Consider the following 414,143-nt stretch of genomic DNA (forward strand, 5'->3'; position numbering starts at 1 on the left):
GTGTAGATATTATTAGTAGCATCTCCCTAGGCTTACAGTGTGTCATAACCCTAAAATAATTTCACTGCAAGTGAAAGTTATCAGCATTTATTCAAACTGAGATGAAATGCAGTTTATACTTATATTTAAAGTATATTAAGTTTACCACGAAGTTTGTAAAACCCAGAAGGAAACCTCGGAGAATGATGAGTGTGAAGGCTGAATTGGTTTACATTCGAAAACTAGTCCCTCAGTTTTCTTGTATGAAGTATGTTGTATTTGAAAATATATCTTCACGAAATTTGGCATGAACTATTTTCTATGACAACGTTACAATATCTGAAAATAATTTCAGGTCGAACGAAAAATTAAATCGAAATTATATATACTGAACGATCAAAATCAGCTTCTTGAATGATAAACTCTTTCATTTGGCAAGATACGAAAGGTTTATGGATCCACGGCAAGGCTAAAATATTTGAAGAAATTTTCTAGATCGGACAACTATATCATATCATCATCTTCTTCTTCTTTATTATTATAATTCGCTGTACAACATATTGCTAGAATATAAAAAGAGGTATATTTATTGTTTGTTGTTGCCAGACTACTATATTGACACACAGTAATCTACGTGCTCTTAAATGTGCTGTGGCAGCCGACCACTTTGCTCAATTGCTCCATGTTGTGAATAATAAGTATGAACACATATTTTCACTTTGCATTAATTACCAAAGGGTTCATTATGAGGCACCCCGCCGTTCGCCGTCATTTATCAACAATTTCGCTAGCGATTGACGGCAAAGCCGCCGCAGTTGCGGACAGGCGGCGTCGGCGTTTTCAGGATGTAGTCGCGTTAAGTTTTTGCTGAAGGCTCTTATTACAAAAAGAAGCATGCTTCTACGTATTTGTGTATGTTTGTTTGTAAGCAAGTTGAAGTGTGGCTTTACCAGTGTTCGTAGTCACGATCGGATCGCGCGAATTGATCATATGTTGCCGCGCAACTTATAGGCAGCGGAGTGAGTGTAAGCTTGCAACAAACTATAGATGAGTGGTGTGAGTAGCAATCGCATATCGATAGTGATGCCGCGCAGCATGGCATCAATAAATATTTTTGTGTTTTTGGAAATACATATTAACTTACGTAAAGATACGGATTACATACGGGGACGGGGTTATATTGCTTGGCTTCAATTTGATAGGATTTTTAGTCAAGATTCAACAACTATATGAAGAAAATTAAAAAAATGGTATCGCTTTATATATAATATAGTTTTATGACTATAATTTAGAGATACTTATAATCAATTTCTTTTAGCCTAACTCTTTCAGTGTTACCATCCTGGAAGAAAATATCACAAACATATTATTTTATTACAGCGTATATTAAGTTTGCGATAAAGATATAAGAGGCGAGCTCAGTTGATTTAGCCATGTCCCTCTGTATGTCGATATATAGTGTGTCTGAACTGAAGTCCTTCGGTTGTTGAGACAACGATCTTATATTTTGCCAACTTCCTTTTCTAACCAAGAATCTGTTCACTTATCGGAGCCGCTGATATCGGTCCAGGATATGATATGCGAGAGCTGTCTTTTATATTTCGGGATTTGACAACCCTAGTTTTGCAATCTGTCAACTCACAACTTTATCGTAAAGTTTGGCATTTTTGTACTCAGAACATGTTTCCATACTATTTGTGCTGTTTACAGTAACATAAAGTATTCATTTCGATAAAAAATGTTATTAAATCGCAAACATTTCCGCGCGATTATTTTTTTACAACTTTCGACGTGGATTAACTCTGTATCGACGACGTTAATGAAATATTTGGCTGTGAAGTTCCAACAAAAGCTAATCTTTATCGTTGGTATAGGGAATGTTATCGAGGTCGTACATCACTCCAAGACGAATTTGTGAAGATCGTCAAAAGTCAGTTGTTGTCTCGGAAACTATTGAGGTTGGGTGCAAACTGATATTGCAAAGATCGTCATAAGATTGAGGGATTAGTTTACCCGGCATACTTTCTAAATTCCATGCACTGGATTCACACAATTTGTCAATCGCTCAAAATTTGTTCGTGTCGTGTGGTCCAGAGAAATTTTAATAACTTACAATAGTGCTGCTTCGAAGTACGTCTATGACATTGTAACAGGGGATGAATCGAAAGTATGTAAATGGCAAAAGATTGCCTGTTTTTTTTGTCTGAAATCTCGTTTGGTATCGAAGCGGTCGGAGAGGTCGTTGGAAACTGACGAAGAGGTAGTGTGTGTCGATACTCTTTTCGCGGGTCTTTTTGAAGACTTGGCGCTTAGTGATTATCTGGTCAGTTGTTGATTTAAAAGGTCTAAAGCCTCCCTGATAAGGTCCAATCAGTTTTTTGACGGTAGGCAATAACAAATCACACAATACGCTTTATAGAATCCTCTATGCGATTTTTGGCACAGATTGGGGAGTCTCCATTTTTGTGGATTGAATAGACACTTAAATTCTAATCTTCGGGCATGCTTACGACCATATTCTACAAAGAAGCTGATGCATGCTCCTTATCACTTCTTCGCCGCTGTATTTGAATAGTTGGGCCGGCAATCCATCGGCCCGCGCCGCTTTGTTGTTCTTCAGACGGCTTCGAATGAGGAAGCGGGTTCACTATTTCCAGGTAATATGCTTTCACTGCCATTCAGCGTGTTGGAGAAGTGTTCCTTCCATAATTTTAGTATCAGCATCAGGCACCAGCTCACCTCTGGGGGTTCTAGTATGCTCCGATCATTTTCGAGCTTTCCTCCTGTCGACCAGCTTGTCGCATTCACGCATTTCGGCCCCTCTCTTGTTTTGTCTGCAAAGGAGTCTCGCTTCCCTCTTCAACTTCCGGTATCTCTCCCATCCCTCGCGTTTTGTGGACGATTGTAACGTTGCGAGGTGGGCAGTCTGTATACTCTCCGCTGCGACACGGCACTCCTCGTCGTACCAGCTGTTCTTTTGCCTTTTCCGAAAACCAATGGTTTCATTTGCAGCTGTACGTAAGAAGCTTGAAATGCCGTCCCACAGTTCCCTTATACTGAGTTGCTGATAAGTACTCTCAGATAACAAGAGTGCGAAGCTACAATCAAGTACTACAGGTTTGATGAATAGGAGATTTCGATTGTCAGATTTTGATATTAAGAGTATATATCTCATACTAGTTCAAAACCTATATTCTTAATTCAATTTGTATCTCGGAAAGAAATTTAATTGGCTTTCGTGGTATTCCGGTACTACACTGAATAAAATACTAACTCGTCAACTTAATTCTTTCTCAACAAACTTGCCAAAAGTATGGTATAAGTCTGATACTTTTCTGACTAAGTTGATACTCCACTGCAGGATGCATACCTAACCTTACTATATACTAAGTCAGAAGAGAGTTGAAAGCAACACTCTACAAGTGAGTTTGCTAAGAGAGCAGTTGTGTTGCATGATTTAGCGAATTACTGCAGGCTTAGACGCAAATTATTGTGTTTAAAAATTTCCTAAATGAACCGTTCGCGACGATCGCATCCATTTAACTTATTCATGTGTCGATACACACATGCATATACTATAGTATATCGATATTCGTCGTATCGTTGACGATGTAGTTAATTTTGCCACTTCGTTTTAGCACTCTTCGCTGCTTATTTGAGATGCTTGTATTTGGAATGTAAATCAGATTCCTTTGGAGGCCGAAAATATTTGGAAAGACTTGCTTAGTTAGCAGAATATGCAATTTCAAAGCATATTGCGTGACCTGGTTGCAAGCCGAGCTGAAGCTGAGTGGGTATAACGGTGCAAATCGTATCGACTTGCGTTCGGTCGTAGTCAAAATCGCTATTAATTTGAATTCATTATTTTCGTCTGCATACTTAATTAGAAATACGAAAGCTAAGTCACTTTCTGCACGCAATGCTAATCTAAGTGGCTTTTAAGTTTTTAAATAATATTTAGCCAATTTATTTCAAAATTCTTCATGTTCGGCTAAGCCTTGTTGAATGTGCTGCCAAATAATAATTTTTATGCTCACGCAACTTTTCGCTACAGAGTAAAATAGTGTTTATATATACATATATACATATAAATGATTGGGATGACGAGACGATTTGAATTCCGGGTACCTGTTTGTCCGTCCGTTCGATAATAAGAATCAAAATATCTTGACGAAGCTTGTTTCCTGTGTTCCTTGGCACCATACGAAACACGGTATGGTAGATGAGTGTAATTGGTACATTGCCACGCCTACCAAAATCCATTAAACGAAAACCTATAAAACGCCATAACTTTTATTTGAAACAGCGACAGTTGGGGAGCAGTATTCGCGGTTTGAAAATTTTGGAATGAGCATCGCCGCTAATAAGTTTATCGTACTCGTATATAATATACAAGTATATCACAAACCGCTAAGGATGTATTTACCAAATTCACTCAATACCAATCTTTTCGACGCCTTTTCTGGCTCTGTGAAAAATGTATGTGTCTCAATGTAAGACTTTCAAAAAACCGGTCGGCTTTATACCGTAGATATCGGCCCATAAGTAAGATATTTTATGAAGATTAAAATAATTTGCAGTAATTGGAACCGTATGTGGGCAATAACGCGCCGAATATTCTCTTCCAAATGGTCCGGTACTTATCTGCATAGATAAGGGAATTCGCATAACCCCACAACAAATAGTCCAGCGGTATTAAATTGCACGATCTTTGAGGCCGCACCAAAGGCTCACGACATGGGATAGTGCGCTCACCAAAAGAATAATAAAGAAATGTATCCTTAAATGAATTGATTGTTGGCTATATGGCATGTAGTATTGTTGGAAAGATGGGTCGAAAAGATCAACATCTTTCAATTCAAGCAAGAAAAAGTCATCAATCATGGCTCTTTAGCGTTCCCCAATAATTGTAATATTTTATTATGGCCGTTTCATTTTTGAAGAAATACGGGCAACTGATTTCCGTTGCTCACAGAGCACACCAAGCACTGACTTTTTGAAGATGTAACGAGGTCTCAACAATGGCTTGTGGATAATCATTACTACATATATGAAAATTTTGTTTATTAACGAAGGTTAAGTGAGCTTCATCGCAGAAAAAATATTCTTGAGTAAATTGGAATCAGTGGCCATCTCGTTCGACTTCAATTCTTGCTCGAGGATGAACTCATTTGGATTTTCTTTGATACTCAGTTTCGCAGCAGCAATAGCGTCTCTAGGATGCGTATTATCCAATCTAGTGTTTCGAAATCCATCCATGAATACTCCAATTATAATTGATTGATCTGGTAATTACCAACTCCGCTTGGCGATTATGTCGACTGAATATTGCACGCGGAACAACCAAGACCAAAACCAATTTCAAAAAAAATAGGGTCATTGAAAACCACATGTCTAATTGGTATTAGTCCCAGCTCTTATGCTTGCAAATATGTGAGTATAAAGTGTTCGGCCTACACCCGAACTTAGCGCTGACTTGACTCTTAATATAAGCGCTAAATAAACTTTAGGATTATAAAAGTAATAAACAATTAGTTACTGGACACAAACGCCCAAAGGATCATTAAGGGAAGAAAAGTGATGTCAGACATTACAACGTAGAGTTTAGGTAATTGATCTAAGAAAGAGCAATGATTTATTAACTACTAAAGTCAGTTCACTTCATTTACATATGCTACAGAAGATCTCAACTAATTCGATTGGCGATATTTTGTTTATCTATAGTCTCCTTCTTCTTCATTGGTGTAAACACCGCTTGCCGGTTATATCCGAGCTTATAACAGTGCGCCAGTCGTTCTTCCTTTTCGCTGTTTGGCGCCAATTGGAGATTCCAAATATAGTCAGGTCTTTCTCCACCTGATCTTTCCAACAAAGTGGATTCCTCTTTCTCTGCTTCCACCGGAATCGAAAATCTTCACAGATTGTCTTCCATCTGCACGCAGCCGCTGCCTTTTAATTCACTGAACTATGTCAATGTCCTCGTATATCTCATACAACTCATCGTTTCATCGAATGCGATATTCGCCGGAGCCAACGCGCAAAGGACCATAAATCTTCCGCAGAACCTTTCTCTCAATACTCGTAATATCGACTCATCAAATGATGTCATCGTTCATGCCACTGCACCATATTGCAGGACGGGAATAATGAGTGATAGTTTTGGCAAGAATGATGCTGTGTTGGATTTTGGAGCTGTGTTAATACTGGTTCCAATTTAGACGAAATTATCTACGAATTAAAAGTTATTACTGTCAACAGTGACAAGTCGCGAGTGCGACGACCGTTCGTTTGATGATTGGAGATATTTCGTCTTGGCCTCGTTCACTACCAGACCCATTTGCTTCGCTTCCGTATCCAGCTTGTAGAAAGCAGAACGAACGGCGCGGGTGTTGAGGCTGATGATATCAATATCATCGTCGTACGCCAGCAGCTGTACACTCTCTGGTACCTTCTCTGTTTAGTTCTGCAGCTTGAACTATTTTCTCCAGCAGTATTCGATAAATAATCTATAGAGCTCCAACCCTGTCCAGCCTAAAGACCAGACTTAGATCCTATCGAGTATTTATGGATGACAAACTCGACCGATCTTCTTGTCGTTCCAATAAATGAGAGATCGTGAAAGTGGTCCAGTGCCAACAAAAATGTATTCGTTTCATTAAATAAATATTATACATAGGTATTACCACAACCCTCATTCGTATATAACATATACGAGTATACATATGTTCTGTATAATGTTGTGTTATGAAAGAATAAAAAATATTAAATGATAAAGTTTTCAAAAACATCATCAAACCTTAATTCTACAAACTCAATCCAAGAAATATGCGTTCATTGTTCCGCTGAACAAATAAATTTTCCTACATAATCAAGTACATAAGTACTTATGTATATATGTATACAATGAAGTAAAAAGGCAACTATTTTATTTAGTAAAATTATTTATGATCAACATACTTACTTCCAGTGTGCCTATGGCTAACTGCAGAGGATCACTGCTGTGATCATTCGGCCGCTCCATTAACGATCACAATCGGAAGCATCGTTGCACGTGTTTACACCATGTTAGCCATGTAACCTGTATGCAGGCTAACCACCACCCGCCACCAGCGTGACACCAACACTGCCGATATTGAACACTTCCACTTTAAAGGGCCCCAGAACTTTTCGTGAAGCGGTGATTGTCATAAATTTATGTCACTACAAATGTACCGACATTGCCATAAGAGTCATGTCATGTCGTACGCGCATAATAAATAAACACCTTTGCCAACAATGCAACTGCACCATTACTTAAATGTAGCAGAATTCATACATATTTATGTGGAAATATATGTGATTGGGTTTAGGAAAGGTGTTTCAGTAAACATACGTTGTTAGGTAAGAATAGTGCAACTCTGTGTGTCTTGAAGTAAAGAAAGCAGCAAACGAGCAAACAAAGGAGTCTGCCAAATGCCAATGAATATATATTATCCAGATTAATGCATTTAATCAGTGGTTTCGAATCACTATAAGAGATTAAATAGGATGAAAAACTATATAGAAGATAATCTTCTTCTACTCTCATCAATAATCAAAGAGCAAAAGAGTTCCGATATATTCAAGCTGAAGTCATGGTGGTTTATGAACTGAGGTTATTAATTTAACAACATTTTAGGAGACTATAAATTTCGTCCATCTTGGAACCAGCATTAACACCAAACAGCATTAACACCAACAACATAGTCAGACTCAAAATCCAACACAGATAACTCTTGCCAACAGGTGTTACTTACTTTGGATTGAGTAAGCAATTGAGAAACAATGACCAAATTCTACAAGTCCCTCATCGTCTACGTCTTGTTATATGGTGCAGAGCCATGTACGATGACAACATCTGATGAGTAGGCGTTTCTACGGAAGATTAATGGACCTTTGCGCATTGACAACAGCGAATATCGCAGTCGATGGAACGATGAGCTGTATGAGATATACGTCGATATTGACATAAATAGTTCAGCGATTTAAGAGAAAGCGGCACTGCTGGCTTTCGTCCGAACGTATGAAAATACTCCAGCTCCGACAGTATTCGACGCAGTATCCGCCGGAGGGAGCAGAGGAAGACCTCCATTCCGTTGGAAAGATAAGGTGGAGAAGAACCAGGCTAAAATTGGAATCGCCAATTGACGCCAAACAACGAAGAGAAAGAACGACTGGTACGCTGTTGTAAGCTCCTCTATAACCGCGTAAGCAATGTCTGTTCCAATAAAGAAGAGGATATAAAGTTAACGCGTGAGTGCATTTTGTCTAATCCACGCTCTAAATTTATACTTAGCATGTGTACGCAGAACTCTCCCATAATTTTGGCTTTGACCATTACCAGATTTGATAGACCACTGTACCTAAAGCAATCCAAAACTAATACATTACATAATCTGGAGCCTGTCATAACTTTTTCGTCAAACTTTTCCTCCATTTTTTTCGAATTTTAAATTCAAATTTGCTCTCATCACTCCAAATAATTTTTATGATAATACTTGTTGACATATTCCAATGGTTCCTTCAACTTCGGTTTGCTGATGAAAGGATTTTTGATCTTGTAGTGGCTGGTATACCACCTTCTAAGATTATCTGTTGAATTGTTATTGATCTCAAGGCACTGCTGTATAAATCGGGATGAATCAGTGATTGCCCTCGGACGATCTGATCTTGGCGCGTTTCTCGTTGACCATTTGTCTTGAATTTATTTTACGTTTAAAACACAGTTTTTGAAATAAAACGTTGGTATTTGCGAAACCGTTTAGCACTGGCGGCAAGTACACAATAAGCTTTAAACTGATACGTTCATATCAAAAACTATATCTAGTTTTGAACTTAAAAAAGTCTAACTTCAATTATATGTAAACTCATGGCCTGAAAAATATAAGTTAGCTCCAAATGACTTGGCGATTATTCGAACTGTCATTGCGGGCATGAACCTAGGCCCTTCATAGTAACCACACGCGTTCATACATGCGTCTGGTAAAATGCGTGTGTGCGGCAATTAATCATGGCAGCAAATCATCGCGAGAAACTAGTTAGTTCCTTCCACAAATCTTCAGTCGTACGTGCCGAACATCGATGTACGTATGAAAGTATATGATTTTTTATATACTTATGTAAGTATGTATGTATATATATAAAGTGTATATTAGTTTATCGATTATTTTGTATATGAAAAAACGGCGTGTAAGTAAGTGGGTACAGAACAGCAGTTAAATTAGCCACCAGTTTGTCGAACGCCTCCTTCGCTGTCTGTCATCCGACGCCTGCGGCCGTTCAGAAGCCTGCTTTGCCTACTCAAGTGGTACTCACACACACAAATGCTTACATACATAGGTGCAAGTATGAATTAAAGTATGCCATTTACCAGTTGGAACACTAACTATTCAACGTTGATTTGCACGATCGACGAAGCACATTGGTGCATTTATGAAAAAATCTTGACAAAATGTAAATTTAGAAGAGGACTTATTCGCGGAGGATCGTGAGTTCAGAAGTCCATTAATATCTGCTGAGTAGCTGCCGAGCTTTGGATGCGGGATAGTAGGTTTTATAATGACGAAATTCGACTAAGCGCTTCGGAGTTCATTAAATAATTTTAACAATTATAACGGTGATCCAAGTAGAGGTACTTTTTTCACGCGGCAGTCGTGTCAAGCTGTAATGACACTTTTCAGTATAGTGTGGCATTTCAAGTCTTACGCCTGAACAAAGTTTTCAACTTTATTTCAAAGCCGCTCGACCTTCACAAGCGATATCGTTTCGCTCTATGGGCTCTCGAAAAGTTTCAAGAAGATCCGATTTTTTTTAGCCAAATTCTGTCCAGCCATGGGGCCCATTTCTGGCTCAATGGATATGCAACAAGCAAAATTGCAGCATTTTGGACAAAGAGCAACCTGAAGTGATTCAAGAGCTGCCATTTCATTTTGGAAAAATAACACTTTGGTGTGGTTTGTGGGCCGGTCTATATTTCTTCAAAAATGATGCCGGTGAAGCGTAACCATCAATGGAGACCGAATATTTGAACCATGAAATTTAAGCTCGTGATCAACTAGCCGGCGCATCAATCAATGGATTTGTTGAGAGAACACTTCTGTGAGCAGATAACTTCACGTTTTGGGGCGCTCGATTGGTCACCAAGATTATGAGATATCACACCGTTAGATACTCGGACGAGTCATCGAAAATTGGACTCAACGGATGGACCATCTAAGACGTAGCTGTGGCCAATATTTGAAAGAGATAATCTTCAAAAAATAAATGCCAAAGAATGTTCTTTCGAATGATAATAAACATTCCCCATTAAATTTGAAGTTCTGTGTTTTTTCTTTAAAAAAGTAGGAAACTTCGAATTGGGTCACTCTTTAATTGATAGTCTTGGAAAGCCTGAACATCCACGTCTAGGGAATATACCTACTAATTCAGTTAGTTGCTGTAACCGATGTGTCTGGAAGGAAAATGAAGCTTAGCTTTAATTTGGCTCACTAAAGTATACTATTTGTGCCATGGTGATGAAACCAACTTCGCTTTGCTTAAGCGACAGATTCGAGTTCGGCCGTTCGCATTCCGACGATTTGCTTCGCTATCAAACTCGCTTCGAATCAGTTGAATGGCTGTTATGCTGCTGCTCATTTCCTTACCAACTTCATTTGTTGCTTTTCGCGGAGTTTGAATGTTTCCACGCAGGATATCGTGCAGCTGCGGAGTTTGTCGTTGCTATCAGCGCGCTGCTGGTGGGCATATCACGCACTTCAATTGACACCGCGCAAAATAATGAGCTAGTGGAGCAACTTTAATTCAAGGAGAATGGGTGTTCTGGCATACATATGTACACATATGCAAGCCATATACATATATGTATGTAAATATATATTTGCCGAATGCAAATAAGTTTGCTATCTGAAGAAATAGGTTGGAGTATAATTATTAGATAGATCTGTAGCACATTCCTGTTAGATATTTAAGCCTATTACTCAGAGTTTTTAAAACATATGTGTATTGCTTTAAAGGGTGATCCATTTCGAGGTTTCTTGCTTTTTTATAGAAAAAACACTGACACTTCAATGTTAATGTTGAATGTTTATTATCACTCGACATTCTTCGGTATTCTTTTTTAAGATTATCTCTGTTGGTCGCGGCTTCGCCTCAGATGGTACAGCCGTTGAGTCCAGTTTTCGATGACTTGTTCGAGCATTTCGACTGTTAACTGGCGAATGACACACTCGTTGTTTTGCTCCAAGGACAATCGAAGCGGGATTGTCCTTATAGACTTTAGACTTTAGATTTACTCACAGAAAAATGTCTAACGGTGTGATGTCACACGATCTTGGTGACCAATCGACCGACCCAAAACGTGAAATTATATGCTCACCGAAGTGTTCTCTCAATAAATACATTGGCTTATGTGATGTGTGGGAAGTGGCGTCGTCTTGTTGAAACCAAATGTCGCCAAAATCAGGAGTTTCAATTTCAGGCATTAAATAGTCGGATAACATGGTGCGATAACAGTCGCCTTTGACGGCTACGTTCTCACCAGCATCATTTTTGAAAAAATACGAACCGATAATTCCACCGGCCCACAAACCACACCAAACCTTTTTTTCTGGATAAAATGGCAGCTCTTGAATCTCTTTATGTTGTTCTTCGTTCCAAATGCGGCAATTTTGCTTGTTTACATACCCATTGAGCCAGAAATGGGCCTGATCGCTGAACAAAATTTGGCTAAAAAAGTCGGATATTCTTGAAACGAAGCGATGTCGCTTGGGAAGATTGAGCGGCTTCCGAGATTCTGCGAACGGCGCCGAATCGACTCTCCACGGTCTTCGTGTACACTCTCAGCTACGGTTGCTATATTTTCTTCCCTGCGTGCTGCACGTGATCTATACAGTAGAGTATAATCCAATAATCAATACTGTGTCTAAAGATGATTTATAGTGTTGCGAATAGTACGCTCAGTAGGCCGATTATGTTGGCCATAAGTTCAGCGAAGCTCGCGAAATACATTATTTGTAAACGTTGTTCAGGCGTATGTCTTTCCATGATGAAATTCTAAACAATACAGAACAAAAATAACAGCCTGGCACGACTCACACGTGATCTGTCAAAAAAAGGCTATTAAAAAAATACCTATACTTGAATCATCTGTTACTAAAGGTCTCCTTTTTATCATGAATTCTCGTAAAAACATCTTCAAGAACACTAAACAGATGGGGTTGCGTAGAATGAACCTTGAGAATGTATATCGTGTCTGAGAAACTTAAATATCCTTAGTTTAATTTAGCAGAGCTGTTATAAAGGCATTGCGCTCGCTGATAGTCAGCATGTCGGAAATTGCAAAGTCAATGAGCTTGCTAGAAAAGGCACCCTTACACAAATTCTACCAGAATGGGAACACGCAGGGCTTCTCCTATCCTTCTTGCAATTGGACCTGAATCTATGGAGCTACATATACTTCGAGCGTGCACAGCAACCAGACTTTGTGGGGTTGCGAAAATTTTCTAGCCCAGAGTGAAAAGTAAAAAGTCAATTGAAGTGCTAACTCTAAGCAAAGCTCACATCGCAGCAATGTTAGATAACCTAATCGGACACTGTTCATTGGTACTCACGCGGTGAAGTTAAATATTTTGGAGGCCGAAACTTGTCAAACCTAACCTATTATAATTTATATCTTATTTGTTTGTAGTTCATAAGAATAATTCTGCTGAAATTATATGAAAAGACTCGTCTTTTCTTTAGAGGGTCAGTCATTTATCGGGTATACATATACACTACTTTAATCGGGTATGTAAATTTGATCCGTTATGTGTTTCGAACTGAATGTATTATACTTGTAGTATAAAAGAGGCAGGGAGTACTTTTCCAGAAAACTGTAACTCTACTTTGACAATCTTTGTGGCTCTGCAACATTCGCAACTGCCTTAACAGGCAACGGGTTTACACCAGTTCTGCTGCCAGAAGACTTTACTAATTACTTATCGCAAGTCGCTGTACAAAGTAGAATATCCGCGTATGGTATATAATATAAATACGTATGTAGAAGAAAAACTGCTGCTGGATTTGGCACTGCGAAAGCGCGCACTTTTGGAATGCTCTCAGCACGCAACCATGAAGCTTTTAATTGGCGCTGATTGCCACAAAAAAAGAAGAGAAAACACAGTGTGTTAAGTAAACGAAAGAAAATTAGTGCGAGCACAAACGCACAAATGAACAATGCGAGGCTTTGGTTGGTCTGGTCGAGCGACCAGTCTGCTGATTGCGCATGCGTTCATCAATTTTGCAGGCGTAACCATGTCGGAGTGTTAAAAAGTGCGGCGTGCATGTGTGTAAATATGCATGTGAGTGTATATGCTTGTATATTTACGGTCACAAATTGAAGCATAGAATTTATTGATTTCAGTTTTTTCCTTTTATATGGAGTATACTCGTATATTGTATATGGTTTATGGGTATGGACCGAAATGGATTTATGTATGCAAGGATGTGTGCACGTTTATTTAATTAACTATGACAACTTACGAATATCTTAAGCCTTTTCTTAATATATATGTATGATTTTCCATGAAATATATATGCTCATGGGTGGAAAAGTCGTTGGCCTGACCAAGAGATTGCGTCACAAGGAAAAGTACGTCTTGGAATACAAGTCTTTACTAGAAAGTTAAGAATGTTTCAGGAAATTTCATCCAATTTTTCTCAAGTTAATAGTCTCAAAGTAGAAGTGGCGTAACAACAACATCCTTCTCCCGATATTTACTTGCCATTCTTTCCTTCTGAGCTCTATTAGGACTATCGCACTTCATTCTCTAACCATAACTGTTGGGATCTAATCATGTGCGGTATGTTTTCAAGGGTCAGTCGCTCTACCAGAACTTTATCTACTTGCTCTATTTCGTCTTACGAGTATGTGGAAGCCAATGCGTGTGCGTCGTACCTGAATGGCCCGATTGTCGATTGGTGGACTCAGCAGTTATTTGTCTAGTAATAGTTAGGCAACTCTACAGGTACTTTCACACACATACATCAACACTCATAAACAGAAACGTGTGCTCATAAAGGAAGAAGAAAAAAACAAAGTCAATTGTTGGTAAATCAACATAGTGCCGTTTCACTCGGCTAATCCTGCATTCGGATGCACTTAGAGGCTCTCGAGCAGAGTAAATAAACTTCAATCAATGTTTGCGCTGTTTGGAAGACACCGACGAGCAGCCTAGATACACACATTCTATTTACGCTAGCACACACGCACACACACACGCATGTACATTGGTAAAGCGATTGTTGTGACTTCTTTGATTCGATTGTTTGTGGTACACACCGATTTATTTATGTACATATCTATGCTGTATTTGCCTTTTCATTTGCACTTTTATGCGCCGTCAGTTTGTTTAACAAATTTCCAGCGCCGATTGTGCTCTCAAGTGCATTTCGGTTAAACGGCTATAAAATCTATAAAATTCGTGTTAATTAGTTTTGTAAATTAGCAACATTCTTTTCTAAAAGAAAGGCCGCAAAGTTTTTGGTCAACATCGCAGATGGGAATTCGTTATTTGCCTCGAAAATTAACGAGTTTTATATCAATAAATTAAGAACATTTTAGGCTTGTGGGAATTCACCACAAAGAACTCTGAAGAATGTATGTATGTTGTGTATCCGCAAGATAAAACAATTACAAATACAACGACATCACTCGGATTTTGATGTTTTCAACAGACGTTAATACAGCTGAGAGTAACTCTGGTGCCGATACATAGTTTCTTCAGGCTTAGTACGATGGAATGGTTGGTCCACTGCGTGATTGCAAGATGCCAATGGCGATTCAGCTCGGTCCTTTTTCGATATGAGCGGCACCAAGTCTGAACAATGAAGTAGCTTGATGCTAATACTGGTAAGGGCAGACACTCTTTGGCTAGCTTTGAGTGCAGAGTTAGCGACCACGCGCTAGTATTGTCGCTCTACTACTTCCTCCGAGCTTAGACACTGCTGTGAAAAATGTCTCTGGGTCTCTTCTTCAGCGACACCTCCCCATTCACATATTCCTGGTCGGTATGTGAATATAGAAACAAAAATATAAAATGGTAATGGTCAAATAATTATTGAACGGAGTAGATATAATACTGATGAATTTCACCATGAAACTGCGAATAAATAACGGGTGATCCAAGTAGAGCTACTTTTTTTCAATAGCCTTTCTTTGACATATCAAGCTGTCAATTTATTTTTGTTCAGTATTGTTTGGAATTTTATCAGACTAACGCCTGAAAAACTTTAACAAATCGTTCAATTTTATTATGAAAATTAACGTTCTGTAATGAATATACTTGTATTTCGAGCACTTCGCTCAACTTATGTTCAACATAATCGGCCTACTAAGGGTACTTTTCGCAACACCATTCCCCACCTTGAGATCGAGCATTCATTATTGGATAATATTTGACCGAATAGATCATGACCAGCACGCAGTGAAGAAAATATAGCAGCTGTATCTGAGAGTATACACGAAGGGCGTGTAGAGTCGATTGGGTGGGGTTCGCAGCAACTCGAACTGAGGTATTGAACGACCTTTCGCATTTTACGTCGAGATCCTTAATTGAACAAAATAAAGCTTGTGAAAGCATTGAAACCGATGGACGTTTCCACATGACATTGTTTCGCTCTATGAGCTCTTTAAAAGTTCCAAGAAGATCCGACGTTTTCGAGCCAAATGTTGTTCAGCGATGTGGTGCATTTCTGGCTCAATTGGTATACATATAAACAAACAAAATTAAGCATTTGAGACGAAGTGCAACCTGAATAGATTCAAGAGCAGCCATTCATTTAGAAAAAACAACGGTTTGTGGTTTTTGGGTCGGTGGAATCATCGGTCCATATTTCTTCAAAAATAGTGCCGATGAGAACGTATCCGTCAATAGCGACCGTTTCGCGCCATGGTAATCAACTATTTGATGCCTGAAAATGAAACTCGTGATCTCGGCGACATTTGGTTTCAACAAGACGACCCACTTCACTACATCGCATCAATCAATGGATTTATTGAGAGAATACTTCGGTGAGCAAATAATTTAAAGTTTTGTGCCGGTCGATTGGCCAACAAGGTATTCCTTAGCCACATTTTCTCTCTACTAGTAGTTTTTACATGGATACCCGGCCCATGATCTGCACTAGCTTCTGGGTAGTTTTAAGTAGATTTTTAATTTGGAAATTTCTGAATTATTATGTTTGTCATGAGATCATAGTATTGATCTCATATTCTTAATTGCCATGGAAGATTTTTCAAAATCCTGTATTTATTTGTTTTTGTAGGTATACTATATATACATATATACATATTTACTTTAATAATATATCTTGTTTGTGTAAACACGAAGCTGGACTTAATAAAAATATACTTTTTTGCCACATCACGCATAGTTAATTATGTTTTTTAATTACTTTGGCCGCCCAATCAGAAGCAACAGTGGCACATCATTCTTGAAAGGTCTTCTCCAGTTCAATCAACAAACTTACCACCTCGCAGTTCGGAGAGCATTGTCAGCTGACTGTGCGTTGCTTATGAATATAAAAACAAAACGCAGAGAGTGAAAAACCAATTTCAGATGCGATCACCTCGAATACAGATAGTGATCAATAACTGTCAGCACAGCAGCAGGACCAGCTTCAGACCGAGATCAAGCCACCGCTCGTTCCGATCGAAAAAACCAACCTCACCAAACCAACTAGTGCACAGTAAACTTGTGAACCTTTGAGGTGAACTGCGTCGATACATGAAGGCGCTGGCTGCCGCTGCTCCCGCCTATACGGGACGTGGTGAATTATTGAGGTCACAATTTGACGGGGACCACCTGAAGACATTCGTAGCTAATTGCATGAACAATGCAGCGCCAAAGCGAAACAACAACAACGAAATCACATTGTGGCTCGATAACACGGCGTGTAGTAACAACAAAGAAAGTAAGAAAATATTTAATATTCGAATCGACAGCATCATCGACAACAACACAACACACCGCCGGTGTGAGGCAAATCAATGCCGAAGCGAAGGTGATGATTTCATGATGATCGCGCAGGAAAGCAGATGAACGAAACGCCGAATTGTTAATTATTAAAAATACGTACAAATTCTGTAAATAACCGTGAAATATGTTTCCACACAATACGGTAAACGGCGCAGAGTTCGATTGGGCGAGATTTTTGATTTCAAATGTAGGAAGCGGGAAGCGGTAGAATGCTTAAAAAAGGCAATGGAAATCAGCAAATCATTGTTTGATCATCATTACGTGCTTGGAATGAGAAAACAAAGTACTTGCCATACTTTGTCTATTATTGATTGTTGTGTTTCTAATCACACAGACCCTCACATGGTGTACATGACTGCCGATACATATGTATCTAATTAATAGGATTTATTTCATCATTGTACTGCATTACGGGCAATTTTGGCGTGATAATTGTTAAGAGGCTTATGGATTTGCTTTCCGCAAATCACAAAACCACACCGCGGAAGTCAAAAATACGATATGTACACCCTATCTGTCGATTGTGTAAGCACGCACATAGTTTATCGCATGGAGAATGGCAGTTTCAGTTTCTGGACGACTATGGTAGAGGCTTAAAGTGGCAGCTATGTATGGTAATGACGTCCATGGCTGGAGGAAGGCTTACGATAACATCCACCTGCCTTTCGAAAACCAAAACCCAAATGCAGGCGTACTATTAAGCATCTAACTTCGGGTCTAAGACTTATAATTTTTATATAGATAAATATATGAATACAGAGAATTTAAAGGAAAGAACTAAGAACTTTATTTGTCTTTTTATGTGGCACTTCAAATCTTCGCTAGTTGCCTCCATCCTTTGCGAGGCCAAGCCAGATGCATAGCGAGAGAGGCAGTTCATCATCGTCCATATTTCTGCGCTGTATAATAGGAAGGTAGAAACATGCGCCTAAAAACAGAATAAAGAAGACTTCAAAATTACTGTATGTTGTCAATTGAAAATGCTTGTTACGCTTTAAAGTCTGGAATCTGAATTCTCTGTTTGGGTTGAATAACTTTGGTAATTAATATGAGCAATGTTCATATTTCATTTCACTAATTTTTCGAAAATAATAAACAGGAGATGAAACAGAAAAATCGTTAAAAAACGGGAACATTTGGAGGATTTTTTCATAAGGATAACAGAGAACCTCCAAGCGATTTGAAGCTAATTGACATCGAACTTGAACTAATTTATTCCATCAGCAATACTACACAAAAGATCTTTGTTAAGACATAAGTAAAGAGAGCACATACAACACCGCTTGTTGAGTAAGTAAAGAGTGATCCATTTTGAGGTTCCCTACTTTTTTAAAGAAAAAACCCATAAACTTCAAATTTAATATGAAATGTTTATTATCATTCCAAAGAACATTCTTTGGCATTTCCTTTTTGAAGATTATCTCTTTCAAATGTTGGCCACGGTTACGTCTTAGATGGTTTATCCATTGAGTAAAATTTTCGATGACTCATACGAGCATTTCGAATGTTAACTGGCGAATGACAAGCGTGATGTTTTGCTCCAAGCCCCGGTTTTAAACGTGAAATAATCTACTCACCGAAGTGTTTTCTCAATAAAGAGCGAAACGATGTCGCTTTGGAAAGTCAAGCGGCTTCAGTTCTTGCACAAGCTGTATTTGGTACGCTTGTAATTTAATATTTCGCTAAAATGCGCCATGTCGTTCCATACGTCATTCCGAGACTCTGCGAACGACGCCAAATCAACTCTCCACGGTCTTCGTGTATGTACAATCTCAGCTACGGCTGCTATGTATATTTACTTAAGTGCGTAGTGGACGTGGTCTATTCGAACGAATATTAGCCAATAATGAATGCTGGATGAATGGAATAATGAAGTGTTGCGAATAGTACGCTAAGTATGTTAACCATAAGTTGGGCGAAACTCGAGAAAAACACATTCTTTAGAAAACGTGAATTTTCGTAATAAAGGTTAACGATTTGTAAATGTTGTTCAGGCGCAAGTCTTTCCATGATGTAATGTGAAACACTACTGAACAAATATAACATGACAACTTGACAGGACTTACACGTGATCTATCAAAAAAAGGCTACTGAAAAAAGTACCTCAACTTAGATGACCCAATACAACTATTATATCCCTGATTGTAACTTAAGAGGATCTTTAGTTCTTACGACGGAACAAACGAGTCTATCCAATCGTGAAGATAAAATGTTTATTGTTATGTGCAGTTGATATTATTTACGTACATATACAAATTAGTTAGATGAGGTTATTCGGTTCGGTTATTCTCAATATTGTCGTCTCTTCCAAAAAAATCAGATTACTGCAGGGTCTTCCAAGCTTAGATTATAGCAATTAAAGAAAGCTTTTTCGTACAACAGGAAATATATTTACATATGTGACCTGGCCTACGAAAAGGGAGCCAACGGGCGAAAACTAGTTTTCTTTTCTGGGAAAAGCTGTTAAAAATAATCGACAGTTTCTCGTTATCTCATTAATTGTTCTCCTTTTTTTTGACACCTAAGCCCCCTTTTCGTAGACCAGGTCACATATAAAGATAGTTAAAAGGCTTTGAAATCTCTAAAGTTTCTTAGGGTTAGAAAGTAAGAAAGTTAAGAGTAAAGAGTAAAGAGATAAAAATGTCAAAAAATATAACATAAAAAAGATACAAAAAAATTATTGCTTGATCTCTTAGAAATGATCACATGAATGAAAATTGGGACGGACATGTCGACTTTTAAAATTCAAAAGGAATGACATAAGAACTCTGGCAAGAATGCTAAGAGGTCACTGTTGAATTGACAGACGTGCCAACAGACCATACTCGTACAACGACTATTGTAGAAGCTGCAAGTGGTAAAAAAAGAGACTATGAACATCCTGTTTGTGAATACAAGGCTTTGTATAGGTATAGGAAAATAATGTTGTTTTTGTTCTATCGGATATCCATTCCCCGCGCTTAGGTGGTAAGGTTTAGTTTGGTTGTCATTGCAATATTCTAACTGTAGGCTTAGAAGACGTGCTATTTCATCGGACAATATGGAGAGGGGTTTTACATGCGTGGGGTTCGCTGGGCATGCAAAGCGATGGCTAGAGTCAAAAGGGACCGCAGTGCGCGCTGGACATATGTATATTTGATACATATGTTGGGGTAGATTTTTGATAAGTAAGATTTTAATCTGCTACAGTAACCAGAACGAAGTTGCGCAAGGCTCACTCCAGATTCTCGGGGCAACTCGAGCTCTTCGTCTGTAATGAGTGATGGTTTGACTGCTAATATGGCAATTATTGGGAGGGAGTCAGTGAAGGGGTTGGCTCCACTGTGTCAGTACATATCTATAGTTTGCTGGCGTACTGTTCAATGATGTAGACGTCATCAAGAAAAGAATTCTTGATGTGGCTAGAAGGCGGGCGGAAATTTTTGGACAGAAGTTCATTATGTTCCTTGACCAGACTTACTGTATAAAAGTTTAACTGGAGATATAAGATATACTATATATATCTTATATATCTGAAGCTTCTTCGTCGGCGTTTTACACAATTTCGATGACAGCTGGTTCTACGTTATTGGAATTGACGAGTATTTTCTCCGTCCAAGGGCTGTTATTTTGTCGATTTGACCCCGTTTGGATAGGTAAGCTTTTGGGTTTTATAGGAAAAGAATCGGTCAAGAGTTTCTTAACGATGTCTCAGAAGTTACACACATACAACTTTTTGATTTGATGAACTTCATCCGGAGAACAGGATGGTTTAGAAAGTATGTAATAGAGTGAGGTGATTTTAGTCCTGGTGGTCTCAAAATGGGCTTACTAAAGGCCTAGTTACGTCGTCTAGCATCCACCCTAGCCTGTAACCCATATGGGGCTTCGAATTCTTTACATTTCGGCACATAATTTTAAAAATTTCAAAGAGAAATAAATATCTTACATTACATCTTTTCACCGTTATAGGTTCGGAGAGTGATAATTATATATATAAGGCGCAACCAGAAGACCGTTAGTTGATATTTCTGGTATAAAACCGGAAAGATTTGAGCTCTACATCGCTGTCATAATACGTTTTTTCTTAATTTTTATTTTAGTATTCTCGAAAGTATATTTCGCATGTCACAAATTTCGTAATCCGACAATTAATTTTGTAATTTGTAACCTCACATGCAGTTTGATATAGTGTTGGACATATTTCTTGCACGTTTTTACATCGGTATTTCCGACTGCCGCGAGATAGCAATATGCAAAACTTGTGCATGACTTTTAAGCACATGATATTAATGTATGTACATACATATATACTCAGGGAAGTGCTTGTCACACTCAGAAGAAAACATAAAAACTCATTAATACTAAAAAATGTAAACTACTTTCAACGCGACCCACACGGCTCGACTGTGACTACCGACATTAGTAATGAACGCATGCCATTAGGTGCCGAGGTAGATCATCAAAACTGTTGGCTTTTTGCGCACACAAGCGCTTCCTGGTACAGATGTCCAGCGTCCATGAGCTAAACAAACAAAATATGTTGCGGTGAACGCAGTTTTCAGCTAGAGTGAGCTTGAGCTGAGTTGGACAAAGAGTGATGTGCTGATATTAATCTGAAGCTGCTTAGTGTCAAGTGCGCGCATCTCGAACATCAATCGCGCGCAACATCAGCCAGGCGAATCGACGAGCTGAACAACAGCACTAACAACAATTTCGCGTGCGCAAACGCAAATAGTTATACAACAACAATGCAAGAACCGGGAAAGATTTCATATGCAACAAATGGCCTGCTGGTCGGATTGGTCTAAATCCGAGAAGTAGAATAAATGCGTTGTTGCAAGCTAAAAGCCGCCAACGTCCACTTTACATTTGTGCAACAACGTCTAATGACGCACTAAGCCGACGCGCTCGCCTGGGCGTCAAAACACGTTTTCGAACAAAGCGTTGCAATGCGAGCGCCCGTCGCCGCCGTCGCCATCGCCGCCGCTGACAAATGCAACTGGCGGTGGACGTGTGCGCGTAGATACGGTGAACAGCGCTAGTAAATGATTCAGGTGGCTCGAGTCAATTATTTCTGTAACTGCAACTAGGCCCCTGCCGCTAATGCTACGGACCGACCCCAATCGATAGTTGTTACGGCAAGAGGAAATTACATTCGCCAGCGTATTCTAGTGCAATAATTTAATCCGCGCCCATTCGCCCAGTTGAATTTGCGGTCATTTAAATTGCAGCTGCTCGAATGTACCAATAAAACTACTACAACTCCTAGACACATATAGTGTATAGTTGGCGTAGCGACGTGACGACTTGGCGTCTTGGCGTATGCCGGTCGCACTGCTCTGCTTTTGCCACTCCAAATGGGCAAATTGCAATCGCCGTCGGTGTCCACTATTTTGCGCGCTCGCAGAACAGATTAGAATAATTCACCTTCTGGGCGGTTTCTGATTTGCCTTTCCAACGCGCTCACTTGCAACAACAATTACAATGACTGTTACACACAGACACTCGCAAGCGCGTTTACATAGCTGCATTCATTTAATATTGCAATGCATATTTATGTACTGGCAAAGCGGTAGTTATGCGCGCAGCTGCTCCGCGTTGTTGCTTTGTTGCATTTGCATTTGAAATGGCTGCGCATGCGCAAAGCTGTGCCGCATACGTGGCAACTCAGCGCAACACCGGCAATCACTATGGCAATGCAAGCAATGAAAACGCTCTCGTTTCGTTGCGCGGCACGCGGTTGCGCGGGCGCATGAGCGGCGGGCGCGGCGCATATTTAGCGCGTGGTCGATACACAATTGAACCTCGCCAAGTTTATTCATCGCTACCGGGGGTAATTTGGAACCCGTTGCTATTGAATCACCACGCCGCTTGACTGGTTGGCTGGCTGTTGTTGCCCTCAACTACCCACCGCCGCCTGCACATTCACTTCAGACTGCGCTCTAGCGCGAGATTTGTGTGGGTTTGGGTCGGCGCTGAGGCGAAAAATGAAAATGTACTCCGCATAATCGTGTTGCACTGTGGCCTGCGCTTGTGTATGTATGTGTTTTTGGTACGTGTGTATGCCATGTCGAGGAGTGTATGCAATGATTGTTTGCGAACACGAGTTGGCGCACGCGCAAGGGCTCCACCTAACCGCAGGGCAGCAATAACAACAACAGCACTGTTGTTGTTGTGGTTATATCTGTTTGTCTCCTCACGTAATGCTATTGTCTTAGCAGTCCAGCTGTTATTGTTGCTGTTCCATTTGCGTTGTAATTCAGTTGTCCATTCGAAAAGTGTGCGCTGGCGTATCGAAAGGCTCCATCGCCGCGTTAGACATTCACTTTGTTAGCGTAGCGTACGCCTCGCCGGGCCACACTTACTTGTCCACCTCTCCGATTGTTAACGAGCAGTCCTGTGCCCCGTGAAGCGTGTCAAAATTGGAGCATGGCAGCAATGGCTTGGACTCAACTGAAATATTGCTGTATTTGTCTAGTGAATTACAAATCTACAGCGGCATGCAGCCAACTATACATACTGTAGTGGAGCATAGTTGCTAAAACGCAACCAAAACTATCACCGATCGATTCAGCTGACGATGCAAACAGAACTGAAGCAAGGTTACACGTAGAAATATGAAGAATTCTGGAGTACACTGTTCTTTCAGGTTTATATGCACTGCTCCATTATGGGTTGGATTTTGTATCAAAAACTATGATTTTATCTCTGTCAGTCTTTTCCACAAAATCTTTCTAACGGAGCGAAGGTCTTCCTCTTCCTCTGATTCCCACGGTGTGTACTACGTCGAATACTCTCAGAGTGTGTCTTCATCCGTTCGGACGACTTGACCTAGACAGCGTAGCCGCTGTCTCTTAATTCGCTGAACTATGTCAATGACGTCGTATAACTCATACAGCTCATCGTTCCATATAATGCGGATCGCCAAAGCCGCTGCACCATATTGAAGGACGCGGAAGATGAGTGATTTATAGGGTTTGTTCTTTGTTCGTCGAGAGAGGACTTTACTTCTCAATTGCCTACTCAGTCCGAAGTAGCGACTGTTGGCAAAAGTTATTCTGCGTTCGATATCGAGTCTGGCAGTGTTGTTGGTGTTAATACTGGTTTTAAGACAGACGAAAATATCTACCATTTCGAAGTTATGACTCTCAACAGTACCGTGGGAGCCCAGTGGCGAGTACGACGACAGTTTGTTTGAAGACGGGAGATAATTCGTTTTGCCCTCGTTCACTACCAGACTCATCTGCTTTGCTTCCTTATCCAGTCTAGAGAAAGCAGAACTAATGGCGCGGGTTGTGAAGGCAATGATATCAATATTGTCGACGTACGCCAGCAGCTGTACACTTTTATAACAGATTGTACCTTCTCAATTCAGCTCTATAGCTAGAACTATCTTCTCCAGCAGTAGACTGAAGAAGTCGCACGAAAGGTAGTCGCCTTGTCTGAAACCTCGCTTGATATTGAAGAGCTCGGAGAGGTTCTTCTCCATCCTGGCGGAGTTTTTGGTATTCCTCAACGTTAGTTTATACAGCCGTATTAATTTTGCGGGGATACCAAGTTCAGTCATAGCGGCATAAAGCTAGCTCTCTTTCGTGATGTCAAAAGCAACTCTAAAATCGACCGATTTTTTCCAAGATTTTGCGAATGGTGAATATCTAGTCAGTTATTGATTTTCTAGGCCTCAAGCCACACTGATAAGGTCTAAATGGGAAGAAATAAGCGAAGTATTTTCTTTATGTTTATTCAAATGGTAGGATGGACGATAGGTCAATAGAGCTTTTCTACAATGGGTTATGGTTAAACCTTGCACAAAATTTGTTAAGAACTGGAAGTAACCGTAGTCTAGTTATTATGGTACTAGTCTCTTTGAGAACTTGAACTCTAACTCCACCTGGTTACATGGGAAATATGTGTATATTTGTATGTATATGCAAATGGAGGTAGCATTTTATGTAATACCAATATGCCAGATATGAGTAGTTGTGGCACAAGCGATATTTCTGCCTAAAAGCGTACAATGTACGTATGTAACTAAAGCGACCACTGAAGCGACACAAATATTGGCATGCAATCGGCACAAGCGTGGTACAAAAGGCACAGGCTTTACTCAGCTGCTTGACAACTTATGGAGAATAAATGAAGCATGCAGGACAATCGATTGTTGTTTAGCTTCGGCTCACTACGACTCCTTTTCTGGCTTCAACCTTCGATTTTGGTTTTTTCTTGTCCCCACTGCCGTCGCCGTATTCGACAAAAATGGTATGAAGCGTTGCCCACAAGACGAACAAAAGGCCTGAGCCGCGAGATTCTGCGTCGCAGATTGTGCGCCCACAATGCCACAGCGCAGCAAACCGTTGCCAAGGGTTGCATCCAGCGGGACCATCTCTATAGTAACTAAAGGGACTTTAGACGATTTCGGCGTAGGCCGAGCTTTTAGTTGCTGCTTATTGAACTCTACAAGAAATGTCGCACTTCCCCTCGTGATTCCCATCCTTGACACTGGTATTGTGTTTGGCAGGGCTGCATGACAGTATGCCTGCGGGAGGAGGTAATAAATGGAGCAAAATGATATAGAAGAAAAAAAAAAATAGTGAACGAACGTAAAAGGCAAAAGACGAGCGCACAAAATATGCGTTCGATGACAACGATGACAGAAACGACAGCGGCAACAGCAACAACAAAGAATGTAAAATGTAGTGTAAATACAATATCTGCGCCATGGCAGCGACGACAACAAAAAGCGCGTTCCAGCAACAGCATTTGCAACAACAAACAACACCAACTAAGTATGTTGACAACAACGTTGACGGCGACAATAATTATGCGAGTTGTCTGCCAGAAATGGCAGCTTCAACGGGGCGAGCAAGCGCGCCGCCATCAGGGACAGGAGCGGGCAAAGGGTCTGATGCCAGAAGACAAACAATACAAAGGCAACAACAAGTCATGCTTAAACGAAGCTGTAGTTTTGGCGACAAAAAATATTGGTTCAACGTCTGTATGGTCGCTTCGACGCACTATGCCCATAAATACACACTCTACTTAAGACATGTGTGTGGGAGGAGGCTACACAGGCGAACCAAAGAATTGGCAAAGTGGCAAAAGTGAGGTAGATCCGATACTGATTTTATTGAGAGCGCGCCAGGGCAGAGGAGGCTCAAGTGGGTTTGCTGTTAATAATGATGTAACCGAAACAATTCTGGCATTACGAAAAGGAATAAAGGAGAGAATTCGATGCCATAATGTGGCATAATTATAATAATGTGCCAAATAGTGTGGCGCATACTGCTTTGGCTAAAACTTTGGCCGGTTTACTTGCTGAAGAGAAAACTAGTTAAGAATACAGCAATTGAAAACTAGAATTTCCAAACTGAAATAAAAGTAGATAGAATAATTAGGAAAGAATTAAGGTCGGGCGTAACCGAAAATTCAATACACTCGTAATCCCAAGGATCAAAGCCGGGAAAGTACCTTCAGGTGTACTTTATAACATTATTGAATGAAAATGGGGCAGAAAAAGGTCTGGAATAAAGTTTTTACATTTTTCAAAGACCAGTGGACGTAAGACCAGAAACGTAAGATAAAATAAAGAAAATTAAGGGAAAAATATACGAAAAGGAAGACAGGAAAGGGAGGTGCCTAGTTAAATTTTCAACGGTTAAAAGTGGTTTATCTCGATTTCCGGCAAAACTACGAGTCCGATAGACAAAAAATGTGTGGCAATATTGTAGGTAATGAAAGGACCTATAACTTTTGAATATAGACCTTTTTCCCATAACCTCAAAATTAATGTAAAACTACAAATAATCAAATTTTTTATGTTTTTACGTCCCTAACACAGTGTATTTTTATATTGACAATATATTTTTTCCCCATTCTTTAATAGGCCCTAACCTTCAACCTTCGCTGGAGATCTAGTGATCTCTTTGCCTTCAGCAAGGTTAGCCTCTCATTAGTGATGGGGCTCTTGACGGGCCACTGCCCTATTTGCATACATGCTGTAAGACTTCGAATCTTACAGGACGCCGAATGCAGAAGCTGCTTGGAAGAAGATGTGGTAGAAACTAGCCAGCACTTCCTTCTTGACTGTCCTGCTTTTGGGAGATCAAGGCTTAGACACTTGGGGACACATACCTTCAGACATCCCACCGATCTCGCGGGCGTAGAAATTAAGCGCCTTTTCAAATTTGTATTGGCTACTAAGCGGTTTGCCGATCTTTAAGTCCGAACACGGGAGTTCTATTTTCAATGACTTCACAAAGGACTACATTAGTCCACGTGCGATCTCTGATCAGCCATCTAACCTAACCTAACCTTCAAAAGGCGCGTGTACAAATTTGACAGCTGACGAAATATTAGTTTATGAAATATAGCAATTTAGGCGAAAAAACTTGTGTTAGTTTAAAAAAAATGGATCAAAAGAAACTTCGTGTGTTAATAAAGTATTGCTTTTTTGGAGAAAAAATACTTTTGAAACCAAGGTTTGAATTGATAAACATTATTGGGACTTTGCACCGGAGAAATCAACCGTTGGAACGTAGTTTGCCAAATCGGATCGAGGCGAAATGAGCACCGAGGACAATGAAGGCAGTGGACGTCCAAAAGAGGTTGTTACGGAAAACATCATAAAAGTCCATAAAATAATTTTGGGCGACCGTGAAGCGAAGTTGTTCTAGATAGCAGACAATCTAAGGATATCAACAGAATGAACTGTATATTTGGGTATGAGAAAGCTCTGTGCAAAGTGGGTACCACGTGAGCGCACTTTTGATCAAAAACAATGACGAGTTGAGTTATTCGAAGCAATGTTTGGAGTTGTTCAAGCGTGATAAGCTCGAGTTTTTACATCGGTATGCGACAATGGATGAAAAATGACTACATCATTCCAATACGAAGTCCAATTGGTAGTCATTCGAGTGAACTGCACACGATGAACCTGCTTCAAAACGTGAAAAAACGCAACAGTCGGCTGGCAAGCTTATGGTCTGCATTTTGGGGTGCGCTTGGATTAATTTTTATTGAGTACCTTGAAAAAGAAAGAACCATCTATCGATCCCACTCTTATTATCTTACCGCGTAATGTTTTGTCAAAAGTCCAAAGTAAAGTATTGCCTGATTCAGTTTAACTAACTATACTTGTCATGTCTGACGGCACCTTTATTAAGATCACTTAAGGGCCAATTTATTTTGAAATATGTAGTGCATGGTATATATTTGAAGATATCGAAGCAAATATCTCTAATTTAGATTTTATGCAAATTTTGTGTTTGGCAATTAAACTGTATACAAGTAAATTAAAATGCAAAAACAAACAAAAAAAAGCAAAAGACAGAGCAAGGCAATTGATAACAAAGAATCGACGAACGAATTAAGAGAAAAATCGCAAAAAAAGTAAAAAAAGATCAAATGAAGCACAATCCAATGAAACGAAAATGATGAATATCACAGCCGAAACAATGGAGAATTTATGCGTAGAGCGTAAACGAATACTTGCCCATAAGTAATTTGAAGGATTCGTCTGCGCGAACCGTACAAACAACCTCACATATGTATGTACAGCGGACGATATAGTGCAAACTCTGCAAGCTTGAATCTGTTTATGCATAATATACTTGTATATGTGTGATCAGAGACGAAGTCGAGCAGAAGGTACAAGCAACTGACGAAAAGAGCAGCACAAACAACAATGATGGGACGTTAAGCGATGCAATCTTCTTCTGTTGGGCAAACATATGCAAATTTGCTTTTACTGATGCATATTAATGTACAGAGGGGCAAGTCGGGGATGTTACTAAAGAAAATTAATCAAAATATGCCGATCTGCTAGAAATCGTCGGATACATCATTTCTGAAAGATTGGGTGACTCAAATTGTCCAATTGCCAAATTTCGAGAAGATATCTTGTTAAATAAAAAAGTTATTATTCGTACTTGGACTTAATTTTGATCGCTGAGCTTGTATGGCAGCTATATGCTGTAGTGGTACGATCTGAACATTTTGTTTGTAGATTGTAACATTGCCTTCGAAAATATACTTTGCTAAATTTCGTGAATATATCTCGTCTAAGAAAAGTTTCCCAAACCTGAACTTTATTTTGATCGTTGAGTTTGCATGCCTTGCTCTGCATATTTATAGTAGTCCGATATGAAGTGTTCCGACAGCTTCTTGTTATGAAACGAACGTCTGCAAAATTTCAGAGCGATATCTCAATAACTGAGGGACTAGTTTGCGTATAAACAGCAGACAGAAGGATATGGCTAAATCGACTCTTTTCGATACTCTGATAATTTATAAAGGGTGATCCATTTTGAGGTTCTCTACTTTTTTTAGGAAAAGACACAGACTCTTCAAATTTGATGAGGAATGTTTATGATCATTCGAAAGAACATTTTTTGGCATTTATTTTTTTAAGAATATCTCTTTCAAATGTTGACCATGGCTACTTCTCAGATGGTCCATCCGTTGAGTCCAATTTTCTATGGCTCGTTCAAGCATTTCGTCTTGAACTCACGTGTTATACGCAAATGTTTTACCTGAATCGAAGCGGGATTGTCCGCATAGACTTTAGATTTTACATATAACCACAGGAAAAAGTCTAACGCTGTAACATAACACGATTTTGATGGTGGAAGTCTTCTCTTCGTCCCAAATGCGACAATTTTGCTTGTTTACTTACCAATTGAGCCAGAAATGGGTCTTATCGCTGAACAAAATTAGGCTCGAAAACGTCGTATATTCTTGAAACTTTTCAAGAGCCAATAGAGCGGAGCGATGTCGCTTGCAAAGGTCCAGCGGCTTCACTTTTCGCACAAGCTCTCAGTTCGAGTTTCTACGAACGGAGCCGAATCGACTCTCCACGGCTTCACGAAGGCTACGGCGCTATATTTTCTTCACTGCGTGCTGGATGTGTTATAAGTAAGTATATCGTATGGGGGTCTAGGACCTTCTTTCCATTAGTTTATGATTTTAAAACCAGTTTAGGTTAAGTAATACTAGCGCTGAAATATTCGTAATAGGGACGTCAGTGCTTTTTGCGAACTTTAAAAGCCACTTGGTATCCAACGTGGGCATTAGACCAACAGCAGCCGTGCAGTTCTTTCGAGACCATGTAAGTAAAAAGCACACGTGTTTTCTTCGAGGCTCTTGCACATGATCTTGGCGATACTGCATGGCTTAAGTCATTTCACCTCAACCTGATTCGTATGTCAGCTCTTTCGGAAATTGTATAACGTTTGTAGTGACTTCCGTATTCCAGCTATTTGGTTTCCCAGAATCGTTTTATGGAAGGGATATGTATGTATTTAGTACCTATATAAGACATAGATGAGAATGAAAAAAAAAACAAAAATGAAGAATAATTTAGTGAAAACTCTTTCAATGACATTAATTTAATGCAACGAGCCCACCGTGCATTGTCGCCCTTAGCAACTTATCTAAAAGATAAATTAAGGAATTGTTTAAGAAAGCGCATTATTAGTAAAAAATGCAAAGCAAATAACAAACCAGAAGACGAAAAAAATGAAATCATCTTGATATGCACAACTAAAGAATTGTAGAAAAAGTTATACGTAGAGGAAATGCTGAGGACACCGGGCGCCTATTGACTGACCGCCACGCAAACCACTAACGCCCAGTTCGAGAGGCAAGAGGAGCGCAAGACGCAGCATGAAAAATTGCAAATGGGAAATGAGAGCGGATTAAAGCTCAATAACAATAGGAGCGCACATAAATTAATATCAGCAAATGTAGTACACAAATACATACATACACACGAACACATTCTAAGTTCAGCTGGAAGAAAGCTAGCGGCGCATAACGATTTGCGCTGCAATGGCTATATCCAAGAAAATCTATACGTACGAGTATACGTATCGCATTTTAAACTAGTATCTGACCAGCACGCTTTTGTAAAAGTAGGAAGGTGAAGAGAGCGCGCCCCTGCCTACCTGCTGTCGGTGAGTGAGCATTTTAATGTGACAAACGCGGCTGCTCTCATTGGAAAATTGCAGTTGTTTCGTTGCAAATATGTATGTTTGCTGAGTGAGACACGATTGGGAGCGGTAAGCCACTCACGTACCCAATGTGAGAGAAAGCGCCAGTCACATTATAGTCGACTCATTCTACAGCATGGTGCCGGGTGCGCACTTCCAATTGGAACAACTTGCTCACGCTTGTGTTAGCTCTTCCAGGCGGCACGATCGCGCGCTAACTTGTTGTTGTGTACTTGTTGAGTCTGTTTATTTGTAGATTTCTGTTTTGTTTTCGTCATTCGTTCGTGCAGCAAAAATAATGAGGAACGATCGGCTCAAGATACAACAACTATAGCTGCGCGCTAGCGTGTGGCTGTGTGAGTGTGTTTGGAAATGTTGCACGTAACTATGCACTTCAAACATAGGGGATATCTGTTGGATACCGCAACCGTAGCGAACAGTCGCGTTCAAACCCTGCTACACCACGGTTAAGAGTGTACGCATGCGCGCGCTTCAAAACGCTCAACGCAGTGAGTTTTCGTTATTCAATTATACGCTAGTTCAATTAGAGTTTGTGAAGTGACGACTCATATAGAATGCTAATGAGAAAGTAGCATGTACAACACAGCTGACTACGGTTTGTGCAACGCTGCGTGATCTTTTGTATAGAACGCAAGAGAAGTGAAGCAAAAAATAGCATAAACTACAGTGTCGAGAAGCCTATTAAAAGTGCAGTAGTGGCGATTTTCCGTAGAATTGCACGCAAACCGAAAGACAAGCATTCAAAGTGTGCGTTTGTGTCATAATCAAAAAACAAATCGGTGCTAAACGCAATTCCATTAAAAAATTACAACAATAAAAAAGTGTCTGTTGTTCGTGTTCAATATTTGTGTTTATTTAGAAGAGCTTTGAGCAAGTAACGCATTCACTCATGAAGCTTTTGCAACGCTTTGCTGCGTTCAAAAAGTTATCGGCTTCACCGCAAAAAATCAGCAACATTGCAACCCATCAACGCTTCGGGCCAAAATAATGAGTGTAATCCTGTTGTCATTGCCACACCGTTACAAGCGCCTACTGCAAGCAATGACACTCGCCGTGGCAATAATTTACACCACACTGGTGCTGTATCAGAGCGCCTACGGATATCCTGACTTACAGGTGGGTAGTCAATACTACGTAAAAATTGCACAAAAACCATATGTGTGTGTGTTTGTGTGTTGCAGTGGCCCTTATGCGTGGGCATTTGCGGCAGATAGGGCGATATTTATGTTATGCATTCGGCTGAATAAGTAAAGGGACGCGTTACGTGGGCCGTATTTGGTTCAAAGGCAATAAAATAAGCGCAAAAGTCAGCTGATCCACTCGCCCGGCTTACTCAGGGCAAAGCTGCGAAAATAAAAAGCGGCTTTATTGGGTGGAAAGTGCGCGCTAATTAATTACTTATTTTTGGTAAAAAGTAAAATCTGCAAAATATTGATTGAATTGCTTATTTTTTATGGAACTGCAGCTATGTAAAATATGTAAATGTATGTGTGTACATATGAAAATGTATGTATTTATATGTAAATACGCGGCATTTGCATTTGAATCGCTTCATTTTGCCGTCGGCATTTTTAATATCATTTTTAATATCGGAAGAATTTTCAATACATATTGATTTAACTAAAAACGATTTTTTGTGAAAGATAAAATATAATATAATTTCATTAAAATTTTGTTAAAATATATGAATATTTTATCATGCAACTATAAAAATAATGTTTTTAATGTTGAATACCAGCAGTTTATTTGCTACTATTTCCTTGCAAAATTTTTTGATATATTTTTGCTCAAAGCGATTGCAAATTTTTTCAACTTTAAATAAAATACTACAAGTATTCATGTATTTCATTAGCCCATAAACAAAGAACTAAGAAAATTACGCATGCGCATCTCATTTGTATGTCGAGTCCCACAATTCCATTTTGTTCTACGGAGTCTTTATATGGTAGAGGGCTCTATAAAGACCACACTAGCAAAGAAGCTCGATAGCGTTCAATGGGTGGCGTTGATCGGCAAGTGTGGTGCACTAAAGTCCACGCCAACCATGGCACTTAACGCCATCTTGCACATATTGCCCGTAGTCTTCGTCGGAAGGTGTACGGAATGCGAAAGTTGCCATCAGACTCAGAGCGAGAAATCCTCACTAACTTTAACTTCATGCCGGATCACTTGAATCATGAAGTCGCCAAACCGAACTCTGGCGGCTCCTTCTGTACCCATACATCGGCGAGGGAGTTGTGGGTGTAAAGAAGACGTTAGAGGAGAGGGGCAGAGAGCTTCTTTAAGTCAAAGCTTGGGGGAAATGTTGCTGGAGGGGTTTTCTATCAAAAGATCTCTCTATCAACTACAGCTTCAGGCTTCCTGACTGTTTCAGTGTCCTCCAGGCCTAAGTTGCAGCCATTGAAGCATCAGTAGATATACAGCTCCGGATTACAGCCTCCTTCAGAGAACCGACCATTCACTCAAATAACAGAGCGGCAGTGCTAGCCTTGAACTTATTAACAGTGCATTCAGGGCTGGTCAAAGAGTGCTTAACCTCGCTATCAATAGCATCGAGTGCCTTTGTGATAGGTCTAATATGAGTGACAGGCCACAGCGGAATCGCAGGAAACTGTAAAGCTAATAGAGTAGCAAGAAAAGTACGCTAAAACCGCTATCTGTAGAATGGCAGCGGATCGGTGCTCCCGCATCCACTAGTGTTCTACTACTAGACAGCTGGGCTTCGCGGAAGCTTGGCCAGCGCTTTTGTCCCCAGATCGATAGTAAGAGATCCAGTGATCTCTTTGCTCTCAGTAAGGCTAGCCTTTCTCTAGTTTTGGCGCTTTTAACGAGGTATTGCCCTATTGACGTCCGCGCAGTAAGGGTGGGAATCCTACCAGACGCTATATGCAAGAAGATGAGATGGAAATAACTTAACACTGCCTTTATGACAGTCCCGAGTTCGGAAGGTCAAGACTTAAACTCTTGGGGGCGTATACATTCAAACATCCCACCGAGCTGGCGGGAATGAAAAATAAAAGCTTGTGCAAATTTGGTTACTAAGTGTTTTACTAATTTATAAGTTCGAGCAAAGGAGTTCTTCTTCTCTACTTTCTTTTTTCCTCACAAAGGACTACATATAGTAGTCCACGTACGATGTTTGTTACATCGCTATAGTCTACAGTGATCCGATTTTATCCTCGGTTGCAATAAATAAGGAACTCCTTGAAAAGAAGAGGACATGTGCAAAGTTTTATTTCGTTAACTGGAAAACTTAGGGAGCAGTTGGTGTATATATAGACTAACGTGTCTAAATCGAGTCAACTCGTCACGCTGATTATGTATATGTATTTTATAGGGTCTCAGAATGATTATAAATATTATAAAAACCCAAGTGATATTTATTTTATTCAACAGTAGCGGTCTTCGATTCGATTACATACAAAAGCAACAACAAATTTTCGAGACAAAGAGAGTTTGCTTATACATACATCTTATTAAAAAGCTATAGTCCCTATCTTCAGTACTACTGAGTTTTGTTTTGCATATTTTAGACCAGTTTTACTATTATAAGTAGCTCAAATGAAGGTGAAGGTTGCGTATCAGTGTTGTGAGTCTGAGTCAATGTTGTGTGCTAGTGTGGTGTGTATGTTGAAGTCGTAGGATGGTGCTCATTTATCCAAAATGAAAATACAAATTTCTTATATAGTTTTGTATTTTTAAACCCATAAGACTTAAAATAGTTTATAGTAATTTATAGAACACAAAAACAAAGGGTTGCTGCAACGTTTTTTTAGCAAGAAAGAAATAATGTCAAAATCTTGCATACCACTTTAACGAGGTATCCGCATACTCTCTGTTTTCAATACAATTCGTTAACTTTATTGCTGCACTCACATGTAAATTTTTTGATATGTTGATACGCTACTCTCTAATGCTTGGCGAATCGAACACCAATTCACTTTTTCGTAATAATGTCTCTCAGGTTAGCAATTTCAATAAAGTAAATAAGTCAGGTTGGGAACTTTAATAGACCGCTATCGTTCTCTCATATGTCATGCTACTTGGTGGTCTGATATATGAAATTTAAAACGCTGCAATTGGCAATGAACATTTCATTTATTTATTTTAATTATGAAACTGATCGTAAACAACAGTTAAGCAACTCCATTCGCTTTGTGGAAGTGAATCATGTGCAAACGCAGCTGCATTATTGCTTTCATTTGCAGAAACATCAACAAATACAACAAAATACTGTAATGAGAGAGCATAGAAGGTTCAGCGCAAAGTTTACTCATATTTCAGTAAATATTTTGTCATTTGATTTTACGAGCGCAATTTCAACTCGCAGTCGCCGTCACCGTCGCCGCCAGCAAAGTCCAAGCCACATTGTGCAATGCAATAAATAAATAAGTCGATTGGGGTGGTATATTTGTTTGTTTGTTTATTGCCTAAAAGTGTTGCATTGGCACAAATATGAAGCGCGTGTGCAAGAGTTTGTTCACTCGCATGGGTGTCATGTAAGCCAGTCAGCCAGCCCGCCTGCCTGCTTGTAGGTGAACGGCATTCTGAGCTGGCAATCCAGTAAATAATGAATTGCACACTGTTTGGGCTTTAAAGAGCCGGCCTTTGAACTGCTTGGTGTGTTGCAGCAACACTTAATTTTATGCGTATTTATGCAAGCTTAGGCGCACATATACACACACAGCCACAAGCGTAATCTAGATGTTGCTAGTGGAACGGATACAAGGCGTTCGTACGCGGTCTTAAAATCTATATACACACGCCAACAAAGTGCTGGTGAGCGCCAATGGCGTGGGCGTACATTTAATCCCTGAGCAGCCACTAGGCTGCTTGTTGTCACGACTGGCGCACTGACTGCGCCGAACGCTTGCAGATTGGCAGCCTCACAGTACGTCCAATTAATTGCCAGCTACGCAGCGCTATCCCCGCGACTATCAGCGGCAATTATTTCTTCGCTCTGGAAATCGTTAACAAACGATAGCAGCGTTGCCAGCGCGCGTGTGTTGGCACTGCGGCCACCGGCTCCGCCTGCGCCACTGCGTCACATCCGCCATATGCAACAAATTGCCAGAAAAGTTCGCTCGTTGTCGCATAAATTTGCATAAATTCAACACGACAGAGCACAACTGTATATTCATACGTACATATGTATGTATGCCGGCCATGGAAGGGCGGCTGCAGTGCATTGCCGGTTCACGTTCCGATCGATTGTTCGCGTTGTTGTTGGTCTGGTCAACGGCTGTGATTAAGAATTAAAATTGCAAATTTCTTCAGAATGTGACTTGGCCGTTGAGAAACAAGTGTTTTCGCGACACACAGTTGCCGTAGCCATTACGCCGCGCCGTGCCCTGGTGAGTTTGAGCGCTATTTGTGCGCGCATTACGTGCCACTTGGCCATAAACAATGGCGCAACAGCTAGTTGATGGCATCTTGTGTCGTTCACCTATTTAGTCGGTGGGTTGATCATTTCATGTTTCGCAGTACTTGTATGGCCTCTCTTTGCATCAACCCCGAACCCACCTTGCAATACACCATGTCGGGACGTGGGTTTGTGCTAAAAGAGTAGTGCGTCCGCTGCTGGGCGCTCACTTTTGTCACTACAATTGACGCTTTCACACCTCCAGCATCTGTTTGTTCGTACTTATAAATTCCTCGTATTGCAAAGGTAATTGTGAATTTCCCACCAATTTATACTGCGATTAGCTGATTTCGATTCTTAGTACAATTAAAAGTGGAAGTGCATCAATATTGCATTCATGATGTATACCGATGGCTGTGATAACTCAATAACCCGATATTTAATCCCTATCTTACATACTATGTCCCCTAGGGCTTATTCATGGAGACCAAATAGTGAGGAGATAATAAGGAAGGCATCATTTTACCTACAAGAGAAAGGTGGGGACTCTCACCAAAGGAGGTGTGCTAAGAAACCTCAGTCAAGCCTATGGATTCTATGGTATATTCGTCGTTCGTGCAGAGCTCGAAAAGCTATACTCGCTAAGAAGATTGAAGGTATCCAAAGAGTGGATCTGATCAGCATCTCCGGTGAACTGTGGACTATTTTTTATGCCATTTTGCCCATAGCACTAGTAGATAGGTTCAAGCGGGCTGGGTTTATGAAAAGGTCTGAACAAGGATATGCTGAAATTCTCTCCTCCTTCAAGTACATTCCTGAAAACCTGGATCACTGCGTCATAAAGGTTACTGGTGGCCTCTTTTCCTATGCTAACATACCGACGAGGCATATTTGGTGGGGAAGAAGCGCAATAAGCTTTTTCGTGGATGGGAAGTCAGGAGAGAGGTTTGCCATGGGAATTTTTTGTAAGCAGCTCTCAGTCAATCTTAGAACCATTGTTTGGTTTAGTCAAGGACTGTCTGTTCGCACTAGAAGCTTCAAGTTACTTTATAACCAGACTCGTTTGCGCGGCCGCTCATAACAGAGTCGCTACTAAGCCGATAATCTAGACAGAGGGGAGTCTTTAGCCCGCTCACGTTGGAATGGGAATGAGTTTGATTTCCATTGATATCTCGCGCTCTAGCACTGGACCAATAAAAGTCGCATGCGGTTGGCAGGCGCAGGTCGACGACACACTCCATTTAAGACTGCAAGATCCTTTTGGTCTAGAGTTGAATTCAGCAAATCTACTGAGCTACTTGCCCTTAGCACAGTTAAGTCTCACCTTCGGTCAACCCGGAGATATAACCGACATTGATATTAACCGTCTCAACGAATTTGTCACAGGCTACAACAAGTCGAATTCCTTTTTAGACTCGATCTTCTTATTTAACCTAACATTTGGATTAAGACAAAATAAATTCTTTATACAAAAAATTCACCTCCAGATGCGGTTTTACTATGCTTGGGCCCCTTTTTTTTAGGATGAACCACATGTTCCTACGGAACATTTGATTTAGAAATTAACGATTTACGTACTTGTATGATTTTTGCGATTGTGACGAATTATAGATGTATGGTCATGTATCGTGACACATAATGCTTCGAGCTAATGTTAATGAACTGCTATGAACAAGTCCTGCACAAAATCCTTAATTTCTCCTTTAATCCGATTTCTTGATTCGTCTTTACTGATTCTATCATAATACTGAAATTCTTTCACTTAAAAGTAACAATTGTTTGGCAGTTCCCTGTACATACCACCTAAGATCAAGGTACTTGCTTTGCATCGGAAACATTTTGAGGCCTGAACCATTTCCCAAGCACCGATATACAATAGTTAAAAATCGATTTTTCAATGTTTTAGTTTTCACTTTCACAGAAGAAGACCGACAGAGTCCTCCAACAGTGCTTTAACTATCCTGAGAAAGTGTAGAGAACTTTTAAATAGACCTAAATGGCGAAAATATCGGTTGCTAGGTAACTGTTCAACAAGTGTTAAATAGTCGTATGAGTATACGGTAATCACAAGTAAGTGGATGTGCTGAGCAAGCATCATGAGAGAAAGCTTTCGGTTCACTTTTAACGTGAACTAGGCGGAAACTCGCTGTAATTAGCTGACATTTGCGACATTTTTTCTACCATTTTCCATCTTATTGCTTCTGTTTCGTTGAACATGGGCAACTGGTGTCAGCTGTTGTGAAAGTTAAAGTAGTAAAAAATCTCAGCGAGCAAAATATCTAGCTTAGTTCGTGCACATATGTGGACGTTTTAGCCTTTATTGAATGTACATATGTATGTATGTATTGTATGTATATATATATATGTTATATATGTATGTAAGAGCAACCAGAAGTGAATGGTGTGATTTCGGTTGGCAAAAGAATTGATTTTTGTGGCAAATCCATCATTTTGCATGTGTGTGTGTGTGTATGTGTCGAATCGATTTTGTACGCTTGCGCGAACATTGAGCGATTTATGCTGTTACAGTTGAGTCGTTCGAATTGAGCATTCGACTGGCTTTGGCTGTCTCCCCAAACTGGTCTGATTAATTACATTTTAAATACACGCAATAAATTTGTTTTGTACCGACCACCTCGACATGCCACATATTTGTCTACATACATATATACATACGTACATGTATGCGCTGGCGTGTGTTTACCTCATATTAATGCGTTTGAAATGCGTGAAATGGTCAACAATTTATCAAATCGTATAAAAATAGATAAATGAGCATGAATTGTTTGAAAAATCATGTAGCTGGAGCGTTTACCTAAACGGTTTCACCACGTTCGCCTCCAAAATTTAAGATTTTCATTAGTTTCCCAGCGTCTTACGGCGACCGCTTGCACTCACGCTATGAACGCGCAGCAGTCGCTTGATAAACGGCGAGTAACTGCTTAGAACGAATGTGGCTAACGGTTATGAGTGCTGATCAAATAGTTAATTAAGCGTAATTATCAAACGCTTTCGCCTTTCAGACAACCAAACTGCTTCAGTGAGTTCATACCGCAGAGAGTTTTCGACGAGATTAGGTTAAAAGCGAATCGAACGCTCTCCCTCATGATGCCTGTTGAGCCAACCACTTACTTCTGCTCATGCTCAACTGCGACTACTCGAAAATGTTGAACAGAATCGTAGCAACCGATGTTCTCTTAATTTAAATCAATCTACGAGTTGTTTACTCTTTCTCAGGATCGTTAAAGATCTGTTAGAAGAGCGAAAGCAATAAGTGGAGATTTCTGCCGGAATTCTTCTGTGAAAGTGATCGTTAAAGATCTGTTAGAAGAACGATAGCAATAAGTGGGGATCTCTGACGGAAATTTTCTGGTAAAGTGAAAGGTAATACCATGAAAAATCGGTTTATAACTATATGTGTTGCACTCAATGGTAAATCCGTGCTTGAAGAACAGTTTAGGCCTGGAAACGTTTCTAAATCAAAACGTTATCTGCATTGACCTTTCGAAGTATGTACTAGAGACTGTCCAAAAAATTGCAAATCCTAAGAGAAATCGGCTCTATAAGAATGCTACAGAGTAAGGCTTCATATTGACACCCAGGAATCACGTATGAAGTTATAAACACATACATGCACATGCTGTACATCAGCCTGTTGCAGCACGTCGCTTTGTCGTCTTCTGTTACTCAGCTGATTCTTATCAACGATTACCATCGCTGATATGTGCTTAAGCGCTGACTTAACTTGCTCATGCTATGTCCATTGGAACAATTTAATTTTTGTGTTCCTCGCATGCATTACCTACTTACTTGTGTTTGTTTAACCTTTCTTTACGTTTTGGTTGTGGGTCGATTTTCCCTTTAATGTCTTTTGATTTCATATCGTCGCTTTATTTGTGTGTTTCGAGAATGCTCAATTAAGTTGGTAAACTGGGCTACCGCAGCGTCGTGGTGGTCCACATTTCGCCACAGTTTCCGCCTGCACCCTTAGACGCTGTTTACGCTGCCCTGCTTAAACAGTGAGCGCTACCAAATGCGCGGCGGGTCACTACTTGACGCTGCCACCGTCGCCCGCGCCGATATATTTGAGATTTACGTTGTCGCAGCGTGGAAAACATGGGATAATACGCGCATGGCTGGCTGCCCCCAAAAAACCCTTTACCAACCCGCTGTTGTCTGCCCGAGAAGTTGGGCTACTTGACTGTCTCATGGAGTATACTCCATGATTGCTTGAGCTCGCGTTGTGTTGTCAACAGGATGTCGCATTGTCTCTTCCATGTCTGTCCCATGTCTGCCCGTCCGTCCGTTTGATTATACATTCGCCTGAGGTCGGTCTGCGGCACTTGTTGTCATTTCGACTGCGCTGCTGCGATTCACTGACCACGATTACGTCTTCATTGTATCTTTTCCTTATTCACCACGTTACTTTTAATCAATTCCAACAGCGCTGCATTTGCATGTGAATATAGTATAAATATAATTGCGGATTTATATGCCGCACTGTGGGCCTTGCATTTCTGTGCGCTCATGTCGGCGGTGATGCCTGGTACTCACGGGCAGACTCCCGACTTTAGCTTGGTCATTAGATATATAGTATAGTATTTAAGGGACTAAAGGCTTCAAGTTTCCGAAGAAACTGTGCAGAAATTATATATTCAAAAAGTATGCAGGGGTGGGCCTAGCATCTTTTCGTTAATAATCTGTGTTATTATATTTTTTAATTTAATTATTTTTTCGATCTGTTACGTTCGCCTCTGTTTTCAGCGCTCTGCATGGCTTAATCTATGAGGTTTAATCCTATCCTTTTTGAGCTTCAAAGCAAGCAGTTGTCATGTACTGCGCTCTGACGGACTAACCGACTGCACGACAATGCTGTATTTGCAATCAATCAATCTGTCGTAAATTTACCTGTCGTCCAACTGCGAGCATAAGTACATATTCTGTTTGTTTGCCTTCACTTTGTACACACACACATGTAACTACTCGTGGGATTATGTACGTCAATTTTTTGGTTGCTTGTGTTGGTGAAGTGTGGAAAAATATGCAAATAAATGCGAAATCGTATATCAGTGACATGTGGCAAAACTGATATGTGTAAGTCATGCAAATTTAAACTGTATAATCGACACATATATACGCATATGTATATGCGTACACATACATCTGTGGGTGTAAATCCGTTTAATTTGGTCAATAATGAAAAGTGAAAAATGAGAGAGAAATTTTAATTTGATATGAGTTGTCGCTGCATCAATTTTTTTGCCTGATGATTTGAAACAGAATTGACCTCTCAGATAAATTTTATTTTAATTAAAAAGATTTTCGTTATCAAAATTTCGTATCATACGCGCTCGCTACATATGAAATACCCAGTTTCAATACCCTACATGTGGTGCTGAACGGCGTTACGGATACATTTATTTAACGCTATGAAACATATGTTTCTAACTATGAGAGTCTTATTTTCACGAATCGATTACTTCTTATATTACATGTGAGTCGAAGTACACAGAGCCAACTCCTCATTTTGAAAGAAAAGTTTCAAGACAGCATATGTATAGTAAATATACACTACTCAACAAATCAGAAAGAAAAATGTGCGACTGTTGTGCTAAGAGATCTGTCGGGTATTTGAGGTGCCCTGATTATGAATTTAAGTCTTGTCTTGCGGTATTTTTATTGAATTTTATTTATTTTTATTTTATTTTATTTATTTATTATTATTTTTTTTTTCTACTATGCCGGTCTCTTTCGACCAATTCAGCGATTTTATCGCAATTTTCGACGACAGGCCTTCCGGAGCGTGGCGCATCTTCGACCACCTGGAAACTATGCCGTATTTTCTCTTTATTTTGCTCCATGTTTGCGACGCTATAACTCACGAACGACCTAAAAGAAATGACAATCAATCAAACACGTGTTAGCGCGTGAAATGAGCTTTCAAAAAGGTATAGCATGACCCGATGCGACGAATAAAACTAGACCTACGCGTTTTCAGCGTCAACTAGCGAAAATACCGCAAGACTTTTTTGACAACCTTATATTTATCTTTACTAAAGGAACCAATAAGGCCTGGATGGTTCCAAATATTATTAAAGTTTGGTTCTGCGATATACTTCTACTCAATGTGAGCCAACAAATACTAGCAAAGAACCATGATCACTCAAAACTCGCGGTGAATCAACACAAAAGTAGTTCGCAGAAAATTTTTTGGTGAAAGATTCCCGGAATAAATATAATTCTTATAAATATATTAGTATAGTCTAGACGCTCATAATTTCGAAGTCGTACATAATTTCGTCTACCTTGAAGCCATCATTCACGTCAGCAACAACGTCAGCCTTGAAATCCAACGCAGAATAACTCTTGCCAACAGTTGCTACTTCGGACTGAGTAGGCAATTGAGAAGTAAAGTCCTCTATCGACGAACAAAGATCAAACTCTATAAGTCATTCATCATCCCCGTTCTGCTATATGGTGCGCAGACATGGAAAGTGACATGACATCATCGGCCTTAGGAATGTTCGAGAGACAGGTTTTGGAGAAGATTTATGGTCCTTTGCGGTTTGGCAACGGCGAATATCGCAGTCGATTAAATGATGAGCTGTACCAGATATACGATGACATTGACATAGTGCAACGAATTAAGAAAACTACGCAGGCTAGTTCATGTCGTCAGTATGGATAAAAACACTTCAGCTCTGAGAATATTCGATGCAGTACCCGCCGGTGGAAACAGAGGAAGAGGAAGACCTCCACTCCGTTGGAAAGACCACTTGCAAAAGGATCTGGCTACACTTGGAATCTCCATTTGGCGCCAAATAGCGAAAAGGAAAAACGACAGGCGCGCTGCTGTAAACTCGACTATAATCGCGTAAGCGGTGTCTACCCCAATAAAGAAGAAAGAGTCTTTAAGTTTTCAGATATCGATTTGAAATTTTGCACAAGTCCTCTTTCCATTACAAGGAGCTGCTCATTTGTTGGAACCGCCGATATTGGGCATCTATAGCATATACCTGCTTTACAAACTGAACGATCAAACTAAAGTCGCTGTATGGAAAGCTTTTTCATTTGACGAGATATATTTACGAAATTTTTTTAAAATTATTGCCTAAGGTAGTGGTTGAAACTCTGAAGAAATTGTTCCGATCGGACCCCTATACCATATAGCTGTCATACAAACTGAACGTTCGGAAACATGTGCTTGTATGGAAAACTTTTTCATTTGACGATATATCCTCAACAAATTTTGCACGAATTATTATCTTAGGTAGTTATGTAATCTCCAAAGAAATTAGCAAGATTGCATAACTATAGCATATAACTGTCATATAAACTGAACGATAAAATGGAACTCCTTGTATGGAAAACTATTTTATTTGAAAAGGTATCGTAATTAAATTTAGCATGGATTATTATACATAATAATCTTTGAATAATATCCAAACATTTTGTCAAGAACGGACTACTACAACTTATAGCTGCCATACAAATTGATCAAACTTAAAATAAAGGCATTTTTATACTCTTTTATGCTATAAAAATACACCTGCGTAGGGTATTATAGCCTCGGTGCAGCCGTAGTTAACGTCTCTTACTTGTTTAGTTTCAAATCTATCTAGTCTGATTAAGTACGCCAAAGCCCGTTGCATCAATAGTCGTAGGCAATAAGGTTTGCTGGGCTTATCTTCACATTGCCAAATAGTGAGTTGAATAGGAATTTTTAAACCATGCAACTTTTTATGCATCAAAGATGGGTTTTTGTTGTTTTAAACGAAGAAAATCTTCATGCACAAAAGTTACTTTTTATTGTTTTATTTGCCTTCAAACGACTCAGTATAACAACGGAAACAGATGAAGTAAAAAATCGATGTGCGCCAATTAACCGTTAAAGTGAAAACTCCAATCAATATACACATATATAAGTATAATATGTTTATGTGTATGTGTGTGTTGGCATACATATTAATAAACAAAATACCAGTTGAAATCAATTCAAAAACAAAACGAGCCGGTGCCTTTGCTAGGGCTCGGATTACATGAAAACAATAATAACTTTCTTCTACACTGTTTCATGTGGACATACCATACATATGTACATACTTACACATACTAGGTGGCATGCCAACGGAGCGAGCAATTAAATTGAAATGCAACATGGAAATTTCATGTTACCCAAACAGAGGCGGCCAAACGATTTGCATATCTAAAGAATTCTCTTAACAAGCGCGACAACATTTTCAAATGGTAGCCACCAACAATGATTAAAACACAACAACAACAGCAATTTTAAGATTACTGCCTATTTTTTTGTAATTTCCCCAACCTTGGTTTGGCATTTTTTCTATATACGCATGTGTGTGTGTGCGCTTTGCTGCAAATGGATTTGAAAGGGCTTTGATGACCCAGCGAAGAAAGAACTGAATGAAAAAGATGAGGAGCGAAGCTGTTGAAGACGCTGCAGAATCAAGGTGTGCTGGCGCACGGCATAGTTTAGATTACTTTTTATCGGCGTTGACGGTGAAATGTGGTGTCGCATAGAGAACACAATGCACAATACAACCAGCCAGCAACTAAATAAGTATTTTTAATACAAAGAGCATACATACATATGTATGTATATGTAAGCAGTCGTAGTTGTGTGGTTTAGTATGTGGCCTGCGCCTTTCTTGTCAGCGCTTGCCGTCCGTTAGCGGCCACTTGGCGCTGCAGAGGCAAGCGCTTCCAGCAACATTAGTGCGCCTTGCTTGTATGTGTGTAACACACACACACACACAAATCTATTGTTATTTTGTTATTTTATATAGTGTTCACCTATGATATTGACGTTTTGTCGAGTTGTACTTGGCTATACATGTGTGTGTTGTTGTTGCCTTTCCACTTGGCTGATAAGCAATCTTACTCCGGACTAGCCTTGGCCACTCAACGACTAGTAACACATCTCAGGTTACCCAACTAAATGCAACCGCATGGCATAAGTTGAGGCTAAAACTACTGCTATTGTCTTCCTTTTCTTCTTATTCTTGCTTGCTGTTGTTGTTGGCATTGTGGCAGCTGCTGTTGCACGTGTGCGACTTAATTGAGCAGTTTATAGTAGCTGCTGATTTTGCCCCTTTGCTGTTTCCTTTTAGAAACTCTCGATTCCAGCAGTCTTTTATTTGCTTTAGATTTCCTCGTCTTGTTCGCACCTCAGCATAGTCATTAGTGCTTCCATTCTCTTACAGGCAGTCAGCAGCATTATAATCGCATTTTATACAAAACATACAAGTGTATGAGTGTGTGTGTGTAAGGTTATTGTATCGAAGTGGCGCTTTGTTTGTTATAATCGAACTCATCATTATTGCGAAGTGAAACTTCTCTTGAAGATGTAGTCTAAGGGAGAAGGAAATTGCGCTAATATTGGCTAAGATCATATAGCAATGGGCTACTATCAAATCCAAGATCACATAAAGTAGTAACCAGTTTACTTTAATTTAGAGAAAAATTGTAAGCTTCAATACCATGCGAAAGAGAAAATCAAATGTTTGAAAGCAAATGGTTTCTCGAGAAGATCTGCTCACTTGCTGCCGCTACTGTTTTCATAAGGTTAAGTTAGGTTAATCTGGTAGGCCAATGAGCCACGAATAGACCAATTTTGGTGCTTTGCTATACCAGGTGGAGTTCAGTTACTAGGTCCTTGAGGAGTAATCATCCTTTAAGATGCCTGCACTTGACGCGAATTTTAATTGACTCTGTGGCCCCCTATCGATATCTCTTTTAGACGCTTACAGATTGTTTTCTTAAACAAGTATAGAAGTACTAAAGGATACCCTCGCATTTTTTAAAGACCAACATATTTTCAGGTGTAGTAAAATTGGGTTGATTGGTGAAAAAGGAAAGCGTAGGAACGTCGGACCGTATATAGGTCTTCATTAGGTCTATTGTGCTTCCGAGTGTTAACCAAATTAAGCCTCAGTATACTTGGTAAAAATCCTGATTTTCTCCATTCCAGCTGCAATGTCTCTTAAGTTGGATAAAATCCAGCAACTGAGTAGACTTAGAAAAAAAATTGTTTTCCATCTAATGTCTCTTAAGTTGGAGAATAGAATATACATATGTATATCGAATAATATATCCCGTCTCATCCAGCTAAAGGCAGGGCATTCGCAAAGATAATGTTCCAGCGTCTCATCATCCTCCGCAGATGCTCTGCATTCCGCCGAATTCGCAATACTACAGAGGAAGCCCGCTCCTGTTCCTATTTCACGCTTGGAACCTTTGGTGAATATATAGATTTCGCCGTTGGTCCATCCTTTTTTATCGTATCGGTGATGCGAAGTTACTACCTTTACTACCGTCACGAATCTCAAGGAGAACTGTGAAGATATGTTGTCTTCCTATGAGCAAAAAATAGTGAAATTTTGCTCATACCTGTAATTTTAAAATTCTCAATTTATACTTCAAAATCTATGTATGTCGTTCTCATAAAGTGTTACGCCCCTTGGCCACAATACACTTTTGCCAACGTTTATCCCAATCTTCGAAACAGTTATTAAAACCAATTTCCGGAATTACCTTCAATGCGCGAAGCTATTCATGTTTAATGTCTTCAATTGACTCAAATCGGTTTCCCCGGAGCGTTCGTTTGAGTTTGCTGAATAGCCAAAAGTCACACGGAGTTAAATCAGGCGAATACGGTGGTTGCGAGGTAATATTGGATGAAAATTTGGCTAAAACCTCACGAAGAATCAATGCAGCATGCGACGGTGCATTATCGTGGTGCAAAAACCCAGACTTGCCGGCCCATAATTCCGTCCTTTCGATGCATAATACTCAAATAGTATTCCTTGTTGACTTCGATAATCGAAAAAAACTGTCAACATATCCTTGATTTATGACCTGTTTTGACGTAGTTTTTTCAGCTTCGACTCCCCTTTACCTCATAATTCGGCCGATTGACCCTCCGTTTCCGGGTCTTAAGCATAGATCCAAGATTCATCGCCAGTAATAATATATTTCTTGACATCTTTCGAAAAAATGTAGTGATTTTGGAAGCAATCGTGCTTTTACTTTTCTTAGGACCAAATGATCTTTCAAAATGGTTTTCAATGATACTTCGATATTCTAAAGATGCACAGATGAAAGACCTAGGAAAAAATCTGACTGTTAAAAAGCTTTATATTTTTTGTCGGTTCTCATATAGCACCAATGTAAATAGGCATATTTCCTTTATTTTATTGACGTGTTGATCATCAGTTGATGTTGATGGCGTTCTCCAATAATTTGTACCAGTCAAAACCACTTGCTCGTGATTAACAATTATCACCGACGGTCTTTTCAAATATTTTGAACATTTCAGCACGATTGAAAGTTTTTAATTGCTATAGGATGGTGCACACAAAATTTTAGTTCATCGAACTCTTGTCGGCACAGATGTCACACACACAGCCAAAGCAACCTGTTATTCCATTTTTTGCCTGAGAAATTTTTTAATTCCCTGTAATAAAACAATTCGACGAATGGGTTTTGGGGCGAAATTTAAATTAAAAAGCTTTACTATTTTTTGTTCACAATAGTATATATGCGAACTAGTCCTTCAGTTCTTAAAATATCGTTCTGAAATTTTGCACACGTCCTTTTTTCTCAAGCAAGCTGCTCATTTATCGGAACGTCGATAATATAGCTAAAAGAAGTCATTCAAATAGTCCAATCAAACTCGAGTTCTTGTATGGAATGTTTCATTATTTGACAAGGTATCGTCTTAAAAAAACCTGCGGAGATGATTACCCTAGACAACGCTACCAAATCTAAAAAAAAATTCGGTCGGCTTACTATAGCATATCGCTGCCATACGAAATTATCAATAAAAGTCAAGTCTTTGCATGGAAAGCTGTATTCGTCAAGTACAGAAGATAACGTTTTTTCTTGTCTTATAAAAGGTTTTCAACACTCTTGATTATTTTTACGTTTGGTGTTTCGAAAGTTAGGACAAATCTATAATAGCTTCTCCGTCCGATTCTGAGTGTATTAATTATAATATTTTTTTTTTTTTAGAAAACTTTAATTATAGTATGAAAAGTTATAAATTAAAAACATTACCGCTTAAATATATATTTGTATTTATTAATATAGATATATGTTTATACATAAATACACATACAAATGTCAAATAAACAGTGACTACGATGGCGTAAGTACACAAATTGCTGCTGAGTCTGCAAAAGATCCGCTCGAAACTGGATTAGTTTCACGGTTCGAGTTCATTAAGTGTAGCCTGTCATAATTGTTGCTGTTGCAATTACTACATACTTACATGCATGACCATAATCACACACATACTTATGCACACACTATAAATATGTGTGCATGTGAGGCTTTGAAATAGGAGCACACCGACTTGTTTTGTGCATGAGCCCGGCGTGGTTTTTGCCAGCAAATGTAGTGTGTAATTTATTCTGTAAAAATCAAGTCAACGCGCACCTTTCTTTCACTCTACGCGGCTGCGGAGCTAAGCTCTAATCGGCTATGCGGCCATATATGTACGTACATGCCATGGGTGAGTATGCGAGTATATGAGTGTGTGTGTGCATATAAGTTGCTGCAGATACGAGTTAAGTGTGTACGAAAGCGGAGTGCAGATCTGGCGATGAGCTAGAAACATCACAGCAAGTGCACAAATCTGCCACAGCTCGCCACTTTTTACCTTGCAGAAGCAACAGCAGCAACGCCGCACACCAACAGCCACACAGCCACCTAAACCTGTACAAACCGAAGTAATAAGTAAGTGTATCGGCTAGCAGCTAAACAAGTGTCTGCCGTAGTGCAAGCAATAACAACAAAGGCATCTTCAGTCAGTCGTGTTGGCAGTCGATCGTGTTGCCGCTTCAGCACTTCAGCGCTTGACGCTTGCTGCTGCCGCGCCGACTCCTCTGGTGTCCGCCTCGCGCTCAGTTTTGCAAACTTTCCTTTCTAGACCACTGCGCGGCTGCACCGGTTCTTGCGCCATTTGCTGGTTTTTGTTGGTTTTGCGCCTGCCACATTACAAGTTGCTGCCTGATTGCTCCTTCGACTTGCTTGTAGTCTGCACCATTAACTGCAACCAAAAGTCTTCCTGACTCGATTTACTAGCATCAACTTTAACTCTAGTCGTCGCAACTTTATTTCACTGCTTCACTGCCTCACTGCCTTCATCGGTTTGAGGTTCGGCAGTGGCAGCGGCAGCGGCAGCTGGTGCACCTCATCATCGTCATCGTTGCATTGTTCGGCCCGTTGTTTCACATGTTGTTGTTGTCGTTGTTCTTGTTGGCCGGTTGTTGCCATTGCCATTGAAGTGGATAAATTATTGACATAATTTAAAGTTTGCCTTCTGATACGGAAGACACCGAACTACCAACGCTGCGCTGATTGCACCCCACCGCCCCTTCCGCATGCTACGAACCATGCAAGCCTGCACTTGTTCTTGCTGGTCAAAGCGCTTTCCGCTTTCCGTTGGTGTAAAGCAATCAGTTGCCACAACCATCGATTCACTCGGCTGCAACAGCAGGTGCGTAGGCAATGTTTAATTTGGTTGTAGTTGTTGGCTAAGCAGCCTTGTAATTTGCAGCATCTTGTTGTTCCCTTGTTATTGTTTTTGTAGTTGTTGCCTGGCCAGTTATCGGTAAAATGAACTGGTTCCAATAATTGAAACTATGATAAGGCAATAAATTTTGAGAGACCTTCTTCTACATATGTATGTGTGTCCGGTTGTGTGTCCGCGTATAGATTACCGGCGATCGTGATGCTTGGGTTGTGTTTTGTTGCCCTGTGTATTTCGCGCCAAACTGTTGAGTCTACAAATTGAATAATTTCCATTGGTGGTTTGCTGGTGGCATAAACATGAAAATGCTGAATTCTTCGCCGCAAGTTCCCGGTTGCGAGTAGCGAGTGCGATCGCTTTTCGCGCCACTAAATTATTGCCGATAATGGTTGGGTGTCTTCGTAAGCGCTAAACTCGTTCATTGTGTGAAGTCATTAGGATATTTGCAGCTTTCAACTTGTCATCGTAATGCGCGGTAATTCGCAGTAATGCGCTGGATAATTCGCTAAAGGGATACGCGAGTACTGTGTACTTAATATAGTCTTGTAGTTTATTATTTCCGTAACAATTAAGCGAACTGATATGTGTTTTAATAAATTCGCAGAATATTGGATAGATAGGTAGAGTGTATGATTAACGACGCACCTAAGCGTTTCGGTGGCCCTTTGTGAAACCACCGAAAACTAAGCTTCCCTCACTCTATTATGTTCTCTCTGAACCGACCTGTGTTGAAGAAGTTCGTCAATCCAATCGAAGAATATTAAATCAAATGTCATTTCTGTCATTTGTCTGGCGTATGCTTAGGAGGTTTAGGAAACAACATTTCGTGAGTTCTTCACTTTTCTTATCTTATTGATTATGTGTTAATTATTTTCTTGTAGCTAGAGATGACCTTTTTTGATGTGCATTACCTGCCTCGGAGAACGTTTCCTCCATTACTATTCCGAAAGTATTGCTTGGACAGTTTTTACATCTTGTAGACTGCAAATAGCAGGCTATCACTATCATAGTTTGTAGTCTGATATTTTGAAAACTCCATATCTCTGTAATTTTGTTATTATAAAGTCCGACTGTGAAGCTAAGTCGCTTGTTGTTGTATGTTGTAACAGTAATCTAGTCCCCGCTAGGATGGTAAGATGCAGATAAGTTGTCATCGAGGTCATCCAACGGTAGGCCCAGGAATTGTGCTGTTTCGACGGGATCGGACAATAGGGAGAGAGGTGTCAGATATGTAGGGTTAGCTAGGCATGCAAAGAGGTAGTTAGTGTCATGAGGGGACTCCTTACATGCTGAACATATGTTTGAATGTGGGGTCATAAGGAGGAGTTTAACCTGCTACAGTAGCCAGAACGAAGCTACGCAAGGTCCCCTCTCGATGCTCGCGGAACTCGAGCTGTTCGTCTGCAATGGGTGGTGGTTTGATTCCAAGTACGCCATTCACTGAGAGGTGGTTGGTGAAAGTGTTTAAGGCTCTACTGTGAATGGCGGTCAGTGTAGTTTGAAGTTAGTTTCGTCCGAAGTCTGGTCGACGTATGGTTTTATGTCGTCGACGTAGTTGAGGAAGGACCTGTTGAAGCTCCTAGGAGGGGATGCAACGATGATTTCTACGAAAGCACCCCGACAAAAACTGCTTGCAGAGGAGTTCATTATGTTTCTTAACTGGGCTTGGTTGTGCAAATATCGCTCGTAGTGTTCGCTGCTCACAATTTTTTCAAATCCGTTTCGAGTGTTGTTTTTTTTTAAGATAGAGTGATTCCACGTTTCCACTTGAACTATATCAGCGATAATGATGAGCTACGGCATTTTGTTTTTGGATTATACTATCACTGAGCTCACCAGGTTAGTTAAGGAATGCCTAAACTCGTTATCAATGACATCGAGTTATTTTTCGATACGACAATAATGAGTGGCAGGCCACAGTGGAATCGCAAGTAACTGTAAAGCTGACGAGCTGGCAGGGAAAAACTCCTTAGCTCCGCTTTACGAAGAATGGGTGCGGTGCTCCACTCTGCTTGTATTTTCTACTGCGCTGGGCTGCCATTAGTTCATTCGTTGTCGTAAGATTATTTTGGCCTAAAAACGATCGTAAGAGGCGCAGTGAGCTTTTTACCCTCAGAAATTCATGCATTTACCCAGTTGGCAGGGTTCTAGCTGGCCATTACGCTATCGGCGTCCATGCTTAAGGTAGAAAATCTTACCGGATATCAACTGCAGAGCTGTATGGAAGAATGGAAACATCTCAACACTTTTTTCTTCATCGTCACGGATTTCAGAGATTGTGGTTTAAACACTTCGAAACCCACACTTTCAGATATCCCACCAAGCTGGTAGGAATAGATATTAATTGCCCAAGCAAATCTGTATTGGCCAAAATATCTTTTGCCGACTTATAAGATCGGATAAAGGAGTTACATTTTTATGACTTTACAACTGCAATATGTAGTCCAAGTGCGATCTACTCACCGTTATTTGGACAATAAGCCCTGGATTGTGGACTGATTGATTGAAAAGGAAGATTTAGCTTCAGTTTGCCTTTCGCATCGTCAGTACTTTCGTCTTTACAGCAAAATGGCAGCCACGGGAGCAAAACGACTTCATAAATGACGACACAATTGCAATTTAGGCAGACCAAGAAGTTTAAACAATTCGCTCGCACAATAAAATAGCCCACAGAAAATCTACTTTTACTTCCATTTAAGCAAAGGGAAAATTAGTAACAATAAGCAAAACTTTAGTTGGTTTATTGCTGACACGTTGGGACACCTGTCAACTTGACTGGTTACTAAGCAAGCCCTTGCTGCCACGAAGACATTACAGCGCTTCCGCTGACAGTGAAATATTTGTACTCGAGAAAAGCGGGAATTGAAGAAGTTGTTCCGCGAAACTAATATTTAGAGCGCCGCACTCAACGACACTTGGCACAAGGCGAATGAGACATGGCGCAAAGAAGAACAAAACAAAGGAAAAGCTATTGCCATTTGCTCATTTGCTCTTGCGCTGTTGTCGCCGTCGGAATTGTTGCCGTTGCTACTAAGTGTTGTTTACAACATTTACAAACAGCAACGTTTGCTCGGCTGAAACGAGACTGTAAACCCAACAGCAACAACAAGCAAGCAAAACGGTTCGCTCTCGTACATGAAAATTGCTGTTTTACATTGTTGTTATGGATTCTTTTGAAAACCTGAACACATACATGCTTATATGCCGAAGACACATGCTTATGTATTATGGCTTGTGTACATACTCATTTGGTGACTTGCTTGTATAATTATTGCGGCGCTGCAGTTTCGAATCGTTGGCGTTCCTACCTCGCCTCCATTCGTACCTTTTACGGGCGGCAGCTGCATGCCACCGCTCCAGCATCCGTAAACAAATAAGGAAGCTTGAATTTGTACAACATTCTGCGCGCGCCCCACTGCGTTCCCCTGCTCTGCCCGCGCTCTGCTTGCCGCCGGCTAGTCGAGCTCATTTGCTCGCTCCTACTCCGCCGTTTGCCGTCATCATACAGACAGCGCGACTTGTTTGCCTGTCTCTGACCATTGTCTTTCGCTTGTACTTGTGTTTATTAGCGTTTCAACTGTTATGTTTGTTGTTGTTGTTGTGCTTATTGTTTAGCTGAAATTTGTTTTTAACTTGTTGCGCAGCGGCAACTTTGCCATCAACACCTATTTTTTTGGTTTTTGTTTTGTTTTTTTTCTGTTGTTTGCTCTGCTGCTATTAGCTCAGCCAAGTGGTGTTGCCACCAATGACCGCCGTTGCTTGTTTACCGTCAAATGGATTACACACCCAAACACACGCAACTGCTGACTGCAAATGGGTGCGCGTCCGTCCGCTGTCCATTACTTTTGAAAACGGCGCTTACAAGTTGCGCGCATCGCCTCCGGCCGCTGCCGCCAAAGCTCGACCTAAAAGCCGTTAATTAATGCTTCCTAAAAGTCAATTTTATTTGTGTTTCGTTTGGCTCTCCGCTGCCCATCGTCATGTTTCCGCATTGTTTACACTACTCACTTTTCCTTTGAATTGCTGCGCGGCCATTGCACGTACAGTTATCTGGTGCTCCCAGCTAAACACCAGTAGTGCGACCAGTACACGTCCACACCTACCTGTGCACGGCAAGTTCGTCTGCTGTGTGAAAGTGTTAATGTTGCGGTAATAGAAAACTTTCAAGTGTCAACAATATGCTACTTCTGTGGCAACTTACACTTGTAACTACTTACGTAAATAGGAAAGTGCTCTACGTACTTTTATACATACATATGTATGTGTGTGTGTGTACATGTGTGATTATGTTGTGGGGTTAAGAACTGGTAAAACTGTCGCAACTGACTGGAATATTTAATTCTTGTTCTAATGTGTCTGAACCCACTAATCCATACATCCATTCAGACATACAGACATATGGTATATATGGTATAACAATTGAGTATGCCTGTATGCCTGATTTCGTGCGCAAACTTATTTTCTACTCTCTTCTTTAAATGCTTTAGTAGATGTTGTAGCTGGAACTGAAGACGCAAAAGTCAAATGGTAAACCATTTTTAGTCAAAAATCGAGATGCTTTCACTTTCCTGTGATTCCGCTTCGAACCTTCTTCATTGCTTCATATTGTGTATTTGTTCGATTATTTTTTTTTTTTTAGAAATCATACTTTGTATATTTAAAAGTCTTAGGCAATTGACACGATCAAGCATGTCTAAAGAGATCCGTTTACGATAATCTTTTTGAAAAATCGCTCAGCTTTGTCGGAATGAGTCGAGTAAGAACACGTTTCATACCCAAAATATCCACCAAAATCATTTGAACGGACTCGCATGAGATGCCGAGCTCTCTTACCATCTCTCTAGCACGTGCCTGTCCTCTTTAAACCACCATATCCTTCACTTTATCAATAATATCATTTTCATTAGATGAAGATGTGGAAGGTCGTCCATGTCTTCAACAATCTCTCGATCATCTTTGAGGGCTTTCTACCACTCATAGGGTTTGATAAAACAGAATCAACGTGGGCCTTTTACAACATTCGCAACGATTCCGCTTACGAAATACGGTGTTTGCCGAAACGGTATGAGTAAAAACAGTCACGAAAATCCAATGCAGCATCACATAGTGCATTATTGTGATTTATCAAAATTTATTTATTTATACAATAGAGACATAATACGTTTGAACAAAACATTCTTTATGAGCTAAACTGCTATTTCAACACTACCGGCGCGTCTTCAACTGTCCGTCGATGATTTTCAAGTATCTTTATTATTTTCAACGCTGCTCCCGTTGGTTGAGGTTGATGGTTGACCAGAACAGTTTTGCTTTAACGCCTTCTTGGCCCACTCTAAACACGTTGTACCACTTGTAAACTTTTTTTTTGTACCAAGTTTAATCACTAAAGGCCTTCCGAAAAAATTCTCTTACCTTTCAGATCCACGATAGTTTTAAATGACAATTTCACCTTACTTTTTGATCACTGGTGATTAACTTTAAAACTTTTCAGAATCAATTTCGATAAAAGAGGATTTTTTAGACTATACATTTGAGAAGAAATAGAACGTCTATTGAATAGATCGGCTTTTGTTATTAAAGTAAAGGTTTTATTTTATATTTTATAAAATCAAAAAACTGCATTACTGAATAAAAGCCGAGAGGTATTAACTTTTCATCGCGGCTTTATCAAAATATTTCCAAATGATCGCCGCGATTACGAATAGGTACAAAAATATATAGCGGTGGTAAATTCCTACAATAGCCCATGACGTTGGGAGGATCATATATGCAAAACTTGAGCCCGCACATGTAATTACCGCCTGATCTTTTCTATGGCGAATGATTTTGCTGATGAAAAATTCGTCATAAGAGAAGCTTATGAAAATTATTGTTCCAGTTTTTGCCATTTGGGATTTGAAGAACTATGAGTGGCATTATGGTTTGAAGAACATCGAATATTATCGAACCAAACACTTTATCTTTGACCTAAATCTCGATAAATTTATCATTCCTGGTAAATATAAAAACAAACTTTGGTATCCTATATTAAGAAGGTATTGAAAGAGAGTCAGTTAGAGGAAATCAAAAACTACCCTGAATTCGGCATATTTAACATACATTGTACATTTCCTACAATGGTTTCAATTGTGGAAAGTTTGGTAAAGAAGACTTAAGTTGAGCAGAAACGTCGGATATCCTTACAATAAGAAACTGAGTTGATTTACATTTTTGAGTTAACGGAAATTTTGTACACGAATTTTCTTTTCAAGAAACTGCTCATTTGTCGGAACCGCCAATATCTGATTGCAAAAAATATAGCTGTTATATCAAGCAAAGTGAAGTTCTTGTATGCAAATTTGCTTTTATTTGTTGACTAACCATGCGATTCTGTAATGTGAGACAGCCTCAAGTCCCTAAATTTGAGATTTTAAGTTAGAGACAATTTTTGAGACTTGAGACGATTTTGCTATTCTGTAAGTGACAGTCACAAAATCTATTACATTTCATTATTCAGAGATGTTTTTACACTTGAATGAAAATAAATATGTCGATAAAAAATATTAAATTTTCTATAACATAGTCAAAAAACATAATTACCAATAAAAATATAAATATTTGTTTACTTTGTTTCATAATAATTACGAAATTTATGTAAAATTGATTTATTTTTAACCTTTTCATGCTTGAGCTGCTTACAAAAAAACGAAAATCGATTAATATCTATGATGATCTCTATTCAGTATATTCAAAATAGCAGACAAGAGTTCTTTTTAGTTCTGTGACCTGCTAACTATCAGGTCTCAAATTTGAGGCAATGTTTTGAGACTAACGCTAGAGACTGTTTAGTGAATAGTAACTAGTCACAAATTGAGACTTTACCTCAAAATGTCTCAAATAGAGACTAGACACTGGTTAAATATAAATGTTTAACTTCTTTAATTGTAAGGGGCATTTTAGCTTCGCTGCAGCCGGGTTTTTCATGGTATTTTGGTTACTTATGGGTTCGGCCTCGTATACCACACATGGGTGTGGCACTAGTGTGGAATGATTACCTCAGCTCATGAAAGTAATTCGCTAACAACCAACAAAACTATATTATAGTACATATAAGTAAGTATGTGTCATATGCAAATATATGTAGACATGTACCAGGTACATATAAGCTGAGATAAAAATCTGTGTAGTCGCGTCAGCGGCCAGAGATGACAACGTGCGGCTCATACTAAACGGCGGTGGCACGTTTAATGTGCCGCTTACACAAAAATGGAGTTAATATTTGGAACACACGTTGCGTTTTGCGTTTTATGTGTAACAACTTTTAGAGAAATGCTGGCACAAAAGAATTAAACAATTAAGCGAGCGTACGTGTTGGAGCCATAAGTAGACGAAGGCTTGACACAGCCCACAATAAAGGCGATTATTTGTGCGATAAGGGAAAGTTGTACAATTTCAGTGTGGCTGGCAAAAGTTATAAAACCATAATTTGTAAAACTGCAAATACACACACACAAACTTCTTACATATTTTTACATGAATCAGCGAACAAGTTTAAAGACATACATACATATATCATATCAGTGCTGTGCCCGTCTTTTCTCTTCATACCTACACAAAGCCATATAAGCAGTAACGCGCCTTTAAGAGTACCGAAACAAGCGCACTGCGCATGCGTGTGCGCGTTATTTACAAATTAAACAACAATTAAACAACAACACAATGCAATAACGCTGTTGAGTGAAGTGAGTGCTGAAGCGCTGCAAAGCAAATGAACCTGTTATCAGCAGAAATTAATCAAATGCTGCTGTTGTGTGCCACAAACACACACATACATACATACATATTTATGCATTTACTTGTTGTGCCTGTTGTTGTTGGATTTCACGTTGGATATCAGCAATTGCTTGGCGGTCGCTGTCATTGCCTTTGCTTATTCCGTGAATCGCGTTGCAACAACATCTGAGAAGCGATAAAAATGAAATGCGAGCGCGCTGTGCCTGCTTTGAAGAAGTGTAAACATGCCTTTAGCATATATGTACATACATATGTATGTACATATGTATGTATATAATTCCATGTATGCTTACACAAGTTGAGTACCTTTTGATGCATGTACCTTTGTGGCGTTTGTTTACTCTCTTCGTTATCACTTATTGTGATGTTTTATGTTGCAGACAGGGTTTGTCTTGAGTGGGTCAAGCGCTTACTTAGATAAAACATACATACCTGGTATCTCATTGCGAGGGCTAGTAAACTCATATATGACTCCCATACACATACATACATATGTACATATACATATGTATACTGTATATTGTAAAGTAATTGCTGCATATTCATTGCGCATGCGTGCGTTTTCGTAGAAGATGCAGATAAACTAAAGAGTATGCGTCCTTTATGTATGCCTCAAGTAAACAAATCATAAACAAAGCAATAGCCATAAAGCAATTAGTGAATTCAAAGTACATTATCTCCTATCAATAGATATGCCCACAAGTAAATACATACATACAAGCTCACATAAAATAAAGAACAGAGATATGGTAGGCATATTCGTGTACTTTCTTTTCATTCAGCCATTCAGCTCTCCTATATTTTCTAGAAGAAGCTCGCGTCGCTTCAGAACCACTTTAACAATAATCAGTTTTTTTTTGTTTCCGAAGGGGAAGCTTCCATAGATGCTGATATTTAGTATGTATGCTGTATGTACGATTCGTACTGCTCGCTAAAGTTGCACCTCATTCGAGAGCACGCCTAATAAGTATAATCTTACTATATTGGACTTGCGAAACAATGCGCCTACTTACTAAACCCTTAACTCCGTCATCTATAGCTTTATGGAAAAGCCCTTGAGACCGCCACTAAGCATTACATCGCTGAGCCAGCAGCTGAGTCTATTTTCTCACGTCATTGGCTCGATATTCGCGGATGTAGCTTCTCTCTTTCTTTATTTTTGGCCCTTATTAGCTCTTGCAGTATCAGAGCTGCCATCCTCTTCATGGTATATCATACTTGTCTCGTTTGCAGCTTATACGGCACTATATTATCAGGTATTATTCGGTCTGCCACTTCCATCTCCAGATCTTGCCACTCTGTCGTAAATATCAGGCAGTAGAAATATATATGCTCCGCATTTTGGATACTGCTACCATAGAAAGAGCAAGTAACTCCATTGTCATCACCGTACCTATGCAGGCACTCTCTGAAACATATGTATATATGTGTCCTGTTAGAAACTGCGTCGTTAAAAGTCTATATCGTCGTGCTTTCGTTCCACACATTCTTGTACTTTATTCATTAATCGGTACGTCCATCCTCCCTTTGCTGCTGTGTCCTAACGATTTTTCCATTCGCGTGTACTGAGTTGTCTTTCCTCTTTACGCTCTGCCACTATTAGCTTCCTGCCTATAATTTTGCTTTTGTCATACAGGGTTTGTCCGGAAAGTAATAGGTTTGAGTCGATTTAAAAAAAAATTATTGAACTAAATCGTTATAATTCTTTAAAAACATTCAAAATAGGCTCCTTCTGTGTCGATGCAGCGCTGCCAGCGCGATTTCCAAGCATCCCGGAAGACATTCTCCGGAATAGCCTTGAGAGCCAAGGTGCATGCTGCTTGTATCCCCTGTGTCTTAAAATGCTTGCTTTTCAGCGGCCTTTTCAGGCAAGGAAACAAAAAAAGTCCGGGAGAGGACACATCTGGCTTGTAGGGCGGATGCAGAAGCGTTGGCATACCGACCTTGGTTAGGTAGCTGTTCACGAGAAAGGCGGTGTAAGTCGGGGCGTTGTCGCGTTGCAACTCGATTATCCTTCGAGTCTCTTGAGGACTTCCATGTAAAACTTGGCGTTGACGGTTTGTCCAGAAAAAACAAATTCATGGTGGACAATGCCTTTGATGTCAAAAAATACAATAAGCATCGTTTTCATTTTGGATTTTTCTTCCCTTTTTGGGCGAGGAGACGGCGGCGTGGGCCACTCGGAAGATTGCCTCTTGCAACTAGCTAGCCGCTCGTTCGTTAGCTACGAATGCCCTCTACCGAATCCAATCGTTGCTCCAACGCTCCGAAGTACAGTCGCGGCGGAAGAAAATCTCTCCTATTACTTTTCGGACAAACCCTGTAGATCTTCTTAAGTTCTCGAGTCATTATGTCTGGCGGCATTATTCCAGATATATTACCAGCGACTTCATGAGACATCGTTCGGAATGCCACAATAGTTCTAATTGTGCTTAGCCGTAACACTGATTTGGCCATTCTTGCATATTAAGATCCGGACTTTGTAGCTGAATCTCGCGTCTATCATTAAACCAAGGTACTTTAGTGCTTATTGTGTTGTAATCATATGTCCGTCAATATTTATGGAGATATTCTCGTTTGAGCCAATGTTTGATTTTTGGTATAGTCTCACTACATACATAGATTCTGAATTTGGTGGACTTCTTTGACTACTGTAGTTACCGCTATATCATCGGCGTATCCGATAATCTGTACTTCTTTAGGCAGCGTTTTTCATATCGAGCGTTATGACCGCGCAGTAGTCTTTGTTGCCGTGCATCAACCCATCTCCTTCTATGGCATTCTTCTATCAATAGATATGCATACCGCAATACCTGTGAGCTTCTTAATTGCATCAACAGTCGAGCGTTTTTTGCGGAAGCAAAATAGTCTGGTTTGCGCAATCCGGTTTAGACGCGACCTGTATTTTCATACGTCCAAGCCAAGCAACCAACAATATCGGACCACAATAGCATATAGTTGTCATACAAACTGAACGAGCGTTCAAGAGTTTGTAAGAAAAGCTTTTTCATTTGACGAGATATCTTCAAGAAATTTGACACAGCTTATTGTCTAAGACAATGATTAAATCTCCGAAGAAATTGTTTAGATCGGATCACTAGAGCAGATAGTTGTCATACAAACTGAACCATCGGAATCAAGTTTTTGTATGGAAAATTTTTTTATTGGACGAAATATCTTCATGAAATTTGGCATGGCTTATTACACACGGCAACGATAATATACCCGAAAAAATTGTTCAAATCGGACGACTATACCTGTAGCTTATAGCTATCATATAAACTGAACGATCAAAATGAAGTTCATAACGACGATTTGATTTGATATGATTTTGATTTGATGTGATTTGAATATAACCAGTGCTCCTCTAACAGCATCTTAGACTGATTTCGCTAGATTATGTAGTTAGTAAATTTGGGAGCTTTAGACTATTATCTCCTATCGCCCTCATGCTTCTTTCACCTCGAAACCTTTCATATTTACATAAGGTGATTGCCATTACAGAGGAGTAAAGATACAATTTTTTTATTTTTAAAAATTGAGAACATGTTTAGAGAAAAATCAGCTAAATTTAAGAAATTTAACTCCAAGATAGTTTAGAGCATAGCGTATTGCATTATATTTCCCACAAAAAACAAATTCAACCTAACAATTGGAGCGATTTTTTACGATTTCAAATGGAAATGACTTGCGCCAGTTCAAATAGGATATAAAAGCGTGTAAATGTGTGTTTGTGCATAGAAGATTACATGGCCACAGAGCTGAGTGATTCCGTGAACGAACTGTCAGTGCGCATGTCTCACGGCGACAATGGTAATAAAACAAAAGCAACATCAATCTCGAGTTGCACAACACACATTTTCTTGACGAACAAGGCATGCACCACATACACACATCCAGGCATTCACAATTAAATATGTATGACGCATTTGTGTCAACGAACGACTATCTGCGCCTAAGATCTTCCGCTTGCAGCCTGGCAGAGCCATGCAATGCGCATGCGTGTGGGTTTTAGGAATCGTGTATGACTAGGTAAACGCACATGAAAGCAAATGCATGAGCGACTGAGTGCGTATCCATTTAGACCTATATAAATAAACGCGTAAGTATATATGTACATGTAGGTATGTCCGTGCGGATATGCACTTCTGTATGTTTTTGTTTGTTTAGCTAGTGCTGTTGAGTACGACGCGATATGCATCTTTGTTAAGTGGCGCGGAGGCGTTGAGTTGTGCTTCTGGCTTCTGGAGAGGGATTCTGCTTCTACGAAATAAATTAAAATCGTGAATAACCAGAAAGCCAGAAGTTCTGTTGCTCTAGCCGGCAGTGCTCACTTGAATTATCAGCTAAAGAGGCGGCCTACACGCAGCCCACATTTCCAGCCACACTCATGCATATACCCATAACTGTACACACATATGTATGTATGTTTATGGTATATACGTAATTTACAGCAGCCTCAGCACTTAATAGCATCATTTAATTCTTCAAATTTTGATTTTCTTGGTTTTTACAGCAGCTGCCGACGCAAAAGCACTACATAGTTGAGACACAAACCTCTCCTGCTGCTGCAGCTCAGACCCAGTCCTCCACCACCAGCAGATCAGTAGCGGCCGCGCAGCAAACCTCGGTTCACACCAAACCGCTACGTAATTTAAAGAGCCCACAACAACAAAAGCTCAAATTATTGGACGAACAAAAGCAACATGAGCAGAAACAGCAACGCAAACTGCTGAAGAATCTGCCAAAATCTGCGCTGTACTCAAAACAGCCCGCTCATCAAACGGTAAACGCGAGGTCGGCGGTAGCACCTGCACCACCGCCATTCGTCCCGTCGCAGGCAGCTCCGCATGCACAAACTTCGTACATCATTCGCAAGGACATAAAAAGTTTCAATTTCTCCGACATCGAAATCAACGAGGAAGACGCGACGGCGGCGGCGCGGCTGGACGACTTGGCGCGTCGCAGTCGCAACGGTGAACTACTGCACGATCTGTGGCAGCGCGCCGTTACGGCGACGCCACAGCCGCCGATCACTGAACTCGATGACATTTTCATTAGCGTCAAGACAACGAAAAATTATCACGACACTCGTTTGGCGCTGATCATCAAGACGTGGTTCCAATTGGCGCGCGATCAGGTGAGTGCGAATGCGATTGTGAGACCAACTTGCTTGGCGCACATAAATACGAAATACCCAATATACAGGTACAATGTTAGTTAGTTAGGCACGAAGGCAAATAGTAGCCTGTATTCAATGAGATCGGCATGATCGGTTGGCGAATGCATTGCTGGCGGAGGATGGCACCTAATTGCTGCCATTTAACTGTTGGGAAAATCACAACAAAGCTGCGGCTTGTGATGGCTAATTATGACCGAGCCTTTGCTTATTGTCGACACGAAGTTCGGGTCAATTTTGAGGCGTTAATGAGGTTAAAGTACTTAATGGGGCGAAATGCGCGTTGATCGTGGCTGGAAATGCAGATATTGATTTGTCAAAGCGTACGTATGTACTACGTGGCTTAAAAAGATAGCTATGCATATAAATGCAGTTCGATAGTATTTAAAAAAAAACTGAGATAACCGTCTAACTTGATACCCACATTGTTTTGTGGCGGGTTTGCTTAGGGGATCAGGAGCAATGTTTAACTCTTTCTCCTAACTTGCGAAGATAGATTTTTTTTTTATGTCAAGCTTCACTTTCGCTAACTACAAGCATTTTTCGACGAAAGTCATTTGTTTCCACTTAAAAACTGGGCTCACAGACAATTACAGAGTTTATAAGTTTTGGAAAACAGATAACCATTTAAACTATACTATAAAATATCATCTAGCTATCGCAAACAACAGTTTGTATTATCGAATACTATCAATCTTTTTTATAGACGGTTGAATTTTGAAAATCAGGAAATTATTCAAAAATGGTTGTGTCTATTACATATTTTCAATTTTTTGAGCTTGAATACTTTGAATATAAACAGGGATTCATTTCGAGATTCACTACTTTTTATGGAAATGTTTATTATCATTCAAAAGAATATTCTTCGGCATATATTTTGAGAAGAAGTAGCCGCGTCTACATTTCAGATGGTCCATCCGTTGAGTCCAATTTTCAATGACTCGTTCGAGCATTTCGACTGATAACTGGCGAATGATACGCGTGATGTTTTGCTCCAAGGCCTAAATCGAAGCGGGATTGTCCGCAAAAGCATTAGATTTTACACATCCCCACAGAAAAAAGTCTAACGGTGTGATACCGCACGATCTTGGTGGCACATCGACTGGCCCAAAACGTGAAATTATCTGCTCACCTAAGTGTTCTGTTAAAAGATCCATTGATTTATTCGATGTATCGGAAGTGGCGCAGTCTTATTGAAACTGCATCTTGTATCACTTAAGGTTGCTCTTCATCCCAAATTCAGCAATTTTGCTTGTTTGTATACTCATTGAGCCAGAATGGGTCTCAACGCTGGACAAAATTTGGCTCGAAAGCGTGGGATTTTCTTGCAAATTTTCCGGAGCTTATCGAGCGACGCGATGTGGCTTGGGAAGGTCGACCGATTTCAGTTCTTGCACAAGCTGTCTTCGAGTACACTCTCGGCTATGGTTGCCATATTTTCTTTATTGCGTGCTGAACGTGGTCTATTCGAGCGAATATTCTCATATAATGCATGCTGGGTCTCAGATGGGTGATGATGTTGCGAATAGTATACTCAATAGACCGATTATGTTGACCATAAGTTGACCAAAGCGCGCGAGACACATTCCTTACAGAACGTGTTGCCTTACAATCTGAATATTGGAATCAAGTCTTTATATACGAGTAAAAAACTTTTTTATTTGTCGAAAAATTTTAAGCGATGCTGCCAAATACTCCAAACTCTCCCCAAATTTTAAAGTCAGGGTTGTTATCTGCGTTTTCAAGTAAACCGATATCTAGAGCCTTCCGTAAATAGCAATTATGTTTCAGTATTCTACGCAAGCAAACATAACGAAAACTATAATTCAAATGTGTCCGATAAATGGGTGTAAAATAAGGGGGAAAAGCATTTTTTTGTGTGTGAGACAAATCATTTTTCAGTACAGGCTCTTAAATAATACAATTAAAAAGCTGGCTTCGATTTTCCAAACTCTGGAGAGTAGCGAGTTGAACAAATTATACCAGATCTTCAAACAAACGGGGACAACCCTGCGCTAGCATTAATATACATATGTATATGTAAGTCTTCTGACTTCTTTTCACATGTAATTTTTTTGACAAGAGAGCAAAATCGATCAGGGAAATGGCGAATCGAAGGCAGCTAATGTTTACTATAAAAGCTGATTAAAACACGGTGCATTTAATGTATATGTATATAAGAATGTTTACAACAATGTAAAATATACATACATACATCGTATATACCAACGTGTATATGAAGATATGTTAGAACAGATGCGCATAGTTGCATTGAACTTTATGAACTAGTAAATATTTGTTAGCAACGCCTTCCCTCAGTTTCCCACGCAAACAGCGATTTAAATTGGTTAAGGGTGCGTTCTGACGTTCCGTTCAGTGCGTCAAGCACTTCAGGGGAGCGAAATTCTCACAGACAATCGAAGGATATTCATACGAGGAAAAATCGGGGCATCTTCCAAAGAGAAGAACAAACACAAGTTGTCAACGAAAATGCGTACCGCACTGACATATCTTAAGCGCCCGCTTGTGACTCCGTGCACACACGCTCAAATACAGTTTAGCGTTAATGCAGATAAATGTCAAAAGGGGAGAATTGTCACACCACAAAAGCATATGGTGCCACATTTCTTCCACGCATGCAACTGTTGCGCCTCAATTACAGATTGAGTTGCATAGCCTATGCACACGCACACTAACATTTGTGCGTTATGTTTGTATGTATGTTACACTTGTGTTTAATGCGTTTTGCTATGTAAATATTTACTCGAACGGCCGCTAAGCAATCGCTCGGAAAATGAGGGGAAACGCATTATTGTCGGTGCAGCGATATGCAACAGATGCACCCGGCTATATTTGATTTATGCAGTGGGAAGCACAATACCGCTGCACTTAATTAAATTTCAATAAGAAAGCAGAGAAATAAAAAGACACCCTGCCGCACAATCTACACACTTTTCAATATCACTTCTTCTGTTGTTGTTGTTTATATGCTAATGTATTCAATTGTGCCACTTTTCGTGTCTTCCAAAGCCAATTAATGACTGTTGCTTCTCAAAGCAACGACCGTTGCGAAGACATTAATATGGATTTTGTATTGAAAGATTTGTGTATTTGCTTTCGAATTGAATTGTTTTTGTATATATGTAATTGTATGTGTGGCATTGAGGGTTTCAAAGCGACTATTTATAAGCTCATTAGCAAAACAAATTCGATCTAAATGGCGATAAAATTCATTATGCAAATAAGTGAAGCTGGATTCTCGGAAGCTTTATGGTTGTAAGACTCATTTTGCTTTCGAGACACCACCAATCGACTTACAGACGTTGATAAAAAATATATTTATGAGATACAAAGCGTTTATTTATTGATAAAAAATACAATTAGTTAAATTTTGAAACATTTTGCTAACGATTTCATTAAATATAAAGTGTGCTTTTTAGGCGTGTGGGTTGCAATAAGCAATACTTTTTTCGGTGTTGGTTCTTTTCGACAGCTATTACGTGACTGATAGTCAGGCTGGTTTGCCATTTTATAAAGAATAGGGTCCACGACAAGATGGCCATCTATCGCGATTTTCACCGGAAAAATTTGTTCAGCGATGAAGCTCATTTTAGTTTGAAGAATCAGTAATTCGAGCAACCATGGATCGACCTCGCAGCACATTTACTTTAGTATATAATGTGCATCCTCGGACACGCCCTAAAGAGAACAACAAAGATGCTATTGCTACTGTGGAGCAGAGCATCGAAGTAGCCCCGAATGAGTCCATCCGCCATCGCGTACGCCAATTGAAGTTCTGCCTATCTACTTTATGAAGAAAGATCCAAAATTCAAACTTGGATCATTGAGAGCGTCGCACGTTCAGTGAATGCGCCCAAAAAGGTTGGCCAGACATACAAGAAGTTTTGAAGCCGAACGACCATCGATGAGAGCATCGCACGTTGAATTGAATGCGCCCAAAACAAAAGGTAAGGTTGGCCAGAGAGCGATCTCGATTTTCATAATGAAGTTGGCGGGTGTTGATGGGGACGACATTTGGTTCCAACAGGATGGCGCTATATGCCAAGCAGCCAACGAAACAATACATTTCTTGAAGGGAACTATTGATGGGTGCATTATTTCACAGCGTGGGTTTGTGAGGTGGCCTCCAAGATCGGGCAATTTAACACCACTGGACTATTTTTTGTCGGGTTGTGTGAAGTCGCTTCGAGTCTATGCTTGGAAGATAACGCAGGAATTTCGATCAATTGCCGAAAATCATTTTTTAAACATAATAGCAAACCTCATTAAGGCAACTATTTGTCAAATATGGGTTTAATTCGTAATCGAGTTGATGAATCGCTTTCTCGAAAATATGAATCTTAATGCAGAGAGAATTTCAGTCTTGAATTAGCAGCTTTAAGTACAACTTATGTAATATTGACTGTAATTGGACGATTGAATCTAGCAATAACCTCGTTGAAGAACTTTGTAATCGAACAAATGTATAGGTTTTTGACAGAACTTTTTTCAGTGAACATCTGACATTCTCCTTCTTCGGTCTTTTGATTTGTCTCTAATGCCAACCTACTTATCAAAATATTCTTAGAGAGATTCCCTTTTTAGCCGTTCTTGGTTCGCTGTGATGCACACACTTGGTTGTTGTTGTTGTAGCAGCAGAATTCTGCCGAGTTGACAATCCTTGGTCGGATAAAAATATGTGTCCGTTTCGGTTATATAGACCCGACTGGCGTGGGAACGTGTTGTTGTTGTAGCGGCAGAGTTCTGTCGAGTTTACAGCTCTTAGCCGCATGCGATTTTCGTTTGCAGTTGTTTTGTTTGTATTTATTGAGACAGGTTCATGGCAGCATTACGGTATTAAATGAAAATGGTGTTGCCAGATTATCAAAATTAAATAAGCCTTTTATGTCTTTTGTATTCTAAGAATTTTTTTTTTTTTTTTAATTCTGTCACAATGATTTCCCAAATTTTTCCGGTTTGTGCACCGGATTCCCCAAATTTAATTTCAATGACTTAATATTTTTATGTAAAGTAATTTTCTCGAAATTTCAAAGATTGAGCAACGAGAAACCCCGCTTCAACGCTTGCCAAAGGATGTTTGCTCCCTACGCGTCGTCCTTTGCGGGTATGCTAGTGCATAGACAATAAACTTCACGTAGTGTAATGAAAGTGTCAATGAGCAGAGGGAATTTCACCGTTTCGAGGATAAATGCCCGAGCGGAAAATATATGCAGACTCACGCATTTGCTTGGTTTGTTGGATGTATTTATTTGTTTACTGCTTATTTGCGTTGTCGCATTGCATTCATGGTATTTATTTATCACTATTGTTGTTGGCGTTGTTGTTGTTGCGTGTTGTCGTGGCAAGAATTAAAATCGACGAGCAACGTGGCCGAGACAAGCATTTATGCTTTTATAGAAAAGTGCGGATAAACAGTGACAACAACTCATATTTTAGACGCACATAAACGCCTTGGCAAATGGCAAATAAACGTGATGAGCACGTTCGCCAAAGGCAGCCGCACACAAACACACACACTGACGCACAGCCTTACCGGCATTTGCTGCTAAATGGTTGCGACGGCATTGGTTGCTACGCTGCTGTTGGCCGCTTTATTGTTTTAGTTGTTGTTGCTATGTTGGCCGAGCAAGTGATGACAGTCGAGGCGCAACAACAATGAAAACAACCAACGGCAACGGGCGACTAGTCAAAATAAACATTACTTTGAGGTTTCTGCTTGCGCCGCTTTCCACCGCTGCACCGTTGCTCATAAGTAACCTCTGCTTTTGTAGTCATACCTCGGTGTATACAAATATACGCCGCAGTCATACAAACGCATTTGTCTTTTCTTTGATTTGTGCTCGCCTTGGGTTCCTGGCGGATTCGCCACGCTGCTTTTCCACGGCATTCTCTGGCGGTGCCAATGTTGCACGTCTATTTCGATGTGTGTGCGGCGTGTTGACAAAGTACCGCAGGTTACAAAGGAAAAGCGCTGCGCTGCGGTGTGGTGCGGCAGCGGCCAGTGTGGCAATGAAATAAAAATATTTTCCTGCTTTTGCGGTGCGTGTTTGCGCATTGAATATCAATAAAGCGTTGGCCACGAGAAAAATACGACTAATGGATTGGCTGAGTTGGATGGCGTTGGCCAATGCATAATTTTGATTTGAATTTCGTTTCAGGTGCGTACCGACATGCATACATATATATTATACACACATACATACATGCACACATACCTACACACAAACATACATGTACATATATATACACACATACACACATACATTCATAAGTGAATTGCTTGCAACAAGCAATATTAATTGTCTGTCTCTATATGGATCCATGATCGCGCAATCAAATACACGTCTATTTGTGCGTGTGTTTCACAAGCAATATTTGTAATCAAACGCGCTGTAACTTGACGCTAATTTGCACAGAGATGCACACATGCAAACAAACATACTCTTATGTGTGTAAATAAAGTTCGGTTTGGTCCAACGCAGCTGTGTTTACCGCGTTTCAGAATGTTGCATGAAACTCTATTTCGGCAGGTGCATCATAATTGCTTGCCGTGCTTGCCGTGTAGGCAATTATTTGATAGTCCAATTTCGTTGAGATACATACTACACTTTTCTAATCAGCACTGTGTTCCGTCATGCCATAAAAATCCTTCGGTATTCAGCAAACGCACAGCGTCTAAAAGTGAAACGAACAGCAATTTAAGTGCCAATCGTTAGTGAGACCATTGCGAGCAGCGAAGAAAATGGCCAGAGCCACCATGTAAGTGCAAGTAGGAGCAATTTTCGCCAACTAAGGAGCTCGTAAATCGTTCGGCCATTTAAAGTGGAACGATGAAGCGGCGACGGTCCATAAATTGTGCGATTTACTACTGCCATGGCGATAGCCACTATAGGTGCGCATGCGTCGAATGCCTGTGTGGACTATCAACTATGCATCTATGATATATGTTATGTTATATAGTATGTAGTATATATAGATACCAATGTATGATATGATATGTATGTATGTAATTATATGAAACCATTGCAAGTTTGGAGTGCATCAACGCTGCTTCTATATACATATCTATGCACATGCATAGCTGTATATGTATTACACATATGTACATAGTATGTATATACATACTCTTTATTACATACATATATACTTTTCTGTTACATTTTTATGCACAATAAAGTATTTCGTTCGACTTGATTGCACCGCTTCTCATCGATATCCACCAATTTGCACAACTCGATCTACTGTTGCATGCATTGCGTAGTTTTGCAATTGTTTGGTTGTTGTTCCTGCCGTTGCTGAGTCGCTGCCATCAAAGTTGCAGACAATTTCTTCTATAATTTTTCTATCTTCCATTATGGTGTCGAACATCTCCTTGGTCTTTGTCTGTCACCATAGCGTTCCCGCTGCCATCTTTGGTGACAACGACACGGCACCAGCAAGAAAAGTAGGAAAAAAAAAAAAAAACAAGATGAAAAGACGTTAACTTCGACTGCGCCGCAGCTATAATACCCTTCACGAGTTCAAGTTTTCTTAGTTTGATCAGTTTGTATGGCAGCTATATGCTATAGTGCTTCGATTTCAACAATTTCTCTGGAGCTTGTACTGTTGTTTTCGAAAATTGTCCATGCCAAAGTTCGTGAAGATAGCTCGCCAAATGAAGAAGTTTTCCATACAAGCACTTGATTCCGTTCGTTCAGTTTGTATGGCAGCTATAACCTATAGTAGTCCGAATTGAACTATTTCTTCGGAAATCATACCTTTGCTTAAAATAATAATCTGTGCCAAATCTTATGTAGCTATCTCGTCAAATAAAGAAATTTTCCATGGAAACACTCGATCATGATGCTTTAGTTTGTATGACAGCTACATACTTATATGCTAAAGTGGTCCTACATCGACAATTCCTAGCTTCCTATTGAGGGGAAATCGATATCTCAGACACTTAGGGACTAGTTCGAGTAAATACAGGCAGAAATACAGAGAATAGAGAGGCAGAAATAAATCGACTCAGCTCGTCAAACTGATCATTTATATATAACAGATAATCTAAGTAGATGTACTTTTTCCCGTTGACTTTTTATGTCATGCTAATTTATTTTTTTCGATATTGTTTGGCATTTTATCATGGAAAGCCTTACGCCTTCATTATTTGGTAATATTCGACCGAATAGACCACATCCAGCACACAGTGCTAAGAATATACACGAAGACGAAGAAAAAAGTTTATGCGGACAGTTCCGCTGTTCAGGGTATAAAAATATTGTTTTTCACATTAGGTATACGGAACTAACGATAGACAGTGTATTGCTGACAATTTTTATATAAATGTTGCAGGAGATTTTTTTCGGAAAACTGGGCTTCATTGAGCTGAGTGATTTAATATGTATAAAGTACGCTCTTTTCAAAATACGTTTTTAAACTTGGAATTTTTCCACCTGCAAATGGAGGCTTAGAAAAAAATCCCAGAGAGGTTCTCTCCTGAGATTCCAGGCGCGGGATAAGTTGCCTCCGATCTCCCTATCTCCGATATGCTTCTGATAAACAATAAATGGTCTTGAGTAGCCTATAAACTCCGAATGTGTAAAATAATAGCAACTTCGAGCAAATTCTAGGAAAATAGCTTAACTGTAAGTATACAGTGAAAAATTCTAGGTGTGCTCATTTGCTGTATATTTGAACAGCCGCAGCCAACTTCGCCTATATTTTTCAGATGAGCCGGAGCTTGTAAAACTGATAACAAGGACGTCTAAACTATACAGATGAGCTGAGGCTTAGCAAAGCGTCCTCAGTATCATTTATTTCGATAAATAAGATAAATATCCTCATCTCTGCGAAATTGGTTCTATTGTGCCCCCTTCAGTAAACAAATAATATATCTAAAATGCTTCATGAATTTCCAAAAGCTTCAGAATATTTTAACCCCTTTCAGCATGCAAAAAGTCACTAACAAATAGGCTCCTAACATTATCTTCCTTCTTCTATATCTAGAAATTTGAGACCCTCTTTGATAATTTTTATACAAATTTTCTGCCTTCATGTGCCACCGTACCCATGTCGAATATCACTAAATTGTTATTGGTCGTTAGTTGGTGGTGATGCCGTTGATTGCTGTGTTGAGCGAGTGAGCTTTGCTTGTCAGTCCTTGTCGCTTGTCCACCGCACTTCGTGGAGTTTTCAATTATCTAGGTTTCAATATATTTGCATTCAATGTGGTAAACGTTAAAATGGAACTATCGCCTCTCCTTAGGCGCTTTAGTTAACTGTGGCACTGCTGTATGACGAAAATATACAGTTAGCGGTGACTGAAGTAGTGTAAAAGTAATTTTGTAACTTTTATATTATTACCATATACATACATACATACATATGTATTTATGTATAAATTGCACTTGTTGCCTTGTTTATTAGTCGTTTGTTAGTTAAACAAAGTGCTCAAATAATCAAAGTTAAAATTTATGCCGTCAGTTAACTATGTGCCTATGTATATATGTTTATGTATATATGTACGATTATAAATTATTTGAAAAATAGTAAATAAATTTCACTGAATTTAGAGTCATTTAAATAATTATTAAGGACTTTTGCCGATGTTTTTTTTGCAGACGATATAATATTATTTTCTAAAGCAGCTTGAATAGTTTGTATAAACACTGGTTATGAGATGCAACCAACATACATATTATATTATATAAAGCAACTGGTGTATAGTTAGCGGTCTACTAGCCATTACTGACTTTTATTTAAAGATTTTCAATGGATTCACCCCGCAAAATAATGGACATTTGCCTGTACCTTTATTTTTAATAAAAGCTTTCACTGTTTGAGGCATACTTTGTAAACAATTCCTTATCATTATATATTTTTAAATCTGGATCAATTAGCCATACATCCTCTATGTTATACACCTTCTATTTAAGGAGCGCCCAACAATTTTCGATGGGGTTTAGGGCGGGTGAATTGCCCGCCCAGGGTATATATCGATATGCAAGTAGTGAAGGAATTCAGTCGTTCGTCGGGAGGTGTGCCAAGTATTGCTCACTATTTATCGTTCCTTCAGCAAAATAAATTGGTCCTTGGACCTTTCACCGATATGCAGCTCCAAATCATTTCACTGGGGGTGTTTTTTTGCAGTTCTCCGCATAACGTTCACATGGTCTGCGTCGCAGAAACTGAATGGCTTCTGTCACTGCTTCTAGCTGGCATTCGTCGATAAAGATAAAGAGCCTCACTATTTTCCGCCGAATGCCTTTAGACATTTTTCTATTTTGGGTAGCTTTTGCCGCTTACTTGTGCTAGCAACGGCGCCATTTTGAGCTTGCGCACAATTTTCGCTACCTGAGTAACAATAGCTGCACTCACTCACTGCAATTGTTTTTTTATTTCTATATAGGATGCACTATTTTTTTTTAAGTGCAGCAATAGTACTTCGGGTTTCCCATCACATCATACATTTCTTATAGCACAAAGGGTATAAAAATGTCGTCATCTTGATTCTGTTCTATCAGTTTGTTTGGCACCCATATGAAATAGTAGTCCGACCTGGCAAATTTCTTCGGAGATTTTACTATTGTTGTAGGCAATAATCTGAGCCATTTTTCGTCAAGATATCTCGCCAAATAATAAAGTTTTCCCAACAAGAACTCGATTTTAAAAGATCAGTTGGTATGACAGCTATATGATATAGTGATCCGATCTGCTCATATTTTTCTGAAATTATAGCACTTCTCTGGGCAAAAATCTATACCTAATTTCTTGAAGATTTCTTTTTTAAATAAAAGAGATTTCCATACAAGGACTGGATTTTGGTAGATCAGTTATTATATCTGCTTTATGCAATAGTGATCCGGTATTGGCGGTACAAATGAGCAGTTTTTTTCAGGAAAGGACCTATACAAACTTTCAGATCGATAGCTCAAAAACTGAGGGACTAGTTCGCATATATACAAATAGATGGGCATGACTAAACTGTTGTGACTAGTTAAAATCTTAACGTAGAACTTGGACAAAGGAAAACAAAACTGAAAATTTGATTTTTTTTAAATTAAAGTGAAAATTTCCCGACAATTTTTTTCAAATAATTGTAATCGAAAAAAACCCTTCGTCTAGGTCTTTAAAAATTGTATCTAAAAGACTTGTGTAAAATTCTATTAAGATCGGTTGGGTAGTTCTCGAGAAAACTTGCCAATCGACTTCTCACTTTTCGTATTTAAAGATGGCGCACTTAGCCTAGCTAGGTTCGAGGGCACAAGTTCTCAAGGCTGTATCTTTGAAACTATTACTGGGATCAACTTGAAAATTTAGAACAATATTCTAGAGATGTTTTATAGTTTAATAAGATCGAAAATCGTTATTTTAAACACGTAAATCCATGTTACCCCACCCTTAAGATTACGATTGTCCAGCAGTTATTATACTTGCGCTATTAGCCATACATAATTAGGTAATACATGTCACATTATTTAATGCAACATAGTAACACCTGATTTGCATTAAAATTTACTTTCATCATACTATAACTATAATTAGTTGTTCTATAGAGACAATAGTATACTTATAATAAAACCGAACTTCAAATTATGCGACCACTGAAGTAAACTTTTCAAAGCTTTCCATATCATAGCTTACTTTTAAACAATATTATAAATTAAATTATTTGCAGTCAGTCTTTTAGCTTTCGAACGCAGGCAACCGACAACCACACAATGCCACCATTTTCAAATACCCAAGGGCTACATCAAATCCTTTCCCTTATGGTGTGTGCTGCAGCGTCGCGTCCAAATCGCAGCAATTGAAGTGCTGCGAGCAGCCGCCGTCAAAGTGCCGCCTTTCTTTCTGCGATCTCGTTAAGACGAATTAAATGTGGCTATGGCTTTGAGGTGAATTTTAAGCAGCACGGGGACCCAGTTAGACTACGCCAGCCACACTGCGCTCGCCCCAAGTGACCAGCTGCTTAACAATGTCGAAAAAGAAAATTGAAAACGAAAAGAAAACTCGCAGGAAAACCAAGCTAAGCGACAACGCCAAGGCGGTTACGTTTGGAAAGAATTGATTCGAAAGTATTTAGAGTAGTGAAGTAGAAACGCTTACCAAGGAGCATACATACACTAAACCACGACAGCAATATGAATATCGGCAACGGCACAAATGCACACACATATTTATGTAAATATAACAGTATGTAGGAATATGCACGTATGCAAGGCAGCCAAGAGGAGTAGCAAACAATATGCCGTCTGTCAGCTTATGGATTTATTGCGCATGCGCGCCAAACTCGCGCAAATGTACCAACAAAAACCGTTTGCATCTGCAGAATGTGTGGTAAATGCCAAAAGTAATAACAACAAAAATACTTGACTGCAACGAATGGCTTTCTCTTACTTCTATACCGTTGGCACTCTTTTGCCACCATATGTACACAAACACATGCACATGCTTGCAACGCCATCGTAGATTTGGTGGTATGGGCGAGTGCGGCTACAGTAGTCCTTGCGGCAATTGTGCACATTCACCATTTCCGTCTTTAAGCCAATTTGATTTTGTTTTACCATAAATTTGCATTTCGTCATACGTTCAGGCGCTGGCAGGCCGTAAGCACACACACATGCACACACATATGCCACAGTCTCATATGGCCAATTGAATGTGAAGGTTCGCTTGTGCATATGTGTTGCTTTAAGAGGCCTCCAACATGGCTGGCAGTTGCAAATATTGTTGCCTTTATGTCCATATTTATGTTGTTGCTGTTACACACATACATACATACAAACGTATTGACTGCAGGCGACTCTTGGCTGCCGCTGGAGCGCACATAAATTACCATTTGACATGATCATTTGTTCAAAATCGGTCGGTTGGTTGGACGCTTCATGGGCCGGGCGTTCGGTTGGGGCCTCCTGCGTCGGTCACCGCCTGGCGTGGGTTGGTTTCACCGATGACAGCCGCCAATATTTGCCTTGCTATTGTTTTTCATGTATTTCCACAGCAATGTCTATTTGAATTCACTCACGTTGGCATACTTAGTCGTACTGCTACTTACACAGGCATAAATGTACTCGTATGCATTTAAATAGTGGGTTGCCTGCGAAGTTTGCTCGAATAAGCTAATTATTAATGTAAAGCAAGAAAATACGTTTGCTTTGGCTGCATTGGAGCTTTAATAACCTCCAGAGGCTCACTTTTTATGGCATAAAAGGGTATAAAAGATCTTTATCTTGATTTTTGATGGTCAGTTTGTATGGCAGCTATGTGTTATAGTAGGCCGATCTGAACGATATAATCGGAGAAAATAGCATTGCTTTGTATAATAATTCTAGTTAAATTTTGAAGACATATCTCAACAAATAAAAAAGTTTTCCATACAAACGCTTGAGTTGTATCGGTAGGTTTGTATGACAGCTATATGCTTCGGTAGGCGGATCTGAACAATTTCTTGAGAGACTACAGCACTGTTGTGGTTAATAATTCTTGTCAAATTTGGAGGTGATATCTCGTCAAATAAAACATTTTTGGATACAAGGAATTAAGTTGGATCGATGAGTTTGTATGGCAGCTATATGCTAAAGTTAGCCGATCTGAACAAAATGTTCGGAGATTATAGAAATGCTCTCAATAATCATATATGTAAGATTTCACGAAAGAACCTCCTCTAATAAAAAAGTTTTTCATACAAGAACTTGAATTGGATCGATCAGTTTGTATGGCAGATATATGATATAATAGTCCGATATCGATGATCCCGACATTTAAACAGCTTCTTGCTGAGAAAAAGACTTGTACAAAATTGTAGATTCATATCTCAAAAACTGAGGTAGTAGTTCGCATATACAGATATTTGGATTACCGAAAAATTTTTTGACTATAGCACTATTTGCGGAGTCTAAATTAATCTGAAGAGAAGAATAAATATTCTAATTTATATTCGAATTTATTTGGTAATACGAACTGTCAAATAAGTTTCTTCTTTCGATTTTCTTGTTATTTGGTAACCCTAAGCACATATTATATTCATATGTAAGCCCAAACGAGGGGGGAGGCAAATACATACATACGCAGTTACATGTAAACATGCTTTCGTATGCACAGCCTTTAAGTTACTCGCTCATTTCGTCATTATTTTTCGACTGGCTCCAACAACAACAAACCACTTTTGGCAATAACAATTCATCGACGAGTCTTTCTTCCGCTGCCAACTGCCAGACTAAGTTTAGCCAAATGAACGAGCCAGTTAGTCGTCCACCTACCTAGCTGTCGCAGCGGTCGTCAATTTATCGAAGAATTACATGAATTTGTTGACGTTTTGCTGTCATTTGTTGTGCATGTTTTTTTTTTGTTTGTTTGTTATTCTTCGCTCTGTTGCTCTGTTATGTTATTGTCATTTTGTTAGCTGTCTCGTTTTTGGCATTCATCGGTCCACTGAATTGATGAATAAATTTCCGATGTTTGTCACAGCGCACATTCATTTGTCTTGCCAACTATATTGGCATTTCGTTCGTTCTCTTCTTCGTTTCTTTGCTCTTTTTCTCTCTCTCTCCATCTTTCCCGCTAAAGCTAACACATTCTCATACACAGCTTAAAAAGGAAAATGAGGGAAAACTTTTCGTACAAAGACCGTTATCGGTGCGTCTGTATGTGCTTTACATATTTTGGTTCATTGACAAAAATTCATTTGTTGCAATTTTATGTCAAATGTCAGCATGGCGTACAGTAATCAATCAGCTTATATTATGCCGTTTCGGCTGTCACCACCTTGACAGGCAAGCAAGGCACAGAGGTTGTAAATGCGACGCTTTGCAGTTACACGCGCTCATGTGGGTTGCGTTGGCGGTGACTTGTGAAAGAGTGGGTCACCCTTGTCTCCATTTCGAATAAGTAAAAGTAATAGTTACATTGATGGGCATTTTAATAGTTCATTAAAGCATTTTTGGTCGCTGTCGTGTTTGATAAGCAATATTTTTAAAACACCAAACAATGAGGATGTAGTATTCGGGATACTAAAAAAATACTTAAAAACAAAAGTTGGTGGGTTACCATCCCTAATAAGTTCCTCTAAATTGGCGTCAGTGGTGTACCACGTACATAACCAAAGATGGCCCTTAACGGCCTTATACTTAAATACAACTCCCGTGCACCTCTGGTAATTTGCGGCACTGTGTCGGTGAGCTTATTCCTCGTGGCATGTTCTCCGCGCACATATGGACATCCGATGGGGAGTCGGGAAGTCTTCTGTCGCGAGCTCTCACCCCAACTATTGTTTCATATTGCCAGACCACTGCAATGTCTTTCAATCAGGAATAGCAGCAAATGTATGTACTTATCGTAAATGGGTCTTATTTTAGGAAAGTACGCATGTACTCCGATAGCAGAGCTGCATCAGGCTACCTTCATATTAGAATTGTCTGGGTGCTTGGCCCCAGTAGAATCATCGGAAACTGTAAAGCTGTTGAGCTTGCAAGAAAGAACCTTATTTAAATTCCATAAGGAACGAAACAAACAGGTGTTCATCTGCTTTCGAAAGCTCGCACGATGGATCTATTGGCGTCCCGTAAGTCCCAGAACCAGACTTTGAATTCCTTTGGAGTGGAACATAAAATGTCCTTGTAAGGTTCGCGATAATAGAAATCCTAAGTAGACAGCAAGCCATTGGCACTCACGCGGTAAGTCTGAAGATTTTGGAGGACGCAACTTGTCAAAGTTGCAGGGAGGAAGATGAGGTGGAGACATCTGGACAATTTCTTTTCTATCGTCCAGCTTTCGCCATCTTTGGCTGAAGCATACTTTCTACGAGCTTAGCGAATGAGTTAGTATTGACATTAGCCGACACAATAAGTTGTTCTTTGCGCTTTATCGATATGTCTTTTTAATATATACCTAGAAGTTCTGGGTATCGTAACAGACAGGCGGGTCCATGACACGTCTAATAATGTTGCAATTATATCATAACTTCTCAAGGCAGCAATTGTTTTTGATTAGTACAAATTATTCAAGGAGAGTCAAGACCGCGTTGACGACGAATCTCATCCAGGACGGCCATCAATATCTACATCTACTGATGATCAACACGTCAATAAAATAAGGGAATTGGTGCTTGAGAATCGATGATTAACAGTCAGATATCTCACTGGCATTATTGTAATATCGGAATAATCAGTGAAAACCATTTTGAAAGATCACTTGGGCCTAAGAAAAGTGAAAGCACGATTGGTTTTAAATCACTAAAATCTTTCAAAAACAGCGTCGCGTTAACGTCTGTGAAACAATGCTTTCCGACTAGCAGTGTGTCATGGAACGTATTATCATTGGCGATGAGTCTTGGGTCTATACTTACGACCCGTAAACAGACGATGAATCAGCCGAATACCGTGGCAAAGGTGAGCTGAAGCCGAAAAATACAAAAGTGTTCAAAAATCAAGGTTACAGTTGATAGTTCTCTGCAATTATCCAGGTGTGGTGCTCTATGTATTCCTACCGACCAACCAAACTGTTCACAAGGAATCCTATTTGAGTTTTAAGAGTCATTTGCGCAAAGCTATTTTTAAAAAGAGGCTAAATTTTCAATCAATATCGTGCCGCAACCACCGTATTTGTCTGATTTAGCTCCGTGTGATTTCTGTCTATTGGATAAACTCAAACGACCGCTCCACTTGGAGTCAATTGAAGACATTAAACGTGAATCGCTACGCGCACTGCAGGCTTTTCCGGAAATTGACTTTAACAACTATTTCGAGGATTGGAAAAAACGTTGGCATTTTGACTATTTTGAGGGCGACGACGTAGATTTTGAATAATAATGAAGAATTTTAAAATTATGAACAAAGTCTTACTATTTTTTGCTTATAGTAGTATTACTTAATGCCTTGCTAGATTGTCACGGTGTATTATTTGCTAACAACACTATGAAAATACCGTTTAGACCACATGCCCCCTACGCTCGTATAATTTAAAAGTTTTATTTTTTGCTATAGAATAGTTTATTTTGAACATTGTGGCCTTAAATTGTTTCAAATTCGATTTCCACTTTACTTTATATTTTAGCTATTTAATAAAGTAAAATACATAATAAATTCTCTACATACAGAGCGTCAGCATTTCTGACGTTCACTCACGGTGCCAGCTGCCACTGGATATGCATGTGAACGCACACGCCTATGAACACACCACATGGTGATGGTCAAATTTGCCTCACAAACACCAACTTTTAGTTACTTTCGTTGGGTGTTTCGACCATTAAAAATGCGAGTACATGCATGGAGTGGAGAAATGAAAGCAGCACCGAAGAAACGAAGGCGATGCGGCGTTGTTAATGGTGCGGTGGATGACATTTGGTGGGTCAGTTAACGTTGCCTCATAAATGAAATGACACACATCACTTTTTATGCGAAAATAAACTACCAATAATAATTTCATGGTCCAAATAAGCGCACTTTCACACACACACACGCATGCACGCAAGTACTCAAGTATGTGCGTGTGGAGACTAAATATGCATTTAAGTGCGTGTGTGTGTGTGATAAATTTGCACATGCAAATGAATATGAAGCATAATAAAGCGTATTTTATGTGCAATGGAGGGACATGAGAAACTCAACTGAGCTTTTCATTGTTTCATTTTTGCGTATATACATATGTATGTGTGTGTGTGTGTGTGTGCCGGAGTTTATATGAAAGTGTGTGCCTGAACTATATAAAAATAATTAACACAACATTGTGTGCAAAAACTAACGCAATCTGCAGCTCAAATACCCACATTGGTGAGTGTGCCGCAGTGATTGCACAATAAGCGCAACAACAACAACTGCCGTCGTACGAAACAAAGTAATGGTAGCGTTCATGGAAATTGTTATTATGTCTGCTGACTTTGTCCGGCTATGGGACATATTGAAGCGGTTACGGGAAATTAAATTAGCCCCGCACACACACACACACACGCGCACGCTAACCCATACGCATATGATTTACGCAGCCAAACGCACAAGCTGCTGGGAAGAGCGCAGTAAATGTCACACATTAAATGCACGTTTATGTCAGTAAATTGCCGCCATTTAAAGCGGCGCTCCGGCTGGCCGCTCAAAGGCTACTAGTCCGGCCCTACGGCCGCACAAAATGGGAATTGGCTCCACACACAAGCGCTCGGCGGCGACCACTGCCGTCCAGTTGCCCACTTATTACTGCTGCCTCTTCTGCGTTTTTGTGTTCTTCTTCCAGTGGGCCGTAATTAAATGCTCCAATGCCGGTTTTACTCTGCCCACCTTGACTAAGGCGCATTTTATGTGAATTATATGTAGTAGTTCCGCCCGAGTTGCAGAAGTTATTATAGACATTACACTTTTTATGTTTGAACCCTAAAATTTGCCATTGTCGTGCTGTTGATGATTATAGTTATGGTATAGTGTCGTTAGATTATGTTTTTATTGCGTGTTTTCTTTCTACTATTCATAACTATAAATGCGAACAGTTTTAGAGGCACATACCTCTATCCTAAAGTGATATTAAAACTCACGTATACTTTATTATTTCTGAATGGGAGACCATGTTTTGTTTTTGTTGAAACGGCAGAATTTTTTCAAGTGGACAGTACTTGGTTGGATAAAAATCCGAGTCCGTTCCGGTTAAGTAGACCCGACTGTCGTGGGAACGGGAATGATAGGCAATAGTTAAGTTCTATTAGGGAACTACCGATATGCGGTTCCGACAAATAAGAAAATTCTTGGAAAGAAAAAACTTGTATAAAATTTCAGATCGACTCCTAAACCTGAGTCATTAGTACGCATATATCCAGATAGACGGAAGGACATGTCAAAATTGACTCAGCTCATTTTTTTTATTTTCTATATAGTAGAAGGAAGCATAAGCCGGAGTGCGGAACTTTAATCTGCTAAACTTAACCTACTCCCAACTCATATCGTTCCCTCGGAATCAGCGGATTAAGTATTTCTTCATGGTATAGAGAAAGACTTTAAGTCTCATCTATCATACGAACTGACTGACGCCTAGTATAATGTATATGTCTTGTCACAACCATTCCATTTACCAGAGGACTGACACAGCTGATAGCTGTCAAATTTTCCACCGAAAAACTACCGCCAAGTGAAGTTTTTAACTTTTCCCTTACATTTGAAAAGGAGGGCATTGAAAAAATACGTGCTCAGAGTCTTCTACGCACTCTATACATGGAATCGGAACAGGTGGCTTCTAAAGCATTCCTGTTCTCTCAGTATTTGGGCTAGATGAAAGTCTAGGTTTGCATGTTGTCTGTCTACTCCGGGACTAGTCTGTGGGTCCACCTTCCGTTGGTTCAGGTTTGCCTCCGTTGCTGCCACATTGTCTCTCCTCTGTTTTTACCTCTACAGATGGTTTTGATAGCTGGTCTAATCGCGTGAATTTGTCTCCCTTGATGTCAAGAGGCGGCATACTAGCCACAATGACTCAGCTCATCAGACTAAGAATTTATGTATATACATATGTATATTATATTGTCACATAGAACCTTCAAGAATAGTTCCATAATCGGGAAGTAAACATAGAAAAAGATGGTTAGCATGGCCTGACATATATGGTATCCGACGGAAAGTGAAAAACTTAGTCTACCCTTTTCAGTTTTACTAATGTGAATGGTTCAAATGACGAATGAAAGTACAAATTTCTTCTTTTCTTGTTGTATTTGAAGTCAATTTTAGCAATATATAGAAAACTAAAATAAAGGGCTACAGCAGCGTTGTTACTGCTAAAAAATAACATCTCTACTAAGAAAGACTCATAACACTATTACGCATGCGTCAGAAGACTTCTTAGCTCAGAGCTGTACCACAAGTGTTGCCTGTTTTTTGAGCATCTAATATAGTTTGTTCGATTCGCTGGAGGGTAAGGCTTGGCGAATCAAAGACAGCTAAAATTCGCTAGTTCGGTTTTCCGGATTTACGAGGGTTTAGTTAATTTTCTCCACATTCTTTATAAATATTTTTCGAAATTCGGCATTGTAGGTGGTTTTCCAAAACGTATTTGTTCAAAATTTGAGATAATTGAAGCCTTGTGGAGGTTTTGGTTGAACTGGCGCAGACACCGTTTACGCAGTTGTAACCGAGCTTATAACAGCCAGACAGGTCTCTCATCCGAAGCTGTTTTCTTCTTTTCATTCGTAGTGTTTTTTACGTGGCGGGTCCCAATCCTGGTGAGGAGATGTTTAGCCTTCTCACTTTAGCTCGTCTTGAAACGGATGTTCTCTGGCTACCCAGAGGATACTTGGCCTATGACCGGAAGTCGTGAGTTGCCTTATGTAAAAGAATCGTTTCTGGCCACTACCAAGTGAATTCCAAACAGAGAACTTTCTTCACTTGCGTGAACTTCTACACAGGACATAAAGTTCTGTTATCCGAATACTGTTTCATATAGTAAATATTTTGACATATGGAAGTTTGAATGACTTCACCGAATGTTTATTTGATTTATTAGGCTTAAGATTTCCCGTCCATATGGAGTTTTGAGTGCTGCTAACTTTGAAGCCTAGCTGACTGAATATCCTTTTTTTAGAGCCGTTAAGTTCCGCCCTTTATGAATTCCTACAATTGAAGTATCTTGTCTTTAAATTTCGGACAGCAATCAGGATTGGTTCGAAATATATTTGCGAATTTTTATTTTCAATTAGGTGGCAAGCTGAGCCTATTTGGCAATAGCTTGCTACCGTGTTATTAAATTTTTGGTTTACGTATTTTTTTCTTGTTGAAGTCGAGCTGAAATGCCGCTGATGAAACACTAAAGGGCGAATACATTAAATGCTTTGTAAAAATTCACTTAGCTCCAACAAAAGCGTTTCGACCAGCTAACAAATGAAGACATCAAAGTAACATGATGATGACGAGGCCTTAAGAAGGTGTCGAAGTGTTGTTTTCCTCATTTTGCTTTGGCTTTTTGTTGGCTTTACAATCTCAAAATTGTTGTTGTTAGTTTTATAAAACCACAAAATAGCCGATACGAAGTAGACAGTAGCTAAATATACTCATTTGAAGAAACCTCCCGTCGATGTGAATGTATGTGTATGAATGTGTGTGTATAAATGTGCGTTAGCCTCAGATTTCATATGCGGTCTTAATTATATATTTGCGTCTACGCGTGTGTGTGTGTATGTATACAAGTATGAAGCAAGGGTCAGGGCGTCTTAGCCATGTCGGCTACCGCATATTAGCGCGGCAACAAATGCGCTTGTGGCTTTGGCGGCTTTCCAGCGATGAGTGTTTAAATAGCTCGAAGCGTTCGCTTCAACTGCTCTTCAAACTATTTGATCTGAAGTATGAAGTATGAGTGTACTTGGCGGTTTTCGAGAAATCTTCAAGAGTTCTCATTGATGTTGGCGGCTAAACGGCGCTTGCTGTTCAAGCTGTTATTGTTGTTGTTGCCACTTGCCATGTTGTCGATAATTATAATGTTTGTGGCGATGATTTCTTAATTGACGGCATTAGGTGGCGGCTGAAGCACATTAATTTTCGGCTGCTTTAGTAGAAAATCCCTTCGTTTTCTTTGACTTTAACTTTGCGCCTAAATTTTATCAAAAAAAATAAAATGTCTACATTTGACTTCAAGAAATGCGCAACTGGCTGTTGCTGCGTGTATGTGTGTGAAGAAACGCTTTGAAGAATTTATGAACTTCTGAATTGAATTTTATGAACATTTGTTTGTAATAACTTTTTGTTTTCACATCGGCTTTTATTGCTTGTCGTTAAACGAAGAACACTTCACAATTCAACTGTTGCGATTTCACACTTTGATAGTCGACGGACCTCCCATTCGCTTTTGTCTTGACACGACGACAGCAGCAAAGTCCGGTTGCCCGGTTGGTAATGTGGAAGGGTCCACTGTTTGATCGTACGCGCTTTTATGTGCTCCGTCCGAAGTACACACACACTCACACACGGTTGCGACACATCGGCTGTTGCTCGTACGCATCGTACGGAGTTTGGAGTTCCTGTTGGAGCTGGTGTCGTTATTATGAGCATAAAATATTTTTATGACGCAAGTTTTTTGCGCCCACATGACACTCGTACGCGCCTTCTTTAGCATTTGAGATGGGAAATAATCTCTTTTTGTTCTATGCTTCATTCAAATTTCGTTACACATATGTACGATATTATTTTGATTCTGTTTGGAGGCACTTATTTATAACTACGACTATAAAAAAATGCTAAGTAAAATTGGACAACGTTAGTTTCGCATAAACAGTCGGTAGTGTCGAGTACGTGACTATTAATCGTGGATTTTGGGTTTAAAGTTTGTAGTCTCCAGTTTCTGGCATGAAAGACTTCAAAACTCGGTAAACCAGCAAAAAATGGCTTGTTTTTTGGGATCCACGCCAGCCGAAGCAACCGTCCGTAAGTCTCACTAAACATGACGCAAACATCAAACAAACCACAAATCAAGTTTAGATAACAAAATGAATAAAGTTGATCGAGACTGTTAACACACTATACCTATCATAGGAAAGTGTTGGAAGACATTTCAATAATATTTGAGCGACTTTTTCTTAAGGAGAAAGCTCGAGGAAGTGAAATTACCGAAGTCGGAAAAGAAATACCGTTGTAATGTTGAAATCAAGTTAATATAAAAATGAAGACCCAACTCTTTAAAAGCTCTAACCGCAGATTCTTCTTCTTCTTTATTGGCGTAGACACCGCTTACACGGCTATAGCCGATTTTCCAACTGCATGCCATTCGTTTTTTCCTTTTTGCTGTTTGACGCCAATTGAGGTCCTTCTCCACCTGGTTTTTCCAACGGAGTTCCTCTGCTTCCCCCTGCGGGTACTGCGTCGGATACTTTCAGAGCTAGAGTGTTTTCGGACCTACCCAGCGTAACCGCTGACTCTTAAACCGCTGAACTATGTCAACGTCGTCTCATACAGCTCATCATTCCATCGAATGCGATATTCGCCGTTGCCAATGCACAAAGGACCATAAATCTTTCGTCGAACCTTTCTCTTGAAAACTCGTAACGTCTACTCATCAGATGTAGTCATCCTCCATGCACCATATAGCAGGACGGTGATGATGAGTGACTTGTAGAGTTTTGTCTTTGCTCGGCGAGAGATGTATTTACTTTTTAATTGCCTACTTAATCCAAGTACCACCTACTGGCAAGAATTATTCTGAATTTGATTTCGAGGACTCTAACATAGACGAAATTATCTACAACTTCGAAATTATGACTGTCAATGGTGACGTGGGAGCCAAGCCCTGAATGCGACGACTATTTGTTTGATGACAGGAGATATTTCGTCTTGTCCTTGTTTACTGCCAGATCCATTTACTTCGTTTCTTTGTTCAACCTGGAGATAGCAGAACTAACGACGCGGTTGTTGAGCCAATGATATCAATGTCATCGGCGTACGCCACCAGTTGTAAACTCTTGTAGAAGATTGTACCTTCTCTATTCAGCTCTACAGCTCGAATTGTTTTCTCCAGCAGTAGAGTGAAGAAATTGACCGACAGAGAGTCGCCTTGTCTGAAACCTCGTTTGGCATCGAACGGCTCGGAGTGGTTCTTCCCGATTACGATGGAACTTTTGGTATTGCCCAACGTCAGTTTACATATAATAAACATAGACCTGAGTAGGAAGGAGTCCTTAAAGGATTAAAAATCTTAGATATGCACTATGGTTTACAGTCTGAACGTCGTTCTTTTAAAGTTGTAACTCACCACTGGCGGATTAATTTTGTGTAATGAATTATCAAAAAGCTTAAAATGATAACGAGGCGAGAGACTTAAGTATTACCATATTACTCCTTATACGGTATCCAAACAGTAGCAAAACAGAAGCGCCCTTCAGTTAAGAACTCAAATCAATAACTATCACCCTTGACCATTGAAAACACTTTGATAAATGCAATGTGAAAATTATTGTTTACAAATCGATACGCCCCAAGCACAAGGGCTGCTATTGTACCGAAGCCAATGCCACATGTCATTAAAAGGCGGACGACTAATGTTACTCACATAAATTGACGTACATATGACGTAACTTATGTTTGTATTTGCACTCGTTGTGTTGTTTCTTTGTCGCATGAATAATTTATGGCGATTATTATGAGTAATCAAAAGTTATTTTCCCTCGCACTCTCGCGGTGGGTCAGCAATAGATAAATATTTGAGTTTGCAGAATGATAGATGGTCATGACCGTGTGTGTTACATATGGACATGTGGTGTGAGAGTGTGCAAGCTTATACAAATATGGTAGGTATATATAATTTCGCGATTTATTATTATTTATTGTTAAAGCATAAATTCACAGCGAATGTTTTTGTTTTCGAGCCTTAGCGGAACAAGATAAATATTATTCTTATTAGTCAATAATATTTAGATCATTTTGTAAGCTTTAGCATATGTGAGCATAATAAATCTTTCCTCAAATATGATTCTCTTATTTGTTTATGGATTACTATTCGTTATAAAGACTTTTTTGTGGTAGGAGCAGAAAATTTTCTTCAAATATGTTTGAGAAGTTGTGTTGGGTCGGCAATCCTGGGTAGAAAATGATTTGGGTTTTTGAGTCCGGTTCGATTCTAGTTACGTAGAGCTGGAGGCGCGGGCTGGTGTTGTAACTGTTGACTCGCTTATCAAACTAAAAAAAATAGCAGACGTTGATTCCGTTAAATTAGCTGTTCCACTTTTTTCTGAGTATTTTTTTTCCTTCGTTTATGAATAAAATGACTTGAAATTGTGTTCAATATATGACTTGAATCTTCCTCTTCTTTATTAGCGTAGAACACTTTTTCCTCAGTCGTGTATGTATATAGCACCAAATTTTTAAATATCAGGTTATTTAATTATATCTCTCTTACCTGACTCAAAAGTTTCACAGTTTTGTAAAAGAGTCAACAGTTTACTCTGCCGTTATCATCTTGCGCCCTAGTGTTTGATCTATAGACCGCCGGAGAGCTTGACAATTGCTGGTCAACAAACAAAATTAATACGTCCGCCTACAAGTATGTATCAACAAATTTATGGCAAAGCGCGTCATCGATATAACTGGTTCTGGGATCAGGTGAGGTTTTCTATCTTTTGTAGGCAACATTAAGTCATCTAGGCACTTTCTTCACAACTGTCGGAGTTTTGCCAGACCTTCGGCAACCCTGGCTTAGTGGCTGAAAATAATATTAGTCATACAAGTACATATATGTATGTATATTAACAAATTTATGGCAAAGCGCGTCATCGATATAACTGGTTTTTAGATCAGGATCTTTATCTGGAAGGTTTGGTAATCACAAATAATCAGCGTACAAGCTGTCTAAATGGGAACGTCCGTTAGCTCTCGCGGAAGGTCAGCGCTACGTCTTAACCGAATTAATGGCAAATATACTCCAGCAGCTATATAATATAGATAGATTCAGAACAATATCCCACGTTTCACGTTTATACAAATAGACAGATAGACCAAAGGACATGCGCACTTGGCTAAATATACTCAGTCTTTCCTTAAATCCGAAACCGTTCTTCCGACCAAAATCTAATTGTTAAAGCTTCTTTAAATTGCATTGCGAAAAAACTGACCATAAGAAAGCTGATTAATGTGTAATGCTTCTAAGTATGTACGCCAAACCGCACGCTCTGACCGCATACCTTCAAATATTTTGTTAATCTTTAATCAAGTTGGTAAAACGATATTTTAACGAACCGTTAAACGTCGAAAATCGCCCAGTGAAAGCATCATATTTCATAAAGCTGTTGAGCGACTAAAAGCCAAACAAGAATACAACAAAACAAGCTGAAACTGAAAATAGCAGCATGAAAGCAGGAATAAAGGAGTAACGGTACCAGAACCACAGGTATCGATGTAGCCACTTATACATATACATACATACATACATATATACGGGAATAATACAATAATAAGCAATATAACAATGAATAGCCATAACAATGGAAAGCAGCAGTGCAGTAGCAGCCAGCGCTGTCCATTCAAGACGGATGGTGCTGCGCAAAGAGAAAGGGGTTAGCTGCTGCTACTCCCTTAAAGCACTCTCCAACTCTTACATACATATACGTATGCCATAGAGCGGAGTTTACGGGGTTCACTAACGCTGGAAGCTGAATGTTTTTAGCGCCGGCCAAGTAAAGCTTTTGACTTACCGTTCACTTGCTAGTAAATACTTGAGAGTTTCGCCTTATACCACTGCTGGCCCGTTTAATACATACCTAGGTAAATGATTTTTGGCATCACGTAATTGCTTATATCAACATGCACATATACATACATACATTCATACATATACACATACATACAATCATGTACTTCAGCCACACATTCGGCTACTGCCACTTTTATAGTGGTATGTGCCACACATCCATTCACTTGTCTGCCTCTTTTTGTTTTCTACATTCTGCTACGCTCTTTGTGTTGTTGTTAGTGCTTTTATCTGCTGCTACTATGTGTTATGGTTGCTACTCCTTGGCAGCTGCCTCGCCAGCATCCATTCCATTTACTTCATTTCGCCATAGTTGCAATAAACTTCATCTATTTTGCCTCGTTTCTGTTATGACAACGATGCAAAACAAAACGAGCTTATAAATTATGATGTGGACAATGCAATTCGTTGGCTATTCCATCGGAGATTAAAGCAATATGTGGAAATCTTTGCAGCTATGAACAAGGAAATAGTAACAAAATCAAATGCAGCTGCTTGTTTGCAAGCGCTAAAGGTTCACATAAGGGTGTCCCTAAAATGCAAATTTACGGTTTTTCGGAGCCCGAAGACGCATAAGGCGTGTCGTTTGCATTTGGCTAAATTTTTTCTAACACAATTTGTTTAAGATATCGCATGGAAATATTAGTATCAATTGGATATGACTAAACCATATACATATGTATTACAGTGGTCAAAATCCAGATCTTTTTAAGTGAAATTTTCAAGTACCTCGTATCTTTGTATTTAGAAGTATCTACTCTAGGTTTATGTACAATTTTAACCAACTTTGAGTCCATAACTTCAGTTTGGGTAAATACGAGGTGCGTTCAAAAAAATAACGAGAATTTTGTGGAACAAAAAAATATATTTATTTGCCTACATTGATGTTGTAGCCTTCAAAAGGGTCCTTATGCACTTATGCCAGCGCTTTCTCTAATCTTCGAAACACTGCTCATACCAGAGTTTTGATATGGCTTATAACTCTCTTTGGGTTAGCCTTTAGTTCTTTCAGCGACACTAGATTTTTGGGATAATTTTGCTTTTTTTGGGATCGCCTTTAGTTCTTTCTATCTCTTTAATGTCATCTATGATTGAACAACGACAGCTCTTTAAGGTTCTCTTTATTTTTAGTGGTAGGAAAAAGTACACGGTGCCATGTCTAGCGACTATGTAGGCTGCGACATTGTTACAGCATTAATTTTGGCCTAGAATTCACGAACAGGCAACGAAGTGTGAACTTTTAATAAATGAAAACCAGCAAGATCATTAAAACACGTCTAACCTTAGAAAATGCTTCGAAAAAGTAAGCAATGAATACAGCTGAAAATATCATGGTCATGTAATAAAAAAAAATTTGACAATTGGACTCTCCAAACATGCCAAATGTTTGAACACACCTCGTATGGTATTGAAACAACAACTTAACTAACGGACTTTCTGAATAAAGTATATCTCGCGTGTTTTGGTGTAAAACTGGGAGATCAGGATGTGATGCCACTCATAAAGTTTGCAAACGATATTTTGAAGGCATTTGAGATCGGTTTAGGAACAAGAAGAAAGCTTTCCGATATGCGATTCCTATGGTTAGTAAAAGAAGAAGAAGAAAGAGAGATAAGTATTTCAGAACGGAAGTAGTCAACCCCCAAATTGCAATCAGCTATTCAACCCATTCCTCATGGAGCCGAAATACCAGTGTCCAAGTCTCCTGCTACCTTGGAAGAGATTCCAAGTTTTGACGATGATAATACTGTACCTGACCATTAAGACATGACAAGTTTTAAAAAATGATAACAGTCCGAAATTCCTTTTACTGGGTTAAAACTTAAAAGCTAAATGATTTTGTGAAAAGCATGAATCTTCCGAAAAACGCTGCTGCGTTTTACCGAGAGTAGCTTTCTCGTAAGTTAGACATCGTGAGAAAACGTTCACTTCCTAATTTGTTCATTTGTTGAAAATCTATTAAAGGTTTGATGGATACATTTCATATCTCATTTGAGCCAGCTTAGTAGTGGATTTCCAGAGATTCTTCAAAAAGAAGCCTTAACTACTACTACTCCGCAATGATGGTTTATACGCGCAAATTCATGTCGATCATTCCGTACAGCTCAAGCAAACCTATAAAAACATGAAATTAGTTCTTTGCAAATTAAAACACAAATATCTTGGTTTGCAATCGCATAAAGCTGGGATTAATGAGGGAATTAAACTCACTTAATTTAAACTCACTTCTGGAAGGTGAAAATTCCTTCAAATAGTTGATATCAAAGCTTCCAGGTCTCTCAGAGTCAAAGTTGAAGGAAGGTGTTTCGTTGAAGTAGTTTGACGGCATATGGAGGAACCATAGTTTATCGCAACCAAGACGGATTCTCAAATAGAAGGTTGGATTGCCTTTAAGGACGTCATAGAGATAGTTTTAGATAATAACAAAAATCTTAACTAAAATTAAAGCGTTAAAGGAATGTTGAAAGCATATCAAGTTTGAGGTTGCCTAATGAGAATATATTTTTAGCATTTTCTACATTCCCACTTTGACCACTTTCCATAAAATGTATGAGACATAAGTGAGGAGCAGTGTGAACGACTTCAGCAGAATATTAAGGAGACGCAAAAAAGATATCATGGAAAATGGAGCATTGCAATGATGAAAAACTACTATTGGACGCTTCAGAGAGACTTGTCAGATATTTTCTACAAACGAAAATATACCAAAGGTGTCTAAATGACAATGATATGGCAAAATGAAAGTCTCTTTGAATTCAGCACATTGAAAATGAGGAAAATTAAACAAGAAATTGGGCAGTTTTTAATTTTTTTGAAGACTTGTGTTATCTAGTGACTGCAAGGCATTATTTATTTATATCATATACTAGATGCTAGTGCTTAGTAAAAAATTAAGCTGCCTTGCAGATCCAGTGCTCCAACGCCAATCATATTTAAGCTTCATTAAATTACGTTCCGCATCCCTAAACTCTATCGTTTGAAATGCGAAATTTACTTTTTTTAGTCGCAGAGCGTTTAAAAACAGTTTAAGGCATTAGCAGCACATTTTCAAAGCTCATAAATATTTATCACATGCAAAAACATTTCATAAATGCTTACAAATTAAAAACATGAGAGGCGTTATTGCATCTCATTACCTAAGACTTTTGTGTATTCTCCACTTATCGGGTTTTAAGTGCAAGCATAAATTTCAAAAACGAATTTTAATTTGCCATTAAAATCAACTAATTCACATTATGGCAGCAACGTCATAAATTCACTTAAATTTCGGTTTGCGGTAAAATATCTCGAAGAATCGCACAAAGCGCGAGCGAAGTAAAATGATTAAAAAAGCGCGAAACTCCTCCAAATGGGTGGTGTGATTGGAATTCAAATATTTTACCTGAGCTGGCCGAACATGACGACGAAACTGTGCATCTTTATTTTTATTTTCTGCTAATTTGTGAGCTCTAAGTAGTCAATGAGAGTCAAGTAATCTTTAAATATTATTGATACTGCTTCAAACACTATTTGAGCGCACCTGAAGTGCTTCTAAGTAGAACGTATTTGCAGTTCACACAGACATTTTCATTGAACAATAAATAGTGAATATCAGTAAGTATGATTGAAACGAAGCCCAGTTTTAGTTAGGCGACATTTGAGACTAAAATTCAGTGGTGGAAAGCTGTCATGAAAGCTCAAGTTGCTTTCTTGAATTTTTCAATTTAAGCACAGCTTCTTTTAGCAAGTTCAGCTTTACAACGCTCACTCTCAATCTTTCCGAATTCTAAAGCTAAATTTCTCCTGAAAAGCTATCAAGAAAGCTTTTTTTTATGCTCCTCTCATGTATTTATCATTTTGTGATGCTGTTTCCTTCACCAGGTTCAGCTTTAGAGCGTTCTCCTCAATCTTTATGCATTTGATACTAGAATTCAGCCTTGGAAAGCTTTCATGAAAGCTTTTTCAAGTTGTTTTCTAGAATTTTTCATTATAAAGCATTTTATCTTTTAGAAAGCCTGGAAAGCTTTCATGAAACCTCTTTCAAGTTCCTTACTTGTATTTGTCATTTTGAGACACTGTTTCCTTCTCCTAATTCCACTTTAGAGCGCTCACTCTCAATCTGTATGCGTTTGATACTAAAAATCATCCGTGAGAAGCGATTATGAAAGCTTTCAAGTTCCTTTCTTGCATTTATCACTTTAAGGCGCTGTTTCTCCCAACACAGCCATTCGAGCGTTCACTTTATATGACTCATTGTCGGGGTATGAGCTTAAATAAATCGTGGTTTCATAACAAATTAATATTAATTATTTTTTGTCATTTTGACTGAGTTTGTGTGGTCCAAATTTAATGAAAATTGATGACGATGCTGCTATGTGTTTTTTTCTTTAATGTTTTTTTTTTTTATTTCAAATAAAATAAGGGAAAAATTTGTGCAACTGTATGCACTGGCTGTGTTCATGCCACAAACAATTAAAACGCCACAAATTAGTCAGGAAATGTGCTCATCTGCAGTAACAACCCACACTAAGCCCTAAGGATCTCAGCTGTGCAAAATTTTTATCGCAGCGGCGACAATTTCATTTCCAACTCAATTAACAAACGTCTCTTTAGAATGAATGACAGTTATATTGACGTATAAACACGCAACATTTATGCATGTGTTTGTGTGAGGGTACTTCTACATGTCAGCAACAGAAATTGCAATGTTGCCAGTATGAGAAAAAAAAGCATCGTGAGCAGTAGCAGTTTTGCACTTCTGATGAATTGCAAGCGACGATTTTTCTACATTTTGTGGCATGAATTGAATTTAATTGAAATGAATTGAGGAGTTTATCCATCGAAACGCACACAGAGATGCTCGCAGTAAATACAATGCAAGTATGAGCACTCAAAACTCGCATACACACACATACATTCTTGTTTGTATAATGTATATGCAATAAACAATCTAATAAAAAATGTTGCTGTGCTACGGCATAATCATAAAAACATACTGAAATACATGCATACATACATTTATATATACATACTTATGCATATCCATATGTTAGTCACGAACTTAATTGTCCACGCACAGCGCGTGGCTCATCACTTTAATTAATCGGTAGTCCAAGCAGACAACAGAGTTTTGAACTCAACCGCAAACATAACTGCCAACAAGCAACAGTATTTACCATGCAAATGCATATTAGCGAGGCGACTTTTTTGGTGGGGGGTTATGGGCCCCCAGTTATTAATCAATTCATTCGTATTGGTATGCAAGCTCGGCTCCAACTTTATGATCTTTATCACTCACTTTGCTTAGAGCATGAGCTGCGAGAAAGTGTGAAGCAGCACAAGCCAAAGCAGCACATGTTGTATCACATAACATCTATGAGGGTAAGCTCATATGAATTTAAGACGGGAAATCGGCCTATTATTCCTCTCTCATGACTTTTGCAACAGAGAAGTCGTTTTATGAATACAAAACTTGCTGGCCATCATATCCTACAATGTGAGGGTTTAGGTCACATTAGATACGATTCCTGTAGCCCTTTGTGAAAATAGAACTGCTTTATCTGATTCGATGTCTGATCGCACTTGGACTACCTCATTCAGCCGTTTGCGAAGCCATCAATGTAGAACAGCTGTATCTGATTTTATAACTCGGCAAAGCGTCTCACAAGCCCAATAAAATTTCCATTCTGTTCCCACCAGCTCCCAAGTGTGTAAGCCTTGATTTCGCAAACCCGGAACAATCAATAAGGAAGTGTTGAGATGTTTATGCACGCCTTCTTCCATAAAGATTCTGCCTCTGGCTGTGCCGGGAAAATTCCCAACCTTACAAAGTGGATGCCGTTAGTGCAAAGGCCTCTTAAAATCTCCACAACTAGGGAGAGAGTAAAGAGTTCACTTAAACTCTTACGATCGATCTTGAGTCAAAAAGGTCTTGCAGCAGCTTGAACTAATATACGTAATAGCCTTGTCATCCAGTAGTCGAAAATACAACTTACTGGATCTCGTATGATCGATCTTGAGCAGTAAGGATCGTGCGGCAGCACTTGAACTAATGATAGCCTAGCGCTGGCCAAACTTTTGCGAAGCCCTGTCATCTAGTACACGAAAACACAAATAGAGTGAAGCACCGATTCATCACCATTTTACTGAGAGAGCTCACTTGACCTCTTATAATTAAACTTGGGATAAAAGGATCTTGCAGCAGCGCATGAACAGGTAATAGCGCAGCCATCCAGTAGTAGAAAACACGTGGAAAGTGACGCACTGACCATTCTTCTGATAGCGGCGCTAGGGTACTTTTCCTTGCCAACTTATCAGCTTTAGAGTTAACTACGATTTCGCTGCGGCTTGGAACAGATACTAGTCTTATTGCAAAGTGACTCGTTGCCATTGATAACGAGTTTAGGCATTCCTTAACCAGCTTTGAACGCACCGTTTGTGAGCTCAAGGCTAGTTTCGCTGCTTTACTATCAGAGTGGATAGTCACTACTCTTAAGCAAAGTTCTTCAAAAGTATGTATTGTTGTTCGGATTGCCGGTTGATCACTAAATTTCATTGCAGATCTGGCTGCATTGTCCTGTTTTCTTTCAACTTGGTAGCCTTGTGACCCAATTCCTTAAAATCTTTCATAACCGAACACAATAGCACCCAAAGACAATGATAGACTCTAGTTCTGTTTGGTTAATTAAGAAAATTTACGGAAACTCAAAACTTATTTCTGACCACAGAAAATCGAAAAATAAACGAAAACTGCATTTACACCAACACAGTCTCGTATTTTTACAGCATTAGGCTTACCTGAGGCTGTTCAACTTTTCTTTAACTACACTTCCGAGTGCTCTCAGTTGCATAGTCGGCAATGAGGAGGCGATGATAATTAAGTTGTGTGCCGCCTGAACGCCTTAAAGTATGCTTTGTGCTCGTGCGTGTATGGCTGCGGCCAGCGCAACTTTGAAAGTCACAACAAACAGCCACTAATGATGCGGCGTAACACTTTCAGTAACACACAATAGTGTTTTTGTTGTAGTTTTTCTTCTTCTTTTGTAATATTTTTTTTTTTTTTTTTGTGGTGTCTTAGCTGGCATTCTTTAGCAGCTGCGCTTCCTGGAGGCTTAAAAACTTATAAGTTACTTAATGTTTTAAAATCCTCAATGAATGTAGCTTGTGTCGAGGAGTACGCTTGTGGAGGTGGGATGTGTAGTTGTGCCCACGCGCCATTGGTAATAAACGTTCCCCTGCGCTGCCGTTGCGGAGCGTCGCTTAATTTAAAAGTTACACACCGGAATTAAGTGTGACGTCGGCTGTAATCCCATTTGCAACTTGAGGCAAAGTTGAGGTGGAAACAGAAGCGCTCGAGCGCTGTATGTTAGGACTAATAAGAAGAACATATTCAGCGCTTGGAACTTACACTAGGTAGTAGTTACTAATGAAAATGTTTAAAAGATAAGAAAATCCAAGAATCAATTTTAGTATCTTACATGCAACAAACTTAGGAATTGTGGTAATATTAAAGTCAAAAAATGTTAATAAAACTGAAGCCAAAACAAAGAAGTCAAATATTGAACAGCACACCAATTTGGTTGCAAATATTTGCTAGAAAATACAACGCAGCACAACAGAGTGCAACAAAAGGAAAATGAAACAAAACCAAGCAAAAAGCAAAAAATCAAAAGCGCAAATTATTGTAAAAACAATGCGAAACAAGCAAACACGTTAAGTTCGTCTGCGCCGAAGCCATAATGCCCTTCACAGCTGCTTTTTTTATGGCATAAGGTGGTACAAAAAGATTTTTATCTCTATTTTGAGCGGTCAGTTTGTATGGCAGCTATATGCTATAGTTGTCCGATCCGAACAAAAAATGTGTGCCAAATTTCAAGAACATATCTCCATACAAAATTTTTTTATTCTAGGAATACATGTTCATCGTTTAGTTTGTATGGCAGCTATATGCTATAGTTGTCCGATTTGAACAATCGATTATACTGTTTGTAAAAGAAATAATCAGTAACAAATTTTGTGAAGATATCTCGTAAAATAAAAAAGTTTCCTATACAACGACAAGCATTTGATTATTCAGTTTGTATGGCAGCTATATATTGTAGTGGTCCGATATCGACTGTTCCGACAAATCAACTGTTTTTTGAATAGAAAAAGATCTGTGCAAAACTTTAGATCGATATCTCAAAAACTGAGGCCTTAGCTCCCTTTTTACCACTGTGGGTAAAAAATAGTAAGACTTTTTAATTTAATTCTCATAGCAGTCAGTGAATTTTTGTGCGCAGAATCAAATTTATGGTGCCGAAACGTTCAGAATGTTGGAAAAGACCTTCGGCGACAGTTGTTTGCCGCAAGCAAGTATTTTTGGTTGCTAGAAATTATTCCAAGAAGGCGAGAACGCGTTGACGACGAACCACGTCGAAGACGGCCATCAACATCAACTGATGATCTCAATATGTCAATAAAATAAAAGATTAGGATAAAAAGGCAGAATAATTGGTGCTTGAAAATCAACGATTAACAGTCAGTGATCTTACTGGCATCGTTGGATTATAGGAAGGATCAGTGAAAACCATTTGCAAATATCACTGGGGCCTAAGAAAAGTGAAAGCATGATCGGTTCCATAATCATTAAATTTTTTTGAAAAATAGCGTCGCGTTAACGTCTGTGAAACTATCCTTTCCGAGTATCGAAATGTCATGAAACGAATCATTACTGGCGACGAGTCTTGGATCTATGCTTACCACCCGGAAACAGACGATAAATCGGTCAAATATCGTGCCAAAGCTGAGTCAAACCGAAAAACCACGTCAAATCAGGGTAAGATCAAGGCCCTAGTTCGGGGGAAACAGTTTTGAGTTAGTTCAAGGATTGGAAAAATTGTTGGAACAGGTGTATTGGGGCCAAGGGGGACTACTTTAAGGGAGACGACATAGATTTTGAAGAATGAATTAACCATTTTTAAATTATGAACAAAGTCTATTTTTACTATTTTTTGCTCATACTTGTAATAGTACTGTATATAGACGGGCGAGACAGATGGACATGGCTAGATCGTTTCAGCTCGTCATGCTGATCATTTACGGTATACATATATATGTAGTACATTTCATACGTCCTCCGACGTTTCCTTCCGGATGTTACAAAAATCATGGCAAACTTAATACTGGTATAGGGTATTCTTGGGTACATAGTAAACAAAAGAAAAGCGCGAATTATTGCGAAAACAGTGCAAAATAAATACGAATGCGAATCAGAAATCTAGCTCGTGCGGGTGAGTAATTTGCGGGGGCGTCGTCCTGCAGCAGCTGCAACCGCAATAACTCAGCAGCACAGAAAGCGCACATAAAACAAAAAACGCGAAAGCCAAAATAGAAAACTGCTTGTGGCAGCAACGCCGGCGATGAATGGCAAATCGTGTGCAACACTGTGCGGCGAGCGGATTAGGAGCTGGCGCTGACCGAACAATGCACATTTTCGTACTGCCGCGAGGCGTACGTGCGCCAAAGTCAAGCCGCACCCCACAGTAGGCATGCGCGACAACAACAAAAACAGCAACAACAACACAAAAACGTAAAACATAAAAAGCAACAAAAGCATAAGAGCCGAAAAGTAACAGCACTCAACAGAAATGTGAGCGCTACATGTAGATATGTATGTATGTAGTTACTAAGTGGCTGCAGGCGGAAAAGCGCAAATTGCAAGCCAAGGCAAAAAATGAAAAATTGTGAATTTTGTGGCATAAAAACGAGTTCAATGATACGTTTCCGCGCTTGTTGCCTACCCAAGCTCCCCTCTCTATATTCGCGCTTTGGTCGCGTACTTTGCGGTTGCGGCTGCAGCAAACTAAATACTCGAGTATTTTCTAGTAGCTGCCGGGCTAGCCCGCAGCTGGTCAAGCGCTGACGCCGCAACGTGGCTTTGTGCGCTGGCGCTCGCCGCCACAAATGCAACAGTTACTCAAACGTGCCCACTTATTATACGAGTATAGACAATAAAAACAACAACGCGTCACGGCGCTGTTGAGGCGAGCGTCAAAGCGCAAATATAGTTTATTGCGGTATCTTTGCCGCCGCCGCCAACTATAGCATGCTCGCAATCCACTCAAAGTCAAATTGAAATACGGTGGCAACAATGCTTGCTGCGACCACATATATACTTACATGCATTCGAAAAGATAGCGCGCGTTGCGGTTGAACGCTTGCTTTGTAGCTTTTCGCCTGACGCGCGTCCATCCAGCTTTGCCTGCGACAAAAACACGCTTTCGGACAAGCGTTTGCTCGCCAAATGTAATTAACTTTCTGAATACCAGTGGGCGAGTAGTGTTTGTTTATTTATTTGATTAGCAAATAGATTGCTTAGCACCACCACGCTCATCAATGAACGCGACTACATTGTATGTGCATACTCTATGTAAGTATATCAGTACTGTTCCTCATATGTAGCTAGACAATAAATGATTGGCTTTAGTTATTGATCGTTTGAGCAATCAATTGAGAAATTAATTTGGTTTTGTAAGTTGTTGAAGCGCAAACGTACTCAGTTTGCCAGTTTGCCACTGCAGCTTCATAAAATAATATGGAAACTTATTAAAAACTCTAAGTATTGATATACATACATATTTGTATATATATTATATGAAACAAAAAAACATTAACTTCTATTGCTCCGAAGCCAGAAAACTCTTCACAATTAAAGAAGGTTCCACCCAAGAAATTCATTTCGAACTTCGTTTGTATGGCAGCTATATGTTATAGCAATCCGATCTGGAAATTTTTTTCAGGTATTGCAGCGTTTCTATTCACGATAATATGTGCCAAACTTGGTGAAGATATCTCATCAAATAAAAAAGTTTTTCATACGGGACTTGTTTTTGATCGTTCAGCTTATATGGCAGCTATATGCTATAAAAATCTGTTTTAAGAAATTTCTTCAATATGATAGCGTTACTACAGGTAATGATTTATGTAAAATTTCGTAAAGATATATTGTTAAATGAAAAAGTTTTTCATACAAAGGCTTAGTTTTGTTTGCGTTAGTGGTGATATGTGCAAATACTTGAGGAGAAAAGGACCAAACAAAATTTGATATGATATCTAAAAAACTGAGGGGCTACTTCGCGTATATAGAACCAGAGAGTCTCACGGATATGGCTTCACGTTGATTTCATTTATATATATAGAGGGTTTCCAATAGGATTTCTTAAAAAAAAATAATAAATAATTGTTATTTTATTTAATGTGAAGTACAGTCGTTACAATTAAGTTCTGAATACATCATTCATATGGCCGTTACGACTGCTTTTGCAGTAACGAATTCAGTGAATCCAATTCTAGAAAGCTTTTTCCACTAAATCAAGTCATATGTCATACTCGTTCCATATTAACCTCTAAAGCTTGAAGAGAGTCTGGTTTATTGCTAAAGACCAATGACTCCAAATAACTGTACAAGAAGTACTCTAATGGTATTAAATCACAACTTCTTGGATGCCATGCAATGTCACACACACTTTTTCTTGAAATAATCGAGTCTCCAAACCTTTTTCGCAATAATTTGGTTGTTGTACGTGCTGTGTGGCATGTAGTCCGTCTTGTTGGAACCAGATGTTGTCAAGATGAACTTCTTCCAATTGCTGTCATAAAAAGTTGATTATCATCAATTTAAAGGAGAAAGGACCGATGATTCCAAAGACCACACCAAACTGCCAATTTAGGTGAATGTAATGTTTATTCATGAATAATTTGTGCATTTTCGGCGCACCAGAGTCGACCGTTTTGTTTATTTACCGCACCAGTCAGATGAAAGTGAACCCCATCAAAAAACATGATTTTCTCAAAAAAATCGTTATTCTTTTCGCGTTGTTCCAAAGCAAAATCAGCAAATTCGTGACGTTTACGATGTTCCAACGGCTTCAGTTCTTGAGTGAGAATAATTTCATAGGAACGCAAACCCAAATCCTTCCTCAAAATCCACCAGATTGAGGTTTGGAACAGTCCTGGAATCGACAAATCACGGCAACACTTGTCTGAACGGCAGCAATATGTTCATTCCTTCGATCGGTTCCTTGATCCCTATTGAAAACATTATATTTACATATAACTTTAAAGCGTCTCCGAAGTTTCCTACTGGTTGTTACAAACTTCATGAAAAACTTAATATCTCCTTTTCAGCATACAAAAAGCAATAAAAATCGCATAACATTTCCTTCTATCTGCAATCAAGTCGCTCACTGGCCTTATCAGCTTAACTCAAAACCAGAAATCTCTAGGTGTTGCATTACTCGTACTTTGTTTTGCTCTTCATATTAATGTGTTGTTTTGCCAATTGTGTTTTCCTTTCCTTTTTCTTTTGTGGGGCGCCACATTATCTTTAATCGCTGGACTTCACACACTCTTTGCTCGTTTCATCGTTTCATTGTTGCAAACTTGTTGCTTGATGGCTGGCGAGCGCTTTTTTACGCTGCACAGCTGCATTTTCCAAGCTCCGTTTTGCTCGATATGTTACGAATCTACAACCGTTGCGCATAGAAATTTTGTTTGGAGCGACTGCTCCGGGTATATATGTATTTAGATGCGTGGAATTTTATATGTACTTACAGATATACTCAACTTTGGCAGTGCAGGCTTGTGCTTTGAGTCAGAGTGGAACTTTTTGTGCTGCAGCAGAGGTTCACTTAACTCAATATCACATTTTATTGCGATAGATTTTACCGCTGTATGTTAGTCGGCTTGTAGTGATTTAAAGTTTAGTAAAAAAAAGACGAAGCTATAATAACATAATCCACAAATAAAAAAGATTCTTTACAAGAACTGGATTTTGATCGGTTAGTTCGTTTGGCAACTATACGCTATAGGGGTTCGATCTGAACAATTTCTTCGAAGGTTGCACTATTTATTTTATACAACTCAAGCCAATTTTCGTGAATATATTTCGTCAAACGAAAAGGTTTTTCATTCAAGTACCGCATTCCGATCATTCAGATTGGAGAGAAGGAGACTATGAAAAATTTCGGATCGATATCTCAAAACCTGGTCCGATTGATGCGCTAAATATGCTCCTGCACCAACTGCCCATAGATATTTTTGTACGTAAAGTGATACCAGTTCCTGCTATTAGAATTAAGAAGATTTGTAGTTGGAATTGGAACAGTGATAGAAAAATTTAGAGACAGTATAAAACTAATCTAAATAAATCAGATTATAATCTCACAAGTTTGGACATCAAAAGGGACTTCCAAGAGAGTATACCCTCTATACTTGAATGGAGAAGAGATTTAGTAGAGGAGAAGATTATTACCTCAGTATATACCGACTGGTACAATATGGACTTCGGTGTAAGGACAGGGGTATACACCGAGCTGCTTGATATCTCCCTATCTTACTATCTAATACAGATAACAACTTCCAAGCGCAAGTACTGGGTATAGAAAAGGCTTGTAAAGTTCTATTGTATAAATACGTGAGGGTTCATAAGACAACCATTTACACAGACTGGCAGGCGGCACTAACAGCCTTTTAGTCGCCAAAGATCAACTCCAGCGTAGTAAACAAAGCAAGAAGGGCTTTAAGTCCACAAGCAGGTTAACTCCACTCATCCATAATTTGGGTTTCCGGTTATAGGAACATTTTCAACAACGAAAAAGCAGACGAGTTGGCTAAGTCAAGAGCCTCTCTAGACGAATCCGGCACGCTAACAATACCGTGCTCGCTAGGAACGAACAAGAGGAGCTCAATACGCTAGTTGAACAAACAGTGCAGAATAGATGGACATCTACAGCCATATGCAGGATAACGAAGGAAATAAGACCAAAATACAAGTATGACAAAACAGAAACAAAGGACTTATTACATAGGTCTGGGAAAAGAGGAAAGGAGATCATGCGTTAAAAAGGGGAATAGTCCACAATAGCACATGCCATAGCTGCAAACTCAAAGGAAGCAAATCACTTCCTCTCTGGGTGCCTAGCTTTATCACAAATCTTGAAAATATATCTACAAAAAGCATAACGGTGATAAGTAGTTTCATTGAGGGCAAGAACGGTTTGAACATCCCAATGGAGCGTGTTATCAAGACAAGGACTGACGATAGTGTATCAAAATGGCACTACCAGCGCTAGTTGAACTCGAAGGCAGTACTCTTCTATCTACATTTCTCTAAAACTGAGGGACTGGTCGCGTATATGCTGGCAAGAGGGACATGTCCAAATCGATTCAGCTCGTCACGCTGATTATTTACACACTTCGTGGCAAACTTAACTAGTTCAGGGTATAAATAGTTCAGGTTTATGTATTCGAGACATTTCTTTGTTTGATATTTCATTAGAACAAAGTCCAAATCGTAGGAGGACGACGTTCAACCGAAGAATTATTCATCAGTTTCATACTTCTGCTGAACTTCGATGACTTTATTTCCTAATTTATAGTAGTCCAGTTGTCGAAAATATTCTCTTAGGATTTTAAAATATTAAGAATTCAAGATAGATCTTATTTAAAGTTCTTTCGGAGCCCATTTAAAGTAATCCAGAATGAGAACGCTAATGATATCACAGCTAAATTCTGTTCGTCAGCTTGGCAGAAGTAACATGCAAAAGGATTCCCATTACTCAGTAATCCGGAATGAGGACGCGCTAATGATATCACAACTAAGTTCTGTTCGTCAAATTGGCAGAAGTAACATGCAAAAAGGATTCCCATTACTCAGTGTTTTTCTCGAAGTTGCAAGATTTTCCAGAATGGATTTTTTCGTCAAAACAAGTTCTCATACTATAACTGTCGACCTCCAGCCCTCCTCCTCCGTTTAGGTTCGCACAACAGTCGGGTCTACGTAGCCGGAATGGACCCGAAATTTTAACAACGACAACCTCAGCTCTGCTGGAACTTTTATTTTGACAGTTCTACAGGCTTCTACTGGAATACTTTTGTCAACTTCCCATAATATATGCTGTCTTATTAGAATTGGCTTTTGTTGGCTTTGTTTTTGTTGTTGTTGGAAGCAGTTGGACTGTGTTGAATTTCGTCACCCCCAAGCCTCTGTTTGCATTATAAAGCATCATAAAATTTTACAACTTCAATGCAAAACAAACCAATTAAATAAAATTCCACCACCACCACCATTCTAATTGACAACAACAACACCGCCAGTACTCCTACCAGATGCATAAATGTACATTTCAGGCAGGAAGGAAATGTTGCATGTTGTTGAGACGAACCAGCGATGCGTTGCACCCATGCGGGCACTCTTCGCGTTTCCCACAAACGAGTCGACGTGTGTGTGGGAAATTTCTTATCTGATTTGCTTGGTTTCTTATAAGAAAACATAAGAAAACTTCCAGCGACGAGCAAATGACTTTTCGTCACAAGTGGAAAAGGAATTTTCAGCACTACAAATGCACATCATGATATAAACAGACATACAGACATAGTCATATAACATGCAGCGATCTTCAGCGCAAGCAGACACCTACAAAGTAAATATTTTACATCGTTTGTACGAATGCATATATATATGTGTCTATGTGTGTTTGTTTTCTTCATTTATTCTTGATGTTTCGAAATCAACGAGCATGGAGATTTGTCACGCAGCGGGTTTCCCACAATTATGTGTGCCATCACTCCCGCCCGTCGCCTTTAATCTTGGAAAGTAACGACCCAACACTCCACTTAATACATTTTCATTTAATTATTTTAAGCGCATTTGCATTAATTATCATTTTGATTTATTCTTTTTTTTTGATACTTTCAGACTTGGTTCTTTACGGATACCGATGACGCTTACTATCAGGAGAAAACAAGTGAGTAGATACTATGTGACCTGCTTTATTGCTTTCAAAGGCACTATATCGTCTATGTGGTATAGGTAGAATTTGACAGACGCTGAGGTTGGCATGTTCTAAGTGGATTAAATTTTGTGCGATTAATGCATGTACTATATGCATATATTTATATGTGTTACTGCTTGAGTCTTTGTTCGAAAGAAAAATGTGGAAAACTCTGCTCTAGTCATCAAGTGTGGCTTGAGTGTGAAATGATTGCCATAATAATTTTCCATCAATACGCCATTGGATGAAGTTCAAGATATTTTTAAAAACTTTCTAAATATTTTTAAAAGTGTTAAATACTCCAGTACCCTTTAAAGTTCATCTATATGAAAATATACTGTACTAATAACGGGTTTTTTAATAAGAGTGCTACAAAAGTTTTTTTTTTTATTTTAAATAAGAAACGGTTTGGGATATCAATGAAATTCTTTATTTCTGTGAAAGAACGTTTGATGCCATTATGTAGGGAACTCGTTTTCTTTTGCGTGGCCACCACGGCATACACCATAGACTTGACTTAGTCTAACGGCGTCAAATCGCACGACCAAGGCGGCAAGTTGACTGGACCATTTCGTGAGATAACACGTTCACCAAACTTGTTTTTCAATAAAACGATTGTGACGTTCGCTGTGTGGCTTGTGTCGCCGTCCTGTTGGTACCACTTATTGTCCTATTCCATATCATCGAAGTCGGGCCAAAGATATTCGGTTATCATTGAGCGGTAGCGATTCCCATTTACAGAAACGTGGGGGTCAGTTCTTGCGTCAATTTGATTTTGTAAGGATGAAGGCGAAGATCTTTTTGTACAGAGATGCCCTACGCTTGAGAACGACGTGTAGGAGACTGATTTGGGTCTTCTTCAATTAACAAGCTAGCGGCAGCATTATTTTCGACATTAAGGGCTCTTCTTTGTCTCACTTGCACAGGAACATTTTGTACTGTGCATGTGGATTCAAATTTTTCCACTAGACGGTCAGTTGTTGATCTGACAGGACGATTATGACGACCATAAATTGGACGTAGCCCTCTTAAAGTTGAGGCTACTGACTCCGAATTTCGGTAGTAAATTTTAATAATTTCGACTAGTTGTTGGTTCGTATATTTTTCAATGGTGAAATGGCAAAGCTTACTGAAGAGAAATGTCAAAATAACGGGAAAAATATGGCGCCACTTTCTGTCTCTATCGGTAAACTTTTGCTGCGGCCCTTTTGAAAAATCCTATGTTACTGACCACTTCTTCTAGGACTATTCCTAGAGGTAGAAAGAAAGGAGGAACAGAATCCTCTCCATTATTCCAATATTTGAGATTATTGGTATTCATTATATTAAATTATATACTTTTGTATGCATTTCGACCAATTTTCGAAAAATTTTGCCACTCTGAATGAGGTATCTCCGAAACATGCCTTTTGAACGCTTCAAACGTCTTTTCAGTTCTCGAAAAATGTTGAACTCTTAATTATTTTTTTACGAACGGGAATAAAAAGAAGTAATTCCGTGCCAAGTCAGAACTATACAATAGATTACTCATTTAATTGATGTTTTAAATGCTTAAAAATGCACTTGTTTCAACCGATGTATGAGAGCTCGCATTATCGTGGCGAATAGTGATCTATCTTCAGAGGATGATTTTCCTGATTTCTTGAAAGACGACTGTCTATCACTCAAAATCTACTCTTCTACGTTGTTTCAGAGGTATGATTACGACATTCTAGTTAATGTCATGATGTCATAGACGTGTTTCAAAGCACCGCTATGGTATTTTGTTAACATTTCTCTCGACCAATCGAGCCTTTCTTAATCGATTTGAGCAAATTGTGTGGGATCTAACGCGAACAATTTTTTTTTTACACACCAATGTCCATAGTTGTCGCAATCTCTGGATAGGTCACATAACGATCTTGCAATATCAGTTTGCGCAAAGCGTCCATAGTTTCTAAAACAAGAACTGATTTTGGACGACCTTTCCGAAGTTCGTCTTGGAGTTCATCTATGCACTTTTGATGAATTAATTCAGGTCGAAAATTGTACAAAATAATCGCGCGAAACTGTTCGCGCCGTAAATCCATGCTTTGACCGAGATGAATATTTTAAGTAACTGTAAACTACACATATATATTTCGTATGTCAAAACATTCTGAGTAACTATAACTTCGAAAAAGTCAAATTTTACGATAAAATTCTGAGTTTCCAGATTGCCAAATCCCGAAACATTAAAGCCAACTTACGTAAATTTCCTAAAAAACAAATTACCATCAAAAAGTATTTAAATAATATCGAGACAAGGCTACAATATTCGGACAAATTTTGCAGAATAGTTTACTATAGCATATAGCTGCCATACAAACTGAACGATTAAAATAAAGTCCTTTTATTGAAACTTCTTCATTTGTAAAGCATACTCCAGCTTTGCTACAGCCGAAGTTAACGTTTTTACTTGTTTCGTTTTAATAATTTATAAAAATATAATATACTTAACTAAATACTACATACCAAAATATAGTCTATACCCGTAGGACCTGGAAGTGCCGCTGATTGAAATACAATATAAAGAAACGCAATAAATTTCAATCATAAATCAAAATAAGAGTAAAATGCCTTTAGAATTGTGTTAACATTCTTTTGTGCTCTCGCCAAGCCACTCAACCGAGTTCAGCCGCCAAAAAGCATTAAAAGCGAACTTTTTTCTTCATTAACGTATTTTTGCATTTTATTGTCTGTTCATTGTCGACCGGTCAGTAAAGTGCCCCTCATATACCCCGCTGGTCGACGCAGTCGCAGTTTGTTAATGAAATTCAGCAGTAAAAATAACAAAACACCGAATACTTTACAGATTACTTTTCGAAAACAATCTACCCGAAAGCCTTTCAACGCACTCGAAGCAATTTTTGAACTTCATTCTCTGGCATTTGCATCTACGGCTGCGTGAGTGTGTGTGTATGCATGTGTACGCGGATGATGGGTGAAAAGGGAAATTGCGTAAAATCCCAATTTAGTTTCACATCAATCTGCTCCGCCTACTTGACCGCCTAATTTTGGCCACTGTCTGTCGAGTATTCAACTCCTAAGTGCTACCACAAGACGCTGCCCCCATTCGCACAAATCCACACACGCACACATATACATTCAGCTATATGAATATTTATTATTGTTGTTGCCGTTGTATACACTGTTGTATTTATTGTTGGTTTGGTACGCGTAGGAGCGGCAGCGTTGCCTCCTTCCACACGCGCTTTTGTGTTAAAACATCCAAATTCTTATTATCAGCATTTCTGTCGGTCGTCTTTTAGCACACGCAACACCGGCAGAAAACTGATTAATTTTTTAATGCAAAATATGGTATTTTAACAGTTTTTTTTTGTACTAAGAAAATGAAAACAAACACTTCATGTCACTATGTTGCGAGAATATTGCGGACGCATGCGCCAATGCGGCTGTGTGTGGCGGAAGTAGCCTTGATAGGTATGTCGGAACTTATGCTTAACTTTCTTATGAGTAGATATTTTGAGGAGCTGTTAGAGATCCGTTATTACAACATAGAACATAGCCGGTTTAATTCTTGTGTCGACCAAACCAAAAACTTTTTTCTTTGTCAGCGGCTTCTACAGAAAGGACACTTCTGTAATTGTAATGTTTTTTAAATCTATCAGACATTGAGGTCAACTTGAAGATTATATGCTTCTCCATTTGTTAGATAACCCAAAAGAACATGAGCAACAGAAGCAAAGATAAGCATTTAACTTAGGTGTAGTTAGGTAGGTAAGAGTGCAGTCCCATCGGACTCAATTAGCATTTTAATCAGATTTCTTTCTGTTCTGATCTATTTGTTCATTGCTTATTTAGCTCCCTCTTGATTGTTCTTAGTGGGCACGGTATTGTCTCCGCCTCAGATGCGCCTAGAGAAGCTACAGACTTAATCAACTCGTCTGCGTTTTTGGGGCTAAAAATGTTCCTATGGCCAGATACCCAGATAATGGACAGGTGGAGTTTACTAGCGAGCTGAAAGCTTTCCTGCATTTGTTGAACACGCTGGAATTTATCTTTGGCGACTTCAATACTCACAATGCAGCGTGGCTATCTGACTATATGATTTTTGTTTCCTCCCGTAGTTATTCAGTAGAAATGCATAGGCCTTTTCTACGCCTAGAACTTCCGCTTGCAAGAGCTTGGTAGCTTAGTTTGGTATACAGATAAAGAGAGACATCAAGATATGCGGAGTTTACTCCTTTCCCAACTCTGCAGTCCATTTTGAACACGTCGTAAAAAATTGAGATAATTTTCTCCTCCCATACCAGAACTTTTCTACGTTCACGTCTAGAGGGTATTCTTATCTTGAGGTCATTATTGAAATCCAATCTTCTATATCCTCAGGCAGAGGATCCATTTAAATTTGGTTTGAGCTGTTTCAGGATATCGCAATGTCTATAACTTTTCATGTTTCGATTTCCTATATCCTTGATTCTTTTAGTAGAAAATGTTGCTACTTTCCGTATGAAAACGTTTATGTAGGTCCTAGTTCCTGCTGTGTGTTCTCCCTTTGAGGTTTTTAATTCGTTTCTTCATAATAATTTTCTAGCTCAGTTTGGTATCGATCTGGAACCTTAGATATTTTGCTATATGTGACAGAGAAATTGAGTTGCAACGAGTGCGGGAAGATTTTGTTTGTGAATATCATCCTTTTTGTCGTACTAGCGTTAACCCCTAGTTCGAAGTTTGCGCTTCATAGGTGTAACCTTCGTAAGACTCATTCCATAATATCACTGATTGTCTATCACTTTGACGCTTAATCAAGCCGCTTGCAATACATATATAGCATCAGGTAATCATCTCAAACCAAGCGAAGATTTCACTGACAAAACGGCAGAGGAACGAAATGGCAAATTATCAACTTTTTCTTCCTTATTTATTTATTTTGGTTTATATATACAAGTATATTAGTTGAAGTTACATTTCGTCAGCTGAAATGCAAAATAACGTAACATCATTTTCGGAATTTTACAGTGGCATGAATAAAAAACAAAATAAAATGGAACATGAGTGAAAAAAAAATTTATATTGGGTAAAACTGGTTTATATCTGAGGGCAGAACCTGAAAATGTTGGACATATGTAATATTATGAATGCAATATGAAGTAGTGAATCATAATCAATACGACACTCAACACCGGCGCCTTATCGACCGAAGATAAGTTTTCTATATCTTTCCGATGTGGATTTAAGTCCTCTTGAAAGTTCTTTTTATACTTTTAACTCTATAGGCCACTATTTAACCTATTAATATCGGATAAAATGCCTCAGATAGCGGCTTCTTTACACTTTGTTTTCGACAACGTTTCACTTTTAGGAATATATATATATGTATATGTATATCTGTTTAACTATTGTTAAGCTATATACATATATATACTCGTATATAGTTATATATCAGTTTTTATCTGCGAAGATTTGCTCTGCTAAACCAGCTTCAACGTGTGCATAGGCGTGCGTGCTTGCGAGTTCGCCGTCCGAACTGGTAGTCCGCCAGTAATTCATATCAACTAAAAACCAGACTAGCCGGCATTCAGACACCTACAACCATGTACACCGATTTATTCATTTATTTCACCTTTTTTATTTGTTTTGCATCCTTTCATTTCGGGCCATTCATGTGTCCGTCAAAATCCTCCATCATGCTGCGTAGATTCATTTGTCTGGTCGCGTCTTTAGTGTGTGCGACGGGACAATTTCAACAACCACGGCCGCTCTGAAAGAACCATCAATCAGTTTTTGACAGTTTTAAGTAGAATTTTATGAAAATTGAGTCGCGTCCAATGTGTAAATTGTGAGCGAAAATTGCATTTTGCAATTTGACGCGAAGCATTTTACGAAAATTCTATACACCCTTGCTGTGGCAGTAGTATGCAGTTGCACTAAGTGTAGGATCTAAGCACTACTTGACAGTTTCCGGCTATTATGCAAATTTTTGGGACCAGACTAAAATTATCGAAACGTTTAAATCGTAATCGCCAAATTTATTGACTTTTGAAGATTTTTCAGTTAGTTAGAACATATTTTTTATATTATTTATTTTAGCGGTGATACTAGCCTTGAACTCATTAAAATTGCGTTCAGGGTTGGTCGACGAGTGCCTAACATCGCTATCAATATCTACGAGTGTGTTTGTGATAAGTCTGGTACTGGGTACCAGGCCATAGCGGAATCGCATCAAAGCTGATGAGTCAGCAATGAAAGGTACCCTAGAACCGCTATCGGTAGAATGGGAGCGGGTCGGCCGTATCCTCTTGTGTTCTACTACTTGATAGCTGGGCTTCGCAGAAGCTTGGCCAGCGCTGGGCCACCATCAGTACATGCGCTGTCGCAAAACCCTTTCAGCCCAAGATCTATGGCAAGATATTTAGTGAAAGTTTTGCCCTCAGTAAGGTTAGTGTCTCCGTAGTTGTGGGACTTTTAACAGGCCATTGCTCTATTGGTGTCCATGCTGTAAGGTTGGGAACCTTACCAGACGCCAACTGCAGAAGCTGTATGGAAGAAGACGGGCTGGAAACAATTATACTTCTTTGAGCGATAAATCACTCTATCAACAGAAGAGAAAGGCAACCAAACTAGATGAACTTTTTAAGGCAAAGAAGTAGAGTTTAAACTAATATTTTGTAAATTCAAAGTGTTTTAACCAATGCTAATTGGAAAAAGTAAAAAACTATAATTTATTAGTGTTATATTTGTTAATAGTATTTAGTTAAATTGCATTTAACTGTTTAAGCTGCCTATTAATTTCACTTCGTTTTCCCATTGTGGTTGTTTTCACTCTTCATTAGTGTGTCTTTCTATATCGTATACTCATCGGGCACCTGTATCTGCGGATCAAATAACACATAAACGATTTGCTCTTCCAATATACATACCAACACACTTGAATATGTTACGAAAGCGTTGGCCTATTCGAATTTCATCAACTGGGCATAAACGTATTTTAAATGACCCCTCAACTCATTGCTATAACTGTGTGATAGCTGTGTCGTAAATCAACCGGTCTAGATGTGTGCTAGTGAACAACGAGTAGAAAGGCCATAAAAGTGATGATTACAACAAATTCAATTACAAATCCCACTCCAGTGGCCTGATAAGTACCGGTGGACAACATTAGCTCATCGACGCAGATTACTTTGATTTTGTTGAGCTGTTGAGTGGCAGAGACTGAAGTGCATATTGTCGTCTTCTTCTGCATCCGACTACTACTGCGAGAGGTTTTGGAGACACTCGCACATCCATCACTGGCTCAGCTCATACGCAAATGGCAGGTTTACAGTTTTACAACTGTCTGTAGATAAATTTGTAAGTTTATGCATGTGTCTCATGTACAGTGGAGGTCAGAAAAATATCATCGAAACATATGATATATACTTACTACTCAATTCAGAAGCCCGAAGTCCACTCTATCAAAGTGCCCCAATAGCTCATATACAGGGTTTGTCCGAAAAGTAATAGGACTGATTTTATTCCGAAGCGACTGTACTTCGGAGCGTGCGCGCACCGACTGAATTCGGTAGAAGGCGTTCCAAGCTAACGAACGAGCGGCTGGTCCGAGCACCTGGAGAGTCAGGATAAACATTTTTGCGTGATGTGTTTCTGTGAATGGTACAAGCCAAAAATGCAGCGTTCGTTAGAGCAGAAATACGCGATTAAATTCTGTGTGAACATGTTTAAAATTTACCCCCCAATTTGTGAACAACGTAATCACAGTTGACGAGTCGTTTATCTTAAGGTATTATCCCGAGACAAAGAGGCAATCTTCCGAGCGGCACACTCCGGCATCTCCTCACCCAAAAAAGGGAAGAATGAGCAAATCCACAGTGAAAACGATGTTCATTGTCTTATTTAAATCCAAAGACATCGTCCACCATGAATTTGTTCCTCCTGGACAAACCGTCAACGCCAAGTTTTAAGTGGAAGTCCTCAAGAGACTCAATCGAAAGGTTAATCGGGTCCGACAAAATATCGCAGCGGATTGAAAGTTGAATTTTGAGACGACAGAGGGGATCCAAGCAGCATGCACCTCAGCTCCCAAGGCTATTGCGGAGAATGCCTTCCGTGACGCCTTCAATGCTTGGAAATCAAGCTGGCAGCGCTGCATCGACGCAGAAAAACTTTGTAAATCATGAAACAGGGGCAACAATGTCCCAGTAGATGTGTTTATAGTAATATCAGTTAGTCCCTTGAGGGTAAGACTTGGAGGAATTTTGAAAATAAACCACTTTGACCACAATTACATCAAAAATTGGTTTTGAAAAATTTTATTTTTTTTTTTAAGAAAACTTAGTAACTGTTTTCAATATTATCTGAACACGACTGTAGATGCATTTGTTAACAGCCAACTCGGTTTAAGCACTTTGACTGCTTTAAATTTTATGTCGCTTTAAATGTAGTTCCTTGCATTGGTATGCGTTAAATTCGATTTAGGAGTTTTTAATTTACCTTTTTAATTGCTTTGATTTACGAGGCGCTCTTTTGACGTTTGTGCTCCATCTCCAATCGATTTCAGATGCAAGTAAATGCCGAATGAGTTGAGCTGCGTCGGCTTGAAGTCGCACTACAGTCGTGCCTAAGTAGATGTTTATCGACCTATGTATGTGTACATCTGTACATATAAGCATTAAGGAGTATAATCACACACCGACAGCTCGATCACAGAGTAGAAAGCAAAACAGTTACTTAAAGTGACCGCTGCCAATCGTCACTCAGCTGGCCACAACCAGCCAACTGCCACACACGCGTGTATTAATCAATTTCGTCGTCCATTTATCACCGCCGCTGCTTTTTTTCTCGAGATTGAACACACCTAAGTCTGTATATAAAGCAATCAAATAAACATATATAACTAGCCATGTGAGTGTGTGTGTGTGTGTGTGTGTGTGTGTACCTGTGCTTGATTACTTGATTCATGCGTCAACTTAGCGTGTTTTTGGTTGAGCGGCCAGCTCGGCTTGCCGCTGATTTCGGGCGCTTTTTGTAACAAATGTCATCACATCAATTTTCGATTTGGTTGATTGTCGCATCGTCTATTTTGTGGGCGAGCAGACCTGTTTGGTTTTATTGTTGGTCCCTTGTTAACGGCTCGTTTTTATTGTTTTTACTGTTGTCGCGTCACATGTGAAATAGAAAATAGAACAAATATTATAAAGAGGTCAGTTATCTGCTGATTAGCTTAATTTGTGCAGTAGCCTACTTTCTTAAAACAATGGTTGTGCTCACAAGCGTCATACAAGTAAAGAACAGTAATTTTTTCAATGTTTAATTCACACTTCTATTAATTTTGTCGTCTTGTTCGTCTATTGTTTTAGTGGTTTCAGTCTACTAAAATTTTATTTTTCGATTTCATTCCTTGCACTCTTTTACCTAGAGGTTTCTTCTCTGCTCACACAACTGCGAGATATTTGTGGGCGGAGCGAAGCCTAGAAGATGAGGTGCAGTGAGTTTCTTTACGAATGGATCGAAGTTAAGAGGGAGAAGGTGGATTCTTTTATCGCGAGCTCTCCATCAACTCCAGTTTCAGGTTATCAGACCTCACGTCTTTTAAGCGCTGATGTACTGTTCCGAAGTATAGCTCTCTTCAGAGATTTGGGTATTCACTTTGATAAACAAACGGCTATACTGACATTGAAATCCCTGACTATCGCTCAAAAGTAGTTAAGGAGTGTTGGACCTTATAAGTAACCTCTGAAAGCTTTTTCCATATAAGACTTGTATGGTCCCGGTTACAGCGGAATCGCCGGAAGTTGTAAATCCAATGACCTTGCTTGGAAGGGCACGCTTACCTCAGTTTCATCCGATTAGAAGTGAGTAGTGTCTGAGAAGTGTCTAATGGCGTCTATCGCTGGTTCTATTGACATATGGATCTCTAGTGAGCTTGGCAGGCGCTGGTCAAGAACCAGAACTTGTGTGACTGCCAGTTCCTTCTGGTCTAAAGTGAACTGTAAGAGTTCCTTTGAACTATTTGCATTTAGCATAGTTCATCTCGCTGCCGGAGTTCTGGCTGGACATTGTCTAATAGGTACTACTAAATATCTTTCCGGAAGCTCTTTGAAGGAGGAATCATCTTGTCATTTTCTCCTCCGATGCCCATTATCAGCAGACTGAGATTGAAATATCGCGGCGGACACACCACATATCTTTAGATAACCTAGAACCCTTCTCCGAGGCTAGATTTAATATAAACCGCCTTAATAAATTTTTGAAGCTCAAAACGCTTCGTCGACATACGAGGTGATATACTTTAAGGACTTTTTGGATAACATATGACACAAATATCTGTCCAAGTGCGATAAAACGTTGCTTTTGGATCAACCCTATGATCTAAACTAACATATTAATATTATGCGAGAAATATGACTTTAATCACAATTTTTTCAAAAAGGATATCCGCTTCTTCAGCAGGCATGACGTTCAATACTTAAGTGTTTTTTCATTTCGATGATCTGTAGTACTCTCATGATCAAGTAATAGATAGATCCAATTAAAATGGTGAATACAAATAGGAGGAACTATTTACCCTATTAATTCTTACGGGGAGAGTAAGTGGTGTTGTTCTATACTTAAGGTTACTCTCAGGATCGCGTAATACATTTAAGGGGTGAGAATAAATTTGTTGTTTTGGAGGCATACATTTCATTGAGTCACCTTAAAGACTATGACTAGTAAATTCGATATACATATAGTGCGGTTATATTTCCGTTAAAAATATATATAAATTTATGTTGTGATTCTCAGTCTTTATAATAGCACTTACTATTTGTACCCACTCAACTAAATGATCTCCTTCGCTTATTCCAAGTAAACTACCAATATCCCCACCGAAACATTTCAGCAAGTTGTTAGCATTGTTGTTGTTGTGACATTGTGGCATTTTGATTAATATACCATTATGAACGCACTAATGAGGAACCTTCAACGGTCTTCATCGCCCCTGTCAACTGGTTGCTTTGAAGATCCACACACACAACCTTCGAGTCATCGTAGAGTTTCGCATAATAAATTAAAAATCAGCAAGAAGATCTGGTTTCGGCAAGTCTTGTGTCATTACCGAAATATCGTTTATCGCATTCTTTGAGGTGACTCGCCACAGAACCGAATGCAATGCAAGCTACGACCCAACCAGCCCGTCAACCAGTCAGTGCCGGTGAGTCTGCCTGCTAGCCAGTCGGTTGGGTAGATCGCAGTCCCGGGAGTGAGTAGTGGAATGTGGAACAAAGAGCGGTGGCATAGTGTGTGGTGGTGGCGGTGCAGTGATCGGCGAGTGTTCGCGGCAGCCGCATCACATTCAAGCATCCGAACGGAATTTTGATTAGGACTACAACATGCCCACTGAATTTTTGTTAAACGCGCGTTGGATTTTGAAAAATGTGTGTATCCTCCTGCGACCGTTGAGCTGCCTAGCCGGCAGCCGCATTACTGCTTTACTTGCAACGCTGCCGCGTCAATTTCATTTCGTTTTTATTCGTTGATATTCACATGTATTTGTATGTGTGCGTCGATATGCGTAAATCTTCGTCATCTCAAATGGTTTCGCTTTTTAATAAGCGGTACGGCAAAGGACCAACCATATATGTATGTATGTGTCCATTTGTATATGGTGGATTGTGCCAAGAGGCGATTTTAAATATTCCAACAATTTTCGTCCAATTAAGGTGTATGTATGGCATATGAGGCACGCACTTGCGGTATGAGAGTGAACAGACATTTGCGATATTGTATGTATGGCGTTTTGTCCATATCGAGCGCTGCCAGGCTACGCAGATAAGCTCCATATGCGATATGCTCGTTTCTGCGGCACTGGGAAGATTCTGTGTTCAGTTCCCCTGTACCATTGCGCTGTCCATTTGTCTGCTTGGTCATATGTGTTTGCTGTGTGCGCATGCGCCATGGCATTAGCTACCGTTTTTGCCGCCGCTTATCCGGCATGCTTCTTTTTTCTTGCTTTTTTTGTTTGCTCATATTTATTTGCTAGAGAATTTATCACTAATTAAGCTGATTTTCGGTGATATGCTTTAATCATTATTCGTTTGGTATTTGTGTATTTTCAGAGGGACATCTAATTAACACAAACTGTTCGCAGGGACACTTTCAGGAAGCTTTGTGCTGCAAAATGTCTGCGGAATTGGATGTCTTCCTGGCCAGTGGCAAGAAGTAAGTTTAAACTTTACTTTTTTCTAACCTTTAAGTAATATTTATGACTAAGCAACAGAAATTTGGATAAGTAAATAAATGTTTGTAACTTGAAAATTTTGAAGGAAGGAAGATCTTTAATATTGCATCTCAGTCGTCTAAGAGCTAGGGACTGGCTTTATTATACTCTAACATATATTTATTTTCTTATATTAATAAAGTGCTGACTCAACCGACCTTAGCTTACCTTTCCATCTGGAGGTGAGACGTCTGGGCAAGTTACTCTTTTTGCTGGATTCCTTCTATCTGAAATTGTACTTGAAGACTTAGACGTCGCTACGGCCTTGGTATCATGCTCGACTTTGTTAACGAACTCGGGTTAAATAGACAATACGACTGAGAAAAGAACAGTCGTAAGAAAGAGAGAATTTTCATGAGGAACTAAACACAACGTGTTTATTCCCCATTGGAAAAGTATGGACCAATGGTTCTGTTGTCGACAATTCCGACGGCTCTAAAGGTGAAATAGGAACAAGAGCGGGCTTCTTCTGTAGTAATCCATGAAACTTCTTCTGTAGTAATACATAATATGCAGGTTTTGTTTGGTGTATCCCCTCTTGACCTGATTGTCATACAGAGTGCTGTTGCATTCAGGCTAATAAAGGGCTTGAGTGTGTCATTGCTGCGGAATGATTGGATTTCCGATGATGATGTGGAGAGGAAGGGATATCTAGGGAGTAGGAGGCTTCTAGATGATTGGGTCAGTTGTAGGTGGCAAGACCGTTGGGACAATAGTCCTAACGGTCGAGTAACTTACGAGTACATTCGAGCCGTTGGATAAGACATTAGGGATCTGCGTTGTCGGAATGCCAAAAAGTTAGGGAATGATGTGGATGATGTCTATCCCGTGGTCACCAGTATGGAAGTGCAACTGGTAGTAGTTTCGGCTACGAGGTCTGAGTCGAGACTTAATTCTGGTACCACGGGGAGCAGGGGCTCTTAGAGCTCGCTCCAACCTGCTCATGCGGACTGGCCCCTCGGGGAGTATCATAGTGGTTGCCGTTAAAACCCAAATGCGGGAAGAACTGACACTTTGGCAGTTGAATGTGGAATTGCATTGCAACCGGGAGTCGAACCCAAAACTACGGCAGACGTTTCAAATTAGCCTCCAACTCTACCAAAGTGGTTAGTGCGTTCATTCCAAACTGCCAATTGTTAGTGAAAATGACTGCATTTTCAGGGCGCTGATCAATGCTTTGATTTAATCCGCTGTACTTTTGAGCACTGTGGTGAAAGACTCTCGTCAACAGGTACCCACGTTAAACACGCCGGACTTTGTAGTAATCCATACGCAGAAGGTAGCTTTAAACGTGACTACAATTCAGTCTTTCAGGCCAAGATTGTGAGCAAAACAGCAGCTAGGTACACAATTCACCTAAGCTGTCTTAGTTCATTCAGTTCCTTCAAGGGTTTTTGGAAGCAATGTATTCTAGAGCAATTCCTTAGGTCTTGGAACACTAGCAACACAGGGCACACTTTGATTGTGCTTTGAGATAGCGGACAGACCAAGAAGCTTCTATTTCTAGGCAAAAGGGAGCTTAGTAATATTTTAGGGGTCATCTCAGGACACCTACCCTAAAGATCAAACATTCAGACCCCGAAAATGGAAAGTGGATTCGGCAGAATGCACGACGGATGATGATGAGACTCTACAGCATTATCTATGCGGACGCTCAGCCTTCATCCGGATAAAGCGGGATATTTCACGACTCCCAATGCTACAACTAGATAGCTATAGATAGGGCAGCTGGGATGGAAAAAATCAGGTTTTTTACCAACTCCTAACTAAATTGCTGTATAAAGCTTAATGTGGTTTTCAAAAGAAAGCACAAAATAGGCCTACTGATGACCTAACTGCGGTCGCCTGTGGTCTGATATTCCTGCGCTTCCCTTTTCAATCAAAGCAACCAACCAACTTGGGGATTATAATAATAAAGTAGAAAATGAAAATTAGCAGAGTTTTAGACCCGAAATCGTACAGAGAACGTTTAATTCAATATGAATTGATATTTCAGATAATTGTTACGCAAAAGGCTTGCAAACTCAACTTCCTAACCTCATTTAATATTAGCTTTTTATATTGTTACCTACCAGAGTTGCACCAACTAAAAATGATTAAATTCGCATCCTCAATAAAAATGCTCCCTTTATAGTCATTTGTATGCGAACTGGGCAGATTTTCGCCTTTAATCCATTGTTTGCTTTGTGCGCGCCTACAAACAAAAGCCGTTTAAATGTTGCAGCAACAGCCTCCTAGCAGCAATTTCGCAGCTGCAATTCGCGCTATTGTGTATTGCCATGCCCAACACCAGCGGCTGGTGGTGAGTCGCTCCCCTGCGACCGGTGCAGACTACAAGGGCAACCACCACAGCAACAACAAAAGCAGCCACAACAACAAGTTTGTGTGCAACATTGCGGCTAAACTGTTGACCGCATCTGCATATAAAATTACCAACGCCAACATACAAATAGCGCACGAAGCCTATGAATAGATAAAGTGGCTCGAGCATCGATTGCATTGCGGCAGCGGCTGAGCAGCCCGGGCAGCACCGGAGCAACGCCAGAACAGCTGCAGCGAGTGCAACAACCGACACTGGTGCGAATGCTGTTGCAAAGCAGAAGTGCCGGGTAGATGAGGTGCCGCCATTGTCATTGCCGTGCTTGTTGCTTACCACGCATGCATGTACATAGTTGAGTTGCCCACCAGCGATTGAAGCCAGGTTGCAATGACGGTGGGCGGGGATGCAGTGCGGTTCATTGGCCTTGCGCTGTTGTTAGTGGCTTTGTGGTGGTGATTTGCATTTGATCGATCGCATAATTACGGGCTTAATGCATATATACACGCACACACAGTGCTGCATACGCATGTTCGCACAGACGTGGCATGTTGCAAGTTCGCTTAGTAGTTGCTTGTGACATGTGTCACAAGTCAAAGTTCACAAGCTCGACAGTTGTTTAGTTGTTTATGGGAGGGGAAGGGTTGGCAGCGCAGGCGGTTTGTCACTCGGCAGTGATGCTTTAATTCATCGCAAACGCTCACCGACATTCATACGCATAGGTATCTGTGATGTTTTGCTGTAGTCAGCAATGTTGCAAGTTCGCAATCGACTTTTGAATTATGTACAGCGAGGCTCTCCCGCACACCACTTCTTTTACGCTTTTATGCCATCGCCTGCTTAAGACCAATTAACGCTTTCACCTCCACGTATTAATAAAAGCTGCGGTAATTCAAATTATATATCTTGTGTTGCACATAATAGCAAAGTGGTTCGCCTGTGTGTGTGTATGCCTGCGCCAATAGAAATTTTCATCTAGTCAAGTGCGAATAAGCGGGACTCTAATGAATGCTCTACCACTTCTAAGTGGCAACCCACTCTGCCATAGTCTAGGCACTGTCGTTGCGCTTGCCACTGTTGCATGCCGGCTTCATGTGTAGAACACTCTATTTAACTGATGGAATTGATGGCAAAATTATTGCAGTTGCCAACTTTAACGAGCCCAAAGTCAATTGCCTCGGTGATTATACGAAATGATTCGGTGGAATCTCAGCTGCACACCATTTCGCCTGCACCGTAACCTTAACAAGCCATCCATTAAATCATCATCGGCAGCATCGAGTGCCTGTTAAGTAATTATGCATGCGAGAGTCTTGGGTGAAGTCGAAAGACAGTTGCTCTCTACTCCAGTCATCTATTCAGCAATATATCTCCTAGGTATGCGTGTGTGCACCCTTAGTAAATGGGCTTTAAGCGCTATCAGATTAGGAGCTGACATGGCAATTTTATAACTTCTTTGCTTCACAGGTTAATCAGCTGAGTTGCAATTGCAGGAATTGCTGTAGTTACGTTCTAACTGTATTTACTAAATATATGTTCTAAATTTAATGACTTTAATCTAGTGTTAGATAATTGTTAAGATTTTATGACTTGCTTGTTTTAGTATGTTTCTTGTTCACACTAAAATAACGCAATATATTGACGTTGGATCATTTGGAGCTTTGAGAGTGGTGAATCGAATACGCTACTATTTAATATCAAATCAAATTAATCGTAAATTAAACAACGAGTATAGTTTTTAGTTGTTTTCTAGTATTTAAAAATCGAGGGCAATAAAGGAATGCACTGTGCTTATCGATTTTGCATAGAATTTAATGTCCAGAGTGCGAATCATATTGAAGCCGCATACAATATTACTGAATTCATTAATTTTATAATTAGAAATCGCGGACTGGAACGCACGAAGACTCTGTTTGCCACAATTCTATACGATTTTCAATTGTGCCTGCGAAGTAATCTCACACTTCTCTATTGTGAGCACTATTTGTTTTTCCATCTTCTTGGTGGCTTATGAGTAAAACTCCTGCTTCGTTTTCAGTCAGTTCCAAGCTCACAGAAAAAAACCATTTGAGTAGACTATTTACACACTCACTGCATTTGTTTCTTAAGACATTTTTAGACACTGCTACTACTATAAGAATGTCTGCATATAATATTATTTTCACGTCTGTTGATTGCTATCTTCTTAGCACCCCGTCATATAAGACGTTCCATGACAGCGGCCTAAAACTGACTCTTATGGTATTTCATTCGAGATAGAGAACTCTTGGTGCCTTCGTCAGTAAAATCTCTCTTCTGTTTTGAAAATAGCTCATTATAATATTTATGAGGTTTCATCCAGAACTTTGATTACTTTTCCTAGTATGTCACGGCTATACGACTTTTCCTAGTATGTCAATTGGGACTTTTGCTTCATAAAGCCATATTGTCTTTCCGCCAGCTCCCTATTTTGCTAACTCCAAGCGGTTTCTTATTATGCTTTCGTACATTCGATTTTTTAAAGAAATCAAATGCTGCACTTTCCGGGGTCGGGTCGGGGAGCACTTCTTCTTTTATTCAAGCGTTATAAGTTTTAGCGAACAGCCGAACTTTCGAGGTTATAGCTTCCTACAGAGCTTTGTTGGGTATGCCATCTATTCTAGGCACTTTGTTGTTTTCGATTTGCTTTGCTTCCGTGAATAACGAACGTGACTCTGCAGCTTTGTTTCATCGCTTGGCTGAAGAAATCCAATAGTGTTTTGAAAATAATATTTCGATGACCTTTTCCATAAGCTTTGCGTTGAATCTTGACATTCACATTTTAAAGCGTGTTCCATTTCGAGGTTCCCTAAACTTTTTGAGAAAAAACTTGGAAACTTCAAATTGAATGGGCAATTTTTATTATCATTCGTAAGAACATTCTTTGGCATTTATTTCATGAAGATTATCTCTTCCAAATGTTGGCCGCGGCTACGTCCATCCATTTGAGTCCAATTTTCGTTGACTCGTTGGAGCATTTCCAAGGCCTGAAACGAATAGGCTTTAGACTTTACATATCACCGCAGGAAAAAGTCTAACGGTGTGTTGTACATTTCCAATCGACCAAACTAAAACGTAAAATTATCTGCTGACCAAAGTGTTCTCTCCATAAATCCATTGATTGATGCGATGTGTGGAAAGTGGCGCCGTCTTGTTGAAATCAAATGTCACCGAGATGACGAGCTTCAATTTCAGGCATCAATTAGTTGGTTATCATTGCGCTACATGTTTTTTTTAAGGATAGAAACTGTTTTCATTTCTTTATGGAAATAATTCCACATGAAATCGATTAGTGCAATTTCGGCAACAACAAACAACTCAGACTGAATAAAGATCTCAGATAACTAAGGAAGAAAATCACTCCAAATTTAAACTTGAAGATTATTATATGTGTGTTTTCAAACTTGTATCTAACGAGGTAAGCGTTACAGAAATGAGCTCTTTATTAGACTACTTGAATATCGATGCTGCTCTATGATGTAAATAACCCACATAATTGTTTATTCTGCCATATGTAGACATAGAATTGATGTTGAGAAAAAAATATATAAAAATTGCAAGAGCAGAAATAAGCCAAATCTCTTATTAGTTCTTGAACTCAGATTTTTAGTAGGAAAAAAATAAATTTTTTTGTCTTCTAATAAAGATAAACTTAAGAAGTATCACTCCTAGTTCTTTCACTTTTGCACTTCTATCAGTTTTGTAAAACGTTGCCACTGATTGCGTAACACAAATAACACAATTGCTTTTTAGGAGAACCAATGCGAGCAAGTATACCATAGAGCGCACACATTTACGCTCACCCTGACGGAAAATGTTCTAGTTGCGAGCTGAATTAGTAGCTTTTACTCACAAAAGTATGTTTCTACTTTAAACAAAAGATGTGTGAGTTCATTTCAAAACACTCTAAGCGTTGACAATTGATGTTCGTTTCACCATACTCACTTGCGAGTTATGCTTAGAGAGAACTCGGCAAGTTGATTGGGAACCACAGAATTTTAGTTATAACTTTTCCTACAGTGTATTTGTTTTGCAGAATGTTAGCATAAATGTGGCTATGCAAATTGTTTGCAACTGCAGTCGAGTACCACAATACTGCTGTGGTGTCTAGTACATGTATTGCCCAATCTTATTGCAACGTTTCCAATAATTTCGAGCAATGCAGATTTGCAAAACTCTATATATAAACACGAGTACATGCCAACATATTAAAAAGAATGTACGCAAGCATTCGAGCATGTGAGCACTTTGTGGCAGCTGTTACTGCCCAGTTTAGCTGCAACAACGTTGCATTTGCATATAAAAGTGCACATAAGCACAAGTAAATGCTTAAGCATATAAGTTGGCATATTGCTTGTTGTTGCTTCACGTGTTGCCTGCAAGCAGTGCACGTGACCAACATTTTACAAAATGAGAAGTTTCTACGCCGCACCGCAGCGCACCCCTTGCCCGGTTAGTATGGCGCGCAAACAAAGCACGAAGGAGTTGACTGTCGTTGGAGTTCCGCTTTGCAAGAAAGAATTGTTTATTGTTGCTTTTGTGGCAGCTTGGCTGAGAGATTGATTTACTGATTTGCCGGTATTTATGTTCGAGTTATGACTTTCAGTTGGGCACAAGCAACCGAATCTATTGGTACGGTGTTACCAAAGTAAACACTGGTTTGCGAGTTAGCAGCTGAGCTATTAAGTTCAGACTTTCATAACGCAGATTGGATCCGATAAAATCAGCATATTTATTTATTACTTTTTTAATTTTGCCCGCAGTCGATTTCATTGATGTTGTTGCAACAACTTAAAACCACACCTATTTGTATGTATGTATGCCTGGCTTTATTTATTGCTTTGGTTGTGAGATCAGAACTGGTGCAGCCAGTCGAGAACCTTGGCCGCTTGTAGTGCAATAAATTAATTTTGCACATTGCGAAATAGTTCGCTTTAATAACGAAACAATTAAAAAATTGCTAAACGGCAGTGCAGCTGCTATAGATACTTAATACAAATATGTCCACTGAGTAAAAATATAGTTTGTTACTTGGAAATCAATGTGATGTAGCACCGCTAATAATTTGCATACAGAAAACGCAAAGTACTAAAGAAAGGAATGTTATTGTTGTCTTGCTTTCTCTTCTCTGTTTTAGTGGCAGAAAACATTCCTGAAGTAATTTCGAGGTATGGTGCCGAGTTGTCAGCCCTTGGACGGATAAAAAATCAAGATCCGTTCCGGTTACTTAGGCCCGACTGACTTGGGAACGGCCTCTTCTTCTACTCTTATACTCTCGCTCAGTTTTCCTCAAATAAGCGTTGAACATTTTTCCAAATCCAAAGCTTCTATATTTTCCTAAAACCCTTGCAATTATCGCTCTACTTTATGTAAGAGTTCTTAAGATACATATGTATGTGTTACAAACTTCAGAATCATCTCCAAGTGTTCAGTGTAATGGTTCTTCTGTCCATATCAGCATCTAGATGTTGATCACGTTTTCGGACGTTAACCGTTTAACATTCTTGACAATCTCGTCCACTATTTCCTTGTCCTCGATTCCTTTGTAGCCTGGCACCCTGTGAAGTGAAGTTGCTTGCATGTGGCAACACTTTCCACTACTGCCCTACTTCCCAAGACACTTCTGGCCGATTAGTGATACGAGGTTACTGCCTTGATTGCTGCTTGACTGTCTATGTCTGGAATTGCTGCAGGTGCGCGGCCTCAGCTTGAAATATACTGCAGTGGTCCCACACCAACTCCATCGTCCATTTTCAAGCCATCCATATAGATGTTTAGAGTGTTGCGTGTAGCTAAACTATCTTTACGCTAGCCATATTTTTTATGTTTCCTTTGAAACTTCTTTCCCAGATGAAAAGTGGGATAATGTAGTCGATGTTTGCCTCTTCGCCGTTACCCACCGAGCCATGCCCGAAGGTTTTATATGTAAATTCTCCTGCGATTTCAAAGTTTTCAGCAAGGAGGTCTATAGATTCAAGGTTTAGTACTACTAGTTCCAGAGCCGCCGTTGGAGTTGTTCTTAAAGCTCCTCTAAACTCTTTCCATTGGCTTCCGGTAGGTGGATTTCATTACGCCTCCCCTCCATAACACTGCATCGTAAAGCAGAATTTGTCTGACAATAGCTTTGTAGTGAATGAGAGAGGGAGACACGTATATAAAGCTTTGCTAGCTCTTGTCACTCTTACGTCCGCGTTGTGCTTCCACAGCAGTTTGCTATCCAAGACTACCCCAAGATACTTGGTTCGGTCTTTGAGAGAGAGAGAGTTGTGCTCCCATCGAATGAAACCTACATAGAGAAACTTTGTGCTTAAGACAGTCAGATCCGTTTTCCGGCTTCAACCCCAGACCCGCTTGCGATGCCAAATTTTGGACCCGTCTATAGACCCGTTATTAAAATGGCAATGTAGTCCGCATATGCCACCATCTTAGGAGCCTTGGCTTCCAAGTTCCTTAGCAGCTTATTCACCACTAGTGACGTTGTGGAACGTTCCAGAAATTAATGAATTAAAGCAAACAAAATTCTCTAAAAACTACATGCTTTAGATGCGGCGCCTGAAAAGTGGCCAACCGAACAAACAACTGCTATAAAATGGCCTAATAAAATAGATATATCAATTAGTTATACCACTGTGGGGTGGTAGCAGAAAATCACACTTTGGCTCTCAAATTTTATGAATCATTTCTCTCTGTGTAGTTGATTTCAATCGTAAGCTCTGCTATGCATGCAATATATGAAAGAACAGTTACTAACTGATTTATCTGCAAAGCCAAACATTGTTGCTTTTTGCATTGCAAACTGTGCCCGGCCACCAGCGCAACATGAATAAAATGCAAAATCAAATAACAAACCAAACAACAACATGCAACAACACCAACACCAACAGCTTGCACCATTTTAAATGAGCGATTGATTAGCGTTTGCTGAAGGACGCGATCGATGAATTTCATTGCACTTTGGGTGCGCAGTTTTTCATTTTGTTGCACTCTTTTCCCGATTAGTGTAGCGCCGACTGCGGACTGCGCTTTTGTACTGGGTGTTGGCCCATTAAACTGGCCAAAGCGTGACTACAACTTTCACTCTAACTATGGCCGACACTCGAGTTGCGACCGAGGTTGGCCAGCTGTCAGCGTTGAACTCGAGCGAGTGCGGTTGCTCACTATGACTGTGGGTTATGTTTTTTCTCGTTGGCGACTTCGTTCGTTTTTTGCGATTGCATGTTTTGCTGGCTGCTTGTCGCCGCTGCTGGTGTGGCATGTCTAATGCTGAACGACAACAGCGATAAATCCGCTTGTGCCGTAATTGGAGTTGAATCGACAGTTCGACTCTGGCGCGCCTGGCCAGCTCAACAGCAGCGTCAATGCCTGAGTGGCGGGAACAAGAGCGCGGCGTTGAAGGTGTGTAAAACTCGAAGCAAAAAAGCAGCTGAGACTAATTGGAAAAGGAATAGTAAAGTCACAAGAAAAAAAAAAAAAACTAGCAAACACAAACATACAAATGCCCAGGTGTCACTTGAATTGCTCCAGTGTCGACAGTGGACTCAGCGCTCTGACTCGGTTACAGTTCAGTTGGAAAACAAGCGGCAGCAAGCAGCAGGCCTTTTGCTGGCGGACAATTGCTTAAGAGCGGTTGTCGCCCAATCGCCACTTCTGTCGGCTGTCTGCTCACCTATGCGGCATTCTATGCCTTTGTCTGCCTCGTAGCTAAAACGGTGCTTGATAGGTGTGTGTGTGATTACTGTTGACTACTCGTACTCGCACAAGTATTTTTTTTTTCTTCTTTGTTGCAATTTGGTTATTGTTTTCGGTTAGCTTTGCTATGCGGTTGACATGTTTTTTGGGCTCAGTTCGTGCCTTTGGCACTTTGGCACCCCAAAATGTTCGACAAGAATTCCCGTTTCTCTTAAATTGATTGTGTTGTGATTTCAGTAGAAATTCCTGTGGCTTTGATTGAGCTTAGGCTACACATTAGTGCGCCAAGTGGGCCTACTTGGTAATACAATTACATGCGAGTATGTCGCAGGAAATACTCAACATCGGAGTACCGCAAATAGTTCAATACTGATGACTTTTTTCAACGTACATGGAATTATCTCTATATATTGTTGAGAGAGAGAGAGAGAGAGAATACTAGAAAAAAGTTTATATCTATCGGTCATCATTCTTGAAGAGCCTCGAAACTGTCGAAATTATTTTTAGTTCTGCCATAAGTTTTGTTACAAGTTTCGGCCGTTATAAAAATAGAACTATAATAAATTTTTTGATGAAGTTATTTTTATTTAATAGGGTATATATCAGATGTACAATGAACAAAATTTTCTTGGAAATAGTCACCTTTTGCTCTCACACAAGCCCTCAAACGATTCGGTCATTGTTCATTGGCAACGCACACAGTTTCTATTGGTATTAAAGGGTGCTGTCCGAACCAACAATTTTTTGTGGCTCTCGAAATTTCTGTGTATTCGACAGGTCATGCTCACTAACTCTGATGACAAACTGTAGTCCAGTGGCTTCATGGACAACCAATCATCTGCAGCTCTGAAATAAGGAATATTGCTTTTAAGCCACTGCTAAGTATGCTGGAGCATATAACTGCCTTCCCAACCCTATTTTTCATGAAGATAGACTCAATGATTTTTTTTTTGATAGACTCAATGATCTTCATGGAAAACATTCTGATGGTACACTTTTGACCCGGTCTTAACCTCCTTATTGAAACCAAATGTCGCCGAGATCATGAGCTTCAATTTTAGGCATTAATTCGTCGGTTATCATATAACGGTCGCCATTGATGGTTACGTTCTCATCAGCATCATTTTTGAAGAAATATGCTCCGATGATTCCGCCGGCGCACAAACCACACTAAACCATTGCTTTTTCTGGATGAAATGGAAGGTCTTGAACTTTTCAGGTTGCTCTTCGACACAAATGCGGTAATTTTATTTGTTTACAAACGCATTGAGCCAGAAACGGGCCTCGTCGCTGAACAAAATTTGCTCTAAAACGTCAGATCTTTTGGAGTACATAGAGCGAAGAGAGGTCGCTTGTGAAGGTCGAGCAACACAGAACGAAAATGACAGGACAGCTTGAGACGATTCACGCGTGATCTGTCAAAAAAAGAATATTGAAAAAAGTATCACCCGTTATATGAGTAGACACTGCTTACAAATTATAATTAAAAGCAACGGCACTTAAAGGAATTCGTTCGCGCTGTATGTATTGTAAACTTAGTAAGAGAATTTGTGGCAAGGCTTAGTAGAAATAGTTTTGGATTTCTCTAGAATTCAATAACATATTTATAATTTTTATCACACTGCCTTTTCAACCACTTGGACAATCGGTAACTTGGTTCGTCACAATCTTCGTATGTGTTATCTGACGTTAATAATTTCTCACCTATATTATCATTTATCTATATTTTTATTTAACTCGCTATTACCTTCTCTGATCGCTGGCTGCCATTAAATGAACATAGAAGATAACAGCATTTGTGATTTTATTTAAATAATTGTGAGTAAATATAGCGATCTTTTTTCACTCGTACGCTCTTAAACCTTCTATGTTATTAATTTCTGTTGGCTTGCAGCTGTGCCAGAAGCCAAATCTATAGCTTTCCGTCAGAAATATGAAAAAAATGCTTGGACTTTTGAATGCAATTTGACCAAAACAATAAACAAGCCAATATAAAGAGAACAAAATGCCGAACAAAAGCGCATTGCTCCACACTTAGTATATACATATATACGTTTTATAACAAGTTTCGTAACCATCACCTTTGAAAATAATAATTTCATGGCAAATTATTGCATTAGTTTACATTTGAGAACGGCACGGCAGCCAAGCGCAACGGTGGTGTCTACGAGGAAGCGCAGCGCAGTGGTCACTCGAGCGGTCATAAATGCATACCCACATATGTATATGTATGTATGTTCGTATATATATGAATAGAAGTTGCACTTAATGCATCGCGCTACATTTTGTACATATATTTCGCGGTAATTTACGGGTCTGTGCATTCTTCTGTATACCGGTATGAGTATTCTCAATCGGCATGGAATTGTATTTGCAGCCGTGACCGTTCTTGACTTTGCTCTGGCGATTTGCACTATGGCGACTTTTCCTCTGCTTAACATACAACCGCTGTGGATGCATGTGTTGCGAATGCGCTTGAAGTCACGGCTGAGGTCAATCGAAAAAAATGACGAAAGTATGTGCAGGAGAAATGCTCAAAGTGAAAATAATGCAGGAAATATGAAATTTACAATTATATGCACAAATATTTGCTGTACTATATGTATATATGAATCGACTGCAATACGTTTTAATTTCGCTCAACTATTTTTTGTATTTTGTTACGAATTAAAATATAAGGCCACCGCTAATCTAAGCACCGACTTAGGAGAATTCTCATTATATAACGTTTTCTGGGGTGTAGTGTTACCCTGCCAATATACCATCAGACAGTCGGAGGTGGCTCAAAAACCTATGAGACTATCCACTTGTAGGCATGTAATAATGATTCTACATAAAGAGGCTTTAGGCATATCGTTGATTTGCTGAATCTGAAACTTTCGAAAATTTGCTTAGGTGTTTTACTTCTATTTCCGCTATTTCACCTGGATATTTAAAATATGATATCCGAGATATTTTTCCCTTGATATTGAGTGTTGAGCTGATTCTACCCTATATTCTTCCAAACAGCTGATGCAGCTGACATCCGGTAAGATGTTCATTCGTTTCTCATGGAATCCAATCACATAGTGTCCAGTAAGAACTCAACCCTTGAAATGTGGACCTTGATGAGAGCGAAGATTTCACTAGGCCTCGTACGATTTACCCTAGGCCAGAAGGGACTATCGATTAAATAGCTGTTGGTAGTTCAACATAGCTTGCTGAAGCCCAACATTACAGTAGTGAACCACAAGAAGACAACGAATCTCCTACCTGTTTCCATTTCACAGTTATTGAGACTGAAGTACCTTTCCAGCTCATAAGCCCTACAGTTTCTCCACCGGCAAATCCTTCCCTACCGTACCTCTCTCTAAAATACGTTCAGGTCCAGCGCCTCAACCATCAGTAAGATAGCTTTATAGCGCCAAAGAACTACCTCTGGTGAGAGTTCTAAGCTTTAACCAATGGCTCCCCTGCAACTATACGATGTGTATTTAACGTGGACACTTGCTGACGACAGCCTCACCCCACGGCTCAAGAGCTCAACGGATCAAATCAATACGTTGTTTAGCGCCAATTGACAGTGTGGAATGGACAAACTATCCAAGTTGGTAGGGTTCATGGTCCACCTTAAACCGTTACCGTACTTTAGGCAACTCCACATTCAATTGATTAAGTGTCAGTTCTTCCCACATTGGATTTCAACGAGAGCTGCCTGTTTAAGACTAGTTTTAGATACTTATCTCTGTCAGCAGGCCGAAGAAGAAGCAGGCGTTCATTCCATTGTTGGTAGATGCACCTGCGGGATTTTGTATTTCCTTGTGAATAAAACAAGTTCGGTCATGTTAGGATTTATTGAGAGACCATTTTCAGCAGCTCAGTTGCTTACGAAGCTAAGGTATCTCTGAGTTAGCCAATACACAGTAATAAAAAATTTTGACTCAACAATGAGAGCTATGACTTCCGCGTAAGCTAACACCCGGAATCCAACTTCCTCAAGCTTTTCGAAAGGATAAACAGCAATCATGGAGGAAAGTGGCGAGAAAGCTCTATCTTGTGGGGAGCCCCTACCCACATTCCGTTGCGCCTGCGCACTACGCCACTTCACTATGATCGTTTTTTCGGAATATCAAGCAATCTATGAAACTAAAACAATTTAAGTTTAGACCTGCCGTGGAACAATATAAGTTAGGTTAGATGGCTGATCAAATATCACACGTGGTTCAATATAACCGCATGAGTTATTGAAATATCACTTTTTCATTAGAAATAACCGTTCTTAAGAAATAGCGGTCGCTTTATTTTGAGATCACAGTTCCATTTATGATTCCTCCATAATTGTAGGCATCGCTAATTATGATGATTAAAATAAGTAAAGTTGTGGCAATCATAAGCAGCTTAAGCCTTGATCTGCGTAAAGCCTCAAGTTTACTGACTCTCGCTTATAAAAGTGTATGTGTTTTTACATAAATTTGTTTTAAGCACTCAATTGCGATGAAGTTACGCCGTTGAACCCCATTTCCCCTAACAACAACCACTTAAGCACAGATTTTATGTTTTCATCAATTCAAGCAACACCACCAAGTTCGCATTTCCATCAACTTCATCAGCTCCAACGTTTTCATTTCGATCTTGATTGCGGCGGCAACGTTGCTGTCGCTGTCGCTGTCGCTGTCGCTGCCGCTGCCGCTGCAGCAACTGGTAGTCTATGCCCGGTGCTCCAATTCTTAGTGCCGATGCGTGAGAATCAAACAGCAATCAACAGACGCAAAAACACAAACTTCAACAAAAAAAAAAACAACAAGAGCTACGCCTCGCGGCCACGCTGATAGTGTCGCACAGCGAGAAAAAGAAACGCTTCATAAAATGTGAATGCCATCAACGCCACAGTCACAGGTACAGTCGTCCGCTGTCGCCGTCAGCAACACCATCAATGCGGTGCAGCAGCCATCTATTGTGGCTGGTGGCAAATGTGGTCGTCGGTGGTGTGGTTTAGTGCGCTTGGTTGCTTCATATGCTGCTGCTGCTGCTGGAATGCTGCTGCGGTCGGTTGGCCATGTGATGCAGAAAGAGGGGCAAAAAGTAAGCGTTGCGATAGGGAGAGGTGTGGTAAGAGAGGGAGCCTTAATGCTGGCTGCCGACGGAAGGCATAAAATTGTAATTAGTGCTGTGTGCAACTCGCTGGCCGTACTTTGCTATTGTAACGGTGCCAGCCAGCAATCAGCAGTTACGCGCATTTTGCGACAGGCAAATTAATATGTGCAACAAATAATTCTGCATTGGCCGGAATGCGCAGGACACTGTGTGGCATGCAATGCCGCGCAATGCAACGCTAGAACGGTAATCAAACGCCGCAATTAGTTGCCACAAGCGCAGGACAGAATGGCGCTACAAATCGCTCGCCTCCAGCGTTCGCTGCTAAGAGACTTGCTGACTTAAAGTCGTTGACAATTTGCTATTATTTCGTGGCGCTTCATCGGACACGCAACACAGCAATAAGAGTACGTTTAATTTGTACTTGCAACTTGAGGAATCGCATGCGTGTTTGCCAGTCTTTGAGTGGGTGTGTGTGTGTCTGTATGTGCGCGCAATTGCCAACAGTCGGTGCACCTAATATGAGCTTAAGGAATTAGCTCATGAACTGGCTTATGGTAGCCGGAATTAGAGTCGCCGCTGTACACATGCCACCAAACAGCAACAACAACTTTACCAAAGAGAAATCGAAGCGGAGCAAGAGCCGCAAAACAAGTGTGCGGGTAACTCACAAACGCACTCTTCTTGCCAGTCTTCCTTTCCTGGCATCGCACCAAAGCAAACTGTGGGCCTGGTAGCGGTTGCGCAGTTGATGACCGCCAGTAGCCGCTGCAACGTTAAGCATTGTTGTTATTGCAGTTGTGACGGCAAGTGTGCCCAGCCGTACGCCAAGTGCCAAACAAGTGCAAGCATCTTGGAAACCCACAAGCACAGGAGCCTGGCACCGCAAACTAGTACTCATGGCAGTCATATGTAGAGTGAGTTGTGCATCTTGTAGCTGGCTGTTGCACGCTCCACTACTAAGGTTGTGGCAGGTGTAATCTGGTTTTTGTTATTGCTATGTTTGTTTTTGTTACCTTCGGTGGCATCAAGTGGCATTCAACCTAAGTCGCGCTTAAAAGTCTGTGGGCACCCGTCCCAATGCACTCGCACTTTAAGGCCCTCGAGGACTTCACCTTCCTTAAGCCTCGGGCAAGCAGCCTTTGTTCAAGTAGCAGTAACATCAAGTGTGTGCCACAGCAAGTACGGCGAGAAAAAGAGGTTAATTAGCTGGTACGTAGCCGGTAATTACGTCGTGTTGCAATAAGAGCATAGCTGCAGCAACAGCAGTGGCAGCAATTGAACGCCTTTCCAGGCTCAGCTGGGAGTTACGACTATTGCTGTATTTTCCTTCACACTGCAGCTGTTAGCATTGACTGACTGGTGTCGTAACTCCCGTTGATGCTCGACCAACGCCAAGTGCTTGCTGCAAGTTACATATGTGCTATGCATACATGTTACCGGAGTCTTGTAACTGTAGGGCGAAATTCTCCAACATACTCGGTTGTGCAAATTGCATTCAATCTGAAGGACGAAGTACAAGGAAATAAGTGACATTAAAGCTTGGCCAAGGCATGTACTTAAAATATTAATTTCATCAATTACAGTCAACTTTCAGCAAAATGGCATAATAACTGGTAGCACTCGCTTGACGGATCTATAAAATTGATTTATGTAGAGTATCATAACCAAATAGCTGAAGAAATGTTGTTATACGCATACTCGCAACATGTTGCTACAATGTGTAATACTGTAGTTTTGTTCACCTAAATGTTTTTTGACATTGGAGCGGACGTCCTATTGCAATGACAAGCGGCGAGGGCCAATGGGTTGCCGGCCGAGCTATTCAAACACGGCTTCTTTGTAGAATATAGTCGGACGAAAGCATGCCCAACGATTGGAATTCAAGTGTTACCTGCCCAATCCACAAAAAGGAAGACCCCGCAATCTGCGCCAACTACTGAAAGATTAAATTTCACCGTCAACAAACTGATTGGACTTTAAAAGTGTGGCTTTAGGCTTGGAAAATCAACAACTGAACAACCATACGCCAAAACTTGGAAAAGATCCGGGAAAAGGGGATCGACACACACCACCTCTTCGTCAATTCAAAGCTGCTTTTGACAGCACAAAAAGGAGCTGCCTTTATGCTGCGATGTCTGAATTTTGTATCGACGCAAAACTAATACGGCTGGGTAAACTTACGTTGAGCAATACCAAAAACTCCGTCAGGATCGAGAAGGACTTCTCCTCTCCTTCCTTTCGATACCAAACGAGGTTTCAGACAAGGCGACTCCCTTTCGTACGACTTCTTCAAACTTTTGCTGGAGAAAATAATTCGAGCTGCAGTGCAAAATGGAGGAGGTATCATCTTTTACAAAAGTGTACCACTGCTGGCATTATAATCGCACCATGAGTACTGATTTCTCCAGACTGGAGAGGGTCTGGTAGTGAACGAGAGCAAGACAATATATCTCCTGTCATCGAACAACCTGGTGAACAAATACCAAATTCTACAAGTCAGTCATCATCCCCGCCTTGCTATATGGCGCAGAGATATGGACAATGACAAAATCTGATGAGTCGGCGCTACGAGTTGTCGAGAGAAAGGTTCTGTGGTCTTTATGGTCTTTTACGGATTGGCAACGGCGAATACCGCAGTTGATGAAACGATGAGCTGTAGGAAATATATGACACATTGAAATAGTTCAGCAAATTAGGAGAAGGAGCTATGCTGACTAGGTCATGTCATCCGAATGGATGGAAACACAGTACCCGCCGGAGGAAGCAGAGGAAGAGGAAGCTTTCCACTGCATTTGAAAAGTCCATGTGAAGGAAGACTAGAAGGAGATAAATATTTTCCGCATCATCTATGAGGGTAAAAATGGTCACTCAACATGCAACGGTTTCGTAGTTTAAAACTACGAAAAGTTAATAAAGCGAAGGGTCAGGAACTTTGCTTTACTTTTTACGCCTACTTTATTTATAACAATCTTATTTATTCAGTTTCCAGAATACAAATCAGACACCAGTGAATGTATCATATCTTGACTTTCCTTAGCCACAATTTATATTAATGATAGGAGGAAAGCAAGCTTTCGTTGGTTTAGAGTTGATGAGAAAAAGTAAAGAAGCAATTCAATTGACGTTAGCCTCGACAAATTATTTCAATATTCTTTGTTAGGGTGCTGAAAATGATGGTCAGACGAACTGTTCTCGGATGAAAACCTGATCTTATGACTTGCGGCTTTTGTGAACGAATGTCATTTGCGGTGTGCCAAACGAGGTCCACTGTGCAAAGACATGCATTCAAAAAAGATTGTACCTAGAAACCCAGAGAAGAAATGCTAACGAAATTTGGTTCGTGCGTATAGTTCAGTCTGGGTTAAGAGACTCTTATACGGATCTTCAGATCCCTATGCATGGCAGTGAAGGCCAAGCGCAACTGCTGTGCTAAAAAAATGCACACAAAAGACGTTTATCAGACGATCATACAAATAGAAATTATTTATACCTCTATTAAAGTGAATTTTAAATCTACTCACACATTCACATAAAGCTCATTACTACGTGTGTACGCGAATAGCCCAGGTAAATACATATATGCATGACTTCTAGTTTGGGTTATGGCACGTTTTCAAGCCTGAAAATAAACAACCGATGCAAATGTTATACAACAATTGACATCCGCGCCAGCACAATCGTCAAGACCCCATTGACAATGAATCAAATGTGCGCCAGACAATTAAAGCGTGGCCTGCGTGGCCACACACATATGTAGAATAATATAAATATGGGTAATAATTTCATTGTTAGCTACTTTCATAAGTATATAGTATATAAGTACATATGCGCACATTCATGCTTCTACAATTGCATACAAGTACATTTCGAAGTGAAATTATGTGTTTTTGTTCACGTTTGCCTAATTGATGACATATTCAACTACCCTGTGAATTATTTTCAGTCAGACAACCAGCTGCTGCGTTGTTACACTAGCAGCTTTTGTCTGCGTTGAGCTGCATTGAGCACGTACCGCTGACAAAGCTCGCCTGCGCTCATACACGCTCAGCGTGTACAATGGCTGGTCACCTTGCAGAGGAAGAAGCGTTCAGTGGAAGCTTATTATGAGGTCACAATAGAATTGGACAATTACATTTGTATTATCAAGTTCGCATATTTTTATCATTAGCTCGTTCCAAATTTTATGGCACTTGGTGATTATATCTACCCTGAAAAGGGTATATTAAGTTTATCACAATGTTTGTAACATCCACAAAAAAGCGTCGGAAAGCCCACAGAATATATATGGACAAATATACATGAAAATATACGTATATACATATATGCCATTTATATTAAAATGACCAGCATGAGGAGTTGGGTCGGTATAATCATCCGTCTGTGTATTCGCAAACTTGTCCCTCAGTTCTTAAGATATCGATTTGAAACTTTGTACACGTTCTTTTAATGTCAAAACCCTGCTCATTTATCGAAACCGTCCATATCGGGTAACTATATCATATATCTGCTGTAAAATTTAACGATCGGAATCATAAGCTTTTATAGAAAACCATTTTAATTGACGAGATATCTTCTCGATATTTGACGTGGATTATTTTCCAAGACAAAAGTATAATCTCTGAAGAAATTGTTTAAATCAGACCACTATAGTATTTAGCTGTCATATAAACTGACCGATTAAAATCAAGATAAATATCTTTACATACCTTTTTATACCATAAAAATACACTTGTGAAGGATGTTAGAGCTCCAATTAACGATTTTTTGTCAGTGATAATAACATTACTTTGAATTCGAATACAAAAGTCACATACGAGATATGTAAAGCGAAAATTCAAAGTGCGGATATGTACATATGCTTACAACTTAAGATATCAGAAGAACTTTTATAGATAACCTTTTTTTGATCATCCCTAAATTTGGTCTTCTCTCAGACTTTGATACTGGCTCCCTTAAGTCTGTTTTACCGTTTTTCTACCATCTCTACAGGTGCCACCACAGATTATTGTGTCGTGAAACCGCTTGAGGCCTGCGCTCTTAAATTGTTATTAAGTTTTCTATTTCGCCTAATGTTATAGCCTTTCCGCACAGGGTTCGTTGATCAAATAACTGGCCTTTTATCGATTAAAGCGCTAATTTAGATCAATTTACCATACAAAATAATATTCTTACTTTACTACATTAATTCTGAATTGAATTGAAATCAAACTGAATCTGGTTGGCTAAATTTGGCTGTGTATTACTCTGCTGGTTGTTGTCCACACTGTAAATTTGGTTGTGTGATATGATAAAATAGCAATCAGCTGATGATTTTTAATCATTCGAAAAAACACAAAATGCGGAACACAAGCAAGTATAACAAGCTCGTTAATCAACATAGAAAAACACTGAAAATTGGATTTTCGATAGACAGTTTTACAAATAATTAAAGCTTCACTGAAAATTTCGCGACTTTTTTTTTCAAAATGGTTGTAATCGGAAAAGAAACTCCTTCATCCAAGTCTTTAGAAATTGTATCTTAAAGAAAATTTCATGAAGATCAGTTGAGTGGTTCTCGAGAAATCTTGCCAATCGACTTCAAAAACACAGTTTCGAGAAAAACGCGTTTTTAGCTAGCCTCGAGTGCACAAGTCCTCAAGGCTCTATCTCCGAAACTATTACGCGGATCAACTTGAAAATATAGGACAGTATTCTTTGTAGAATTTAATAAGACAATAAAAAAAATTCATTTTTTTAAACCCGTAAACCCATGTACCCCTTTAATTGAGTAGCCGGCTGTGCGAAAACTATTACTACTCCTTGTAATAAGGCATCATTTTTGTGCTAAATTATGTGATGGTTGAACACCAAAACTGGTTGAGTAAGAAGAAGCACTGCGACAAACTACCAGATGTCCAAGTCCGTTCCCACGACAGTCGGGTCTACTTAATCGGAACGAACCCGGATTTTTATGCGTCCATGAACTGTCAACTTAGCTTTTTTATATTAGATAGAGAGTGTTTAAAGAGGTGCTCTTTTGTTAAGCCAGCTGTCAAATTAAACACATGTGTTTGATACTGAAAAATCTTACACCGTAACAACGTTTAAAAATCGTGGAAATTAAAGCAACGTATTCTCTACGTACTCGTACAACTCGAACTTGCATCCACATTTTTAGGCTTCCTAAGTTGTCTGTCATACTTACACGCGGTTTCACTAGATAAAATTGCGGTTTTCACCATTGAGCGCTGTGACATTAAATGCCGTTTATGAGTAACAGCGAGTGATTTAATATCGGTTCCCATCAAACGGTTCTCACAGCTATAACGTCGCTCATTCCCAAGTAACCGCTTCACTCCTGCTCAATTATGCCGCACACAGCCAACACCAGCTATGTGGGCATCTACGCACATATACATATATATATACATATGCGTGTATCTAACGGTATCTATAGCCATTTCACGGTATTTAGTGGCAGCTCTTCCGTTTTGTCTCACCGCCGGGTTGAATTGGTGCCACTTATGGACATAATCAAGGAACTTGCTGCGGCTTAGGTTGACGATTTCCAACAGAAAAGCAATAAGGTACACACGCATGTTGGCGCAAGAGCAAGCACGAAGCGGATGCATTGTAATTTACGCATAAACACAGACTTTTACATACACACACGCACACACTTTCCTTCCACACATTGAAGGTATTAAGAGCACAGATGGAGCTATGCCGGCGAAGATGCCCACAATAGCAGGAAAAATAACGCTCACCAACAAGCAAACATACAATGTTAATTGAAACAACAAATACAACAACTGTCGCGCATCAATAATAAATACATACATATGTACATACAAGCTAGTTGAATTAAATAAGTGGCTGTAAGGTCACCCATGGCAGCTCGTCGTTGTCGCATCAACAAACAATGTCACACACACGCACACACACACACAAATGCAGACAGTGACAGCCGCTTCCACCAAGCTGGTGGAGAAACAGTGCGAGCGCCCACAGCATCAATGCCACCGCATGATTACGAAATTAGTCTGCTACATTTCAGACAGCGCCGTTGACTGGAGCGGGTGACGCCGCTAATTTTGTCAACAATGATGTTTGAAGATTGTGCGGCTCGGCGGTGGCACACAAGTGGCAACAACAACAACGGCTACCGGCAAATTGACGAAGCGGGCGGGGAGCACCGCAGCTCAGCAAGTCAAACTGGCAATCAAATATCAGCACGCAAATGTGCAAACAAGTGCTTCTATCTGTGTATGTATGTATGTGTGTGTATGTGAGCATATTGTATTGTATATGCGTCTGTTAATGTGTTTATTATTGTTGTTGGCGCAACATCCGTTCTGTCTCAATTATAATGTGCTCCACATTTCGTGGTGACTACTTGGCTCTGCTTATATGTGCATTGGAGTGAGTGTGTGTGCGTGTGATTGGGGTTTGCCTAAACACTATTGTGTTGGCGCGCGAATTATAATCAATTTCAAACAATTGCCACTTGCCTCCAAATAAGTCGCATAAATGCATTATATACACATACTATGTAGATATGTATGTGCCGACTTATTTGCCGTCACTCTTCGCTGACAAAATTGCATGCCATTACACTTATGTACATATGTACATACAGACACATTTCAAGAGCAAATTCGCGAGTAATGTGGATTTGTTGGTATAAATATTTAATGACATGAATTTTAAGTCTCATTAGTTGCTTGTATGTTTGTTGTTGTGGATGCTTTACTTTACATACAATTCATTTTTATTTACAGTTGTGTGAAAATATTATATTTTGTGACATTTTAATAACGCAAATCGAGTCTATTGAAACTTCAGTATAAAAATTACGAATTTTGCCAGGAAATACGCGAGAAAATGCGTTCGGCTGTTGGTATCACTCTCTCCATCAGTAAGATGTTAACAGGTTGCTACACCGCTGTCTTCTTGTACTTTACTATTGCATAGTGGACTCTAGCGAAAATATATTTTCGAAAAACCTTGCAGTCTACTAATCGCCGAAACACTTCAAAAACTCGCTTTTTAGGGTAGCCTTAACTCTTTCAGCGATAGCGAGATAGATGATATTTGTAAAACGACGGCGCTTTAAGTTTCCATTTATTTTTGAATGTTAGAAAAAGTCACACTTAGTCATAGCTGGCGAAAATGAAGGCATTCGCATCGTTGCAGTATAGTTTTTTGGCAAAGAATTCACGAACAACAAACGAAGTACGAGCTTATAACAAACGAAAATCGCCAAGCTCATAAAAACGCGTTTAACCTTTGCGGCTGCTATATCATACGATACAATTAGAACGATTGGAATCTACAAACCCAAGAAATTTTAAAATTTCCGTTGCTTTTTAATGCACTTCGTACACTCGTAAGCTATACAAAACTGACACTTTGAAGCGAAAATCATGTTCGCATGTGTATCTCGAATAAAAAGGTATTAAAACTTCCCTAGTCGCTAACTTTTAAATTTCGAAAAACATTAAAACTTCGAAAAATACTTTTTGCACAAAAAACACTCCAAAATTTGGTAAATCAATCATGATTACAGATATATTGGTATTGATGATAATTTTTACTTCTGTTGAGTGCAAAATGTTATGAAACCAAGAAGAAAATGTCATATTCGGCTGTTCCAGAACCAGAACTAAATTTTAATCTTTCACTTTATATAATATGACAGCTCTGTGATATACTGGACCGATATCGAAGGTTCCGACAAATGAGCAGCTTGTTTGAGAAAAAGGATTTATTCAAACTTTCAGGTCGATAACTCAAAAACTGAGGGACTATTTTGCGTAGATATGAAGGTTGCCTTTAACTATATTTCAGGGGTTAGGGAATAAAAATAAATATCTATCATCGAAAATCGTTTTATTGGGTATCTTCAACACGACTTGAGCGCTTCAACCGCCTCTTTAGGTGTAGGTAAACGTTGCTGAACTCTTAGTTTATATTTTAAGTACAAGAATAAATAAAAGTCATTCCGTGTCAAGTTAGATCTGTACGGACACATCAAATCGATGTTTTGGGTGCTCAAAACTGCAGTTGTTACGGATGATGTGTCGGAGTACGAAACTTTAATCCGCTAAACCTAAGATACTCCCAACTTAAGAACCTCCCATGGAACCATCGATTTAGTATTACTTCGTGGGAGGGACATTTAAGTCTCCTCTATTGTTGCGGACTGACGGACGTCGTCAAATCATCGAACGTAAAAGTGCCTCCGAGTGTGGTTTTCAGTTTTTCCCTTAAATTTGAAAAGCGAGGGCAATAAAATAATACTTGTTCAAGCTTCTTCATCCATGTCCACTAAGTATTTGGGTCAGATGGAAATCCAGGATTGTCGTATGTCTATTGACGAGACTATGTACGGAATAAGTCTGTGAGACCAGCGCCCTTTGGATGAGGACTGCCACCGCTGCTGCCGCATTATGATGTTATTGTTCCTCTCCTCTATCTTTTCCGATACTTTTTTAGCTGATGTAATCGCTCGAGTTCATCTCCCTGCATCTGTCCTGGCTAATACTTCAGCAAAATCGGTTGATATAGTCCAGAAAGCACATATTACACGAATTGTAGAAAGCATATGCACTGCAATTATATGTTTAGCATAAGCTTTTATATCCACTACTTGTATCCATATTGGAGCTGTAAACAGTATTGAATATTTGCTGGTCCTACTAGCACCTACAGTTGTCTCAATCTCACGATAGGTCACATGATATTCTTCCGAAGACATAGATACACTGAACCTTAATAGAGTTGTGTAGCGTAAAATTCAATTAAGTTCATAGATGTTGCTGAGTTAATCTACGTCGATAGTTGTAAAAAATAATCGCCCGAAAATATTCGCGATTTAATTCAGTTTTCTTGGAGGGGATGAATATTTTATGTTACTGTAAACAACACCAATAGCGTCTGTATTAGTATATCGTATCAAATTCAAAATGTGAAGTTTTGTATATCACGAAAGCGATATTTGAAAGTCTGGTATGTCCTTATAACTTCGTTTAGTTATTAAATGGGCTCTTATTTATATTTCGAATTTTGACAGATATATGTACATATTTGCTATTAAAGCATAAAGATCACGTGATATATTAAAATTGTCAACTCTCTGTACTAAATCGTTGTTTCTATTAAGCAATGTATTAATTAAAAGTGATTTTTTTTAAAATTATTTATGGCCCAAAACAGGCGTTGAAATTTTACATATGAATATACATATGTATACAGTAACAACAAGAGCCGAGTGGCGATCTTTGCCAAATGTTCAAAAGCTTTCAGAGAACTGATCACAAGAGATCAAACAGTTGGGAACTATGCTTCCTTATTACACATCTAGAAACATTAGCCGTCGTTTATTAGAAACAAAATGCAACTATCGAAACTCTGCCCCAGCAGCTACCACTATAAAGTGTATTAAAAAAAAAAACAACATTTTTTTTTTTATTTTTTTTATTTTGTGTAAATTTCAATATATTAAGAATCTGTTTAGTCTTGAAAGCGTGAAACTTATTTTTAAATTGCCAACGTGTTTTTTGTTTCTTCAAATCTTGCAGTTTAATAAATTCTATTAGCTCTCAAGCTAGAAAAAAGCAGTAATAATAATGAAAAATCTCAAAGTGCCACAGCTAATGAATTGAACCATAAGTCAGTTTTGAATAACTCATGCCTTGAGCGGATTAAATGGACATTCCAATTTAAAAATTCGGCACCAAAAGGTGTGGCTGAGTAATTTATCAGCTGTTGTTGTTGTTTATGCGGTTCAATTTTCTCTCTGTTTGGTTTCTGAATCATTTAAATACGATTGCATTTAAGATTCATATTTTTCATTCAAATTTTCGTTGTTTATTTGCGGTAAAAACAAAGCCGCATTAAAACACATAAGACAACACATAACTACACACATGCATACATATGTACATATAAAACTAGATTTATCGAAATAAATCTCCTGCACTCACTCCAGCTTGCGACAGCCGCGAACGCTTCGATTTGTAGCATCCCAATTCGCCTTGGATTCGATCGCAACAACCGAAATACCAACAAAATAAATGTCTCACACAGTTGGAACCCAAATCCGAAGCATACACAAGTATGTTTGTTTGTATGTAGACTCCTGTACAATCACACAATCTCTAGGCATCCACTCACTCTACATACATATGTACATATGTAGATGCATGAGAGCATATCCAGCCATATGAATATGACTACCAAATAAATGTGTTTGCTTTCATTCTAAGCTCATCATTAGATAAAGCGCATTTAAGTGTAATTTGTTGTTGTTGATCTGCTACCCATTGTTGTTGCGCTTTTAAAAAACACTCATTTGCTTTCTTCGCCTTCTTCCAAATATTGACTGTTGCCTTGTTTGATTCTGGCTGTTTGATGTTTTGTGGTTTGCGTCCATTAGTGCGGTTATATACATTACGTATGTATATGTGCATGTGTGTGTATGTGCGCAGTCTGGCCAAGCTGGTGTTAATCCTCACTGTTGAGGCGCAACGCTGGTGATTACGATGATGATGATTGATTGTTATTTGAACATCGAAGACCACAAGCGCTTGCATGCATATACATAGAAACATACATATACATACATTTAAACATACAAACATACAAATATTCATACACACCGACATAAATATGTACAAGCGTCTGCGTATGAAGACCCAAGTAAGCGCGGGCGGGCGTCTTTAACAAATTTGGTGTCGGCCCCGGGTCTTCCTCGCGGGCGTTTGTGGCGCGATTTGTTTGCGCTCGTCGTCGTCACAAGCTTATGTCAATAGAGAGGCGTCAATAAAAAACACATTATTGTAAAAATAATGAAGTCTACATGAAGTGAATAATTCCACATCAAACCGCTGTGTATCTACAAATATAATAAGAAGCACATGCACACACGCACACGCATGTGAAGTAGACTTTGGTTTGGCGCAAGAATTTATGACTGCATTTCATTGAATTGAAACTGAATTCAGGTGTTTAGCAAAGAGATTAATCATGCGCTCAACTGGTTATAAATTGTGCTACATTTGTAGTAAATCTAATATTAAATCATTTGTTGAGAGTTGAGTGTGAGAGTGAAGGCTCCACATGCGTTCTGCGCGTAGGAACATTAAATTTCTTAATGAACTGAACATCTCATTGGTTTATAAAGAGATCACCAGCAGGCTTCTATTAAAACGCATGAAGAAATGATAGAACATAATTCTTCAATTATTAAACCTGAAGAAATGATAGAATATAACTGGGAAATATTTCTCAATAATTTGGCACTATTGTAGGCACATCGTTCGAACTGTATTGGAACCTTATATTAATTAAAAACTATTGCACCTTTGGTCTAACGAGTATCTGATTAACACTGTCTCAGTAAACACAAAAAGAAAACACCACAGGAAGATTGTCATTTAATTTTGAGACCCTAAAAGCAGTAAACGGAATCCTTTTACGTAATGTTAGCATATAATTGCCTTCACTGTTATCGAAATACGGAAAATGAAAGTAAATTTAAGAGTGTAATTAGATTACTTTGGTTAGGCAAATAACTCATGAAATAACTCCTTGCTAAAATGTCAAATTATTCTCAAATGTATATTTCGAAACACTTTCCTGAGTTCTGAGAGGATATTTTTAACTGTTTTCCTTACCTCTCGGGTTCACTTCGGACTACTTCAACAGGAAACACTAAAGTACATTTTACATATGTATACATAGCGTCCGTGAACATTGCCGGCAGTTGTATTGCTGCGTAGTGCGCTTTATAACTTCGGGAAGCTGGGCATATAAAGGAGTTCGAACAAGGATTCGTCTAAATTCTCCTCCTGCAGAGGCTTCAACTACACCGACTGCTCCATATACGAATAGAAAGGCGCTGTCAACTGTTTAACGGATGGGTGAAATGAAACGGCGTTGGGTTTTCTGTAAGGAGATCCCCATCAATCTTAGCTTTAGGCTACCGGTTCACTGTTACGTTTTTCAGGCAGAAGTGGGTGGTATTAAGGTTGTGATAGACATACGGCTACCAAGTGAAGCCTCTTTCTGCAAGGTGAGGATTCCCTCCTAACTGCAGGTTGGTTAGTGCTGAGCTCGCTAACTTTGCGCTCAAAGCTAGTCAAAGAGTGTCTGTTGTAATTAGAAATAACACTAAGTTCGTTTGGATGCCGGATGGAATCGCTGGTACTGCAAAGCCGACGAGCTAGCCAAAGTGGGCACCTTTGTCTCGCTCTATTAAAAATGAAACCGAGTTGGATTCACTGACATCTTGCATTCTAACACTGTATTAATAGACCACGAGTACGGTTAACAGGCGTTGGTCAACCATCCGCTCCCTTGCTCCTGCAAGATCCCTTTAATCTATAGTAGAACACAAGAGATCTGCTGAGCTACTTGCCAATTAGCAAAGTTCATCTTGCCGCAATCGTAGCGGTTCTTAATGGATGTTATGCAATAGACATTCATGCGGTAAGGCTAAATATCTTCACCAAGATAAGTTGCCAAGTTTTATAAACGAAGGTGAGGTGGAAACATCAAAGCGCTTCTCTTCCAATGTCCACCCTTTGCATGTCTGAAGTTGCAACATCTTGACAGTGTTATCTTCAGCCGAAACTGACATTGGCCCTCTCAACTAATTTATGATAGACTCAAAGCGCTTTGTTGGCTTGTAAGGTTCTTAAGATCAATTATGTATATAGGAAATTTAGGAGTTAAAACGGAACGGCATTATAAAGAGGCTTAGTGAGATCCCTGTTTGGATCAACCTCATAACTCAGCCTAACCTAATTAGAATTCTGCTTTCATTTTACATTTTGGTTTTTGCAGATGTTTAGTGTAACTTAAAGTACCGACCCAAATGATATATACAAGGTCTGTCGCAAAAGAAACAGGACTGTTAAAAAAACAACAAAAAATTAATATTTTTTATTCAAAGTAGTTTCCCTGTGCTTCGATACAGCGTTTAGCCCGGTCAATTAGCATTTCAAATGAGTGTCATTTTTCGGAATGCTCTTGAGAATATCGGTCGTCGCCTTTTGGATAGCTGAAATGTCCTGAAACCAGTGTCCTTTCATGGGCAAATGAAGTTTTCCAAATAGGTAAAAATCACAGGGTGCCAGATCAGGTGAGTAGAGTGAGTGATTAATGGTTAATATGGAGTTTTTTGTCAAAAAGTCAGTGACAAGCGTCGACCGATGACACGGCGCATTATCGTGCAACAGGCGCCAGGACCCTGCCTCACGGTATTGTGGTCGAGCACGACGAATGCGTGACAAAAGACGCTTCATAACACCAAGGTAAAACACAGCATTAATCGTTTGGCCAGGTGGGACGAACTCTCGGTGTACAATACCCTCGTAATCAAATCAGCATTGTCTTTATTTCTGACTTCTGAAGACGACCGTCTTCTGATCGTCACAGAGGTCCTCACGACCTTGGAATCGCTTAAACCACTCATACACATTACTAAGGGATAGGCACTGATCACCATACATTTTTTTCATCATATGAAATGTTTCAGTAAACGTTTTCCCAAGTTTAAAACAAAATTTAATATTTGCTCTTTGCATTTTACGACCGATGAGCTGCTGTCACTTTTTGATCGATAACATCGATTGCAGTTATCCAATTGTCTTAAAATTTTTAGGAAATGTCAACAAGAGATCAAACTTTTTATTTCATATACCCACCCATAGGTGGCGCCACCAGAAACAGTTATATTTAAAAAGTTCTGTTCCTTTTGCGACAGACCTTGTACAACAGGTGATCCAAGTAGAGGTACTTTTTTCAATAGCTTTCTTTTGACGGATCATTTGGATGTCTGAAATTGAAGCTCGTGACCTCGGCGATATTTGGTTTCAACAAGACGTCGCCAATTCCCACTCAACACATCAATCAATCGATCTATGGAGAGAACACTTCGATGAGTAGATAATTTCACGTTTTGGTCCGGCCTTGGAGCAATACAACACGCGTGTTATTCGCCAGTTACCAGTCAAAATGCTCGAACAAGTCATTACAAATTGAACTTAGCGGATGGACAACGACATTTGAAATAAATAACCTTAAAAAAAGCCAAAGAATGTGCTTTCGAATGATAATAAACATACCCCATTAAATTTGAAGTTTTTGTGATTTTTCTTTTGAAGTAGGAAACCACGAAATGGATAACCCTTTACATATGTAATTCGTACATACTGTTATACCGCTGAAAGCATTAGCCCTGATGACGGCAGGACACGTTCCACCAATATGTAGCACTTAGGAGACATAAATTCAAAAACCACTGTCATCTTTTTATGAAAAAAGTTTGAGCAACTATTGGATAGAACTTTTTTGAGTTTGGCTACAAATTAGATTCGGTTGCGTGAAATCCCCACACATCCAAGCCGACAGCACGACAGTCTAAGCCTTGGCAACCAATATTGAGCAGGCAGCGAGAAAAAGCTGGCAATCATGTGCTAAGTGTGTATATATGCACTCATGTGCGAAAATATCTAAATGCATATATGTATATATACATATACATATATAGGTATATATATAGCTAACGTATGTATGGGTATTTACACATTTCTGCTTCAATTTTATCCCGAAAGCATTGCAGCTTCGTGCGGCGAACATAATAAAAATTGATTGACAGCAGGCTATCATGAGAATGCACACACCATGAATGCAAACTCACGTGCTTAGTGTATATATAAGTTTGCACATACATACATATACATATGTATGTATAAGGGAGTATATACTTGACTACACACTTACGTTTTACGCGTCGCCTTGACGTACAGCCATAAAGTGTTTGTTTGTGTGTGAGTGTGTATGTGACCACGTTTAAAATAAGCTGATGGATGCCTGAGTTGCTGTTGTTATTGCATTTACTCCATTATATTTGTCGAACAGAGGATTGCCGTTAAAAGCTTTTGCAATTGTTTGCAACCATATTCTGCAAAAGGAATACAAAAGCGAAGGAGATGTGGGCAAAAAAAAACGAAAAATCGGAGTAACGATAAATTGGTTACACATCACACACAGTGTGGTTATGACAGGAGCAGGCAGCAGCAGCAGGCAACAACAACAGTAGCGCTTGTGGTAGCAGCAAAAGCGTTTTAAGATGACCACAGAGCGATAAGTGGTGCATTGGCAGCGTGCAATTTCGGCGGCGTTTCATTTCGCTTCGATTTGACAACCGCACAAAGCAACGAATCACAACAACACTGTGGCCACAAACTGTCAAATCTATATATGTATACATACATATATAGATAATATATGTAGGTAAGCATGTCTGCCGTTGCTAATACTTCAATTAGGCCACTGAACTGTTTGCATTGTCAGCTGACAGACGGACGCGGCTGTCCGCAGTTGGCGAGTGCTGTGTTTGAGACTTCGTCAGTCGGCGGCGACGGCGTTATCAACGCACAGCAATCGGACAATCGGATAATGATGTTGTATCTCGCACTCTCATCTTTTTTAAGTGGGTGAAGTTCAATGCAAGCGACCGTCAGAAGTGCAGAAAATCGAAGTGCCATGAAATGAGCTGCGCTCGACAATTCGACGTGTCAATCTAAACGGATACAAGTAGATATTCTTATCACATGTTTAATAAAAAGGAGGAAATTAAGCTTTTAGCAACAAGGCTCGTTAAATGAAAAGTTTGCTTAAAGAAATCTTGTCTCTAGATGTAGTCTGAATTTATATAGCATTTAACAATTCAAGCCGTCATTAAGTCGACTTATGGAACCCGTTTACAATAAATATGGTTTTTGACAGCCAACTTCTGTGAGAAGTGAAGGCGCATGCGTGAGGTGGCTACGTCTCAGATGGTCCATCCGTTGAGTCCAATTTTTGAAGACTCGTTCGACTGGTAACTGGCGAATGACCCGCCTAATGTTTTGCTTCAAGAGATTGTGCGCATAGAGATCTTAGACTTTACATATCCCCACAGGAAAAAGTCTAATGGACAAATATCACACGATGTTTGTGGTCAATGGACCACCAAAAAACGTGAAATTATCTGATCACCGAAGTGTTCAATAAATAAATCCATTGATTGTTGCGATGTATGTGAAGTGGCGCCGTCTTGTTGAAACCTAATGTCGCCGAGATTACGAGCTTCAAATTCAGGCATCAAATAGTCGGTTATCATGCGTCCCAAATGCGGCGATTTTGCTTGTTTACATACCTATTGAACCAGAAATGGACATCATCGCTGAACAAAATTTGGCTCGAAAGCATCGGATCTTTTTAGAACTTTTCAAAAGCCCATAGAGCATAGCGATGTCACTTGGAAAGTTCGAGTGACTTTAGTTCTTACACAAGTTGAGTTTTGTACGCTTTCAATTTAAGATCTCGACGTTAAATGCGCCAAGTCTTTACATATGTCAGTCCGAGTTGCAGCGAACGGCGCCGAATCGACTCTTCACGGTCTTCGTGCGAGCACAAGTAAGCATAAGAGAGATGCTGGAACACCTCTAAGCCATTGTCCAGCATTATCGGGAATATGTCCTAAATATCTAGCAGCTTCGCAGTTCAAGAACTAGATGAAGTATCAAGCTTTGATATCAAAACGCTCTTAGGGTCGTTGACGTCGTGCTGAATACTTCACCTGAATTTAAATAGAGCCATCGCTAGCTTTACTAAAGACCAATAGGTCTGTGTACGGCGTAACAGCCGGCCTAGCTTAAACTGCATCTGTTGAGGGTATTATAGCTTCGATGCAAACGAAGTTAACGTTTTTCCTTGTTTTCCATGATATTAGTGGGCAAAATCGCTAAATTGGTGATGCATTCAAACACTTACTAGCCGAGAACCGCACGAATGAAAGAAATTGTCCGCAAGCGGGCATCGAAGTGACGAAGTGGCTGGACGCTGGTGCTTAGAACTATACCATTGTATTGTCCACTTGTGGTGAAAACCGTGTCCCCTGGCCGCTAGCTAACTGTAGACTCAGCGCAATTGCTATGCTACAACCAACTGATGTGGCAGACCGCAATTAGTTCGACATATTGTTGCACAAAAGTAAAACAATAAAAAGTTAAAAAACAAAAACGTGAAACATTTGCAGCGTAATAAAAAAACGGCTGTTTTTCTGTGGCGTTGCTGTTAATGATGCCGCTCCAATTGCTGTCACTTGTTTCCTGTTTGCATTTTTCCGCTTGCACTCGAATAGCGCATGTGATTTTTGTTATTGCAACACAGTGTTGCGTTGGCTTTCGACTGATTAAACGCATTAAGCTGGGCGTTAAATGGTTTAATGTCTGTGAGTTTTTGCGTGTGAACACAACTGTACATACATATACCATATGTGTACATATATATCTACTGACGGATATGTACTCTTATTGCTGTATTACATGTAGGTGTGTATATGTGTGTGTAAATTAGCCACGGTTTTTTCAACTTTCATAATTTTAATAGTAATCGAACATAATTGCTTTTTCATAAAGGCTGTTTAAATTCGCAACAACAATGCATGACAACATTCACTAAAGTGGCCAATAATTAAGAATTTATAAAGAGCCAATCAATTGTGTGGAAAATGTTAACCAATAAAGGCGGCATATATATATATATATGTGTGTGTGTGTGTGTATTCGTAATTAAATAGTTTTGCTTGGTCAACCGCACGGTGTTGCTTTTCTTTGAAATATAATTAATGTTAATATTTCTTAATTGCCACAAATATTTATTTAATATAGCTGTAATTATTGTAGCACATTCACTTTTGCAACACTTTTATAACAGCAGTTCAGTTGCGCCATGCAGCGTGGGAAAATAAAGATCAGACTTATTAGAACAGAAACATAATTTATACTCTCCGTCTGTTCGCGGACCCACCACACTTCTTCTTCTTCTATATTGGCGTAGACAGCGCTTAAAAGGTTATACTAGAGTTTACAGTCGTTTTCCTTTCGATGTTTGGCACCAATTGGAGACTCCAAGTGTAACCAGTTCCTTCTTCACCTGGTTTTTCCAACGGAGTGGAGGTTTTACTCTTCCTCCGACGAATACAGTGTCGAATACTTTCCGAGATGGACTATTTTCATCCATTCGAAGGACATGATCTAGCCAACTTAGTCGCTGTCTCTTAATTCGCTTGAACTCGAGTCAGTCAGTTTATATGGCAGCTCTATAGCTAACGTTCTATCTAAGCAATTTCTTCGGAGATTCTATCTGCGCCTTGATAATAACCCATGACAACTTTAGTGAAGATATCTCGTCCAATAAAAAGGTTTCCTATAGAAGAACTCGATTCTGATACTTTAGTTTGTAAGACAGCTTTATGATATCCAGGATGTTTACAAAATTTCAGTGGGACATCTTAAGAACTGTCGGACGAATTCGCGTATATAAGTACAGGCAGACGAGCTGACGAAGCGGAAGCTTCAGACATCTCAGAACACTGCACTCCGGACTATAACCGGATGCTTCTAGATGTCTGCTATCGAATATGTTATGTTTCCAATTATAGAGCATTAAGAGCTCCACTCCAAGCAATTTCTGCAGGGGTGTTTTCGCAGAAATCATAAACACCATCACCGACTCCATCTCAGTGAATAGCGTACTTGGAGTCAAACAAGTTCCCATTGTAGACGTCGAGCTCGTGTTGCCGCTAGAATGAATAGTGACCCTTGCGCAGCTTTGTTCTTATTACTTACTTATTCAGAATCGACGCATACATACTATGTCCAGCATGCAACGAGTCGCCGCATGACTAACCACCTCTTTGTGAGCCCAGCTAACTCTACACAGCTCACACCCCTCGCCCCATGGTCCGAACCTGTGGAAACAGCACGTTTTCTGGCTCTACCATTTTATGATCTCGATGACAACTTATCTAAATCTTACCACCCTAACGGGGACGTTACAGCAACAGCAGACTGACATGCCTAAATCGTCGCGCCGATCATTTATGTTTTTTTTTACAGAGTCTCCGACGTTTCCTTCGAAACAACAACCTGTGATTATTTACTCTCTTTGGAACGGATATTTTTATCCTCGAATAAAATACATTTCTTTAAATAAATACATATATTTTCTGTAAAAAAAAAAAGTTTTCAAAAAATTCTTAAAATCATGTCTCGAAAAACACATACTGGGAAAATGTCTAATAACTGTTTAACTTGGATTTGGGAAATCTGTCCCAATGCCAATGAACAGTAGGAATGTATGTATGTATAATCGTTTATCCACTTCCTGTTACTCCGTAATATATAACAAACCATTCGTATTTGTATGAGAAACGGTTAACATCCAGAGTCATACGTCACCCGTTGGAGCTCTTAACTAAAATGAATATTTGTAGTACCACTAGAGGAGTGAGTACCAGGCATTAGCCGCAATCGCACAAGTATCAAATTCAAATGTGTGAACGAACTATGCGAACGAGTGCCATTAGTCAGCGAATGAATGCAATTATGAGTGCGTGTGAATGACATAATTGAGCGATCTCGCGGTTATAGTAGAGCACATTTCCGCATTTATTGCCATCCGATGTTGTTTTAGATGTGAAAAGCGTTTACCGTTTATTCATATATACAACTCACTTTTTTTTTTTTAATTTCTTACAGGTGGTTTTGCCATTTCGATGACGACAACTATGTGAATGTTCCACGTTTGGTCAAACTCTTGGACGAGTACAGCCCTTCAGTTGATTGGTACCTCGGCAAGCCGAGTATTTTTTCGCCGCTGGAGATACATCTGGACAGTGTAAGTTTATTTATTATTGCTAACATGGAATCCAAAAATTTAATGAAACATTTTTATTCACAACAGTACCCCACAGCATCGCATAAAAACAAGACAGCGAGCGAGAAGATTTCTTTTTGGTTCGCAACTGGCGGCGCTGGCTTCTGTCTGAGTCGTGCGCTCACTATGAAAATGTTACCAATAGCCGGCGGTGGTAAATTCATTAGTATCGGGCGGAAAATACGATTTCCTGACGACGTCACCATGGGCTTTATTATCGGTGAGTTGCTTTTCTTTCAATTAATTAAATGAATTTCTACTGAATAAGGGAACTTCCGTATAATTGAGACAGAGACGGCACGGTAGTTACGTAGATGAAATAGTAGTTTATTTATCAGAGGCCTTAAGAAAATCTTCTGATGCCTGATAGCGTTTTTATAGTTGTCATTAGTGAAATAGTATTCGATACTTTTGTCGAACGGTGCCTGCTAAGCGCACGCGTGGTCCATTAGTGCTCGAACGCAGGAGCCAATGGGGATCGAACTCAGTGCCTACCGTTATAGTCGATGCAACAATGCCTTCTCTGACAAGCTCATTGGCGACTCCGCTATGACCAGGCACTCAAACGAGTCCGATAATGAAGTAGGTCGAAGCTATTTCTAGTGATTACAGACACTTCTTGACTAGCTTTAAGCGCAAGGCAATCGAGTTTAGCGCTAGCATTGCAGTTCTGCTGTCGGAGTGAATGCTTATCTCCCTGAAAGAGGCTGCACTTCCATTACCACTACCAGCATTTCTGCCTAAAAATACTACAGCGGTCCCATATCCTACCGCTAAGATTGACAGATAGCACCTTATAGACGACTCCCTCCAACCAACACTCTTTTTTTTTTTATCCATCCTCCTCTTCTCCGAAGACTCCTTCCCAACCAAATGTCCCTCGTCGGTACTTGGGCTGAGTAGCCTCTGCGACGCAGTGATCAAAGTTTTCAGCAATTCCGTTGAAGGAGGATATAATTTTGGCGTAAGCTTGTTCGGACTGCTTAATATGCCCAGCTCCGCTGACCTTAGAGCACACTTCGCAGCATAATTTAGACTTGGGTCGGTCCTCAAAGCACCCTTTAATTATATTTTTTTACGTAATATGTAAACTCATGGATAAAGCTTTTTTGTTCGATGAATATCTTCTTTAAAGTACATTACAACCACTACATTCCGGGATTTTAGAAATGTCTCGTTCCAATATAATGGATAATCTCATTTCCATATAAGAGCTTAGTATATTACATGTAATTAAATTAATCTATTATTTTTACAGAACATCTATTAAAAGTGCCGCTGCGCATTGTCGAGAACTTCCATTCGCATCTGGAGCCCATGGAGCACATACGTCCGGACACTTTTCCGGATCAGGTTTCCTTCAGCTATGCGCACATGCGAAATCAGTGGAATGTCGTCAAGGTGGACGGTTTCGATTTGGCAAAGGATCCAAAGCGCTTCTACTCGCTTCACTGCAAATTGTTTCCTTACTTCAGCTTTTGCCCACCCAGATGATTCTGCTGAGACCTCGAGCGCACAGTAGACGCCAGCAAGAAACTTGCAGAAGTTTTGTAACTAAAACTCAAAACTGTGATGTAGATTAAGGTGTAAAAAAGATTCCCGTGTACATAAAAATATAAGTGTAGAGTTGGCCTTAAACACAACAAAAAACAAATTTAAAACGACAATAAATATTGCTAGCGAAATTTATGTCATCATCGCAAGCAATCTTAAACTAATACTGTAATGATTACAAAAATGTATGTAAAATATAACAAATCAACACTTGTATTATAGATTATAAGCAGTGGCAATAGTAAATTACTGAATTCTTCCAAAATATCTATTCTAATTAAGTGCTTCCTTTAATTCTTAAGAATTATGCTAGATGTTTTTTTTTTAGAATTTCTAGTCTCTGTAAGAGAATAAATGCAAACATATGTATATGCTTCAATGTTATTGTTGAAATTTGCGCAATATATTATATTCATTGTAAATATATAGTATCACATTTGTATATAGTAAGTATATACAAACAGAAAATTGGTAATTTTAGTCTTCCATTTGCATAAACTATTCCACAAAATCAGAAAAGCATTCACAAAGCAAAATACATTTAGTCCTTATATACCTATTTAGCTATAAGTATAAAGAGGTGTGTTAAATATGTAGTTATAATGATTGATAATATATCTTTTAGACGGAAATAAAAACTTTGTGTTTTACTTAATTGACCGTGAGGCAAGAATACACTTTAAAGAGAAATTGTGTAACTAAAATCATCGCCGAACATTAGTATACGCTTTAAGTTAGCATTAGAGGACATTGATACCTTCTCCTAAATAGGGAACGACTGAGCACTGATTTCTTGACTGTACTTAACCTCAGCCAATTTAATGGATGGCAGTGGCCGAGTAATCCATCTTAAACACGATCTTATTTTACATACACTTGATTGTTTGGACAAATCTCCGAAGAGAAAGGAATCAACTTATGTTGAATTAACTTCGTAAAGCTCTAGATTGATGAGATAACATTACAGCTCTTGCAAAAGATTTTCAACAATTAAAAGTGAAGAAAACATAGTCCCAAGATATCAGTTGTTTGAAACTTCATTAAAATCAAACGGCCCAAAGAATTTTTTCTTCTTAAGTCTAGAGGCAATTAATAAAAAAGAAGCACTACATATTTTTACCATCCTTTTTTTATCATTTGTTTATTAAACTTACAAGTACACAAAATTAATTAAAAAAAAAAAAAAATTTTCGTCTAGTTATGCGTCCTTGAAGAAAAGGGAGAAAAAAGAGGCCGTGTCCTCATCGCCATGATTTCTACCCTTGTCGTCATCTGAAAAATAAAACAATGACAGATTCTTAATGAGTACGAGCTATGAGCTATGTCATGAAGCAGCAAAACTAAAAAAAAAAATTTCATAACTAAATTTCGGCTGCTCAAAGATAAATTAATTCAAAAAAAAAAAGGTCGATTATTTAGCAAAACCGATAAAATTGGTTTCGATGACACCCAAAACCGATACAAATTCTGTTTCGAATATCAAACCAATATTATCTGAATTCATGACACCTACTACGTTTTTTGATCGGTTTCAATTCTGATTCCGACAACTATCAGATTCCACAACACCCCTGATTGTAAATTTTAAATTTTTATTTTTTGGTGCTTCTAGTGATAGAGATATATTTAAAGAATATTCATGCCAAATTTCAAATAAATAGACTGATTAGAACTTGAGATATTGTGGCTACCGCATCAAAAAAAAGGAGTTTTGAGGAAAACGCGTTTAAAGTTTTACGTTATACGATATTCGCTCAAACGGTCTAGTTGCCACGTCGCTAAAATGGCTATAACTTTGAAAATAATTTGAGTTTCGAAAAATCCTTTTAGGGAGATATTTTTGAATATCAAAGCTATCAAATTGTAGAAAAAAATTTTCGATTTTTTCAAATTTCTAGACTAGAATACCCATTTAAGAGAGAGAGCCATGACTTGATAATGAAATAGTGAACAGTTATTGTTCATAAACCTATAGTGGGAAGATTTACTGCTTTAATTTTTGCATTTGTTTTTGTTTTGGTAATTTTTAGATATTTCTGCTAAAAATTTTATTTATCGGCATTACTATCAGAAACAAGCAAAGCATCTCAGCGCTGATAGATTTGAAAAACTACGATATCCAAATCGGACTTGGTTTCCATAACCATCCTGAATGTGTTGCTGAAGATTGATATTCTCACGATACTAAACTTTAATATGTACTCAATGATGAGGTTGTACTTCACTCCATCATCCTGTTAGATATCCGAGACTTATCATCTTTTCCACAATTGAAAAAGCAAGATTCCACTATTGCCTGTGTTCCTGGCTGTTATAACATTAATTAGGTTATGTGTGTATGGTTAGATTGCAGATCTGTCAGCATGGCGGGCGATCATACTTAGAGTCTTCTGTAGTCTTTTAAGAAGCTAAACAACTATCGGCAAAATCGTCCCGAAATTATCAAAAAATGTTTAGGTATTTTATTTCTTTTTCCGCTATTTCACCTGGATGTCTAAAGATATGAGATAGCAGTTTTTGCCTTGGTTTGGCAAACGCAGCAAATTCGAGGAGGAAATGTTAAAATGATTCTATGTCAACTTCTTTCAAACAGTTGATGCCGCTGACATCCGATTAAATATTGATTCTTACTGCTTGAAGCCCTATCGAATGGTGTCCAGTTAGAACTCCTACAACCATGGAAAGATAGGTTACAGCATCCAAACCAATGAAATAACTCTACAGTAGAGATAATAGGCTCCACATTTCTTGAATAGTATTGGGCGCACAGCAGCGAACTCAAGTCTAATGTTGCTGCCCCATTATCGGAATAGATAGTCACCACTCAGAAAGAGGCTGCACTGATTTTCTTTTTCGTTTTCTTTACTGCCGTATACCCGCGGTTATAGCCAAGTTAATAAAAGCTCTTTCCAGCCGAGTGGAAGTCTTCTTCTTTCACCGTCGCTTACTGAATCGAAAACCTACAAAGCTTGAGTGTTTTCTTTCACCCGTACAATATATGTATAGCTGAGCTATGCCAATGTCGCCGTATAACTCATACAGCTCATCGTTTCATCGACTGCGGTTCTCGCCGCTGCCAATGCGCAAAGTACCATACATTTTCCGCAAAACTTTTCTCTGAAACAGTTTAAGGGCGACTCAACATATGATGTCATGGTCCATGTCTCTGCACACTATAGCAGCACGGGCGTGATGAGGGACTTGTAGAGCTTGGTCTTTGTTCGTTATGAGAGGACTTTACTTTTGAATTGAATCCTCAGTCTAAAGTGAAACCTGTTAGCAAGAGTGATTCTACATTAGATTTCAAGGCTGATCAAAAGTAGTGTCTTTTATCCGAGGTTGTGGTTTCTTTTTCATTGGAAGGACTTCCACATGGCGGGTTCCAAACCCAGCGCACAACCTCACTAGGCAAGTAGTATAGAGTTTTATGCACAGTGAGCCGCTTGTGAACAGACGCTGTAATTAGATTTCAGCGAACCCTTAAATTGAATATGTCGGAGGGGTTTTCTTTTAGCCGTGACCCCAGGCTTCACACAGATTGACTACTGCATCTTGTACAAGGGTTTCTCACATTTTCAGGGTGCGCGGAGAGAACGCAAGAATAGGAATTGGGTATAGTCCTATAAATATAACTAATTAGCCCAGAAACAAAATTATACCCTATTACACTCCCTCCGCCAGATCTATTGCTACCTTTATGACAGACACCTCCACTTGGAAGATGCTGCAATAGTAAAGAAATCTAAAACTGGACATTGATCCATGCGTTAAAAAAGCTTTCAGCTCCTCTCCTTCAGCAAGTTCGTTCATACCATGCTTTTCTCGAAGGTATGTGAGCAGAGCAGAGATATCCAGTGCTAGGTTCGGCGACCAGGTTAGGTTAAATTGGATTAAAAGGCCGATCCTGTTATAAGCGCCAAAAGAGTCCTCGCTTGCAGGGCTTAGAACGCCGGTCCATTGTTATACCTAAAACACCAACAAAGGTTGAACTTACCACAAATAATATTCTATAATGAAATTCGTGATAACTAGAGATCAAGCATTCCAAATGATATTTCCGCAACTGATATTAAAATAGCTTTGAACTCGAAGGTGATAAGGACGCACATCTCTATTTTGAGCACTCTCCTGGCAGACCATTTTGAGATATTAATACCAGTTTCTGCAGGGATAGATGATAGCATTTTCTCATTTCAGTTCATAGTTTACCACTTCTTGGCATTTGGAAACCGAACTATACCTGGTATTAATAGTTAGTACATATTTAAATATGTCCCACTTTTATGTAACTGCAATAATTCGACTTATTCTTGCCGTCGAGTGGTTATTGATTTCTGTACGCGTGACCTTAGAGGTCAGTGGCTCAATGCTAAGCCATATCTACTTTTCGATTTGGCCAACTCTATTAAGTTATTTAAACAAATTGCCAACTGTATTGTAGTCTGATACAACAACAATAACAACTTGCATTGCAATCACAATTGTGAGTTTAGTTACAGTTACATATGTATGTACATATCAATGGCAGTACAATGGTGGAGAATGTGGCGACTAACTGGAGTGGGAAAATAAAGAATAAAACTCAAAGCAACAACAACTATCGACAATGTGTGTACTGCTTACAACGATTTTTACTCAACTGAACACTTTGTTAGCGTGTAAAACCCTTTGGCTGCGATCCAACAGCGTAGCAGAGACCGAGTGCAGGCAGCGAGGCAATAGAAAGCTCATGCATACAGCCCACATGGGCGCTGCGAATTCGGAACGCTTGTGGAAAGACATATGTATGTATGTATGTATGAATGTGTTCACAAACGTACGGCATGTGCACGAAAATCGCTGCGCGTAACGGGCTGCTAAAAGTTTGTGCAACACACTGTTGTCGAAAGCAAACAACAGAAAGGCAACAACACGCCGCCAACAACAACGAAACAATCAGCAAAGTTTTGTAGCAAATAGAGCGGCAGCGCCAGCATTGTGCCACACTTGGCGTTGATAGGCTGACACGCGAATTCGACACAACCACTTGGGCACACCGCCACCTCCCCGCATTCATCAACTTCAGCGCGTCTTGTTGCAGCGGCGACACAGTGTTGTTCCACCGAATTTCGTGCAGAAATCAAAAAGTTGTTAAGTTGCCCCATTCAACAAATACAAATGTACTGGTGTGTGGCGCGAAAGTAGTTTTAGCAACGAAAATGCGGGTGAAACTGGATAGGGAAACCACCCGCAACTGTGTATTAAATAAATATCTGTGAGTATGCTTGATCTAGCAATGCAACAATGAAAATGAAAAAGAGGGCACATGTATACACATAGCAGCCCAGTAAGAAATACAATTGTATGGAATCTATCAACCATTTGCTTGAAGGCATTCGCTTAGCATTCAATTGTGTATTTTTAAGCGTCTAGTCGAAAAAATTTAAATCCACGGCACAGCGCAAAATGTTCCCGTACCAGTGAGACAAAGAAGTGCCCGTAGTGTCGAGTATGTTGCTGCCGCTAGCGCATCAATTGAGGAAGACCCACGTCTCTCCCACGTCGTTCTCAAGCGTTGGGCATCTCTTTGACGTCATTGGGACGAATTTTGCAAAAAGATTTTGACCTACGTACTTACGAGATCACATAGACGCAAGAACTGAAGCCGCTTGACAATCAGAATCGTCGTATGTTCGTAAATTGTACTGAGCAACAACTTGAAAATGATCCGGATTTTCATCAAAAAATCATGTTCAGCGATAAGGCTCATTTCTGGCTGAATGACTTCGTCAATAAGCAAAATATGCGTATTGGTCAGACAGCAATCCACACGTAGTTCATGAATCACCCCTGCATTCCGAAAAAATTACAATTTGGTGAGGTTTATGGGCCGGCGGCGTCATTGGACTGCCCTTCTTCCGTGATGATCAAGACCGGCACGTTACAGTGAATCGGAAGCGCTACCGCTCAATGATAACCGAATATTTTTGGCCCGAATTGGATGATATGGACGTGAACGATATGTGATTCCAGCAGGATGGTTCCACAGCGAATGTCACAATCGGTTTATTGAAAACCAATTTTGGTGAACGTGAAACGGCCCAGTCAATGGCCGCCTTGGTCGTGCGATTTGACGCCGTTAGACTATTTCCTGTGTAGGCTATGTCAACGTTCGCATAAGGACTTGGATATGGATGCATGCCCACTGCATCTTCCTTCAGAGAAATTACTATGCAATCTGATAGCAGGGCGGCGTATACTAGACTTGCGATCACCAACCGTGCTCTTAAAAATTGCTTTACCTCGTTTACCAATGCTATCAAGTCACTTTGTAATAAGTCTACTATAGGTGCCAAGGAAAGCACCCTAGCCCCGCTGTCAGTAGAATGGGAACGGGTCAGTACTACATAACTGACAGAATTTTTCGGCCCGAAATCTATCATAAGAGATCCAATGAACTGGTTTCGCTCAATACGGCAAGCCTCTCCTTAGTTGTTGGGGTTCTAACCAACCGTTGCCATATCGGCAGAAGCTGTGTGGAAGAAGATGAGGTGGAAACCTATTAATACTTCCCTCTTGATTGTTCTACGTTTACGAGACCAAGGAGCTCACGCTTTTAGGTATCTCATCGAGCTGGTATAGAAATTAAACGCCTAAGTAAATTTGTAATGGACACAAGACGCTTTGCCGACTCATAAGACTGGATACAGGGGTTATAATTTTATGGCTTCACAAACTACTGCATATAGTAATCCAAATTCGATACCTGAATCTAACATCGAACTTAACCTTACCTATACATACTACAAATAATGTTCAATTTACGTTTATCCACAGTGAAAACTTTTAAATAAGCTGACACGCGGATCATTTTTTGGACGCTCTTTGACAAACCTGTATTTAAAAGGGTGAGTTGGCATCCTCTAGGCACTTTTTCCTCTATTGCTCAGCTTTAGCAAGGCATACATATTGAAATATCTCGGTAGAAATAGCTTCGCCAAATCTGGCTGGCAGGTAGTTAGGTAGTGTTTAACAAACCAACGCACCTGGGCCTTTACTTTTATTTTATTAATCGCCTTAATATCTTTATGGTAGCACAAAACGCTTCGCCGATCTATGAGGTTCTAATGATTAATTTTTAAGATTTTATGAATAGGCATAGCTGCCCGAGTGAGATCTATCCCTATCTTTCACGCGAACGTCAACCATACAACTTAACCTAACTCCACCTTTAGTATAACAACATTGATATTATCTAGCGCATAAAAAAAAAAGTATAAAAGTTTTACTGATCATGGTTTCTGTCAAAAATTGAACACTTTATTACGAGTCTGGGATTTTTCCAAAAAACGTATGACAAGCTAAAAATGTACGTACTTTTCTAAAAGGTTTATGTAGATTATGTAGGCGTGTTTTATTTCATTTCAAATGGGACGGGCCACTATAATCACCGTCGCCGTAGAGGTTTTCTTGAAATTTCGAATTACGTTGGACATATTTAATAAAGTTTAAAATGGAAAAGTCCGATTAATTTATCCCGACCCGCAGAACATATCGTCATGCATTATTTTTTTTTTTTTTTTGTTGCACTAGACTGCCTAACCCTTTAAAGTGTGTACCTATTATTATTATTATTTATGGATTTGCTTTCTTACAGGGTCACGTATGCTCATACAGATTTGCTTATTGCACTTGATCGTATCGGAAATGCGCTACACAATTTTGACGTGCGGATGCAGTAACAGATGCTGCATTCAGTTTTGAATGTGTTAATGCCGACTGCATGGAGACAATCATAATAATGAACTTGTCAAAAAAATTACATAAATAAGCCACAAAGTATGACCTTATAGAAAAATAGAAGCAAATAATATTCGTTCAGGCAGTTTGTCTGTATTTTTTCTTGTTCCCGAAACTCAAAAATGTAGATATTTCTAAATGCACTTCATAATTCGATAAATTATTAAATATTCGAAAGAATCGTTTGCCAGTTTTAGGCGTAGATATATAGTATAACTGATAAAAGATAACGATCAGTGATTCGATTTTTAACTTTGAAAGTTAGAACCGGTTCACGGCAGTATTTGCTGCTGTTTAAGAGAAAAAGAAGAAAGAGTTGATGCGTGGTTTCTTGGCCATCGCCAAACAGGGATCAACTGGACATATCAGAGACCAAAAATCGAAGGGTGACTTTTCCGCCGAACCTCTTCGGAATAATCCGTGTCCTATCCGGCCGAAAAGGTGACGTTCACCGTTTTCTGCAATTCAAAAGTTTTGGAATATCATCGTTGGAATATCATAGGGATCAGTGAAAACCATTTGTAAGATAATTTGGGCCAAAGGAAAGTGAAATCACGAATGGTTTCAAAATTACTAAACTTTTTTGAAAAACAGCGTGGTGTTAACGTCTGTGAAACAATGCTTTCCGACTACCAAGATGTTATAAAACGTATTATTACTGGCGATGAGTCTGGGATCTCTCATCCGAGGCTGTTGTGTCCTTTTTATTTGCGATGGTTTTTTACGTTGCGCGAGCCAAACCCAGCACACAATCATGGGGAAGGATGATTCGCATTCTCACTTTATCTCGCCTTCAAACGGATGGTTTTCGGTTACCCAGAGGATGCTGGGTCTAAGACCGGCAGTCGTGAGCTGCTTGAGGTAAATGTGAAGGAATCGGTTCTGGCCACTCCCAAGTGAATGGCGCTCAGAGATCTTTCCTCACTTCCCTGATTTTCTACACATGGCTCCGTCCTCCTCTAAAGTCATCTCTCGTACTGATGTAAACTCGGCTATAACCGCGTAAGCGATATTTACGTCAATAGAGAAGAAGAAAAGTCTTGGATCTTTGCTTACGACCCGAAAATAGATGATCAATCTTGCGAATATCGTGGCAAAGGTGAGCCGAAGCAGTAAAAAGCACCTCAAACATGTCAAAACCCAAGGTTATTTTGACAGTTTTCTTCGATTATCGAGATGTGGTGCACGCCGAATTCCTTCCAACCGTCCAAACTATCAACAAGGAATAATATTTGAATGTTATGCGTCGTTTGGGCGAAGCTATTCGTAAAATGAAGCCGGAATTATGGACTGAGAACTATTGGTTTTTTCACCACGGTAATGCATCTTCGCTAATATGATATATTGCTTCTTTGCGAGTTTCCGCTAAATTTTCAACCAATACCGTGCCGCAATCACCGTATTAGCTTCGAGTGATTCTGTCTATTGAGCAAACTTAAACGAACGCTCCGGGGAAACCGTTTTAAGGCGTTTGAAGACATTAAACGTGAATCGCTAAGCGCATTGAAGGCTATTCCGGAAATTGAGTTTAGCAACAAGAGGATTTGGAAAAAACGTTGGAACCTTACGGCTAAACATTATTAAACAATTAACAGATATTTGTATGCCCTGAACAGAGTATATTAAGTTTCCCAAGATGAATGTAACACATAAAAGGAAACGTTGGCGGCCCTATCATATGTATATATATATACATATGTATATATATATGTAAGTTACACAATTACGTTCCAAACATATCACTGAAGATGCGAAGCGCTTTCTTCTTCCCAACGAATATTTTGTGAACGGGTGCGTAGTAATATTTTTCGGGCCAAATTTCACGCTCAGTTAAATAGCCTATATAAACTAGCGCATGCTTATGTACATATGTGCAACCGTAATTTTATATACAAGTATGTAAATGAATATACCATAAATGTATTTCATATTTGTGCTCGAAGTCCACTGAGCAAACATACCTCATGCAAATATCCAATTTCATTTCGGGCGAAACGAGAAATATATAAAAATTCTCGCTTTATTAAATTTAGTCCCTGCATTTTCTTCGATTTCGATATTTTTATGTTTTGTTGTGGGCAAAAAATATTTTATGAAATTCGATCCGCGCATCAAATGTGTCCTCATCTGCATCAAAACGAATTTATTTACTCCGCTTCTTTTGCACATGTGTATGTGTGTGTATACTCACACGTATTTTTTGGCAAATACAACTTTATTTGGGTTTCTCGTTTTCGATTCATTAACTTTCCAATGTTTGAGGTCGCGCCACGATCTGCGAATCGTCATGCTCATGTTATGGGCTGAGTTTAATCCGAAAAGGGCAAACCGGGACGGCACTAATCACATCTTCGATTGAACCATGAAAAATACAAAATCACATAAATCCGTACACATAAATATATGCGCACATTTTTTGGAATTAATATCATCACAAATAACTGGTCTGAATTTTGGAGCCATCACAATCGCTTCTTCAATTTATGTACACGAATATCTTTGGTATTTAGTACTAAGCTTAACACTTCGCTCCATTCAAAGTGCCAACGTAGGTATGTACCTACATACATACATATGTACATACTTACAAAGAAAATTCTGCGAATGTGTCCAAAAATCGGCGCAGTCAAAGGACAGGGCTTTTTAAGAATATGTCATGTTCTTATTAGTTCGATTTGAGTACTGCTGACATTTTTGGCAGTCGTTGTTGTTGTCACTGATATTGTCACTATGACTGCCATTCAGCTGGCGGACTTAGTGTTTGTCATCATTATTACATTCATCATTTGTGGTGCTGGCTATTTTGATATCAGTCTGGATGCCTTGATACAACCAATGGCACAAAGAACAATAACAATAAGAACAATAAAAGTGTCTTAGCGATGTTTATGAGCATATGCCTATAGCGTAAAGGAGTTTAGTGTCAAAAATAAATAATATTGGTATATGTGTTCTTCTCTAATAATTTTGGGAGACATATTTGGAGTAAGTAAGTACTTATATTATTCTACAATGAAGCCTTAAAGCCCGTTGAAACATTGAAAATTGTTAAAAGAAACATTTTATGTCAAAGCAATTAATTTGAAGTGTTCGATTTATTCCAAACTTCTTGATCTATCTATAAGCTTCCATAATAAAAAACATCGAGGCAAGAAAAAATGTTAATTTCGGTTGTACCGACGCTAGAATATTGAGGCTAGTTTCCATACACCAACTTGATTTTATTCTGTCGGTTTTTAATGCAGTTGAATGCTATAGTCGTTCGACCTGTAAAAATTTAGTCAGATAATATAGCATTGTTTTGGATATTAGTACATGCCAACTTTTGTGAAGAGATCTAGACAAATCAAAGAGTTTTCCATACAAGAACTCTGATTGTTCTGCTTGTATGGTAGCTAAATGCTATACTCAGCCGATCTAAATGATTTCTTGAGAAATTACACCATTGCCTTAGGCAATATTTCGTGCTAAATTTCCTGAGGATATCTCTTCAAATAAAAACGTTTACCATATGAGAACTTGATTTCTTCCTAGCATGGTCCTTTTTTCGACCTGCGAAGTTCAATTCCAATTATTTTGATAATAAATTTAATCATTACACTTCTTCAGGCAACAGAGAGTTTTTTAGTGCTCCGAGCTCTAAAATGGCTTCAAAATTTCAAAACGTGAAATTTGGAATTAGTTTTACGAATCAAGGTTCTATTGAATGTTAGCTATTGCGAGAGACATACATATATATACTTTTTAAGTATTCTGCTTTATTTAGATTAGATTAGATAGAGGACTCGGCGAACTGTTTTGCCTTATAGGAAACAAATAAGAAAGTTTTGGATGTTGTTATGTCCTTTTTTTAGAAAATACAAATAAAATATTTAAGTATTTTAATAATTCTTTATTGTTCATGTATTCTAGTACAGAGGTCGTACTCTTCAGTTAAGTACCTTGTGATTCACGATATTTTCTGTTCAATTATCAGGCGGAAGAATAAACAACGCAGATGACCTTCCGTCCCTTGAACATGTCACATTTAAATGACCATGCGAAAACATGGATATTCCAGATTCAAACCACAAACTTTAAAAGATTGACCTTGTGATATGGTAATGGTCATTACGAATAACAGAATCGGAAATTGGAGTATTTTAACCTCAAACGGCATATCGGTTGGGATCATGGGTATACTCCGAATCAAAACTTCTTCGCTTTTGAGTATTGTAACACAAATATCATCGTTCATCAATTTACTTACCACCAAACACGTACCGTTACATAGTTTTGTTTGGTTTATGTTTCGAAGCATTATTACTACGGAGCCAACCATTAGGTGATGTCCTCATTCTGAATTCGTAGGTTAGGTCTTTTACATATTTATTTATCTTAGAATTAAATTCGGGGAAGTTGAAAAAAAGTTGCAGCTGTTCGAAATGAGTGAAAATAAAGAAGAAATTCGCTATCTTCAGTTCGTGTAGCACAGCAATGGTTCGCTTGCTTTCGTTCAGGAAATTTCGATTTACACTGATGGAATAATGTCTCTAGGGGATAAATGGCAAAAAGTGGTCGATCTAAATGATACATGTTTGATACTTTATTTATTAGTATAAATGTAAAAAAAAAAAAAATAAGTTGAAGTATCCGTAAGTTCCGTTCGAGGCTGGGCTATTCTCAGCCAATATGATACTCGGAGCTACTAAGGGGCAACGAATAAACAAATAAAAATTCAGACCTTAGCTAATTATCTCCCAACTGCTTTGACTTAAGTTAGCCTATCTGGTTAAGGGGGGCTATACGCTAACGATCTTAACTAAACGTTATTTAATTGCCTACAGACTTGTTGTATAAGTAAATGACAGCGAAGTTCACTCTTAGACTGTTTAAATAGGACAGACGTCTGAAATACGGGGCAGCAACCACCTCCCTATAACTACAATCCGAAAAAGAGGGAATTTATATGCATCTGGCTACTTATAGATATCTTATCGAGAAACTTGTTGTTGAATAGCTGAGTGTCGGTGGAAATAACACCCGCAGACAAACGTGGCATGAATATAATATGGGCCGCACCTGTCGACTATTCAAATTCAAAAGCAATGGCATACGAACTCTAGTAGGAGAGCTAACAGGTCACTGTCTACTTGGAATACATGCCAGCAGAATGGGAACACAAACCAATGACTATTTTACATATACTTATTCTTTGAATAAGAAAAGAATCCCAACTATCGGTCGAGAGTTTATTTGTGCTATTTCGGAAGTTGCGCAGATAAAACCTTTACATTCGCTTTTATTGACTTTGTGAAAGTTTTATTGGTGGTCCTACATTCGACTTTCGCCATTGGGTTTCTAGAAGTATCTCCACACATTTATTGTCTATACGTCGCATGCGCTCAAGTAACTTCTGTTCTTTAGCCAATTGCAGATGAACACCATCACAAACGCAAGGCGTCTTAACCGTTTTTCTTGCGGCCTCCGTAGAAACCGGCGTCTGTTTATCGATTACAACAGCGGAAGCCCGCTGGCAACGACCTTCAATGCGCAATTTGTTTAATTTCACCCAAATATCGTTTAGACGTTCGGTTACATACTCTTTCAGCTGTAGCATTTGACATTTGTTTACCTTTGCATCGAGTATGTCTTGTATTTCATTCAAAGCTTTTAAAAAGGTGCCATGCACCCTATCCAATTCGACACGGCACCACTCGTACTCCGACTGTACCACAGTGACAAGTTGAAAACTGTCAAAAATTTTATCCAAGCGTTTCATTAATGCACACACCTCCACTTCAAGCACACATAATTTCTTTTCAATTGCATGATAAGCTTTCAAGATTGGATGACACATGCGCATCAATATGGACTTCAAAAACATCGATCTGGCCAGTGTTTCACAAGCGATTTTCACATCCGGATCGAGTGTACTACATAGGTCTTCGCATAGCTCATAGTAGTCATCATCGTCGAAGCGAAATGGTTCTAGTGTCTCAAACCTTTTCAAAAAGCGCCGAATACCAATTAAATGCTCACTTAATTTCGCTTCGGTTTCGTTGAGTTGCTTCTCCATTTCGTCTATATTTTCGAATTTCTCTAAAACTACATCAAAGTTCTCCTCTTGGAAAATAATTGGTGAAATGGAAGTCGTCTGCAAAATTTCTTCTATTTGCTTGGCTTCATAGCCGCTTATCGAAACTCTTTCGTCTTCACAATTCAACTTCTTTAAAAGCAGATCCAGTAAGCTGTGCAGTACCATGGTATTGACCCCGGTCAATTGCTCGCTACCAAGCGCAATATTCGCCAACTGCTGCAAAGAGAAGTGACCCGTAGGAATAGAATCCATTAGTCCGTTAATTAATAAAAGTGTGAAAAATAAAAGATATCAAGAAAAATGCTTGACAAATTAATAAAAATGTCTGTTATGAAATATTTTTCACCACTTACTAAAGTGAAATTCTTCACACGCTTCATTTCATAACATTCGACTTCAGATTATGAAGGTAACTCAAATTCCGCCGGAATAACGAAAACTATTATATGCGTTGGGTTTGTCCAGTAAGTAATAAGACTAATTTTGTTCTGCCGCGACTCTACTTCGGACCGTGCGCTCACCGACAGGATTCGGGAGAGGGCGTTCCTAACTAACGAACGAATGGCTGGTCAGTTGTGTCTGAGCACTTGGAGAGTCAAGAAAACCATTTTCGCAAGAGGTAAGCGATTAAATTCTGTGTGAAACTGGGTAAATCTGCGACAGAGACGTTTGATATGATCAAGCAGGCTTACCCAGATGATGCTTTAGCAAGAAATTGTGCGTTTCTGTGGCACCAGGCCTTTTTGGAGGACCGGGAAGAGATCGCTGATGAATAAGCAAATCCAAGATGAAAATGACGCTCATTGTCTTTTTTAACTTCAAAGGCATCGTCCACAATGAATTTGTTTCTCGTGGACAAACCGTCAACGCCAAGTTTTAAGTGGAAGTCCTCAAGAGACTCAAACGATGAGTTAATTGGGTCCGACAAGACATCGCAGCCGATTCGAAATTGCACCACGACAACGCTCCGACTCACACCGCCTTTCACAGCTACCTAACCAAGCCCAGCATCCCAACGCTTCCACATTTGCACTACAGCGCAGAGGGGGCCCCGGAACTTTTTTGTTTCATTGCCTGAAAAGACCGATGAAATGCAAGCATTTTGACCTCGGCTCTCAAGGTTATTCCAGAGGATACCCTCTGTGACCCTTCAATGCTTGGAAATCATGGTGGCAGCGCTGCATCGACGCAGAAGGAGCATATTTTGAAAGTTTTTAAAGAATTGTAAGGATTGGTTCAATAATTTTTTTAAATTGACTGAGTCCTATTACTTTCCCGACAAACCCTGTATCGTACACCGGATTATGTGAAATATTATATACATATGAATGCTAGAGAAAGTCGTCTGAATCAGTTTCTGTTCTTGCAACTGAAGGGTTCCTTACTTTTTTACAGAAAAAATACAGGAGCTTAAAATTTATTGAAGAATGTTTACTATTATTCGAAGGTATATTCTTTGGCATTTATTTTTTAAGATTATCTCTTTCAAACGTTAGCCGCGGCTACGTCTCAGATGGTCCATCCGTTGCATTTAATTTTCGATAACTCATTAGGGCATTTTGACTAGTAACTGGCGAATGAAACGTGTGATATTTTGCTCCAAGGCCCGATTCGAAGCGGAGTTGTCTGTGTAGACTTTCGACTTTACATATATCAACAGGAAAAAGTCTAATGGTGTAACATCACACGCTTTTGGTGGCCAATTGACCGACCCAAAATGTGGAATTATCTGCTCACCGCAATGTTCTTTCAATAAATCCATTGATTGTTGCGATGTGTGGGAAGTGGCGCCGAGAGCACGTAATTCAATTTTAGGCATCAAACATCGGTTATCATGACGAGATCGCCATTGCCAGTTACGTTCTCACCCGTATTACTATTGAAGAAATATGGACCGATGACTCCACCGGCCCACAACCACGACATATCGCTCCATACGGTAGTCCGAGTTCCTGCGAACGACACCGAATTGACTCTCCACGGACTTCGTGTATATTCACAGCTACACCTGCTATATTTCATTCACTGCGTGCTGGACGTGGTATATTCGGTTCAATATTATCCAATATTGAATGCTGGGTCCAATATGAGTGATGGTGCTGCGAATAGTATGCTCAGTAGGCGGATTATGTTAACCATATTTGAAAAAAGTACCTTTACTTGGATCATCCTTTATTAACGCTGTGCGCAAACTGTTACCACAAGATGTGATCTATCGTGAGATTGAGACAATTACAGACACTATGTGGACCTTCATATATTCTATATTGCATGAACCATTGATTCTAAAAAATACGAATCACCTCGTATCAATTGGTTGACAGAAAGGTTAAAAACAATCCGGTAACGGTGCTTCGAAACACGTATATGGCAACATAACAGTTGGAGTATTATAATTTATACGAACAGCTCGAAACTTCACAGCAGTCGACTGTATCGGTATTTCCAAGTCAGGGAATCCAACAAAAGTTATTGGTGCACGAAGTACTTACCTACGTAAATGGTTGCCGATTTTTTGGTAAAACATCCCATTTGCAACAATTTCACTCAAAACATTGATTTGATGAGCCATTCACCGAATGATAGAAAGTCAGCCATAAACACTGAAGATCAGATACTCGGTATCTGTAAGTATGTAAAGTTGTGAGCCGATTTCAACAATTTTTGCTCGTAACATGCTATATCAGAACGACACTAATTGTGTACTTTTGTTTCTGCTTACCAACCGTTTCCTACATTTCGTATGTGTTAAACATCTTATTGCCAATTCAAGAGCTGCCATTTCATCCGGGGACGAAACGGCTTAGTGAGGTTCATACAAGAGCAAACATCTTATTGCCAATTCAAGAGCTGCCATTTCATCCAGAAAAAGGTGTAAGCTGTGGGCTTGTGGGATTATCGGTCCATATTTCTTCAAAAATGATGCCGTTGAGAACATAACCGTCAATGGCGATCGCTATCTCGTCATGATAACCGACTATTTGATACCTGAAATTAAAGCCCGTAAACTCGGCGACATATGGTTTCAACAACACCTACATCCCTCAAATCGCATCAATCTATGGATTTATCACTTCGGTGAGCAGATAAATTAACGTTTTGAGTCGGTCGATTGGCCACCAAGATCATGTGATATCATACCGTTAGACTTTTTCCTGTGGGAATATATGTATATAGTCTAAAGTCTACACATTCAATGCCGCTTCGATTCTGACCGCGGAGCAAAACATCACGGGTGTCATTGAACAATTACCAATCGAAATGCTCGAACGAGTCATCGGAAATAGCACTCAACGAATGGACCATCTGAGACGTAGCCGCGGCCAACATTTGAAAGAGATAATCTTCAAAAAATATATGCCAAAGAATGTTCTCTCGAATGATGGTAACATTCCCCACATACTGTAAGTTTCTGTGAATCACCCCTTAGTTGCTTTGATATTCTGTCTTATTTCGTGTATATATAAAGTTCACTATAACTAGTTAAACTATTTCTCGATAACTTAAGACAAGACAGCCTACGGAAAATAACCACTCACATAACATCTCTGTTATTTAACAATACTTTAGAAGTGAATCTACTTGATTTGCCTCAGATTTCTTCGTTAAACTTGTTTAAACTTTTGAAAACATTGTGCTGTTTTCAAAACTTTTTTTTCAAAATTGAAGAATAAATAATCACATAAACACAAAAAAGGACCGTGATATATTATCATGGCACCAAAAGCGCAATTTACACTAGAGGAATTGACCAAGATTGCCTTAGGCGCGCCAGAACTGACCACTACGAGTATCCACGTACTTCATAGGCTCATTGATGTGATACTCAAGAAACTTGATTGCCAGAACGATACGGTTTCGATTAAGGGCGTGGAATCCGACTGCTTGGCTGAGCTGTTGAACAAATCCAAGTCAGCGCCAATCACCTTGGACGATACACAGGTATCAATTATTGGGCCGAAATTGTACGCTATCATAGAGCTGGAAAGGTCAATCGACGAAGTGAAATCGAAGCTTGATAATCATATACAAACTGCTAGAAAGTTTGGTCACTTGTCCCAAATGAAATACGACTTAAAAGATTGGGAGAATTTTAAACATAATGCAGATAGTACATGTATACCATGTGTTGAAGAGAACACCTTGGCCTGCTATATGATTGGTAATATAGACTTCCTCAAAAAGCTCCAACGGCGTATAGCCGAGCCCATGATCTTAAATCTATTTGAATTTGAGCAAGAAATCAAAGACCTCAGTGAAGATATGAATCAGTTGATTGCCAATGCCTCAGCCAATTTGGAAAAACTGGCTTTGATTGAAGGTTGTTTGCGCGCCGTTGAGGATCTGAAAGAGCAGATTGAACAACATAATTTGCGTTTTCTGGGCACCATGGAAGAGGTGCAGGATATATTGGATTTTAAATTGGATAAATTGCAAATTCCTGCACTTAAACGCTACGTGACCATCAACCTAAGCCGCATTGAAGCACACATAGGGGTCATACAAAATACGGTTGACTGTCCCAAGCCGCCAGGCATCATCAGTAGTGGTCTGCGTTGTCTGTCGTGTGGCGATCGACAGGTTTGTGCTGAGAAAGGCGTTCATGGCATGAGCCTGCTACCGGATGCACATGCCTTTATGACGGTGCGCTTGCCTAAAGTGTGCAAATGTACGAAAAAATCTTTGAAACTGGCATTAGGTCGAAAGCAGACCCTCTTAAATTCAAATATTATTCCTGAGCAGATCAGAAGAACACAAACAGCTTCAGAAATGCCTACCACAAGTCTTTACATGGATAATTGTAAAGCTATTTGCATTGAGAATTTCAGTTTGTTCGAAGGCACCGATGGGAACTTGTATCGCAAAGGTTAAGGACTCTCACAGTTGTGCATGTGTAAGCACAATACGAGTACAAGCGCACATATTGTTATATGCATATATACATATATATACCATATATATGTCGTCAAATACGAGTATATTTCTAATAAATTACAAATATTTTTCCTTAATACGCTTGCAGTGATCGCCATCAAAAGGGGTTCTCTCAAACGAATCTGTTTTGTTCTTTTCATTGGGGTTTTTTTTTAAGTGGCGGGTCCCAAACCCAGGTCAGAACCCTGGAAAGGGATGTTTCGGTTTTTTACCTAAGCACGCTTTCAAACGGAATTTTTTTGGCTACCAAGAGGATACTTGATCTAAGACCGGAAGTCGTGAGTTGCTTCAGTCATATGGAAAAGAATCGTTCACTTGCATGAACTTCTACTCATGGCTCCATGCTCTCGAATTACTAAGATCGTATTCTGCAGGATTTACGCCGCAAAGTAGTGAAGTTCTTGCTTACAAAGACATAGTAGTTGTTGCCACGAGTAAATGGTGGCTCAAATAAACTAAGACTTTGAAGTTATTCTTCTAAACCACATCGATAAATTCCAATAAAATTTGGATTATTTTCCTGCTACAGCCGACCAGAATTTCTAAACGCAATGTTCAGCCTAGTTAAAAAATATAAGAATTAGAGCCAGATATCAGCACTTCCACTAGCATTTTACCGCATGACAATAATTGGCATTTCTTTAACAAGACTAAGAATAAGGCCTAGTTATGATTAAAACTAATGCGGGTTTCTCCAATCAAGCGAATTATTTTTTCACGTAACAACCCCTTCAGCTCGGGAATGGTAGTTTTCTAGCTTCGAAACCGATCTCAAAAGTCCCTGTCATAGCAATGAAAACAGTCTGAAAGTCCTTCTTGCTTTTCTTTCACAAACAAATATAACCGTCATATCTACCATATGATAAAGGTGTCTTCTTTCTTTAAGATAATTAGTTTTCAAGAAGAAATAAAACGCATACAATTGCATAAAGAGTTTGACGTCATTTTAAACATCATGGTCTGCTATTATGTTTAAAAAATGATTTCGGACAAGTAATCACAACGGCTCGAACAAACAAATCCTAATTTCCGACCACTTGCAGCAAATGGGTCCGTATATCAGCAATAACGCGCCGAATGTTCTCTTCAAAGCCGTCAATCGTTTAAGACTTATCTGCGTAGACAAGCTACTTCACATAACCCAGTCCAGTGATGTTGAATCGCACGATCATGGAGGCCACCCCACAGACCCACGACGCGAGATAATGCGCTCACTAAGAGTATACTTCAATAACGTGGTATGGCATGTCGCGCCATCTTGTTGGAATCAAATACCGTCCACATCAACGCCAGGCATGAAGAAGTCTTTAATAATGGCTCTAAAGCCTAGTGAGCATAGTAAACTTTGACCTTTTGAAGATGTAACCGCGTCTAAACAGTGGAGTGTGAATTATGATCGCTCCAAGTGCCACAAAGTTGTTTATTCAACCCTAAGTGAGCTTCACAGGTAATCATAATTTTCTTCTGAAAATCGAAATCCGTAGCCATCTCATTTTGGACCCATTCAACGAACGTTCAGCACGCTTGATGGTAGTTCGGTTTTATTTTTTCACAGGTTGGAATTTTGGAAACCCGACTTTGATGGGCGATTATGTCGACCAAAATCTCGTCGACCAGTCAAAAAGACCAACCCATACTTTTAAATGAAGCCCCGTTATGTGTGGAAATAAAATCTAACTAGTCTTATTTAATGTCGGAGACTATTGATGGAGCCAACTTGGTTAAAATCAAGTTTATAGTAATATTTTGGAGAAACCTGAGAACTCTTTCTTTAAATGTGGAAAGAGCTGTCCTTACTAAGATAAATGCATTATATCAAAACAATTGCTCTGAAAGCTATTAAGTTTCCACTACGGACTATCACTCCACCTACTCATCCATAATGAGTCCAACCTAAGGTAGCTTGGAGCGTCTGTGAATTTGCATTAACATAAATACTTCTTATTAAATTTTATTATTAAGCTTTACAGGAAACCTCTCGGCGCATATCTTCAGGTCCAGCAGTGTGGTGACTATTATATACAAAACAATATAAATTTATTTTCTAAAAATTATATATGTGTTTGCGAAAAGCGGCTACATATGAAGGAGTTTATTCCATCGCAAAAATATAAAAATATAAATCGTGCTCACATTCCATATTTGTATGATTGATTTTCGGCAAATCTCAGGACTCTTACCATTTGTAGATATGTTTCAAACCTTGCGATAATAAACGCCATTAGTACCCTGGAATACCTCAAAGTGGTCGGACTGTACATAACATGACTTGCTCATTTCTCTTTTTATTTTGGCCTCCTCCGTTCTTTCGTTTATGACTTTGAGCCGTTGCAGTAATTCTTTTTCCTGTTCTTTTGCCAAACATGGACCGATCCGACTACAAGCTTCGGCAATTTTTCGCTTTCTAACGTCAACCACTTCGTCACTGCGCTGCGGTGCAATCAAAATCGGCCTGCTTGTGCATGTAAGTTCGCCTCTACATGATAAGCATGTTGTGGGCGTACCTGAGAATTCTTTGGGAATGTCGCAGCTTTTTTTCTTCTTAAGTATGGCGCAAACTTCATTGATTTTTTCCGTTTCGGTCTGTATGTACTTTTTAAGTGTAGGTAAAACCACCTTATACATCTTACCATCCATCATCCGCTGCAGTTCTTCCATGGCCTGCTGAAAGGATCGCTTCTCCAGAGAAATTAGCTGACTGAATTTGTCAACATCGTTCGCGACGTATTCTATATATGACAAACGCTTACACTTTTCTTCTAAACGACGTTGATAATCTAGTAAATGTACATGCAACTCCTCTATGCGTTTCCTCATGTTCAGTATCGGACCGATGACAGGCTCCTCAACGATGCGCTTAACTTTGGTAATGAAATCGTAATTTTCCAAAAGATTGCAGTACACGTCCGTCTCAGTTTCGGCATTAGTACAATACCATTCACACGGTCCGCAATACTTGGACCAATCATTTATGGAATACATATTGCTGTCTTTGTTATTACAAGCGCGTACTTCGTCCAAATGTTCGTTCAGCTGATCTTCGAGATGCTTTTGATGTGCCCGCAAATGTGCCAGCTTTTTCATTTTGTGCGAGAGCAATTCCACTTTGTCGGTATTGAATGGTAAGGCCGCTATTCTGCTCTTTCGCAAGATTGATTGCAGGCAAGCCGCCTCCTGGCCGTCTATTTCCACCTTTTCGTATTGACAGTCGAGCTTCTTGAGCAGTATGTCGAAGAGACAATGTAGTATCGAGATATTAATTTCACTTATTTTCGGTGCGCCCAGCGCCATTTGCAACATCTCCTTCAGGCTCACTTCAATATGCGTTGTGGTCATGGTTATTCTGGTATAAAGTGCAAAAATATATTCAATTAACGCGGAAGTATGTATGAAAATACATACATATGTATATACACAGACGTCTTTTTTACTGAAGCACAGTTGAATGATTTGCCATATTACTAGGCGAAAGAAAGAAAAACATTTTTTGACTTGAAAAATATCAGCTTCTGAGTAAAACTACCCCATCCAGAAGGTGTGACTTTTTTAATATTATATAAGAAAGCTTTTATCTGATAAATGCATAATTGTTTTGACCAAAATATGCATATACGCCTTCTGAATAGAATTTTAGACGGGTTGGGTTTAGTATCGCGCCGGTTAATTTTGGCTCACTGTACCTAAACGAGACAACCGAATTGAAAATTTTAAACACGAATGTATGCTTAAATTATCAAACTTTATTTTAAAACATATTTTATAAAAATCGGTTCACAAATTTTTGCACAAATTCACTTTAAAAAATGCTATTTTTTGCAAATTTCTCAATATATGCTAGTGTATTTTCTCCTGTTGTGCATTGTACCAAATCAATTATGGATACATTTTCACGCACATATATTACATATGAATTATAAAAACCACTAGTAATGTTTTTAATTACTTTTGATTGTTAATTTCTTTATAAATCTTTAAATAAAATACACCTTTTTCTGCATTGAGTTCAATAATGCGAAAAACCAAAATGACTGCCTAATTTCAACTGTCAAATTACCGAGAAAGCACGAACAAAAGGGAATAAATTAAACCCAGTTAGCAATAAATGTATGAAGTGAACGCGAAAAGTGTTCTATGCGAAAAGAATCTGATACACCCGGGTATGGACCGACCAGGGTTATTTTTGAAAAAGGCCGCCCACGCAAAAAGGAGTTCTATGCGAAAAAAATCTGATACACCCGGGTGTTGGACCGACCAGGGTTATTTTTTGAAGCATTAATAGATAATTTGTACCATTAATAGATGCAATTAAATATGTATATACATTGCACTGAAACATTTTGGTTTTCTTTATTTTGAATCATTGTCCATACAAAAATGTTGGCTGGGTTGCATTGGTTTCAGTTTGTATGGAAAAATGAGCAAAAACACTGATTTTTGGTCATTTTCAAAGGGCTCCCTACAGGTCTATAGGGGGTCGAGGGGGGTTTATTAAAAAGTTCGATCCTTCCTCTTTCCGATAAGGGGGCGTGAGGGGGGAAGCCCCCACCTGTTTTTCTCCATAAACGATACTAAACCGGCGCGATACTAAACATTTCCCTTTTAGACTTTTGGAAATCCTCAAAGGACTTCAGTTGCTAACATAGGTTCAGAGTTGTCGTACAGTGCGCACTGAAAACGTAGGTATGGAACAGAGTATCGAAAAAGGCCCGAGTGTGTCTATCCGCCATAGTATGCAACATTTGGAGCTGTACCCATCTATTTTATGGAAGATTTTACGAAAAGATCTTGGTTGAAAATGCAAGACCCATGCAAGAATTTAAGTCGAAAGTACATAAGGTGCGTCGCAAATTCGGGGAATGGGCTGAAAACGAGATACACACCGATTCCGATTTTCACAAGAAATTTTTTTATTACCCACTTTTGGTTGAATGGGTACGTTAATAAAATCGGGCTACTGAGGATACTATGCGCAACACCATCACCCATCTTGAGATGCAGCATTCATTTCTGGATAATGTTCGACCGAATAGATCACTTCCAGCACTCAGTGAATGAAATACGTAAAACAGCAGTAGCTGAGGGTGTACCCGAAGACTGTGGAGAGTCGTTTCGGCGCCGTTCGCAGTAACTCGCACTGACGTATGGAACGACTTTACTCATTTTATGTTATTTTAAATAGACGCGAACGACAGCACTTAGCTCTGTAGGCTGTTGAAAAGTTCCAAGAAGATCCGACATTTTCGAGCCAATTTTTAGCGACGAACCCCATTTCTGGCTCAATGGGTATGTAAACAAGCAAAATTACCGCGTTTGGCACGAACAGCAACCTGAAGAGATTGAAAAGTTGTTATTTCATCCAGAAAAAACTACGGTTTGATGTAGTTTGTGAGCCAGGTGAATCATCGGTCCATATTTCTTCAAAAATGATACCCTCACCGGTAACGTAGCCGTCAATGTCGAACGTTGCCGCGCTATTTGACGCCTGAAATTTAAGTTCGTCATCTCGGTGACATTTGGTTTTAACAAGACGACACCGCTTCCCACACATCGCTTCAATCTATGCATTCATTGAGAGAACTCTTCGGTGAGCAGATAATTTCACCTTTCGGGCCGGTCGATTGGTCACCAAGATCATGTCATATCACTACGTTAGACTTTTTTCTGTGGAGATATGTAAAGTCTAAAGTTTATGCGGACAGTCCCGCTTTGTTTCAGGCCTTTGAAAAAACTTCACGAGTTTAACACGCCAGTTATCAGTCGAAATGCTGGAAAGAGTCAGCGAAATTTGGACTCAACGGATGGACCATCTGAAACGTAGCCGCGATCAACATTTGAGAGAGATAATCTTCAAAGAATAAGTACCAAAGATTGCTCTTTCTAATGATAATAAGCATTATTCATTAAATTTGAAGCATCTCTGTTTTTTCTTTAAAAACTAAAGAACAATCAAATGTATCACCCTTTATATGGATAGCTCATCTAACCTATCCAATATTCTGTTTATCTTCCAATTTTTTTCAACTTACAATGATGATGGGTCCAAATACTAAAGGAGTTTCAAGTTTTATCAGAACTATCTGAAGAGTCCAAACCTTTGGCTTATGCAATAGCATTGCCCTCATAATTTCTGTGATTTTTCTAACTTCATTCATACATGCAATGTCATGAAGAAACTATATACCCTGTTGAGTTCCTAAATTCCCTCGACCTGTCTTCTTCTTCTTAATTGGCGTAGAAACCGCTTAAGCGATTATAGCCGAGTTAACAACAGCGCGCCAGTCGTTTCTTCTTCTCCTACTCATGGAATTTTCTGTGTCGAATATTTTCAGAGCTGGAGTGTTTTCGTCCATCCGGACAACATGACCTAGCCAGCGTAGCCGCTGTCTTTTAATTCGCTGAACTATGTCGATGTCGTTCGTACAGCTCATCGTTCCATCGAATGCGGTATTCGCCGTGGCTAACGCGCAAAGGACCATAAATCTTTCGCAGAACTTTTCTCTCGAAAACTCGCAACGTCGACTCATCCGTTGTTGACATCGTCCAAGACTCTGCACCATACAACGGGAATTAGAATGACTTATAGAGTTTGGTTTTTGTTTGTCGAGAGAGGACTTTGCTTTCAATTACCTATGTCCGAAGTAGCCCTGTTGGTAAGAGTTAGTTCTTTGTTGGTGGTGTTTACGCTGGTTCCTCGACCTGTCGCGAAGTGGTTTTGAAATCCAAAGTGGAGAAAGCAGAACTGCTGCCGATGATATCTTATGTCATCCGAGGCTGGTTGTAGCTCTTCACTGGGGGTGTTTTTTTTACGTGGCGGGTCCCAAACCCAGCGCACAACCCTTGTAGGGAATGTTTCGCCTTCTCACTTTAGCTCGCCTTCGAACGGATGTTCTTAGGTTACCCAGAGGTAGGTCAAAGACCGGAAGTAGTGAGCTGCTTGAGCCATGTGTAAAAGAATCGTTTCTGGCCACTCCCAAGTGAATGGCGATCAGAGAACTTTCCTCACTTGCGTGAACTTCTACACATGACTCCATCCTCCGAAATCCAAAGTGGGTGTAGCTGCCATACTTATGGGGAACTTGGACGCGCCCAGAAAGTTTCGCTGAAAATTGAAGGTAATTCCCTAACTTAGATCCTTTGAAACTGCGAAAACAGTTTGTTCGGTTGGTCCACATATCCAATTGCTTCAGAAAAGTTGGTTGATCGTCGAAAAGTAAGAGCAGACTCACAACCTCCCTAAAAGCGTATGCAATTCTAATACCCAAGAATACCTAACTCCAAAAAGCCAAATCAAACCATAAAATAGCTAACTTGGCAACACTGAACTCCAAGCAGTCGCCTGTCTGTTAGTTGTTTATTGAAAATACGAAAATATTTTCACCCGGGTGCGATATTTTGTGTTTTAACATAAATACCTCGTCAATAAGTTATCATATTACCATAAAAGATTTAAAAACCAAAATCCTGACGTACTACATTGCTGCAAAATGGCAACAACATATATTGAATTAACGCTGCGGGAGTTGTTGCAAATCGCTTTGGGTAGCCCGAAAATTTCCAGTGTTCACTTGTCTTTGTTACAAAGTTTCTTTGACATACTACTAAGGAAGTTAGATTCACGAACTGAGAGGATTGAAATCGACGGAAAGATGAGCACCTGCTTGCAAGGAATTCTAAGAGATAGCCGCATATCACCGTTTCGTTTTGAATGCGTCAAAGTCGAAACATTCTCCGAGAATTTTGCAAAAGTGGAACAGCTTAAAGAACATATTGGTATACTGGAAGACAAACTAATGGCCCACTTCAAGCAAATACGACATGACGAAGGTACACAGAGCACACATTACAGCTTGAGCAATTTCGAAAAGTTTGCCGAGGCTTGCGAGAGCTTTTGTTTCTATCCCAAAGCTGAGGACGAGATTTCGTGCAAATTAATAACAAATCCACATTTCATTGTACATCTCATTGATAGCGCCATAACCCCGCTGCTCAACGAAATGGATAGCAGACGTAAAAGACTTAGTGACCTGCATGCAAAGTTTGTCGATTTGAAAGATCGTCTGAATAAGGAGCTTGATGAATTGAATGAGAATTACAATCGCTGCATAATCACTGAGAAATTGCGTGAAGAATTTGAAAGTGATAAGATCACACTTGAGATGACAAAGACTGAAATACGTAACATGTTGTTAGCTAAATTGGATAAAACCGAGGTGGCATTTATCAAGCGAAAATTCCACGAACAGCTGAGAAAAATAGATAGAGAATGGAATAAAATAATAGCATTACTCAAACGAAAAAGTGAAGTGAAAAAAGTTATTGCCCCAAATCAATGCATCTCATGCCTGGGACCAATCCATTGTGCCGTGGAACCTGCTAAACCGGTACCACTAAAAAAATGCGCTGAGGAAAAAAACAGTGAAGGACGAAAGGAAAAGAAACGTTACAAAATCAAAACATGTCCAAAGTTAATTCTTGATGAACAACAAAAGCACAAGAAGACAGTCTAAATTTCTGTATGATATTACAGCTAAAATACTACATTAACTAAGATTTGAGTTCACAACTGAACAATAACACCCTTTTAAGTTGCTTGCTCTTTTGAACTCGAGATGTTATTGTTTTGTTGATAGATTTCGTCCATTTTCGGATGCTGTTCTTCTTCTTCTTTATTGACGTAAACACCGCTAACGTGGTTATAGCCGAGTTTACAACAGCGCGCCAGTCGTTCTTCCTTTTCTCTGTTTGCCGCTGATTAGAGTTTCCAAGTGTAGCCAAGTCGTTCCAACGGACACTATCAGAGCTGGAAAGTTTTTATCCATTCGGACGATATGACTTCGTCAGCATAGCCGCTATCTTTTAATTCGCTGAACTATGTCAATTCGCAAAGTACCATACATTTACCGCAGAACCTTTCTCTCGAAAACTCGACTCATCAGATGTTGTCATCGTCCATGCCTCTGCCCCATATAGCAGCACGGGAATAATAAGTTACTTATGGAGTTTGGTCTTTGTTCGTCGAGAGTGGTATTTATTTTTCAATTGCCTACTCAGTCCAAAGTATTGTATCGTAAAGTACGTATCGGTAACAGTTATTCTGGGTTGGATTTCGAGACTGACCTTGTTTTTGGTATTAATACTGGTTCTAAGATAGGCAAAATTATCTTTGAAGTTATGACTGTCAACAGTTACCCTGGTCAACAGTCCAGAGCAGTATGGAAACTCAACTAGTAGTAGTTTCGTCTACGAGGTCAGACCGGAGATTTAATTTTGGTATCACCGGGCCCTTGGAGTTTGCTTCAACCTACTCATGCGGGCTGGCTCCTCGAGAAGTATCGTGGTGGTTGTGGTTAAAACCCGAATGCGGGAAAAACTGATTCTTTGTCAGTTGGTTGAATGTGGAGTTGCATTGAAACTGGGCTCCGGATCTAGTTGTACATTCTTGTGGAAGATTGTATCTTCTTTATTCAGATCTGCAGCTCGAATTATTTTCTCCAGGAATAGATTACAGATGACGCACGATAGGGAGTCGCCGTGTATGAAACCTCGAACGGCTCGGAGAGATCCTTCCCGATCCTGACGGAGCTTTTGGTATTGCTTAACGTCAGCTTACACAGCCGTATTAGCTTTCCGGACTGCTTGGTCTGCAATGATTGTTGCAAGACTGTCCCGAAAAGAAGGCTATACGTTTGTGTGCTTTATGTTTATATAATTTCCGTTAACATTAGGATAACAATACAAGGAACCACACGTAAACAAATTTCTTAATCTGGCTACGGTAGTGCTGCTGGAAAGCGCCGTATTTTAAGTGACCACTATCTTTACATTACTTCTTCATAAATTTTTAGGCATTTTTTTATCGTGACGTTTTCTATCGGATGTGTAGCTTCCTTTAATTTTCTTTTCAACTACTGCCGCTCACAGCAAGCGATCGCAAACAGACCAGCATAATTCAATGCTGCTTCCGCAGCTTTCTTCGACGTTCGACATTTGCCGAAGAAAACGAAGAAAAACGAAATTAGGAGAAGGAGGCAGAACAATTCCGCACATCCTTTAAGACAAGTTGTAAAACGAAAAATTTAATGAAGAGAACTCTTTAAAAGAGGGTACTTACGCTTAGAAATTGATGCATTTTTGCTTCTAAAAAGTTCATCTATTGAAATTATGAGTGATTTACTGCTGACAGTACTGTACAGCATTGTCCGATTTGAACAATTCTGTAGTGATTGTAGCCTTAAACAATAACTCGTCTCTTGAGGAGAAAGGATATATGCATAGAGTAACATTTTGCTACAGTCAAATTCCTTTCGCATCAGAAAAGCTGTCATCACGACAACATTATGTGTCACGAGCAGGTCACTAAACACCTGTAGGGAACCGTCGCCCACCATGGAACCACTTTTGTATTATTTTCCATATTTGTTCAATTTCGGACTTGTTATTTTTACGTTCTTTCATTAGCTCTCACAGCTTGTTTCTTTCATATGCTACAAGGTCAATTGGGGCATTATCGCTTACGACTATTATTGCGTCACCTGACACCAAATAGTCGATAAGATGATATAGCTCGGAGGGCTGGGGTACGGTGAACTGTGGCCAATTCCTTACGCCGGTCTCCCGTTTCAAGCACACCCGCCCAAATAATAAAACACTGATTGTTGCCGCCATAGGAACTTTCTGTTTTCTTGGGTGGGCTCTCCTATGTTGGCCTCTCTGATGAGTTGGGAGAGTATTTTCCCTGTCTTTTCTGCGAGGTGCTGGATTTGTACCCACAAAGTTAATATAGGATCGAATTTTACGTCTAAGGAGTTTACTGCTTATGTAGCCTTCGTATATGCGTATTTGTTTGGACATTTTTAGAGAGGTTTGTGCTTATTTGTTGAGCGAATGTTTCTTTTAAATTTTAAGTGATTTGTCTGGCTTTATTCTTCATTTTTGTGATTCATAACGTCGTAATCTTTCAATTAAATAAGATTTGTCCGGCATTTTTTGTTTGGTCATAACTAATGTTCCACAGGTCCGGACCAGTAATTGATCCCTGCGCTGCTCCTCACGTAATCGCTATTTGCCTTAATCGTTCTCTAGTATGGTGCAGCAGATGTCTATTAATAAGATATCTTCGCATCACAGCATCGAAATAATCGGGGATTTTAAAACTTATTTCTAAACCATCGATAATATTCACCCGCCTGCCGCTGTTGAAAGCGTTTCGAACATCTGAGGTCTATTCGTTTTTATTCTACGCTGCATGCCTTCTTCACTTTTAAGGACTCTTCCAGGGATTCTAAAAGTGACCTGTCAGAGTTGAAACGGTGCTGTCTAGGCGAGAACCCGACAGCTTCATTGATAGCCGCTATCAGTCTAGGTTTAAGTCGCTTTTCATAAAGCTGTCTCGCTGTGTCGAGCATGTGTACTAATCAGTAAGGAAAAATGTGATTCCAGCTTGCCATCAGCATACTCCTTTTATGCATGCTGTTGTTTCTTTTAAAGTTCAGGGAATATTCCATCTTAAAGACTGACGTTTTATATATTTAAGTCAACTGCTGGCCGTCCTATCCGTCTATTTTAAGTATTTCTGCTATGATCCCGTCCTTGCCTCACGATTTGTTAGTTGTTCCGAAAGTCTTATAGCCCGTTCGTGTTCACTAAGTTTTGCGCTTACGATGTGATCCATTTTGGCAACGTTTAAGTCCGACAGCTTTGTGCGAACTCCGAGTTTCTGCATAACTATTTTATACCCTAGTTCACAGGTATTTTTGACACCCTTCCGTTTTTGTTTTTTGCTTATATCGATGGCATGCTTAAGCTCCGCTTAATAATTTATTATTTCATAGGCATCTCTTATTGCTTAGAATAAAGGGTGATCCATTTCGAGGTTTCCTACTTTTTTTATTGAAAAAACACTGAAAATTTTAGGCTAATGGGGAATGCTTACTATCATTCGAAAGAACATTCTTAAGCATTTATTTTTTGAAAAGCTTGATGCGGTTGCGCCTCAGATGGTCCATCCTCTGAGTGCCACGATCTAATCGACCGGCCCAAAACGTGTAATTATCTGCTCAACAAAGTATTCTACTCTCTCAACAAATCCATTCATTGATACGATGTGTGGGAAGCGCCATTTTGTTGAAAAATGTCTTCGAGATGATGCTATCATGACGGCCATCATCTTTTAAGAAATATGGACATACGATTCCACCGACTAACAAATCACACCAAACCGTTGTTTTTTCTGGATAAAATAGCAGCTTTTGAATCTCTTTAGGTCATTCTTTGTACCAAATGCGACAATTTTGCCTGTTTACATACCCATTGATCAAGAAATGGTTTAAAAACGTCGGATCTTCTTGGAAATTTTCAGGAGCCCATAAAGTGGAGCGATGTCGCTTGGAAAGGTCGAGCGGCTTCAGTTTTTGTTAAAGCTGTATTTTCTACGGTTTCAGTTTAAGATCTCGACGTAAAATGTGCCAAGACGTTCTATACTTCATTCCAAGGCGCTACGAACAGCGCTGAATCGAGTCTTCACGGTCTTCGTGTACACTTTGAGCTACGGCTGCTATATTTTCTTCACTGCATGCTGGGCGTGGTCTATTCGATCGAATATTATCCAATAATGAATACAAAGTCTCAAGATGAGTGATGGCAGTGCGAATAGTATGCTCAATAAGAGATTATGTTAACCATAAGTTGAGCGAGGCACGCGAAACACATTCATTGCAGAGCGTGAATTTTCGTAATAAAGTTACATGACTTGTAAACGTTGTACAGGCATAAGATTTTCCATGATAAAATGACAAAAATAACATGCCAGCTTGACACGACTCACGCACGATCTGTCATTAAAAAAACTACTGAAAAAAGTACCTCTACTTGGATCACCCGTTGTATACATATTAAAACATCACTTTTAGTTCAACAGACACTTAACCCCCCTCCCCCCCCCACTCTTTACCACTTTATATTAAAAATGCAGATTGCAATTAATAAATAATCCGAAATGGCAGTCATCTATTTGTGGTAAGTAATCAAGCAAAGCCTCGATGTTCCACTTGGAAGCCAACCAAAAAGTAATTTCACTAATAGTACGAATCAGTAGAGCTCAACGTTAGTTACATGTGTACATATACCATACATTTACACATATTTCAGGAATATTTTTTTCCATCTTTGTCCATTTAAAGCAGCTGACATATTTGTAAGCATGTATGCGCCTTTTTTCCTAGCAAGAGCAAGCATGCTCTTTATATAATAAATGCAGCTCGAAATCATGCATGCACACGCTCACTGCCATGTCACACATATTCTCACAATATACTCGTATGCACATAAATGTGGCAATGTGGAAAAAAGTAATCCAACAACTTGCTGTTTAGCGCATTGGTTTGCCCGCTGCGGGCCCATTCGACTCCAACCTGAGTTGTGTGTTGGCACAGAAAGCGAATATATGAGCTCTCGCATTGTTGTTGGGCTGCGCCCTATTAGGCCTCCGCTTGCGCTGGCAAACGCCACATGTAAGTCGCACTGTTTTCCGTTCTGTTGACATTATTGGCAACAAAACATGCCTGCTACGCCTCCCTGCCGCCAATCGTAGCCTCTTATTTCCGCATATCCTATGTCACAGCGCCATTCGCTTTCATTCATTCTACTGTTCTATGTTCTACAGTTGTTGTTGTTGCGCCAACATTTCGTTTCACTGTTGGCCTAGAATGGCACAGAATCACAAAATCTTTTACTTAAAGTAATCATCGTGTTCTAGTTTGTGCATTGATTGCAAAAACATTTTAAAAACTTTCTCGCAAATTTGTGTCAGCGCGCTTTGTTGCGAACCGTGTTCGAAAGTTGATTTCACTTTCGCTAAATGCCGCCATATTCATCGAGCATATATACGAGTACAAACGTATAAGGCCAATTTGGACACTCGGTGGCCCAAACTCGCAGCACAAAAAAGTCACAATTAAAGTTTGGAGCGTGCTTTCTGCCAAACGGCGCATTCGTAGTTAAAAAGCGCCAACACAGGCCCAGAATGCAGGAATTGTGCAAATGCTGATTTTCTGTTAAAGTTTTCTTGTATTTTTGGCGCACAATGGCCAACTTAGACCTACATACATACCCGCGTGCCAACATAAGGTCCCGCCGGTGGCCAACATTTCTTGCAACTTTCAATTCACTTTGTTACTTCATATGGCATACCTATTACATGCGCTAAATTATTGAAGACAATTGCTCCCTTGACAGTCGGCCCTCGAAGGCCCGACTGTTGCGACTTGCCACTCCTGGCCGAACTGCCTCTGTGTATCACTTACACAAGTAATTGGCCGCTTCTCTTTTGCGCTTTACTTTCTCTCTGACTCTGTGTGTAGCAGGCAGTTCGTCAGCCCAGCGCATAGTACTGATTCAAGGTCACAGTTGTCAGTGAATTCATGAATTCATGAATCCGCAAGGCGGCTCCTCAGCCTGAGCAGTCTACTACTCAGCACATCTGTAGTACTCGAGCGCCATTGACAGCGGGTGTATTGACACAAAAACCTACTGAGCCAAATGCTCATTCACCGTGTACCCGCACAACGCCCCAAAAGATTGTCTTACGTTTATCTTATCTAAATACATACATATGTATATTATTAAAGCATACACTTTGTATATACATATATACATACATAGGTAATGTCATCTTGCGAATGAGGCCCCACCGTCCGTCGTTGTGCGTGTCAAGCAACACAAGCAAGTAGAGCATAGGTGCAGCTATTTTAAGTTGAGTTTTCTCTCACCACAGACGCTTGTAATTCACATTTAGTAGAAATAATTCATCCAAGCATTTTATAGTGTTTTATAATTTTCAATTTGTTTATTTGCTCAAAGTGAATCACAAATACCACTCTCTGGTTTTGTAGGGTGGAAAAGCAGCTTATCACAGCTTTACTGATATAATGGGATTTTTATATTCACCATGGCGTGCTCTCTTCTCGTGCCAACGTTTATGCTCTTGCCTACAATGGTTCTCTTGGTTAACATTTGGAGATTTGAGACACATACATATATGTATGTACGCTTGAGTTATACTTGGGTGCTGCTGTTTGGTGAAAATAAAAGTTCGTGTATATACATACATACGTACATACATATAAATATGTATTACAGTGATATACCGATATGTATGTACGTGTGTTTGTACAGCTGTTCAGTGAAATAAACAAACAAACAAGTTGTTTAGTTTGAAAATAGAAATTCAGAAGAAATTTAAGATGCCGCTATGTATTTTAAGCAGAGTGTCAATACACCTGCCACACCTCCAATATTATACCTTTATTATACCCTGAACAGGGTATATTAAGTTTGTCACGAAGTTTGTAACACCCAGAAGGAATCGTCGGAGACCCCATAAAGTATATATATAAATGATCACTATGTCGAGCTGAGTCGATTTAGCCATGTCCGTCTGTCTGTCTGTATATACATATACGAACTAGTCCCGCAGTTTTTAAGATATCGTTTTGAAATTTTGTAAACGTCAATTTCTCTTCAAGAAGCTGCTCATTTGTCGGAACGGCCGATATCGGATAACATATAGATGCCATACAAACTGAACGATCGGAATCAAGTTCTTGCATGGAAAACTTTCACATTTGACAAGATATATTCACGAAATTTGGTATATATTATTTTCTAAAGCAACAATGTAATCTCCGAAGAAATTGATCAGACCGGTTAACTATAGCATATAGCTTCCATACAAACTGAACACATATGTAGTTACTAACAGAAATGCACCTGTGAAGGGTATTTAGCTTCGGTGCAACCGAAGTTAACGTTTTTCTCGTTTTTCATTTACAAAATTTCGTGTTTTAGTTTTGTTTATTTATGCATCCTGGATAACGCTCAATAACTTACGGTCTTGTTTTGGATTTCTGTTTTAAGCCTGGGCTGGTATATGCGTTATTCTGCTTCCTAAATACGCTATGTGACACTTGGCAAAAATGACTGATAGGCTAATGTCAAAACTGCCGCCGTCCCGTTAAAAATATATCAGACCTCAAAAATTGTCCCCTTCCCGTCGTCAGTAAGTGTAGTGTAGTACTCGTAAGTGGCGGTTGAGAGACTCCATCTTGGCGTTGATCGGTTATTAAAACACTACACCATAAGGGTGTGTGTCAATCCTTGGTTTGACCTGGTGAGAAGCAAACTCAGGACCATTTAATTTTACACTAAAAACAAATGAAGAAAAAAGGTAGTCGAGAAGTGACCGCAATTCACAAGCCTCACCCAGATATATTCGTGAAAGTGTAGTACCCAGAGTGACGGAACCATCAACCGCCAAGGCTACTAATGATTCCGATGCAGCCCCTATTTCGGGTACACCTACATTAGTCCCACTAGGAAAGAAAAGTACTTTGGTAAGATGCAAGAAATCCATTGGCTTCAAACAAAACTAGGGTAACTGTACACGGCAGAATCACCAATACTAGAAGAGTAATCTCTTTTGAAAACACTACTGGTACAATGACACAAACAGGAAGGGGAACACACTAGAAAAAATTAGAAGTCGGAACGACAGAAAGGCTGAACAGGCAGTTCGCTAGAGTGGGCCATAAGGGTGCTGAGTGGACAAAGATCCCTCAAGTAGAAACCTTTCTTTTGGTAAAAGGCCCCAACGTTAATAAAGTCGCCAAGCGAGGGCATTCCATTGAACTTGCAGTATGCCACCACAGTAGAGACGATGGTATCATCTCCCATGAAGAGTGGAAAAAGATAGCTGCTGCAATTTCTGCGGTTTTTGTGAAGCTGAACCCTTCACCTGAAGGAAAAATTTAGAACCTTCTATTTATTTAGGGTTATTAGGTACTGTTACCCCGCTGTCTACACCCGATTGACGGGTTATACAGCTCAAGTGAACCGAGGAACCTTATCGGCAAGCGCTCCTATTGCTTAATGGGAAGGCTCTCGATCATCTCAAGGACTCCAAGGAGATCATAGACCATGGCTTTGAGAGAGTGGCTCTAAGGACCCTCCCTATGGATACCAGAGCGGGTGGCCCTCAACCTCTTATTGTGTAAATTCAGTCCTCTTTGACCTAGCTAGCAATGGAGGCGGATTATCTATCAGCGAATACGTCTTCAGTCTGCAACGGCTGTTCTAGTAGCAGCGGGACTCTAGCGTCCACCTTCCTTTGGATGAGGTTTGTAACCGTTTGTTGATTTCAGTTGTGAGGTTGCTGATCCTTTCTTCTCACTTAGCTCCTCTTGTTTATGGTCTAGACTTCAGTTTTACATTTTGCCAGCTTATGCGCCCATTATTTCATTATAAGTCGTCCACATATGAGAGCCCTAAAAACAAGACTTGCGGTACTCCATTTGAAATAGAATAGCTTTTGGCGTTTTCGACGTAGTCGTAATTTGTAAATGCATCCAAAGTGATGGTCGTTTCGGGAGTAGGTAGACGACTCACATTAGGCAATGTTTCGATGACTTCACGACTTTATCTGAAGTACTTTTGTCATTGATTAAGTAGACTTGAAAGCAGCCAACAGCACACTAATATATATGTAACTGCAAAATTTTTCTATGAGAAATTTCATATATCAGAAATGACTGGAACAAATTCATTTATTTGCAGCATGATCTTGACTTCTTTATAATTATTACAGTTAAAAAATTGCACTTAGCATCGCAACTTCGCGCAGAACACTTGCTTTGTTCCGAACTTAGCTCTTCCTCTCCTTAAATATACATATAACGAATGTGAAGAATTCGCTTTATTTGACTACACTAAATCAATGATTTGTGCTCACAGTTCTCAAAAATTATAAACCGTCTTTATCCATCATATTTGCCAATTTGCCCCCTCGGCTGGCACTAATACCGCTACGGAGCAAATAAAAATTTAAAGCTGCAAAAGCATGTGGGAATTGATGTGGCGGAAGTAAAGATAACAATGCTTAGTTTCTTGCTTGAAGAGGACACAATTTCAATGGCAGTTTTTCACTGTTACCCCGAAATACTACCCTGTGTTTTACCGGAGCTTATGGCCTGATGGTATTAGTTTTTGTTAAAGCGATAGTTAAATCAACATAAAGTTTAAACCAAATACGCTAATACTTAGCACTAATTCGGAGTAGTCTAGTCTGCCATTATTTGTATTCACAACAAGAAAAAACGTCAACATCGGCTGGACCAAATCAACAACACTCTTCACAAATAAGCAGTTTCCATAAAAGAACTTGATTTTGATCGTTGAGTTTGTGTAGCATATCATATAGTAGTCCGATCTGAAAAAAAACTTCGAAGATTGCGCCAACGCCTTAGGCAATAATCCATGCCAAATTTTTTGCTGTCTCTATCGGTCTTCTGACATTTCCTGCCTTTTGTCATTTCTCTTTGGTGCGGTTTATAGGCTGACGGCGTCATTGGGCTGTACTTATTCCGTGATGATCAAGACTGTCACGTTTTTGTGAATAAGAATCGCAACCGCTCAATGATAATAAAATATTTTTAGCCCGAATTGGACGATATGGACTAGGATAATATGTGGTTCTCACAGGATGGCGCTACAAGCCACACAGCGATTGTCATAATCGATTTATTGAAAACCAAGTTTGGTGAACGTGTTATCTCACGAAATGGCCCAGTCAATTGCCCGACTCTGTCGTGAGATTTGACGCTATTAGACTTTTTCCTGAGGGTCAACGTCAAATCTATGGTGTATGCGAACAAGCCAGCGACGATTGATGAACTTCGTACGAATATCGAACGTGAAATTGCAGGAGTATCGGCTGATTTCTGCTCGAAAATCGTCGAAAATTGGGTTCAGCGTCTGAACTTCTGAAAGCGCGCTCATATTGGCCATGCAAAAGAAATCGATTTTCATACATAATGGCATCGAATGAACTTTCACTGGAATAAAGAGCGCTTTGTAGCGCCCTTATTGAAAAACCCGTTATATGCTATCGGACGTTTCGACAAATTATCAGTTTTAGCGAGAGCACAATTTCGAACGATATCTGAAAAATTAAGGTATAGTTTCTGTATATGCAGACAGACAGACATTGCTAAATCAACTCAGCTCTCTCTCCTTTTATTCTTTTATACTTATGGTATATTTTAAAGGATGTCCGACGTCTCCTTCTGCGTGTTACAATCTTCGTGGCAAACTTAATTTACTCTGTTGAGAGTATAAAAAGTTAGGAAAAGGTGGAAAAAATTTGGCACAAGCATACTTAATTTTGAAGGCTGGCTGACTGGATCCACCAGTACAAACGATTTATCTCTTAGAGCTGGGTATCCACTGTGCACACTTTGATGTCAGTTCTCGGAATAATGGTAAAGTCATCACTCAAAATGTGTTTAATAAATACGTTTGAGGTTTTAGTAACGGTTGTCAATGCAACTGTTGTACGGAAGCCAAGCAAGGACTTCGCTCTGCTCGCGCTACGCCTAACTTGCCTATGGGCTCAGCTGCGCGACAGTATGTAGGTTGGAACAACGATTGTGGGTGGTGGGTATGAACAAGGCAATTACTTCCGCTTGCATGCACATGTTGATAAGGAGGAGGGGAGAAGCGCAAATGCGTTTGCAGGATTTGTGGAATACACCGGAATGTGAGCAAACATGCCCAAATACACTTATATGGCGTTTGTGGCTCATTGCATTTACGGGCGCACATGTGTTTGTGTTCTATCGGTATCTAAAACTCCCACACAATTGCGTTCATGCATATGGGGTTTGTTGTAACGGCACGTGCGCTTGGCATTGCTTCCGCTATCCTTTGGGCTTCAAACCGCTAATTCAATTAGCTAGTATACGCCATGATAATTCCCGCGCTTGCCCGAGAGATTTGTTTCACCCTTCGATGCGGTTTATTCCTGTTGCTGAAATACGCACGAATTCACTCATTTGTCGTCCTTGTGTATGTGTGCGCACGCTTGTGGTGTAATGTATTGTTTTTTCCAAGTGACGTTGCATCAATTTCATTTCCGTTTTTTCTGTGTTCACATTGCGGATGAAACAGCGAATGTAAATATGAAAATAAATTTCTCGTGACTCATCCCCTTCGTCACTCTAATTTTATCAATTCGACACTTTTAAAGACCTGCAACTGGCTTCCGGTTTCCACTACCATGGGCTCAGCGAATATATAAATTATGGTTAGGATATATCAGAAGAATGTTGTAAAACTGTCTATTGAGTAGAAAGCAGAATACATAGGCAACGAAATACCGTGTTTACAACAGCGCGCCAGTCTTTCGTTGTTTGGCGCCAATTGGAGTTTCTCTCCTTCCTTCTCCAACTGGACTTTTCAGCGCAGTGAAAGTCTTCCTCTTTTTTCGCTTCCCCAGACTCGAAAACTCTGAGAGCTGGAGTGCTTTCATCCATTCTGTCGATATGACCTAGCCAGCGTAGCCGCTGTCTCTTAATTCACTCTAATTCTTCTTCTAATTCTCTACTATGCCAATGTTCGCTGTTGCCAATGCGCAAAGTACCATACATCTTCCGCAGAACCTTTCTCTCGAAAACTCCTAAGGTCGACTCATCAGATGTTGTTATCATCCATGCCTCTGCACCATATAGCAGCACGGGAATAATAAGTTACTTATGGAGTTTGGTCTTTGTTCGTCGAGAGACGTCATTGCTTCTCAATTGCCCACTCAGTCTAAAGTAGCACCTGTTGGCAAGAGTTATTCTGCGTTGGATTTCGAGGCTGAAGTTGCTGTTAATGCTGGTTCCAAGATAGACGAAACTATCTACAAGTCGAAGTTATGACTGTCAACAGTGACGTAGAAGCCAAGTCGCGAGATATTTCGTCTTTCCTCGTTCACTACCAGACCCATTTGCTTCGTTTCCTTTCCAGTCTGCAGAAAGCAGAACACGACTCGATTGTTATGGCCGATGATATCGATGTCATCGGCGTACGCTAGAAACTGTAAACTCTTATAGGATATTGTACCTTCTCAATTTATCTCTGCTGCTCATTATGCCCTTCACAAGTCCATTTTTTAACATTAAAGAATATCTATATTATGCAGCTATAAGCCAGAGCAATATGTTTGAAGCTTTTAGCGATGCCTGACAGACGGACATGGCTAAATCGACTCAGCTCGCCACGCCTACTTATTTAAAGCATTTAATCTCGCCCTGATCCGTCTGTAAGCTTTTTCGGAAATTTCCTTATGTATCGTTTTAAGTGACTTTCGTAAATCTTGTACTCGTTCGGTAACCAAGCGCATGTCACTTTTGACAATCTCGTCAACTATGTGTATAATGCACTGGAACCCAGTACATATACAGCTTGAATATACTTCAGTATACCGAAGGTTTGAAGGGAAATCCACCTCCGAGCAATGTAATCCGGCTTCCAGTACATTAGCCATTTTTACTCCGTCTGAATTAATGTTGTGACTCATGCTGGCGAGTCATATACTACTGCTTCATCCACCATCGTTGAGTGTGACTTGAAACTTTCTGTTCCAAATATAGCATGAGGATATGTGGTCTATTTCATTGAGGCGGTTACCCACTTATTGAGCTATTCCCGTAGGTCCTTGTGAAGAAGTCATCTATCGCCGTCAATTTTGCAGCCGAGTTTTTTTACTATAATGTCGATTGGTGTTAGGTTTAGTACTTTTTCTAGTTTAGCCTGGAGTGATTATTAGCGCTCCCGTTATGCAGAACAGCTAGTCGCTATATCGGCTCCAACGGTTATCTATCTGAGACTTTGCTGGCAACCATCCACCACACCAAAGCACAGTTAAGCAAAATTATGTACCGCCATTTCATGAGGCCAGATGATAGGCCCCATGCAGACTCTAGCACCTTCTAACATTCATACAAGACACCCCTGGCCTTTTTCAGTCTCTCCTCCACATTGAGTTTCCTTACTAATTTGTTATCTAAAATTATTCCCAGGTATTTCGGATGCTCATTAATTGTTATCTCAAACCTGTTGAGCGGCTCGGATTTCCGTGTCGAGATTTTCTACCTCCTTGTAATGAGTACCATATTCGTCTTATAGGCATTTACGTCTGTTGCTTATTACTTATTGTGTCTAAGAACTTCCCTGTCACTATATAGCAGGCATCTTTCTATTCCGCATTAATCCTCCTGCAGCTCAGTAGAGCTTTTATTCATGCTATCATGGCAGGCTCTGTCCGGACGACTTCCAGACTGTCAACCTCTGCGTTATCAAGACATTGTTGAATGCTCCACTTATAGAAAGACGACCAGAACATATTCATTATTTTCTAGAACTCTTTCTATATTTTAGGTTAGGAGTCAAGACAGTGGATATACTATTCGTATAGGCATGTGTGCCTATAAAAGTTTGTCTCTATTGTAGGCGCATATAATTATTTTTCTCCTTCGTCTGGCTTCGCCGTAAGCCTTTCAGCTTTCTACCCCTCTTTACGTACATTTTCCCTCGGCGTAGACTTTACCACAGACAAAACACATTTGACATCCTCCCAAGAAGGTAACAAGGCTTCCTCTTCTTTCTTCTCTTCAGTGGTATTGACACTTTCTACGCATCCTCATCGACTGTAGAGCCTCTACGTTGCAAAGCGGGATTTACAGATGCAAGACACTGCAACTATACTCGGTGAGGTCGCCGGTGGTAGCAGCGACTTCTCCGAAAGTCATTGGGGCTGATGGCCATTCCGCTTTTCTTCCTTATTTATCTACATAACGAGTTTTGTTTTCAAAAAACCTTTTCCCCTAACGCTTTATATCTACCGCCAGGTACCTCATTAGCAATGGTAGAAGAAGATATATACAGGGAGTGTAGTATAAGGGCATATGCAAAACAAATAAACGCTGTGCATAGACTCATTGCTATTCGAGTGACAAGTGCTTTCCGAACGATAAAGCGATGCTGCTGAAATTCTAGCTAGTATGTCGCCCATTCACATCCAGGAGACGAATTCGCACGATTGAACGAGCTATCAAAGCCGTTTGTAGGCGTAAAAAAAGAGGAGAGAATCAAAAGCATCCCAATGAGGCAACATCGGTGGCAAACCTCAACCAAACTACGGTGGATCCACATACAAATCCCGGACATCCATTCGTGTACAGATAGACAACATGGTGACCTAGACTTCCACCTAACCCAAATAGTGAGTGGACACGAATGCTTTAGAAGTTATCTGTTCCGATTCCATCACGACCGTAGTCCGTACTGTCTGACTTATACATACATAGTGCATAGAAGACTCTGAGTACGTAAATCTTCAAAGCTCTCGTTTTACAAATATAAGGGAAAATTTTAAAACTTCACTTGGCGGTAGTTTTTCGGTGCAAAATTTGACAGCACGCTTGTGTCAGTCATCTGGTAAATGGAAAGTGTCAGCGAAGCCTCAGCTCAAATCATGACACAACTAAGTCATGTACAGTATATTAGGCAGCAGTCACTCCCTGGGAGAGATACGAATTGGGATTGTGTTAGGTTCCGAACTCCGGCTTTCGCTGCCTCTTGCTGTCAAAAAAATCCCCTTCCCAGTGTTGGATGAAAAGCAAGTCACCAGGAAGAAGAGAATGAATACATTACTCTGCCTTAAGTACTTCTACCATAGCATACAACTTACATAAAAACTGCCCGATCGAAATCAAAACAAACATAATTTTTTTATGCAATAAGAAATTCACGTAGAGAGGGTATACTAGCTTCGGTATAACGGTAGTTAACATTATATCTCGTTTCATTTAATATTATAATTTGGTCCACACTTATCATTTCATGTCATTTGAATCAACAATTATAGCATTCCAAACAAAAAGAAAAGTGTAAGACAAAAAACTACTTCAATGTCTGATATAATATTTTCTATTTATATATCCTTCAAATTCTATCCAAATAAGTGTGAAAAATGAGGTTATGTCCTCCGCAATCAAACACACTCAAGCACTTGTTTCTTCATGCTTTATCCTAAAAGTGTGTTTCGAAAGGCGAATGTTTGTATGCTCAGTAAGTAATCAAAGCAAACGAAATAGACGCGTTCTTGCGCAACAGACAGTTAAATCGAAACGACCTTGAACTTCAGCAAAGAAATCATTGACTTGTGACTTCTGTCAAGTTAAGAGACGAAAAAGGCTATATTAGCGAAAAAGAAAGTGTTTACTGAAATGCTTGCAAACAGACGGACGAAACGTGAAAAGAAAAGCAAAGCAAATAATAAAGAAACTGAACTAAAATGTTGCAAGCACCTTTAGCCTTTGTGGCTGCCAGGAGTGTGACTGCAATAGATTACGCCAGCCAAAGGCTGTGATAGCCAAACCAAAAGGGCAGTGAACGACTTGGCGTGTCTTTGTATTGTGCACTTTGATTATGATAGCCATGCCATTGATTTATGTAATACAATTTGCCAAAAAAAAAATATATATGTATATTTCTGATCATAATGATAAATTTGAACAAGTTAAGATCGGGTGTCACCGAACATTTTATACTCTCGCATGATAAAGTGATAATCGAGATTTCATTATACGTCATTTTTTGTTTTCAAATACCGTATTTGTGTAAAGTTTTATTCCGCTATCATCATTGGTTCCTAATGTATATTGTATTATACAGAAAAGGCATTTGAATTCAAAATAGCGTTATATTGGAAGGAGGAGTGGTGTTAAGAAAATATTATATACCGAATTTCATTGAAATCGGTCTAGTAGCTCCTGAGATTTTCAATTAAAAAAATGCCTGGGTGCAGCTTCCTTCTGCAATTTCTTCCGTAAAACGTTTTTTGTTAGTCGGTTAACGCACTTTTAGTGATTTTCAACATAACCTTTGTATGGGAGGTGGGCGTGGTTATTATCCGATTTCTTCCATTTTGAACTGTATATGGAAATGCCTAAAGGAAACGACTCTGTAGAGTTTGGTTGACATAGATATAGTTTTCGAGATATGTACAAAAAACTTTGTAGAGTGCGTGGCAGTTGGCCGATTTTGCCCATCTTCGAACTTAACCTTCTTATGGAGCCAAGGAATACGTGTACCAAGTTTCATCATGATATCTGAATTTTTACTCAAGTTACAGCTTGCACGGACGGACGGACGGACAGACGGACGGACGGAATCCGGAATTCAACTCTACTCGTCACCCTGATCACTTTGGTAAATATAACTCTATATCTGACTCTTTTAGTTTTAGGACTTACAAACAACCGTTATGTGAACAAAACTATAATACTCTCCTTAGCAACATTGTTGCGAGAGTATAAAAATGTATGTTTTTGTATAACCGAAATAAATATGCGCAATTGACCAAGTAATGGGCATAAATTGTTTACAGTTATTTTTACAAACATATGTATGTTGATATTTTGTGGCTAATTTTTCATTTCTTAAACGGTTCTTTATGGCAGCTTTAGCTGATATGATCTATTACCTCTCAATCATACACAAACACACCCAGGCGTATACGCAACCAAAAGCCTGTATGCCATAAACATTGACAGCCACACATAGATTTGTGAGCATATCCACTCCCCTGCCAGCTGAGGGGCAAATATTTCATTCATACTAATGGCAAGACGATCATAATTGCGCATGAAATCCGAATATTTCAAGCTTAAGAAGAATTTAAAAAGTCATTAATCGGCCTTCGTTTATGTGTGCAGGAGCAGAGTTGCTGTCGCCGCAGATACCGACAAACAAACTTACAAATATAAATGAAGTATACTTAGATATATAGTGTATACACTTAGATACATAGTGTTTACATACATACATACATATATACAGTTATATGTATGCTAGTTGTTGACGTCCTGCTTCGCACGACTCTGACTGTGTGATAAGATATCATTTGTGTATGACGCGAGAAATCACATGTTTGGCCGCACGACAAAACAACAAGACATAACCAGCACAACAACAACATTAGAAAACAACTAACCAGCCCTACTTGTGCTCAGTACACGCTCCCCGTACAGTGGAAGGCCACATTGTACAGGCACAGCACAGCACAGGGAAATATGTCTCACACGACTGGCGCATGCGCATTGCGCGGACCGTGGAAAAAATCCCCGTAATTTTGCAGAGCAGCCCAGCTGCATGAAGGCAACATTAACAGCGCCAACGACAATTGTAATGGGCGACTGTTAGGGCACAACAGCAACGCGTGGTGGCGTTTTTGGCGGATTCGCACAGAATCAATTGAGTCAGTCGAGATGTGGACACGTGAGCTGTAAGAGCGAAATCGAAAAGGACGGAGCGCAGTCAAACTTAGGCAACGCGTCGTGTCAGTGACAGTGTCAGTTGATAGTTATCAGGTGCACAACGGTGTATATAACAGCAACATAAATACAGAAAACAACAGAAAAGCACAAAAGCAGTGGCAAGGCAAGTGAAAGTGAACGTGTGTGTAGTGCTGGCAAATGGCAATGAAGTGTTGCAAAATTAAGATATGAAGTAATATCGAAAAAAGCGCACATATGTGTTTGCTGTACAGTGTTAAATACATGGATAACTGTGCAAGGCAAAAAGTGAAAGTGAAAGTGAAAGCAACGCAATACAGGAAAGGCCAGAAAAAGCCCGAAAAAGTAGCTAACCACAAGGCTAACTGAAATTTCAGAAAAATTTAAGCACAAGAACGCCCGAAACTCGCTTCGCAGCACGCTCGAGTGTCCGTTCGTTTCCACTACTTCCAATTTCGGGTGCTAATACGTCAGGGTCCGTGGCCGCGTATGCGTGTATAAGTGTGTATGCGTATATATGCTTGCGTGTCAAGTAAAATCAATGAAAGCAAAAGTGAAAACGTGCTATACAGCTAACTGCAACTGTGTACATACATATGTGTGACGTGGGCAATACCAAGTGAGTTGCCCCGAGGCTGCCGAGCAGGACTCTTGACCAGTTGATAGGTGAGGACACGCGCACCCACACACACACACACACACACTATTTATTACTTACATATGTGAAAACTGCATGCCAACATTTTGTGTTTTTTTTTGTTTTTTGTAATTTTTACACACATATTGAGCGATGCAGGCAGACAGCGCTATACACAAACACACGCTTGCGTCGTTTTACGTCATGAATTTCACAGCAATGTGCTAAAGTTCGTGCCACATACACACGCACACAGGTCAGTGCGCAGCGTGTATTTTTAGTATACACACGAACACACGTATTGGATGCGTTTAAATACATTTGTTTACTATATTTGCTTGTATACTACATATACATATATGGAATTTGTATTTTTTTTTTCATTTTCGTCGGTTTTGAAAGCGTTGCTGCTAGTGGCACCGTTACTGCTGTGGCGCAACTAATGCTGCATGTGTGTATTTAAATTATAATCTATTCGCACAATGCGCTCGACTCGAGGAGTATCCTTGTCCCCAATGCAGGCTATACTAGATATGCACGCATTGTACACACGAACAACACACATACGACTGCTTACACCCACATTGGTTCTAGTCTAAACCGATATATAAGTATTAGTATTTGCATTTATGTGCCTGGCGTTTGTGTGCTTGCAGGCGCAATGCATGCAAATGTTTGTGTGGCGCACTTAGGCGAAAAAGCAGTTGCATAATATATTACGTATACGCAGTGTGCGACCAAAATGAAATCAGGCGCATGCATGCAAGTGCAAAAACAAATAAAATGGGCGTACGGTGTATTTGCATATGTCGTTTGTTTGTGCGTGACAAATTAGAATTGAAAATGTAGATTTTTCCTGTGGAAATCGATGCTTTATTTAACAAAGATTTCTCGGGACAAACAACAGTGGCACAACACCAACACCAACAATTATAAAAAAAAATCGCGAAAAAATTTACACAACGGCTGTACCTCGTTGTGAAGCTATAATATGCTTCACAAATAGAAAATATTTCGTAGAAGATATTGATGTTGATCGCTCAGTTTGTACGGCAGCTATATGTTATAGTAATCCGATCTGAACAAAATCTTCGTAGATTTTACCGTTAGTTTAGGCAGTAATGTGGACTCAATTTAGTGAAGATATCTCGACTACTAAAAAGATTTTCCATACAAGCGCATAATATTTATCGCAGAGTTAGTATGACAGCTATATGCTACAGTGGTTCGATATAAATATATTTTTCAAGAATTGTAGCGTTGACTTGGACAAAAATATATTTCAAATTTCGTGAAGACAACTCGACTAATAAAAAAGTTTTCCATACAAGGACTTAATATTTAAGAGCACAGTTTGTATGGTAGCTATATGCTACAGTGAGCCGATATCGGTGCTTCCAACAAATGAGGAGCTCCTTTGCGAAAAAAAGCCATATGCGAAATTTCGTGAAGATATATTCACAAATAAATAAGTTTTCCATACAAAAACTTGATTTGCATCGTTCAGCCTGTATGACATCAATAGAAACAAGTAAGGAAAGGCTAAGTTCGGGTGTCACCGAACATTTTATACTCTCGCATGGTAAAGTGATAATCGAGATTTCATTATCCGTCATTTACATATTTTTCAAATACCGTATTTGTGTAAAGTTTTATTCCGCTATCATCATTGGTTCCTAATGTTTATACTCGTATTATACAAAGAAGGCATCAGATGGAATTCAAAATAGCTTTATATTGGAAGAAGGCGTGGTTGTGAACCGATTTCAGCCATATTTCGTACATGTCATCAAGGTGTTAAGAAAACATTATATACCGAATTTCATTGAAATCGGTCTAGTAGCTCCTGAGATATGCTTCTTGGTCCATAAGTGGGCGGCGCCACGCCCATTTTCAATTTTTAAAAAAAGCCTGGGGGCAGCTTCCTTCTGCCACTTCTTCCGTAAAATTTAGTGTTTCTGACGTTTTTTGTTAGTCGGTTAACGCACTTTTAGTGATTTTGAACATAACCTTTGTATGGGAGGTGGGCGTGGTTATTATCCGATTTCTTCCATTTTTGAACTGTATATGGAAATACCTGAAGAAAACGACTCTGTAGAGTTTGGTTGACATAGCTATAATAGTTTACGAGATATGTACAAAAAACTTAGTAGGGGGCGGGGCCACGCCCACTTTTCCAAAAAAATTACTTCCAAATATGTCCCTCCCTAATGCGATCCTTTGTGCCAAATTTCACTTTAATATCCTTATTTATGGCTTAGTTATGACACTTTATAGGTTTTCGGTTTCCGCCATTTTGTGGGCGTGGCAGTGGGCCGATTTTGCCCATCTTCGAACTCAACCTTATTATGGAGCCAAGGAATACGTGTACCAAGTTTCATCATGATATCTCAATTTTTACTCAAGTTACAGCTTGCACGGACGGACGGACAGACGGACGGACAGACGGACCGACAGACAGACATCCGGATTTCGACTCTACTCGTCGCCCTGATCACTTTGGTATATATAACCCTATATCTGACTCTTTTAGTTTTAGGACTTACAAACAACCGTTATGTGAACAAAACTATAATACTCTCGTTAGCAACATTGTTGCGAGAGTATAAAAATATTCTATAGTGATCCGATACGCCGGTTCCGCCCATGGCGTAAAAGTTAATCGTAAGGTCCTCAATTTTAATGTATTTGAAGACATTAATATTGAAAATTTTTAAGCAGATGAGCAAAAACGAAAATGGATCACTGATAGTGGGTTTCTACCTTAGCAAGTGCTTTGGAATGTGACTGCTTTTGTTGTTTCCTCCACTCATTTGATGATTTGGTTTAAATTTTGAGCATTCCGATCTTGAAGAGGGTATTTTTCACTTCATTATTCTACATCTCGAAGTATTTGCTCGAATCTAGCTAAACTCCAGAGTCCAATCGCGCTCCTTTTAAAGAATGGACTTGACACCGACAATAGCGGAACTTGATTTAGATTACAATTTACAGACTAGTACTTACAACAAGAAATACACTATTATATGCAGCCAGGCTTCAAAATCAACGGTAAAATAATGTTTTGCTCACACATACCTACTGTCAATATTCAAAAGGAATGACACAAGAAGCCTGGTAGGACTGCTAACAGGTCACTATCTAATTGGCAGATATACCAGCTGACTGGGAGTATCATAGAATGACTACAGTATGTTAGAAGCTGTCAGGAGCTAGAAGGAAAATTCGAATAAACTTTGTTTACGAATCGCATAATCGCGACTATGGTTCGAGGGTTTCCGAAAGATGTCTGAGCCTCCTAAAGGTCTAAGTGCGTTTTAGACATTAACTCTAGCTACATATATACCTGGCCTGACGAGATATAAGTCTTGGTCGTTTGGTTTAATTGACAATTATATGCATGGATAAATTAAAACTAAGCGAGATAGATATAGGGTTATATATAAGTAAATGATCAGGATGACGAGATGAGTTGGAACCCGAGTGACTGTCTGTCTGTTCTTCCGTCAATACATATCTATAGTTGACTTTTGACTGAAAATATTGGTCAATGTGTGAAATATACAATTGAAATTCATGCCAGGAAAGGCTGGCAATAGTATTTGTGTGTATCAAAAATGGAGTGAATCGTGTTAATACTTTCTTGAGCCCTCATATACCTAATATAAAGATTTTCGAACTTTCAGAAGACTTTATACCGGCCAAATTTGAAAATTACAGAACGTGTTTTACTTATAACAGTATATCTTTGTGCTTAAAATAGATATGATTTGGTGAAACTTGACCTAGTCCCCATATAACGATTACCACGATTTTCGAACATCCGGCCGATTTTGCTCCATATGATTGGTGATTGCATGGGATCCCAGGGAACATCTTTTTAGTACCATTTGTGGCATGATAATAGTTAATGGCTAAAATCGGTTCGATACTACTCCAACACCCATATACTACGTATAATATTTTGGTTTTTCTAACAAATCTTATGCCGATTGTGTCGGTCCGTGCATGAGTTATATAGAGAATACATATAAATTGTATGTACAGCCGTTGACAGCTAATTAGAAACGCGATTTATTTTGAAGTAAATTAAATTATTTTCGAATAAATCAATAATTTTTACAGTTTTTTCACTAATATTATTGAAACTTACATTAAACTTAAATTCTAATAGTAAAAATTTTAATCAAAAATCCTTTTTTTTAAGATTTTAACAAAAATGTATGGAATCAACTTTTTTAGTGCGGCAACTAATTAGAAATGAAAATTTTTTATCAGCAAAAAATACTGCTATTAAAAAAATTGCTTACTTTCAGTTATTTGTTGCCTAACTCTTTTACTTTAATAATGCTTCACATCCACTGCGAATTGACGTTATAAGACTCTGACAGCACACCACTAGTGTTGCTTGCCATGCCGTCCTAATTTCATCAAAAATGTCATCCATATTTGTGATATTTTTGATACCTACTGTTTTTTTGACATCAACAGAGATGTGTTCTCTTCATGGAATTTTCAACAAAAAACTTTTGTGTTGACTTTGCCGTGTGATTTGGATTGTTATTTTGTTGGAATTTCCATATAATAGGCAAATTGTCCTTAGTCCATGGCAAAATGAGAGTTTTTAGAATGTCGAGTCCTTATTTAAAATTCCATCAATCATGTGGAGCGGACCTACACCAACCCAAGAAAAAAATTCCCACACCATAATTGATCCTCCGCCATGTCTGACTACGTGTGAAACATAGCGAGGATCAAATTCTTGTTAGATTGGTCGGTAAACATACCTTCGATCATCAGGATATATGCGATTTATTTTGTTACATCGCTCCAAATAACATACTTCCATTTATTTGTTGTCCAAGTTCAATAAGCGTTGGAACAGTCTACGCATTATTTCCTTTGAATTTTAGTTAGAAGTGGTTTCATGCGTGCTGTTCTGCCGTAAAATCCAAACTCGACTAAACGCCGGGCAATTGTTTTCTTAGATACGAGTATTTAGACATTATATTCGTCTTGGATTTTATGTAGAATATCAGTGGAACTCTGTATTGGGTCTCCTCGGGAGATGGTAGTAATTCTGCGGTATATTTCTGTTAAAGTTTTTCGGGGTTTTTCTTCACGTGCAACATTGGAAATAGTTTTAAAATTCTTTATTTATACTTGAATAATACATTTGAATATATTTTAAACCCCAGCTTTGAAACACACCCTTACCAGAAATCAATAATATTATTAATAAAAATTAACACCTTGAGGTGTTAATTCTTTAAACAACTGTTTCACCTTCTATATCGTAACGCATTTACTATTTCGGAAATAAATAAAAGAGTTTTAACTTCAGATCTACAAAACAGAAGTGAATAGAGTAACACGAACAATGCAAAACTTTTAGGAATATACATAACGGTATATTAAAATTTTTTATCATTATTCTCATCAGCCACCTACAAAAAAGGGAGCGTTTCTAATTAGCTGTCAAAGGCTGTATATGTAAAATTACTAAGATTCCGATCTTCTGCTTGACGTTATACACTTTAAGGTATTTCCGTGGCATCGATTCCTTCAGGTTGCAAGAGTATAAAATGTTTGGTTGCACCCGAACTTAACCATTTCTCACTTGTTGTATTACGAATTGTCCTTTACTTGAAAAGAGTCCTGAGTTTCGACGATCACTTCATTATTCAGTTCCTGAAAATACAGTAGATGCGGAAGTAATTTGAAGGTTAATGCATGGATTTTTGTTATCCGTTTCAGTGACTTATGACACGGTGCATTGTTTTTCTTTCTTTCAATGCGGCAGTTTTTCGGCGATTTCCTCCTTCAAACGATGCAATAACGCTGGGTAATAGTCGTTGTTGATTGTGCTTTCTGTTTCGAGGTAGTCAATAAATATTATTCCATATGCATCAGAAAAAATACAGACGCCACCAAACGACTGTTGCGTTTTTTCCCGCTTTGGAGCGGGTTCATCCTGTGCGGTTCTCTCGAATAATCCATCCATCCATCTCCTTGATTGTTCCACAGCAACGCAAATAATCGGGTTTATTGCGCTTTAATATCTCCAAACACTGCTCCTGCTCCGAATCATTAACTCATTGCTGTTTTTTGTCAAAAGTGAAGCACCCGCTTTGCACAGAGTTTTTCATACCCAAATACTCGTGAATCATATGATATCATTAGAGTGTCATCCAAAATTACTTTTCATACTCTTGCAACCTGTTGCTACAGAGTATTATAGCTTCGTTCATTTCAAAAACACTGGTGCAGTGGTTTCGGTGATTGAAGGGGCATCGCTTTGGAGACTGTGATCACACTGAAAGGTGAATTTTTAATTTCTACTTCGCGTGTTTTTCGAATCGGTAGATTTTTTTTGGAAGTTAGTAGTACTGTTAGTGACACTATGCTTAATTTCACGTAAAAATATTCATTAGTATTTGCGATACGCGTCGTTTTGTGATGCTGAATTCTTCGATTTTTACTTGGTCTGAATTTATTGAACAAAGAAGAGCGATAATGCACCATCTCATGCTGCATTGGTTATTGGTGATCATTTCGCAGCTTTTTCAAGTAATATCATGTCGCAACCACCGCATTCGCCTGATTTACCTTCGTGTAACTTCTGGCTATTCTGCAAATTCACATGATCACTCCGAGGACATTATTTTGACTCAATTGAGAATATAAAAGCTGAATCGAAGAAGACTCTGAAGGTCATCAGGATGGAGGCTTTTTTCAAGTGCTATGATGATGAAAACTGGCAAAAAAAAGCAAAATCAATTGATGAAATAAGTATTACATTTATGATAATATACTAACAATGCTATTTTTCATGACTCAAAAACAAAAATTCTATAATTTTTTCGACAAATTAACTATTATTAAATTTTGGGGCACAATTTTCTGAAAGAAAGTAAGAAAGTAATCGACGTAGCAAAGCAAAATCATAGGTCGTTAAATTTGCTATAAGAATAAGTTTTCGTTTTCGATTTATAATTATGTTTTTGAATGAATTAAATGTCTGAACGCAATAAGAAAATATTTCTCTGTTATTTATAGGGTAAATCGAAAATCACAAAACGCAAGCTGTTGATGTTGTCTAGTATTAAGAGTTCAAACTTTATCAGAATTTTTTTCCGTCTGCAAAATTTACTATACCTATATATACCTGCTTTATTAGCATTTTGTGCGAAAATTTAGTATAAAATTGTATATATTTTTCATATCATCCCAAAGTAGAGATTTCAGCAAACATAAAGCCAACTGATTTAAAAAAAAACCTTATATTTTTATATCAAAAATTTTAATTAAAAATCAGGGTTTTTTTTATTTAAAAATTAAGTGTGTTTTGAACATAAGTTAACATCTAATTTTGAGAAAGATTTTTTTTTGTATACGATAAAGACAAAAAACCCAAAAACTTGTATATTTGAATTTTTCACAGCGGTTATGTGAAAAAGGTGTTCTTTTAAAAGTTGTAGTTCTCTACATTATCTACAACTTTGCGATATAACTTTTTTCCATAGCATCCATAGTTTTGCCGAAAATCGAGCTAACCCGTTTTTAAGCCTTAATAATTTAACCACGCTGTTTCCATTCATCTTTCGGAAATGAGATCTCCGGAAAATTATTTTAATTTCGTTTTAGTTTTCTTTTTTACCATCGTTTCTACTGGGTTTCAACTTACGATGAATTCTTTTCACTTTCTATCATTTCTTCAGACTTCTGCACTGGCCCTTTTATGATATATTGGCGTTACTCTTGATCCTGATTGTAAAATGAGTCCTTTAAGCATTTTCCTATCAACTTCGGTATTATTTTAAATTTTGACCTCATCGATTTGCTTTTATTCAAGAATTTCTCAAAGGAAGTTCCAACTACTTATCTGAACCTTCCGAGGATACTTACATGTGTGTATGTGAACATGTGGTTTAAATGCTTACCTTCCAACCTATTCACATTTTGATTTGGGTAGAAAAGCACTTTCGCAACACGCTAAATACGCTCAACTTCACCACGCGTTTATTAACCATTGTGAGTAAACTAACCGCTACACCTTCAGGTATGATTAATTCGTTGTGGCAGCTCACTCAACGATACCCGCCTGTAAAAGGCTGAAATGGATAACGCTGTTGTCCTTCACCTCTGCCTTCTGACACGATGTGAAAGGTACGAGCATAAAATCGCAAAGCTTGCTGTGTGTGGTGAGTGTAGTTGTGAGTGCGAAATTGCGAAATTTTTGTTTTGCTTTTCTCTCTTGCGGTGATGAGGATACGCTGGCGATAAGCACACGGGTCGGCAAGTTCATGGGGCTCAAAGTTTTGTGTAAATACACATCTTCAGTCGGCAAATAGCTTTGGTCGTAAGTGAACTATGCTCCCAAAGCGCTCCTCCACCCGTCAGCGATCGGCCTTCTTGTGTTTCCATTTCATTCGCATGTCGTGTTTGACCTTCTTCCTGACAACGGAAACGCGTAATTGTGAGTGAAGGGCTAAGATGGCTCACATGCACACGCACATAGAAAGTACTGTATGTGAGCGCATATGGGTTACGGATCGCCGCTCGCCGCTGTTACCTTGAAGTTGTGGCTTTGCAAATAAATAATACATATAATTCGCTGGCAGGCTATTACTTCTCCTTGGTCTTTAACACAACAACTCAACAGCTCGTATAGACGGCACATACATATGTGGGAATATTAGCATACTATGTAGAAGGTACATATAGTATATTTCAGCCGTCATTTTAGCGTCCTGAGCGCTTGCATATGCAACAAAACTTAATATTTGAAGGCCGTGTTGGCCGTAGCTTCATGAGTTGCAGCCGCTTGGAGGATATACGGTTGTTTGTAGGGTTTTAACATGTATGTGTATATGTGTGTATGAATGCGAAACGACGTTCAGCTTGTTGAAGGTTATGGCACGGCTTGCGCCTATTTCCGCGCCCTTGAACCTTCGGCATTGAAACTGTATGACAACATAGAAAAGGAAATAAACTTTATTTAAATACACGCCTTCAATTGCTGCTTTTGGACTTCAGTGACGTGCAAATTAGCTCGTTTCAATATTTATCGTTATAGCAAGAGTGAATGAAATCATCTCTTGATAGATTGTGATATTGATATATGTTCAACAAATCCAAATGTTTTCCATAATGTATATAAAAGGAACAGAACTCTTGGAACATCGAATGCAGTTCCATCATCAAAGCTTAGCTTGATTTCCTGAAAAGGGAGACGCAGCAATGCCAAACCGCAGGTGGACGCTTTAAGTCTCCCATTAAGGCCATTGTGCTTCCGAGTGGTAACCAATTAAATCGTATCCAGCAATTCAATAGATACCTCATTTCTCTTTCATTGGAAATGGTGTGGTCTAAAAGGACTTGCTTATTCGACACCAGGCCTAAGACTTTTCTGTTACATGTATTTAGATCTAAGACTGCCTCCTTACGCCTATTAATAGGGATTAATGTAGTCCAACAAAGCCTTTCATTAGCATTACAATTCGAGCTATAGCATCTGTCCCACTAACGACTTGCATGCCTGTTTTGCCGCTTACTCCTTGAAAAGTGGAGACAGAGAGTTAAAGGACAAGTACAGGGCCACCAGAAGCGGTGAATTAGTTGACAACCTCACCACTGTGTGTCTTGTGTCGACGTAATTACTAAAAGAGAGAAGTTAGAATAGAATTTCTTTGAATTGACTGAGTTTATTTCAGTACCAGTAAAGTTAAATCAAACTTAACTTTACCTTATCTGTCAACTAAATTTTTGAATAATATTGGTCTATTCCGGAGTCTGTTCTCCCAGCTGTCAATTCCATGTCGTTCTCAGTTTCATATCCCGCTGCGTTTCTCGTTTAGGGAGAAGTCACAACGGGCCTCCATCTGCGCACTTGACGACGGGGCCGTCTGGTGTTCTCCGGCTGTCGTCTTAACCTCCCGCCATTCCAGTTGAGAAAACTTCCGAAAGAGGTATTGTCGAACCCGAACCTATTCTGGTCGGTGAAGAACGAAAAGTGAGCCCTACCGTCTATGTACAAATGCAAGAAATGAGTACTTTCTGCATGAACTCACTTTCATGGTACTGCCGCGATAGAATATCTCCACAAACTCGTCCTCAACTCCATATTGATTGTTATGTGAGACAAACTCAACCGAATTAGCCTTAATTATAATGTGTATATGATGAGAACACCAGATTATTATACCGATTTTATTATTTTTTATATATATTTTTTATTTATTTTTATTTATTATTTAAAAAACGCTCTCTGAATTTCATTAGGATGGTTTGGAAGTTTGAAAATCTGTATATGAGTTATGTGGGGGCCAGCGGAAGTATTGGTGGTTTTATCTTTATCAATTTAGGAGATACATATGTATATTAAGCCAATCAGAGGCGGGGCCACCTCCACTTTGAAAAAAGTGTTTAAATCTAAAATGCGCTTCCTTAGTGACATTCGTTTTACAACATAAAAGTTTTGTATCTTAACAAGGATTATTTATGCTATCTGCGATATCGACAGCTTAGCTCATTTTCCTTTCTTAGAAATTTTGTAAAACAAAAAATAATTAATTAAAAAAGTATAAGCCAACAAATATTTAACTCTTCTAATTGAAAACCTCTTCCATATATTACTTCAAAACCATTAATTAAATTAAAAATTAATCTGAAATCGGTTCTAGAAACAAATATATTTGCAATATTATTGATAGATTTCTTTAGAAATAAAGCTTCTTTTCCAAATTTTTCTGATCATTAATTATTAAGCATTTTAGAAGCACTTAAACTAGTCAATCGAAGGTCAATTTCCAACAGGCCTTTGAAATACCCTTATGAAATACCCGAATATACATATGTACATATACATACATATACACAAATTATATGCCAAAATATAAAGTAACTGTAAACTTGAATGCATCGATGAGGTTTTTATTCGCATTTGTTTAAAATTCTAAATTAAACTTCATTCACCCGTATTTGCGTCTGCAGTTGTTTGCACAACTGAAATTTAGCTAAATGCAAATAGACGATCGCTAAATATTTCGGGTATGTTTACCCAAAAATAAAACAATAAAACAATGAGTAAGATAAATAAGCACCTTAAAGTAAATATAATTCTTCTATTTGCTGAGCCTATGATTTTATATATCTACAATAACAAATTAGTCACTCTTAAAATCAAAATTTAAGAGTAAATGGAGTCAGGTATTGAGTGGAAACGAGTTCGCTGCCAAGCCTTTTTTTATACCCTGAACGGGGCATATAAAGCGAGCTTCTACCAACCAGGAGAATATGTCGAGGACCCTACAAAATTTATACTTAATTGATCAGCATGATGAGCTGAGTCGATTAAGTCATGTCTATTCGTCTGTCTTTCCGCCTATCTGTACATTCACGAACTCTTCCCTTAGTTTGTGGAATATCTTTCTTCCAAAGAATCTGCTCATCCATCAGAACCGCCAATATCGGACCATTATAGCATATAGCTGCCATACAAACTGAACGATCGTTATCAAGTGCTTGAATGGAAAATGTTTTCATTTCCGAAGAAATTGTTCAGATCGAGTCACGGATTGGATTGAAATCTATGCGAATACTTCAACACTGTACTCATTCAATCATTACCGGAATTAGTAACCTTGACCTGTCGTCAGTCTTAGAGCAGCATATGCTACCACACAAGCCACCTTGACCCTTATTTGAAATAGCTACCATTATGGCTGATAAATAGGATATAAAGAGACGAAGCATTCCATATTCTCTATGTGAGACTAAGGAAGGAATTGACCAGGTTTTTTCAAATTTATTTTTATTTTACATACATTCTACGGATCTTGAATTATTGGCACTAAAACTTTATTATATATATTATATATTTCAAACTCTGCTGATAAATTACCAGAGCAAGTGCCAGCATATAAAAAAGTTCTAAACAACTAAAAATTTATTCATTGACACATTGTCTTTACATAAAATTGCTTCTTAGGCCCGAACTTATGCGACAGGTATTCCATACCATAGCTTCCTAACGGTTAATGAGTTAGTAATCAAATTAGTAATAAGTATTTTATTGGCACACTCTCTAAATTCCTAAATTACACTCAAGCTTTTGAGACCATGAAACATTAAACTAAACTTTGCGGCCAATCATAACATCCAAATTCCCAAAATTATACACCTGCACTTACTTACATATCGGTGGTTATAGAGTAACCAACAGCGAAGAGGCTTTCTTTTTCTCGCATTGCATTCAAATTCTTCGGTGAATATTTTTCTATTATGTTCACGGCTATATATGCAGATATAATGCATCACGTATTTGTATTTACTTTAATTTCGAGGCTTAAATATTTGTTCTTCCCAAGTTTACACAGATTGTTTTTGTTAACTTTGGGGAACGTTCCAATGAATTATTTCGCTATAAAAGTCGCTCATTTGGCAAACACAAATCATTCCCAACACAGCGTCTCCGGAGAACTGAACACTTAAAATAAAAATGAAATTCATCACTTTGATACTTTCGGGTAAGCTTCTATTTGCCTAAATTTGTACTTAATTTCTACTTAATTTTAATAAAAATACAAAATTTCATTTACAGCATTAATGGTATTTGGCGTGGTTACCGCTCAAATACCAACATGTTACAAGCCTGGAGAAAATCCTACTCCCGGTTGCGAACTCCAAGGAACATGTGTATTCACTCCAGGAATTTCGGTGATAGATCGAACACAAGAAAGGATCGACAAATGTTTGAAATCTGGAAGTCTGTTTTGTTTAAATAATTATTTTAACCATAATGTACTTACATTTAATAATAATTTCAGGTATAGTTGAAGAATCATGTAGTAACATCCTTTACGGGGTACCCAATTGCGTTACTGAGCTATTTGGTACAGTTCCAGCTGTTGGAGCTTAGACCCGACTTGCTTTCGCACAAAATTCGCACAATGGATCCGATTCGAGATACAACCGTACACCAAAATATTAATTTATACAAGTATTTAGACCTTTTGTCGAGTTTTGAAATTCGTAAAGAATTTATTCTAATATAACTACAATTAATTTGATATGTATTTGTGACATTAAATAAAGTATAACAAACTGCAATAAAAATAAATGTCTTTATTACTTAGATATATGTAGGGTATTATTTTAAATTGTTGGCAATGCAAGATTGTAGCGATACCATGCGAGGACTTGAGTTCGATCGTTCAGTTTGTATGGCAGCTAATCCCTTTAGTTAGCCGATATCGGCGGTTCCGTCAAGCAGTTTCTTGGCGAGAGAAGCACGTTTGCAAAATTTCAGACCGATATCTCAAGAATTAAGGGACTTGTTCACAGACGGGCGCACATACAGACGAACATAGTTAAATCGACTTAAATCATAACTCGGATCACTTATTTGTATGGTTTATTTTATAGAGTCTTCGACGTTTCTTTTTGGGTGGTCGTGACAAACTGAGCATGTCGTAACAGAATATTAAAGTTTTGTTCACTGTTATTTATAAAACGACATTACTGAGCTGCAAATGAAGCTAAAAACCGTAATTTGTTACAAAGGAATTAAAGTTGGGAAGGGTGTATGTCAGAGAGCTGCAACGAGTATAATGAAATCAGAAAAAACAGTCGTTCCAAAAACACAATGAAATCTTTTCAGTTCAGCATAGACAACATTGTTAATCAATTCGTGTAGCTGCCAGCGTCAACTGACCTGATGCAATACGAACAATCTGTTCTTCGGCAATCACGAACGTGTAAACGTATGGCAGGCTTCGGTTGCAATCGTATCATGTCAGTTCATAGCGTTGCGACGATTGTATGAATTGAAATGAAACTTTGGGTAAACGATAAGTAAATCTTCGAGTAAATCTATGGGTAAATCTATGAGTACAGCAAACAACAACAATTTTCTGCTGGACTGATTTGAATCATGTGTGGCAAAAAATGTATCGGCTTTGAAAATGTGCGCGTGTTACAAATTTTCGAAGCGTAAACAATGGAAATTGCATCGAATACGTACATATGTACATACATCCATATATACATACATTTGTTGTATGTATGTACTCGATAGTATTTCCATTATACATATATATACAAACATTTGTATTTGAAATAGAACAAAAGTGCACTAGTAAATCAGTGTATAGGGCATGATATACAAACCGAACGCTGTCGATCATTTTCAATCATTGAAGCATGAGTTTGCATCACTTTGGGTATTTTCTGCTGATACGAACGTTCATAAACAAATCAGGTATAAGATGATCGCTAGTGATACAAAGTTGTTCTTTATCGCTGATTTGAAGACAAACAGTTCGCTTCGTGTACATGAACTGAACTGACAGAATCAGACAGAGTAAAGGGAACAGTACTTAAGTATAAACGAAAATTTTTAAACTCGTTACAGTTCTCTTGTGTATATGTTGTGAAAAGTCGAGAAAGTGGATTGAAAGATATAAAAACCAACTAAACCCGATGAGAATATTTCTTTTTAACTCTCCACTGTCGGTTTGATGATGATTCCTCACATTCTCCACTTAACAGTTAGGGGCCATCCATAAATTGCGTCACACGAATTTAAGGACTTTTTAACCCCTCCCCACATCCTTGTCACTAGTTGTCACATTTTGTCGTGACCCCCCCCTGTTGTGGCGTCACACATTTTCCAATTTTATGGATTTATCAAAAAATAAAAAAAAACAGGTTATTATTTTTATTCTTATATTTATTGAATAATAAACAGAGAATCTCTCGGGCACGTCTAGCTGCAATTCTTTGAGGACGAGTTTTCGCGATAGGTAACAGCTCTTGTTTTTTATGTGGTTGTTTGTGTTGATTGGTGGCTTTATATGAAGAAAAATATAGGCCACATATGCTACACGATCTTTTAAATAAGTGTGGCTCGACACTAGGGCAATAACTATCATATGGAACTTGTTTCAGATGGGATGATGCTTGGAGATTTAAGAATATCTGTAGTAATAATGGAGCAAACTTAGCGTCGTTGTCATCACTCCCTGTGACTCCATAACCTTCTGATGTCTGTTTAATTAACACAGGTGGTGGTAAAAATCCGATTCGCAGAAGAGCCCCAATGTTTACAAATTTAATGTAACGAACCCTGGACACGGCGAGTATACCTCAGCAGTAAAAAGCTTCGTTACAACTTAAGCATTAAAAAACAAAGATTGTGTTTATAAATGTTTAATATTTTTTTGTTTATCTATAAATTTCACGTTTGTACATCACAAATTTTGAAATTTGATGTCACAAAGCTTTTGACCCCCCCTGCCCCTTGTCACACAATGTCACTTCTGAATGATACCCTCCCCCCCCCTTCAAGGTGTGACGTAATTTATGGATGGCCCCTTATGTTAAAAAACACTAAAGGTGGGATAACTCATCAGTTAAATTTGTCAAAGCACAAAGTACAGCGAATATGGTGTCGAGTGGCTTCTTAGCATTCAGTGCTAAAAGTGGGCAAAACAGTGGTACCCACTCAGTTTATAAGAGATCTGTCAAAATCAATATCACATGAGACTTCAGTGGCGTGACAAAACCGTTCGTTCACAGTAAGCTAGCATCAAGCCAGTACGTCTTCATTTCAGATGACTTCGTTTGCCATTATTGTTGGCACCCTACAGAGGCCCATTCAAGATTTCATTGTCGGCCAACACTAGCAAGGTCAAAGTTTTCATTGTTAGCCTAAGCCCGCCTTCATCACAACATCTACAGCTCCGATTGCGTTTATTTTCACACTGTAAGATAGCATTAATATAATACAGCAGACAACTTTAAGACTTTGTTCATATAACTTTACGTTTATTCTTCAAAACCTAGTCGCAAAAATTCTTCCCCTCGTTTTTTCTTCAACTTCTGCCAACGTTTTTTCCTCGAAACAGTAGTTAAAATCAATTTTCATAAAAGCCTTCAATGCGTGTAGCGCATCTTCTTTAATGTCTTCAATTGACTCGAAAACATTTTCCCAGGAGCGATCGTTTGAGTTTGCTGAATAGCCAGAAGGCAAACGGCGCAAACCCACATGAATGCGGTGGTTGTAGCGCGAAATTGGTTAAAACTTTGGCGAAAAACTCATGAAGAAACAATATAGTGCGCGACGATACATTATCAAGCAACATAATTCCGGCCTCTTCGCTTAGCTTCAAACAAACGTCGCCCAACACTAAAATAGTATTCCCTGTAGACAGTTTGGCCGGTCGGAAGGAAATCGGAGAGCACCACACTAAGATAACACTGGTAGACACATAATTTCTATTTTATTTTACAAAATTTATCAGTAGACTAATTGTGTCCGAATCGGTTACGTGTTCTATGTTTGGAAAGCAAAACAGTTTTGAGTTCACATTCTTTTACGTTTTTGAAATTACTGTGTTTAAGATTTTTAGGTACATTGACTAGGCAGTGCGTAAATAGTGTCATCAGTTTTTGTTATGTGTGCGGAGAACTAACTTTTAAATCGCAAATACGTAATTTTACTCCGCTTGTGCTAAAAGCTTACGAACTGTATTTTGGTGTTACCGGTGGGGGCCAAGACTAAGCACGGGTTTCTCATATTGTTAACAGCTTGGTTAAAAGGTTCAAATCGTAAAATGCCCTTTGCAGTACCAATGGTTTGCAGTACCAATGTTTTGCCATATTTGACTCACGAGAGAACTGAAGTCTAAACATGCTACATAATTTATATATTTAAGACCTGTCACACACAGTGAACAATATTAAAGGTATTGAAGAACGAGAATCGAAGTCTTAAACAAAGGAAAGGACGATCCTTTATTTGATTTACCAAAAGTGCAACAGTATAATGACTTAGTTTGATATCTAAGCTTTTCAAATCGCAGTCTGAACTTTTAGCAATGAGACTGAAAGGTTGGAACCTTCCCCAAAGTGAAGTAAATATTACTTTTTACAGAAAAAGGCAGAAGGACCTCACAAATTGCTTTCTTCAAGAAGTGGATCTAGTATAATGTTCAGAAGTTAATCTTTTATTTAACGCAGTAGGACAGAAACATGATCCAGGGGATTGGCATCTATTCATTGATTCCTCTAAACTTAGTTTAAAGTCGCTATTGGTTCATAACGGTAACAAATATCCATCTGTGCCCTCTGCTCATGCAATTTATATAAGGGAATTATATGAGAATATGACTTCTTTTAACATCCGTTATCATGAGTATGGTTGGGTAATATGTAGAGAGCTAAAATTAACAGCCCTTCTTCTTGGAATGGAACTAGGATATACGTAATACTGTTGACTCCTTTGCGAATTGGACAGGAGTGCTAGAGACAGGAGCAGTGGCCCGTACGTCAGATACTTCCTCAAGTACGCTACCAGTGAACATCTAGTTGATCCTAAAAAGATATTACTACGACCTTTGCATATTAAATTGGGTTTAATGTAGACTGAAAGTGGGATACTCCAAAAACAAAACGTCGCCGAAAAACATCGACTGTTAACAATAATACATATAATCATAGCAAAAAAACTATAGGTGATAGATTTATTTTCTGCATTTGTGGCAATCTTTACATAATAAACACTTACTTCCGTTCATGTCACAAAAAACAGGTGGAATTTTGTTTTCCAGTGTAATCGAAGACAACTGTCAACATAACCTTGATTTTTGACCTGCATTAACATGGATTTTTCGGCTTCGGCTCATCGATATTCGGCCGGGTTGATCGTCTGTTTCCGGGTCAATAATAATGTTCCAATGATTCTGATAGTCGGAAAATTGTTTCTGAAACGTTAAAGAAAAAAATTAGTGATTTTGGAACAAATCGTGATTTCACTTTTCTTGGGCCCAAATAATCTTTAAAAGTGGTTGTCACTGATCCTTTCGATATGCTAACTTTGCCGGTAAGATCTCTGACTCTTAATCGTCGATTCTCAAGCACTAATTCGTTTATTTTATTGACGTGTTGTTCATCAGTTGATGTTGATGGCCGTCTAGGACTTTTGGCAAAAAAGACAGTCATACCATTTTTTTAAATTGAAACATATTAATATTTTTTGCTCACAACATAAATGATCAGCATGACGAGCGAAGTTGATTTAGCCATGTCTGTCCGTCCATCTGTCTGTAGATTCGTGAACTAGTCCCTCAGTTTGTGAGAAATACATGTGAAATTTTGCACACGCCCCTTTCTCCAAAAGAATATGCCCATCCATGAGAACGCCAATATCGGAAGATATCTTCACTTAATCTGGCTCGGGCTATAAAACAAATGAAGTAATCTCCAAGTGCTTGTATGGAACATTTTTTCGTTTGAAAAGATATCTTCTCCGTATTTGGCACGGCGTATCCACCAAAGGAACGCCACAATATCCGAAAAAAGTGTTTAGTCCAAAAGGATGCACCTGCACTTACGTACGGAAGAAAAGGCAGGCAGTTTAAAACAAACTTTTTATGAGTATTGCTGATTATAGAGTAACCGACAGCGAGGAGACTTTCTATTTCTCCCTTTACATTCGAATTAATCGGTGAATATTTTTCTATTATGTTCACGGCTATATATGCAGTATTGTATCTGCACGTATTTGTATTTACGTTAATTTCGAGGCTTAAATATTTCTTCTTCCCAAGTTTACACAGATTGTTTTTGTTAACTTTGTGGAACGTTCCAATGAATTATTTCGCTATAAAAGTCGCTCATTTGGCAAACGCAAATCATTCCCAACGCAGCGTCTCCGGAGAACTGAATACTTAAAACAAAAATGAAATTCATCACTTTGATACTTTCGGGTAAGCTTCTATTTACCTTAATTTGTACTAAATTTCTACTTAATTTTAATAAAAATACAAAATTTCATTTACAGCATTAATGGTATTTGGCGTGGTAACGGCTCAAGAATCAGTATGCTACAGGAGTGTAGAAAATTCTACTTATGAATGCAGACTCAGAGAACCATGCATAACCAGTTTTGCAAGTCCGATGGAAGATAAAACCGCTGAACAGTTTGCGGAGTGTGAAGAATCTGGGGGTCTGTTTCTATTAAATAATTATTTTAACCATAATAAAGGATTTATATTGAATAATACTTTCAGAAATAGTAAAAACCGAATGTCCCAAAGGAGGTATTGTGCCGTTCATCGAATGCTCGTTAGACGTATTTGTAGATATTTTTGGAATAATTGCAGACAAATTTTTCCCTTAGACTCCACTTTTTTTCGCACAAAATTCGCACAATGGATCCAATTCGAGGTACAACCGTACACCACATTATTAATTTATACAAGTATTTAGACCTTTTGTCGCTTTTGAAATTCGTAGAGAATTTATTCGAAAATAACTGCAATTAATTTGACATGTATTTGTGACAATAAATAAAGTATGACAAACTGCAATAAAAATAAATGTCTTTATTACTTAGATATACGTAGGATTGTCATTATAGTATTATTTTAAATGGTTGGCAATACAAGATTGTAGCGATACCATGCACGGACTTGAGTTCGATCGTTCAGTTTGTATGGCAGCTATATGCTTTAGTTGTCCAATATCGGCGGTTCCGTCAAATGAGCAGAATGTAAAATTTCAAACTGATATCTCAAAAACTAAGGAACCTGTTCACGGACGGATGTGCAAACAGTCGAACATGGTTAAATCGATTTTAATCATAACTCGGATCACTTATTTGTATGGTTTATTTTATAGAGTCTTCGACGTTTCTTTTTGGGTGGTCGTGACAAACTGAGCATGTCGTAACAGAATATAAAAGTTTTGTTCACTGTTATTCATAAAACGACATAACTAAGCAGTAAATTAAGCTAAAAATCGTAATTTGGTGGTGAAAACGTCCAAAAAGTAAATTGATATATTTCTATCTCCATCGCCGGCCCATTAACGGCCATAAACCGCATCAAACCGTAATTTTTTCAGAATGCAATGGTGACTCATCGAGTACGTGTGGATTGCGGCCTGATCAATAACGCATATTTTGTTTATTGACGAAGCCTTTCAGCCAGACATAAGCCTCATCGCGGAAGGCGATTTTTCTATGAAAAACCGGATGATTTTCAAGTTGTAGCTCAGCCCAATTCACGAACATACGACGAATCTGGCGATAAAGCGGCGTAAACTAGATCTTATAGGGATGTACCCCAAGATCTTTTTGCAAAATTCGCCACAATGGCATGAAAGAGATGGCCAATGCTTGAGAACGACGTGTGAGAGACCGATTTGGGTCTTCCTCAATTAATGTGCCTGTGGATTAAAATTTCCTCCACCAGACGTTCAATTGTTGATCTGACAAGACGCAGTTGAGGTCACTGACTCCGAATTTCGGTTGTAATGTCATGATGAAAGGGCAAGTGTTACTGCAGCTAAATATTAAAATAGCGGGAAAAAATACGAGAAAAGTTGAAATCGGGGTGACTGTATGTCTGCCCCAAAAATGGACCGGATTGTGATAAGACGACATAATCGGGTCGTTTTTCTTTTAAATAAGGCAGGAAAAGTCGATACTATCAATAGCGAGCGTAATAATCCGATGGGGTTCAGTTTTAATCACTTTGGTATCTCAATATCTATTTCGACTATTTTTAGGCGTTACAAGCTACCGTTGGTAACAAAAAAAATCCCATAGTCTGTCGCAACATGTTCCGAGGGTATAATAGTAGGAGCAATAACGACCGGAGAAATCGGTGAAGACCTATAGATGTCGGATAGTGGCACCCTCATCAAATATAAATAGACATTTTCTCCTGACGAGCAGAGTTACTGGCGGTCGAAACACTCCCCCATACCAAAGTTAAATCGTCTATGCCCATCTACATATTACTTTAAATGTTTTTTGCAATATTGGTGATTTTATAAGCCGTGTACTTGTGGCACGAATTAGTGGCGGCACTGCAAATCCCTGACCCCATTCATGCCGTTGGCGCTAGTATACACACACTTTCACTGCTTTCCAATAATATATGCAGGTAAGTCAGTGCATATAGTACTTACCACAAGTCTCGTGTATCTTGAATTTATTGCGTCACAAGGGGGCGATACTGCCACCACATTGCAGCACCCTGCTCCACTTCGTGCTACTTCAGTATACTTTTGCAGAGCGCACTCGTTGTTGGCTACTGCAAATTTATTCCGTTCCATTTCATCGCCTTTCGTAACTACGCTGACTTTGTCCGTCTATTTTTAGTACGTAGTGTGTACGTTGTGTTCATGCTGAAGCCCTTCCTCGTTTTACAGTTGTTGCCATGAAGATGGTGGTGCCGCCTGTAGCTGCGACATGTCCGATATTTACTGGCTTCGCTGCGCTGTAAATTTGTGGCGCATCTTCACAGCCATTCAGCGGTGGAGGCAGCAGCTTATGCTGGCCAAAAGTGCACCGAAAGCGTGCAAAAACAAACAACGAGCGGTGTAAATTGTCCTCAAATCTCTTGACCGACTTGCAGTTAGCGCCAAGCACAGTAATTCTTTTGCACTTTGCGACCGGGTAGAATTCCCAGCGACTGCTTTTATTTGTGGCTACCAATTTTATGTGAAAGTTACGAAACGTTCACACGATTAGCTGATTCCTAAAGACATCGCCAATGCTTAGCATTACCTTACCTTAATATTTACTTTGTTCGTACTAAATGTTTCACCTGGACTCCCTTCAGCATCGTTGAGTCTAATATTGACAATACTTACTCTAATACAATATAAAGAGAGTATTTTTTGGAGTCTTAACCATAGCAAATACAGCAGAACCGAAGTCTTAACTTTGGCAAAGTATTGAAGCACGATTTTTTTTCAAGTAGCAGCGCTTCCGCGAAACCTGTAATACTCGCTACGATCTCGCTGTTCTGAAATGGGTCATATCGCAACGCGACCGCTCCACTTCTATACGGCAACCCTATAAGCGGGTATCAACTGACTACTTCAACTCATTGATTGCACCGCAATGCGAGCACGTTGCACCGTTGTTTACTAACTTTATGCTGTGCAAGCTGTCATATTGTTATTGTTGTATTATGCCTTGATTCGGCTGCAACGTTGCCGGAAATATGTAGATAATGCCACTAATGAAAGTGCCAGCGTTTTCATTTTCATCGTCATAATTATTATGAGAGCTTTTTCTGTACTCATTTCAACTTTCGCTCTCATCAGCTTACTTTTGCATTTGTGTTGTCAGCAATCTGAAAATGTTTGCTTTGCAATTTTGTTTCAGTCTTTTATTTAAACTTGGCAACTACTGCGATTGGCACGGGAACAAAGTATGTCACAGCAACAACAAATACCGGCATTACTCTCGGTTTTTGCCTTCACTCTTAGCAATGTTAGTGTTGCGGCAAGTTGCGAAGTAAGCTGGTATGTACGTGTGCTTCAGTGGGGCTTTCATTAACAACAACATTCTGTGGCTTAGCTTCGCGTAGACTTTTTAAACACCCCTACGACTTATTACAGTTTGAGTATGATATTCCAACTTTTCATGTAAACAGTCAGCGATAAAGCAGGGTGGGGCGTAAAATGAAATAATCCACCTTGGAAACGCGTCTAGTTTCAAAAAATGTACTGTCACTCCTCGTTGTTTGTAGTCGAAATGGCTTGCATATGTGCTTCAACTTTGATTTACAGGTTAGTTCGAAGACCTATAAGTGCTCTTATATATAATTGTACTAAAAATACATGGTAAGTGGTGTCGATAAACACTTGGTTAAATGCGTGAGAGCCCTTGCTTCCGTTGTGCATCCATAGGTTTCGATTTGAGAGAGCTTTTCGTTGGAACATTATTTACTATGCGAACGTAATGGTCGACGGGATTCGTTGGATTTTTATGCACTTATGTTCCCGTCACTGTAGAGCTCTTACAGTTCACGGTTCCGTCTTCTTCGATATTCATCGCTCACGCAGACGACTCGAAAGGAATTGGGGAGAACAATTCTCACGAATGCTTTAATACTTTCTCATCTCGCTTCGTCATCGTCCATGTTTCTGCGCCGTATAATAGAAAGAAATGATAGGAAATTTATAGAGTGTAATTTTCCTTAATCGAAAGAGATCTGCTTCTCGATTGCTTTCCAACTTCAAAGTAGCACCTGCTGGCAAAGTTATTCTGCGATTGATCTTAAGGCATTGTTGATGGAATTAAAACTGGTTCCGATATATACACTGTCCTTCTCTGTTTCAAATTTGTATCTGTTTACTTGCTTAGCATGACGGGAATATTGAGTGACCTATAGATTTGGGCTTTGTCCGTCGAGAGATGAATTTACTTCCCAATTTCTTATTCACTCTGCAGTAGCACCTGTTGTCAAGAGTTATTCTGCGTGGTTATTGAGGCCAGTGATATCAATATAATCGGCGTACGCCAGCAGCTGTACAGTGTATCTTCTATATTCAGCTATGTCGGTCGAATTATTTTCACCTGGAGTAGATTGAGGAAGCCGCTCGATAGGTAGTCGCCTTATCTGAAACCTCATTTGGTATCGAAAGGCTCTGAAACGTCCTTCCTGATCCTGGCACACTGTTAATGTTCAATGAGTTTGTTGAATTCCAATCATCAGGCATTCTCTCGCCGAACCATATTTTACAAAGAAGCTGATGCATGCTCCTTATCAGTTCTTCGCCGTCGTGTTTGAATAGCTCTGCCGGCAATCCATCGGCCCCGACGCTTTGTTGTTCTTCAGACAGGAAATTGCTATTCGAACTTTTTTATGGTCATTCTACAGAACGTCTGCTCCATCGAAGAATCGGGATCGCCTTCTCCTGATGTTAAGACACCAAACTGTTCTATAGGCGCAACATGCACAACCAATACGAATAAACCTGTATGAATGCAATGTGAATTTCCCGAAAATGAGCTACAAAAGCCTTCGTGGGTGAGCCTTATTTTAACAGCTGAGAAGTGTACATACATTTTAGCCAGAATTAAGAACTCCTGCTTACCTGAAAAGACGATTCAATTATCCACTTTTTGTAGACAAACTTTCAAGGCTTGGCAGGATATGGATTGCAGGAGTTCTACACCGAGTTTGTGATACAGCTGAGCACTCACAGGGGAAATATAGAACCTTTTAATTACTCCATTCGAGTTTGCAGATGCGGCAAGTATTGTTATGGGGTATTGTTATTTTTAACGCATATTCTCCAAATGACCATTGCCCTATTATGATAGTTGTAATTCGATGTATTATTTTCTCACTCATATAGAGGGAGCAACTCGTCTACTTGTTTATAATGGACAAGTACGGGTTACCTGCCAGTGAGCTTGAAAGTCTTCCCACATTTTTTGACTACGCAGAAATTAACCTTTGACGACAACAAAGCAACGCCGGCTGGCGGCTGTGTATTTGGTAGCGGTTTGTATCCTCCCGTAGTTATTCAGTAGAACTCCTCTGACCTTCTCCAAATGAAGTACTTCCGCTTGGAAGATGCTAGCTGAGTTTTGTAGACGAGGGGATCCTCGGAATATACCCCCGTCTCGATTTGTTAGTAATTTTTCGGCCAAATTTTCAAAAGATGATCATAGAGAACTGCGTCTTCATTGGAAGCAATAGCTTCAGTAAATTCGGAAATATAGCTTTAGTAATCAAATACTTACAGACCTTACGCTTTTTTTAACTAATGCAAAAATATAGTAGTTGGTCCACACCGTAAACAACCATACGATATTTGGAAAAACTGCGCAATAAAAAGTAATAACACCAATTACAATGCGAAATAGTGGAAGCAATGTAGTGAGACAAGTGATTATGGCAAAAGTTTCGCCATCAGGCACATAATCGGGAAGCGACGCAAAAATAATCGCTTACACAACGGCCTGATGCAGTGGCGATAAAAAGGCCGGAGTCTTGAAAAAATATAAACAAATAAGCGCAAGTATGTGTACACAATGTAGCCTCCACCCGTTAAGGCATAAATATTTGTACAAATTTATTATTTTCAGGAGAAGGCTGGAAGGGAATGTACGTAATGAAATTGCGAGCTTGTTTATTACAACACCCCACCACGTACACACACAGTAAGTCGCAGTCATTACAGCGCTCATCCATGCTCCGATCCGCCAGGCACAAGCAACGACACAAAAGCAAGGAAACTGTTAAAGTATTTGTAGCAGTCAAGTTGAAGAAAACTCAACACCGATTCGCCTGTAAGAAAACAACGAAAACAGAAAAAGAAGCACAAGTAATTTACGAAAGAGCATAAAATAAATTGAATTGTTCTCAGGCGCTGCCGAAATGTTTATATTCCTTGTCGCTTTGTGAGTATTCATGTGCGAAGGCATTTGTTCAAGTGTGTGTGTGTCTGTGTAGAGAAGACCCCCTTCTCCCTTCTACAAACAAGAGAACAAATAACAGCACATACGTGTATGAATATAAAGCCAGCCAAAGGTTGCCATTTCACGCGCTCATATATACAAAACAGAAAAACTCGTGCACAAACACACACATATATATATAAACGCACTGCGGCACAATAACACTCACTCCGATTCGCTAAATATTTATGCGACTTATTTGCGCTTGTCTGCATTGACATCTGTCATCGATTCAGCCGCTACAATGCGCGCCGTGTATACCCGGGCGTATACGTAACGAACTGTGTGACTACGTTGCTCATACGCACCGCTGCAGCTTGATGAATCTCACCGACTGCTGACTACGAGAAAATGTCAAGTGAATTTACGCAAATACATATAATGATGGCAACTTGTCTGACTTGTTGTTGTAGTTTTGATTGTGTGGCAGGGGAAAAGCTGCATATACTTATGGGTATGTATGTAGCGTCATATGGGAATGGACGGCAACAAAAGCAATGGCATTGGCGTGACACCTTGGGACCATGCTCTGATTGAGTTGAGAGTATGTGCCGAACTCGTGTGGTTGAATTGCTTGCTGTTAGTCGTATGGAGTGCTTTACAAACTGTTGAATTCAAATCAATGATTTCAATTTCAGTCACCTTCTGGATTGGGCGAACATGTTTGAATAGAATGTAGTGATGTAGAGCCTTAGTTGCTGATTATTTGCATAGCATAAAATATATTTCGTCTCCTTTTTTGGTGCTTATATCATGTACACCAACATATGAAAGATTTTTCAAGCAAATACTGAATAAAGTCGGTGACTTTCTTTAGAACACAAATAATCGCAGCCACAACCGAAGATTATTTCGGAAGATCAACTGATATAATTTAAACCGTAGAGGGTTGTAGTTGCTTTTAAAAGTTGGAAATGAGTGAAGTTACAATAAGCAATGTTGGTTTTAAGCCTCCGGAAGTGCAGTAACCGATGATTGCTGACGAAATTCTATCTCACTACGCTCACTTCTCCAGTAGTGATTCTACTAAATAGATTCAAATACTTTCTAAAGCAGAAAGAAAATTTTTTACATCCAGAGACAGAAGATAACTAGGTCTAAAGTTCGAAGAATTTATCATTACTACACAGACATTTTTTTTCTGGAACTCCTTCAAGGCATATTGCATATTCTCTTCCATCCGGACAACATGACTTAGCCAGCGCAGCCGCTGTTTCTAGATTCTTAGAATTATCTCAATGACACCATATATTTCGTACAGCCCATCGTTCCAGGACTTTACTTCTCAATTGGCAACTCAGTCCGAAGTAGCACCTGATGACAAGAGTTATTCTTTGCTGAATTTCGAGTCTGACGTTGTTGTTGGTGTTAATGCAGGGTCCAAAGTGGACGAAATTATCAACGAGAGTGTTTTTTTTTTTTGATGACAGGAGATGTTTCTTCTTGCCCTCGTTCACCATCAGACTCATTTGCTTCGCTGCCTTATCCATTCAGGAGAAAGCAGAGCTAACGGTGTACCTTCTCTATTATTTCTCTCTTATTATTTTCTTCAGCAATATGTTGAGTTAGGGAGTTTGCTTGTTTGAAACCTCGCATGGCATCGAACTGCTCGAAGAGATCCTTCCCGATCCTGACGGATTAGTTTTGCGAGGATACCAAGTTCAGGCATAGCATCATAGAGGCAGTTCCTTTTAATCCTAATCGAAGCCGGCTTTAAAATATTTGGCGCATAGTAAAAATCTGGTCGATAGGCCGCACTGACAAAGTCTGACCAGTTTGTTGATGGTGGACTTTAGTTTTTCACACACTACGTTCGATAAGACCTTATATGCGATATTATGGAGGCTTGTCACACGGTAATTGACTGGGGTTCCCCGATTCGTGAGTTGGGCAGGGTACACTTTGATTCCAATCGGAGTGCAAGCTTTTATCTAACTATATCTTCCAAAGGAGCTGATGCATGCGCTTTGACAGCTCTTCGCCACTGTGTTTGAATAGCTCGGCTGATAATCAATCAACCCATGTTGCTTTGTTGTTCTTCAGGCGGGTAACTGCTATTCGAACCTCATGATAGTCGTCCAATGGAATATCTATTTCATCGTCATCGATTGGGTTATCAGGTTCGCCATCTCCAGACGTTACACTTTTACTTACGTTCAGCAGGATGGAGAAGTGTACCCTTCATAATTTGAGTTTGCTCTGAACATCCGCCACTATATCACCATATTCCATACTCCGTTAGTCACCACATCTTTTCGTAGAATTTTCAAGCATTACCTCTTTCGGCCAGCTTCTTAAGCTCTCCATACTCACACATTTCGACTTCTTTCGTTTTTTTCTGCATATGCGCCTCGGTTCCCTCTTCAGCTTTCGGTGTCTATCCCACCCCGCTCGTGTCTTGGTCGATCGCAATATTGCGCGTAGGCTGTCTGCATTCTCTTCATTGCGACGCGACACTCCTCATCGTACCAGCTGCACTCTCGAACTCGAATATCAATGGTTTCGTCTGCAGCTGTGCTGTGAAGCTTGAAATTTTGTCCCACAGTTCCCTTATACCGAGTTACTGATAAGTATTTTCAGAGGCTAGGAGTGCAAGTGGAACAGAAGACCGTTTTGCTATCGGTTGTGAGTGTTCGTCACGACGTCGCACCTTCCCTGTGTTTGTCGACGAAGAGGTGGCGCTTATCTTCGCTACTACAAGATAGTGGTCTTAGTCGATGTTAGATCCTCGGAGCATACGCACGTCAAGGACACTGAATACATATCGTCCATCAACTACAACATCATCGATATGATTTCGAACTTGAATTTGATCAATTTTCTTGTGCTGAAATCAAGTACTAGAGACAACCATATTTCAGGCCCCTGCGAAGTCGATCTCAACCATTTGGAGAGATTTCGCCATGAAAGCTGAATTGTCCGACTGTTGAAAGATACCTTCTTTGCCCGCCCAGGTGTTTAACTCGCAACGCACAATTTTTACAACCTGGCGGGGTCAGTTGTTATAAGCGCGCTCCAGCCGCGCAAAAACGGCATCTTTATTCTTATTGACTTTCTCTTCGGTCGGGGTTTGGGCGAAATCAGTGTTATGTTTAAAAATTTTGCTCTGATGTGGATTGTGTCTAGACGCTCACACCCGAAGTGAATGTCAGAATTTGACGACTGAGTCTTTCTCTCACCACCAATCGAACATTGAATTTTCGCTTCTTTATATGGTCGCTGTAGTAAATGTCACAAGGAGCTACTCGAACCGTCTTTGTACCGTCCATTGCATTTCTTAGACGGCGGTGATTTCAGCCTTTACTCTTACGAAGACATCAACCAGCAGGGCATCGGCACCTTCCGAATTTACGGACCGGATATTCCAGCTGCATGCCCTTAAATCGTAATCCTTAAAACCGTTTCTAGTGGTCGTCATGAGAAGAGGGGTCTCTCATCCAAACCTTTTCCGTCCTTTTCTTTGGGGATGTGTTTTTACGTGGCGGGCCTCAAACCTAGCGCACAACCTTGAGGAGGGATAATTGGCTTTCTCACTTTAGCTTGCCTTCAAACGGGTGTTTTTTGACTACCCAGAGGACACTTGCCATTTTCCAGCTTCCCAAAAACACTATCTCTTAATGTTGAGCATTGCGCTTATGCAGGTAATGAAATCAGCCCGACACCTAAACCCTCATCCGGCAGTTTATACTTGAACAAAAAAAAATTCAAAATAATACTTCCATGCAATTGTTGTTAGTGGCCGTTCCGGGTATTGTTACAAACGGCACAATTGAATAATTCATGTGAAATAATTCCATATCATTGATGCAACAAATGTGCACGGTTACGTGCAATTTAACATGGCTTACATGCTGCAATCGGAAGCTTAGCCATTGATAGCACAAGCCTTGCGACTTCTCGCTATTTGCGTAGAAATGCAACTCATCCCTTACGGATCTGCATAGCGTACACGGCTTGCATTACGTTATTGTCTTCATAAGCATATATTCGATTGATGCAACAGTGTTGCATGCTGCACGTGCCACAACGGTCGACCGAAAGCAACCAACGCATGCACAAATGCCATGCGACAGCAGCCTCCACTCAGCTTGTATCCTACGTCAATCTGTATCTAAATCTGCTTTTTCGCTATCGTAACGGTTTGCAGTGATTTCGAGGCAAAAAGTAAACGAGCAGCGCGCATACCAAAAAGGACAACGACTTGTTTGTATACAATACTCACACACACACACACATGCAAACATATGCATAAGAAGTACGCTTTACTCACAGGCATATACACATGTTGCTGAGCATATTCTCGATAAGATTTGCATATGTGCCAGCGCTGGCACTTACACACATGTACATTGCATTCACGTATGTGTGTGTGTGTGTTTGGTATTCCGGGCCAGCAGACGTTAAATACGCAGATGATTCCGGCATCTCTCCTAAAGTGCAAGTGTGTTGGTTTTCATGCGCTTTTTCAGCATTGGTTCAATCCACCATTTCTTTTTTCGCTGGTTGTTGTGAAGACGGCAACTGAAAGAATTCGAAAAACGTTTTATGACTTCGAAGTGGGCTATCAAAAATCCTGACGACTTAAATTGCTATCATTAAGGCAAATGTGCTGCGATTTGATTTCACCAAAAACGAAACGGTTAGCCATTTCAATTGCTATTCGTTTCTCTTCAATGCCTTAAGTAGCTTAAGCGAATCGAAAATACAGAAAACATAATGTTTAATTTAATTCGTAGGCACTTCAATGAAGTTTAAGTTCTGAAATTATTTCTAAAATTAAACATCGATTTTCATATCATAACAGTTGTTTCACAATTTTATTCTGATGAACTTTAATCATCGGTCCATATATCTTCAAAAATGATGCCGGTGAGAACGTAACCGTCAATGGCTATCACCATGACAACCGACTATTTAATGCCTGAAATTGAAGCTAGTGATCTCGACGGCATTTCGTTTCAACAAGACGGCGCCACTTCCCACACATCGCATCAATCAATGGATTGATTGGGAGAACACTTCCATGAGCAGATAATTTTCGGTCGATTGGCCACCAAAATCGTGTAATATTACACCTTTAGACTTTTTTCTGTGGGAATCTTTATTGTGCCACCTTTGAATTTGAAATTTTTTAACATGATAACTTAAAATTGTATGTGTATTTAAAATATATATCTAAAAAAGTCTTATCCTTAATTATAGGAATAGTTTTTCATTTTTATATCTTTCTATTTCGTTTCATTCCATAAATATTTTATGAAATTTTTAACTTTTTCAAAGGTCGCCAGCAAACAGCATCAAAGCGGCATTTTATCACTGCTCTGAGGTAAGCTTTATAAATACATATATTAAAAAAAAATTATTTTATACGCTGAACAGTTTATATTAAATTCGCTACGTAGTTTGTAACACTCCGAAAGAATATTCGTCACCGATTATATATATAACTGATCAGCATGATGACCTAAGTCGACTAGCTATGCCTGTCTATCTGTCCGTCAGGCTCTCAGTTCACAAGATATCGATCTGACATTATGCACACGTTCTTTTTACTCCAAAATTTGAGCTACCGATATTATATATTATATAGCTGCTCTACAAACTGAACGATTGAAATTAAGACCTTCGATGGCAAACTATTTTATTTGACGAGATATTTTCACCAAATTTGGCACAGATCATTGTCTGAAAAAATTGTTCAGATCAGACGACTATAACACTTAGCTGCCGTACAAACTGGACAATTCAAAATAAAGATTCTTTTACAACTCACGTTTTCAATATTCGGGCCACTCATAACCTTAAAACTCTTTCACTCATACTTTTGCAAATATTTCTGTACATTATTTACGAGGTCCATCACAGACATATATTCAAATTTATTAATGTTATACCTTAATGTGCCATTGGAGTTCACAAAGAAATTTTAACCATATAACGAAATTGCGGAGCATATATTTTCGGATATCGTACGAGGTGTGTTCAAAAAGTATCGCGAATTTTGTGTTTTTTCAAAAATTATTTATTTATTCATGAATATCTATTTTGACCCCTTCCAAGTAATCCCCATGAGATATTATACACTTGTGCCAACGGTTTTTCCAATCTTCGAAGCACTTCAAAAATCATTTTTTTTTATCTTCTTCAGCTCCTCCTTCGATGCCGCCTTTATCTCGTCAAGAAAAGCGTAACGTCGTCCTTTCATGGGCCTCTTCAGTTTAGGGAACAAGAAAAAGTCACAGGGGGCCAGATCTGGGGAATACGGTGGCTGCGGCATCATTAGTGTGTTGTTTTTGGCCAAAAAGTCGCACACAAGCAACGATGTGTGAGCAGGGGCGTTATCGTGATGCAAAAGCCAATTTTTGTTCTTCCACAAATCCGGGCGTTTCTGGCGGATTGCTTCGCGCAAATTGCGCATAACTTGCCAATCGATATGTTTAGGTCCTCAGCAACTTCTCTAACGGTGATTCGACGATTGGCCAATACCATTTTCTCCACTTCATTAATTTTTTCGTCTGTTGTTGAAGTGGCGTCCGGCACGCTCTTCGTCGTTCACATCTTCTCGGCCTTCTGAGAACATTTTGTACCACCGATAAACGTTGCTTCGGTCCAAGGTAGCTTCTCCGTATGCCACAGTCAACATTCGGAATGCATCCGCGCACTTAATTTCGTTTTTCACACAAAATTTGATACAGGTTCTTTAATCCATTTTTTTGAATAGGTAAAAATCGAAGACGATCCAAAACACGTGCAAGCAAAGTAGCTGTCAACAATTAAATGAACATTCAAAATGGCCGAGCTTGTTGGCATAAGTGAGAGACATGAGTGCCAACATACCCCACAAAAAGTTCGAAATTCGAATATACGTAACCCGCGAAAATTCAAAATTCGCGATACTTTTTGAACACACCTCGTATATTAAGGAAATACCACCTGTGTTTTTTTGTGAGTATGATCATCTTCAAATCGTTATATATTCATTGTTTTTCTTTGTTTAATCGCAGATATCTTTAGGATATCGTTATTTCCTTCTAAAGTTTGAAATATGTTAAATTGGGTTATATTGGCCGGCTGTTACTCCACACATGCAACCACTGGTCTTTAGTAATATCAGATGGAGATACAGTTTATTTTAAGCTTTTGATACTTCATCTAGTCCCTTGAACTGATAAGCCCTCAAATATCTAAAGCGTTATCTAGATAAGACTGGCCAGAAGTACGGGAGGTTGGATCCCCTTTCATCGGTCTTTTCAAGGAGGGAAACTAACAAAAGTCCGGGGGTCACATCTGGGCTGTAGGACGGCTGCGGAAGCGTTGTGATGTCGGCCTTGGTTAGCTAGCTGTGCACAAGGAAGGTGATGTGAGGCGGGGCATTGTCGTGGTGCAACTTCCAACAGGCTGCGATGTCCCTTCGTTTGAGTCTCCTGAGGACTTTCACCTAAAACTTGGCGTTGACGGTTTGTCCAGGGGGAACAAATTCATGGTGGACGATGCCTTTGATGTCTGAAAAGACAATGAGCATTTTTTTCACTTTGGATTTGCTTATTCATCAGCGAACTCTTCCTGGCCCTCCAAAAAGGCCAGGTGCCACCGAAGCACACCACATCTTGCTAAAGCAAGGGGTAAGCCTGCTTGATCAAATCAAACGACTCTGTCGCAGATTTACATATTTTCATGCAGACTTTAATCGTTTACCTCTGCTCTAACGAACGCTGCACTTTCAGTTTGCAAAAATGTTCGTTCTGACTCTCCAGGTGCTCGGAGACAACTGACCAGCCGCTCGAATCCAGGCCAGCACTCTAACGAATCCAGTCGGTACGGGCGCACACGAAAATCTGTCTTAGCTACTGACTCCTTGCTTCTAAAACCATTTAACTGACATAATACTATGTGAGATTATTGCCGTCTGTCTATCGACGTCTATATTGATCTTTTGCATGTTGTTCCCTTGCAGTTTTTCTTATCGCAAAGAGTTCCGCTAGGAAGATACAGTGGTATTTCGGAATCTTGCAAGGTTGAAGGGGATTTGAGATACTTGAGCAAAAAATTTTAATAAAATGCTTGCTCGTATCTGCAACTAAGCTTTACTCGCTAAATATATGTAAACAAATAAGTATATATACATAGTCACCATCATATATGTATATAAACATATATACACATATCTTCTTCTTAAGAATATAATAATATACACATATACCTATACAATATTTGCGCATGCTCCAATGGAGACAATTGTTACACGTTACCGTAGTAAGTATTTATTTGTGCTTAATAATGTTTTCGCTGCAGAATTTTCCCAGAATACCCCGAGGTTGTTGACATTCACAAAGAAAATCGCAAACAAGGTAAGAGAGCCAAAAGCCACGTTATCACCAGCGCCATCGTCAGTTGCGAAAACGTTGAACTTTTATTGAAAACCTTGCACGATTGAGTAAACAAACAATGATGCTGGTGACGACAGCATGTCGCCTAACACCACCCACAAACCGCTGCCGACTCTGCCACATCCCATGAGCAACAGTCTCTAATGACGACCACAGGCAAATCATCTAGAGACCACGTACCCACACACACACACACACACACACAATCGTCGTAAGACACACGCCTGCAATTCGCAGAGATTACGGTGCACAAACCACCACGAAAGCCATCAATGTCGACGCTTCTGCTGACTGGTCTAGCGCTGGGGCAGCCACTATGTTGTGAGTTCTCCGCAGACGATTGACATGTCTGGTGGCCATTAAACTTGGCAACAACTGCTAGATGTCCTAACATGTGCTGGTGCGCGTGTGGAGCTAGAATGTGTGAGTTCGCAGTTTGTGTGTCTATCGCTTTGTAAAAAGGTGTGTTTGCTCAGACGGAAAGCTGCTGAACTGGTAGCAGAGCTCTAGTAGTTTTCCATTGGTTTGTTTACCTGAATGCCCGAAAGGTAATAGAGAGAACACATGGCTTTCATCATAATATTTCGCCGCAATCGTTGACCTCTGTTTCCGCTTCGACGGCACTGCAGTCGGAGATATTGACGCGTTGCTACTTTTTTATTCTAATTCAGCGGCCGAGGTTAGGCAGACGTCATGCGGTATGGGAATTTCAGAAACTCTACGTAGAAACGCATACCATAGATGCTGTGCAAACAAACAGCCAAGTACACATGGGGTTAGTGTACTTTGAGGAATGTTCAAAGCGCCCCAAACTTATTTACTCACTAGTAGCAAGTGCATGTGACTACGCATTTACATATGTATGTACCTATGTGTATGTTCCAAGGTAATTGACAAGTTAAGGTGGTGGGTTGGTTCACAAGGGAGTAGGACATCAATAGGTCCTTTGTGTTCGCGAGTGGTAACCAAATTAAGCATTATTCAGTAACTCAATGGATTTGAAAAAATCTAAATCTTCTCTATCTTAAGTTGGAGCATTGGTAGCTGTGGAATATATTTCGTCTCAACCGGTTGAAAACTGGGCATTAGCAAAGATAACGCTTCATCCTTCTTCGCGCATGCATGCCCTACATTTCGCCGAATTCACCTGCCTCATTTTCTGAAGATGGGATCTTAAGGGAAGGTGCCCGGTGATGACCCCTACAATATTACTAAGTTCCCTTTTCTTTAAAACTATAAGCTTTTTGGTCTGTCCATCATCACCACCCCAAAGTAACTCTGTGGAATGCCCTGTATTACTAATGTGTCTAGACCTGAGGTGTTCCTCAAGTTTGGCGGCTGAAAACTCAATTGTCCTAAGGTAGCCAACACTTTTGCCTTTTATCCCTACATGACTCAGATAATATTAACCGTTTTACTTACTGAGAGTCTAGTTATCGTCTGCTTGCATAACCTAATAATGCCAATTTAGCTCAAGTTCATTAACAAGATCGAATAGTCATGCTCATCTTGCTTCCTATAGCCAAAAAGCATGCTCCGGATGGCCTCATACTTCACTTGAATATCGATTGACCAGAACCTTTGTTGGTGTAGAAGCAATCGCGGTCGATACAGCATTTGCTCGCTTTGATGTAAAAGTATGGAAACCTATTCAACCGTCATCCGAAGGAGTTTTATTATTTCGTGAACAATGTATCATACGGTCCAAAAGGATATCGAAACAGTAGACTGAAGAAGGCGTAGTGTACTATCGCCTATTAAGAGAGGAGCAGGGATTTACTTATTGTGATGATTCGACGCCGAATTGCATTCATGTTCTATTTTGTGAAGATAAAAGTGCTTCTCCACTATGACAACGCACTGACTTAGACCCGCCCTATAGTTTCGGCCAAATTGGCTGCTTCAGTCATCTTATTCTGTAGGTTTGGAACCCGGCTGATTTTCTTTTGTTTCCAAAATTCAAATAGTTACTCGTCGGACAGAATTTTAAGTGAAATAATGACAATCGGAGGCTTACTTTGAAGTCCTCTACAAAACATTTTTTTCAAAAAAATTTAAGAAGTAAAACCCAACTTTTTATATAAATCCTTGTCTGTATATACTCGCTTTGAGATATGAAATTTTGCGCAATTTTTTTTTCTCCTCAGGAAGTATTTGGAAGAACCGCCGATATCGAACCGTCATACAGCTGTCATACAAAGGAGCGATCGGAATCAAATGCTTGTAAGAAAACTTTTATTTGACACGTGATGAAATAACTTCGAAACGCAATTTGCGAAGAATTTTTATCCATCGGTATATTGCTGTCATACAAAGAATAATCAAAACATTTAACTGACAAGATATCGCGGAACCTGCTCATTAACCAAGGCAACGTTAGAAAGAAGAAATTATTAAAAGACTGTAATATCGCCTATCATACAAAGATTGTTTTTCCCAGAGTAATCATTCATACTGATTGACCGAAATGTCAGTCAGTGACAGTTGCTGTCATTCGAATTGTATTTCAAATACAAGTAAACATTTTATAAATAAAACAATTTAGTGCTTTATGCCACAATTTAATTCGCTATGACAACGCACTACTAATTATTTTCACATAAAATTTCGTTACTCCGCTGACTTCATTATATTTAAATCGGCCAATGTTTGGCTGTTGAATTTCATTTGTGCTTCATCCTTATTCTGTAGATTTTGGAACCCGGCTGATTTTCATAAAAAAATTTTTCAAATATCTTCAAAATTCAAATAGTCGCCGGTCTCATTGCTCTAATTCCAACAGACAGGGACTGGCATATTGTTTGTAGGTTTCTCCATTGTATCCACATACAGGACAATCAAAAGGCAGTTTTCCGTTTGAAGCTGAAACCACTCTACAAAACTAAAATTTTTTTGAATAAATTAACACAAAATATAGAAGTCACCAAAACCCAGTAATTTTTATAGATTAATTTCATTGTTTAAATAACAATGCGACACTTCACGCCGACCTAACAAAGACTGCCAGCAGCTCTGTCTTTTATGTGATTTGCAAGGCAGCTCCACATTCAAACACTGGTGTACCTATGCATACACAGGTATTAATTGCTCAGTGCTAATCAAATATTTAACCATATGGCTACAAAATTATTTTTGCTCTACTTGATTGCTGACAAATTGTTTTTTATTTGTTTGTTCAGCTTAAACATTTCTGAGTTTGCCGTAAGAAAATATTTACTTCAAGCAAATCGTGAGCGCTGTAATAAAAAATAATCTTACGAATAGGCTTGGCGCTGCTTGGAATACTAAAATATAAAACACGTTCCTAGGTATAGCTTGGCTATATTCACTCAAGTTAAACTTTGTATAAAAAAACATTGTTTAAAGCACTCTACATGAACAACACATTTCGGTTTATACTGTTTCTAGGAGCTCTGACGTGCTTCTCGTGCCTATTTTTTGTTGTAGCCATGAACCCTTTGATTAGCCTCGTTGATTTATATTCACTCGAAATAAATATTTGCGCATACTTTATTCAAAATAAACCCCTTTCATGTGATCAATAATGACGTCTGCAAATTTTTTTCTGAACACCAAAAAAATTTTCTCGGTTTGAACAGCTTGTTTGCATTTCGGTAATAAATTCATAGCATGGTATAAGTTCGACAAATCAAATTAAAAAAAATAATTAACAAGAAAAAACGTCAAACGAAATTTTGTGAAACTTTGTCATGAGTTTTATCGTTCGGTTTGTAAGGCAATCCTCGCTTCACTAATGAGAATTTCCCAAAAATGTGGTCTACGAAACTTAGGCAACATTATTGGTTTAACGGCAGTACATATGGTCCATTTCATTGAATTTCAGTGGTCAATTTACTTTGGGGCACATTTGAAGATATCAGACATCGCTTTGGGTGCCCTTTCACGTGTCAACGCAATTTCGATATTAGTCAATCCAAAAAGTCTTCCGAGCATACATAAGTTTTGAGGAATTACTCAGCAAATTCGTCAACATATTCTTACTGTATAGAATACAGATCGACGCCAAGGAACCACCTCTGTACTGTTATATAACTCGTGGATATATATGTACATCCATACGTCCGTGTATTGCTCAGAAAACATCTATTTTTTGGGCTCAGAGTTGAACGCAGATAACCTACTAAACTACTTGCCCTTCCTAAAGTTCATTTTGCCACAATATTAGTAGTTTTTACTGGACATTATCGAATAGGCATTCATTAGGTAAGGCTAAAATTCTTCCATTTTTGGGGATGTGGGATGGAAACATCCAAGCACTTTAGTCTCCATTATCCAGCTATTGCAAGACTGAAGTTGCAACATCTCGACAGTATTGCTTTCGTGCAACCAGAAGACATAGCTGAAACTGATATTAGCCGCTAAAATAAATTTGTGAAAGGCTAAAATAGTTTTGTCGATTTTTAATGGTCTTATGATCTATTATAAAACAGTTTTAGGTAACATAACTTACCGGCATTCTAAGCCTTCGAAGTGAAAACCATGTTAAGATCGATCTCATAACTTAACCTAACTCAACCTAACCTATCACTACTATCACTTAAATTTTTTTAATTGAATACTTGGAATACCGAATATACGGTTTGGATAGTGCAGCGGTAGCATTCCTTCCAGTCCGTCATTTCCATACAAGGGAAATTCAAACGAAATTTTGGAGGATGGATCACTATCAGGTTGGTAAATATGTTTGCAGAATCTGGAAGAATCGCAATAAGACCGTACAATCGAAATGAGTATACTTCTTTGAAGAAAACAGTGTACGGGCATCTCCCCTTCAATAGCGTTTGTTTCTAGCAAGATAGAGCAACTGCACATATAGCCAGATCGATTATTGCGGAGCTCCAACGAAAATTAGAAAACAAATTAATATATATCAATAAACAGAGTTTTTATAGAGGGTTATGCCAAGCAAGAGATGCACAAAACAAAAACCAGCAATTTGACTGAACTGAAGCAGCTCATGAAATCGATAATTGAGGCAATCCCCGGCTACTACCTTACAGGTTCCAATGAATAATTTTCTAATTAGGTGTCGCATATGCGTGACTGAGCATGGACGGTATTTACGGTCCATAATTTTTAAAAATAATTAATTATATAAAATAAAATAAAGTTTGCTATGCAATGAAATATAATGCATTGATAAAAAAAGTAATTATATTTTGTTTTTGTAACACGATTCGTGCGCCACTTTGTAAATAATTTATATTAAATTAATTATAATTTTAATTACTCTATTAAACAAAGCTCTGAATTATTCCAAAGTTTGTGGCCATCAAATTCGGTGAAATGTCCCAATTATTGCTAATTTAGAGCAGTTATGCGCTTAAAGAAAAACTCATGTAAAAAACATCGAAACGCAAAAATTTTCACATGAACACACATATGAATAATAAATAGTGGAAGAATTAAGCTCACTTTGTGAACAGCTGCAGAGTTCTCGCTTGAGTGCCCGTTCAAAATATGTGTGGCATACATTAGCACTTTTTATGTACTCGACGGAAGCTCTCTCTTTCGCCATAGTTTAGCCGATAATATTCTGTTCAAAGAGCTGTCATCTCATACAAATCACCTGTTAGGTACTGAGTTCAAAACAATTATCGTCCCGTTAACCAAAAAAAGGTCCATGATGGGCGTTAGGAAATTAACTGTAGGCGGCAGGGAGTTAGCGATGACTAACGAGGTCAGTCAAGTATCTGGGTCTCACTTTGGACTTTAGTCTGCGGAGGAAGCAGCTTGTGGATCTAGTCATGGTCAAAGCCACAAAAGCACTCATAGTGTACAATCGCCTGGCTGGGAAATCTTGTGGAACAGTATGAAGAGTAAGAAGTAATATACTAACAGCTCGAAAACACCAGAAGGCACTAGTGCAGGTATCGCTGGACTGCGTGTTAAAATTCCCATACCTCTGTGGAATGCATTTCGAGCACATTAGAAGCAGAAGTCTTTGCTATATGTCGGTGTGTAGAGATAAACATCCAAGGCAGCTATCGAAATTAGCACCATATTCACTGATATTGAAGCAACACTTAAAGCGATTCCAGCTTACGAGATCAGCGATATTGCTAGAGGAGTGAATAGATCGGCTGAATGTCCTCTCAGTTTGCAATCAAGTGCAACTCATCTGGGTGCCAGGTTATAAGGATATGCCGACAATGAACTGGCTGACGTGGTTAATCTGGCTGCAGCTGCTACCAGGTTGGTAGAACCTTATAGAGAGTTTAATCCCCATACCATGAAAGATCTGCTCCTTAAGGAGGAGAGAGTAAGTAAAGAAAATTATTGGAAAGAACTCACAGAAATACACTGGGAGAATTTGTTAATGAGTGCTTACAACCGTACTAGATTTAAAAGTGCAATCAACCTCCCGAGACACAAATTTCGGCTCAATGTGACATTTTACATTCAGCACTGCAAGCTTAAAAAGTACCTAACATATTAATAGCATCTTATGCAAAATGCCGGTTCTGCGATATGGAGCCGAAAACTCCCGATCAACTGATGCTAGACTGCATGGCAGTCTGTCGACGCGTGAACAATGTCATTGGGTGTATGTAACCGAATAGGGATCATTTCAATAGCGCGCTATATAATAGGATACTGGAACGTATCAGCGTATGATTTGTTATGATAGAGGGGTGAGCACAATAGACCTTCGATCGCGGTGCACACCTCAATTTATTTTTTTCAACTATCTATCATACCGAACTAGTAATTATCAGATTCAAGCAAAACTGGGCTCTTGGACAAACCCAGCTTGATTCTTCCAGTTTTCATACACATTAAAGCATTATATAATACAATATATTGATATTATGATTCAAAATGATAGGCTACTGAGCCAATCTCCTAAGACATCATTTTCAAACGGGTTACGACAAGCGGTGAGTTCTTTAGGAACTGGTGCTAATGAAACAAAATACAAAGCGGATTCGAATCATAGTATTTGCTTTTAAAAAATGTAAATTTTACAGTTAAAAGTTCGGTGGTTACGTGCGACAGTTCGCGAGTGTGAAACTCACCCGATCTGAAAAATTTATTTTTGAGAGAAAAGCTTAACATGATGAATATGATTGACGCACACGTTTCGACACTACAATGGACAGTGGCCAATATTTTCTGTAAAAAGTCATCAATATGAACTCAGGTCCACAAATTCCCGGTTTAGGAATTTAAAAGTTATAGACCGATTGAGCCTTTTTCTACAGATGATATAGTGTACCTCGGAGACAGTGGTCACTGTTGCTTCATTTACTTATTGTAAAGTGAAAAAATCAGTTATAATTTAAAATTATATTATGTTGAGCTGTGGGCGTCGTTCTTGTCTGATTTCACCGATTTTGTAAAATTAAGAAGCAGAAAAAACAACAAAATAAAATTTTGGTAAAAGTGGTCGGGTAGGTTCTGAGATGAAAGAATCAATGGATTTTTAGAGATAATACTTCGGTAAGCAGATAATTTCACGTTTTGGGCCGGTCGATTGGCCACCAAGAGCGTGTGATATCTCACCGTTAAACTTTTTCCAGTGGAGATGCGTAAAGTCTAAAGTCTATGCTGACAATCCCTTCGATTCAGGTCTTGGAGCAAAACGAAATGCTCGAACGAGTCAACGAAAATTTGACTCAACGGATAGACCATCTGAGACGTAGCCGCGTTCAACATTTGGAAAAGATAATTTTCGAAAAATAAATGCCAAAGAATGCGCTCTATAAGGGTAAGAATGATTAACCTCAATTTGTACTCATTACAGGGCATCGTTTGAACGGATGGACAGCCGTCCAGTATTCAACCCTTAAGCGAGCAAAACTGTGGCAACTTATTGTAGGAACTTAAAACTGACTTTATAAAAACCAAGTACTGGCCTAACTCCTTTGATTTTGCTTTTTATTGCTTTGGAAAATTCCACTTTAGCATGACTCCCAATCTCTTTAGTCGACGGGCGTGCTTGATGTAATGCCAGTGCTTAACTCTAAGTGGAATAGCGCAACAATTGCAGCATATGCAAGTTATTCAAATATATTTCCTGTTTGCAACCGCATTTCTATTCGAATATTTGCTTTTCAAAAAATATTCCTGCTTAAGTGCTTTTATTTGGCACCAGCTCCAAAACTAAAACTCTTACCAGTGAATTACTGTAAGCAAGAATTCTACTTCCTGGCATTTGTCACATGCAACTCGGAATGATTGCTTTCGGTGATACTTTACCCCGCTCTCCGCCTTTGTGGCAACATTTTTGCACAATTTGTCGACCTCAACTAACAAACGCCTTGTATCCACTCGCAAAATTTCAACACATTTTATTTATTCCATAATTTGGTTGCGCATACGCCAGCGCACACCGTACCACGACCAACCGGCTGCCCACCTTTAAGCATTTATGCAGCACAGAACACATGAAAATGACAGCTACGCAGCAATACAAATGCCACGCACGCTTCTAAGCTCGTGGTCCTTTTGGCAAATGGGAAATAAATTTCCAGCGAACTCGCTGCCGTATGAGTGTATACTAATCTATTCCCGTCGGAGCATTGCCGTGCTGGCAAACACATGTGCGCACGTGAGTGGCGGCTTTGGACCACTTCTCGATATCAAGAGTTTGTGTTGGCACAATTGCGATCCCTTTTCAATGAAAATAAAAGGAAATACTTAGGAATGCATATTTTTCAGACGCGCGCGTGTGTGGGTGCTTGCGTGCGTGTTGTGCGAACTTCCATTTCTTGTCTTTTCATGTGTGGTTTTATGCAAAAATGTCGTCTTTGTAGCTGCGCACAGCCGCACACACGCGCACTTGGTGCCATCTGTTCCGGTCACACACTGGCTGCTCTTCTACACAAGCTCCGGCGCGAGCAAATCATCCTTCTGCCATTTGTGTGTGTGTGTGTATAAGGCGCTGCTCCTTTACTCCGCCGCTCGCTCGGCGCTTTTCATTTATGTGCGCATATTCTTTATTACGGTTACTGCCATACCTTTCGCACATTGCTCTGCCACTTGCAAATGCTTCGCACATAACGGCACATTCAACTTGCCGTTTTCTTTATTTCATTTTCGTTTTTTTTTTCCTTTTAACTGGGCTAACATTTAATTTACGGAATAACTTTTACTCCTTTCCTTCTTTAAGCGCAATTCTTAGTTGTATCGCATAGCAGTGTCGCCATATACAGTTATTTCACAACACCCACATATGCATACATATGAGGCAGCAAGTGTCACTTCATTTTCCTGCACAATGTCGAATGACAGCTCGAGTTATGAGTGTGCGAGCGGGCTTTGAAGTGTGCACCGAAGAGTGCCTCTTAGTTTACTTGAAACGCACTTCTTCACACCGTCTGACTGGCCAGGCAAGTTGCCGCTATTTTCCACATGATTTGTTCATATCTCAACCAAGGCGAAGAGTGCTTTTGTCAGGCGGATAAAAGAAATCTCATCCAGCCCATTCAGTACATTCAGCCAATTCACACGTCCTCGGATTTTTCTAATTACTATGGAGTAGGGTGTACGCTGGTTCAAATGCTGCATAAAATGAGCCCGGAATACAACGAAATGCTGTTTATTAAATTTGAGATATGATTAGTGAAGTCTAATACAAACTTGCAGTTGCGTTATAGTTATGTAGCACTCGATCCTTAAAGCGAATGTCCCAGAACATCGAAGTGTCATTAAACTGCGTGCTCGTATTAAGATCCTAACCAGAATGCGATGAAGAAGAGAAACTTTGCCGGAAGCTTTGTAAACACTGATTTCAGTACAAAGTGAGGGATGGGTGGAAGCCAGAAGTGCTGCCACTATGAACTCAGTTAGCGCTGGATGCGCCATTTTGAGGTCCTATCGTAAGACCTTATAATCTTGCTATCTCGTTTCATCTTTGCGCTCAAATCATTTAGTGCTCTCATTGAAACTTCTCTTAAGGTATCCCTTAAGGTTTTTGTGATTAGCCATTGAAGATTTGATTTGGTTCGTGATCGGTTTCTGGTATTCTGTGTCTGCTTTGTGTTAGATCTGCGCATTCAAAGAGAAGGTGGAAAACAGGTTTTTTAATCCCTTTCAGCATGCAGCTGAGGCAAATACTGTTATAAGGCAGAGCCGTGTTTAGGGCATGTTCTCCGAAAGTCCAGTGCCAAGTTATACTTTATATTAGTCTGTCGATACTATTCCTGGACCTATGTATGTAGTAAGCCCTTAGTTCTAGTCTTATCATTGTTTGCTCGTATCTGCGTGCTTATTAATTTCCATCTGCTCTGATCTCGCTCCCAGCTGGCATGATATTAATTCCACCTCGGATTTGTCTAAAAAAAAGCTTCTAGCTTGGCCAAGTTGCCTACTTTTTCGTTTTCAAAAATGTTTCTATGGCCGGCAGCCCGAATTATGAATATGAAGTTGACCTGTCAGTGAGCTCAAAACATGTATGCGATTCTTGAATACGCTAGGATCAATAAGTTGCGTGAACAAGAACAGCTGTGCCGCCAGGTTGTCCGTATATATATGGTTTCTTTATATATCCTCTAGTAATTATAGCACACGCCTTCACTATACTTAGTACTTCCGTTGGAAGATGCTAGGCAAATTTAATACATAGATAGAGAGAGAGAGAGATATCAAGATCTTTGTAATATACCGTATCCCCTACTCCGCAGTCCATTTTGAACTCTTCGAAATAAATAAAGGTTGAAGGTTGTATCGTCCCACCCTACTAAATCTCTTCTCCATTCACGTTTAGAGCTTATCCTCACCTGAAAGTGGCAATTGAAATCTAATCTAATTACTTAAATTTGGCTGGGTGAGAATGGCGCTATGTCCCTTACCTTTTCGGTTCCAACCTATATCGTATATATTTATGCTTATAGCTGAACTCGCTGTTACTTCGCAAGAAAAGACGTCTATGGATAGCCGATGCAGGAGTATATTGGGCTCATGACTTAAAAGCCCCCATAACTTTTGCACAGGCTGCTCTCTGTGCGCTTGTCAATTTCTTGATATTACGGTATTTCTTTGATGCTTCAATGTCAGCATGAGATTAGTCATATGCTTGGAGAAATATGTAATGAGAACATTTTAGAATTAAGTTACACAGACATTAAGGACTGTATTTTCCATCAGGGCTAATACTAAAGCTTATCGTAACCGTTACGCGATGAAAGACTAAGTTTTCTTGTAAGCTTATTTAAACCAAATAGTTATTTGTTCCGTTTTTATTGAGAATATTGTCGAAAGTCAAGAATAATAAGATAATTCTGAACTTAAATTAATTTAGACATCCAATTTGTGTAAGTCAGCAAAAGAATAACTCTAAGTTTAGTCGAATTAAAGCAGCTTTAAAAAAACAAAAACAGTTTCTTCATTATCTCATTCTAAAAACTGTCTGGTTTCCATTGGAATTACAAGGCAGTAACAGTATAAAAACACGGTTAGGTCAGGTAGTAGGGTTGATCCTAAACGATGGATATCACTAAATAGAAGTTCACCCTTTGTATTACATATAAACAGCTAAAAGAGAATCACCAGATCGTAACAGATCAACAAAGTGTTTTGAGCTTACCAAAAAATTGTTAAAACAATTAATTTGAATCTTAACCAATTCGCTGGCATAGCCGAAGATGTGTCCACCTAACCATTTCAATATAAGTATAGCCGGGAAATAGAGGAGAAAGTAACAACATGATTCCATAACGTCTTTCTCCATACAAATTTGGCAAAAATATAAGGCCACCACGGGCACGCTTGCTGAACTCAATTTTCGACGATTTTCAAGCATAAATCGACCGATATTGCTGGCTTGTAAATTGTACAACGGAGGCGGCCCATTGACTGAGCTATTTCATGAGAAAACACGTTCACCAAAGTTGGTTTTCGATAAATCGATTGTGACATTCGCGGTGTGGCTTGTAGCACCGTCCCGTTGGAACCACATATTATCCAAGTCCATATCGTCCCATTCTGGCAAAAAATATTCGATTATCATTGAACGGAAGCGATTCCCATTCACAGTTATGTGGTGGTTTTGATCATCACGGAAGAAGTACGTACTACACCAAATCGTAATTTTTTCGGGATGTAATAGTGACTCAAAGAGTACGTGTGGATTGCTGCCTGACCAATAACGCATATTTTGTTTACAGACGTAACTATTCAGCCAGAAATGAGCTTCATCGCAGAAGATGGTTTTTTGATGAAAATGTTATACTTATCCGTTTCAAGTTGTTGCTCAGCCCAATTCATGAACATACGACGATTCTGGTGATCAAGCGACTTCAGTTCTTGCGTCAATTTTATTTTGTATGGATGTAGGCCAAGATCTTTTCGTAAAACTCGCCACAACGACGTCACAGAGCTTGAGAACGAAGTGTGAGAGACAGATTTGGGTCTTCCTCAATTGATGCGCTAGCTTCAGTAATATTCTCGTCACTACGGGCACTTCTTTGTATCACTGGCACAGAAACATTTTGTAGTTACCTGTGAATTCAAATTTTTTCACTAGACTCTCAATTGTTTATCCAGCAGGACGATTATAACGACCATAAATTGAACGTAGCGCTTTTAAAGTTGAGGCCTCGAGTCGTTGTTGCATCGTATATATTTCCATGATGAAATGGCAAACCTTACTGAAGAGAAATGTCAAAAGAGCGGGAAAAATATGGCGTCTTTTTGAACGAATACATTATTTAGCCGCATCACGTGTGAACCGATTGGGCAGTATCCAGTTAGAACATCTACAATTGACGCAAGATTGTATTTGCTAATAATAACTGGTTTGAAGGAGCTCTTACGGTTCACTCAGAACCAGAAGTATCTCACGGTAACACAAGTTCTGGTTTTGACCAGTGGGATCACTGGAAGACCATGGGTCCAATGCTAAAATACAAGAGAGCATAGGAAAACCGATTCGCTTCTAAAGATGATTTTAAAGATTTTCAAAACAAAGGGGTCCCTCCTCAATAACAGTTTTATATCTTAATTTGCAATTTAGTTATGACAATATATACAATTTTGTTAAATAGCGTTTTGTGGGGGAGGAAGTGTCTCCCGGAAGTTCGAAAATCTTTATGACTATTAAGTATACGGCGGCAAAGAGAAGTAAATGATCTGATACGCGATTTTATAGAAAAAAAGTCGACCCGCTCTTATGTACATATACCCACTGACTTCACTTTTTTGCTTATTCACCCCAAATGTACACTTTCCTCAGATTTAATTTAAAATCATTTAACAAAGCTCTACTAACGGCGAATTCCCCAATGAAAACATCAACAACTTCACTTGCATTATGCTCGACGATGTTTTCCTGCTTACGCCAAACATTAAGGACGCATCATGGTCCGGGCGGTCGCCGCCATTTCCTTGTTTTTTCGTTGATTTTTGCATTTTTCAAAGACGGAAGCATTTTTCAGCACTTTAAATAATTACAAAAATAAAAATAAAAACATGGAAATTCAGCAGGATAATAAAACGCATTTGCATGAATATTGCAGCCAAAAAAGTGGCGCGTATAAAAATATGAAAACACATAAAAAAAGGGATGCCAGCCACGCGCAAAACAATAATGCCAACAAGAAAGGCGAGAGCAAAAACAACGTCAGCAACAATGAAAGCTACAACGTCAGCAGCGATTTCTGTTAAAAATTAAATAATGGCAAAAAAGCAGTCACAACAACAACGCGTAAACAACACATACACACACACATATACACAAAGCAAACAGCACATAAAAAATGGCGCACAAAAAAGCCACAACAAACACATAAATCTCTATTCATTACGTACAGCATAACGGCACAAACAACAAACAATACCGACTGGGCAGCCTCCATCCTGCGGGCCACCAAAGGCAACATTCCTAAATTTGAATGAAAAACGGTTGAGGCGGCGGCGGCGACGTGGGAGCCACGGCAAGTGGCGCACTAAAACAACAACTAAAGCGAATAATAAACAAACAAACAAAATGGAGCGCCCGCACACACACTGGCAACGCCGACAGTCATGGCAGCAGCGGCAGCGGCAGCAGTAAAATAGCTTCTAAATCCGCGTTGCCATAAAAAATGCTGCAAATAATAATAATAATAACTGTAAAAAGTATTATCATATATTACCTGTTTCTGTGTTATGTAAGCGGGTCTCTATGCGGTTGGCAACGTGACACACACACATATGTAGATATAACTCTGAAGTTTTGCAACGGTGTTTTATGCAGTTGCAAGTACAAAGGGGAGAGGTGGCGTGGTGGCGAGGCAACTCCCGTGTCTCGACACAATTCAACCTGTCGCTGGGCACAACTTCCGCGAACTGTTGTCGCCTTTATAAATGGAGCGCAACGCGCAACGCTTGCAGGAGCCGCCATCGCCATCGCCACAGCCACCACAACTGCCAGCGTTACAGCATCAAGAACCGCAGCGGCAGTTGACTGTAAATTTCAGACTTGTGGCGACGTTTTACAGATATTCGCGGTTGACTCATTGCTTTGTCGTTTGACTGCACTCGACAGAGCCGTGGCAGCGCGGAAGCCGCCGGCATACACGTGGCCCAGAAAAACCGACATTCTTATGTGGTTGCGCCGAACAAGAACGCGCTTCATTCGCTGTACGTCTTTAAACAAAATCGTAGACAAATTGCGTAATATTTTATGCCGTTGAAAGCCGGTTGGAAAGAAAAAATTTAAGACTAATCGTACGACCTGCAAGCGTACAGTTCTTCTAATAGCGACCGCCGTCGTTAGGGTTTAGATGAAAATAATGCTCATTAAAGTGTATTAAAACTTCGGAGAGGATATTAGTAATTCAATAAACTTATCCAAAACATGGAAATAGAGATTGTAATATCACAGTTTGCTCAAAGTATTCGTAAAATTTGTGGAAGAAAAAATAACTCAGGCTCTTTACTCTTATAACTATCGAATCGTCCTTATCTAGGTTTGCTATAGTTTAAGTTAAAGTTGCTAAGAGGTCACCTAGATTAACACTTCGGACATATCTTCTTCTTCTTTTTTAGCGTAGACACCGCTTACGTGGTTAAAGCCGAGTCTACAACAGCGCGCCCGTTCTTCCTTTTCGCTATTTGGCGCGAAGTGAAGATTCTAAGAGTAGCCAGGTCCTTTTCCATTTGGTCTTTCCAACGGTTTAAAGATCTTTTTCTTCCTCTGCTTCCCCCGGCGGGTACTGCTTCAAATACTCTTTAAAGCTGGAGTGCCTTTATCCAGGCGCTCAGCTCCTCTTTCCATGGAATGTGGTATTTGCCATGGTCAAAGCGCAAAGGACCATAAATCTCATTATTCTGCGTTAGATTTCGAAGCTGACGTTGTTGTTGATGTTAATACTGGTTCCAATATAGACGAAATTATCTACGACTTCGACGTTATGACTGTCAACAGTGACGTGGGAGCCAAGTCGCTAGTGCGACGACTGTTTGTTTGATGACAGAAGATATTTCGTCTTGCCCCTGTTCACCAGCAGACCCATTTTCTTTGCTTCTTCTTCAACCTGGAGAAAGCAGAACGATCCGCGCGGTTGTTGAGGCCAGTAATATAGATGTCATCGGCGTAAGACAGCAGTTGTACATTCTTGTTGAAGATTGTACCTTCTCAATTCAGATTTGCAGCCTGAATTATTTTCTCCAAGAACTGGTGGTGTTGTTTTACGTGGCGGGTCCCAAACCCAACTCACAACCCTGGGAAGGGATCTTTTGCCCTCTGACTTTAGCCTCACTTTCAAACGGATGTTTTTTGGATACTTGGTATAAGACTGGATCATCAACTGCTTGAGCTATATGTAAAAGAATCGTTTCTGGCCACTCCCAAGTGGAAGGCTCAAAAAACTTTCCTTCCTTGCGTAAACTTCTACACATGACATTCTCCTTTACACAAGGCTCCATCTTCGATCGATAGCTCACTATACCTCAGAAATTTCATAGATAAGATGGTAAGGAGAGGCTTAATAGAAGCCGGTATAAAAATTTAACAATTGGCGTGGCTCCACTAGTTTCATATCAAATCTTACATCTCAAGAAATACTGAATCAATTTTAACAAAACTCAGTACACATAACATTATATTGGCAATCACGCCTTATTTCCATATAACCGAATTTTAAATTCTATCTATTTATTTAATTTTTTCGTATCCAAATCAAACGGGAATGAAGCCATTGGAGAAATACTTTTTACAAATAGTGACCTTAAGATATGACATCTCGAACTTCTCAAAATGACAGAAATCGAACTATAACAATCCAAGCCCTAAGATACCGAATATATTGATCTGAGCGTAGTATACTATATGACTGATTTTTCCCGAAAAGCAGCCGATCTCTAAGCTAACAATGAAACTTTCCCGGTAATAATGTGTGCTGGTACCAAAAATTCGAATGATCGGATCATTCGTTCCTTTGGCATTATACTAAAGTGAAGGAAGTCTTAAATTTCGCTTGACTTTTTACCTTATATAGAAGTGAATATGACAGCTATCTTAATAAAACTCAATAAGAATCTTTTTCTGGTAAAAATATGTTTTTATATCAAAAATGGATAAAATTTTTTTAATACTTTCTCGGTAGACGGGGGACCTAATATGAATATTTTCGAAGTTTGGGTTGACTTCATACCGCGTTCAATGTGTAAGCCGAGTACAGGAGTAAATTATACATAAATTGAGCAAAGTCTGTGGTCATATTGTGGGGCATGAACAAAATTCATCAACAATTCGCCAACTGTAAGGCGAACCTTACACTATACATGCCAGCTGAAGCACGAATAACGAAAAAATTCGAGGAATGTTCGCAGTTTGATTTATTGCAAAATACAATATCACTGCTTCATGTCAAAAGAAATTCTAAGGTTTTCCTGCAAAACATTCAAATCGTTTTCGTGAAGTAAATTTCTCTTAATTGAAATTGTTGCACCGCTAAATCTTCTAACTGAGTAACCATGTAAGAGTGCGTCCCGTCTGCTTCGCCTATCGTCAAACTTAAGGTAACATCGTATTCATGAAATTTGTAATAGTAATTAATCATCTGCAACGATTTTGCTCGACTTCCATGCATCTTTAACGAATTGCTTGCCAAAAAACTGCAACCAACTTTGCATTGACTTAATGGAAACTTCAATTTTCACACACTGAATTGCACTGGGTATAGTGAGTTTGTAACGAAGTTTAAAACAGCCAGAAGGAAACTTCGAAGACCCTATAAAATATTTATATATACATAAATTTCCAGTGTGTGAAGCTGAGTTGTTTTAGACATGTTCGTCTGTCTGTATATATCCGAACTAGTCCCTCAGTTTGAGATAACAATATGAAAATTTTCTCAGGCTCTTTTCTGCCAAAGAAACTGTTCATTTATTAAAACTGTTTAATTATTAAAACCGCGGATATCGGACCACTATAGCATATAACTGTCATACCAAATACTAATCAAGTTCTTGTATAGATTACTTTTTTTTAATAAAATATCTTAATAAAATTTGGACTGGTTTACTTTCCAAAGCAACTTTTCAACCGCCAAACAAATTGTTCGGATCGGACCACTATAGCATAACTGATTGATCAAATTCAAGCTGTATGGAAACTTATATATTTGTAAAGGGTATTCTGGCTTCGAAGCAACCGAAGTTAAAGTTTTTTCTTGTTTTTTCTTTTTTTATTTAAAAAGCTGAAAAGTAGAGAAAATTCTTCTTCTCTTTTATACCCACATTGCCCTCTGGGGTTTTACCCACTTTGCTTTTGTTCTTCAACATTCATTTATTCAAAATGCCAACCGCAAATGTTGCATGTCTGCCTGACCTACTGCTTTTTAGACCAAGCGCTCCCATGAGACCAAAAAACGTGCTGGCGTTGGCACATGTCAGCAGCGCAGAAGGTGGTCGCCGCCCTTGCGGCTAGAAAAAATGGTATGTAATTCGGTTTCATTTTGGCCATCCACAAGCGCAAACCGTTTAACGGTTGCACAGATACATAACATACTTACACAAAGCGTTGCCACCTTTTCCATTTATCCTTGTCGACTGCACTGAAAGCGTGTCAATGAAACTTTTTAGCATTCTCTTAATTAGAACCATTATAATTGTTTTTACTTGTTTTAACCGTTCTTCTTCTTGGCAATGCAAAAAATATGTACTACATCTATTCTTATTGCCAAAATGTTGAATCAGGCAGCAATCGAGACTTCGACAGGCATTTTTATTGCACTGAAGCTAATAGCTTGTCAAAAGTCAAACTCTTGGAAAGCTGTACCGTAGCTCCAATGATCGAAGTTCTATCCTTTGTCCGAACGACCAGTACAACTCTTTACTATCCCAGACAGTAACGAGGAATTTTAAATTAGATTTTATAGATAGATAGATAGATAGAAACTAATCTTCAAGTTTCGTTAGCGGCTCTTTATGATCGATCAACTTTCCCCATAAACTACGAATAATTGAAAAGTTGGTTCACTCTTAAAGTCAAATTAACCAACAAATATAAAAGTATTCATAATCCCAACGATTTAATTTAATATAAAATGCTCCTGGATATATGGAAGATCTTTCCGGGCGCTGTAGGGATCCATACACTGACAAATTTTGTTACTTGCAACATTAATTTGGCATGAACGAATTCTCAAACAGGCTGTCACTAACTAAGAATATAGGGAAAGCATATTGAACAGTCGCTCGTCTGTTAGAAAAGTTGTATTCGATTGTATTATACCAGCTATTTAAGGGGTCACATGGGCCCGCGTAGGCTGGAAAACTCCTTACGGTACCATCTAAATTGAAAAAATACGAGTTTATCTAGCCTCGAGCGCACAAGTTCTCAAGTCTGTATCTCCAAAACTATTATTCAGATCAACTTGAAAATTTAAGACAATATTCCAGCGGTGTTTTAGAATTTAATAAAGGAACAATAATTTTTTAAAACTCGTAAACCCTTGTAACCCCTTAAACAAACTGGTAGCACTGAACAAAAACTTCAAGGGTTATCTCACATATTTTAGGTTCAGAGTACAAAACAAATATTAATAACCAAAAATCGCATTATTTTTCCTCGAAATATTCTCTCTAAAGATCTATACACTTTTTCATGCGTTCGAACCAATTTTTGAAGCATTGTTGCCATTCTGACTGAGGTATTTCCAAAACATTACTTCTGAACGCATCAACTGCTTCCTCATTCTTTGTGTCGAATAAAAATAAGTCATTCAGTGCCAGTCAGGACTACAGGGTTGCTGATCCCATTAACTCGATTTTTAGTGTGCCTGCAAACGCACAATGTGTGAGAGCTCATACAGTCGCGGGGAGGAGTAGTTGGTTTTCCTGATTTTTTGAAAGTCAACTGTCCAACAAATGCTTGCATACTACTCAGAGTTAACTTTTCTGCTTTGTTCCAGTGGTATGGTTGCAGCATGTCTGGTTTTTCTAAAAAACTGGCAACCATTTGCTTGAAAGTGCTTCGTGCGCGAACAACGTTTGCTGGATTTGGGTCTGCTTGAAATACCCATACAGTCGACTTCTGATTACTTTCGGGCTCAAGCACTTAAATCCATGATTCATCACCTGTTATGTTGTCATAGACATGTTTCGAAACAGCGCTATCGTATTTTTGAGCTATTGATTCTTTTGTGGACAATTCTTTTTTACAGTCAAATATTAATGTTAATAGTTGTTTCAATCTCAGGATAGGTCACATGACGATCTTGCAATATCAGTTTGCGCCCAGCTTCCATATTTTTCGGAACAACAACTGATTTTGAATGACATTCACAAAAGTCGTCTTGAACTGATCTACATCTTTCTCACCACACCATCGGTAAACATTGGTCCTTTATGCAGCTTCAACGCCAAAAATGTAATTAAGTTCCTTTGGCTGAGTTCTTCCACGTCGAAAATCGATTGAAAATGTGCCGATTAAGTTACATTTTTTGGCCAAGATGAATATTTTAAGTTAGTGTAAACAACACAAATAGCGCTCGTATGTCACAATGGTTTAAGTATGTATAACATCAAAAATATCAACCTTTAATTCTTCTTCTTCTTTATTGTCAAAAACATTACATACACAGATATAGCCGAGGGATTTGGAGATTCCAAGTGTAATCCGAGACTGTTTTAATCTTTTCATGGGGGTTGTTTTTTTACGTTGCGGATAACAAGCCCAGCTCACAACTCTGGGGAGGGATGTTTCGCCTGCTCACTTTAGCTCGCCTTCAAAAGGATGTTTTTTGGCTACCCAGGGGATACTTTATATCTGTCCAGCAAGATATTTATCTGTTTTATAAGCTTCAGATTGCTAGAAATCTTCCAAAGACTCTTCGTATATGCTCTCATTGAAAATTAGAACCAGATTTGGGCTAAAGGCGGAATAATTTTAGAACTAATGAGACTATTTTTCGTGCAATGAAAACGATGCGAGTATGTAAAATTACAAATTTCCGGTAACTCTAAAAGCACAATTTTATGTAATAATATGGTATATATGTACATATGTAAGTTTCAGTAAAAATCCAATAACAAAAACTTCGATTGCACTGCTGCCAAGTGGAAATTATGGCAGCAAAAGAGCAACCGACCGACTTCGGCATATCGAGTTCGACATTTTGGCAAAACGGCGGCTGCCAGCTAACACACATGGACACATGCATATATACATATGGTCATTTACATGTGTATGTGCGCAGCAACGGTTCCCTGCAAGTGTCTGCGAGCGTCGGTCGTTTGCGGGTGTAATAAATAAATTACAGTTTCACCGCAATTCGCATAATTCTCCATCAGCCAAACTACATTTTCACTAATATGGTAATATATTGCAATGATTATGCCATTACCATCATTACCGTTAGCGTTGTCATCCAGCAATTTATTGCGCGCCGGTGAATTAAGTCAAATTTGGCCCTTAACTACCTGCTGCTAAATTTATGTATACATACCCTTGTACATTTTATGTGTCCAGCTGGACGTGTGTGGGTGTGAGTGTGTGACACATCCATACATGCCCACATTAGAGTATTGGAGGCCAGCCAACATCGATGTGAACTCAAGAGATCGCTGCATTATGCACGTGAGATAAGCGCTGGCCAGCGCTAATAAGCGGGGTGTCAGCTGTCCTGGGGACACTAAACTAAATTAGTTATTGAGGTTAGTTTAAATGCACTCATTAGCGCTTGGTCACACTAATTTGTTCATCCATATTGAGTGGCCGTGTTGCGACGGTAAATGACCTAAATTCTGCCATTGGAAATGCCGATTATTGTTGTTGCAAAGTTGCTATTTTGAAGTAAATGTACATATGTATGTAATTAATTATAATTTATGGGCCAAACTGTAAACAATTAATTCACATCAATTGTATAAAATGATTTTAATTAAGCAGCAAAAACTGTGAGTTTCACCTAAAAAAAGTGTACCTTCAAACTACATATATTTTCCCTGAACTATCAGGTTAGTCTGGCAGGGTAATGAGCCACGCTTAGACCAGTTTTGGCTCTTTGCGATTACAGATGGAGTTCCCTTACGAAGTCCATGAGGAGTGGTAATCCTTTAGGATGCTTGAGCTTAACGCGAATTTCAACACATTCTGTGACCTCACTAACGAAACCTCCTCCAGTGCCTCATACCATGGCTAGCAAATACTTAAAGCGTAGCATTGTCAATGCAGGTCAACTGTACAAACGATGCTCCATTGTTTCACTGGTACATTATTATGGACATTTCCTGCAGGCTTCTCGACCTGTCGGTCACATTCTGCAGGCGTGTGGCGCCATCAGACTGTGAGTAGTGCGATCCCAATCATGTTTTTGCGGTTCCTTCACATAGTACATAGTTTCTAATAACTTTGCATATTTACGATCTACCGTTTATACAAGACTTTTGATCAAGTATATTGTTACGTCGCCTTTTGCTTCTCCTTTTCATGTTCCTGTAAAGATCGTGGTGTATGAAATGCATGGATTTACTAATATATATTGTCACGTTTTCGGGTAGCAGCTGTACATCACTATAGGCAATCTCGTCCACTATCGCATTGCCCTCAATGCCTTTGTAACCTGGCACCCAGTAGTAGTGAAGTCGTTTGATTCTCAACTCTTACCTTGCTTTCCAAGACACTTCTGGTCGATATGCGAGGTTTAAACCTTGATTACTGCTTGGCTGTCACCTAGTTGTTGTATCTGGAGTTGTCTGTGGAATATTTCCGAAACTTTTGTAGGCAAAGAAATAAAAAGATGCATCCCTCTTTCATATTTAATTTGATGAAAACATAAACAACGCAACAGCCAAAAATGCAGTTATACATATATGTACATATAAATGATCAGGATGACGAGACGAGTTGAATTTTGAGGGACAGTCCATCGGTCGGATCAGTGTAACCGCGCAAGCGGTGTCTACGCTAATAAAAATAAAGAAGTCCATCGATCCGCTTGTCCGTCCTCCTGTACAAGCGATATCTTAATAGTAAATTGAGTTATCTTGATAAATTTTTGTACATGCATTTTTTGGAACCGAAGAAAGGTTGCCAAGTCGAAAAAGCAATTTAAAATTCTAGATTTACGAAAAGACACACAACTTTAGTTTGACACTGGTTCGCAGTTATATAACGGTTATGTTGAAAACGACTAAAAGAGCAATAATTCAATAAAGAAATGAGTCAGATATTAAATTTTCTATCTGAGGTGGAACAAAAAGAAAAGTTTCAACCCATCTTTCGCTAAAATCCGATATCTCAGAAACTGCTCACTTTGCATTATTTCTCACATTCGCTGAAAATCGTTTCCTGATGTTGTGTCCAAAATCAATAAAATTGGGTCGCCATACACCAAACATTTTCGAACTTTCGATTTACTGTATACCGTATATATCGGTCAATCTGATATTTTCTGGTTGAATTCATAGAAAATAGTTTTCTGTTAATATCATAATGTCAAGAATGAATAAAATTGAGTCAATAGTACCCCTAGCCTTGGTATACAAACTTACTAAATGCCTAAAAGCAGTCAGTAAATAAATAAGATATCTAAACAAAATTGGGTGATAGTATGACAAAAAAGTATTTATCAATAACTATTTTGTCTTCTTCAAAGTAATCTCCACCAGATCTTATATAGTACACTTCGGCTACGATATTTCCAGTACTCGAAACACAATTGATAAGCACTCTCTGGGATTGTCTTTAGCTTCTTCAGCGAATTTTGTCTTATCTTTTCGATCGATTGAGAGGGGGTTCCACGGCGCAGCAATTTCAGTTTGGGGAACAAGAAATTGCGTTTTTGTCCTTAAATTCGGTCACAATCGTCTCTTGATGCCATGGTGTATTATCATCGTGTAAAATCCATGAATTATTCTTCCACAATTGCGACTATTTTCGACTCAATACGGCCAATGAGAACTCCTTATTGACGGTCTGTCCCTCCGGAACAAGTTCATGATGCACCAAACTACGAATATCGTCCAAAAACAATGAGCAGCACCTTAGCTTTTGAGCGGCTTTGGCGTGGATTTTTGGTATCAGTTCTTTTTTTCCCCCTCCATTCCGCTGACTGTTGATGCCATGTCTTATCGGCAGTTATAATTCCCTCCATGAATGTGTAAATTACAATTTTTTTGTTCTCTTATTCGCAATGTTTAATTCGTAATATCTCATTGTTTCCATATACTTGTATATAATGTGGAGAGTATAAAAGTTCGGTTACACTGGAACTAAACTCTTCGTTGCTTGCTTTTTCTTACGAATTCCTTGAACTTCCATCAAAAGGACAGACATTATTTGGTTTCTAATTTTCAAGTAAGTGGCAACCTTCCAACTTTTTTGATCTAATCTATCCAATTCATAATGCACAATCGAACAAAATTACTAAAATGGTTTCAGTCTTTGCCAAGATTTTATCCTGACCGAGGCGTAATTTTATAGTGTTGTGCAGACATTTTTTGGCATATCAATAATATATCTAGCAAATACATTCGGATAAATTTTTAAGGCATATTAAGCTATTACAAGTATATGTAATATTAAATAAATAATGGTGTATGGTTTGTGTTTAAATTTAATTTTGTAAATTTCGTTAATACATTTCTGCGACACTAGAAGTGATTCGCTATCTGCACTTGTGTTACAGATTGAAATGGCGAATACCAAAAGGAACGGAAATTGTAAGACTTTGAACGGAATATGCGTGTTCGATAGTGTCACTTAGTAAGAGAAGCCTTCTTACATGAAATTTCCTTGCAGAATTGTGGCAAAAACCACATTTATTGAAGTTATACAGCCTAAGCCCGGCTAGTTGTTGATTGTATTCAGTTTTAAACACACTTCGGCCGGCTCGCACGCCCCACCCGGCGCACAAATGCTAAGAAATATTATTTTTCGTGCTGTCGAAAATCCTAACTCAATTCGACACAATGAAGGGATGAGCCAAACAATAATACACTCGCTATCGCTAGCTGTCAGATATTCTCCAGTGCGCGTATTTATTTTGGCAGCACAAGCTCTTGCCAACCCTAAAAGGAACACACCGACGTCTGCAAACGAAACGTTGTATTCACTTGAAAGCGAATTGAATAAGATAACTTTCTAAAGGGGCATTGATAATTGTAGCAAGAAGCAATTTGAACATTTCGCAAAAGCACAAATCTTTAAAATGCACTGAAGCAAAAATAATTCGCAGCGCTTTCAACCAATTGTGGACTTCGATTTGTTTGTATGTATGTAACTATGTGTCTGTGTATACAGTTGAAATCTACGAATGTTGCTGACTTTGCAAGTTATTTTGTAGGCTTTAGCTATTACACACATTCACATATTTATTTATATGGATTTAAATGGGTATTTAATGCTCTTCAACTAAAAAGTCATCGCAAAACACTTGAGTAAACTTACCATAAAGGGCTGGCGAAAGTGTGTACATACTCACAAATGGTAGTTATAAAGTAATTTCAAGCTTCTGGCGTTTAGACATTTATATATGTACATACTATTATTTTTCTAAAGCCTTAAGCCAATAGAAAAGATTCACCATCTGTTCGGGGCCCCGAGTCAAGTTCAACCGGAATTTATTTGAAGTATATCATTGATAACATAAGTCTAGCCAGGTGTTTACTCACTTGATCTCACTAACGTAATGGAGGTCTTCCTCTGCTTCCACCGGCGGGTATTGAGTCGAAAACCATAAAAACTGAAGGTTTCTCTTCCATCCGGACAACGTGGCTTAGCCAGCGTAGTCTCATACTTCACTGAACTATTTCAGTGTCGCCGTATATCTCGAACAGCTCATCGTTCCATCGATGCGGTATTCGCCCTTGTCAAAGCGCAAACAACTTTAAATCTTCCGCAGAATCTTTCGTTCGTCGAGAGAGGACTTTACTATTCAATTGCTTACGCAGTCCGAAGTAGCACTTATTGACAACAGCTATTCTACGTTGGATTTCGAGGCTGACGTTGTGGTGCTGATCCCAAAACGAGACGAAATTATCTACGACTTCGAGGTTATGACTGTCAACAGTGACATACTTTCTGAAATCTCGCTTGATACCGAACGGTTCGGATTGGTCCTTCCCGCCGCTTACAAGTTTTTGGTCTTGCTTTGCTGGGATTTTTAGCAACCTAAATCAAGTAAGAAACAGCCTCGAACAAGACCATCGCAAATTGTGTGTAAAGTGAGACTGGTGAGATCTACCATGAAATGAAGCGAGCTGGAATATCCGCTCAAATGTCAATGAGAGATGAGGCTGCTACCATTAGCGGGCACAGCGATTTGACCAGCTGTCTCGCCAGCGGCTACACCGCCAATGCAACGGGAACAGGTTACGGTGATTGTAGTACTACTGACAAGCCAGCTCTATAGTCCACTGGTATAACAGTCTATGAAGAATCGAACCAAGAAAGCGCTGTGTGCTTTAATGAAGAAAAAAATTAAAAGCTTCCGAGCGAGTTATAGATACAAGTAATTGATTTAGAGTCAAGAATCAGACGGACTCTGCCATCAGATCAGTAACTCATGTCAGATCCAATGTGTGTGATCCGCAAATTCCAACAAACTCAAAATATGCAAAGTCTTCTGTTTTGGTCACGTGTTGGCGGATCATGCGATGTGGTGCACAACTGCATGCCGTCAGTTGATGTAACCTGAGATGTAATTCGCACTCCTGTACACGATAGAAGGCGGCGGTCGGGATATGTAACTGACTCGAAAGCAAGTCCAACCTAAAGGAAGAGGAGGTGAAAGGGTTGACTTGAGCGCGAGAGGTGATGAAAAAGGGTCATGTACAATTCGCCGCACGAAAATACTGCAGTGCCTCGGATCTATCGTTTACAAATCACATAGGGAGCATATAGCTGAAAATAAGTAGCGTTCTACAGAGAGCGAACCGGGAACACCCTCCGAAAAAGTGGTCTCGCTAGCATGTGTGAATTAATGCTTTTGGCTGTCAGAATGCTTCCAAATCTGTGAGTAAACGCAAAACTAGAGATGGTGGATCGCAACGTGGTAGATACGGATACTCTGCGATTAGAAATGAAATGCTATATTGTCAATATTCGGACGTACCGATTAGCGACTGGAGGATTTTGACTGTGGCGAAATCGTTAAATAAAGATGGAGGTCAAAGACGCATCTTCCATATTATTGAGTAGGCAAACGACATTCTCTATACAAGATTCGGAAAGATGGTATGGGGCATAGGAAGCGTATTCCTTCGGCTCAAAGAACGCCACTCCACCAACAGCAGCAAAAACACGTTGAAGAAAAGTGAACTTGGAAAGGATTTCGGCTTAAATGAGAATATTGTGACTTTATTTATCTATAGCTGGTGGAGAAGGTATAAGCTCGGCATTCTGCGGATCCAAAACTGGGATTTGAAGGCACTCCAAGTGAACTTCCATAAAAATAGGCTCGCCTGGTTAATTTCTTTGTCGGAAAAAACCGTTAATTCCGAAATGTGCACTCATTCTTCAAACAGCTTTATCCGTTCTTATTAAACTTTTTAATTTTTTGTTGGGCTTAGTACAAATGCAAATTAGTGTTTGATATGTCATTAGTGTTGGTGCTTCTTTGCCATAGTTACATTCAGCTATACACTTAGATAATATGATTACTCATAATTTGCCTTTAAACGCTGTACGAATATTTGGAACTTGCTAAAGCGTCGCTTTCTTCGCGCTTAATAATTCAGCAGTGGCTCTTACGGGCAATGCAACAGCAATTAAGCAGTTAAATTTCGCTTTTACGCTGCTGACATAAATTCCACAGCACTCCACTTTCAGCGCGGCACTTTTGCACCACATTTTTGCATTTGCACACTTTTCATTTTGCATTTCGCATTTCACAATACACAATCCACCATTCGTCTTGATGGCCTATAAGCGCCCGACTTTCGTTTCAATGTTCGGGCGGGGGTTCGGGGTGCATATAACGGCAAATGAAGGCGCATAAAATATTATCGCTTTGCCCCTTTTATTCATTCATTCATTCACTCACTCGTTCACTCATTTCTCATTTTGTGCGCAATAAAACAAATGAAAGTCCAGAGTTAAGAGTGGAAAAAGCGCAGAAAAAAGTGCAAAAAGCGAAAAGTAATCAACTCTCTGCCTGCACCTACTTAATGTCCTATATATTTTTGCTTAAACAAAAGCGCTTATACTGAACTGTGCGGCGTTGACTTGTAGTGCAGAAGGCAGAGTTGCATATTTGGTGCCCACGTCACCGTAAAAATTGCCAACCTGCAGCGCTGATAAAAGCGATTGGCCAACTCATTTCGACATCGCCATCACCATCATCGTCACCATCACCATCTCCACATGCCGCATACCAAAGCGCTTTTATGAGCTTTATTTTTTGCATTTGTTTTTGTATTTTACTCATTTTATGTTGCCAGCAAATAAATTGAAACTTTCATTAATGCAAGCCACATAGCGCGACTGTGTGCGTGTGAATGCTGCAACAAGTTTTAAGTATGTTTGATATACTTGTATGTATATATAGTACATACAGGTATGGATGTTGCTCATACGCCCCAGCCACTCCTGCTGTGCTTTGAAAGGAAAACGCGAGTACTCCAGGTATACACTCTGTACTGTACTCCTAATGGTTCAAATAGACCTACAAAGAGAATCACACTTACGATATTGTGTAGTACGATATATTCATTGAACACGTGCCAACACAGGACAAAATGTCGAACTCTGCATTTCATCGAAGTCTTGAAAATTCAGTTCATGTAGGGAAAACTTTTTTTTATTTTTCAAGCTTTCTTCATGACACTTTGCACAAACTATTGCCTAAAGCAGTGCTAAAATTTCTGAAAGAATTTTTTAGATCGGACTACTACAGCATATAGCTGCCATACAAACTGAACGATCAAAATCTAGTTCTTGTATGGAAAACATGTTTATTTGTCAATACATCTGCATGAAATTTAGCACAGATTTTTTTCTTAGAATAACATTAGAATATCTGGAGAGATTTTTTAGATCGAATCACTATAACGCCTATAGCTGTCAACTGAAGATCAAAATCTAGTTCTTGTATGGAAAACTTGTTTATTTGTCAATACATCTGCATGAAATTTAGCACAGATTATTTTCTTAGAATAATATTAAAATATCTGGAGAGATTTTTTAAATCGAATCACTATAACGTATAGCTGTCATACAAATTGAACGATCAAAATCTAGTTCTTGCATGGGAAACTTTTTCATTTGGCAAGATGTTGGCATGAAATTGGCGTAGATAATTTCTTTGGACAACACTAAAATATCCGAGAAAATTTTAAAGAATTTTATACAAACCAAACGATCAAAATAATGTTGTTATATGGAAACTTCGAATCTGTTAGGAGTATTCTAGCTTCAGTGCAACCGAAGTTAACGTTTTTTTCTTGTTATTGTTATATTTCAAATAATTGTGGGTTATAACTCTACCGATGTCAACATAACCTTTAGTGCTATATAACATAACGTGGCAGTAAATTCTGCAACGTCAAAAATCCAGCATTCATCGTGTAGCAATGAGCTGATGTTGATATAAGACCTAAGCTGGCCCACTACGGCAGTACAGAAGAGCACTTCATATAGCATTACAATACCGTAGACTAGACCACTTGGTGCAACAATTTTTGCAGGGATGCTACTGCACGCACACAAGCTCATATCATGCACGATATTATATAGTGCGAAAACTCAACTCGCAATGTGAAAAGCAGTTCGCAGTTCGCTGGCGTTGAATGACGTGAGCGAGCTATCCAAATTGGAATTCTATAATTTCCTTTTGACAGGCGAAATGCTAAACGCTCGAAGTGTGTTGAGTGGAACCGCAGCAACAATTGTTGCCGCTGTTGTCGTTGTGGCGCTACACAGCTCACACAGCGCTGTCATCGGCGCTCAAGTGCAAAACTTTCCCTCTTTGCAACTACTTCAGCTGGCTGTTGCAGGGCTGGCGAACGCGGCAGCTCCTCAAGTCGCAACAGCTCACAGCCAAACACACGCTTATACTCACATACGCTCTTCAACACACACGAGCATGTATATGTATATGGGCGTATGTGCAATGCGACGTCTTCCTACCTCGGCTGCTGCTTGTTCTATATTTAATGTTTTCGCTTTTTCTGCTTTCATTATTGTTTTTCATTGGTATTTTATTATTTCTGTGGATGTTTGCAATGTTATTGCTGCCGCTGGCAGCCGCAAAATAAATGGCGCACACACACACACTCGTAACTGTAAAATATTTATTCAGCTCGGTTCGTATCAATCTGCTGTTTCAATATTTGCATTCATATCCTTTATGAGATGCCACAAGTTGTGCTTTTGCAATTGCCAAGGCTCACACACACGATCGTAAGTGTGTGCTTTGCTACATTTGATTGAAGAGCTGCTTTCAAAACATTTACTCCTTTACAAGTACATCAAATGTATCAGAACTTATGAACTGACGGACGTACTTCAAAGTAGAATCAAAGTGCAAAGTGGAAAGAATCTTCTAGTTTTGGCAAACCGAACTTTATTACCGAACCTTTATTGCAATTTGAGTTTCAGGGGAGCTTAAGTTTTCTACAATTAGCAATCGGCAAGCGTTGACCAACAAGCAAAGTTGTGCCACAGAACCATACCTAACCATACTCTTTCCGGAACCAAGGTATATTAAGTTTGCCACAAAGTTTGTTGACTCGATCGAAATAAAGTCCTAATGTGGAAAACTTTATCATTTGACAAGACATCTTTAAAAAATTTTACATGAAATATAGCCTAAGACAATGGTATAATCTTCAAACAAATTGGTCAGTATGTAACATTGTTATTTTCTTATAATTTGTCAAAATTAGAATGGCTTAAACAATTGCATATAAGAGGCATAACTGTATGGTGGAAAAAGTATACAATTTTTATATGAACTAAAACATCAAAAAATAAGACAAAAATTTATTATTTTAGCTTTGTTGGTTCAAAACTGATGTGCCCTAGTGTTTTAATATAATGCTGGTTTTAATATAATGCCCGTTATATGGAGATTCTTTACCCACATAAGGGGTTTTATTTCACATATAATCCGTAAACTTTCGGTTTACAAACTAGTTAATCTTAGCTGATAAACCATAGCGTACATAAGCTCTGTAAAGTGGTAAGACAGACAATAACTATTTTAAAGCATTATTCGATCACAAAACTCTCGTTGTCTTGAAATTATTTATTGCTAAGGTGATATTCTCGTTTAGAACCAAAAATCTGCAAAACAATTTCGTCTGAGAATCGCAAATGACGGTAACACCGGTTCTATATTCTCATATTAAAAAAAACTCCAACCACACGAAGCTATTATTCGCATGTTAGGTTAGTCACTTACCGTTCTACATATCCATTCCCAGTTGATTTAACGGTAAAAATATGCTTCGTAAAAATTAATGTTCAGTCCCTGCACCGAAGCGCGAATATACCGCGCAAATGAATGTTTTAATGGCTTCGAACTAATCCCCAACTGGATTTCACACAGGCACAGGCTAAAACTTTTCAAAAAAATTTTCCACATAGTGAGTGGTAAACTCAGTCGAACATGTTCTTAACGGGATCCATATTTCTGCAAAAGAAAAGCTGATCATAATGTTACAGTCAATGAAGAACGCTTTAAAACCATGATTTATGACTTTATCGTACTTGAATTGCGAGATATTTATGTGGCTGAGCTCTGGTTCCAGCAAGACGGCGCTATGTGTCATATAGCCAACGAAATCACTAATTTTTTGAAAGAAACTTTTGATGGCCTTAATTCACCTGTGCCTTATCTCGCGACGTGGGTGTGGCTTGGCCGCCAGGATCGTGCGATTTAACACTGCTGGATCATTTTTCGCTTGTCGAAGCAGATAAACTAGAGACCATTGACATACGACCCCAATTACTGAGAAAAGTGGTTGAAAATTGGCAGTTACTTATTCCAGATCACTCGCTAGAAACTATTTTTATAAACCTATACCCATTTTTAATTGCTAAAAACAGCTGTTAGCAAAAATTATTAAAAGTAAAATAAGTAATGAAGAGCTAAGCTCGGTATAGCCGAACTTTTTGCACTCTTGCCAGGATTAAAGCCACAGAATTATCTCCAGGTACATAAGGCTTGTTAGTTATATGAGGACAAATTTTCACCCGATTCTTTTCATTTAAAGCACAAATATACATAACTCACGTATTGGCCGATATATGCGGTTTAAAGCCACGCGGAAGTACGAAAATCTTGATATTAGGTATATGGGGTCTAACAGAAGTATTGTCTTTCAACCCATTTGTAGCACACAGACTTGATCATCGAAATCATCAGGAAAGGACACTCTCTGAATTTTAATTATTGTAAATCTCACACGATATTTTTCCGACATTTGCGGAAAAAGGTTAACTATAGATACTGGGGTCCACATATTCGGTACCTAGAGGGTTAAACAGTTTAGATTTAGATTTAAGCAAAATTTTTAGTCACAAGGCCACATATCTCAAAGGCACTATTCGGGCAAAGTTTCATAGTTTTTCCTGATATATTAATTCATTCTTCATTTGTCTACTGGAAAGTGAATGTTTCAAATAAAATTTAAAATTGTGTTATATAGGAAGCAGGCGTGTCTGTAGTCCGATTTCACCCATTTTCACACTGTAATATACAAGTGTTAGAGCAATGTCACGTACCGAATTTGGTTGAAATCGGATGGCGGGTCGTTAGATATTAATTTTACCCAAAAGTGGGCAGTCGCCCGATATTGACCAGGGCTCCATTATAGGGTTACATGGGTTTCCTCGGATAAAAACAGCCTTTTTTACACAATTTATTTCTCATATAAAAAATTAAATATTGGGTAGTCGAAAAAGTTTTTTCGTATTTGGTCAGTAGATGTCGTTGCAGTCCTTAACCTCCAGTGCTACCAATCACATCGTGTCATACCATATAGCGTTGGAAAGGTGAGATTTTAAGCTTCATTCAACCAAAAAAAAACTAAATTTGTAGAAGTTGAAAAAAGTTACAGCTCTTCAAAAATGAGTGAAAATAATGAAGAAATTTTCTATATTTTGAAATTTTTGTATAAAAAAGGGAAGAATGCCACGCAAGCCACCAATGAAATTTGTGAAGTTTACGGAGACGATGCTGTATCAGTTCGTGTAGCACAACAATGGTTCGCTCGCTTCCGTTCTGGAAATTCGAAATTTCGATTTACACTGATGGAATAATGTCTGTAGCGGAAAAATTTCAAAAAGTGGTCGACCAAAATTATACATCATATATTGGCTTATTTATTTATTAGTGTGAATATAAAAATAATAAGTTGAAGTTTGATTAGAAATACGAAAAGACTTTATCGACTACCCAGCATTTGCGCTCGGCAAGTTTGGTTCTTGTCGCTTTAGGGCTTTGGGAGATGTGAATTTTAAACTTATTTGAGGACGGGGCCACGCCCACTTTTCACCCACAAGTGCCTTTTGCTAAAACCTGTGCCAAATTAGACTTTTATACCTTAATTTAGTGTTTAGTTGTGGTACTTTATACGTTTTCGGTTAATAGCGTTTTGTGGGCGTGGCATTGGTGTGATTTTGCCCATCATAGAACTAGTTTTTTGCCAAGGAACCCGCTTACCAAGTTTCATCAAGATATCTCATTTTTTACCCAAGTTACAGCTTGCACGGACAGACGGATAGGCATACAGCCACTCCTATTTCAAATTTTCTCGTCATCCTGATCATTTTCATATATGTATGTACTTGTATATAACCCTATATCTACCTCGCTTAGTTTTAGGTACGTACAACCGTTAGGTGAATAAAACTATCGTATTAATCTCTGTGGCAAGAGCATAAAACAAACTTTTTTTACTATCTAAACCTATACCTAATTTAGTTTGTTACCAAAACCCGTTACCAAAATTTGGTAACAAAACCATTAAACAGTAAAAAAATGTAAATTATAAGCTTGTAAACTCACAGTGCATTCAAAATTTGTTATCCTTTGGGGAAAGCACTCTCCATCTACACCTCAGGTAGCTGAGCAGCTCTTGTTACATAAATTGGCATTCTTTCCCATCGAATCACAAATATTAGTGTAATGAGTGTAATTTAATTACATCACCGTTTAATTGAATAAATATGCAAATTTCAAAGTGTGCTCGGGCCAACCTACCTCCCTCTTAATCGCTTCAAAACAACCCCCGAAAATATCTGCTCAATTAGCAGCAGTGAAAATTCGTTAGTACTTGCTGTATAATGCAGCAGCTCGCAGATGTGACGAGAATCGTCGACTCAGCCAACTTTGCCAAAAACGAACTTAGACAACAGGATGTACACACCATTTCGGCAACGTTCCAAATCGTCTTTAGTGCTACAAAGTGTTATAGTCGACACACATGCAGCGCAAACGCACACACATGCCCACTTCCCTATACATACACCCATACATGCGCACACACACCTACACATATGAGCGTAACATAAGTAGCAAGTTAAATTTGCTGAAGCAACAACAATGGCAAACACCGAAAATAGCTGAGCATCAGCTTTTTGGCACACAGGCATCGAGCTACGCTCCCGAACCGAGTTGAGTTAATAGCGGAAGCTGAGAGAAGAGACTTGTGTGCAGCACTTTTATCAACTACTATACAAGCACATGATAACAAGGATAATGCCTTGAATAAATAATAACGTTAACAGTCATGCACATTAACCCCAAATGAAGTTGACACATAACAACAACAACTACATGTAGGAGTACAGTTAACTGTGCATAAAATGTACGAACGAAGTATTTTCAACGACTCAAGCTATTATGCAAAGAAATATTGCGAGTTGAAATAACTCGATTGGCAATTTGGATTGAAATTTTAATATTTTCAATAAAACAATAACAACATATGAAAATATCCATGTTAGAAAGAAGAAATCTTATTTCAACTATTCGTTCTAAGCTTATCGATATTATGTCGACTTGAGGGCACATTAGGCTTAATGCTTAGACCCAAAATGAAGGTTTGAAATTTGACTTTGCGGATCATGAGGTGGTAGGTAAGTTGGTAAGAATGTCTGACGACGCATCTAAGCCATTAGGACTTCCATTGTGAACCACCGAGACTAAAATCTTCTTACTTTGTTATGTCCTCTCTAAGCCATCCGTGCTTTTGACCAACTTCAGCAGTACAAAAAAATATAACTTGTGTACTTCTTAAAGATCGTTAAAAAAACATAGACCGCTAGTTGTGATCCCATTCATACTCAAAGCTTTGCATTTGCATAGAAGCTGTTTTATTATCTCCTCTTCTTCTACCTTCCAACAGCTGCTAAAATAATCATAAATATATAGAATTGTCTCCACAGAGACTTCGCCATATTTATGACATGTTTGACAATTAATTTACTACAATTACCCAGAATTATATAAACTCCCTTTTCTTTGATATCTAATTGTGTGATGGTGCCCTGCTCGGGCTAGTTCACTAATTCAGTTCACTGGGTTCTGGAACCCATTGCAGGTTTATAGGGAAATATACCATCTACAGCTCGATAATCTAGTTAAAACCTACTCTTCTTTGGAAGGGAAGGCAATATTGAGGAGCGAATTTAAGTTTATAAATATATGGTAGTATATTTTATATTTATAGTTCACTATAATGAACCAAATATATACCAATTTCGTCGACCACTTTTTGCTAGAGACATTATTCCATCATTGTAAAACTTCTCTGGTTTCTCGGCGAAAAACTGCGACAAGTAATTTTCACAGGCTTCTCTTGAAGCCAACTTTACTACATTAAGGGAGTTCTGCATTGACCGAAACAAATGGTAGTCCGATGGTGCAAGGTCAGGGCTATATGGCGGATGCATCAAAACTTCCCAGCCAAGCTCTCCCAGTTTTTGCCGAGTCATCAAAGATGTGTGTGGTCTAGCGTTGTCCTGATGGAAGACGAAGCCCTTTCTGTTGATCAGTTCTGGCCGTTTTTTCGATTGCTTGCTTCAATCTCATCAGTTGTTGACAGTAAAATGTAGAATCAATCGTTCGACCAGGCTAGAGCAGTTCATAGTGGATAATTCCTTTCCAATCCCACCAAACACTCAGCATAACCTTCTCGAAGCGTCAATCCTGGCTTTGCGACCATTTTTTGAGCTTCACCACGATTTTACCATGATTTTTTCGCACATTATTATCGTATTTGATCCACTTTTCGTCTCTTGTTACCATTCGCTTCATGGTTCGGTTTCATTTCGTTTCAGCAAAGAATTGCAGGTATTAATTCGGTCCATTAAATTTTTCACAGACAATTCATCGGGTACTCAAACATCAAGCTTTTTTTGTGGTCAACCTTTTTTAAATGGCTTAAAACCGTTTGATAACGAATGTTAAGTTCCTTGGCGATGTCATGGCTGCTTATGTGACGGTTCTGGTCAATCTTTTCCATAATTCCATTGACTTTTCCAACGATAGGTCGACCAGATTGAAGTGCATCTTTCACATCGAAATTTCCGGAACGGAAGCGAGCGAACCACGAACTGATACAGCATCGTCTCCGTAAACTTCACAAATTTCATTGGTGGCTTGAGTGGCATTCTTCCCTATCTTTTTTTGGTTAAATTAAGCTTAAAATCTCATTTTTCCAGCATTATATGCTTTGACACAATGTGATTGGTACCACTGGAGATATACGACTGCAACGACATCTATTGACAAAATATGAAAAAACTTTTTCGACTATCCAATATTATAGGTGTGTAGTATTGGGTAGAAACGGGAACTTATTCAATATCTTAACTTTTATCCCATAAATTGTGCGAAAACCTCAAAAATAGTGAGGAACTCAATATATATTGTTACCAAAGACAAGAAAAGCTGGCAGTATCTCTGGGAGTCAACCCTAACAACCTTTTCGACGCGTTTAAAAGTAGCCGAATACAATTGAAACTATCGAAATTAGGTGCTATATGATTTGAAGCCAAGAAAAGTTAAAAGATGAAAGTGGTTCCATTATGACAACTCTAAACGCAAATCCGAATATCCATGATGCCAAGGTAATGCCCTAGTTTGGTGAGATCGGAAGGACACGCTATTCTGAGCTTCTAAAACCGGTTGAAAATATTAACGGGGAACTCTACCGAAAACAACTTAGGAAAGTGAAACGAACGATTACCGAAAAACACTCCGAATTCGCGACTAGACACGAGACAATATTTTCCATCATGACAACCCTCGGCCTCATGTTGCAAGATTTGCCTCACCTTATAGCCTAATGATAACCCCTTCTAACTACTATTTGTTTCGGTAGAAGCAAAACTACGTCAGTGGAATATGATTCACATCGGAATAGGGTATTAAAAATTCTCTTAATTCATTCTTTCGCGCTAAACCGGCGCAGTTCTTTGAGAGATAATCCACAAATTGACAAAAAAAAGCATGGGAAAGTGTCATAGCTTCAGACATGAAAAATGTTGAGTAATGCTATTAATGTACATATTTAATTCTGAACAGAGTGTATTAAGTTTGCCACAAAGTTTGTAACCCTCAAAAGGAAACGTTGGAGACTTTAGAAAATCATTTATGAGATGACGAGCTGAGTCGATTTAGCCATGTCCCTCTGTCTATACGTGAACTAGTACCGAGTTTTTGAGATATCAAGGCTTTGGAATTTGCACACATCACTTTCTTTCCAAGAAGCTGGTTATTTATCAGAGTCACTGATATCGGACCACTATAGCATACAGCTGCAATACAAACTGGACGATTAAGTCTTTGTATAAGAAACTTTTTTATTTGACGAGGTACCGGTATATTCACAAAAATTGTTGTAGATCATTAGCCAAAGCAGCAGTACAATCTTCGAAGAAATTGTTCAGAACGAGTCCCTTTAGCATATAGCTGCCATACAAACTGGCCATGAAATTCAGGTTCTTTTAAGGAGTCTTTTGAATTTGTGAAGGGTAAGTATTATAGCTTCGGTGCAACCGAACTTTTTTCTTGAATAAATGTTCAAATTTTGAAGAAAAAAAAACAACGCAGGAATATAATTATAGACCCAACAGATTTGCTGCAGATTAGAAAATTTATTCGTTTCTTTACTGTATCGGTAATTAAAGAGGTATTCTTTTATTTGTAGGTAAGTCATGGTTCATGGATGTGAAGAAGTTTATCCTTAGTGAGTACCGGAGTAGGGAGCCAAACACATGTACGTATATTGTTTCATTGTGAAATTTTCTTAAGTTGCTAATTTTGTTCGCTGCGAAGCAGAACTTTTATTGCTAAACGCGATAAAGTGTAACTTTGACTTCTCCCTTTGGAAATTCCACTAAAAGTTAATCACACAAAGTACCTAGGAAATGCCATAATATGACAACGAATATATCGACATATGTGTATATATGTATACTATACTATGTTATGTGTTAGTAAGAGATGATATCAAGCGTTTATTTATAAATATGTTTATTGTAAATATCTACAGCTTATTTGTATTTGTTGAATGCCTCCTCCAGTGGGTGAACGTGGCACAATGAATGGCGGAAGCAACATTAAAGACAATGGTGTGAATGTAAGCACAGACAAAAGCGAGAAAGTGTATAATGACTCTTTGCGTAAAGTTTCTCCATTCCTAATTAAAACTGAATGGATTCCAATGAATGCGTTCAGTTGCGCAACGCTACTCCAATGCTGAATGCGAATGAATTAATTAATGATAATATTTCAACAAAAGCATCCACTGAATGGCGTCCCGAAGTTGGTCGGGTTAAAAATATGTTTCACAATAAGGAGATAGCTGCGGGTAATTGATGTCAAATAAAACAAGCAGCGCGACATTTTCTAGCCTTTTACTGCGCCTTTAAACCCGAGGGAATCAAAGCAGATTGCCAGCATTCATACTTATGCATATGTCTATGGCACAAATATGGGAATAAAATCTGAAATTATGTAGAGGAAGTCTAAACTATATGTTATACATACATATGTATAAACTCAACAGCTATTAATGTGAATTAATTATTATTTATTTCGGAGCAAATACCGTGAACGTTTCGCAGTTTTGTTTCTAAGATGGTGTGACTGTCCTTAATTACTACGCCAAAAGTGAGCGCGATCTGTCAGCCAGTTTGTTTCCAGCATCTGCTTACATCGATCCACCTCTGTAGTGCATTGCGATTTTTACAATGGATAAAAATTTCTAAGAAAGAATTTATCTCAAATTTTGTAATTATAACCAAATTTTTTGTGAGGAATCGTTGCGAATGTTGGGAAAGTGTGATTCAATTTTATAAAAAAAACACAGAGCTTTGAGTGGTACAAATTTTTCAGAGACAGTTGACAGGTCGTTGAAGACATGCCTCGTTCGCTTCAACTAATGAAAATATTGAAAAAGTGAAGGATGTGGTGCTTGAAAATCGTCAGGCTAGTGTTAGAGAGATAATAAAAGAGCTCGACCACTCTCGCGAGTCCGTTCGAATGGTTTTGGTGAATATAAGCTGAATGCTTGATGGTGCTAACTCCGATCCCAGTAGAGGTACTTTTTTCTAGAAACTTTTGACAGATCACGCGTGAGTTATTTTTCAGTATTGTTTGGTATTTCATCATGGAAAGACTATCTCCTGAACAACGTTTACAAATCATTTAACTTTACGAAAATTCACGTCCTGTAAAGAATATGTCTCGCGCGCTTCTCTCAAGTTATGGTTAACATAATCGGCCTACTGAGCATACTATTTGCAACACCGTCACCCATCTTGAGACCCGGCATTCATTAATGGATAATATTCGACTGAATGGACCACGTCCAGCACATAGTGAAGAAAATATAGCAGCTGTAGTATAAACGCGAAGACCGTAGAGAGGTGATTTGGCGCCAATCGCAACAACTCGGACTGACATTTGGAACGACTTGGTGCATTTTACGTCGACATCTTAAATTAACAAGAATTTTACAAGAACAGAGATGAGGCTCATTTCTGGCTCAATTGGCATGTAAATAAGTAAAATTGCCGCATTTGGGACCAAGAGTAACTTGAAAAAATTCAAGAGTGTCCATTTCATCCAGAAAGAACAACTGTTTAGCGTTTTTTGTGGGCCGATGGAATCATCTGTCTATAGACCATGATAACCGACTATTTCATGATTTCAACGACATGTGATTTCAACAAGATGGCGCCACTTCCTACACATCGCTTTATATCCAATGAATTTATTGAGAGAATACTTCGATAAGCAGAAAATTTCACGTTGGCTGATCGATTGGATAAGATAAGATAAGATACTATGATAACACACCGTTACTCTTTTTTTTTTTTTGTGAGGATATGTAAAGTCAAAAGTCTTTGCGGCAATTTCGCTCGATTCAGGCCTTGTAAAAAACATTATACGTGTCATTCGCCAGACATCAGTCGAAATGCCAGAACAAGTCATCGAAAATAGGACCCAACGGATGAACCATCTGAGACGTAGCCGCGGCCAACATTTGAAAAAGATAATATTCAAAACACATATGCCAAAGAATGTTCTTTCAAATGATAATAAACATTCGTCAAAACATTTGAAGTTTTTGAGTTTTTTCTCTAAAAAAGTAGGGAAACTCGAAATAGATCACCGTTTATATTCTATAGAGTTTCGAACGTTTCCTTCTGGGTGCTACAACTTTTTGGCAAGCTTAATATACCTTGTTCAGGATATAACTAGCTTTGATGCAAGTGAAACGAAAAATTAATGCTGCAATATGAATCATCGTACTTTTTCCAATGTGATCTTATTATGAAAATGATGAAAAATGTTTATTGCTGAGCCTATTAGACTTTCTTTCGGGCAGAGAAAATTCTTATGCGGAAGCAAACATGACCATTTAGCGGCTAATATCTTAACATTTATCAATTTTGCACCTCAAGTAAAAGGCAGAAAGATGCCTCTGTGGCCAGGTGCCACAAATCTGGCTCATAATTTATTCAGTCTTAATGGCCACCATTAGGCAATCGCATGTGAGCCTACTGCCCATTGGACCACACGGTAAATGGCCTGTTTCGGTGCGGTATCACCTTGGAATGTCTTAGCTGGTTGCATGCGGTAGCTGCATAGCCTCGTATTCGATTCGCTCTTATACCGACCGAAGAAATCAAATGGCTTTCAACTGCTGCGCCCTCTTAATGGAGTGAAATCTTTATGTATAAGCATAAATAACGAATAAATTAATTTTCCATGTTGAGGCAAAATGTGTGAGCCCTTGCTTGTGTGCATGTCTGGTGCACATAATAATTGCTTGCCTTTTCCTTTGCTAGTTACATTTTTATGCGATGCCATTGTCGGCAATGTTGCTCGAGTATTTCGAGTTGTTGTAGCTATTTTAACAGCAAAATGCATTTACTTTGGCGACATGTTTTTGCTCCTTGCAACGCATTCATGCGATTATGTGCACACATGCAAACCCTGTAAGCCCTTTTCGCACAAAAGCATATTCCCAAGGAAGGCTATGCACTAGTTCTAAGCTCACAAAAATTTACTTGACGCCTTAGCTTTAGTAGAATGTGCTCTTACGCACATACACACACATACATTGGTGTCTATACCAGACATTAGTGTAAGCTTGTGTTTGCGTAATTTGTATAGCCAACGTTGCATAAGTGCGGAAGTGAATGCACATAAATGGCACGCAAGTGTTCTCCTTTGAAAGCCTGACGTCATTTCTTGGAAATGGAGCTTAAACAAACATTTAAATGAATGGAAACAAACATAACACATTTAATCTGTTTCATATGAGTATGTAAGTATGTTAGGCATAAATTTTAAATAATATTTTTCCAACAGTTAAGAGTATTACGTAGCAATATCAATAGTTTATAATCCCGTGCTGCCAATATCGAATATTATGGTGTATTTTTATGTGAATATAAAATAAATAAGTTACATAAAATACCAGTTATTTCATTCCATTTTATTCAGAACTAAATCAAGCGCACATAAAACCAATAAAACAAATAAGGAAAGGCTAAGTTCGTGTGTAAATGAAAATTTCAAACTCTTGTAACCATCCAGGTTCGAAGCCAGGGAAATATAGAGTGATTTATTTCGAAGTTCACTACTTTTTAAAGAAAAAAACACAAACATTTCAAATTGATCGCGAAATATTTATCATCGTTCGAAAGAGCATACTTTCGCATTTATTTTTTGAAGATTATGTCTTTCAAATGTTGGCCGTGGCTACGTCTCAGATGGTCCATCCGTTAAGTCCAATTTTCGAAGACTCGTTCGCGCATTTTGATTGATAACTGGCGTAACGTTTTGCTCCAAGCCTAAATCGAAGCAGGATTGTCCGCATAGACTTTAGACTTTATATATCTTCACAGAAAAAAGTCTAACAGTGTGATATCACATGATCTCGGTGGCACATCGACCGGCCCAAAACGTGAAATTATCTGCTCACCTAAGTGTTCTCTCAAAAAATCCATTCATTGATGCGATGTGTGGAAAGTGGCGCCGTCTTGTTGAAACCATATATCACCAAGATTTCCGGCATCAAATAGTCGGTTAATATGAGGCGGTAACGGTCGCAATTGATGGTGACAATCTCACCGGTATTATTTTTGAAGAAATATGGAATGATGATTCCAAACCACACCAAACCGTTGTCTTTTCTGGATGAAATAACAGCTCTTGATCATTCCTCATCGCTGAACAAAATTCAGCTCGAAATAGTCGGATCTTCTTGGAACTTTCCAAGAGCCCATAGAGAGAAGCGATGTCGCTTGAGAAGGTCGAGAAGCTTCAGTTCTTGCACAAGCTCTATTCTTAGGCTTTCAATTTAAGATCTCGACGTAAAATGCGCTAAGTCGTTCTATACGTCAGTCTGAGTTGTTGCGAACGGCGCCGAATCGACTATCCACGGTCTTCGTGTACACACTCAGCTATGGCTACTATATTTTCTTCACTGCGTACTGGACGGGGTTCAATACTATCCAATAATGAAAGATGGTGCTGCGAATAATACGCAGAGTAGGCCTATTATATTCACCACAAGTTGAGCGAAGCGCGTAGAACACATTCTTTACAGAACGTGAATTTTCATAATAAAGTCGAACGATTTGTAAATGTTGTTTAAGTGTAAGTCTTTCCATAACGAAATATCATAGTAAACAAAAGTTAAAAGTCAGCTTGACAAGACTCTAGTTATCATTAGTAATGGATATTCTCCAAATTACTTTAATTTATCTCACAGATTGACCGATATTTTCCATAAAAAGTTCATAATTGGATTCTTGATCCACATATTCGGTATCTGTGGACTTGAATTTGGACCGATTTGGACAACTTTCGGTCAAAATATTCTGATTGATCTGCTCGTGTGGCAAATGCGTGTTACAGTAGTTCGATATCACCAATTTCGTGCAAAAACTGAAATTAGTAAAATTAAGTTAAGTCGCAAAACGTAGAAAGATTAGTTTTTGAACGATTTTCATCTTTCTAAAAACCGTAAAAATTTCAGTGGATGAACCATTGGCCTTTTTAGTATTACCATGCGGAAAAAGGAGAATTACCAACTTTAAAAATTAAAGTAATTATAATAAACAACGGTTTTTTCAGTACTCTGTTCAAGCATAAAACTTAATCGCCTTTTCTGGTTCAAAGAGAGATCTTGTGAATTCCTGAGAAACAAAAACCTGTCTTTTCACAAGAAGTACAAAAATTTCTCTCTCCCCTCTGTAAAGAGTATAACTATTGTACTCTTGACCTCTGTGGAATATTTCGGAGTTATGCTAAATAAAATGACTAAGCTGGGGAGATCACATTGGAACCCCTGCAGAGGAGGCATTAGACAAATGGGGATTTATGACCACGTATGCTTTATTGGCTCTACAAAAGGGTCATCTATAATATACTCACATATGCTGCTTTGGAGTGATGGATAGTATTATCGCAATAGTACTACATTAAACATCTGGAACAGGTGCAACGCGTCTGCTTCTTGAAGATTACGAGCGGAGTAAGAACTACGTCAACAAAGGTTCTGTATCTGTATTCAATTGAAGTACAAACAAAGCTTACAAAGCTTCATAATTTTAAGCCATTGGAGCCAGACTCGCCGCCACTATGAGCATAACATCACACTCGACCTGGTTAAAGAACCCATACTAAATTAGCAACGCTACTGAGAAAGGGAGTTTCATGAGGAAATAAAACACAACATTTTCATTCCCCAGTAGAGAAGAATTGATGAAAGCTTCTGTAATCGGCAGTTCCTGCAACGAAATATATATTTCACTGATGGAGCAAAGGGTAAAATAAGAATAGGATCGGGCTTCTTCTGTATCAGTCCATACGCAGAAGGTATCTTCAAACTAAATGACTACAAGATTCCGATTGCCGATTTCAGTCGGAAATAGTTGGCATAACAGAAGGTGACAAGTGGGCTTCTACTCTAACCAGCAAGTTCATAAACCTTCTAGTGGAATGCCAAGAGGCAGTTGAGTCTATACATAATGTCAATACTAAGTCTCACTGCATTAGATTATCCAAGCAGTCAATAATTTCACATTCAATAGGTAACTCGGTTATGGGTTCTCGGTTATAAGCGCATAAATAGAGTCTACGCCTACAAAAAAGAAGGAGAAAACAAGTTCTCATGGAGGAATAGAAGCAAATGAAAAGGCAAGGATAAGCTGGCTTGCTTCAAAGCAGCTGGGAACACAGTTCCCCTAAGCTGCCACAAGCCATTCAGCTTACTCAAGGGTTTTTTGAAGCAATGGATACTAGAGGCACGCCTCGGGCCTTAGAACATAAGCAATATAGTGCATACCACATAGATACTTCGGGGTAGTGTTGGAGGTGGACAAACCATAAATCTTCTGCTTCTAGGCAAAAAGGAACTTGGTAACATTGTAGGTGTCATTATCGGGCTGCACCTCTTCTTAATAGCTCACCTTCAGAAAATTAAAAAGTATATTCGTCTGAGTACAGAGCATGCGCGGAGGCTGATGAGACGCTGTAACATTACTTTGGATAATGCCCAGCCGTCAGCCGGATGAGACGGCACATCTTCCACTGCTGCCAAACGTCGTCTCCCATAATGGTCGAAAAATTATAAAAATATATATATCCATATGCTGTTAAAAACCGCTATCAAACTGAGTAAGCGGCGTACTGGACCTCACTGAACAACTTAAGGAAAGAATATGTGCGGATAAGCAAGGCGATTTAAATGTTGCTTATACGCACTAGCAACCGTTTGATAACTTGTTGACATAAACACTAATAAAACTGTGCGAGTGCGCCCTAAGTCAATAGCAGATTTCTAAATACCTCATTAGGTCCAAAAAGTGACCAAGGCCTCATCAAATAATGCAAACACTTTAAATAAATATGCTAAGCTTTCTAATTTTCCATCTAATTTTGTGAAGAAGGACAAAACAGCAGAGCCGAACTCCTAAGTGCTAAAAACTCACACAAACGGTATTGCAAAGGTCTTGACTAAATGTTTTTTTTTTTGCCACTTTTGAATTTTCCAACGGTTTGTTGACTTGCCCATTTCGGTCATTTAATAAACAAATATGACACAGGCAAAGTGTAAAAGTCTTGACCGTAACTTTCATTTGCATAACGAGAGCGTCGTGCAGCGGACCATACGTGCCGACTAAAAAAAAGCAAAGCAAACGAGCTAAATGCTCATGTGTGCTCATGCATATATTAGGTGTGTGTGTGTGTGATATGTGCAAAAATTTGTTGGTTTTGTAAGCTTAGCAGCATGAAAATATGCAGAAATGGGTGAAGTAAGAAAGACACCAGACATTTTATGCTGACACTGTCGAATATTAGTATATAGATACCTTTCCATACTTAATACCATTTAGTTTGGACAATGTGAACACTTGCTTTTCATATGATTAATATTGCTCAACATTCTAATTTGAAGAACAGAGGAGAGTCATACGAAGAGGCTGGCAATTTTACTAAAATCTGACTGAAAATCGTTTGGCTTAACTATGAAATCACTTTGTTAAACAGAAATGTGGTTTTATTATTCGACACAATCAACATCTTGAGTAATATATTTGTTGTAACAGTTCTCCAATAGGAATTTCCAATATTTCAACCGGCTTTTACCAACCAAAGATGTTAACGCTTCAATACTGAGAAGCTTCGAGGCATTCAAAATAGATGCGTATTACTATTTTGATCTTCTCATCAGAGTGAAATTTTTTCTCGCTCTACAAAAAGATTTTAATAATTTCTTTCATAAAAACATACTTTGAAAAGTTATACGCAGTAAAATTTATTCATCAATTGAATTGAGCATTCGTAGGAGTGATTTATACCTTCTGTGTTGCTCATACGACATGGTGTACAATGTGTATAAATGCAGTACAGCAAAAAATTTCCTATAAAACTATGACTTTTCGGCTTTAATATATAATATTATTTAAGGAGATATTTTCTTGGAGGTTGCTAAGAATATATGTATTTTTCAGAAAAAAAAGAAAAAAAAAATCGATTTCTTTTACCCACCCTAATGCATATATGTACACTTCCGAGCAATAAATACGCACAACCACTTTTCTTCAACTATGTAACTGTAAATTTGTTAAAAAATTCTACTAGATCTAGTAAGCACAGTTATAGTCGTGTATTTGATTGTGTATTTGGAAAATTGCGCAAAATACGAATGCTAAAAGGAAATTAATGCGTGATCAGTAAAATTGGAAAACTGCATAAGATGAAAAGAAAGTGGCCTAGAGTTGGTTGCAGATATTCAACTATTGTTCGTGTTTTACACAAACAGAGAAAGTGATGTTTTGGAGCGTAAAAACGGTTCAGATTTTGCTCGAAAGTCAACAGAGAGAGCAGTCAGCTTACCGCGACGGATAAGTTTAAGCCACCGTATTAAAAGTGCACATTCTATCGAAACGGAGATGCACAATTTTCAGAAAGTAGACTTAAATGTCGAAACCATACGTCGACAGTTAGAGATGTGCGTTAGTATGGAAGACACCTTACCAAAAATCCACTATTAACACAAAACAGAAGGCTGTATGACTTCTTGGCATAAAAAGTATCAAAATTGGCATTAAGATGGTTGGCAATAGATTATGTGGTTTAACAGAAACAAATCTGATCTGATAAGTTCACAAAATTTACTTTACGTGTGCCGTTCCGGTAGTGACAGAGTCCAGTATAATTAAGTAGTAAAGAAAATTTGAGAAGTTTTCTCTGACAAATGATTTTATGCTGCTTTGAATACCACGTTTTGGAAGCTCCATTGCGCATAATTTTGAAAAAGTTTTGATTGGAAACAAATCTTATATAAAACATCTATACTATATTGATGTATTCGATACCATTCAGCACGAATTTTTATTTTAAGTTGGCTAATGCATTTAACTCTTGTAGAACGCCAAGAGGTGATCTGGTACCTGATACCCTGAGCATACTAAAATTATGGAGGGAACAGTTTTCCAGCCTGCTGAATAGGAGTGAAAGTATAACGCTAGGAGGAACTCGATTCCTCAATCGATGACGATGGAGCAGACGTTCCATTGCCCGACCATGAAGAAGTTCGAATAGCAATTACCCAACTGACAACACAGCGGCAGCGACCGATGGATTATCGGCAGAGCTATTCAAATAAGGCGGCGAAGAACTGATAAGGAGCATTCATAGACTTCTTCGGAGAATATATTCAGACGAAAGCATCCCCACGATTGGAATATAAGCGGGTTCTGCTCAATCCATAAAAAAGGAGACCCCACAATCTGCGCCAACTTCAGCAGGATAAGCATCCTCAATATCGCTTATAAGGTTCGATGGAGAGCATTGTGTGAAAGATTAAAGCCCACCCTCAACAAACTGATTGGACCCTAACAGTGTGGTTTTAGACCTGGCAAATCAACAACTGACCAGATATTCACCTTACGCCAAATCTTGCAAAATACCCGGGAAAGAGTATCGACACACACCACCTCTTTGTCGATTTCAAAGCTGCTTTCGACAGCACGAAAAGGAGCTGCCTTTATGCCGCGATGTCTCAATTTGGTATCCCCGCAAAACTAATACGGTTGTGTAAACTGACATTGAGCAACACCAAGAGCTCCGTCAAGATCGAGAACACCAAATGAGGTTTCAGGCGACTCTTTATATTGCGAGTTCTTTAATATACTCCTAGAGAAAATAATTCGATATCATTGGCCTCAACATCTGCGCCGTTAGTTTTGCTTTCTTTAAACTGGATAAGGCTGCGAACCAAATGGATCTCGTAGTGAACGAGGGCAAAACGAAATATTTCCTGTCATCAAACAAACAGTCGTCCTACTCGTGACTTGGCTCCTTAATCACCGTTAACAGTCTTAACTTCGAACTCGTCGATAGTTCGGTCTGTCTTATAACCAGCATTAACACCAACAACAATGTTAGCCTCGAAATCCAACGCAGAATAAGTCTTGCTAACAGATGCTACTTCGGACTGAGTATGCAATTGAGAAGTTAAGTCCTCTCTCGACGAACAAAGACCAAATTCTACAAGTCACTCATCATCCTTGTTCTGTTTTATGGTGCAGAAACACAGACGATGGCAACATCTGATGAGTTGACGCTACGAATTTTAGGGAGAAACGTTCTGCGGAAGATTTATGAACCTTTGCGCATTGGCAACGGCGAGATATACGATGTCATTTACATAGTTCAGAGCGAATTAAGAGACAGCGGCTATGCTGGCTAATTCGTGTCGTCCGTGGATGAAAACACTGCAGCCCTGAGACCATTCGAAGCAGTACCCGCCCGGGGAAGCGGAGGAAGTGGAAGACCTCCACTTCGTTGGAAAGACCAAGTGGAGAAGTATTTAACTACACTTAGAGCCTCCAATTGGCGCCAAACAGTGAAAAGCTGTGTTGCTGTTGTAAATTCGGCTATAACCACGTAAGCGGTGTCCTAAGTGAAGAAGAAGGAGAATACAGGTACATTTCAATGCTTCCATTGCCTGGAAACGCGACCGATTTAAACTATATTCAGCACTTATGGCACTTAACTAAGTGTGAAGTTGCTAAGTAGAAGTCAATGAATAAAATTTAATTACAAATATTTTAGAACTTGTTTGACATGGTTCCGTTATAAGGAAATCAATTGAGGTCCTAGTAAATTCCAAACCTTCAAGTATTAAGGCAGTTACTGAGGCTAAAGGAGGAATGACTCGTACCTAGAACAGCCTATTTTGAAATCTTTGTTTCTAGAGTTAGTGGTGAAAATAGTTTAATAGCGTTCTTCACATTGTTTTGTTTTAATTAATCATGAATATCATGGAATATATATCATTGTTAAATTTTTTTATTTACTATTTCTTATAAAAAAAACATTTTCGAGAAAAATGTTTATGGACAACTATTTTACAATATTTAGCCTAATTAATAAAAATGGCCTAATATTTTAAATTGTTAAGCAATTGGCTTATGTGATCTTATTTCAATTATGTTTGGTGGTGCGTTTTTATTGGCTGCAAGTGTACAAACCTATAAATACACACATAAGCAAAATATAATTTAAGCAATGAAAGACAAACTCAAATTGCCGTAATAACGTCAGTGTGTGTCTCCCACTTCTTGCCTTTCCGCTCTATTTAATTTTCCCAAAGTGGCACAGCAAAGCGGTCGGTCACATTGTGAATTGCGCACCGAAGCAAAAACTCGACTTATGTACATACATACAAATTGCCACATCCTCCGACTGACCTCGCATGCTCCGGCTTGAGTAAGCGACTATGGACGTTGGGACGTATTTTACACTTGACCTTTTCGCTTGCCTCGCCAATTTCGAATTTATAAATTGGAAAGGGTTAACTCCGCACTAAGTTTGCACTAAACAAAGTATATTAATTCAGTGTGTATATATGTATAAGCGCAAAGCTATTGAACACACTAAGTTAATTTTCGCCGAAACAGTACGTCCAGTAACCATTTCGTGGCATTTAAATACTAAAGTCTATAACGACTTAACTCGAAATTTTAAGCGATTAAATATTTGCATAAAGCTTTAGTTATTAGCTGCTTGCCGCTTATGTCTTTTTAAAACAAAGTCAGTTCGAAACTTTTCTTTTCATGTTGAGCAAGCGCTAATTTCAATTCTCTGCAGAATTATTCATATTTTCTGCTTCTATCTATTCAGAAATGCTGTATACAATTTGAAAGTAGTAATTTAATATTCAAACGAAACTCTCCAGGGTTTTATGTGCGTGAGTAATAAGTTTTCAAAAAGGCACTGATGTGGCGTCATGATTATTAAAGAGCAGCGCTCGTCTCTTCAGTGTAATTTATTAATTTTTTTTAGAACTAAACTAACTATCGGTGAACATGGAAATATACTAGACGAAACAATAGTCAAATGGTATAAATTTGTTTTCAGAATTGTTGCACAATTACCATTAATTTACTTAATTTAATATCAACATTCTTCTTCTTCTTTATTGACGTAGACTCCGCTTAAGTGCTCTTCTTCCTCTGCATCCTCCGACGAGTACTGCGTCGTGTACTTTCAGAGCTGGAGTGTTTTCATCCATTCGAATGACATGATCTAGCCAGCGTAGCCGCTTTCTCTTAATTTGATAAATAAGATTTGACGCATGTTGAATATCTGGTCACTTGTTGATTTTTCACGCCTGAAGCTACACTATTTTGTCTAATCCGAAATCCAATGGTTTTGTTTGCAGCTGTATGTAAGGAGCTTGAAATGCTGTCCTACAGTTCCCTTATACCGAGTTGTTGATGAGTGCCCTCAGCGAGTAGGAACGCAACGTCGAGCAGAGAATCGTTCGGCTGCCTTTTATGATTGCACCTTCTCGACGTCGAACCTTCCTGGTGGGTGTGTATCTGCGCTGCAACAAAATTGTGGTCCGAGTCAATGCTCATGCATCCCGAAAAATGCACTGTTTGGTGTGGTTTGTACGCTGGTGGAATCATTGGACCGTATTTTTTCAAAGATGCTGTTGGACGCAACGTTACGGTGAATGGCGATCGCTATCGTTCGATGCTAACAAACTTTTTGTTGCCAAAAATGGAAGAACTGAACTTGGTTGACATGTGGTTTCAACAAGATGGCGCTACATGCCACACAGCTCGCGATTCTATGGCCATTTTGAGGGAAAACTTCGGAGAACAATTCATCTCAAGAAATGGACCCGTAAGTTGGCCACCAAGATCATGCGATTTAACGCCTTTAGACTATTTTTTGTGGGGCTACGTCAAGTCTAAAGTCTACAGAAATAAGCCAGCAACTATTCCAGCTTTGGAAGACAACATTTCCGAAGAAATTCGGGCTATTCCGGCCGAAATGCTCGAAAAAGTTGCCCAAAATTGGACTTTCCGAATGGACCACCTAAGACGCAGCCGCGGTCAACATTTAAATGAAATTATCTTCAAAAAGTAAATGTCATGAACCAATCTAACGTTTCAAATAAAGAACTGATGAGATTTTGCAAATTTTATGCGTTTTTTTTTAAAAAAAAGTTATCAAGCTCTTAAAAAATCACCCGATAGAATCTGCCGATCAGCCTCAACCCATTTGGAGATGTTTCCTCCTGGAGACTGAATTTACCGACTGTTGTGCCAAAGATACCATTTTTGCCATCCCTGGCGTTAAAGTTGCCAAACACGATTTTGACATCGTGGCGCAGCTCTCATAAGTGTCCTCAAGCGCTCATAGAAGGCATCTGTGGTCCTTCTCTTCCGTCAGGGCGTGGGCGCAAATCAGCGATATGTTGAAGAACTTCACTTTGATGCAGATTGTGGCTAGACGTTGATTCACCGAAGTGAATGACAGTACTCGGCGACGGAGTCTCTTTCCCACCACGAATCCCACACCGAACTTGCGCTCCTTGATATGGCCACTCTAGTAAATACCACAAGGACCTACTCGTCTCAGACATTATCTCATCCGACGCACTTCTGGAGCGGCGGTGACGTAAACCTTTATTCTAACGACGGCATCAACCAGCTGTGCAACGGCACCTTTCCCAATTAAAGTACCGTGCATTCCAGGCGCATACTCTTAAATCACAATACTTAACACCTTAATACGTTTACAGTAGTCGTCGTCAGAAGTAGCGATTTCCAAACCCAGCGCACAATACTGGGGAGGGATTAATGTTTCAACCTCTCACTTTAGCTCGCCTTCAAACGTATGATTTTTGGCTACCCAGAGGATATTTGGTCTAAGACCGTAAGTCTCCAGCTGCTTGAGTCATATGTAAAGGAACCATTTCTGGTCCCTCTCAAGTGAATGGCGCTCAGAGAACTTTCCTCACTTACGTGAACTTCTACACATGGCTTAATCCTCCATCATTGCTTTAGAAGATATCTCGTCAAGTAAAAAAGTTTTCCCCACAAGAACTTAATTTATTATTCACTTTGTATGGCATCTATATGCTATTGAGGTCAGATACGGTTCCGATAAATGAGCAGTTTTTTGGGGACAAAAATTACGTTTGCAAAATTCAGCTCGATGTCTCAAAAACGGAGGGACTTCTTCGCATATACATACATACTTATATAGACAGACGGTCGGGTGGGTTTCAACCTACTCGGCGTGCTGATCACTTATATGTAGAAAATCCCTCCTTAACTTGGGTTCAAAAAAGTAAATAAATTGGAAATACTCTTCCTCTTCCTATCAGTCATTACCTCCTATTTTCCAAGGCAAACCTAAGAAACTTTAAAGAACGCAATTTCCTTCAATTCTAACAATTATATTTGCATATTTAATTTTATTCGTTAATTATATTTCACTCACAGTAATTACAGTACAGAGAAGCCTAAACGAATGCATGTCTACAAACAAATGTTACAGATTCTCACACAAACCGACAAACCTTTATGAATATTTGAGCTTGGAGATTTTCAAGCTATCATATGAGCATACAGATGTGTTTTCCAATTGCAGCTTCGAACGAGATATTTTAGTACCGTTTGTTATTGAATTATTACTGAATCCCTTGAATGATTAAATAAACAAATCTGATTGTATTTGGATCATAAGGTTTGAAGTATTCAATATACCCAGTCGGAAAAGACGCGAGTGTAAACCGAAAATGAACATTGTTCCTTGGATATGAGAGTCAATTGTTATTGGGTCGTTCATGAAATAACTTCATTTTTTAGTACATTTCAGCACGACTTTTTTATTTTGTTAAACATTTTGTAAATTTATATATTCTCCATTTTTGTTCAATGCCTTGCATCTTTCGGACAAGAGATTGATTCCACGATGACAAAAGATTGGTCCACAGTTATCCCATTCAAAAAATTTTGCAGAGACCGGAGCAAGTAATAATCCTTAATATCCAAGTCTGGTGAATATGGTGGGTATGGTAACACATTCCATTCAAACTGTAAAAGCTTTCGTCGAGACTTCAAATTTGTATGAGGCTCGTATCAATTGCCCATATACTGCCATAGCAGAGTTACCTATATTGTCCATAGTTAGGCTTCCTCAAAGGCATTGCAATGGCTGTTCGAAACCATAGTCAAGACTAAATTATTTATAGAGTATTCATCTGGTAGAGTACGCACGTGCATTGCTGCAAAGGCTCAGAAAGTGAAAGTGGTCAAAACCGAACATTCTGAAGTTTGAGCCACTGTTTCACAGAATCTACTCCTGTTGTTTTTTTCTCTGCTCACATTCCGACAAGGAGTATATGGGCTTGGTTTTAGGCTGCCTTACCACAGCAGTGGACCACATCAGTTTCTCAAAGAAGTGGTTACTATTAAGGCCACAGTAGATGTATTACTCCGGATTGCAGACTCTTTCAGGGAAGCTAGCATTCACTCCTACAGCCGAGCCGCAATACTAGAGTTGAGCTTTTTTTATTACCAGACTCTTTTGAGTGTTTGGCCACTGTAAAACTACCGGAAACTGTAATGCTGCTACTGGGAACTGCAAAGCAGGGAACGAACTGGATCGCTGTAGCTGTGGCGCAACCTTCTACTTCATTTTATTTTTCCAACAAATATTTTAGGAATTCTACAAACTGGTGTCAGAAGTACAGGTTTCTCTGCAAGGGTTCTGCAATTCAGATACATATTCATTCACACATGCATACTTATTAGACATTTCTCATTGCTGCTTCTGCTTCTGCCGCTTTTGAGCTTTCAAATCGGCAAATAAAATCTCACTTGAAATCAAACCGCCATCCATTCACTCGGCCATTCATTCAATCGTTCATTCATACTTTTTCCCTTTTATCACTAAATTTAATTTCATTACATTCGAATTGCCTACAACAACAGCAGCAATTCGATGCAGAATGATAGAGCTGGAATACAATTAAATTCCATTAGTTGGCAATTCATTCTCAATTTTCTCACAGCCCAAATTCCTTTTCATCAGTCATTCGGCATTAAGGCCTCCCCTAGTTGGTGTGTGTGTGGATGGGTAATTGCGCGCTGATAGAGAAGCTTCGTTGTTTGCGAGAAGGATTTGGCTTCCAAACGGAAAATGTCCAATATTTTATCATTGCTCGAATGCCACCGAATGGGTTTTCGCTCTTATCAGCTTGAGGCCACACGGCTGTCCGTAAATATGGCCATTGAAAATCTTTGAAAATGTAGCCCGACTTGTTTGCCTACTGAAACTATAATTGCAATTTAGATAATTGCAAAATATACACATAAATACATTTACTTCTTGCATAGGAAAATGGGAACTCATATTGATGGGAAATTAAACAATTTATTTTCGCCATTTGAATCAAAATTTCGCGGACTTTTATGTATAATTAGTTTCAATACATAAAATCGAAAACTAATATACTTTTGAAGGTGAATGAAGTCGTCTTTCAATTCATATGACAACCAATTCCCTTACTTTTGAATGTAACCAGTTGTTTTTAAACTTTTGGAATGAAAAAATAACCTTCGAGCTTTTTCTGTGTTTGGCATCAATCGTCATCGAGTAGTCGTCAAACTTGTTTGGCTGCTCAGGTCTTTCAAACCAAAATCTTTACTTCTATATGCAATTCTGTCTTGAGTCATTTTCCTTTATAAAAAAAGTACAAAAAAGAAGTAAAAATAAATATTAATACTGTGCGAAAAAAGTAAGATTTTATTCATAATTTTAAAATTCTTAATTTATAATTTAAAATCTATGTCGTCCCCTAAAGTAATTCCCCTTGACCCCAATACACTTTTGCTAACATTTTTTTTCCAATCGTCGAAACAGTTGTTAAAATCAATTTACGAAATAGTTCACTGCGCCTAGCGATTCACGTTTAATGACTTCAATTGACTCAAAAATATCCTAATCCACTTTACGCAGTTCAGAAAGACAAGACAAGCGTTTACTAAAAATTAATGACTATTTTGATGTGACATTTGGCACAGATGTCATTGACGGTCATACCAACCTAAAAAAAAAATATTTCGAAGAATGGGTTTTCGCACCAAATTTAAAATAAAAAGCCTTATTATTTTTTGCTCACGGTATATTATAATACTTTTCTTGACTAGAAATAATTGTTGCAGAAAAGAAATATAGAAAAGTTCACTTCTACGTGCTCTTCTTCCTCTGCATCCTCCGACGAGTACTGCGTCGTGTACTTTCAGAGCTGGAGTGTTTTCATCCATTCGAATGACATGATCTAGCCAGCGTAGCCACTTCTCTTAATTTGCGGAACTATTAACAAACTAATGTCGTCATATATCTCGTACAGCTCATCGTACCATCGACAGCGGTATTCGACATTCGATTATTATGCCAGCATGCATTCTTGTAAAGATTGTAACACTATTAGCTCAATATCGAATAATTTTTTAAAAAATAATCGTTCGATAAGGAGGAAGAAACCTTGTTTGGTATCAAACGGTTTGAGGTATCGACCAAAGCGTTTGGTATTGCTCAAATTCACTACACAGCCGTATTAGTTTTGCGGGGATACCACCTTTCCTCCTTTCAAGGCTTTTTCAAGATTTGGCACATGTTGAATATGTAGTCACTTGTTGATTTTCCAGCTTGAGCTTGAAGCTACACTATTTTGTCTAATCCAAAATCCAATGGTTTTGTTTTATTCTTAAGGAGCTTGAAATATGCTTACGAGTTCTTGATGAGTTATCAAAGAGTAGGAAAAAGCAGAGCATCGGTCGGCTGTCTTAATTGAAATAAGCGATATGTTAAGAACTCACTTTGATAGGCTGACGTTGTTCACCGAAGTGAATGACAGTACTCGGCGACGGAGTCTCTTTTCCCAAAAAATATATAATCTTCCTCCGCCGACATATTCCTTATTGGCATTTAACAAAAAATTGAAATTTTAACTTGAGATTTTTGATTAAAAAATAGTGTTTTCTTCGATTATAGATCAATATAAGGAGACACATTAAATATTTTAAATAAAAAATAAGTAAGGAAGAACTAAGTTTGGGGCATGACCAAACATTTCATACTCTTGCAACTTGCAAGAATTTAAGCCACGAAAGAAACATCAGGTACATAAAGCTTGTTAGCTACATGGGGTCTAGGACAAATTTTCACACGATTTTATTTATTCTAAACACAAATATGCACCGTTATATGAAAAAAGCGCTCTCTTAATTTTATTAAGATAACTCACATATAGGCTGATGTATGCGGTATAAAATCACGCGAAAGTTCGAAAATCTTTATAATAGGTATATGGAGACTCAGAGAAGTATTAACCCGATTCAAATTTTCATTTTTGATACACAGAGATACTATTATCAGGAAAGCATTCTCTTCAAATCTCAATTATACATCTCACACATTGACCGATATTTTCGAAAAAAAAGTCGATAATAGATATTACTTATATTAATTGCTTCTTGCTCTGTGCACTGGAAAGTGAAAGAAACAAATGGAATTTAAAATTGTTTAAAATTGCCTGGTTGCAATCCGATTTCGACCATTTTCACACTTTGGACATGAGAAGAATGCCACGTGCTAAATTTGGTCAAAATCGATAGGTAGGGTACGTGATTTCACCAAAAAGTCGGCGGTGTTACGCCCATCGTCTAATTCTCACAACGGCTCCCATAAAGCCCCGGAATTTAAGTGTGCTCTGCCCAATCCACAAAAAGGGAGACCCCACAATCTGCGCAAAGGGTGATCCATTTAGAGAATCTATATTTTTTTAAAGAAAAAACAAAAACTTCAATTTTAATGGGGAAAGTTTACTATCATTCGAAATAATATTCTCTGGCATTTATATTTTGAAGATTGTCTCTTTCAAATGTTGGCCACGGCTACGTCCCAGATGGTCAATCCGTTGAGTCCAATTTTCAATGACTCGTTCGATGAGTTCGACTGGTAACTGGCGAATGACATGCGTGATGTTTTGTTTTAAGGCCTGAATCGAAGCGAGATTGTCCGCGTATACTTAAGACTTTACATATCCCCACAGGACAAAGTGGCCAATCGATTAGCCCAAAACGTGAAATTATCTGCTCAACGAAATGTTCTCTCATTCATTGATTGATGCGATTTGTTGGAAGAGTTGAGGCCAAATGTCCCCAAGATCACGAGTTTCAATTTCAGGCATCAAATAGTCATGGCGTGATAACGATCGCTATTGATGGTTACGTTCTCACCGGCATCATTTTTGAAGAAATATGGACCGATGATTCCACCGGCTCACAAACCACACCAAACCGTTGTTTTTTCTGGATGAAATGGCAGCTCTCGAAACTTTTCAGGTTGCTCTTCGACCAAAATGTGGCAATTTTGCTTGTTTACATGTCCATTAAGACAGAAATGGGCCTCATCGCTGAACAAAATTTGATTTGAAAACGTCGGATCTTCTTGGAACTTTTCAAGACAGCATAGAGCGGAGTAATGTCGCTTGAAAAGGTGCAGAGGCAGAGTTATAAAATAAGTATTTTAATTTTCTATAAAAATTATAGTAATTGGTTATAATAATGGAATTTCTTCGTCTTGGTAACAATTAAATTAATTGTCTTCACGTCAAATAAGAAAAGGTGGAACCGAAATGGTTGGACATCAAACACTAAGCATAATTGCATTGACAAAAGCAATCACAACTAATTAGATCTGCTTTGCATCCCACCATGTGCCCAGGGCTTTTAAAATGCCAACAAATGTGGGCTTTGCCAGGGCAATGATGAAGTTTGGCAATTAATTCGGCGCTCCCGTTGAATGTCAAGTAAATTGGCAGCTTCAACCAATTCAATTCACACAGTGATTTACTGCCGGTATCTGCATGCGCCTGTATGTGTGTGTTTGTGTAAGTGTGCGTGCATTAAATTGACAAAATTTGCAGCTTATGCCCATCAAATTTAAACTTTCAATTACATAAGTGCTTTGTCGGCGCAAAGCCGGCGCCAGCAGCGACATAATCAAAATTGGAATTGCAGCTTTTCAGGCGGTGAAATGCTGAAACAAAAGCGGCATCCTCCATTTGGCAAATTTAACCATTCACAAAATTTACACCCATCAATGTTGAAACAGAGTTTTGTTGTTGTTGTTGTTGTTGTTGCATTGTGCTCACAAACTATTTAAATGCTATAAATGCCAATTGTTTTCCACCTCTGCGTGTATGTGTGTGCGTGTATGTGTGTTCAATATGCCAGAATTGCTGTGTAATTAGCAATTGTGAAACTTACTAAAACTGATTAGACAGCAACAACAACAATTTTGTGTGACAGGTGGAAATCCGGTGAGATGCTGATAAAAGCACGTATTTCGTATTAATATTCAGTCCGTGTGATACAATTTGGAAATAATGTAGCAACAAATCAAACACCTTGTCGGTGCGTATATATAATATGTTTGTGTGTATTTATGAAAGCTTCCGCAGGGAGTAAAAGGCAAAGCTGCTTACTTTGTGAACGCAGTTCTGGCAAAGCAGTGGGTAACCAATGCACTTCTTTCAAAACCACCAGCATGCTTCCTTTACTATTTTCCATGAAGAATCTCAAACGAAGCATTCTATTGTATGTATATATGTATGCAAAGAAAGCACCTCTAGGAAATCGTACCAGTTCGATATCAGCTGGGATTACCACTAAAACTTGTGTTCATCGTCAAGTTTTCTTGCGTTGCGATGGTTCCACTGCTGCCCTGCTTTCCAAGACTAGCCGATATGCGAAACGAGGTTAAAAAAGTTGACTCTGGGGTTGTCTGCTGATGTATTAGAGGCGAGCTTCGTAGCTTGAAATATACTGCTGTGGTCCGCCAGATAAATATTTAATGTGTTGCGCGCAGTTAACATACGTCTACGCTAACAATCTTTTTCTACATTTACTATTAAACTTCTTTCCCAAATCAAAAGTGAAATCATGTAGTCGATGCTTGCCAATCAGCAATTACTCACTAGTTATGGCCGAAGATTATATTGTATTTATAAATTATCCTCAAGCCACTAGTCGCTCCTCCGATTTTGCCGTAATTCTTTCAGCGAAGCTGTCTCTAGGAGTTTTTAGAGCTGCTGCTTGCAGGGTGCAGCGAGTTTCCGAACCCTTTCCTTGGTCTTACATTAGTCTTACAATCGATGTGTAGGACGAGCGCATGAGAGAGGGAGAAAATCTCCAGGTTGTGCAAGGTATCTGGCTACACATATATGGCTACACACATATACCATTGGTGGCTTTTCTTACTTTCGTTTTTCTACAGAAGTTTGTTGTCCGAGTCTACCCTAAGGTATTTGGTGTGGTCCCTGAAATTTTTGTCAAATTATCGAACTGAGCATCCGTGGATGCATTTGTACTTTAATGGAAACAGGTAGATCCGTTTTTACTGGATTCAACCGCAGACCCGCTTGCGATGCCCAATTTTAGACTGTTAAGATGACTATGTCGTCTTGAAGATTTTTCTGTCTAATTGCCTTAACAATTGGTATCTCCAGTCTTTGTTTTAGCATTCCGACTAGAGTTCGAATGTCATTTATCGCAGTCTAATTGTAGGGTGCTGCCTGCTCTGACTAGTTCATCTGCTTGTTAGATCCACTAAGAAATCAAGCCATTCTTTCATTATTTGATGAAATTCTTAGAGGCTTTTGCAATTCAAAACAAACATTTTTGATTAATTGCTGTGATCCCTGCGTTATGGTAGTTGTCTGATAGTCGGAAAGCAATTTTGGTATTTAGTTTTGCTGAAAAGACGCCATCTCCCACGATGCAGACCCATCCCTGTGTTTTTGGACCCATTTCTGTGTTAGGACCTACCCCGGTGTCCCTGTTCACCTCATATCCATTCCCCTGTTTTGAAAGTGAAGAAAAAATTTCGAAAACCTTGTGGTCGATCCTCAGAACACCACGAGAAGACGAAAGTAGCCTGGTTCTACTCTAAATATTGTTTGTCCAATTCGTTGTTTTCCTACTGGTTAGCCACTTATTTTGTACACTATTCCGCACTTCATACCAACATTAAGCATAAGTTTTAAGTGTAAACGAATAAGCAAATTCACTCACTTCCCCCAAATCATCCACATCAGCCACAAAATGCCTACGCTTATGTATATTTACATGCCATTTTCACTCAGATCCATGCTCAACTCAAGATTGAAGAGGATTGGCGCGGCAATGACATGTGGTTGCACCTCTTGTTGGAAAATGATTACACGTCCATCATGTCTAATTCACATGCCTGAATGTCGTTCAGATGTACCAACATTCAAAGCGCTTAAGACTTGGATCCATCCACAGCATTTCGCTATGTCCGGGGCTTGTTTTTTGCGTGCTAAAATATGTGTAACTGTGTTGCGAATGCCATGTAGGCAGAGAGGAAATTACTTTCGAATTCAGTTGGCATTCAGTCTCATTGAGCTTCTGTGAAAAAAAACAGTTGTGACTACTGAAACGAATGTCCTACCGAAGTGCTCCTGCACATGTCTTATTTAGATGTCTATATGCTTACGGTCATGTAAAGAGTGACAATTGGGGAGTAGCATTTTCAGTGATTTTCTCATTAAATTATTAATGGCCGTATAATTAAAGTAGTTAAAGGCCGAGAATAGAAATTAATTCACTGCAGTTGAATTTGAATTTTGAACTGTAGAAATGAAATTGTGATGGTTTGCTACATAAATACTAGTTCACATATCTTCTCACTATCTCAGCAGAAAAGTAGGCAGTTGAGACCTCCTATCTTTTTTGAAATGATCATCTATAACAAAGTCACTAGGTATGCATCGTCTAAAGAGATTGTTTTTACGTTTGATTCACTTTAAGATCCAATTCATTTTCTAACAGAAATAGCAACAACAATTGGACGAAAATAATAAGATTAGCGCAGATCTGTCTGGTTGCATTAAGATTTGAGGTTACTCTAGTATACTTGTGAACATATTTCGATATAAATTTTTGAATATTGCTCACACTCGGACCGATATATCCGGCATAAAGTCACCTAGTGTATATGGGAGTTATGACAATTTGTGCCCCGATTTCACATATTTTTGGTAATAACCACTATACTTGTATAGATATTTGTGTTGTGCAATAAATACGGTATAGAGCCAACCAAAAGGTAGAAAACTTATATTTGATATATGAGGGTTAAAATTAGTTTTAAATCGTTTTCATCCACTCTTGGCACTTTTACATACAATTAGTAGATTTAGATACTTCCTGAGCTTCATTAAGGTCACTCACATACATATTTACTGACGTTTGCCTTTTAAGCATATTTCGGGATTAGAAAACAAAAAAATATATACAAGGTGCATTCCAAAGTAAACAGAACTTAAAAAAAAAAACATAACAAAGGCATTGTTCAATACCCTTGGAATCATAAAAACAAAACAGCATTGTCTTCACTTTTGACTTCTACATGCGGGATTTTTTGGGTTTCGGACGAGCCTTCCATTCAGCACTCTGGCGTTTCTTTTCGGGATTATATTGGAAACACCACGTTTCGTCACCAGTCACAATATTGTAAAGGTAGTTTTTGTTCTTTTTGACCTCTTTAATGATGTCCTTCGAAAGTTAGATTCTGAGTAATTTTTGGCTGTCAGTCAATTTGTGCAGAAAAAACCGTGCACACACCTTTCGTAAGCCCAAATGTTCAAAATGCGATAAATCGTTGTTCAGGAGATGTTCAGTTCCATTTCCATGAACTTCAACGATGATTTCGGCTGACTTTTGATGATTTCACGCACAGTTTCGATGGAATTTCCGGTGATCACGGATTTTGATTGGCCCACATGTTGATCGTCATTTGCAAGGTGTGTTCCAAAGCAAACAGGACTTTTTGAATCTGGCGCCACTAGGGGGCATTTATGTCCTCACGACCACTTTGAAATCATTGAAACCACTCGTGCATTCTGCTACGGGATAGGCAATCATCGCCATAAACTTGTTTCATCAATTGAAACGTTTCGGTAAAAGTTTTACCAATTTTAAAACAACATTTAATGTTGGCTCTTTGTTCGAAGCTCATTTTCGCACCGATAACACAAACATACTGACACTTAAAACGCAATAACTTCATTTCTAATCGATGAAATGTCATGAAATTCTCACTGGACAATCGATAAAGATAGCAGATTCTAACGCAATCGACATATAGATGGCGCTACCAGGGGGCGCTAGATTCAAAAAGTTCTGTTTACTTTGGCACGCACCTTGTACATCATCATACTCATTTTGAAACCACCGTACCGTCGATCGCTTTTTATTCTCGAACTCATACGTGTAAATATGATTCTTCACCTTCAAAGCACCACCATCGTAGTTTTTTTTACATTTCTCTCTGCCAATTTTCCAATTCGATAGATTTTTCAGCGATTGACAAATTGTGTGGGAGGCAACGTGACCAATTTTTTTTACAGGATATTCATGCAATATTAAATGTATGCTAGTCCCACTAATGCCTATAGTTCTCTCAATCTCAAGATGGGGTATATGACGATATTGTAATTTCAGTTTGCGCACAAAAACCATAGTTTCCGGAACAGTAACTGACTTTTTACGACACCTACGTTTTGGAGTTATCTATGATCTCGGTTGAATACGTCATGCCATTAATAAACAGTAGCTCATAATGAAGCTGCGTCGCCAAAAATTTAATTAAGTTCATGGCTGCGCTGTCACTGAGTAAATAAACGTCGAAAGATAATCGCACGAACATTTTCTCAAATTTGTTCAATTTTTTGGCCAAATCGAATATTCAAAGTTACTGTAAATAACATAAATAAAGCTCGTATGTCAAACTTTGCGATAAAGTTGTGAGTTGCCAGATTGCAACATTTGGTTGTCAAATCCTGAATTATAAAAGGCAAAGTACACATTATCAGGAATAATCTCTCTCTGTATTCCAAAAATATATTTCACAGTTCCCGATATTTCTAGTAAAAATTCACGCTTAGGTACATTTGAAAAGTTATAGTCCAGTTTGGATTTTTTTTGGATGTGAAATGTAGTACAGATTGTGCAATTTTGATTTTGATAATGGATTCTTCTGAAGTTTATCGCACCATATCGATTTTAAATTTAATATTTCTGACAAATTGATTTAGTGAGTCATCGAACATTAAGTAGTTTTAAAAATAACCATTATATGGGAAGTGGGCGTGGTTCCCATCTAATTTAACTAATTTTCGCAGTGTATTAAAAGGTGCTAGAAGAAGTTCCTTCCCGCCGTCAGGTAAGTGTTAAAGAGATGGCAACAGAGCTCGACATCTCTCGCGAGTCCGTTTGAATGATTTTGATGGATATTTGAGGTATGAAACGCGTTATTTGCTGATTTTTTTTTTTCAAAAAGAGTACAGTGTTTTGGTGCATTATGAATTTGTTCCGGAGGGACAGATGGTCAATAAAGAGTTCTATTTCGCGTTTGCATGAGAATGACCATCGAAAACAGCTCGAATTGTGGAAGAACATTTGATGAATTTTACACAATGATATTGTACCATCGCATCGAGCCACAATTGTGACCGAATTTGAAACGATAAATGCAATAAATACTATCGATCAACCGCCGTATTCATCAGATCAGGCTCCGTGTGATTTTTCTTTGTGCCCCAAACTGAAATTGCCGCTCCGTGGAATCCGTTTTCTCAGTCGATCGAGGAGATAAAACAAAATTCACTAAATGAACTGAAGGCCATCCCAAAAAGGGCTTATGAAATTATATTGAGGACTGAAAAAATCTTTGGTATAAGTGTAATACATCTGGTGGGGATTACATCTAGGGCGTCAAAATAAATATTGATGAATATTAAATATTTATTTTATTTACAATTTCTCGGTACTGTCACAATGTACATGGAATATACCCGTCCTTTTAGTCATCATAAACCTACGAACTTGCAATCACTTAAAGGGTTTTATAAAGGGATTGAAGTTTAACACTTTTAATAGAAAGTTGAGAAAAAACATTTATTGTGTGCTTTCGTCTGTTAGTTCATATGCACTTTAAGTACTTTGTAGAACAATGATAAGCAATAACCAACAACAGAGATCAAATCAACTCCATTGAGGATAATTCGAAATGCATTTAAAACTGCGAAAGTCACAACTGAAAACTCGCCAAAAACAAAGCCACGTGTGCATGGGATTCATAAGTTTAGGGACATGCAAATGCACTTAGCTCCATTAAGCTCCGAGAAAATGCAAATTTAATTTCGTCACATATCATTAACGCCGAATTCACGCCGAGCAATTCGGTAATCCCAACTGTGAAGCATTCCCTTCAACTGGCAAAACTTTGAATGCTGCTCAATGCTTTCAAAACTCGGCGACTCCGTCTCGCATTTCGACACTTTTGTGAAAGTTGCATGTTCCCGAAAACAAAAGCCGACGCCTAAAGAGCAAACAAAACAACAGCAAAGCGCAACTGAGACGCGCCGTAGAAGCCAAGTTTTCGTACAAATAAACCGAAATAGAAGCTATTATGTGTAATGACGGAACGGACGGAGTAGCGGGTGCCAGCGAAAGCACAGAACGGCACAAAATTACGCTAATACGAGTAATTTGCTCGATAGTAAAGTAAGCAACAGCAATAACTGACAGAAATTATAAGAAACAAGGCGGAGTAGGCGGAAGTGCGCAAGTGTTTATGTATTTATATGTGTGTGTGTAAATAGGTAATTTTTGTAAGCAAGCCGGCGGAAGAGTGTTGTGGCGAAGGAAGACGCCCATTGGAGACTCTAGCAAGTGAAACAACTCAATTGCACTCTACTCCACTGCACTTCACTCCGCTGTACTTAGCTGAAGAACTGAAAATAAGCAAGACAATTTCGTAGATTATATATGTGTGTCAAACATCTACGCACACACCCACACATTAGTTGGTCGTGGTATGAGCATGTGTGTTTGCTTAAGTAGCTTAGCGGGAAGTCTTTTAAATAACTTTGCATATTTTTAAGTGGCAAAGCGCGAAGTACGACGAGCTTACAATTTTCCACAATCTCAAATATCCAGTTGCTTGTGTATGAATGTATGTGGAGATCAAAAAAAAAACTTCACTGAAACCCGTCACGATTTCGTTGTTCTCCAGTTACTGACGCCTGCTTTGATCCTTTAACAATTATTTTGGTAAATACTTTGTGTATACATTTAAAAACTTTCTTGAATTTTTGCAAGGTATTCAACGAGTTAACCATTACTTTACAACTAGTGTGAACTTTAAGTACAAGTAAACAACAAGTAATTTTTGGTGACGACTGACAAACTTCGAAAATATTGCGATATTACTGCCATGTCAGCAGGGAAGACTGCTATAGATGGAAAAACTTCAACAAGTGGGCGTGGTTCCACCACTAATAGGTTTACTGAATACATCTTCCGAACTATATGACCCAAATTTACATAGGAGAAATCCCTTTGACACTTCTTACGATACGGATTGATAACTCCGTCCACTCCCCATATAACAGTTTGCTTAAAAACTACTGAAAATGCCATAAAAGAATAAATTAATGCGTCAGTTACAATATTTTTATACCCTGAACAGGGTATATTAAGTTTGTCACGATATTTGTAACACCCAGAAAGAAGCGTCGGAGACCCTATAAAGTATATATATAAATGATCAGTATGCTGAGTAGATTTAACCATGCCCGTCTGTCTCTCTGTTCGTCCGTCCGTCCATCTGTATATATACGAACTAGTCCCTCAGTTTTTAAGATATTCATTTTGAAATTTTGCAAACCTCATTTTCTCTTCAAGAAGCTGCTCATTTGTCGGAACGGCCGATATCGGACCACTATAACATATAGCTGCCATATAAAACTGAACATGGTATAGATTATTTTCTAAGACAACAATGTAATCTCCAAAGATATTGTTTAGATCGGCTTACTATAGCATATAGCTACCATACAAACTGAACGATCGGAATCAAGTTCTTGTATGGAAAACTTTCACATTTGACAATGTATCTTCACAAAATTTGGTACAGATTACTTTCTAAGGCAACAATGTAATCTCCGAAGAAATTGGTCAGATCGGTTAACTATAGCATATAGCTACCATACAAACTAAACGATCGGAATCAAGTTCTTGTATGGAAAACTTTCACATTTGACAATGTATCTTCACCAAATTTGGTACAGATTACTTTCTAAGGCAACAATGTAATCTCCGAAGAAATTGTTCAGATCGGTTAACTATAGCATATAGCTACCATACAAACTAAACGATCGGAATCAAGTTCTTGTATGGAAAACTTTCACATTTGACAATGTATCTTCACCAAATTTGCTACAGATTACTTTCTAAGGCAACAATGTAATCTCCGAAAAAATTGATCAGATCGGATTACTATAACATATAGCTTCCATACAAACTGAACACATAGTTACTAAAAGAAATGCCCCTGTGAAGGATATATTAGCTTCGGTGCAGCCGAAGTTAACGTTTTTTCTTGTTTACATCAAAAATGTTATACTCTTCTTCTTTGTTGGCGTAAACACCGCTTTCGGGGTTATAGCTGAATTTACAACAGCGCAATACCAAGTGCAGCCAGATCCTTCTTCACATGATCGTTCCAACGGAGTGTCTCGACATTAGTAGCGGTCGGTACGCGTCTTCGCGATTATATCACGTCACGATTGACTGAAACGTTATAAATTCGTCTTTCTTTTCTTTAAAAATTTGTTGAGGTGATTAAAAAAGGTGACTGCGCTACAAAAACCTCCTTCTTCCTCTGCCTTCACCGCCGGGTACTGCAGTCGAATACTCTCAGAACTGGAGTGTTTTCGTCAATTCGGACGACATGACCTAGCCAGCGTGGCCGCTGTCTCCGCTTCTGGGCATAATGCCGTACATATAAGTTACAATCAGGTTGTAATCAGGCTTTAATCTTTCACACAATACGCTCGATAGAACCTTATATGCGATGTTGACGAGGCTTATCCCACGGCAGTTGGCGCAGATTTTGGGGTCCCCCTTTTTGTGGATTGGGCAAAGCATACTCAAATTCCAATCAAATTTTACAAAGAAACTGATGCATGCTCTCAGTTCTTCGCCGCCGTATTTGAACAGCTCGGCCGGCAATCCATCGGCCTCCCATCCGTCGATTGCAACGTTGCGAGGTTGACAACCTGTTTTCTTTCCACTGCGACACGACACTCCCCATCGTGCCAGCTGTTCTTTAGCCTTTTCCGAAAACCAACGGTCTCTTTTGCAGTCGTAAGTGAGGAGCCGTTGCTGATGAGTGCTCTGTTAAAGTGTCATAATAGAGCTTTATAATATCCAGTGTTGGAATTGGACGATGGAATATTCCTTAACTTCCAGTATACAAATCAGGCACCAATGCATATATCGGACAAAACTTGGCACAAATAGTACCTTTAAGATATGCCAATTCAAGCCATAAAATTGTTAAAATCGAACCGTACCCGTTGAAACCTCCAGATACCGAAGATATCGAATCCTGTGCATATGGCTAACTTTTAAAAAAAACTATCGGTTAAACTGTGAGATATGTTTTTGAAATTCGGACAGAGTTCTTTCCTTATAGCGATATGTCTGCATGTTAAAATGGATAGAACCAAGTCAATATTTCTCTTAGCCACCATATACTTTATAAAGGGTGATCCATTTCGCGGGTCTCTACTTAAAAAAACCACAGAAACTATGTATAAATCTAATTAGAAATGTTTATTATCATTCGAAAGAATATTATTTGACATTTAGTTTTTGAAGAGTAGCTCTTTCAAATGTTGGCGGCTTCGTATCAGATGATCCATCCGTTGAGTCCAATTTTCGGTAACTTGTTCGACATTTCTAATGGTAACTGGCAAACGACGCGCGTGATGTTTTGCTCCAAGGCCTGAAACGAAGCGGGATTATCCGCATAGACTTTGTACTTTACATATCCACACAGGAAAAAGTCCAATCGACCGGTCAAAAACGTGAAACGCTCACCAAAGTGTTCTTTTAATAAATCCATTGATTGATAAGATGTGTATAAAGCGGCGCCGTCTTGTTGTAACTATATGTCGCCAAGATCACGAGCTTCAATTACAGGCATCAAATAGTCGTTTATCATGGCGCGATAACGGTCTCAACTGACGGTTACGTGCTCATCAGCATCATTTTTGAAGATATATGGACCGATGACTTTACCGGCCCCAAAACCACACCAAACCGTTGTTTTTTTTCTGAATAAAATGACAGCTTTGAATCTCTTAAGATTACTCTTCGTGCCAAATGCTACAATTTTGCTTGTTTAGATACTCACTCAGCCAGAAATGGGCCTCATCGCTGAACAAAACAAAAAGAGCAAAGCGATGTCATTTGGGAAAGTCGAGTGGTTCCCATATACTTAATGAAATATAATTCAAGCACGTTCCAAAATAAATTATAAGAAATGTAAGTAACAGACTAAGTCAACACACATTCAATATTCCGAGACGAATCGGGAAGGTCGTCAAATTCAGTTATTTTTGGAAACTATTGATGTATAATGAATGATGTCACCTATCGTGGGATTCTATGGGGTTGTACAAACAGAATGAATGTCCAGAACACACAATTTGTCAATCGCCCAAAAAGGGCTCGCGTCGATTGGTCAAGAAAATGTTAACAAAATACGATAAAATAGATTTACGCGTATAAGCTTAAAAGTTTAGATCAGTCGACTTCGTGGGTGTTTGAAGATGAGCCGAATCCTATAGTAGTTGCTCGCGCACGAAACACTTCAAAGCAAATGGTATGTTTGCCTATTGTTATGGAAAAACTGGACATGTCACGACCATACCACCATTATAGCGCACAAGAGTAAATTCTGAGTGGTATGCAACTATTTGATTGTCAATTGTCTTTAAAAAATCAAAAAAACCAATCGTCGAAGACAGATCTTCACCATGGCAATGCTGGATCTCACACAACGACTGAAACAACTGCATTTTTGAGCACTCAAAACATCGAATTGATGAGTCATCCTCTTTTTACTCATGATTTGATACCGAATGACTCCTTTTTATTTCCGTTCGTAAAAAATAAGCTAAGAGATCAAAGTTTATCGACACCTGAAGAGGCATTTGATGCGTTCAGAAAACATGTTTTGGAGATACCTCAGTCAGAGTGGCAAAAAAGCTTCGAAAATTGGTTCAAACACATGCAAAAATGTATAGTTCTTAAAGCTGAATATTTTAAAAAGGAATAAAGCGATTTTCGACCATTAAAATTTGTTTTTGTTCGCAAATCCCGAAATATAAAAGGCTACCTACGCGGTCTTCTTGAATCACCTATTAAAGACTAACTTATTTCACTTTAATAGCACTTTTAAAGAACTGATTACAGCACTGCTAAATATACATACATACGTATATGCTTCACATACTTACATGTATATATATGTATATCTCAAATTTGTTTGCTTGTGAAATTTGACGCGGCTGGATCAGTTTGCGCAACCGCTGCTTCGTTACTTCTGTTGCAGTCTTAGCGCCAGCTGACGCTGTCACCACAATCCATCACTTGCACTGCGGGCGAATACACAATCCGCTTTTCGCCTCATAATCCGGCAGCCTTCCAGTGAATAGACCCACGCATAATTCCTTCTTTCCTCTCTCGCTTCCTTGAGCATTCTCAATGTTTGTATGTGTATGCAGGGAGCCTTTGTTACACTCGTTTGCGAAAGCTGCACTTGTGTGCACTTCGTCCAAGCCAGCATGGTTGTGTTAGGTTATGTGCGGTATTACATTCAGTCTTTCATTACTGAAAATTGACGCCATTTTCACTTTGCCTTTTAACGTTGTCGCTTTGCTGAATCTGGTTTCTTGTTTCCCTCTATTTTGGTGTTGAAAAACTTTGTCTCATTATTTCATAGCAGCTTGTGGTTGAATCATTTGCTTGTAATCGTCTTTTTCCCTCTTCCATCCGCCGGCTGAGGTAAAGTGACACACTCGCTGCGCCTTTCCTGTTTTTTAGTTGCTTCCTTATAGCATTTCCTGTGTCCTTCATTCTTATCAGCTAGAAACATGCAAAATGCACACAAAACCATTTGTCGCTCAATGGTTAAACCACCGCAAATTTTGTCGCCCATGGAGCACTCTCCATCCCACGGTTACTTTCTTCTAGCACTTGATGAATTTTAATAACCGTCATTGGATTAGTGGACTAAGCCTCATAATTTTTGCAATTCGCACTAATTTTAGGGTATAAGTAAAGAGTAACTCAGTTATATTACTTCTGTAAAGACCTGGAAACCTGATAACAGACACCAAGAGTACATTCGAAATTGAGAGGAAAAAACATTTCTAAATGGCGAAGGCAGTGCTGCGACGAACGAGATCAGGCGAAAACAGTTCTAAAGTGGCTTAAGAACAACAAATCGCCAAGGACCGACGAATAAGCGGGTGAGCTGTTTAAAACCGGCAATCCGGAGCTGGTCAGATACATGTTCCAGCTGCTAAGAGCTGTCTATTCGACGCCATGTTTGAATTTGGTATCCCCACGAAACTCATACGGCAACATCAGCTCTATCAAAGTGAGGAAAAACCTCTCCGATCTGATCGATATGTGAGGCTAATCTCAAGCGAAAGAAAATCTAACAAAATCAAAAATACAATGCTACTGGGGTTTGCAAATAATATTGACATTATAGGCCTCAACAACGGGGTTGTCAGCGCGGTATTTTCCAGCATGCAAAAAGAAGCGAAAGATGTTGGTCTAGTAGTGAACGTGGGCAAGACAAAGTACCTGGAAATCACACACAAAGATTGCTCGCATCTGGGAAATTGCTTCTCTGTAGACTGCTATAAACTTAAAAAAGTTAATAACTTTGCATAACTCGGAACTGGTATAAATTTCATGAATAATCGAAGCCAGGAGATCAAGTGTAGAATAATTATTGCCAAAAGATACCACTTTCTGATTGATAGGCAATTGAGAAACAGATCCCTCTCTCGATGAACAAAAATTACGCTCTATTACTCTATCATTATTCCCGTCCTATTATGTAGTTAGTTAGTCCATGCTGTCCGCATGGAAGATGATACCCCAACAAGAGCAAAGGTGCCAAGAGAAATAATAGAGGCAACTGGCGATTTGTGATCTCGCACAGTTATACTGCTAAAGAAGAAGTAGAAGAATAATTGAATAGTAATCAGCACCGATTCATATTTCAACCGCATATTTGTCAAAAACCCTCATAGTTATATTTTCAAAGGTCTATTAAGCGATTATGATATATGATTTATACTCAGAGTGCTTCTTTAACATTTGGAAGGCATTATAGAATAAAGATCGTTCCAAAATAATTAGGTGTCATTTAAAATCTCTTTTATTGTAGTCCTCTCAAAATTTCCTATCCAAAGTAGTTGGAGATTATTTCGTTAAAATGCTCTAGTTTTATGTCAAATCAATGTTCCTATTGGGCATTCTTCAATGGGCATTCGTTCTTTCTCCTCCGTTATCCAGACAGACTGAGGTTGAAGCATCTCGGCAGTCTTGCACTCGGCGTACCATGAGCCATAATCAAAACTAAATTTAGCCGTTTCAACAAATTTGTGATAGGTTTAAGGCGCTTTGTCGATTTGAAAGGATCGTATGATGAATTATATAGGAGTTCCCTCTTAGGATCGACATCTTAACATAACCTAATATTACTTAACGTGACTTAGTGCCTCCATAAAATGTATTATAGCTCAGCTTCATATGTTCAAGAGCCCGGACGTCGGTCTGCTTGAAATATATGACATGATATAATAGTAAAAGACATACATATATAGTATGTAGTATGTATATCAGCTCTAACAAAGCACAGCTTTTTGTGCCAATAAAAAAATAGCTGTATTTTGCTTAAAAAAAAATCAAGAAATTCAATACTTAAATATATACTCGATAAATCCCAATGTATGTAAAGACTAACTGTACTTATATGTTGTTTACTGCCGGTTTTTAAACAAACTTGACGCAGAGGAAAATCAAGTTCTCTTCCGGTAAGCGGATGACAGCTGAATGGAGAACATAAGCTACCCAGCTCATTGGTTTGAGTTTTTGATTTTTAAATTTTTTTGTGTTCCAAATGTAGTTACCACACATTCTTATGTGTGGTATATCTGCTATAGCATTTACTTCCGCCCTCATGGATGTCACATAACGGCATGACAGCCTTTTCAGTTAGCTGTTTATTCTTCTCTAACGAAAAGCTGAAACATATCCGCGCATATATAGTATGTACATACATACGTACAACATGATAACAGATTGTCTGAATAAAAACTGTAGAGGCTTTCACTTACTGCGGTAGCACAAAAATCCCATCTTTCAATTCATTTTGGCCAATACATACTAACATATGTACATACGTATGGGGTATTCTCGTGATATGCCCAGAGGAATTGTCAGTTACTAATTTTCAAACGCTACATGTCTCTTTGTATCTGTATTGATGTAAATGCAGTGAGACCAAAGAGGTGAAAGTCAAACATTCCGAATTTGATGCTCCAATGTTTTTATGGAGATGATATGTATAATACTTTGTCTTAATTCTTAGTATTTGTTAACTAAGACTATAAAAATTATATATTTAGACCAAATATTATCTTCCAAAATCTATTATCGTGAGCAAGCGACTTGACATAACCCTACCAAAAATAGTCCAGTGGTGTTATATCGCGCGATCTTGGAGACCACACCACCGGCCCACGGGTTTCCGTCAATAAATAGATTGCTTCGTTGCTGTATAGCTTGTAGCACCATCTTGTTAGAACCAAAGCTCATCCACATCAACATCCTCTAATTCAGATACGAAAAAGGCATTAACCATGGCTTTATAGCATTCCCTTCCTTTGAAGAGATATGGGCTAACGTTTCCATCTCCGTAGATTACATTTTGAAGATATAAAGGCGTCGCAAAAGTAGCATATGGATAATCACCCCTCCAAATGCCACAATTTTGTTTACTAGCAGAGCAAAAATGAACTTCCTCGCTGAACCAAATCTCATCTGGGCCCATTCATCGAAATTGGAACGAGCTTGCTGTCAGTTCGGCATCAATGCTTTCACAAGTTGGTAAACTCACGAGTTTTGTAAACCCGAAAACCACGATCCTACGTCAAAATCTTCTATAAAGTAGATGGAGATAGCTCAAATTTCGGCGCATGATGTCTTCGACACTCTGCTTCACAGCAACAACAGCTTTTTTGGTGCGCTTTGTTATTCGAGATAGTAGATTATTTTCTCTTCTTTAGTAAAAACAGTTATTCTATGAAATCTCGAAAATGACAAAGGATTTTTCGTACTCAGCGACCTACCGAGTATGGATGCTGAAAGGTTATCCAGCTCTACACTAGTCTAATTAGTTCCTACTTTTGTTTAGCATTTCTCACCTCACAAACTCATGCAAAGGGCATATCCCCTTACCCTTATTTTGCATAATTGTAAGCGCATGTCTGTCCATGTATGTATTTATTTATATCAACATACAGTTTAGAAGGGGAGAATAAAATCGCGACAAGCGCTTTTCAAATGCAGGCAAAATTTGCGACAATTTTCATTTAAATGTCTGTCTAGACACTCAACGAGCGCGTCAACGTTGTCGTAATGATGATGACTTTTTAATAACACGAGCAATGTGTGATGGGCCCAAAATAAGCAAGCAAACAACGCGCCCAAAACCTATGGCAAATGGAACATCGTCTGCGTTCAGACGAGGATGGTTTTGTCGCCCCATAACAAGTAAATTTTCTCTTTGTGTCGCTCGTTGCGTTAACACGACTGTAACATATTGATTATCTTATTCTTTTTTGGAGTAGACACCGCTTACGCGGTTATAGCCGAGTCAACAACAACGAGCCAGTTATTCTTCCTGTTCGCTGTTTGGTGCCAATTGGAGTTTCCAAGTGTAGCCGGGTTGTTCTTATTTTCCAACGAAGTAAAGGTCTTCGTCTTCTTCTGTTTCCCTAGACAGATACTGCGTCGAATACTTTCAGAGTTTTCGTCCATTCGGACGTCATGACTTAGCCAGCATAGCTGCTGTCTCTTGATTCGCTAAACTATGTCAGTGGCGCATCCTTTACAGCCGCAGAATCTTTCTCTCAAAAACTTGTAACGCCGACTCATCAGATGTTGTCATCGTCCATGCCTTAGCACCATATAGCAAGACGGGGATGATAAGTGACTTGTAGAATTTGGTCTTTGTTCGTCTAGAGAGGACTCTACTTATCAATTGCATACTCCATTCGATGTAGCACCTGTTGGCAAGAGGATTCAAAGGCCAATAACAGCATTACTGCTGGTTCCAAGAAATTCATTCAAGTTAGTAAAGTTCTCTGAGCGTCACTTGGGAGTGGCCAGAAATGATTATTGTACGCATTACGGATAACGATTTTAGCGCATGCACCTGGAATGTCCGGTTCCTTAATTGGGAAGGTGCCGCTGCCCAGCAGGTTGATGTTCCCCTTAGAGTAAAGGCTGACATCACGGTCGTCCAAGAAATGCGATGGACGGGATAAAGACTGAGACGAGTAGATCCTTGTGGCATTTACTACAGTGGCCATATAAAGGACCGAAAATTCGGTGTAGGATTCGTGATGAGAGAGATACTCCGTCGCCGATCCTGGCATTCACCCCGTTGGATGAACGTCTAGCCACAATCCGCATCAAAGCCAAGTTCTTCAACGCAGGATTGCGCCCACGTCCCGACGGAAGAGAAATACGATCTGATCAAAGATACCTTCTATGAGCGCTTGGAAATACCCATAAGCGCTGCTCCCGCCACGATGTCAAAATCGTGCTTGGTGACTTTAACGCCAGGGTGGGTAAAGAAGTTATCTTTGACACAACAGTCAAACCGGTTTGAGCGACAAACAGAGTCCTCGTGTGAACACAGTCAAACCCAACGCAGAGCGAAACCGTACACCGGATCACATAGAATGGGAAGCAAACAAAACATAAGCAAAGGAAAAAGTTTGAAATCAAATGAAATGTAAAATTTATGAATTTTAATTGCACACGCCCAGCCACGAGTGCGGCATTCAGATAATTTTCACACATACACTCACACATGCATCCGCATATAAGTATGTATAAGTATGTAAATGCGAGGCTTGAAATTAGAATGGAAATGCTACACTTAAAACGATGAAGCAATAAGCACAAAAACACAACAACAACTCAATTCAACAAAAGCTATAAAAGCAGAAATAATTTAACACATTTTGAACTTGTTTGGATTTCGCGAACGCCGTGTTGTGCACAGACATACCCGTACAAGCGCATTCATGCAAGAGCATGCTTCTCACATGTATGGTAGCAGGTTTGCGTGTGTGTGTGGGTGTGTTGTTTTTAAATTGATTTAATTGTTGCTGCATTTCGCGTTGCATTATTCTTTATTCATTCATTTATTTGTATTTATTGTTGGTATTGTTGTACACTTTCTGTTGCTCTCGTTCGACTGCGCGCTGCGCTCGTTGTCGTGTCAGCCGGTCGCAATAAATCATCGCCAATGCGCTGCCATTGCGGTTGTTTGCGTTCGGTCAGTTTGTCTGTCGTTTTTCCGATTGTGCACAACACCCACACAATGGCTGTTGTTGTTGCGTTTTCGCCTTATTGTTGTTATCATTGCCGTCAATAGCGCTGACAACAGCGACGACATGTTTGCTGCAGTGCGTAGTTTTTGCTGCTTTTATGAGAGTGTGTGTATGTGTGTGTGTGGTTGTTGTTTCTGTTGTCTACTACTTTTCATAGTTTTTGCGCGAAGTGGGATTTATGAGAAAAAAACGAACGCTTTATCACATTGACACCACATCGACTGTGGCAGTGGCAGCCACGGAACGGGGCGCTGGCGGAGATCTGTGTCGGCGAATGCGGTCGATGTCGGGCAACCGCCAATTCAAACGGTTGCTGCTGCCGTTACTGTTGAAATTCTCTGTTATTTTGATTTCATCACTTCTTATTTTTGCTTCTGTAGCAGCATTGTTGCTCTTCCGCTATGACACCGCCCAGCCCTTCCATTGTACTCGTGTTCAAAATACACTTTAATCAATTTTCAACATTCATTCATTTTCGCACATTGCACCCCGGAGACCAAAGCGTGGCAGTGGCAATAAAAAAAAACTGTAAAGAAAGATCGAATGTTGTTCCGTTTTTAATGTTTTTAAGGCGTGTACAAAATGTGAAAAACGGTCCAAATAACGATAAAAAGCGTAAAGCCCGCGGAGAAACAGTGTTTTATTTCTTTATATGAAAGGGAGGATAATTTTAGAAATTCTTCCTCCAAACTTTCAAGCCGTATGTTGATTTTCCTTGGAGTTTTCTACGTAGGAAACTGTTTTTCAAAACCCCATCTTAAGCGATATACATGTGAACTCACCTGCATGTGACGAAGTGACATTCACACCATAATAATGTGGTTCACTACCGGATTTTCGGGTCTCAAACAAGCCGTCATTGGCCAACTACAAGTAGTTGTGCATTCGCAAGATCATTCTGGCCTAGAGTAAATCATAAGAAGTCTGAGGGACTGTTCGCTCTCACAAGGCCTCAATGATTGTAGGAGTTCTAATTGGATACAGTCCGACCGGGATTCTTGCACTAAGATTGAATATCTTGCCGAATGCCAGTTGCATCAACTGTTTACAAAATATAATCATCTCAACACTTCCACATTGAACGTTCCGCAGTTGCCTCATCAAAGCAAAAAACCCCTTGGATCTCATAATTTAATACATTCTCGTGAACAGAGAAAAATATAAATAAAAGACCTAAGCAGATTTGTGATAGGTTGAGGGCGCTTTGCCGATAATTGATACCCAACTAAAGGGGTTTTTCGCCTGTGCTATACATAGCAGTCTAAGTATAATTTCTCCGCCATGTTGAAAGATCGGCCATCTAACCTAACCTATTACTCCTTCTCTTGAACTGAATAGTCTCCTTGGTAAATGCTTCTCTCTATAATCGTACATGACCGTGATTAGACCAATTTGTTTGAACGTCTTTAAAAGCACAACAGGTGTCTTTGATTCGAAAAGCGTTAGAAAGAAGAGAGGCGAATCGAACACACTATATCAATTCTTCAAACAGACCGACCGCACTTGGAAAGACAAGCTGTCGTTATCTGTCATAAGATGTAGTTGTAAACTTATAAGAAAGCAAGAAAATAATACCGAGTTATCTTTTTGGAAACCGAATGTCAGTCATCGATTCCCCCAAATATCAGATATCATACAGAGACCACTACGATACTTTTAGGAAGCAAACATATGACATACTTACATATGTGTGTTAGACGATATCTAATAAACTATGGTATACATTATGGTGACACTCCATTTTCGCTATACCATTTTTATACTCTCGCAACAATGTTGCTAAGGAGAGTATTATAGTTTTGTTCACATAACGGTTGTTTGTAAGTCCTAAAACTAAAAGAGTCAGATATAGGGTTATATATACCAAAGTGATCAGGGTGATGAGTAGAGTCGAAATCCGGATGTCTGTCTGTCCGTCCGCCCGTCCGTGCAAACTGTAACTTGAGTAAAAATTGAGATATCATGATGAAACTTGGTACAAGTATTCCTTGGCTCCATAAGAAGGTTAAGTTCGAAGATGGGCAAAATCGGCTCACTGCCACGCCCACAAAATGGCGGAAACCGAAAACCTATAAAATGTCATAACTAAGCCATAAATAAAGATATTAAAGTGAAATTTGGCACAAAGGATCGCAATAGGGAGGGGCATATTTGGTCGCAATTTTTTTTGGAAAAGTGGGCGTGGCCCCGCCCCTACTAAGTTTTTTGTACATATCTCGAAAACTACTATAGCTATGTCAACCAAACTCTATAGAGTCGTTTTCTTCAGGCATTTCCATATACAGTTCAAAAATCGGATAATAACCACGCCCACCTCCCATACAAAGGTTATGTTAAAAATCACTAAAAGTGCGTTAACCGACTAATAAAAAACGTCAGAAACACTAAATTTTACGGAAGAAATGGCAGAAGGAAGCTGCACCCAGGCTTTTTTTTTAAATTGAAAATGGGCGTGGCGTCGCCCACTTATGGACCAAAAACCATATCTCGGGAACTACTCGATCGATTTCAATGAAATTCGGTATGTAATATTTTCTTAACACCCTGAAGACATGTACAAAATATGGGTGAAATCGGTTCACAACTACGGCTTCTTCCAATATAACGCTATTTTGAATTCCATCTGAAGCCTTCTCTGTATAATATATACATTAGGAACCAATGATGATAGCGGAATAAAACTTAACAAAAATACGGTATTTGAAAAATATGTAAATGACGTATAATGAAATCTCGATTATCACTTTATCATGCGAGAGTATAAAATGTTCGGTGACACCCGAACTTAGCCCTTCCTTACTTGTTGTAGTACGATTTGTCTTTTGTTGCAAAATTTTGCTTGGGCGTTCACCTCTACATCCAAAGAATATTCCTTCCCAGCGAATACTATTTTCAGATCTGAGAGCAGGAAATGGTCACTAGGAGCCAGATCTGTAGAATACTGAGGCAATTCGGAGCCGAATTCATAGATATTTTCCATCGTTTGGTTGTGATACGGTGCATTGTCTTGATGAAACAACACTTTCGTTTTCTTTAAATATGTCAGCTTTTCGGCGGTTTCGTTCTTCAGACGGTCCAATAACGCTATGTAATAGTCGCTGTTGATGGTCCTTCCATTTTCAAGGTAGTCCATAAAAAGTATTCCATGCGCATTTCAAAATACAGACGCTGGCAAGGTCAGCCAGCCGACTGTTGAGTTTTTCCACGCGTTGGAGCGTGTTCATCGTATGCAGTCCTCTCGGATGGCTGTTGATTGAACTTTGGAATAAAATGATGATAAATGATTTCATCCACTTTCACATATCGACGCAAAACCTCGGGTTCATTACGCTTGAACATATCAAAACACTGCTTTCAATCTTCAACTCGTCGTTGTTTTTGGTCAAAATTGAGCTCACACGGCAACCACTTTGCACAGAGCTTTCTCTTACCCAAATATTCGTGAATGATTTGATGTACACGTTCAGTTGATATCTTTAGAGTGCTTGCTATCTGGAAGAACTTCACTTCACGTCATCCAAAATTATTTTGTAAACTTGTTTAATGTTTTGGTCGGTAACAACTTCTTTTGGACATCCACTGCGTTCAGCGGCTTCGGTGCTCATTTCACCATGTCTTAACTTAACATACCAATCTTTGATAGTTACTTTTTCTGGACAGTGTCCGGAAACTCGTCATCAATCCAAACCTTGACTTCAGCTGTATTTTTCGCATCAACAAGCAATATTTCTTTTCTCGAGTGGAATGAAGAAAGTTGAGAGCTCAAAATTTTCAAATCCAATTTGTATGATATATCACCCTTTATCTGAATTCGCCGGCCGCCACTAGCAACGCCAACTTAAATTAGATGCTTGTAACAAGAGCTACAACAACTAGTGCCACATACCACCTCGTCGTTGCCAAGCAGCAGAGTCAATCAATCTGTCAAACGACAAGCCTGCAATGAAGCGCACGGGGCGCCGCTCGCTCAAAAAGTTTTGCAGTATTTTCCGCGTGTTAGGCAACGTCAGTGCACTTCGGTCCAGATGCTTGGAAATATAACAAATTGCAAAAGAATAGTTGCGTAGAGAAGTCAACTTCAAGCCGTCACACACATACACGCGTCTTCCAGATGTGAGGCGAATTTCGCAAAAAGTGCTCGAGTTGAAAGAAAATCTCATTTTTATTATTTCGTGACGAGATAAATCAAAATTGTTGTTGAAAAAATAAAGTCTTTATGCGATTCTTCGCACATTGCTAAAGTTTGTATTCGAAAACTTCTGACGTAAATCTGAGGTGTACGTACACACAAACACACAGAAGCGCAAGAGCAGAAGTGAAAAACATGAAATGGCACTAACACAGTGACAAAAGACTTGAGATGTAAAACGGCGCTGACTGTTTAAATATTTTTTTTTTTTTTTCTTCTTTTACTTAACCGGTACTTAACCCGGTTTAATGACTTTCTCCATGGAATGCACATTTTTTCTTGATCGCCTACAAAACTACTTTTTTTAATGGTGTTGGTAATTGAAATGCGTAAAATAATGGTGAACAGCTTTAAAAAAAAGCCAATCGAAAGCGCTTGACTTTAGAGGTCGTTTTAAAAGCCAAGCAGTTGTGTTGAATTCAGTTATGATATTAATTTTTCAACGTTATTTGTAGTAATCCTGGATTCACATTTTTCTACCGAAGCTATATTCGATTTTATTGGTTTTGGAAATTCATATGGAAAGCTTTTTGTACGCAAGAACTGTGAATTTAATATAATATTAATTTTTGATTGGACAAAACACACAAAGCTACGATGAAGAGTCATCAAAATTTTCCTTCAATAAGTTCATTGATAAATTCATCATTAAAAAGTCATTACTCATGACCCTTTAGCGTTCTTCATTGGCGGTAAAAATAGGGCAAACACTAATTTTAGAATAAGTATGAACCGATGATTACCTCTGACATCAGCACATCCCGAAAAGTGACTTGTTTAGAATGTAATGACGTTGCAACAATGGCTTGTGGATTATCATCACTACAAATGCGACAATTTTGTTTATTAACATATCCATTCGACCAGGAGTGAGCTTCGTTATTGACCGAAAATTTTTTGTGAAAATCGAGATCTGTGGCCATCTTACTTTGGGCCCATTCACCGAATGTGCAACGCCCTTGTTAGTCAGTTGGCTTCAATTCTGGCATGAGTTGGATTTTGTATGCTCGCAAACCAAGTTCCTTCTTCAAAATCTTCATAAAGTCAATATACACAGCCAGATGGACTCATTGGGTTCTTCTTCGAAACGCTAGTCCTCAGCAGCAAAAATGTCTTCGATGCGCACTCTCGGGCATCATCGAGGATGTGCATTATCCACTAGTCTTCCTCTTCTTCTTTATTGGCGTAGACACTGCTTACGCGATTATAGCCGAGTTAACAACGGCGCGCCAGTCGTTTCTTCTTTTCGCTACGTGGCGGCAATTGGATATTCCAAGCGAAGCTAGGTCCTTCCGTCACTTGCTCTTTAAAACGGAGTGGATGTCTTGCTCTTCTTCTGCTTCCCCTGGCGTGTGCTGCGTTGAATACTTTCAGAGCTGGAGTGTTAGTCGCTGTCTTTTAATTCGCTGAACTATGTCAATGTCGTCATATATCTAATACAGCTCATGGTTCCATCGAATGCGGTATTCGCCGTGGCCAACGCGCAAAGGACCATAAATCTTTCGCAGAACTTTTCTCTCGAAACGACTCATCAGTTGTTGCCATCGTCCAAGCCTCTGCACCATATAGCAGGACGGAAGTTATAGAGTTTGGTTTTTGTTCGTTGAGAGAGGACTTTATTTCTCAATTGGCTACTTAGTCCGAAGTAGCACCTGTTGGCAAGAGTTATCCTGCGTTGGATTTGATTATCCACTAGTATGATGTGCGAAACCGATCCATGCTTGCTCGAATTACCGCCGCTTTCGAGCGTTTATCTCGACAAATATTGGACGCAGAATGCCTACAGAGGACGCAAACATTATTCTGGAGTAAGTCTGCTCAATATTTCAAAGTATTGCCTCATTGAAAACCACATGACTAAAAATGTTCTTTAATAAGAGGCGTTTAAATAGTAAAGACATTTATAAAAGGCAGAAAGATCATCGATAAAATATCTTTTAAAGTATTACTTTTTACCAACTGAATTTTGGATAACAGTTAAACCACGCTCTTCACAGTTTTTCGTCAAATAACTCAGGGACTGAGATGTAAAAACGATAAGATAATCACATTGTTCTTTAGCTGCACTGCTGTCTGCTACTGAAACCTCCTCGCAGTGAAATAGCTAATGGAACTTTAATAACATCAAAGAATTGAGAATTTGATTAGTCGGCTTTTGCTCTCTCATTGATTTCTCTATTCAGCAAGTTGATGGACATTCTCAAGGCAAGTATAATCTGAATGAAATAAACAAAAGACATGAAATAACCGGTTTTTTATAGAGATCCAGAGACCTAGGTATTATCTTGAGATCTTTCCATTTTCGCTACCGTAGGGGTATTAACAATTCATTCTAATTTAAATTTATACGAGACATCCACTTATCATGAAAAACGATCCATGTACACAAATATTGCTCACAATTTTTTTTAAATGTCCAATTTTAAACCACAAAAATACCTTTATGTTTTTGCTCGTCATATTCAGCTTATTTTTATATTTGCAGCAAGTATGAGAAATATTATGCCGTCCACTCGCCACTTTTTCCTTCGTTTTATATGATTACATTCTTGATGATATAATTGGAAGTCATTGTTGACCATAATTAACCAGCGCTGTCAGTTGAAAAGGTTTTTGTCAAAATGGCGTTGCACTTTAGTCGTTGTACTCCTGACTTTTCTCTTTATATCTCTACTCACGTCCTCATCTAACAGTTTTGGTCAGATAATTAGACCACAACTATATTTTAATTAAACAATTTTCCTGCCGAATTGTGTAATCCATATCAAAGTTCTGTAGAATAATTAGCTAAATTTCAAAGAAACTTCAGCATTTCAACTTAATTTTCAAACTTATAAATGCCTACATATGTAAGTATATACTGAGATTTTACAGGATCAGGAATGCCTTTAAACATTTTTTATCTAAGAGAACACTTTTTATTACATACATTCCGTCAAAAAAGTCAAGCATATTCGTGGTACATGTGATAACGGACATTTTTTCGACCTATGGTTTTCAATAAGACAACTTTTTTTTTGAAGCCAAATTTTTGAAAGTTGTTACATGATTTATACTCTGATTTGGGTATACTACGGAACAACCTTACCAAAATAATGGACACTAGCTACGTCGAATAATCGGTAAATGGGTCCACAGCCACATTTGGTTGAATGGCAACCTTAATGAACAAAATTGTCCCATTTAGAGTGATGATAATCTATAAACCATTGTTTAGACGCCGGTACATGCTCAAAAAGTAACTATCTGGTATGCTCTATGGACAAAGGGAATCATTGGTCAATGCATCTTCAAAAATTAATTGACGAAGAATTGTCATAACATTGTCAATAAATTACAAAAAGTTATGAATCTAGCAGGGATGATGTTTTGGGAACATTTGAATTTTTTTGCGCCTTTTTCGAAACCTTCCAATGGTAAATTGGTAAAGTGGGTTTCTATTTAATTCTAAGGGTATAAGGGAACATAAAATGCAAAAACAAAAAATTTCAAAAAAGATTACCCTACTGACACCTTAAGATTATTTATGTTGGAGAGGTCAAACCACCACCATTTACTAAGTAAAATGACAAAAAATTTAAAAACTTTTAATTCAAATTCGTAATCAGGACACCTCAGGCCATAAAGACTTTCTTCTTTCTTTCGCAGTTTTTATACTCTCGCAACAATGTTGCTAACGAGAGTATTATAGTTTTGTTCACATAACGGTTGTTTGTAAGTCCTAAAACTAAAAGAGTCAGATATAGGGTTATATATACCAAAGTGATCAGGGCGACGAGTAGAGTCGAAATCCGGATGTCTGTCTGTCCGTCCGTCCGTCTGTGCAAGCTGTAACTTGAGTAAAAATTGAGATATCATGATGAAACACACGTATTCGTTGGCTCCATAAGAAGGTTAAGTTCGAAGATGGGCAAAATCGGCCCACTGCCACGCCCACAAAATGGCGGAAACCGAAAACCTATAAAGTGTCATAACTAAGCCATAAATAAAGATATTAAAGTGAAATTTGGCACAAAGGATCGCATTAGGAAGGAGCATATTTGGACGCAATTTTTTTGGAAAAGTGGGCGTGGCCCCGCCCCCTACTAAGTTTTTTGTACATATCTCGGAAGCTACTATAGCTATGTCAACCAAACTCTACAGAGTCGTTTTCTTCAGGTATTTCCATATACAGTTCAAAAATGGAAGAAATCGGATAATAACCACGCCCATCTCCCATACAAAGGTTATGTTGAAAATCACTAAAACTGCGTTAACCGACTAACAAAAAACGTCAGGAACACTAAATTTTACGGAAGAAATGGCAGAAGGAAGCTGCACCCAGGTTTTTTCTAAAAATTGAAAATGGGCGTGGCCTCGCCCACTTATGGACAAAAAACCATATCTCAGGAACTACTAGACCGATTTAAATGAAATTCGGTATATAATATTTTCTTAACACCCTGATGACATGTACGAAATATGGGTGAAATCGGTTCACAACCACGCCTTCTTCCAATATAAAGCTATTTTGAATTCCATCTGATGCCTTCTTTGTATAATACGAGTATAAACATTAGGAACCAATGATGATAGCGGAATAAAACTTTACAAAAATACGGTATTTGAAAAATATGTAAATGACGTATTATGAAATCTCGATTATCACTTTACCATGCGAGAGTTTAAAATGTTCGGTGACACCCGAACTTAGCCCTTCCTTACTTGTTTCCTTCAGATTTGTTCAGCGTTGTTATTAGAGATTATGTTGAATTATGTGTTGTTCAATATACATACAAGTCACGGACCGAGTTAAGGGGTTACATGGGTTTACGGGTTCCAAAAAATCGAATTTTTGTATTGTTTTGTTACATTTTACAGCATCTCTAGAATATTATCCTAAATTTGCAAACTGATCCGAGTAATAGTTTCGGAGCTAAAACCTTCAGAACTTGTGCGCTCTAGGCTGGCTAGGCTAAGTGAGCTGTCTTGAAACGCGTTTTTCTCGAAACTGTGTTTTTGAAATCGGTTGGCAAGATTTCACGAGAACTACTCAACCGATCTTCAGGAAATTTTACACAGATTCGAATAAGTTTGACCTCATGACATTCAATATTACTTATTCCATATTTGTATTTCAACACAAACACAACGTACAAAATATTAACAATAAATAGCTTAAATTAATTTTGACTGCATAATTTTCATAAATTTTGAAAGTGTGTCCATTTATATGGAGGAGACTGTAATAGTGTATGTTGTGAATACATGATATATGATATTAATATATGATGGTGAAATGCCTCACGTCCAAACGCTCATATAGAACACGCGCACACATCCTAACAAACACACACACACATATGAACATAAGCAGCAACATGAAGAGCATTGTTTTAATTTTTACTCTCTTTTTGCACTTGCAGATGCAATAATGTCGGTAAAATGGCGGCAGAGATTCAAAAGCAAAAAGCGCTTAAAATCCCCGAAACAACAACAAACGGAAATGTACAACAAAAACACCAAAACAAGCACTCAAGCACTCAGCGAGATGCTGAACATTGCCGGAAATCACAGACACTGCCCCTTGGTCAGCAGTGATAGCAACCAAAACAACAAAAGCAATAACAAAGAAAACTCGCCGCCTTCGAAGAGCTGCCACAGCACGCACGTGCAACAGCGAGACTGCAATCAGCGCACATGTGAGCAACAACATGCACTGCCACCAGAGCAGCAATGTAAATTGGATGCTTTCAAGGATTCCACATACGCTCCGTGGCCCCGCGCTGGCCACGCTGCCCACGCTGACAGTGCGCGCAAGAACGCCGCTGCCACTATAAAACGTGCAACTGCCACAAAGCAAAGCAACCGGACGCGCGCACACACAACAGTGTCAATTCAACCAAAGGCAACAACAATACCAACAACAAAAACAACTAAGAGCGCAATTCCGAAAACAAAAGCGGCGGCGCTGATGACGACGGTGATGCGGGTGCTGAAGCTGGCGGTGCACACAGGCGCCGCGACTCAAGTTGCAACAAAAGCAGCCACAACCGATGGCAGTCAGTTGAAAAGGCTGCAGTCCAGCTGCTTGCCGACTTTGTACAACAGTCTGTTCGCTGGTTTTCGCTTACCAGCAATAACAACAACAGCACCAAAAACAGCAACAAAACAGCAAAAGCAACAACACCAATAATGAAAGCGAGTAGCGCTCAGCCCATTAGCGGCGGCGCAACAACTACAAGAGCAATCCTTAATATTAACACTAACCACCCCACCACTGCCCGAGCCTTTGTGCCACTACTGGCGTTGTGCTTCCTCTGCATTGTCTCGGCAGCGACCACAACAGCGGCGACAGCCACGTCTTCCACCTTCAACACAACCACTGCCAGGACAGATGCAACATCGCCGCCCTTGGCGCCCGTCGTGGCAGCAGTGATGGCCACCGCCACCGCCAAGCCGGGGGCCAGTGGCGCGCAGCAGCAATGCACACTGTCCGAGTTCACCTGCGCGAACATGCGCTGTGTGCCGCTCAGCAAGTACTGCAACAACATTAACGACTGCGGCGACGGCAGCGACGAGCCACGCTTCTGCACACGTGAGTACCTCCGAGCAATTTTACCGCATGTCAGCAGATAATTGTCAGACTTGCAAACACACCATATGTAAATGTAGGTGCATTTGATTGTGTTTAATGTGGGTAGCCCCCGAATTCGGGCTAAACGACGGTCATTTGGTGGATCGAAGAGCGAAAAGCGCGCTCTACCGCTGATTGGGCGGAATTGATGACGCTCGTTAGCGGCGGTAGACTTGACGAAAAAGTAGCTAGCAATTAAAAATAAAGTGGATTAAATTAATGTCGTTAGCACGCGTCGCGCATAAAGGTCGACTTGTGGATGCCACACTATAAAAGAGTGAAAGGGTGGAATGAAAACGTGATAGCGATGTGTGGGTTAAGCCGTTGGCTTGTTAGCGGGCTTATTTCGTAATTTCAATATATGTATGTATGTATGTGCATATAACGGTATTTACATATGCAGTCAAATGGCTCTGTGCAAATCTTTTTCACTGCATAAAATTCTTTTAAATCTGGCAGATATGCGTTAAAATAATTATTTAATGAACTTCGGTGCAGTTGAGAAAGATACCGATTTTCATGCTTCTCTCATTCTCTTCTATCCTTGTCATAGTCTTGGTCACTATGGAGCTCGTAGTGCTCGACTTAAACTCAAAAACAAGAAAAAACTAACTTCGGGTGGTCTTTTTAGCAGCTGTTCTTTGTTTTAAGTACACTCAGATTTGATTTATTGTAATGAATGGCCTTATAGACTTACCGGAATAACGTTTGCAAATCGAGCAGATTTATTATCAAAATAAAGGTTCGGTACGCGTCCCATATTCAGTCAATATATCTATGTAAATCTAATCGGCCAGCAGAGTCGGTAGTTCAAGCAATCATCAATCGGATTTCGTACGACCATCAAGCGGAAACGAGATGGCCACCGATCCCGATTTTCACAAGAAAATTTTGTTCAACGATGAAGCTAATTTTTTTTTTTTTGAGTGGGTCCCCTAATAAACAGTATTGTCGAATTTGCTTTGTTGATAATCCACAAGTCATTGTTGAGTTGCCGTTACATCCACAAAAAGTCACTATTTCTTTTTCCTAAGGGTCCACATTTCTTCAAAAATGAAGCCGGCCAATGGGAAACGCTACGGAGCCATGATTAATTACTTCTTCGTTTCTGAATTTAAGGATGTTGAGGTGGGCGAGCTCTGGTTTCCACATGACGACACTGCATGACATACAACTAACAAATCAATTCATCGAAGGAAACTTTTGGTGAACGCGTCGATTTACCATCGGGGAGAATTTTTATGAAAATATGTGAAAGAGAAAGCCGCGACGTAAGTGGCATCAAACTCGTTGTTCAGCTGATAAATATACATATTTTAAATAAAGTCTCTAAAGATCTTAATCGGAAAATTAAGAGGTTCAAAAATGAAAGTTTCGCAAAAATATCTACGGTCCCTAACCAATGGAAGAATTTCTGACTACTCTCTTTGGAGGAGCTGTAACAGATTACAAACACCATAAACTCAATTATATCGTATTGAAATAAGCGCTGATAGTTGGGCCAGAGCTAACTCAAAAAAAAGCGGAAGTATTTGCGAATTATTTAGCCAAAATATTCTCCCCATATGAAACTCACGTAGATAATCTCACTGTTTCCAGCTAAGAAAGCGGCAAAATCTCAAGTTGCACAAACTGTGTGCTATGTGAGAAAATCAAATATCTGAAAAACAAAAAATCGTCCGGTTACGACCTGATTACTGTAGTATTATAGTAAAAATTACCAACATTATTAACGCGGTTGTTCATCTTAAATACGTGCCAACTTATTGGAAAATTGCTGAAGTTATCAAAAGCCAAGAAAACCAGGATGTGATGTATCTTCTTACAGGTCCATAATAATATCGAAGTGTTTTGAGAAAATTCTCATAAAACATCTAAATAAAATCATAGAACGAAAAACAAGAATTCCAGCGCATCAGTTTGGGTTTCGAGCTAACCATTCTTTCATTCAGAATTATTAGATTATTGAAAAAGCCTCTGAGGAAAAAAAATCGGTTCTACCGTTTTTTTGGATATTACAAAAACGTTCGATAAAGTTTCTCACAAAGGAATGCTATCGAAATTGAAACTGATTTTACCGAAACATCATTATGATATCATAAAGTCATATATAGTATAACAGGTGGCTAATTACGCGTTAAACATGGAGACTGGTAAAAGAGAGTGTCTAACCTCGCTATCAATAGCATTGAGTGTCTTTGTGATCAGACTGGTATGGGTGCTAGGCCACAACGGAATCGTAGGAAATTGTTAAGCTGACGAGCTAGCAATGAAAGGCACCCTGGAAACGCTATCTTTAGAATGGTAGCGGATCGATACTCCCGTATTGTCTTGTGTTCTACTACTGAATAGCTGGGCCTCGCGGAAGCTTGGTCAGTGCTGGGCCACTATTGGTATATGCGCTGTCGCAAAAGCCTTTTAGCCCAAGATCGATCGCAAGATATCTAGTGATCTCTTTGGCTTCGGTAAGGCTAGCATCTCCTTAGTTTTGGGGCTTTTAACGGACCATTACGCTATTGGCATCCAAGCAGTAAGGCTAGGTATCCTACCAGATGTCATCTGCTGAAGCTGTATGAAATAAGATGAGGCGGAAGCAACTCAACACAAGAAGGGTGTGTGTGGATGTGACTTGACGCGTTTGGGAGGTCAAGATTTAAGCACTTGGGAGCGCATATCTTCAGACATCCCATCGAGCTGGCGGAATGGAAATTAAACGCCAATGTAAATCTCTATTGGCTACTAAGCGTTTTGCTAATATATACTTCGAACGCAGGAATTCTTCTTTTCTATGGCCTCACAAAGGACTATATACATATGTATGGTATAGTGGTTCACGTGTGATCTTTGATCAGCCATTTAAAAAAAAAAATCTGTTATTATTACATGAGTGATGATTTTCTATTTTGTTTAACGAAATCAAGCACTTGATGATACGATTTTTGGAATCGCAGAAGCCTAAAATGACACATACAAATGCATGTATGTGAGGTCAGATCTAGTTAGAAAAGGTTTTTTACCGAAAGAAGGAATATTGTTAAGTTTAGCAGAAATTAATTGACAAATGGCTGCTAACCAGACATTGAGCAAATGGTTTAAGATTTGGCATTTTACTGAAAATTATAATTACAGTTGAACTTTCCTAACTCGAATCACCATGATCCAAAAAAACTTCGAGATATGGCAGGAAATTTGTTTGTAATTTGACTTCTATTGCTAATTCAAGAGTTCAAGTTATGGAGAACTTCGAGTTATAGAAGTTTGAGTTATAGAAGTTCAACTGTATTAAATTTTTTTGTGGGACTGTGAATACATGCGTTTGTTTAGAAATATATATACAGTAAAATCTTCCATAAACAGACACTGACGAATCAGCCTTTTTGTCCAGTTATTAGAATTGTTCGCTTAATAGATTGTACTTAACAAATATCAAGAAATTGTGTGACCTGTCAATATGTTAAGGGATATGTCACCTTAATAGAGCGTCCATTTAATACAGCTTTCACTGTATTTCTTATTTATGAATTGCTTTGACTATCCTATCTTCTAAGTTGCTTCAAACTGGACACAGTGTGCTAAATTTTGCCAAAATCGGTTCAGTAGTCGCGGACAAACAACGTAACATGTAATTTTTATATATGTGACCTGGTCTACGAAAAGGAAGCTAACGTGCGAAAACTAGTTTTCTGGGAAAAGTTGTTAAAAAGCTGCCAATAAATCGTCAGTGTCTCGTTTATCTCATTAATTGTTCTCCAAATTTTTTTGACACCTAAGCTCCCCTTTCCGTTAGACCAGGTCACATATAAAGATATTTCAGCAATTGATGGGTATGGTTCGATATCGATAATTTTTAGAGTGCATTATTGTATTCCGATAATGTCATTGATAAAAAATAGTTTACTATACATTCTGTAAAGTGATAGAAGTATATAACATTAAAAGTTCTGATGTATTTAAGAAGCAGGCGTAGTTTTATTCCATTGTCGCCTATTTTCAAAATGTAAAAAAAGTATTAGGATATTCTTATGTACCAAATTTGGTAGAAACTGGGGGATTAGTTCCTTAGATATGGGACTTCACTTAAGTGTCGGCGCTGCCAAGTACTTTGTCAACTTCGATACTGACTCATATGAAGCACTTAAGAACGATCTTAGCTGTGAAATTTTCTTGTAATTATTGAGTTTTCGCACTGTAAGTTATATGGGGAGTGGACGCAGTTATGGGATTTTGTAGGCGTGGCAATGGTCCCTTCCGCCGATATGCAAGTTATCGATTGCATGGACAGAAGTTACTCAAAACTCAGCTTATCTCGTCATTCTGATCATTTATAACTGTATATAATACATACATATGTACTCTACATTTATTTCGATTAATATTAGGAATTACAAAGAATCGTTAGCTGAAAAAACCCTATTATATTACTGTGAGAAAAAATAGTAAGTCTTTTTAATTTAAATTTCACGCAAAAACCCATTCAGAAAAATATATTTGACATCTGTGCTCACTATCGCATTAAAATAATCATTAGTGTTTAGTATACGCTTGTCTTTCTAAAGTACATAAAGTGCATTCGGCGAGTTTTGCGATGACTAAAATTATTCAACATTGAAGTTTTATTAATTTGTGTGTGCGGAATCCAATTTCTGGTGAGAAAATGTTCTGAATGTTAGAAAAGGCCTTGGGTGATAATTTACTTTTAAATATTTTTGATTGCTACAAATTATTCAAAAGATGATCGAGAATGCGTTAACGACGAACCACGTCCAAGACGGAAATCAATATCAACTGATGATCAACACGTCAATAAAATGAAGGAATTGGTGCTGTAGAATCGACGACTAACAGTAAGAGATCTTATTGGTGTCGTTGGAATATCGAAAGGATAAACGAAAACCAGTGTTAAAGATCATTTGAGCTAAAGAAAAGAGAGAGCACGATTAGTTTGAAAATCACTAAATTTTTCGAAAAACAGGATCCCGTTAACGTTTCTGAAACAATGCTTTCCGACCAACAGGATGTCATTAAACGTATTATTAGTGGTGATGAGTCTTGGATCCTGGCAGAAATGAGTCGAGGCCAAAAAAAACCACGTCAAAAAAGTTCTACACAGATTTTGTAGAAATTTTAAAATTATGAAAAACCCTTTCTATTTTTTTGCTCACACTAGTATTCTCAACAGCTCATTGCGAGAGTATACATACTGAATATAAAATTACTTTTCAGATAAACTAAAACTGAAATCAGATGAAAACAAGAAAAAACGTTAACTTCGGTTTACACCGAGGCTAAATACCCTTCACAGGTGCATTTCTGTTAGTAACTATGTGTTCAGTTTGGATGAAAGCTATATGCTATAGTGATCCGTCCCGAACAATTTTCTTGGAGATTATATTATTACCTTAAACAGTGATCCATGCCAAATTTCGTGAAGATACCACGTCAAATGCGAAAGCTTTCCATACAAGCCCTTGATTCCGATCGTTCGGTTTGTATGGCAGCTATGTGCTACAGTTAACCGATCTGAACAATTTCTTCGGAGATTACATTGTTGCTTTAAAACATAATATATACCAAAGTTTGTTAATATATCTTGTCAAATGTGAAAGTTTTCCATACAAGAACTTGATTCCGATCGTTCGGTTTGTATGGCAGCTATATGCTATAGTTAACCGATCTGAACAATTTCTTCAGAGATTACATTGCTGCTTTTGAAAATAATATATACCAAAGTTTGTTAATATATCTTGTCAAATGCGAAAGTTTTCCATACAAGCCCTTGATTCCAATCGCTCGGTTTTAAATAAATCAACAACACTGATGAAATAATTATAGTTAACCGATCTGAACAATTTCTTCGGAGCAATTACATTGTTGCTTTAGAAAATAATAGTCCAAATTTCGTTAATATATCTTGTCGTACCGATCCATGTGAAAACTGCCCATACAAGAACTTGATTCCGATCGTTCTGCAAAATCTATATGCCGAATAGTTAACCGATCTGAACAATTTCTTCGGATTTTTTACATTTTTTGCCTTGGAAAATAATCTATACCAAATTTCGTAAATATATCTTGTCAAATGTGAAAGTTTTCCATACAAGAACTTGATTCCGATCGTTGAGTTTGTCAGGGTAAAGAAAGAAATACATACATATGTACATACTTATGTATAAAGATACTTCTGAGACCGTGATGCGGTATAGAGGCAGTTTGAACGCTTCGCCCATTATCCTCGCCTGTTATAAAATGGCGGTATGTTAAACAATATGTTCCCTTATGTTGAATTTGCGAAGTTACGGCGAAGTTGCGGTTACCAATACACCAACTTAACAACGCAACTGATAGTTTTTAAATAAATCAACAACACTGATGAAATAATTAATATGCTTATTAAATTTTGTCATTACATGCTTTCAACAACAGCGCTTCCCACACTGAATTCCGTCTTTGTTATTTACACGCAATTATTTTCCGTTCGCCTAACGGACGCTTTAACAGACACGCACACGTTGTGCAAGCCATTGATCGAAGTGTAATTAAAATTCTCATAATAATAAATAAATTAAACACATGACTTTCATGTGAGAGCACACAACGACCGTTCTTTGTTTATTGTTGTCGCATTACAAAGTTGTGTTGCCGGCGCGCGTTGTCACATTAAGGAAGTCACCAGCCAGCCGGCTCAATGGCTACGAAACAGGGAAGCATTATCCCGTTAAATTAATGCTGTAAAAGACTAAAGAGAACACGGCAGCGTTGATGAAGCCCATCATCCTGCCTGATGGATCCTTTAAACCCATGTAGCCTACCCATTCACAGGAAGTGGAGAACTTTAAGCCGTCAGAGTAAATAAATAGTATGTTGTAGCAACTGGCAACTTTTCGATTCACATGCACAGTCGCGCATTCATACATACATACATACATATGCGTATAATATATGCCAATATACATAAGTATGTATAATAATGTACATATGTATGTACTATACATTACAAAAGGATCGAACAGCTCGCAACTTGAGGATGTAATTGACTTTTGTTGTGGATACTTGTGTGCTGTCAATTAAATTGGTTATTTACAAGCTCAACATTTACCAACAAATAATTAATGCCGTAAGTAACGGCGCGTAGTTGTGTAAATATTGTGAGATAATTACATTTATACATTTCGTCGCCTTTTTTGACTTTAAAGCGATTAAGACTTCATACATACCATACTTGTCGATTGGAGAGAATACATTTCCAATTGGTATAAATATCGAGATATTGAAAATTGCTCAGAAAAGTTAATGTAAGATAAATTAATTTATTTGATTCGAGTGCAACAGACTGAACAGACTGCTGAATTGCTAACGAGTTTAGGTTAGATTTTATGGCTGTTCCAGAGATCGCGCTTGGACCACTATATCTTTTTGTCCAAACAGCTTATGTAGCTGGAGTCCGGTAAGGTTCTCGACTTTAAACATCGATACTGATAATGCAATGGCCTATAAGAGCGCCCACAAAAAGCGAAAGGCTAGTCATACTAAGGGCACAAAGAGAGAGACCCTGGTGGCACCAGTCTTATCACAAATTGACTCGGTGCCATTGATATCGAGGCTTTGCATTCCCCATTCAAGGCAGTGACTTATCTGAACGAGGCTGCGCTCCAAAGCAGTAAATTTACAGCTTCCTTACTGATAGCAACCGCAGTTTGAAAATGTTGATAGAGAGTTCCCCTGCACAAATCGTCCAAGTTTTGATCCATCAGTAAAACAGCTCACTTTCCTTCTTCTCCAATTACTTTTACCCACCCACAACTCCCTTGAAGATACAGGGTTTGTCTGGAAAGTAATAGGACTGATTTTCTTCCGCCGCGATTGTACTTCGGAGCGTGCGCGCACTGACTGGATTCGGTAGAAGGTGTTCCTAGCTAACGAACAAGCGGCTGGTCAGTTATCTCCTGTGAGTGAGTGAGTGTTCGTTAGAGCAGAGGTACGCGATTAAATTCAGTGTGAAACTCGGTAAATCTGCGACAGAGACGTTTGATATGATCAAGCAGACTTACCCAGACGTTACTTTAACAAAAAGTGATGTGTTTCGGTGGCACCAGTCCTTTTTGGATGACCGGGAAAAGGTCGCTGATGAAGACCGTGCTGGGAGACCTGCGACTTCGATAAACACCAACAATGTGACACGTGTGCGCAAAGGTTTGTAGTCAGACCGTCGACTAAGAATTCGTTTAATTGCCCAGATATTAAATTTATCAAAATCTGTGGTTCAGTATATTGTGACAGAGCACTTGAACATGCGCAAAGTGTGCGCGAAGATGGTCCTAAAAGTGCTCACTGACGACCAGAAATTGCGGCGAGTGGAAGTGTGCCAAGAAAATTGGAACATGTGTGGAAGTGACGGCACCCCAACGTTTCCCCTGCCGCCCTGAATGTCCAGTCCAGCCCAGATGTAGCTACCTGGACTTTTTTTTTGTCCTTGTCTGAAAAGACCGATGAAAGGCAAGCATTTTGAGACGACAGAGAGGATCCAAGCAGCATGCACCGCGGCTCTCAAGGCTATTCCGAATATTTTGAAAGTTTTTAAAGAATTGTATCGATTGGTTCAATAATTTTTTTTTTTAAATCACTCAGTACTATTACTTTCCGGACAAACCCTGTATGTGAGCAGTGAAAACCCCGTCAGAGTTTGGTTTGGCGACTCCGTGATCCAAAAGGTCCGGTATAAAATCAAAGCGTGCGGGGAATTCCGAATGTTCAAGCATACGTTCATTTAGAAACCCTGATTATCTGAGTCTGTTAGCAATTTTTAACGCCATACACTTTCTAACGACAGCTATGGGCACTACATGTAAAATGACATTAAGCGCAATGATTGGAGTGGTTTTTAGTGTACCAACATGCTGATGAATGCTGCTCGTTAAGTGTGCTCGAGCTTCCTTCTTTTATCTTTTCTGAGACCACACAAAGTCCTCATAAAGTATAATGGTAGCCATTCAAAATGTTGCTATATTGGTACCATGGATACAATACAGTACCACACCATATTGCAATCGATTGTATAGTTTGTACACACAGTCTGTGAGGTTCTTATAGTTCGTCAACAGACTGCATCTTGTCAAGATATCTTCACGAAATTTGACATGACTTATTATGCAAAGTAATGGCACATTCAGAATATGGTCGGAGCATGCCACACGATTGCAATTTAAGTGTGCTCTGCCCAATCCACAAAAGGTGAGACCGCATAATCTGTCTATGTCTTATTAACACCGCATATAAGGTTCTATCGTAGGTATTGTGTGAACTATCAGTGAGACTTCAGACCTGGAAAAACGCCAAACTTTGGAAAAGACCCTTGAAAAGAAGATCGACAAACACCGCCTCTTCGTCAATTTTAAAGCCTCTTTTGACAGCACGAAAAGCAACTGCCTTTATTTCCGGTATGTCTAAAGGTCCGTCAGGATCGGGAAGGACCTCTCCGAGCCGATCGATACCAAAGTAGATTTCAAATAAAACAATCCTCTACAAGAGTGTACAACTTCTGGCGTACGCCGATGACATCGTTAGTTAGTTAGTAGGTTAAGCAAAGAAGCGAAACAAATAGGTCTGGTAGTAAACGAGAGTAAAACGAAATATCTCCAGTCATCAAAAAAACAATCAGCATTAACAAAAACAACAAGCTAGCTTCGAAATCCAGCACAGAATACCTCTTGCCAGCAGGTGCTACCGCGGACTGAGTATGCAATTGAGAAGTAAAGTCCTCTCGCGAAGAATAAAGACAAAAATATACAAGTCACTTATCATTCCCATCCTACTATATGATGCAGAGGCATGGACGATGACAACATCTGATGATTCGGCTTTACGAGTTTTCGAGAGAAACCTTCTGCGGAGGATTTATAGTCCTTTGGGTATTGGCAACGGCGAATACCGCAGTTGATGGAACGATAAGCTCAACGAGATATACTTGTACGACGACATTGGCTGACACAGTACCCGCCGGGGAAAGCAGAGGAAGATCTCCACTATGTTCCAAAGACAAGGCAGAGAAGGACCTGGCTACACTTAGCATTTCCAATTGGCACCAAACAGCGAAATGCAAAAACGACTGGCGCGCTATTGTAAACTCCGCTGTAAGGAAGAACAGTACATTCAGAAATTGATCAGATCAGATCACTATAGCATACATATAGTTGCCGTACAAACTGACCGATCAAAATCAAGTTCCAGGTATGGAATCTATTGTGTTTGTGAAGGGTATTATGGTTTTTTGATTATAATTACATAAATCTGCCTCTTCGTTACGTATATACCCGTACCAACTAAGCCTGAAAAATCACAATCTAAACCAAAATACATACATACATATGTATGTACATATGTATATACTTTTAGTAAAGCAAACTAATAGCGTAATCCTCCGAAGTATTTACACACGTCCGGCAATCTGCGCTATGGAAATTAGGAAAAATGTTCGTAATTTCTAGCTGTAATGCCTGCCACAACTAAACGAAGCTTGAGTTTTAATAAAAATTAATTATTGTTTGTTTTTAACTGCCTTCCAACATAATAAATGGTGTGTGTGTGTGCGGCACGGGAAGCGAAGCGGCATTACCGCTAAGCACCAGACACCTGAACTCACCGCACAACAACACTTCACCGCAACAGCCACTACTAAACACGCTGGGTTGGAACTTCGCTCCTGCCACCCGCCGCCACACTTCCTGCGCTTGGTGCGAATAAAATGCGCCCTTCGGCAACAATGCCACACCTGCCCGGCACACTCACTGCAACACCAACTGGCGAACAATAGACATAATTTCATATATTTGTCAAAGTATGTGTTTGCACACATATACGCATTAATGTGTGTACATACATATGTCCTTTTGTTGCACGTGGATACATACATACATATGTATGCATGTGTTGCTGTGCTGTAATGCGACATGTGGCAACGTTTTAGTCACCTGCCACAATGCCTCGGCATACTTTTGGTCCATCGTTCGCTGCTAAATACTTATTCAACAAACCATTGTTGTTGTTGTTGCTGCTGCTGCCATTTATTTATTTTGCTGCCGCTTTTATGTTTGTGTGTGTTAGTGATGTTTCGGTCGTTGTTGTTGTTGTTGTGTTAGTGTTGTATAAGTGAAAATAATTTAAATTTACATGCATTTTGTTTGTCATGTACACTTTGTTTGCTCATTTATTTTCGCACTTGGCTGCCTGTTGTTGAATTCCGCCTGACTGCCTGCTTGGCTGGTTGGTTGAGCGGTTAGCGCTGAGCCATCCGCTCCACTCCCCGTGCCGCTAACGCCGCAAAGCCCGTGCACAGCTGTTAAATGTTTAAATAAATTCGCTGCTTTTGTTCTTGTTTCTGTTCGCAGTTTGTCGGATTTGTGAGCTGCCTATTTGTATGTACATATGTGTGTATGTGTGTGTGCACACATATCTTTTTAATTTATCTGCATTTGTTTTTAATATTTTCTGTTTGGTTGGCGCACATTTATACACACATATGTGGCATACATATGTTGTTGTTTGCTTTGCCCACAAGTGTTCACAAATAATCACAAGTTAAGTTGTGTACCGTTGTTTGCCTCAAATTAAACAGCAACAACAAGTTTACAAATACGAAACTGATTAAATCTTTAATTGTTTATTTTATATTTATGTCAAATGTTTATTTTCGTTTCTGCAGGCGTATGTCACTCGAACTAAGAGATCCTTGACAGCTGTGCCTGAATGTGATATGCTGCTAGACAAATGTCAAGGAAACAAATGTTAAAGATTTCAGAGATAGCGCTACTTCATGAATAAAAAAAAGCAAGCAAAAAAGATTAATTCAGCTACACCGAAGCTATAATATCCTTCAAAAATAACGAAGTTTCCATGCAAGAACATTATTTTGATCGTTCAGTTTGTATGGCAGCTATATGCTACAGTTGTCCGATCTGAATAGTATCTCTGTAGATTATAGCGCTGCTTTAGGCATTAACTACTGCCGAATTTCGTGGCTTGTCAAATAAAAAAGGTTTCCTTACAAGAACTTGAGTTTAATCAGTTGGTTTCTATGACAGCTATGTATATGCCATCCGATTATCGACAGTTCCAACAAATGAGCAGATTTTTGGCAAAAGAAACATTTTTTCATACGATATTCTAAAAGCTAGGAGATTAGTTCACGTCTATACAGACAAACGGAGAAATGGACATAACTAAAACAATTTTATATAAAAAGTGATCCATTTCAAGGTTCCATTCCCTTAAAAAAAACACTTAAACTTCAAATTTCATGGGGAATGTTTATTATCATTCGAATTAACATTCTTTGGTATTTATGTTTTGAAGATTGTCTCTTTCAAATGTTGGCCACGGCTACGTTCCAGATGGTCAATCCGTTGAGTCCAATTTTCGATGGATCGTTCGAGCTTTCGATTGGTAACTGGCGAATAACACGTGTGATGCTTTGTTCCAAGTCTTGAATCGAAGCGGGATTATAGGCATAGTTTTTAGACTTTACATAACCCCACAGAAAAAAGTCGTGATATCACACGATCTTGGTGGCCAATCGACCACCGCAAAACATGAAATTATCTGCTCACCGAAGTGTTCTCTTAATAAATCCCTTGACTCCTGCGATGTGTGGGAAGTGGCACTGTCTTGTTGTCAAAACAAAAATGTCGATAAAGTGATTAGTGATTAAAAAAATACTGCAATTTTAAAAATTCCATAATTTTTCGGCTAATCATATTCTATCACAAGCCGCGGATGTCCCCGTGCACAATTTTATCTTCTGATACCCTAAAGTAAATTCACAGCCCAGTTTATTTGCTAAACCTTGCATTACTACATGGACTGAGAACCCTTTACCCTGGTTTTGGACGCGATGTCCAATTGATTAAATAATGCATGTTCGAGGTAGTCGATGAAGATAGTCGATTCATTTTCTCAAGGTATATGGAAAAGACATCCGACTTTCACCTGACAAAAACGATTCAAATCCATGTTTCAACCGCTGTCACAAATCGGCGCAGAAACTTGGGTTTATCACACTTGAGCATCTCAAAGCACTGCTCCGAATCTTCAACTCGTCGTTCCTTTTGGTCAAATGTGAGCTTTCCCGTTACCCACTTTGCACTGCGTTTTTCATATCCGTATACCTCGAACAACTTCACTTAACGGTAATTCAAAATTATTTTGTGGATCTTTTTGATGTTTTCGTCAGTAATAACCTCTTTCGGACGTCCACCACATTTAGCTTCTTCGGTGCTCATTTCACCACGTCTAAAGCATACCAATCCTCGATGGTTTATTTTCCTGGCACATTATCTGGGAACTCGAAATTTTTATCAACACGCGAAATACCTTTTTATCCATTTTTCCACAATAGCAAAAGTTGATTCATTAAAAATGATGAAAGTCACAAACCAATGATCCGACAGCTGTTATCAAGTCTGTTCTAAATTTGTTCTGAGCGAAACATTGTGCTACACCTACCAGTTTTCTCGGCATTCCTGTTTATTTCTCTTTACAGAGAAAATCGATAGAAATTATAAGATGCCCATTTTAAGACATAAGCGCAAAGCATTTAACTTTTCAGTTATATATTTTCACACTTTAGATTCGATTCATGGCAAGTCCCTCCCATGACTGCAAGTTGGATCGGATATTGGTTTTTCCAAAACTCGGAGCTTTTGTTAAAGTCAATTTCCGGAATAACCTTCAATACGCGTAGCGATTCACGTCTAATGTCTTCAGTTGACTCCAAACGGTTTCTCTGGAGCGGTCGTTTGAGTTTGCTGAATAGCCAGAAGTCACAAGGGGCTAAATCAGGCGAATACGGTGGTCTCACGAAGGATGAATGCAGTATTCGACCGAGCATTATCGTGGCGCAAAAATCATGCGTTGTCTGCCCATAATTCCGGCCTTTTTTTACAAATAGCTTCGCGTAAACGACGCATAAGGGAAGGAATTGGAAGTGCAGCATACCTCGAAAATTGAAGAAACTGTCAACATAACCTTAATTTTTGACCTGCACTGACTTGGTTTTTTCGGTTTCAGCTCATCATTGCCACGCTATTTGGCCGTTTGATCGTCTATTTCCGGAACGTAAGCATAGATCCAAGACTCATTGCCAATAATATTACGTTCATGACATCCTTGTAGTCGGAAAGCATTGTTCAACGTTAACGCGACGATGTTTTTCCAAAAAATTTGATAATTTTGGAACCAATCATACTTTCCCGTTTTTTGGGCTCAAATGATCTTTCAAAATGATTTTCACTGCTCCTTCCGATATTCCAACGATGCCAGTAAAATCTCTAACTGTTAATCGTCGATTCTCCAGCACCAATTATTTGTATTTTATTGACTTGTTTATCATCACTTCATGTCTATGGCCCTTTGCAAAATATTTGTGCCAATCAAAGCACTTGCGCGCAACAAACTATTATCAATGTAGACCTTTTCAAACATTCTAATCGTTTCAGCAACAGAAATTTGATTAAGGACACAAAATTTAATAGATCTTCTTTGCTGAATAATTTCACTGATCTTAAAAATCGCCGAATGCACTTTATGTAATTCAGAAAGGCAAGCATATACTAGCACAGATGGCACTGACATTCATTCTAGAAAAACAATATTTCGAAGAATGGGTTTTTACGTAACATTTAAATTAAAAAGTCTCACTGTGTTTTGCCCACAGTATTACATAACCTCCATTCTTATGATACCGTATCAATACTTAACAGAAAAATAAAAATGTCATTATAGTTTAAGTGCTTCAGACCACATATGTATGTACTTATATCGCGTATTTTTAATTTTTGCACAACAGGGTTCTGTATAGTTATACAAAATTTCTTCAATTAACTAAAAATCTGCCAGTTTCAAGGTTGTAAAAGTTATGCCTTGCATTTTCAGTGTGCAAAAGTTTCGTAAAGAATTTAATTTCAAAATTCATGTTGCTTCATTAGGTCCGCTGAGAGAAAGCTACTCCAAAACAATTTCTTGGTTTTGACGCTCATTGCTTCGTGGCAAGCACTTCAACCCACGACTTGCTCGGCGGCGTTGATGGCCTTAATTTAGACGCTAATAAAAGAGAAGTACTGCAAATTCAAAAAGCGCAGCAACAATAACATTCGTAATTCGGCAAATTATGACAGACACCAGAAGCCACCAGCACCACCGAACTAACTAAAGTAAGACAATGCAGCAGAAGTGAACAATCGCATAAAACCGCATTAATGGCACAGACTGTTGCGGCTGTGGCTGCTGTGTAGTCGCAGTCCTTATAATAAATGCGGCCATAACTGCAGGTTGCAGACCAAGTCATCTCCAGTGCATAGTCTTTCACTCCATTTCGTAGCTTCCACGCCGCCGAGACAAAATGACGGGAGTGGTACCGCACGAACCGAGGATTATTGCTAGCTTTGCGGATGCAGATGACAAAGCAGCGAAGCATCTAATGAATGTCAACAACTTTAGTCACAATGAGAACAGCAAGCGATAACAAGAATGCGGGAAGTGTATGGTGTTGATTCTAATTTTCGTATAGCACAGCCATCAAGTGATATATGCTCCTTTTGTAGGAATGGAAGTTTTCAGATAAAAGGCAGATGTCATCTTTCTACTACAAGTTTTTCATTGAATTTTAGCAATCTTAAGTCCGCTTTACCTCTCAGCAGAATATTTCAAGAGAAGACAAGTAGTTTTAATATATAGAATCATAGAAGAGAGAATCCAAGCCATAATTGATCCGGACTTTCAAGATATTGTTCAGTTTCGCACCATGTTTACTCTAGTGAATAATGCGCATCTACAGAGAAGACATACAGTGCTATCGCGCTATTTTTAGAGCTGTTCCCATCCACTTTATGGAAGATTTTGCCTTAGAATCTTGGTTATCAGGCTTACAAGTCCAGCTGGTGCAAGAATTGATCAATCAAGCGTGTCACACGTTTGGTGAATGGGCCTAAAACAAGATGGTCACCGATCCCATTTTTATATAAAATAAAAATTTTGCTCAGCGATGAAAGTCACTTTTGGTTGAACGGGTAGATTAATAAACAGAATTGTCGAATTCGGAATGATGAGAATATTGTTGAGATGCCGTTATTTGCTCAAGAAGTCTCGATTTGGTTTGGTGTGCTCTATGAGCAGAGATTATCATTGGTGCATATTTCTTCAAAAATGAAGTCAGTAGTAGTGTTACAGTCAATGAGGAATGCTATAGATCCATGATTAATTGCTTTTTCGTGCCTAAACTGAAGCATGTTAACATGGACGAGCTTTGGTTCCTACAAGACAACGCTACATGCTATACAACCAACAAAGAAATCAATTCATTGAAGTAAACTATGGGTGAGCGCATTATCTCGTGTCGAGGATCTGTCGATGCCGGTTCTGCGATATGGAACAGGAAACCCTAGAACACCTGATTCTGGACTGCCCAGCAATTTGCAGAAGCAGGTTAAAAGCACTAGGTTCTATCTACATAGACACAGATCATAAAACCTCAGTCGCGCCCAGAAGTCTCCTGGAATTGTTCAGGATGCTGGACTCTGGTGACCATATGTGATATAGCCGAGGGCACAAAAGACCACAGGTCGCAGTGCAAAACCTCAATCTTTACTATCTAAACCTTCCAAGATCGTGACAGTGATTTAACCCCGCTGATCTATTTTTTTAGAGTTATGTAGAGTCGCTTGACGTCTTGAAAGAAAATATTCGGCGCCTTATTTCTGACTGACAACCTATAATACTGCAAAAAAGTGGTCGAAAATTGAATTTCTCGACTATAACTTATTCGAAATAATTATTGAAACATACTGGCAAACCCTTATCTTTTCAATAAAGCAAAGTTCCTGACCATAACATTAATTTTTATGCGTTTCATTTCTTTTTGAAAATCATATGTTTAATAACAACATCCTTCACCTTTCATTCCACTTACTAATCCGTTACTTATTGCAGGCTGCAATCGTACGTACTATGGAGATATCGGCCTAACCTACTCTCTGGAGCTGTACCGACCCAAACAGGACCGGCTGCCGTACGTGTGTGTACTGACTTTTACTGCCGCTGGTGGTCAACATGGCGACGTGGTTCAGGTCTGTATAAAACAACTAGTTTAGTGGTAAATTCTATTGTTTAGTGGGTAGTTGTTAAGTAAAAGAATATACTTGAAGCCAATAATACAAATCTCTTTATAATATTTACTGAGAATCCCATCATCGACAACAAAAAACACATCGTAGAAAAGTAGCTGTGCTGTTATGCTCTCCGTTATATTACTTTAAAAATTTCAGCCAGCTTTAAAAAATTTAAGATTTTCAAACCAAGCGGAAGCTTGCTGCTTTCGTTGTCATTTTTATCCTTCGTATTTTGCATGCTTTTGCCCAAGCAAATCGCTCTGGCGCCAAACAACCGCTGAAATGCGCGAATCATGAGTGAGAGGGCAGGGTTGAACTGGGGTGTACATACATATGAGTGTTTTATGATGTTCCACGAAAATTTGCATGTTTCACAAATTTTGGCAGAAAAGTGTGCTGCAAACAATTTGAACGCATACAAGCTCCCGCATTTATTCGCACAAATTTTTGCATGCCAAAAGTTGAGGCATTACCTTTGAGATAAAATTATGCAAATCATTTTATGAAAATTATGGCGCAAAAAACTTTGGGGAGACCACAACAAAGAAGGAATTTTTGCGAGCGATTAAATGTATTTTATTTATTCATACGGATGTATGTGTGTGTGTGTGGAGGCACAGGAAGGAAGGAATCCAATAATTTATGGCAAAATATTTGGTAAATAAATTCAAGTGCAATAAAATTGTTTTATATTTCTCATGGATTTACTTGTTTTGATAGAGGAATTTGATACTAGATTACATAATCGTGTTTACACCCACATCCACATTATATTATCTTCTTTTATTCATAAATTTGCTATATTATAAATAGGAATGTTCTTTTGCACCTTGGTTATGGCTACTTGAATAACAGGATATCCTCATGAAATACTTCCTTTATGTTCGTTTTCAGGGTTTCAAATAGAAAATCGGCACATGGTGCGAAATCAGACAAATGCTGAAGATGGTTGTTTAGAGAAATCCGTTTTTTATCATTAAGAACTCGTTTTTGTTCTTCATTTAACTCATGTGGAACAAAATTTGAAAAGAAAGGTGTGTGCTTTTACCCAAACCTTCAATAAGGTTAGGTTAGTTTAAGAGGTCGATCCTATCAGACACCTCAGTAGAATATCTTAGAGCGCCGGCTTACTCCTATATCATAGGTCATAAGACCTTTACATATCGACAAAGCGCTTCAAGCCTATCATAAAAGTTTTTGGGATGGCTAACATCAGGTTCTGCTATGTTTTCTGCAAAGGCTGTTCAATGAAGCAGAAAATGTTTGGAAGTTGTCACCTCACCCTCATCTAAACAGCTTTGACAACTTACATCCATCAAGATTTTTAGCCATGAATGCTTATTGTTAAAGGCAAGCAGGTCAGAAGATCTCCTGCGATCTACTCTACTGCTAAGCTAAAAGTTTATTGCAGTCGCACAGGACGGGCCATCGACCAGCGCCTGCCAAGCACACGCGAGGTCCATTGAGGCAGTACTAGAATGCAAGTTGCCCATGAAGATTCAACTCGGCCCCATTCCAATGAGCACAGAGCAAGGGTGCCCACTCTGGCTAGCTCCTAAGCTTTGCAGTAGCCGCTATAACCAGGTATTCTAACAGGTTTTATGAAGGTTTTTCTGGTGAGGACAGATACCCCTTAACTAGCTTTGAGCGCACATTTAGCCAGCCCAGCGCCGCTGAGCTGGAATACTCACCTCTCTAAAAGAAACTACACTTTGTTGCAGTACGCCTATCGACACCTTAATAGCAGTGACTTCAGCCTGAGTGATACTACAGTGCTCCGGTACCCTAAAGCTAAAATTAGCGGCTCCTTACTAAAAACTCCCTCACCAAACTTCTTTCCTAGCTTCGCATCCGTAAAAGCGCTCACTGTGTCTCTTCTATAGCTATAGGCTGTAACCCAACAACCTCGTTCTCCAAGTTCCATAAGTAGGTGGTTAACTAACAAGATCCAAAGTGGTGGGGAAAGTACCCCTGCGGTGTGACTCACGGTCCAACTGCTATCATCATTTCGCAGATACCCCGGTTGAGTAGGGTTTTTGCTAGAATGCGCCTAAACTTTGAGGACTCATGACAGGCCTATACACTTCGGTAGAAGGCTTTTGGTGAGGTACTCTTGGATTTTTTTTAACTCAGATTTACATACAGACAGTCCTGATTTATACAGAGCCCAATCGTTACTAAAACCACTTCTACAGGATTTGTTGAAGTGTCTGATGCACGAAGAAGTGTTTTATCTCTGCTTCCCTGAGTTTTCAAAGGTCAGGAGCTTTCAAGAACAGTCCTACACACAGAGCTGAAAACTTTGACGAGCACTCATCAAGCTCACCCGTAGATACGCGTCTAAGTCGAACGCGGTTGGAAGAGCTGATCAAAGCTTCCTGCAGTACAGTTGGTATTTCTGAAGTTTCTTTACGTTATGCACACTGGGCGCAAAGCGTTTAAGCTTAAACAAATGTATCTGTAATCAGGAAAAGAATAGTAGTCTAGAAATCTTGATTCTAAGATCAAGGGAGACCTGGCTGTCTCTGGATCGAAAAGCCACCAACCAGATCGATCATGTTGCGATAAACGGAAGACACGTCTCCAGTGTTCTAGACGTGCGCACGCCGTCGAAGCCCTAACATCAACTCGGACCACTATTTTGTTGCAGCCAAGATTCGCACCCGTCTCCGTGCAGCAAAAAATGCACGTCAACAAACACGAAGATGGTTCAACATCGAGAAGCTGCAATAACAACAGACAGCCGAACGATTTTCTACTCGGCTTGCACTCCTGCTATCTGAGAGCACTCGTCATTCGATATAAGGGAACTATGGGACGGCATTTCAAACTCCTTACGTACAGTTGCAAACGAAACCATTGGTTTTCGGGAAATTCAAAAGAACAGCTGGTACGACGAGAAGTGCCCTGTCACAGCGCTGAGAAAACAGACTGCCTACCTCGCAACGTTAAGATCGACCACAACACATGCGGGATGGGATAGATACCGAGGATTGAAGACGGCGAGAGCGAGACGCATTAGAAGACAGAAAAAAATAGAGGTCAAAATGAGCGTGTATGACGAGCTTGATAAGCTGGCCGACAGGAGTAATGCTCGAAAATTCTACCAAAAAATGCGGCGACTAACAGAAGGTTTCAAGACCGGAACATACTCTTGTAGAACTCAAGGAGGTGGCCTAGTAACCGATGCCCAGAGCATACTACAATTACGGAGGGAACACTTCTCCAGCCTGTTGTATGGCATAATGCCAGGAGAAGGCGAACCCGATTCCCCAATCGATGACAATGGAGGAGACGTTCCATTGCCCGACCATGAAGAAGTTCGAATAACAATCACCCGTCTGAAGAACAACAAAGCGGTGGGAGCCGATGGATTGCCGGTCGAGCTATTCAAACACGGCGGCGAAAAACTGATAAGGAGCATGCATCAGCTTCTTTGAAAAATATGGTCGGACGAAAGCATGCCCGACGATTAGAATTTACATGTGCTCTGCCCAATCCACAAAAAAGGAGACCCCACAATCTGCGCCAACTACCGTGGGATAAGCCTCCTCAACATCGCGTATAAGGTTCTATCGAGCGTATTGTGTGAAAGATTAAAGCCCAACGTCAACAAACTGATTGAACCTTATCAGTGTCGCTTTAGACTTGGCAAATCAACAACCGACCAGATATTCACCATGCACCAAATCTTGGAAAAGACCCGTGAAAAGAGAATCGACACACAGATATTGACATCATTGGCCTTAACAACCGCGCCGTTAGTTCTGCTTTCTCCAGAATGGATAAGGCAGCGAAGCAAATGGGTCTGGTGGTGAACGAGGGCAAGACGAAATATATCCTGTCATCAAACAAACAGTCGTCGCACTCGCGACTGGGCACCCACTTTACTGTTGACATTCATAACTTCGAAGTTGTAGATAATTTCGTCTATTTAGGAACCAGCATAAACACCAACAACACCGTCAGCCTAGAAATCAAACGGAGGATATCTCATACCAAAAGGTGCTATTTCCGACTAAGTAGACAATTGAGAAGTAAAGTCCTCTCTCGATGAGCGAAAACAAAACTCAATAAATCACTCGTTATTCCCGTCCTGCTATATGGTGCGAAGGCATGGACGATGACAACATCTGATGAGTCGACGTTACGAGTTTTCGAGAAAAAGGTTCTGCTGAAGATTTGTAGTACTTTGCGCGTTGACCATGGCGAATATCGCATTCGATGGAACGATGAGCTGTATGAGATATACGACGACATTGACATAGTTCAGCGAATTAAAAGGCAGCGGCTACGCTAGCTAGGTCATGTCGTCCGAAGGGACGAACACGCTCCAGCTCTGGGGAAGCAGAGGAAGAGGAAGACATCCACTCTGTTGGAAGGACCAGGTGAAGAAGGACCTTTGCTTGGAATCTTCAATTGGCGCCACCTTGCGAAAAGAAGAAACGACTGGCGTACTGTTGTTAACTCGGCTATAATCGCGTGAGCGGTTTCTACGCCAGTAAAGAAGATCAAGGGAGTTCTCTAGGGGCTAACCTAATGTCGAAAGTTTACGCACAGCTAGCAGTCACAAAAGTGGGGAAGTTTCCACTATTACAAATAGAAAGGTTTTCACTACATATAAAATCATATAATTATACAATTTTTCTAATATGCGAGTTTTTTATTACTAAAGTTAGTTTTGTACACGTAAACGAGAAAATTTTAAAACCATTTATACCAAGATTATAAAATTAAAGGTTTATTAATCTCTTTCAATTGCGTGTTTGTTCTCACTCAATCTCACTGATTAAGGGCTAAGACTTGAATAGCTTCTTTTGATTGTAAAGTTAAGTTTGGGTTTCTTGGAGTCCAGGTCAGTCTGCTGCTCAGAAGCTTTTTGCAGCCCCATATTTGGTTGAACATATACTTGGCAATCACATATCGGATCTATGGCGGTTTTACTCGGACTAGTTTCAAACACCTTTCCGTCTGCTGTATGTGACTCTAATGCAAAAACCGTAGTGTTAGCTTTCAGAGCCGTAGCGATATATTCGCGCATCGTTTTTTTGATAACCTCGACTCGTTGTTCAAAAACATTTTGTAATGCCACTACGTCACAACGGTCTACCTTAGTATCCAATATATCCTGCAAATCATCCATAGCATCCATAAACTCATTGCGAAACATTGTCAACTCTTCATCCATTTGTAGAATACGCATCATAACTGTGTCTTTTTGACTTATAGTTTTCAAATGTTGTTCCATGAACTCCAACCATTTCAGGAATTCGATTTCGAAATCTTCCAATTTTTGGGACATGGCTTGCAAGTGCTTGTATACAGGCAGAATAGTGTGTTCCAAAATTATATGCTTGAATTTGGTGTCAGCAATAAAGTTGCACATGTCTTTCATATCTGGATCACATGTGGAACAAATGTGTTCCCGGCTGAATATCGTTGAAATTGAAATTGAATTATTAGAGCCTTTTACCAACTTATCGTGCTGTACTTCCTCTAAGTGTTTGTCTATTTGTTCTTCCAAATCCTTAACCGTAATTTCTAGTTGACCCAAGCAATCAAATTGCGTTATCGTCTTCATTTGGTTACTTTCAAACGCAAGCGGTGAAATGGAGGACTCTTGCAGGAGCTTTTCAATTACCATTGCGTCGTGACCACTAATCGAGATCTTTTCGTTTTCACAGCCTAATTTTTGCAGCACCAAGTCGAGCAAACTATGCAACACAATTGTGTTAACTCCAGTTATTGATTCGGTTCCCAAGGCGATCTGAAGCAAGTCTTCCAAAGACAACACTAACTCTGCAGTTTTATCCATTTATGCGAACCAAACCTTTATGATTCCTATGATAAATTCGCGAATGATTGATTAATAGTGTTGTGTGTCTACAAAGAAAAAAATATTGAAAATTTCAAAAAAAAAACAAAATGTTAAACTTATTTTTTTTAAATGAAAGTATAAATTGTCATCTAAAGCATGATTCTTGACTTTTATGTTTTATGAAACCAAGTGCTTTCCGGAGATATTTTCCAGCAGCATTTGTTCTTTACAGTCTCCGAGAGGACTTTTTCTTCTTTATTGGCGTAGACATTGCTTACCTGGTTATAGCCGAGTTTACAACAGCGCGTAATTCTTCTTACTTCCCGCTGTTTTTCTACAATTGAAGATTCAGAGTGTAGTCAAGCCCTTCACTAGCTGGTCTTTCCAACGGAGTGGAGGTCTTCCTTTTCCTCTGCTTCCCCCGACGGTTACTGCGTTGAATACCTTCAGAGCTGCAGCATTTTCATCCATTCGGACGACATGACCTAACGAGCGTAGCCGCTGTCTCTTAATTCGCTGAACTATGTCAATGTCTCCGTATACCTCGTACAGCTCATGGTTCCATCGACTGAGGTATTCGCCATTGCCAATGCTCAAACAACAATAAATCTTCCGCAGAACCTTTCTCTCGAAAACTTGTAACACTGACTTATCGGATGTAGTAATCGTCCATGCCTCTGCACCATATAACAAGATGGCAATAATGAGTGGCTTATAGAGTTTGGTATACGCCAGCAGCTGTACACTCTTATAAAAGATTGTACCTGCTCGATTAAGCTCTGCAGCTCGAATTATTTTCTCCAACAGTAGATTGAAAAAAGTCGCACGATAGTAGTCGCCTTGTCTGAAACCTCGTTTGGTATCGAACGGCTCGGAGAGGTCCTTCCCGATGCTGACGGAGCTTTTGGTGTTGCTCAACGTCAGCTTACACAGCCGTATTAGTTTTGCGGGGATACCAAATTCAGACATCGCGGCATAAAGGCAGCTCCTTTTCGTGCTGTCAAAAGCAGCTTTGAAATCGACGAAGACCCTTTCTTCAAGGGTCTTTTCCAAGATTTGGCGCATGGTGATAAATGTGACAGGAAATGTCTTGGCATAAAAGTATAAAAGTGGTCTGTATAACCCAAAAAACAGGGCGCAGTTCATAATTTTGTATCACTTAAGTGGTTGAAAAAAAGGTGCTAAAGAAATAATTATGGTTTAAAGAACCATGCGAAACTTCGACGACTAAACTAACATATCTTTGAAAATCGGTAATATTTGCAACAATTTTTTCTGTCTAATTAGAAGTTTTAAGATACTAGCCACTTAATTTCACCTAACAAAAGAGGTGCTTATGTGAAAAACCACAACTTGCAGAACCCTCTTAAAGCGGCAATGATACCAGCCATCAACCAAGTATAACACTCCGTTGCAAATGGCGAACGTGCAACATACTGACAGATGGGTGTTAACATCAAACGCCAGCAGAGCTAACAAACGAGCTGCTCTCCCAGCAAACGCCAAGTGGCACACGCATACATATACATGTAGTTCGCATTATCTTTGAATAAGTGTGTGTGTGTGAATGTGTGTGGAAATGTAATATTTTCCAGAATGCTGCACTTCAACGGGTGAATATTTCACTCAATGTCCGATTGTTTGTGCAAGTGCTGCACGCGTAGCCGCAGATATGCTGCAACACGTCCACTTCGCACTCACTCAACATACTCGCCATTATTCACACCTAAAATGGGAATTTATTTGTTTCGGCGCGGCGAAAGCCCCTCAGCTATTAGGTACTCCATAGTACTACCTTCGTACCTGACGTTGAGTTGTTTGCCTTTTTCAACAAACTGCAATGTGTTCTAGCACACGGGCATAAGTGGCTACGTCCCAGTGTATCATTGCCGCTGCCTGCGGGTGATTTGCCCAGATCACAACTAGTCCGATTCAAGCTTTTGTGCAAGCAAAGTCTGCAGTATTTTCAATAAATAAAAAACTTTTATGAAAAGCAACGATGTATAATAATATAGTATATAGTATATAGTTGTTATTGAGAATGTTACCCGGATTATAAGGATCATCCATTTTTCAACAACCTCAAACAACTTATTGTCAGTCTTCTGCAACAGAGTAACCGCGACGGAATGGAGTACCGCATCTGATCGGCGAAAAGGTGAGTTCTATCCCTTCTTTTGTGGATTTTGATCTTACTCAAAAAAACTCAAAAACTCGGGGATTGTGACCGCAGGATGATTGCCTTTGAAGGCAATGTAACACTTATGGTCAAAGCAAAGTTCTTGTGTACTATCTAAGTTTGACGCAAGGAGAGAGCAAAGAAGGCATTAATTGTCTTATACTGATGCAGAGGAGTCATTGGCAAACGAGGAGCCTCTCACCAAAAGTAGTCCGACGGCTCTACGATACCATAGTCAAGCCCATTGCATGCTGGAGGGCCCTAGAAAACACCACACTTGCAAGGAAGCTCGAGAGAGTGCACTAAAGTTCACTCCAACCATGACATCTAATGTTATTATGCATATAGTGCCGATTGATATCGTCTAAAAATGAATAACCGCAAAAGTTGCTATCAGACTCAGGGAATCTGAGTTTCTAAGTGAACCCATGTCTAATAATTTGGATATCTTCACACGCTTTAACTATACATCGGACCTTTTAAATCATGGAATCACCAAACCCAAATCTGGCGACTTCCCTCTGTTCACATATCTGCGAGGACGCTTCGGGTTGGTTGAAGCCGTTGGAGGAGAGGAGCTTCTTTACGAATGGGTCAAAACTTTGGGGGGGTAAGGTTGGTGGAGGGGTTTATTCGCAGGAACTCTCTATCAGCTTCAGTTTCGGATTTTCTGAATATCCACCCTAGTTAATAAATTACTGAACTTCTTTACGATTGGGGAGGAAGATTGGTGGAGGAGTATATTGTCAGAAATTCTCTATCAACTTCACTTTCACTTCACTTTCTGAATGATCACTGTATACTAGCCTTGAGCCCACTAACGGTGCGTTGAAAGCTGATTAAGATGTACCTTACCTCATTATCAATGACAGCGAGTCACTTTGTAATGATACTAGTGTGAATGCGAGGCTATAGGAGAATCGTTGGTAACTGTAAAGCTTATAAGACAACAAAGGAGAGGCACCCTACCCCAGCTATCAGTAGAATAGGAACGGATCGGTGCTCACTACTCTCCGTGTTCTGTGTGTACTGGATGACTGGGCTTCGCGAGAACTTGTTCAGCACTGAACTACCACCGGTTCACGCACTTTTGCAAGAACCTTTTGTCCAAAGGTCAATCATAACAGATTCAGTGAGTTCTTTGTCCTCCCTATTTGGAATGTGTTCTAACATGCCATTGACCTATCGGAGTCTATGCTACAAGGTTTGAGGATCTTAGCAGCTGCAGAAGCTGGTGGAATCATCACAGCTCATCATCACTTCCTTCTTGATTGTCCTGCGTTTGCGAACCTTAAACAGTTGGGAACTCACACTTCCAGAGGTTCCACCGAAGTGGTGTGGAGTAGGAATTAAAGGGATGAGCAAATTTTTAATGGCCACAAGTCGCTTTAGTCCCTTTTAAGTTCGGATTATAGGAGTTCTATTTTTATGGCAACATAAAGGCCTGCATATAGTAGTCCATGTGCGATTTTTAAATCAGCGATCAAACCTAACCTAACCTAACCCATAACGAACACTTGACTTGGAATAAGAAGAGTTTTGATCGACTAGAGCATTTCCTCGATGCGTTATCCATATTCTCCTCTTGCTGTCTGTCAGATTTTATGAGAATTTTCTTCATCTTACATATTCACTTAAGGTAATTTTCCTGGTTTTAATTTCTAGTCGATCAAAACTCTTCTTACAAGTCACATAAAATTAAAACTAATTTTTTGTTAGACTTATTTCTTCTCAGCTGCAGTAAAAAGCCTGCAAAAGTGGACCACGTTTACTTCCTAAATGTTCTATACGGCAGCTTAGTTTAGTCGTACACCATTCAGCCTAAATGGCTAAAACTACTTTACGCACACCTTCATCTAATTTATGTTGACTCACATGCTTTGTTTTGCAGGTAACACTTGATAGCTTCACAATTGGACGCTTCACCTCGTATCTGCACGACGGTTGTCCGGATGGTTACATGCAAATCGCCGAGTCGGCGCGCACTCCCATCGGTGGCATGTGGTGCGGCACATCCTGGGGTCCAGTGCTATTCTACAGCGAAACCAGATCACTAATTTTCACTATCAAATTAAATAAGTAAGTACACATTTTTCCTTTTTTTTACGACTCATGTTAATTTCCCTATACGCACGCCTTTAGCGACATCTACCGCGCTCTTTTTCTCGTTCTCTCACTTTTCATTTAATGTACTTGAAATCATTTGCAATGAGACAAATTGAAATTACAAATGCAACACTAATTTGTACTAAAAACTTTTCGCTAACAATCCGAACAAGCAGGGAACTACCAGTTACTCGATTGCATTTCATTTCGTTGCATTTCATTTTTATCTGCCTGTATTCATTTTCTTACTATTGTAACTAAGCTGTTTTTTGTTCGAATTCCATTCAATTCTTTGCCATTTTCATTCTCTTATTTCCATATCTGCGCCACGGACAATGCCAACGTTGTTGCTACCACCACCACATGAACCGACGCCACTGCAAATCCCCGTACGCTACACGGCCCATTGGCATACTATCCAACTGACGTTGTCGCTGTCACTGTCGCTGCATCCGTTTGTCGCAGGCTGGCGCGGGACCAGAGCGGCTACAATTTCGACTTTCGCATCAGATACAAGGTTCTGTCGAAGGACAGTTCGGTGACGCGCTATGGCGGCATCAAGCTCGAAGGTAAATAGAAACAAATGCAACAGCAATAATATGAACACTTTGTCGTCTGCGTCGCCACCCAACAACCGACATAGCGGCCCACTCACTAACGCTCAGCTGCTTCTCATCCGTCTGCGCTTCCTGCATTGTTTTGCTTCCTCTCCACTGTATTTCTCCAGTGAACTTTCCTCCACTTCGCTGGTTGGCTGCGTGGGTCTCTATGGGTTAAATGGATTTGAAATAAGCAAACACTGAGATTAACAAAAAAATTAAAATAAACCTAATACATTCAGTTGGGGAAACACTGTATCACAGCACGTACCCACACACTCAAACACACACTTTCCAAAAAAAAAACACTCAAATAACTAACAAAAGTTGAAAATAGTGAAACTTTTAAAATGTGTAACTTTTAACAACATATTTGGGCTACAGAAAAACGAAAAGCGTTGATAGTTGGTAAACAGGACGACAAACTTTTTCATAGAAAATATTTCGTTTTATTTTTCATAGAAATATATTTTCGTTTTGGTATGTTCATAGTTAGTATAGTTAGTAATAACAAGTGTGTACGTGTGTATAGTTTATTATAGTGTTAGAGCGCTTAAGCTTGAGTTCCAAAAATGAAGCAAAATTGCTGATTTACCCTGTTTATATGGGAGAAAAGTAAATATTTTACTTTTTCGTTTTTTTTTTTACCAAAAAAGTCTTACAATCATAAATGCGCGACGGAAATACACGCAGTCGGCACCGAACGTTAGGCGAAGACGAAGTTTTGAGTCGATTCTAATAAGCCAAGTCTTTGAGAACCACTAACAACAGTTGCCGATATCATATCTGAAATAAAGATTTTGGCAGCAAGTTTAGAAAAACCTAAGAGTGATTATCAATACTACTAATTATGCGTAATCACGCTAGATATGTGTCGTAATGTCAACCATTTATCGATAAGTCCTCCATTTCGAAGTCAAAAAACTGCAAGGAGCCAAAGTCATGCCAAGACATGGTTAACTAGGGTTAGATTTTACACGAAGTTTAGAGGTTAAAGAAAACTGTAAAGAAATTTGGAAATCGTTTCGGTATATAAAGCTGACTTAATTTACTACTGTGATCAAATTGAAAGGTGAATTTTGTCAATTTCATCTCCTTCAAAGTAGTCCCCTCACGCTGCAATGCACTTACGAATTTTCTAGTCATCATAGCACTGGAAAAATCCTCCGTCGTGATGGCCATCAGAGCCTTCTTCGATTCAGCTTTTATATCCTCAATTGAGTCAAAACGGTGTTCTCGGAGTGGTCATGTGATTTTGCTGAATAGCCAGAAGTTACACGAAGGTAAATCAGGCGAATGCATTGGTTGCGGCACGATATTACTTGAAAATGTGGCGAAATGATCACCAATAACCAATGCAGCATGAGATGGTGTATTATCGCACTTATTTGTTCAATAACTTCAGACATACTAAAAATTAAAGAGCTTCACAAAATGACGCGTATCTCAAATACTAATGAATATTTTGACGTGAAATTTAGCATAGATGTCATTAACAGTACTACCAACTTACAGAAAAAATTAACCGTTTCGAAAAACACGTGAAGTATAAATTAAAAATTCTCCTTACAATTTGATCACAGTAGTAAAACCAAATCTTTTTGAATCAAAGAACAAGAAAAACATTTAACCGAAGGTAATATAATCCTCACAAATACAAAGAATTCTTACAAGAACTTGATACCGATCGTTCAGTTTGTAGGGCAGTTGTATGCACTACTGATCTGATCTGAACAATTTCTTCTGCGATTACATCAAGGGGTTATATGGGTTTCCTGGGGTAAAAAACAACCAAATATCAACAATTTTTTGTCTCATATAAAAAATTAAATATTTTATTCGTTTTTTTATTAACAAGAAAATTCTGAAATTTTTGGAAAAAAATATTTTAAACTCGGGGATTGCGACGCCATTTCCGGTGATTACAAGATAATACGGCATCATCTTCAAAAAAATTCTTTAGTTAAAAAATTTAGAACCTGAACGAAGGAAAACTGAAAATATTTTTTTTTACAAAAAGTTTAATCGAAAAAGAAACATCCTTAAGCCAAGTCTTTAAGAATTCTATCTTAAAGATTTATAAAATTTCATGAAGGATCGGTTGAGTAGTTCTTGATAAATCGTGCAACCGACTTCAAAAACACGATTTCGAGAAAAACGCGTTTAAAGACGGCGCACTTTGTCGAGCTAACCTCAAGCGCACAAGTTGTGTATCTCCGAAACTATTGCTCAAATCAACTTGAAAATTTAGGAAAATGTTCTAAAGATGTTGTAGAATTTAATAAGACAATCGATTTTTAAAACCCGTTAACCCATGTAGCCCCTTAAGTCCTTAGATAATAATCTCAGCCAAATTTCGTGAAGATATCTCATCAAATGGAAAAGTTTTCCACACAACTACTTCATTTCGATCATTCAGCTTGTATTGCAGCTGTATGCTTTAGTTGCCCGATATCGGCAGTTCCGCCAAATAAGCAGCATGTGCAAATTTTTATGTCAATACAAGGCGCATTCCAAAGTAAACAGAAACTTTTTGAATCTAGCGCCCCCCGGTGGCGCCATCTATATGTCGACTGGTGCGTTAGAATCTGCTATCTTTATCGATTGTTCGGTGAGAATTTCATGACATTCCATAGATTGGAACTGAAGTTATTGCGTTTTAAGTGTCAGTATGTTTGTGTTATCGATGCGAAAATGAGCTTCGAACAAAGAGCCCCAGCATCAAATTTTGTTTTAAAATTAGTAAAACTTTTACCGAAACGTTTCAATTGATGAAACAAGTTTATGGCGATGATTGCCTAACCCGTAGCAGAGTGCACGAGTGGTTTCAACGTTTTCAAAGTGGTCGTGAGGACATAAATGACGATCAACATGTGGGCCAATCAAAATCCGTGATCGCCGGAAATTCCATCGAAACTGCGCGTGAATTCATCACAAATCAGCCGAAATCATCATTGAAATTCATGGAAATGGAATTGAACATCACCAAAACATCGATTTATCGCATTTTGATCGAACATTTAGGCTTACGAAAGGTGTGTGCACGGTTTGTTCCGCACAAATTGACTGACGACCAAAAGTTGCTCAGAATTCAACATTTGAAGGACATCATTAAAGAGGTAAAAAAGGACAAAAGCTTCCTTTACAATATTGTGATTGGTGACGAAACGTCATGTTTCCAATATGATCCAGAAACGAAACGCCAGAGTGCTGAATGGATGGCACCGGTTGATCCGAAACCCAAAAAATCGCGCATGGAGAAGTCGAAAATGAAGACAATGCTGATTTTTTTTATGAATCAAAGGTATTTTTGTTCCACCCGGCCAAAACGTTAATGCGGTATTCTACCTTAGAGTTTTGAAACGTTTGGGTTTCGACTTATTCGGCCTACGAATATCGCGAAGATAAAATATTTACATTCTGTTGCACGATAATAGGGTCTCATCGATCGAGTGTTACCGGTTATTTGACCAAACATCACATTTTATATATATCTTTATCAGATATGGCACTAAGATCCATATATTCCTTTTGAAAAACTATGATTGATTATGACCTACTTTAGATTTGAAAAGAGATCACAAAATCATTTTTTATGCGAAGCTTTATCGCAATATATTCATTATATTGATTTGTATTTTTTAATTTTGAAGTTCATCTGGAATTTGAAAATTGTATTATACGGAAAAAAAATTTTGGTTTTTTTCAATTCCACCCAAATTATCACATCGTTATATAGAAACAGGAAAATCCTTAGGTACTAAATTTGATTGAAGTTTGTCGAGTAGATATTTTGAGATTTTACCCAAAATAGAGAGTTTTACATAGAATTTCCGTTTTTTGATTCTCCTAAAACCTTTCCAACTAATTTTGTTTCTCAAAATTTAATCACATATTCAGAAAGCTCACTTTTCATTTAGTTATTGCACCTTTAATAGTTTTCAGCATAACCATGATATGATAGGCCCGATTTATATCTGATTTAACCCATTTTCACACAGTCGGAATGTATGTATATCGAAAATATTTGTCTTAAGCGAATTTGGTCAATTTACCTTGGAGTGATATGTACATATATTGTACTTATTATGGGGAAGGCGCCGTCAACATTTTCACAATTTTTCCAACCACAGATGATCCTACCTAAGTCTGCAAATCGTGAAGTTTACATATTACAATTTATATTTCGTTCAGTGACATTTTTGAGCACTATATTCCATTTTGTTTTGGATAATACACACAACCGTTAGTTGAACAAAACTACATCCCATCACTTGTGAAAACTTTATCAGGTGCATTTTCTACTAAGAACATTCTAAAATTTTGTTAACTAAAATTTGGAAGAAAGAATGGTCCGAATATTTCAGCAAAAAGGCTCCAAACTTCACTTAATTACACACACACATATTCACATCACTTTATGAAGGAGAATGCAATGTGCTATTGCCGGAAAACACTTTGCCAACTGATAAAATCTCGCAGCATTTGCCAAATTGATTTCATTCTACAAGAAGTCGGTTTAAATACTAAATTATTTACGCAGAAAAGAAATATTAAGAATTTGCTTTAACTAACGATTAAGTGCTAGAAACTGTTCGTGTGTGTATATGAGCTTGTTGTGCATATATGACACGAACAGTTTTTCCCTAGCTTTATCGAACTCCTTACTCATTTCATCATGTCCCACGTACTCCCTTTACAGAACTACGGCAGTGGTATAATCGCAGCAGTTTTCAGAATCAAAATGCAATCGAAGATTTTACAAATTCCAGCGGCGCACATTCGGACCGCTATGGCCAGGATTTCAGCTTGTTCAGCGCCTATGCCAATAATAAGACCTTCATGAACTCGCTGCAGCCAGCTGTGGAAAAGGACGCACTCAACTACACGGAGCCAAAGTACTATCTGGGTGAGTAAGAAACTTTCGCACAATATTAATAAAAAAATTTAGTTTTTGTTTTCAAATCTTTAATTAAATAATATCGTTGTTGTTCTAATTTCTACCCCCACACAGGCGATCTCATACCGGGCACATACTGTTCACGCATTTTCAGCGATTGCGACAGGAAAGCGTGCCGCCTGCAATCGCCCAACTTCCCCGGCATTTATCCGCGCAATCTGACCTGCTACTACGCCGTTCGACAGGTGAGTGTGTATTGCAAATCGAATATGATATCCGTATACCGAATCCAATATACTCAATTAAAGCAATTAAGCATGCAATTTAGCGTGAAATTCCTAATCAGTACTTCTGATTGGAAGACAAGAGTTTGATGAAGCTATAAAAGCATTTTGATTTACATAATCACTCACAGCGTGTGATGGAACTCCACCACCAGCATTGCCACCTTCACTGGCACAGCATCGACGGACTAGCGAACCACTTTGCAGTGAATGCATGGCCATCACCAGGCGAAGCATACAAATTTATTTTAATTCGACTCAGACAATCATTTTCAATGGATTTCGAGCGCTTTTTTGTTACCATAGCAAACAAAACTTCCGGTGAGAAAAAGCGAAAAAATAAAATCTTACAATATTTTTTTCGAATAAACCTCGAAAGCGTGTTAGCAAACACGTGAAATGCACAGAGAAACCACATTCAAAGAAGAACAAAAGTGCGCATTGAGGCACGGAGACGGTACGCGAAAGTCAAACAGCGGAAAAATTGAGCACGGAAATCTCGAAAAGCACTCAATGTAATGAACGCCACTCGGTGCTCCGACTAACGATCAAGAGTGTCAAATAAATGGAAAGGCACTAAAAGGTGGTGGTCGGTAGGGAAATATTTTGAGATATTTAGGCAAGCAGCTATACGAGTAGAATATTTTAACTGAAATATAAAAAGAAATTTTGATGAAGGACAGAAATATTGAGTAGTCGAAAAAGTCTTTTCGTATTTCTAATGAAATTTTAATTTATTTTTTTTTTGTGTTTATACTAATAAATAAATAAACGGTACACATTTGTTTCGATCGACCACTTCTTGCCATTTTTTCGCTAGAGACATTTTTCTATCAGTGTAAAACTCTCTTCAAATTCAAATTTCGAAATTTCCAGAACGGAAGCGAGCGAACCATAGTTGTGCTACACGAACTGATACAGCATCGTCTCTGTGAACTTCGTAAATTTCATTAGTGATTTGCGTGGCATTCTTCCCTTTTTATGTACAAAAATTTCAAAATACAGCGAATTTCTTCATTATTTTCACTCATTTTTGAAGAGCGGTAACTTTTTTTCAACTTTCCCAAATTTAATTTGTTTTTGGTTAAATGACGTTTAAAATCTCACCTTTTCAACACTATATGGTATGACACAATGTGATTGGTAGCACTGGAGATATACGACTGCAACGACATCTATTGACAAAATACGAAAAGATTTTTTCGACTACCCAATATATTATTAATGTGCTTAGATAAGGCTCGCTGATATGCGAATACTGTAATGAATTTAATAAAATTAAATACTCTGAAATTAAATAAACACTTTTATCCGAATCGAGCCCTTGCAACTTTACAACTAGGCATTAGCTGAGTCTTTTTGGCCACTCTACATATACTATAAGATCACGTATACGCTCAGGTGTGCCAAATTTAATGACCTCCATCAAAGCTTAAATTTATATTTATATCTTCGTCATTTCTTGGCTTCCATTTAATGTTTATATAAATACTTACTCGTATGTCTTACTTGTGTGCCCATTTTCATTCAAAGCAAATAATTTTTCAAATAATGAGATTGAGGATTTTCCTCATGTGCTATCCAGCTGTGCCCAATATAGCATCATGGCCAAGTGTTCGCTGCTATTTTCAGTTCACAGTCCAGTAATACCAGGTCAGAGTTAAATAGAACAACACACAAATACAGACAGTCATGTTTTTGCTGTTTGCAGAAGATTCTATAATCCCACAGACTTACATGAACGGTCGCACATACAAATTTTCTGTCGGTAAAATAAGGTTATAAGGCCGTTCGTTGTCTGTATTTAACACAAAAAGTAAATGAGTAAGTAAATAAACGAATGGGCGCACGGAACATAAAGAGAAGTTTAACGAGTGCTTGACTCCTTTCCAACTTAATGTCGGCTAAAGCTCACAATCACATTAGCAAGACATTTTCTTTAATTTCTCCGAAGTGTAGCCCACCTTTGCCTTCGCCTCGTTCGCAGTTGAGTATCTGCGGTGGCATAGCAAAGCCCTCCGTTTACTCATGTTCATGTAGAGCGTTAATGAGTTTAGTAAACGTCAGAGTTTTTCTCACAACTGACACCGTAAAGCAAAATATCTGTCCAAAGATTTGTCTCTTTGTACATATGGTAGGTATGAGTGATGGCTATTGAGTTAGGATGTATTTAATGGGAGTGTAAACAAACGCGCTACAAGTGGCTAAAAATAGGGAGCACTCTCGTACAACTCACCCAATGCTAGATGATGCCTTAATTTCGGCAGTACACGTACATATTACACTTATATATACTATATATAATATAGGGAGATCCTTTTCGAGGGTCCCTACTTGTTTAAAGAAAAAACACAGAAGCTTCAAAACTAATGGGAATGCTTATTATCATTCGAAAGAACATTCTTTGGCATTTATTTTTTTAAGATTATTTCTTTGAAATATTGGGCGCGGCTACGTCTCAGATAGTCCATCCGTTGAGTCCAATTTTTAATGACTCGTTCGAGCATTTCGACTGGTAACTGGCGAATGACACGGTTGATATTTTACTCCAATGACTGAATCGAAACAGGATTTTTCGCAGAGACTTTAGACTTTACATATCCCCACTTCAATTTCAGGCATCAAATCATGATGTGATGATGGTCGCCATTAACGGTTCCGTTCTCAATCTCATAATTTTTAAAGAAATGTGGACTAATGTTTGCACCGCCCCACAAACCCCACCGAACCGTTTCTTTTCCTAAATGAAATGGCAGTTCTTGAATTTTTTCAGCTTGTGCTTCATCCCAAATGCGTAAATTTTGTTTGTTTACATACCCATTAAGCCAGAAATGGGCCCCATCGCTGAACAAAATTTGGTTCGAAAAAGTCGGATCTTCTTCGAACGTGGATTTTCAAGAGCCTATAGAACGAAGCATGATGAAAGCTTGGGAAGGCCCAGCGGCTTCAGTTCTAGCAGAAGCTGTATTTTGTAAGCTTTCAATTTAATATGTCGCCATAAAATGCGCCAAGTCGTACAATAAGTCCCGGTTCAATAAGTACAGTTGAAACATTACCGTACTTTGGGTCTGCAAGATCCAATATCCTTGTTTTAGCAAGGGGGGCCCTTTGTTTTGTCCTTTAGTCACAACGTGGGGCATGCATAGTGAAAAGCTGTATTTAAGGCATCCGTAAATACAGTCACGTTCTTTTCAAGGTATTCTAATAGTATCTGTTATACACAGTTTGCAGGGTCTAACCTCGTTTCTGATCTCTAGATCTAATGGAGTTTGTATGGTCAGAGAACGACGGTTCTAGCACCTTTCAGTTTTCTGTCAATGTTGTTTCGTATGATCTATACTTCCGATCTAATGGAGGTTTCTCACCTCGACGGAATATATTATATTAGATGTCGATTATGGTCAGAGAACGACGGTGTGCTTAGCACCTTTCAGTTTTCTGTCAATGTGTTATAGATATTTCTCCTGATCTTCATATCCTAATATATTTCCAAAACGCTCGACTTTATACCTGTATACTGGTGAGTTCTAAGGTTTCGTAATGAAGTTCAGATGGCCTCCACTTCTGGCAAGAAGATAATGTTGAGGAATAAATGAACATTTTCTCAAAATATCCACATGATACGAATGATAAGGCAACCAGGACCTAGAAATCGGTATATATTACACAAAGACTGGTCGAACTACTCGTTAGAATTTTAATTATTCTGCGAGGAAAGAGAGCAAAGTTTTCCATTTAGAAATCCGTTTCCAAAATTTTTTTAATAGCTGCTCAACAGAGGCATCCTTACCAGCTCTCAACCGCCAGTAAGGACTCCAGTTGCTTTACATATATGTACATAAGTTCATATCACTTTGAAATATTTCTTTTGAAACTGTATGGAACATTACTCTTACTTGTCTATCATACCTGCGCATGTTTTATATAAATCTCACCCACAGTTGAAAATTTTAAAGAAATGGAATTTACAAAGCTGTCTAGCTAGCCTCCACTCTTGTTTTGCTTCTCCTCCGCTTTTTTAGCATTTTAATTACATTTCATTGTAATTTTCTTCATTTTGCATTTTCTTTTTCAAATGTATCATGTTTCTTTTACTGTCAATTCAATGAGAGCCTTTCAAAGCGCAACATTATTCCGCTTCTACTCACTGTTATCATCTATCATTTTGATGTCATTTCGCTCCTCAAATTGCCTCTTCATTTTATTTGATTAAGTTGCCTGTCATGTCCTTGTCCGCACAAAGTTGGTCGGTTTGTATAGGTGTACTTTGTATAAAAAACAACAAGTACATTAGCGCAACATTCTTAGATTTCCAACAACAATTTAGTCATTAAAAATAACTTGTTTAAACATTGTTGTTGCTTTTCTTATATTTTCAGTTCATTTATGTAGGTCTTCCCTCTGATAAGTATATCATTAACTTTTCTCGGTGTGGTCAACCTTCGTCACCGAAAATAACGGCAGTTTTGTGCATAAATGGTCAGAGGTAGTGAAATTAAATTAGATGCATTCTCTGACCTTTCCACCTAATTTGATGAAAGGTGTAGCATAGAGGAAAGGTCAAATAAATTTAAAGTAGTATTTTTAAAATAATTTATCTGGCTTTCTTTTATGCACATCCGCATGCAATATTCTGCTGCTTGGAACTTCTGTTACCACTACATATATTTACCTAATCATGTCCAGAAGTTCAAGGTAAAGATATTGAGTGGAAGAATTCCTTATTATTATGGGTTTGCGATAATTGCATGGTTATTCTTTATTTCTGTGAAAGTACATTCGATGTCATTATGTATGGAATTCTATTTCTTTTGTATGGCCACCACGGACACTCTTTCAGGAGTCCACCCAAGGAGACCCTATTTTCGACTGTTTCGAAGCATAAATCGGCCGATACTGCTGCAATTTCACGTTCGATACTCGTACGAAGTTCATCAATCGTCGCTGGCTTGTTGGCATAGACCATAGACCTGACGTAGCCCCACAGGAAATGTTCTAACGTCGTCAAATCGCACGACCGAGGCTTTCAATAGACTGGGCCATTTCACGTTCACCAAACTTGGTTTTCAATAAATCGATAGTGACACTCGCTGGGTGGCTTGTGGCGCCGTCTTGTTGGAACCAAGCCTATCCAATTCGGACTAAAAATATTCAGTCATCAGTGAGCGGTAACGATAGGCAATACAGCTTAATGACGCCGCCGGCCCATAAACCCCACCACACATATTTTTTTCGGGATGCAACGGTGACTCATGGAGTACTTTTGGTCTTCTTCCCACGACGTGTGAGAGATTGATTGGGGTCTTCCTCAGTTGATGCGCTAGCGGCAGAAATATTCTCCACACTACAAGCACTTTTTTGTCTCACTGGCACGGGAACATTTTGTACTGTGATTGTGGATTCAAATTTATCTAATTGTTGATCTGACAGAACAATTATGACGAACATTAACTGGGCGCGGCGCCTTTAAAGTTGAAGCCACTGTCAAGTCAATTTTATTAATTTCGTTCGTTTTAGGATCGTATATCTTTCCATAATAAAATGTCAAATCTTACTAAAGAAAATGTCAATGTCCCTTTTGGTCTACTTTTATAGCGTCGCTATGAAAAAATCTTATACGTATGTATATACAGCATATACATAGCTGCACTACAAACTGGATGATCAAGTCTTTATAGTAGAAACTTTTTTATTGGACGGGGTATCATCATGAAATTTGGATTGAATTATTATGCTAAGCCACTGTACAATCTCCTGAGAAATTAAAGATCAGATCACTATATCATAAAGCTGCCACACAAACTGAACAATCGGAATCAAACGCTTATATGTACTCTAGTGCTTTTATATTTGACGAATATAATATGTAAAAAGCAATGATAGAATCTCCGTAGAAATTTTTTAGATCGGATCACTACATTAAGTTACCATATCGTTCTTGCAAAAAATTCAGGTGTTTTGAAGCAAATCTAACATTGACACACTTCCAAAACTTTAACCAAAATGTGTTAAGTCGATTCATAAGAGTTTTTGAGATCCTATGTTATCTTTTTGATCCCTACACGGGGATGTTTAGAAACTGTTTCGATGTTATCTCCAGAGTTGGATGTGCGACACACAATTAGCAAGTTTCCGATAGCATAACTTCCCTCACTTGATGTTTTATGCCTGTATTCGTGATAAAATAGACTCCCCAAAACACTTAAAATTATATATAATTTTTTAAAAACTTCCTCCATTTTGTTCCATTGTAAACACATAATTTCCGAATGACCTCATTAGTAATAGCTTCAAGCTATGCCATATTAGACTTGTATGGGCGTTTATAGCGGAATCGCCGGAAACTGTAAGACTGGCAAACTTGCTGGTGAGGGCACCCTTACCCCAATTTCATTCGATTGAAAGCGAGTCTGTTTTCCGAAGTGCTCTTGCGTTCTAGCGCCCGACCTAAGGACCTCCAGTAAGCTCGACAAGCGCTTCTAAACAATCATTACTTGTGCGACTGTGAGATCCTTTTGGCACAGAGTGAACCATAAGATGTTCTCCGAACAACTACTTTGTAAAGTAAATCTTGCCTCAATTGTTGGTATTCTCATTGTTCACTATCGAAAAGGCGACTAAATATTTTGTAGAGCGATTTTTGTAAAATATGTATGGAGGAGAACGAGGTGGAATCATCTTGTCACTTTCATCTCTATTACCGGGCTTTTCAATACTGACATTGAAATATTTTTGTAGACACAACCTCGACGTACCTGCGAAGCGGCTGCGACTGATATCAACCGCCTCAAAAAATGTGTGGTAAGCACCAAAATTATTCGCCAATCTATAAAGATCTGGTGAGCCCTTGTAAGAGCTTTTGGGTAACGCAAATCACGTGAGATCCATCGATTTTGAATCAACATTGCGACTTAACTTAACCTAACTGCTGATTCCATTGGAAACACAAAATTTAAAGAAACAATTTGCCAAATAAACTTTTCGCCATCTGGTCGGAAGACCGACCCTTTCTGACCTTAATCCTAAATTTCATGTTTTATAAAAATTATTTAAATCCATTTTTTTAACCTTTTTAAATCGTTATAAAAATTTATATGAATTTAATATTTTAAAAGTAAGAAGGTCTATCTCATATGAGTGCAAAAACTTTCTCCTCAAGTTATGGCAACACTAAATACAAGTCTGCAATATGAGTTCAATCTCTTTAGTTTGCAGTCTAAATGCGTATCATATTTCTTTTTTATACATAATTCACGAAATTCTTTGAATCAAACTGCCGTGATGCGCAAAGACAATACTCTCGCACGTCTTCGTACCCACGAACACCGCCTTTTCAGTTTGCCAAGGGCAAAATCGCTTTGTTCAACAGCTGGCAAAAACTATTGGAAAAACAGCAGCAGTAATAAAACAGATAAATCACACGCTGATTACGAATTGCTTTCGAAGCACACGAAACTATTTATATTGCAGTCAGCACTTGGACTATCGAATCGCATTGCTGAAATGCCCGCCTCGGTGCAAATCAGTGCGCTTAGGCGATTCTGTGTTGGCCGAAGCATCTATCAGACATTTATGATTTCACGGCGATTCTCTGTTTCTCCTTTCCGTTACAAATGTATGCACATAAATAGCAAGAGCAATAAAGGACTCTTAATACCACTGCACTATTTCGCGCATTTAATGCGGAACTATACAGTATTGCTTTGATAAACGTATTTATGTATTTACTAAAGTCCGCTAAGCTTATAACCAAAAACTGGCGAATTATTTACTCAAAGAGCTTGTATGAACATGGCGCATTTATCTATGGAACACTGTATTTACGCGAATAGCAATTGTGAACTTATTTTCAACAAAGCAAATAATCTTGCAGGTGCACAAATGAAGTCGTACAGTTTGGAAAAAGCTCAGCTATCATTTAGAGATAAATGGTTTTTCTGCTGCGACCCAACAGGACCAAAATATATGGTACATATGTGAGTGTGTATTGAAATGTGTCGGGGTTTCGCTGTGAAAATTTATTGAGTAAAATAAATTGAAATTCCACCAAAAGAATTTTCTGCTGATTATTGAGAAACTTACATACGACTACTTGCTTTTTTCGTATGTGTAGAAGAGTGTGGTGGAATCATTGCGTGATTTATGACAAGATTTGCTTTGGTCGTGGGAAACCCAATGTGTTTTTGTATGTGTGTGAACTTACCAATCAGTAAGTCCCTCTAGGAAATGGCAATCATATCTATTGTTTGTATTGAAATATTCGTCGTATTTATACATACATATTTCATTCTGATAATTCATTAGTTAAATTTCTTCTTTTTACCAAAGACTTAAAAAATTTTCATAAAATCTAACGATTTCCTCAAATTCAATATTATCTTTTATATAAAACCAAAAAAACAGTATAATACCTTTCGCAAATAGAAAAAACATTTACAAGAGCCTTTATCGATCAATTTGTATGACAGCTATATGCAATAGTGAATTATATTTTGGGAAATTAAAAGTATATGTATTCATAAATATAGTGATATTTCACCTCAGTGTAAATGAAATCGGTCTAAACCTTGGAATCGCCCCTAGAATATGTTTTTCCCACACCCTAAAATACTTATTTCCCCTCTTTTAATATTTCAGTGAGTACTAAATATGTGGTCAGGCTCTAACATAGCTGTTTCTTACTCGTTTCGTTTCTATTTGATTGGCTTTTAAGACCATTAACAGTACTTTTTTCAAAAGTATTGATTCAATAGATGTCAGTTCATAGAATATTTTTTCAAGTAGTAGCTGCATAGCTTAATAGTCATAGCATATTTTTTCGACTCATCTATTCAAACGGTGGAGTATTACTGAAGCGCTTTCCGTAAAATACTGATGATTTTTTTACCCTGAACAGGAAATATTAAGTTTTCCATGAAGTTTATAATACCCAGAAGAAAATGTAGTAGATCTTATAAAATATGTTTACATATAATTACCATATATTTGGTAGTCGAAAATGTCTTTTCGTATTTTGTGGATGTCGTTGCAGTCGCATATCTCCAGCGGTACCATTCAAACCATATAGTGTTAAAAAGGTAAGATTTTAAGCTTCATTTAACTAAAAAAATTAAATTCGGGAAGTTGAGAAAAAGTTAGAGCTGTTCAAAAATGAGTGAAAATAACAGAGGAATTCGCTATATTTTGAAATTTTTGTATAAAAACGGGAATGCCACGCAAGCCACCAATGAAATTTGTAAAGTTTACGGAGACGATGCTGTATCAGTTCGTGTAGCACAACAATGGTTCGCTCGCTTCCGTTCTGGAAAATTCGATGGTAAAAGATGCACCTCGATCTGGTCGACCTATCGTTGGAAAAGTCGTTGAAATTATGAAAAAGATTGACCAGAACCGTCACATAAGTAGCCATAACATCGCTAAGGAACTTAACATTCATCATCAAATGGTTTTGAATGTTTGGGTACCACGTGAATTACCTGTGAAAAATTTAATGGACCGAATTAACATCTGCGATTCTTTGCTGAAACGAAATGAAACCGAACCATGAAGCGAATGGTAACAATAGACGAAAAGTGGATCAAATACGACAATAATGTGTGAAATAGATAATGGTCCAAGCATGGTGAAGCTCAACAAATGGTCGCAAAGCCAGGATTGACACTCGAAAGATTATGCTGAGTGCTTGGTGGGATTGCAAAAGAGTCATCCATTATGAGCTGGTCCAGCCTGGTCGAACGATTGATTCTACATTTTACTGTCAACACATGATGAGATTAAGGCAAGCAATCTAAAAAAAACAGCCAGAACTGATCAACAGAAAGGGCTTCGACTTCCATCAGGACATCTTTGATGACTCGGCAAAAACTGGGAGAGCTTGGCTGGGAAGTTTTGATGCATCCACCATATTGCCCTGACCTTGCACCATCGGACTGCCATTTGTTTAAGTCAATGTAGAACTTCCTTAATAAAGTAAAGTTGGCTTCAAAAAAGGCCCTGTGAGAATTACTTGTCGCAGTTTCTCGTCGAGAAACCAGAAAAGTTTTGCACTGATGGAATAATGCCTCTAGCGGAAAAATGGCAAAAAATCGTCGACCAAAATGGTACATATTTGGTTCATTAAAGCTCATTATAGAAAAATAAGTTGAAGTTTGATTATAAATGCGAAAAAAACTATTTCGACTACCCAGATAAATGGTCAGCATAACGAGCTGAGCGGATTTAGCCATGTCAGAATGTCCGTATATACGCGAACTGGTCACTAAGTTTACGAAATATCGTTTTGAAATTTTGCACAAATAATTTGTACTTTGCTCTCCAAGAAGCTGCTCATTTGATGGAACCTTAGTCATACATATAGCTGCCATACAATACAGACTGAACGATCGGAATCAACTCCATGTGTGGAGATTTTTTTATTTGACAAACACAATTAGTTGCCGAATGTGTTGCTGTAATATCCAAAAGAAAGTCGCTGTAATATTCGAAGAAATTTTGTTATATCGGATATCTAAAGCACATAGCTGTCATACAAACTGGACAAACAATATCGAGTTTCTTAAAAGTTTTCCATTTGATATCTTCTTGTGGCAATGTCATCACATGTGAACAAATTTTTCAGATCTACTGGCTATAGCATATCCAACTGAATGAAATTAATAAAGTCTACAGTTAAAAATATTGTTTCAAATTAGATAAAAGAGAAAAAATAAATTAATTAATAATTAATGAAATGTTTATCGAAAATATATCTCTTAAATGTTACAACAGTGTTGCCACCTAATAAAAAAATTATTGCCATTATTATATTTGACTTTCTTTGCAGCATGAGGTGCCTCATGGCAAACACGCAATGATTCTGGTGAGGCAATCAAAAGGAAATTTAGTCTGGATATCCACACAAGACACAGGAATCGGCAGCAAGCCACCGCCAAGCACTAGCGAAAAAGATAAGAAATTTGAGCCGCGTCTAAAAACATGGAGTGAATGCGATAACGTGCAGGTACGAAAATTAATGCGGAATTACTACACATAACCAAAATAAAAGATTTACAGAACATAACAATAAAGTCTAGAATATGTTTGATGCCAGTAAATTGATTTCTGTAGCATGCCGGTTATCGAAAGACGCAGACATGAAAAGCGCAAAATTTGTTAAAGATAATTCGAAGTTAGTAAAGAAAGTGACTAGTTTCAAAGCAAAATTCAAACCGTTAGTCAGCGGAAAGCTATAAATCATGAGGTCTGAGCATCGATTTATATAAAATGATGATACAGGGTAAGAGTTTATGCCAATTTTTCTACAAAATCCGCACAACAGCAAATTGCAAAGGCGCTGCCTTTTTCTCAAATTTTCAAAAATTGCAAGTACGCTATGGCTGGTTGATTTCATTTATATTTTCAAAGCTGTTCCGCAGATTGCGTTGAAAATTACCTTTCCATTTAGCACTTCAGCAGTTTGGTAATGCTTTTCGGTAGCTTTATTCCATGCCAGCGCCAGTTTTTCCCAAAGGATAATCCGCCTTTGCTTTTTGTGCTTACACGTTTGCGCTCTCCACAGCGCCAGCATAGCCATTTGAAAAGATTTTTCTAGCAGAGAATTTTGCTTTCACTTGTTCTCTTCTTTTTAAATAAAAAAAAGTTTCTGCGCATAATATTTTGCATTCTGTAGGGCTGCTGCGCTTTATAATTAAAGAAATACCAAAAGGATATTATTTAAGCTACTCACCCAAAGGCGAGCGTTGGTAGCAAAGCGCAGAAAAATTGAGAATTTTCATTAAACTTAAGAAAAGCAGAAACAAAATACCAGTCGGCAGTGAAATCTGCTTTACTTTCCTTTTTCGTACCTCCGTACACTCTTACGTAGACTCCCTTGCATACATACTAGTACATGTAAATTTGAAGCATCGTAAAATTTCCGTTATTTAATTATGCGGGCACGTTGTTGGGAGCCACTTTGAAGCGTTTTCATATGCTGCACACGAAATTTAATAAAAGTGTCGACCAAAAATTTCAATCACGAATTTATTGAATAACATATTAATGGTTGCGACGCAGCAAAACAAAGTGGAACTCGTGCGCAGATGTTCTAGTACTCCGTACAAATATTAATGAATGTATGCAGCAGGTTGTTAGCAGACCTGAGATGTCTTTTTTTATATTTTTCAATGATGATTATTAAATGAAAATTCGTTGATCAAAAGACAAAAAAGTGATTATGACCTTATGCTCACAAAATGTGTAGAATAATGAGAATTCTGTCGTAAGTAATACCCACAAAATACCTTTTAAATGTCAGCGTTGAATAAGCTTTCTGCGATGCTGAGCTTTATTTTAGGTTTAGAAAAGTAATAATCTTTTGAAGTTTTTAAGCTGTTACTCAATAAAATCCCTGTTGCTTTTAATGAAGAATAAGAAATTGTGTCTTCAGATGAGAAAACCATCTTTATTAACGACTAGAATCAAAATATTTTTAAATGTATCCACAGATATTCCACCAAACACTACCAAAGTTTAATATAGCCTGAATCGAGGTAACTAATTGGTGGTGGTTTTCTCATAGTATTTACTTTACAATTATCATTTAGCTGAACTTGTATCAAATATTAACTTTAAGTGAGAATATAAAGGGTGTTTTTTCAGACATATGATTGTCAAGATGATCTAAAATTTATACAATTTAGTGTTCTGGCCAAGAATCTGATTTTATTATAAAATAACGGCTTGTCATTAAAAATGATTTAAGGCAATTGATCGCGAAGAGGTGCAGCAATTAGCACCGTATTTCAACTATAACGCGCCGAATATTCTCTTCCAATATGTCAATTGTCTCGAAGTTACCTGCAAAGACAAGTTTCTTCACATAGATACATAAGTCGATAGAAAATAATTGAGGTTTTGCACTGTACCTATTGTTTATTGTGCTCTCTCTTATATCACATATGATCATAATGGTCCAGCAATCTGAATAATTCTAGGAGCTTTCTGTGAGCGCTGGAGATGATGTCATCCTGTCCACGTAATTGGATCCTAGGGCCATGAGCGTGCTTCTACAAATTGCTTGGCAATCTAAAATCAGGTGTTCTGCAGTTTCCGGTTCCATGACACAAAACCGGCAGTTTGCGAAATCCATGTTGAACAAATGTTTCTTAAGCCTGCAGTAACCAGTATAGAGCGCGACATGGAGACGGAATTTTTATCTCGGGAGGTTTATCATATCTACTTGTATAAACCTTGCTAGGTTGTAACCTCCCAATAGTAACTTGGCGTGGCACATTCCTGTTGCCTGCTTCCATTGTCGTTCTCTCCCCACTCTCCTCCGTGGGGCGAATCATGGTTCTGGCCCTATCATCCTGGAAACCGCTGCAGAGCGGGCTAATTCATCAGTCAGCTCATTGCTCCGGCACCCAATTCAGGTGTACATGGTTACAAACTTATAGGCGTTTCAGCCTTTCTATACCCTCCTCCACTAAAGCGATTTGACTACATAAGTTGAGATCTCTTTTAGTGTCGCCTGACTATCGCTGAGTATAGTGATACGCTGATTGCGATAGTTGCTTTGGAGTTTGATAGCAAAGACTTATGCTTGAAAGATGCCCGAAAAACATTCCATTGGTATGGATAGTTTGGTATGCGGTCTCGCAATGCCAGTTCCAATTCCTTCCGGTGCTTTCGAGCCATTCGTGTGTCTCCCCTAAGGCCTTCATTTATTGAGACGACACTACCTTCCTTTTGCCAAAACCCTCTGCCATGAGCAGCATGGTATGAGCTCCAGCATAACTTCAACTGCTGCGTTGGCCAAGTGCGCATTTACCCTGAAGTGCAGATGTAGGCGATTCTTTGCAGCTTCGATAGTTGAAGACCTACCGAAGACTTTGTTGCCTTCGATGCCCAATCAACCGTTCCATAAGATACAATAGTCGTTACGATCATGATATATAGCCTCTTGATGATACCTGATTTGCAGGATCTACGCGTCTGTATATCATGAGTGCCTTAGTGGCGCTAGACAGTGTTAGTTCTATATGCCTTATCCCAAGGTTGAGTCTAATGTTCGACCCAGAAATTTGAACTCTTTAAACACCTCCAACACCCGCTGCCACCAAATGTTAGGGGCCTCAAGCCCGGAAGATATCTTCGCTTTGTAAAAGGGACGATAGTTATTTTTAATGGGTTGATATTTAACCAACCGTATTGCACCATCCCTTTGCTAGACTTAAGCCCCTTCGCAGAAAGTATTCTCAAATTATTATCGCGTGCCATTATGACAATGTCATCGGCTTACACTGACACCGAATCCCATTGTTTGTAAGCAAATCAAGGAACTCATCTACTACCAGACTCCAAAGTAGAGGTGAGAGAACTCCACACTGTGGGCAGTCCCTCATAGTACCAGGATGAATCTTACTCTCCCCCACAGTAGATTCAGCTATCCTAGTAAGCACTACAGCCTCTATCCATCTGCATACATACCGCCACATTACTTTTCTCCAGTGTCTTGATGGCGCTTGCGTGGGACGCATTATCAAATACACCTATGTCACATAAGTCCATAAAATATAGTACAGCAGTGTTAATTCACATGATCTTAAAGGCCACGATAAAGGCTCACAAAGCAATGCGCTCACCAAAAGTTTCCTAAACAAAATTGATTATTTCGCTGGCTGTGTGACATGTAACGCCACGTTGTTGGAACCAAAAGTCATCCACATCAACATCGCCTAATTCAGGCGCAAAAAGTTATAAATCATATATATATATAGCGTTTTCCATCGAATACAGCATTATAGCCATGAAAAAACTACCCCAAAGAAAGTATTGCCTCATTGAAAACCATATGTCTAAAAAAAACATCAGTTAGAAGTTACAAAACAAAATATTGATTTTATAAAGGGATACAAGCAAACAGCCAAGATTTATTAAAGCTTTTACCTTGGCACTTTAAAGCATTTTTTGACAGACACTTATAGTCTCGGTTTTTTTTTATGCAACAATTTTCATTTCTTAATAACGATTAGAAAGCATGACATATGTACATACTCGCCTACGAGCCAAGACTGCTGTACATACTATGGCGAAGAATCTTCGTTACATTATAAAACCAAACTACTACATTTTTGAATAGGGATTTTTGAACTTTTAAAAGAACAAAAACCACTCGTTAGTACATGCACATAGTTTACTAATATTCTACTTAAATAACACCCTACCATAGTCTACTGTGAGTACTGCGCCGTATTACTCATACGCCACGTCTGCCACTAAACAAATAACTCATAACCATTAAACGACAATTTTAAACTAAATATTTTCAAACATTTTAATGTTATGCTCAATTAGGACCACTTGAGGCCCAAATGGAAGTCAACGGTAAGCAAGAGACCACATAGCGTATGGAAGACACTTTTAAGTAGCACATGTAGAATAGCGCTATAAACATCAAAAATCAAGATTAATTCAAATGTCTTTAAACTTTTTATAAACACTAAATACACAAATAAATGAAATTTAAGTAAGAGCTATCTTCACTCTCTCCTATATTATAGTACAATGACCTAAGTAACACTATATCCTAAATCCTAACTTCAATGTACTGCCTCCGCACATACTCCACTTCTCCTTATTCACTTTATTTACATGAAATTGTGCACATGAAACGCCGAATTAGTATTTATTGCAATATAATTTACACATATATGTACAACTGTAAACAGTGAAGCCTCGTTAACATGAATATTAATACAATAGAAAAGTAGTTATATTCATAAATTCGATACTACGTACATGCCATACATATAAATCTTACAACCAAAAATACAATTATTTTTAAAGCCACCGTTCCTCCCCAACCGCATGCAAATAAATTAAGGTTCGCTTTCCATTTACCTGTAATTAATCAATAAAAGCATTTAATTACATAACACCTGAATGCCGCCAGTCACACCCTCCGTTTAAACACCGAAGAACTCGATGCGGGTGGTCGAAGCACCCCTAATTAAATATGCGTGTCGCATACGTACCACAAAATGCCAGCAAGTGTAACCGAATACTGCGAGTGATGTAGGAGTATTTAAAGCGCATCGATTAGTCGAAGACCCCCAAGTTCAATGACATTAGCAACAGTTGTTAATGCATTTGCTGAATGTAAATTAGTAATTAATTACTAATTAATTAAACTAAACTAAACTAAACTAAAATGAATAATTAATTTTAATTAGTAGGTAATTAATTTATTACTTAATTAATTTAAAATTAATTGAATTAAAATTAATTAATTAGTTAGTAATTAATTAGTAAATTTAATTATTATTTATTTATTTATTATTTAATTAATATTTGAAATCAATTAAATTAAATTAAATCTAATAAATTAATTATTACATACATTACATTACTATTTAATTATTTACTAACTAATTAGTTACTAATTTTATTTTGTAGTACTCAATATTTTGTAAAAAAGTTTTATGTTCATGGGAAATTGGACAAATTAAAATGAAAACACTTAATTGGTATATAACCAGCGTATTTGCAATATTTGGAGTACCTACAACATTTAAGGGGGGGATAAGGTTTGTTTCGTCGAAAAAAGACCTTTTTTCATGAATTTTTTTTAGAAAAAATTATTGCTGTAGGTTTATTTTACTTATTATTATATGAAAGTACAACATTTGAAGGATACTCAAAAAAAGTTTTATCGAAAAATAGCGAGGAATAACGGATTTATAAGCGATCTCTGCAGGCACCTCGAAAAGAAGTTTTTGTGCGGTGACCAGCCTACAGCATCACTGGATCATCTGAAACCAAAAAATCAAAATGCTTTCTTTAGTTTATTAGTTTATCTTTCAATTGACGTCGATTTCTTTTTAATTTTTCAATTTTTCAATTTTTGGTACCATTTTCAAGCCAAAATGACGATTTTAGACGAAAAAATCGACCTATTTGTTATTGTAAAATTGTTAGTAAATAAAATTTTTGGAAAAACTCGACGTCATTCGAGAGCTATATATATTTAAAATATTTGTACAAAATTTCAAAACGATCGATGCAGTAGTTTTTGCTGTAGGCTGGTCACCGACTTTAAAAATGACATATTTTGGGAAAATCGATTCAAAGTTTTTACCGCTCAGCGCAGGTAGCTGGAAGGTACCATTATTCAACCTGCTGTAACTTTGTTAGTTTTTCTCCGAATTACCTAAAACTTTAACACAATATTCTTGAGATGTTGATGGTTCAGAAAAAAAAATTAAAAAAAAATGGAAAAAGAAGTTGTCAAACCTCCGCGAGAGGTACATCTAGTGCTATCTTGATGGCTACCAATTAAAAGACATTACAGTTGTGTGGCAGTCTGAAACAAAAGTTGATTGAAAACTTACCAACCTACCTCCTTGAACTTTAATCTATCCATGAAAAATGTCACTGCATTTCTTCTGCAGCGACTCCGCCCCCACCCATATATCTCTCTGAGGTATGAGGTAGGAGAAGATGCCGCTAGGTAAGTACCGTAGCGCAGGGAGTCAAGTTATCAGGGATGCAGTCGAAGTGTGATGGATTTCAGGATGTCTTTCTCTGGAACTCTTGATGTGTTCAGTTTCTCAGATTCTAATAGCAACCTCCGCAGCAATGCATCGACCGGCTGTGTGCACTGGTGAAATATGTAGAAAGGCATAAAGTTCCATCTTTGGCGTTGTACTCAGTGCACAGCTGATGCCAATAAGTACCACTTGTTGAACGCGTTCAAACTATTAAACGAATATTCCTTTACCGAGCACACTCCACCAGACAAATACACTATAGCACAGTATTGGCTTTACTGCGGTTTCGTAAAGCCAAGGCATAACTTTTGGTGAGACTCACCTAGCTTTCAGAAAAAGTTGCTATATGTGTGGTTTTGCATTTCTTGAAAGTTGGATTGAAGAAGAAATCTTAAAGCGCATGAACGATCACTTCAATCGGACAAACTTTGGGCGATTTCATCACATTAAACTTGTTTTTAAGGTCTTCATTAGTGTAAGTGCTGGAAAATTGAACCAATAGGATTATGCCATATAATTTACAAACCAATAATGTCAAAATATTGATTTCATTCATACTCGTACACCATATTTACATGACACACAGTGTAAAATTTTATATATTTTATATATTTTACCCAATATAATTATGGAGATTTCCGCCGAAGTTTCAAAACTGCGATAGAGGCTATGAAAGCGATTGTTGATCAAAGTTCTGAGTTTAGATCATTTACTGTCTCTTTGCTTTAAATGGCCCTGGGTTGATAATTTTTGAAAGCAAAACATCAATATTTATTTATTATTATTTTGCGTAAATTATGGGTTTTGAAATGACTAAAAAAAAGTTTTGAAATTATAAAAAATTAATTTATTTTCGATTTTTCTGCATTTTTTTAATTACGCAGCTTAATAAAAAATTTTTTGATTTTTCTGGTAATATACAGAGAAGATGGGTTTAAACACGCCACATTTATATTGGCCGTTCAAAAAAAATTCCCGATTTCCTTGTGTTTTTATTGTTCGCAAGGCAATTTTCCCTGGAAATTGAATACGTTTATATGGCTGTCCCATTCGATAACTGCGTCATAACAGAAAATCCAACTTTGAGACGCAAAAAACTGGGGCATACCTTTTTTCCAAAGAATAGTTGAAAATTCCATATATTTACGGTTTGATTCTTGTATTTTCGCTATTATATGAGCGCAAACCTCACGGATATTTGACCGAATCTTCCTGTTTAAGTCATTAAATCGGTATTTTTGGACATGTAAAATTTCGTGCACTCAAGCTTTCGCATTTCGACAACGTTATTCGGATAAATATTCGTTTCGATTTTTCTCCAAAAATTGACAAAAAGAATAAAAAACTGGAAGTGTCAGATTTGCGCATTTAAATTTATGAATACAATGTAAAATGGAATCGGTAATGTCATTTTTTCGTATCCCAAAATTAACGCGAATTTGAAGGCTGATTCCGAAATGACGTGAAAACATAATAAATCACATGAAATTTGATTGTCCTTCGTCTGTTTCAAGTAGTTCCAGCAAATTAAGATGGCTTCTTAAAAAGTGGCACACACTGTACCATCACAAACCACAATGACTTAAATGGTGGGCAACCGCGAGACGCACAAAGTGTCCAATTTTGACACTGGCCAAAGTAAATATTACAAAGATCGCTTTAGCACCACCTTGCAATATTCAACATTGACATGAGTTTTGAATGTGAATTAAACAAAAGGGGAAATATTTATTTATTGAGTTATCGCATTCTAAGTAGTTTTCTTGATTATAAGTAAACTGGCTTAACCGATTTTCACAGTAAATAAAGAAGTTTTAAAAGACTACCATGAACCATATTGGTTTTCACCACTTTAAAATTCTGGTTTACTGAGATTTACTGAAATGATTTCATTTACCTCTTTGATGACAAAGAAGAATGTGTGGGCAAACCTCTTTTTTGCTACACACGCTTTTCAGCATATAAAGCAGCCACAGAGGTGTCTCTCTGATATAGCCATCAAACAGCGCAGCTATTGTTTAAAAAATCGTGCTGTGATATCGTTACGATCAAATAACAAATTTCAATATGCAATTGATCACATTGATACACAATAATTTTTCCTTTGGATAGCCGGAATAAAAAAGCAAGCGATCAAAATCGAACAATACAAATAATTTACGAATCAAAATATTGAAAAATTAAAAAAAAAGTGTATGGAAAATGTTACTTTTTGGAATTGTCCAATTTTCCGACTTCTCCTCATGAAAAGTATAAGGTATTTTGTTTCTAAACCTTTCCCGATACACAACAAACAATCTTTGAAAATTTCATCAATATTGGTTCAACCGTCCTCCTAGTGTTACTAACAAACAAACATTCATTTTCATATAACGTTTGTATGAGGAAAAGAAAAGGGCTGTTTTTAGGGGTTTTCCGGAAATTATTCGAATTTTTCTCGCCGTAAAAACCATCTTTGAACTTCAACGAACATTTAAGAAAAAGAATTGGCCAAATTGGTCCAGGCGTTATTGAGTTATGCGCGTACATACAGTTTGACGATTCATTTTTATTTATATACTTAGATACATATATGTATACTTTAAGAGTCGCACTATTTCCCAAGTTAATTTGTTTTTTCTGACACCCCATGAAGTCTCAGGTTTTGTTATAAATCAAGTGTTACTGTGTTCATACGGTACACCGTGTCGTATGAGCAACACAAAATTTATAAGGACATACTCAGTACATTTGAAGAAAATCTTTAACAGCATATAACTTTTAAAGGAATACTTTTATGCAAACAAAAAACGTTTCCTTAAAGCGGAAAATTTTGTAATATATATGTAAATAGTATATAATTTTTTGGGTAAGTTTGAGTTAAGAAAATGACTACAAAATATCAAAAATCGCACGTTAAATATATGAGCAGAGAAAAATGATATAGACACGGTATAAATTTAAATAAAGTGCTCATTTACCTTGAATAATTTTTAAAGCGAAAACTGAAAATTCAGAGAACGCAAAAAACAATCGACTTGCGAAATAACGAACACCCTAATGTATAGTATGTACATATACACATTCCTTCAAAATTCTAATCTTCGCACTTAGGGTTAAATGGAATCTCCAACAGCTGGACATGTGGAGGTCAATTACCGGTATAAGCTTAAATCGCCAACATGCATACAAAAAAAAAACATTACAAACATTCACATATGCTTCCCATATGCATGTTCGGACAGTTAAAATGCGCTGCTTTATGCCGGGGCGCGCAAGTCTGCTGCAATATGTGTGCACGGCACATGTGTAAATCAAACCGGATATGCATATCATACGAACACACATATGTGTAAATTCTACCTCTCAAAAATACATAACCACACATACATACATACATTCCATACATATATTCCAGATGTGCAAACAAAGTAGTGTTGATCCGCTTAAAGCTGCGCCGTGCCAACGCGCTCAAAGGCCAGCTGGTCGAATCGGATGTGTTGCGGGTGCTCGGGTGTATCCACCGCGAATCTTAAGCACGCTAATTCATCATATTCATGAGCACCATTTGGCCCTGAGTGGCGTCCAACAGCGTCCAATGGCGTCCCTGCAGTTCGGTCAGCAACAGCGTTGGCATTTTCGCACATCCTCTCGTTTCAATTTTTTCGGCAGTGCTACCAGTTTGCTTTCTTCTTCCTTTTAGCTATGTTGCTAACAGATTTATTTTGTTTGGGCGAAAGTTTTCCCATCGTTTGCACACTTTTTGTAGCTGCCAAGTTTCGTTGCTCTTTTGCCGGCTTTTTTGCCCGGTAGTTTTTTGAGTTGGTAAAGTTTGCATTCCAACGAGGCGTATTAGCATCATAATGGGAGCGCGTGTCTTGCCGCTAAGTGTCGAGGGCAACGTGTTTACTTTCCCACTTAATGGCTTCGCTGCACACCAACAATCCTTTTAGGGCTGCTTTCGTTTGCCGTTTTACTTATTTAATCCGCGATTTTATTTCTCTTAGCAGCTTTCCATTTCAATTTTTATACATTATCTTTCGTTTTTTATTTTTCTCGTTTTGTCACTCTAAGGCTCACTGAACTAAGTGCTTCCGCTTGTGTTCCTCAAACCACCAGCGTTTAGAGTTTTATATGTACATAAGATTACCATTTCTCCGCGAACTGGACATAAAACCATTTGAGGGAGTGACTAAAAAAGTTGTATTCGGAGATCTGTTGTTTAAGAATAACTCTAAGCCAAAAAAATAAGTCCAAGCCGAACAAATTTTTGCTATCAGACAACTCAAACTCAAGTCCTTGTATGAAAAAATTTTTTATTTGCCATGGAATTATCACGAAATTTTAGCACTAATGTAATGTAAGGCTCCGCTGTAATCTCCAATGTAAAAAAATTGTTCAGATCGGACAGCTATAGTATAGTTGTTTCCTCAGATCTTACCATTCCGACGGCAAGACACTTCTAAGCACACAATTTGCTGCTTTGATGGCACTTTTTCCCTTCTAGCACGCTCTGTCTTCAACTCTCATTATTCACACTGCATACATATGTATGTATGTGTCTAAATAACGGCAGTTGCTATAATTTTGCTGGCTCAGCAATAAAACTTGATGGATGACCGGCAGAATGCACCACACGACACCAGCATCACCTCGATTGCCCAGTAGCACGACGACGAGCATTACATATTAGCTTTGACACCAGCAGTTGCATTTCGCCGCATCCATACGCCAACCGATTGAAGTGTGAACCGTGAAGGCGCGCTTCAGACGACCAGCATGCATAGAACCAAACATCAGCACAACGAATGCGAATTCTGCCCTCGTCATTATGGGAGAGCGGTGCAGCGCCTAATTGCTGTCTTTGGGCGTGCACTATCGTTATTCATCTTGCTTCCAGCTAAATTGGCAAGCCCATTGCCATTGCCGCACTCCAAAGTTTATCCAAATATCGTACATCACTATGAGGCAAATAAACATAAATTCGAAATTGAATTTAAGATATGTCTTCAGTTATTAGCTGTGCATTGCGAACAGGCGATAGCTATTATAATGCATTTCAGCACATTAAATACCATCAAAACTCATGGAGGGTTCAGGCTTACGAGTGGCCTTAGACCGGCGACAGTGCACGCGACTCTCAGTCGGTCAGTGCAGACCGGACTTGCAATCTTAGCATTGTTCTCTAATTATCTTATTTTAGGGTTTTGTATAATTTTGTGTGGGAAAAATAGCAAGACTTTTTAATTTAAATTTCGCACGAAAACCCATTCGTCGAAATATTTTTTTCGAGGTTGGTATGACCGTCAGTAACAACGGTGTTAAATGTCACATCAAAATAATTAATACTGTTTAGTATATGATTGTCTTTCTGAAGTGCATAAAGTGCATCCGGCAATTTTTAAGATGAGTGAAATTATTGCCGAAACGTTCAAAATGTTTCCAAAAGGTCTTCAATGATAATTGTTTTTGTTTTTGATTGGTACAAGTTAATGAAAGAGGGTCGAAGACGTGTTGATGAAGGAACAATTGGTTTTTGCGAATCGACGATTAACAGTCAGAGATCTTATTGGCGTCGTTAGAATATCTATAGAATTTATAAATAATGTATATAGAAGGGTCAGTGAAAACCATTTTGGAAAACCATTTGGGCCTAAGAAAGGTGAAAGCACGATTGGTTCCAAAATCACTAAATTTTTTCGAAAAATAGCGATGCGTCGTCGTCGGTAGTGAAACAATACTTTCCAACTATCGGGATGTCATAAAACGTACTATTACTGGCGATGAGACTTGGGTCTACGCTTACGACCCGGATACAGAAAATCAATCCACCAAATATCGCATCGTGAGCCGAAGACGAAAACATAATGTCAAATCAGGCCAAAAATCGAGGATATGTAGACAGATTTTCCGATTATGGAGGTGTGTTGAACTCTGAATCCCTTCCGACAGGCCAAACTATCAACAAGGAAAACTATTTTCTTAAAAAGAGGCCGGAATTATGGTCCGACAACTTTTGGTTTTTGCCCCACGAAAATTTACCAAATTTTCAAACAATATCGTACCACAAACACCGTATTCACCTGATTTGGCTCCTTGTGACTTCTGGCTATTCAGCAAACTCAAACGACGGCTCCGATGAAACCATTTTGAGTCAGTTGAAGACATTCATGTTTGTCTCAGTGTGACCCACCGAAAAATCACTTATTTTTTTAAATGTTGAACTTAACTAATCGGTCCGTTTTTTTTATTTTTATAAATAAAAATATTCATAATGAATATAAATTGATTTTTTTATGTTTATTTATTGGGTGTATAATAGTTGTATAAATTGTTGACATGACATCTAAAAACAAGGTCCCGTAGGATAGATATCTTCAAAACTCTTCCTTTGAGAGTGGAAACCAACAACACCATTCTGAGAAAAACGCGAAAGCGGCAAATGGTTCGCTCCGTTCCCCACTGTGTTCCCTTTCTACAAGAAACGCTGTAGCGACCGTATTAATTTGAATTTCGATTTCAAAATTTGAAGGAATTGTTTATTGCAGTGTATATTATTCGATAATGCAACAAAAGAAACGATTTTTTGAAAATTTTACACCGAGACAATACCTTAAACGTGAATCGCTACACTCACCAAAGGCTATTCCGAATATTGTCTTTAACAACTGTTTCAAGAATTCGAAAAAACGTTTTAGAGAACGATATAGATTTTTAAAATAAAGTAAGAATTTTTAAAATGTTGAACAAAGTCTTACTATTTTTTACTCACAGTAGTATGCCTTCAGAGTATTCAAGAGCATTAGCTCTACAATTTCCACAGATTGGTATGCACTTTCTTGAATAATTTATGGGTTTAAGTATTACTATTGAATTTGAACGCTTCATATGCAATAGTTACAAATTTCATTTCTTGTAAGTATTTCCGAAATTTTCACAGAAGTTCAATTCCATAATTACCCATAGACAAACAATTTTTATTGCGATTTTTGTATGACAAGAGACAAGATGCATAATGAGCTCGGACTCTTTAATGAATTTTGACATTTACTATTACATATTATACATGCATACATTTTCAGTTTATAAATTAAAATAATATAGCTTATATATGTTTGTACTTGAAGGTCAATTGAAAGCAGAAAGGCACTAAACAACCGCAAACTAATTTAGATTAGTTAAATTGCACCGAAAAGTGTATTGTGGCTTATCCACATTCCACTAGACAAATGGCATGAATAAAGTCAAAAGCCCAGTGCGAAAAGGTGACTGTCATGAAGATAAAATATACCCGTTCTGTATATTACTACTATTTATGTGATTAAATTTGTTATAGGATTGTAAAATATTTATTATATCCACGAAGTAGTATTCACCATCCTGGTAAGCGCATCTCTATGGCATAAAAAAAATTATTTCGGGCCAGCGACCGCCGCGGCTGGCTGGAATAAGTTCTGGCCGAGAAGCTCAATTTTCGATCCCTTCTTGCAGAAATTGTGAGGACATACATATATCAGAAATAACGCGCCGAATATTATCCTCCAAGGCGTCAATCGTCTCGAGATTATCTACGTAGATAAGGGACTTCAAATAACTAAACAAAATATAATCCAGTGGTGTGAAATCGCATAATCTTGGAGGCCAGGCCACAGACCCATGACGTTAGATAAAACTCGCTCACCAGTTTCCTTCAATAATTTGATTGTCCTCCAGCAGGCAGGAGGTAGAGTTTGTCCGCGGTCAGATTTGCCTGTCGTAAGAGGTGACTAAAATCCAATAAGCACTATGTTTGTTATTTGGCTTGCCTCGAAAATTCCGCTAGTCTTGTTAGAAAAAGTGCTATAATACTCAGCTTGAACTGATATAGACTTTAAATGATATTCCGTCTAATGAAAAGACATATGAAGTTCAGGCGACAAATGCCACCAGTCATTGAGTTTGATGAAGCTTAACTGATAGTAGCTAAATAAGGTCTGACCGACGACTTACTTGTACATATGTATATCTGGTTTCTTGGAGTTCGCTCAAATCTGCTCATTGGGTTTGGCCTCGTGGCAGGTAGAATTGCAAATTCAGTTCAGTCAGAATCGCACTGCAGCGGGGTGACGAACCCTCAGCACGACAGAGGTTTTAGGTAGGCCTAGAATTTGACCAAGGTGGAAAAGGTGTCCCAATTGGGACCAAATAATACTTGCAAAAAACACCTTTAAGCACTGTGAGGTAAGGTCGTTGTCGGCAGGTCATGTAAAAGCACAACGACTGTTGTTCCTTGATTATATCGTAAGGTGGTTCACATCAACATCTTCCGATTTAGACACGAAAAAGTCATTACTCATAGCTCCCTAGCATTCCGCATTGTTTGTAACATTTTAGATGGTTTAATTTTTGACTAATCTTTAATCTGGACTAATGATGTCCTCTGCCCACATAACACACCAAACCGTGGCTTTTGAGGATGTAAAGGCACTTGACCATCATTCGATGTCAAGACTTGCACGACTTAGATTTTGTAAGCCCGCGAACCAAGATTATATCTCAAAATATACCATAAAGTGTATGTACGCAGCTCCAATTATGTGAGGGCGGATGAACTTATTCGGATCTTCTTCGCTACTCTGCTCCACAGCAGCAATAACGTCTTCGGTGTGCACTGTACGGCGACTCTGAGCATACTTATTATTTTCTAGAGCAAACTTGGAGCAAAAAAATTCATGTTTTCTCGAATTACCGACCCTGTCGGGGCGATTATATCAACCTAATATTGAACGCCACGCGATGCGTCACACGCACCATTATTTAGTAATAAATTTGCAAACGTTGTACTCGAGTCCGTACATTGTGAAATGTCAAACAAAATTGAGTATAAATTAAGTAACAGCTCTCAAAAAACCAGCAATGAAAAAAGAATTACCGCACGTCTAAAAAACCCGTTAGCAGATTCGTTTTCCTAATGAGGCAAGGTAGGAAGAATTCAGACTGGACAACTTAACTTCGGAAAACGTGAAATAGCTGACAACTACTGAATTATTTTTAGCACAGACTTTCCTGAAGGGTTTTTGCCGTAAGTATCTACTTTTTGCCACAAAACCGCAATTTATTTCAGCTTCGTATTAAACGTGATTGGTGCGTGTCCATTTCGGATGATTTAAAACTAAGCGGAGACAATTCGCAATTAATCGATAAATACGGGGCAAATTTTTTACTAAGCCACACTAACAAACCTACACAGCCACACAAATGAGAACGCCAATTAAAGTATCAAGAAACAAGTGGTCACCCACTACACCCAGCTACCTCAGTATTGAACTAGACTTGAATTTAATATTTTTCCTTAGTGCACTTGGCTTACACATTTATTTCCCCCGCTTTTGCAACTATTTGTAGATATTTATATACCCCAATAGGCATCCTCCACTACAAACCCACATGTGCCAGTTCCAATAAACATTTATTTATATTTTAAACTGAAACTGTAATTAACTGTACGTCGTAGCTTCCAAAAGTTATTGCGCTAATCTTGTAATCTGGTCACACTGTAGCTTTTCCTTGTAGCCAAACTTAGGCACCGTTAACTAATTTCCTTACACCACTGTCTTAATTGGACTACGAACAAGAACTTTCTTGCATCGGCATATAAATTCTTCTACTTCCGCTGTCCAAGCCTAACTTTCCCAGTTTGTGTGATAAGCTTTGTCAGCAAATTGGAGCCAATTTCTCTAGTTATTTTCGGCTTTCAATAGAAGAGGCGACTAACTCCGGTGTTTTTTACAGGACTACGTGACGGTTTACGATGGCTACACAACACGTGACCCGGTCGTGTTGAAGTTTTGCGGCGGCGGACAAGCAGTGCCGGCAGCCGTGTCCAGCGGACCAGAGTTATTGGTGGAATTTACAACTTCACCTTTTGGTACATTCACAGGCACATCGTCTCAAGTGTTGCCGCTCTACGGCTTTCAATTAGACGTATGGATTATTAAATTAGTCAATTGAATAACTTATACAACAAAATTGATTTCAGGTTGAAGTGATTTTCGTAGATGTCATGAGTCCCACGTATTCGAAGAACAAAAAACCGTGTGAGTTTTGGATACGCGGTGCTGGACGTGGCATACTGGAAAGCCCCAAACATTCATTGGCGCCGAATACCACTTGCCTATATCATTTACAAGGCATGGGTGTGTTTAAAACTTTCGATCATCTGAGTTTGTCGCGCCGCACAAGTGCACAAGGTATGAACCAACCGCTCTCACGTTTCAAGGTGTGGATCTCGATGATGAAATTCAACTTAGACCCGGAATTCGGACAGATGGATGAGACATCAGTAGGCGCGATTGGTGTGCTGCAAACACATGAGGATTGTAGTGGCATGCTGCGCATCTGGGACGGCGCTCTACGGGAGCCGCCGGCATGCAAAGATCTCAACTGGTAAGCGGAAAACTATTTACATGCAATTGATCATAAATATTATTGTTTTGCAGTGCCAGCGACGCACCTGCACATCCGTTAGTCTCACATTACAGTCACAACTCGACAAACGTTATTGCGCGTTATTGCCGTGGAACGGTACCACGCACCTGTGATCGTTCGAATATCAACGAGACCTATGCGCGACCATGCACGATATCCGAAAGTTATGTGTCAAGCAGCGATAGCATAACACTGGAACTCAAGAACACAGAGTCAACGGTATTGCGGTAAGTGTCAGCTATATGGCAGCGGGCTCCTCTACCGTATGCAGAAGTCTAAGTCGTTTCATTTACTTTTAGTCCACTGGAATTCAAATTGAAGTACGAATTCATCGATCTGCACCAAGACGGTCTGCCGCTTGCTGGCGGCGAGAACGATTGTAATCGCAAGTTCGTTAGCAGTCTTATGGATCGGAAAGACCCGGCAATCTTTCGCAGCGTGCGCAATATATTCCTCTTCGGGCGTGGCGGCACACGAAACTTGAAGTGCATTTACAAGTTTGAAGGTCAACGAGGTGAGCGTATACGCATTAAATTACGAAAAGTTACTACACTAAATAGGCCCTGCATGTCGCGGGTGGACGAGGACATAAATCGCTCCTTCTGTTACGGCGATACTAATGCACGCATTGAGGTGAGTCCATCGCAAAGTTAATGAAAACAGTTAAATTACTGTGGAATCATGTTTTTAGAAAGATATTAACTTTTTCAAGCGAAAGACCTGTGCCTTCTTAATATCTAATTACAATTTTCTAGATTTTTGAACGTCCCTATCACGATTCGATTTTGTTACCACGTGGTTGTCTATGCAATTCGTCGAACTCATCACATCTACCTGTTGAATACACCTCAACCAGTCGGGATCTCGAAGTTCACTTTACTGCAATAAATATGACCACACTTGACGATCCGGACGCCATCAACTTCGAGGGCATGTTTGAATTCATCAAAGGACCAGCAAGCTGCAAAGACGGCCGACGCAAGTTCGGCCCAAGCGGCACTATCCACATGACATTCGGTGATGTGAGTGTGCTTTATCTCGGACTAATAAGACGATATTGTATTTTCATTATTTTCAATTCATTAGATGGAATGCCGCACGCGACCTTGGCTAATAGAGCCATCCAATGGTAACAAATTTTTATATGTGCGCCTGAAATCAATATTCTTGCGCAAATACAATCCGAAGAAAGCATTGAATACAACCGTGGTGGGTACCAGTTCTTATCGTTGCGAAACGAAGGCGCGAGTTGTGCTTACAACTTCTGAAGGTAAGCCTAAAAATAATGTAAAACGAGTAGCATGGACCACCTAAACTTGTTTTTTCGTAACTATGAAATGCATTTTTTTTAGGTTTGACAATAACCGCGTGTCCACTGTCGCCAGATTCAAAGGCCTACGAGTTTGTGGAAATCTTCAGCGCTGGCTGGAATGAGCGCCCCATTTACTCAATTGCGAATCGCTCAAAGGCCATTAGTGTGGAGTATCTACGCCCTGAGAATGGCGATTTTACATTTAATTGGATGGAATTGGTTCCTAGACCAGTATTAAGTATTGCAGGTGAGCATAGCACTTACATATATATATTTGTATTGCCAATCAAAATTCTAATATTTCTTCAACTCATGCAGAAGACTGTCAGTACAAGTGTTCCGAGCTCGGTGCTTGCGTCAACGCGAGCGTTTGGTGCGACGGCATTGTACACTGCCCTTCCGGAGACGATGAGACTTTCCTACAATGTTCGGCCATTATGAAACTGCCCACTGAGATATTGGCCACGTTGTGTCTCATCATTGTGCTGCTATGCTGTGCGTTTGCCGCCTTCGCATACAAGTGAGTGCCATCAGCCAGAACACCGCTAAAGAGCAAGCAACAAAATCTCATTTAGACGTTTTGCTTTCCATTGCAGGAAAATCAAGCGCAAATTTCGCGGATCATCGGTGCTGCAGACACGCCTCAAATCGTTGAGTTCTATGGACACTGCGGTACTGGAGGAAAAGGAGGTGATTTGCTGACAAAACGACAATTCTGTGCGATATGTTGAGATCGATCGTGTGACCACAGTCTGACCACTTTCGATTGCAACTTTAAAATTCGTGCAGAATTGTGCCCCGGAACTATTCAAAGTGTTGCCGAAAATGGCGGAGATACGAGTATTCGTTTAAAGGCGAAGCTACAAACAAACCACAAAACTAATACGAGTATGTGTGTACAACCCGATTCACCTGTTTTTATGCATTTGAATTTTATTCGAAAATTTCGTATGTAAGTTTTTACCCATCAACTAACAGTACATATTACCATATTACACAACTCTAGCTCTCGTCTCAACGCAATGATCCAATGATCTCTGTAATGTTTTCAATACAAGAAAATGCAAAAATATACTTTTTTACTACTCATTTTAAGCCGAAAATTAAGACAAGAATCAAACCCAGCAAATTTTTTATATAAATACGTGCATGTGTGTGTGTACAATGTGTAATCCTAGTCTAGCTATGTAAAGATGTACTGCAAATCACATTTATGAATGTATGTTTGTAGACACACACGACTCTAAATGAAGCTTTAATCATAAAAATTATGTTAATGCGATCAGCAAACTTATATACTTAATCCGTGTAATAATCTTCTTGATTTTCAAACTGAGTTGACACTTATGTGAAGCAAGCTTTTGCCTTTACTAAGGTCGGGGTTGGACACAATAGTCCTTACGGTTGCACCGCACCCTCATCTATTTATCGTAAGGTCGAGTTTACATCCCTCTCATAGGAAAGGAGCGCTTCTGGCGAGTTCAATGAAAATCGGTAGTCGACTTTGTCAAAAACTAGCCCACTTTCTTTTGGTCTTTCTTATAGAACGTTTATTAAATTGCCAAGCAGTGATAACAATTTTCTTTCAGTTTTGATCAAAACCGTTTTGATCAATGAGCCAGATTCAGTTTTTTTTTCAAATACTAAATGATATTTCCATATACTCATGGTCATTTTGGAAAATTAGCCGGAAATATGAAAATAGTAAATAAAAAAATTGTACATGGATGGATTCAAAATATTTGTATACCCTGAACATATTATAAAAAGTTTACCAGAAAGCTTGTAACACCAAGTAAGGAACGCCGAAGATCCAATAAAATATATATGTAAAAGATCAGCATGACGAGCTGAGTCCATTAGCCATATCCGTATATTTTCATATACGCGAAGTATCGGTCTGAAATTTTTCTCATGACCTCTCAATAGCGCAGAGCGGTATTCAATGTAGAACTGAATTCCAGACGTCCCTCTTCCCTTATTCGGAGGCTCACGCCTTCAACCTGTTGATAAGGTAAAATACCTGGAGCTTAGCCTTGATAGGAAGCTTTCATGGAGGACAAATATTGAGGAGAAATTAAAGAAGGCTATAGGCGAGCTATAGGGAAAAAGTGGAAAAACAAAATCAAAGGTTCCCGCTAACAGCGGAGTGGAAATGAGTCAGATATCCATTTATTTAAAGAGTTAGTTAAATTTTGACGCACTAAAAATTCTGATCAAACTTGATCAAAAGACTTACATACTCTTATCCCTAATACTAATGGAGCGATCGTAGGAGTTTTTGCTAAGTATTGTGCAATAGGTATTCAAATCGGAAGGCTAGCCGAAACTTACATTGACTGTCGATTTATGAGGGTCCCACGATAAATTTTTATATGAGTTCTACGTACCACATAAAAGGTTTTTCAATAAAAGCGCTACAACGGTTTGGGATATCAATGAAATTCTTTATTCCTGTGAAAGTACATTCGATGTCGTTATGTATGGAACTCGATTTCTTTTGCATGGCCACCACGGACACGCTTGCAGAAGTCCAGGCGCTGACTTGACGTAGTCCTACAGAAAATATTCTAACGGTGTCAAATCGCACGATTGTGACATTCGCTATGTGGTTTTTGGCGTTATCCTGTTGGAAGCACATATTCGATATTAGATTATCATTGATCGGTAGCGATTCCCAATCACAGTAACGTCTCGATCTTGATCATCACGGAAGAAGTTCGGCTAAATGACGCCGCCGGCCCATAAACTGCACCAAACCGCAATTTTGTCAAGATGCAATGGTGATTCATGGAGTACGTGTGGACTGTTGCCTGACCAATAATGCATATTTTGTTTATTGACGAAGTCATTCAGCCAGAAATTAGCCTCATCGCGGAAAATAATTTTCGATGAAAATCCGGATACTTTTCAAGTAGTTGCTCAGCCAATTGACGAACATACGACAGTTCTGGTGGTCAAGCGGCTTCAATTCTTACGTCAATTTGATTTTGTAAGGATCAAGGTCAAGATCTTTTCGCAAAATTCGCCACGACGACGTCACAGAGATGCCCAAAGCTTGCGAATGTCGTGTGGGAGACTGATTTGGGTCTTCCGCAATTGATGCGCTAGCGGCAGCAATATTCTCGACACTACGGGCACTTCTTTGTCTCACGGAAACATTTGCCTGTACCTGTGGATTCAAATTTTTCAACTAGACGGTCAATTGTTGATCTGACAGGATGATTATGACGACCATAAATTGAACGTAGCCCTTTAAAATTAAGGCCACTGACTCTGAATTTTGGTAGTACATTTTAATAATTTCGACTCGTTGTTGGATCGTATATCTTTCCATGGTGAAATGGCAAACCTTACTGAAGAGAAATGTCAAAATAACGAGACAAGTATGGCGCCGTTTGCTGTGCCTATCGGTCTACTTTTATAACGTCCCTATTGAAAAACCCGTTACAAACTGAACGATAGGAATCAAGTGCTTGTATGGAATACTTTTTCGTCTGACGAGATATCTTCACGAAATCTTACATAGCTTATTGGCTTAGATCTTGTTGTAATCTCGTAAAAGTTATTAGGATTGGATCACCATAACATAATGCTGCCATACAAACTGATCGATCGGTATCAAGTGCTTGGTTTTAGTAAAGCCTATGGAAAGTGGTTTTTCGTGAATCATACTTTTAACAGTTTTGGGTTATTGCCGCTAACGCGTTGCTATACCTCGACCCACCTCAGCGAACCCAACTCTATGTAAATTCACATGATAAACATTCTTAATTTAACTAGTACTACAATACTAATTCCAAGCTAATATTTCAAGGCTCATCTGCCGCTGATATACTTTCATACCTTTCTGAAGCAAGTTAAGTATGTAACTCTTCTTCTGAACTGCGTCCGTATGAAGATGTGGCGAATCCACGGGTGTCAAAACCCCCCCAAAATCGAAGATTTTAATTAAAATTTAGAAGAATTTACGAAATAGCAACAATATTGAAAATATGTTGGTAGAAAAAATTCCTCCCGGCAATAAATGCTGGATCTTCCTCAGAATGGAGGATTAAATAAGTTCATATAATTTAGCTGAATAAAAAAAATCCGAACTATACAAATCATACCTACATACACATATTAATATTAAGTAGTGATAACTAACCTCCGGACTTCGAAAATGTATCGCTAACCCATTGTGAGGTCACATAAGTTTTAGGAACTCGTAAATAATCCCAGCATTTATTATGCGACGCACAACATAAACAATTAATTAGAAATGTTAGTAACCAAATCAGAGAAATAGTAATAAATATAATAAACAAAAACCAAATAAACAGATACGATTGCCCTGGTGCTAAAAACAAAAACAAAAACAAGAAAACAAACTAATAAAATATAATTAAATTGTAAGCATTACATAATACTGAAGATATGAAACCGTTATTTGCGTTATGCAATTTGAAAGTGCAAAAAGCAAAGTTTTGCAAGCAAAAATAGGCAATAAATGTTTCTTCGCAAAGAGAAGAAAATTTTCAAATGAACGAGTCAAGCAAATGAGGTTTAAATAAAGGCAGTCATGTCTCCAGAGCTCGAATATTTTAATAATCTATGTATGTATGTATGTATGGCAGTGTGCTGCAATAGCAACAACTCTGGCTGGTTGAATTTGCAAAGCATATAGGCCAAGTTCTTGAGAATTACTATATAAACGTAGACGTGAGTGATGTGTGTGCAGCCTGTGAAAAGACTTTTAATTGTTGTTCTAGTGTTAAGAATTATGAACTAAAACCAAAAAATACTTGTATTTATATATTTAGAAACTATGAGTATAATTTTTTAATATGAATCACGCATTGTAGCGCCTCTAAGTTATACAAGAAGTCACGAAATCACGTCATACTGAGTAGCAGACCATATACATAACTACATATACGAGTACATACTGCAGAGATACGCCGAAGACGCATGTTTTTCGAAAAAATTTCAGCGAATAAAAGACCATAAACGCATAACTGCCAAATCAATTTTTGTTGTACAGAATTGTTTTAGCTTTTTTTGAAATTTTTGATAAACTGCCATGATCGTTAAAAACAAGTAACAATAGCTGTTCTTAAGTTCGAATTTTAACCTTTTCTTTATTAATATTACACCGATGGAGTTGCATATCGACATCAAAACTCATAATTGAATATAAATGGAGTAAAACTATTTAATTAAGAGCAGGGTCGCGACGAATAACTGTTACACAAGTTTTGATAAAAATCAGAGACACCATTTAAGACTTTGAAAAACAAAAATTTAAAAATAATTTTCCCACATATTTTTTAGGTTTTAATCATTAATTTCTTGTTTTTTTTTTTTGCCAGCCGTAAACGCTTGGGAAGGCAACGCAAGCAGCCCGCATGACCTCGTCGCGTATTTCTTTCCATATTTTCTTTAACCGTCTCTTAAGGGAGCCTGATTTAGAAGCTTAAAAAAATCGATTTTTTTTTCTTAAATCTCTTTAAAAATTAATCTAAAAATATGTCACCAAAGTTTTAGATGGGAATTTGAATTTGAAATATTTTCAAAGCTAGAAGGAAAATAGTGACCGAGCGTCTAGCAGATATAGGAGCAATTGGGAAGAAAGCGAAAGCTTTGCGATTTTTCTTAATTGGCGGGCAGGATAGAAAAAAAAACTAAACTTCGTATGGAATTTGGGCAAAGTTTGAACTATCATTAAATTATCTCCTATTTCTACTAAAAAAACTAAAAAAGTCAAGTTTGAACATATTTTTAAACAACATAAAATAAAATTTTTTTGGTCAAAAACCAGTTTTTTTCAATTTTTAACATTTTTTTTTTTAATTTTACATTTTTTCGGAATTTTTTTAGTTTAACTAGAAGATAAATTATTAAAAAATATGAATCTATTTCAATTTTTGTTTCCGATAGAAATTGCGACCTGCATCCAGCCCGCCGTTCGACAAATGCACATGCGAGATGCATCGGGCAAATACTTTCCAAAGACAGAATATCAAAGATTTCGTGTCCAAAAAATTTGTGAATGATGTTTAAATATATAACTATAAACTCAAGAAATTTTGCTTTTATCACCTATTTCTGTCCTTCCCAAAGAAATCCTCAAAAAATCGATTTTTTAAGCCTCTGAAGCAGGCTCCCCTCTTAAACTCGTCTATCGGGAAGTGTTTTATGTTCGAAAAAAACATTCTTTAACATTTATTTTTTAAAGTTTATCTCTTTCAACTGTTGGCCGCGTCTCAGATGGTCCATCCATTGAGTTCAATTTTCGATGATTCATTCGAGCACATCGACTGGTAACTGGCCAATGACACGTATGATGTTTTGCTTCAAAGCCTGAGTCGATGCGGGATCGTGCGCATAGACTTTAGACAAATCCAAAGACTTATTATATATCCTCACAGGAAAAAGTCTAACGGTATGATATCACATGATCTTGGTGGCCAATCGACCGCCCCAAAACGTGAAATTATCTGCACACCGAAGTATTCTCTCAATAAATCCATTGATTGATGTGATGTGTGGGAAGTGGCGCCACAGTGTTGTAACCAAATGTCGCCGAGATCACAAGCTTTAATATCAGGCATCAAATAGTCGGTTATCATGGCGCCATAACGGTCGCAATTGATGCTTACGTTCTCACCGGCATCATTTTTGAAGAAATATGAACCGCCGATTCCCCCGGTCCACAAATCGTACCAAAACGTTGTTTTTTCTGGATGAAATGGCAGCTCTTGAAGCTCTTCAGGTTGTTCTTCGTCCCAAATGCGAAAATTTTCTCTTGTTTATATACCCATTGAGCCAGAATGGGCCTCATAGCTGAACAAAATTTGACTCGAAAACGTCAGATCTTCTTAGAACTTTTCAAGAACGGCTTCAGTTCTTGCACCAGCTGTAATTAGCACACTTTCAATTTAAGATCTCGACGTTAAATTGCGCCAATTCATTCCATACGTCAGTCAGAATTGCTGCGAACGGCGCCGAATCAACTCTCCACGGTCTTCGTATACACTCAACAATGTTTTCTTCACTGTGTGCTGGACGTGGTCTTTTCGGTTTCACGCGGGATCTGTCAAAGAAAAGGCTATTGAAAAAAGTACCTCTACTAGGATCACCCCTTATAACTATGTGGCATGGGCAACATATGCTTTGTTAAAACATCCTATAAATAGTTTTCAGCAATAGTTTCAGCAACAATGTCAAGAAACCTTGAAAACCTCTTGCACATTAAACCGAAATATTTTAATACTTAACTCCGGACAGTTGCATAAAGCTTTTTCAAAATACAGGGGTTAGGTGTTCAACATGAAAAAATTATGTTTCAAGTAAAAAACATCATAAATTATGGTTTTGAAAAAATTTGCTTCTTGCACTAAGCGCTGTAAATTCAAGAATAATACGTTTATTAATAGATATTTTAAAAAGCTTCTGTGTTTTTTGTTTTCTTTTACCGAATTTCGGAGCTAATTGTTTATAAAAAATTGTAATTAAAAAAACTTTAGATCAGGTAATAGTTTTTCATATTTTCTAAAATTTATATATAAATTCCATTGAAATGGTATACCGATCAGTTTTCGAGTTTAGTTTTGAGTTTTGTAAAGCTTTCAGCTATCTGCTCTTGAAGGCCCTTTGCTAATCATCGAATAACTCGAAAAGTATTTATCGGATTTATTTAAAATTTTCAGAGTTTATTTTTAAGGCATTATACTTTAAGAAAATGCAAACGATCGATTTTTGAAAATTCTGACTACTCTTAACCCTTCAATGTATTTACAGTTGTTTATAATATATGTACAATTATAGTTATTTTCATTGAATTAAAATTGAATTAAAACTATTAGCAAATATACAGTTGCAGTTTATTACCGTTATTGGTTGAGGATATACACTCCTTGAAAGTAAGCTTTTCTCAGCATTGATCTCATTTATAGTATAGCGACTACAAAGGATTTAAAATATCAATTAAATGCAAAAATTAGGTTAAAATAACGGTTATGAAAATTGTGTTTCTTTATTTTAATGTTTTTTGTTTTTGTTTTTTATTAATTACGATTATTTGCATTACTATGTACATATTTTATACTCCTTTTATTATATTTATAATTTACTCCAATACTATTAAAAAATCTGAAAAATTTATAGTAAATGTAAACACTGCCTAAAGGTAATAAAAATCATAGCTTAAGTTGGGTGTTTTATGAAAAATTGTGAATGTCAAATAAATAAGCATAACTTTGTTAAGATATCAATTTACTATAGTTGGAGGCGTGAAAGAGTTTTCCTGTTAGATAATATGTTGAAGTATGTTAGCAAAATAAGTAGCAAATTTATATGCATATTTGAGTTGTAGCATTGGAGTTTATTTCTTCTTAAACTGAACTTAGACTTAAACGCATACATAATTACATATTGCATGCATACATATTTACATGAAATTTTAATCAAATACAAACATACGCAGACAATAAAATCACAAATTAAATACATATTTACGTTACTCTGTGAACTATTTTGAGGATAAGCGAATAAAATATTTTACTAAGCAAAACGCGATCTAAGAAAATACTTCAGATCAATACTGCATAAGAAATATATTTATTCTTAATGCTATTTATGAAATGGATAAAGGAATGAGATCAACTATGAATTTATTTTTTAGCAAAGTATGATGGTGTCAATGTAGTAGTCATGGACATAAATCTCAACCTAAAGGAGAAATCACCTACATATACTGCTCAAAGTATATACATACTTATATATTTAATAACTGTAAGTCTACATATATAACACGATCATAAAATACAGCATTATTTATTAGAAAAAAAAAAACAAAAACAAAATTAACATGAGGGCAACAAATAGTGCGAATAAAAGGAAATAAAGATATACGAAATGAACAAAACAACAAATCAAGCGTTCAATATGAAAATTATGTATTGCGCGTACTTGAAAACGCAGCAGAAAATTTAGTTGATTAAGAAATAATTCATTGTAATTAAAATATAAAACATAAACAAAAACGTTAAATCCAAATTTTAAACTTACAATTTATTAAAAACAAAGTACATTAAATTTGATCAGTAATTTGCGAAAATAATCAAACAAAAATAAAGTTCATATTTAAACATACGAATATTTAGCGAGATTTTTTCAAACTTAGTGCAGTAAATTACAAAACAAAAAATATTAAATAAAATTAATAATAATTATTCAGAAAGTTGAAATCATATCATAAGAAATGAAATAAATAAAGAAATGTTTATAAAGAAAAATTGCATTTGCATATGGTTTAATATCAGTTGTTTAAATAGGTGGGGAACTGTGTATCCTCCGAAGGTGCGGGTATGGTAACACCACCGGTATCTACAGCTGGCTCATGCGGCAGTGAGTCAATACTCTCAATTGGCAAGAAACAATCAGCAGACATCTGAAAAAGTTATGGAAAATAGGGTACATACATACATATACAACTATTGACAAAGGGAACCTCATTTTTGTTCCGTAATTTGTGGAGATTCTTCGAAGTGCCGGAACGAGTCGCATCCATAGAGTCTGAAAGATGAGATATGATTTTAAACATCTATAGCAAAGGCCAAGCATGTTTAAGGTATATACTATACACCAGTCCAACGAAAACCAACCTTCATGATTAACAATTAAGCCTTTGAGATGATCACTTTTGTGCGCCTGCAAACGTTCTGAGCTGATGGTAACATAATTGCATAAGTCACACGCAATTTTTTTATATTCCTCTGAATGGTTCAAACGCATATGTCGTTTATATGCGTTGGTTTGAATGCAGGTGAAGTCACAGTGTGCGCATTTTAATTTTTCCGCCTTCAATAATAAGAAATTTTATAATATCCATTTCTTGTTTACATGAAACTCAATTACCTTCTCATGACGTAGTTGATGCTTATATAACACGCTGGGATCTCGAGTCGAAAATTTGCAGACCTTACAATGTAGTGGCTTTTCGCCAGTGTGTTGACGCATATGGATCTAAAGCAAAAATAATAAATCCGCATACTGGCACAGAAAAATTATTTATACATACAATCAAACTGGCCTTACGCGCCATTTTTTTGCCACACACATTGCAAATAAACGGTTTAATTTTATTATGCACGGCTTTTACGTGTTTTGAAAGTGTTTTGCCATTTACAAATTTGCGACTACAGATTTCACAAGTCTTCTCAGCATAATACTTATTTTTATTGACCGGGGCTGCTTGAACCACATTCAAATCGCAATTCTTCAAGTCTTGCTGTAAACGCTTGCGCTGAACTGCGCGAAGAGAGCGTAGTACACGCATTCGCCACTTTTTGTGCGCCCGCATGTGGCGCCAAACGAGCACTGTAAGTAAATGTATAAAAATATGCATATACTATTTTAGTCGCAAAAGCAAATTCTTTACCGGACGCATGTGCTTTATACTCGCATTGTGGACATTGTAATAGATCCACATCTATTTGATGTGCTTTCCACAGATGTGCCGTGCAACGTCTCCAATTTGTCAGCTCTACACTACACTCATAGCATTTAAACTTTTGAGCCGCATTCGGGCAAGTGTGGCACTTGATATGCAATGCAAGTTTCGCTTCGTTTTCAAATTTGTAAGGGCAGGAATTTTTTACGGGGCATCTGAAATTTTAAGAAATTTAAAATGGTAGACCCATAATTTTGCACATTATTTACATATATGTATACCCCATAATCATTTTTGAACGGAGCACAATTCGAAAGTTTTTAAATGGCATTGGCCGTATTTCCACTTTCACACAATCCTCTTTTTGTGATTCGATTTGGAGGTTTCGCAATTCATCTGACTCCTCTACCCCAGCAGTCTGACAATCTTTATTAGTTAGTTCTACAGATTTTCCCTCTGTCGAAGGGCTTTCTGCAACTCTTGGTGTACATTTGTGGTATTCAATAAAATGGCCTCGTAAGTCCTCGATCAAAGTATATTGCCGAAAACAGATATTGCAAACATAGACAATCGAGGAATCCATACTTGCAACATTTGATCTCGTTCCTGCATAACCTGAATAGCAATCAATTCCGTCTACATTACTCATTCTCAAAAACTTTCATCAGCTTCAATTTTATTTTTATTATAAATTTATGTAGCTAATATACCAATACAATTATTGAAAGAGGAACAACAACAATAGAAATATTTACGAATGCCTCGTAAAGAGAGAACAATAAACAATAAACGAACAGTTTTTTCAATACTCTTTACCATTCTTTCTTTATAGCAATTCACAATAAGCGCTGGTCGAAGTTCCGAAAACTTAAACTAATCAGACTAGAAAAACAGTTTCTGTTAATTTAGATTATATCTGTTGTTGTTGTAATGCCCAAAAACCAAACGAAAGTAATTTCCAGGAATAGTGCCGAGTTGCCAGTCCTTGGCCGGATAAAAATCCGTGCCCGAATACTAGAAACCGACTTTCGTGAGAATGGCTGGGAATTTAAATATTTCGTGGTGGCACCGACTTAATTAGAGTGAACTATTTTGGCAAAAAACCACAGAATTATCGCCATTTATATGAAACTTACAATTACTAAATATATTATGATAACTTACTATCTAAAGACATAAAAATATCACTATTACAAATTTATATGAGAATTACATTAAATTAAATTATTATTAATTACTTTAAGTTGAAATTAATAAAAATTGCTGTTGAAATATTTTATATATCATGTGCACACATTTCGTAGGAATACCCCTCCTGTTCATTGCAGCATTGCCAACCCATAGTAATTCGACATAACAAAAAAATTAAATTACTTCAAATGTCAAATAAACATTTCAAACATCAACGTTTTCCTTAACATATTTGTCTCTTTCTAGCATTTGCTGATTTATTTTGACAAAATATAGCAAGCCAGACATTACTGTGGTTGCTGTCATTGGAAAAGCGAAAATTCAACCACCGAAAAGAACAAGGCAATAAGACACAAAGTAATTTTAAACTATTCGCAATTGGCAAATTATGAATTTTTAGTCAAATCATTCGTTTATATATTTGCTAAATCGTTACCTTAATTATCGAATTCATAGCGATGGCCAGTGCATTGGAAAATTATGTTAACAATGTGCGGACAAAAAGCAGCGAAGGTGGGTTACAATGCACTTCTCGAGACGGTGCAAACCATACACCGTTCAAAGGCGTAGCATTAGAAACCGGCAAAATAAGTTTATTACAGATGTTTTTCTAACTAGTTTTGCGCATTGATTGTAATGTCTTCAAACAGGAAATTTTCGCATTATGGTAGAGCAATTAAATGAATCTGTTGATATACTCTCACGTTATTGGGATTTGCTAGATAATGTCCTGGAGACACTAGATTTTCAACAACATTCGCTGGGAGTGCTGTATGTCTTGCTAGTCAAATTCAATGGCGCTGCGGTTTGTTTATGAATATTTGCATATTTTATAAGCTAATGCGAACGCTTTTCATTTGTAGAATGTGAATGCTGATCTACCACAATTGTTCACTCTATATAAAGATTTTATCAGTCAATGCAACGGCGAACAAGTGCGATATGCTACGTATACTTGTAAGTGCTGAAAGCTTAACTCTTATATTGAAACATTAATATATAATTACAAATCTTTTCTCATAAAAATATATATTATAGACTATGATCTATGTCACATGTTTACGAGCCTTATCGTTGATCATCCACACTGCATTCAGGGAATTAAAGTGGTTGCACAAGCCATCGAAAAGATACGTCTGTGTGACTCACAGCAAACCAGCATTCACTCTGATCTCTGCCAGCTGAGCTTGAAAGCGAAGTGTTTCAAAACCGCACTAAGCTTTCTAGATGTTGATATAACCACCATATCTACGGCATCTGAAATTCGAGGGCAAAGCTCGGCTGTGAGTAATACACAATAATAATTAAATTATAAATGAATTCTATATGTATATGGTATTTATCAAATTTAATTTCTCGATTACCCTTAGGATACCAATAATGATGCCAAATATTTTCTTCTCTACTATTACTATGGTGGTATGATATATACTGCTGTTAAAAACTTCGATCGGGCCTTGTATTTCTTTGAAGTGTGTATATCCACTCCTGCTGCGGCAATGTCACACATAATGTTAGAAGCTTATAAGAAATTCGTGCTGGTTTCACTAATTCTACACGGAAAGGTAGGCGCTGCCATTAATCAACTATCTTTTGTATCTTACATCTTTTGTACTTAAGGTTCTACCAATACCAAAATCGTCTGCGCCAGTGATTTCGCGGTTTATGAAGCCTCTCGCGCAGTCTTATCATGACTTGGCAACCGCTTACGCGACATCATCCAGCGACGAACTACGAATAATTATGAACAAATCTAGCGAAACCTTTATTCGGGATAAAAATATGGGTTTAGTAAAACAGGTATTAGCTAACAACTGCATACTTATGCATATTTAAATTATTAATTAAAATTTATTGCAGGTTGTAACTTCGCTTTATAAGAAAAATATACGGCGGTTAACCAAAACGTTTTTGACGCTCTCCCTTTCGGATGTTGCTAGCAGAGCCCAGCTGGCCGATGCGGCCGAAGCGGAAAGATATATTTTCAATATGGTTGGTTTTTATACAATGAACATAGTAACGCAACTGCTTCGAACTGTTTTTGTGTTTTTTTTTTTTTTTAAGATAAAATCTGGCGAAATTTACGCAACTATAAACAAAAAGGATGGCATGGTTGTTTTTAAAGATGATCCTGAAAAGTATAATTCTCCCGAAATGTTCCTTAAAATTCAGAAAGATATGGCACAAACGATGGACTTAATAAGGCAAATTAACAAAATGGAAGAGGACATTTTACTCAACCCAATGGTAAGATTGTGAACTAATATAATTGCCATAAATGAAATTAGTTGTTATAATTTGTTTCCTTGAACTATATTCATCTCACTTTTATTTGCAGTATGTCAAGAAAGCTTTAGGGAACCAGGAGGATGAACTAACGTCTCAGCATCCAAAATCATTTTCTGGGTAATTATGGCAACTGTTATTTAAAATTAGAATAAAATCTTAAATTCTACAATGATATTTTTAGTGATCCAACGGATTGATGATATATCAAAAGCAAATTTACTGCAACTGCAACTGCGCTTTTGTCAAACGAAAAAATGTCCGGAATCTACTTCATCTGCTTCGTGCTCAAATGCATTTCTTCTGTATTGAACAAAGAATTTGCCAGCAGCAAAACTTTGCCTATTAAGACCTATTAAAGAATTGTTTTTAAATTCACATTTTAAAGTTTATTATTATTTATAATTATTTTTTTTATGGAAAGAAGAAAGGCAAAGGTACTTAATATATTTCATATACATATTCTCGCTTAACTGTAAAACAGATCTGGAAACTCTCGTGCGCGGAAAAACTGCCAAATTAGCAAAGTTTAAATATTTACGCAAATGAACTTATTCCTGACTACAATTGACTTGCTTATAAAAAATTGTCACCTCGTCATGGTTCCAGAAAATCCGTAACTTCCTCCAAAAAGGCATTACAGGCATTACAAAATACCAACGGCAACACCTGTGTGAAATGGCCCCAAATTTAGGAGAGACAGATGTTATTGTTGCAGTTGTAGTGACAACCCAAACCATGTTTTGGGGAAAGTGCAAAAATCAATTGTCATAGAGATTACTGGGGTACAGGAAACGGGCTGTTTCGACGGCCAAGGGCCAGAGAGAGAGGGGTGGGTGGGATTATCGGTGCATGCAAAAAGGAGGAGAATTATTATCATGCAGAGACGCACGCAGATGGGTGGTGTTTCGACTTTAAAGACACCATTCACTAGAAAGGAGTCCTTGAATGTGTTGATGGCTCCGCTGTGAATGGCGTCAGTACTTGTCTGAAGTTTCTCGCGACCGAAATCACGTCAGTATAATTGTGTTAAATTCGTCAACGTATTGTAGTAATGTTCTCTTGATGTCCTTAGGAGGCTTTTGCTTTAATGATAACAACAAGAACTTCTCTGGCCGTTGCGTTGAGTGTTAAGCTATTCTAGAGCCCGCATAAAGGCCTAGTTTTAACAATTTATTCTGAAAATAGAAAAAAAGGCATCGAGCTTCTTAGTTTTATACCCTAAACAGAAAACTTCAGAAAACCAACAAATATACTTATACATATGACCGTTTCCACGACAGTCGGGTCTAAGTAACCGGAAATTACTTTAGGAATGTTTTTTGCCGCTACAACAACAACAACTTATACAAATGATCAGTGTGATGAGCTGAGTCTACTTAGCTCACCTCACTATCTGCTGATTTGCTTCTTATTTTGTCGGAACCACGGATATCGGATCTATAAGATAAAATTGCCCTACAAAATGATCGAGCAAACCCAAGACCTTGTGTGGAAAACTTTTTTTGTTCACCTAACGATAAAAATTTCGGGCGAAATTTTAAAATTCTTCACCAAATTTCTATTTTGTAATTTTAAACTTAGTTATTTTTAAATTATTTACAAACAGGTATCTGGAAATCAATTCGTCTCGACATACTGATTATTTAGTATATGTACATAGTAACAAAAAAATTCCCGGAAACGCAAAATATTTAATTATTTATCAATATTCATTTTATCGCCTTCAAAGTAATCCCCACCGGATGTAATACATTTATACCAACGATTTTTCCAGTCCTCGAAACACTTTTCAAAAGCACTTTTTGGGAAGGCTTTCAGCTCCTTCAGCGAATTTTATTTTACCGCTTCGATCGACTGAAAACGGGTTCCACACAGCGGCAATTTCAGTTTGGGGAACAAGAAAAAATCACACGGAGCCGAATCTGGTGAATACGGTGGTTTGAAAAAAATTCAGCTTTATCGAGACGAGTCGAGCAAGAACGCGTTTCATACCCAAAATATATACCAAAATCATTTGAACGGACTCGCGAGAGATGTCGAGCTCTCTTTCCATCTTTCTAACACTTGCCTAACAATTTTCCTTCACCTTTCTAAAATTTTCAACAGTTGAATAGACTGAAGATCGTCCAGAAGGAGGCATGTCTTCAACTATGTCTCGATTGTCTTTGAAGGCTTTATACCACTCCTAGGCTTGTGTTTTCGATAAAACTGAATCACCGTAAGACTTTAGCCAACTTAACAAAATACATTTTTTGGAAATATCATTTTCCGGAGAATTTAATTATAATTTCCGGATGATTTTTTGTCACAATATATAATATATCCATACCTTTCTATTTGTTCCAGGCGTTACAAACCGTTAAACTATTAAATTAATAACGCTAAGAATTAAAAAAAAAATAGATCGAAAATGGTGAATCAATACCAGCATCAAATCTTACTGATGTAATTAAAAGGTTACAGTGACGGAAGAATAATTCTTAATGAGTAAACAGTAATGTAGAAATGGCGAATTATGACATGATTGTATGAGGCTATATGTGAAAACAAATTTCCGTTAAGCATTCTTCTTCTTCTTTGGCACTACACGAAACTTCGTTAGTTGCCTCTATCCTTTGCGATGTCACGCCAGTTGTATCTCCCAAATGCAGACAGGTCGCTATGCACTTGCTTCCGTTATCCACCTATGGGTCTCGAGTCGAAGGAGCTTTTCACTGGATATCATCTGTCATGCGAACGCCATGGTCTAGACATCGCATTCGTTGATTTTTTTGCGCTTAACTACATACATATGTATATCCATATCTCCGTATAGCTCATTCAGTTCGTGGCTCCATCTTCTTCGATACTCATCGTTAACACCGACGAATGTCTCCAAGGATCTCTCGAAATAATGTTCCTAGTTATTCTAGATTGATTTGGCTTAGAATTGGTGGAATTTATGCTGGTTCCAAGATATACAAAGTCGTTAACTTTTTCAAAAGTTTGTCGCATCCAGGTGCTTTGTCTTGTCCTCATTCACCACAACCTCTTTCGCTTCTTTTTTGGGCTTGAAAAATTTGCGCTGACGGCTCTGTTGTTAGGCTTACGATATCAATATCATCTCCTTTAGAGTTGATAATGCCACTACGGTTAAGATTAGCGGCTCGTATCACTCATTCCAACTATATTAAAAAAAAAACTCACAGGAGAGAATCACCCTGTCTAAAATCTCGTTTGAAATCAAATTGCTCCTAGAAGTCTTTCCCGATTTAAACGAACGGTTGTGCTTAACGTCATTCGGCATAGCCGTCTGACTGTCACAAATATACTAATTTTAGAGATGGCGTCGAATAGACAGCTCCTATCAGTGCTGTCGAAAGCAGTTTTGAAATCGACAAAAAGATGATACGTGTCGATCTGTTTGTCAATGGTCTTCTCCCTGATTTTACGCATTGTCAAAATCTGATCTATAGTGGATTTACCAGGTCTAAAGCCACACTGATTGGGTTATTTACAATAGGCTTAAGTCTTTCACACAATACTGTCGAACGAATTATATGCGACTGATTCCGTGTATAACCAAGAACTGCGGTATTCGCAAAGTTATTGCAACAGCAATATATCGCTTTACTTTTAACACGGTCAACTATCTTCCCAAAAAAGGTTGAGAGAGGTACATACTTCCCGCCACCATCCAAATGGGGATCTCCGTCTTTCTTGTTGACTTATATAGTATATCGGTTCTTATGTAAGAAATAGTGTTTTCTTGAAATTAAGTGATTACAATATACTTTGGTTCGGAAAGGGATGCAATCGGTTCGCACCTTCCTCTAGCTCCAATATACCCAATATAATGTTTCCCGTCCATGGATTGTTTTACAATAAATCTTAAATAAAGACATACAGATATTTGTCCTCGTATAGTGCTATAGAACTATATATAAACTGATTAACTGCAAACCAAGAGATCTGGAGTTTGAACATGAAATAAGGGATTTTCTTACGAGGTACATTGGAAGATAAACATTCTCGAAATAATTTTATTTTGAGTAATACAGTAACGACATCAGAAAAGAATGAAACACATATTAACATAAAAGAACCCGAAATAATTTGTGTAGAAAGTTTATATAATTACATACCTATAAATGCAATTATATACCTCGATTATGCCATAGTGATCCGACCTAGAATTTTTTTTGGATATTGTACGTAGGTTGCTATATATATTTCTGGCCTAATAAATAGTCATATTTATAGGCATATTTTTTGTTTGCGGGCTCATACGCATAGATCCTTGATTCGCCCTATGACGATCTTATAAACGTCTTTTGAAGCACCGCGATCGTATTTTTTCAGCATTTCTTTACACCAATCCACACGAGCCTTTTTTTGTGCGATTGTCAAATTGTGCGGGATCCAACGAGAACAAACCTTTTTTTACGGCCAGGTGTTCATGCAATATCGAATGTATGCTGGTGGGAGAAATGCATAGGCATGCCTCTATCTGAAGGTATGTTACATGACGGTCTTGCATTATCAGTTCATGTACGGCATCGATGTTTTCTGGCACAACGGCTGTTTTTGGACGACCTTCACGGAACTCGTCTTTGAGCGAGCGTCGTCCACGATTGAATTCGTTGTACCAGTTCTTCACAGTGCTATAGGATGGTGCTTCATAGCCATACAAAGATTTTTGTTCATCGATGCACTATTGTCGTGATAATCCACGTCGAAAGTTGTGAAAAATGATCGCACGAAAATGTTCACGAGTTAATTCCATTTTTTGGCCGAGATGAATTTTGTAATTCCCTGTAAATAAAACAATTCACGATTGAATGACTAACGTGTTCTGAGTGATGTTATGCTAAAAAATGTCAAACTTAACAGAATATATATAGCAGCCCTCGTAACACTTATTGTCCAACACACTCCACGCCGAATTGCATGAAGATATTTTCTCAACTAAAAAAGTTTTCCATTCAAGAACTTGACTTTGATCGGTCCGCTTGCATGGCAGCTATATCCTGTAGTGATCTGATATCGGCGATGCCGAATGTAAAAAATGTCTGATCAATATTTAAAAACTGAAGAGAAGAACCGAGAGCTCGTCATGTTCATCATTTATATATGATAGATGTATATAAAATATATCAAATTCAACCTCATAAGGGGGTATTCTAGTCTAGAAATTTAAAAAAATCGAAATTTTTTTTATATTTTCAAAGTTTAACTATTCAAGAATATGTGGATTTTGCCAAATTCAAATTATTTTCGAAGATATAGGCATTTTTCTGACCCGGCATCCAAACTGGTTCGGCCGGAACTAATCGAACAAAAGACTTTACGCGAAACTTTAAACGCGTTTTTCTCAAAACTGACTTTTTCGGAACGATACCCACGATTTCTCAGGTTCTACTGGACCGATTTACTTGAAATTTTTATAGAGTCTTCTTTATAGGCTTGTCTATGGTTGGAACTAGCCCCATCCCCAAATTTTTATTTTTATTATTTTTAAAAAATCCGAAATAGTCAGAAAAAGTGATCAAAAGAACTTTTTTTTTCAGGCAGTCGCCATTTTGTGAAAAAAATTTTTCCCCACTTTTCCGTAGTTCCGACCATTGCGACATTATTCTAGATAAATAATCTTTTTTTTTGGTTTCTGATAACTTGGAGGGTTGAAATCATGGGCATGGTCACGTGGAAATTTTTAGAGACCCCCACTTCGTCAACTCATAATTTTTGAAATTTTTTACTTTTTTTAGTTTTTAATTTTTTTTGTACTCTTCTAAAATTAACAATAACTAATAAAAAAATGGATGGTAAAAATATTAATTACCTTTTTTTTACGACACTTTAAAATTTACCTGAAATTCATGCTTCTAGACTAGAATACCCCCATAATGGACCATCTACTTGGGGGAGTGCCGCCAAAATCCCGTCTGAATTCCCTTTGGACAGAAATGACTGACGGCAAAGTGTGGTACCGCTGCACTATCCATACCAACTTTTCGGTGTCCCAAGCATACATTTTTAACAAATTTAAATAATAACCTGCCAAATAAAAAAATTGAGTCGATTACTCACACGGAAAAAATTTATTATGGTTTGTTGTATATCCAAGTCAATAGCGCTTTGTTATATGCTCATATATTTCATAAATATTCAAATGCACAGTTAGATATTAATAATATTCTAAAAATATATTTTGATTTGCAACCTTTTCATTTATTCTTATAAGCACGTAGACGAGGATATTAATGGAAAATTCACCGGAACCCATTCACACGTAAATATAATAACCGAAAAATGACGTGTTTACCGTATTAAAAAGGTGATAAGAAATGAACACAAAGCATTCAATGAATTTTTGGTAAAATTAATATTCAAGCATGACTAGGTTAGGTTGCGTTAAGAGGTCGATCATATCAGGCGCATCACTTGGACAGCTTAAAGCGCTTATATAACATATCATAAGACCCTTACAAATTGACAAAGCGTTTTGAGCCTATCACAAGCTTGTTATGACGGCTAAAGTCAGTTTCTGCTATGACTGCTAGTTCGCCGAAGGTAAGACCGCTAAGATGTTAGACCTCAGTCTTGCAAAAGCTAAAGAATAGCGGAGAAAGTGCCAGAATATTTCCACCTCACCCTCCTCCATATAACTTTGACAACTCTGATCTATAATTTAATGACCTGGTTTTGTAACCACACTGTTAGCTTCGGCTGTCGGAGTGAATGCTCACATCACCGAAAGCGACTGCACTTCGTAGCTAGACATAAACCGCCACCTTAATAGCAGCCAATTCTGCCTAAAAACACTAGAGTGATCCGGTAGCCTAAAGCTAAGATTGACGGAGAGCTCCTTCTCAATATTTCCTCCTAGCTTCGACCCATCCGTGAAAAAGCTCAATGCGATTCTTCTCCAGCGACTCCTCGCCATCCACAAATCTCCCGTCGGTGAACGGAGAAAAAACCATGGCGAGTAAACTCTGCGATGTTGTGATCCAAGTTTTCAAGGATGCAGTTGAAGAAAAAGAAAATTACAGCGTGTCCTTCCTTGTTCGGACCCCTTAATATGTCCAGCTTCCTTGGGTCTTAGAAGGCACTTCGCGCCGATGTACCTGCCGGCTATGTGTAAAATGACATTAAGTGCTACTGTTGGTGTAGTCAGCAATGCACAAGGGATGCCAATGGTAGCCGCCCTTTGGACACGTAGCCTTTTCGAGCGCCCTCCACCAGACGAATTCGCCATAGAACATTATAGGCTTGACATAGAGGCAAAACACCACCTTTCGTGAGAGTCCTCACCTTTCCTCTACAGTAATATAAGGCAACAGATGCCTTTTTACTCTCTCCTAAAAGTTTGGCCTCCATGTAAAACCATTGCAGTTTTACTTGAGTAGATGACTAAGCTGCTTCTATTCGCCCAGTTGGATTCCACGCTTATAAGATTAACGTCGTCAGCATAGACTGTCATCCGACAGCATGGAATAGATCATAAATTGAATTGACTCGGCTTATGAATTCGCACACTGACTGGCTGCCGGACATCGCTTATTCTTATTAATTGTCTTTATCTAAATCTTGAATACTTGTTATATAGAAAACGCTTCTGTGAAGGGTATTCTAGGTTCAGTGCAGCCGAACTTTACGTTTTTTTCTTGTTTTTACTGAATTTTAGAGCGATATTTTCGGCTCAATCCTAAGAATATTTGCAGCCTTTACCCGCTACCAAATCATAACTCAGTCTACTCACATAAAACACCTTACTCTTGCTCGAAAATAATATATGTATATAGTGCAATATCTGACACGGACTACCTCTCCAATATCTTAGTATCGGGTATGAAAGAACCCAGCCAATTATTGCGACATTTTCACATATTCATTTGCCATTTTATGATCGACTTTTACAATCGCCTTAAAATAGTAATTGTACAAATACTAACGTACAAACATATGTAGGAGTATATTAATTAAGAAATTTATACTTTTATGAGAATTGTTCTGATTGTAAATTGCTTGGCAAGTATGTATATAAAAACCTATTGAAATGCACAAAGTGTTCTCAAGTTGTGGCGTGTTTGGTATCTTTAATGAATATCACGCCATTAATATTCCGATAACTGTCGGCCACATAGGTGGTATATATATGAGTAGATAAGATTATTAATGGATTTATATGGTTATCTACGAACGATGACTCGAAGGAATGTGTGAAAATGTGATATGAACTGGAAACAAATGATTAATTGCAAATATTTCGAAAAACCCAAAGCACACGCTAATTGTGTGTAATGTTTGTTTATTAATAAAAAATATTACTTTCAATTTACTTTCTTCTCCTGACGCATGTTTACCTTTTGAGCTTATTTAATTAACTTATGAACCCTTTTTATGGTATACAAATATATTTGAGATCGTGGACGTGTCCCGGCACAATAGTAAGCCCGCAAATCAAGATCTTTCCGCAAAATCTTCCAAAAAGTATTTGACAGTCTGCTCCACAGCAGCAATAACGTCTTCGGTCCGCACTGTACGGCGTCTCTGAGGATGCCTATTATTCAGCATCCACCAATTGAGTGAGGTCGCATCAGGTAGGTGACGCAATTCAAAGGAATGGGTTACACTCCACACTTGGTGAGTGTGAAGGAGCGACTGCAGGTCCATACATCGTAGCTTAATTGTGGTTTGTGCCACTTATGGAGCCGCAATGACGGTCTTGGGTCGCCGAAAACTCCTCTCTGTACAACATCGCATGATGCCCATATGTTGCACCGTTTCTATATGGCTGCGATGCAGGTTTTATGTGGTACTCCGCCTCTTGACTTGATTCTATCAGTTTAAGAAAGGGTACCAGTGTGTCATTACTTCGGAATGACTGAATTTCCGATGATGATGTGGAGGGGGAGAGATGGCTAGTAAGCAAGCGGATTCTAGATGATAGGGTTAGAAGTAGGTAGCAAGCCCGTTGGGATAATAATTCTATTACATCTTTTATTTCAAAATTTATTTTTTATTTATGTTTGGACTTCTTGTTTCCGGGACATGGGCCTCTGAATACTTTTTAGTATCAGATAGTGTATGTGTGGAGTTCGTGGTGAGGATTCGGTGCATGTGATCGCGGCGTGTCTGCCGTACTCGGACATTAAGGATATAGGGGGTATGGGTATTAGTTGGACTGACGGACGATTAGATGTTAGCGGTGTGAACTTTAATAGTCGAAATACCGAACAGTTGAGGTCGTTCGATATTTATTAGCTTCTTGTGTGAATGGTGTAAAGTGTATGTAAAGTGCGTATGAGGTTCAATCCCTGGTTACCAGTCCAGTGTAGTACGAAAGCTCAACTCTCGGTAGTTTGGGCTACGTGGTTTGTCCGGAAACTTAGTTCTGGTACCGAAGCCCTTGGAGTTCGTTTCAAACTACTCATGCGACAAGGCCCTTCGCAGAGTATCAGTTGTAGGTTAATACCCGATGGAAAGAAGAAATAACAAAAATGTCAAAGTGGAGTTGTATTGCAACGGTCGTGACGGTCCTAAAAACGGCAGAGGTTTTAAATGGACCTCAAACCCTACCAAAACGATTTGCGTGTCCATTCTACATTGTCAATTTTTACTGAAAATCTGCTGGTTTTTTCAGGACGCTGATCAGCACTTCAGCTCGAATTACCGACTCTGCTTGGGCGATTATATCGACCGAAAGTAGGATACGTCTCGGCAGTGGCGTAGCAACAACTTCGGGCGCCCGGGACCAAGGATGTTCTGCCGCCCCCCTTTATCTACATACCTACAAGTTTCATGAGGTGGTTCGAACAAAAGTGAATTTTTACAAAATATCTTCGATATTAAGTATATAAAATTTAGGAACTAGAAGCCATGCAAATTCTGAAGTTCCAAAATTCTCACAATACGGTTTTTGAGGAAATTGATAGTAAATTTACAAGACATCTTATTAAAAGACATAGAAAAAACCCATTTTCGCCCTATATCTTGTACACTTTTGACACAATTTGCAGGAATTTTTGCCCGAATTGGAGTTTTTAAATATCATTTTTGAAAATTCGGAGAAATAAAAGTATTTGTTACATTCAAAGCATAGGGTAACTGTGAGAGTGACACGTCGCTAGACAAAGCTTTTTTTAAGAAAGATGTAAGCCAAAAGATATAAGACAAATTCAAAGACTAAAGAGTGTTCGAGTAAAAATTAATATTTTTCATTGTTATTCAGATTATTTCATTGTGAGTGTACCACTCTTTATCTTTTATAATAAATTTTGTAAAAAAATTTGTTGAAGTTTTTTTCTGAATACTAAAAAACAGCGAAGATCGTTTTGCCGTCCCCCAAGACGTTGCGCCCGGCGCGACGGCCCCCTTCGCGCCCCCCTAGCTACGCCACTGCCTCTGGGGAACCGAACTCTTATTTTGGTAATCTATTTGCACGATTTGCAACCGTTGTTCCCGAGTAAGTCTGTTCAAATGGCAAATCTAAATGAGTATAAATCTAGTAACAGCTATCAAAAAGAGTAACTCCGAAAAACGTATAGCCTCAATGAAAACCACACGTATAAAAGGAAACACCCGTTATATATATATATATATATATTAAACAAAGGTTTGTTTGTATAAATATATATTACTTGAAATTTATTTAACTTTTACTAAATGAATTCCTAAATATCATAGATAACGACTAGCTACTGCGAAAATCTATATAATTTTAAATATTCATGTCAAGAAAATTATACAATGCTAGTCACGACTTAAGCTATTAAGTTTAAAGTTATATGGATATTGGCAATAAAAAATAATAGATTTAATTACATGCGGTTTAATCATATAGCTATCTTTATAAATACTATCACAATTTGTATGTATAAATTCTCGATTTCTCGTTAAAACGCATGCCCAAGAATGCTGGTTAACTGTTTACTATACTACTATGAGCAAAATTAGTAGGACTTTGTTCATAATTTTAAAATTCTTAATTTATTCCTCAAAAATCTATGTGGTACCCCTCAAAATAATCCTCCTTGCCCCAATACTGTTGTGCCAACGTTTTTTCCAATCCTCGAAATAGTTGTTAAAGTCAATTTACGGATTGAACTTCAATGCGCGTAGTAATTCACGTTTAATGTCTTCAATGCACCACACCTTGATAATGGAAGAAAACTGTCAACCTAACCTGGTTTTTTGGCCTCTTTTGACGTAGTTTTGTCGGCTTCGGTTCATCTTTGTAATGATAATAGGCCGATTGATTGTCTCTCTCCGGGTCCTAAGCATATAGTAGATCCAAAACTCATCGCCGGTAATAATACGTTCCATAACATCCTGGTAGTCGGAAAGCATTGTTTCACAGACGTTAACGCGACGCTGTTTTTCGAAAAAATTGAGTGATTTTGGAACCAATCGTGCTTTAACTTTTTTTAGACCCAAATTATCTTTCAAAATGGTTTTCAATGATCCTTCCGATATTCCAATGATGACAGTAAGATCTCTGACTGTTAATCGTCGATTCTTAAGCACCAATTTCTTTGTTTTATTGACGTTTGATCTTCAGTTGATGTTGATGTCCCTCCTGGCCGTGGTTCATCGTCAACGCGTTCTCGACCTGCTTTGAATAATTTGTACCAATCGAACACACTTGCTCGCGACAAACAATTAGCCCAGAAAACCTTTTCTAATATTCTGAACGTTTCGGCACCAGATTCTGCACACAAAATTTAAAGGAAATTTTTTGTTGAATAATCATAATCATAAAAATCGCCGAATGTACTTTAGGTACTTCAGAAAAACAAGTCTATACTAAACACTAATTATTATTTTGATGTGACTTTTGGCACAGATGTCACTGACAGTCATTCTAAAGTAGAAAAAAATTCGACGAATGTGTTTTCGCTTGAAATTTAAATTAAAAAGTCTTACTATTTTTTGACCACAGTACAATACAAAGTTAATATTATTCTCTACTTCTACAAATATTTTGGCAACATAACTGTTATATATGTACATAGCATTTTAAAATCGAAATTTACTGTCTTTCTAACATTTATTTTTGATTTGTTACAGTTCAATAATACTTAAAGAACGGATATTGCTTTGTAAATATATACTACACTTTGTATGCAGGCGTCATACATGGCATCTAAATATTGTCACCTAAAATGCAAAACAACGTATCATCAAAAAATCGAAATTGAGCTTTCTATTGCTTACGATTCACTACATCATATTGCATATGTATGTATTTGTATATGTGGCATAAAATTTTCAGCTTTCGCTGTCAGTCATAACCAATATGTAACCAATTTATAACCACTTCATAACCAGTTTATAACCAAAACTCAAATTTCAGTTTCAATGTGATTGGTTTCTATTAACCAATATATAACCAATATATAACCAATTTATAACCAGTTTATAACCAAAACTAAAATTTTGTTTCAATGTTAGTGGTTTCTATTATATCGTCTTCCTTTCGCTTGTAAACTTATGAAAAGTGATATAACGTTATTTTGCATTTTAGGTGAGGATATGTATTTTTGTATTTACATGTTTTACATAGATTAAGTTGCACGGAAGCCTATGTACATTATATACTATATTCATATGTACATTTGTAGATAAAATATTTTGTATTAAATATTATTGTAACTAATTTTGTGCGCTTTAAAGTTCATTTACTCGAATTTACAATATTAGGTTGTCGAAAAAGTCTTTTCGTATTTATTTTTTTATATGGTATGACACAATTTGATTGGTAGCACTGCAGATATACTACTGCAACGATATCTATTGACAAAATACTCAATATTTTAATTAAGTTAAACTAACTTAAGTCAAGTTAACATAGGCTTTTAATTTCTAGTGAGCACGTAGACAAAACTTTTAGCACTATTTCTTAAAATTTTATCATTTCTAACGCCAAGAAAATACAACCTAAGCATGAGTCTCGAATAAGTCGCTCAGTATGACTCAAAATATCAAAATAAGATTATCTCGACTTAAGCCTTTTTAACATATTACAGTCCTACCAAGTGATTAGTAGGTGTATTTAACGTAGTTCATAAGTATAACTTAATTCTGATATGACCGTGATTGCGTCTGTTGGACTTTGATGGGCAATATTTCGTGTTCGACCGGAGTAAAATCTAAACTGTAAATTACAATTAAATTTTTCATGCATTAAACGCTCTTATAAATATGCATGCGTGCATATGCACCTCAAGTATATACAATATTATTTACATTATAGTACATATCTACATAAGTTTATGTGTGTGATTGCGTGAAACGCCTTTAAATCTGTTTTACGAAACGCTAAGTGGTCATAGCGCTCTTAAATGCCTCGCTCTAGAAATAATAGAAACGAGTTTTTCAACTGCATTATACCGTAATTAACCTCGTAAACACATTGTTGCTGTAAGCGAGCAATATAAATTCGTGTTTGTTGTCCGTATGTCTTGCAAGTAATTTGTATATTTTTTAAATATCTTCGAGCGAGGCAGTCAAATGCTTTAAAGTGGATCTTCTGGCGGATTGATTTTGATGTTGCCGAGCGCATTCATGGCATGCGCGAACGTGACCGATGGACGCACAGTCGGAGCGGATAGGCTGGAAGCGGCGACCTCTCTGAAATTATTGCCGGTTTCGATAAATTGCGTTAGTCTGGTGGTGGAAGTGGCTACAGTCTTTATGGGCGCATTATCTCTGGTTGTTGCTGCAATTCTCGACGATGCTCGGCGCTTGGCTACCCGGCGTGAACTGGGATACAGCTGGCGTTCGCTGACGCAAGACGACATGTGATCTGTTATAGGTATTTGCGACAAGCGATCATAGTATTTTATCATTTTGTGCTCATGATAGTCCGCATTTAATTCGAAATCATCCGTGGACTTGCCGTGTTTTTCAGTGTCCATAGGCACATAGGCTAGGTAGCACGGCGCTAGAGTGACAATTATTCGCAGCGCTGCATTTTTTAACGGAAATATTGCAAAGTCGGCAATCCAAGATATCGTTCAAGCACAGCGATACAGCGGCACAAGGGGAAAATAGCAATATGAAAAAACAAGCAACTGAAATATTTTAGCTTTTACATTTTTAACGCTGAGCCACACCAACAATCAAGCCATCAAAGCCATAACAGCGCCACCAACACCGTCATATCATAGCCACAGCTGCAACAGCGTGCAAACTTACCGTCTACGGTTGGGTATGGTTGACGGCGCGGCATGCTGTGGGCTACAAGCTGGCGCCACAATGCCAAAGCACTGCAACGAGTCAGCTTGTTCAGTGCAATTAACCTGTTTTTGCCTTTCGCTCGTGCAGAGCTTCGTTCGAACTCAAGACGATGCCGCTGTTACTTCTGCTGGGCAGATTGTCCTTGTACTCCATGCTCATTATGGTGGAAATGGCCGCATGTGCCACCGGCAGATTGTCGTAGATGCACACGTAGATCCTGTGGCTAACGTAGACCACAATGAAGCAAAGGATGACCACGAGCAGCAGTATGAAAACGTACGCCAATATTGTGGGTATATAAACGATCGTGTCCAGCATTGTGTGGCGCGCAGATTTGTACGGTTCGTTGTTACAGAAAATTTTATTGTTTTGATTTTCGTTTTCTTTGGATTTTTTTTTTGTTTTCCTTTTTTAAATAATGACTTTAAACTGTACGAAAATATATCTACTCAGCGTCAGCAGTTCTTACTGAATGGCACGGTTGTGAATATGGAACTGATCGTCTTGTTTCTATGAATATTCCGCAGCGCATACTCTCCGCAAAGCGTACGTACGTCGTTGTTAATCATACAAAAGATATAAACAAAATATTCTTTGATTGCCGCTGCCGTTACACGAGGTGACACACTCAAATGCTCTGAACCGACTATTCGCGGTCGTTCCTTTGTTTATTGTTTTTGCGTTAAGTCAAATGTGCAATCGGCTGCATGACTGGTTAAACTCGTTGACTAATGCGGCATATTCTATTCAGTGTGTACGTGCGAGAGTGTAGCTACGAGCTGGCCGCGGTGGAAAAGCGTAGAACTCTCATTGGTTTAATTGAAAGTGTTTGATGTTGTTGTTCGTTTAGGTTTGATGGGTGCGGCGAGAGGCGGCATTGTAGCCATCGCCTCTTCTATGCTAGTAATTGCGTTCTCTGCACTCGTTGCGATAGCTATCGATTCGTCTATCGATGAATGCCTGGCAAACTTCGAGCGCTGCCTAAGTAGCTCGCAAAGGTAGTTATAAGCGGTTTGGAAAGAACGAAGTTGCGTAGCAAAATTAAATTAAATTTTATGGTGTTTCAAGCTTGTTTGTTAAGCAACAGATATGTAGGAATGTGTTTGCATGAAGTTGTTCCTTTGCAATGGTTTTATTCGTTGTGTAATGAACTGAATGCCCATATCGGCTTGTTACTTCATTTTGATGCAAGATACCGTGACGTATACGCAACCTCATTTCTCAAGCAAACTATAGAAGATATAATAAATATGCTAACTATGTGAATTGTTGTGCATTCCGTCGACGTTGTTAGGGTGGAAAGGAGAGGAATCACTTATAAAGTTACTGGGATTTTTTTTGCAGCGTTGCTAAAAGCCTAGTTTTTTTACAAGAAGCAGAAGAAGTGAAGTCATGGTATGTTCTTTCAGTAAAAGGCCATTTTTTTCCGCGTCATCAGGCCAGCACTCCTTCATCAGCCTAATAAAATTTCTTCTGATTTGTTTGTTAACTTTCAGCTACTTAATTGTTTTAAATTTTCTGATCTTTGTATCTACATAACGGTGTTTAATCTTAAACACCTTTTTATTTCTTTGCGAACACAGGAAAATGTTATTGAAAAAAAATTCCTTCAAAAATTTGAGCCCTTAGTTGAATCAACAAGAAGTTAAAAGCCTCCAATCGACACAACTGGAATAAATTTGTTTGTGTAAAAACATCTAGGACCAATGGGAGTATATCGGCAACTTACATGGCGGCCGGACAACTGGTCATAAACTATTTCTTTATTCGCGTAAATACCGCTTATGTGGTTATAGCCGAGTACTGCGTCGAATACTTTCAGATCTGGCGCGTTTTCGTCCATTCCAACAACATGACCTAGCAGTAGACCCTGCAATTATACAAACTCTTATTTTAGGAGCCCAAAGCACTTCTTCTTTCCATAGAAGTCTTCTTGATAGTACTCTGTTTGGAGCCAAACATTAGGGTTATTCTTAAAATATCTCGTCTCGATCTTGATATTTTAACTTAACTCATAAAACTTAGGCGGCATTTCAAACAACCACTCAAAGTAGAGCAAAGCTTCCTTCTACATATGATATGTACACAACTCTATAACAAACTTAATAATAAAACACATCACACTTGGCAACATTCAAGGGGTTTCAACCCATATGAAGACACCACCACTGAACAATGTGATAGTGTTTAACGTGGGATCCTGCTGGCGACAGCTTAACTCCACGGTGCTCAAAAGCACAACGGATCAATACAATGCGTCGATCTGCGCCCTGAAAATTGGGTAACGATTTTCAGTACCAATCGGCAGTGTGGCTTAGACACACTAACCACCTTGGTAGGGCTCGAGGCCCATCTAAAACCTCTGCCGTACTTTGGGTCCGGCACCCGGTTGCAATGCAACTCCACATTCGACTGACAAAGTCAGTTCTTCCCGCGATTTGGGTTTTAACCACAGCCACCACGAATCTCCACAAAGGGCCAAACCCAATGAGCAGACTGGAGCGAACTCCAGGGGCTACTGCTCCCCGTGGTACCAGGTTAAAGTCTTTGGTATTGACCTTGTAGCCGAAGCTACGACCAGTTGAGCTTCCATACAGCCCTGGACTGGTGGCCAGGATCTTAGTCGCCTCTTACGACAGGCATGCCTTACCGCGGGAATATTCGGTTTCCCCTCGAGCCCGGAGGAGTCCCCTCGTACCCGCAGGGGGACACCACCACTGAACAGTACACCAACTGCTAACAAAAAGGATGGACCACCCGATTCGGTGAAGATTCGATTCGTCAATCATCTCGAGCACCCTATTTATTCGCCATTAGCAATATTTGATCAGGAGTTAGAATTGGCTTGTGAAACCTTAATGACTCTTACGCAACTTTGTTCTGGGCATACACTTCTCCCCATTTTTCGACCGCGTCGAACAAGCTCGTTTTCTGGACTTTCCGTTTGATGACAATTGAAAACATAATTAATTTGTACTGCAATTCAAACTGGCTTACAGCAGTAACAAATAAAACTATAACACACTTTTGTATTGCATATGACAACTGAACTCAGTATACTTTAATAATTAGACAATATCGGTGACTTTGAATTGTTGAGGAGTACGTTACGTTAAGCAATTGCGGGTTTTGCCCTATGGTTTCTGGAAAGTAAATGCCATTAGGTTTGCCTTTATAGTTAACTTTTACCTAAAAATGGGAGATTTAGGTTATTTTTCCTCCTACACTATGGCAAAATATTTTTGTGTCAACCCCTGGATTAGAGGTATGCCATTTCTTGAAGAGTTCCCTTAACATTCAAAATGTTAGCAATAATTGAAGCTGTTGCTCGGTTTGGGTAATTACTGTCTGTTATATCAATTATGACATGTTCTTATACAGTGAGACTAACCTCCGGCTTCTTATGCTCCAAGAGGGAAAGAATATCCCAAATTTGTTTTATAATAAAATAGAGTGTGACGCCCCTGTAACCCCAGATGACATTTCATATTGATAAAACATAGTCAGAACTTACCTATAAATACATGTCACCATATCAAATAACCGTAATTTCAATTAGACAAATATTTAAGTAGCACAAAGACATGTATACAATTAGAGCGTAGCATCACATAGTCACCAGAAAAAAATCTCTCCCTTACTTTACTTTCGTCACAACCAGTACAAGCTCGACGCATTTTTACTATGGATAGTCAAAATTTTCAAAAAATCGATCTCATTTTACATTTTCTTTAAGTATCATATCT

The 414,143-nt window shown here is 38.7% G+C and overlaps 10 protein-coding genes and 1 long non-coding RNA gene across 18 annotated transcripts; 6 read left to right on the forward strand and 5 right to left on the reverse strand.

Annotated features, from left to right (window-relative positions):
• Positions 1-31,365: 31,365 nt before the first annotated feature.
• Positions 31,366-155,140, forward strand: LOC126761656 (fringe glycosyltransferase). Of its 2 annotated transcripts, none has more exons than XM_050478009.1 (7): positions 31,366-32,119; positions 62,213-62,833; positions 104,778-104,826; positions 116,931-117,033; positions 152,771-152,909; positions 152,976-153,168; positions 154,207-155,140. In XM_050478009.1, the coding sequence occupies exons 1-7, from the start codon at positions 31,991-31,993 to the stop codon at positions 154,440-154,442; spliced, it is 1,470 nt and encodes a 489-aa protein (XP_050333966.1). In that variant the 5' UTR covers positions 31,366-31,990; the 3' UTR covers positions 154,443-155,140. The 2 variants fall into 2 exon arrangements, with proteins under 2 accessions (XP_050333966.1, XP_050333965.1); XM_050478008.1 differs by having other exon boundaries at positions 31,370-32,119; positions 62,210-62,833.
• Positions 155,141-167,557: 12,417 nt separating this feature from the next.
• LOC126763732 (uncharacterized) lies at positions 167,558-347,033 on the reverse strand. The gene is made up of 2 exons (XM_050481479.1): positions 346,954-347,033; positions 167,558-168,576 (listed from the first exon to the last, which is right to left on the reverse strand). The coding sequence occupies exon 2, from the start codon at positions 168,523-168,525 to the stop codon at positions 167,563-167,565; it is 963 nt and encodes a 320-aa protein (XP_050337436.1). The 5' UTR covers positions 168,526-168,576; positions 346,954-347,033; the 3' UTR covers positions 167,558-167,562.
• LOC126763729 (uncharacterized) lies at positions 171,971-173,275 on the forward strand. The gene has a single exon (XM_050481475.1). It carries the CDS (start codon positions 172,075-172,077, stop codon positions 173,230-173,232), a length of 1,158 nt encoding a protein of 385 aa, XP_050337432.1. The 5' UTR covers positions 171,971-172,074; the 3' UTR covers positions 173,233-173,275.
• LOC126763730 (uncharacterized) lies at positions 175,282-176,753 on the reverse strand. Its single transcript, XM_050481476.1, has one exon. The coding sequence runs from the start codon at positions 176,629-176,631 to the stop codon at positions 175,492-175,494; it is 1,140 nt and encodes a 379-aa protein (XP_050337433.1). The 5' UTR covers positions 176,632-176,753; the 3' UTR covers positions 175,282-175,491.
• On the forward strand, positions 180,942-181,802 carry LOC126761906 (uncharacterized). The gene has a single exon (XM_050478341.1). It carries the CDS (start codon positions 180,942-180,944, stop codon positions 181,800-181,802), a length of 861 nt encoding a protein of 286 aa, XP_050334298.1.
• Positions 199,441-219,458, forward strand: LOC126763733 (uncharacterized). Of its 3 annotated transcripts, none has more exons than XR_007667664.1 (4): positions 199,441-200,132; positions 212,475-212,633; positions 218,951-219,115; positions 219,180-219,458. It is a non-coding gene; the product is annotated as an uncharacterized LOC126763733 (long non-coding RNA). The 3 variants fall into 3 exon arrangements; XR_007667663.1 differs by lacking the exons at positions 218,951-219,115; positions 219,180-219,458 and adding exons at positions 212,708-212,872; positions 212,934-213,216; XR_007667662.1 differs by lacking the exon at positions 212,475-212,633.
• Positions 319,381-388,042, forward strand: LOC126763727 (uncharacterized). 4 transcript variants are annotated; one of them, XM_050481471.1, is made up of 17 exons: positions 319,381-319,889; positions 336,903-337,039; positions 346,970-347,157; positions 347,650-347,753; positions 352,486-352,692; positions 352,798-352,928; positions 363,790-363,966; positions 368,304-368,333; positions 380,249-380,440; positions 380,496-380,902; positions 380,956-381,171; positions 381,244-381,577; positions 381,700-381,966; positions 382,031-382,214; positions 382,297-382,503; positions 382,575-382,776; positions 382,832-388,042. In XM_050481471.1, exons 1-17 carry the CDS (start codon positions 319,487-319,489, stop codon positions 382,956-382,958), a joined length of 3,513 nt encoding a protein of 1,170 aa, XP_050337428.1. In that variant the 5' UTR covers positions 319,381-319,486; the 3' UTR covers positions 382,959-388,042. The 4 variants fall into 4 exon arrangements, with proteins under 4 accessions (XP_050337428.1, XP_050337429.1, XP_050337430.1 ...); XM_050481472.1 differs by having other exon boundaries at positions 382,853-388,042; XM_050481473.1 differs by lacking the exon at positions 368,304-368,333.
• LOC126763731 (uncharacterized) lies at positions 341,743-342,960 on the reverse strand. The gene has a single exon (XM_050481478.1). The coding sequence runs from the start codon at positions 342,894-342,896 to the stop codon at positions 341,871-341,873; it is 1,026 nt and encodes a 341-aa protein (XP_050337435.1). The 5' UTR covers positions 342,897-342,960; the 3' UTR covers positions 341,743-341,870.
• A 3,409-nt stretch (positions 388,043-391,451) lies between the features above and the next one.
• LOC126761879 (zinc finger protein 91) lies at positions 391,452-393,451 on the reverse strand. 2 transcript variants are annotated; one of them, XM_050478311.1, is made up of 7 exons: positions 392,964-393,451; positions 392,683-392,909; positions 392,323-392,621; positions 392,160-392,267; positions 391,907-392,102; positions 391,753-391,817; positions 391,452-391,692 (listed from the first exon to the last, which is right to left on the reverse strand). In XM_050478311.1, the coding sequence occupies exons 1-7, from the start codon at positions 393,341-393,343 to the stop codon at positions 391,561-391,563; spliced, it is 1,407 nt and encodes a 468-aa protein (XP_050334268.1). In that variant the 5' UTR covers positions 393,344-393,451; the 3' UTR covers positions 391,452-391,560. The 2 variants fall into 2 exon arrangements, with proteins under 2 accessions (XP_050334268.1, XP_050334269.1); XM_050478312.1 differs by having other exon boundaries at positions 392,976-393,450.
• A 705-nt stretch (positions 393,452-394,156) lies between these two features.
• LOC126762040 (COP9 signalosome complex subunit 3) lies at positions 394,157-396,549 on the forward strand. Its single transcript, XM_050478519.1, has 10 exons — positions 394,157-394,398; positions 394,536-394,690; positions 394,749-394,842; positions 394,924-395,168; positions 395,256-395,450; positions 395,506-395,685; positions 395,746-395,877; positions 395,950-396,132; positions 396,224-396,291; positions 396,356-396,549. Exons 1-10 carry the CDS (start codon positions 394,344-394,346, stop codon positions 396,369-396,371), a joined length of 1,323 nt encoding a protein of 440 aa, XP_050334476.1. The 5' UTR covers positions 394,157-394,343; the 3' UTR covers positions 396,372-396,549.
• Positions 396,550-408,186: 11,637 nt separating this feature from the next.
• On the reverse strand, positions 408,187-411,094 carry LOC126761572 (uncharacterized). The gene is made up of 2 exons (XM_050477875.1): positions 410,460-411,094; positions 408,187-410,125 (listed from the first exon to the last, which is right to left on the reverse strand). Exons 1-2 carry the CDS (start codon positions 410,713-410,715, stop codon positions 409,674-409,676), a joined length of 708 nt encoding a protein of 235 aa, XP_050333832.1. The 5' UTR covers positions 410,716-411,094; the 3' UTR covers positions 408,187-409,673.
• Between the last annotated feature and the right edge of the window lie 3,049 nt (positions 411,095-414,143).

The sequence above is a fragment of the Bactrocera neohumeralis genome, chromosome 6, assembly GCF_024586455.1.
Source record: "Bactrocera neohumeralis isolate Rockhampton chromosome 6, APGP_CSIRO_Bneo_wtdbg2-racon-allhic-juicebox.fasta_v2, whole genome shotgun sequence".
NCBI lineage: Eukaryota > Metazoa > Arthropoda > Insecta > Diptera > Tephritidae > Bactrocera > Bactrocera neohumeralis.

What these genes read in the sequence shown, in the direction of transcription:
- LOC126763729 (XM_050481475.1), top strand. Translation starts at nt 172,075, where the DNA reads ATGGCACCAAAAGCGCAATTTACACTAGAGGAATTGACCAAGATTGCC.
- LOC126762040 (XM_050478519.1), top strand. Translation starts at nt 394,344, where the DNA reads ATGGCCAGTGCATTGGAAAATTATGTTAACAATGTGCGGACAAAAAGC. An exon ending in GCGGACAAAAAGCAGCGAAG is followed by an intron (nt 394,399 to 394,535) that starts GTGGGTTACAAT and finishes GTCTTCAAACAG; the next exon opens with GAAATTTTCGCATTATGGTA. An exon ending in TCAAATTCAATGGCGCTGCG is followed by an intron (nt 394,691 to 394,748) that starts GTTTGTTTATGA and finishes TTTCATTTGTAG; the next exon opens with AATGTGAATGCTGATCTACC.
- LOC126763731 (XM_050481478.1), bottom strand. Translation starts at nt 342,896, where the DNA reads ATGGATAAAACTGCAGAGTTAGTGTTGTCTTTGGAAGACTTGCTTCAG.
- LOC126761906 (XM_050478341.1), top strand. Translation starts at nt 180,942, where the DNA reads ATGAGCACCTGCTTGCAAGGAATTCTAAGAGATAGCCGCATATCACCG.
- LOC126761656 (XM_050478008.1), top strand. Translation starts at nt 31,991, where the DNA reads ATGAGTGTAATCCTGTTGTCATTGCCACACCGTTACAAGCGCCTACTG. An exon ending in ACGGATATCCTGACTTACAG is followed by an intron (nt 32,120 to 62,209) that starts GTGGGTAGTCAA and finishes TGGTTTTTACAG; the next exon opens with CAGCTGCCGACGCAAAAGCA. An exon ending in TCCAATTGGCGCGCGATCAG is followed by an intron (nt 62,834 to 104,777) that starts GTGAGTGCGAAT and finishes TGATACTTTCAG; the next exon opens with ACTTGGTTCTTTACGGATAC.
- LOC126761879 (XM_050478311.1), bottom strand. Translation starts at nt 393,343, where the DNA reads ATGAGTAATGTAGACGGAATTGATTGCTATTCAGGTTATGCAGGAACG. An exon ending in CGCGTAAGGCCAGTTTGATT is followed by an intron (nt 392,268 to 392,322) that starts GTATGTATAAAT and finishes TTTTTGCTTTAG; the next exon opens with ATCCATATGCGTCAACACAC. An exon ending in AATTACGGAACAAAAATGAG is followed by an intron (nt 391,693 to 391,752) that starts GTTCCCTTTGTC and finishes TAACTTTTTCAG; the next exon opens with ATGTCTGCTGATTGTTTCTT.
- LOC126763730 (XM_050481476.1), bottom strand. Translation starts at nt 176,631, where the DNA reads ATGACCACAACGCATATTGAAGTGAGCCTGAAGGAGATGTTGCAAATG.
- LOC126763732 (XM_050481479.1), bottom strand. Translation starts at nt 168,525, where the DNA reads ATGGTACTGCACAGCTTACTGGATCTGCTTTTAAAGAAGTTGAATTGT.
- LOC126763727 (XM_050481471.1), top strand. Translation starts at nt 319,487, where the DNA reads ATGAAAGCGAGTAGCGCTCAGCCCATTAGCGGCGGCGCAACAACTACA. An exon ending in TGGCGGCATCAAGCTCGAAG is followed by an intron (nt 347,754 to 352,485) that starts GTAAATAGAAAC and finishes CTCCCTTTACAG; the next exon opens with AACTACGGCAGTGGTATAAT. An exon ending in GTGAATGCGATAACGTGCAG is followed by an intron (nt 363,967 to 368,303) that starts GTACGAAAATTA and finishes ATGCTCAATTAG; the next exon opens with GACCACTTGAGGCCCAAATG.
- LOC126761572 (XM_050477875.1), bottom strand. Translation starts at nt 410,715, where the DNA reads ATGCTGGACACGATCGTTTATATACCCACAATATTGGCGTACGTTTTC. An exon ending in CGAGCGAAAGGCAAAAACAG is followed by an intron (nt 410,126 to 410,459) that starts GTTAATTGCACT and finishes TAAAAAATGCAG; the next exon opens with CGCTGCGAATAATTGTCACT.